At 54.3% G+C, this 539,660-nt stretch overlaps 163 protein-coding genes across 163 annotated transcripts in view; 90 read left to right on the forward strand and 73 right to left on the reverse strand.

Moving 5' to 3' along the window:
- Positions 1-2,181: 2,181 nt before the first annotated feature.
- On the forward strand, positions 2,182-3,358 carry MFIFM68171_09554 (Mid2 domain-containing protein; the record flags this gene model as incomplete). Its single annotated transcript, XM_071064973.1, has 2 exons — positions 2,182-2,456; positions 2,524-3,358. 2 exons carry the CDS (start codon positions 2,182-2,184, stop codon positions 3,356-3,358), a joined length of 1,110 nt encoding a protein of 369 aa, XP_070921074.1.
- A 977-nt stretch (positions 3,359-4,335) lies between these two features.
- Positions 4,336-5,851, reverse strand: MFIFM68171_09555 (4-coumarate-CoA ligase; the record flags this gene model as incomplete). The annotated part of the gene is made up of 3 exons (XM_071064974.1): positions 4,336-4,360; positions 4,425-5,691; positions 5,755-5,851. The coding sequence occupies 3 exons, from the start codon at positions 5,849-5,851 to the stop codon at positions 4,336-4,338; spliced, it is 1,389 nt and encodes a 462-aa protein (XP_070921075.1).
- Positions 5,852-9,934: 4,083 nt separating this feature from the next.
- On the forward strand, positions 9,935-10,796 carry MFIFM68171_09556 (SGNH hydrolase-type esterase domain-containing protein; the record flags this gene model as incomplete). The annotated part of the gene is made up of 2 exons (XM_071064975.1): positions 9,935-9,968; positions 10,036-10,796. 2 exons carry the CDS (start codon positions 9,935-9,937, stop codon positions 10,794-10,796), a joined length of 795 nt encoding a protein of 264 aa, XP_070921076.1.
- A 4,066-nt stretch (positions 10,797-14,862) lies between these two features.
- On the forward strand, positions 14,863-16,332 carry MFIFM68171_09557 (chitinase; the record flags this gene model as incomplete). Its single annotated transcript, XM_071064976.1, has 1 exon — positions 14,863-16,332. The coding sequence occupies one exon, from the start codon at positions 14,863-14,865 to the stop codon at positions 16,330-16,332; it is 1,470 nt and encodes a 489-aa protein (XP_070921077.1).
- Positions 16,333-18,276: 1,944 nt separating this feature from the next.
- Positions 18,277-18,628, forward strand: MFIFM68171_09558 (uncharacterized protein; the record flags this gene model as incomplete). The annotated part of the gene is made up of 3 exons (XM_071064977.1): positions 18,277-18,390; positions 18,443-18,526; positions 18,584-18,628. 3 exons carry the CDS (start codon positions 18,277-18,279, stop codon positions 18,626-18,628), a joined length of 243 nt encoding a protein of 80 aa, XP_070921078.1.
- Positions 18,629-18,969: 341 nt separating this feature from the next.
- On the reverse strand, positions 18,970-19,863 carry MFIFM68171_09559 (uncharacterized protein; the record flags this gene model as incomplete). Its single annotated transcript, XM_071064978.1, has 1 exon — positions 18,970-19,863. The coding sequence occupies one exon, from the start codon at positions 19,861-19,863 to the stop codon at positions 18,970-18,972; it is 894 nt and encodes a 297-aa protein (XP_070921079.1).
- Positions 19,864-20,837: 974 nt separating this feature from the next.
- On the forward strand, positions 20,838-26,435 carry MFIFM68171_09560 (uncharacterized protein; the record flags this gene model as incomplete). Its single annotated transcript, XM_071064979.1, has 9 exons — positions 20,838-21,669; positions 21,729-22,429; positions 22,517-23,525; positions 23,593-23,738; positions 23,798-23,970; positions 24,043-24,162; positions 24,231-25,444; positions 25,534-25,616; positions 25,680-26,435. The coding sequence occupies 9 exons, from the start codon at positions 20,838-20,840 to the stop codon at positions 26,433-26,435; spliced, it is 5,034 nt and encodes a 1,677-aa protein (XP_070921080.1).
- Positions 26,436-28,959: 2,524 nt separating this feature from the next.
- Positions 28,960-30,175, forward strand: MFIFM68171_09561 (Rhodopsin domain-containing protein; the record flags this gene model as incomplete). The annotated part of the gene is made up of 4 exons (XM_071064980.1): positions 28,960-29,115; positions 29,194-29,545; positions 29,602-29,781; positions 29,847-30,175. The coding sequence occupies 4 exons, from the start codon at positions 28,960-28,962 to the stop codon at positions 30,173-30,175; spliced, it is 1,017 nt and encodes a 338-aa protein (XP_070921081.1).
- A 255-nt stretch (positions 30,176-30,430) lies between these two features.
- MFIFM68171_09562 (uncharacterized protein) lies at positions 30,431-31,376 on the reverse strand (the record flags this gene model as incomplete). The annotated part of the gene is made up of 2 exons (XM_071064981.1): positions 30,431-30,494; positions 30,736-31,376. 2 exons carry the CDS (start codon positions 31,374-31,376, stop codon positions 30,431-30,433), a joined length of 705 nt encoding a protein of 234 aa, XP_070921082.1.
- A 2,435-nt stretch (positions 31,377-33,811) lies between these two features.
- On the forward strand, positions 33,812-34,802 carry MFIFM68171_09563 (Calcium-independent phospholipase A2-gamma; the record flags this gene model as incomplete). The annotated part of the gene is made up of 4 exons (XM_071064982.1): positions 33,812-33,866; positions 33,935-34,061; positions 34,124-34,381; positions 34,475-34,802. 4 exons carry the CDS (start codon positions 33,812-33,814, stop codon positions 34,800-34,802), a joined length of 768 nt encoding a protein of 255 aa, XP_070921083.1.
- Positions 34,803-34,915: 113 nt separating this feature from the next.
- MFIFM68171_09564 (uncharacterized protein) lies at positions 34,916-37,493 on the forward strand (the record flags this gene model as incomplete). The annotated part of the gene is made up of 6 exons (XM_071064983.1): positions 34,916-35,020; positions 35,126-35,318; positions 35,455-35,688; positions 35,851-36,466; positions 36,560-36,742; positions 36,971-37,493. The coding sequence occupies 6 exons, from the start codon at positions 34,916-34,918 to the stop codon at positions 37,491-37,493; spliced, it is 1,854 nt and encodes a 617-aa protein (XP_070921084.1).
- Positions 37,494-39,207: 1,714 nt separating this feature from the next.
- Positions 39,208-40,293, forward strand: MFIFM68171_09565 (Short-chain dehydrogenase; the record flags this gene model as incomplete). The annotated part of the gene is made up of 2 exons (XM_071064984.1): positions 39,208-39,442; positions 39,611-40,293. The coding sequence occupies 2 exons, from the start codon at positions 39,208-39,210 to the stop codon at positions 40,291-40,293; spliced, it is 918 nt and encodes a 305-aa protein (XP_070921085.1).
- Positions 40,294-41,747: 1,454 nt separating this feature from the next.
- On the forward strand, positions 41,748-44,038 carry MFIFM68171_09566 (Alpha-L-arabinofuranosidase A; the record flags this gene model as incomplete). Its single annotated transcript, XM_071064985.1, has 7 exons — positions 41,748-41,870; positions 41,931-42,364; positions 42,421-42,544; positions 42,607-43,216; positions 43,281-43,478; positions 43,537-43,592; positions 43,679-44,038. The coding sequence occupies 7 exons, from the start codon at positions 41,748-41,750 to the stop codon at positions 44,036-44,038; spliced, it is 1,905 nt and encodes a 634-aa protein (XP_070921086.1).
- Positions 44,039-45,273: 1,235 nt separating this feature from the next.
- Positions 45,274-46,940, reverse strand: MFIFM68171_09567 (Xylosidase; the record flags this gene model as incomplete). Its single annotated transcript, XM_071064986.1, has 3 exons — positions 45,274-45,433; positions 45,477-46,322; positions 46,387-46,940. 3 exons carry the CDS (start codon positions 46,938-46,940, stop codon positions 45,274-45,276), a joined length of 1,560 nt encoding a protein of 519 aa, XP_070921087.1.
- Positions 46,941-47,728: 788 nt separating this feature from the next.
- On the forward strand, positions 47,729-48,844 carry MFIFM68171_09568 (Carbohydrate binding module (Family 6); the record flags this gene model as incomplete). The annotated part of the gene is made up of 1 exon (XM_071064987.1): positions 47,729-48,844. One exon carries the CDS (start codon positions 47,729-47,731, stop codon positions 48,842-48,844), a length of 1,116 nt encoding a protein of 371 aa, XP_070921088.1.
- Positions 48,845-49,794: 950 nt separating this feature from the next.
- Positions 49,795-51,734, forward strand: MFIFM68171_09569 (uncharacterized protein; the record flags this gene model as incomplete). Its single annotated transcript, XM_071064988.1, has 6 exons — positions 49,795-49,797; positions 49,999-50,128; positions 50,214-50,620; positions 50,683-51,066; positions 51,192-51,332; positions 51,537-51,734. The coding sequence occupies 6 exons, from the start codon at positions 49,795-49,797 to the stop codon at positions 51,732-51,734; spliced, it is 1,263 nt and encodes a 420-aa protein (XP_070921089.1).
- Positions 51,735-52,101: 367 nt separating this feature from the next.
- On the forward strand, positions 52,102-55,567 carry MFIFM68171_09570 (uncharacterized protein; the record flags this gene model as incomplete). The annotated part of the gene is made up of 4 exons (XM_071064989.1): positions 52,102-53,135; positions 53,258-54,056; positions 54,166-54,608; positions 54,661-55,567. 4 exons carry the CDS (start codon positions 52,102-52,104, stop codon positions 55,565-55,567), a joined length of 3,183 nt encoding a protein of 1,060 aa, XP_070921090.1.
- A 2,170-nt stretch (positions 55,568-57,737) lies between these two features.
- On the reverse strand, positions 57,738-58,763 carry MFIFM68171_09571 (Ketoreductase (KR) domain-containing protein; the record flags this gene model as incomplete). The annotated part of the gene is made up of 1 exon (XM_071064990.1): positions 57,738-58,763. The coding sequence occupies one exon, from the start codon at positions 58,761-58,763 to the stop codon at positions 57,738-57,740; it is 1,026 nt and encodes a 341-aa protein (XP_070921091.1).
- A 372-nt stretch (positions 58,764-59,135) lies between these two features.
- Positions 59,136-61,557, forward strand: MFIFM68171_09572 (Pyrrolocin cluster transcription factor fsdR; the record flags this gene model as incomplete). Its single annotated transcript, XM_071064991.1, has 6 exons — positions 59,136-59,200; positions 59,274-59,568; positions 59,655-59,865; positions 59,920-59,951; positions 60,002-61,438; positions 61,501-61,557. The coding sequence occupies 6 exons, from the start codon at positions 59,136-59,138 to the stop codon at positions 61,555-61,557; spliced, it is 2,097 nt and encodes a 698-aa protein (XP_070921092.1).
- Positions 61,558-61,596: 39 nt separating this feature from the next.
- MFIFM68171_09573 (uncharacterized protein) lies at positions 61,597-62,067 on the reverse strand (the record flags this gene model as incomplete). Its single annotated transcript, XM_071064992.1, has 1 exon — positions 61,597-62,067. One exon carries the CDS (start codon positions 62,065-62,067, stop codon positions 61,597-61,599), a length of 471 nt encoding a protein of 156 aa, XP_070921093.1.
- Positions 62,068-64,908: 2,841 nt separating this feature from the next.
- BRF1 (transcription factor TFIIIB subunit brf1) lies at positions 64,909-67,524 on the reverse strand (the record flags this gene model as incomplete). Its single annotated transcript, XM_071064993.1, has 1 exon — positions 64,909-67,524. One exon carries the CDS (start codon positions 67,522-67,524, stop codon positions 64,909-64,911), a length of 2,616 nt encoding a protein of 871 aa, XP_070921094.1.
- Positions 67,525-68,416: 892 nt separating this feature from the next.
- MFIFM68171_09575 (uncharacterized protein) lies at positions 68,417-69,155 on the forward strand (the record flags this gene model as incomplete). Its single annotated transcript, XM_071064994.1, has 2 exons — positions 68,417-68,510; positions 68,587-69,155. 2 exons carry the CDS (start codon positions 68,417-68,419, stop codon positions 69,153-69,155), a joined length of 663 nt encoding a protein of 220 aa, XP_070921095.1.
- A 1,267-nt stretch (positions 69,156-70,422) lies between these two features.
- MFIFM68171_09576 (BTB domain-containing protein) lies at positions 70,423-71,412 on the reverse strand (the record flags this gene model as incomplete). Its single annotated transcript, XM_071064995.1, has 1 exon — positions 70,423-71,412. One exon carries the CDS (start codon positions 71,410-71,412, stop codon positions 70,423-70,425), a length of 990 nt encoding a protein of 329 aa, XP_070921096.1.
- Positions 71,413-73,375: 1,963 nt separating this feature from the next.
- Positions 73,376-74,087, forward strand: SEC11 (Signal peptidase complex catalytic subunit; the record flags this gene model as incomplete). Its single annotated transcript, XM_071064996.1, has 4 exons — positions 73,376-73,456; positions 73,536-73,750; positions 73,805-73,906; positions 73,967-74,087. The coding sequence occupies 4 exons, from the start codon at positions 73,376-73,378 to the stop codon at positions 74,085-74,087; spliced, it is 519 nt and encodes a 172-aa protein (XP_070921097.1).
- Positions 74,088-74,816: 729 nt separating this feature from the next.
- MFIFM68171_09578 (MARVEL domain-containing protein) lies at positions 74,817-76,113 on the forward strand (the record flags this gene model as incomplete). The annotated part of the gene is made up of 3 exons (XM_071064997.1): positions 74,817-75,248; positions 75,297-75,931; positions 75,984-76,113. The coding sequence occupies 3 exons, from the start codon at positions 74,817-74,819 to the stop codon at positions 76,111-76,113; spliced, it is 1,197 nt and encodes a 398-aa protein (XP_070921098.1).
- Positions 76,114-77,208: 1,095 nt separating this feature from the next.
- MFIFM68171_09579 (Antigenic cell wall galactomannoprotein) lies at positions 77,209-77,727 on the forward strand (the record flags this gene model as incomplete). Its single annotated transcript, XM_071064998.1, has 1 exon — positions 77,209-77,727. The coding sequence occupies one exon, from the start codon at positions 77,209-77,211 to the stop codon at positions 77,725-77,727; it is 519 nt and encodes a 172-aa protein (XP_070921099.1).
- Positions 77,728-78,607: 880 nt separating this feature from the next.
- On the reverse strand, positions 78,608-79,276 carry MFIFM68171_09580 (uncharacterized protein; the record flags this gene model as incomplete). Its single annotated transcript, XM_071064999.1, has 1 exon — positions 78,608-79,276. The coding sequence occupies one exon, from the start codon at positions 79,274-79,276 to the stop codon at positions 78,608-78,610; it is 669 nt and encodes a 222-aa protein (XP_070921100.1).
- Positions 79,277-81,512: 2,236 nt separating this feature from the next.
- Positions 81,513-83,050, reverse strand: MFIFM68171_09581 (uncharacterized protein; the record flags this gene model as incomplete). Its single annotated transcript, XM_071065000.1, has 2 exons — positions 81,513-82,691; positions 83,000-83,050. The coding sequence occupies 2 exons, from the start codon at positions 83,048-83,050 to the stop codon at positions 81,513-81,515; spliced, it is 1,230 nt and encodes a 409-aa protein (XP_070921101.1).
- A 3,122-nt stretch (positions 83,051-86,172) lies between these two features.
- MFIFM68171_09582 (uncharacterized protein) lies at positions 86,173-87,048 on the reverse strand (the record flags this gene model as incomplete). Its single annotated transcript, XM_071065001.1, has 3 exons — positions 86,173-86,498; positions 86,578-86,690; positions 86,972-87,048. 3 exons carry the CDS (start codon positions 87,046-87,048, stop codon positions 86,173-86,175), a joined length of 516 nt encoding a protein of 171 aa, XP_070921102.1.
- Positions 87,049-89,488: 2,440 nt separating this feature from the next.
- On the forward strand, positions 89,489-92,791 carry MFIFM68171_09583 (Rab-GAP TBC domain-containing protein; the record flags this gene model as incomplete). Its single annotated transcript, XM_071065002.1, has 1 exon — positions 89,489-92,791. One exon carries the CDS (start codon positions 89,489-89,491, stop codon positions 92,789-92,791), a length of 3,303 nt encoding a protein of 1,100 aa, XP_070921103.1.
- Positions 92,792-94,033: 1,242 nt separating this feature from the next.
- On the reverse strand, positions 94,034-94,675 carry MFIFM68171_09584 (Ubiquitin-conjugating enzyme; the record flags this gene model as incomplete). The annotated part of the gene is made up of 2 exons (XM_071065003.1): positions 94,034-94,549; positions 94,649-94,675. 2 exons carry the CDS (start codon positions 94,673-94,675, stop codon positions 94,034-94,036), a joined length of 543 nt encoding a protein of 180 aa, XP_070921104.1.
- A 749-nt stretch (positions 94,676-95,424) lies between these two features.
- On the reverse strand, positions 95,425-101,625 carry HIR3 (Histone transcription regulator 3; the record flags this gene model as incomplete). Its single annotated transcript, XM_071065004.1, has 3 exons — positions 95,425-101,427; positions 101,490-101,564; positions 101,623-101,625. 3 exons carry the CDS (start codon positions 101,623-101,625, stop codon positions 95,425-95,427), a joined length of 6,081 nt encoding a protein of 2,026 aa, XP_070921105.1.
- A 593-nt stretch (positions 101,626-102,218) lies between these two features.
- BUD7 (bud site selection protein) lies at positions 102,219-104,623 on the forward strand (the record flags this gene model as incomplete). Its single annotated transcript, XM_071065005.1, has 6 exons — positions 102,219-102,241; positions 102,303-102,429; positions 102,492-102,622; positions 102,674-102,954; positions 103,011-104,029; positions 104,084-104,623. The coding sequence occupies 6 exons, from the start codon at positions 102,219-102,221 to the stop codon at positions 104,621-104,623; spliced, it is 2,121 nt and encodes a 706-aa protein (XP_070921106.1).
- Positions 104,624-105,511: 888 nt separating this feature from the next.
- MFIFM68171_09587 (Aldo-keto oxidoreductase, NADPH-dependent (Fragment)) lies at positions 105,512-106,519 on the forward strand (the record flags this gene model as incomplete). Its single annotated transcript, XM_071065006.1, has 3 exons — positions 105,512-105,534; positions 105,593-106,076; positions 106,130-106,519. 3 exons carry the CDS (start codon positions 105,512-105,514, stop codon positions 106,517-106,519), a joined length of 897 nt encoding a protein of 298 aa, XP_070921107.1.
- Positions 106,520-106,706: 187 nt separating this feature from the next.
- MFIFM68171_09588 (HIT-like domain-containing protein) lies at positions 106,707-107,375 on the reverse strand (the record flags this gene model as incomplete). Its single annotated transcript, XM_071065007.1, has 1 exon — positions 106,707-107,375. One exon carries the CDS (start codon positions 107,373-107,375, stop codon positions 106,707-106,709), a length of 669 nt encoding a protein of 222 aa, XP_070921108.1.
- A 540-nt stretch (positions 107,376-107,915) lies between these two features.
- On the forward strand, positions 107,916-108,220 carry RPC10 (DNA-directed RNA polymerase core subunit rpc10; the record flags this gene model as incomplete). The annotated part of the gene is made up of 2 exons (XM_071065008.1): positions 107,916-108,133; positions 108,196-108,220. 2 exons carry the CDS (start codon positions 107,916-107,918, stop codon positions 108,218-108,220), a joined length of 243 nt encoding a protein of 80 aa, XP_070921109.1.
- Positions 108,221-108,536: 316 nt separating this feature from the next.
- Positions 108,537-109,780, reverse strand: MFIFM68171_09590 (GPN-loop GTPase; the record flags this gene model as incomplete). The annotated part of the gene is made up of 2 exons (XM_071065009.1): positions 108,537-109,642; positions 109,702-109,780. The coding sequence occupies 2 exons, from the start codon at positions 109,778-109,780 to the stop codon at positions 108,537-108,539; spliced, it is 1,185 nt and encodes a 394-aa protein (XP_070921110.1).
- Positions 109,781-110,875: 1,095 nt separating this feature from the next.
- MFIFM68171_09591 (NACHT and WD40 domain-containing protein) lies at positions 110,876-112,144 on the forward strand (the record flags this gene model as incomplete). The annotated part of the gene is made up of 1 exon (XM_071065010.1): positions 110,876-112,144. The coding sequence occupies one exon, from the start codon at positions 110,876-110,878 to the stop codon at positions 112,142-112,144; it is 1,269 nt and encodes a 422-aa protein (XP_070921111.1).
- A 2,025-nt stretch (positions 112,145-114,169) lies between these two features.
- Positions 114,170-116,368, forward strand: cwf19 (Pre-mRNA-splicing factor cwf19; the record flags this gene model as incomplete). The annotated part of the gene is made up of 1 exon (XM_071065011.1): positions 114,170-116,368. One exon carries the CDS (start codon positions 114,170-114,172, stop codon positions 116,366-116,368), a length of 2,199 nt encoding a protein of 732 aa, XP_070921112.1.
- A 170-nt stretch (positions 116,369-116,538) lies between these two features.
- On the reverse strand, positions 116,539-118,264 carry RRP3_2 (ribosomal RNA processing protein; the record flags this gene model as incomplete). The annotated part of the gene is made up of 5 exons (XM_071065012.1): positions 116,539-116,785; positions 116,843-117,421; positions 117,475-117,513; positions 117,589-117,995; positions 118,052-118,264. The coding sequence occupies 5 exons, from the start codon at positions 118,262-118,264 to the stop codon at positions 116,539-116,541; spliced, it is 1,485 nt and encodes a 494-aa protein (XP_070921113.1).
- A 232-nt stretch (positions 118,265-118,496) lies between these two features.
- On the forward strand, positions 118,497-119,974 carry SSF1 (rRNA-binding ribosome biosynthesis protein; the record flags this gene model as incomplete). The annotated part of the gene is made up of 2 exons (XM_071065013.1): positions 118,497-118,934; positions 118,991-119,974. The coding sequence occupies 2 exons, from the start codon at positions 118,497-118,499 to the stop codon at positions 119,972-119,974; spliced, it is 1,422 nt and encodes a 473-aa protein (XP_070921114.1).
- Positions 119,975-120,872: 898 nt separating this feature from the next.
- On the reverse strand, positions 120,873-121,265 carry MFIFM68171_09595 (N-acetylglucosaminyl-phosphatidylinositol biosynthetic protein; the record flags this gene model as incomplete). Its single annotated transcript, XM_071065014.1, has 2 exons — positions 120,873-121,086; positions 121,156-121,265. 2 exons carry the CDS (start codon positions 121,263-121,265, stop codon positions 120,873-120,875), a joined length of 324 nt encoding a protein of 107 aa, XP_070921115.1.
- Positions 121,266-123,293: 2,028 nt separating this feature from the next.
- MFIFM68171_09596 (Helix-turn-helix, Psq) lies at positions 123,294-124,519 on the forward strand (the record flags this gene model as incomplete). Its single annotated transcript, XM_071065015.1, has 3 exons — positions 123,294-123,623; positions 123,697-123,986; positions 124,072-124,519. The coding sequence occupies 3 exons, from the start codon at positions 123,294-123,296 to the stop codon at positions 124,517-124,519; spliced, it is 1,068 nt and encodes a 355-aa protein (XP_070921116.1).
- Positions 124,520-125,089: 570 nt separating this feature from the next.
- MFIFM68171_09597 (uncharacterized protein) lies at positions 125,090-126,127 on the reverse strand (the record flags this gene model as incomplete). Its single annotated transcript, XM_071065016.1, has 1 exon — positions 125,090-126,127. One exon carries the CDS (start codon positions 126,125-126,127, stop codon positions 125,090-125,092), a length of 1,038 nt encoding a protein of 345 aa, XP_070921117.1.
- Positions 126,128-131,148: 5,021 nt separating this feature from the next.
- Positions 131,149-132,638, forward strand: CHT2_2 (Chitinase 2; the record flags this gene model as incomplete). Its single annotated transcript, XM_071065017.1, has 5 exons — positions 131,149-131,260; positions 131,317-131,373; positions 131,432-131,564; positions 131,642-132,262; positions 132,326-132,638. 5 exons carry the CDS (start codon positions 131,149-131,151, stop codon positions 132,636-132,638), a joined length of 1,236 nt encoding a protein of 411 aa, XP_070921118.1.
- A 1,299-nt stretch (positions 132,639-133,937) lies between these two features.
- Positions 133,938-135,275, forward strand: MFIFM68171_09599 (uncharacterized protein; the record flags this gene model as incomplete). Its single annotated transcript, XM_071065018.1, has 5 exons — positions 133,938-134,280; positions 134,344-134,363; positions 134,423-134,767; positions 134,832-134,872; positions 134,930-135,275. 5 exons carry the CDS (start codon positions 133,938-133,940, stop codon positions 135,273-135,275), a joined length of 1,095 nt encoding a protein of 364 aa, XP_070921119.1.
- A 1,058-nt stretch (positions 135,276-136,333) lies between these two features.
- MFIFM68171_09600 (uncharacterized protein) lies at positions 136,334-137,601 on the forward strand (the record flags this gene model as incomplete). The annotated part of the gene is made up of 2 exons (XM_071065019.1): positions 136,334-137,350; positions 137,410-137,601. 2 exons carry the CDS (start codon positions 136,334-136,336, stop codon positions 137,599-137,601), a joined length of 1,209 nt encoding a protein of 402 aa, XP_070921120.1.
- Positions 137,602-138,564: 963 nt separating this feature from the next.
- Positions 138,565-139,935, forward strand: MFIFM68171_09601 (uncharacterized protein; the record flags this gene model as incomplete). Its single annotated transcript, XM_071065020.1, has 1 exon — positions 138,565-139,935. The coding sequence occupies one exon, from the start codon at positions 138,565-138,567 to the stop codon at positions 139,933-139,935; it is 1,371 nt and encodes a 456-aa protein (XP_070921121.1).
- Positions 139,936-146,741: 6,806 nt separating this feature from the next.
- Positions 146,742-149,380, reverse strand: MFIFM68171_09602 (uncharacterized protein; the record flags this gene model as incomplete). The annotated part of the gene is made up of 4 exons (XM_071065021.1): positions 146,742-146,756; positions 146,906-148,336; positions 148,405-149,179; positions 149,304-149,380. The coding sequence occupies 4 exons, from the start codon at positions 149,378-149,380 to the stop codon at positions 146,742-146,744; spliced, it is 2,298 nt and encodes a 765-aa protein (XP_070921122.1).
- Positions 149,381-151,576: 2,196 nt separating this feature from the next.
- Positions 151,577-152,773, reverse strand: MFIFM68171_09603 (uncharacterized protein; the record flags this gene model as incomplete). Its single annotated transcript, XM_071065022.1, has 2 exons — positions 151,577-152,590; positions 152,651-152,773. The coding sequence occupies 2 exons, from the start codon at positions 152,771-152,773 to the stop codon at positions 151,577-151,579; spliced, it is 1,137 nt and encodes a 378-aa protein (XP_070921123.1).
- A 1,216-nt stretch (positions 152,774-153,989) lies between these two features.
- On the forward strand, positions 153,990-156,093 carry MFIFM68171_09604 (uncharacterized protein; the record flags this gene model as incomplete). The annotated part of the gene is made up of 4 exons (XM_071065023.1): positions 153,990-154,154; positions 154,211-154,419; positions 154,477-154,875; positions 154,935-156,093. 4 exons carry the CDS (start codon positions 153,990-153,992, stop codon positions 156,091-156,093), a joined length of 1,932 nt encoding a protein of 643 aa, XP_070921124.1.
- Positions 156,094-157,709: 1,616 nt separating this feature from the next.
- MFIFM68171_09605 (uncharacterized protein) lies at positions 157,710-162,785 on the forward strand (the record flags this gene model as incomplete). Its single annotated transcript, XM_071065024.1, has 9 exons — positions 157,710-157,770; positions 157,834-159,244; positions 159,312-161,019; positions 161,068-161,099; positions 161,213-161,849; positions 161,935-162,105; positions 162,177-162,317; positions 162,406-162,516; positions 162,585-162,785. 9 exons carry the CDS (start codon positions 157,710-157,712, stop codon positions 162,783-162,785), a joined length of 4,473 nt encoding a protein of 1,490 aa, XP_070921125.1.
- Positions 162,786-163,889: 1,104 nt separating this feature from the next.
- On the reverse strand, positions 163,890-165,362 carry CTK2 (RNA polymerase II C-terminal domain kinase beta subunit; the record flags this gene model as incomplete). Its single annotated transcript, XM_071065025.1, has 3 exons — positions 163,890-164,786; positions 164,854-165,061; positions 165,133-165,362. 3 exons carry the CDS (start codon positions 165,360-165,362, stop codon positions 163,890-163,892), a joined length of 1,335 nt encoding a protein of 444 aa, XP_070921126.1.
- Positions 165,363-167,033: 1,671 nt separating this feature from the next.
- On the reverse strand, positions 167,034-167,993 carry MFIFM68171_09607 (uncharacterized protein; the record flags this gene model as incomplete). Its single annotated transcript, XM_071065026.1, has 1 exon — positions 167,034-167,993. One exon carries the CDS (start codon positions 167,991-167,993, stop codon positions 167,034-167,036), a length of 960 nt encoding a protein of 319 aa, XP_070921127.1.
- A 523-nt stretch (positions 167,994-168,516) lies between these two features.
- Positions 168,517-169,534, reverse strand: MFIFM68171_09608 (uncharacterized protein; the record flags this gene model as incomplete). The annotated part of the gene is made up of 3 exons (XM_071065027.1): positions 168,517-168,965; positions 169,020-169,107; positions 169,163-169,534. The coding sequence occupies 3 exons, from the start codon at positions 169,532-169,534 to the stop codon at positions 168,517-168,519; spliced, it is 909 nt and encodes a 302-aa protein (XP_070921128.1).
- Positions 169,535-173,150: 3,616 nt separating this feature from the next.
- On the forward strand, positions 173,151-174,335 carry MFIFM68171_09609 (uncharacterized protein; the record flags this gene model as incomplete). The annotated part of the gene is made up of 3 exons (XM_071065028.1): positions 173,151-173,442; positions 173,497-173,889; positions 174,022-174,335. The coding sequence occupies 3 exons, from the start codon at positions 173,151-173,153 to the stop codon at positions 174,333-174,335; spliced, it is 999 nt and encodes a 332-aa protein (XP_070921129.1).
- A 989-nt stretch (positions 174,336-175,324) lies between these two features.
- MFIFM68171_09610 (uncharacterized protein) lies at positions 175,325-176,077 on the forward strand (the record flags this gene model as incomplete). The annotated part of the gene is made up of 1 exon (XM_071065029.1): positions 175,325-176,077. The coding sequence occupies one exon, from the start codon at positions 175,325-175,327 to the stop codon at positions 176,075-176,077; it is 753 nt and encodes a 250-aa protein (XP_070921130.1).
- Positions 176,078-177,689: 1,612 nt separating this feature from the next.
- On the reverse strand, positions 177,690-178,391 carry MFIFM68171_09611 (uncharacterized protein; the record flags this gene model as incomplete). The annotated part of the gene is made up of 1 exon (XM_071065030.1): positions 177,690-178,391. The coding sequence occupies one exon, from the start codon at positions 178,389-178,391 to the stop codon at positions 177,690-177,692; it is 702 nt and encodes a 233-aa protein (XP_070921131.1).
- Positions 178,392-183,198: 4,807 nt separating this feature from the next.
- ESF1 (pre-rRNA-processing protein esf1) lies at positions 183,199-185,334 on the forward strand (the record flags this gene model as incomplete). The annotated part of the gene is made up of 1 exon (XM_071065031.1): positions 183,199-185,334. The coding sequence occupies one exon, from the start codon at positions 183,199-183,201 to the stop codon at positions 185,332-185,334; it is 2,136 nt and encodes a 711-aa protein (XP_070921132.1).
- An 89-nt stretch (positions 185,335-185,423) lies between these two features.
- MFIFM68171_09613 (uncharacterized protein) lies at positions 185,424-186,290 on the reverse strand (the record flags this gene model as incomplete). Its single annotated transcript, XM_071065032.1, has 1 exon — positions 185,424-186,290. One exon carries the CDS (start codon positions 186,288-186,290, stop codon positions 185,424-185,426), a length of 867 nt encoding a protein of 288 aa, XP_070921133.1.
- Positions 186,291-188,391: 2,101 nt separating this feature from the next.
- On the reverse strand, positions 188,392-189,150 carry MFIFM68171_09614 (uncharacterized protein; the record flags this gene model as incomplete). The annotated part of the gene is made up of 2 exons (XM_071065033.1): positions 188,392-188,829; positions 188,893-189,150. 2 exons carry the CDS (start codon positions 189,148-189,150, stop codon positions 188,392-188,394), a joined length of 696 nt encoding a protein of 231 aa, XP_070921134.1.
- Positions 189,151-190,007: 857 nt separating this feature from the next.
- MFIFM68171_09615 (uncharacterized protein) lies at positions 190,008-191,629 on the reverse strand (the record flags this gene model as incomplete). The annotated part of the gene is made up of 3 exons (XM_071065034.1): positions 190,008-190,727; positions 190,796-190,959; positions 191,224-191,629. The coding sequence occupies 3 exons, from the start codon at positions 191,627-191,629 to the stop codon at positions 190,008-190,010; spliced, it is 1,290 nt and encodes a 429-aa protein (XP_070921135.1).
- A 1,191-nt stretch (positions 191,630-192,820) lies between these two features.
- MFIFM68171_09616 (uncharacterized protein) lies at positions 192,821-194,644 on the forward strand (the record flags this gene model as incomplete). Its single annotated transcript, XM_071065035.1, has 4 exons — positions 192,821-193,002; positions 193,073-194,157; positions 194,441-194,505; positions 194,564-194,644. The coding sequence occupies 4 exons, from the start codon at positions 192,821-192,823 to the stop codon at positions 194,642-194,644; spliced, it is 1,413 nt and encodes a 470-aa protein (XP_070921136.1).
- A 252-nt stretch (positions 194,645-194,896) lies between these two features.
- On the forward strand, positions 194,897-196,477 carry MFIFM68171_09617 (uncharacterized protein; the record flags this gene model as incomplete). Its single annotated transcript, XM_071065036.1, has 1 exon — positions 194,897-196,477. One exon carries the CDS (start codon positions 194,897-194,899, stop codon positions 196,475-196,477), a length of 1,581 nt encoding a protein of 526 aa, XP_070921137.1.
- A 387-nt stretch (positions 196,478-196,864) lies between these two features.
- On the reverse strand, positions 196,865-197,389 carry MFIFM68171_09618 (uncharacterized protein; the record flags this gene model as incomplete). The annotated part of the gene is made up of 1 exon (XM_071065037.1): positions 196,865-197,389. The coding sequence occupies one exon, from the start codon at positions 197,387-197,389 to the stop codon at positions 196,865-196,867; it is 525 nt and encodes a 174-aa protein (XP_070921138.1).
- A 988-nt stretch (positions 197,390-198,377) lies between these two features.
- On the forward strand, positions 198,378-199,868 carry MFIFM68171_09619 (uncharacterized protein; the record flags this gene model as incomplete). The annotated part of the gene is made up of 1 exon (XM_071065038.1): positions 198,378-199,868. One exon carries the CDS (start codon positions 198,378-198,380, stop codon positions 199,866-199,868), a length of 1,491 nt encoding a protein of 496 aa, XP_070921139.1.
- A 781-nt stretch (positions 199,869-200,649) lies between these two features.
- Positions 200,650-202,751, forward strand: MFIFM68171_09620 (uncharacterized protein; the record flags this gene model as incomplete). The annotated part of the gene is made up of 2 exons (XM_071065039.1): positions 200,650-201,124; positions 201,187-202,751. 2 exons carry the CDS (start codon positions 200,650-200,652, stop codon positions 202,749-202,751), a joined length of 2,040 nt encoding a protein of 679 aa, XP_070921140.1.
- A 699-nt stretch (positions 202,752-203,450) lies between these two features.
- On the reverse strand, positions 203,451-205,235 carry MFIFM68171_09621 (uncharacterized protein; the record flags this gene model as incomplete). The annotated part of the gene is made up of 3 exons (XM_071065040.1): positions 203,451-204,631; positions 204,694-204,758; positions 204,814-205,235. The coding sequence occupies 3 exons, from the start codon at positions 205,233-205,235 to the stop codon at positions 203,451-203,453; spliced, it is 1,668 nt and encodes a 555-aa protein (XP_070921141.1).
- A 426-nt stretch (positions 205,236-205,661) lies between these two features.
- Positions 205,662-207,483, forward strand: cct1 (chaperonin-containing T-complex alpha subunit Cct1; the record flags this gene model as incomplete). Its single annotated transcript, XM_071065041.1, has 3 exons — positions 205,662-205,749; positions 205,814-205,899; positions 205,957-207,483. The coding sequence occupies 3 exons, from the start codon at positions 205,662-205,664 to the stop codon at positions 207,481-207,483; spliced, it is 1,701 nt and encodes a 566-aa protein (XP_070921142.1).
- Positions 207,484-208,477: 994 nt separating this feature from the next.
- Positions 208,478-209,743, forward strand: MFIFM68171_09623 (uncharacterized protein; the record flags this gene model as incomplete). Its single annotated transcript, XM_071065042.1, has 1 exon — positions 208,478-209,743. The coding sequence occupies one exon, from the start codon at positions 208,478-208,480 to the stop codon at positions 209,741-209,743; it is 1,266 nt and encodes a 421-aa protein (XP_070921143.1).
- A 1,280-nt stretch (positions 209,744-211,023) lies between these two features.
- MFIFM68171_09624 (uncharacterized protein) lies at positions 211,024-212,419 on the forward strand (the record flags this gene model as incomplete). The annotated part of the gene is made up of 3 exons (XM_071065043.1): positions 211,024-211,742; positions 211,852-211,883; positions 212,058-212,419. 3 exons carry the CDS (start codon positions 211,024-211,026, stop codon positions 212,417-212,419), a joined length of 1,113 nt encoding a protein of 370 aa, XP_070921144.1.
- On the reverse strand, positions 212,192-214,245 carry MFIFM68171_09625 (uncharacterized protein; the record flags this gene model as incomplete). The annotated part of the gene is made up of 3 exons (XM_071065044.1): positions 212,192-212,843; positions 212,949-213,344; positions 213,494-214,245. 3 exons carry the CDS (start codon positions 214,243-214,245, stop codon positions 212,192-212,194), a joined length of 1,800 nt encoding a protein of 599 aa, XP_070921145.1.
- A 1,709-nt stretch (positions 214,246-215,954) lies between these two features.
- On the forward strand, positions 215,955-217,647 carry AFG1 (ATPase; the record flags this gene model as incomplete). Its single annotated transcript, XM_071065045.1, has 3 exons — positions 215,955-216,105; positions 216,162-216,245; positions 216,329-217,647. 3 exons carry the CDS (start codon positions 215,955-215,957, stop codon positions 217,645-217,647), a joined length of 1,554 nt encoding a protein of 517 aa, XP_070921146.1.
- Positions 217,648-218,195: 548 nt separating this feature from the next.
- LAP1 (Leucine aminopeptidase 1) lies at positions 218,196-219,606 on the forward strand (the record flags this gene model as incomplete). Its single annotated transcript, XM_071065046.1, has 4 exons — positions 218,196-218,399; positions 218,462-218,662; positions 218,717-219,262; positions 219,328-219,606. 4 exons carry the CDS (start codon positions 218,196-218,198, stop codon positions 219,604-219,606), a joined length of 1,230 nt encoding a protein of 409 aa, XP_070921147.1.
- Positions 219,607-220,390: 784 nt separating this feature from the next.
- Positions 220,391-222,781, forward strand: MFIFM68171_09628 (uncharacterized protein; the record flags this gene model as incomplete). Its single annotated transcript, XM_071065047.1, has 4 exons — positions 220,391-220,681; positions 220,737-220,843; positions 220,898-222,197; positions 222,308-222,781. The coding sequence occupies 4 exons, from the start codon at positions 220,391-220,393 to the stop codon at positions 222,779-222,781; spliced, it is 2,172 nt and encodes a 723-aa protein (XP_070921148.1).
- Positions 222,782-224,495: 1,714 nt separating this feature from the next.
- On the reverse strand, positions 224,496-226,018 carry MFIFM68171_09629 (uncharacterized protein; the record flags this gene model as incomplete). Its single annotated transcript, XM_071065048.1, has 2 exons — positions 224,496-225,721; positions 225,781-226,018. The coding sequence occupies 2 exons, from the start codon at positions 226,016-226,018 to the stop codon at positions 224,496-224,498; spliced, it is 1,464 nt and encodes a 487-aa protein (XP_070921149.1).
- Positions 226,019-231,160: 5,142 nt separating this feature from the next.
- MFIFM68171_09630 (uncharacterized protein) lies at positions 231,161-232,530 on the reverse strand (the record flags this gene model as incomplete). Its single annotated transcript, XM_071065049.1, has 6 exons — positions 231,161-231,539; positions 231,614-231,730; positions 231,794-232,050; positions 232,109-232,179; positions 232,236-232,272; positions 232,330-232,530. 6 exons carry the CDS (start codon positions 232,528-232,530, stop codon positions 231,161-231,163), a joined length of 1,062 nt encoding a protein of 353 aa, XP_070921150.1.
- A 2,412-nt stretch (positions 232,531-234,942) lies between these two features.
- MFIFM68171_09631 (uncharacterized protein) lies at positions 234,943-235,716 on the reverse strand (the record flags this gene model as incomplete). The annotated part of the gene is made up of 2 exons (XM_071065050.1): positions 234,943-235,192; positions 235,373-235,716. The coding sequence occupies 2 exons, from the start codon at positions 235,714-235,716 to the stop codon at positions 234,943-234,945; spliced, it is 594 nt and encodes a 197-aa protein (XP_070921151.1).
- Positions 235,717-238,556: 2,840 nt separating this feature from the next.
- On the reverse strand, positions 238,557-240,515 carry ALG9 (mannosyltransferase; the record flags this gene model as incomplete). Its single annotated transcript, XM_071065051.1, has 3 exons — positions 238,557-239,606; positions 239,656-240,337; positions 240,409-240,515. The coding sequence occupies 3 exons, from the start codon at positions 240,513-240,515 to the stop codon at positions 238,557-238,559; spliced, it is 1,839 nt and encodes a 612-aa protein (XP_070921152.1).
- Positions 240,516-241,077: 562 nt separating this feature from the next.
- MFIFM68171_09633 (uncharacterized protein) lies at positions 241,078-243,177 on the forward strand (the record flags this gene model as incomplete). Its single annotated transcript, XM_071065052.1, has 1 exon — positions 241,078-243,177. One exon carries the CDS (start codon positions 241,078-241,080, stop codon positions 243,175-243,177), a length of 2,100 nt encoding a protein of 699 aa, XP_070921153.1.
- Positions 243,178-246,063: 2,886 nt separating this feature from the next.
- Positions 246,064-247,965, forward strand: MFIFM68171_09634 (uncharacterized protein; the record flags this gene model as incomplete). The annotated part of the gene is made up of 2 exons (XM_071065053.1): positions 246,064-247,341; positions 247,474-247,965. The coding sequence occupies 2 exons, from the start codon at positions 246,064-246,066 to the stop codon at positions 247,963-247,965; spliced, it is 1,770 nt and encodes a 589-aa protein (XP_070921154.1).
- A 645-nt stretch (positions 247,966-248,610) lies between these two features.
- On the reverse strand, positions 248,611-249,788 carry MFIFM68171_09635 (uncharacterized protein; the record flags this gene model as incomplete). The annotated part of the gene is made up of 2 exons (XM_071065054.1): positions 248,611-249,244; positions 249,304-249,788. 2 exons carry the CDS (start codon positions 249,786-249,788, stop codon positions 248,611-248,613), a joined length of 1,119 nt encoding a protein of 372 aa, XP_070921155.1.
- Positions 249,789-250,764: 976 nt separating this feature from the next.
- On the forward strand, positions 250,765-251,712 carry MFIFM68171_09636 (uncharacterized protein; the record flags this gene model as incomplete). The annotated part of the gene is made up of 3 exons (XM_071065055.1): positions 250,765-250,853; positions 250,916-251,471; positions 251,539-251,712. 3 exons carry the CDS (start codon positions 250,765-250,767, stop codon positions 251,710-251,712), a joined length of 819 nt encoding a protein of 272 aa, XP_070921156.1.
- An 823-nt stretch (positions 251,713-252,535) lies between these two features.
- On the reverse strand, positions 252,536-253,743 carry MFIFM68171_09637 (uncharacterized protein; the record flags this gene model as incomplete). The annotated part of the gene is made up of 3 exons (XM_071065056.1): positions 252,536-253,364; positions 253,542-253,594; positions 253,696-253,743. The coding sequence occupies 3 exons, from the start codon at positions 253,741-253,743 to the stop codon at positions 252,536-252,538; spliced, it is 930 nt and encodes a 309-aa protein (XP_070921157.1).
- Positions 253,744-256,001: 2,258 nt separating this feature from the next.
- On the reverse strand, positions 256,002-256,910 carry MFIFM68171_09638 (uncharacterized protein; the record flags this gene model as incomplete). The annotated part of the gene is made up of 3 exons (XM_071065057.1): positions 256,002-256,120; positions 256,193-256,738; positions 256,805-256,910. The coding sequence occupies 3 exons, from the start codon at positions 256,908-256,910 to the stop codon at positions 256,002-256,004; spliced, it is 771 nt and encodes a 256-aa protein (XP_070921158.1).
- Positions 256,911-258,327: 1,417 nt separating this feature from the next.
- MFIFM68171_09639 (uncharacterized protein) lies at positions 258,328-260,135 on the forward strand (the record flags this gene model as incomplete). The annotated part of the gene is made up of 2 exons (XM_071065058.1): positions 258,328-258,435; positions 258,501-260,135. 2 exons carry the CDS (start codon positions 258,328-258,330, stop codon positions 260,133-260,135), a joined length of 1,743 nt encoding a protein of 580 aa, XP_070921159.1.
- A 402-nt stretch (positions 260,136-260,537) lies between these two features.
- Positions 260,538-261,290, reverse strand: MFIFM68171_09640 (uncharacterized protein; the record flags this gene model as incomplete). Its single annotated transcript, XM_071065059.1, has 1 exon — positions 260,538-261,290. The coding sequence occupies one exon, from the start codon at positions 261,288-261,290 to the stop codon at positions 260,538-260,540; it is 753 nt and encodes a 250-aa protein (XP_070921160.1).
- Positions 261,291-262,814: 1,524 nt separating this feature from the next.
- On the reverse strand, positions 262,815-265,050 carry MFIFM68171_09641 (uncharacterized protein; the record flags this gene model as incomplete). Its single annotated transcript, XM_071065060.1, has 2 exons — positions 262,815-264,224; positions 264,274-265,050. The coding sequence occupies 2 exons, from the start codon at positions 265,048-265,050 to the stop codon at positions 262,815-262,817; spliced, it is 2,187 nt and encodes a 728-aa protein (XP_070921161.1).
- A 2,232-nt stretch (positions 265,051-267,282) lies between these two features.
- MFIFM68171_09642 (uncharacterized protein) lies at positions 267,283-267,828 on the forward strand (the record flags this gene model as incomplete). The annotated part of the gene is made up of 1 exon (XM_071065061.1): positions 267,283-267,828. The coding sequence occupies one exon, from the start codon at positions 267,283-267,285 to the stop codon at positions 267,826-267,828; it is 546 nt and encodes a 181-aa protein (XP_070921162.1).
- Positions 267,829-269,101: 1,273 nt separating this feature from the next.
- On the reverse strand, positions 269,102-270,146 carry MFIFM68171_09643 (uncharacterized protein; the record flags this gene model as incomplete). Its single annotated transcript, XM_071065062.1, has 3 exons — positions 269,102-269,187; positions 269,264-269,447; positions 269,532-270,146. 3 exons carry the CDS (start codon positions 270,144-270,146, stop codon positions 269,102-269,104), a joined length of 885 nt encoding a protein of 294 aa, XP_070921163.1.
- Positions 270,147-271,125: 979 nt separating this feature from the next.
- Positions 271,126-272,441, reverse strand: MFIFM68171_09644 (uncharacterized protein; the record flags this gene model as incomplete). The annotated part of the gene is made up of 4 exons (XM_071065063.1): positions 271,126-271,194; positions 271,257-271,356; positions 271,463-272,081; positions 272,399-272,441. 4 exons carry the CDS (start codon positions 272,439-272,441, stop codon positions 271,126-271,128), a joined length of 831 nt encoding a protein of 276 aa, XP_070921164.1.
- Positions 272,442-273,103: 662 nt separating this feature from the next.
- Positions 273,104-274,833, reverse strand: ADA2 (Transcriptional adapter ada2; the record flags this gene model as incomplete). The annotated part of the gene is made up of 2 exons (XM_071065064.1): positions 273,104-274,582; positions 274,741-274,833. 2 exons carry the CDS (start codon positions 274,831-274,833, stop codon positions 273,104-273,106), a joined length of 1,572 nt encoding a protein of 523 aa, XP_070921165.1.
- A 951-nt stretch (positions 274,834-275,784) lies between these two features.
- GAL7 (galactose-1-phosphate uridyl transferase) lies at positions 275,785-277,101 on the forward strand (the record flags this gene model as incomplete). Its single annotated transcript, XM_071065065.1, has 4 exons — positions 275,785-275,885; positions 275,943-275,994; positions 276,045-276,825; positions 276,878-277,101. 4 exons carry the CDS (start codon positions 275,785-275,787, stop codon positions 277,099-277,101), a joined length of 1,158 nt encoding a protein of 385 aa, XP_070921166.1.
- A 145-nt stretch (positions 277,102-277,246) lies between these two features.
- Positions 277,247-277,826, reverse strand: ERG28 (ergosterol biosynthesis protein; the record flags this gene model as incomplete). Its single annotated transcript, XM_071065066.1, has 2 exons — positions 277,247-277,702; positions 277,761-277,826. The coding sequence occupies 2 exons, from the start codon at positions 277,824-277,826 to the stop codon at positions 277,247-277,249; spliced, it is 522 nt and encodes a 173-aa protein (XP_070921167.1).
- A 389-nt stretch (positions 277,827-278,215) lies between these two features.
- Positions 278,216-279,312, forward strand: MFIFM68171_09648 (uncharacterized protein; the record flags this gene model as incomplete). Its single annotated transcript, XM_071065067.1, has 2 exons — positions 278,216-278,395; positions 278,458-279,312. 2 exons carry the CDS (start codon positions 278,216-278,218, stop codon positions 279,310-279,312), a joined length of 1,035 nt encoding a protein of 344 aa, XP_070921168.1.
- An 849-nt stretch (positions 279,313-280,161) lies between these two features.
- MFIFM68171_09649 (uncharacterized protein) lies at positions 280,162-284,472 on the forward strand (the record flags this gene model as incomplete). The annotated part of the gene is made up of 3 exons (XM_071065068.1): positions 280,162-280,453; positions 280,535-283,695; positions 283,759-284,472. 3 exons carry the CDS (start codon positions 280,162-280,164, stop codon positions 284,470-284,472), a joined length of 4,167 nt encoding a protein of 1,388 aa, XP_070921169.1.
- A 766-nt stretch (positions 284,473-285,238) lies between these two features.
- On the forward strand, positions 285,239-285,874 carry MFIFM68171_09650 (uncharacterized protein; the record flags this gene model as incomplete). The annotated part of the gene is made up of 1 exon (XM_071065069.1): positions 285,239-285,874. The coding sequence occupies one exon, from the start codon at positions 285,239-285,241 to the stop codon at positions 285,872-285,874; it is 636 nt and encodes a 211-aa protein (XP_070921170.1).
- A 1,570-nt stretch (positions 285,875-287,444) lies between these two features.
- On the forward strand, positions 287,445-288,083 carry MFIFM68171_09651 (uncharacterized protein; the record flags this gene model as incomplete). The annotated part of the gene is made up of 4 exons (XM_071065070.1): positions 287,445-287,553; positions 287,678-287,730; positions 287,810-287,894; positions 287,953-288,083. 4 exons carry the CDS (start codon positions 287,445-287,447, stop codon positions 288,081-288,083), a joined length of 378 nt encoding a protein of 125 aa, XP_070921171.1.
- Positions 288,084-291,003: 2,920 nt separating this feature from the next.
- On the reverse strand, positions 291,004-291,564 carry MFIFM68171_09652 (uncharacterized protein; the record flags this gene model as incomplete). Its single annotated transcript, XM_071065071.1, has 2 exons — positions 291,004-291,222; positions 291,331-291,564. The coding sequence occupies 2 exons, from the start codon at positions 291,562-291,564 to the stop codon at positions 291,004-291,006; spliced, it is 453 nt and encodes a 150-aa protein (XP_070921172.1).
- A 1,644-nt stretch (positions 291,565-293,208) lies between these two features.
- On the forward strand, positions 293,209-294,041 carry MFIFM68171_09653 (uncharacterized protein; the record flags this gene model as incomplete). Its single annotated transcript, XM_071065072.1, has 2 exons — positions 293,209-293,440; positions 293,536-294,041. 2 exons carry the CDS (start codon positions 293,209-293,211, stop codon positions 294,039-294,041), a joined length of 738 nt encoding a protein of 245 aa, XP_070921173.1.
- A 1,771-nt stretch (positions 294,042-295,812) lies between these two features.
- Positions 295,813-296,769, reverse strand: MFIFM68171_09654 (uncharacterized protein; the record flags this gene model as incomplete). The annotated part of the gene is made up of 2 exons (XM_071065073.1): positions 295,813-296,350; positions 296,465-296,769. 2 exons carry the CDS (start codon positions 296,767-296,769, stop codon positions 295,813-295,815), a joined length of 843 nt encoding a protein of 280 aa, XP_070921174.1.
- An 872-nt stretch (positions 296,770-297,641) lies between these two features.
- MFIFM68171_09655 (uncharacterized protein) lies at positions 297,642-298,117 on the forward strand (the record flags this gene model as incomplete). The annotated part of the gene is made up of 2 exons (XM_071065074.1): positions 297,642-297,884; positions 297,950-298,117. The coding sequence occupies 2 exons, from the start codon at positions 297,642-297,644 to the stop codon at positions 298,115-298,117; spliced, it is 411 nt and encodes a 136-aa protein (XP_070921175.1).
- A 2,004-nt stretch (positions 298,118-300,121) lies between these two features.
- Positions 300,122-301,939, forward strand: MFIFM68171_09656 (uncharacterized protein; the record flags this gene model as incomplete). Its single annotated transcript, XM_071065075.1, has 5 exons — positions 300,122-300,447; positions 300,512-300,553; positions 300,629-300,894; positions 300,954-301,735; positions 301,823-301,939. 5 exons carry the CDS (start codon positions 300,122-300,124, stop codon positions 301,937-301,939), a joined length of 1,533 nt encoding a protein of 510 aa, XP_070921176.1.
- A 900-nt stretch (positions 301,940-302,839) lies between these two features.
- On the forward strand, positions 302,840-303,340 carry MFIFM68171_09657 (uncharacterized protein; the record flags this gene model as incomplete). The annotated part of the gene is made up of 2 exons (XM_071065076.1): positions 302,840-302,937; positions 303,055-303,340. 2 exons carry the CDS (start codon positions 302,840-302,842, stop codon positions 303,338-303,340), a joined length of 384 nt encoding a protein of 127 aa, XP_070921177.1.
- A 342-nt stretch (positions 303,341-303,682) lies between these two features.
- On the reverse strand, positions 303,683-307,593 carry MFIFM68171_09658 (uncharacterized protein; the record flags this gene model as incomplete). The annotated part of the gene is made up of 7 exons (XM_071065077.1): positions 303,683-305,034; positions 305,093-305,517; positions 305,565-305,819; positions 305,874-305,979; positions 306,032-306,598; positions 306,652-307,026; positions 307,098-307,593. The coding sequence occupies 7 exons, from the start codon at positions 307,591-307,593 to the stop codon at positions 303,683-303,685; spliced, it is 3,576 nt and encodes a 1,191-aa protein (XP_070921178.1).
- Positions 307,594-308,169: 576 nt separating this feature from the next.
- On the forward strand, positions 308,170-311,957 carry MFIFM68171_09659 (uncharacterized protein; the record flags this gene model as incomplete). Its single annotated transcript, XM_071065078.1, has 13 exons — positions 308,170-308,779; positions 308,838-308,923; positions 308,980-309,560; positions 309,610-309,708; positions 309,767-309,836; positions 309,891-310,020; positions 310,091-310,121; positions 310,174-310,352; positions 310,416-311,259; positions 311,328-311,513; positions 311,567-311,717; positions 311,768-311,869; positions 311,931-311,957. 13 exons carry the CDS (start codon positions 308,170-308,172, stop codon positions 311,955-311,957), a joined length of 3,096 nt encoding a protein of 1,031 aa, XP_070921179.1.
- A 1,164-nt stretch (positions 311,958-313,121) lies between these two features.
- MFIFM68171_09660 (uncharacterized protein) lies at positions 313,122-314,729 on the forward strand (the record flags this gene model as incomplete). The annotated part of the gene is made up of 2 exons (XM_071065079.1): positions 313,122-313,280; positions 313,341-314,729. The coding sequence occupies 2 exons, from the start codon at positions 313,122-313,124 to the stop codon at positions 314,727-314,729; spliced, it is 1,548 nt and encodes a 515-aa protein (XP_070921180.1).
- Positions 314,730-315,360: 631 nt separating this feature from the next.
- Positions 315,361-318,253, reverse strand: MFIFM68171_09661 (uncharacterized protein; the record flags this gene model as incomplete). Its single annotated transcript, XM_071065080.1, has 5 exons — positions 315,361-315,454; positions 315,514-316,969; positions 317,040-317,212; positions 317,280-317,623; positions 317,693-318,253. The coding sequence occupies 5 exons, from the start codon at positions 318,251-318,253 to the stop codon at positions 315,361-315,363; spliced, it is 2,628 nt and encodes an 875-aa protein (XP_070921181.1).
- A 922-nt stretch (positions 318,254-319,175) lies between these two features.
- MFIFM68171_09662 (uncharacterized protein) lies at positions 319,176-321,375 on the reverse strand (the record flags this gene model as incomplete). Its single annotated transcript, XM_071065081.1, has 4 exons — positions 319,176-319,475; positions 319,563-319,757; positions 319,828-321,034; positions 321,092-321,375. The coding sequence occupies 4 exons, from the start codon at positions 321,373-321,375 to the stop codon at positions 319,176-319,178; spliced, it is 1,986 nt and encodes a 661-aa protein (XP_070921182.1).
- A 501-nt stretch (positions 321,376-321,876) lies between these two features.
- Positions 321,877-322,239, reverse strand: MFIFM68171_09663 (uncharacterized protein; the record flags this gene model as incomplete). The annotated part of the gene is made up of 3 exons (XM_071065082.1): positions 321,877-321,945; positions 322,013-322,069; positions 322,141-322,239. The coding sequence occupies 3 exons, from the start codon at positions 322,237-322,239 to the stop codon at positions 321,877-321,879; spliced, it is 225 nt and encodes a 74-aa protein (XP_070921183.1).
- Positions 322,240-323,132: 893 nt separating this feature from the next.
- Positions 323,133-325,185, reverse strand: MFIFM68171_09664 (uncharacterized protein; the record flags this gene model as incomplete). Its single annotated transcript, XM_071065083.1, has 2 exons — positions 323,133-324,945; positions 325,040-325,185. The coding sequence occupies 2 exons, from the start codon at positions 325,183-325,185 to the stop codon at positions 323,133-323,135; spliced, it is 1,959 nt and encodes a 652-aa protein (XP_070921184.1).
- A 970-nt stretch (positions 325,186-326,155) lies between these two features.
- MFIFM68171_09665 (uncharacterized protein) lies at positions 326,156-327,133 on the reverse strand (the record flags this gene model as incomplete). The annotated part of the gene is made up of 3 exons (XM_071065084.1): positions 326,156-326,743; positions 326,822-326,899; positions 326,966-327,133. 3 exons carry the CDS (start codon positions 327,131-327,133, stop codon positions 326,156-326,158), a joined length of 834 nt encoding a protein of 277 aa, XP_070921185.1.
- A 420-nt stretch (positions 327,134-327,553) lies between these two features.
- MFIFM68171_09666 (uncharacterized protein) lies at positions 327,554-329,272 on the reverse strand (the record flags this gene model as incomplete). Its single annotated transcript, XM_071065085.1, has 4 exons — positions 327,554-327,955; positions 328,100-328,608; positions 328,680-329,123; positions 329,179-329,272. The coding sequence occupies 4 exons, from the start codon at positions 329,270-329,272 to the stop codon at positions 327,554-327,556; spliced, it is 1,449 nt and encodes a 482-aa protein (XP_070921186.1).
- Positions 329,273-329,950: 678 nt separating this feature from the next.
- MFIFM68171_09667 (uncharacterized protein) lies at positions 329,951-331,867 on the reverse strand (the record flags this gene model as incomplete). Its single annotated transcript, XM_071065086.1, has 3 exons — positions 329,951-331,420; positions 331,493-331,719; positions 331,780-331,867. The coding sequence occupies 3 exons, from the start codon at positions 331,865-331,867 to the stop codon at positions 329,951-329,953; spliced, it is 1,785 nt and encodes a 594-aa protein (XP_070921187.1).
- Positions 331,868-332,804: 937 nt separating this feature from the next.
- On the forward strand, positions 332,805-333,926 carry MFIFM68171_09668 (uncharacterized protein; the record flags this gene model as incomplete). Its single annotated transcript, XM_071065087.1, has 4 exons — positions 332,805-333,471; positions 333,534-333,681; positions 333,733-333,767; positions 333,820-333,926. The coding sequence occupies 4 exons, from the start codon at positions 332,805-332,807 to the stop codon at positions 333,924-333,926; spliced, it is 957 nt and encodes a 318-aa protein (XP_070921188.1).
- Positions 333,927-334,750: 824 nt separating this feature from the next.
- Positions 334,751-335,857, forward strand: MFIFM68171_09669 (uncharacterized protein; the record flags this gene model as incomplete). Its single annotated transcript, XM_071065088.1, has 1 exon — positions 334,751-335,857. The coding sequence occupies one exon, from the start codon at positions 334,751-334,753 to the stop codon at positions 335,855-335,857; it is 1,107 nt and encodes a 368-aa protein (XP_070921189.1).
- Positions 335,858-339,694: 3,837 nt separating this feature from the next.
- MFIFM68171_09670 (uncharacterized protein) lies at positions 339,695-342,043 on the reverse strand (the record flags this gene model as incomplete). The annotated part of the gene is made up of 7 exons (XM_071065089.1): positions 339,695-340,075; positions 340,143-340,250; positions 340,322-340,467; positions 340,516-340,956; positions 341,018-341,207; positions 341,260-341,382; positions 341,444-342,043. 7 exons carry the CDS (start codon positions 342,041-342,043, stop codon positions 339,695-339,697), a joined length of 1,989 nt encoding a protein of 662 aa, XP_070921190.1.
- A 1,014-nt stretch (positions 342,044-343,057) lies between these two features.
- MFIFM68171_09671 (uncharacterized protein) lies at positions 343,058-343,387 on the reverse strand (the record flags this gene model as incomplete). Its single annotated transcript, XM_071065090.1, has 1 exon — positions 343,058-343,387. The coding sequence occupies one exon, from the start codon at positions 343,385-343,387 to the stop codon at positions 343,058-343,060; it is 330 nt and encodes a 109-aa protein (XP_070921191.1).
- A 3,710-nt stretch (positions 343,388-347,097) lies between these two features.
- MFIFM68171_09672 (uncharacterized protein) lies at positions 347,098-350,024 on the forward strand (the record flags this gene model as incomplete). The annotated part of the gene is made up of 2 exons (XM_071065091.1): positions 347,098-349,387; positions 349,453-350,024. The coding sequence occupies 2 exons, from the start codon at positions 347,098-347,100 to the stop codon at positions 350,022-350,024; spliced, it is 2,862 nt and encodes a 953-aa protein (XP_070921192.1).
- Positions 350,025-350,415: 391 nt separating this feature from the next.
- On the forward strand, positions 350,416-352,596 carry MFIFM68171_09673 (uncharacterized protein; the record flags this gene model as incomplete). Its single annotated transcript, XM_071065092.1, has 1 exon — positions 350,416-352,596. The coding sequence occupies one exon, from the start codon at positions 350,416-350,418 to the stop codon at positions 352,594-352,596; it is 2,181 nt and encodes a 726-aa protein (XP_070921193.1).
- A 725-nt stretch (positions 352,597-353,321) lies between these two features.
- On the reverse strand, positions 353,322-355,034 carry MFIFM68171_09674 (uncharacterized protein; the record flags this gene model as incomplete). Its single annotated transcript, XM_071065093.1, has 1 exon — positions 353,322-355,034. The coding sequence occupies one exon, from the start codon at positions 355,032-355,034 to the stop codon at positions 353,322-353,324; it is 1,713 nt and encodes a 570-aa protein (XP_070921194.1).
- Positions 355,035-356,173: 1,139 nt separating this feature from the next.
- On the reverse strand, positions 356,174-357,117 carry MFIFM68171_09675 (uncharacterized protein; the record flags this gene model as incomplete). The annotated part of the gene is made up of 3 exons (XM_071065094.1): positions 356,174-356,756; positions 356,812-356,995; positions 357,048-357,117. 3 exons carry the CDS (start codon positions 357,115-357,117, stop codon positions 356,174-356,176), a joined length of 837 nt encoding a protein of 278 aa, XP_070921195.1.
- A 2,835-nt stretch (positions 357,118-359,952) lies between these two features.
- Positions 359,953-360,153, forward strand: MFIFM68171_09676 (uncharacterized protein; the record flags this gene model as incomplete). Its single annotated transcript, XM_071065095.1, has 1 exon — positions 359,953-360,153. One exon carries the CDS (start codon positions 359,953-359,955, stop codon positions 360,151-360,153), a length of 201 nt encoding a protein of 66 aa, XP_070921196.1.
- Positions 360,154-369,675: 9,522 nt separating this feature from the next.
- MFIFM68171_09677 (uncharacterized protein) lies at positions 369,676-370,044 on the forward strand (the record flags this gene model as incomplete). Its single annotated transcript, XM_071065096.1, has 1 exon — positions 369,676-370,044. The coding sequence occupies one exon, from the start codon at positions 369,676-369,678 to the stop codon at positions 370,042-370,044; it is 369 nt and encodes a 122-aa protein (XP_070921197.1).
- A 532-nt stretch (positions 370,045-370,576) lies between these two features.
- On the reverse strand, positions 370,577-371,017 carry MFIFM68171_09678 (uncharacterized protein; the record flags this gene model as incomplete). Its single annotated transcript, XM_071065097.1, has 1 exon — positions 370,577-371,017. One exon carries the CDS (start codon positions 371,015-371,017, stop codon positions 370,577-370,579), a length of 441 nt encoding a protein of 146 aa, XP_070921198.1.
- A 955-nt stretch (positions 371,018-371,972) lies between these two features.
- MFIFM68171_09679 (uncharacterized protein) lies at positions 371,973-372,662 on the reverse strand (the record flags this gene model as incomplete). Its single annotated transcript, XM_071065098.1, has 1 exon — positions 371,973-372,662. One exon carries the CDS (start codon positions 372,660-372,662, stop codon positions 371,973-371,975), a length of 690 nt encoding a protein of 229 aa, XP_070921199.1.
- Positions 372,663-373,034: 372 nt separating this feature from the next.
- On the forward strand, positions 373,035-378,546 carry MFIFM68171_09680 (uncharacterized protein; the record flags this gene model as incomplete). The annotated part of the gene is made up of 4 exons (XM_071065099.1): positions 373,035-373,928; positions 373,998-374,577; positions 374,631-375,832; positions 375,886-378,546. 4 exons carry the CDS (start codon positions 373,035-373,037, stop codon positions 378,544-378,546), a joined length of 5,337 nt encoding a protein of 1,778 aa, XP_070921200.1.
- A 1,027-nt stretch (positions 378,547-379,573) lies between these two features.
- Positions 379,574-382,925, forward strand: MFIFM68171_09681 (uncharacterized protein; the record flags this gene model as incomplete). Its single annotated transcript, XM_071065100.1, has 7 exons — positions 379,574-379,728; positions 379,789-380,002; positions 380,064-380,315; positions 380,365-380,465; positions 380,515-380,846; positions 380,901-382,349; positions 382,576-382,925. The coding sequence occupies 7 exons, from the start codon at positions 379,574-379,576 to the stop codon at positions 382,923-382,925; spliced, it is 2,853 nt and encodes a 950-aa protein (XP_070921201.1).
- A 380-nt stretch (positions 382,926-383,305) lies between these two features.
- On the reverse strand, positions 383,306-385,128 carry MFIFM68171_09682 (uncharacterized protein; the record flags this gene model as incomplete). The annotated part of the gene is made up of 3 exons (XM_071065101.1): positions 383,306-383,570; positions 383,803-384,430; positions 384,507-385,128. 3 exons carry the CDS (start codon positions 385,126-385,128, stop codon positions 383,306-383,308), a joined length of 1,515 nt encoding a protein of 504 aa, XP_070921202.1.
- Positions 385,129-385,359: 231 nt separating this feature from the next.
- On the forward strand, positions 385,360-386,637 carry MFIFM68171_09683 (uncharacterized protein; the record flags this gene model as incomplete). Its single annotated transcript, XM_071065102.1, has 3 exons — positions 385,360-385,748; positions 385,858-386,083; positions 386,170-386,637. 3 exons carry the CDS (start codon positions 385,360-385,362, stop codon positions 386,635-386,637), a joined length of 1,083 nt encoding a protein of 360 aa, XP_070921203.1.
- A 2,796-nt stretch (positions 386,638-389,433) lies between these two features.
- On the reverse strand, positions 389,434-390,666 carry MFIFM68171_09684 (uncharacterized protein; the record flags this gene model as incomplete). The annotated part of the gene is made up of 6 exons (XM_071065103.1): positions 389,434-389,464; positions 389,544-389,969; positions 390,038-390,181; positions 390,227-390,283; positions 390,346-390,494; positions 390,544-390,666. 6 exons carry the CDS (start codon positions 390,664-390,666, stop codon positions 389,434-389,436), a joined length of 930 nt encoding a protein of 309 aa, XP_070921204.1.
- Positions 390,667-405,848: 15,182 nt separating this feature from the next.
- Positions 405,849-407,455, reverse strand: MFIFM68171_09685 (uncharacterized protein; the record flags this gene model as incomplete). The annotated part of the gene is made up of 2 exons (XM_071065104.1): positions 405,849-406,934; positions 406,997-407,455. The coding sequence occupies 2 exons, from the start codon at positions 407,453-407,455 to the stop codon at positions 405,849-405,851; spliced, it is 1,545 nt and encodes a 514-aa protein (XP_070921205.1).
- Positions 407,456-408,314: 859 nt separating this feature from the next.
- On the forward strand, positions 408,315-408,776 carry MFIFM68171_09686 (uncharacterized protein; the record flags this gene model as incomplete). Its single annotated transcript, XM_071065105.1, has 1 exon — positions 408,315-408,776. The coding sequence occupies one exon, from the start codon at positions 408,315-408,317 to the stop codon at positions 408,774-408,776; it is 462 nt and encodes a 153-aa protein (XP_070921206.1).
- A 1,769-nt stretch (positions 408,777-410,545) lies between these two features.
- MFIFM68171_09687 (uncharacterized protein) lies at positions 410,546-413,254 on the reverse strand (the record flags this gene model as incomplete). Its single annotated transcript, XM_071065106.1, has 4 exons — positions 410,546-410,552; positions 410,615-412,425; positions 412,473-412,786; positions 412,837-413,254. The coding sequence occupies 4 exons, from the start codon at positions 413,252-413,254 to the stop codon at positions 410,546-410,548; spliced, it is 2,550 nt and encodes an 849-aa protein (XP_070921207.1).
- A 5,418-nt stretch (positions 413,255-418,672) lies between these two features.
- Positions 418,673-420,973, forward strand: MFIFM68171_09688 (uncharacterized protein; the record flags this gene model as incomplete). Its single annotated transcript, XM_071065107.1, has 1 exon — positions 418,673-420,973. One exon carries the CDS (start codon positions 418,673-418,675, stop codon positions 420,971-420,973), a length of 2,301 nt encoding a protein of 766 aa, XP_070921208.1.
- Positions 420,974-426,602: 5,629 nt separating this feature from the next.
- On the reverse strand, positions 426,603-427,073 carry MFIFM68171_09689 (uncharacterized protein; the record flags this gene model as incomplete). Its single annotated transcript, XM_071065108.1, has 2 exons — positions 426,603-426,722; positions 426,921-427,073. The coding sequence occupies 2 exons, from the start codon at positions 427,071-427,073 to the stop codon at positions 426,603-426,605; spliced, it is 273 nt and encodes a 90-aa protein (XP_070921209.1).
- Positions 427,074-427,200: 127 nt separating this feature from the next.
- MFIFM68171_09690 (uncharacterized protein) lies at positions 427,201-428,944 on the reverse strand (the record flags this gene model as incomplete). The annotated part of the gene is made up of 2 exons (XM_071065109.1): positions 427,201-427,267; positions 427,329-428,944. The coding sequence occupies 2 exons, from the start codon at positions 428,942-428,944 to the stop codon at positions 427,201-427,203; spliced, it is 1,683 nt and encodes a 560-aa protein (XP_070921210.1).
- A 2,176-nt stretch (positions 428,945-431,120) lies between these two features.
- MFIFM68171_09691 (uncharacterized protein) lies at positions 431,121-433,163 on the forward strand (the record flags this gene model as incomplete). The annotated part of the gene is made up of 3 exons (XM_071065110.1): positions 431,121-431,936; positions 431,997-432,112; positions 432,170-433,163. 3 exons carry the CDS (start codon positions 431,121-431,123, stop codon positions 433,161-433,163), a joined length of 1,926 nt encoding a protein of 641 aa, XP_070921211.1.
- An 899-nt stretch (positions 433,164-434,062) lies between these two features.
- On the reverse strand, positions 434,063-435,277 carry MFIFM68171_09692 (uncharacterized protein; the record flags this gene model as incomplete). The annotated part of the gene is made up of 1 exon (XM_071065111.1): positions 434,063-435,277. The coding sequence occupies one exon, from the start codon at positions 435,275-435,277 to the stop codon at positions 434,063-434,065; it is 1,215 nt and encodes a 404-aa protein (XP_070921212.1).
- An 854-nt stretch (positions 435,278-436,131) lies between these two features.
- MFIFM68171_09693 (uncharacterized protein) lies at positions 436,132-436,488 on the reverse strand (the record flags this gene model as incomplete). The annotated part of the gene is made up of 2 exons (XM_071065112.1): positions 436,132-436,363; positions 436,412-436,488. 2 exons carry the CDS (start codon positions 436,486-436,488, stop codon positions 436,132-436,134), a joined length of 309 nt encoding a protein of 102 aa, XP_070921213.1.
- Positions 436,489-441,793: 5,305 nt separating this feature from the next.
- MFIFM68171_09694 (uncharacterized protein) lies at positions 441,794-442,851 on the forward strand (the record flags this gene model as incomplete). The annotated part of the gene is made up of 3 exons (XM_071065113.1): positions 441,794-441,965; positions 442,338-442,494; positions 442,551-442,851. The coding sequence occupies 3 exons, from the start codon at positions 441,794-441,796 to the stop codon at positions 442,849-442,851; spliced, it is 630 nt and encodes a 209-aa protein (XP_070921214.1).
- Positions 442,852-443,593: 742 nt separating this feature from the next.
- Positions 443,594-444,888, forward strand: MFIFM68171_09695 (uncharacterized protein; the record flags this gene model as incomplete). The annotated part of the gene is made up of 3 exons (XM_071065114.1): positions 443,594-443,972; positions 444,032-444,381; positions 444,445-444,888. 3 exons carry the CDS (start codon positions 443,594-443,596, stop codon positions 444,886-444,888), a joined length of 1,173 nt encoding a protein of 390 aa, XP_070921215.1.
- A 6,270-nt stretch (positions 444,889-451,158) lies between these two features.
- MFIFM68171_09696 (uncharacterized protein) lies at positions 451,159-454,412 on the forward strand (the record flags this gene model as incomplete). The annotated part of the gene is made up of 4 exons (XM_071065115.1): positions 451,159-451,254; positions 451,310-451,357; positions 451,551-452,108; positions 452,184-454,412. The coding sequence occupies 4 exons, from the start codon at positions 451,159-451,161 to the stop codon at positions 454,410-454,412; spliced, it is 2,931 nt and encodes a 976-aa protein (XP_070921216.1).
- Positions 454,413-455,111: 699 nt separating this feature from the next.
- Positions 455,112-458,743, forward strand: MFIFM68171_09697 (uncharacterized protein; the record flags this gene model as incomplete). Its single annotated transcript, XM_071065116.1, has 4 exons — positions 455,112-455,655; positions 455,705-456,230; positions 456,278-456,347; positions 456,407-458,743. 4 exons carry the CDS (start codon positions 455,112-455,114, stop codon positions 458,741-458,743), a joined length of 3,477 nt encoding a protein of 1,158 aa, XP_070921217.1.
- A 4,113-nt stretch (positions 458,744-462,856) lies between these two features.
- Positions 462,857-464,132, forward strand: MFIFM68171_09698 (uncharacterized protein; the record flags this gene model as incomplete). The annotated part of the gene is made up of 3 exons (XM_071065117.1): positions 462,857-462,886; positions 462,947-463,688; positions 463,747-464,132. 3 exons carry the CDS (start codon positions 462,857-462,859, stop codon positions 464,130-464,132), a joined length of 1,158 nt encoding a protein of 385 aa, XP_070921218.1.
- A 16,581-nt stretch (positions 464,133-480,713) lies between these two features.
- MFIFM68171_09699 (uncharacterized protein) lies at positions 480,714-481,758 on the reverse strand (the record flags this gene model as incomplete). The annotated part of the gene is made up of 2 exons (XM_071065118.1): positions 480,714-481,630; positions 481,680-481,758. The coding sequence occupies 2 exons, from the start codon at positions 481,756-481,758 to the stop codon at positions 480,714-480,716; spliced, it is 996 nt and encodes a 331-aa protein (XP_070921219.1).
- A 2,680-nt stretch (positions 481,759-484,438) lies between these two features.
- On the reverse strand, positions 484,439-485,384 carry MFIFM68171_09700 (uncharacterized protein; the record flags this gene model as incomplete). Its single annotated transcript, XM_071065119.1, has 3 exons — positions 484,439-484,671; positions 484,718-484,828; positions 484,874-485,384. The coding sequence occupies 3 exons, from the start codon at positions 485,382-485,384 to the stop codon at positions 484,439-484,441; spliced, it is 855 nt and encodes a 284-aa protein (XP_070921220.1).
- A 2,553-nt stretch (positions 485,385-487,937) lies between these two features.
- MFIFM68171_09701 (uncharacterized protein) lies at positions 487,938-490,181 on the forward strand (the record flags this gene model as incomplete). Its single annotated transcript, XM_071065120.1, has 3 exons — positions 487,938-488,079; positions 488,140-488,384; positions 488,496-490,181. 3 exons carry the CDS (start codon positions 487,938-487,940, stop codon positions 490,179-490,181), a joined length of 2,073 nt encoding a protein of 690 aa, XP_070921221.1.
- A 377-nt stretch (positions 490,182-490,558) lies between these two features.
- Positions 490,559-491,284, forward strand: MFIFM68171_09702 (uncharacterized protein; the record flags this gene model as incomplete). Its single annotated transcript, XM_071065121.1, has 2 exons — positions 490,559-490,602; positions 490,654-491,284. The coding sequence occupies 2 exons, from the start codon at positions 490,559-490,561 to the stop codon at positions 491,282-491,284; spliced, it is 675 nt and encodes a 224-aa protein (XP_070921222.1).
- Positions 491,285-493,394: 2,110 nt separating this feature from the next.
- Positions 493,395-497,187, reverse strand: MFIFM68171_09703 (uncharacterized protein; the record flags this gene model as incomplete). Its single annotated transcript, XM_071065122.1, has 2 exons — positions 493,395-497,038; positions 497,088-497,187. 2 exons carry the CDS (start codon positions 497,185-497,187, stop codon positions 493,395-493,397), a joined length of 3,744 nt encoding a protein of 1,247 aa, XP_070921223.1.
- Positions 497,188-497,468: 281 nt separating this feature from the next.
- On the forward strand, positions 497,469-498,460 carry MFIFM68171_09704 (uncharacterized protein; the record flags this gene model as incomplete). Its single annotated transcript, XM_071065123.1, has 2 exons — positions 497,469-498,027; positions 498,096-498,460. 2 exons carry the CDS (start codon positions 497,469-497,471, stop codon positions 498,458-498,460), a joined length of 924 nt encoding a protein of 307 aa, XP_070921224.1.
- A 51-nt stretch (positions 498,461-498,511) lies between these two features.
- On the reverse strand, positions 498,512-499,818 carry MFIFM68171_09705 (uncharacterized protein; the record flags this gene model as incomplete). The annotated part of the gene is made up of 2 exons (XM_071065124.1): positions 498,512-499,240; positions 499,351-499,818. The coding sequence occupies 2 exons, from the start codon at positions 499,816-499,818 to the stop codon at positions 498,512-498,514; spliced, it is 1,197 nt and encodes a 398-aa protein (XP_070921225.1).
- Positions 499,819-500,586: 768 nt separating this feature from the next.
- MFIFM68171_09706 (uncharacterized protein) lies at positions 500,587-501,449 on the reverse strand (the record flags this gene model as incomplete). The annotated part of the gene is made up of 2 exons (XM_071065125.1): positions 500,587-500,974; positions 501,022-501,449. 2 exons carry the CDS (start codon positions 501,447-501,449, stop codon positions 500,587-500,589), a joined length of 816 nt encoding a protein of 271 aa, XP_070921226.1.
- Positions 501,450-501,671: 222 nt separating this feature from the next.
- On the forward strand, positions 501,672-503,595 carry MFIFM68171_09707 (uncharacterized protein; the record flags this gene model as incomplete). Its single annotated transcript, XM_071065126.1, has 4 exons — positions 501,672-501,762; positions 501,814-502,466; positions 502,669-503,155; positions 503,252-503,595. The coding sequence occupies 4 exons, from the start codon at positions 501,672-501,674 to the stop codon at positions 503,593-503,595; spliced, it is 1,575 nt and encodes a 524-aa protein (XP_070921227.1).
- A 1,882-nt stretch (positions 503,596-505,477) lies between these two features.
- MFIFM68171_09708 (uncharacterized protein) lies at positions 505,478-507,269 on the forward strand (the record flags this gene model as incomplete). The annotated part of the gene is made up of 5 exons (XM_071065127.1): positions 505,478-505,960; positions 506,007-506,745; positions 506,798-506,856; positions 506,901-507,069; positions 507,124-507,269. The coding sequence occupies 5 exons, from the start codon at positions 505,478-505,480 to the stop codon at positions 507,267-507,269; spliced, it is 1,596 nt and encodes a 531-aa protein (XP_070921228.1).
- A 6,822-nt stretch (positions 507,270-514,091) lies between these two features.
- Positions 514,092-515,131, forward strand: MFIFM68171_09709 (uncharacterized protein; the record flags this gene model as incomplete). The annotated part of the gene is made up of 2 exons (XM_071065128.1): positions 514,092-514,325; positions 514,412-515,131. The coding sequence occupies 2 exons, from the start codon at positions 514,092-514,094 to the stop codon at positions 515,129-515,131; spliced, it is 954 nt and encodes a 317-aa protein (XP_070921229.1).
- Positions 515,132-517,785: 2,654 nt separating this feature from the next.
- On the forward strand, positions 517,786-518,321 carry MFIFM68171_09710 (uncharacterized protein; the record flags this gene model as incomplete). Its single annotated transcript, XM_071065129.1, has 3 exons — positions 517,786-518,032; positions 518,094-518,222; positions 518,275-518,321. 3 exons carry the CDS (start codon positions 517,786-517,788, stop codon positions 518,319-518,321), a joined length of 423 nt encoding a protein of 140 aa, XP_070921230.1.
- A 323-nt stretch (positions 518,322-518,644) lies between these two features.
- On the reverse strand, positions 518,645-519,112 carry MFIFM68171_09711 (uncharacterized protein; the record flags this gene model as incomplete). Its single annotated transcript, XM_071065130.1, has 1 exon — positions 518,645-519,112. The coding sequence occupies one exon, from the start codon at positions 519,110-519,112 to the stop codon at positions 518,645-518,647; it is 468 nt and encodes a 155-aa protein (XP_070921231.1).
- Positions 519,113-523,911: 4,799 nt separating this feature from the next.
- MFIFM68171_09712 (uncharacterized protein) lies at positions 523,912-524,953 on the forward strand (the record flags this gene model as incomplete). The annotated part of the gene is made up of 3 exons (XM_071065131.1): positions 523,912-523,980; positions 524,042-524,655; positions 524,704-524,953. The coding sequence occupies 3 exons, from the start codon at positions 523,912-523,914 to the stop codon at positions 524,951-524,953; spliced, it is 933 nt and encodes a 310-aa protein (XP_070921232.1).
- Positions 524,954-527,415: 2,462 nt separating this feature from the next.
- Positions 527,416-528,423, forward strand: MFIFM68171_09713 (uncharacterized protein; the record flags this gene model as incomplete). The annotated part of the gene is made up of 1 exon (XM_071065132.1): positions 527,416-528,423. The coding sequence occupies one exon, from the start codon at positions 527,416-527,418 to the stop codon at positions 528,421-528,423; it is 1,008 nt and encodes a 335-aa protein (XP_070921233.1).
- Positions 528,424-529,692: 1,269 nt separating this feature from the next.
- MFIFM68171_09714 (putative retrotransposon HobS hobase) lies at positions 529,693-531,405 on the forward strand (the record flags this gene model as incomplete). Its single annotated transcript, XM_071065133.1, has 2 exons — positions 529,693-530,412; positions 530,548-531,405. 2 exons carry the CDS (start codon positions 529,693-529,695, stop codon positions 531,403-531,405), a joined length of 1,578 nt encoding a protein of 525 aa, XP_070921234.1.
- Positions 531,406-531,656: 251 nt separating this feature from the next.
- Positions 531,657-532,166, forward strand: MFIFM68171_09715 (Reverse transcriptase Ty1/copia-type domain-containing protein; the record flags this gene model as incomplete). Its single annotated transcript, XM_071065134.1, has 1 exon — positions 531,657-532,166. The coding sequence occupies one exon, from the start codon at positions 531,657-531,659 to the stop codon at positions 532,164-532,166; it is 510 nt and encodes a 169-aa protein (XP_070921235.1).
- Positions 532,167-538,551: 6,385 nt separating this feature from the next.
- MFIFM68171_09716 (NACHT domain-containing protein) overlaps positions 538,552-539,660 on the forward strand; it is a gene marked incomplete at both ends in the record, with an annotated part of 2,947 nt that continues 1,838 nt past the window's right edge. Inside the window, 3 exons of the mRNA XM_071065135.1 lie at positions 538,552-538,639; positions 538,698-539,251; positions 539,302-539,660. The exon at positions 539,302-539,660 is cut by the window's right edge and continues 1,545 nt beyond it. Of these exons, the coding sequence (XP_070921236.1) occupies positions 538,552-538,639; positions 538,698-539,251; positions 539,302-539,660 (1,001 nt within the window). The remainder of the gene's footprint in view (positions 538,640-538,697; positions 539,252-539,301) is intronic.

Here is a 539,660-nt window from a genome sequence, read left to right on the forward strand (position 1 = left end):
AAGATCGCTTTCTTCGCCCTTGCCACCGCCAGTATTGGCCAGGGCAACACTCAGAGCTTCCAGTACCGCTTCTGTAAGTCTCCATCCCCTCAAGGATGTGAAGCTCGCACTGCAACAAGCTAACGATTAACAGACGCCCCCAGCAACTGCAACCACGACACGCTCCCAGCCAGGCCTTCCCCCGCAACAGCCAGGGACCGTATGTGCTCACACTCTCCGCCACCAAGTCGGAACAACACTAACGTACCTCGACCTCAGTCTCCGCATCAGTCGCGGCGACTGCCACAGCGCCCCTACTGGCGTGAACTGGCAGCGCGTTGAGGTTGACAACCCGCCCGGCGCTGTCATCACGTTTTGCAATATCAACTGCCAGGGCAGCGGCTCTACGCTGCAGAATGGCGGAGATTGCTTCACGCCTTTCCCTGGTTGCGCTATCGGAAGTTTGTGAGTTCTCGATGCAAAGGTGCCCTGAGAAAACGGCAATGGTGTGCTAACTGTTGGACAACAGGATCGATCGCTTAAATAGATATTGGACGGCGGGAATTTACCCCAGACTTGAGTGTAGCGCGTGCCGGGGGGAGACAAGGAAACTGGGCAGAGATTGATGCGGTGGCAAGAGAATAGCACCATCGATGTACCCCGTTTTGTTTAACTTCTCCCCCTCGTAATTTACACTGCAACGCCTTTCTCCACTTCAAGGAATAGGAACTCGCCAGAGGTGAAGCGCTCATGTTCCGACAGCATTCACAACCCAAGAGGAAGAAAATACAGTATTTATTATAACATGTTATCATCACAGGTAACTTTCAAAGTCTTAATGTTGTTGTTGAACTTATTGCAGAAGTCAGAATAGGAGTATTACTAGGTGGAAACGTCTCCGCTATATAAGGAAATCTATAGTGACAGAGAGTCGGTTAGGCCTGTAGGTGCCCTTTTCGGAAGGAATATCATGTAGGATGCCAGAGGCGGTGAAGACCCGGTAAGGGTACAGGATTACGTAGATGAGGGCGCCGATAGTGTTAGTACCTACCTTCGAAGAGTGGAGTCGAGGTGGAGTTATAGTGGTAATGCGCATTGGGGAGAGGTCATATTTTTCTTTCATGTTGAACGCTTTAAGTTTAACATTAGGAGTTTCTATGAATTGGTTTACAACCTAGTAATGTGAGACTAATCTGGGCATAGACCACTTCCTTTTCGTCGGTAGTCCTAAGCTGGGGTGAGCTGTGGCCAATTCGTCCTAAGCTTTCCCTGATTCTTCCCTGAGTTAGCGTGATCCCACATGTAGCTGCTGTACAGCCTCCTATTATTAGTCCCCGGCTAGAGTTGCCTTTTGATGGAACACATGGTGCGTAGCCCGTAGGAATGGTTCCCAGGCAAAGAGTCCAGTTCCAAGTTCACGCACATATAGAGGCAATTCGGTCAGCAATCTTGGCACGTGGCGGATGACCCTTGTCACTTTCCAGCTTGCGGAGGGCAAGACATCACCACACGCTCTTTTCGAACACACAAGCTTCCAATTCGGAATAAGAATGCAAAACTTTGCACAACAAGATCCGAAGTACGCCATTATTTTACACTCACATGGTCAATGGCAAGACCACGCTCCATGATGTGCAAAACGTTCGTCGGAAAAACGCCCCCGGCCATCCCAAGATCGCGAATTGTTGTGCATCGCCATCTATCTCCGTAACATTTCCCCAGCGCTGGAGAGATTTGAACGTCTGCTGACATCCCAGAATTGGACTTGTTAACCTAGAGAGACGCAGTTCAACTATTTGTCTTACGAAAGGGCTTGCATGGGGCTGGGACCCAACCGTGGACGAAGAAGAACCAAAGAACCATACACCACGAGTTTCGGCTGACTGCTTTCAAGGCTGCATGAAGGTTGCAGCCCGAAAAAAAAGGATTAGGGCTGACGCCTCCCAATGCAGTATATCCCGGCAAAAATATGCGAAGGAGATTGCGGGTTCAGGGGCGCAGGGTGCAAGGCGGTGTCGCGCCAATCAACTACCCATGATGTTGTGCCGGAGGGAGACGAAAAGGAACGTGCGGGCCACCCCTGTTGTAAGACGGCAACACCAGATCGCCGCCATATAATTACCTAGCAGTATGCAACGACCGCCCATCTACATTCCTCAAGTGCCGGATCATCTCATACCTACCTTCAAAGAACAGGCAGAGATGTCTCTCGGCGCCTTGACAACGACTTTTACTCCGGCGTCAACATGCGTCCAGTCGTTCAGCCACCTCTACATCAATCAAACCCGGACTCTCATAGGACCGGCCATTGCTGGACCTCTCAGCGCAGGCGGCTGCTTCCCAGACAATTATGATATCCATATCGCCGACCGCTACTACTCCCCGGGCGTATGTCCGGTGGGTTATACACCGGCCTGCAGCTCTAGTAACACTATCAGCAGCACTCTGACCGAAACCGTCGTCACCTGCTGTCCATCGTGGGTTAACACCAAGCATGAAACCTGCACTGCAAGAGCAATGCTAACTCGCCCCGGATACGGGTAGACTCATGGCCTGCGTAACCCCACAGTGGAGCTGGGAGTCAACACTGCCCTGCTCCCGTATTCTCGAGGGTTCGAACCAGATGACCGAGATGACATACCTTGACCCCAACAATGGCCGGCTGAGCATGATCGTGTCCTGGACGCCCCTGTGGTACTACGGCCTCGGCATTCAGATTCGCTTTCAATCCACCAATGCCGATGCCCAGCCGGGACCCACTGGACCAACCAACAATGGCAACTCGGGTGGAGGCAGCCCCCTAGAATCTGCCGGGTCGACGCAACCTGAGGGGCTCAGCTCCGGTGCTGTTGCCGGCATCGGCATCGGCGTGACTTTGCTCGTGCTACTGGTGATAGGCGGAACCATTGGAGTCTGCGTTTTTCGGCGCAGAGCCCGCAAGCGCCAACAAACACTCGCATCACCGCCGCCTCCCAGCACCGCTCCCTACGAAACGGACGGGCAGGGTCTTCCCGCCTCGGCCGTGTACAAGACCGAAATCGCAGGACACCAGCGCCCAGCCGAGCTGTATCCTCTGCACCACGAGGCCGCGTACGGGAGCCAGGTGCATCTTGCGCCGCAGGAGCTCGAGCAACCAACGAAGATTTACGAGGCCGAAAACGGTATGAACATGCCACATGGTGCACCTACGTCGTCGCCACTACCGGCTCGTCAGGCGTATGAGCTGAGCTCATACCCGCAAAACTTTTCACCACCAACGCCAGTTTATCACGGCGGCCTGGAACAACAGCGGCAGCGGCAGCAGCAGACCCATATGATGGGCCAGGGCTGGGCGGCACCCCAGTCTCCGGGAACATGGGACTCGAGTTGGGCGAGGTGATGATGGTTGTCACTGTAATGCTCATTTTCTCGCATCAGGTTCTGAGGAACAAGGATCTAATGGTGACAAATTCGAGGGCCCTAGTAATATCCCAGTAGAAAATCCAGGCCACGCTTTCCACAGAATCCAGATTTAGACGTGCGTGCGGCATTTGAGCGCCCGCTGTTCCCCGTTGGAAGTCACATCATGATCCCTTAGAGCCGCCATTGCTTGGCTGTCTTGGCAGTCGTACCACCCAACAGGGCAACCTGGGGACGCTGAGTCAAGGCCGGTTGGGTTGAGAATGCTTCCCCGTCTTGTGCAACCAGGTCTCCGCTCGCCTTTGTGGGATGTTGATAGAAGGAGACGGCAGATAGTCCCCGGGCCGGATACCGGTAGCGGTACATTCTCAAAATAAAGGTGTTCTACCAAAAGCTGTACAGAAAGTGCAATAAAGATTGTTGTCACAAACTACAACTGCATTAGAAAGCACAAAACGTTCATTACTCTAACAAGTAGTAATTGCTACCCTAACATCAACCACTATCGATGCTGATAATCTGGTACTGGGGTACTACGTACTATACAATAGAATAGACTAGGATGCCATGTACTGTCCCATATCATGTACCAGTATATGGGCTTTCCAATATAAGCTATAAACTTCGGGCTTCCGTACGAGTCAAATATTTGCTTGGTACTGTGGGACTTCCTCTATCAGCGTACTATCTAAGAGGCTATACCAACCACACCGGAATACCAAAACTAATAGACTATGATTGCCTCGCACAACACATGCGTCATATACTTTCCATCGAAAGAAAACTTTGGCCCGGGGGGGCTGCAAACAGACCTCTGAGGCTGTGTAGCGGCCGCGTATAGGACTACCCTAGCTCAGGGAAGAATCAGGGAAAGCTCCGGACAAATCAGTCACAGCTCACCCCAGCTGAGGACTACGAATGCAAAAGGAAATTTCGTGTGCCCAGATTCGTCGCAGATTACCAGGCTGTACTTGATGAGTTCCTGTACCACATCAGTCAGCACCCATCACCCACAACCTTCAAGAACCCGGCGCCACGCAACCCACCTTCTTCCAATCAACGATATAAAACAGCCCGTCCTTGAAAACCCCGATATCTCCGGTACACAGCCACCCATCCAAAACGTCTCCCTATTCGCCTGCTCATTCCCAAAATCTCCCTTCGTCACCTGCGGCCCCTTGACCCAAATCTCGCCCTGCTTACCAGGCTCCACATCCCTCCCGTCCTCATCGACGATCCTCGCCATCGACCTAGCCAACAGACTCGCCACGCTGCCCGTCAAATCGTCCGGCGCGCCGAGCGGCGACGCCGTCATCGACCCGGTGGTCTCGGTGAGGCCCCAGGTCTGGCAGAGCTGCGCTTTGCCCCGGCCCAGCTTGCTCCTCGCAGCGGCCTGCAGGTCCTTGCCCATAGGGGCGGCGCCGACGACGGCCAGCTCGACGTGGTCGAACTGGTCCGTCACGGCGGGGCTCTTGGCGATGAGCAGGTAGACGGGGGGCACCGAGAAGAAGTGAGTCACGCGGTGCCGCCGCGCGTGCGCCAGGAACCGCCCAAAGTCGAACCGCGCCATCCAGTACACCGTCCCGCCCGCGTACGCCGGGTTCACAAAGTACCCCTGCAACCCCGCGATGTGCGCCACCGGCAGGTGCGCCACCGTCCGGTACTCCATCGGCCGGCCCCGCCGCGCGTAGTACTCCTTGTTGGGGTCCACCACGAGCGTGCACTGGCTGACCATGTTGGTGTAGGAGACGCGGCACGCTTTGGAGACGCCCGTCGTCCCCGAGGAGAAGAGGATGCAGACTGTGCGGTTGGACAGGACGTCGGCCGAAGTGATGCGCTGCCAGGAGAGTTCGGAGGAGGAGAGCGCGACAGGGCGGTTATCTTCCTGCTCGGTGAGCTGGAAGGTGCGGGATGTTGAGCTCAGGTAGAGGACGTGCGAAAGCGGAAGGTTGGCGAGTCTTGCGGCGGCGATGGCGGTCGGTTTCGTGTCTTCGGTGCAAAAGAGGAGTTTCACAGAGACTTGGGAGAGTTGGCCGGCGAGCTCTTTAGGGGTCGACCCGGCGTTAGAAGCGGAGAAGATACCCCCCGCAGCGATGGTCGAGTAGAACAGGTTGGGCAGAAGCCAGTGCCCCGTGCAGATAGCTAAGACAACGTCCTGTCCGGGGCCATTCGTGCCAATGCCGTATTGGTAGCGGAAAGTGTGGGCAGTTCTCTTGATGAGCGGTCGCAGTTGTGCTTTATCAATGGCTTTAGTTGGATCTGCCGCGTTGGCGTGCAAGATCTTGTCCTCCTTTGCTCCGCAAATATCCGATTCTGTATAGCGTCGTGTTAGTGGTTGCTGCTCTTATCCCTCGGCGGAGAGTCTGGGCAACTAACCAAAGAGAAGGGTGAGCACGTCAAACTGAGGGAACTCACGGTTCTCGGCCGGCTTGTAGATGATGCCGGAGCTAGTTCTCTCGTATCTGCTGGCCATGGCGAACTTCGGGTTTTGTCATGTGGGGAGTGGGCAAAATAGGTACACTCGAAACTACTTAACTTCATCTCTGTCCGGCACAGTGTCCGTGATATACAAGATGGACGCCTCACAGGCATTGGACGGTAAACGCAGTGCGGGGTACCATGGGCGAACTCAACCTCTCCCGAACCGGGCAGGATCGCAGCGCATGGCTCTGTTGTTGACGAGGCCGGCAAATAGGAAGCCGTCCCGCCGTTCGGGGGCTATTGGAGGAAGTGCGAGTACAACGCGAGCCTCGGTAATGTTGGGCCTGACCGCGGAGCATGAGGAATTGACAGTTCGTGAGGAAAAATCCATGTGTTAGCGCTCAGTTTCTCTATCGCAATAGGTATTTTCGAAGCGGAACAAGTTACGGGAATAAAAGGTAGCACTCCTAGTATTTAGTTATCTAACTAGCAGGTGGAGGAGGAAGAGGGTCTCTGACTAATGCCATCACCTTTGCCATTCAGACCTCTGTGCTCTATGCTTACAATACTAGTGGAATAGATGATGCCTGGTTAGGCACTATCACGGGCCATAGTGGTACCTAGCTAGTTGACATCATGTTATCGTTCCCCACCCCGCGAAATACTTGCAGGGCTCTAGCTAGTTAGTGTGGTCTCATCAACAAAGATCCTGTTCCCCCAGTTGGGTATATATCGTGAAGTCCATTCATACGTTGAGGCCACCAACGAAGTGCACCAGCCATTAATCTGATGCTGAACCCCGAGGCATCTTCTGTTCGGAGTAAGGTACTGTAACCATCCTGCCCTCGACAAGCAAGGGAATCTTAGCAGCGCCAGCAGGAATGTTTGTCGAAAGAGGCGTGTTGCAGATTAGCAGAGCCAAGCGTATGTACATCAAACATCGATGGTTCTGTCAGGCGACGACAAGAGCTTGCTCATGTCAACAGGGCATTGCCTTCTCCAGGAGCACGAGTCTGGGCCGGTCGAGGCTGCACGGCTACCTCCGGTTCGAGCTTTACCGACATCAATTGTGGTGTCGTCCTAAGTTGCTGCACGCTGCGGCTTCACAGTTATCACTCAACCCCGAATCCGTCGTGCAAGACCAATGTATGAAGCAATTTAAATCTTCATCCAGTAACTTGTTGCGATATACTACTCGGCTCCTCTTCAGACCGAACCCGACCACGCTGTGTTGCTTCCGATCCGCCTTTCAACTTTGATCCTGTTTATTTCTCTCGTCCTACTTGTCAGTTCATGGAGCGCAAGTCGCACGCCGTGAGCGAGGGCGTTCTCCTACTCGATTTCGCCAGATGACATGCAGGATCATCCGCAGCTCACTTCAATACAGAACAATGAGGTGGCTCCAAGATATGTAGCACCTTGACATCAGATCTCTGGTTCACTAACCGCCGTTCATTCTCATTCATCAGATCACAATGAGGGCTTCCCACGGGAATAATCAATGGCGTCTATGGATATGATGACGACAACCGCGAGCGCATTGGTATAATTAATGAGCAAGGGTCCGTGAAGGAAATTCCCGGTCACGGTTTTGCTCCCCGTCAAACTGCCATGGATGTCAGGAACGAGCGCTCTCAAAATCGCGGCGCGAAAATGGTACCAGCGCATCATTGTCAAACTCATCCTGCCGTGTGTCTCCGGAGTCATCGAAGGATGGACTGTGCAGGCCTCAACACTGTCACGGATTTGACATTCTCCCGCTGGTCAAGCTGATATCTCTACCGAGCAGATTATGCCTTTCTCATGGCCACGTCCATCTCGAACGCTGCCACCATCTTCATTCGCTGCTTCCGCAAATTCGACATTTTGCCACCGAAGATCTCCACGCCCTCCCGTTCGCCTACAGATCCCTCTCCGAAGAGTACGGCGACTGGATATTAGAGCAAAGCGCCGCAGAAACCAGTACGGTGCGTCACCAAGAGCGCATTGAAGGTACTAGAGAGCTGGTCGAACAATCTCTTAATCTAGTGGGCTACGTCAGGAATCGAAGAGCAAGATCCACAACCCGGCGTGGCCATAGGTAACTATGGACTATTTGCGGCGAGCGACAAGATGCTCATAGGTAGCAGGCGTGAAACAGCCTTCAATATCAGTACTGACTCGGATCTGACATGTTTGTGCTCGACCTCTCTAAACGCGAACTCCAAAGCCAGATTCTCACCGTAATGGACGGCCCCCGATCCAGGTTGAGACCGACGCCCCCTACGTCCCGGGCCACACGGTAGCCGTCATCAACGGATACAACCTCACCGACGCTCGAGGAGCCCTAAGCCACCAAAGCCAAAGACTATTTCTACCGCCTGATGCGGTGGATGATGGGGGCTGCGGGCGAAGGGGTAGGAGAGCGGTTCTCATGTTGGGGGTTGTATGGTAGGGGCTTGTATGCGGCGAGGAATTTGGTGTTTCCAATGAAGATGATGTGGATTAATCTGAAGCCTTTGTGATATTCTTCTTCCCGGGCTGGGGAAGGATGGAAGTGCTCAGCGGATTGCCGCCAGAATCCTCAACGCGCAGTACAAAGCGGCCATTGTACTCGCCTCATTTGGCACTACACAAGGCGGGGTGGCAGATGTGCTGGCCGGGGCGTATGCACCTCAGAACATACTGTAATTACACACGGAAGTTCGGCATCGGACCCAGCCTCCACCAAAGCGTGGGTTATCCTTACATACATGAGCACTATTGTTTGCCCCGCAGGCCTGAAATGTTACCTCGCGGCGGGTGTTGGCCAAATACCTACTGCTGCCTTCTTGCAAAGTATGCTTCGGCTCCACAATCTAGGCCGTGATGGATGCCTTGGCCGGTGGGACTGGTCCGGATCGCCCTCCGGCGATCCAGCCCTTTACCCAGTAGACTAGTCATATGTACATCTTGGAACTTACCTGTCCGGTGTCAATGCCGAGACCGTACTTTAGAACATGGTTTTTCAAGGGTTGTTTGTCGACAGGTTCATCGATTGACACAAATGGTAGGCTTTGGACGATGAAAATCAGCCTCGATTCGAGCAAAAAGCTCCCTGCATTAGGCCAATCCGTCGGGCTGATCGCGGCTTGGCGGCACAGGAGCTTGGCATTCAGGCACCGAACGGAAGGGTCCACGGCGCAGCCCGCTCATTATGTCCCAAGTCGGCGGTTCTTTGGAACTTGTCAAGCACAAACGCAGTGATTCGCCTGGCGGCCAGAACTTTGCCGCATAAGCCTTGTGATGAAGCCCCCGCATCCCATGACGAGGTGCCGCCGGAAAACCGGAAGAATGGAAACCTATCGTCATGTAATCCTCCGCTTAAATCCGAGATGTTGAAGCCAAAGAATCAGCGACAAGATGCAGACCGGTGGCGGTCAAGACTTTGGATACAGAGTAGAATGGATACCAAAAAATAAAAAGATAGACTAACAAATCGCAAACCGCACTTCCAGAGAATCAGGCTCGAACTGCAAGGCATCCCAAGAGCGCGGCCCCAACCTGTTCAGACTTTCAGAGCACTCTCGCCTCGTGCTGACCCCATGTTCGATTGCCGAGGTAATTATGGATCAGACGGAAATTACAAGGATCAGGCAACAAAGAAGTCAGCCTGGGACTATCTCTGCGATCCGTTTCCGGATAGTCAGCTGTGTTGACAGGGAGCCCACGTCAGCAGTTTGACGTCGCCATCGGTCGCTTGCGCTAATATAATGTTGCCTTTCCCCCGGCCAGCACCGAGACCAGCGCTACCCGAAATAGCCGTATTACATCTGAAGCACGTCCATCTGATTTTTTATTTAGTTTCCCTGCTTATTTTATATTCACAGCACAGCAATATCGCGCGGCTAATGCAAGGTACCTTTGGACAATTAACTTACGACTAATACTAGTACCATCTCGTTGTCAAGAACAGGCTCTTATGGGTAGTCAATAGTGAACATGAAGGTGTTCTGTCCGCCGGCCGGAAGAAAAACAACAACACGGCCATCGAACAACCATTGTATATATTTACAATCCGGATCAGAGACCTCAAAAACTTGCCCTTGTCCGACCAGCAGACTCTTAACCCTACAATTCCACCGTCCGAAGCCCTAGACGTTACCGACCCACCGCGATGGTCTTCCTCCCCATAAATAACCTCCTGCTAGGTCGGTTCCCCACCCCCCACCGCAACCCTCTCGCGTAACAGACTTGAACCTTGCCAACCCCGCACAGCTCTCGCCTCCCCGCTGGCAAACCAAGGAATCGCCTCGAACCACTTCAACGTCGGCGCGCGCGCGATGGCACCACTCGGCGGCGGCGTCCCCCTGCGCATCATGCCGCTCGGGGCGTCCATCACGTACGGCCAGGGCTCGTCCGACGGCAACGGGTACCGGGGCCCGCTCCGCGCGCAGCTGACGGGCGACTTCGGCAACGCGGTCAACATGGTGGGCTCGCGGCAGTCCGGGAGCATGCGCGACAACGACGTCGAGGGCTGGCCGGGCTTCCGCATCGACGAGGTGCACGAGAAGGCGGCGGCGCCCGAGTCGGTCCCGCGCTGGAGGCCCAACGTGGTGCTCGTCAACGCGGGCACCAACGACGCGGCGCAGGACTGGAACGTGACGACGGCCGGCCGCCGCATGGAGGCTATGCTTGCCGACGTCTGGCGCATGAGCCCCCGCGCCGTCGTCGTGCTGAGCACCCTGCTGCTGAACAAGAACGGGGACACGGAGCGGCGGGTGCTGAATATCAACGGGCAGTTTCGGCAGCTGGTGGCGAGGTTGAGGGACAGGGAGCGGAGGAGGATCATATTGGCGGAAATGCACGGTGACGACGGTCCCGGGTCGGCGGATTTTGTGGATGATACACACCCGAATGATGTGGGTTATAAGAAGATGGCGAACGTGTGGCTGAAAGGGCTGGTGGCGGCTAGTGACGCCGGGATGTTGCAGGCCCCGGAGCGGGTGCCGGGCGTGCCGGATGACGGGGCGGCTTGACTAAGATACCTTACCAACGGTGACGGTGATTCGCCTGCAGGGCGGTAGATTTTGGGAGGAAACATTTTGGTTGTACCTATTGCATTCTAGGTGTTGGGCTACTCGCTTTTATGGCAAGCATCGGTTCTAGAGTACATACCTACTACTGTGTTTTTTGTCAGTTTACGCTACCATCTAGTTGTCGTTGTATTTTGCCAAGTAGCATATCGGCAACAGTGCAGGGTAAACGCAATTTAACCCGGTCTAGGCGACATAGAGTTGTGGACTTGTTGCGTTCTTCAATGAGTCACCTCTTCTTGTGATTATAAGGCCCTTATGGAGGAGAGAAAAAAAAAAAAAAAAGTCAACTCAGATTCAAACCAAACCAATATTCCCGAACCCGCGCATTGGATCGTCTTTCGGACCGTAGAAAGCATCACCAATATACACGTAAGCCCACTCATCTGCAAATGGAAACTAACGTATTAAATAAGCGAGCCGTGGGTATAAGCGAGCCGTGGCTTTCTTGGTACGTACATCCTCTTTACACCTAACATCATTTTTTCTCCTACAATCCAACATATCTCCTCCTTCAAAGGAAACCAGGGTAATCTTGGCCCTTGAAGCTCTTCGAAACGACAAGGAACTAAAGCTTGAATCCATAGCCAAGCTCTACAACGTCGTATCTTTAACCCTCTGTAACCGACGTACTAGCAAGCCTGTATAACGCAATATTCCAGCCAACTTACGTAGTCTAACGGATCTGGAAGAGTAGACAGTAGTTCAGTATGTGATTGAGCTATATACACACGTATTCTCTCCTAGATTGGGTGGTATAGAAGATATAGCCAACCAATTATAAAGCGATTACGACACGTCCCTTATCGGTAAACGCTAGGTATATTACTTTATTAAACGCTAGCTAGAGCTCCGAATATATTATTCGTATAGATACGACTACTAGAGAGCTAAATACGAGGATCTAAAGGTTATTAGCAAGTGGTTTGCACTTATATAGAACACTAAGGCTAAGTACGGTATTATCCACAACGATATCTATAACTTTAATGAGATAAGGTTTATAATAGGCAGTATCTTTGTAGTGAGTTGGGGAAAACAGTCCCCAGAGGGCAGGGTCCCTCTGATCAGAGGGACACAGTTGCTAGGATGGTGCCTCGGGGGCTGGAACTTGCCGTGGGCCCATTTTTCTTTCGCACTATAAGTAGGGCCATCCTGGCCATTGCTCCTTAGAGAGGACAATCAATTCAGTACTTTTCTTTACACTTGTTGCAAGGTCAATTGACGAGCTCTTGTCGGATGCACAGCACCTCTGAACGTTCGGAGTTTTAGGATGGAAATTCAGGATCGAAAATTGAGCATGTCTTGTTTTCTTCCTTGTCTAACGGAGGTGAACTTCCTTCTTATTCCCAATTTCCTGGACCACGGAGACCCGTCAACCCGGGTCTCCGAGAGATCGGATCACACTTATCCGAGTCGCACTAATCCGGATCACACTGATCCGGGTTCGTGTTTTGCAGATCCAGGATCCAGCTTCCTGACCCTTTTGACACATAACCCTTTTTGACAGCTCTCCTTGCGTGCAAAGCGATCTCCCTCTGATCAGAGGGAGCTCTATCTGTACATGTTGTTTTGACCCTGTTTAGGCTGCAGGGACCCGATTTGTGGTGGTGTCACCTGGCCTGTCTTGTCCATCTTGTCTGTCGGGCATTTGGCCGTCTTTGCCCTCCCCCTTGTTTTTGGTGGGTATGTGGGTGTAGAATGTGTGTTTCTGCACCATTTCAGTAGGTATAGTAGTTACGACCTCGGATAGCTGTAATAAGGCAAAGCTAGCCTAGTCTAGTAATTGTAAATAGGTAACGGTTATCTAAGGAGTTAATACTCTTGGCTAAGCTATCCCCCCCTTCATTAACTTAATTGCAAAGTACTACCTCGCCAACTGGTATACCGAGTATAACCTCCCAGCTGACTAGTATATTGCAACCACTGAGAATGGCTAGACTACTAATATAGTAGGCCTCGATTAGATCAAACACTTCGATTTCTATACAGCACTCCGGATAAAAGGTAAATACCAGTTGTTAATCCTCGACAGCCACGAAAGCTACTACTCAACCGAATTCGAGCTCTATTACTAGTAGAACAACATTATCACGCTCTATATACCTCCACATTCTTCACACCTCTTCCAGTCACTCGATATTAGCTGCTTTGGGCCGCTGAAGCAGGTATACGGTCGGTAGGTTGAGGACTTGATACGCGCGTATATCAACCACGTGTCAGGTGCAGGAGGGTGTCAGATGCAGGAGGGGTACTGCCGGGGTCAGGGGTCTATAAATTGCCGGCTTCGCCGGAAGTTTTGGAAGGTTCAGAGTTTAACACTGTCACTTACCACTTCCTTAGAAGCGATAGCTGCGCAGACGCTGCTCCTTCAATGCGAATCATCCTTTCACTCTCCTTTTCTCACCGAAACCCCAATTTTCGATCTGACACCACGTAAGCAAGCTCGAGTTCCTCTATACCTTCCGCGAGACCTTCTTTACCTCTATAACAGAGAAGAATATACAGGGTAGCTTTATAGGGGCTGGCCTAGTACTATATGATCTAGAGAGGGTACTTTCTAAGCTGGATATCAAGCTCTATATACCAATACCCCCAACCTCACGGCCTAGCACTACACAATCTTTGGTATTCTAGACGTCATATTGTCAAAAGGATCAGGTGCCAAAGGATCAGGATCACAGGATCTAGTGCGGGAGCCAAACCCATGTTCTCTATTGAGCTGAGGAAGACTGGCAGCTAACTACGCCACTGTACAGACGTCATCCTGTACGTGTACCTCGTCTATAAAAGGAGCAAACTCTCCAGCAGAGATAGAGAAACAAGGAACACACAATAGAGACAATCAAGAGGGGACATACAGGATCCTCAACTGTCATTTCCCAAGATTCAGAGGTGCTGTGTTTCCGACAGGAACCAACTATAATTACATCAGAAACGGCTGAATCAGATGCTTCTGTAGCCTCCTGGCAAGTGCGGGCATTATAGCCAGGCTTGCCGCACACACCACAGCACCAAACCTTCGTACGATTCTCTCCTGTACCACTACTACCCGGCTACGTTTCTCATACTCCCTCCTTACCTATAGCGCTCTGGCCTAGTACATCCTGTACATCCTGTACAGTGAGTGACCCTCTAAGCTGTATACGCGTTCTTTTGGCTCTCCGGTGCTTGCTTAGTGCCTCGTTGGCTTTACGGAGCGAAGTATTCTCTAACCGAAGGAGGGCCACCTGGTGTATTACGGCCATCGTACCTCTAGTAAGCTGGTCTATAGTAGCTAATATCGAAGTCGGTAAGCTATTGTGATAGTTGGTAATACGAGTCTTGATGAGCATTAACTACGAGGTCGCTTCTCGAGAGTTGTATGTGTCGGAAACATGGCACCTCTGAATCTTGAGAAATGACAGTTGAGGATTTTTTGTCTTGCCTTCATTTTTGATTGTCTCTCAGTGTGTTGCTTGCTCCTTTTATAGACGAGATACACGTACAGGACGACGTCTGTACAGTGGCGCAGTTAGCTGCCAGTCTTCCTCAGCTCAATAGAGTACATGGGTTTGGCTCCCGCACTAGATCCTATGATCCTGATCCTTTGGCACCTGATCCTTTTGACATGTATCACTACTAGTTTGGATCAGATCAGACAATATACAAGAATCAAGTTCTCTGTCTAGTTAGAGGGTCTAACCAATCCTTGTTCAATATTCGTTGCTATAACTGCTGTGGCTCAACACCATCCCTTGCCCTAGGTGGGTCCCCACGTGCTTCCTAACCTTGGCGGTCTTCTGGTACGGTCCTGGTATTCAACACTTGTCTCGGTCGCCAGACCGTTGACGGGGTGATGCTTCATGCTTGGCGATCTGCATCAATCCCACGCAAATGTCGGTCTCTCCCTAGTATCCCATAAGCAGTGCAGTCGCCTCCGGATAGCACCGTTTTGAAATCGTTTGATTCAAATCATAACACAATCAGTTTCCTAACAATGGAGGAAAGCAGAAGCTCCAACGCCGCCATGTCGGCGTCCCAACTCCCCAACATCGACGACCAGCTCGTCACGCCCGACAATCCACCGCGGACAGACCTTGATGGCATGGACCACGCGCGATGCGCCGCCCTTCACAATTACCTCACTGACTACTGCCTAGCGGCCGATAGTCGGCTCGACCCAGCTGCTGAGGGCAGCCACGCCACCTACTTCAGCACGCACGGCGACGCGGCCGAGGCCGTCCGCCCAAGGCTGCATCCCTCCCTGGCCGCCTTCCTCGCTGCGGCACGCACTCCCCATGCCCCGCTCTTCTACTTTGTTGGAGGCATGCCAAACCCGGACGGCTACTTCAGCCTCTTCGACAACGATACGGCCGACAATGAGGACGAGCCCAAGGACTCCATCGTGCGCCTGTACTTCTCCGACATGGACGCCTGCGACGGTAAGTCAGGCGGCGGCATGCTCTACCACCAGGGCCGCCACCTCGCCTCCTTCTTTGTGCACCCAGCCGACACGGAGTTTGCGTTTCCAGTGGATAAGCACCCGCAGAGCTGGCATCCCCTGGAGACCATCCTTTCCAACTGGATAGCCCTGATCCGCCTCGGCAAGGTCGTCGCCTCTCCCACCGACGAACCGGCCCTGTACGGCGGCGTCAAGGTCGGGAACTGGGAGTGGCGGTCGTATGGCGATGGCCAGATAGCGGGGTGCGTCGCGGCGTGGGATCGGCTCTGTGACGCCATAGAGGTGCGTCGTCGGCAGAGCAGGGGCGCCACGGTCGACGATGACAACCGTCCCAGCGAGCCCTTGCTTACGCCTGCAGCCATGGACGCAGCCAAAATCCCGGATCCCTCTTTCGCGCGCGCCTTCCTGGGCCTCGCGCACCGTCCCCGGCACATCCGCCGGATCGCACCGGGGCTTTCCCTCCCTCCCGCGGACGCGGCTGCTTTCGCCGCCGCCCAGCCCTTCACCCACCTGCCCCGGCGCGTCCCCCAGTGGGACGGCACAGAGCGGCAAGGGATTGTGCCGCCTGTGTACATCTTCTTCAGCGATGCCGGCGCTCCGCAGGTCGACATTTCAGGCTGGAGGTCCTCGTTCCGCTACTACTGGGGCGACGGGAATCGCAGAGTACCAGACGGCATCACATTCCCGTCTCACATTCCGCCAGGTGTCTACAGTGAGTGCGTCGTCCGGTCCGAGCCCGAGGCAACCGAGGAGGCGTTCCGGCTGCCGCTGCCCTTTAACCTGTACGGCGCGCGCTTCAGCAGCGGGGCCGAGATGCAGAATAGGGCGGCGGACGAGCTGTTCCAGCATGGATTCAAGCCTTTTGGGGGAAACCCAAACCGGCCCCAGCGCCTGGAGCGGCTGCTGGACCACTGGGCAAACCTGGTCGAGCGAGGGGTCTGGTCTGTCGGGCCGCACGGGGTGCAGGGCTCGATTGAGGTGTTTAAGGATGCTACGGTGAATTGGGCGGGTTATGCGATCCCGTCGAGCTGGTGATCGTGGTTGCGGATTGGAGACAACTTCTTTTCTTTTCTTTTTTTTTTTTTTTTTTTTCCCTCGAGGTAGCCAGATCTTTACCGCCGCCACTAGGAAGGTAGGGCCGCGCATTTGAGAATGAACACTACAAACATGGGGCCTGTGAGTCCGTAGCGGATTGGCCCCATACGATGGAGAGGCCTTGACCACAATCTTCGAACCAGTCCTTCCACCACGCCAACCGCGACCAAGCGGACCAGGCTCTTCCGGAAGGGCAATAGTAAGCTTGCGGTTCACACAATTCCTATAGACTTTGCGTCTAAGGAGGCCCATAAGATGCTTACCGCCGGCGCTTTCACAGGGCAGCCTTCCCGTTATTATTACATGGTAGTCATGTACCAAACCTCGAATTACGAATCCCCCGTGTAGAAACCAGTTTCCCATCCCAGTCCGCTATTTCCCGATGATGCAGCAATCCACCGCTACCAGTTCAAGACTTGTAAACCATACCAACTAGGTACCACCTTACCTTACGTACATCCACCCTCGCTACACGGCGCCAAGCATACAGGTCACCTAAGGACCTGGATCATTCACATTCCTTTAATTTACTACCTTAGGTTTCCGTGCCCACCAGCACGAATCATCATACTCGAACCCAGAAGAATAGCCCACTCAACCATGGTTGAGCAAAGCTTATTTTCTATTCTAGTAACTAATATTAATCTCAGCACCCCTCCCCGCCGCGAACTGCCGAACACTGCGTTGCTCGTGCTAACTGCATCTAACTGACACAAGCCAGGGGCCTGAATCTTTGTAGAGTACGCACTCCCCTGCTACGAGCACTGCTGCGGATCACAAGTTAGCGACCCTCCAACCCGAGCCCCTTTTATCCCGGTTGATGTTAGGGGCCATAGGGAAAATATATATATATATTCATGGGACGGACCCAATGGCAACCCCTCGCGAGGGCTTGGAGCAGGGATATATGGATAGACAGAAGCATTCCAAATTCCAAGTAAATCACCTTGCTACATACCTACATTTAGGGTGACGAATCTCTAGTGTAAGACTTCTACTGAAAGGGTTCACGAAGTTATGACTTAGGCAGTCCAGAAACTCGGTGCAGCCAATGTCAATCAATTGTCTTCACTAGAAACATAGCAAGTAGCGTGTATGATTGTTTCCTAAAGAACTCCTCACTGTGTCTGCTGTGTTGCCTGTGGCTCCCTTGTCACAGGCGGTCCCATAGACTACCCGATTTCTACAGACCCTATTGGCCATGCTAATGATTAGCTTACGGTATTCCCACCCTCTCGTACAGTTCTATGCTGCAGTCCGTTCCTGAGTTGATCTATGATATCGGCTACACTATACAAGCTACAATTGTATTCTGTTAGCCAATCAAATTGAATAGCCTGCCCGGCTAACGGGTTTCCGAAATCTCAAGGTTGTCGGCTCGGACCCCATGTCGGGCTCAGTTCTCGATCTTCGATCATTTGGTGTTTTTGGTGTTTCAGTCACCCGAACTGATATGCAACACACAACACAATGGGCAGATACCAAGACGGCACGACACGGATACCGCGCCTCAAGCTGTTACTATGCTATTTCCACCCCAAGCTTATAGTTGGAAAGAGTATTAATCGACGTCGCTGCAACCCTACCCCATCGTTGTCTGGTGTCAGGGGTCAACCAACCCTGTGAAGCTTGTCCAGAGAACTCTTCCACAGTACGAGACAAGATGATTCAAAACAATGTTGAATGCTGGAGGGTTCCAGATCGCCGTTCTAGAACACACTTGGCATCTTAGTAATCTCCTGGAAAGGCCGAGACGGTCAAGAAGCTTGGCGCCAACCACATCATCAACTACCGCGAAGACCCCTGCTGGGACGAGACAGCACGCAAGTTGTCTCCCGGCGTGAGGGGGTCGAGCAGGTCATCGAAGTGGGCGGCGAGAAGACCATGTCGCAGAGTCTGCGCGTCATCAAGATGGAAGGTATCACCTCTGTTATCGGCTTGTTGGGCGGCATGAAACCCAAGCAGGACATCATGGAGACCCTGATGCGGCTGTGCACGGTTTGTGGTGTGTTATGCTGGGTCGCGGGAGCAGTTGGAAGATATGGTCAAGGAGATCGAGAAGCATGATATCCATCCCATGATCGACAAGACGGTGGTTACGCTGGAAACGGCCAAGGAGGCGTATGAGTGTATGGTGAGTCTCTTTGGGTTGACAGAGACTTTCAAGTTGGTTTTACTATAAGAACGACAGTGGGCACAAAAGCACTTTGGCAAAGTTGTTATCAAGATTGGGTAGGTGGTACTAGGGATTGGTAACTACCAAGATATCAAAGCGAGAAAATTTGTGTAGCAACTGAGATGAATGGGTATTCCTCGTGAGAGAAAGTTTTATGGACCATCTGGAATCGATGACATTAATTTGGAGGTTTTGAACCATACTTCCTTGTAGCTGAAACCCTACCTAAGGACGTACTTGGGGGTAAAGAGAGTATTTAAATGCGATAATCAAGCGGGTATTGGCTGACGCTATTTCCAAGCAACGAACAAATCCATGCCATTTTCATTCCAATGCAAACTTTCCCAAATACGGTCGAGGTCTCCCTGACACTACCTATCGTTCAGCCTCAAGTTCACTCTCTATTTGCTCAGGTTGTACGTGGCGCGCTCCGAATGAATGGGCCGGACATAGAAGAACGGTGTTTCCTTGCCCACCTGCCACTCGACGACCTGCTCACCCTCCTCACCAGGCGTCAAGACCTGAAACCTGTGCTGAATCCTCGCACGCCTCATGATCCTCCCAAACCCGTATTCGGAGGGGCGCTCCCAGTTGGTGATTTTTTTCCCCGCTCCTCCCTGGTTCTGAGTCGACCCCGGCGGTGGAATAACAGGCGACCCGTCCTCATCCCAGATGGTCTCCACACGCTGAAGCGGGTAGAGATCCAGCACTTCTGCGCACTTCTCGCACGCAGGCTTCGAAATCCCCATAACCTCGATATGCAGACGCTCCTGCTTCGCATAGCGCATAATCTGCATCTCGGCGTGCAACTCTGCATTCTCCTGCGGAGTTCGCGGATGCGCCGCGGGCACAAGATTGATAATGTTGGCTTGCCGTGTCTGGGGAAAAGTCTGGGACACGCGCTGGATAGTGAGCTCGTGGCGGCGGTCGTAGAAGCCAAACTCGGCAGGGTTGGGGGCGGAGCTGGTGCCGCCGCCCTTGCCGCCCCTGCGGATGCCCTGCTCGGTGCGCTTCTTGATGTTGGCTGCAATGACAATGTCGCCATTACTAGCGATAGCCACCGCTGTGGTGTCGGTGGTCCTCTCCCTGGCGCATTTCTTGTGCCAGGAGTCCAACTGCTCCTTCATCTGTTCTGCGACTTCGGAGGCGGAGCCTTTGACCCGCTTCTTGGGATTTAAAATATTGTGCGCCACGCTATCTATGATGGCGCGGTGGTCCATCATCCAAAATTCCATGTGTAGTTGGAGTGCGAGCTCCCCGACCAGCTCTTTCTTGGCTTCGAGGTTGAGGTCCATGGTTGGTTCTGATGAGACTGAAGAGGACTGTGATGAGAACACAGCTGAGCCAAGCAATTGTTTCAGGGTGGCATGGAAAGGCTAATAGATGTGTTGATAAGCTAGGTACCTAAGGTACCTACAGTAGGTAGCCACAGTAGGTAGCCAACGCCTCCAAGTTTAACGATGCTGCCAGTGGGCCGTGTTTGCCGACGAGATACAGGCCGAAGGCCCTCGGAGCGTGGCCTTCGAAGAATGGCCACTGAGAGGACGGGAAACAACCAGGCAGCGATGTTCGACGCCCAAGATCGTGATGATCATTCTTTTGGCTCCCCGCCTGTTAGCCGAAAGGTCCCGTCTGGATGCCTAACGTTGGGCCCCTTCGCAGGCTCCGATTCTGTACACTAAAGAACCTGCTTTCTGACCTGTCGCGGCTTATCAAAACTCATGTAGTGTATACTTCAAAGCAAAAGCTAGCAGAGAACGCGGTTGTCGCCCCGGCCTTTGTCCAATTAGGCAGTCGATCTCTGAGGCATGGCGCGCCTGTCCCTAGCTGGGTTATGCCGATCCACCCCCGCATCGAGCGAAGCAGCAGCAGGGAGGGTGGCTGAATGGTTGTGTCTGTCGGTCTGCCCAATGATAAAGGAGTCTAGCATCATGCCCAACCTTGGTCCTCAGATATCGGTCTTTCTCATGCAGCGCGGCCCGCCAAGAGATCTCCCGCATCGTATCGGAATAGCGGCGTTGCCAGGGATGCATTCAACAACATACCCCTCAGAAGCCTGGGCAAGCATAACGGCACTAGGATCGCTTCGCGTTCCGATGGCGGTTGGCGTGAATCACGGAAAGAGAGTAGCATAAATATACTCGCACACTTCGACCACATGTACCAACTGGGAACAGGGAAAGCACACTTCACTTCTCTTGGAAGATCCCATCATCTGATCTCAAAGTAAACCCCCCTATTACACCCCAAGTCAGGATCTCGACCAACCATGTCGCCCCTATTAGCACGGGAGGCACCCCCACCACCGAAGTATCTCGATGATGACGGTCACGAGTCTCTCGATGATGACGATGACGAGTCTCTCGATGAAGACGATGACGAGTCTCTCGATGAAGACGATGACGAGTCTCTCAATGATCACGATCACGACGCTCTCAAGTTTTACGATGTCCGCGTGGGATACGCCCTGCCTGGAAAATATGGTGTCAAGCTGACCCGAGAGCCCGAGCCCTTCGACCGCTCCTCGCAAGCCCACCACTTCAGGAAGATCATGCAACACACAAGCGTCAAGCCTCGCAACACCATCCATGTCCATCACAAGATCCTTCCGGATGCGCCTATTCCTAAGACTGTGCGTCGTCCGGAAGTGGTCAACGATGGATCGCTATCCACCTTTCTCCACGAGCACCGCGCCGCCGTCATCGGCGGTGCCATTGTCCGCGACATCAGTCTGCTTGTGGGTGACCGACCGCCAAACAATGGCAAGGGCCAGGCCAAGATCCAATTCGCCGACTTGCCTGTGGTGCCGCTCCAAGTCCCTGAGTCGAGGAGCGTGAGGGCACAGCTGCTCAGCTCCTCTGACCCCTCTTCTCTTCTCGACGCGAAGCCTCTGTTCGTCTTTCCCGAGGAATATATTGCACCACCTGGGTTTGAGGATGTTGAAACGCTGCCACTTGAAGCAGTTGAAGATCTGTACAATTCGGTTACTGAGTCCCCTCATCAAGTGGAGAGGACTGTCCTCGATGTGTATACGGTGTCTGGGGACATTGTCGATTTCTGGGGCATCAAGGGACTTACGGCAAAACTGTACAAACACAAGGGTAAAGCGATCGTGTAGACTTGTTCACCTTCAGAACCACGCTAATTAATGCATGAACAGGTGTGCACAACAACGAAGCCATCAGCATGAAGACCGCCACCAAGAGACAAGAACGGCCAGAGTCGCATTCCGCGACAGAAAAAGTCATCCTCAACCTGCAAAGCCTCGCTCTAAATGGAACGCCCCTTGCATCCCTATTCCCATTCATTGACAACGAGGACATCAAAAACCTCCCCATCGCCAACTTGGAGCTGACCTATTCAGCCGACACATACAAGTCGCTCCACAAGCCCGGCCTCCGCCTCGAGGTTGATCTTGAACTCAAAAACGACCTCCAGTGGGTGGGAGATGCCATCAAATCCCTCTTTGGCTCGGACCACCCGCCGACAATCCACCTCAGCGCATGGCTTTCCGAAACACGGAACTGGTCCAAGCCTCCCACCGAGATCAACGAGCTGGTGCTGCAGGGGTACTTCAAGGACATGGAGTTTAAGCCGTGGAACATCCTCGATTTCAAGACGATGGGGGTTGAACTGACGGTGATCAAGAGCGGAAGGTCATGGAACTTTGGGTTCGGGTTCATTGGCGAGGTCATGATCACCAACATTCCAGAAGCACGCGCCCCTGTAAAGCTCGAATACAGGATTGCAAGAGATGCGGACGATGACTCGGGTGTTGAGGGACTGGACATGGGACGGACGTGGAGTTTGAATGCCATTGCTGAGGACTGGAACAATATTTTCGGGTTCGAAAATATCAACGTGCGTTCCTCCCAACCCCCCTACCCCACCACTTTACTTTTTCTTGAATTGACCTTGCGTGAGCTGACCAAACATTCTTATTTACAGATGAAGAAAGTAGTGCTCAGCGCCTCCTTTTCCGAGGGCAGTTTTGCCTCTTCCGTGCGACTCGACATCTCAGGGCTCATCAAACTCGGCGACGCCACATTTACGGTGCACGGCCAGTTCGCCAAGGGCTGGCAGCACACCATCACATGGACCTGGATCCAGTACTACAGCCAGTTAGAAGTTCCCCTGGCCGTAGAGGACCACTTCATCGAAGCCAGCATCGGCAACTTCACGTTCAACGACGTCAAAAGGCTCCATGCCCAGATCGCAGGCCACGACGTGTCAGAGTTGCATGACGACAATAAAACTCTCGGCGAGAGCATTACGTTCAAGAATTTGGCCATCAGGGCTTCGTGTACTAAGTACCTTGGCGCCGAGCAGGATCGTAAGGCGTTGGAGCTGCTCGGGGAGGTCACGGTTGGTGACATGAGCAGCTACTCGGCGAGCTTGACGTTTGCGACTGAAGGTATTACAATCATTGGCGGCGTGAGCGACGTCAGAATTCCTGGCACGGACATGATCATTGAGGAAGCTGGGATGAGGTTCTTCATGGCGCTTAAGAAGAGAGAGACGTCTAACGAAACACGCCAATCATCTAAAAGAAGCAATGGCTCCGAGGAGAAGAGCTTGGTCACCGGAGGAGGCCGCAGCGGACGGAAAACCAGCCTCTCAGTCCTCGGCGTTGTCAAGTATAAGCATGTCATCTTCAAGGCTGGGTTGCACTGGGCCACGAATCAAGACAAGAAGGACGGCGGCTGGCTCGTGTTTGGTTCGGCGGGGCACATCCGGCTGCGGGAGATCTTCCCGTCCATTGCAGAGGATAGCTTCCTCAACCTGCAACTCGAGAACGTTGCCATTATTATCTCCTCCGAGGAGCGAGGGGGGACTAAGCAACGGTCTCGACATGGTCAGGCGGACAACAATGGTGGTGTGGAAGGCGACGGCAACGACCATGCGAGTTGGGATGTCTCGTCTGAGATTGAGGCGTATGGCTATCCCATTACCAAAGGCAAGCAGGACATGATTCTTTCGTCCTTTTCTCCGCTCGGGGCTGTTGCTGACTTTGCCTGAACTAGGTTTCACAATTTGCGCCACCATCTCGTCTTTCCAGCAGCTGGAGCAACTGAACAATGGCAAGAAAATCGACGGCCTCATGCTGTCCCTGACAGTCAGTCCACAGGGTACGGTCGATGTGGGCATCAGACTACCAAAGACGTTTAGGGTAAGTGATGGCGATGATCACCAACGTAGGAAGCTAACACACTTTCCCCTTCCCCATAGGTCCAACTCTCCAAGTTTGCTTTCCTCGACGACTTTGGCGCCTCTATCGACGTCGGGTCGAGCGGACCGGAGCTGAAGCTCAAAGCGACACTCACCCTCATGATGGAGAACTCAGACCCCATTCGCGTCCACGGCGTAATTATTGGAACTTTGAAGGGAGCCGCCGGGGAGCTGTAAGTATCATCAATTTACACCGCTCCGAGTCCCCTTTGTTCGCTGACACGCGGACTAACAACCTGCATCAGGTCCATGGACTCAAACTCCCGCTGGATCAATCCATTTGGCCTCAACAAGGAGCTCGTCGTCTCCAACCTGGGCGTCGGCGCAGGTTTCGACTACGCCACCGTGTTTGTCACCGGACCAACGTAAGCTCACCCTTGCCGCACCCATCAGTTTGCTCTAATTAAACCTAACCCTTCCCCGCCTCACCAAGCCGCTTCTCCCTCAAAGGCCGAGTCGACATCGGCACCTTCTACGGTAGTTTCGACGTCGGCCTCGACGTCACCCAAGCCTCCGCCGTTCTACAAATCGAGATCTCCAAACTCGACATAGCCGAGATCGCCCAGGTCGCCAGCACTCTAATCCAAGACCCCACCCTCTCAGCCAAGCTCCTGGGGCCCGCGTCGTCCACCACGGCTCTTAGAACAGGCGACATTGTCTTCACCGACCTGAAACTCTACCTCTCTTCCGGCGCCAAGTTCATGGGCACTTACTACGAGCGCGGGATCCAAGTTCGCGGCAAGCTAACTTTCTTCGACAAGACGGGCGATTTCGATGGGTCTTTCACCGACGACGGGGTGGTGATCAAGGGCGGTTTGGACGCGTTTCAGATTGGCGGGCTTGAGGTCACGTCGCTGCGGGAGTATAACGGTCGGAGGCGGGCGACGATGGATGTGGAGGTGACCAAGACGAGGCAGAGGGTTTTTATCGACGGGATCGTGCGGTACCATGACGTGGTGCTGAAGGTGTTCGTGGATGTGGATGTGCAGAAGAGATACCTAAAGGCGGATATCGAGATTAAGCTTGCGGAGAGCTTGTCGTTTACGCTGAAGGCGGGTGTGGAGATTGGTGGCCAGGGGTTGGAAGGGGTGGTGTGGTGGTTTGAGGGGGAGCTGAAAGCTGGGATTGTCACGGCTATTGGTGAGGGTATTATTGAGGGGATTAATGCGCTCGAGGCGCACGCGAAGCGTGCTATTGATGATGCGGAGAAGAAGATTATTAGTAGGCTGTCGGTGTTGCATGATGACATGGACAAAATGAAGCAGGAGCTGGATGAGCTGAGACTCAAGTCGCGCTCGGAGGTGGCCAAGCGCAGAGATGAGATTGAAAAGCAAAATGAGTCATTGCGTCGGGCGCATGATGAGATTGATGAGCTCGATAGAAGGTATAGGGAAGTGAAGTCGAGGAAGGATAGCAAGGACGCAGAGATTGAGGCGCAGAAGAGGAAGCTCGATCGGGCGGAGGCTGAGCTGGAGGACAAGAAGCGCGAGATGAGGAAGGAATATGATCTCAAGATCCAGGAGCAAAAGGAGAATCAGGCGCATTGGAAGTCAGAGATGGAGCGGTTGAAGGAGAAGAAAGAGGCGTCGTGGGGAGATGATTTGAGAAAGGGCGAGAGTGCGGATCGTAGCTGGAAATGGTGGTGCGGTCAGGTCCCCCCCCCCCCCCCCCCCTCCTCCTCCTATTCCTTGGATAAGTGTTGAGACTTGATGACTGACCCGTATGGTTGAGTTTAGATGTGGAAAGAGAGAGGTGGGAGTGGAAAAACACGTGCGAGAGGAATCTGGACAATTGCCATTGGTGGGAGAAAGCGTACTGGGTGAGTTTGAGACTTCTTACCGCAAGCATGTTAGCTGTTGCGGTTCTAACACAAACTTTGTAGAGCATCAAGTTGAGCGAGGCTACCATCGGGCTGGAACAGGCGCACGCCAGCAAGGCTGTAGACGCTGAGCTGCGTCATGCTGCATACGCCATCATGAACACGGATGCGTTCAGAGCGGTCGAGCAGGAAATCAACAATGCGGGCTTCGAGATTGCAAGGTTCACGCGCGCAGTGGAGAAGCTGGTTAGCGAAGGGCCGACGGGCTACATCGAGGAGATGACCCGCGACGAGCGGGTAGAGCTAGAGCGTCAGATCAGGCTCCTCAAAGATCTTACGGCGGCCAGCGAGAAACTCGAGGCAGAGCTCCAGGCTGCCAAGAGTGCCCTGGACGCAGGGCGGGGCAGGCTAAGTCCACAGCAAGAAGAAGCACGGAAGCGCATCGCCGACCTTGAGGCCGAGATCAAGCTGAAGCCTTTCGAGGAAGACTACCGCAACAAGAAGCAGGACTACGACAGGATCAAGACGCAGGCCGATGCCCTCCTCGCAACCCTCGAAGACGTCAAGCTCGGTATTGATGTTGAGGCGGATATTGTCCGGCAGGTGACGAAGCTGGTGATACAGGGCATTCCTGAGATCAAGGAGATCAAAGTCAAGGCCAGCTCCGCCATGCTCGCCAGCAACGACCCGCTGACATTTGATATAACGGTGGGGTGGATGAACCAGGAACATGTGTGTCACGTAGACTGGGCGCCGGGCCAGGACGCACATCTCTTGTACCGCGAGGCGGCGAAGAAGATTGCTGCCTTGGCTGCTTAGGTAGCGATCAGGGGTGACTTTTAGTTGATGTACCTGGAGAGAAAGCATTGCCGGAATTGTCCGATGAATGCGAGGCTTGTGAGTCGTGGTGGACTCGGATGAGATCCGCTCGCCGAACTCACCAAGCCTGAGGCAGTGCTCTGGATCTGACAATCAAAACTTGAAGATAGCAGTTTTAGATGTTGAACTACAGTTAAATACTGGATAATTGGGTAATCTGATCACCTAATTACAAGTATGGGAGAACTGTGGAACTGGTTAGGTAGAATTGTAGGAGCCTACTCAGCCAAGGCCTATCTCCTGGGTTCCCTGACGGACACAGGCCCTCCCCTCTTTGTAGTTCTGATACAACATCGGCAGCAGCAGCGACCAAGGAAATAATCGCTCAACGCAAGACTTCAGTTGTTTTCGGGCTGGTTACATAAGGTTGGTAAGTAGGTAGGTACCTAGTTGTAGGCGTATAACTGAAGGGATAGGAGTAGTCATAAGACAGGGGACCCATATGAGGAAAACGGGGTAATTATAAATGAACGACTGAGGCTGGTTTTTACTGTATATAGCTATGCAATGGGAAGGGCTAGAATTGAATATTCCAGCGTTCAGAAAGCTGATCAACCCAAGCAATCGAACATCTGGAACAGGCGCTGTCTCAGGTACCTACAACAACCCCTTCTTTTCAACCTCGCCTCCTTTCTCCTTCAATCACTGGGCAGCCATCAAATTGTTCGTCGCCGGTCCCCGGTTTGAGAGACTGCTCCTAAGATCAACCTGCAGCGCACAAGAGTACGTACTGCCGTAGTCACCGACACGTTTATCCACATGCAGGCATTGGTAGCCCGAAAGAAATTGGAACCCAACTGCACTGATACCGAGCGCAAGGAGAGTCAAGAGAATGTGAACAGGATTGTTTTGGTCGAGTTATCATCCGCCCAGCCTTGGGTTCCATTCTGGCATAGCATAACAGGATGTCAAGGTTCATGTTGCTCACAGAGCCGAGGAAACCAAAAGTACCGCTGGTGTCAAACAAGCCACAGTGTCATAAACCGCGCGAAGCGCGAAGGAAAGAAAAGGCTTGAAGTAAGGGAGACTTTTCTTCCACGGACCCCAGGACCTATTTAGAACTTGGAGGCGCATGCAGGGAAGATCAAGTGTGTGAGATAACGTGGTCTACCAAACCAAGCACTTAGTACATACCTTAGAGGGAGTGGGCGGAATGGAAGAAGGAAAGAAAAAAGAAAAGCTCATCTCTTTGGATCCCTTCGCATTGCCAATGTAGCAGTCCCGGGTGGGACCATGGGATGGCTCAAGGTCGTCAGCGTCGAGCCCAATCCCCAGGACCAACCCCATTTCGACCACTCTGCCACTCTGGTCACACCCGGCTCAGTGTCAAATATCGCAAATGTCCAGTGCTTCCGCGCGATACAAGGCCGACCAATGAGACCATGCCGGGTACCGTTTTCAAGAAGACTGGTCGGGTCTTACCTCGTATACTTACCCAGCAGCCCTTTGTCTTTTCCATGGCTCCAGCCGCGTTTTGCGGCAAAAAGAAATGTCAGTATTGGGCCGTCAGGTGGCCAGTCCCTAGCATTTGGGCTGAACTTGGCGTGTCCCAAAAATTATTGAACGTTTGCGACATGTAAATGTGAGTTAATGGTGTGCGGGAATTATCAAGTCCACTCAAGTGAGATATGATTTCGGACTCTTATTGGCTGAAGTAAGATTTGTAACTAAGATACAGAAGAACAGAGGAGGAAGTTGAAAATAGACAGGCAGGAGAGGATGCAGTGTATTTTATGAAGATCCGGCGACTTTATCAGTGAAGGCGTGGGTACCCAGGCTTGTCGGTTCGAGGTACTGTACAAGATGGTGGTCGGAGCGCGGGATGTGACTGGCCGTGGCTGGTGGGTCGCGCAGGGAAAATGGAGCAATCAGAATTCGGCAGTCCCGTCGGTTAGCACAACGGCCATGTCCAGTTCGAGCGTAGCAAGCCACGACCCATCATCGGCGGGAAGGATGCCGACTGGCCTTGACGGGTATTCTAGGAGATGCTCGACATGGACAGCGCCCATCAAGAAATCAGCCGAGTGGATTCGGACTGTTCATCCGGTTCTCGAGGGAGGGGTGGGGTAAGATGAGGTGGTGGTCAAGGGGCAGCCCATCTAACGGCTCTTGAATGAGGTTGCTCCATTCGGCAACTGCTCCGCAACGCCAGCACCAATAGTGACGGCTGGAGTTACAGCGAGGGTGTGCTAGACTCGCACACTAACAGCTCGGCACGTTAGCGAACCCGCTTAGACCCTGCGCACAAACCTCTTTACCGCCGCGTCCCGCCGGTTCCCACTTCGCGTTCCCCAGATTTTGCACACTGCTTCTTGGGATCATTTAAATAGAAAGATGGCCCAACCCGGCTCGGCCATGTGCGCCCCGTTACATCCATCCATATATTTCTTTTTCTGCTATTACCGTGCCGCCCGTAGCCCTCCCGCCGGGTCCCTGTCCAGGCCAATGTGATTGAACCTCAATCATGAGCAGCGGACAGGGAGATGTGCAGTTCGTCCACACCAACATCGCCATCTGGGTCTTGACTTGCGTGTCGGGTGCCTTTCTCTTCGTCCGCCTGTGGTGCCGCCTGAGCTTCTCAAAACTGTGGTGGGACGACGCTGTGCTCACGACCTCATGGGTATGTCCCGCAAGCCCAATTCGAGTCCCGCCAGGGCGGGTACCGAGCTGTCTTGTGCTAATCAACCTGGCCGAGTAGCTGATCTTGCTGGTCGCCGCCGCGCTCCTCAGTCGGGCCATGGCGTATGGCTATGCGACTGAGGACGTACAGCGCGCATTTTTCCGTTGTCATAATGCGGCGACAGCCATGACCACCATAGCGACGAGCTGGACCAAAGTCGCCTTTGCCATCACCTTGATCCGGATCGTACGGAGCCGCGTCCTGAGCATATTTCTCGGCGCCGTGATCGTCTCGGCCAATCTGATTTTCGTGCCAGGCATGTTGTCCATCTGGATCCCGGCTTGCGAAGACCCAAGAGCTTTCCTCCGGCCTCAGCACACCATGTGTTTCCCGCTTCGGGTTCTCCAGTACCTGGGGGGGACCACGATTGGTACGATCATCTCCCGCGTCGGTTTCAGGAAGTGGCGTGGCTGAATCTATATACAGTGTACGGCGGCGTTATCGACGTCCTGTTGGCGTTGTTTCCCTGGTTCGTCATACGAAAGCTGTTGTTAGAGACGCGAGAAAAGATCGGCCTCACCGTCGCCATGAGCCTCGGTGCCTTAACCGGCACCGTTGTAATCCTTCGGACCGCTTTCCAATTCAAAACAAACGACAACGATTATCGTACGCCAACCCCCTCCCACACATCCTGGTGGTAATAACAGCACAGGGGCTAACCGCTAAAGTAGATTTCATGATGTTTATGGCCATCTTTAACTTCTTGGAGCCGGCAGTGACAATTATCGCCCAGACCATTCCCATGTTCCGGGTGCTTCTCAGCGCTAGTGTCAATCGGAGTACACAATACAACGTGCGTATCACCTCGCCGACTTCACGCTCTGAATTGGTCGCAGCCAGGTGTAACTCGGTTGAAAACCAGATCCCGGAGAACGAGTACCACGGCCAGCCGGGCCGGGACCATGAGTTGCTTCGCGTCCGTGTTGGCCCAGGCGGTCAGATTATCCGGGACGCAGGACACGACGATTTTGGGGACGACAAGATCCCTGACAGGGGATAATGAGCAATTATGATCATAACACCCGTTCCAAAATTGTGAGCCTAACTGCCAAATCTCTCGCAGTGCCAATGCCTTAATTGTGCCGGCTAGTAGTGGGAGCCATGCCCGCCCAATGCCTACCACCATCCCTCGCCGTCGTCTCTCCCATGCTGTACTTGCCAAAAAACGTCCGCTGTACGGGTATCAGATGCAGTGTCCCCTTATTCCAATAGCCACTTCTGCGATGGCCCCCTTCCCACTCTCGCCCCGAACCTCTCACTCTTCCATCGCTGCCAACTCGCCATCGAACGAGTCCTCACTCGTGACGCTAGATTGCCTCCTGCGCAAAGTCAGCACCATCCCGCAGAGTAGAAACCGCAGCCATCCACGACCGGGGTATTCAGCACGCGCGCCGTAGTCTCCTAAATAAAAGCCGGGTACCGTACTGTACCACACACATACCAGCACACCGATAATTCCAAACCGCCCCCCCCCCATACCCCCCCCCCCCCCCCCCCCCCACACAAAAAAAAAAAAAGAAAAAAAAAAAACCAAAGAGAACTTAAAGGTAAGTAACTTACGACAACCTGGCCCACCCCCTTTCCGCAGCCTCTTCGGCCTCCATCATGTCCCCGCCACTCCCCTCTCCGCCTCTCCCCATCCCCATTCCCAAGTCCAACACCTCCCCCCCGCCCGCCTGCCACACCCTCCGCGCCGCCTCGCGGACCTTGTCTGGGTCGCGGAGGTCCGACACGGCCGGGTCGTCGTCGCGCCAGCACAGGAAGATGCGCCCGAACTGGTCGTACACGGCGCGCAGCGACGGCCGCTCGCAGCAACCGCCACACGCGCCCGCGCGCCCTTCCACGTCACCGAGCCGCTGCTGCCGCTGCTGGTGTTGGTGCTGGTGCTGGTGCTGCTGTTGGTGTTGGTGTTGGTGTTGGTGTTGGTACTCATGCTGGTGCTGTTGTGTCAGGAGGAGCATCTCCAGGACCGACTGGGCTGCGCCGCAGGTGCCGCAGAGCCAGGAGACCGGGAGCGAGTAGTGCGGCAGGCAGGCGCAGGGCTCGGCTGGTCCTAATGTTGCTTGCGGCGAAGGTTGGGGGGAGCTAGGGGAGCTGATGGAGCAGTGGCGGTTGTGGGGGAGGAATGGGGAGGTCGGGGTGATGTGTGATGGGGGATAGGGGGTGGGGGCGATTGGTTTTTGGTCGGGGAGAAAATCCATCTTTGTTCGGTTTGGCTGTCGTGATTTTGTGTGTGGTTTGTTGACGAGGAGGTGAAAATGCTTTTTTTTTGAGACGGGTGTTGAGATTGGGAGGTTGAGATTTTCTTTCCGGGTCCCAGGGGGGTATGGAATATTCCATCCACGTTGCCAAGTCCAGCCAGCACCGTCAGCGGCGCAGCAGGCGGTAACCGATAAGCGTTACGATATGCAAACTCCAGGTCCGATTCGGCGATTTACCGAATCCAGTCGAGGCGGACCATCGAGTCGGAGTCGGGAGTCAGGTATAAAACCTGAAAGTACCTTACTCAGCTGTGACCCGCTACCTGGAAAAGCGGACCGGAGTACGGATGCACCGTAGGTTGAACTTGCCCTTATCTCAGGTCGAAACGATTAGTGAAATGAAGACGCAATCCAAGCATTCCCTCGCCCGCGGGTCTGAATGCGTATTGGAGCTCTTCAACCACAATTGTCTGTTCTCACCTGTATGCAATGTACTGTACCTGGAGTTGAACCGGGCAGGGGTTGGGCTTTTGGTCCGGGGCCGAATGCAGGGCAATTTCGGATGGCTCCAGCTGTCGACATGGACAGAGGAAATTCTAGGTTCCCGGCTCCGACCTGCTGTGGCGGACTTCCCCGCTCACGAACCGAAGTACACAGAACTGTACCCTTGCGCGGCACATCCATGTCTAAGGCAGCATGCAAGGGGGTAGAAGTTCGTACATTTCAAAGTCCGACGTATCACAGCTGCGACGCCCTGCTTGCCAGAATGCCAGACCTAAGAGCGATCCTCGACTGGGACCACCACGTCAAAAAAAAGCGCGGTGCCAACTCAAAGGGTATTGTAATGTGGCAACTTGTGCCATACAGGTCGCGCGTTGCGACGAGATTGGATGCCTGGAACTCGATGTGCACCATGCCCGGGGTTCCCCACCCTCGGGAATCAGGTACCAAAACCGAGAATGCTCATGTCCCCGCCGAGATGCGCAAAGTCGAGATGCTGGTGCAGCAGCGGAAGATGGGAGGGGCAGCGTCATGCCGGTCTTCGGTCGGTCTCGGTCCAAAGAATTGATGGCTCGTGCCTCGACAATAGCAGATAAACATGAATTGTACCGTCCGAAACCTGGATGGGCGAATGAACGACAGACATCCTTGCAGATGGTGTGCACACCTCAGCGGCCGGCGCTGTGACGGGGCGTGGCATGCAAACGCCGTGCATTGTTTAAGGTATGCATTGACTGGGCCCCCCAAATTCTAAATCATACAGAGGCTGCGGCCAAAAGCAAGTGAATTCCTCCTCTTAGTGCGGGGCGAATCAGGGCGTGATAATTCAAGAATGAGTCCAGCTGCACTGTAATGTTATCTGTATCCGCTAATTCCCGAGTCTTTAGCGGAATACAACCCCTAAAGCTCAGGGCGGCCATTCTACTTTACAGTAACGTGAGGTACCTAAGGCTTAGCACTTTGACATTTTATTAATGATTCACAGGATTAAGCAATAATTAAATGCTGTGTGGCCTGTACGTAGCCCATCTGGGGAATTCACTTGTTTCTAACCGCAGCTTCCATACATTAGTTCTAAACAGTTTCCTTTGCAGCATCTAATAAATTCGCTGTTGCTTCTTTCTTGCTGCCCGTATTCCGGGCTAGGGGGTATCAGCTATTAGGTACCTAGGTAGAATGTAAATCGTATAGTGACCCTAGCTTCTGCGCCGCGCCTAGGATATCATGAGATCCTAAGCACTGCTACTCTAACACAACAACAGAAACATCATACAATTTAATTACCGTTGCCCTCACTCCAGTATACAGCACCATCCTGTATCACTCATACAAACGCCAAAGCTCTTCGTCCGACGCCCCAACTTTCTCCCGTGAACCACAGAATAAGTCTTTTCACAGCGCGTCAACAAAACTTCGAGTACCTTACTTTGTTTCGTCATGGCTGAGCCACCCGAGCTAGGTAAGCAGCCCGATATCCATCAACTCTCTCGTCACTTTCTGATATTGCAGCATGAATCGAGCGTTTTAACAATCTGCCCGCCCTCGCTGCCGGCTATCGCATCATTATGGCTATGACGGTGGCTATGACGACAATGGGAGAGCCGCTTACCCAGCAAATTCGGGACTTGCCCAGCAAATTCAGGTATCCGAACGGGGATGCACTCGAGCGATACGCGCAACGACACGGCCGGTCAAACCGAATCGTACCTAGCCAAGCCGAACACATGATCGAACCGGCCGATCAGCGGCTGGCTGATTGCCATCCAGCGGCGCCGAGGATACCGGATTAGTGTGCAGTGTTTCTGACAACTTGGGGTCCCCTGGATAGGTGCCACCTTCAGCATTCAGCATTCTCCAGATCAGACCGACAAGCCCCCTTCTTAAACTCTGTGGCTGCTGACATGCGAGTGCTTGGAACCGAATAGGCAGCTAACATGGCTACCGATAATCGCGGCGACGATGGCACTCCTTTGAGACTTCTCTCGCTGGGTGAGTAACTAGCAACGTGCATTTGGGTTGCGCAGAGTGACCCTCCGACTGACCCTGTATGTATGTAGATGGTGGAGGAATCCGCGGGCTGTCCACCCTCATCATTCTTAAACGCCTCATGAAGCGTGTCAACCCAGACAACCCACCGAAGCCATGTGACTATTTCCACTTGATCGGAGGCACGAGTACAGGGAGGTATATTTCTCCCAAAGAACTTCCATCTGGTTTAGGAGCTACTGGAAACTCACATTTGGCAGCATCATCGCCCTCATGTTAGGACGTCTGCGCATGGATATGCAGGAGTGCATCGACAAATATGTTCAACTTTCACGCGCAGCACTCACGCCAACGCGACACAAGGCAAACATCCTGGGGAGATTCAAAGACAAATGGGAAGTCAACGGAGCCTACCGAGCCGACGTGCTGGCTAGGGAGATGAAGCAAGTTGTCAAGGACAAACTTGACGGCGGAGATCCTGACAAGAAGATTCTGGATCCCGACCCGACTTGTAGATTGTAAGTAGCAATCCCGAAGGACTCTGCCGTGATGGTGCCGTGATAGTTCGTTACGTGTCCGATAGCTAATCACCGCTTGTGTTGCTCGTGTAGGTTTGTGTGCGCTTTCACCAAGTCTCGAAATACGCCCCTCCTCATCCGATCTTATACAAACCCGGACAGCGTCGACTTTTTGTCAGCGGCCGACTGCACTATCTGGCAGGCCGCGCGAGCTCCGTCCGCAGCAGCAACCTTCTTTGATCCCATCAAGATCGGCCGTCAGATGTTCGTCGACGGCGCCACTGGCATGAACAACCCAGTTGAACCAGTGCTGAAAGAGGCCAAGTCCATCTGGCCCGATGCGATCTCATGGGGCCGGATACAGTGTCTTATCAGCATTGGAACGGGCGTCCCGGACCTGAAGAGGTTTTGCGAAATCTGAAGGAGGTACCTGAGACGCTGAAGGACATCGCCACCGAGACGGAGAGGACGGAAAGTCGGTTCTACGAGATGCACGAGCTCCTCGGGGTTGGAGGCCGATATTTCCGCTTCAACATGGACAGGGGAATTTCCGATATCCACCTTGACGATCATGAAGAAATGGACGCGATCGATGCCGCGGCCGAGGACTATCTAGGGAACCCGCGCGTGCGAGAAATGGTGCGAAGGTTTTTAGCTGCGAGAGCACCAACGATGTGTATGTCTTAATCCTGGCTGGATAGTACTTATTTGGTAGCATTGAGTTGGTCAGCTGCTGAAAATCAGAGCTTTGCAGCTCTTCTCTCGAAAACCGAAAGGGATGCCCACCTGATGTGGTTGAAGACTGTCGATCCACTGAGACAGCACGACGAAGCGCGAAAGTACAGGACGAATGAGTCAACCGGCCAGTGGTTTCTCAGCCACGCCTTTGAGCGGTGGAAGGAAAGACCAAGGTCTTTCATGTGGCTTGCCGGTAAACGTAAGGCTCATTCTTGCTGCTTCCATACTCGCGTCGATGCATGTACATGGGCAGAGACGCTGATAGGCCCTCTCTGCTGCCGGCTCGGGCAAGACGGTGATGAGCTCGTCGGTCATCGACAAATTGGAGCGAGAAGCGGCTGGAACCGTCGTTTACTTCTACTTCTCCTTCAAGCAGGAAGCGACCCAGACCGTCCGCGAGTTCAAGCATTCCCTGCTGATGCAACTGGTGCGCAGTCTTGTGCGCGGAGACGACAAGCTCCAGGATCGTTTCTACGTCCACAAAGCGTTCCAGAAGCTGTATGACAAGTACTCGCATTCCCAGTTCGCCATAGACGAGGACGTGCATGCGACATTCGAGGGCCTGCTGAGTGAGTCGAAGCAAACACACATTATCGTCGATGCCCTGGACGAATGCCCTCGACAAGATGACTAGGTCATGATCGTCAAGTTCCTGGAGAACCCCTGTCGGACGTCTCATGGTGGCGCCCACGTCCTGATAACCAGCCGTCGGGAGACCAATATCGAGACAGCCATCAATAATTTAGAATGCAGCAAGACCGTTGTCTTGATGGAGGTCGCAAAGGTCAACGCCGACATAAAGACCTTCCTCGTGGGATCCTTGAAAAGGGAGCCATACAGGAGTTGGAAACCAGTGCTGAAGACGCAAGTGGCCAAGACGCTGACCTCCAAGGCTGATGGCGTCTTCCGATGGGCAGCCCTGCAGCTCGACTCGCTCCGCGATAACGACCGCGCCAAGGACGTTGAGAACGCTCTCCAGACTCTACCCAAGAATCTGGAGGAGACATACAAGGTGATGCTCAAGCGGATCGAGAACTCGAACCGCGCCGACACGGCATTGTCTATCCTGCGGTGGCTGGCGTATGCCCAACGCTCAATACTTCTCAGCGAAGTCGCGGAAATCGCCGTCTTTGAGACAGGCCGCATCGCGGGGAGCGAGGACGAGGACGAGGACGAGGACGCATACACGGTCATGTACCATCCTAAGGATAGGTCCCCCAGCATTTGGAGTGTGCGGAAAATCCTTTCGGGTCTGATCACGGTGTCAGGCATCGACGACCGAGACGAGGTATCAAAGGACCAGGACGGAACCGTCTCGTTCTCCCGTTTCACGGTTAAAGAGTACCTGTAAGGAGATAGCGTCAACCCGAGGAGGCTCCTGCTGCAGGAACGCCAGGCTCGCTTGTTCATCATGCGGTCCTGTATTGCCTATATCCGCAGCGATGAGAACCTGCGGCGGTTATCAGACGAATCCGACCCCTTGCAAGCGCCGGTGGACGACGGAACATCATGCGAGGAACCCGACTCCGATCCAGACTCCGACTCCGAGTCCGAGTTCGACTTCTCCGGCTCAGAATCCCCCACCGAACAAGAGGTTGATTTTAGCCCGTTCCCCCTCCTGTTGTACGCTGCGAAATATTGGTTCTGGCACGCGGCCGCTGCTTGCGGCGATAGGAATCCAACATCCACCCGATCCTAACTCATGAAATAACCGACGCGCTTAGCGGGCTAAATGGAGATGATTTCCGCTTCACTGCCTCCGTGGCGCTTGCGCGGAACCGAGAAGCAGCAAAGGTCGAGACCGGTCTGGGAAAGATTCGGACCCTTGCGGAGGCTACACTCGAGTGTCAGTAGAGACCTACCCACGTCCCTAGGATGGAGTCCGGAAGGCGAGGAATACATGCTGGACTTTGAAGACCCCTTCGCCCTTCACCGCGTGGCTGGTCTTGGCAACGAGGTCATGGTCCAGCTGTTCCTTGATGCCAGGGCTATCGTCAACATCGGAAGCAACCAACACGACACACCTCTCCACCAAGCCGTCAAGAATAATCACAGGGGAGTTGTTAGACAGCTGGTGGAGGGAGGAGCGAAGATCAACGGAAAAGGCTCCAACTACCGTACCCCGCTCTCCTGGGCCGCAGGCGAAGGGCTGGCCGAGATTGCGACCTACCTTCTAGACCACGGAGTCGAAATAGATGCCAGTGATCACGACTTGAGGGAACTTTCAACGCGGGCGCCGGAGATCCTATTGGGATACAGACCATTCACCGTATTGTCCGGCTGGTACCTTCACCTTGCTGCAAAGCCCGGAAAGGGTTGGGCCCGCTTCACTGGGCGGTTTACGGCAGCAGGCAGGATACCGCCATGCTTCTGATCCAGCGGGGGGCCAACATCCTTAAAAAAAGACGCTGGGGAGGTTGCCCCTTGTCACTCGCAATCGTCAATGGACAGGTCGATGTCGTTCAGGCCATGGTAGACAAGGGCAAGGACGCTTGTGCGACAGGGTCTTTTGGGAGCGGCTGGACAGCGCTTCATCTGGCATCGGCATATCGGAACGCGCAAATGGTCAAGATGCTGCTCCCCGTGGTGGAAACGTATCAGTCAAGGATGACGATGGTAACACTTCCTTGGACCTTGCTGTCATCGGCGCAAAAGAGATCGGGCTTCCTAAAATGCACTTTGGCGCACGCCCCATGAGAGATATCTGGAACCCGAAAATGGGGCCCGCATCAGAGACCATATATCTCTTGACTGCGATGTAGAAATGGGTCCCATTGGCCAGATGACGAGCACGTCGTTGCATGTTGCATGCGCATACGGGCAGACGGAGGCAGCCGAGGCCTTCTTGCACCGCGGGATGGGCCCAAATATCAGAAACAGCTACGGATGGACACCACTGCTCGGGTCAAAATACTAACCGAGAGACAAAGAGATCACAGGGACCCTCCCCTCATCACACCATTAACAAAACCAACAATGCCGCCCAACCCAGCTCCCCTGAGGCCGAACACCATATCATTCCCATTACCGGTCCCAGTGGTTTAAACCCACTGTGGCTTCAGCGACCTTAGATGATCAGTGTAGGAAAGCGGAGACCCAATTCTTTAGCAAGGGTCTCCTAAAACGGCAGACGTTGTTAGAACCGGGCAAGCCTTCGCCACCAGGCCACAGTGCCTAAATTTCTGCCCGAACGCATATATCCAGCGAATCGACGTAGATCACTGGATAGGTATCATAGAATGGGAGTGCACCAGGGGGATTGCCTCGAGCTGTCATTGGATGCCTACCACCTCAGGTGCCTTGTCAATCTACGCTCTCTACCCAACCGTGAAATACCCCAAACAAATGCTTCCTCCTAGACCCCCTGACCTACGAGTAGTTTTGATGGTCCACCTTGGCAGCCGCTGACGGCATATCTGCGACAGCACGAGTCTCAGCTGGAAAAGAAGTAAGGTAGCTAGCTACGGACTGCGTAACCGCTCACACAAGAGGCGTGGAGAGCGCAGCTTATGAAGCCGGAGATGGTGTTGGTGGCCTCCCGCTTGTAAGTTCGCATGTAGCATATCAGCCGCGGAAACAGACCAAGACGGACGGTTAGTTCCCATGACGGGGTTCGGATGATACGATTGGCGCAGTATTTGGGAATTGCCATGGCCCGGTGTTACAGGGATATAGTGAGCTAAAAAAAACGGTCCTATGCCGTGATAGATTAGAGCTTGGGGGCGTAGGGTATGCAACTTTATTGGAACACGGTCTGAGTGCGTTTGGTTGCCGATCCATTGAGACTGACATGCACGCCAGATTGCCGCCTCGGCCTCCTGAATTTCGCCATTAGCATTGGTGGAAGTTTCTATGCCATGATTTCATGGATCGATGGCACGGCAATGAGAAACCCCGAGGGCCATAGTGAGATCTGCCGATAATTAGGTAGATGAATCGTCTTCTCGACTAGTTGATACTTGGTGCCGCACGGCGAGTTAGGAACATCTGGTATAAAGTAGGGCTGGGCGACGCCTAATCTCGTCTTTTGCCGACAGCAACATTGTCACCTCTGAAGCTCGAGCTCCTATCCACAGCATTCGTCCACGATGCGCAACATCATCGTCGCTTTTGCCCTGGCGGGCATCGTCACCGGTTACACCGATATCCGCCACAGACAGTTCATGATCAAAAACATCGACCCCATTGTGCTCCCGGGCCAGTACAAGTCTCACATGCATACCTTCTTCGGTTCCGATATGGTGACGAAGGACTTGCCTACAACTGCGGACCTTCAGAGAGGCTGCGCGTCTGGAGACAACCCAAACGATCTGTCTGTTTACTGTAAGTGCCTCGATCATGGGAAGCCACCCTTCTTCTTCCACTGTTATCGGCGCCGAGGCTTCTTCCCTCTCTACGCATCGCAACACTGCACTCTTTCGTCACCGATGTTCCAATATCGCTATTGCCTTGCCTATAATTTCCCGAAGCTAGGTATCTAACGTTCTCAAGGGATCCCAACGCTCTACTATGTCCGAGGTCCGAACGACTACGTTGAAGTGAAACCCGCCAGGTTCCAGACCTACTACCATACGGAATATGCTGAGATCCCGTACCCCAAGAACTTCTTTGCTGTTGCCGGTAACGCTACCGCTACAAGCCAGCGCGACATCGACGAGAACCTTACCGGTATTTCCTGGTGGTGCGATGGCGGCCCAGAGGACCGGCAGAACCGCGACAGGGCACTTCTGCCCCGGGTTACCTGCAACGGCAATATCCAGGTTATCCTCCGCTTCCCTGATTGCGTCGATCCAGCGGACATCAAAAACTACGCCTACAGCAAAGCACATGGGAACCGCTGTCCCGCCAATATGAAGACTGTCCCGGCATTGCGTTTCTCGATCCGCTACAACGTACGAAGCCTCATCCCCCAGGGCTGGAACGGCACGCCGCCCCTGAAGCTCGCGTGCGGGGAGATTGGCGAGGGCTACTGCTTCCACGGCGACTTCATCAACGGCTGGCTGGACGAGGCGCAGCAGAACCTGATGAGGGCTACCGACAAGAGGGTCTGGCAGCGAGTCGACGGCCCCCGAGGGAAAGGTGATGCGGGAGGTTTGTGCCAGCCAAAGGATGCTGACCCGAACGGCGGGACGAGCGACTACCTTGAGAGCGTTTCCATGATGGGTCATCATTGATGGCTTAGCAAGGAAGCCGAGTTGCTGGGAGAGTGTCGAAGTTGGGGAAATCAGTCCCCGGGCATCTGAAACCCTCTTGATCAAAAGGCGGGACCTACTGGATCAACGCCCTAGTGGCTGAATGCGGCTGGGGGAACACATTTGCATCTTGCACCTTAGGTAGGGTCATTCTGGCAGTCGTCCTTGGACAGGAAGTTCAATTTCACCCCTTTCACCACAGCTGTTGCTTGCCCTCTGAGTAGAGGGAGCTCTATATACACATGTTATTCTGGTCTTATCCGGGCTGCAGGACCCTACTGTTGTTGTTGCCTGGCCTGGCCTTTTCTGTCTGGTTGTTTACCGTCCTTTTGCCCTTCCCTTGTTTTGATGGGTATGAGGGTGTAGATGTGGGTGTTTCTGCACCATTTCAATATCCATTCCTACACTAGCCGTAGTGTATTTACCAGGGATTTGTCAATTACACCGGACTCAGTATACCTAGTTCTTGATATCTGCGCCTTCGTTTAAGGACTTTGGACTTGATATGTGTGATGATGGACGGCGCCTGCGAATCGCCTGGTCAATGGCAGGGTAATCGAGTTTCCAGCAGCGAAGGCATCACTGGGGGAAAGAGGGGGGGGCTTTCGTGTCAACAGAGTTGGGCCGCAAGTCGTTCCCCGGAACGTTCAGCCCGAGGCGGTGAGGTTGGTTCTACAAGCCTCGTAGTGCTCGCCAGGGGGCAAACCAACTGACTAGACGGAGGCATTATTTCTCCTCTCCTTTGGGACCAACACTGCCAGCATAAACGAGGTTATTATTACCCAGCGGAATTGAGTTGTCCGAAGAAGCCCGAGATTGAGTTGCAGACGCCACCTGTGCAATATATCCGCTCGTCGTTCACTACATACTATCGAGCTGCATACTGTATGTGCCGATTTGCCACCTACTGGGAGCATAGCAGGGCGCAGTCCAGAACCGATCGAGGTGTTTTAGGTCACGTGGTCCCGACCAAACCCATGATCGTTGATTGGCGCGGCTCTGGGCCTTGGTTGACCAATTCGAACAATTAAAAGAAACAAATCAATAAAACCGGATTCGTCAATCCTGAATCTTACCTAGACTGGCCGGCTTGGGTAATGTACTTACCTTAATCGTTCTCGGCTTGGGAACATGCGCGCCCTACATTTGCCGGTCTGACTAGGTGCCTCCGCCGCCAGAGAATTGAGACGGAGAATTTCAATCCGTGTACTTGTGACCGACCGCTCTCCAAGACTGGGTAAATTCGAAGCGGGCAGGTCTGCGATCAAATGGGCAAGCACCTGATACCTCGGGCTTGAACGGTCGATATTCCATTACTGCTGATGAGTACCTACGATACGACCAGTATCTAAGGTCACTCCTACCCATGCTGGATTGAGAATTGCATGTGGGTTCAAGGATTCCCTAGACCTCGATTGGAAACACACCGATCGACCATGTTCTACTCTTTCAGCGTCGCCGTGACCGGGTTTGTGGCTGCTGCAGCGGCATTGAGACTGGATATCTCGGCGACCCCAGGGGCGGCGAGCAGCCCGCACATGTACGGAATAATGTTTGAGGCTGGTTCCCCCTTTCAACAACAGATGTTGGCCGTTAAGCTCTCTAACTTGGCTCCCCAGGACATCAACTATTCCGGAGACGGCGGTATATACGCGGAGCTGATCCGCAACCGCGCTTTCCAGGGCACCACTTCCGTCAGCCCATTCATGGCTGTGGGAGGAGCCACACTGGCTCTGACGAGCAGTCAGCCGCTCTCATCCGCCCTGCCGAGATCAATGACGGTGGCCGGCGGTTCCGGCACGATAGGTTTCTCCAACCCGGGTTGGTGGGGCATCGATGTTAAAGTCCAGCCATACACAGGCTCATTCTACGTGCGAGGCGACTATACCGGGACGTTCACAGCGTCCTTTCAGTCCGCTTCGGCGGAGACGCTCGGGAGCGTGCAGATCCAATCTGTTTCTACCGCGGGGGGGTGGACACAGCATAACTTTACGCTCACCCCGACCAAAGCCGCGAGCGATACGAGAAATACGTTCAGGATTACATACAACGCGTCGGCAAGTCGAGACATGTACTCTAGCCAAAATCTTGTTATAATGTACTTACTAGTAGCCAGGGTGTCAAGGGAGAGCCCTTGCAGTTCAACCTCATCAGCGTCTTTCCGCCAACGCACAACAACCGACCGAACGGACTCCGCAAAGATCTCATGGAAGCTCTTGCGCAGATGAAGCCGGTATATTAGCCTAGCATGAAACTTGTCTGCTTTTGTCCTTCCGCTGACTCGACATGGCACAGTCGTTGCTCAGGTTTCCAGGCGGTAATAATTTGCAAGGACAAAACGCTCCGAACCACTGGAAATGGCAACAAACCATCGGTCCGTTGAAGGATCGGCCGGGCCGTCTAGGAGCATGGACGTACTACAACACGGATGGCCTTGGCCTCATTGAATACATGCAATGGTGTGAGGACCTCAACATGGAACCACTGCTGGCAGCGTTTGGGGGTATGTACCTCAGCGGGACACTCATCAGCCAGAACGCGTTGCAGCCTTACATTGATGACTTCATGAACGAGCTCGAGTTCCTGATGGGCGACACAAGTACCAAGTACGGTGCTCTCCGAGCCTCGCTCGGTTATCCCAAGCCGTGGAAAGTCAATATGGTCGAGATCGGGAACGAGGACCATCTCAACGGTGGTCCGGACTCATACCTCTCGTACCGCTTCCCCATGTTCTACAACGCAATCAAAGCCAAGTATCCGAACATGACCGTCATCGCCAGCTTTGAGAGCAACAACCTACCGGGAGATGCTGCGCAAGACTATCACACTTACACCAGACCTAACAACATGATCAGGGACTTCACGAAATTCGACCGCCACGACCGCAGGCATAAGGTTATTGTTGGTATGTTTTGAACCCCTCTGTGCCGCCTTGAGTTTATGGTGCAGCGTTAATTACTTGACGGAAGGCGAGTATGCGAACGTCAACACAGACGCGGCCGGAAACATGTGGAGGGACCGTCCATTATACCCGTGGTGGAGGTCATCCGTAGCCGAGGCGGTTCTCGCGATGGGAGCCGAGAGGAATGGAGACGCCGTCATCAGTCTGACTTATGCGCCGCTGTTCTGCAATCTCAACAGCGATCAATGGAGGCCAGACCTGATCGGTGAGTTTTAAGTCGTGGTGCGGAACAAGGCGGTTCACCGACTGACTCCTCTCAATAGCCTACAACGCTGATCCTGCACAGACAGTGCTTAGTACCAGCCATGCCGTGATCAAGGTAAGTATCCGAGAATCCAAGGCACCTCTAAGTGGCTGGGCCAGGCTGGGAGGCTAGCCGGCACTGACAAAGACACGATTCCTTAGTTGCTGTCGAGCGTCCGCATAACCAATCTCCTCGGCACTACTGGCGATCCCCCTCGGCCGGTGTATTACGCCGCAGGCCTAAACTCGAACACGGGCTCCCGCATCCTCAAAGCGGCCGTCTACGACAGCAGGGCCGCCGTGCCAATGACGGTTACATTTGCGGGCGTTCAGCAAGGCTCCACGGCTACTCTTACGGTGCTCACGGCGCCAAATGACAACAGCAGCAACGACATTGGAAAGAACGTTGTCAGGACGAATGTCCAAACGTTGACGGCCGGAAGCAACGGGGTTTTCACCTACACCTTGCCGGATATGAGTGTCTCTGTGCTCGAGGTCAAGGCTTCCGCACGAGGGACTTGAAAAAGCCTTAAGACCGGCAGAGATCGGGTGCCCCGAGGGGGATGACGGGTGCTGGTAACACTAGTCCTGCTACCCTTTTACTCTGAAACTGCTTTAGGTCCCATCGTAGGATGCATGGTTTAAGGCAACACGGAAATTGAATCCCGTTTCAAACTGGCCAAGGCGCTGAGTTCACATTCATCCCTTTTCCCCACCACTTGTAGTGTGCTGTTCCCGATCGAAAACGACAAGCCATTTCCGCCGCTTCATGGGTCTTTGCGGTTAGCTAAGGTAGTGTAAGGTATCTGAGGTAGCTTTGCAGAGCTTCGGAGCTTCGCATATAGAACTCTTACTGAAATGGACCATGCTTCGTCCTGTTCATCCCGCACAGAACGCAATCCGCTTCGGGTTTATCATCCCGAGCCCCTGAGCTGCGAGTCCGGGAACGATGCTCACAGGACCGCTATTGGCGCACTAATTGGGAGGATATATAGGATAATACGGCTCGCGCGAAGACCCGGATCTGTCACGTTTGTGGTAGCCTCGGCGAGGAATGCTTGCTCGATTATAGGCAGAGAGTGATAAGCAACATATATGACGGCATTTTATTTATCCTTCCTTTCGGGAGTGTGACGTCGGAAAAGAAAAAGCAAGGTACTAGACTGCATATGCACGGTTGCTGGGCCAGTCGCTTCTTGCCAGGACGGGCAGTTCTACTAATTACATGAAATTTGCAGCCTCGAGTGACTTCGATGGCGTCTTGTAAACGCCGTACATAGCCACAACTGGGATGCATCGCGCATCTCTAGCAGGCTGAGCGTCGCTATTGCATGCAAAAAGGCGGCCTTTCTCCGCATTATCCAGGTAATGACAGTTTCCCGTATTAGCCTGCTGTTGAATTAGTGCCAGCATGCTCTCGGTTCGCTGGCAGGCTACCTGTTGTGTACAAGACTCCCGTTTGCACCGCCTTGGCAACTATGACTGGTGGCTCGCGGCATCCCCAGTCTTCCCAATCAAGGAGGGATGAGATGACTGACATGGACAGAAGGGAAATGGCATGCAAATGCGCAAGAGGGACCACTGGGCTGATGGCAAAGTTCTGGTCATGATGGATTCGAGACGGACTCGATGGAGGCTTGACTCATGTTGGCCTAGAAGCTCCAGTTTGCAACAACCTTCCTAGGTACCTAGGTACCTTACTCACTCGCTCACTTCACGCATTGTCTCTTGACTCATTGTGCCTTCGTGCTAGTGGCCTAGTTTACAAGCGCCATGGTAAAATTCAGGACTTTGACCTCACCGCCGAGCTGCCTGGTGGCGTGGTTGAAGACTGCGTATCGGTACCCGCTGAAGTACCTGTACGAATTGGTCATGCCGAAGGCGGGCCCCAGCCCCGTAAACCTGACCCCGTCTGTGCTGTAGGAGAAAGGTCGTAGTTCTCTCCTGGGACAACTGGAACGCAGGTGTGATGTCGGCCTCGATGCGGAGCCAGACCTTTGTGATCCCACCTCCAAGCGTCGGACCCGTCGCAGCCACTGTTCCCCTCTCCACCGTCCTCCATGAGCCTTCCGACAACGTCAGCCGATTGACCATGACGATCCGGGACGCGGCCCCTTCGTTCCAGACGCCAATGTACGCCGCACGGTCCCGGAACAAGGCCGCACCGGCGCGGTCGCCATCGACCATCTTGCTGACATCGATACAGAACGTTCCAGAGGACTTGGGTCCAATAATCCGGCGCGTTAGCGTGTTGCGCGCCAGGAAAAGGTCTGCCGTGACGTCGGCCGTCCGTAGGATGAGCCCCCGGTCACTGTCACCAGCCAGTTGCCACTTGGTGTTGTCTGGGTTGTGGTTCCACTCCCATTCATGGCTCAGACTGGTTCCTTTGAATCCGTCGGTGCCGACGGGTGGCGCAACCGTCTTGTTTGTCTGCACCGGAATGGGATAAATCCTGCCCCAGCTGCCGCCCGCCGTGACAAGCTCCGGCCACCCGTCTGCAGTCCACGTCAGTGGAGCGACGACTGGGATGCGCCCGCCGGGATAGGCATCCATGAAGGCGACGTAGTACCACCGGTTGTCCGGAGCATTGACCATGGCGCCCTGGTGGGCGACGCCGGCGTTCGCGATGGGTCCGCTGATACGCGAGAGGATTCGGCGCCTCTCGTATGGTCCAAACGGACTTCTGGACCTGAGCACCCACTGCTCGTATGCTGATCTTGTCACCCAGATGTAGTAATATCCGTTGATCTTGTACATTCTAGAACCTTCGATGGTGCCGCCGCTGTGGACATAGACTTCCTGCGACCTGACTCGCGTAGGCCATCCGACGAAAGCTGGGCGACGTGGATCCTGGTAGCTCCGTAAGCCACGTATATGGGTCATCATCGTCGATGAGCAAGCCGCAGTCGTAGTAGCACCTATCGATGGGTGGATGGCTGGTCCACGTCCAGTTTGCCACTTCGCCGCCGTTGCGGGCGGCCCCGGTGCCGGCGGCGGTCCAGATGTACGTCTTCCCGCTGTTGATGCAGCCCATCCAGTAAAACATGTCGTTCGCCTGGCGGTACTGCAGAGTGCTGGCCCAGATGCCCTTCACGTATGCCGAACCAGAGCCATCGAGATTGTACTCGTTGCCAAAGTTGAGCACCGGCACGCTGTGCGTAACGGGCTCCCAGTTGGCGAGGTCGTAGGACTTCAGGACCGGCGCGCCGGGGGAGTAGGCGAATTTCGAGGACGAGTAGTAAAAGGCGTTACCGACGCGAATCACCTCCAGGTCAGGATAGTCCTGCCAAAGTACAGGGTTGGTGAGTGTATCGGCTCTTGGGGTGATGGTATGATCCCCAACAACGGGCAAGGAGACAGCGAGAGTGGTGGCAGCCAGCTGGCTGCCAAGGAGTAGGATGTGTCTAACACCCGCGGCATGCATCGTGAAGGCGTTCGGGTAGGTCCTCTGGCGGGCGTCGGCTGGCCCACACGTTTACAGCTTTGCTAGTGGGTGTTCCAGTCCAAGTTGATTTATACCCACCGACCGTTTCAGGCTCAAAGGCCCTCGTCCTAATGGATCGGTCCAGGTTCGGGTCCCCGTATTGAGGTGAAACCTCCAGCGAGAATGATCGTGTCACGTTGGAAAGCTCATTGATGAGGCTTCAATTACTCCGAATCTGCATGTGGTCGTAACATTAATTGAGACCGATGCTGGGCGTCTGGCGCGAGGTGTCGGTGCAATCGAGGCGTAAGGTACCAGACAGGAGGTAATTAGTACCACCTCAATTCCGCCGACTGGAGCGTTTCGACATCACCACATCTTGCCGTGATACCAAGTATCAAATTAGAGTAGTCGCCTTCTCGCTGTCAACCATTGATAGGTGGGATCATCTTCAATCCTTCGCAGTCGAGTCCTCCACCGGAGGTGTACAGCCCGAAGCCCCTATCAACGCGATATTCTTCGACAGCCCGACAGCCCGTCAACCCGTGCTCGCAAACAGAGGCTAATTGGCCTTCGACGTAAATATCTGGTAAGTCCCATGGTCAACATGTCTATTCCGCCAAAATCTCGTCCTCCAGGAGTCTCCTTGGCCGATGCGTGGTGTCATCATGAGGGCCCCGAACCATTGGCCGATGCTGTCGCGCATCATCCTAGTACCCCTGGCAATGCTGCTCCTCGCCTCGTTGCAGCAAGGTCTTGCCAGGGCCGACAATCCCATCATCTAGACCATGTACACTGCAGACCCGGCACCGCTGGTGTACAACGACACCGTCTATCTCTATGTTGGCCATGACGAGGACGGTTCCAGAAGCTATAACCTGAGAGAGTGGCGCGTCTTCACGTCGACGGACATGGTCAACTGGCAGGATCACGGCTCGCCCATGAACCTGGCCACCTTTGCCTGGGTCTCGGACCGGGCGTGGGCCGGCCACGTCGTACCACGCAACGGCAAGTTCTACTGGTACGTCCCTGTGCGCCGCCGCGGTGGCAGGATGGCCATAGGGGTGGGCGTGAGTGATAGTCCTACTGGCCCATTCAGGGACGCAATTGGACGCCCCCTAGTTGAGAACGGTGAGATCGACCCGCATGTCTTCGTTGACGCTGACGGCCAGGCCTACTTATACTGGGGCAATCCGAGGCTGTGGTACATCAAGTTGAACGAGGATATGATCTCTTACCAGGGCGGCATCACTGCGATCCCGCTCACGGCCGGCGGGTTCGGAACCCGGACTGACAATCCCGACCGCCCCACCACCTTTGAGGAGGGCCCGTGGGTCTACAAGCGCAACGACATCTACTACCTGGTCTACCCAGCCAACTGCTGCCCCGACGACCTTCGATACTCGACCGCCACCGGCCCCACCGGCCCCTGGACCTACCGCGGTCTCATCATGGCATCCCAGGGTACCAGCTCCACGAACCACCCGGGCATCATTGACTACAAGAACTCTACCTACATGTTCTACCACAACAGCTTTCTGCCCGGAGGCGGCAGCTACACCCGATCTGTGGCCGTCGAGCGCTTCGAGTACAGCGCCAACGGTAGCATCCCCATGCTAACCATGACAACAACCGGCGCACCGCAAGTCGGCACACTGGACCCCTATGTGCGCCAGGAGGCCGAGACGATGGCCTTCTCCTCGGACCTGAAGACTGAGGTCTGCAGCGAGGGCGGCATGAACGTCAACATGGTCCACAATGGCGACTATATCAAAGTCAAAGGGGTTTCCTTCGGCACAGGCGCCAACTCCTTCACTGCCCGCGTCGCCTCCGCTGCCAGCGGGGGCGGATCGAGCTGCGCCTGGGTTCCCTTTCCGGCACACTTGTCGGCACTTGCACCGTGACCGGCACCGGAGACTGGCAGGTGTGGACCAGCGTTGCCTGCCCAGTCACGGGTGCCACGGGGACACAGGATCTGTTCATGCGTTTCACCGGCGGCAGTGGCGAGTTGTTCAGGTTCAACTGGTGACGGTTCAGCATGTCGGCTCAGATCTAAAGACAGCGGAATGATTAAGGTAATATCCGTATCTCGTGCTTGCCTATGATTCGTATCCCACAATGATTAATTTGTGTCTGCGACCGAGTATATCAGCTTGCTGGCCCGAAATATACTGCGTTGCGCTTGTGCTGTTGGAGGTGATAGCGATGGAGCCTGAGGTTTGGTAAGCTTAGGGGCCTACGTTTAACCCTAACTTAACGTTATATAAAAGTTAGTAATAAGGTTTAAGACATTTCTTAAGGACCTACTTAGTGCGATACTAGTGCGGAGCTAATGTAGACAAGTGTAAACTAGGCTAGCCGCTTACTATAGTAAAACCTCCGTTGCTTGATTGCCACCACACAACGACATAATTACTTTCCCACATCCACCTTTCCTTCATGACCGAACCCCGGGGCAGCCCCCTTCGAGCCCACCACGCCTTAGCCAGTTCTTGATCTAATTCCGAGATATGCGCACGGAGACATCTACAATACTTTCAGCATGATGATCTCTCTTCCACTGTAGCCGACGTCTCGCTATACCGTACGAAACAGGCCTGGAGTTGGGGTGCGGGTTGATGATCACTTGCCTGGAAGCGGAGAGGAAGTTAAGATGTCTAAAGCGGGAAATGGAGCCTTACATAGGCTCGTATTAATTAGCGTAGTCTTATAATAAATCACCCCTCCCGTTCTGTGGATGGGCATGTTGGCCCATATCCTTCTTAACCAATCCTTTCCTGTGAAAGGCGAAAGAAGGCAGCGGACCGTAGCAGAGTGATAATGCAGTGCGGCCTACTGCAGATCTTAGAGTCAAATGGTCAGCGTGCTGCGTGCATCGCACCAGTACCCCGTCCCTCCCCGCCTCTAAGCTTCCAAGCTTTCTTCGGCAACCACTCTCTCTCTCCATCCTTCATCCACCACGGTGTACAGTCTGAATGTTCACCTTTGGATTAATTTCTATTCTGCATGTCTTTTGGGGGACCGATCCCTTTGGTTATCCGAGATGTCGCAGTTTTAGTGGTGGTGCGACTCGCTCCACCCCATCCGGGTCGACATTGTCGGTGATTTTGCTGGCAGAGGCCTGTTTGCCATCCATGGCGAGGCGTTGCTCACCTACTGTCTGGAGCATGCCCGTGTCGGTTTCAGCTGTGAGCCTTGAAAACTTCGACGCCGTCTCCTAAAGATTCGAGCCCATAAACTCCATTTACCTGCTGACTCTTCCATCCGTATCAGATGGCTTCCAGCTCTTGCATGCAGTTCATGCGGTTGAGACTTTCCTTGCCAAGCTCAGGGACCGTGGCTGCATCTTCAACGCCCTGTGGTTCGAGGAGGACGCGGATATCTGCATGCCCGCTGAAGCACGAATGGACAACTTGCGTGCCAGCAAATACCGTCTCGCTCGCGCTGTGCTCATCCAGCACTTTTCCTGCCCCGTCAGCCGCGGGCAGATGAGGGGGGCAGAATCCAGCTACCTGTTCCCGAGTCTGGAGAGCGGCCTCTTCCACAAATACCTTGACAGCAATCCCCTCCATTTCTTTCTAGGCTCCAATGCCCATCACGATGGACTAGAGGGTAGTAGTATCCACGAGTACAGCACGCCTCTGGAAATTCTGCATAAGATGACCTTGGCCGGATACTACGTGGCATTCGTCGAAGACACTGATGATAGAGCCAAGAGTAGGCACTAACAACCCACCTGCAGACGTATTTGCCCATGACAACACCCAGGAGCAATTCTACGCCTCTGCCAGTGCGGGAAGAACAGCATCCGTTCCCTCCAACGCCGCCGCCCATCATGGCACAGACAATGAAGAGACTTGCCGAAACAGGAATTGCCGAAGCCTTGACTGCCAGGGAGTTCATCTCAATCTGCGCTCTCTCTTCGGTGCTTTCTTCTCCCGGGACGAAAGACAACAACGAGAGCGGTATGCCACCACGACAGGTTGTCGCGGTTCTTCTTCACCTCGCTCTTCTCCGTCATTGTGGTCTTCCTCAGCGAAGCTTTGCCAAGCAGGAACCCAGTGCCGGCACGGCTGCCGATGCCGCTTTCCTCACGAAGTTCTTTGAGGCTGCTCGGGAGGGACTCGTGGGTTGGTTTGAGAGATGCTTCACGAACTTGAAATGGGACGCCTTTGACCTTTCGATGGATGTCTCTACCTCAACGCTTCCGCCAATCTCTTCGGCAACCTGTTGCCGGCACAACTCTGTCAGGAAGTCACTATGATGGTAAAGTTGCTCAGCGACTTGAGCGGTGTTAACATCACCAAACCACCGTTCGGCATCCCATGGAGTGCGGCCGATCGGACAGTCGGCGACATCGAACTGCCCAGCCAAGACCACCTACCGGAGACGGTACCATCTGTATTGCTCTTCAGCCACCCAGTAATGGATCAGTATTTAGCAGACGTCCGGCTCGACACAAACGGTGTCATTTCCGAGTCCCCGGTCTCGGGAAAGATATTCCAAGAACTGACACACTGGCACAATGCTCGTGCGCAAATTGACCCTAAGCACACTGCGAAACCTAGAGGATTCTTTGCTTAACGGAGGCACTAGGAGTTCATGTCTGACACGATCGCCTACTCGGCAAGTCTGACGGGCGCCTCGGGAAAGAACATTGAGCTGGAGACGATCGTCGTCTGCAATCCGATTGCCAAGGGGGGAAAACCTGTAAAGGAGCCTCACTCCACTACCCCTAAAGAGAAAAGGAAGGAATCTGAGATGACGAAGGATGCCCCTAAGAGCAACAAGTAGAAAGCACTTGAGCTGGGAGAGGCCCGAAGGCTGGAGAAATCCACGGTCTTGTCTCAGTCTGTTGCTGCCGCTTGGAGGGAACGATGCTTGGAATTCGAAAAGCAGCCCTCTATGGTCCAGCGCTATCTCAAAGCCGAGAGGTATCTCGCAACTTTGCTATCTCTATACGAACAAATTATCGGTGCGGAGGTGCTTCTGTACCTCAGTTGCGTGTTGTTGTAAATACGGAACACTCCGTAAACGCCGAAATCGGCAAGTGAGCATCCCTGTCGACCCTAGTCCATCCCCCTAGGCAGAATGAGCTGTTGTGAGAACTCTGAACTGATATGTCTGTTTGCTTTCTTTACCAGTTCCCTTTCTCCTCGCTATGTCCTGGTCGAAAGCCAGCGATGCCAGTAAGTTGGGCCTGACCAAGGATATCAGTTTACAACTGGCGGCCATGGAGAAGTCTCTGCAAATTCCATTGCGATGTCCCGCCCCTCTAACCTCGAGGGCCGATAATAGACCGCTAGCCTTCAAGCCTCTCGTAATAGAGGCGGTGAAGCTACTGCCCGCGAGCACCACGCCCCGCGGGTTCTTGCTTGAGCATTGCGGGCCCTATCTGGAACGTAGCTTCGACTCGGCGCCGGATCCGCGTGTTACGTCGTTCAACCCAGACGCCTGGCAACGCAAGGTTCTGGACGTCATCGACGCCAACAAGAGCGTGCTCACCGTCGCGCCAACCTCGGCCGGGAAGACGTTCATCTCGTTCTACGCGATGAAGAAAGTCCTTCAGGCCAATGACGACGACATCCTGGTCTACGTGGCACCAACCAAGGCGCTGGTCAATCAGATCGCAGCGGAGGTCCAGGCCCGCTTCTCAAAGAGGTACGGCACCCGCGAGGGCCGGCCCGTCTGGGCCATCCATACGAGGGACTACCGCATCAATAGCTATAAGAGGTGCCAGATCCTGGTGACGGTGCCCTCGATCCAGCAAATTCTGCTCCTGGCCCCCACCAACGCCCGCGGCACGCAGGACTTTTCGCGTCGCGTCCGCCGCATCATCTTCGATGAGGTGCACTGCATCGGCCAGTCGGACGAGGGCGTTATCTGGGAACAGCTCCTGCTGCTCACGCCGTGCCCTATCATTGCGCTCTCCGCCACCATCGCGAACCCGGGTGACTTCCGGTCCTGGCTCGAGCAGTCCCAGCGCGTCAAGAGCCTCGACCTCGATATGATCGTGCACTCGGCGCGGTACTCGGACCTGCGTAAGTTCATAGACGACCCGGCGCCGTCCGTCTCCGAGTTCACCGGTCTCGTACCGGTCGAGCGCCTCCCTTTCCCAGGCCTGGACTCGGATTTCCGGGGAAGTGGCGAGTCGCTATTTCTGTTTGTCCACCCCATTAGGAGTATTGTTGATAAGTATGTTGCTCTTACGTATCCTGTCGGATATCTTTCGAAGAGCTTTGTTTTTATAGCACCTGGTTATCCACCACCTCCTACCGCCTAGTGCTTACGCTAACTGCTGTGTGAAATTCGACTAGGAATCGAGATACGCTGAACGACGTAAACCTGGAGCCGAGAGATTGCCTAAGCCTCTGGAAGTGCATGAAGAGACTTGAAACCGCCGAATATACCATCTCCCGGTCCCTGGACCCCGAAGAAGCCTTGCCGCCGATGATCCAGAAATCTGATGTCGTTCGATGGGAGGCCGCGCTTAAGGACCAGCTCGCCAAGTGGATGGCAGATCCCGGATCCCCCTTCGATGCCCTGCGGGAGGAGCTGCGCGGCCCACGGTACTCGCGACTTGACGGCTCGTATTGTGACGCGGCTTACCCAGACGGAAGCGGGCCTTCTGTGGATGATGATGATGCAAAGAAGGACCCGATGGTATCCAGCCGTTCTGTTTTCGCCCTCGTGACGGACCTGCGAGCAAGCGGCGCTCTGCCGGCGATATTGTTCAACTACGACCGCACCCAGTGCGAGGCCATTGCTACCGGCCTCTTCACTATCCTTATATTGGCGGAGAGGACGTACCGGGAGAAAAACTCAGCCTGGATTATCAAGGTAGCCGAGTTTGAAAATTGGAAAAAGGCTCACAAAGCCGCCCGATCCAAAGCCGCAAAAAAGGCAGCCGGGACCGGCGCACCTGGGCGCCGTGGAGCGGAAGACGGGGATGGCCAGGGAAGAGCGCAACTGGAACGCGAAGCGGCCAGCCGCGAAACGAGCAAGTGGGAGAGCTTCGATCCCGATGCGCCGCTCGCGTGGTTCAGCCTTGCAGACACGACGAAGATATCGGGCGAGGAGCTCGAAGAGCGGCTGCGGAGGATACGCCCTGGCGCCGTCTGACCGCTTGTCCTCAACGCGCTGCGACGCGGCGTGGGCGTGCATTATTCGGGTATGAACCGCCAGTACCGGCAGGTGTAATTAAGTCCAATTCCCCCGGCGTCAGCACCTCCTATCCGCGGCGGGCGAGCCGCTGAACTCCTCCGGCCTCGTCAGCCATCTCTACGACACCGAATCCGCCGCCTTCGGCTTCCACGCCCTGCTGAAGGAGGGCTACTTCCACGAGGCGTGCGCCGGTTTCTCGCCGGCCATGGACGTGGCACGGCGGCGGGGCGCCGCTCTTGAGCTCGTCCTGACGCTCTGCTACCTCTTCTCCCGGGTCCCCTACGCCCGACAGGGTGGGGGACCAGCACGCCGCGGCGCCGTCACCCGCGCATCGTCCTCGACCGCCCACTCCTCGCTGTTGCCGGCCCTGCTGCGGCGCGCGCACGAGATCCTCGCGCGACACAACGCCGAGACGCTCGCCATCTTCCGCGACTACGTCCGCTCCTACGCGGCGCGGCACCTGCGCGACGCGCCCAACGACGCGCTGCCGCTGACGCGACACCGGCTCCTCCACACCCCGGACCCGCGGCTCGCTGCCCGGCGCCCTCTCCTCCAGCTCCTCCCCGCCGCCGCCACCGCACCTCCCGCCGGTGGCGATCCGATCGCCGTTCGCGGCGCTCTCGGGCTTCGGCGACGCCGACTTTGCCAGCGTGCGCGAGCTGTGCGAGACGGTGCGCGCGGGCGTGCCGCTCGAGGAGAGCACCGTACCGGCCGTGCCCGTCGGCAGCGATGACGACGTCGACGGCGGCGAGGACGTGAGGGGGTGCAACTCGTACCTGCTCGACTTTTTCAAGCACGGCGACGCGGCGGCGCTGACGCGCGTCAACGGCATCCGCGCCGGCGATGTCTGGTTCCGGCTGATGGACTTCTCGCTCGTGCTTGCGACCATCGTCACGAGCCTGGCCGGATTCCTGCGGCCTGGCGGTGGGTCGGAAGATGGAGGAGGTCATGACTTTGATGCCGTTTTGGATGGCGCATCCGACGGATATTCCGACGAGGACCACGAGTTGATGCAGGCGCGAACAAGGGGTTCGTATATGGCGTCGGGAGACGACGGGAAGGGGAAAACGACCACAAAGGAGACGGCGAAGAAAAAGAAGAAGGCGGTGCAACATTCCTGGGAGGACGAGGAGCTGTCATCGCCGGCCGGGTCTGACACGGATTCGGGGAGGAGCTGGGATGACCACCAGAAACCGCGCTCAGTGAGGACGGAGAACACCGAGAGCGCGCCGAGCTGGACGCGCAATGTGGACGGCCAGTCGTTCGTCAGGGTGTACGAGGCGCTTCGGATGGTGCAGACCGAGTTCGACGAGAAGTTAAAGAAGATGTGGGCTCGAGAGGGGCGGGATTATTTGCATGTTGCAGACAGCTTGGTCTTGGATGCGCTACATAGTCCTCTCGTATGGGCGATTCGACCAAGGGTTCCGGGGACCCGAAATGCCGGGACAGTGTCGGCGGTATGATGCTCTTCAGAAAATGCGAGGTTTGTGGCGGAGTGCCGGGAGTGGACCAGAGATCAAGCGCGACGTGTCAAAGTCCGGTGCCGGACCAGCCGGGGGATATCAGCTCTGTCGGTACAGGATTACAGGTACGACCTATGTTCGTGTGGGCTAAGGGTACATGACTGGCGTCAACAAGTCAAGAGGAGGTAAATGCGCAGGATGCCACGAGCAAGCATGCTTCACCTGCCCATTTTACAATGAGCTTTGTTACAGTTCTCCTTCTCTGCACATCGCCCAGGATGTTGCCCTTGAGATAGTCTCCTCGAGTAAGTGTACTGCCAGGCAGTTGTGTTACCGATGATGAAGACTGGTGGTCGAGGTTAAAGAGATACAGAGCCTGACATGCCCTACTTTGGCAGTCTAAGGGGGCTTGGGCTTTGTCTCACGCGGGTGTAGTGGTGGATTTCGCTCTTCAGAAACGACCCCAGCGCGCTGACGGGTCTTCAGAAAACGATCTTGGCTGGGATCTTGGCCCTGCAGGATAGCCTGTACATACGCGACTGGACTGTTTTCTCAACTGAAAATATTCCCACTGGGAATATTCCCACTGAGAATTTCTCAACCAGTTCAATTTGATATATAGAAAGCTCAAACTTAATACTGCTACATGATACTATGCCCCACCCCCCCTTTTGGACACCCCCACCTTTTGGACAGCCAAATGAAGCGATCCCCACCAAAAACCCAGCTTTTGAATCTTACGAATTGCAACCAATCTAGAAGTTATAGATATAACAAAGATATCAATCTATAGAGAATTTACGGCTCCATCTACTTCCTTGTTTTTTTCCCTCGGGCGCCCCAATCTGGTGGTAACCTGAGGGGATTCAGATTCCACCTTGACGTCGATAACCGAAGTCGTCTCCGCCTCTGAGACCACCTCCTCCCCTGAGTCAGAATCCACCACAACAGGCTCTGTTTCGCCTCCAACTTCGGAAATAGCTCCACCGGTCACCAGAATCTCGCTCAATGTCATGAAGAGTCTGTTGGGATTGGGAATGGCCTTTCTTTTCTTCCCTCTCTTCAGACGGGCCACTTCTTCCTCCAGACTAGCAATTCTAACAGCATTAGTTTGCCGCCAGCATCGGTTCCTGACTTTCAAAGCCTTTAGCTATCACGGCGTATCGTCTCCGCATCGTAGGAGTCTTGCTCTTGCCAATATCACGAATCTGACGGCTGGTCTTCGGCGTATCATCCGAGCCTAAATAAGGTGTAAGTTCTGGAGAAGCCTCTGTCTTATCTTCTTGAATCTCCGGATGCCTTAGAGTTTTGGCACGTGAGATTAGCCAATTCCTAATGATTCTCCAGCCAGATAGGATGTTCTTTTCAGTCATCCCAATCTCACGAGCCTTGACATAAGCCCTTATAAAGTTGACCTTATCCAGGGGTGCTAAGTAGGTTAGGGAGACTAGTTTTTCAAGCTCATTCCTATAGTGAGTTGGGGAAAAAGGTCCCCAGAGGATAGGGTCCCTCTCATCAGGGGCCAACACTTACTGGGAAAGCGTCCCGGGGGCTGGAACTTGCTGTGGGCCCATTTTTCGTTGCACTATAACTAAGGCCGTCCTGGCCATTGCACCGTAGACAGGACAATCAATGCAGCACTCATTTCCACACTTGTTACAAGACTCAATTGACGAGCTTCTTCTGCGTGCAAGGCGATCTCCCTCTGATCAGAGGGAGCTCTATCTGCATATGTGGTTTTGACTTTGTCCAGGCTGCAGCAACCCAATTTGTTGTGGTGTCGCCTGGCCTGTCCTGTCTATCTTGTCTGTCTGGCATTTGGCCACCTTTGCCCTCCCCCTTGATTTGATGGGTATGTGGGTGTAGATGTGTGTTTCTGCACCATTTCACTGGACGCAAAGGTATAAATGCAGTTCGAGGCGAAGCCCAACGTGGAGCGCCAATGTGCGGGGTACATCTTGCAAAATTCGACACTCGTCTCTTACAACTTCAAGGTCTAATTTGTAACTACAAGCCAGCAATGCCACCAATCTGAGGTAGGAGGTATTATATATCAACAGTCTTATCCTATCACACCTTCGACTGAGGAAACAAGTAAAGGACCAACGAGGAGAGATATGGAAGAGGTCCGAAAATTTAAAAGGAAAGGAAAATATCAGAGTTCCGATCATCATCCCGCTAGATTACTCAACACTCCCGGCGACAACGCCTCCAGCCGCCTGCTCAGCGCCTCCCACACATGCGCGCCCTTGGCCTCGTCCAGCGCGACGGGTTCATACGCCCGCACCTTGCCAGCCCGCATGTACAACCCGTGCGTCTCCGGTCCGGCCGACGCAGCCTGCACCACCAATCTAGAACCTTCCTCCGCAGGACGTGCTGCGATAGCTTCGAAGACACGTAACACGCGAAGGGGACCGCTAAGGCCACGGCCGAGGCCGGTTTTGCAGAAGCATGGGTCTAGGGAGTTGATAACCACTCTTCCTTCTGCTCCCTGCGTGTCTGATCCCGCTTGTTGTTCCTGGGCGCTGAGACGAATGAGGACGTAAATCTGCAGCAGCTTGGAGAGGTTGTACTGGTTCATCTGATTGACACGGTCTTCCTGTGCGAACCACATGAAGATATCCTCACCATTTTTATCGAGGGGCATGGGAGGGGAAGGGTACTTGGCAGCGTCGTACAACGCCGAGGTGACGGTGGTCATGTGCGTGTCCACCCCGTGTTTACGCGCCGTGCTTCTGAGGATTGGCAGGAGCTGTATGGCCAACAGGAACGTGCCAACGACGTTTACCGCGAGGGTGTGTTCGGTGCCGTAGACCAGCTTGAACTTGGAGCCCATGCCATGGATGCCGGCGTTGTTGATTACCACATCGAGACGCGGTAGATTCTTCGCTGCGCGCTGGGCAAAGGCAGCAATCGAAGAGGCAGATTCGAGGTCGAGAGGCCATGCCTCGATCGTGCCTGGTGTACAGCGTGGAAAGAGAGATTCGATCTCGGCCTTAGCGGCGTCGCCGCGGGATTGGCTGCGGCAGGCGAGGATGACTTTGCTGGCGCCGAGGCGGACAATGTGTTTGGCTGTTTCTTTCCCGAGACCCGAGTTGGCGCCTGTGATGACGACGGTTTTGGAGGCAAAAGAGGCCGTGGGTTTGGGGATTCTGAGCAGGAATTGAGTGTAAAAGAAGTCGCCGAGGGAGGGCATCGTCACTCTATCTTGACGGGGATATGCACGGTGTGTCACGGAGTAAGTAAATCTCCAACCGCAAGCCGGTGCTTAATAACTTGATAAGTGGTGGTCCTTCTGTGCACTTACGCAAAACACTATGTTCTCTCGTTACATTTATACCCAGGTGTTCTACGTTACACGAGTATCTATAGAAATAGATATGTCACCTACTCCATGGATTTAGAGCAATAGGTGTGTTATCGACCAGAGCCGGGGATCGCGGTCATCTCCGCGGATTTAACAATCACGTGCCGCGTATCTCCATGGCGCCAGACTTCCCGCCACCGCACTCATGAACTTCTTTCTCAGCGAGAATAGCTAGATAGCGAGTCATCCTGAGCCGACGCCATGCAGACCAAACCGCGTCGACGATTGCGCATCCCACTCTCGTGTGACCCCTGTCGCGCCAGAAAGTGTGTCAACAGTTCCCAAATTGAGATTTCGATGAGACTTGGGATGACCTACTAAGATAATTGACGGAGACAGGCTCAAATGCAACCGGGAGAAACCCTGCCAAAACTGCACAGCCCGCAACAGCCAAGCGAACTGCCAGTTTCAGGGGCCCAACCATCGACCCCCTTCGACTACCGGCGATGTCCTCATGCGCCAGCGCATCGACCGTCTCGAAGGGCTGGTTAAGCAGCTGGCTGAGAGGCAAGTTCGGTCATCTGCATTAGCGAGCAATGGCACAAGCCGTGAGGCCGGTCCCGGGAAGACCGTCATGGATGGGGTCCACTCGGTGTACCTCGCCGGGGAAGACCTGGATGCTGTCTTGGACGAGGTCCATCCTCCTTTCTCTCTCTCTTTATCCCTTTTCGCCCTCGTTTTCGTCGATAAGTGTTCCCATCTCAGCTAATGTGTTTCTAGATTCATGCCCTCCGAGCAACATGGGACGACCAAATCCAGGACTCGCTCTGGCCGGCCCTGTCCCACACGGTAGACGGATCCAGCCTCTTGTTCACCCAGGCGAAGCCGCCCGAGCGCGTCGACATCTTGTCCAGCTTGCCACCCAAGGCAGAGGTCGACCGGCTGATTGCGTTCTTCTTTGACCAGTCGTCGTTTCCCATTACTGTTCCTCGTATGTCTACCATGCCGGGATGCTACATAGGACAATTGACTTATACACCTCTAGCGATAATCCATTTGCCGACTTTTATGCGCGAGGTACTTCCCCTCTCAGCACGCACCGCCCGGCATTTGACTAACGAATAAAGTATGACGACCACTGGGAAGACCCATCGCGCACCAACCTCATCTGGCTAGGCCTCCTCTTCTCCATCCTAGGCATCACCATGCTCGCCTACCACCAGCACCCGGACCTCGAACCTTCTTCCTACTCCGGCCTCTCCGAGTCTCGCCTTCACCTTTATCGCACCCGTACGGCACAGTGCCTCCTGAGCGGCGACATCGCGAAATGTCTACCATACACCGTCGAAACGCTCCGCTTCAACGCCACGGCCGAACTCAACCGCAAAGACGATAACCGTCGCGGCCTGTGGATCATGACCGGTGTCATCGTGCGCGCAGCGATCAACATGGGGTACCACCGTGATCCTCCTCTGTCTCTCTTCTCCCCGCTGCGCGCGGAGCTCCGTCGGCGCGTGTGGCTGAGCGTCGTGGCCATGGATGACATGGCCTCGCTGCTGGCTGGGTTTCCCCGTATGGTGACGGGGTCGGTGCATGCCGACGCGGCGGAGCCGAGGAATGTCTTTGATTGGGAGCTGTCTGATGACTTGCATGCGGAGTTGCCGGCGTCGCGGCCGATGGCGGAGATGACGCCGACGACTTACCTTATCGCCAAGGGCCGGCTGTTCCGTGTTCTCGGGAGGGTTGCGGATGCGGTTTATTCCCCGCCCCCTCTGATGTCACCGTTCCCAGGGGGTTCGAGTTCGGGATACGATGCCGTGCTGGAGGTTGATCGTGCCCTACGCATCGCGTACGACGCGATACCGGAGCATTTGCGCCCTTCCCTTTCTCCGTTCTCGTCCTTGAACCCCCTCCTCGGCCCTTCTCGGACAGGAAACACGGGGGCAAGCGTACCGAACCTAGGCCTCCTATGCATGTACCATAAGGGCATGTGTCTCCTTCATAGACGCTTCCTTTCCCTCCGGTATCGAAGCGACACACGCTTCGCAACCTCGCGCAAAGCGTGTATCGCCTCTGCTCATGCCCTGGTGGAGATACAGCAGATGATTCCCCCAGCCTTATACGACATTTCCCAGACCAGGCAAATCCTCGCGCTCGCGGCTATGGTTTTGGTTTTGGAGCTGGAGGTGCGCCGGAAGTGTTCTACTCCGAACGCCACTGAGGAGTCTAGGGGAGGGGAGCATAAAGATACGGTGTTGATGGGTGCCCTGCAAACGTCGTGTGCGAAATGGGCCGAGGCGGCGGGTGTGTGCGATGAGGCTGGCAAGACGTATCGATTGTTGACTAGGATGGTTACCGGTTTGGTGGACGATACCAGGGCGATGGTTGTGGAGACCATGGAGACCGAGACGCGGATGATTTCCGGGACGGCGGAGACGGATACCCCCGAAACGCCATTTGACTCAATATTGCCGGGGCCTACACCGAGGTTTAACAATGCTGAGGCGCCTTTTTATGACAGCTTCAAGGACATGGATGTGTCGACAGACATGGATTTTGACTGGGTGAGTTCAACTTTTCTTCACTATTGTTTCGTGCAAGGGGGTTGTTGTTGACATGCAGACAGGCAACTTGGGACGCATTCATCGACGAGACGGGATACGACACCGGGCCCGTTTATTGACCTTCCTTTCTTCCATAGTGTGCAGCGTACAATGTTGGTTCAAGTTCCACCCCACCCCGCCTTCTCAACCATCTGCCCCAGATACCGCTCGTGATTCCTCTCCATCATTCTAGAAAACAATACCAGTTGCGGCCGCCCCGCCTCCAGCTCGGCCTCCAACTTCATCCCCTTCCCCCTCGCCTCTGTCTCTCCAGTCAAAACCCGCCACCGCTCACGAATAGTAATCCCCATAGGTGCATGCTTGGTGATGGACAACCCATCACACTCAAACACGAAATCCATCTGCACGGAAACCGTGCCTTCCCATAGCCCAAAAGGGAGGTATGACACCGCGTCAGTGATCTCGTAGGATGCCTTGCGAGATGTCAAGTCTTCTGAGATTTTCCTGTGGCCGATGATGATGTCGCTTAGACTAAAGATGTTGAAGGGGTTGTGGAGGAGCTGGACTGCGGTTTGCGAATCGACGCCCGGAGGGAGGGGTTTGGTGAAGGTGTATTTATGGAAGGGCATTTCTCTTCCTCTTATATAGTGATATCTGATGAAGCGTTGGTGACGACGTTGATGATGCCGGTGCTGATGACGTTGGTATGGTATGGTGAAGGGTGAGGAAACAGACTCATCCGGCCATGATAAAGCTATCCCTTACTGGAGTCGGGATACGCTAGCGCCCCGCTCGGCGACTTTTCCTCGGCGGCCCGGCGCCATGATCGGTGAGATTCAACACATCAAAAGTTTACGACGGTTTTTTTGCCTCACCGTCTTTGGTTTGACATTTAGTGCTGATAACTTCTTCAACTGTCGCCAGGGGCTCGCTCCCTGCAACAAGGCTCGGTATATTTACACTTTTCTCCAATTTTTTTTTTTTTTTTTTTTTTTTTTTGGGTCCGCTTTCGACCAGAAATGTCACCTTTCCTCTTCAATCAACATTTTACAATGAAGTCCGCACTCAGTCGTATTGATAGCACCAAAAACCAGCAATGTCTATGACCTCTGCCATTGCCCGGTTCTCCGTTATCCTGCACAGATAAATCAGATGGTTCAGCGTGGCCGTGTTGCTGGAATCGCCGGCGACGAGCGGTGCCCTAACGAAACGGGTTACATTGACCCTCGCCCGCGCCGTCGCCGCCAGAAGCTCAACACGGGGTCGAGCACGATTGACTTCGAATAGGCGCCCGCCTCGAGGGTCTCTTCCTAGTATCTGTTTACGTCCTGGGCCTTATCACATCTCCACCCCAAAAGAAGGGTGAACACAACAGCACATGGGGTCAGTCGACACGTTGCTTCTGATTGATTCGGGCTCAATTTTGGCCAGTTCTAAGTGCAATATTCCGGGCTTTGCTGTAGGTGCTACAGTGCTACCTGAACTTTGTTCGGAATTCCATCCCCGAGCGAGGACTCTGTGAAACGCAATCGACATTCGTTGCGATGAGACTGGTCAATACTCATACCCTCCAACTGGAGGAAATTTTTTGATGATGCAATCCCCGAGTATGCCATCCTGTCGCACACGTGGGAGAAGGAAGAGGTCATCTTCGACGATATGGCTAATCCCGAAGAGGCATGGGGACAGGCAGGCTTCATTGAATTGCAGGGTGTATACGCTCCTGTCACAAGTCAGGTTATAACTACATCTAGATTGATACCTGCTATATCGATAATCTCGTCGGTCTTAGGCTGGATCAGCTTGACTATGAATCGGTAGATGGGACATTTGTCTGCCGCGGTGTAGGTCGGTTTCGGTGCCGAATGAAGCTTGTAGTTCTTAGATAGCGAATAACGCAAGACCCAAACCTAGATCTATATGACCTTGGGAAGCACTTAGCTTCACCCGGGGGGGGTTGGGTTTGGGCGCAACCATGGCCTGCGTCCGTCTCCGTGATTGAGCTTACATTTCAGCTATAGAGACAACCTTCTTTGACAAAAGCTATAACCTCATTGAGCTCTAGGCCATTGAAATAGCTCATTGACGAACCTGATGTACCGACGGTAGAAGACGGTAGCCGTAGTTACAGGTCAAACTATTCTCACCTACCTGGATTTCTGGACCGTATAGCGAGCCTATTCTTCGGTATCTAAATCGTATATAGTCAAGAACGTTCTAAGATAGCTAAAGTTAGCTTCTTACCCTCTTGTTCTTACAGTATATCCTTGGGGGAAAAAAATCCTCTGCAGCTTGTTTTAGCAGCGGGAGAAGCGACTAGCAGCACGGAGTGAGATTTTCGGTAGTAATCTTCATAAAACCCCCTTTTTCGCTATAACGCCGAGCTTCATCCCGGTCAGTTCCTCCGTATCGACGTAATTCCACTTCTCAAAGTGCCGAACAAGTGCTATTCGTCGAGAAGTGCCCTGATAGCCAAAGAAGCCCTCGTACCGGTCATTCCCCTTTGCTCCCTGCCAGGATCCAAATCTATCAAGAATCCGCGACATTCTTTACCCCATCTCAGAACTCGCCGGTATCCTTTGTCTAACGGCCAGCCAATGTAAAAGGATGGTATACCTTTTTTTCATTGCCAGGAGGCTAGTTGCTTTGGGCCTAGGACCGCCAGCGCCCAACCTGGCATCACACCAAGGCGCACTCTCGCCGCGAAACGCACTCAGATGAAACCTAACGGTGGGAATATGCCAGAACTCTAAAGGTAGTAAAGAAGGGTAATTCAATGAAACCCTCTTAAAAACATGTTCTAGTGATGTATAGGTATATAGGGTGATAATGTAGTTAGGTATACGTATTAGAAAGGAAGGGGGAGGGAAGGGAGGTGAAAAGGATAGTTGGACACTAGATTATCCTCAATGAGATCTATAGATATAGATTTTATTGGATAGATTGGATAGAGCTTAAAAGCTCTTCTTCAGAGTGTATATAGAGGTAGTAAAGGGGTCATATATAAAGCCTTTCAATAAACGATCCCCTATCTCCATGGTTGTGAGAATCGGGGTATTATCTCACTTTGCTCTACTAATATTGCATGCACTTTGATGGGACTACTACTGCAGGACAGATCCTGAAAAGTTGATTCAGCTGATACATAGGCCTGTATAAGGTAGTAAGGTAGTAGGTAATGGTTGCAGTGTCGACCAAAGTCACCCCCCGTGGTCGTAGAACTGCGCGAGTAGTGCTAAGATTCACGCCACGCATCATCAGGAATCTCACAGAACGCCGCTTCAAACTCGTTCTGCTCGCTGCATCCCTAACCGGTGGTTGCCCACGTTACCCAATCTAAACAACAGCACCTTGCGATAAATATCGCGAATAAAAGAATAGCCGCTTTCTCTCCACCGTCCTTTCACTGCCACGAAGCGTGAGAATGGACGTCACACCAAAACGTGGCGTCTGGGTATCTAACGAGTCTTTCACTCTTCATCATAGTCGCCGTCATCGCCAAAGGGATTGAAGTCCTGTTCTCCATAAGTCTCCTCCTGATACCCATCCTGGCCATCGTCGCATTCTTCGTTATCATCATCGTCTTCTCCCCCATCCGCCTCGCCATCATTATCAGGAGCGATGGCAGTCTTTTCAACCGTGGCATGCTGTGCCAAAGAGGTGGCAGCCGCGGCGGTACCAGTTGTCCCAGCCGAACACTGGTTAGAATCGTCAGGGAAATCATCATCGTCATTATCGCTGCCCGCGTCGCTGGGAACAGCGCTGCGGCTGGCGACGGAACTCGCGCCGCCGTACGTGCTGCCGGGGCCTCTCTTGGATATGTCAAAAAGGTTGCCCATTCGGGAGTAGTCCAACTTGGTGCTGATCGCCCGGGTTCGCAACATGTTCTGTGTAGCCTCAGTGGCCGAGCCAGCGGGCGAGGCCTGGCCCTCTCCGATGCGTGGTCTCTTGGTTCGATTCCGCTTCGGCTTGGGCGGGTTTTTCTCTGCCATCTTGGCTTCAAAGATCTTTTGCTGCACCTTGCGCATGTAGTCCTTGTTGTGGTTGGCCCAGATCATCTCCTTGATCCGCACGTCCCGCTCCGACAGTTTGCAGAACATGACCTCTGGGTCGTCTTTGAACTCGTCCTCGTGGATGATGGGGTCGTCCGAGACCTTGGAGGTGGGTGTGAAGCGCGTATCTGATGGATCGGGCTGCAGCTGTGGCCCAGTAACACTGGTGACGGCGCTATTATTGCCGCCGGCCTCAGGCGCGATGCTTCCAGGTCTCTCGGCCCGGGCAGCAGATTCTCGTTCGCGGCTATCCTCGATGTCTTTCGTAACGGCTGCAGAAGCACCAATCATGGCAGGATCGTCCAGGTGGCCTTGCATCTCATTCTCGAGGTTGGTTTCGTCCAGCTCCCATTCTTCGTCGATGCGCAGCGTCGGCTTCCCTCCCGCCCTGCTACCCGCCGAACCGCCATTCGCTGCAACCTGGCTGGTATTTTCCGTCCCGGGAGGCCGTGCCCTCGGCTTGATCTTCATTTTCATGCCAGGGACCTGGATTCCTTGTGCTGCAGCCATGGCCATCTCGCTGCTGGGATCAAACTCTTCCCCTTCATCCTCCTCCTCGGACCCCTCTTCAGATTCGCCAAACTCGTCAGCCAAGGCTTCGAGTTGATCGTTAATTGGAGCCATGGCAACCTGAACGAGAGAGCGATCATGTACGCTGGGAGGCGGACGTGGGCTTTGCTGTGGAAGGGGAGGGACAACAAAGCCATCCTTATCAACGATGGCGGTCGGCGAGCCCTCTGTCTGGGGTGCGGGAGACGGAGAGGCTGTAGATGTTGCGGCAGTATCTGTTGCCGGGGTTGACGGGTCGGCAGCTGTCTGCGCCTCGTTCGAGACCGTCTTCTGCCGCTTCGCAACATCCTGCTGTTCCGCTGTGCCGCCAGATTGGCCGCTCTCAGAGGTAACTGCGGCTGCCTTCCTCTTTTTGCCTTTCTTCTTGTGTTTCTCCTGCCACTCCTTCGTCTGCTTGTAGACGAACGGCGGGTCGTGCGAAGTCTCCGGGAGCTTATCGGACTCGTGAAATTCCCGGATCGTCATCTGGGCCGACGGCACATTCGCAAACTCCTCCATGCGCTCCTGAAGGGTAGCCATGGTGACCTTGGCGATGTAGACGACCTCCCTAACTGTCCGCCGGTAGTTGTGTGCCCTGGCCGCCATAATCAATGCCGCTCCGCAGATGCCTGCAGGCCTGCGGCCGTGAGTTATGTTATCGTGGCGCATGCGCTGGGCGATGCGGATGGCGGATAAGGCCACCTTGTTAGTGTCGTGGAGGAACTCTAGCTTGCTGGCGAAACGGAAGATGAGGTCCTCGATGATGATAGGCTTGGTGCCGTCCTTCAAGTCGGGGAGCTGCGAAAGCAACTCCTTGTAACTGCGGCCCAAAAGGAAGACGTCCGTCTTGATGATGTCGGCCAGGTCGATCAGCATGACCTTGTTACTGTCCTCCTTCCGGCAGGCGGCGTACATGCAGATGGCGGCCACGGTGTTCTTGCGGCGGCCTTGGACAAAGTTGCTATTCGCGGCGACCTTGTAAAGCTGGAAGGCTTGGTCGACCATATATTGTGGTATGGAGAGCTGGTAAGAGAACTGTGACAGGAGTTGCTTGGCCTCTCTAAGACTCCGCTCGCGGGCCTCACTCGCACCCGCACCCGCAACTCGTCGAAAGGCGAAACCACGGCCAGTAGGTCGAATACCGCCCTGATCAGCGGCAAGATAACTGCCATGCACCACCGCAGCGCCGTTGGAGGTTTCGCCAAAGGTGACCTCGGCAACGATGTCATGACCGTCATCGGCCACGAGACCGCAATTCTGACAGGCTCCGTCACGGATGTCAGATTTGTCACACTGGGGATTTTTGCAAATTCGACCGGGGGGCGCTGGTGCTGCTGTAGGTGTTGTGGTAGATGAGGACGATGCCACCGAGTTCTCACGGATGCGCTGCTCGCGGTCCATGATGCGGCGGACGGGGTTCGGCCGCTTCGATTTGGGCTTCGCCCCGCCGCCCAGCCTCGGCGGTATTCTGACGGCAGATGACATGATGAGGGCCGGTGAATCGATGTGCTCTAGGTACCGAAGGGGATCATGTAGGTCGGGATGAAGTAAGTATTAGACGCATAAGGGGCGTTTAGGTAAAGCGATGAAGACGCGGTTCGTCCCCCACCAACATGGGTGCCGCCGAAGCCGCAAAGCTCGGGGCCCTCCCCAGGGCTCTTGGTGTTGCAATCGGCCGGCGAACCACCCCCTATGATGAAAAAGGGGTGTATGCGATTGGTGAAAATCGGCCAAGAGGTGAGCGATACTGGCGAGAGAGGAATTGTCGGGAGGCGCGTCGTTTGGCGGGGTGCGAAATTTGTCAAAGAAAGTCAAGATAGTCAAGCGGGGTGTGTGGACACATCCAAAAACTGGAAAGCTTTGACCCGCCGGATGAGTCAGCTTCTGCCGGCTGGAGGGCGCGGGTTCGAACTCGGCGTCGATTCAATTTTTGGGCACTGCAGCTGCGCCATATCAAAACCACAACTGAACAAAGCCGCCTTAAGTGACGGAGGCTTCTCCGCGCGGCCGATTATCACCCGGGACAATGGCAGTCAGCCCAATGGAAATGGACGCTCACCGAATTCGACACGGATCTACGGGCCGCTCGACGCCGTCAGCTGCCCCTCCGACAGACTCGCAGCACCCCGCCCTCCAACGGCCAGCCCCCGGTTATTCGACGGAGCTACCGAGTACGGCAGGCGCCCGACAAGCTCCAATGTAAGACAATTGCATTGCGTTGTAATTATCCACCACCCCGAGACGAAGCTCGTATTCAGAAGAGTAGCCAAGTATAAAAGCTGCAATGTCCTTCACCGTCTTCCGACGTGCCCCTCTCTGCCGTGTATCGTATGCACCGTAGCCCTCCCGCCAGCGCAAAAGAGATCATCACCAAACCATGACCGCCGCAGCCCCCACAAACACCTTCACCATCACCGCCGCCCCAGGCACCGACATCTGGCGCAAGCCGCCAGCAACAGACGTCTTCAACGGTACTCCATCCCCCGAGCACCCTCCATCCCAAAGCAGCCCCCGCTAGCGCTAACCCCCCGCCCTGCACCCTCGCAGCCCCAACCGCCTCCCCGCCAGGTTCTTCGACCCGCACGTCAGGCCCGCTCAACTCGTTCCTCTCAGCGCGCCTCTCGCTCCGCTTCACCTGGCGCGAGCAATACGACCAAGGCGGCATCCTGCTCAGCTTCCGCCGCACCAGCAAGAGCAGCAGCAGCAGCGGCGGCGGCGGCGGCGGCAGCGACGACGACGACACCCCGCCACCGAAATGGATCAAAGCTGGTATCGAATTCTACAACGGCGCCCCGCGCCTCTCCACGGTGGCGTGCGATGCCTGGGCCGACTGGAGCGTGGCGCCCCTGCAGCAGGAAGAGAAGGGAGTGGGTTGGACGACTGTGCTGGTGGAAAAGGCCGGGGACCATCACGGGACGAGTCTCTGGGTGTATCAGGTTATGGGGGCCACGGGGGAGAAGGTGCCGTTGCGGGAGGTTTGCTGGGTGTTTGGGGACCGGCCGGAGGAGTGGGAGGTTGAGGTGGAGGCGATGGCGGCGAGGCCGGGGAAGGGGGTGCCTGAAGGGGAGGGGCTGGTGGTGGAGTTTAGGGACATGGAGGTTAATTGGAGTGCCTAAGTACGAAGTGTAGGGGAATGTCACAGGTTCACGGGGGAACGCTATATGATGAGGGACAACAAGATGTGAGGTGGCCGAATTCTCTCATTACCCTAGTAGGAGCCCCTCAAGCGGGCGTAGAGCCAAGCGGGAATCGGGGGTGGGGATGTTCCAAACTGTCTTGCAGTAGAATCATGCCCCGAACCCCGACCCGATGAGTTAAAGAAGCTTCACTTTATATAACTAAAGCCCAAGGTTCATCAAGAAGTCGTAATCATCATCAGTCGTTACAAACGAGTGATCGCCCTTGCTCTGCGCGCGGCGGTAGAAACCAAACTTGCCAAGCAACCATGCAGGCCTTTGCTGTCCAACCATGACCATCCGGATGCGTTTTTTTGTCGACAAAAGAAAATAAAACGCGGCTGAGCGCGCTTGAGTGGTGTCGATGTACTGCAGCGAGAACGGCGGCATCTGCGCGTCCCTTCTCGCTGCCCGTCTTGTTTCAGTCTGAGAGTGGTGTTGTCGTTGTTGTCCGTGGTTCCGACTCCAAGCTTCCTTGTGTGTTTCCAAACGCCAGGGAAAAAGACAAAAAAAGCTGAGATGTCATCGCCAGTTCCCGTTCCCCCGAAAAATAAAGAAGTCCAGCTTAAGCAGACAGAGCAAGAAAATAACACAATCCATGGTTGATCTGGGAGATGGATGTTGCAGTGCGGCGAGAGTAAACGACGTTTTTTTTTTGTCGGTTGTTGGACGTCGAGCTTAGCGACAAGCCATAAACTTCCTGGTCAGTGAAACCCCCTTTCCCCCTGATGTCTCGTGTTGCCTTCTGCAAATCATCCGACCAGCGATGATGCCAACCAATCTGATAGTCCAGAAAAGCAAAAGAAAAACGCCAGGGTTCCGTTGAAAATCCCAAACCAGCCCGGTATCCAAAGGTATCAGCAGAGAATCAAGCAATAGAAAAATCGGATAGTAGAGGGGCAGCAAGCTGCGCGCGTTAGTTTCCCTCGCGCATACTCCCATCGTGTATCGGCATTAAGCCCCTCTCGCTCCGGCAATCTCGTATCAAAAACTGGTCGGCCAACCTCGAGAAGTGAAGATATTTCAGGTGGATGAAAGATCTCCCGAATGGTGTTCCAATCTGATACCAGGATGTGGGAGCTTGAATGAGAAAAGCCCAAACGCCCAAAAGTCCGAGTTTCCCTTGCCTGCTTTTGCCAGGTATTCCCAAATTTACGCCTGTAGAATTCCAGAAACCTGTCCGTTAGCCATTACAGCGCCAGCCTCTTCAGATGGTCTTTGGGGTCCGCGCATTGCTCGCCTCAATGACGTCGTCGAGGTGGTTGCACATGGCAACGAACAGGTCGAAGAACAGCTTGCCGCTTCCGTCGCCGTACACGTCGCTGCCGCACTTTTCCATCTCGGCCTGCATGGTGCCGCTGCGCTTGAAGGTCTTGCGGCACCGGATGATGAGCGCCAGGTAATGAGCGCGCAGGCGGCTGTCCGAGTCCGGCGTGTTGGCGTAGCAGTATTGCGCGCTGCGGAGGATGGTGCCGACGTCGATGCCGGACTGCAATCCTTGCTTCCGCAGCGCCAGCCTCTTGAGCTCCTCCAGCCCGTAGCGCTCCGCGGCGCAGTATATGACGGTGTCGCGGAGCAGGTGCTGGCCGATGCTCGAGAGGAACACGGTCGCCTCGACAGCCGAAGGGGTCTGGGGTGTATGCCCTGCGCGACCACCTCCGGTTTTGGGGGATTCGTGAATCGTCGGGGAGGTATGGGGCGTGGCCCGACGGGGGAGCGAGTCCTCGAGTTCCCAAGAGTTGCGGTGCTTGTTGTGCAGCAAGCGGGGGTAGTAGTCGCCCTTGTAGAGGTACTCGAGGATCGCGCTGAAGACCTCCGGCTCCTCGTCTGGGAGCGAGATCCTCCTATTCTGCGCATCGACGTGGTTGCTACTCAGGACCCTGTCGAAGAAAGGCGCCTGGCGCAACACGTCCTCGTGCGCTGCAAACAGCCGCGCTTCCCGGCCCACCACCAGGGTGATGATGGGCGAGGGGGCGAGGGACTTGTCGCTGAGCCTCGTCTGCGCAGACTGCGTGCGCGAGGCCTCCTCGCCGTTGAGCGACCGTTGCAATTTCGACACTTTCTGGGCATCCCGCCCGGTTCCCTTCCTCATCAGCCTTGAAGACTTGTCCACGCGGTGCTGCGAATCCATCGTCGTCGAGGCAGCCTCCCGCTGGGAGGCGCTGGCGTCGCGGCTTCGGAACGAGCGCTTGAACATGGCGGCGGTGTTTTTGGTCAAGCGTGATGAGGATTATTTTCGTATCGGGGGTTCGAGATGGGCGGGATGATAGAAAGGGCGGCAAAAGAAAAAACAGAGCGGCTCTGAATTACTGGTGCCACCACTTCTAGGAATTCAAGAGAGCGACGAATAGAATGAAGGACTGGAGGAAAAAGGAAAGAAAAGAGTGACGCACAAAGGAATGATTGACGGGGCCCGGGGCGGCGTTATCCCAAAGAGAGGATCCTCGAGATAACACCAGCGATCAGTTTGCGACCCGTTGGTTGTGTGACGAGAGGGGGGGGAGGGAGAAAAGAGAAAAAGAGGTTCTGGAGTGGGGTGCGACGGGGTTATTTATACCGGCATTCAGGATGGTGGGGGGGCAACGCACAAAGATGGTGTGTGGCAGGGAAACATGGCAGATCGGCTCGAAACAAGCAGGGCTGGGCGACGCAGCTGCACGAGTGGTGGGTTCTCTTGGCTTCGTCATGGTTGGACGCCTCTGCGTTGCCATGTCTTGAGCCCTGTCATTTGCGCGGCATCCCGCAAATCCAGGGCGGCAGTCATGTCGGTTTGTCGTCGTGGTCCATGTGCCTCGATCAATGTGGACTCGGCGGTCGACTACACACGGTCCGATAGCTGCTGAGGCGCAAGGGTCCCTTGTCGGATCTCCAGGTCCTCCCGCGGGGCGTGAGGAGCACGAGAATGTGAGGAGCGTGAGGAGCGTGAGAAGCAGTCCCGGCAATCTGAATGGCAATTGGCCAGGAGGAATATCGAACGGAGATTGGGTTGCTCAGTTGTTGGTGTAACGAATCGAGCTGCAAGACGTAGCCTGAAGAGGCCTCTTTCTGCAGCGTTTTTGCCTTCTTGCATTGGCGCGTGAACATCGGTTGTCCACTGACGGCGAAGTACAAGATCGGCTTCACGGCACAGCCTCGATACTGGCGCTGGCTTCTCTGCACAATCTGAGAGGTTGACGCAGATCTGTGATACAACCAATGACAACAGTCAATCTCCCCTGACTACACCACGGCACGTCCTGTTGAATATCAATGTACAGGTACACGAGGGCATATTGGGTCTGCGCCCTGAGGGAGGTGCCAAGTTCCCCGCAGTGAACCAGAAGGGTGGGAGAGTGGGGTCGAGACTTCGTTGCTCGCTTGGCATGGGGCGATCATCTCGATTTCACAGTAGCTCAGCGTCTGAACCTGGATCCCCGCATTGCCACGAGCTTGGCACAAGTATCTCCTTGTCCCAGTCTGTGAACAGCGCGAACAGACCCTGAAAATTAGTTGTCGCGGACGGCTTACGCATGTCAACGATGACGCAGGGTAAATGAGACGATGCGTGTTAACTGAAGTTACTTTCCGAAGTGTACATGAATTGTCTTCCGTTCCACCGATTGCCAAAAGTGGCCAAACGCGTCAGCAAACTCGCGGGTTTCATCTACCAAAGTGAATGTGCCCCAACAGGTGGTGTACTAGCCTGTGACTCGACCTCACTGATAAGGCGAACAGACAAATTGGGAAGATTATCAGTCAACAGCAACCACGCCTCAAAAATATGAGATGCGGATACTGGTTCTGGAACGGTACCTAGCAGTACTCAAAGGGGCAAATCCACCTTTCCTTGGCCGGAACTTTTACACGTTTGCTTGCGTACCTACGGTCCAGGCACTTGAGCTTCAGGTGCGTATGTGTACTACACACTACATTATTCCTTGGCGTCGGGTTTCAGGCCCAGCTCGGGTCTGGGAGCTCTCAGCGGGCCCAAGGCGTGCCCCACATCTACCCTTGCCTCCCAATCATCGCTCGCGAATGCGACACCGTGGTCACTGCGCCCCGAGCAAGATGCCAGCAGCAAGCAACCAGCACCTCCATCAGCAACCTCCGAGAGTCGCAACGCGCTTTGCATCGCAGCCAGACACGCCAGGACGGTAGCGATCGAGCGCATTTGTTGCAAGATGTTTTCCAGCCTACAGAACCCGCGGCAGGCTGCCGCTCAATTGATGAATTTCGGGCTGATTCTCTCGACGGCCTTTATGGTAGGTGTTGCCGCCGCTCTCAGCGCGGTTCCCGTTCCGGTTCTGCTATGCTTTCTACAGGCTAACTTTTGCACGGTAGATGTGGAAAGGTCTCTCGGTCATTACAGACTCGCCGTCCCCGATTGTCGTCGTCCTCTCGGGCAGCATGGAACCAGCCTTCCAGCGAGGCGATCTACTTCTCCTGTGGAACCGCAACCTCCTCTCCGAAACGAACGTGGGCGAGATCGTCGTATACAATGTGAAGGGCAAGGACATTCCAATTGTGCATCGGGTAGTCAGGAAATTCGGCACCGGGTTCGTTTCTCCCGTTCAGCGGACTGGCTTGGCTGGGACTGACTTGAGCTCCAGGCCAGACGCAAAGCTTCTTACTAAGGGCGACAACAATGCTGCGGATGACACAGAACTCTACGCGCGCGGACAGGATTATCTAAACAGGAAGGACATTGTTGGGTAGGGTTTGGTCCTAATCCTAACGGGGAGGTGATGTATAGTGCTAACATTGGGACACAGGAGCGTCATCGGCTATATGCCGTTCGTAGGATACGTAACCATCATGCTGTCGGAACATCCATGGCTGAAAACGGTCATGCTTGGCTTGATGGGCTTGGTCGTGGTCCTGCAGCGCGAGTAGTCGAGAGCCAAATAAGAAGAGTCCAAGCGGACGGCACTACTACGGGCATATCCCAGTGAACGACTCTGTGTTTATAGCCATAAATTTCATGAAGATACCCTGGGAGGGATAAAACTGCTCTGATGCGGCAGGCCATTTCTGCGCTGCGCAAGCACTTGTGCTCGTCTTTCTCACACTAGAACCAACCCGAGGTTACATCCAACCACGGGTGCCTAACCCCTCTCCACCAGTGAGTCAACATGTCCCAGTGACTCCCTCATGCTCTGAAGACTGTCACTGCGGGTTGGCCCATCCCGTTGGTTTTCCCCGTTCACATTGGTCTTCTGCGCATCTCTCTGCCTTCTCAGACCTCGAAGAAACGAGAACCAGGCCGGCAGCAACCCCGACCCACTTCTCTTAGCAAACGCCTTTCCCGCGTTGGATCTCGCATGCTCACGCCAAGACGCCCCTATACCATTACGGAGACATCCCGGGCCCCGTTCGCTCACGAGCATGGGGATGCCTGGGTCTGGATGCAATCTTAAAAACAGACCTATTGCCACCATCCCACGAACTGTCGTGTTTTTACACCCCATCCCGCTCGCTCCGTCAACCCGTCCATTTCTTTAGTCGCTCGTTCTTGTACCCTTTTCCCACGATTTTTGACGAGCTTCCTACCTGCTCAGATTGAGCTTGACTTGGCCGCTTCACTTTTACGAAACGGATAGTTTGCCGAACGTGGATGCGACAATGGCCCGCGGCGATGGGCCATCCGGCGGGGATCAGGAAAAGGCACAGGAGAACGACCAAGTGAGGGAGCAGTCAGGGCACCGCCAAACCGATAATGAAGCGCAGCAAGAGACAGAGCGTCAACCATCTCCGCCGCAGCCACCGAGGCCCCTCCCCCCTCCTCACCAGGCATCTCTGGGGTCACAGGCGCAGCTGCAACGGCAAGCCGTCCGTTTCGCCCCGTTACCAGCCGGATATCCGCCGCCGCTGTTGGTCGACCCCGAACCGCCATTCTTTCCGCAATGGCACAAAGCGAAGCTTGCACTCGGATGCCTATCCCTGGTGACTAGCGCAGTGATTATTGCCATTGGCATCGCCCTTGGCTATCACAATATCCAGTATGACTACAGCTTAGGGGCTGCGGAGACCCTGTTTGGCGTTTCCGGAACAGCGGTATGTTCTGTATATTCACTTACTGCGGCGCAATACTGACTTAACCAGGCTGGCCTTGCCATCCTCGTAACGACGATTGAGTTTTTGAAAACATGTCTGTCCAGCAAACGCCGGGGATTGCACCCTGGCATCCTTGTCGCCTTCCATCTCATCGTCTGGCTAGCGGCTCTCATCGCCGTCGTCGGTACCGCCCTCTCGAGTGACGTCTATTACAGTGTGGGCATGATGCAGAGCGTGATTTATGGGCAGGTTCTGCTTGGATTCGACTCCGTCCTGCTCCTTACTCACTTCATCCTATTCGTTGGAGCCTGTGTCGAGACGAACCGCTTCGAAAAAACGAGAATGAGGACAAAGAACATCCTGATCACAGTTCCGGCCAACTACCCAGACGGTCCGTATACTTTTTACGGATCACCCCAGTCGCTTGGGCTACAGCCAGGCGCGAAGGGCGGCCAATACCCACTACCGGTCATATGTCCAGTGCCGCCCCAGCAGGCCGTCTTGTATGGAGGATATTATGCACCCCCGCCCCCAGCGATGCGGCCGATGGGACCCCAGCAGCAGGCCAACCCAGCGCTGTTGCAAGGATACTATGCACCCACCGCCGTCCCGGTAGAGACTCCCGGCGCCAACGTCCCTGCGCAGAATCCTCAGCAAGAACCTGTTGCTGCTGCGGCATCCAGGTCCGGGCCCAGACGTTCCCAACGTCTGAGCCAAACCCAGCCGCAGAACCAGACCCAACCTCCAGCCCAACCCGAGGGATCCCAGCAAATACAGCAATAAAACAGTCAAAGACCAGAAAGTCCGCCGCGCGAGCAAAGACAAGAGTATGGGATCTGGATCTACATTTGTTTACTTGAGGTAGAGGAGAGGGCCTTGCAGGCTTTGCGTTGGCGATAGCAGCACCGAAAGCATATTTTCGAGTCCGTCTCGATAGCCATAATGTAATTATGAAGATACCCAACTTGGGCCTTGCAAATTCCCATCTGTCATTGAGTTGCAATCTGCCGGTGCGACATTTGCATCGGCATCCTTCCCGGAAAGTACAACAACTCGTTTTCGCGTTTTCGCGTTTTCACAAGCACCGGTCGAGGTAAAGGCAGCTATCGCCCCTGCGGGTGTTTTGTCCTGCCACTCATTAATTGAGAATCGTGCAGGTGGTAGTCCTGCAGAAGCCAGTTGTAAAGATCTTGACCGACACGAGACTCCCGTTGCCAAGTTACTTATTTCCACAATGACCCATCAGCCTCAAGGCCTTTCACAGCGCTGTGCCTTGCAGACAAGCCATATGAGCCACACAGCCATTCACATGCTGCTGATCGATATTTCTGGCTTGCGGAACGCCGAGGAACCGGCGGGTCGTGTTGCATTTCCCCGGATTTCGACAGGGGTGTCTAACAACACAAGCAAATAAAGCAACGGTCCCAGCAATCCCCCGCATTCTTTGGCCGGTGCCCCGGCTTGGAATTCCCCCCTTCTTCTCACCTCAGCATCATCTTGGTGATGGACGCAGTTCCGTCGTATGCATGCTTGGGCAACCATGTCCGGTCGTTCCCCCTGAGGAGTCCTTGCTCGTTCTGGCATTCGTCCGAGCCGATCACCGCCATCGCCACGGATTCCCTTAGGACCCAAAGTACACTGCACCAAGAACTCCTGCCATCGAAGCCCAAGCTTGGGAAGTTTTCGGTTGGCCTTAGATCCGGCCGATGTCACCGTTCCACACGGGTAGGGCGGGGTAGGGGGGATTTGGCCGGTTGCTGTGCGAGAGCATCCTAGCTACTGGTACTATCTACCTCGGCGGCAACCTGGACAGACTGGGCAACGAAAGCTTGTGAAAGGTGTGGGAAGAGATCTATATAAAGATGCATTGACGATCTATTTCCCATACCGGGAGACTGCCCACTAGCAATCGCATCCTCAAGCTCTTCCTTCACATACGAGTCGTCCTCAGCCAGTCAGAATGAAGCTCACCGCGGTTCTCACGCCTCTTGCGTTCGCCAGCGCCGCTCTCGCCGACGGCGCCGCCATTATCGGGGCCCTCGCAGAAGTCAACGACGCAACCGTCCAACTGGGCGAGAAGGTTGGCAGCTGGACGGGTGACATTCTGGGCACCCTCCCCATCGTCGCTGAGAGCACTTCGCTCCTCATCAAGGTCAAGAAGGGCACCAAGACGGCCGAGGAGAGCGAGGCTCTCGATTTTCTCCAGGCCATTGACGTCGCCACGGCCACATATGGGCTTGTAGGGTCAGTCAACGCGACCATGACCAACCTCATCAACGCCAAGCCCAAGTTTGACAAGCTCCTCATGTCGCCCATCATCTTTATCAACCTCGGCTTGCAGAGGAAGGCGACCACCGAGATGAGCGAGGCCATCATTTCCAAGGTGCCGGTCGAGCTCCAGGCTATTGCTCAGGACCTAGTTGCTCCCATCGACGCGTCGTTCGAGCTCGCCATTGATGCCTTCCACCCGCTCGACTAATGCATGTCATTATGGGAATAGGATGAATAGCACACATGGCACCAGGTTGCGAAAACAAAGCAAAGGGGACGTGAAAAGTCAATACAACTGGATGATGACGAGCAAGGGGATGGTCTTCTTCATTGTACATATTTGATACCCCTATCTCCAGTTAGGACTTATAATCCAATCGAATTATGCCGTGGCGGTCCTTGTCTGAAATCCTTCCAAGAGGTTTCGTGTATGTACAATTCTGTCTTAACTATCTATGTTTCCTCCAGCCGCATCAATACCAACCGGTTTGGGACAGATAGTCTATTGTTATACCCAGAGTATTCGCGCATCGTCCCCAGCAATGTTTAGCAACCCATGTAGGCATTGATGTGTTCCCTTGAAAGGCATATGGAAATTACATACGGAATAATTAGAGAAGATGGGTTAATTGCTGACCCTGAGCGTCGACGGCAAGTAACGTTTCTCCTCGAGCTGGCGGTAAGATTCATCAAACTGGATCAGTCAACACACCAAGAGTTCTCACATGACTATAGCTACAAAAACGGGAGACTTGCAATCCGACGGAATGGGCCCGGAGAGAATGAAAAGGAGAATTTGGAGAAACGCATGATTCGAGCCTACGGTGGCGAAGGCCATTACTTGTTACTAAGTATCCTAAACAATGGTCGAACGGTCGACAGCCCAATGTAAAGAAGCGACTGACGAAAAACAACCGAATGTACCCAACCCCGAGACGCCACACCCTCTTCGCCTCCCCCCCCCCCCAACTCCAACTTGGTTGTACCGTAACATCGCCCCTCCCCCATCCCCCCAACCCCAAATATCAATCTGATTAATTCCCGGTCCAGAACTCCAACACATGCAACACCACTACTTCGTAACCCCACTATTCAGCCTCCCGCTCTCGGCCCTCCCTCTCCCTAGTACCACCACTACCACCACCACTACCACCATTACCAGCGCGCCTATCCCAAAGCACCTGCAGCAGCCTCCTCTCCGCCACGAGTCGCCTGTGCTCGCGCTCCAACGACTCAATGTACAGCCGCGCGCGGTCGAGCACCTCGGCCTTGCGGACCCTGCGCTCGCCGCCGCCGCCGCCGCCGCCCCACTCCAGCGCACCCGCGGGCCCGTCCACGCCGCGGGACAGCGAAAGGCCAGCACTCCCGCTCCCGCTGCCGGCCGTAGACACCATGCTACTGCTGCTCCTAGTAACGCTCTGAGGGAGAACGTCGCCACCGCCGCTGCCGCCCCCGCTGCCGCTCACGTCCGCGGGCAGCACGTCCAGGAGCTGCTCGTACTGCCGGTTGAGGCGAAAGCGGTACTGCTGCTCGGCGAGGCTGTGCCGCTTGCGCGTGCGGCACTTGGGGCCCGGCGAGGTCGGGGGATGATGGGCGCTGCTGACGTCCTCGCGGGCCCGAGGGCAGGGCCGGCTCTTGTCTGTTCCGGTGCCCCCCGGGCCGCGCGATCGTCGCTGTCTTGCCCTCGGCCTGGTGATGTCCGCGCCGCGGGTCTCGTGGTCGCTCGGCCCGCTAGAGTCGCCGTCGTAGTGGTCCATGGTGCTAGGTCCGGATGGCGCTGACTTGAGCTCGCTCCGGGACGGGGGGAGGGGGGTTGCTACAGGTTGAGCTCAGGTGTAAGATGTGCGCTACAATGTCGAGCCCAGGCCGGACTGGCGCCGGCGAGTACTACTAGGAGAGCCTTGCCCTCGGGCCGGTCACCACCCCAACTGGTCCCCGCTTTGACAAAGGCGCGGTGTCAGGAGACAGCTGCTGCGCTCTGGGCTGTGCCGCGGTCTAAGATAGTAAAGGTGAGATGGATTAAGTCCGGAGTAAAAATGGCGGCGCCGGGAATGAATGTTCCCAAGAGAATATCACAATTTAGGGTGGGTAAGTCCTGGAAGCACGTCAGCTGAGCATCTCGACCTAGACCACGAACTGTAAATGATACGGAGGCCACAAATCCAGCCCCATGCTTCTGATTCGACGGGTCGGAGGAGCGATCAGGCCACCCCGACATAGTCGGCTATGCAGAGACCCGCATCTGGCTCGTTTGTCATCGTCGCCACACACTGATGTAGTACAGAAGTATGGTAGAATATTCGATCGTGATTGGAGATCCAGGTTTAGATCATGCTTGATAAGGTTGCTGGCTCGCTTGGGAATCTTTGATGTGCCTGGCAATAGTGATGCGGGACATACTTCGGCCCCGTCCTACGAGAGATAGGCACATCCGAACGAGTTGTTCGAACGGTACGCATAGGATGAAACCATGTCGCTCACGTGGGGTTAGGCTCGGTTTTACGAGTAGCAAAGCCTAGAGCTACTGTAGGGGGCATGCGAAAGAGGGTGACCAGACGGTAAGCTTCGTCTGGCCCTGGTGAGACCCCGCCGCGAGACAGCTCTTAGGCAGGCAGATTGCAAGATTATTGTAGCCCTCAGTGATGTGTATCCGGCTCCCATCGAATGTGACTGCGTATTTTGCATGTGCTAGATGAAGTCGTCCATCAGCTGATCCCGTGCCCGTATCACGCCACTGCACCGCTCCCGAGTTCCCGGGTCAGTTCCCGAACTGAGGCATCGAGGAGAGGCCAGATTCCGGTTCTTGTTATCAATGCTGAATTGAAAGCAAGTTTTATGTGACGTGTTGAAACCGAAGGTCGCCATGGGTGAGCGAACCGGGAGAGCTGTATTGGAAGCGCAAGGGAACGAGGCTCCCGAGTTGTGCACAGAAGAGCATTGCCCAGCCTACATCGGAGCCATTTTCAAATTAGTTAGGACTATGTTATTGACGCCAACTAACGTAGAGGCCCACTAACGTCGACGCACCTTGCGGAACGCGGAGATAAAACGGGACTAGTGGATTGCGTAAGGTAGCCTTCTGCTTTGTGAATGTTCCAAGATACGAAACGACTGAGGGTTCTACGATCTTCTGACGCGCCAAAATATGTCATTTTGACCCATGCTGGCTAATATTTTGCAGAGACGCATCATGTAAAGACCATTCGCTTAGAGTTGACCTCGGATCTACAAGGCTGCGGCGCCGACACGGTCCGCAACACAAAAGCTCGACGAACGGATCCACATCTTTCCCCGTATACAGACAACTTGTAATTACGATTAGATAAATACGGGAGAATATCATTTGACGGAGACGGAATGTCATTTAAGAGCCCCATTCATAAGGTACCTTAACTAAACCTGACTTTCATCCCTCAGCTCGCAGTTCTCTTTGCAGGATCCAACCACAGCAGTAGACCACGAATCCACGATCCCGCCAGCAATATACAGTCTGTGTTTCTATGAACTGGATTCCGGGATTCCGGTATTCATTGTAACGTAATCATCCGCTTACACCTCCTGAAGAGCCCGCTTCGTTAACTACTGGTGAGCTAAGTATTTACAAACTCATTACGCCGATTAACTAAGTACTTGAACAGTCATTGAACCCTTGGATCATAAGACCCGCAATGGTCTTCCGATAAGCCAACCTGTTGAATCGCGAAACAAATCCCAGCTGTTGAACAAGGCGACCGCCCCTTTTTCCCAACCCAGCCTTTTCCTGTCCAGTCGCATAACCAGCAACATCAATGCACACTTTACTCCGTCACCGCTTAAGGAAGAGAGGAAGGAAAGAAGGGGAAAAAAAAAAAAAGAGGAAAGGAAAATATAAATAAAGCCCATCCCCCTTCCGCAGAACCAGGTAAAAGGCAAGGTCCTTAGGCGCTCACGCCTCTCTCCCCTCCTCACAATCCACATTCTCCAGCCTCCACCGCGAACGCTGGCATCACCAATCTATCCCCTCCTCCCGCCACCGGGAGCGCCAGGAGGGACCGCGCCAATGCCCCTCCCGCGGCCGCCCGTCATGGCGGTCAGGACCTCGACGCTCCTGAGCAGCTCGCGGCGCTCGCGGCGGAGCTTGTCGCGCTCCATCTCGAGGGTGCGGATCTGCCGCGTCGCCAGGTCCAGCACCTCGGCCTTGCTCAGCCGCTTCTCCTCACCACCACCGCCGGCCCCACCACCACTGTTGCCGCCGCCCGACGACGCCGTGATGCTCATGTGCCGCGCGTCATACCCCCCGCTCCCCGCCGCCCGGCACTGGTCCACCGGCAGCACGGCCAGCAGCCGCTCGAACTGCGCGTTCAGCCGGTTGCGGTACTGCTTCTCGACCAGATTGTGGTTGCGCCGGGCCCGCCGCTCCTCCGGCGTTAAGTCGTCGTCGTCGTCCTCTGCCGGTGGCGGCGCTTGTTGTGCGGAGGAGGATGATGTTGATGATGACCCTCCCCCTGCTGCTGCTGCTGCTGATCCGTCTTGGTTAGTGTCTGGGAGGGAATGCGGTTTGCGTGGTCGGCGGCAGGCGGTGCGGAGTTGGAGGGGGTGTTTCCGCGGGGGTTTGCTGCTGCTGGTGTTGCTGCCGTGGTGGTGATGGTGGTGGTGCTGGTGGTGGCTGTTGGTCTTGCTCGTCTTGCTCGTCTTGCTGTTCGAGATTCGTACCGTCTTGGGAGGCGACGGGGACCGGGCTGATTCGACTGATTCCGTCCCGCCGGACCAGGTCCGTTCCATGTCCGTCCCCAGGGCAGAGTCGAGGTCCGAGGACATTGGGAATTGTTGGCTGCTCAGGGAACTGACGGTGTCCGGGTCGCCGCTAATGGGCGAGAAGATGTCGTGCTCGCCGCCGTCAGAGTCGGTTTCGGCTGCCCAGGGGTCTTGGGGTATGTGGGAGTTTGCCACGTCATAGCCCAGAGCTGTGGGCGCGACGCCCGAGACACCTCCTAGCCTCTGCCAGTTCACGAATTCGGTTCCTGGATAGAGATATGTCGAGGTATCAGGAGGAGAAAAGTAACCGTATGTTGTGTCGTCAACGTAAGATGAAGTCGGATAGGACGACTCCGGTTGGCCCCAGGGGACTCCGTCGATGCTCATGTTGGATTGGTCGTAGTATTCATTGGTGGATGACACCGGTGACAGTGCAATCTAAATGAGAGTTGAATCAGCACTGCTGAATCTGATAGGGTGAGGGAAAGGTTGGGATGCGTTAGGAGGTGGTGTGACTAGGACATGATTTGCGCAAATCCAATGCTCAAGGGTCTTAAGGAGCGGGGCAAAGATTTCCGCCCCGGAAGAGCTTGTTGATCACTGGGCAGATGCTCCAAGTTGGGTGATGTATTTGCTAGCCTTACGTTGATGGGAAACACGCCACATCCCACCCTCCTACACCCTGCTGAACCAACCATTGAATAGAAAAAAGATGGCTAATTTTTGATTGTGAGGTCATCGCTTACCTTATCGGCATCAGAATCCATGCCGCCATTGAATCGGGTGGTTGGTTCCATGGTTGTTTGCGTAGTATGGAAAGAGGAAACCCTACTTTTTGATGGTTAACACCCCATGGAGCAGACTCTCAAGTGTCGCTGCTGCCGGCGGCCGAAACGGCTTTGCTTGTAGCAGGCGACTAGTTAGCGGCAGAAAAAGGTGATGCCGGGGTCGAGAAGCGGGTGAGCCAAGAGCGTTAAACAGAGAGAGAGGTGATATCCAAAAGTCGCCGACTCTTATATATATATACGTACAGGTCCGTGTGCCCCCCGGAACCAACGGCAGTTACCAGCGGCCGAAGCGATCGCCGCCAGTTCCCACTGCCGTCCCGGGGTGCTGGCATCCATAGCATCGCCGGGGCAATGAGGGCATCCCCAAGGGGGAATGGAAGATAATTGATCGGGCCGCCCGCATGGGACAGCATGCCGAGACGGGCCTCATGATGCACAATGCACGAATAGCGGACATGAGTGTTAGGTCATCTCATGCTTGTCCAAGTCTTGGACTCGCATCGTGCCGCAATGCGATCCAGACCACTTCGGGCGAGACTCGGTCGGGGCTCGGCGCTAAGGGAAGAGCTAGATGGGGTATTTGATGGGGGATGGCGGGACACTTTGTTTCTCTTCACCCCTTTCCTCCGCAGGTGCCAGCAAATGCCTCGTCGTTGCCCTGCTTTGGCCCTAGGGAGAACCTGGATGGCCAGTTGGCCGACCCAACCAGAGAGCACAATAAGATGCCGTCGTTTCACCGAGACATGACCGACGTTTGGCCAGGTGAGTTTTCAGTATGTAAGGTCCCAAAGACAATTAATCTGGGATGTGTCATGCCAAGAGAGGGGCTGGCGAAGGGGGCATTCAAGCCTCCCGCCGGATCGATCCGTCTCTTGGATGCGACGCCAAAGTTGGACGGCGACTAGTGGCCTTGTGTGTAATGCACGCCGTTTACAAGGCGGCTTTTCCTCCGAATAGTCCCGCAGCAAGCAGAGGTGCAACCCCAAGCTGTCCCCCAGCCCCCAACCGCCAGCGGGAATTGCCGGCATCATCAGGCCATGGCCCTGCCAGCCATGGCGTTGACCAGTCACTAGTGAGAACAACAGCCGTTGGACCTCTCCCAAAGTTCCCAAAAAGCCCCTCAAGATTCTACACCGCCAGTGTTGGCCCTCTTCCTTCCTGTGCCTCACTCGCACATGATAGCTTGGGAGTGGGTGGTTTAGGGCTCGCAGCATCCCCCACAGTAGTGTAGATATCCTCTGCCGGCAACAAAGACGTTGGACGTCACTTTGTAGAACTCTTGGCCAGACCAGCACCAGCCGTATGGGGAAGCGAGCTAATTTTGGACAGGAGTGGGTAGAGTACCACTCTCGCGGACGCTTGTCTGGTCGTGTGCCCACCTCTGCGGTTTTTCTCGATCCCTACAGCGCAAGCATCTGCATCTAATTTCACGACCTGCATCCTGCATCTTGCATCGTGCCTTTCAAGCTTTCCCAGTCGACTTGGCAAACGAGCCAGGGTGGTGGGAGATCCCCTGGGATTCGAGGTCTCTTCGACACGGTGGAGTTCGGCTAGCCCCTGCATCGCCCACTCTCCGTGTCACAAGGCCTCGAGGTCTAGAGCATCTCCTCGGGGCCCGGATCCGACGGCACCTCCTCCACCGAACGACCGGGTCGGTAGTGCTACCGATGGAGCGCCTAATGCGGACGACACCCGATTCTGCCCGGAACCCCTGACGGTCGGTCGAAACCCGGGATCCTCAGGTCACCTTTCCCATGGCGGACTGTACACAAAACAGGCAAAAGGCTGTGCAGGCGCAAGCAAGGCGGGCAGCGCTCACCGCAAACCCAGCCATGCCACACGGATATGACGACAGCTGGGACCCGCCCCCTCCCAGCAAAGCCATGCTCGGACTCGGGAGGGGAATACCGCCTCGGATCGGTGTCGCGATGAGACGTCCGAGGCTACCTCCACGTCAACAAGCTACGCTAGGGACCCGTGGCAACAAGCGTCGAAGAGCCAGTAGCTCGCAACTTGGCCCTTACTAGCGACGGGCAACTGGGCCGGAGTCTCTTGTTTTGGTTGAGGAGTCCAAAAATTCGCTCACACGTCCCCGGCAAAGATCAGCCCAGCAGCGGCGGTCCTCGAACCATGTATCGGTCTGTGCAGGCGTGGAAAGTGTAAATATCGACGACACGGGTATCCATTCCCTCATATGCACGGTAATCATTTTGCTGGGGATGCAATGCGTGGCGCGGTGTGAGACGGTCCACCCGTGGGTTGTTTGCCGACATGTGTAAGTGAAGCAAAGGTCCGTATTGTATAATGGAAGACAAACACCAACCAACGACTTCGTCTGCAACCCAGAGCAGGGCCATGGGCGAATGCCTGCCAAGCCGCCTCCCAAGTTGCGCCCAGGCAACAAACTCGGAAATCCCCGAGCGAGCGGCTAGGGCATAAAAGCGTGGGGGGAAAAGGGGGAAAAGGACAAGACCAACGAAGAGAAAAAGAGAGCGAATAGCCGGTCCAAGACAGACAACCCCAAACCTAAGGTAGAAATGCAAGGCGGGCCATGCACTCGCTACGTGGGCACTCAGGCACCACAGCATCCATCTCGTGTGGAGTAAAACTGGACTGTGTTTTAATTGAAGGAGTCGGCGAACATCCCCATCTTTTTTTTTTTTCAACTCTCGTTTGCAAAGTCTAGGGGGTTTCCACCTTTCGACTGGAAATGCTGCGCTTCTGCCTCCATCGCGGATGCCCGTTGTCTCCCAAGGCATGTAAGGTAAAGTCGGGTACCTAGGTAAGGAATGGGGAATCATCCGGGAACGGCAATACAAATGGCCGATCACTCAAACGGGAGACACTAAAGAAGCAACACCAAGGGCCGAGGCCGTCTTCGAATACAAAGAATCTATTCCCTCCGACCCTTGAAGAAGAGCTCATCTTTCGGGTTTCTGGCTCAGATTATCGGCAAAAAAACAGTCGCACACAAGCATGCTCAGTGCATAATTGGACACGCAGAGGAAAGAACAACGATTTTATGTTGAAGGGGTTGGAACAGAAATGATGGCCCCGAGCATCCTCCAATGTGTGGATGTAGCGGGGTGAAAGAGGACAGTATCCGGCGGAAAAGAGGACGGCAGCGCGCATCAGTCCTCTTCGTCGCCGTCGCCGCCGGTAGCAACGGCGTTGGCGCTGGCCTTGCCGGCGACGGGCGGCGCGGCGACCTTGTTGACCCCTTTTGCGGGGACATCGTCGCCGGCCTCTTCGTCTTCCTCACCGGCCTCATCCTCTTCGTCTACATCTTCCTCTTCTTCCTCATCAAACTCTTCTTCCTCCTCACCCTCACCCTCACCCTCAGCTTCTTCTTCTTCGTCTTCTCCATTACCGTTGGCTTTGGCCGTGCCGTTCTTTTGGGGCACTTCCTTGTTGGAGGCGGGAGCCGTCTTTAGCTTCTTCTTGGGAGGAGCTTGTTCTGCAGACAAGTGTCAGCCATAGCTATACCAGACCCGTGGACTGCATCGATGCTGTGTGCAGGGGAAAGTTAGGCTCACCTGTGACGCCGTTCTCCTCTTCATCCTCGCCGCCTTCCTCGCCTTCAGCTTCCTCATCGAAATCCTCATCTTCTTCGTCGTCTACATCTTCCTCGTCCTCGTCCGATACATACCTACAGACACCGAGTTAGCAACATTATCGGTTCAAGGATGCAAACCAGTATCCATCTGGAGCAGTGCAGCGCCGCCGGCACTTGCCGCCGTGATGTTGCGCGGTGGGAAGAAGACGGGGCCCAGACGGCCGACGACGACGACCACCTGAGCGACCCGTTGTGCGCCATGATGCGCCCAGTGACGTGGCCCACACTCGCATATCCGGCCGTTGTCGCATCATCTAGCCGACCGGGGCCGGGGCACCGGACGGGGTTTGCGACGGTTAGGGAAAGCCACTTACTCCTCCTCCTCCTCTTCATCGCTGGGAAGGGAGACGAGCTCCTCCTCCTCGTCCTGCTTTCTCTTGCGGCCGGACATTGTGGGAATGCGGGTTGAGGCGGTATCAATTGGCAGTATCCGGCCTGTTGGACGGTGCAATAGGGCGGTTTTTTGATGGTAGATGGATGGGGGAGCGGCCGGGCAGCGAAGAGAGAGGAAAGGGGAGGAAGGCTGAGAGGGAGGGGGGTTTTGGGGGGTGTTGGACGGGCAAAGGCTGGGAGCTCCAGCAAAGGGGTACGTACCTCTCTAGGCGCAGGTTGGAAACAGCGAGGGCGAAAGGGGTGGAGGGGGTCCGGTGCACGGCAGAGTCGCTGAGGAGAAGCGGGGAGCTCCAGCAGCTCCCTGGGGTAACGGGCTGGGCTGTTTGCGCGCAACATCGGGGGGAGCTGGCACCTGCTTGCCGGGCGAGCGCGTGCAGGAGGCCGTGGCTCTGATAAGCTGGGCACGTCCCCCAGCGAAGAAGGGTGGAACTCGAGCCGCATATTGGCCCTTGCAGCTGCCCGGCTATAATTTGCGCTGCTCTCAGTGGCCCGCTACCGAGAGAGCTTGGATCCCCTTTGCAACAAGATCCTACTGCGGCACAGCTTTTCTGGGCGCAGAAAACCGGAGCGACAGGAGCTGGCAAGTCCCGCCCTAACTATTCTCGCGCACAACCTGGCCTTCAAGGTAGTCTCACATAGTATGGCCATGGCGCTAGGACGGCTGCACCGGAAAAAGAACGTCATTGATCGCTGAGGGATCACGTGTAGCCTACACACGGCTTCGGTTGAACTTTGTGCCGTGAGGGACAGTGCGCAGGCAGGACAGCCCACTGGACCCGACCCCCTTCTGGGCCCATCGTTCGTACAGCTTCGTACAGCATGCCCGTGTCTGACTCTTGAAGCAGCGCAGTGCCCCGGTGGACCTCCCTGAGGTTTACTTGGTCTTAATGCCCATGAGTGCAATGCTTTTGATTCCGAAGCAGCCCTCCAGCAGCCGATTGTGACATTGAAGACAAAACAGGCTGGCTTGAGTGACGGAGAGCTCTTGTCGCGTCAGAACGGGGAACCGAGGTAGCAACGTCGAGCCAGAGAGTGCAGTCATTTTGCCCAATTCCAGATGGTTAGAGTTGACCCAACAGAGTGCGGACACCGCACTGTTTGCCTGCGTCCATGCGACTGTGATTTACCAACCCCAGATCCTTTTCCGGCTTTGTTGGTGGTCAACGTGAGCAATGTTGCTGGCCCTCAACTTCACTTGTACTGGGAAGCTGGAAGCTGGAAATGTTTGGAAATTTCGAAGCTTCCACGCGGGCAAGGGGGTCGTTACCCAAAGCAGCCTGGTGCCGAGGCGCTAAGCGGCCGGAAGCTCCGCCAAAGACACAAGCGCAAATCGCTTTCCGGAGCTGCGGGCTCGCCGGTGTGGATGTCGGCAGCACGAGACGACAGCTCGCTCTCAGCACAGCTGGGTCCGGTGTTCGTGTTCACGTTGATCGCCTCGCTGCATGTCTGTTGCTGGGCGTTCAAGTGCCCCAAGGGGTTACAGCAGGCCTGCCAATAATGCCCATTGTTCTTTTTCTGCCCCTGGCAGTGGCAGGTTCCCGTGCCAATCCGGTGTCTGGACGGGCGACCAAGAGTCTGACCGTTAGGGGCTGTTGCTTCTCCTCTGCCCGTAGTGCTGTTCCGAGCCAATGGTGAAGCATACCATTTTCAGCTGCCGTCACACAGCAAGTGGGGTCCCCAGTGGCTGGGAAGACCGCCCAAGCAGAATCCGCCATCGGCCCTGGTGAGGTGAGGCCGGTGTTGGTGTTTGGGTTGGCATCTCGCACCGATCCATCACCCTCATCAATCACCCCGCAGACGTCACGTCTCTCCTGAGACCTGCCTTTGCGGTCGGCCCGAGCAAGTTTGTCGACGGTGGCCCAGTTACGCGACAGCGCGCCGGCACCTCGGCCTGCACAATCACATCCGACACGCACGGCACTTCGCATGCCGTGCGATTAACCGGGGGCCTGTGAGATCAGTAATTAATCTGGTTGGACAACCTGCAAGGGCGCAAGATCGCACCCGCTCTTGAATGCATCGTTGAACGGATGAAGAACGATGGTTACCTTGGATGCCCGGCCCATCGTCATTTAATACAAGTGGGCACGCGCTGGCTTTTCTGGTTCTTTGGACCGTTTGCATCCAAGTTTTTGGTGCCGTTTCGGCTCTGGAACTTGGAGTCCGCCCTTGGTATGCAGGAAGCCGGAATCAAGCCTTGAGCGTGGTGCGACCGGGATCCCAGGCCGCACCCCCCGGCACATATCCCAACGCCCGGGCAGCGCGGCTCCATCGCTCTGCTAGCGCCTGCATGCCCGCTCTGGGTCTTGCTCATTTGGGCGCTGATCGCGGCGCGCCAGGGAAAATAACAGTAAAATTAGGCAGTGCCCCATGATATTTTTCACCTTGTCTCCGCCTGTTCCGTCGGTCCGCCCTCTCCTGCAACGGCCGCAGCAAAGATGGGCAGCAACCCGACAGAAGATGCTGCGGGAGGAGGAGGAGGAGGAGGAAGCGGCGGCGGCGGCGGCGGCGGCGGCGGCGACGACGGTGATAGCAGTGCGGGCTATTACCCTGGGCAGCCGCAGTACCACCAGTACAGCCAGCAGCCCGGCATGATGGGGCACCGCGGACCGGTCCCGTATGCGTCCCGACTCCAGACGAGACAGCAATGGCCAAACGCCGGACCCTGGCCGAAACACGGCGACGCTGGTGCCGCTGATGCCGTTGACCAAGACCAGTCTCATGGCCGCGTCTTTCGCCTGGCAAACTTCCCGCTGATGCGTCCGAGACGTCCTTCGAGCTCGCCTCGACCCGTTCTCGAATTAAAATCCGACGGCCACGTGCCCCCCGATCTCCTCTCGGCTCGCAGCGATTCTTTCTTTCACAACTCACCGACCACCAGAACCATCCCGACCCCGAGTCCGACCGCCCTGCACTTCCAGTCACAGCACAGAACGAGGGCCGAATCAACACCAACCCCGCGACCGCCCCGATCCGCCTTTCCCGGCCTCTCCTCCAACCCCTTCATCCCTGAGACGCCCGAACCCGAAACATCGCATTCCGAGACTCGTAAATTCCCGCTTCTCAGCCGTCAATATGAACAGCTGAATCCTTTGTCCCCGGTCTCGAACCCCGAGTCCCCCGTGCAGAGCCGGCAACCGACGCCAACTGAAGGCAACATGATCGAGAACTTTTCGCGTCCGCGGAAGCCCAGTATCAGGTCGCAGCCGTCGGACGGTGCCTTGTCGCGACGTCTGGCGGCAGCCCGCCTGCATGCCGGGACGCCCGTCGACCAAGAAACCAGCAGCCCTCAATGGCAGACTAATTTTAATGCGGTTAACCCAGCTCAGGCGCCGAATCCCTGGCCAAGGACTCGACGCTTCTCGGGGTCCTCGTCACACTCGTCGAGCACCTTCTCCTCAATCCCTCCTCGCCCGTCCGACGACCATCTCAACGCGGCTCCCGCAACCAGCTCGCTAAGACACGTAAATCCGCCAGTCACCAGCGCCCCGGCCCCTCAAGCGAGGCCGCCGGTAGCCCACAACAACTACAACTACAACTACAACCATAACTACAACGCCCCTCAACCGTTGCCCCGGGAGGTCCTGCCGCCGTGGCTGACCAGTGGTGACGAGCTTCGATCGAGTTTCCGGTCCCAACTAACGGCGTCGACCGCCCAAGGGACTTTTTTTACGGCGGCAGGAACCGAGAGGAACAGCATCCTCACCAAGGCTAGTAGCGTCACGGAGCAGTCCATCATCAATGGCTACGCGAGGAGGAGTTGGCGAGCGAATTCGGTCGACGACGGCCCTAGTCTGGAGGACGTGATGGGAATGTACGAGAGAGGTTTTAACGACTCGGACATTGAGAGCGTCCGCCGTAGCATGAGATTTGCCGGAGACGACGACCCTCCCGACGTCTGTGCGGACGATGGAGAGCTCGACATGGAAGGCTCACGACCGCAGAGCTGCCGCTCCGAGGCGAGCGGGCTAAGGGCGAAGATGCTGGAGGCTATGAACGACAGCCTGCCGATCCCCGGAGCTGTACCAATCCCTGGGTCCGACCGCTCCACCGTGAGGCAGTCGGTCAGACGCTCGCTGCTGCCCAACTCGTTGCCTAAAGATATCGGTTTCAGGCTCGCGACTGAGCACATGGCGAAGAGAGACAGCGTGCAAACCGAGGGCACCGGGAAACACGATTCAGCAAAATTATTGGACGGTGATGACGGCCCGGATCTGCTACGAGACGAGAGCACCGAATCATCTTCACCTACGTCCACCGTGCCAGCGCCGTCCGCAACGACAGAGATGCCACCGTCCCGCTCCATTACGCCGGCACCTGCTCCCCCCCCTCCACAGGAACCTCCCGAAGATCCGGGCAGCCGTGACCGGTACGGTTTCCGGAAGGCAAACGCTTACATCACTCGACAACAGTACGATGCCTGGGATGGCCCCTACAGCGAGTATCTGGCTCGGAGGCGTAAGAAGTGGATCGCCTTCCTCAAGGATAACTCTCTCATGACGGACCGACCGAACCGGTTCCCTCCGCGTAGCACGAAGACGAAGCGGTTTATCCGGAAAGGGATTCCGCCGGATTGGAGGGGCGCCGCCTGGTTTTATTACGCCGGAGGCCCGGCCGTCCTCAGCAAGCATCGCGGGGTCTACGAGCATCTGATACGGCGGGCGGGTTTACATCCGGAAAGCCCGCCCGCAGCTCCAGGAGAGACAGGCGAGGTCAAACCTCTGATCGTGGAAGACATTGAGAAGGACCTTTACCGCACGTTTCCCGATAATGTGCGGTTTAAACCGCCCCCACGGCCACCCGCAGAGAACTCTACTGAGGACGCCGGCTCCACGGAGGCGGGCCCGTCACAGCCACCTCCCGAACCCGAAATCATTACTTCGCTCCGGCGCGTGCTGCACGCCTTTGCGCTTTATAACCCGCGTATCGGCTATTGCCAGTCACTTAATTTCCTTGCTGGCCTGCTACTTCTGTTTGTCGAGACCGAGGAGCAGGCGTTTTGGCTTCTGAACATCATTACGCGGGTCTACCTCCCGGGGACCCACGAGATGAGCCTGGAAGGGTCCAAGGTCGACCTGGGCGTGCTCATGGTTGCACTGAAGGACTCAATGCCCGCGGTATGGAAGCAGATCGGCGGCGACGAGCTCGAGGTGGGATCCAGCAAGAAGGGCAAAGGGCGACGGGGCAGGGACCATAAGCGAAACCTCAACAGCATCAACGACCCCAACCGGCTCCCGGCCATCACGCTCTGCATGACGGCCTGGTTCATGTCGTGCTTCATCGGCACGCTGCCGATCGAGACGGTGCTGCGCGTCTGGGACGTCTTCTTCTACGAGGGCTCGCGCACGCTCTTCCGCGTCGCCCTCACCCTCTTCAAGCTGGGCGAGGCCGAGATCAAGGCGGTGCAGGACCCGATGGAGATGTTTGGCGTGGTGCAGACGTTCCCGCGGCGCATGATTGACTGCAACACGCTCATGGAGACGTGCTACAAGCGGCGCAACGGCATCGGCCACCTCAGCCAGGAGTCGGTCGAGGAGAAGCGCCAGGAGCGGCGCGAGGGGATCCGCCGGTGGAAGGCGGAGCAGGAGGCGGCGGCCAGCGAGACGAGCAGCCCGCGCCCGGGCACCAGGCACCGGCTCGGCCTGGACCTGGCGGCCGACCTGGACGACGTGCGCCGCAAGGGCACCCTGTTCAGCTGGCGCAAGGACCGCGAGCAGACTCGGGCGGCTGAAGTGATGTAGTGCGCGCCAAGGCCCCTCTCGGTGCTTCCTCCTCCTCGTCCTCCTCCCCTTCCTCTCCCTCCGCGGGGTCCCGCGGTGGCTCCAGACAATGCATAACAGTCAGTCGTTCCTTTATTCGATTTCTTTTTCCTTTGTGCCTCAGGTTTTCGCGTCGGGTACGCTTTCTCTTCGTTGCCGCCATTTGGGGTCTTGAAAAGCAAGAGACTCGGTCTCGGTTCCCGCGGACCCCGCCGGCTAGATGCGCGGTTTCGTGTAGTTCTAATCCACCTCATTTTTCCATACTTTTCCACTTTTTTCTTCTTCTCTCTTCTCTCTTCTCTCTTCTCTCTTCTCTCTTCTCTCTTCTCTCTTCTCTCTTCTCTCTTCTCTCTTCTCTCTTCTCTTTCTCTTTCTCTTTTCTTTCTTATATTTTTCCTTGGCGGGATCTCTCTATCTGGCAAACAAAGACAGCATTTTATGTGGTGGCGGCTTATATGGGCATGGTATAGCATGGCATTGCAGGCGTAGCAACCGGGCACTGGTGTTGAGGAGAAAAAGATCAAAACGAGAATCACACAACCAACTCTGGGGTCACGGTGGCTACTTATTATATCAGGATAGACGGGGACGAAAATAGGGCTAAGCATCACTTACTACTTAGAGATGGGTTGCTTTCGCCAGCGAATGCTAAATGAGTAACCACACAAGATATTCTCGTTTCGGCATGAGAGAGTTGCTTTGGATTGTAGAGAGCGTGTTTGCCGTACAGTAGTCCCTGGGAATCCTATCTCATCTATTTCTGATCTTTTTGTTTCTCTTCTACTTTCCCGCCTCCATTCCGAGCAGAGGTAAGAAGAGTTGGGCTATCTATGTGCCTGGTAAAATGACTGCGACTGCAGTGCGCAGAGATGCTTTCTATGGTCTGAATGACGGTCTTGTTTGCATTCGGGTCTCAGATGACGCAACATCTGGTGCAAGTACTGTACCATGCTCCCACGGTATCAGTTGGCTGGAACGATGGCCGCGAAGCGTAGGGTATTGATCGCTAGCGAGGATTGTCAAGTCCGAGGACGGCTCGTTATTGGGGCATATTCCCTGTTACCCCTTCTCCCCCGAACATCAAGCATTGCCTGCTCCAGCCCCCCAAACTTTGCCCTCGCTATCATCCCTAAACTCCCGTAGGTAGTCCATCTTCTTCCAGAACCGTCATCAGAACGAGAAACAAACAAAGTGCAGCCCAATGCGCTCCTCCCCTCCTTTCCGCTATGACGCGTCACCGCCGCTCCCGCCGCTCCCGCCGCCACTGTTCCCGGCCGGGGTCTCGGCCGCGCTCTCAAACTTGACGGGGCCTTTGGCGTACCGCTGGACGTAGGTGCGGGCGTTCTTGTCGAACTCCTTGCGGTCGTTGCGGTACTCCTCGGCGATGCGCACCTCGAGGGGGTCGTCGGGCTGGGGCTCGGCCAGGAGGGAGCGGACGGCCTCGAGCACGCTGGCGAGGCGGGACGACGGCTTCCAGTTCTCGGGCTTGAGCAGGCCCAGGCAGATGTTGCCCAGGCTGTCGTTGGTGATGTTGGGGTGGTAGATGCGCGTCGAGAAGGTGATGTGCGGCGCCTTGAACGGGTACTCGGCCGGGAGCGCCACCACGACGCCGAACCGGCCCCCCGCGTACACGGTCCCCTCCGGCCCCTCGAGCGTCACGTGCCACTTGTGGATGTTGGACTCGTCCGGGACCGTGATGGTCATGCCCGCCGGTGGTGAGGCCATGCATTCAGCTAGCTCCTAGGAGGGGGGGAAAGGGGCAAGTGGATGATGATTAGGCTTGTCGATCTTTTTGTCTCGGAGGGGCAAGGTGGGGGGGAGCCTCGGGAGCTGTCGTACCTTGACGATGCGCTTTTGCGACGCCATCTTTACTCTTCTGGTGCGCCAAAACGTGGGATAGCGGTAAAACCAGCCGGGCCGGCACTTGGAGGGGTTGCGTTCGCTTCCTCGAATGCGAGTTGGATTAGGCGGTGCGGGGAGGACTGAAGATGTGTGAGGACTGGTCGTAGATATGCGTTTCGCCCTTCCAATGAAAGTGTTGAGAAGGAGTCAGAGGAACGGAACAAGCCTTGAAGCTGCCTGGAGATGGAGTCATTAGATGGTTCCTCAAGGCTGGCCAAGCAAGGCGGCCGTAAGGCGATCAAAGGTGGGGTGAAAGGTGACGTGCGGGGCACAAGCAATCGAGGAGGACAATGACAAGCTCTGCCCCACCACGCTAAAGGAACAGGGGCAGCTCCGTCGGTGTCATACCCGTCCGATACTGTACCAGTCCCAGGTTTTCGGCGGCTCGCAGCGCCCCTCTTCTATAGTGCAGTACTGCATGTACTGTATACAGGTATACAGTAGAGCTCGGCACTAACAAACACGCCGGCATCACATTGACACAAATGATAGGGGAACTGTATGATTGATCCCTTGCGAGCCTCCCATGTACTGTACAGTACAAACACCCAGCAAACTCATGCTGTGTGCGGACGCAGTCTGCCAGGCGCCAAACGCCATGTAACCACCGATCGCTCGTCGAACTGAGCAACGCCTGAAGCCTCATGCGTTTTACCAAGGCCAAACTGCGTCAAACCTTGGGCGATCGATACACAAACCAGAAAAAGCAGAGCCTACTTGTCTTCATCCTCTTCCATAGCATCCCCTTCCCCTTCCGCTTGGCGCTGTGGCCGCGACGAGCCGGCCTCGACGTCATCTCCATCTCCCTCCTCCTCCTGGTCTTCATCCTGCTCCTCCTCCGTGTCGCCAACCTCCTCGTTCTCATGCTCATGCTCATGATCGTGATGATCCCCGTCGCCTGCACCATCTTCCCCACCCTCGCCCTCTTCCCCTCCCTCATCATCACCCTCACTTTCACTCTCCTCTCCCTCTCCCTCCGAACTCTCCGCACTGCTCTCCCTCCCCGTCCCCGCGGCGGCCGCAGCGTCCACGCTCCGCCTGAGATTGGGAAACAACAGCGAAGGCGGCACGTCGTCCTCGTAATCCGCCGGCACATCGCTCAGGTCGCTCTCGTCGTCCGCAGAGTCGTGGACGCTGCCCGGCGGACTCGATATCTCGCTCCCCTCATCGTCGTGGTGCTCCGCCCCATCCGCCGCAGCCCTCTCCCCCGCGGCACCCTCGTCGTCCGCATCCTTCATGTCCACGTCCTCGTCATCCTCCCCATGGTGCGAGCCCCCTTCCTCCTCATCCGTCTCGTCTTCGCTGTGGGCCCGCGGCGTCGTCCGCCCATGTCCGTTCTTGGCACTCGACATCGACCCCATTCTTGTCCGGGTACTGCCGCTGGTGCTCGCTCCGTTGGCGCCGCCGCCGCCGGCGGATTTTGGTGGCGCCTCGGCCGCGCGCAGGACGGCCTGCACGGCCTGCTCAGCCTTGCGGAGGATGTTAGGGCGACGGATCCCGCCCACGCGAGTATTCCGCGGGGCGGCCTCGCCGGCGACAGAGTGGCGCTCCGACTTGTCCTTGTCCGGCTGTTCCGAGCCGGCGCGGAGGGAGCCGAGGACGGTGGGCTCTCGGTCGCGGGACAACAGGCCCATGAGGAGCTTGCTCTTGAGCTCGGTCGCGTGCGCATCCGCATCGTCCTCCTTGTCTTTGGGCTGGCTCGAGTCGATGTCCATGCTCGGAGTCGGGGCTACCGGCCCAGGCAGGTCCGGCTTGACGTGCAGGTAGATGGCCGAGTAACAATCTGTGATGAGGTCGTCGATGGGCCCAGCCTTCATCAGGTTAGCATTCAGCTTTTTGAGTTCGACGGCCTCTTTCATGGCGCTAAGAGAGGCGTTGTTCTCTGCTTCCGGGGTCGTCGCCCATTCGGTGACCTTCTCGCCTACCACATCAAAGTCCTCTGGGCTGAGACTCTTGAACGCGTCTTCCTCAACCAGGGCGACCTTGAACGTCTGCCGGAGCAGCCTCACGTACGTGACGACGCAGAACTGCCACAGCTCGTTGAAGTGGTAAAAGTCGGCGCCCTTTTTGCGGATCCGGCGGAGGACCGCTTCGAGGTTGGTGCGGTCGTTCATAACTTCCAGCAGCCGAACGACATAGCGGATGTACCGTTCCGTGTAGACGTGGTGGCGCCCTGGCCGCTCGGCGTCGCATTTCCAGACATTCATCACCATCGTCTTTGTGAACATACTTTCCCGCAGCACAGTAAAGGCTGCCTTGGCGGCGACGTAGCTTTGGCCCTCGTCGTCGTCGGCGTTCTCGTCGAACAAGATCCGCGCGTGCCGCATGATGATGCGATGCTGCCAGTTGGATTTGTCCTTATCCCGCAGAAACTGCAGACCCCGAATCACATAGGCTTCCCAGTCATCTGCATTTTCAATCGTGACCTCTTTGCCTCGGTCTGGCGCGTACGGCTGGCGCTGGAGAATGTCTGCGCCTTCCTGGGCGGGAAGGTCACCTCGCGTGACGAGTTTGTGTACGACTGATAGGATCTTGTAGTGCGGTTCTAGAATTGGGTCTTGGCCATGTCTAGGCTTAGGCAGCGCTGAAACAACCTCAATCGTCTTCTCCAGCGCGTCTAGGACCGTCCGGACGGTAGGCCGATGCAGCCGGTTCTTCTCGTCGAGTTCCTCCGCTGGCTTCTGGTACATCTTCCAGAGACACTTTGCCACCATGTAAGGGTTCTTCCAGTCCTTGGGCTTGCCCACCATTGCCTTCCGGAAAAGGTGGGCTGCAAACTTCCAGACCTGGTAATCCGACATTTGATTATGCAGGATCTTCTTGTAGGTTCCTAAACCCTCGTTTCCGATAAAGAACCTCTGGTGTTCCGTGTGTTGGAAGGGCTCCATCGCAAATGGCTCACGGCTTGATGAGTACATTCGCATCCCGAACTCGTGGTACATGTCGTAGAGTGCTTCCTCGTCGTCCTCTAGGGAGGTGAGGACTGCGGGGTCCGACGCCCATGCGTAGGAATGAGAAAGGGCCATGATGTAGCTGTGAATGGCCTGCCGCTGGAACCGGACCAACTCGGCCCGATCTTTGTTCATCTTGTCAGCGGTCCAAAGGACAGACTCGTCTAGCTCGTAGTCGAAGCACTCGGCCAAGCGAAACCATGCGTCCCAGCGGTCGGGAGTGTATTGGAGCTGGAGCCGCAAAAATGTGGCCCCGATGCGCAAGTCGTCGGTAGCGCCTGGCGTCTGTCGCCTGTTGAGATCTACGCCTTTGAACTTGGTGAGCGCGATCATCCCCAAGAGGAAGAACCAGCCCTGTTTAGCCGGAGCGCTCTCGGGTGTGTTGATGGATACAGCATCGAGGTCGACGCTTCCGGTAAGCGCCTGGTAGAGATGCAGCGGGTGGATCGGCGCCTTGAGATATTCGGAATAGTTGCGCAGGTTGTGAGCCATTTGTGGACTCGACTTGGCCGACCCAATCGCCTGCTGCATCCGCTCGATGGTCGTTTTGAGGTCTGATTTCAGAAGATCCTTCATCGACATTCTGTTTGCCAGCACCGTGATCTTCTCGACTAGCTGCAGCGCCTGGCGCCTCTCCAGGTTTTCGGGTTCGCAGCCATGGTCCTGTACGTCCCAGATTCCTACGCCGAGTTTGAGCCCGTGCAAGTCATAGAGCACCTGGCCCAGATAGTCCTCCCAGTTCTCGATATTCTTCTGCTTAAGAAGCTCAACACGCATCATCTTGAGGAAGATCTTGTTGGACGACTTGCAGCATCTCCGCAAGCCCAGGACCTGATGCACTGCGGCCAGGTAATCGGCCAGATCGTTTTCAGGCTTCGGGAAGATCTTCTTGTGCTGGTGAATGCCAACTTTGAGCATGGTGTACTGGAGCGACCACGTCCGCACCTGCATCTCTTGAAGCTTATTGAGGAAGGCTCTCAAGGTTGAACTGCTTGATGGTGCGGCGGTCATTCCGATTCGCGTCTCATCCTCATACATGGCTGCGACGTGCAAAAGGCAGCTGACCTTTGCGAGAGCAGACATGCTAGACCTCAAGTGATCCTCGTCAATGATGTCGAAGGCACTGTTGTCGTTCAATGCTAAGTGCAACGACTGTATGATGAGGTCGTCGAGGGCTTTCAGCATACTCATAAATAGTCCCCTCCTTGATTCGGGAGGCGTGCTGACGTAGTCTTCGCGCTCAAAGTCGGCTATGATGATTTCAATACTGCGGAGGAAGCATGAAAATTGCTTGGTGATATATTGGATCTTGCCGTATGCCTCCCCAAGCCTCGACCATAGTAGTAGTCGCAACTCTGTGCTGCTAGCTTTGAGGAATTTCCACAGGTCCATCAGTTCCTGACTGGCACACTCTGTGATGGGTTGCTTGTGGCACCCAGATTTGGTGCCGTTGCAGTCAACTCCGTTAGGTTCGGGGACGGCGGGGATGTTGATGTAGACGCCTTCCGGGCTGAGGACGGGCTCCAAGCTCTCAATCACAGATACCGGGTCGCCGGCATCTTCCTGGAACAGACCCAGAAAGAAGTCCATGGTTGTCAGTTTGGATATCTCACGCTCTGCCGCAGCGGTCGAGATCTCAGACATGACGGTATTGTTGGGCAGACTTATGTCGGCGCCAGTAGACCCAAGAAAGTCGCGCAAACTATGCCAGCAGTTCAGAACGTGGTCCCGCGGTGCACCTTTGCTCAATGCAATCGCGGTGACTGCCGCCCATAAGAGGCGGTACGATAGCTCGTCATCCGGCTTGGGATTTCGCAGTCTGGTGATTGCGATGGCCCAATCCATCCATCGGTCGAGCCGACACCTCGCCTCCAACATTGTACTCTGGTCGACAGCGGTGTTTGGGTTGGCGACGCGCTCGTAATTGTCGAGGTGAAGCTCGAAGAGCATCTGTGCGAGACCTGAAAGCTCCGTATATGCCGCCCCTTCCACATCCTTTTGGCAGACGTCGAGTTCGTAAGCTACCCTGTCGCAGATGATCTCGTCCAGCCGGCTCATGACTTGCATCACCACCGTTTTCAACGGGTCTGGCCATTTTGACTGGGTGTAGGTCTTTGCTAATGCCTTCAGATATTCATACGCAACGTCGTGTATGGTGTGCCACCCTGCGTTCACTTTCTCCACGAAGCTCCTGGCGCTCTGGGTATCATCAAATGCCGGCACTTCGTGGGACCGCTGCGAACCCGATTTGGCATGCTCGAGGAAAGCGGAGAGGCTGAGCTGGGGAAGCTCTCTCTTATTCAACAAAACGGTCGCTGTATCCTCGTCGAAATTTGTAATGGCATCCCGCAGGTCTACAGTAGCGGCATTCTGGATCTTGCCCGCCCGATCATCCGAGGCGCATGAGTCAAGAACTTCTGCAATTCTCTCTAGGGTTACTTTGTCTGTTACCCCCAGATTCTCCAGGAGGTTCTTGGTCGTTTGGAATAGGTTTTGGTCCGCGGCCTGCAAAGGTTGAAGCTGTGTCGCGAGAAACGTAGCGGGGTCCATAACCTCCTCTACGGCGGTGTCTCGGCGTCTGGTCCTCTTGCTTCTCTTGAAATCTGCGGTTTCGTCGTCTTGGGTGTCTGGGATGCCGGCTGCTGATTGCGACCGCTTCCTGGTCGGCATAGAAGCCCTTCGCTCTTTCGTAGACTGGTCGTTGGGTGGGGTCGCCTCAGTCGCTGCCGACTTGGGCTCTTGCACTGCCTCTTCTCCGTCTCTGGGCTCTTCCGTCACTGTTTCTTCTGCTGGCGCTGCCTCGGGGGGGTTCTCCGGAGGTGACGATGATTCCGGTACTTGCAACTGCATGTCGATTTCCATCTGGACGTCCACTTCGCTGCTTACATCAGGAAGCTGGATTGAAATGGCTTGCCCTGAACAACCGTTTTCCGCGATAATGCGTACTAGAATAGTGCCCAGCTCCGTCCATGACAGGTCCGGAATCGAGACGGAGAGACGGGGGGTATCGATTTCCGCTGCGTGTGGTCGTGGAATCGCTAATGACTTGGTTGGATCTGGTAGGAACGGCATCGGATCCATGAACTGTGTTAGGTATGGCGGCATGCCTTTTTCTAGGAAAGGTCTCATAATGGGATGACTCAACGCCATCTCATCGCCTAGAACCTGAAGCTGCTTTTTGAGTTGCTCGCCCGCAAAGCCCTCGGCTAAGGACGGCGGCTCAACTTCATCCACGGCTGGATCGTCGTCCAGCTCAACGGCAGCTTCTAAACTGTAGCGACTGATCCGAGCACTCGTGAGAAAGGCGGCAACCCGTGCAGTTTTCCTCCAAAGCTCAGCATCTGATGGGTCGCGGTCCAATGCTGTGCTGAAGTCGTGTAGGGCTCTCCGGGCTTCTTCCTGCACCGCTTCGTCTCCCAATATGGACTCCTCTGTCGCCGGAGCCGCGCGAATCCTGTGCCGGATGCGGTCGACAACAAACTGGCCATGGTTCTTGTATGACAAATAGAGAGCCTGCGGAAGACTGCTCCCAATCCCGTCGGCCTCTGCTCCAACAACGTCTAGGGCTGGAGCGAAAGCCGGCTCAATGGCGAGGGTGCCATCCTGCCCTTCCTCATTGCGCTCGTACTCGGTCTTGCTCTCGGGGTATTTGAAGATCTCGGAATCGAAGAGCGCATCGTAGGCATCGGAGGCCTGGTCGAAGAACTTGGGCCCTTGGGCGTGGAGTTTGAGCGCCGTCTGGAAGAGCTTCAGGGCGTCATCGACCTAGAAACCGAAGCATGAGAAACCGACCGTGCGGGTTAAAGCGGGCCGGAGACGCTGCACACCTGGAGATCCTTGGTGGTATCAATCTCCTCGTCGACGTTCTCTTCGGGCTCGACGTTGATGGCCGAGAAGGCGGCCTGCATATGGGGGCGCGCAGTTAGTGCAAGAGCTAGAGTCGAACGTTCAGCGGCTTACCATCTTGTCGCCGACGTCAGCGTATCATGTATGAGATTTCTGTTGTAGCGGAGATTGGAATAGACGAAACGTGAAAACAGAAAGCCGAAAAAGGTGTCGCAATTGCGGATGGCCAAAGTCGCCCAAATTCGCCAAATCCGCCCCAAATTCGCGAACGGCGCGGTAGACGCGGCAGCAGTTAGGCCCGCCCAGGGCAGGGAATGCTGCACTGCAGCGTGTTAATGAGATGGTGCGGCCCAAGCTCTTTACCCACAGCAGAAGCAAGCGGGTATGTGGGCGGCCGGTCCGTGCACGGCGCAACAAAGCTTCGCTGGGGCCAGCCTCGTCTCCCGTCGCTGGTTCAGCGCAGGAGCAGGCAAACCAAACACCCCAGAACATCAAGCCACAGACTCCTAGTCGGGGCAACACCCGCAGTTCTTCAACCAGTGGCTAGCGGAACCATACCAGTTGCGCCCGAAGCATTGTTCAATTGCATCAGGCGCTGCAGGCCGATGCATCGCCATTAGCAACCTTCCTATGCTTTTCTGATCCTTGTTGATCTACTCAGGTGACGGCCCAACCCCATCCACCACAGCAGTGGTGCGAAGACCTCCGTCATGGTCGCGCCGGCTGTGCCCGAGTCCGTGCTCCCCGTTTTTCTTCTTCCCGGGTGTCACGGAGACTGATGTCTGTATGCGCAGGTTGACCGAAGAGGTATTGCACGAGGCAATTGATGCGCGCACCGATTCCCTGATCTCGTTGCGCGAGCTTGGCCCTCCCGATCTCGTGCACCTCGTCAAGCAGCCGCTACGGCACCCCGGGAAGCAAGTCAGTGTTTATGTGTGCCCCCGGGCCCTCTGTTTGCTGAAGTGCTGACTTGGTATCTCTAGCTGGGAGTCTACCACCATGTGACCGGCGTGGATGCCTCGTCGTCGGCCAGCCTCGCCGCCTACATCAACACACTGGCGTACAAGGAATTCGGCCCCTCAGCAACCAGCAAGACCCTCGAGGGCACATACTGGTAACCTTACCTCTTCGAGCCCTGACCATGCAGTCGTTAACTGGCTGCTAGCTGCTACAATGCGTTCTCGCGGGTCGACATGCGCGTACACGCGCCTTTCCCGGGATCCGTCGAGAGCTACTGCGTTGACGAGCGCGGCGAGAAGAAGAAGGCGACCGAAGAACTTTGGCTCGAGACGTACCTCTGCAGCGTGCTGCGCGCCTACTCATACGCCGACGACGGCACCGGCGACACCATTCGGAAGATCATCGGCGTCAGGCGCTTCAACCCCGTAACCAACACCGAGACCGAGCACCGCTTTCTGAGCTCAGCTGAACAGCTCTTCTTCAGGGGTAAGGGGGTTGGGGTAACAAAGATAGCAGGTCATAGGTCGGCTAACCATGCGTAGGTTGGCAGCTTGGGTCCGACTCGGTCGTGCAAGTCCCGAATCTCGTCTCGAATCACCTTACCGCTGGCTTGCTAAAGTACTTCCACACAACCGGCCGTTATGCCTCCGGTATCAACCTCTTCGAGAAGCTTCGGACACAGAATGTTGAGGTGGCATCTCTGTTGGCGAAAGTCTTGTTCATGGGAAATGAAGAGGTTCAAGGGATACGTGTTCTCCACGAAGCTCTGAAAGAGTCGCCGATGGACTACGTCATGCTCGACACCCAGGCAGAATTCCTGCTCAAAAAGGCCCAAACCGCCACGACACCGGAGCAAAAGGAAGAGAGGCTGCGCATGGCCCTCGGCTGCGCGGACCGGAGCACCATCGCAGCACCCAGCGAGTTTGGAACTTGGGCAAGGTTAGCCGAGGTTTACGTGGCTATGGAGGACTGGGAAAACGCCCTCACCACTCTGAATTCATGCCCCATGTTTACGTATCAGGACAAAGACACACCCATCATGCCAGAGCCAAGAGACGTCAATCTCCCAACCCTCCCCGAGACGAGGCTAGACGAAATTGACAGCGAGCCTGAGGCGCGATACACGGAGCAGATAGACCAGAGTCTGCTTAATCTCCGCGCAGCCGCTTATCGGGGCACTTTCAAGCAAGCATACAGTATCCTTACAGAGATGACGGCAAAAATCGGTTGGGACCAGCTTCTCAAGATCAGGAGCAACGTCTTTGTCATGGAAGACGAGTACCGCGAGAAGCACGAGTCTGGTCCGCAGAACTATTCCACAAGGCGCAATGCTAGCACCGATGCCCTCCGTGGAACCCCGGATCCCGCTACCAATGGCGATGCTGCCGAGGGCGCAGAGGAGGAAGGGGTAGAAGAAGGTGAAGCGGCTAAGAAGGAAACTGGCGCGGAGACCGACACGGACTCTGTTGCGCATACTCTCGTCCCTAACGGCAGACCCGAGGACATTGAGAGGCCCTCTAGCGCAGTTGACCCAGAGCTAGTCAAGAACGGGGACGATAGCGTAAGCCAGTTCTCGTCTCCACTCCGTAGATGTGGTAGCTGACCTTTCTGACAGACTCCCAACGACGACCATTTCTCGCGCCTTAACAACAAGCGACTCTGCGAGCGCTGGCTCGATAGTCTCTTCATGGTGCTCTACGAGGACCTGCGCGTGTACACGATATGGCGCACGCAGATGGCGCAGTACCGCGCACAGAGCATGCAATACAAGAAGTCTGCCGAGGAGTGGGAGATCATCGGCACCCTGGCCGAGCGCCTGCAGCACCTCGACGAGGCGGTCGAGGCCTACCGCGCGTGCCTGTCGCAGCGCTTCAGCCCCAGGGCGCTGGCAGGCATTCTCAAGGTGTTTGAGAAGACCAAGAGCACGCGCGATACCGTGGCCGCCACCATTAGGCTGGTGACGTGGCAGTACCGGTGGTACAGCGAGTTCTCGCCCGAGCTGCTGCACACCATTCGCATGTTGATCGAGGACGAAGGGGCCGTCAAGATTCGCAGCATTATCCAGGCGACCAACCTGCCGCAGAATGTGCTGGATCTGACGCATCATTATGCCGCACTCTGCGCGACATTTAGGAGCAGCGGGACGGATGGTTAGAAAGGTCCTCAAAATTAAAAAAGGGAGGGGAATGGGAGGTGGTGTGATGCAATGCAATGTCGGGGCTCTAGTTTTGGGTGTTGGTAGTGTTACAGCGGGTTGAAAAAGGCATTGTGTATGGGTGACGACTGCTAGTGAAAATCGACGCTGTAATTAGATGTTTCTCCATCAATACCGGTTCTGATGGCACGGGGCGTCTCGATCGAATCTTATCAATACGGGATTCTCTTTCTCATACGATGGGGTGCGTAGATGGTTGATGTTGGTAGAGGATGTTTGCTGTTCGCGGCTTAGACATGCGTTCCATGTCACCCGAGGTGTACGTTTGCGGTCCAGGGGTATTGAGTTGTGTAAACAGACGAGAGACGGTGGCAGCTGGGGATTCCCCTTGGTCATAGAGCGTGGGACATGCCCCTCCTTCGATCCCCATTGATGGGATTTCTCCACAACAATGGCGCCGGTAGCTCCATCCCACGGCCCAAGATCGGACCGTGATGGCGCTTCTTCGGATACGAGCCCAAACACGAACATGGGTTTCAACGAACATATTGGTTCCTTGCAGCTTCTTGGCTCACTGAACACCCCCACTGCAACACAAAACCTGCAGCAACCCCGCTTGGTTGATGGAGTAAAGTCTGTTTGCGTTCCACGAATATGCGGGGCTGGGACGAGATAACGTCACTAGCTGTTGCAGTATCGAAGGTGTTGGAAGTGTTGGAAGTGAGCCCCGCGCGTTTCCTATCGCAAGAGTCAGAAGAAATGCGGCAAAATATTCCTCCGCTGATTGATCGTCAGGATGTGTAAATACTTCTTGCGGCTCTTCCCCCTCTTTCCCTTTCATACAGACAAACCCTTCCTTGTGAGAAGTATAGAAACACCATCGCAACCATGGCCGGCATCAAGAACACCACGTAAGTGGCCGAGTAACTCTCAATCCCCCACCACACTCGCGACTCACAAGCGCCGCAGAAAGACCTTCACGCTGAACACGGGCGACTCGATGCCCGCCGTTGGACTGGGCACATGGCAATCCAAGCCGGGCGAGGTCGAGAAGGCCGTTGAGGCCGCCCTCAGGGCGGGGTACCGGCACATTGACACGGCACTGGCCTACGGCAATGAGAAGGAGGTTGGTGAGGGTATACGGGCATCGGGCGTGCCGCGCGAGGAGATCTGGCTCACCACCAAACTGGACAACACCTGGCACAAGCAGGTGCAGGAGGGCATCGACAGCTCGCTTGCGAGCCTCGGCACGAGCTACGTCGACTTGTACTTGATGCACTGGCCGTCGAGCACCGACCCCAGCGACACGAAAAAGCATTACGACGACTGGGACTTTGTGGACACCTGGCGGGAGATGCAGAAATTGGTTGGGACTGGCAAGGTCAAGAACATTGGCGTCAGCAATTTTGGCATCAAGAACCTCGAGAAGTTGCTGAACGATCCGAGCTGCAAGGTATGTCGCGCGTTCTTCAGTAGTTGAGGCGAGATGCTGACTCTTCGCCATAGATTGTCCCGGCCGTGAACCAGGTCGAACTTCACCCGGGTAACCCGTCGCCCAAGCTCATCGCCTACTGCAAGGAGAAAGGCATCCATTGCTCGGGGTATTCCCCGCTCGGCAGCAGCGGCTCGCCGCTCTACAGCAACGAGACGATCGCGTCCATTGCAAAAGCCAAGAACCGCAGCGCGCAGCAGGTTCTCCTCATGTGGGGCTTGCAGAAGGGTTGGAGCGTGCTTCCGAAGAGCGTCACCGAGTCGCGGATCAAGGCGAACTTTGACTTGGATGGTTGGAGTTTGAGCGACGAAGACATAGCCAAAATCGATGCTATCCCGGATCGCTTCAAGGTCTGCGGCGACGCATGGCTGCCGGTCAAGGTCTTTTTCGGGGATGACGAGTGATTGGGGCCACGGGTATCAGTCTAGAAAATTAGGACACGCATTAACGCACCAAAGACAGCCCGGCCAAACTTACCGGAGATCTTAGATTACAGCCCATTGCCGCACCGTGACCGCACCCAGCGTAGCCGACGCTTCAGTCCCTCCCTGCCCCTTCTCTAATAATACCAATGCTCTCCTCCCGCACAACTCACAACTTTGCCCTCCCCTCCCCTTCGCCCCCGGACCTGCCCAACACCTCGGCCACCTTCCTCCTCACCCGCTCCGCCAGCTGCCCCGCCTCCTCCTCATCCAACTCGTCCCTCTGCCCGCGGCCAAACATGGTCGAAGTGAACCGCTCGCTCCGCTGGTCCCTCAGCTCCGGCCTGGGGATCACGTGGAAATGCATGTGCGGCACGACCTGCGCCGCGGCCGCCCCGTTGTTCTGCACCACGTTCCAGTCGCCCACCCCCGTCGCCTCCACCACCGCCGCCGAGAGCACCCGCAGGTAGCGGCCCAGCTCCGCCGCCTCGTCCGGCGTCGTGTCCGTGAGCTTGCCCCGGTGCCGGCGCGGGCAGAGGAGGATGTGGCCCAGCGAGAGGGGCATGATGTCTAAGAAGGCGACGAGCGTCGGGGTGGATAGCACGATGAAGGTCGCTGGCTGCGGGGAGGTCTGGGAGGGGCTGAGGAGGGGCGAGGACGACGGGGGCGGGTGGGCCGGGTCGTAGGCCGGGAAGATGGCCGAGATGTGGCAGAAGGGGCAGTCTTTGTCTTGTGGTGTGCGGTTATTGCTGTTGTTATTGTTGTCGTGAGGGAGACCTGGGTCGAAGGAAGAAGACGGGGTTGGGGGGAGGGAAGAGGTGTAAGTTTTGGGTGCCATTGTTGATATCCGTCCCCCGTCTTGCGCCGGCTCGGCTTAAAGGAGGGAGATGCGCCGGGAGCGGTATACGGCGCTGAGGAAGGGTGAGGATACGATGGAGCAACAGTTAACGCGAAATTGAGCCGTACGATGGCTCCCGCCTGAGACAAATAATGTATCCCAGAAAGAGTGAAAGTGCGAAAGAGAATGTGGACGTTTTGTTGACTAGCAAGTCGGCGAGCGGCTCGCTCTGAGCTGCCAACTGGGAATGTGTGGATCCCTTTGCCTGCCGGGGGACAGCTGTGCATAACGCATCGACCTCGGCCCAGACTCTCGGACACGGGCGCACGTGACCTGCTGGTTTCAGTTTGAATCATGGACCCACCCCGGCCGATTCTGCCGTTGCCCTCCGCCAATTTTCTGCCGCCTTCTGCCCCTCGGTCACTCAAACTCGCGTCATCTTACACTCGTCCACCCCATCCGCTTCATCAGCCGCTCATAGGCTTCCGCATCGCCGTGCTTATACCGCGCAACTTCAGGACCAACAGGTATCTACCCGCCATGTCTCGCGAGCAGTACCAGATCCCCACAAATTCTGGGTCCGGCTTCGGCGGAGGCAGCGGTGCGCCCGCGTCGCGCGACTACGCCGGCGAGAGCGGCGGCGGTGCCATGACCTACCTCTGCGGCGACTGCGCAGCGAGGGTACCGCTCGAAAAGGGCGCTCCGATTCGATGCAACAAGTGCGGTGCGCGTGTCCTGTACAAGGAGAGGACGAAGAGGTGAGAATGGGAACCGCGAGCGTGGAAGATAGAGGGTGAGCGCTGACTTGTTTGCGTGGCAGAATGGTCCAGTTTGAAGCGCGATAGTAGACCGGATTAGATTGGGGTGCGAGAAACTGTATTCTGAGAGACTCGGGCGCGACTTGAACCAACCAAACCCCACCGTCGAGGGTCAGGAGAGACTGAGACTCGGCGAAGGGCGGTACCCACATGGGTATTGGCGTTTTGGGGGAACACCGGCAGAAGAATGATGGGTAGACCTGGTCATGAATTTTCGCCTCTAGTCCTAGCCAACCTAATATTGGTATCACATCCAAACGCCAAAAATGCTGGTCATGTCCGAGCCCCATCAATGCAGTCCTACTCTTGTGGCCTGCCAATCCCATATTATGAACATGATTTCTTAACGCTGGGAATGGAGATACTTGGCGAAGCTCGCGTCGGCAGCGGTAGAGTCATCCTGCTGTAGCATGGCCGCCTCGTATCTCGCCTGAAGACCTTCCCGATCCCCTTCGTCATCGATCTCATCCTCGCTCTCTTCGTCCGGGCTGAGAGCGCCCATATCGTCGTCTTCCTGCTTAATATCGGCCACGGGGATCTTCGACGTCGTGCTACCCATTGACATATCCTTCATCATCTTGTCCAACTCCTTCTCCCGTTGTTTCTTCTTGTTCTCTTCCCTCTCCGCGCGCCTCCTATCTAGTTCAGGCTGGTAGTCTCGCTTGAACTCCTCGGCCTTCTCTTGTACCGCCTCGAAAAACTCGTCGATTCCAGTGCCGTGGAGCGAACTCACGCTGACCACGCTGAGATGTGCATAGAACTCCTCCAGCATGAGGCTCATGCTATTCAGCAAACTGCCCATGTAGCCACTGCCGCCGCCTTCGCCGCCTTCCTGGCCGCCAAAGGCGTTGTTATTTTCATCCTCGTTCAGAGCCGCCTGAAAGGCTTCGTAGTCGGTCATCCACTCCTTGGCAAACGATGCGTCCTTGGCGTCGGTTTTGTTGAACACTAGAATCATGGGAAGCTTCGTCTTGTACAGAATGCTGCAAGCGTAGAGCATGTTGCTCATAAATGTCGAGGTCGAACTAGTGCGCGGTGTGTCGATGATGTAAGCAATCACTGTTGGGAACGACGAGGCAAGCGAATCGAGCAGGATGCTTCCCGAAGCGGACCACACGAAGACTTCAATCTGCCCGGGCGTGTCGACTAGAATATGTTTGATCGGCTTGCGCGCTGGGTTCTCGGGGTCGGGCGCCGCGCGTTTCTCCAAGAGGCCGAGTACCTGGTCCACTTTGGTTGCAAATAGGTTGAGAGACGTCATGATGCCTCCATTTGGCCCAAGGTTGTACTCCTCCATGACCTTCTTGTAGTTGACCGAGTCGCGGATGTCGATGTTGCTCTGGAAGGGAGAGTAGGTAACGGCCGGGTCAAGGTTGATGACATAGGGAGGTTCTTTTTGGGCGTGTAAATGTGCATTGATCCGCTGCATGAAGGTCGTCTTTCCGGAGCCTAGAGAGTCGAAGTCAATCATCTGCCTCGGGCCGGAAAAGGGAGACGGGTTGACAAACCTGCCATGCCAACGCACACGACAGTCACAGGCTGGGCAACTTGCCCGCCAGAGCTGGCCGCTGCCGAGGTTGATTCCATACTGTTTGGCGCTCTCAAAGTCGGAGACTGGACATTGAAGTTGGTTGCCGACAGAAATCCATGGCGGGGTTCAGAATGAAAGCGGGAGGAAGTGTGGTGGGGCGAAAGCGATTCGAGCTTTGAGCCAGGTGGGGTTGGCTTGGCCCCGGAAGTGCCAGCTTTTCAGCTGTTTTCCTCTTCTGTTCCTTTAACTCTTGTTAAAAGAAAAAGAAAAAAAAAAGAGAGAGAGAGAGAAAAGAAAAGAAAGTCTATCTATTTTTCCTTTATTTTTCAATTTTATTCCCATAGTTCTCAATTACCTCGGCTAACCCATCTATTCTTCTGCCATTTTCATCTCTTACCGTCCATCACGGCGTTTGCTCATATCTCGGCCGGGTTGTTGGTTCGCGTGGCCAGACAGTGTGCTTACCCGCTCCTCACACATTGCAGCCTCCAGTGCCTTGGAGCCTATTAACGTTGGTTTATGGAGTCCAACGGCATAAATAGCTTTGACCCACTCCCTTCTGCCTTATCAAAGCCTGGATCGTGGATCTTAAAATGTCGAGCATGCATGAGGGAGCTCCGTCCCAGAACCGTTCCATTTCCGCTTGCCTCCGTCTGTTGGGTTCTCGCCAACGAAACAAAGGAGATGGCGGGGAGGACAGAAGTCCTGGCCAGAAACGAGAGGACCCGATACAATCATGGGTTACGGACTCCGGCCAGCCTAGACCATGTAGACCGCAGCACCGCGTGTGTACGTAGGGTCTCACGTCATCGTTCTATCCGGGACAAAGGCGCGCCGAGATGGGTGGTGGCCCCGGATGGCTGATTGTCCTTGGGCCCCGAACCGGTTGGTGCCCCATTTCATAGCCACAGCCAAATCAGCGACAGCACAGTGGACAACCCGGCAGAGCCAGATTTATCCCCCCAAAAAGGAATCTGGCCCCCGATAAAGACCTCCAGCCTCCCCTGTCCTTCTCATATTTCCCTTTCAACAAACAATCGTCAGCCTCAGTATTCCGTACTCGCGCGGCGCAATCCAACGACTTTGTCCGAGTTCAATCAACCCAACAGGAGCCAGGCCGATTGCCGCCCTACCACAAGGGTCCATCCGCCATGTTGAGAAAGAAGGATAGCTTCACCGTCATCACGCCCATCCCGGGCTTCATCCCCCGCCAGTTGGCAATTGACATCCTCCACTCGCACTCCGAGGTCATCACTCTGAACCCGCTCGTCCTTGAGCACAAACCCATCCCAGCCCCGCAACATGCCGAGACTGATGAGTACTACTCGACTTGGTATGAGATTACGGAGCGCATTCAGTTCCTTCCGGGCATTGGGAGGATGGGCTCTTCAACCATCAAGTTCAATGGGTGTTTCCACGACATGCCGTGGGGCCTCCAAACGCACATCTACGCGCCCATGAACGTCGACCTGCGGAACACGTATCGCATAGCCGGCAACCAGCCCGGCGTTGAGCCGCCCGAGATTCCCGAGATCGGCTTGAAGGCACTTGGCGTACCGTCAGACGGCCTGTACCTGAGAGAGGACATCGAAATCAAGTGCAATGTTACCGTGCACAGCTTTGTCAAGTCGCAGTTGAAGAAAGCAGGCTCCGAGATGGTGAGCCGTATCATCAAGAAGGCTGAGCTGTTGGATGCCGGGGTACTGCAGGCAATGATTGAGGATGGGAAGCTTAAGACGATCAACCCGGCCGATCGGAGCACCATGATCAGGTCACCACTGCCGTCTCCCACCAACCCCCGTTACTCCCCATCTATTGGCGGGAACTCACCGCCGATGGCAAGCTCCCCGCGCATCCCCTATCACATCCCCCGGGTGCAGTCTGTACGTAGCAGGCCGGGCAGCGGCTACAGCTATCAGCAGGGCCCTCAAGGATTCGGACAGGACGGATCCAACGGACTTCAGGAGCTCGCAGCTACCGGGCCGAGTCCTCCAAACCAATTCCCGGTGGAAATGCCTGGCGATTTCTACCATGCATCCGCCGATCTTCAGCCAAGCAGACAGTCGCCCCAGCTGGTCCAGCCCATTCCCGCGCGGGAATCCCTCGACCCCAATCAAGCGCAGCAGTCCAGCCCTAACCCGGCTGTCGGCGGGCAGTGGTCAGCACCAGGCTCGCGGCCCGTCTCATATGCCCCGAGCCTCGGGTCTCCGGGGCTGGACAATAAGGGGTTTGCGTCTCAGCTGGCCGCGCATCAGGAAACCGCAGAGGAACACCGGGACGATAAGAGGCCGGACGGGCGTATTCCTCACCCATCCCATTTCGCACCATATAACCCGGCTGATTACGCCAAGATCCCGCCGCAGCAACATCCGCGGTACGGGCATGGACAGTTAGGGCAGCGATATAATTACACGCAATAAATTGCCGGCGTCGGTTACTGCGAATGGGAGCATTTATCACGGAGATGGTTATGGTGTTGATTTATACCCAGGGATTCCGTTGAGGGGATTTATTATCGATGGAGTTGGGTGAATTTAGGCGTTCGGCGTCCTAAAAGCTTAGCAGTCATGATCGATGAAGACAAATTTTGCTCTACATTATACTCCATGGGCTGTGTTGACCGTAATTTCCAAGGCTTTTCAGGATGCTTTCTAACCCCAGCTTCCGATGACCCAGCAGACAACAAAGTTGGAGAAGTTGGACGCATGGGGACAAGGTACAAGATCCTAGCGGCACAGCCGAACACCAGCTGCCGTGGCGAGCGGCCACGATGACGAGAAGGATGCGGCCAGGATTGCACACTGGCTAAGTCTTGTTCGGAAGCTTACCGACGGTACGGGGTTGTGCTACCGGGAGTTCAACCGCCGTTGCTATCAGAGCAAACCCGATTGAAGCGCAATAGATAGTTGACGCCTTCTCTTGTTTGGGATGAGATACATCATCTTCTAATGCAGCGGCCAAGGGCAGAACATTTCACCCCAACCTCGCTTACGCTTCAACTGTAAGCGGCCAAGAGGGCCTATCCGCATCTTGGTCAACTGATGCACAGGGTCCTTAAGAGGCAGCCGAGACCAGAGACCGCCTACCGGGGGGTTTGATGCGCACGCCTGGGTCCTGAGGATGGCACCCAAGCATGCGCGCCGCAGCCGCAGCCGCATCTTAATCTATGTTGCTTCTCTCACCGAGGCGGAAAGCCTGATAACAAAGAGGATGTATGAGTCTTTGAGCAAGCAAGTCAAGACGCAATGGAAAAAAAAAATAAAACAAAGCCACGTGTCGTGCGTCTTCCTTTGAGGACCGCGATGGATCAATTCAGACGGCCATCAAAGTTACTTAAGTATTCTCCCAGTCTGTTTTGACTTACTTAGCTTTTGCGACAACTGACGTGTTATGTTTTCTTTCACCACTTCTCCGCAGTTAAAGAGGGGAAAATTGCCCCGAATAACCGCCGCCCGCATCGGGTAAGTCGTCCCCCTAGGACTTGTGGCGATGTTATCATATGGGGCTGAGCAAGCTAGGTAACAACCGTTCTACAGTAAACTGCGCCGGTTGTAAAGCCAGTCGTATCCACGGAGGTGTGGCGATCCCCGCATATTTGTTTACGCATTGTTTCCTCACTGGCTTTTGCGCCGGAACTCGGATCCGTGGGTGCGGGAGCTCCTAAATCCTATGGATGGAGATGACGTTGCGTCTAAGTGCTGTGCGCCATGTAATTGCCGTGGCTTTCCGGCGGTCCTCTGCCTGGCTTCGGTATGTCTCTATTAATGACTTGAAAGTGGACCGGTAAATAGTTAAGTCCAAAGACATGTATGCAAAGGGACGAAAATATGAACGAATTAGAGGTTGGTTTTGCTGCGTTTGGTTGGCATGGTCACCCTTTGTCCGGATAAGGCCCCCGAGAACGCGGCTGGACCTCGATTTTCCATTCTGGGTGCACTGGCCCAGGCCGCACAGTAGACAGGACTGTGTTGCGAAGCTGAGCGTGGAGCCCGAAGGTTTGCGCCGTGATCCCACCGAATTATCCTACATAGCCGGTACTGTAACAGTTACACAACACAACAATCACAAGGCACTCCATGCGGTATGGGGGGAAGGGGAAGCCAGCGGGTGAAAGCCCTGCCATTATGGATCGAGCAGAAGTCGTTAGATCGGATGCAAAGCAGAATGGTTCTTGAAGCTGTTTGGAACCCGGTTAGAAACACCTTCGACGGCCACTGCTGGCCAGATCTGCCAGGGTGAGAAACCTCGAAGACTTCGAAGAGCGATTGAGGGGCGGTGGAGCACTGAGCTCTCCACTAGCCTTGTGGGGCATACCATTTTAGTGGTTCCACAAGCAATCTGACGCAAAGACGTCACCAGCAATCTCAACCTGCCCAGGCTCTTGGCATCCGATTGACATTTCCCAGCGCACACCAGTCTTTACCTGTCCGAACACCACGGTTGACATGGACAGCCTTGAAGACTTTGAGAAAGCGCTGGCTGCCGAGACAGCGGAGAGGGAGCGCGCGGCTCAGAAGAAAGAAGAGCGGCGCGAACGGAAAAACAGACACCATCACCGCGATCGTCGCGAGCGATCATCCGAGCGCGATCATACTGGAAATAAACATAGACACCGAGACCGCGAGAGAGATGAGCGTAGGGATCGCGATGGCGCCAAGGAGCGGCGCGGCCATCACCGATCCAGAGACAACGATTCTGACGAAGACGGGCATCGACACAAACGGTCGCGCCGCTCGCGGGAAGACGACGAGGAAGAGTCGAGGCATCGGCACAGACACAGACACCGGTCAAGGGACCGCTCGAGGAACCGCGGAGATGATGGGACTGAGAAGCGAGGTGGGACGGATTTCAAGGATTTGAAACAGTCCGACCCTAAAGAGGACCTTCCCCTACCGGACGAGGAGAAGGTTCCGACCGACACCGCACCGCTCGTCAGAGATTCATGGATGACAGCGCCATCGGCTCTAGATATCGATTACATCCACCGGGGAGCCAAAAGAAAGAGCCCCTCTCCTGTGAGAGAAGAACCGAAGAGGGTGTTGCACAAACGGGAGTTGAATACGAAGCTAGCAGAGGTGGACAATGGAGCGGAGCAGTCGAAGCCACCCAGGACTCGGGAGGTGAATTACAAGTTCGGCGATGAAGGGTCGCAGTGGAGAATGACCAAGCTCAAGGCTGTCTATACTATTGCTGAGCAGACGAATCGTCCGATTGACGAGGTCGCCGTCGAGAGATTCGGCAGCCTGCAAGAATTCGACGATGCCAGAGAGGAAAAGATGGAAATGGACCGACGAAGGGTGTACGGTGAAGGGTATGTTGGCAAGGAGAAACCAACCGGCGAACTTTACTCCGAACGAATGGCCAAGATGCGGCCCGAGCCGGCGCGTTCTCCAACTCCTCAGCCCGAGCAGGGCGTCATCATCGAGGACATGATCCAACCCGCTCCGCCGATGGACCAATCCGCCCTCAACCGCATGCGCGCACAGCTCATGAAGGCCAAGCTCCGCAACGCTCCAGAAGCGGGCAAGCTCGAAGCAGAATACAACGCTGCTAAGGCAGCCTTCAGCACCGGCGCCGCCTCCTCCAACGCCATCGTCCTCGACGCCTCGCACAACCGCATGCTCGCCGGCCCCCGCGGCGAAGTCAAAGCCGTCACCAACAAGCGCGGGCTCGAGCGCGGCCAGGTCGAAGCCAACGAGGACATGTCGATCGAGGACATGGTCCGGGAAGAGCGTCGCACGCGCGGCCAAGCCGGCGGCGAGGGGCTCCGCCTGGCTGAGCGCATCGCCAAGGACGCCAAGTTCGACAACGACCTCGAGTACTTGGACGAGAACGCCGAGAAGCTCGCCCGGCGGGTGCACAAGAACGAGGCCTCGCTCAAGAACGTCGCCGTGGCCGAGTACAAGAAACTCAACCGCATCCTCGACACGTGCCCGCTCTGCTACCACGAGGACCGCAACCCGCCGCAGAACCTGCCCCTCGCGCCCGTGCTCGCCCTCGCCACCCGCACCTACCTCACGCTGCCCACCGCGCCCGAGCTGACGGGCGCCGAGGGCGGCGCCGTCATCGTGCCCCTGAGCCACCGCACCAACCTGCTCGAGTGCGACGACGACGAGTGGGAGGAGATGCGCAACTTCATGAAGTCGCTGACGCGCATGTACCACGACCAGGGACGGGAGGTGCTCTTCTACGAGAACGCGGCGGCGCCGCAGCGGCGGCTGCACGCCGCGCTCGTGGCCGTGCCCATCCCCTACGACCTGGGCGACACGGCGCCCGCCTTCTTCCGCGAGGCCATGCTCTCGGCCGACGAGGAGTGGGCGCAGCACAAGAAGGTCATCGACACGGGCCGCAAGGCCAGGGAGGGGCTGGGCAAGCTGGCGTTCCGCCGCAGCATTGCCCGCGAGATGCCCTACTTTCACGTCTGGTTCTCGCTGGACGGCGGCCTGGGCCACGTGGTCGAGGATTCGGAGCGGTGGCCCAAGGGCGACCTGTTCGCCAGGGAGATCATTGGCGGCATGCTAGACACCGAGCCCGACGTGATCAAGAGGCAGGGGAGGTGGACGAGGCATGATGAGCGCGTCGACGGGTTCAAGAAGAGGTGGAGGAAGTTTGACTGGACGAGGGTGCTCGCGGAGGGCGGGTGAGAGGATGAAAGGAGGTTGCACTACGAAATGTCAATGCACACCCTCGACGTTTGTCCTGGGTTAGAAGAAATCCTTGACCAAATACCGGCATGCTACATTCCTTACGGACAGTTTCCCTAATACGTGGTAAGAACGTGGCAAAACCCGTAATTCAGTAAATCTCGTACGAATTATCCTTCTTCGGCATCCATATTGTCCCTGTTTGAACCGGGTGCCCCTCTCTTCCGGCCCTTGCCGCCCTTCAGCACAGAGCCCTTCTTACCGCGGTCTTCCATCAACGCCTTCATCTCGTTCTTAGCATGTCTCTGCGCCTCCTCAACCCGCGGCTTAAACACCATAACCTCGTCCTTCTCCAGGGAGTATTCTGTAAGCTTCGTGCCCAGCGCCGCTTCGATGCGCAGCCAGATTTCAAGGTCACTTCCGAGGGTTAGACTCCCGATGCTAAGATGGAGGGAATTCCATGGAAAGACTTACTACTGAGTCACAATGCTAATAGCATGTCCGGACTTGCCCGCACGGGCCGTACGGCCGACACGGTGCACATATGTCTTGGAGTCCTGGGGCAGGTCGTAGTTGAGGACACAATCCACGTTGGGGATATCGAGACCACGGGCGGCGACGTCGGTGGCCACGAGGATCTCGCGGGAGCCAGCGCGGAACTTGTTGAGCGCGCCGAGACGGGCCGACTGGGAGAGCCCGCCGTGCAGGGGGATGGCGCCCATGCCGAGGGTGCGGAGCAGGATGGCGATTCTCTGCGTTTCCAGGACGGTCCGCGTGAAGATGATGATGGTTTGCCCGGCGAACTCGTTGCACAGGTAGATCAGGTAGGTGTCCTTGTGCATGTGCGGGATGAAGACGTAATTCTGGACCAGGGTCGACACGGTCTGGTATTTGGACGACGAGATGCTGACTTTCAGGGGGTCTCGGAGACTGGCTCGCTGGAGGCTTTCGACTTTGTTGGACATGGTGGCTGAGAAGAGGAAAGTCCTTCGCTCTCTTGGGAGGAACTTGAGAATCTTTTCGAGAATCGGGCCAAAATCCATGTCAAGGAGGCTGAAAGGGCGGTTAGCAGAGGTGTTGGAGATCATCAAAGAAGCGCAGCCTACCGATCCGCCTCGTCCATGACCAGATAGCGAAGGTTACGTCTACCGTGCCAAGAATTAGTACCACAGTCTTCTAGACTCTCGGAACGTGATGTATCCATCGCCATTCCGACTTACAAACTGAAACCCTTTGTTTTCTCCAAGTGGTCCAACAGTCTGCCAGGTGTCGCAACCACGACATGGGGCTTCTTGCCGAGTGCGATCGCTTGTTGTACCATGTCCAAGCCACCAAGAATGAGGGCACATCGGAGCGAGATTAGGGAGCCGAGAGCCTCAAATGCTTGCGCGATCTGGGCAGCAAGTTCTCTTGTCGGTGCTAGGACGAGCGCGAATAAAGCTTGCGGTTTGTCGAGCAGCGCCTGGAGAATGGGGAGTGCGAACGCTGCTGTTTTTCCGCTACCTGTTTCTGCGATACCGATTATGTCTCGATCTTGCAAGGCAAGGGGGATTGCCTGCTCTTGGATGGGGGTTGGCCTCTTATATCCGAGCCGGTCGCAGGCGTCGCATAGCGAATCCACGATTCCCTAACAGTCTGGTCAGTGTGCTGGTAACGGAGACGATGGACAAACCCACAACGTACTAGATCGGCAAACGACTTGGGCGCGGCATCCCCATTTTCCGGCTTCGAGGGATTGTCGACGGTAGTAGACTCGGCATCAGAACTTGGGGGTGGTGATGCCGCCTTGGCTTTCGGTGCGGGCTTGGTCTTTAACTTGGCCTTTGTGGCCTCAATCGAGGCATCTTTCAAAGAGCCTGGGTCGTGGGAAATTTTCCTGCGTTTAGTCGACATCATGGCTGTCTAACTCCTCGATCCGCTGCTGTCAAATGATTTTTTTGATCGTGAACTGGACGAAGAGCTAAGGTTTCCCCCCCAAAATTCCCGGCTTATCGTAAGTGGGCCCTGCATGATAAGAGCTGCCCCACCGAAATTTTCTGCCGGCCTCGTCGATTGTCAATTGGGCCCAGAGCTTCGTCCATGACCATTTCTCAGCTTAGCACCACCCGATCTTCATACCTCGATCACCATGGCGAGAAGGCGCACGAAAAAGAGAACCCATGTTGGTGCCAACAATCCCGCCACCGCGGAAGCGATCAATGGCCATGCAAACTCGCGGGACCCCAAGAGCATGGTAATCCGGATTGGCGCCGGCGAGGTGGGCACCAGTATCAGTCAGTTGGCCACTGATGTCCGGCGTGTGATGGAGCCGGGAACGGCCTCGCGCCTCAAGGAACGGAAAGCAAACAGGTTACGAGACTATGTCACGATGTGCGGCCCGCTTGGAGTTACCCACCTACTATTGTTTTCACGGTCCGAGTCGGGAAATACGAACCTCCGTTTGGCAATTGCGCCGCGCGGCCCTACGTTCCACTTCAGAGTAGAAAAATATTCTCTCACCAAGGACGTCAGGAGGGCGCAAAGGCACCCCAAGGGAGGCGGAAAGGAGTACATTACCCCTCCATTGGTACGTATTCCAACTCCCACCTCACTTCCCAGTTGCCAAGTTAACCGCCGCCGCAGCTCGTCATGAACAACTTCACCAACCCTTCATCCGACGCAAACTCCAAGGTTCCCCGGCATCTCGAGTCCCTCACCACAACCGCCTTCCAATCTCTCTTCCCCCCGATCAACCCCCAGACAACACCGCTCAAGTCGATCAGGAGAGTGCTCCTCCTAAACCGTGAGCAGTCACCCGAAGATGACGGGACATTCATAGTAAACTTCAGGCACTACGCTATCACAACCAAAGCAGTTGGCCTCTCCAAGCCACTGAGACGGCTCAACGCGGCCGAGAAGCTGTTGAAGTCCAAAAAGGGGAAGAAGGGGGGTCTTCCGAACCTGGGGAAGCTCCAGGACATATCCGAGTTCATGATTGGCGGCGAAAACGGGGAAGGGTATATGACCGACGGGACAAGCGGTAGCGAGGTCGAGACGGACGCCGAAGTTGAAATCCTTGAGACGACAGCGAAGAGAGTTCAGAGTGGCAAGAGCAGGGCTGCTGCGGAGCAAGATAGCGATGCCGAGGATGGCGGCGGGAATGACCATGTCGAGCGCCGCGCGGTGAAGCTGGTGGAGCTGGGGCCGCGCATGAAGCTACGCATGACTAAGGTAGAAGAGGGACTCTGCTCGGGTAAGGTCATGTGGCATGAGTACGTCCACAAGACGAAGGAAGAAATTAAGGATTTGGAGAAGAAGTGGGAGCAGCGTAGGAAAGAGAAGGAGGCCCGCAAGAAGCTGCAGAAGGAGAACGTGGAGAAGAAGCGCAAAGCAAAGGAAACCAACAAGAAGTCTGGCGGCACCGGAGGCGAAAAGGACGACGACGAGATGGACATTGATGAGTACGACAGCGACCTATATGATGACGACGCCTTCGATAGCGAAGGGCTCGAAGGCGATGCTGAGGAGCAGGTCAATGCTCGGATGGAAGATGATGGCAAGTGGGAGGATGAGGAAGAAGAGATTGCAGAGGGCAAAGCTTCCAAGAGGAAATCTCTCAAAACTTGATATAATATAAATCTTGGTGGTTTTAGCGCAAACTGCAAACTGACGCATTTGTTGAAGTCGTCTGTTTCGAACAGTGCCGCTATCATCCAGGTGGGGTTGTGGGATACGCCAAAGAATAGGATAGCCAAGGTTCGCAGTAGACCGGCATGGGATGAAAGTCCATGTCCTACAGCAGTATCTTCACAATTCCTACCAAGAATGAACCAGGGAGGTTTCGATAACTACGGGTGACGATCCGTGACTGAGGTTCATGGCGGGCACATTACCGTTTGCGCTAGGATAAAGACTTGGCAAGATCTCTGCAACCATAGAGCCTGTTCCCTTCGCCCTCATAATACCCCTGAATCAGTAGCAAACGCCGCAGATCTCGGCCGTATATTCCCCGTTCCATCGGGTGCCGACTCACTTCTTGATCTTGTATGGCGCGGATCAGCGTTAAAGAGGGGCGCGCCTATCGGGTACCTGTACATGGGTAACATGCGGGTGAGGCCGTCCCTCCGGCAGCTAGATAAATTACCGCCACCACCTTCCTTCTAAGATGCCAGAGTCTCCTCAATCGGCTTGATATTCTTGATATTCTTGGTTGTAGATACGATATACTTTCCAAACTACGGTAAGCAAGTATGAGGAGAGATCCTTTTGTAAGGCGCAACACTCGAAGGGGATCGCGGTGTTCGCCCCCTGGAAGTCGGTTCTAAACCGCCATGCAATCCTCGATGATCGCGCACAATGCCCCCATCCCTTGTAGTAACAGCCAGCCATGCTAACGATGCCAATGCAATTTTGTCCCGCCCCAAGTAAAACGCCTGTTCGCCTGAACAAGAACGCCGGATATCCATGTAAATGCAAAACAAAAGAACCCCTCCCATTCCCTCATACATCCCCCACTCCCAATCTCTCACTCATTCCCCTGCTGCGCCTCGTAAACCCTCATCGCCCTCTCCAGCTCCTCCAGACTGCTCCGGTCGCCGTACGCATCCGCCAGCGCGGCATCCTTGCGCCGCCGCTCGGCCTCGGCCTGCTGGGCCTGTGCGAGGCGCTCCTCGACCTGTGCTTCGCGGTAGGTGGCCACGGCGTAGCCTGCCGTGATGACGCCTACGAGAGGAGGCACCCTATATTTGGGAGGGGTTTGGTTTAGTAAACCCGGAAAGAAGGGGTTGCGCGAGGAGAGGACAAAATACCATTTAACACCCTTTCCGCCGCCGCGGGAGGCGTTGTGGAGGTAAGGGAGGTAGCTTGGGTGGACGCGGGCCGAGGTTGAGAGGAGGCGTGACGAGGTTGGGTGGCTCATTTCTGAAGATGGGGGAGGAGGTAGGCGCGGAGTAGAAAGCAAATGGGTATCTTTGGCCAAGTAGAGTTGTTATACTGGTTGCTTCTTCTTCTTCTTCTGTTGCTGCTGCTGCTGCTGCTGCTGCTGCTGCTGCTGCTGCTGCTGCTGTTGTTGTTGTTGTTGTTGTTGTTATTGTTGTACTATGGTGCAGTTTGGACTTCAAATTCTTCTAGCTTGGGTGCTCGGTTCGGGCTCGGATGGGGGGAAGACGACATGAAATAAACAGCAAGTGAATCGGAAGCGGGAGCGGGAGCGGGAGCGGGAGCCAGAGGGCTCAAGGCGCCGGCGGGGAAAAGGGTTGTCAAAAGTAATAAACGAGTGTCACAATGTCTTAGTGCCGTGCGTGAGACAATAACTGCCGCCAAAGGGCGCCAGTCAGCCCATAAAAGTTGGGGGTGTCGAGCCGTATAAAGCGTGCATCGCCTGCATCACAGGCGGCACTGTTCGGCATGTGGTGTGATGGGCGCCCCACAGATGGTGCGTGAAGTCGGGCCACAGGCGTGGGGTAACCGAGCTAAAACCGTGGGGCTTGCGGCCACCTCCGCTTCCCCGGATTTGGCTGGCTGCATCGTGAGGAGAAGGGGGTCGTTCTCGTGGGCGGCCATGTCAGAGGCCCGATGATTCGCTGTGCGGATCGGACACCAGTGACACGGCTAGCGGCCGTCGAAATAAGCATTACGGGACCAAACTTAGATGCATTTATATCCCAGCTTGGTCGCATGCCGGGGCTGCGGCGAGTTCCATTGCGCTCTGTGGATGATTTTCTTCTAAATACTTACATACAGCACCAGTTGGCTTTCAGGGATTTCAATGAATGGTTTCAACCGGACGATGTTATGGCGAGCGGGATACCGTAGGCCCATGAGCAGGTTCCCTGTCTCGTGCGTGGCCGCCTCCCGTGCTGCGACCAACGGCAGTCAAGGACCCTCGGGCGGGCGCGAGAGGGAATTCTACTATGGAACCGGCGAGACGGGGGGATAGAGCCAGTTGCTGATCCGCTTCAATACCTTATGGATAAGCCGGCCATCCGGCGCTCTCTAACGCCAACACTACGAATAGCAGCATCAATATGTGCACCTGGAAAGTCTAGCTGACATCAAAGCAGGTACCTACCTTGCCTAGGGTTCAGTCGCGGCAGAGCGGGTGTTCCCGAGTCAAACCAGGGCTGAAGCCAGATCGAGTCGCCCACACGAATCCCCGCGCCGCAAATTTGACATAAGGCTTCCCAGTACTGCTTGAGTAGCCACGGTGATTCCGCATTCCCAATTGACTACTAAGCCAACAAATATCGGTTACACGGGAAGGAAGCGGATTCGGGCCACGCAAAATGCACGGAAACCTAAGAGATGGTTGCAATATGGGGTCGCTTCGACACTAGAGATCATTGTTCCGTGTTGGCGCACAGGAACTGGAGTTCTCATTGGCCATCCTCGGCTGGGAAAATGACGGTTGCGGACCCAAGCGCGGGTGGCAGGCGGAAGTAACGGGACATTGGCCTCTTAGGTCCCAGGGAAGAGTTCTCGTCGCAGGGCGTAAAGCGGTCGGGTGTAACACAAGACCGGAAATGCCCACGTATCGCGCCGTGAGGATGGGGTGCTTGGGTGACGATCCAGAGACCAGGCCTCAGAATGGCATTGGTTGAGTGTTTTAGCCCACCGTTCTAGAACTAAGGTAAGCCGCACCCATCAGACTATCTACCAGTCATATGGATGGGCTCACGTTGCCCATGTGGCAGCCTGGTATATTACCGCTGCATATAGCCTCCGGCCATACACAGCACAGGGCGCATCACATCTAGTGTCGGAGGGTCTTGGTATTTCACAGCTTCCTGCGCCGAACACCCCGATATCTCGTCAATTGCGTCTCCTCGGTTATCTGGGATTCCACGCCGTCAGACATCACATCCGACTACTAGTAACAACTCCGGAGAAGTGCACGCACCTCGAGGGAGCAATACGTCTCACTATATCGAATTATCTACCTCTAGGAATGTCCCCCGACAATCCATCTCCAAAAACCCCGTCCTCAAAAGCTGGATCTCCGAAGCCGCCGCTGGAGAACGAGGCCATTGCAGTCGACTACCCTACTGAACTGATCGAACCGGGCGATGAGCCGCCCGAGGAGGATGAGTTCCTAGCTGCAGGTTGGGACGCCACGTCGTCGAAGGCATCAACATCTGTAACGTCCAGCATCTACGCCCACACGTATGAGAACGGGCGGCGCTATCACTCGTACAAGTACGGCAGATACCCGATCCCAAACGATGATCTCGAGCAAAATAGAGAGTACATGAAACACGCCATGATGTTGGAGATGACGGTACGGGCGCTTTGATTGCTGTAATTGTAGACTGCCCGTACAGGACTGACGTGGAACGGAATTCCAACACCAGGATGGGAAACTATATTATGCGCCCATCGGCGACGACCCGCAAAAGATTATCGATATTGGTACGGGCACGGGTATCTGGGCCATAGAGATGGGCGACTTGTTCCCCAGCGCACAGATCCTAGGCCTGGACCTCTCGCCAATCCAACCTCAATGGATGCCGCCAAACGTCAGGTTCATAGTCGACGACATTGAGGATGAATGGGCAAGCGGCTCCGGCTGGGACTTTGCCCACTTCAGGAGCATGGCGCTGGTGTTGCGGGATCTGCAAAAGGTGGTGGACCAGACGTTCCGGTGAGTCTGCGTTTTCTACCGGGGTAACCTCAAGCATGAGGTGGTCAGGCTCGACATGAGATTTGGGGTACCAACAGAGCGACAGGCACCTCAAACCCGGCGGCTGGATCGAGTTCCAAGACCCGCACGGCATGCCCTTCAGCGACGACGGCACCATGGGCGAAAACGACGTCCTGAAGCAATTCTACGAGCTGTGCGTCCAAGCCATGGCCAAGTTCGGCATGAACCTGAACCTGGGAACCAAGGTCGGCGAGTACCTCGAGCGCGCCGGTTTCATCAACGTCACGTGCATCAGGAAGAAGCTGCCTATCGGCACGTGGCCCAGGGACAAGACCATGCGCCTGATCGGGCTGTATGTGAGGGAGAATATGTACCAGTCCCTCCCATCGCTGGGCAAGGCTTTTGCGAATCTGGGCATGTCCGAAACGGAGAGGGAGGCCTTTGCGGCGAAGGTAAGGGAGTCTGCGGAAGACGCGCGGCTGCATCGGTATTACAATTATTACTTCTGGTATGCGCAGAAGCCCGAAGAGTAAAGTAGGTTTCTGCAGGGAAGTTGGGGGGTGCTTTAGTCGAATCACACGACAAATTCATGGACAAGTTTCGTCTCTGGCGGGCCGTACACAGCAAGTAATGAGGTTGAAACAAAGATGGGATACGGCAGAAATTTCCTCTTAGAGCAGCTCACTGATCTCGAGACCAGTAAGTAGGTAGCCAACTATTTACACGCACAAATGAAGTCAAGTCCGTCACGTCATAAAGCATGTTTCTCAGCTTTTCGCATCAAAAGGAAACGAAATGAGCTGCCTCTCCATCAGGCTTCCCCTGAGCTATGGACACATAGCCAGATTTTTAGTGGTCATTGTGAAAAAAAAAAAAAAAAAAAAAAAAAAAAATAGGTGCGGACTAGAATAGGAGGGAAAAAAAAGAGAAATGAGAAGGAAAATGGGCAAAGGCCCCGTTCTCGGAAATTTGTTAAAGAAAACAAACAAGTGTTTCTTGCTAGAGTTTTCTCGCAGTTTCCTCTCGTCAAAACCGGATGGGAAATATCGCGAAGCATACTGCGCTTCCCGCTTCTGGTGCGGTCAACGTCGTGTGAAGTTCATTTAGTCTAGCGTTGGCTGCGGGATATAGGTAAAAGTCCGGGTGATGATGGGAGGCTTGGGAGTAACGGACTTGGTAGGAGCAGGCTTGGTGGGTGCCGGCTTGGTGGGTGCCGGCTTGGTGGGTGCCGGCTTGGTGGGTGCCGGCTTGGTGGGTGCCGGCTTTGTTGGGGCGGGCTTGGTAGGGGCGGGCTTCGTGGGAGCTGGCTTGGTAGGGGCGGGCTTCGTGGGAGCTGGCTTGGTAGGGGCGGGCTTGGTCGGGGCAGGTTTAGTGGGAGCCGGCTTCGTCGGGGCGGGTTTGGTAGGCGCGGGCTTAGTAGGGGCTGGCTTGGTAGGAGCAGGTTTAGTAGATGCCGACTTCGTCGGGGCTGGCTTTGTGGGAGCTGGCTTGGTCGGGGCGGGTTTGGTGGGAACTGGTTTAGTAGGTACCGACTTTGTCGGGGCTGACTTGGTAGGGGCAGGCTTAGTAGATACCGACTTCGTCGGGGCGGGCTTTGTGGGAGCTGGTTTCGTCGGGGCGGGCTTAGTAGGGGCGGGCTTTGTTGAGACAGACTTGGTGGGAGCTGGCTTGGTAGGAGCCGGCTTAGTGGGAACGGGCTTGGTTGGCTCCGGCTTGGTTGGCTCCGGCTTAGTGGGAACGGGTTTGGTTGGCACCGGCTTGGTTGGCTCCGGCTTGGTTGGCTCCGGCTTAGTGGGAACGGGCTTGGTTGGCACCGGCTTCGTTGGCTCCGGCTTGGTTGGCTCCGGCTTAGTGGGAACGGGCTTGGTTGGCACCGGCTTCGTTGGCTCCGGCTTGGTTGGCTCCGGCTTTGTACTGGTAGGCTTGGGAACGTGGGTAGGGACAGGTGACCTCGTAGGACGGGGCCGTCGTGTAACTGTAGTCCGGGGAAGACTAGTGCTGGAGGGGACTAGGTCCGTCGGGTGCGGGACACGTGTACCGGTGGGAACTAGGACGACAGAATCATCCTGGGCAATTGGGAGAGCGATAGTCTGCTGGACAGCCGCGGTGGCAGCCAGGAGAGTGAAGAGGATGCGGGTCATCTTGGCGGCTTAGGGTCGGGATTGAAGTGACAAGGCGACGAGGCGAAGCTGAAGGGCCTGGTGTGCGATCGGTTGATCAGCCTCCTGAGGCAGGAGCTGTTAAATACCCATGGAGGCTCCCCGCCGTGTGTCTACAATGGATCATGACAAAGTCTCTATCGGTCCTGGAGCAAGTTCCGGGCCAAAGTAATCTGCTGTCTGCCACCGCTCGGATGATGCCACTTGCGGAGTGAGCGAGCCAAGCTTGCTGATATTGAAACTGCAACCCAACAAGACGGCTTCTCAATCACATCATCCCGTCCCTTGAGTTGATTCTCGTGAACTACTAGAACGCAGAATGGTGGTGTTGCTGATGGATGTTCCATACCGAGCAAATGGAAAAATTGTGCTAGCAACACTCAATATAGGCGGAACCGAATAAAAAGAGCACGGCACGGAAATTGACTCTCCAATATGGTGCTCGAGAGTCACAACGTCGTGCCCGGTAAATACTGTACCCGGTCCGGAGAGGCGTCGCTATTTTTCCGCCCAACGAGAAAGGCTGGATAGCGAACGTCCATGATGTCGTCAACTCAAATACCCGGGTTGCGGCGCTGGCTTCCTTGCCCGGGTTTGTTCATTCTTAGCCCCTATTGTTCCACAAACCCGGTCAACCGGTATGGGCCTTAGGACATCCCAGACAGCTCGGATTAGGTGCGTGTTTGTGAACGCCGAAAATATCCAACTATGATGTCTTTCAGTCGGAGCTAAATAGGCATCGACTGGAATTACACCGGTAGCTCATGGTTTGCGGGATCTTTGCATGCGTTTAGCCTCGCAAATGCCGACGAGATGTTGGGGTTGCCTCTAAGTTTGGACCAGGGGAATCTAGACCTGGCTTGACTTGCGGTGTCGTTGCAACCCCTACTAGATGAGGTCGACGTAAGCTTATCCGGGGTCGCAATATGTACTGTAGTCTGTGTATGAAGGGCAGGGATCAAGATTGGTGCGGTTCCTGAGCGGGACCCCAGCTTTTCCCCACCTGTTCCACATTCATAGATCACTACACTACCTTACATTATCCACGCAGCGGGGCTGACACGCAGTGCCCCGCTAAGGTTCCGCCACTTCTATTCGCTAGAGTTCCTTGCTCTTTGGCTTGATAGGGCACATCTCATCAGCCCATGGGAAGCTGATGCCATGAACGGGGCCGCGGCCACCCTACACTAGGAAGAAGCTCGCTTCGATGCGGGCATTGTTTCCAGAGAGGGGCGGGAGGATAATAGGCGAGCCCCCGGGAAGGCTAAATATGTCTCGGGTGCCCACATCCCGAAGACTGCGGGCGGCTGGCGGAATGGTGTGAATAGTTCGGACTCAGCTCCGAAGAGCATGGTTGGGCCGAGGCCCTTTGCTGCGGTAGGATGTGCCTGCTTGCTGCCCGAGAACGAGGCCGTGAGTAGACGCTTGCCACATACCACAGTATGTATTCAAGCAATGTCGTTGGCATTCGCTTGGTAGTTGTGATGTAAGCATGTCATTTGACGTCCATTCTCGATCCTAGGTTGTCTCGTCGCTCACCTAAAGCGGTTGAAAACAACGTACATGCCGTACGGGGTGCTTTTACCAAGGTGGCAAGACAGCAACGTCCCGCTTTATCTGAAGTCCTAGGCCTGTGATTGATCTCTAATCAAGTGGAGCTTCTTGGCAGTAACAAGGCAAACGTGTCATGTCCAGTCCACCGATCTTCCGCACCAAACCTGTCGGCTGCGCGAGAATGGTCCTAAGGAAGCGGGTCGACTTGTGAGGAAGAGATTGGCTAAGGTAATTACCTTATTTTTTTTTGATGTATTTGCATCAGAAAGGTCTTATGGCGTGATTCTGGCACGTTGGGTATCCCTGGCGCCTGGAGGCTCTACGTCTTTCTGAGACTCTGAAATGCAAATGCTTCAGCAATTGTTCCTAGCAGAGGGGCGCCTGTCCCGTAACACCAATTTCTGTATATGATTCCATGCTCCTAACTCGGTGCCGGATTTACAGCGTGAATCCCTCGCGGCTGGGGACAATGGCGTAGAGCTGTATCTTTCCTCTACGGGGTGTCACTGACTACATAGTTTTGGCGGCCCCATTCTCAATTCCGGGCTTCGTTGCTGTGATACACACATGCCGCCAATGGTTCTGATAGCAACCACCTTCAGGCCGGCGACAGTGTTGATGAAAAACGCTCAAATACATCTAGAAGATCAATGAAGAAGTGGGGATAATTAATAGTCAAGACATAAAACATGCGTAGCACAGGGCGGATATTCTTGGAGTAAGCCTCGGTGAACATGCGTTTTCCACCATCCCGGCGAGGACGCCGGTGAGAGACTGGGCGATGATCGGCGTAGCGGCATACTTGTAAGCCTTGCTCATGCCTCGAACCGTTTTCTTGGGCGTGTAATTCTCGACGCCGATGGCATCATCGAATTCGAATAACACTACGTTAACCTTCCTCACGGGTTCGAGGATGCAGTAGCAACCAGCTAGGGTTGTCTCAGAATCGGTGGCATGAACAAACGTCGCCACGGTGTAGCTGCCATCATGATGATGGTCCATATTCGAATGCTTATTTGCGGTGGCAGATCGGAGCGAGCAACGCTCTGCCTGGCCTTGACAATGTGGTGGGATCAGATCGGTACCCTTGAGGCGCAGTTCGCGGCGAGCCATGTAGGCGGCAACATGGCCGACGCCACAGCCACTATCCAGCAGCGGCGAGCCTTCTGGGAGGTCCAAGATGCGAAGTATTTTGCTCTAGGGCACGAGGGGCGCGCCGAACATGATACGGCTAATTTATGTTCATGTCATAATATGCAACGTGCTGGGTCCTGCTAAGCACAAGGCGGGGGTGGTAAATGCGCGATTCGGGAGACTGCCGTCGGTAGCCACTGCATGTTCTCAGAACTGTGCGCCGCCGGCCAACCTAAGAACTGTGTGTCTCGATTTCTCGTAGCCGTTGGCCACTGTAGGTTGTAGGTATGTGTAGGTGCTTGGGTGGAATGAGTGAACAATGTTAAGGAAACTGTCTCTAATTGTGGTCCTATCTCGAGGATTAACTTAGGAAGAAGGGGTCGCGATTCGTAGGAGTGGATACTGAGTATTTTAATTCCCTGTTGGAACACACGGTGCTGTACCGCTACTGTACCTCTACTGTACCTAATTATTGAGGTACGAGCTCTTCCTGCATACTGTGTGGCTTTTGGTTATCCGCATGATGAAAAGCCTCGTCGAGCCTTGAGGCGGCGATTGGTCCCTATCGGTTTCGTGCAGCCATGTTTCCTCGAGAGCTGCCACATGTGTGTAGGTGGCTGAAAGCGTGACCGGGTCATCAAGTTGGGCACTTACTGCCAATCACCTCTGACTAAGCATCACAAGCACTGTGATCCCACAGGCTTCTGGCAAGAGAGACATGTGCATCCTATGGGGTGGAGGAGTACCCAGGGCGAAGCCGGCGTGGTTCCGGAAAGGTACCTTACGGGGTGCAAATGCACACATTGGTATCTGCGCCAATATAATCACCTTACCCCCCGCATCTTGACTAGTATACATTATTTGGGCGAAGCCCAGCGATGCGCTGCTTTCCTAGCGCTATGACAAGGAAGGTAGTTTCTCTGTCTATCCGTAACGAGAGCTTACATCTCCGGCGCATGATGGATGCAGTGTAGCGAGTGCCTTGCTCTAGTACCGATCGCACTACCCCTGTCTCATTTCCAATCCATCCAGTGCCTTGATGCAAGGTAACGTTACGATTCCCATTGACGCTCGCGCTCTTATGAGCGGAGCGATGGACAACGAGATGGTGATAAGAAGCTCAACGGTCGGTGGCGGGGAACATGCGGAAAAGAGATGGACCCCGATGTGCAGGGTCACAGCTACCACCCTTGTGCCCCCACTATCGACCCCAGGTAGGCACCTTTTGTGATCTCGACACCACGTGCTCCTTGTCAGAAGGACCCCTGCGACAACCCATTCCTCCCATGTGGTCGCTTGATTGCAGCCTCTCAAAAAGTGCTATCCCCCAAGGGGAAGCTGCTTCTGCAAGGGGTCAGTCGGAGGTAACCACTACATCGTCATGGCCGTCCGAACTCCCGGGTTTAGAGCACCCCGTTCGCAGATCCCGATCCAAAAGAACTGGTCAAATTGGGCCGAGACTTGTTCACTGCCGTTTTCCGGGTTTCCGGGGCCGGGAGGCTCCGTCTGTGCCACAACCTAAGGTAGGTACTAGCTTATCAGGGACTGCACGTCTCGTCCAAAAGGATGGCTGAAGGCTACCACACAAGGTACTTTCCTTCTCATTGAACCTAGCGCTCCTCTACCAATCATAAGGTAGTGGAAGGACTGCCAGTACCTGGCACCAAAGAAGTAACGTTTTCTCTTGGTAACCGTGACGGCACCGAATTCTGCTGCCTTGGTGAACACGCCCCCGCGTTGCAGGTACCACGGTCTCGAGGAGAGAACCCGGGACATGTAGAGACAGTACTTTACATGAACATGAGATGTCCGAAACACAAAAAAACAGCACGCGGTGTACACAGGACCACATGTAGCGCAGACGACAAAGGGCGAGCTGACGAAGCATTGCCGTGTTTCACCTGAGAACCATGCGAAATTCTGGTTTCTTAATGTCTCGCATGTCCTGCCGTCTTAATAAACCGATGTGGAGTAGCACGGGATCGAGAGATGCAGCTGCATTCTTGATCGCCTTGGGTCACGTCGTAAGCCTCCGGGCTGTGGCTTCATCCCTAGGCCCTCCCCTGAGCCGTTTAAGATGGGCTCGCGGAGTGTGCAACGTCACAAGTGCTGTCATGCCCAGAGATGGTAAAGTTCATGAGATGGTGGTAGCATCTCAGGTGCTTGGGCTCCCAAATTCATCGTATATATAAAAGATTTGTGATAACCTGATTCACGCTTGCATTACCTTGAGGGAAAGTTTTCAAGGCCTCGCATTGGCTTCCCAACCACTCCTTCCTCCGATCTGTTTCTGCTCTCAATCGTTTTATCCACCGATGGCTCTTCTTATTCTTCGCGTTGCGGCCCTTTGGGCCATGATTGCTTCTCTTCCCGGGTCGCTTGCTGGTTTCGATGCGGGAGCATCCAATAACGTTGCCATTTACTGGGGTGTGTACGAACCACTGACAATTGTGAACCATATCACTGATGTCCACGATCCACAGGACAAAATTCCATCAACCGAGCTGATGGCCAGCAGCGTCTTGCCACATATTGCGCCAGTATGCACAATGTTGCGTAGTTCACATTTCTCTCAGCACCATGGCTGACATTCTCCAGACACTCCCGTCAACATCATCCCTCTCGCCTTCCTTCACGTCATCAAGAACCCGACCATGGTCAACTTTGCCAACGCGGGCGATAACTGCACGACTTTCCCGGGAACACAGCTTCTCCGCTGTCCGCAAATAGAGTTAGTATCACTTCGGCCCTCCTTCTCCCCCTTCGAACATACCATAGTACTAACCCTCATTCCTCCTCCCCGTACAGGGAAGACATCCTTGCCTGCCAATCCCTCAACAAATCCATCCTCCTCTCCATCGGTGGAGCGACCTACACCGAGGGCGGCTTCTCCTCGCCCAGCGAAGCCACGCAATGGGCCGACACGCTCTGGGCCATGTTCGGCCCGGCCTCGCCGTCCTCCGCCGCGCTCCGCCCGTTCGGCTCGGCCGCCGTCGACGGCTTCGACATGGACTTTGAGGCGACCTCGGCCAACATGGCGCCCTTCGCGGCCGCGCTGAGGCGACACATGGATGCCGCGCCGGACGGCAGGAAGTACCTGCTGTCCGCGGCGCCGCAATGCCCCTTCCCCGACCACGCTATGGGCGAGATGTTGGACGCGGTGGGCTTCGACTTTGTCAGCGTGCAGTTCTACAACAACTACTGCGGCGCCCCCAGCTACGTCCCCGGCGCCCCCGCGCAGAACAACTTCAACTTTGCGAGGTGGGATGAGTGGGCCAGGGCGGGGAGCCTGAAGAAGGGGGTCAAGGTCCTGTTGGGTCTACCCGGCAGTCCGACGGCGGCGGGGACTGGGTATGTTTCTGGCGAGCAGCTGAAGAAGGTTGTGGAGTATTCGAGGGGGTTCGCGAGCTTTGGTGGGGTGATGGTTTGGTAAGTGACATTTGGCGGTTGCTTCGGGGGTTTGGAATGCACGTCTGGCTAACACATGGACAGGGACATGTCGCAGGTCTATGGCAACCCTGGATTCTTGAACAGTATTGTGGAAGCTCTGGGTGGCAAACTGCCGCCTCCGATTACAACAACTACTACTACCACTTCGAGTACGACGACTCGGGTTCCCACCACTCTCACGACCTCGACAAGAACGCTGACGATGGCCACCACTACCACGAGTACCACACAACCGTCAGGGTCATTGGTCCCACACTGGGGACAATGTGGTGGGAACGGGTATGATGGACCTACGCAGTGTGAGCCGCCGTACCAGTGCGTGCCTCTAGGTGACTGGTGGTCACATTGCGCGTAAGGCGGGAGTTGTAAAGGTCGGGTTGAGACCACCTCAGTTTCTTAAGCGATGCACTTCCTGCGCCGGAGTCTCGGTTTCATTGGGCGGGAATATTGCGATATGATGAGTACCTTAGGTACAGACACCTTATCTACGAGGAAAGAACTGCATCAGAAGGATAGTATTGCTGAGAATTAACTCGGCGACCGTCGAATGGAGGGCCGGATGTCAAAAGAGCTGCTGGGTACTGTGAAAACCGCCGCATCTTCGCGCTTTCGTCCTGTGTGATAAGTTGAAACCATCACTGACATATTGAGGCGTCCAATTAATCTAAGATTCCATGCTTGTGGCTCCCTCTCTTAGCTTGGAAATCAGGGCTAGAACGCCCAATTAAGTCTCCTCTGGTTGAAGCTTAGCTAAGATAGGTTATCAAACTTTAACATTCTTCGCTTGATATCCCCAGACCACAGGGGTTTCGGCGAGCATGACGCTTTTCGGGCAAATACTTGCCACAATCAGACGGTGGGCAGCAAAAAAAGCGTATCCGAGGGTCCGTGTTGCTGTTCGTCCATCAATACCCACTGCAATACCTTATTGCACGTGGTGAACCGCAAGGCTAGCAAAGAAAGCCCCAAGCTGTTTCTCTTCAGAACAGCGCAAGAGGCAGCTCAGGCTGTTGACTCCCACCTCCCGCCTCCCGCGTTCTTCGTTTCCATCATTTTCCTGCGTTTAAACTTCCCTACGTCGGCGTTCCGATCTTCGTTATGCAACAGCCCAAGTCCGAGAGTTTCTTGTCCCTGGTACGGATGACGCCGTCTGGCCGTTTGTGTTTCTTTCCCAACTCGATCCTCGGGGGTTTCTCCGCCAAGTACGTACAATACATGACAGATCCGCGCTCTCCGCAGACCTCGCCTGTCGCAACCAATAATTGGGATGGCAAATTGCTGCAGCCGTGTGGGGAATGACTCGCGTCTGCCCTACGAAACAGTTCGCGCATTGACACCGCGGTTGTGGCCACGAAGCTTCACCCTCAGTCACAGACAACTAAAAGCCGGTTGTGGCCTGCGGCTGACCTCTCCTAGGATGCCGGTCCAATCGCAGCTGCCAGGTTACCCAGCAGGTTTAGACGAGAACAAGTCAATGACGAAACTATTAGCTCTGCCTGCGGTTGCTACAAGAGCGCCCAGGGCCCCTCTTATCGCCACGCGAAACGCTGTAACCCCGACCGGTTTAAAGAGAACAACACATAAAAAAAAAAAAAAAAAAAGAAGCGCGCTGGACGCGCCTGATAGACACGACCTCGGTGATCGGCAGGGAGCGATGGGGACGCTGGTTCCGCCCTGGTACAAGTTGCAGCCGACGTCCCAGACGGGCTTGCTGGTTGCTGCCTTCTTCTGGGGCAGCTCGATGACTGTAGCCGCCTTCGACTCCGGCAAAGCAGCACGCCAAACCCGACGGTCGTGGAAGCGGTCGCGCAAGGTGAATGCATACATCATCATGATCTGGACCGAGATAGCTATGTGCATCACCTCGTCGATAACAAGCTGGCTCTTCTTACAGGGCTACATCCCCCCCCAGGTGCGTTGCGAGCTTCTACCATCGCTTCCGATCATCCGTCTAACAAGACCCGCTTGTTGCAGTGTCTGGTATTTTACGGGCATGCGTACGTGTCATTGCTCACCATGGCATCCTCGCCTTTCTGCTAATACGGGGACGTAATGAGTAGTTGTCTTGTGGACCATCCAAGTAAATGATCCAAGAAACTTCCTTCTCGAACCCTGCGCCTCGACTGACAAAGCGACCAGATCCAGTGCTTGATGCAGATCCTGGCGAACCGACTCTCCCTTATCCTCTACAACCCGGTGAAGGCGCGACGGCTAAAAGTGGGCTTGGGTATCGCTATTGGTATCATTAATGTAAGCGTCTTCTGCATCTGGGTTCCTGCCCGGCTGCAGATTAGCGCGACATGGATTCGGATCAACAGCATCTGGGATCGCATGGAAAAGGCTATATTCGCCTGCATCGACACGTCGCTCAACCTATATTTCATGTGGTTGGTCAAGTCCAAGCTGGTTGAGGGCGGCTTGACCCAGTACAAGCTTGTCTATCAGGTCAATCTGGTCTTGGTTTGGTTTTCAATTTCGCTCGATGTGAGTCCAGGGTCTTTGTCGTTGGGCTTTCTGAAGACCCCTATTAACCGGAAAACTCCAACAGATTCTGCTCATCGGCCTCATGTCTCTACGAGATGACGCAGTGTAAGTGCCACACCGTCGTTACTGCAAGTTTGATGATGCTGACCTGCAGTTCTGGAGATACGTCCAAGTACACCCCCTTACGTACCTTGCCAAACTCCACATCGAGATGAACATGGCCGAACTGCTTGGGAAAGTCATCAAAAAGTCCCAGCGGAAAAGCTCAGTTCAGACGGCAGATGTTTACCATGGTCCCCAGCTGGGTGTTGATATGTTTGATTGGTTGGGAAGCGCGAAGAATTTGATCATGCCCCAAGGAGGGCAGATGCACGACTTGAACATGGATATCCTCAACGAGCCGACATTGAGTGAGGTTGAGAAATCCCATCACCCGGTCGGGCAAGGGAATGCGGATGCGCGTACATCAGAGGCCACCATGGTGCACGGAGTCCGGCCGGGTGGATAGCGGGGCGTCGGGCTGTAGGTTGAGTACATGTCCGGACCATTGTTTGGACGACAGATGATTGGAATCCCTGATGAGCAAGCACTAGCATTCGGTGATCTGCTTGCAAGGATGATAGCAATTGAAACTCAAAATTTTGAGCTAAATCGGAACGGTTAGGTCTGTTACAGTGGTACCATTTGATTGATCAGCGTCTAAGGAGGCAGGATGAATACTATAGTACTGTACCTTAAGAGGACGTGCCATGTTTGGTAGCTTAGTGATGAATACATAATGCAAAAGTATTTTCCCACTCAATACCCTGCGTTGACTATTATGTGTCACAGACCGAGTTTTACCAGTGATCTCCAACATCTCAGACGAGACTGCTAATGAACTCATGTAGATTCAGGGGTTAGGACAAGTTGTGGACGGACTGTGAGAGGGTTAGGGTGCGTGGCTAGTCATGATGGCCAGCTGCTTACACCTGCCTGGCTAGTGGAGACACGCTTTGCCAACGTCACCTCATCTTCCAGCCCATCACAGGCAACGCGTGTGTTATCCATCAAGAAGAGCTTGTTCTTCACTCGTCAAAATGGATAGCTCATCACATGACTCCGTACCCAAGGGACACACTAGGACAAGGTCTGGTGTAAAAGGCAAGTAAAACGGAAACACTAGAAAATGGAAGCCAACGGTGCGTCGTTTGTGGAAGTCACCACACTCGGCCCGCGACACAGCGCGGTGGCGCAGAATACGAAGTTACCCTATATTTCTTCGTTCTCAATCTCTTAGAGATTCGCTAACACTGCCCGTAGCCACGCGGCCACGCTCCGCTACAAGAGGCCCTCTCGATGTTGACGAGTGAGTGCCTCGCTCATTTTCCCGCTCCTAAATTTCCGGTCGACATCCCCAACTTACATTTCACAAGAGCACCTCTAGCGTCCCCCCTGCACCCCGCAAACCATCCACCGCAGAGGATGGGCTCCCTTACTAGTCAACCCAGGACCCGAACCCCCGGCCCGGCGTCCCCGATCCCCCGCTCCCCTGCCCGCTCCCCAGCCCCGCCAACCCCCACCAGCATGGCAGCCATGAACCTGAAGCGCGGGGCCGGCCCGCCGCGCCCAAGGGACTTCTCGTACCTCCTCCGTCCCGAAATCTACCATCCACTAACCCCGCTCAACGTCCCGCCCCCCTTCCGCAACTCTCCGAAACAACCCACCCCGGACACTCCGATCCCGGACCTCATCGCGCGCGGCCAGTTCCGTGCCGCCGCCATCGCCGCCACGCAGGCGCTGACGGGGACGGGTTCGTCCCCGGCCGCGGCCCCGCAGCCCGACCCGACCGACCACGCCCGCATCTTCGAGCTGCTGTACACCCGCCTGGCCTGCCTGACGCTCATCGACGCGACCGCGCTGGCCGCGCAGGAGGTCAAGGCGCTGGGCGACCTGAACAGCCCGTTCTACTACGACCACCAGCACCAGCACCAGGATGACGGGACCCCCACCACCCCTGCCTTCCCTCCCACTCCCACTCCCACCGCGACCGCGACCGCGACCGCGATGGCCGCGTCGCACCCCGTGCACCTCGTCCCGTGGGACCTGCGGGTGCTGAGCGTGCGGCTGCAGGCGCTGGGGTTCGGAGACCCGCGGCGGGCCGTCATGAGCTACTACGACCTGGCGCGCGAGGCGCGGGCGGGGCTCGCCGAGGCGAGGCGGGGCCATGACTTCTCGGCGGCGGAGGTGTGGCGGGAGAGGTTGGCGGACCTGGGGGTGCGGGTTGCCGGGGCGCTGGTGGAGATGGGCGATCTCCCGGGCGCGGCGGGCCATCTGGGGACGCTGAGGGATGCCGCGGGCATGCGCATGCGGAGGGCGCTGCTGTGGCTGCACTTGGGCGATGTGGAGGCTGCGAGGGCGTGTTTCCCCGCGGAGGGGCCGAACGGTGTTGAGGAGAAGGTGGTGAGGGCGCTTTGTGAGATGGCGGACGGGGAGTATGAGGCGGCGGTGGAGAGGTGGCGGGAGTTGAGAGAGGAGGTGGACGATGAGATGGTCGGGGTGAACTTGGCCGTGTGCTTGCTTTACGTGGGGAAGATGCAGGAGGTGAGTCGACGGTGATTTTGAGCCCGTGTAACGTGGTCGCGATTGCTGATGCCGAACAGGGCAAGGCGTTACTGGAAAGCCTGGTGGATGCTGGCCGGAATTCGCACACGTTGCTGTTTAATCTGACGACCATGTATGAGCTGTGCACCGAGAGGTCACGGCCTCAGAAGGTCAAGCTGTCAGAGAAGGTGGCGGCTATGGACGAGACCGCGGATGGGTGGGAAAAGACCAACGCCGACTTTAAGTTATAGTAGCTAGTGGGGTTGGTATCACTTGGATGAGGGACGAATCCGATCGTTTAGCAGCGTCTTGCGCACGGGAGTCTTCTTGCTGACCTTAAAGGAAATGCTTAGACTCTAGTGGCGTTATTCGCGCGGGATGCCACCTACTCGTCGCAAGAACGTTCCCTATCAGATTGCAATCTGAAGGTATAGGATGAAGAGAAACTTTGGGCTTGTTAAGACATTCGATGATTCACTGGCATGCGTTTCGCTGCTCCTGCATTGTGCATCATGCAGGCAAGCACCAAATCCCCATATCTTCTCCTTTCGTTTCCTTTTCCCTTGTTTCTTTACTCTCCCCAGAGGATCGTGTGTTTGGGAGTGTCACGTAAAAATGATCTGAGCGCTGGAGTCATCTAAGTGTAGTTGAGGCCCAGTACTTAAACAAGGTAGTGGATGTGACTCAGAGACGAGTTTTGGCAAAATTTGACCACCCAACTGCAGATAGAAATAAAATCCTTCCTTCCTCTGGTCTTGATCTATCAATCGCGCTTGACCGACATGCACCTCGATTCGCTGCCAGGTATTGTACCGCCACGACCATGGAGAACTTAGAGAACTTTATGGCACCCGGCGCAACGGCTCCCAGCCGACAATCTACCTTCTTCGATTGGCCAAGGCCCGTGAGAGACCTGATTTACGCCCATGTTGTCGGCGCCAATGAAATGAAGTGGTGGCCCAGCCCGGATAGACGACTTCCCTGCGCCTCGATTGGTCTCCTCTCCGCCTCGTGCCATGTCCGCGAGGAGGCCACCGCCGTCCTATACCAGAACATCAGTCTCGGCTGGAAACCGGTGCTTGCCATGGAGTTTTTGGAGTTCATAGGGGCCCCGAGTATGCGTAATATCCGGCAGATCGGAGTCATCAACTCATGCTGTGACTCCTGCGACCCGTGGAAAAACTGGGGACGAGTGTTTGACTACTTACAATCAAATGGTGCGCGCCCTGGTGTCATTCGAGTCGACGTTGGTCCATCGTAAAGCCAGGAACTGCGTGTTTGAGCGTCCCCATGATGGTATGGAGAGTCAGTTCCGACGGGGGCTTGATTTCGATGCCAACTCTGGGTTCTGGGCGCAACTGATACGTCTGGAGGTGGAAAAATTCGTGTTTTACCACCTCGAGGTTCCCGAATACTTCGTATATCACTTTACACGGCGTCTAGGATGCCCAGTTCCCAATTGCTCTCGGCCCAGCGCCGGAATCGAAGTTGACAATCCTGCTCGTATGTTCGACCGAGGCAGCCGGCCCCGAATCGGCGCCGCGAGAACATTGGAGACAGGCTTGAGCACTCACTCCCACGGTGCGAGGCAAGAACGCCCGCGACATATCTTTGATCTCCCTTTTGAGATCCGGCAGCAGATCTACGACGAAGCTTGCCGCGACTGGATATACAAGGAGAAATGGCCAATCTACCCGAAGACCTTCAACTCGGGCATCGGTCTCATGCACACTTGCAAACAGATCGCTGCGGAAGCACGGCCCTCACTGTACAGAGAAATCGACCTCTACAGTGCCGGAGCACTGGACGCCCTCAAGACGCTCGGGGATGACATTGCGCTTGTCCGAAAAATCAACATCCACTTCTCCTGCTTCTGCCCCAGCCAGCAGGGAGCAAGGGGAAGCATCTATGAAACGACCCTGAACCCACATTATCCGAGGCCTGAAATAGAAGACGAGTGGACAGCGAACTGGGCAGAGATCATGGATATAATCCAAGGGAACCCGGGGATCCAAGAACTTTATATTCGGTTCGACACCTGTTGCCGGTACGCCTTGGAGCAGTTAAACATCGTTCAACAGCGGAGTTACACACTGCCAGCCGCCACGCTGGGTTTGATTCGCCAGCGGTGCATCAACCTCGAGAGCCACTTCGTCAACCTCCTCGAGCGCTGTCGTCATGTTGAGGTTATCGGTCTTGGCGGCGACGTTCCGCCCAACCTCCCCTTTTGCCTGATGCGCCCGAAGCCGGAGTCCCTCGGTCTTTCGCTCGTCTTTATGAGTACACTGATGAGTGAATTCATCTACCATCGTGAAGCTTACAAGCTGTACAGCGATGGGGCCGGTTGTTGTGACGAGACGGATCTCCCACTCGGATACCCGCAGACAACGTTGCTCAACAGAAGCCTTCGATTCAAGTTGAGAAAGCAGGATACAAGACGGGCGCAGAAGGAAAAGCACATGGGCGGCGACGTGTCCAATCTGTGTCAGAATAGCATCCCTTTCTTCCTACCTGATCTCATGACCGAGAGGGATTGGCGGGCCATTCAGAAGTCAATGGACTACGACAATCTGTTGAGAATCTGATCCCCTCCCACTTCTTCCACAGCAATACAAATCATTTGTTACTGAGCATGGGGTGGAACCTCATGACGAGCCGATCGGGCTGTCTACAGTGTATTTATTTGCGTTTCTCATTCGCCATCTTGTGCGCTTCGTCTCACACTGATCTTGATATTGAAAGCCTGCTCGAAGAAAAGAAAGAAAGGAAACAAAGGAAAAGGAAAGAGAAAGAAGAAAAAGAAAGAATGAGCAAGAAGCTCGCGAATTCTATTTCTCGTAGCCCACTGCCGATAATCTCCAACAAGGCGATTGATGTGGCTGGCTTTATGATGGATATGTCTAGCATCAGTGATCAGACGCAAATGCTGCGCTTAATAGTGAGAGACTCTGTTTGCGCCACACAAGGGGAAGGAGGCACTAGGTAAGATACCTTACCTTGACTCGCTCGGCTAGATCGACTACCTGAACCTAGGGCTAAAACGTCCAGATCTACCAGTGCCAGAGGTCAGTAAATTACCCTGTATCTCCTGTCGTCACATTACTGGATAATCCTTTTAGGTAGACACCTTCTGTACTGTGCCTACCGCCACCTCGCCTCACCGTCCTCAAGCCGGGCCGGGTTTTCTTGTTGATCAGGGCACTCGTTTCACTCGCCGCACCACGATCCATCCACAACAGCATTCGTTAAGTACGTACACCAGATTATTAAGTTGGTTGCCATCAATCAGAATAAACCAGCCAATTTGTTAACAATAATAGAATTATAAGATCTAGAAATTTGTGAAATTGTAGGTATTTGACTACTGCAAATAAAATATTGTGGCTAATAACCTAGTCGAGTAGGTACAACTTAAAGCTATCGCTAAGTGACTACAATATTATTAGTGTACTCGCGATAGTAGTACGGAATATCTTGAACGTTGAGCGCTACTTCTTAAGGGCTAGAAAGGAGGGTTCTTTACCTTTCCTTATATCTCTAGTGCTCCTAATTGAGATGAGCATCTAACGACAACGTCGCTTTAGCGTTGAAGACTTGGGAGCAGTAATTGTAACACTAAAAGCGACTAATGTTATAGTTCTCAGCTACTTCAACAAGCTACCTTCTATAGGAGGAAATTTTCGAGGTACGAGGCCTTTTCCTGTATATCCACTCTTCCAACAGATACTGCTTTCTTTAGAGACTGCTTTTGGACTAAGATGTAAAATCTTTAGGAAGTAGAGCATCAAAATCCACGTCGCCAAAATCCTTTAGTTAGCTCGCGAGGCTTCGAGGGACAGGACGAAGTCCCAAAGAGAGCTGGTGGGCTGAGACCTATGTTTCTTCTGGCATTTTGCAGTACAATATAAGAGGGTTATAGCTGGGAAGAACGTTGCTAGAGGGAACTTGGCCAAGTCTGGTCCCCCTAACAGTCTTGTGCGGCACATGGGGCTAGGGCTGGAATCCTTACCCAGACTCTAACAGCCAAGACGCTATATAGGTGGATGTATCCAAATCGAGCCAAATATGGCTAGTTTCGATTTGACTTGCTCAAATCGTCAGACTGGCCAATTTGGCTTGTTTGTAAGGAACTGGAGTTGACTTGTTTAGCTAACATTTGACTTGTTGGGAGCGCTGATATAATCCGCCTTGATGTGACCCTTTTTACTACGCGACTGGGTCTATAGACTACTTTAACAACTCCTCGCCTATGAATAGTATCTCACGGTTATCTAAATGCTAAAATTTCCGTGAACGACATGTGTCAGACCGCCTTACGACCATTTCTGTAACACCCAGCAAGGAAGGTACTCACTCGCTCCATGCGAGCTTCTACAACTCGTTTGAGCTGCTGCTTCCTTCGATGACCATACACCCGCTCACGGCTGCACAGATACATAGCCATAGATGCATAAACACACACGCTTGGTTTCACATCATTCCTTTTATCAACTTACTGTCGTGAACAGCTGGCCTAGCATGCCCCTCCCCTATATATTACTGCTTGTCGTTAATATTTTTAGCCTTCCTTAGCTTCAGTAGCCCCTTCTGACCCTCCGTCGCTAACTACTCCCTGCCCTTTCTCTCGGCGCCGATGTCAACATTAGTCGCGCACAAACACGGCTTCACCATTTCCACACTCGAGTTGCTCAACTCAGAACTCGGTTTGGAATTCCACGCTAGGATCAAAAGCTCGGCTACGTCGCCCTAGGTGATAATAGTCGGGGCGCCCTCTCTGCCGTGGCAGCGCGAGAGCACCGCGACGTAGATCAAATACGCCCTGACAACGCCGAAGTAGAGAACCACGACAACGATGGCAAACTCTCTGGTTGTGCCCGCCTTGCCGAAGCGTTGCCATATCTTTCCCCGACAAAGTCGGAATTTGTCGGCAACGGGAGCCCGTCGAGAAGCCGCTGCGGCGTCCTGACATCCTCCTCCAGCCGCTGCACTCCTACCTTGTCCCAGCGGAGTCCGGTCCCGTTGGGCCATTCAAGGTGATGTGTTGGCCATAAATTTGGCTTCTTCCCAGGTTTTCAAGCATCACAACCGTGTCGTTGCGAGAAACCAGTGCATAACTGGTGCCCACGGACCCCACACGCCAGGCTTTTAGCCACGACAGCGTCAAAGGTTTTCTGCAGGAATTGTTGCGACCAGTATAGGCTCGAGTATTTGTTCGAATCGTAACCGGGTTTGAAAACGTCGATGGTTACGTTTCCATGCCGGTATTTTGGCATGGCCGCTTCGAACAGCGTGAGGATCAACTCGGCTCTTGTCGTCATCTCCATGTCGTTGGTCGGTCCGACGTACGCAATGGGGAACAGATACTCGACCTAATTAGTATTGAGCATTTTGATCGCGGTCCCCATGCTGATGGATCCGACGTCGGGACTGTCGGATGCATCCTAAAACTCCGTGAGGTTGCCTTGCACGTAGTCGCTTTTGCCCGGCGATATGGTGAGGACGGACGGCATCCGGTGAGCTATGATGGTGCAAGCAAAGATAGATAGATGCATTTGGGTTCCGTTGATGTAACGAACCGTACCTCCCACTAACAGGAGGTAGTTCTCGCTAGCATTGGCCCCGATGAATGCCTACGTGAGTTTTGGGTGCGAGGGACTACCCGCATCAACCTAGAGACAGTACGGTTAGTTGCCCGAGGTGTATAAGTCGATATACAATGTTATTCATTAAGGATCCCTCCCACAATTGTGGATTCATACAGGCCAGTTACGATGATTTCCCGTGGTCCATCAAGCATCCTTTCACAATTTGAATCCCCAAGACAAGCAAGAAATCGATTGTCCAGGGGAACTATGTTGTTATTGTTGATAGCATCCGCTCGATCATAGACCCGGCAACTGCTCCGCATAAAGGGCTGGTAGATGCGTGACTCGTTCGACGTGGTTAATCAAAACTGACGGTCACTCGCGATATCGTCGAACTCGTTACCTCTGATGTGATTGACCAGGCGGCCAACGGTCACCATCGTCGATATAGATATCGTGGTGGAACATCAAGCACCCATCAAACCTGAACTACCGAGCAACATGTGGCGCCTAACCGAACCCGTGGGATCGCTAAGTATCGGCTCGCTGAAGTATAGCTCCCAGCTTTCCATCCTCCAATCCAATTCTATAATTCAGAGAAGCCGGTGCTGGGACGCTAGTATGCAAACCAGCCTCCAAGATCGCTGCGGCCGTCGAGTTCTCCCTTCTCGGCGAGCAAAGACGCATTGACAACGTGTGACCACGTCGCTTCCGGGAGATTATCATGGTATACGCGGTTTTAGGTCGAGGTAAACGGGTTGCGGAGTGGAAATCAGCCCAGCTCAGGGATGATCAGGATAGCTGATGCTGGACCCACAAGCGTCGCGATGATGGTGTTGATACAGACGACAAGGGCCAAAGCCAGAATCTCCTGTTGACTGCCCATTAAAATTGCGAGCTGAAGGGGTAGGGGACATCTCCGATCCGGTAGACCTCGATCACCAAGGCAAGGAGAAGGCAGCCCTCAATAAGCCAGCGCAAGAATATTTTTAGGGTGATGGTAGCAACCGAGGCGATAACAAGCAGATCATGCAGTTTCGCGGCGAGCTAGAGGAGTCTCTTGATATAGTAGGATGCAAGGAAGGAAGCAATCCGCATATCGAGGTTGTCATCAAACCAAAACCATCGATTCAGGCTGATATGACCAGAAAGGCGGAAATGGATATGGGTAAAACATGGACTAGTGATGTCCGGAGTGTAGCGCTGATCCTCAAGGCAACGGCCCCACCGCCAACCTATTCGCGGCTGTCTCTCGTCCTAGTCTCGTCATTCACTGTATGTTGGGGGACGGGGGCGTAGCTTTGTCGTGATACTGCCTTGACTCGGGGCTCAGTGGAGATGGAAAAGAGGAGATGAAAAGCAGGAAAAGGGGCTTTTCATAAAATTCACTAGTGGAACATCTACCGGTGAAGGGGAGGAAAAGAGAAGACTGAAAGGGAGGGACTTCCCAGCAGTGGAGGGAGGGGAGGTGGAAAGGAGGAGACCAAAAAGGGGTTTCCACTTGTGGATCGTCCACTAGTGGAAGGTTCACTAGGGTGAGTAGAAAAGAGGAAGGGGGAAGCAGGAAAAGGGGCTTCCATTAGTCGGCTTCCCGGTCGTGTTACTGACTGAGTGTACGAATGAGCGGCTTGCTGGCGGATATCGCCGTGCGGACCGTGCTGCGGACGGCATACCCGGCCCGGAGGAAGGTGGCAGCCGTGCAGGCGGCAATGTAGCCATTGACACCCGTGACGAGAACAAGTCGCCGGCTTGACATTGTCACTTTCTTCTTGTAGACACGGGAAGATGTTTAGGAGTAACTGGTTCTATTTTTCTCAAAAATATTCTAGTAAGAGACTATGTTTTGGCGGGCTGCGAATCTGTAGCGAACCGGGCTCTAAGTGTGACCTGATTCGCCAACAGGCCCAGGACTATTTCTCAGCGCAGCATGGAACCAAAACATGGAACAAACAACCGACACAGGGAACGAATGTGCCGAGACGGAAACACACGCGTTAGGCAGGCCAGCCCATCCCAGTAGATAATGGGATTATGGGAATTCCATAAAGCTGGGCCTTCTCCCTTTCAACCCCCTCTCTCGTCTCCTCGAGTTTGCACCTCCTTGAGAATGCTCGCGTGTAGTGGTATTGCTCGGTTGCTGGCTTTAGTGGCAACCTCGTGGTCTAACGCTGCCATCTCATCGAAGTAGTTGTTCCTTCCCTGCCTATCAGTGGTCTCTAGCCGTAGCTAGCTAGTTTTGAAGTAGCAATGGCACCTCTCCATCATCATTACGCCAGTGGCGAAAACTACGTTGTATAAAGCAGTTGCACCTCCCAGACCCTTCAATAAAACAAAGATATCAGAAATATAATACCTAGACTGATACACGTATTGCCCAGTAGTCAGGAGAAATTTAGAGAAGGTTATTCCTAGCCGCCACATCCCAGAGCCGCACTGTACTATCGCCTGAAGCTGACGCAAGTGTCTGGCCATCTGGCGAGAAGGCTACTGCACCAACCCATCTGCGATGCCCCTCGAACGTCTGCCGGTAGGTACTAGTAGCTACATCCCAGAGCCGCACTGTACTATCGGCTGAAGCCGACGCAAGTGTCTGGCCATCTGGCGAGAAGGCTACTGCGTTAACCCGATCGCTATGCCCCTCGAACGTCTGCCGGTAGGTACTAGTAGCTACATCCCAGAGCCGCACTGTACAATCGACTGAAGCCGATGCAAGTGTCTGGCCATCTGGCGAGAAGGCTACTGCCATAACCCAACGGCGATGCCCCTCGAGCGTCTGCCGGCAGGTACCAGTAGCTACATCCCAAAGCCGCACCGTACCATCTTCTGAAGCCGACGCAAGTGTCTGGCCATCTGGCGAGAAGGCTACTGCCATAACCCAACTGCTATGCCCCTCGAGCGTCTGCCGGCAGGTACTAGTAGCTACATCCCAGAGCCGCACTGTACGATCTTCTGAAGCCGACGCAAGTGTCTGGCCATCTGGCGAGAAGGCTACTGCGTTAACCTGATCGCTATGCCCCTCGAACGTCTGCCGGTAGGTACTAGTAGCTACATCCCAGAGCCGTACTCTACGATCTTTTGAAGCCGATGCAAGTGTCTGGCCATCTGGCGAGAAGGCTACTGCCTTAACCCAACTGCGATGCCCCTCGAGCGTCTGCCGGCAGGTACCAGTAGCTACATCCCAGAGCCGTACTGTACGATCGTCTGAAGCCGACGCAAGTGTCTGGCCATCTGGCGAGAAGGCTACTGCACCAACCCATCTGCGATGCCCCTCGAACGTCTGCCCGTAGACTCTCCGGTGGAAGATGTCAACGCAATGCTTCATCAGTGGTATGTGATCGAATTCATCCCAGAGGTTGAAGAAGTCCTCTGGAGACACCAAGTTGCAGTTTCGCCCGCGTGACAAGGCAGTTACATAATCTTCTATGCAATCCGCAAGGTCGGGATCAGAACTCAAAGAAGCGACCAACACCCGAGCTGCAGCTTTGTGCTTGAGGATAGCAGCAGCTGCAAGGGGTAGATAGTAACGACCACCAGGGACGTTCAAGTGGGATGAGAGTCTAGGGTGGATTTGCAGAAGGCTATCCAAGCCATGTTCTGCAAGAATGTATAGAATGTCAACCGTGTCGCTGTAATGTCGTGCTTTGAATTTCTCGAAGGCATTGTAAAGTTTGACCCAATCTTGCTGGCGCCCGGAGAATTGGAGCAGAAACTCGTGCTGAGAAACTCCGTATTGTTGTGCCAGATTGGCGTGAAGGAGGATATTGTCTGTCGCGTACCGGAGAAACGGCCACATTTGCATGAGATCCTCAGCCGATCTTGTACTGGTTTGGGGTTCTCCGCCCTGATAAGCTTCAATCTCGCCCAAGCACCGTGATTTGAGTGCGTCGTGACCAAGTGCGCTGAACTCATCGTGATTGAATGATGGCCAGAGTCGCTGTTGCCCCTTCTCTGAAAACAAGAAATCACGTACAGACTCGTGTATGAACTGCACCGTCGGATCCTTATCCTTTTTTCGTGTCTTGGTCACTTCTGCCAGACCTTTGGAAGAACTTAGTGCAAAGCGGCTCATGTCATCGCGGTCAACCTCCTGTGCTGCCCAGGAATCATGGAGGTTGCTGTCCCCTGCACGGCGGACTGCAAAGAAATATTCCGTCAGGGTCACAGGACGGATGGCAAACAGGATCAACTGGATACTGAACCGTAGCTCGTCCATATCTTCATCATCTCGTGCCAGAATCATGTCGAATAGGTTGTCTAGTCCCATAGGTATTGTGTTGAGGGACTTCTGGAGCTGGTCGACTCGACCCCGGGCGGTTGTTTTGTTGAGTATAGGAATAACCAACGCTACCCAGAGGAAGATCCCTGCAGACTTTTTGAGAACTTCATTTCTAAAATCCTCGGCTCGCTTCGACTTAGGCAGTTTCAGCTTGCTGCTGATATACCGGGCGATATCCTCGCTGTGCTCATCTTGGTTCTCTAGTATTACTTCGAAGCCACATTTGAGTTCGATTGATGGATAATGCCGACTCGAGAAGCATATACGAAGGCGTATGCTATTTTCGGCCGCTCGCTCACCCAAGTCTTCGAAGAAGGATACCATGTCGGCAACGTCGTGATCGCGGCACTCGTCAAGAGCGTCAATGAAGACTGACAAGTCCCGATCACCCAAACAGTCGATAGCCTTTTCGATAGTCTCTTTGAGAACCTCAGACTGCCAGCCAGCTCTCTTGATGACACGCCGGGCGTTGGAATCAAACTCGTCAAGAACTCGCTGGAGGTCCGGGGCTTTTTGAAAAAGTTGCCAAAGCAGGGACCGATAGAGACCGAGGGTGGATTTTTCCAGCTGTTCACCAGGCGCATAGAAGAAAAACGAGGCGAAAAGACGATTGGGATCTTTGGAACTAGAAAGTCTGGTCTTTGACTCGAGGAACTTCATCAGGATCGACTTGCCAGAGCCGGGTTTCCCCTTGATCCATAAGAAGCCATGATGACGCTCAAGGTTCTGTAGATCCAGCCACTGGCGGTATTCCTCCTTCTCAAGGAACCATAAGCACGTCCTGTTGTGGGCAACCTTCAATGAGAGCAACCGAGCGTCAATTTCATCAAAGTGCAAAAGGTCTATGAGCAGCTGGCGTTGGGCAAGGACCTCGGCAGTGACTAGCGGGTCAATATCGAGGGGTTCTGCAAGCAACGGCCCGTTTTTCTGGGACACGTTATCTTGTGGGGGAGGCTCGGATGGAGCTTGGAGACGATCGTAGATGGAGCGTAGTGCAAATGCGACTTTCTGATATTCCGGGTCGTGGTCGCCGGAGAACCGGACCATGTCCTTATGATCCTTTCCGATATGACGCTTTGTTTCAAGCTCAGGGTCGCCAATGCAGGAGGATTCGTCCTCGACAACCTAGGAAAATGGGGTCAGCAGAAATTCAATTTTCTTGTGTTTTCTCGGAGCATGAGCACACGCCTCACCCGTCTGCCGAAGAGTCCACGTAAAGGGTACTCTTCCTGAAAGGAAAAGATAGTCCAACGACGGCGCTTTGATAAAGCCACAAAGCTGTCTTGAATGGACCTTAAATAATCCCCTCCCTGCAATAGGGTTTGTACGACGTCATGATTATGTTGCAATGCGACTCCCACTAAGGCCTTGAGCACCTCGTGCGCAATATTGAACGGGTTGGCTCCTCGATGTGGCGTGCCGAAGAATAACACGCCAATTGTCGACTGAGCAACGTTGTGTAGATGACTCTGGTGTTTATCATGGCCGTGCTCGCTGGCTTTGATCAGGGCAACCTTGGATACCAGTCCACCTAGACTATGGGCGACGAAGATGAGGGGTCGCAAAGGAGCATCCCGACGGTTGTCAGCCAAGGTACAGAGCAAGTCCCAGCCATGATCACCAACGGACTTCTTGCTCACAGGACTACTACTGAGCCTGCTGCGGATATTGGTATCGTAGCCGTATGTGAGAACTCGAGAGTGGGGAAGTGTGGTCCGAACGAGGTCGCGGGGCCAATAAACACCGTGTGCTTGTTCTGATTCCGGGAAGTTGTCGGTACCATGTTTATCCAATTCTGTGGGCCTTTGCAGATGTGAGGAGAAGAAGCGTGGAATTTTGGAGGGCGAAGGTTGGACGTTGCTGGAGCTAGGTGCCGGGCGCTTCCTAAACGGAAGGCTTCGTTCGGTAGGATGGTCGGACGTCCAAGTGCGTTCAGGATGGCCGGTGAAGCCGTGGACAAAAATGATGCTGCAGCGGGGATGATTAGCGATGCTAAATCCGTGGCAAGTCCAAAGGTTAGAGGCATGGATGGTGGTGGTGCGGGGAACAGGGCGGACGAGGTGGATGGGTGGGGAAGGTGGATGGGACAGACTCGATCGTGGGGTTCTCAGCTTCGAACAAGACAGTAATTCCATGTTCGTTCACTGTGGGAAATGGAGATTGAGCCATTTTGACGGCTTTGGATCCATCAATCCTCTTCTCGGCGACACTTAGGAAGGAGTTGGCGGTTGCAAGGTGTCTGGTGCAAGATACAAGGAGACGACGAGGCTCTGGCGCTGCCCGATTTGGGGCTGAGCTCGAACGAACCCGATCGGTTCCGGGTTGCCTGCCAACTGGCATTGACGGTTAATTCCACTTGGTCGATTGGCCATGGATGGTGGGATTTCCTGCCATTCACATCCTCCCTCTTTAATCGGGAGACCAATGTACCATCCTGCTGACTCCTAACCCGTGCAGCCGCAGATGCCACCAGATCCTAAATATCCTTAGGCGCAAGTGTAACCGTTGGTAGCTTCCGTTCACAAAGAGACAGGTCGTCTCCAGTCTCTACCTCAGTGGCATTATGCTTCTTAATTGAGTCTTCGGAGGAGTCGTTGATGCAAACAAACAGCAGAGCCCATCATAGTGGTATGACCTATGTTTGCCGTTTCTCGAATCGATCGAGCTGCACTTTCATTTGTGTTCCGAACGCTCGGGAATTAATCAAGCGAGCTTTACGTATCACGCTTTCGACCCGACCTCCTTGTGGTATTAACCCAAGGCAAGGCCGCGTCATCATACAGAGGGGCAGTTCCAATACTAGTGACTTCGCTTGAGTTGCTGTTATTTATACAGGGAGCCGAGCTGAGGTGTTTCTGCCTCCACAGCTACAGCAGCAGCCGTGAAGAAGGCCTCGGTAATAGTCCGAGCCAGTGGTCCCCACACTTCTTCGATCTCAGATATATGACCAGCTGATGCGTGTCAACATCTAACGGTGGGTCTCATGGACAGAAGCGGTCGGATTGTATGGGAAGCATTCCATCGTCTTCAATCTACCGCGGCTTTAGAAACTACGGCTCCTAAGCGCGCGACACTCTCGACTTTCTTGGTCACAAATTTCCTACATTTTTAGGTTGGGAAATACTCTTGCTTCTGCCCTATGGGAGGTGAAACGCACATTCTGGGCGACTGGCACGAAGCAAAAGGGCCTGGAGCCAAAGGTCTCGGGACTGCAGCTTTCAACCATTGAGTATGCGTGTGGCGAATTGAATAATGGATATAGAAAAAAAAGCTTTTCCAACGCAATACTCTGCGTTGACATGGCATTGTGAAACTCAACCAGTGGCATAGGATATATGGACTGAAGCCACAGGCACGGCCCAAGTGCTGCATGGAATTCGAGAGCTGGCGGTCACATTCTTGTCACATCGTCGTCTCCCGCATGTGTGGCCACATGGGCATTCTGGCGGTACTGCAGCAGCCAGTCAAGGGGATTTCCGGCTTGCCAGCTGCGCTGTCTCAACGGGTAAAATCACTTCGTGGATCTCCTCCAGGTGCTGATAACTTGAGAGAATCTCCCTTGCCGGTTAAGTCCTGTTGAGTTTCGGCTCTCACCTAGAATTAGATAGGCACTCTGATGTCTATGGACTGTCAATAAAATGTGTTAACGACAAAATGTGCAACTTTGTCAAAGACGCTGACACAGACAGGGTGCTCTGAAAGCGTTCTGAAAGGGGCAAGACCTCGTTTCCTAGATTAAGAGCCGTTTCTATGCGGAATTCTACCCAGCGAACCCGTGAACTCACTTCAGCCCAGTGCGACAGAATAAAGCTATGGCTAACCGAAGGCGGTCCATGGAACTGGAAGCGACCAAAGACGGATCAGCGTGAGCTCTCTCGGTTAATTATTGATTTGCTCTCCGGGAACAAGGTAGGACGCCCTCAAACCTTTACTCATCCACAGCGCGTGGAAGACCCCCGGGATTATGGCATGCAAAAGAGTCTTACGACAAGGCCATCAGATAAGTGATTGAAGCCCCGAGCCTGAGCTGGCTGCTATACCAGGTGGCAGCAGCTAGACCCGAAGCACCGTGCTGCTTGTCTTACTTAGATCCGTCACCATGTCAGGATGCCACGTCCGAACCGTTGGCTTATGTGCGTTAGGCAAGGTAGATGAGCGCCCTCCTGAACTCAAAAAAGCTAGATGTGTTTTAAAAAGTGCCCAACCGTCCATAAACACCATTGCCATAATGTCCTTAGAAACGAAGGGTGACCCCTAGATCAACATTTGCCCTTGCGGTAATACCACCCATCTGCGCCAATGGTCCCATAATAATTATCCATGCCGGTGTCGCGACTGCTGCAGCGTGCTCGTCATTATCCCCGCTTACTTGGGATCGCTAAACGGCTCATACGCCGTATTCAGATCCTTCGTCGGCTTATTCCCACCAAGAGCAATCAACGGAATCGACGGGTCCGAGGTCGTCTTCGGCTTTGCCACACCGTCCGTGTGGTATTCATCCGGCGCGGCCCAGTCCTCATCCAGTCTCCTCAGCTTGCCCACGCTGTCAGGCGACCCAGGCACCCGCGGCTCTGGATCGGGCATGCCCTCGCCGTCTCTGTGCGCGTTCAGCGCCTGCTGCTCCTCGATCTGGACGTACTTGTGCTTGTTGCGGCCCCACGCCCCGGAACCGACCCCGGCGCCATGATACGCACTGTCTCCGCCGCCCACTAAGCCCCCCTCGCCACCGACCTTGCGGGCCATGAAGGAGCGCTTATGGTGGCCGCGAGACAGCCAGCGATGGTTGAGGATGTGGAGGACGGTGGCCAGCAGCGTGAGGCCGCAGGCCACGAAGCCGATGATGATTGGGTTGTTGCCCAGGCTGCTACTCAGGCCGTCGCGTTCGAACTCACCGTTCCATGCGTCGACGAACCTGCGGAGTATCACCGTGGAAGCCACGGACGATGCGAAGAGGACGATTGTTGCGATGCCGCAGGTGACTGCGGCCAAGATGGGTGCGAACCATGCCTCGATCGGGGCGAAGAACGAGGTCAACGCCGAGAAGACGTGTGCTCCGGCGAGGAAGCGACTGGCTTTTTGATACGCCTCTAGGGCGTCTCTTAGTTCTTCGGACCTAATGCCTCCGAGCGGCGAGATACCGATGTTGAGATCGCGGTCCGGGAGAAACTCGAAGCCGTACCGCGGCTTGGAGCACTCGACGCGACCATCGGGGAAGTGGGAACATTGAGTAAGGAGGTGGACGCCGGACCAGTCAGGGAGCCCAAGAGAGGCGGCCGTGACGTTTGAACCGACAAAATCGGCCCCTGAGATCCTGGAGAGGGCGTCTAAGAAGTCGGAACCGGCGAGTCTTGCTGAAGATGAAAGGCCAGCGGTGTCTATCTGCGAAGGGTGTCAACATCAAAACGTTCAGGAGCTGAGCACTCGACGGATGTTACTCACCCTTAGCCAATAAAGCCATGTTAGCCTCCCATCAAATCCCGCGAAGATGACAAGCAGCATCAGCACAAAGGTAATGCCATTAAAGATCCCCGGGAGGATGGAAAAAGCAAGTCCCCGCGCCATCTTTGCGATGAGACGGCAGGACTGACAGAATAGAAAGCGCTGGCCAAAAAAAGGGAAAACGGCAGTAAGACACGACGATGGCGAGCCCCGAAGTTCGGGGTTCGTCGTCCTTTTGTTCAAAGGAAATTTTCCTAGCCCCTCGGACTAAATACAGAACCTACCAAGACGACGGTCCTTGGCGTGGGTTGCCAGGATATTTGAAGCAGGCAGCCAACAGACTAGCGCGCTAACTAACTACAGTACGCTAATGGACGCAGGGTCTCGGCACACTGAGACAGGCGCTGTGGAACGATGGGCCGAAGGATTGTCTGCGGGAGGGTTACCCTGGCCACACGCCCGGAAGCCCTACCGTCCGGCGACAAATATAACCGAGAGGCACGGCAGACGGTTTGCGTGCCATCCGCTAGGCGTCCGAATTATGGGCCCAGCCTAAGGACAGGGGTGGCTCTTTAGACGGCGCGTAGCGCTTATTTGCAGCACTGCCCAGCAGCCATGTGGGCAGCAAGAGCCACATGGCTGCATAAAGGTGGGTAAATACGTCCTGAAAAGCTTTTTTTTCTTTTTCTTTTTCTTTTTTTTTAAAAAAAAGAAAGAAAGAAAGAAAGAAAGAAAGAAAGAAAAGAAACGAACAGATTGGTGAAAAGAAGAAGGGGCGTGGCGGTGCTGGAATATTAGACCCTACAGTGGCGCACATTACCCTTTCCGCATCCGGTCTGGTAGCTGTCTTTGTTGTCGCTTCCGTTGAATGTCTGGCGTTTGGGCGCTTCGACCCGAATCCACGGCATAAGAACTTCCCCGGATGTTCTGTCACCGAGCGAGGCGCAATTTAGACTCTTGATAATTGATCGAATGGTCCCTCTCAGCCACCACGTTCCCGCCGGCTGGTTATGGCATCCGTTGTGGAGGCCGGGAGGTGGGCGCTGCTGAGGTGAGCGGAGATTGGACCGACTGAAAATAGCAGAAGTCCCTGCCAGTGACTGCAGCATCGCATTTGCAAGGTCCGAGGGCCCAGGTGCCCTGCTCGAGCGTCAGACTGGCGGCCGACAGCCCAGCAAATTGGGGATTTTTGGGACGAGGGAACAGCCGCCCACAATCTTTTCGCAATCCTTCAGCCCCTGATGTTAAAGATCGAGGGGACCCCACCTCAAATGTCCGCCCCCAGAACATCGCTATCCGTCGACACGCTGGCCCCTAGCACGCCTTACGTTCGATCAAGATGCAAGTCTCCGCAAGGTTGCTTCTCTCCGTCGGCCTTGTGGCGTCTATCGCTCAAGCAGTGCATCATCAAGTCACGGTCGGCAAGGGAGGCGAGCTGAAGTTTGTGCCCGCAACCATACATGCCAAAGAGGGTGACACAGTAACATACACCTTCTTTGCACGAGTGAGTTGCCGTTTACTTTCCACGGTTTTAGAATCACAAAGTTAACATGGCGTCAGAATCACTCTGTGGCCCAATCAAGCTTCTCAGAGCCTTGCCAACCCCTGGCGGGGGGCATCTTCTCCGGCTTCGTTCCGAATCAGTCCCCTGATGTTGCCTCGTGGACAACATTCACCGTTACTGTCCGCGACACGAACCCCATCTGGATCTACTGCAGTCAGCCAAATGGCAACCACTGCCAAAAAGGCATGCTTCATGCCATCAACCCGTAAGTCAATGTCCTTTCGGTAGCCCGCACTGAACCGCCACTGAGAGTTGAATCTAGTCCTGCCGAAGGAAATACGTTTGAGAAGTTTGCCGAACTCGCCACGAATGCCCCGACGAGCACATCACCAGCCAATGGGCTCCCGGCTGGCGGCCTACGGCAGACACACGTCGAAGTCGGCAAGGACGGAAAGCTGACTTTTGAACCCAGCAACATCATCGAGCCCAAGAACACCTTAGTGAAATTCAACTTCCATCCCAGGAATCACTCTGTGGTGAAGTCCACCTTTGATCGACCTTGCATGCCCTCTATGGGAGGCTTCAGCAGCGGCTTCATTCCCACTACGGTCTCCCCGTCCGGCGTAGAGTTTGAGATCATCATCCCGGACGACGAGCCTATCTGGTTCTACTGTGCTCAGGGCAGGCATTGCCAAACCGGCATGGTTGGCAGCATCAACGCGTAAGTTAGCCGGCGTTAACTGATCGCCCGGACTTTGAAGCCTATTTAACACCACCTAGACCCGCCACAGGCAACACCGTGGAGGCGTTCATCGCCAAAGCCAAACAAGTCGAGCAGCCGAGCGCCATCGAACCTATCGCTCCTGTTGGCGGCAGCCTCTTCGTCAACGGTCAAAGGATTCACAGTTTCAACGGCGCCGTCCTCCCGGACTCCCTCCAGCCCTCAGTCGCCCCCTCATCCACCGACGCGTCCTCCCCAACCCAGTCCACTCCCCCAGCCTCGTCTCAAACGCTCCCACCACCGGGTGCCGACGTCCCCGCCTACTACCACGACAAAGCGGGCGGTGGCAAGCCAACCCACTGGGGGTGGGCCAGCAACATGTCGGCGGACGCGACGGCGTACCTGCACCTGCACCAGCTCATCGAGGACGTGATCCTGCACCTGCTGTGGGAGGTGTACGCCAAGCTGGAGTCACCCGGCGGCGCGTGGGCGGGCGTGTACCCCAAGGCCATCGTCGACACCATCGGCGCGTGGGCGGGGCAGTCGGTGGTCCACCGCGCGACGACGGCCGAATGCCTGGCGCACTACCAGCGCCCGCTGCTCGCGCCCTGCAGCTACCGGGTGTCGGTCGACGACGACAAAGCCTTCCTTGCCGCCTACTCCAAGCTGAACCTGGCCCAGATCGGCGCGCTGATCGACATCTCGGCCAAGATCGCCCAGCACGACCCCTTCATCATCCCCGTGCTCATGACCCAGGTCGGCGCCAAGTCGAGGGCCGCGGCCGTGGTCAATATGATGCAGAACCACATGGCGGCCGCCGCGCCCCGGGAGGTGGCCATCCCCGCGCAGTTGGCGTGGAGCTTCGTGAGGCGCGGGTTTGTCGAGAGCTGTCCGGACGAGGTGGCGGGCATGCCGAACGAGCCGTGGCCCGCGCTGGAGGTGGTGGCGCGGCAGGAGGAGGGTGGGAGGATGGTGAGTGTGGATGTGAGGTATGAGGGGAGTGGGAGCGGGGAGCACTTTGTTGCGTGGCTGGGCCCGTATGGGCAGCTTGAGTTTACCCCGGTCAGATCGGAGGGGGATAGGAGGACCGCAGCGGTTCCTGCAGACTGGTACGGGGATGTTTGGATTGCGGTGGTGAATAGGAGTGGGATTAGATTGGAGGAGCTAAAGGATCACATGGTCGCCGGGCCAGAGATGGTTTGGGTTCGCCAGCCGTGAGGGCTTATTCAGACGCATTTGGTAATGTCTAGAGCGCGGCGTCGACGGGTTGCATTGTAAGGGGAGTCTTTTCAGCATTGCCTAGTAAGCTAGTTTTCGTCCACTGTTACATATATACCATAAGAGCGACGTACTGCTCTTCAAGACACCAGCCACTTGAAAATATTGCCTCGATTGTTACGAATGAACTCTAACTATTGGTTTAATTTCCCATATAGCAGCAGCAGCAGCTCCCTCACTTGCGCCATGCTCAATGTTAGGGCACAGAGCAAGGCCACCCTACGGAGGTTGTATGAGCTGCTATCTGGAGGTAGGAGGGACCGGACATGAGTGGTGAGCGGTGACGAGGAGTTGACATCGGGAGTAAGTGGGATGCTCCCATGACAGTATGACTCTGTCGGCGAAGATAAAAATCGATTGTTCAATTCCCGGTCCGATAAGATAGAAGGGCACTTGTTATTCTGCCTAAGGTTTATATTGATACTAATAGTGGAAGATAGAGGGTGTTGTTAGAATAGATGGGGGGTGTGAGGCCGGAGAGACAACATCGAGATACTGGTGAGTACTTAGAACTAGTGTTGAAGAAACTAGAATCAAGATCAAGGTCTCCACCTGATGGACTGGTAATAATGGAGATTTGTGAGGCGCTGGAGGGCCAGATTGGCATCTTGAAGATCATAGAAGGACCAGAATCCAAAGTACAAATATCGAGGCGATATAAAACGGCCAAGCCCCGATGTACGGCCTCAGGGCGGCTTAAACAGCTCTAGTCCAAGAATAAACTATCGCAACAGTCTTGACCACAACAAATGTTCCAGGGAAGAAATGTGTCGGGGTGTGCTGTGACAACGGGTGGCAAGTCGTGCTACGTAGAGTATATGTACAGTAGTCGTGTAGCTGATCACCACAGTAAATCGCGGTGCTGAACCAGCCGTCGAATCACCGAAAGATAGGGTATCGATAACCGCTGCGTGCCGGAAGAGGAAGCGCAAGAGATTCATCGCAGTATGGATTTGTAAGGCCGCCACGGAACGTCCCCCTACCTAGTTTACCAATGTGACGAGGCGATGGAATTTGAAGGACCGCCGCGGCATTGATAGGGGTTTCCTAGGTTGCAATTACTGTTAGCTCAACTCGCTCTTCAGCGAGCCGAGACGAGTATCTCCGCGGCATAATTCATTTTGCGCGAGGCTCAGGCGAGAGCCCTCCGTTTCCCCTCTTTAGTTACCCATTTGGGAGCGAGGCCTCGAATTGGCGGTTCTATTGCATTACGTACCCACCATATTCTCATCCCTGGCATGGCCTATCAGCGATACAGGTGCAAGACCGTGATCGCCAGCCTTGCACGAACGCACTACAACAGAGTCTATGCAGCTCTGTGTATCTGTGCATGTACCACACCTCTACGTTCCCTGTCGGCAGCAGGACCTGCTCTCTTTGGCTAAAACGCCGACTTACCGCTTCAACTCTGAGCGGGGTATCATGAAGTCTGAACATGGTCCGTCATCCGGCTGCCCATAATTTGGTCTAGACGTTCGCTCTGTCTTATTGTCCCGGCTCTTTCTCCGAAAGGTCATCCGCGAATGGGTTTCGTCGAACCCGTACAGTACGAGATCATGTCAAAAACAACGGAGAAACAAGCCGAGCCGTTCGGGTGGCTCAGCAGGGAGAACCGAGGTATGCCTAGGAGGAACTCATGAGCGTTTTTGGAGGGCTTCTCACGCGTCTTTAACTCTTCAGGGCCGACCTATATCAGCTTCTCGCCGTTTTCACACCGTACAGCCAGCTCATTCGAGTTTGGGGACAACGGATACGCAGGATGTTGCAATTACGGCGGCGAATTGATCCATCTTGCCGCGCGGTCACAAAAGCATGGAATCATCTGCGTCCGCGGCTATCGGTCGACCTCGCTCTACGGCACCTTGGCGCAAACACAAGGGGAGTTTGGCGGTCCATCCAGTTTCGGGCTCGAGGTGTCGGCGCATAAGCCTCTATACAGACCGTTCGAGGAGACTACAGCGTGCAGCAGTACCGAGTTTTCATCCAGTTTTCGTCCGGGCAAGTTAACTGAGCGCGGTTGCTTCAACTACCGCTGGCCACTGTATGAGTACGCTCTCTTCCACAACGATGCAGATAGCGATGACGGTGCGATGAACGGCGACGACCTAATTGCTGGCTCGACGCTGAGCGGTATTAGTAGTAACACGACACTGGGCGCCGAGGAGGATAGCTACACTAGGGACAAGCCGGACACGGTAGCCGGCACGTATACTCTTTTCTCATTCGTCAAGGACGGCGTTTTTCACCAGGTCTTACGTCTCGAACAAGACACGGACTTGAACTCCAATTCCGGAGACGCAAGGCAAATTGTCCTGACGGTGGGCGGTAACATGTGGTTTCGAACGTTTCACGAGGCCACAGACCTGCGCAAAGAAATTGTGAACCGGCAGAGGCAGGAAGGCCATCGGCAGAGGGACAAACGGCCTAAAGACCATTCGTCCAAGGATACATATCGCGTCGAGGTAGTACACGCTGTGAACGACAATGACCGGTTAAAAATGGAAATCGTCGTTTCCTTCGTTAACCCGAACGGATCCCTTGAGCCACTCAAGCTGAGGAGGTCGAACAACGAAATGGATAGCGACCCGGAGTCAGTCCCTGCTTACAACGCCTGCTGGCACATCCCACAGGGGGAGCAAAGTTCGGTGCTTACCTTCATCGCGACGTTTCGTCTGTCCGAATATTCAGAAGGCAGCAGGGAGATGAATGATGACAAGAGAACGGAAGATGACACGGGCATCGGGGCCGGCAAGCGCCCGAAGAGGAAGTACGAGATAGAAGAGATGGGCGACAAACTCAACAAGACTCAACTGCTCCATGATAAGACAATCACGTCTAACAGGATCCGCAACTATGTTGCAGCCGATATACATCATGTGAACGCGATTGGCGATTTGTGGCTGACCGTCTTCGTCGGCCGAGAGCTACAAGAGTTGGAATCTGGCTCCTTATTGACCGACGCCAATCTTGTGGGTCGATGCCTCGAGAGGATCCTGCAAGTCGAGATGTTCCCGGTTGGCAGAGATCAACGCCAACTGGCCCTTGTGAGCAATCTGTTTCTGTGGCCAAATGTCGACTTGAAAGCCTTGTTGTAAGTTCAGTTGCAATAACATTTACTAAGGTGTGTTCGCCTGCAGGGCGCTGACGTTCTACTGTAGCTGGAAGGTCCGCTTCCTTGTCAAGACCTGCAACTTCCTCTACGGCCTCCAGCAGCGTTGTGATGTCGTGGATTCTGCCCAGTCAGAGTACAGTTCTTCTCGACCAGCCTATTGTCTACTGGAGATTGGTGTCCAGCGCAAACGTATCCGCGATTGCATAAATCTGGTTGTTCAGTACCTAGTGGAAGCGCTGCTGAGTCCTGGATCCGACGTCGCCCTCAAGCCCGACACTTTTGTTCGCGGAGATTCCAACTACTACTATGTCATGCTCACAATCTGGTACGTGGCCCAGAATCTTGAGCAGACTGGCGAACCTATAGATCGGTGGAATCTAGTGCAGGCTAAAGTGGAAGAGCTGCATAAGTATTTGCCTCACGACAACTGGAATTTCCAGAGTGCCGACAGGAGTAAGGTAACGTTACTCAAGTGGTATCATTATGCGTCCATCTTGAGCCTTCATTGCCAAGGATTGCTCCCACTCCCGGAGACGTGGGAACGCGCTGAGCTTGAAGCGAAGGTGGCGAGGCTGGAGGTGGCGGCAAGAGTTACCTCGGCCACGCAGCTCTCTTCGAAGCGTCCGTACCAAGTTGAAGACGAGATCTTTGACCGAATGACGCTGATTGTTGACGAGCTCGGCTTCAATTACGCAAACTGCAACGTCAGGAAAATCGCCTCTTTTTCGGTGCGCCGCATCACCCAACGCACCGCAACGCGAGCCATCAATCCGGGATGGTATCCATCCCATGAAGATCACCCTACCTCGGCACCCTGGGAGGTGCACGCCTTGTGCCACCACAGCCGATTGATGGTGTTATCGTTAGATCCAGACTGGGAACAATGGAGCGAGGAAGTCGAGACGATCAAAGACCAACTGGGCCATTTTCTGAACACTGAAGGCACCCTCGTGGCCTGCTGGGAGAGGGCTTACTCCAAGGCCAGCAGAGGGTGGCTGCGGTCCGAAACTACAGCCGTCGTGGCGTCGACCGTGATCGACCTATTGGCCCACCAAATCGGACCCGGAAAGCCTACCGAGGGTCTTCAGGTAGGAAAACAGGAGATCTCCGACCCAATCTCCATAGCAGGCAACGTGTTCAGAGGCGAATTTCAGCAACCCGGGAAAACGCTAGGTGAAGCCAGCAGTCCGCCACCTATCGATTGGATGACCGTATTTGCGCCGCCAAAGAAATACCACCCAGACGCCTTTGTTCAATCCCTGTCTGATACGCGATACGTCTACCGCAAGAAGGTGCTGCAGAAGCGGATTGCAATCCCCAGCACCCTTGAGCGCTTCAAATCCGAGAACCCACTGAATTTCACAAGAGAGACCCTCCAAAAGGACCTCGAGGAGAGCCTACGATCCGTTGTCATGCAGTACCTCACTCACATGATACCGCCGCTGAGTCCTTGGCCGGCTGGGGACTATAACATGTCGCTTGAACTGGCTCGCATCCCGCGCCGGTATCTAGACCCGGTCAAATCAGCCACACAACAAATCATACGCTCCTGTGGAGACAACCCACTTCGAAGCGAGACGCATCAAAGAGGGCTACAGGGCTATGTCAACTTCATCTCGGTAGTCGACATCGTCGACTCGGTGGTTGATCGAGACGTCAAGGGATTTAGCGGGTTGATAAAGTTGGTATCGTACCAAGACAATTCTTTGTCGCCCTTGTCCTCATACCGCGTCTTGGATCGACTCTCTCGCAGTGTAAGTGTGACCAGACATATCCGCCGTTCACCACTGATATCCAGCTAGCTGGTCGACCAGGATGTCCAGCACAGGTTTCTGTGAGTAACAACTATCTTCCCAGTCATGCCCAAAAGCGCCGTCTGGTCTTGGGCATCCTATCACCTCCAGACCTTAGGCTATGACGAACCGCGGCTGATGTCTGGTGTTACAGGAAGTTAGCGCGGCTGCCCTCGGATTTGATGGAACACCTGATCTATGTCCTGCACCCGGAAGTTGTCACCGGACTCAACCACCATGTTCTGTGCCTGTCCCGCTTTCTGTGCCAAAAGCGTAGCACATGGGTTTCGACCATCACGCTCAAGGCATGGTCCGTGAAGCCGACTGAGATGTCCTTCAACGCTGGTATGATACCGCAGATCGAATCCCCAGGCGTGGTCGAGTTCTTGGTTCAAGGCGAGTTCGAGCGACACAAATCAAAAGTCCAACATGAGAACATGAATATGATACCTTTGACTAAAACCCTGGCCATCTTCCAGCGGCTATCGACTGTCACCATGTCGACGAACTTTTCTGGGGACTTTAGCAAATGCACCATCATTTCCAACCTCCTTGAGGACTCCCATGTTTCCGAAACTGCCAACCGGATCCGAGGGCTCTGGCAACAGTTCGTACACCGACCCCAGACTGCAAGGTGTCTCGCATTCCTTCTCATTCTGAGAGAGCTCAGCAAGGCTATCCGTCAAGAGTACGACCGCTCCATCGAGGAAATTAACAACAACATCGTCAGTGATAAGGATGAGGACGGAGCCTACGATTTTTTGGGGTGGCTCGGAAATCAATTTTTCAAGGTAAGACGTCTTTCGTTGGATCAAACGAACAACATGAGATCCCCTTGCGAAGTTAAACCGTTGTTGATGAAGACTCTTGTGCTAGGGTGCCAAACTCGAGGCAGACTTGCCGGATGCTCTCGGAGGCTCCAATATTACCAAGTACCTAGTCCAAAGTCTCCGGCGGCATACGCTGCAAACGATACAGCTCGCCTTGGATGAATGCGTAATGAGCATTATGCAGGCAAAACACGAGCTGTTGGTCCAGGTCCGGGAAGTAAGTTGCCAAGCTCACCGGCTAATTGAAATTCGTTTCAAGCCATGCAATGGCATCTCACACGCAATCAGGACCAGGCGAGCCTAAGCCCACTGCTAGATAGGATGTGCCAAGAGTATCTTGAGCGTGTTGAAGACGAATTCTCCCAGGTAGCGGCGCTGAGTGCGCATCTCGACTGGCTGGTCCAGTCTACGAACAGATCCATGGATGTGGTCAGTCAGCGCCAGTTTCTTGGTTACTAAGTAGAGGTATCCATACCGCTTTGAAGAGGAGAGCTGACGCATCCTATCATGCCTACAGTTCTCCATCGTGACCTCCATGGTCGACAGTCATTCATCATTGCAGCAGAACCGCACAATCCAGAAGCTGACATACGTCACTATCGGTTACTTGCCGGTAGGACTGATAACCGTGAGTCTCAAGCCGATGCTACTCGATATATATGTAGTGTTCCATCCAACTCACAGACAGATTCCCAGGCTATCCTCGCGATACCAAAGGAACAGGAGGTAGTTTCCCAGCCCTTTGGACTAAAATACTACCTTACCGCTCTCTTATCACTTTTCTTTATCACGTGTATTGTGGCGGTTAAGGTGGACAGCATTATACCTTTTCTTTCCGACTGGTTCCTGCGGCTGCCGCGCGCTTTACGACGTGGACAGAGTGTCAAGGAAATCTGAAGCGGGTTAAAGAGGTTGGTCAGGACACGATTTGGGGTTTGAGCTCCTTCCATCGCACCATAGTTAAAACATGCAAGTTAACATCAATCGTCCAACAAGGGCAATCACTTGACACCCACGCCCATAGGGTTCAGGGTCTGCTACCGCGGTGTGGACACTGAGATTGGCCGCGGCCTCTTCTAATCCGCTCCACGGTGGGTGGGAATAAACAAGTACTACTATCGTGGCCATTTTAGAGAACCCTCTGCCACAAGATGTGCCAAATAACAAAGAACACGAGACTATGCTTCCAAATCAGGATCTCCATTCCGGCGTATGCGTAACTTAGCTCTTTCCAGACCACTCAGGCAATGGGAAACCACGTCCTCCGCTCCCTATATATACCAATAACCCACCGCACGGCTTTCTTCCGTTACTGACTCCGTTTCCCCCGCTGGGTGTATGATGATATCCAAACCAGTCAAACCCATTTACTCACCTAATTATGAAGGCCTAGAAGTCTTACTAACACTCGATTGCCTGATGACTGGCTGGATGACACTGACAGGACGGCGGGCGGAAGAGCGGCCAGAATCACCTGAGAAATCGGCATTGACGGGGACCATGCCGGAGGCGATTCCCCGTCCGAATCTTCCAGTTGGAAATATAAAGATGCTTTAGGGGTAAATTGGGATGCTGAGGGACATCTCCGCGCACAAGCTCACGCGGGGAGAGACGCATGGGTTGAATGCAACGAGGCTATGCATTCGTGATGGGTTACCGGCGTTAGACAAGTACCTCCAAGTCTAAAAAGGGACTGGCCGAAAGGGATGAGGCCATTGTGGCACACCGCATTTTTCTGACAAACGCCTTGAATAAGCGAGAAGGGGCTTCGTCTGAGGTGTGTTGGGGGATGTTGTGTTGTTCTCGCATGTCGCCGGGAGCGGAGGCATTAGGTACGCCTTAAGATACAACGACTACTGCATTTTGGTGCACAATACATGATCCTCAGGCTACACATGCCGTATGTTGGAAGTACCACGATTGTAAATTTTGGGTATCTTTACCTGCCCCAAACTCCCGATAACACACAAGGAATCTTTGATAATCCCGCCTCGACCAAACTCAGTACCCGTGGCCTCTCCGACTCCGATGTCGGTCATTATTATGATGGCCGTGTCGGCTACTCCGATGGTAGGGCGGCCAGCCATAATCTGGATGGTTCTGGCCGTGGCCGCGGTGAGGGCGGTTGGTTCGACTCGATTGTCCGGACTCTGGTTCTTTAATCGGCTCTTCAACTTCAATCTCTAGCTCCTCGTATTCGTCGTTGAAATACCGCGCCACGATGTCCTTCTCTTTGCGGGCCTCGGCGGCATCAAAAACGAACCGCTGCGTTCCCTCACTAGCAGCCCGCTTGCGTTTCACCGAGCTGCTTCCTGGTAGCGAACTATTCGTTGCGGGAGATATCGCCGAGCCGGGCGTGACAGATCGGGTGTCCAGCACATCTGGGCCACATCGGTCACACCATCCATGGTATCGCTGGTGCTTGTCCTTGGTTAACGTATTGTTGATGTCAATTTTGACGTCCATCAACTTCTTGAGATCAAAGCGGACGCCGATCTTTGTGGATTTGGGAAATTGCGTGTACAAGTCCAGCAGGTCCAGCAATGTCTCGAGGATGCATGCTCTTTGCGTGTGCCATGTCGTCGCCGTTTTGAATTTGGCGGTCTTTTCGGGGCTGGTCTCCAAGAGCAAGGCAGTGAGCTCCAGAATCGCCAAAACCATGGTGAACGTGGTTTGTTTTACAGGCGCAAAGGTCTTGTATAAGTCGATGGACATGTCGTAAGCGACTTGCAGGAACCTTTTCCCTTCGCTGTCTTTTGTGCAACCGCCTCGCGAGAACATCTCCCGGACCATCTTGATGAGAAGTTTCTGAGGATACTGGACTCGAAAGTCGAAGCCAATGGTTTCGAGAATGTGGCGCTCCAGCCCAACCGTGAACCGAGACGGTGCCTCGAAGATCTTGAGCAGCGGTCAGCATGTGTCTGAAACGAGCCCGGGCTTCGCATGGTTTTGCTAAAGCACTTACCTTGTCGTCTGGCATTTTGTGGTCATGGGGTTGTCTGAGGTTGTGCGCTGCGCAGAGTATCTCTTTGGATTTCTTGACAGTGTCCTCGGCCTTGCACGCAACGAACAAAGCTGCTAGGGCGACGTCTTCGTAGTTATACTCGTTACTCGGGAATCGTATCCGGAACTTGTGGTAGTATATGGCTGCCGTATCGAACGTCTTGACAGGCCTAGCGAAGAGAACGACGTCAGTGAGTAGGGCTTGAGGCAACCTGCGCATCCCCCGCCGGGACAAACGTACAGGTGCAGACTTTGCCGGACAGTGTTGATGAGGTGGATGCCTTTCAACCGATAGCCGTCTTCACGCGCCTCATCGTATCCAATGCTCTTGAGCATCTGCCTGAGTGTCTGTTCCGATGTGTACTGAGTAGGGATCGCGGATAGGCCTGACGGAGGCCCAACCGGATTGCTGTCGTCGGGTACTGGCCCATTGCTCGTCGGGCCTGCCGGCTTGGCTGCTTGCGGAGCCATCCCTATGGCTGGTAGGAGAGTTGTGACAGGGTCTGGAGCTCGGCGACCATGCGCGGGGAGAGCGATGCTCTAAGAAGCGTTGGATGGCCAGTTGGATCCCAGTGGGCACCGGTCGCAAGTGCTGACGGAATTGCGCTGCGGGCAACCTCTTTTTTCCCCGTGCTGCTAATCTTCGGACTGTAGGCTCTGGATTATAGGGTGCAATGGACCGCGCCACAAAGAGTGCTCTGACAGACTGCGATGGAGTGACGGGATTGAAGTTCAGAAGGCCATGTCTTGGCGATGTTGCGAGCTCCCGGGTTGAATTTCGACCGGGGGTGCAGCGGCGATAAGATAAGGCGCGTCACCAAAACGCGCATTCGCCGGCCCACAATGCTTCAGTTACACAAGTAACGGCCCGTTCCGGCTGACTTCAACAGGCAAAGTTTCGCTTTTACGCGATAAATTTACAAATTGTGGTATTGTGGGATGAATTGCCCCTTTCCCTGATAGATCCCTTGATACTTTGAGGGTAGGACTTTAGCCTCGTCTTTCCGAGACTTGTACAATAATTATTAACAGTCGACCTGCGAGCCTGAAGCAAGAGTTGGATGGTTCCCGGTATTGCGCCCGAAATGCCAGAAGCAGATAAGAGTGAGGCACAATGAATGCCCTCACACAAGACCATGCACACCTGACATAGTGGTCGCTGTCGTCTTGGTTCCGTAATCTGACGGCTGGTTTGATTCGGCGTTTGCTAATCCAAGTAAACGCATTCGCCGCTCCAGGATTGCATCTTTCTCCCACTAAATCTGCGATCTAATTATGTCGCGCGGAGGGCCTACGATGTAACTCTCATCGGAAGACCCTGCAACGAGCGGATCCGAAGGTAGTAATATGTAGCAAACCGACTTCAAGAGAGTCCGGCACAAGAACACTCTTCGGCGGCGGCATCTCTATTTTATAGGTACTGCACAGAGATCGGAACTCAAAGTTGCCGAACAAGTCGGACTGTCACAGTGCCTGGCGTTGCCTTCATAGGTAGACATAATCGGCGCTGAAACAAATTATGAAGGCAGCATGTGGTTCAGCCGTCAAGGCGCATGGATTACAAGAGGTGCTCGATGCGGGTGGGGGTTCTAAGTTCATCGTCCTGACTCGGTATTGAAGGTATCTAGGCAGGTCCACGTTACAACCGCGGTTCCAGGGCCACGGCTTTCATAGTTGATAGCAAAAGATGATCGTATCTTTTATCTGATTTCCATTATCTACCTTGGTCTACATCTTCCGGCATCTTGGCGTCTAACAAGTCACTTAGAAAATGAGCTTTTCGGCGGCGAAGGCAATGTTCATTCGATGTTTAGCGCACTACTAATGATCGCATAAACCGCTACGCTGCAGCGCAAGCATAAGTCCGACTGAGGGCGCTCTCCCCCCATTCCCTTTTATCTCTATATAACCTGCCTAGTGACATTCGTGAGTCCCACCTTTTACCCCGTCGTTTCTCTTCTATCTCTGCTCAATCCCGTTTTAAGCAGCGTGAAACCCGCAACTCTCATCAAACGCCTTCCCTTGATACCCTCACCTTGGTCAAGTTTGTCAACCGGTGATTTTTCGCCGGATTTACCATCTCTATAATGCCTTCCCGAAGCAACGCCATCCCACAACCCATCCCAACCGAAATAGCTAAACTCAGCCCATAAGTTGGGCTCCCTCCTTCTTCAACAACCTCTTCCGATTATACAAATCCGTGTTCAGCACATTCGTGAACCCGCGCGCCTTGAGCTCCTCCTGTATCTTACTCACCAACCACCCGTCCCGCAACCACTGATCGACCTCGGCCGACATGAAGCCGGGCAGTTTGCGGGCGCGCGGGTCGCTCGTCTGGTCCGAGGGGCCGTGGTTATGCACCTTGTGCTCCTCGTTGGGGTAGTGCAGCACCCACACGTCGCTGTCCTTGGCCGTCTCAATCACCTCGAACTTGAACAGGCAGCCGCACTTCTTGCTGGCGCGGTCCGTCGTCGGCTTGCGGCGGCCCTCGGCCTTGGCCTTGAGCAGCACGGCCTCGTCGACGGGCGCCCGGTGGTGCCGCGCCTCGCCGCCGCGGAAGCACACCCATCGCACCTTGCGCTTGCCCGTGACCTTGGCGCCGGCGATGCGCATGCTGTACCCGCGCGGCAGCGTCCATTGGTCCAGCTCCTCCTGCATTGTCGCCCGCGACGAGATGGTGTACCCCTGCGGGGGCGGCTCCAGGGGGGTGACGGCTACTGCTGGCGTGGCGGCTGCAGCGGCGCCGAGGAGGTGGGCCGCTGCGGCTGCGGCGCCTGGGTTGTTGGTGGGGACCACTTGTCCTGGGGCGGGAGGAGCAGCGAGCTGGGGCTGGGCCTGGGCCTGGCGGTGGTGCTGCGGCGCATGGGTATGGGGATGGGTGGGCTGCGGCGGCGGGGCTGTCGGGATAGGCCCCGCCTGATGGACAGAGGTCAGGAGGGCAGCCGAGGAGCTGGAAGACGAGGAAGCACCGGCGGGAGCGACGTTGGGGTTGAAATTTGAGATCCTTAGGCTGGCCTCGATGCGCGAGAGGCGACGGTCGATTGAATTGAGCGCGCTGAGGAGGGTTGGGAGGTGGTTGTGTGGGAGTCCAAGATCCGCCATGGCACGTTTTGCTTAGGGGGTTGCAGCTTGGGACTTGGTGCGGTCGCTCAGCGCTCTGAGCGCGCGCACTGTGTTGGCGACTTGCTCTCAGCGATTTGTGCGCGCAAGTGCGAGGACAACCTGAAGGGCGGCTGGCCCGTCTAGATCTCGCTGATTTCGCCGCCGCAAGCACCTGGACGTTTCAAGACGTGCTGGGAGGTAGGCGGGAAGCCAGAAGCTCCTGGGGAATCTTCGCGGTTCTGGATTTCCCCAGCGCGCCTCACAGAGGGGCTGAGAGATGCGAATCCCGTCACGTGGTCTGCACGAATCAATTGACGTCCTGCAGGAAAACAATGTGGATGCGCCCGATGCGGGGTTCGCAGGCTTTGCGGCCCAAGTTCCATTGAAATGATCACTTGCCAGTAGTAGTTACATCAAGAAAAAAAGCTTTTCTAATAATAAAAAAAATTGAAAGAAAGAAAAAGAAAAAAAAGAAAGGAAGAAAGAAAGACAAATAAAATAAAATAAAAAAGAAAAAGAAAAATCAACAAGGCACCCGGCCGGTGGCAATTATAGAAACCCAGCTCGATTCCCACCCTTCGTCAGGCCCAAACTTCTTCTCGAGAAACTCTCTGACCAGTCTCATCACCTCTTCCCGTGGATGCGCTTTCTTTTGCTCCTCGGTCCACTGGCTCTTAAGAACGGAATCGATGGGCATAGAGAAGCGCTCGAGAAAGTAGTCAAGGTTATCCACATGGCTAATGAAAGCAAATACTTCGACCTTGACGTCCTCCAGGCCTTTGCTCACGAGCATCTTCCTGATCCAGTTGATATCCGACCATTCGCCCCATTCGGTCGTCTGCAGCCCAAAGTCGAAGGACGCTTCAAAAGGAAACGAAGCGAACGCCTTTTTCAGGTGGGTAACCCAGCTTGCTTCCTTGTGCCAAGTTGTGCAGCCAAATACGCCGCCCGGCGCCAGGACACGGATTGCCTCTAGAAGCATTCATTAGCGCCGCCTAGGAGCTTGTCATTGTTTCTGTCTCTTACCGTCCACGGCAGCCTCCGAGTCTGGCATAACGTGAAAGGCGATGTTCGTTGCCACGTGAGAGAAAGAGCCGCTGGCGAGCCCGGTTTTCTTGCCAGCAATCTGTCAGTCATTGACAGCGGGAAAAGCGGACAAGCTTCCTTACCTGGGCGTCGATCCTCCTCACCTCAGTGTTCAACCACCCCTCATTCTCCATCCGGCTCTTCGCTAATGTAACAAGTGGCTCGGAGAAATCCCCGCAGAGAATGCTGCTCTGTTTCAAGACGTCGGGCTTGATGAGCTTCTGCAGGGCTGGCGCAACCACACCGGCTCCGCAGGCATTCTCAAACAACCTGAACGGTTTGTCGGTGTCGTTTCCGAGGCCCATCTGACTTAAAAGCCTCATTACAAGAGGTGTGCTGACGCGGCGGCCATTATCGAGCACTGTTTCCTCAAACTCGCTAGCTGTCACCCCCTTGCCGGCATTGGCGTAGACCTTCTGCAGCTCGGCTGCCGCGGCGCTGCGGGAGAGTGCCATGGCCGCTACTGAATACAAGTTCAAATCTATGGTAAAGGGGTGAGTTGGGTAATCACGCCGCGGTTAATCTACCGACACGGCAACTGCTTTATACGCCGACTCGAACAGGAACGTCAGGTACATATATAATCCGGATTGGGACCCTAGGCTAACGAATGGGAAGCCTGTTAAATATCCGAGAAGGGTCCGTACCAACAAAGCAAAGGAATTCTTGCCTTCAATTGATGGCCCACTCTTTACTCTCCGAAATGTGTCCGATTGCGCGGCTTGCCAGTTCTCTGTGGAACTGATGCATTCTACAGAGTCTCACCCGATTCACTTCGTACGACGATGATAGAGCCTAGTGATGAGGTGGGATTACTAAAGGTGTATAATCCTAGGAAGAAGGTAATCGGAAGGATCGTGGCAATCTGGGCAGCAGAGAATTCTAGTCTAACACGCAAACGCAGCCGCAACAAAGCCCGGCGTAGGCCTCTTAATACACAAACCAGTACTGCGGACTCCAAGAGCTCCAGATTTCAAGAAAATGACCGTTGTATCAAACATCAACTAATTCGGAGCCTGGGGTGAGGGAGTCTTCATTCACTCTGAGAAGGTTACCATCTTAAAAACACCAGATCCAGCCCAGCAGAACCCTCCACGACATCTCGAAATCGCCTATACGAAAAGCCTAACGCCTGATTTTAGACCAAAGCCGCTTCGTTCCAGCAACCGCAGCAGCCGCAACCGGTACCGCAACCTGAGTAAACCCAGCGACCACCGATGCGCCAGCCCCTCCCGCAGCTGCGCTCTGTAACGTCGCGAAGACACTTCCAGCCGCGACGTTTCCAATGCCGCTTTGGATTGCCGCAGCCATCGTGCCTGGAACGGCGAAGTAAATATTAGCTCACGGTGTACTGTACAAGGATCTTCCGGCCTCGGCGATGGTGGTAGTAGGTGTAGACTCGGTCGAACACCTAGCAGACCAGATGCAAAGACCCAGAGATTGCAGGAGATACTTACCCTTCACAACACCAGCAGCGCCGAACCCTGCTAGGCCAAGCACAGGGGCAATAACCAGCTGCGGCACAAAAGTGATTACGGTAACCCCTGCGATCCATCCCGTCCGCGTTGGGTGGTCGGTCGCGTATTGTGCTGCCTGTGTTGGAGTTGATATCGTTATTAGAAGGAAATGCTACCTTGACCAATACAGAAAGATGTTAAGGTACAGTACCTTCCCAGCAGCCTGTTTAACATGTTCCGATGCTTTCGTAGCGACAGCGGCCATCAAAGGCTTCGCCTCGGTCATCTTCGATGTTACCGCAGAACTGCCGGCTGAGATCAGACGGGAAGCGTCGGTCGCCATTTTTTGTGAGACTTTTGCCATTTTGCCTCTGGCTTCCTGGGAGGAGACGAGTGTCTGCGGAGTTTGCACGATGCTTGGGTGAGCGCTTTGGAAGCTGAGACCCTAGAATATATCGTCGAGGTGGCGTGCTTTTGCTGGGCAGCCGCACTTTGCCAGCACCAGAGAATTCCAGGCGAAAAGAAGGGCGGGAGTCTAGTAGGACGTGATGTGGCCGGCGGGGTTTGGCGGAACAAATGGTGTGACAATGTAGGCCTCAGTGGGGCGGCCGCCGTCTTGCATGACCAGGCCTACCACTGCGTCTGATTGGGTAGCTCGAGGAGCTGTTGGTCCTGATATCACACAAGCAATGTATCACTGTTTGCGAATGCCTCGCGGTTGGACCGGGGCTTTAAAGGGTGGGGAAATACCGACCTATAGGCACCAATGGGTAACATAAATATTTCTGGGTGATCATTAACGTGATATCAATCGGATAGCCTGTCCCCTAATTGGCTAATTTACACGCTATCAGCGTATCAACTATCTTTTTTTTCTTGTTTTATAGATGTGTAGGTGTAGATAAGTCCTCCTGTGGTTCTTCACTATGTCGGCATTCGTCTTGCTATCCTGAGATATGAATATCAAAATATATTATTAGAATGGCGGAGAACCCATATCTACACCACATGCCTACAAAACAAGGGGGGCGAAAAAAGACATTTAGCAAGCGGGCGGACAAGGTCAAGCAACTACAACAGCAGGCTCCTGCATACCAGACAAAGTCAAACCAGTATAAACAAATAGAATCAACTTAGGTACCTGGATCGTGAAAACATATGATACGTAGATAGAAAGTCGTGGTATTCAAGTTGCAGACCTGCAAGAGAGCAAAAGGCACGGGACGCAAGGTTATAGAGGTGCTATTTAACTGAAATGATTGCGGATGAAGCGAGCGTCCTGGGTTCCAGTTGCCGGGAACGACGTAGCACGGCGTAGAACGTCCGTTCCCAGGGTCCGATCAGGGCGCTGTTGTTGTGACCTACTAGTCACGGTGTTATCGGGGGTCGACATGATTCTTAAGGGGACTGGGGTATGGGTCCAACGCGTTCTAAGCGCGGAGAGTTCAAGTGAGCAAAAGGATATGGTAAAGAAAAGGTCTGGTAAAGGGTTAAAACTCGGTTTTCCTTTTACATGAAGGAGGTTGTGGTGTTTCCCAGAGTTCTGATACTGTACCTCAACCTTGATACTCGTACCTTCGACGAGGGATTGGCCAATGATGTAGGCATCGTTGGGCCGCATTATGAGCTGCCTTACTCAGCACCAGAGTTAATTCGGCATCCCATCGTGGTTAGGTAACCGCATATAGGCCACGGAAATATTCTTCCTTGATTTGTCGAACGGCTATGCTCGCCAACGCACAGGCTGGACTGTGTGTTGCAAGGCGGAGTCACCACTTTGAATTTGCAGAGGAGAATGGTAGCCAGTTGGCAACTACCACACAACCCCACTCTGAAGTGACACAAATCCTGCGAGATAACCTGTGTGGTCTATACGTCACCTCGCCAGAAGTTGTTGTGCCCATGACCCCAGTTGCCACGTCGCCTGCCGATGACAGGTAGTGTTTACTTCGGTCATGCCTAACCACAGCATAATTATGGGCAATGAGCGGTTGGCCGTCGCCATAGGCATTCAATGAGGCATCAATCATATTTCGCCTCCGTAATGTGATGCTGGGATTGCGCCCAAGTTCGAAAATGGCGGCCCTTAACAGTTTAATGCCAGCAGCTGTGTGCTTGAGGCGCTTGGCCTTGCTTAAACCCCGTTCAACTATAACAGCTGCTCACAGGGGCTGACGACCCGTTCAAAAGAACTTGAGTCAGTTCATTCTCATTTCTATCTCCAGAACAAGTCAAAAATGAGACCTCCATACCTTACTATTCCATGGGCCTCACCGACGCAGCAACAGAAATACGCTCGATGTCTTACGGAACAGTGGACTAATGGGAGATTTAACCCCTTTTCTTGGACTCTTGAGCTCCAGTGCTAGTGACGCTGAAGAGACGTCGGTTTATAGCTCTAGTGTCTTGAATCCATTGTCCACATATGCCAGTACGACCAGCGCGGGGACACCAGACCTCGTTATTACATAACGGGGTTAAATGCGATGGCAAGTTTTGTTCATCGACGTTGCGATCCGATCTTGGAGGCATCAGGTACAAATGCACCGTCTGTTACCATACCGACTTTTGCACATCCTGCGAGCCAAAGCGCGATGCAACACATCCCCGTTTGATGTATCGAGCCACGGTGGACAGTTCTTCGCTCGCACGATACGGTTTTACTCTAGGTTCCAGTGGGGTCGACCGACTTGGATTTGAGGCCTGTGAACTTGTCATTCGATCGCCGCGGCTCATATCCGGGGGCTTCGCTGCTACATGGGTCGAAAAGGAATCAAATGAGGATGCTCCTGGGCTAGCTACAACCAAGAATGGCGGGCCAGAGTCATACGATGACTTGATCAGAAGAATGAGGAGAGAGTGTAATGATTATGAAAGCAATCTCGCCGATAACATTGCAGACTTGAGTACGAACTGTGTTTCGGCCCTGAAAATGCAGAGGCTGACCAAAAACCCTACAGGAGAAGGTCCGGGTGATCATTTTCACGTTCATCTCGATCCCACCGTAACCATTGCATTAGAAACGAGCGTCCACATATCCTTGGTGCGCGGAAGCGAGCTCAAATATGGAGTCCTGCAACGGAATCGACTCACCGGAGCTGTCGTCTTTGGTCCACCTGGCACTGGAAAGACTCTCGCCTCGCAAGTAGTCGCGCGAAAATGCCGGCTGAACATGCTTACCATCTCATCCAGCGACATCTTCCACAAGTGCTGGGGTGACGACGAAAAAGCCATCCGCGCTGCCTTTGGTCTGGCTAGGAAGCTTTACCCCTGCATCATGTTTATTGACGAGGCCGATGGTATCCTGGGAAAACACCGTGAGGACGACAAGAAATTTGTTCGCTCGATGCTGAGTGAGTTTCTATGCAAATGGGACGGGGCGATGAAAGGCAAAGACGGCAACCCCTTTGTCCTCCTTGCGATGAAGATGCCGTGAGATCTTGACCCTGCTGTTTTGCGTCGGGCGCCGGTACGCATCTTGATAGATGTGCCCTCGCTCGAAGGTAGAAAGGGTATTCTTAGAATTCTTCCCCGCGACGAGAAGTTTGGCGAGGGTTTGACGATTGATCTTATCGCTGGTTTAACACGGTCATTCTCGGGTTCAGATCTGAAGAATTTGTGTGTGTCGGCTGCTATGGGATGCATCCAAGAGCAAGTGCCGGATGAGAATGGTCAGTACCCGGAGAGGCGAGAGTTGTGTCGGAGGCATTTTGACTTTGCGTTTCGATATGTGAAGCCTTCTGTCTCTGACAAATTCATGTCGAGAAAACTTTTAGAGTTTCAGAGAAATAGTGTGTAAAGATATCCTAGGTAACGAGTGCAGGTTGGCAGGATGTCGTAATGTTCTCCTAATTTGAAGCCTTACCTTACAGGCGACAGTAGGCACACGTCATGTGCCCTTTCTTTCGTTCCTGCTTTTCAAATGGTATCAACGGTACCTGATCCTTGAATTTCCAGTTTACCTCGTCCACTGGCGGGAAATATGGTTTCGACCTAGCTCCACCTGTCGCATATTTGGACTCATTTTCCGTGATTCTCTCTCCCTCTCCCTCTCCCCCACATCACCATAACAAGGGGTGCCGACACATGCAACGTGTTTTCCAACCGACTCCAAGGGCAACATTACCGTGAGACTCCCAAGCGGGGACTGTGGGCTTGCGGAGGTGCAGACAACCCAGACGCAAAATCCGCTACTCTACCTTATACGCAAAGCTATCAATTCTAGTTGAGCTGCAAAGTCCTTTACATTGCTCACAGGCCAACACTGGTCAGAACCGACTCACCTCTGAAGCCGTTCCATGACGCTGGCCATGTAGACTCTGACTCTGCCAATTACCTTGCCCACGTGTTTCTTTACGAATAGTGAAAGGAGTGTACAGAAGGATTTTAGACATTGTCAAAGCGGGATATTGTGAGGGTAGGCAAATATTGGGCTCACTCCGCGGCTTGACCCCTTGGGGACATTCCTCACTTTATTGTGGGTGAGTCGCACTGTGCGCCTGGGTTATTATTCATGTTTTAACTTGTCAATACTAAAATGCTTTCATGTTTCTATGTCATGGTGAGGATGATGATCACATCTACACCCTGGTTCGGACTACACACGGCTTCCGGCGTTCCGACGGTGTGTAGTAAAGCCGGCTTACGGGCGTTGTGTTTTCGTCGAGCGACGGCTCGCTTTCTTATTGGTCTGTACTTCAGATAAGTTTGCTTCTGTTGCCAAGACCCCTTTTGGTTGTCACTGACAAAACATGAATCTCAACTCAATCCGAGAGGTCTTTCAACACCATGATCCGCAATCTTATACCTATGCCGTCTTTCAGACCGGCAATCGGCCTGGTCGTTCTCCCACTGACCATTCCCGTCGCCTATCTTCTGTATCTCGACCGCGCCGTCAAAAGACACTGCAAGACGGCAACCGGTATCCGTAACGGAAAGAAAGGCATCGTCAGCCTCCCAGCCAATGTCCGCAGACCAGTTACACTACCACAGGGGATCGAGGCCGAAGATTCGAAATGGGTCCTCGCGTGCGAACGGGTCATTTCTGAACCCTTACACACATCCAGTCTATCGTACAATCTAAAAACGGATCTGTCATCCGCCATGACCGACTATGTTCGAGCGACCATGACGGCCTTCAGCTGGACACCGCAAGCGTTCATTCTCAGGGCATCTGCCGGGGATGAAGAGGTGAAGAAGACCTTCGACACCCAGTACATCCAGATGCTCGAGTTCCGCAACGACGATCGGGTAAACGGCTTTTGGCGCGTTGTGTACCGAGATGATGGGCGGGTGGAAATGGCGTTGGATGCCCCGGCTGCTTACAAAGGCCCTGTTGTTAAGGGTGTGATTGTTACGGGAATTGAGGAGCAATGTGATGGGAATGTGGTGTTTATCAATGAGACGTGGATGTGGAGGAAGCAGGACGAAGTTCCGCTGTTGCTGGAGCGCCGAATTGCGCAGTGGCTGCACGTCGTGTTGTCGGGTTGGCTTGTCATGAAGGGGGTCAGGGCTGTAGCTGAGCGCAAGAAATGTGCATAAGAGAGGGGGTAAATATGGGGAAAGTAGAGAAGCCAGAGTAACCAAGAAGAACTTAGCTTTAGTCGCTCATGATTGCTTTCTTTCTTTCTTTCTTTCTTTCTTTCTTTCTTTCTTTCTTTCTTTCTTTCTTTCTTTACCTTGGCTCTTTTCTCTATTACTTTCAAGGTTTTGAGGACGCATGTAACATCGCCGCCATTTCGGCTGATGCCTGACACAGCGTGACCATAATACAAAAATACCAACAAAAGTCATTACCAGGTGGGCTGGATTGATAACGGTACCAAGACTCAGGCGAGAATCGGAAGGCCGGAAGGCTGAAACATGGGAGCCACTTTCCAACTGAAACCTATCCTCTAGCGGCCACCTATATCGCCAATACTTGCACTTATCACTGCAATAGCCCCGCCAAGTTGTATATGAGGCCGGTAAACTTGTCTAGTCCTTCAATGGTGTGGAACTCCCTAGCCGATAACGAAGTCTCTAAGGGTTTCGACCTGTAGGATGCGCCTATACAGTTGTTAGGGTATCTAGGTGTCCTGAACAGATTCTTATGGGGACCGGGCTCCAACCAACAATCCTCTTCGCATGGACACTAGGGCAGGGGTTTCGAGATGCGCTGCCATGGTAAGTAACATGCCTATTGGTGTGGTGATAATGGCCTCCGTTGCTCCTGAGCACTGGACTTGCCTTCTCATTGCAAACTTCTGCCTTTCAAGCGGCTCTTAGCAAGAGCGGCGTAGGCTCATCAAAGAAATTATCAGGCAGACCCAGATGCCATCAATGCTGAGGCCGACCATGTCATGTCATGGAGTTTGAGGCAATTACCCCGCTCTTCAATGAAACGGGTAACGTAACCTCTATCGGTTATGCTTGGTGTAAGGACGACAACAAGTACGATCCTGCCTAAAGCACCGAGGATCCAGAAGATGAGGAGCCCGGGGGTATTCGCGAAGAATCGTGCACCTACTCAGGCATCGTAAAGCGTCTTGGGGGATCCCGCTAATCTCCCCGCAGGGAAGAGGACGAACGGCGAATTTGAACCGAGCGACATTCACTGGGTCGACATCTAAAGGACTGGAGAAGGGCGTTCCGACAAGGCCCTGATAGCGTCGCTGAGAGGAATTCGTGGAGTAGTTCGTGTAGCAGCTTGGGCAACGCTCCTTAGCAATTTCTCTTCATCATCGGTGCAACACGCATCTGCCATTTCCGAAATGTTTCGTCCCAGCGCCCAAATATCATTTTGTTTCCGCGCGTCGATGCTCCAAGACAGTGGATCCTTTTTATCTAGCATCTCCTGGGACAGCCACTCACGAGTGACCCCTCCAATGCCGCTGATATAAATCAATACCGCATTAAAATCGGCGCTGATGACAACATTAGCAGGCTTTAAATCCCTGTGAGCGAGCCCGCGTTGATGCATTTCAGTAAGAGCCGAGGCGATTTGGAGCGGGCCATTTGCACCAGCGCCCATTCGTCTCGGGTGGTGATTTCAATGCTTTTTCCAGTGTACCGTTCGGATGGTACTCGAGCAGAACCCCACGTAATACGTTGGAGTCGCTCTCTTTGCCGGTTTGAGTGCTCCGGTATGGATTTTGCGAGACGGCGGCGGCGGCTAGCTGCACGATGCAAACTGTGTTGCCGCGAAATAGCTCCAAGTTCCGCAGCTCATATTCCAGCACCTCGGTGCCCGGCGAACATACTCAGGTCGCTCAACTTCCTTGTAGATATACCGCGTCTCGTCGCCGTAGAGTAGCATCTTGTAAACAGAGTGGCCGTTAAGCTCATCTTTCTCCCTAATTTCTGACAGCCGCCTGGTTGGTATGCTACTGTCGCTATGGAAAACGGGGAATCGCACTCTGAGGGGGTCTTCTACAGTGCGGACCCAGAGGTGGTTGATAACGGTGGCATATTCGCTATCCGGGTCCGGTTGTGCCTTGCATAGCAGCCTAACGCTCTGCGGATCGGAGTCAAGCGACAGGATAACCTCGGTAACCGTGTCATCAAGAAGTTGTATTCGGCGGAAATCAATATGTCGACATAGATCATGCAGATCTTTCCGTCGTTTTTGTCTTTTGCCAAAAATTGGGTGCTGGTCGTCCGCAATTGTGCCGTGAACGGAGACTTTGACGTGCCACGTCGAGCGAGAGGAACGCAGGATAAGCTTTATCCACCGCTTTCTGGGCCGGTCCCAATTCTGGTCATAGGTCCTAGGCAAGAACTCGATGACCAACGGTTCTGGTGAGCCCCAGGCCCAACGGGCGGCAGAAATCAGAAAGTGGCAGATATCGGCATACTTCAGGCTCATATACGCCATTAAAGGGGATTGGATATTTGGGTCTCGAGAGGGACACTGGGACCGCGGAGACTTGTTTAATCAAACAAGCCTCTGTGCTGTATTTCATGAATCCGTATGCCGGTTCCCGGTTCTTCTTCTCCTGCGTGCTCATCAGTTTTGAACAGGCCAGAGAAGAGCATAAGCCAATGGCGAACAATTAGACATACCTAGACAGAAGCTGCAGAAAGAAGTTTGAATACCCTTACGACGCACACTGCAGTAAAATTTGGCACCTTCGTTATTCCGCAAGGAGAAACAACCGAGGTGGTGGAATAATGCCAGGGATGCTTGGAACATGTCCCATAATACATCAGTCGGGGTGGGGCACAAGCCACTGGTCACGGGACCGAGCGCCACACGACGTTTGCTGGCCAACCCCCTCTCCAAGGCGACTGAACGGCACCCCGAAACCGAGCGCGAGAGTGTGCTAAGTTATACAATGACTCGAGGATGCGGCCATGAAGCCAAGACAAACCAAGGGTGATGCGAAGTAGACGATTGCTTCAGGAGTAATGCGTCTGCCAGGAGGCGGGAATGGAACCAACGGCCCCGACACGCCCCTGTTAACCACGTACATCAAGCCTCAGCTTTGTCAAGTATACGGACCGCCAGGGTTCCTGGTATGACTAACTGAATTTTTAGGAGACACGGCCGCTTAGCTCCTCAAATACCTTATATTGTCTCTTACAAAGCTAGGGAATGGAATAAGAACGTCCGTATACTGCATCAGTAGCGTTTTGGTAGCCGGCCGGGACGGGACCGAGTTCTTGCCCACTCCGATGATTGATGTAGGAATGAGCGATGTGTCAGCAGTTGAATTATTTGTTCCCTTTAAAGGGATGTGGGGAATGTGTATAACTCAGCTAACTACCTCTAGATAGGTAATTAGTTCAAGAGTCCCCGCAACATGCCCGAGCTATTTAGTGAGCAGATTCCGAAGAACAGCTGAGGTTATATACGAGAATGCCGCGATTACAATCGCGGCGGCCACGGCACGTGGAGCGAGAGCAATCTACTGAATTTGTGGACGACTTTTCTATCAGCCGTGGTGAACCTCCCGCGGTTAAACAAAAACACATTCGGCCCGTGTATATAACCCTTGAAATATATCATTTTTTTCAGGCTAGAGCAAATAAGAAATTGGAAACACCAGCCGTTGGATACCTGAGACTGGCGTCTCTAAGAATTCTTCCTATTACCACAGCTGCTCACTTTTTTAAATGGAAAGTTGAATGGATGTACCAATCCAGCAATGTCAAGTAGAGTTCGTCTACCGTATTCTGTGGGGCGGTCGACGTGTTTCCAACTTTCTCGACTTCCTCCCGGTATATCCGGTGCTACGACGAAGACTGATCGATTAACGAAGATCGCTGCTAGTGAAATACTGCTCAATACTGAGTTGGGGAAAACAGTCCCCAGAGGGCAGGGTCCCTCTGATCAGAGGGACACAGTTGCTAGGATGGTACCCCGGGGGCTGGAACTTGCCGTGGGCCCATTTTTCTTTCGCACCATAAGTAGGGCCGTCCTGGCCATTGCTCCTTAGACAGGACAATCAATTCAGTACTTTTCTTCACACTTGTTGCAAGCTCAATTGACGAGCCCTCCTTGCGTGCAAAGCGATCTCCCTCTGATGAGAGGGAGCTCTATCTGCACATGTTGTTTTGACCTTGTTTAGGCTGCAGGGACCCGATTTGTGGTGGTATCGCCTGGCCTGTCTTGTCTATCTTGTCTGTCGGGCATTTGGCCGTCTTTGCCCTCCCCCTTGTTTTTGGTGGGTATGTGGGTGTAGATGTGTGTTTCTGCACCATTTCAATACAACATGCATTAAGCTTCTGGACCGCATCATGCTCGATTTTCCTGTAGAGCGCTTTTAATGCCGAGTGACTGGTTACCTGCCTGACCTGTATTTCGGGTGAACTCCAACAGCTGTAGACGGACGAATGCGTCTTGGAATATAGAGGAACTTAATCTATCCCCAAGACATTAACTTGGAAGGCCCTGCGGAAGGGTAGCCGCCTGGAGGATGCACAGACCTGGTTGTGGGCGTCCATCGCTTCCAGCATCGAGTTTAGAGAGAGAGAATCCTCAATTAGTTAAAGATCAAGCATGAGAGAGGTGCTAAATCCAGATTAAGAGTATCAGGCACGCTCATCGGCCCCTCGGAACCGCCGTAAACATCACTCGAATCGGCGACCAACTGATATCATTGACTGTCTGGCTCAATTTGTATGAGGCATTTGACGAGAACCGCTGGAGTTATCTGGTTATAGATCGCCTTACATACTACCCATACTTCCCCTAAACTACATGAAATCGATCACGTCAACGTATATGGTTCTTAGGAGGACCGAAGGCGAAGTGTATTCGCGTGATGGGCTGGCCGAGCACCAACATCGGCAGAACATGCTGGCAGCCGGCTCACGGTGGTTAACGCTACCGAAGAGCTCAAAAGAGTCGAAATCCAGATAGAATAGCGAAAGTTGCAGTACCGTCTTCCATCCTAGTCTACTTGCGTGTATTGCCTGCCATAACGGAACGAAACCAACCCGGATTTGCAGCCGGATTCGAGCTCTTTCGGCTGTGGAAAAAGAGCGAGACTGTCACATCTTCGCCGGGTTACACAACGGCATCAATGACGCAGTTCATCCCAACTACAATCTATCCCGTTACCACCCTCTTTCCGTATCGTACTAGAGGGCAGAAAATTCCACAGCCACCCAGCTGGCAGACTCACAGCGAGCGACACCTTCCCGGAGCGGATCTATCCGTGCCCTTGCCCAACGCATGCTCTCATCTAACCCTTGAGCACCCTAACTTTCCCGCCCCCGGCCCCCACCCCCTCCACGGTTGCCGAGCACTCCCGCCGAGACGAAGAATACTGCCCCCTAGCTATGACGCAGCAGGAACCCCGGAGTGCCGCCCGTCGACCAGCCCCGGATTCCACGGCTGCAAGTTCAAAACACACGACCTTCCCACGCATGGGCTCGGTAGACTAGTACCGTGAGCCCGGCACGTCCGGGATGGAGCCGGGGTGGCGGCTTCCCACCACAAGCTAGTACAAGGTTGCTTACAAAGGCGCTCGCCGAACCGACCAACTGCAGCTCGATAATGCGGCAGACGACGCAGACCAAGGCGGGTCTCTTCATGAAGTGGGCGGCGATAGTGTGTGGGGCACACGGCGGGTGATTGGATGTTGCCGCACCGCGTTTCCGTGGAGAGACATCTGGGCTATTCGCGAGGAAGCGTATGCACAAGACGCAGGGCTAAGGGAGTGACAGCGCGGTGGATAGATGTATTTCGTGCTGTCCGAAACGGGGTAGAGAGGAACTGTGACATGGTTTCAAGCCAATGGGGCACCTGGGGGACAAACTACTCCGGGGCTGGGTCTGCAGCAAAAAATAGACATTGGGAGCGTGGTGTGAAGTCCCGGGCGGCGCTGTCGGCGGCATAGCGCCGGGATGGGAAAGGAGGGTTGATTGGTCTTCTGCATCTGGACTCCATTCCGTCCTAGACGCCGTCCGGGGTTGGTCCGGCGAAGTTGATCAAGTCTGATATAGGTTTAGCCTTTTGACAAGACCGGGCAGCTAGGTATCCGGGGGTATGGCACAAGGCTTAGAACCCGGCGAAAGAGTTGGCGCGATTGACTGATATGGTAGGCCCTAAGAGGTGGCGGTGAATGAAACATCTTGCGCACCAAACTAGAACACGTAAGGGAGAAAGACGTTCGCACCCAAGAAGCGGAGAAGGCTGTGGTGCCGTGGTATCCTTGCCATACAATGCAAAAGTACATTGCCTCCTCACGCCCGGTTGATGCAGCAGGGGTCGAAGCCTGCGTCCGTTTTGGGATGGAAAAGCTGGAAGCAGATTGGGCCCGGGCCGCTGGTATCGGCGGAATTGAGCGCGCACATGGCAACGTTTGGAGCCGGAGGCATGGAATGGGCAGCTGGACAAACTGATGTTACGTGGCAAGCTGACCCATTCTTCATGTGAGACTTGAGTGGCCACTTGGCCACCGCAGCTAAGGCACGGTATATAGTTATGCTCCGCCGGCTGCGTCCTGCCATTGCCATAGGCTTTCGACAAACACTTGCTCGCATGTCGACACCAGCGCGAAGCGTCACCCGCCAGCGACAAACGGCATCACAATAGCCATGAATCTGAACAGCTATACGCGCCTCAATCCGTACTCGGATGACGAGAGGCATGAAGGAAAATCCACAGAAAGGGACTTGACATTGGAGATTGCGTGCGGGGTTACCATCACAATGATGGTTTGCGCATGGGCGTGGATTCGCGGTTGATTTGCAATGGGTACAGTGCGTCTCGAGACTCCAGTGCTGCCACTCCGCTTCTAACCGTAGCCAGCGCTGAGCGAGATCTTTTAGGCGCAATACGGCTGTGAACAAAGAATGAATCTACAGTAAAAAGCGACGTGGGGTGAGGGGATGAGGTTGAAGGGATGAGGGATTGAGGGGATGAAGGGAGGGTCTGAGTGCGCATCGGACTTTAGAGCGCAGGTTTGTTTGGAAGCCCGGTGGCTTTTTCAGGATGGATACCCCAAGAACGGGCGGCCAGCGGCTGTGCTGCAAAAAGCCCACATGTTTAGTGGACACATTCGGGCGGGGTTTGCGGGGGAGGACGGGAGCGCTAGTGGCTTGACCGCCTTCGGCAGAAAGAATGCCCCACTAAAATTTTCTCGAGCATCGCTCAATCGCAGTCTAACTTTTCTGCCCGCTTCCGTGACCATGCCATGCCGCTCGCGATAAGGTACCTTACCTGAGTTAAAATGCCGAAAAGTAAGCCGACAACCCGCGACGGCGCTTCGGCCGGCCGCATAACGGATTCCCGTTTTGCCAGCTTCGAGACCGACCCGCGATACCAACTGCCGTCCAAGAAGAACGTCAAAACCAAGCTCGACAAGCGCTTCTCTCGCGTACTCAAGGATGCCGACTTTGTCGCGACCGCAAAGGTCGACCGCTACGGCCGGAAGCTGAAGACAGACACAAAGAAGAAGGCACTCCAAAGGCTCTACGAGGAAGAAGATGACGAAAGTGAGAAGGATGGGGATATCGGCGAGAATGTCGAGGTTGAGGACGACGACATTGTGCGTCGCGAGCTGGAGAAGGCAGACGCAAAGTACGACCCCGCCCGTGGTGGCGGTTTCTCCGAATCCGGATCCGATTCAGAGTCAGATTCGGATTCAACCTCCCAGTCGGACGAACCCGAGGCCGACGACGAAGTCGAGGAGTCCCGGCCCGGGATTCGTCTGCAAAGGGATAAACAGGAAGTGGAAGTTGGCGAGGTCACAAACCGGTTTGCCGTCGTCAACATGGACTGGGACCACATCAAGTCTATGGACCTGATGGCCTTGTTTTCGAGTTTTGTACCGGTTGGCGGGAGCATTCATAAGGTGTCAATCTACCCCAGTGAGTTCGGCAAGGAACGGATGCAGCGCGAGGAACTGGAAGGGCCTCCAAGGGAGATCTTCAAGAAGTCAAAGGATTCAGATAACTCGGACGATTCTGGATCCGACAGTGAGGACGACGAGGATGCCGACTCAGACTCGGACGAGGAGGTCAAGAAGGAGTTGTTGAAGGAGGCCAATGATCAGGACTTTGACAGTGATGCCCTTCGCACCTACCAGCTCGACCGGTTGCGATATTATTACGCCGTGGTGGTTTGCTCCGACAAGAACACGGCGCAAAAGATCTACGAAGCGACCGATGGTAGCGAATACCTTTCGTCATCCAACTTTCTCGACTTGAGGTTCATCCCTGACGACGTCACGTTCGATGATGAGCCCTCAGATGAATGCGATAGCGTCCCCGCTGGATACAAGCCCGTCGAATTTGTCACAGATGCTCTCCAACATTCCAAGGTTAAGCTGACCTGGGACATGCACCCAGAGGAAGTGTCGAGAAAAGAGTCTATCAAGAAGGCTTTCACAGGCAGCCGATCAGAGATAGCAGAGAACGACCTGCGGGCGTATTTGGCAAGTGATAGCGAAAGCGACGAGGAGGAGGGTGCGGATGAGCCTGCTGCGGTGCAGGACGAGCAGGAGGAGGCTCCATTGAGCAAGAAGGAGCTTGCAAGGCGCAAGATGCGCGCGGCACTTGGTCTTAGTGACGAGCCGGCTCCGAAGCCCTCTAAATCTGGCCCCGTCGGGGAGATGCAAATCACATTCGCGCCTGCCCTGTCCGGGAAGCCGGAAAAGAAGGACGAAGCCGAGGAAACTACTATTGAGAAGTACAAACGCAAGGAGAGGGAGCGGAAGGAGAAGCGGAGGGCCAAGGCCCTGGCCAAGAGGGAGGGCGTTGAGCCAGAGGCCGTTGAGGCGGGAGGTGAAGATGCTGCCGAAGATCTTGGCTTTGACGACCCATTCTTCACTTCGGAGCCGGTCCAGCCGTCCAAGTCTACCATACGGAAGGAGGAACGGTTGAAGAAGCGTGCCGCAAGGGAAAAGGAGGAGGCTGAAAATGCCGCTCAAAAGGCGCAACTTGAGCTGCTCATGGCTGACGAGAACGGCGGCGGTGCGCATCTCGACCACTTTGACATGAAAGAGATTATGCGTGCCGAAAAGCAAAAGGGCAAGAAAAAGAAGAAGGGGAAGAAGGGCAGTGAGGACCAGGGCGGGCTGCAGGAGGATTTCGCCATGGACGTCGAAGACTCTCGGTTCAAGGCCGTGTTCGAGAACCACGAGTTCGCCATCGACCCGTCGAATCCAAAATTCAAGGCGACGCAGGGCATGAAGAAGCTGTTAGAAGAAGGCAGAAAGAAGCGCAAGGCTGGCCCTGACGAGTCGCCCAACGGCAAAAAGGACGAGCGAAGCTCCAAAAAGGCCAAGGCGGGCGGGGATGCCGGAGAGCTCAGCAGTCTGGTAGATGCAGTCAAGAGAAAGGCGAAGGCTAGTAGCAAGAGGTAGCAGAGCTGATTATGGTATAAAGCCTGGCGGTCTGAATGTACCTATTACGCAACCACGCCACCTTCCCAAATCCCCCCGTGCGCCAAGTACTACCTCTCCAACCCCATCCCATTAGTAGTCTTAATAAACCGACAAAATCTCGGCCGGGCTTCGCTACATAACCCCCCAGAACCATTACCCCAACTCCCATCACCACCAGCAGTGCTCTCAACGCCCTCCCAACCCCCGGATGCCATCGTCCGCAGACCCCCCCCCAGAATTGCCGCCGCCCATCCCACCGCCATCAAGACCAAAACCAGAACCAGCGCCCGGCAGAGCGATCCCACCGCCTTGCGCGCGGCGTGCCATCTACGGCCGGACTTCCAGGCCGGCTCCGGCCGGAGGCCCAGCTTCTCTGTTGTTGCAGCGGCGTCGAGGTCGAGCGAGCGGGTGGCGATGCCGGCGTAGAGCGCGCGCAGACGGCCGCCAAACACTCGAACCTGGTGATGGCGCGGCCGGCGGCTGCGGCGGCTGCGGTGCCGGCTATGGTGGCGCTGGTGGAGGAGCGGGGAATGCGGCAGGTACGCTTGCATGTAGTCGTCGAAGTCGAGCGTCTCGAAGTAGCATGATTCCGAGCCGTCCCAGTCGTCGCCGCTGTCGGCTGGCAGGGTCGTGGTGGGTGACACGGGAGGCGTGAAGGTGTGGTAGCCGGATGATGGGCGCGGCCGTTGGGAGGAGTAGGTTGGCGGGAGGGGGAAGAGATCCGCGTTGATGGAGCTGGCCGTCTCTGAGTGGTGATCTTCTTCCTCCTCAGCGAAGATGGCTTGCTTTTCGTCGTGATAGCGGGGGAAGTAGATGTGGTGGTACGCGGGCGGGTCGAGCTCGCCATGGGGGTTTTCGCTGGTGTTGTGGTTGTCTGTGTGGCCCAGGTCGATGGTGTCCCAGTGGGAGTGGTTGAGGATGGGTGCACGGGACATGATCACGGATGGAATGAACGGGTGCTGGCGTCTTGTAGATTGGCTGCAGACGTCTGGCTAGGTCCTCCTGATTTGACGGGCCGCTGATGCTTCGCTTGAGGAGAGTCAAGAGGGGTCTCCTGGCGAACCCACGGCTACTGGCCGGTTGGGGAGGTTCACACGGGAAGATATAGCGGACCTGAGTGGTGTTCGGAGGCATCCAGCGTTGAGACGATTTGACCAGCGTAGATGGCGGAAGCAAGGCTCATCCTGCAAATCATTCACGCAATGTCACAGGTTGGGGAGGGCGGCGAGTAAAGTACCGCGATTTCCGGGCCGGCAGGCGTGGTGGCCGGGAGTAGCCCGGGTCGCAACCCAACATGGCGCAGCAGAAGTTGCATCTCTGGCTGACACCGTTCCAAGCCGCTGAGTTGTGACTAGATGAAACCTTACAATCTCTGTGGTAGTCTCACGAATTTATGCCAACTCCATAATTAAGAATGTCTGAGAGAGGGAGTCGGAAGTATCGGGAGCTGTGTAGCCAAAGCGAGACTCAAAGTCTTTTGGCCCCCAGCGAGAGGAAGAGTTCCATTGCAACACGAACTGCCCGAGCGTAACAAAGGCTACGGAGTATTGGTAACTAGTCATGCTATAACGAGCATCTGCATTGGAGGAACACTCGTGGTGATTGTGGCAAAGGCCGCCCCGCTTGGGGTATCTTGTCAGATCTGAGCCATGGGCGGCCAAACACCCAGCCGAAGGCCACCGTCTCACGTCCGCCATCCCATGTAACGCCTATTGGAAATCTGAAATCAGGTTGTTGTGATATAGCAACTGCAGTTTGCGACATGTAATGTCCGAGTTCATTGTTAGGTCGGTGGTGGTAGGGTACGATTGGGGATTGTTAGCTCTCTTGCTACTGTGCTGTACTCCAAGATGTAAGTACGCTTCCTTGTCCTGACTCACAGTACCCTGGCAGTATTGGGACCCTTGTGGGAAAGCTTAGGTGAATGTTCCTCTGTAGCTTGTGGAGAAGAATCTTGCCGCCCTTGCCGCCCTTGCCGACTTTGCCGATCAACCCCAAACTTTTCCTCTGTTCCTTCTCTTCCTCTGGAATTTTAACATTTTGCAACCATAGAATGCTCAAGGCAACGCTTCCTAGTGATTGTATTGTCGGGGCCAAACATCAGTCGCGATTGCTCGAGGCAGCACATAGATCCTGCATCGTCATAACAGCCAGAGCCCTCACAACACGTGAACGGTTAGTCAATCTTCGCTCCTAATCAGTTACGTCGTTTCATGATGAGACCTACAGCTACTTCCATGGCTATGAAGTCTATTACCCATGATTTCAATTTCTACTTACTCTGAAACTCGGCATCCACTTCCCTTTCGTGCCCGAAACAAGAATACCTTTCGCGAGTGACAGCTAACCGGATTGTCCCAGCGGCTCGCAGCGTAATAAATTAGTGGAGTGGGCACCAAGAACTTTACCGTTTCTTCGGACGAGAACGGGAACCCCAGAGCCCAGCAGGATGAGGCGAGGAAAAGGAGAGGGCCGTCCGCCATCGCTTGACCCTCCTGCCCAGCGCTAACAAGAGGGCGTGATGACGCCCAGCTGGGCGCTATCATGACAATGTCACCTGTCCGCTAGGTTATGTTGGTGCTTAGTTGAGTAACCCCGCCAACACGCGTTCGGGTGCTATTGCCAGCGCTGGGCACAATGGACAAGAGGTGGCAACATCTATGACAGAGGATTCCCGGTTCCCCCGCCCGGTAGGTACCTTATTCATGACCGCCCAGACGATTGATGCGCTGTAATGATCGGAGAGAAGAGAATTTCCCCAAACATTGAAACTGCGAGCCGAGCTATGGCCGTTGAAATTGAGTGCAATATATAACGATTACTGGTTCTTCGAGTAATAAGGTACCGAATGCAGTTTCTAGATGATCCTTCCGTGTTGGGGCTCAGAAAGGAGTAACGAAAGCCACACAGCCCGGTATTCCCCGACTGGTCTCACCCCTGCGGCGCCAGACAAAGGAAAACCACAAAGCATACCAACTCCCGTCCAATTCCGTCCGGTTTAGCCCGATTTCCGCAAAACGACCAACCCTCATCCACTCAAACAAAGACAGCTGCTGCGGCAGCAACCAGCAAACCCGCAACCGGCGCTGCCGCCAACCCCGCTCCATTCGTCGGTTCGGTCGTGCCAGTGGTCGTGGCAGCAGTACCAGTCTGTGTTCGGGTCGTGGTAGGAGACGTCGTCTCACCGGGGACATGACCGGTGACGGTAGTGACGCTGGTGCTGAACTCGATAGAGGTCTGCGTGCCCTGTCCGCCTCCCACTTGCACAATCTCACCGCCAAAGTGGCCGCCGGAAGGGGAAGTAGCATTGCCCGCCTCGCTGGCGAGCCGCCTGTAGGCATTGAGCGTCTGCGAGCCGCTGTCCCTCGGGTTGATCACGGCGACCATGCCGTTCTTGCAGTGCTGGCCGTTGTTCTGGGAGCAGTAGATAGGCACTGGGTTGTCATGGGTGATGGTCACCCGGAAGACTCGGTCCTGCAAGGGGAACACTGTCAGGCGGTGATGAACGTGTGCTCTCCATGGAGTGTGGCAACGTACGTTGACGGTATCTAGAGCCGTTGGGAAGAAGCCAGAAAAGAAACCGCCGTCCTCGAGGGGCTGGCAGGCGTTCTCAAAGTCGCCGGCAACAACGCTGTGGTTGCGGGGCCAGAAACGGAACTCGATCACGTCACCCATGTGTCCTCTGATCTCTGCGGGGTCGAAGCGGAGGCCTGCTCTCCCCACTGAAACTGGGATAATGGCGGCCGTGGCATGCGCAGCAATGCCGACGAGAAGAAGCTTGCTTGATGTGAGCATGGTGCGGTGGTGATTGAGATGAGATGCTGTAAGTGTTGGTGTAGTAATGGGCCTAATGTTTGACTCTCGGGCTCCGAGGCAAGTTAGAAGATCTGAAAGCCCTCGAGCTCGAAATTTCCACGGCTCTTATAGCATTCTCTTTGTTCTGTTCTGAGGAGCCGTCCTCTCTATCAGGAAATCATGTCCGAATCCGGCGAGGCGTTTAAGGGATCTAGCTAGGCCGCATCCACAAGCAACTACCAGGTACTATATCTATAAGAACTTATATTAGCTAACTTAACTGTTTAATTAGCAAAGCCATCAGTTCTGAAGGGCGAGGGCACCTGCGCTCCGCAAAAAAATCTGGAACTCGGACTTGGTGCAGTGTGTCCGGTGCGTGTCTGAAAGCGGAAACCGAGAACCCCAAGCTTGGGACTTTCCATTTGGTGGCTTACAGGCGCAATCGTTTATTTCACTGTTCCGGACATTCTGAATGAGAAACGACGCAGCCAATGACTTGAGATTACAGGTCAGGAAGCAGGGCTTTCTTATGATGCTACTATTCGATATTGAGCATGCATCCGGCCTGCGCCGGCTGCGAAGGATTTTATTGTCGGCCGCTCTGGGGCTTTGCTGCTATCAGACTGTACTTAACACCTAGCATTGTGACGCGCGAGCCATAGACCCATGAATGCTGAAGGACAAAGGTGTCACAGTGCCCGCCTACACATGCAGTCCAACTCCCAAATCTGGGCGGCACTCATTCGATTCGAATCCTGTCGCTCAGCCCGGCACTTGATGCGTTGCACTACTATTTTTGAGTACCCATATTCAGCAATGACGGCCTCGTTCCTCGGCCTCGCCGCCAAAAACCCCTTCTAGGCAAACATTCTCCTTCCAAACGATCCAAGTCCGGCGGTACTATACCCTCCAGCCATAATGCTGCCCGTGGCAAATCCGTCGCTGTGCGGTGACCCCAGCAATTCTTCAGCCACTTTGAGGCATTCCATGGCTGTAGGACGGTCTTCGGGTTTCATTTCCAACATCCACCTTAGCAAATGGAGGAGCCTGTCATCAGAGTTGTTCCGATACCGTAGCTCGGCGGCACGTGAGATCAGCTGCTGGTGCCTGTTTCTGGGTTCAACCCCTATAGATATGTTCTGTATTGGCCGAAGCATATCCGACGTGCCCAGCAATAGCTGCAGCGCCGTGACGCCAAGCGACCAAATATCAACCGCTTTTCCGTACGTGTCCAGGTATGCCTCTGGTGCCATATAGAACGGGGTCCCGCACTGCGTAAGCATGGACGACGCATCCGGCTTAGCCAACCCAAAATCGCCGAGAGCGACTGCCAGGGGTTCCCAACTCTTTAGAAAGATGTTCTGCAGCTTCAAGTCGCGGTGCGCGATGTTCCTGTCGTGGAGGTAGACAAGGCCTTCGGCGACCTGCTTTATGATCATGATAAGCTCCTGCCGACTGGGCCGAGTGTGCCTAGCGGCGTGAGCGAGACTTCCGCACTCGCAGCATTCCATCAAAATTCTCAAACTGCCGTGGTCCGCGTCGGGCTCTACACAGCCGGCATAGCGGACAATTCTCTCCTAAGCATGGTGGTCAGAAACACCCACGTAGATATCTGGGCAGCCAAAACAAAAGGTGAGCTCCTCACGTGATCCAGTGAACGTAGCACTTCCAGCTCTCTCATGAAAGCTGCCGTCTCTCGATTTCGGGCGCCGTCTCCAGGAATCCGTGAAATGTGTAGCTCTTTCTGGGCGTACACGGCTCCAGAGCTCACGTCCCAGACACGCTTCACTTGCCCAAAGCTTCCCCTCCCTAGTTACTTGTCGAAGAGTAGGATCGGACTCGAAGGTAGATGTGGTGTATTGTTCTGGAGTGCCAATTTTTGGGCTCGCGTCTGAACGCCGAATCCTGGTTCGACCCGCACAGCACGTGCTGTGCGTGCGAGGAACCTATCAACGTTTTCGGTGTAGAGCAGCGGATCGTTGGCGTACCGAGCCACCACCTGAATCCGAAATCTAAGACCCGAGCCCAGTACAACGCCAAAATCATTATAATCCTCAACGCGGTCGTGCCCACCTAGAATCCACCTGAAATTGCGCCGGTGTTTGGTCCATGCATCGCCGTACTTGACCGCGGTTCCGTGCCGCGAGCCCAGGTCCCGAAGGACGAGGCGGTAGCTGTTTGTGTCTTCAAAGTCATTCTCAAACGTCAACGCACAGTGATAGGTGTCAACGTCATGAAGCTGTGGGATGACAATGCCGGACCTTGCTGGCTTTGTACCAGTACCGAACACGTAGCCGGATCCTGTTTCTGGGCCGCGGCCGAACGTCAGTTCTATGTAGGAGGGCGATGTTCTACCTTCTCCTGGCCCAACTTTGAGATGGCTGTTCTGAGCATCGTCTATCGTTTTAGTCGCGGCTGGGCAGCTCATGTTCCACTCGCTGTATGCATAGATCCGTGCGATCACGTCGCCTCTAGGCATTGTTGTAGTCACGACAGAGTCGGGTAGACGCGACAAGTGGGTTAGAGAAGAGGTTAAGGTGGGTTGTCGCGGCGTTGGCAGAAAATTGACGTCTACAGCGAATCTGACGCTGGAGTTTATTGAGGTCTGGAGAGAATGGGTTGGGTGGGAAGTGGGCAAGATTTATGGCCGGTTAAGTAATTTGTGGTGGAAGCAACACACAATGTCATCTCACGCACCGAAGGTGAATTTGACCGGCCCCGGGGTGCGTAAAGCTGCCATAGGCCAACCATTGAATGCAGACGGTTATTGTTACGCCCCGCCTTAGGAAAACATCAGAAACCGCCAGTCTGCTCCCACAGAGTAAGGGAAGACCCAAGTTGGAGACGATAGCCGACAAGGCTGCAAAGACCAGGCGACCGCGATTGCATAGAACATGGCCTCATGCCCGAGCGGGATGCGATGCCAGAGACAAACAATCAACGGGCAGGCAAAGGCCGGACAATCACAACTGAGTAGGTGCCTGGTAGTTCCATGCATAAGGGATGACGCGAAACCATAGCCAAATAAAACATAAGACCTCAAGGCCAGCCAACTAAAAACTAGAACCATAAAGAGATGAATCAAATAATAATAATAATAATAATAAAATCGAATAAAACAAACGAGGGAAGAAGGAAGAGACGAAAACGGACAGAGAAACGAAAAAGAAAGAGATAATTACGTACTACCTCGGTAAAGCTACTAATACCTTGCGGAATGATACGTTAGTTCATATTATCTATCCCGAAGCCCTTATTGTTAGGTCGACTTCCCCAGCTTATTTCTTTTCTTGAAGAGCCCCTAATTTTCTCCTCCTTTCCTAATAGTGCGCATCATCTTTTTACCACCAGGTACCCGGGTGGTATCTACCAAGTAACCGGTTCTGGCTCCGGCCACGGAAGCATTCACGCCCGCCTTTGTTACAGTTGAATTTTTTTTTTTTTTTTTTTTTTTTTTTTTCCCTCGGAAGGCTTCTTTGTGGTTGTAGCATCCTACGTAATCAAAGAACCTTGCCGCAATCAATACCGCCTTCTTGAAATCTCCAGACGGGAGTTCCTTTGTGCTTAAAGATGCATTTAGCTAAGTACGCATCATGGACCATCGTTTGTGTAGGACACCTGGCATCCAGCAGCGTTCCTTGAAATGGAATCGGCCCGCCACGTTGACAGAATGGCTTCCACCAAGACAGGGAACGCGAAGCTATCAGCTCGCGATCTTGTTGCCTTAGACGATACGGAATTTGACCAATACTTGGCTAACAGTCGCTCCTCCAACGGTGGAGCCATTCCTGAGATCATCGGGCTCGAACGTTTGTTGCCGCATCAGAGAGACATTTTTTTTCAGAGACTGAAGTAAATGTTGCCCGCTTTCTTTCCCCATCCACCACTTGCCTAGCTGTTAATTACCACTAATACGGGACAGGGAACGCCCCGGGAACCCGGACGCTGTGGCCTTTTTAACTCAAGCTCTCACATGTATTGTCAACCTCGTGCGGGGCGACGAAAGGGTTTATTACAGTGAGCTTGTCAGTGATGGAGGACGCCCGTGGTACCCCATCAACCTCCTTGACGAGGTTTCTGAGAATCCCGCAAAGTACCGGGAGATGCTACGTTACTGGCACTCTCCCGATCAGGACAAACCCTCCGTCTTCCGAAAGCAGTCCAAAGAATGGCAGCGGTTCCGCCAGTTCCAGAAAGATAACAGAGGGATCAACGACGAGGAGGCCGAATTTGCTGCGCACGTCGAGTCCGAGAGGCGTCAGTGCGAGCGGCACAATGATCCTCGCGGGGTAGAGTTTTATAGTCAGTGGTGGAAACTAGGGGGCGAACTGGAAGACTGGAAATATAGGCGCGATCTTGCACGAGGAGCCAACAATAAGGAGTACGAGAACGGTGGATTCCCTCGGTACGTCGCAGCCGTGAAGAACCGACTAGCACGGGATGGCTACACTCGGGATTTCCGGCTCCAGGAAGACCCAATGCGTCAAGACACGTTGACGACATGGATCGAATACCTCAGCTATCACATCTGGCTGGACGATGAACTGGAGGTTAAGACCAAACACCTTCGGCAAGTCGCCGACACGGCTTGGAGAGAGCTCGAAGGTTCGAACCTTCTGCAGCCAAATGAGACGCAAGAATTTGTGCTGGACATATCAAACAGGCATCAGCGTGCGGACGAGACGGAAGCTGCTTTGGAAGCCGTAAAGTCGGCCAAATCCGAAGTCGAAGCGGTTCTGAAAATGACACAGGAAGACGGAAATGGTGCAGGAACCCCTTGCTTCACCACCGAGGAGCGCATACGGATGATCAAGGAGGCCAAATCCAAGCACGAGGCGGCAGAAGCGTTCTATAAACTCCTTTGGAGACGTTGTGATCGGATAGGCAACTTCACCTGGGCCATTAGCAATTGCCAAGAAGCACAGGAGAGAGCGGATCATCATAAGATGATGCTGCCGTGGATCCGGGAGCAGCTCGCACTGATCCAGGCGGAATCGAAGCAGGCCAGTGAGGCCCATCATGGACTTGGCGAGCAAGATACCCGGACAAAGAGGCCCAGTCATGGCCAAGGCGACATGGCGGCGCCAGCCCAGCGGCTGCATCGTAGCGCACGACTTGCTGCCCTTCGCGCTCGTGCTGCTGGCAAAAAGACTGCCACCTCTAGCGACACTGTTCCAACTCCCGTGCTCATCAAGAACCAGAAATCACGTCGTCAGCCTGCACGAGCGCCCAGGCAGCCATCATCCCCTGCACCATCACTGAAGGGACACACAACCTTTCTGACGGCTAGGAGTGTTCGGAATGGCAGTCGACCCGGCACGTCTAGGAAGACGGAAACAGCTGAACGGCAACAACGTCGGTGTTATTCAAAGCGATAAGTTAAGCATAATCCAAAGTACTAGTAGTCACACAGGTCAGCCAGAACCTTATCAACAAGCTCGCGGCGGCCGAGTACCCCTCGATCGCCACTTGGCTGCTTGCGGACATTTCTTAGCCGTAGAGAGATTCCCTTCATTGATTCATGCGAAACTGTGTCGCATCGCACAGGTTGGCTGCAGCTCGCATTCCGGGTATATTTGTTACGGGGAGCGCTCACGGCCCCGCTTCGTGGAAAAACTCGACTCGACGGCCTTATTATCCGTTCGGTTGCGCACAAGGCGCGCGCGCGAGGGGTTATAAAACGAAGCCCTAGCCAGTGCTAGTACTTGGCACTCCTAACTCTGAGCCCATATTCGCCATTCTCGTCATGGCCTCGACAATGAAGTCTTCAGCCGTGGCCACGGCGGTAGTGGCCATGCTCGCCGCGAGAGCCGGAGCCGCCGCCGCAGCCGATACGCCGTACTACTCGCTCGCGCGCACGCCCTCGTCGCCAATCTCTCGACCGCATGGCCCCCAGTTCGTCAGCTACTCCTTCGAGCCGGCCTTCTGGGTCGAGTTCTTTGGAGAACCAGACTCACCGAGGAACCTGACCTTCACCCTCCTGAACCATTTGCACGAGCGCGGGGCACGGCCGATCATACGCGCTGGCGGCATCACCATGGACAGCATGATCTTTGACAGCGACCAAAAGCAGTCAGTCGTGCGCACCGAGAACGGCAAGGGCGGGATATACCGGACGACGATTGGGCCAGCCTTTTACGAGCAATGGAGCAACTTCCCCGAGGGGACGGCCTTCGTCTCGACCCTCAACTTTGGCAACAACTCGATCGACATCGCTCGCGGGCTCGCCGTAGCGTCGTACGAGCGCCAGTCCGACAAGATTGTGTACTACGAGCTGGGCAACGAGCCGACCAACTACCCAGCCAGCCGCTGGCAACGCAGCACCGAAGCCTACATCGCGCAGTGGCAGAACTTCACCGGCCAGATCGACGAGGCCGTCGACGGCGACAGCCACGGGCGGTGGTGGGCCTCGAGCGCGACGACAGACGTCACGGGCCTCCGGGTCCGGCCCAGCGACCTCATCCCGGCCGGTGTCAACTCGACGGGGCAGGTCGGGCAGTACTCGATCCACTCGTACGCCTTCGCGACGTGCGACCCGGCGCGCGAGCGGCGCGCCACCATCCCCAACATCCTCAACCACACGGACCTGCTCCGCTACGCCGACGTCGAGATCTACCCCTCGGCCAAGGCCGCCATGGACTCGGGCGCCTCGTGGGCCATCGGCGAGTTCAACTCGATCGCCTGCAGCGGCAAGCCCGGCGTGTCCGACACGTTCGCCCAGGCCCTGTGGACCGTCGACGTCGAGCTGCTGTACGCCGTGCGTAACGCCACCAGCGTCCACCTCCACCAGGGCGCCACCCTCGTCTTCCAGAGCGACCAGCAGCTCAACACGCCCGGCGACGACGGCACCCCGGGCTTCAGCAGCTACTCGCTCCTGTACCCGGTCGACTCGTCCAAGCGCGGGCCCGCCCGGGTCTTGCCCGTCTTCGTGTCGCAGCTGCTGGTCGCCGAGGCGCTGAGCGGCGGCGCGAGGATCGCGGCCCTCGCCACGCCCGAGGGATTGAGGCAGAGCGAGTTCTCGGCGTACGCCATCTTTGGCGAAGCGGGAGCGTTGGAGAGGATGGTGATACTGAATATGAAGCCCTTTTATGCCGGTCAGGAAGCAGCGGCGGGAGTGGTGGAGCTTGATGTTGGGGAGCACGACGGTGCGATAGTCAAGCGCATGACGGCGCCTTCGGTGGACGAAAAGGACGCTGCCAAGGTGACCTGGGCGGGGCAGTCGTTTAGGGATGGTGAGGCAGTTGGAGAGGTTAAGCCGGAAACCCTTGCGAAAAATGAGAGGGTAAAGGTGAGGGATAGCGAAGCGGTTCTCGTTACGTTCAAGTGATCGGGGGTCTGGAAGGGTTCGTCGTTCATCAGATTGCTAGGCGGGAATATGGACGCAGCTTGTGATTCTTTTTAAGGAATTTATTTACAACGGCCGCGGATCCCGAAACCAAAGCCAGAAATACATAAGTAAGCCTCCAGAGCATCATGGCCAGGTTGCGCCAGACAACCAAAGCGAGGCACACCCGGTTCTGGGACATTAAATCGGTAATCAGAATACGTGGTTATCCGTGGTTGATGTGTGTACTACCGAACTATAAACTGTTTTGGGATCATCCTCCGCTGACATGACACCCAATATCATATCATGTGTGTACCCATCCCTCAGACTTGTGCCTTTGCCAACGACATGCACCATCGGAACCTTAGATATGGTAAACGAAAAATCCTACAGAAGAGAGAAGGCAAATACAACCGCAGCAGCACCCACACCAGACCATCCGACAGAATTGGCAACCCCAGCATTGGGTGCGGTAGTACTAGAGTCAGAATCATCACTCTGATCCTCCTCATCCGACGGGGCCAGCGTCGCCTGTCCGAAGTTCGTGCTAAATCTTTCGCACCACAGACCAACGGTCTCGAAGTCCGCAGTGGTCCTGCCCGCGTCTAGGGTGATCGTGTAGGTATCCGAGGTGGCAGCCTCGTCCACCTGCGTGTTGGAGATGCGGAAGCCGTCGGCCAAGTCGGAAGAGGTGCTGCCCCACCAATAGAGAGCTGGTGCGGAAGCATCCTCGAGTCTGTAGTCGTTGATGACGAGAGTGTTGGCATCGGTGACGACGACGGTGCCGCCGAGGCCGCCGTCAAGGCTTGACAGCTCGCCGGCCCAGCCCATCTTCGTGTCTGCCGGGGCTTGTGCGGTCGAGATCTGGAATACCGCCGAGACGAGGGCGAAGACGGTGAAGATGCTCTTCATTGTGGAGCTCGTCGATGTGTGGGCTTATATGTCGTTTTGCTCGGGGATGACGTGAAGACTGAAGAGTCGAGTTCTCTATAATAGAGGGAAATGTTTGAGAGTCTTTGTCGAAATGGTTCTGTTATCTGCTTTAGGACATCACAACGCTGACTTCAATGTGTTGGATCGATGATAACTCTCGAAGGTCGAGGGGGTATAAGTACTTTGAGCCGCGAGGAAGAAACAGAAGTAACATAGGCGGTAGTAGCCATAGTCGAAGTTAGACTAGGAGCCGTCATCCCTGCCCGGTTGAAGGGGCTGTACCAAATGCCGATCTGCCCAGCGCCGGCCTCCGTGAATCAAAGGAGAGCTTGAGTATGGTAGCGGCGGGGCGCAGCAAACCTTGGGCGGTCAGTGCAACATTGATTCCACATCGACGAGCCAGCGACTGGCCAATAAGCATCATGTTCATCCCCGATGATTCCACATCTCTTACCGCGGCGATGCAGTATTGAAAGGTAGAGCATTAGAATACATTGCGGCTTTGTCTAAATATCGTTGAGGCTCATCTGTTTCTCCGCGGCGAGTACAAACCGCATGTTGATTCCATTTGTCAATTTCTCTTGGATGCTCAGACCATGCGCCCATAGCGGGAGAGTGATGTAGGGCTATAGAAGCATCTGAGAGCCCGCCATGCATATAGCCTTTCGTAAACTGCGAAAGAGAGTATGGGAATAGGGCACCATCATCCCTCATCCTTGTCTCTCGGGTTCTGGTCACCCATCATGGCTATGCCACTTCACTACACGACCCGTCCAGTTGTGGGAGATCAACACACAGCGGCCAGAGCATACTTTCTCTGTGTCATTGGGATGCTGTTCTTTGAGAGTATGGTCCGACTTCCAGGATACCTGCTAGCTCTCCGGAGAAAAGGTGAGATACAATCGCTGCGCAAGCAGTCCTCCGAGTCTTCTCATCAACTGACGTTTGCAGAAAAGGGTACACCTCAATGCGTCAGCCTCGAAATCACTGGACACCCTACGTCTGGCTCCACAAACTTCTCACCTTACCATCTCCGATGCCATTCCTGACGCACTATACTATACCATCCATTCTCCGATGCCTCATCTTCACGGGGCTCAACGTGCTCTGGGGCTGGAATCGTATTCGATACACAACAGACTACCAGATCTATGGCTGGCTTACCATCGCTAACGCTGGCGTCGCCCTGCTCTTGCCCACCCGAACCAATCTGTTCTCTCTCGTGGCCCGCATCCCGTCTCCTGTCCTCTTGATGTACCATCGCTGGGCTGGCGTTGCGGCTGTCGTTCACGCAACTTTACACTTTGGCCTAACTGCTCAGCACTACGTCCGCACCAACCAATTCGACACAGTATTGGAGAATGCCCGCATCAGGGTCGGAATCATGGCCTGGACGGCACTCGCCCTCGTGTTCATAACCTCCCTCCGGATTCTTCGCCGCCGCGCGTTTGAGATGTTCTATTACACCCATTTTCTCTTCTTGGTCTTCCTCGCGGGCGCGTTCTACCACGCAACCTACACGACCGAGTTCGTCCTCCCCGGTCTGATCCTGTGGGCCATCGACCGCATGGTTCGCTTCTGTTACAATTTCCGCAGCGTAATCCTCGAATCCGCGACGCATTGCGCCGGAGACGTGACCAAACTCAGGTTCAGAGGGGTAAAGACAGCGTCCGCCGGTCAGATTGTCTGGGTCCAGGTCCCGAGTGTCTCCCTTGCCAACTGGCATCCGTTCACGATCGCGTCCGGGCCCGGAGAAGAAGTGGGGACGATCGCAATCCGGGCTCTCGGAGGATACACCAAGGACGTGCAACAGATTGGTGCTGACGGGGATTCGATGATGAACGGCGACGCGAGCGCTCAGCAGACAGCGCTAGATAAACAGGTCAAGATACGCTTGGACGGACCGTATGGTGTCGGGCGGATCCAGTGGACCCGGTACCCCGTCGTGGTGCTTGTCGCCGGTGGCATCGGCATCACGCCTGGGATCAGCATCGCGGCACACGTTATCAAGGAAGCCATGGGCGCCGGTATGGGCTCCGATAGGGGGGGATGGCACCTCCACCTGCTTTGGTCGATCAGCGACATCAGGCACGCTCGTTGGTTCGAGGAAGAGCTAAAGAATCTTTCGGAACTAGCTTCGAGACCAGAAGTCCCCGTCTCCCTCGATATCTCGATCCATGTTACCGGTCGATGGGCCACATATGCGCCGGCGATGACGAGTCAGGAAGAGCACGAGATGGGAGATATGTTCAAATACGAAGGGCCAGGTCAGGTTCATCAAGGAAGGCCAAATATCCTGCACTGGTTCCGGGATATCAGGGGGCTAAGAGCCGGGCTCGACGCGGCTGCGAATCTGTGTGGGCCGCGTTCGTTGGTATATGATGCGCGGAAAGCAGCTGCGCATGTGAGTGGCAGAGACGGGTTGTTTTATGTTGAAGAGGAGGAGTTTGAGTTTTAAGAGCCTTGTTGTATCTCTTCATAGTCAGCCAGTTGTGTCTATGAGGAGGAGAGAGTCATACTAGAGCAGAGCATTTGGTGCGATATAGAATCCAATCGACGCTGGAATAAATAGCACGATGCACGATTATCACTGCTGGTAAATGCTTGTCAGTTTCGACTTAACAGAGTTAAACACCGGTTGTAAGGTATGTCAACGTGGTACTTAGGACAGCATTCCAATCGGAGATGAATCAGGCAATCAGGTACTTATAACGTAACTTTAATACAGAATTGAGGATAAGTAGGATTGAGCAGACAAAGACTTTTAAGCAATCCCCTTGTTAGTCTTCTAAGTCACGACTCAGCGAACAACTTGAGCCTAGCTAGGGATTGAGTGATCCATTGACAGCACTGATAGATTGGATCGCTAAAATATAGTGGGAAAGATGTCTTATTAAGAGGATATGGCAGTTATGTTGGGAGTCCTGATTAGGAGTATACTAATAGAGAATTAAGGTACTTTTATTTTTTTTTTTTTTTTTTTTTTTGGTTGTTGTTTTGTGATAACGGCCAAGGTACCCGGCTCATCCAGCCAGGAGCGAGCAACGAGGTGGCTCAGTCGTTCATCACGTGAGCACGCGCGCGGCAGGCAAAAAGTGGCGGGACATGGGCGCGAAGCAACCCAGGTGCAGATGAGGGGCAAGGCAGACGCAGAGGCTGGGACGTTGCGCCGCCTATATGATCTAACACGACAATAGTAACTCTGACTTTGCTCAGAGCGATGCATTGAAGTAGCGGGCATGGCGGGCTTCGGGTCTGACAGCGACCATAGTAGCGATTACAGCTACGATCTGACCAAGTCCGACGAAGAGCAGCTGCTAGCCGTTGTCGACCGCCTTTCGCCAGTTGTGCCACAATCTCGCCCAGCCCCCTCGACCCCAGCACGTCCTTCCAAAACATCTGCCCCCTTCACCCCTGCACAAAGCTCGGTCCCTGTTAGCCCTGTGCCCGACGCCGCCCTTGCAATTGACGAAACCATCGCTGCCGTTTCTGACGACGATTTGAGCTTTAGCATATTAGAGCTCGACGGGTCAGACGCTAACTACCTTTATGTGGGCGGCAACTCGCGCCACGGCGCTGCCGAGAGGCAGAATAGACGGAGGCTTACGCCTTCTGTCCCGGCGGACCATGGCGGCCTTGGTTCATTCGTCTCCGAAACGAAACCTAGGTCTACGCCTACGCTGCTCCCAGGTCCGGACGTTAGCTACCCGGATTGTAAGTCGTTTCGGGCTTCTACTTGCCCCACGTTCTGACTGACCACTGACCGAAGCGGTTAGTGAGCCGCGCGCTCTCCGAGGCCGAGAAGGCTGCGGAGTTTCCTGCGAAGACTGAGAAACGCGCGAAAGACGCTGTCGAAGACGGCCGACCGCCAATCTTACGTTTCCGCACATTTCCCATGAAGCCTTTCTCCGTGTCGGATTTGACGGCCGGACTGTGGTGCGAGCTGCAGTATTACTACACTCTGACCCGGCTAGGCGGCAGAAAGACGCGGACGACGGCCATGAAGCGGGGTTCCGAGGTCCACGAGAAGCTCGAGCGCGAAGTGTACACGTCCGTTACAATAGAAGTCTCCAAGAAAGAAGATACATTCGGCCTGAAGATTTGGAACATCATCCAGGGTTTGCGCACATTGCGAGACACGGGCCTTACGCGCGAGCTTGAAGTATGGGGGATGGTAGACGGTAACGTTGTCAATGGCATCATCGACGGGCTGAGCTACACGAACCCCGACCAGGAACTGCAGGATGAGGTTCTCAGCAGCCGCGGCGGCAGTCAGAGCACCACAGGCTCTCAAAGGGAGCCTGACGGTCCTGGCAGCAGAGCCGCCGACTATGAGGTCTACATCACGGATGTTAAGACGCGTACAACCGCCACCCCGCCGCCACGGGCCCAAGTACGGGTATCTATCATCCAACTCTTCCTCTACCACCGCTTTCTCACCCAGATGGCGACCGACCAACTCGACTACATCCGCGTGTTCGAGCGCTATGGTCTCGACCCAGACGAGCCATTTTCCGACTTGTTCATGGCGCAGATCGGCGACCTGCACGAAGAAGTCTTCGCCGACGTCGATGCCGAGTCAGACTCCTCTGCCTCTTCAGGGTCGAGCGACCAGCCCGCCGGCGGCAGCGGAAAGGGCTTCGTCTCGGCCGCTTCGAGCCCCTCCCAACTCAGCGACTCCTGGTCCGAGTCTCCCTCCCAGTCCCCCAACTTCAAATACCGCACCCTCCGCGCCCTCCTCCCCCTCCTCAAATACGAAATCCGCCTCACTTTCCCCCGAGGCGCCGTAGACCTGGGCCAAATCGTCGCCGTCGAGTACCGCTACCGCGGCCGCGACCGCGATCGCGACCGCAGCGACGCCATCGACTCGAGCGAGTCCCCACCGCCCGAGCCCGAGGAAGGAGGTAGCACACGGCCGCGACGACGACGACGCATCTCCCCACAACAGCAGCAACAGCAACAGCAACAACAACAACAACAACAACAACAACAACAACAAGAAGAAGAAGAAGAAGAAGAGGAAGACGGCTCCGTCATCTGCACCAACACCTTCTTCGTCGAGCCCCACACGCTGGACCTGTACCTGGCAGAGACGCTGCGGTGGTGGAAGGGCGAGCGCGAGCCGCACGGCGTGTCGCTCGAGGAGGCGTTCAAGTGCAGGTCGTGCGAGTTTGTCGAGGACTGCGAGTGGCGCAGGAACCTGGACATGGAGGCGATCCGCAAGGCGAAGGTCAAGCAGCTGAAGGAAAAGGAGGTGGCTGGGGAGGGGAGCGGGAAGGGGAAGAAGACGGGGAGGAAGGGGAGTAGCACGGCTGCGGGTGCGGGTGGAGTCGCATGGTGATGACTATCGTGAGATGTTAGGTGAAGCATGCAACTGCTCAGGTTTGAAGGAGGAAATTCCGTTGGGTGAATCTTGCTTTTTTTTTTCCTTTCTATATCCTGGTCTGAAAGGGAAAGATGTCTATATGCAGGAACGGTCTGTCTGGGTATAGGGATACCCCGTTACATATGGTTCAAAGTTAACTCTGATGGGCGTCTGTGGAGGCTTATCCTTGTCAGAAGTCAAGATGAAAGGGCAATAGTTCTGGAGGCCAAGGACATGTCTCTCTTACGGTTTCTCTTTTGCTGCTGGATTCGATGCACGAGTTTTGTATTTATTGTGTACATGCGGCGCAGGTATGCACCGTTTATGGTCGAATCCTGAGCGGGCAGTGGGGCTCGACGCGATGACCCGCCTGAGATGACCAGGCGATATATCAAGATAGCAATTGTACCATGATGTATCGCGCAATGAGGGGGGAACCGCGTCTCGAACGCATTTCTCTATGCGCATGGAGGTACTAAGGGACCTTGTCCAAGCAAGCCACCGTCGCCGTGGCCGCCATCGCTTTCCACTTCGCCCAACCCGGGAAGGCAAGAGAAGTAATCCCGTCAACCCTTCACAGCTCTATCCTTGGCCTGCTAGCGCTACCTAATCTCCCTCGACTGCAAAATGACAGACATAAATCCGAGATCCACCCTCCTCAAAGTGTTTTGCGTTTTAGTAGCTCCGCCCAAACATGCACCACTGCTCCGCCAGCCGGGTGCACTCGGGATTAAGACACTTTGTCTCGCCCTTGACCAGGCCCTCGGGTTGCTCGAAGGGGATGCATAGGGACTTCATGCCCATCGATGGGGCCCTCTGGCCTTCGGGGGTGTCGGGCGCCTCGTCCGAGCGCCCGGTCGTCAGCTCCTTGACCTTGTCCTCGCACTCCGGAACGAGGCAGTGGGGAATGATGACAACATTCTTAGCGTCGAGCGCCGGGACAACCTCATTCCAGTCGGTGATCTTCAGGCGGTGCGCCCGGTACGCCGCCTCAGCCTTGTTGTACATGTCCTGCTGGATCGTCTCGAGTAGCTCAGGGACCTTAGTGGTAAGCTCCGAGATCGGTATCGTGCCCTTTTCGCCCGTATCGCGGCGAGCGTAACTGACGACTTCCTTAGCCGCGTCCTTGGGACCGAACTCGAGCCGGAGCGGGACGCCCTTGAGCTCCCAATCGTTGAACTTCCAGGCCGGGGTGTAGCCGTCGCGGAGATCCACATCGACGCGGATGCCCGCCTTCTTGAGGATACCGAAGAGCTCGTCAACCTGTTTGAGGTGTTTATCCTTCTCTTCTGCCGTCATCTTTGCCGTGAGGCCGACGGGAATGAGGATGGACTGGATCTTGGCGATGCGAGGCGGGAGGACGAGACCCTTGTCGTCACCGTGGATCATGACCATGACACCGATGACACGCGTGGAGAGACCCCACGAGTTCTGCCACACGTGGATGTGCTTGCCTTTCTCGTTGGGGTCCTCGACAGTGATGTCGAACATCTTGGAGAAGTTCTGCCCAAGGCAGTGGGATGTCGCGCCCTGGATACCTCGCCCGTTTGAAGGGATGTAGCCCTCCACCGTCGTAGTGTAGTAACCGCCCGCGAACTTTTCGGCCTCGGTCTTCCGGCCGCGCACGACCGGAACGGCGAGCAGTTGCTCGTAGATACCGGCGTACAACTCGAGGATCTGGAGCACCTCCTCCCCGGCAAGCTTCTCCGTCAAGTGGGCAGTGTGGCCTTCTTGCCAGAGGAATTCTCTGGCTCTCAGAAAGGGGGTGGTCTGCTTGGCTTCCCAGCGGACGACCGAGTTCCACTGATTCAACCTGAGCGGGAGGTCGCGGTGGCTGCGGATCCACTTGGAGTAGTCTGCGATGGTCAGCAACTAACAACAGCTGGAAGAGCATTGGGCCGGTTCGGAGGCAGCTCACAGGGATACATGACCGCTTCCGACGTTGGGCGCACCGCAACTGGAACCTCGAGATCCTTATCGCCCCTATCTGTTGTCAGCCATATCCCTGTGCGACCCCAAAGACGCCCGGTTGACTCACGCCTTGGTCACCCAAGCCAGTTCCGGGGCAAAACCCTCAACGTGGCTCTTCTCCTTTTCCAAAGACTTTTGCGATAGGAACATGGGGAAGCTGGTCTCCTCGACGCCCATTGCCTCGATCCGCTCCTGGAACCACTTCCGGATCGTGTTCCAGATGTGCATGGTTGCCGGGCGCATGATAAAGAAACCCGACACCTCGCTGTAGTATTCGATCATCTCGGCCTTGAGAACGACTTCCTGATACCACTGCGGGAAGTTGTCCGCCTTCGATGCTGTGATGCCAATGATTTCGTCGGTCTTCTTGCCGCCGACGACTGGGAGCGTCGCCTGCTTTGCGGCCTTCTCAGCCTTCGCAGCCGCCATCTTGGCCTGCTTCTCGGCCTTCTTCAGCGCGCTCTTGGATTGTTCTTTTGCGTCCTCCATTGTTACTGGGCTCGAAGCATTCGAATCAGGAGCGGATCGGGTCGAGGAGAAGTTTGAGGGTGGGTGAGTCGATCCGAGAGAGGCGGGACGAGGCACAGGCTGTATTCTAGTCCTCTGTATATTTTTGGTGCCCCGCACTTGCGACCGCTGTCCCGCGCTCGAAACGAGGGGCACTTGGGCTGGACCGCGACTTTCTGCCAGGGTGCAGTGGGGACACGACCAATCAGAGCTTGACGTTCCCTTTCAGTTGCCGGCGGGGGATTAATTCCCCCTCCGGTAAAAAAGTTCCTGAAGCTGCCTTGCGGGCGGTCGAAGCTCGAAATTGCTGGAGCCTGTCAACAGACCCGACATTCGATCGTAGTCCCACGCTCCCTCTCCCCCTCCCCCTGCTATCCTGCCGCCATCTAACGCCAAATACGTTTCACGATGGCCTCCATGTTTGAGCAGCCGAGAAACGGCACGCTGTTTCTCGGTGGACAAAAGATCTCTGGCGCAGATATCCGGGACCAAAATGGTTGGTTTACCCCAGGCATCTGTGACAGCCCCAAGCTCAAGAACCTTGCTGACCAGGCGCACAGTTCTGGCTACGCAGGCGATTGCAAATGTCGTGAAGAGCTCTTTCGGCCCCAGCGGTCTGGACAAGATGATGGTGGATGATATTGGAGTGAGTTCCGGCCCCGCCCTCTAAGCCCCGCCGAGCATCCCCTCCTAACGGCTACAGGATGTGACGGTGACAAACGACGGCGCGACCATCCTCAGTCTACTCGATGTTGAGCATCCCGCAGGCAAGATTCTGGTCGACCTCGCGCACCAGCAAGACAAGGAAGTCGGCGATGGCACGACATCGGTTGTTTTGATCGCGGCCGAGCTACTCAAGCGAGGAAACGAACTGATGAAGAACCGGATACACCCAACAACCATCATCACGGGCTACCGTCTAGCGCTCCGGGAGGCAGTCAAGTACATGAACGAACATGTCAGCATCAAGGTCGAGAACCTGGGGCGTGAGTCGTTGTTGAATATCGCCAAGACGTCCATGTCCAGCAAAATCATCGGCGCCGATTCAGATTTCTTTGCCAACATGGTTGTCGATGCCATCCAGGCTGTCAAGACAACAAACACCAAGAACGAGGTCAAGTACCCGGTGAAGGCGGTCAACATCCTCAAGGCCCACGGCAAGGGGGCCCTGGAGTCAATACTAGTCAAGGGCTACGCGCTTAATTGCACGGTGGCCTCGCAGGCAATGAAGACGCGGGTACAGGATGCCAAAATTGCCTGCCTGGACATGAACCTTCAGAAGGAAAGGATGAAGCTTGGTGTTCAGATTACCGTGGATGACCCGGATCAGCTCGAGCAGATCCGGGCACGCGAGTCTGGCATGATTATTGAGCGGGTAGAGATGATCCTCAAGGCCGGCGCCAACGTCGTCCTCACCACCAAGGGTATCGACGACTTGTGTCTGAAGCTGTTTGTCGAGAAAGGCGCTATGGCTGTACGTCGCTGCAAGAAGGAGGACTTGCGTCGGATCGCCAAGGCTACGGGCGCCACTCTGCTAAGCACCCTGTCTGACCTGAATGGCGACGAGAAGTTTGAGCCGTCCTATCTCGGCCACGCCGAGGAGGTCGTGCAGGAGCGCATTTCGGACGACGAGTGCATTCTCGTCAAGGGTACCAAGACGCACTCTTCGGCCTCCATCATCCTCCGGGGCCCCAACGACTTCCAGCTCGACGAGATGGAGCGGTCGGTGCACGACAGCTTGTGCGCCGTTAAGAGGACCCTTGAGAGCGGCAGCATTGTGCCGGGCGGCGGTGCGGTCGAGACTGCTCTGCACATCTATCTAGAGGAGTTTGCGGGCACGGTTGGCTCGCGGGAGCAGCTAGCCATCGGCGAGTTTGCGCAGTCATTACTCGTCATTCCCAAGACGTTGGCGGTCAACGCAGCCAAGGATGCCTCAGAGCTGGTAGCCCAACTGCGGTCAAGGCATGCACTCTCGCAGCGCATCCAGGAGGGTGAGGCAAACGAGGACGAGAAGACGGTAGCGCGCAAGAAGGCGTACAAGAACTACGGACTGGACTTGATGAAGGGCAAGGTGGTGGATGAGATCAAGGCGGGTGTGGTGGAGCCTAGCATCAGCAAGATCCGGCAGCTGAAGAGCGCCGTCGAGGCGTGCATTAGCATCATGCGCATTGATACCCTGATCAAGCTGGATCCGGAGCCGCAGCCGGAGGATGATGGACACGATCACTAGACGGAGCATGTGGCAGTACCCATAATGAAAACAAAGGAATCGAAGAAGCGGTACCACTCTCAAAGCAGGTACTTGAGGTCCGAGGCAGTCCACATCGGCCCATCAATCAGTAGCAACCATGTAATGAAGGAAGAAGATGCATTCTTGATCGCACACAACGACCCCTGTTCCGGGGCCCGTTCGGATCGCATACTGTCGGCTTAGGCGTCTCTTGCCGGCAATCTCCGCGATGACCGCAGCGGAATCAACCAAGGAGCAGCGTGCAGCAGTTGGCTTATTTTAGTGTCTTCGGCCGGCGCACTTCCGCCGGTCAGCCGCTGGCCCCAGAGCAAGGGCCGAGCAGAGAGCAGCCTTGTTTCGCCGACCGTCCCGCCGGGAGCCGATGTGCCTTTGTGACGTAAAACGCGGTGTGCGAGCGGCTCTCATCCTTGTCTCGCACCGGAGCGGATGGTGCATCTGACCTTGCTTCCCGGGACCGCCGGCCAATGGGGCGAGAGGGAATGATGCCTTCGAGTCTCTTCTCCGCACTGCTGCATTCTTCTACGAGGGGTCCGTTCCTGGGGCGCTGGTCGCGTGGCTAGCTGTCACCCTTGAGAGATGGCGAGTCCATCGCGTGTAATGTGAGGATGCGGCGTTTCATGACTAAGTACTACGTTGGAGCTAGTGATTAGCGCTGGACGCCGGGTTTGGCAGCCGGAGGCCATCGGCAAGCGGAGTTCACGTCCCCGGTCCTTTCCGTTATCTTTTTAAAGTTTTGGCCTGCGCCTTACGGTTTACACGGAACTCGAACCTGATGTTCAACGGGGACTTGTCTCTCCTTTGTCCGGTTGCGTCGTTGAGTCCCCATTTGAGATTCTGGCGTCTCATCTCACGCTACAATCCCTAATTGACTTACTTCCCTAGCAATACAGACTAAGATAGATATATCCGCGCTACCAAAACGAGAGACGAAACACACAAAGAGCCCAAGAGAAAAATAAAAACAACCTTCAGCATGGGCTCCAACATCACCGCCACCGCCTCTTCCCCTTACCCCTACCCCCTCCCGGATGCCTCGTCCCCAGAACTCATCCTCACCCATCCGACCCCGGCGGAACGCACACGCACATGGAAGCTGACCCATCCCATGTGGGGGCCCGCCCTCTCCGAGAAGGACTACCTCGCCCGGGAGGCCTACCTAACCACGGTCCCGCTCGCCCGGGACGGCGGCATCACCCACTGGATCCTGACGGTGGCGTCCTTGCCCCCGGACGAGCGGCCCGTGCTCTCGTCGTGCGAGAGCATCCGCAAGCGGGCGCTCGTCGGCCGGGACGGGACCGTCGAGGAGGGCGCCGCGCACGGCATCGGGAGCGTCTTCACCGACCCGCAGTTCCGGGGCAGGGGGTACGCGAGCCGCATGATGAGCGAGCTCGGCGAGAGGCTCAGGGGGTGGCAGGTCCACGGGGTGACGCGGGGTGGGGGTGATGGTGGGGACCAGAATGGGAACGGGAACCGGAGCGGGAACGGGAACGAGAACGGGAACGGGGTGGAGCACGGGGCCGGGCCGGGCCGGGGCCCGCACTCGCTCTTCTCGGTGCTCTACAGCGATATCGGCAAGAAGTTCTACGCGCGGCACGGCTGGGCGCCCTTTGCGAGCTCCCACGTCGCGTTCCAGCCCAGGCCGGGACGCCTGGAGGAAGCGCTCGCCAGCCCCATCGGCTATCATGAGCTGGCGGAGCTGTGCTGCGTTGATGAGAGGCTTTTGAGGGCCGACCTCGCGAGGCGGCCGGCTGGGAGGACACACGTGGCGCTGCTGCCCGAGCTGGACATGCTGCTGTGGCATCTGATGAGGGAGGACTTTATGACCAAGTGCATCTTCGGGCGGACACCGACTGTTCGGGGTGCTGTAGCCGGCGAGCCGGGGAAAAGGGTCTGGGCGGTCTGGATGAGGGGGTACTATGGTGGGTTGAAGAAGATGGAGGGGAACACACTGCATGTGTTGAGAGTCGTGGTGGAGGACGAGGAGCAGCCTGATGAGGCGCTGGTCGACGGGTTCCGCTCGATTATCCAGATCGCGCAGGCCGAGGCGGCGGAGTGGAAGACGCAGGACGTGCAAATGTGGAACCCAACACCCAAGCTCAGGGGCCTGATTGAGCGGTGTGGGGTCGAATACGAGTTTGTCGACCGCGACAAGGAGAGTATCGCGAGCTTGATGTGGTATGGGGAGGAGCCGACCGCAGAGCTGGACTGGGTTGCGAATGAGAAGTATGCATGGTGCTGAGCGGGCAGACATAGGGGTTAGAATAGCGGCCAGCTTGGACGCAGTGTCGATGGTATAAATTGGCGATATTTCGGTGCATGGGTCCGTGAGTTGGTTTATCTGATAGGGGAGGCTGGTATGTCTCAAGGGACTGCATCCATATACATGTGATGAACTACGGGCTGAGAGTCGAGAAAACTAGATCCAACTATCATTAAAGCTCCGTAACACTAGCGTTGGGGCATTATCTGTCGGCTTTCTGCGCTTTCGGTATATTCTCGTTAAATAGCAAGTGATTTATCAGGACGCCTTTATAATTAGACTTTTGGAAGACTCGGAAATCCTCCACTTCTGATATCGTAACTACCTCCTCCAGTCTATAGAATTCTAACCTAACTCTGAACAAGGACAATAAATGAGTAGAAAGACTCCGGAAAACCGTAAGCAGCATTATGTACCAAGTTGACGAGGGTACTAGATCTACCTCCCTCCCTCCCTCTCTCTCTCCCTTCCCCGCGCCACCCACGCTGGAACAGCGGTTTGTGGCGGCGTCCGGGGAATGGATATGCCACGGGCATATCAACCAACGAAACAACTAGCAAGATATGTGAGTAGTACCTGAACATGCATAACGACATACGGTGAGATCACCTCAAAGTATCTAACCTATCATACACCATCTGTAGCGGTTAGGACACAGAATTATCTTCGTACCTATTCAGGCGTTGACTGTTAACATGGGCTTAGCTGATCTATTTCTGTCTACTAGTATGTAGTAGCTTACCTCGGTTTCTCAGAAAGGGAACGACAATAGTGGTAATGAATTGTTTTAAGTCTTTTGATCGTTGATAGGAGGAGAAATTGAAAAAGAACAAGGAATACGAGGACTTAGACTTACCATTAATCACATCCTGGAACAAGCGAAAAATAAGGTAGGATTACTCCACAATGCGCCATAAATCCTACGGCAAGGATAAACTTCTCTATATTTAGAATGGCAACGCTTTTAATTGGTGCAGGGCTGTTCAGCTCAGCCTTGTCCTACCTCAGCACTTAATGCCTACTCCCTGGACGGCCACAAAGTAGAACCGTGCAGGCGAAGGATTGCCATGCCGCAGCTGGCTTGGGCCAGGCACCGCCACCACCAGAGGTGCCGATTGCTTTCTGGGGCGGCTAACTGATACGTCTTGAATATTTATCATGTATTGCCCATATCCTCTAGGTTTCCCCAACTGGCCGGTAGCACAACCAACTTCAGCTCCATTCGCCCTGCAACATCCTTGTCGCCGGTTTTCTCCCCAATGGCTTTTACTGACTTGAGCAATATCGCGAGGGACCTTGGCTCTCCCCCAGGAGGACGGTTAACACCCCCTCCGTCACAGAGTCACCACGGCGCAACCCGAATCCACACCCTCTCCAGCACAAACACCAACTCCAGCTCCGAAGTCAGCGTCCGCCAGCTCTCCTCCCTGAAAATCACCCTCCTCCTCCTCGCTCTCGTCATCCGCTCCCCGATAACCCCTCTCTCCTGGGCCTTCGACGGCTCCGTGGCCCTCCTCATAGCCGACTCGCTCCTCGTCGGCGCCGCCCTCCTCGCCACAGCCTACATCCACCTCTGCGTCGCCTCCCTGACCACGCCCATCGAGGTTGATCTCGTCCCGGGGGTCGCGGCCATCAAGTGGTTTTTGCGACGGAGCAGCAAGAAGACGATCGAGATCCGGGACGGGCGCATCCTCCCCTCGTCGACAAGGAATGGCGTGGTGGGTGGGATTGGTGAGGGGTGGGAGGACGACGGGGATGGCGGCGACGGCCGGTGGCTCGACCGGACGTTTACCTGGCGGCCGCGGCGCTACTACTGGCCGTGCGCCGGGTTCGAGACGGTCTTGATCACCTTTGCGCTGTTCAACGGCGACGCGGTGTTCCGGCGGTGCGTGGCGGTCGCCGTGGTGGCGGGGACGTGGTATGTTGGTCTGGAAGCGGCGGGGAGGGGCCGCGACGGTCTGGGTGATGGATCGGATCGGTGAGTAACTTTTCCCTTAAGATCCTACTGCGCTCGATATTGCCTCTAGGAGAGTACAGCACGCTGGAGGATGGCGGTTAGACTGGCTCGCTGGGCTGACTGAATGCAGGGTGTGGGTGCGCGCCAAGAACATCATGACCCGTATCTCTGCCACCGATTTATTCATCAGATTGCGCCAAAGGGCCATCGGTCTTTAACGGCCCGAGGTGGTGTGGGATAAGAGTGGATTAAGCGTGCAGCAGCGGATAACTAGCAGCATAATACCTCGGTTACCCCATGTATACCTAATTAGACGCTGATCTTACAGCTCGATAGGAGTCCTCCGAAAGGACAACCGAAAGCATTTGAACCTGGTCTGGCACAGGATATACACGACGCATCCCATGGAATCTCACTGCACGCTGCTAACCTCTAACCTTAATACAACGCTGCTGATATTCTGCTATCACTTACGCCTGCTCTTGGCCCCCTTCCTGGTTCAGGTCCTCGTCCTCGCCTTCTTCCGACAGCAAAGGCACGTCTTCGTCGGGTATCGGGCTCTCCGGACTTCCAAGTCCACCGAGAAGCTTATGATCGAGACAAAAGTGCTCACCCAACTCGTCAACCTCGATACGCAGGATACCCAGACCGGTTTGAAGGCCAAGAATGTGTCCGGTCCGCAGGTCGTGGTATATTAGGAGTTCTTGGGAGAAGTCTGCAATCTCGGCAAACGCCTTTGAGCGTTTCGCGTTCATCATAATTCGGTGAGCGGCCGCAAAAAGGGAGTCCAACCTGTCTCGTGCGACAGATAGTGGTTGACGCTTGCTGTAGAAGTTGTGCAGCCTAAAAAACTTTGTCCAGAATGTTTCGTTCTCGATGGTGGCCAAGTCCATGGATTGCAACATATCCCGAGTGTCTGTAGTAGGCTCGAGACCGAATGACGACAGGAGGCTGGGAGGAATTGCGGCGAGCTGCCGGGCACAATGATTCTTACAGAAACGCAGGAAACCCTCGGTAGTCGGGTAGGCCAAATTCTGCTTCGATACTGAGTCAAGGTACTGGTTGAGCATATTGACGTGTTCAGGGTGGACCGGCATTCGCTCGGCGTCCCTGATGAGGATGCTACCATAGGTGGCCGCTAATGCTAATGCAGGTACGGGGAAGCGGCGCGCAACGTGGACCTGACGGCGCCAGGTGTGCTCACTCCCCGTCCGCGCGAAGACCTACTTCAGCCAGCGGGCATCGTCGTTCTCTTCGTAATCCCTGATGTCCCACGATTCGGAATTCGCCGGGGCGATGTACCAAGGGAGACCGAGCCGATGGGCGGCTATGCAAGGCAACCAACTTCGGTGGAACGCTGGGCTGGCCATGTTCATCTGAATCTCGGTCATGGAAGGGAGGGGACCAAACGCAACGGAAAGAAAAGTATGCATACGATCTGTCATCTTCAGAACAGGCCAAGCGTAACGGGACCCGGCTTCAAGGGCAGGAAAGCCAATATTATCCTTGTGGTCACGGAACCATCCAACCGTACGGGAAAGGTCAATTGGATCAAAGGGCTCCACGAAGCAGTATTTCCCGCCTGGGTTGTGGGACACGGCGATGGCGACCAAGGGGCCGCGCCTGTGCGACAGTGTCAGCGATGCTCTTCCCTTTCAGGTGGGTCCTCAGGTAGTGCCTCGAGGGCCTGCGTCTCGGGGGGGCATATATCTATCGCCTTCGCTTCGGGGACAACCGAAAATGGGCTATAAATACTGCCGGATTTGACGTACCACGTCTTCAACTGCTGAGGCTTGCCGAGGGCCGCGATGGACTTATTGACGAATGAGGGAATCATTTTAACACCCTCAGGAGGGTAATATATTATGGCGATACTGTGAGCTACGTCGTTCGAGTAGCCAGTGGAATCTTTTTGCAGAATGACCTTGTAAGCGAGAGACAACTCGGAGGAGGTGGCACGTCTGTGTATGATTTCGAAATCTTTCAAGGCTACGGTGTCGATGTCGAGAGCGGCTGTCTCGGTGTCGTAGTCCACCCAGACGGCCTTGGCGCGTTCTTTGTTTGTTGGAAAGAGAAGAGCCCGGCAACGACGGCGGGTCTTTGGTTCGCTCGGGAGTTTCGGGGGCGCAAACGCACGCTGTGAACAGAGTTGCAGATGTGTGTCGTAAGAACCGAGCCACAGAACCATGTTGGAGCCGTTGGGAGCAGTCCCCCGGCAACCGCCAAAGGCGCAGGCCGGCGAGCACCACGTAGCCCGGCCGCAATTGTCGCAGGATACACACTGTGGAGATCCATGACTTTCTGCGGGAAGATTGTTCCCGCAGCCGACGCAGAGGCCGCTGGTGTCCTTGTTCTTAGCGAGACTGGAGTTATCGATGATGGCCAGATTGAGCGTGGTGGGCTGCGTCGAACGCTCGACGAGGGTGTTTGGCGATTGATGAAGATCTGTTGATGATGATGGCCATGACGATGGCGATGACGATAATGAGGATGATGGCGACGGGGGCCGTGATGGAGAGCTCATCGTTGTGTTGGTTTCGAGAGCTACCTGTACTTAGAACCATGTACGCCAGAGAGGGACGCCGCGCAGCGAAATCCCAAGCTGAAGTGTGTGGCTCTAGATGGCAAGTCCGATTGCGAAGGTAGACAGCCCTTCTCTCTCTTTCCTTGGTGAAGAGGCCCGCGGTGGAGTGCACCAGAGGGTAGGGACGTCCCGTGAGGCTGGAAAGACGTCCAGTGGTTGAATCGGGCTTGAATGGAGACACCGCAGAAAGCTAATTGCTGACGGTGTCTGACGGTTCCTGCTGGTTCCACTGCCATGGAATGGAGTGTTATTTTATTTTTCTTCTTAATTTTGTTCCCCCTTCGCAGAATGCGATCTGCGGACTGCAGACTCCGTCCTTGTCCTTGTGCTGGCCAGGACCATGCCAAGAGGTTCGCTACACTGCATCGACTCCCATCAAGCCAAGGTAATACGGATTGGAGTATAAGTTACAGTATACAGCACGCTAGGTACCGTCCCCGCTAATATCCCTACCACCAAGCAGCGACCGCCTGTCTTATCTAACTCCTCGGCTCTCCCATGTCAGAGCTGCCCTGCTGGCGAGTGAGTCGCGGTGTTCTGGATCCCGAGCTGTGGTCCCTGTGCTAGTGTAGGAACCGTGCAAACAGAACAACCCAGTCTAAGTTCTCCCCAGCGCCAGCTCTATATGCGCTTTACTTGCGTAGTACGAGATTGCAGTCGACCGGTGAAAATAGGAGGACCCTGTTCATCCGATGGTTATTCCCATCACCGGCTGAGTGTAGATGGGATGTGGTAGTGGGTAGCGCAGAAAATGACGCAGAAATAGAGGCCATGCGATGCACTGTGACTAGAGGAAAGCAGTGCCATCATCCCGCTCCCCGTCAGACTTGCTGATCTCGGGGTCAAACTCATTCAACCAACCCAAGTTCAACAAGATTTTCAGGGTTAGCAGGGATTGCATCATCCCGCCGGCGGTCCCCGCCATCCCGTCGCCACCCCGCGCCAGTCCAAGTGGCATGCAGGGCAGTGCCGCGGCACTGGGATGCCCTGTCCCGGCTGTGGAATGGAAATCCGGTAAAACCCGCTTTTTACCTTTCCGCGAAGACCTTTGCCATCGGGACCCAACCAACACTGCGGTTTACCAACTGACGTCGTCCTGTCGACCGTAATCGCTGCGCTTGCGTCTGTTTTGGAGAGGCAAATCTTGGTCTCGGTCATAATTCTTATGCGCTGCAACTCGATAACTGAGCCATTGCCGCGCCTGCTCCGCTCGCATGTGACCACCTGTACGGATTGGGTCGACTCGGCACTTCGCGATTCCGCAACAACCGCCTGTGGTCCCCCATAATACATACTATGTATCCTGTGCGCTAGGACGGGACAACACGTTCTCTACTCACCGCCCCGACGCTCGTACCGAGAAACGCTGCTGTCCGGTCTTCGGCAACAACTTTGTCGCCGCTTGCCAAATTTCCCAGGACTGGAACGAAAGCCCGCAATGCCACGGCCAACTTCCAGGCTGTGGCATCCAATGCTGTAGGTCAAGCGAGCCTCTTCCCCCCGGCTACTCTGTGCGTACCTGCACGCGGGGCTCATTACTGAAACTTTGCTCCAATAGCAGATCGAGAGCCCCCATGCGCCCACGTCAGTGTCTCCTCCCCGCGAGGACAGCCGTCCGACCAATATCTAGTTGTGTGCGCCGGCGCACCATGTGTACGGTATATAGACGCGCGCCAATCAGCCAACCAGGACCCTTCACCGCTCCGGAAACGGCGCCCCGTACAGCGTCCCCTGCATCCTTCACATCGGGCCAGAGGAGGAGAAGGGCGTCTACTGTGGCAGCGGCGACTGTTGAGAATGGTGCGTCTGGGGATGGAAAACAAGGGCTACGAAATGAGCTGACATGCGGTCCGCAGCCAATGCCGAGGACATTGGTCCCATTCAAGAATACGACCGGCGTGTCATGAGCGGCGCGCTCCGAAACGATGAGCACCAAAGAGGTGAGGCGCGACGGCGATAGTCCGCCGACCCCGTGAGAAGAAGGGGCAGACATGCTGAACTCACCTATTCCGTGTTCCCACAGGCATCATCCAAAGTCTCCAGCACCTGCATGAGGAGCTAAGGCATTATGCCGCGCCGCCTGTCCTCCACCCGACGCTCGAGTCTGTGAAGCCGACCAAGTCGCTCTTCTCGTGGTTCGGCAGTGCCACCAAGACTCCGATCCGCGAGATCCCCAGCAACCTCCCGCGCGGGCTCTACCTGTATGGCGATGTCGGCAGCGGGAAGACGATGCTCATGGACCTCTTCTACGACACGCTGCCGCAATCCGTACGGTCCAAGACGAGGATACACTTCCATAACTTCATGCAGGATGTGCACCGACGACTACACAAGAAGAAGCTGCAATACGGAAGCGACGTCGACTGCGTGCCGTTTGTGGCGGCCGAGATCGCCGAGCAGGGGAATGTTTTGTGCTTCGACGAGTTCCAATGCACCGATGTGGCTGACGCCATGATCTTGCGGCGGCTCCTCGAGTCGCTGATGTCGCACGGCGTAGTGTTGGTGACAACGTCGAACCGACACCCGGACGAGCTGTACAAGAACGGCATCCAGCGCGAGTCCTTTATTCCCGCCATCCAGCTGCTCAAGAACCGTCTGCACGTCATCAACCTTGACTCAACGACCGACTACCGCAAGATCCCCCGGCCCCCGTCGGGCGTCTACCACACCCCGCTCGATGCCCATGCCGCCTCGCATGCCGAAAAGTGGTTCCGCTTCCTGGGCGACCCGGACACGCCCGAGCCGCACCCAGAGGTCCAGAGGGTATGGGGCCGCGAGATCATCGTACCGCGCGTCAGCGGCCGCTGCGCCTGGTTTACGTTCGACGAGCTCATTGGCAAACCCACCAGCGCGGCGGACTACCTGGAGCTGATGCGGTCGTACGACGCGTTCATCGTGACCGAGGTTCCCGGCATGACGTACCGGCAGCGCGACCTGGCGCGGCGCTTCATCACTTTCATCGACGCTGTGTACGAGTCGCACGCTAAACTGGTGTTGACAACGGCGGTGCCGTTGCAGGAGCTGTTTGTTTCAAAGGCCGAGATCCGCGAGTCGCTCATGAAAGCCGGCAAGGGCGCCGGCGCCCCCGATGACAACGCCGTCGAGGACGCCATGAGCCACATGATGGACGATCTCGAACACAACGTTGAGCAGCTGTCCAAATCGAACCTGTTTACAGGAGACGAGGAGGCGTTTGCGTTTGCGCGCGCCCTGTCGCGCCTCAGCGAGATGGGCAGTAAGCAGTGGGTCGAGCGCGGAATGGGCCTCGAGAGCCAGGGCGGCAAACAAGAGAGAGACAACTGGGCGAAGACGAGGTCCAGGCAGATGGAGGATAGCATGTAGAAGGGGGAGCATGATACCCACACGGTCCGATTTACCTAAGCGTGCCATGCATCAACACCAGCGAGGCGCAACATGTTTTCTCGGTAGGCATTTGTCTAGCTTTAGAGTTATAGTTGACTGGATACGGAATGTTGAAAAACATCTGTCTACTTTGTCAGTCTGCGCAGGGCTGATCATAAGCTTGCGAAGTCCGGCGTCGTTGAAGCCGCCAATGGCCGCCATACTACATACGGCCAGAATGACTGTCGTACCGGTCCCGCTTGGAGCGGGGGGTTTCAGATCAGTTGACAGCGGTCAGGAGTGGGCCAATTACGTACCCCTGCCCGGTCGATCGACAACCCGTCTGATCCAGGTTATCTTGATCCGCGCCCCCCCCAGGCCGGACGGGAGTCTAGCCCCAGCTCCGAGGTCAGCCGCTGACACGGAGCTCGGTCCTTCCACCAACCACCCAAGGCTGTCGCCGAGCCGAACCGTTCCGGCAACACTGGTTCGTTCCTTTCATCAATAATCTCGTCGTTCACTATCGTAACCCTTAAGTATCGCCTATCATGAAGGTTTCCAACGCATCCCTCCTTGCGCTGCTGCTCCCAGCGGTCAGCGCCCGCTTCATCGAGGCCGGCGAGTCGGACCGCGTAATGCTGTATCCAGATGGCATTCCCACCGAGGTCAAGGACACGCAAAAGTACCACATCGAACTCGGGCCCGGCGAGACAAAATGGGTGACAGAAGACGAAAAGTGGGAGCTGCGGCGGGTGAGTCCGGTCGGCACCCATCCTCTGTTGTCGTCCAGATTACTGACCGCGTCCGTTACCAGAGTGGCAAGCGCTTCTTTGACATCACCAACAATTCCGATCTTGGCAAGCTCCGCGCCCGCTCTGCCTCCAAGAAGAAGAGCGTCTTCCCGGATAAGCCGACGCTGCAGAAGGAAGTGGAGCCCCTACTGGGGAAGCTGTCCAAGACCGAGATGGAAGAGCACCTCACGACCTTCACATCGTTCCACACCCGCTACTACAAGGTAGGTTGTGTGACAGCGAATCCCGGGAGCGCATACACTAACCGGCATGAATAGTCTGACTGGGGTCGCAAGTCAAGCGAGTGGCTGCTGAGCCAGGTTCGGGATACCATCAAGGAGGCCGGGGCCGAGGACTACGTTCGGGCCGAGCACTTCAAGCACCCATGGGGACAGCACAGTATTATTGCGACGATCCCGGGCAAGACCAACGCGACGGTGGTCATTGGGGCGCATCAGGACTCGATCAACCTGTGGCTTCCGAGCGTGCTCGCAGCCCCGGGCGCTGATGACGACGGCAGCGGCACCGTGACCATCCTTGAAGCATTCCGTGTTCTGCTGCAGTCCAAGGACATCGTCAAGGGGAAGCACGAGAACACGCTCGAGTTCCACTGGTACAGCGCCGAAGAGGGCGGTCTCCTCGGCAGCCAGGCCATCTTCTCGTCCTACGAGAAGCAGGGGCGCGACGTCAAGGCCATGCTGCAGCAGGACATGACGGGCTTCGTGACTAGAACTCTCGAGGCGGGCCATGTTGAGAGCGTGGGCGTTATTGTTGACTTTGTCGATCCCAACCTAACCGAGTTCATCAAGAAGGTGATTGTTGAGGTATGTCACTTCCTTCTGTGTCCTATCCGTGACCCCGGCTGACCCCGGCTGACCCATCTCGGCAGTACTGCGATATCCCTTTCGTCGAGACCAAGTGCGGATATGCATGCTCCGACCATGCCTCGGCTTCCAAGGCCGGGTATCCCTCGGCCTTCGTCATCGAGTCGGCGTTCGAGTACTCGGACAATCACATTCACAGCACCGACGATCTGATCAAATATCTGTCGTTCGACCACATGCTCCAGCACGCACGTATGACCCTAGCTTTTGGGTACGAGTTGGCTTTCACGGATTTCAAGGCGCTGGAGCAGAAGCAACATGACACTGTTATGGGAGACCTCTGAGCGCGTGTTACTAGGACGCAGAACAGGGATCAAGGGCGGATAGGTCTTGGAATATTTTTTTGGGGGGAGCATACGACACAACTTTGGGACAGACATTTCTTTTGTTAGCAAGCAGTTATTTTATCAGAATCGATACGCAGTCATTGTTCTTTAAAGCTGAGCCGAGTGCCAACCCGCAGTAACTCCTCCCAGGATGCAGCGTTAACTGACGGGACTCAACAGGACCCGCGAGACGCACTGCGTGCGGTATGGAAATGGTTCCATACCCGGGCTCCTGGCGATGATACGGCGGCAGGGTCCTGCTCGTTACAAGTACAGTACTGGTACCGAATCATGTTCTCGCCATGCCAGGGCTGCTGACGTCATACCCCTGGCAGGCCTGGACTTCCCAGGTCAGCAAATCAAGCGGATGAACACATCATGCTTGGCTTCCTAGCTCTCGCATTCTAGTATCAATGAATAGACAAAGCTTTTTCTCTTTCTTTCTTTCAGCGAACTGCCGTTTCCTGTCTTCCCCCCCCCCCCCCCTTTTTTTTTCTATCAGACAACCTCTGAGGACTTGGCAACGATTGGCCTAATTTGTGACCTGTTGGGTGAGCGCCTCCCCTCGTCTGAAGTCGGAGGCTCTCAAGAGAACAAGGGTCTGAGTTTCGTATACAACATTACCACAAACCTGCATTTGGTTTGTACTAGATGCCTTTTTGCGTCCTGTCCTCTCCGCCCTTCCCCCGCTCTGATTAGGGTTTGAAAGAGGAAGCTCCTAGGACACTTCACTGCTGCCGGCATGACGAGGCGCCGCCAGTCTGAAAACAAGATCAGCGATCGTCTCATTGGGCTGTGCACCTCAGACGAGAGCGTGTCGTCGCTTGTTTCGCGGGACCCGAGTCTAGCTCCTGGCGATGCATGGGAGAAGCTTTACAGCCAACGGGCTCTTAAGGCGACCAGGGCGGCTGGGAAGGGGGCGGGCAAGGACACTGAGAGGACAAGGCCTGAATCGATCCCGCAGGATGAGCTCGAGAAAGCAGCCCGGTGTGGGAAGTGGGGCCCTACAAACCCGAGTGAATTATTCCTCAGGGTAGGTGTGGATACATGGGATTGTAGCGAAGGTGGGCAGCTGCTGACAGCTTCAGATCTACCACGATGCGCTGTGTACGCTCGAAGGAGATCCTCTCCGAGCCATGGTGAGCCCATCACTAATGGGAAGTTATGGAACGGTACCCCTTACTATCATCTCGGTGTACGTTCACTGATTTCCATACCCAGTCACAACTACTGACTAACACCAAGCAAGAATGCCCGACATCGTCCGACACATGTCCAACGTCATCGCCCGAGCTGAGCGCGAGGTTTTCTTGGCGACCAACTACTGGCAGAACAGCACCGCCTCCAAGTACATCACCAACGCCATCAGGGAGCTGGATCGCCGGGCTGGGGCGAGAGATGCAAAGGTCGTACTGAAGATCCTGTATGACCGCGGCAGCCCCCGGCAGCTCTTTGAGCCACACTACCTTGTCTCCGAGAAGGAGTTTACTAGCAAACATGTCAACCTGCCGCACCCCAGCGAGATTCCAAATATCGATATGCAAGTCATGAACTTCCACACGCCGTTGATGGGCACCTTTCACGCAAAGTACATGGTTGTTGACCGGAAGATTGCGCTTTTACAGAGCAATAATATCCAAGACAACGACAACCTGGAGATGCTAGTCCATCTGGAGGGGCCCATTGTTGACTCGCTATACGATATGGCCCTGATCTCGTGGCATAAAAAGTTGGATCCGCCTTTGCCGAGCTATGATTGCCCAGCTACACAAGGGTGGTGCAGGGCTTCGCCTGATGGGACAGCCCACTTGGGCGGTGCCATAGCCGAGTACAGCTTGCCGGGAAAGAAAGAAGGCCAACGAGACAAGACGATCCATGAGCTGGGGGATGCTGATCCGTCGGTACTACCGCAAACCAGGGATACGGGCAGGGCAAATGCCTTTCCTGGCCCGCCAATACCACAGTCTGCCATACATGATCCTGTTACCAAGAAACAGAACGGTGCTGCGGATGGGGAAAGTAAAGACAACCTCCGCAACGGGGAGCACACCCTATCCGAGCTTCGAGTGCGGGATTCACCACCACAACACGCCCGCCTCCCCGAGCACACCGCGGACGACCCACACTACGACGACGACATCGCAGGGGAAGTCTCCCGCATCCAATCCTCCCTCTCCCCCAAGCCAGGGGAAACCCACATGGAAGCCGTGACCCACCGGCTCAACCACACTATCAACGAAGGCTTCCCCGGTGACAACAACGCGCCACAGTGTCCCCCGGGAGAGCCGATGACGCCTTACATCCCGCACCAAACCCACACCCCCTATCCCATGGCCCTCGTCAACCGCGCCCCGTACGGCCCGCCCACCCACAGATCGCTCCGGACTCCGCAAAACGCCGCGTGGCTCTCTGCCGTGCGCAACGCGCAAAAGAGTGTTCTTATACTGTCCCCCACCCTCAACGCCGGCCCGCTCATCCCAGCCATCCGCGAGGCGTGCGAGCGCGGCGTCGACGTGACGTGCTACATCTGCCTCAGCTACAACGACGCGGTACGTCTCCTCTCTCCCAACAACCCCCCCTCTCCCGCTCCCCTTAACCCATCACACCCCTGCTGCCAGGTTTCCTGAACGCAAAAACTCATCGGTACGCATCATGCTAGGGCGAGCTCCTGCCGCGGCAGGGCGGGCACAACGAGTCGGTGGCGGCGTCGCTCCACGGCTCGCTCTCGGCGGCGGGGCGCGCGCGCCTCCACTACAAGTGGTACGTCGGCAAGGACCAGACGGTGCCGCTCGCGCAGTCCCGGCGGCTGCGCTCGAGCCACGTCAAGCTCATGGTGGTGGACGGCCGGGTGGCGGTGCAGGGCAACGGGAACCAGGACACGCAGAGCTGGTTCCACAGCCAGGAGGTCAACCTGCTGGTGGAGAGCGAGGCGCTCTGCGCCGAGTGGGTCCGGGCCCTGGAGAGGAACCAGAACACGGGCCTGTTCGGCGCCGTCGACGCGGAGGACGGCGTGTGGCGCGACGCCGAGGGGAGGGAGGCGGAGGGCGCGGTCGGCGTGGATGCGGGCCTGTTTGGCTGGGCCAGGGGCGTCAAGGGCGCGATTCAGAGGCTGAGGGGCACGGGCGGGTTTTGAGTCTCGATCCCGGGATAGAGCTCTGTTGCGGCCGGGTTGGACGGTGTTATGGACTGGGTAGGCGTGTGCTGAATGCCGTGGCTTCGGACCTTAATTGATGTGCCAGTCTTTCTACTCCTTAATACATAGGAAAACCGTACGATATAGGCAATCAGAAGAACCCTAATTGCATCAAGGAGTAATAAGAAAAACAATAATAACAACCAGCTGGTTACAAAAGAAAGGAAAACTTTATATAACACACTAAAGGCTCTTAACCTTCAGCTTCGACTGCTTCCTCCTCTTCACCGTCTTCTTCAGCCTCTACCTTTAGCTATTTAACTAGGCCGTATCCCACCAAGCAGCTTAGATCTATCAGTTAGCCTAAAATATTCATTAATACTCACTGGTTCCAGGATCCTCGGTCTTATAATACAAGGCTGAGGTCCAGGTAGATACAGATTCCAGCTCTTAGCTAAGTTTTAGGCTCTGTAGCATTAGGTACTAAACAACAAGGTATTCTATTGTTTCTGGCAAGGCCCTACAGTAGAGGAAGCGTTAGGCAGGGCTTGGGAGGCACGTTGGAAAAGACAGGTCGGAGGTCGGCCTACTAGGCTAGCTGACGAAGGCCCTCCCGAACTACTATTTACCGACAAGGCACTTCGGAAGCACCAGGACCTTACCAAAACCCAGAGCTCGCTACTGGTACAAGCCCGAACAGGGACTATTGGCCTACGGGACTTCAACCGTATCCGCCACATGATGCCTATGGTATCCACCGGACGGGAAAATTCCCGCAATCAACAGCTGAAAACTGATCATGCGCCGGCGCCTACAGTGTCCACCAGAGCTGTTGAGTCTCGGTCTTGTTCTGTCCTAGCAGCTGCGTCTGTAACCAAGAATATCGTAGCTACGGTGTCCACCAGGACCGTTACTTCCCAAGTTACTTCTATCGTAGCAACTGCGCAGCCGCCAAGATTGCCACCGCCATAGCTACTCTAGCGTGTGTCTTTTGCGGGTACGAGGATGACGGGGATAGTTTGACCGAACATATCTTTGACCAACACCTGAAGAGACTACACGTTCCGTTCTGTTGCCCGCACAAGGGGTGCCCAGCAATCATTGGAAGTAAGGAGCATTTTTACGGACAATAGCAAACGACTAATTACATGTCTGAATCGAATGTCATTGCTTCTTGCTAGGTGACTGTTCTATCTACGCTAGGCCTAACGAGACGACACTTTGGAGGCGGTATTTTAGTCTCTTTCAGCAGTGGAATGCATTTCCCCACGGCTATGGTCTTACTTGCCGGGTTCGTACCCTTGAGATGAGGAGGACCTTTACATTATCACTGGAATCCTGATGCCCCCGCTGGCCAAGGAGGAAGAGTTTCAATCCCAGCTTTGCTGACCTGCCCGCCCTCACTACGAATGATTTTAGTGAGCTGCGTCCCCAGACAAGATTGGCTTAATATCTCACCTCTTGGACTAGCTACGCCCGGATACAGGTCTATTTCCTTAGGTTGACCAACTCCCATGTGCCAGACACCCCTAGATGACTGCACGCTCCAGGAGTTATCCTAAACGGGATCGACAACGAAACTCCAAGCAGCCATTGCCGCAGTTGACCAGCCACCGACATCACCCAAACGACCATTCAGTACCCTCAGGCCGGTACGAAGGCCTTAAAAATACAGAAAACCCTGGAAGGTTGCTGGAAGCACAAGACAGAAAATCTACATTAAGAGCAAAGCGACCCAGATGACCGCACCACCCCCAACAACCGATGTAACGGAGCCGCCAATCCTTCTGGATCCGCCGGACGTGTCTCCTCCGCCGCCGTTCCCACTTTGATCCGTCACTTCGGTAGCACCGGGTGGACTGGCGTCAGTAGTCTCTGCAGGCTCAAAATTCAGAACGCACGATTCGTCCAGCGCCAACACATCCCCAGCGGCATTGGTGGCCTCCATCTCAGGGCAAGAGAAGCTCTCCTCCTCAGGGGGTCCGGCGGCCACCGTCCTCGACGTGGTCGACGTCGTCGTGGCCGATACCGTTACCCACTGCGTGGTTGTTACTGTCGTGTAGGGCCTGCAAGACATCTGTCGCGCCTGCAGCGGGGCCGCCACCTCGGTAAGGAAAGGGACGGAGGCGGCCAACTCGGGGATTCGAGCTCCGCGGATGGCGACGGCCGCTGCGGGATTCGTCGTCGTGGTCGTGGTGGGTTCAGGTGGCTCATACTTCAGCGCGCAGTCATCGCCCAGCTCGAGCGTCGCGCCCTCGGCGTTGGTGACGGTCATGGGAATGCAGCTAAACTCGGGAACCTCCTCGGCCTCCGATGCCGGGTCGCTAGTCACGGTCACAGTACGGACAACCGTGGCCAGCGCGCTTGTGGTGGCTGTGACAGTTCGCGTCGTGGCGGGACATGGCAGACAGGTGCCCCCGCTGCCGCAGTAGGCGATGGAACGGCAGCACTCGCGTGCGCAGCAGGTCGTGTCCTTGTCGCAGGCGCCGTTCTCGCAGCACTTTTGAGTGGCCGGGTCGCGGCAGTACCCGCCGGCACAGCACTCCTGCGATGCCGAGCAGGCCCAGACGGTACCCGGACCCGTGCAGCACGTCTGTGTCTTCGGGTCGTAGCACTTGGTGTTGCCGCAGGGCTTGTGGCCCTTGGGACAGCACCCTCCGCCTTCCATGCAGTCGTAGCCTAGAGGGCAGGTCCTACCCGTGCTACAGCAGACGGACCTCCTTGGGTCATAGCAGCCGTTACCACACTTGGCCTCTCCGCTCCTGCAACAGCCGCCGCCGACGCAGGTGTCGCTGCTCCGGCAGACCACGCCGTCGGAGCAGCAGATCTGGGAGGACGGGTAGTAGCATCCGCGCTGGCTGCACTGCCTGCTGGTTCCCGGGCAGCAGCCGGCGGGTTGGCAGGTATCTCCGCTGGCGCAGCACCAACTCGAGCACGGATCTGCGGATTGGACGAATCAGCGATTCATGATTCGGAAAGGGAGGAGCAAGAGAACGTACAAGTTCCCGAACGACATCGAGCCTGCCTCGACATCAGTGCGCGGGCGAAATCGACTTCGCTATCCCCCGAAAATACGGCCGACATGTTTGCGATGATCTCCGGAAACGTGAATTCGCTGAATCCTGTGTCAGTGAGGTCGGCCATGGCCGGCCCATGTGCAAGCTGCAGGCTTTGGCCGCCCCATCCAAGGCTGTGTCCCGCCCAAAGGACGATGATGAGATCCCGGGTCCGCAACATGGCGAAGGGATTTGGTCGTGCAAAACGAAGAGACGCTTTCGTTCGTGGATGTTTTTGAAAGGGGGCGTCGGGTCTCAATGGCCACACTTAGCATCGGGACAGCTGAACGAGTCGACGTACATGTCCGTCATCCATGTGCTTTTGTGACCCTCGTAAAGTTGATCTGTCGCGCTATTTCAACTAGGGCGGCCCGACAAACAGCCCAACAACTGAGACAGAAAGCTGTTGGCGATGCCTCTGTTATCAATATTGAGGGGGTACTTCGTATAATGAGAATCGACAGTGCTACCCTTGTCTTCGACCCAAGAAGGGCTGATGGGAGCGAAACAGACCTCAATAATGTGCCACCCAAGAGTCCCCCATGCACCCTGAACGATGCAGGCACTCAAATTAGGTATAGTTTTCCCAAGTGTGGTAAATAAGACGGCAGGCAAATTCGTCCGGCCAAGGGGCCTTGCGCTACGCTAACAGGGGCAGTGACACAGACTTAGACTTGGCATGACCAGAAAAAAGAGATAGCTTCTCTAATGAATCATAACCGTTTTTGTATTGCTTAAAAGCACCCTTTCCTCTTGGGATCGTCGTAGCCCGGGACCTGGCAGTCCTGTGCAATCGAAGTATACGGCTCGCGAAACCGCTCCACCTTGCTCGCATGGACCCAGAACACCGTTACGTCCGGACAATGACCCTGGATTTCTGTCGCAGCCAAATTAGGCTTGGTGGCTTAGGATCTGCGAAGCTCTCAGGCGCTCGCCACAACACACGACTTTCAGCTCTGGCGCTTGGCGTTTTTCCAACATAACGAGACGGATGCCTTTTTGGCCTTGCGTCTGCGCACACACCGAACCAACCAATTAAATAACGTAGTGGAAAACAACGCCAGAAATGGCTATGAGCCCACATATACATATGTACGGACCAGGAGGCTAGTGTCACCACAGATGTGCACAAGGAAGCCACAAAGCTGTCCCACCCTCAGGGGATAAGTCTGAGCCTCTCTGGAAACGCTGGAAGGCCCAGAAAACGCAGGAAAACTAAGGATCCCGTGGATTTTTATGTGGTTGTGTGGGAAAAGCCCACAGCAAGCCACGAGAGAGACGGAAACGACAACCATACCAATCGAACACTAAACCAGATGCTAGGATTCCCAACCAAGTACTACGCCCCAAACCGACGTACAATAGACGATACAGATGCTGAAACACCGATTGCTATCCAACAGCGGAATCTCCAAAACTTTACGGTGTCCCTTGGGCTTAAACCAATTACGGAGGTAACAGCAAATATGGTGTCGGCGACATGGAAAGGGGCTGCTGCGCCCCATACGAATTCGGGGGCCGTACTCTGTTAGTTGCCAAACCCCAGGGCAATGTAGCCGACGTGAAGCATTATTGCAACCCAAAAGAGGGTGACTCCCCATAAGGCCCGGAGAAAGGATTTGATGACGAGCGGCAGTCGGCTTAGAGGACGCACAATCACAATAACCTGCAGAGTGTCAGAAGCATTCGAGGAGGAGAGATTTCCTATATACCTCGAAAATTGCGATAGACGAGAGGGACACGCCTTTCCAGACATAGAAAGAACGAGCAAACGAGGTTGTTGCTCTCAGGCGCGTTCGCGAGATGACCATGTCTAGCCAGGCCAGAAAACTTCCGGTACTACCGTGGGCTGTGTATAATCAGTTAGATTGCCCTTCAGTTCATCATCTGTTGAGCGATTTTGTCTTCCGTGTCAACAAGAACGAAGCCAGGAAGACCCATTCCAACTCGGCGACTTTGATCCGCATCATCAATAGCCTTTCTACGAGCCGAAGTGCGAATATCCTTAATATCTAGGACGATCCGTAGTCAACCGATGTTTCCTGAGAGGTTCGGCGAGCAAGATGCTGACTTGAGCGATGTTGATCCGGGTCGGGATAGGTGTGAGACAGCGTCTATATGGCCAACGATTGTAGCCACAAAATCTCCGTCTTAGCCTCGTGGAATCTACACTAGGCCATGGTCGACTTCATCACTAACATTAGCCTCATGACAGCCAAGCTTCTGGAAACGCCATCAACGCTCTGTGACTTGTACGAGCTCTTCTGAATTTTCGAAGAGCTCCTTCACGGCATGAAAACCACTAGTTTTCGTCCTGGCGAGATACGTTAGCCCTGATTGACGCGTGTAGGAAGCCAGCCGTCTGCATCCCGCCCTGCAGCTATTTAAATGTGGAGAGGGATATCCTCAGCATCTATTTGAGGGCTGACAAAATTGCCAGTTCGGTAGCGTCGAGACAACCTTCACTGTCGCCATGAGCAGCGATGGGATCCAGGTCCAGCTTCCGATGTGAAACAACGAGGCGGATGATTGGTCGATTGCAACGCAAGGCAAGACCATCGTCCGGTCGAAGTATGCGACGATTTGGCAGCAAGACACTGCCGCAGGCACCATTCCGTGGCCCTCCGAGGAGTAGATAAAGGGTTCTACAAATCTACGCTTCGTTTGGAACACGAGCGTGGTTCTCCTATCGGCCTCGTCACGGCTTGCGGGCGCTCAGAGGGTTGCCATTGGACGGATGGTCTCCACAAGCATATTTCATCGCCCTCCTTCCCTGAGCTGACCTGCACGTTCCTTTGTGGTTAACGGCGTGGTTACGCGCCTGATAGGGGCCGCATTGAGCAAGGCCGGTATCGGAATACCTAAATTTCACGGTGGTAAGAGCTAGGAAATGCCTTTGCTGGATACTCAGGCTGATTTGCCTGGTCGCAGTAGGTATGTAATATGTTCCACTAGCTTTCTTCCGGTGGCGTAATAGCTTCGTGTGCTAAAGTAGTAGAGGTAGGGTTAGGCGTAGGGTCTAACATTGCAGATTTAAGTACTCCCTCTCTGCGAGATATGTTATCTGATCCATGAAATTAGCCTGAGCTAGGGCTAGAGAGAGAGTGAGGCATGTATCCAATGACGACATATTTCATCCGGCTATATTACCTCAGTTTAACCCCATCGGCAGATGGCAGAAAGACGCTGCAGCTAGGGATTGAAGTGCCAGGGTCGCGTCCTATCTGGGTGGCGAAGGAAGACAGAACTGAGGAGGTTCGATCCATTCCACATCTCGCCCTCTAGGATCGCAATGGTTCTCCTTTCCGCTTGTGTGCTGGGCTCGTTCCTCGGTCTCGGGGCCGTGGCATCGCCAGTTTCATGGCAGCATCACTACGACCGCTCTGAGGTTCGACAACGGTCCGATAACACATGGTTCGAACAGTCGTTCTCAAACCCGCTGGCGATGCCACACCCAACTTATAGTCAGAGCTGCACCATCGACTCTTTCGCTAATATTACCCACTTCGTCCTCCGAGAATATCAGATCGAAACAGTAGTCAGCGCTGGCAACACGACGGAGCTCCGCGGGACTATCTCAGTGGAAAACCCGGGCTCGGGAGATACGTACCGGTTGTACCGCATCCCAATATCGGTCGGCGGCGGGGTTTGGAGCGTATGTAGGGCCGGTCAAGAAGCGCCTTTGCCGTCGCAGCTCGCCAGATGCCAATACGTGATAGCGCGTAGAAGTGGCCTCATTGGATTCAGGTTTCAGTGGTATTGTGACGGCACAGAGCCAAATCGCTCGTATGCACGATCCCGGTTCTCTGCCCCTGAAAAAGAATCCCCTTCAGGAGAATAGAGGGAGCTGACGTACCCCGGCTGCGTGTAGGGTTCTTTTCGACGCCACGGTGATAGGGGAACTGCCCACCGAAGTGTGTGTAACTCAAAACGGCACTGATGGGGTGACGGAATCGTGCGGTCTCCCCCCCGACATTGGGGAAATTTTGTTGCGGATTGAGAACATCTCATGGGAGGTAACTTCCGAATCAATGGGCTGAGGATTAATGTTACCTTGGATACATAGCGTGCAGGAAACCTCGCGGACAGGGCAGCATCAGAAGGCTTGATTTCCGCTGTCACTTGATCGTTAGGTTACTTGCCATCACCAGGGTTGCAATGGAACCAGACTCAGGAGGCTCCACCCGGTTCGACGGTCCCCGGCGTCATCCATGGCCAAGGACTCGCCCTACTAGCTCTCGAACTTCAGTATGATATCACTAGTTTTTTAAGAGACGGCGTTAGACCTCAGATGTTGCCTACCAAATGCCAGAAAGTTATCCGCCGGGAAAAAAGCACAGAAGATGTTCGTTTTCTTAGGTAATTGGGAGAGAGACACGTGCAAGGTTATCGTAGGTTTCTTACGACCGTTCCGTAAGAAGAGGAAAGGTACGCTACCCAATTACAACTTACCCTATCATGGGTGCTGAGCCAGTTCTTAAACGGAGCGCACCACGACCTAGGAAACTTAAACGCTGGTCAAGACGAAGTGGTAGACGAAGTGGTCGTCCACAGGGCTTCGAGGTCCGTGGAGCTGACACACAAGCAGGACGTGGCGGAGAGGTGGGCAACTGTGAACCGTCCAAACCCGGAACTGCTTTGTGACTCTGAAGTTCTTGGTTGTAAGATGCAATCTACTTCGAGTGAAGTGTCGTAATACAGTCTGAGGTAAGCAAATCACAACTTCGACTCGCCTTGATACATCTGACAACGCTAACCAGGATAACATAACACGACAACTATAACGTTTTCGAGGCTCCATTTAATAAGATGGAACAGCGGCTCGCGGAAAGCTCCTCAACCGTCGTTTCACAGCTCAACCTCCACTGGGTCATCAGTTCATGCACCCAATTTGCAGTACAGAAGCAACAATCGAGACTACGAGCATAGCCAAGAGCATCACCGCGACACATTGCCGAAGTGTGACAGTATTTCCAACCAGCTCTCCAGGCTCCTAATCGAAACCCAACTGCAGGTTCAAATAAACCATATATTCTGCCGAGGAGATTCGCGTTGATCTTACGGCGTTGAGTAACAATTTCGTCCGCATTCTTATAATCGGTGGCAACACTGCCATGGGGATTCCAAAGTTATGCCAGAGACAGGTATGTTAACACCTAACGAGATGACCGATATGGAGAATGCCGGGCGGAGACAGTTAGTCTTCTACCCCAGGTTGTTGCGGGGTGCGATGAGCACGCTTGACGCACCGTTAGGAACTTCTGGGGTTTCAATTGCCGGCCGACGAACTCGGTTACTAAGACTGCCGACATCCCGACCCTATTTAGATCTCTGGCTCTAGTGTCTTGATTCCCTGCAATGTAACTTCGTTACCTGCCCTCGCCCGCGACCTCGAGCTGGCCCACCTGCCCGCGAAGAGAACACGGGCTGGCTTCGAGCCGATCGTGAGCGGCCGGTCGCTGCTACTCTCAATGCCCGCCTCGTTCCACGCGCCATCTCCGTTTTGCGGCCGGCCTATGAGGTTAGGGAAGTACTTGGACACAAACGGCTTCAGAGTCATGAGGCAGGCGACGACGATGCCCGTGTGAACCTCAATCAGGGTCCAGTAAGTGAGGTTCGCGCCGTTGTAGGTCCAATCGGGGTCCGGCATTCTCGCAGATTGGATGAGCATGCCGATGCGGATAAAGGAGACAATGCAGACGCTAAGAATGAAGGCGAGGCGGGCAGGTAAGCGTGTGCACATAGCAGAAAAGGACAGAGGTGCAATCCAACTTACAAGAAGCCAAGGGCAAATGTACCTACGACAAGCACCTTCTGTCTTCGTGGCAACTTTAGCGGTGCTATCATCGGCATTGGTAGAATGAAGATTAGAAGGTCGGTGGCGATCGTCAATCTGAGGAAGGTTAATAAGTGAAACGGCAAAGCAGAGTGTGCTGTGGAAGGAACTGAGACTTGCCCTGCGAGTGACCACCAAGTGGTATCACTCTGGAGGAACGTTGCCTTCACATTGAGGTCCCAGAGTGCCTGGAGAGGGATAGCAGCTGTTGCGACGGCTACGATAGACCAAATACTTGAGATAAGGACAACGACGAGAACGGCAATACAGGCTCTCCGCGCCCAGTGCAACGTGAATATGGTCAGGTAGAGCGAACAGATCGAAATCTTGGTAAGGGACAACGTGAGGTTGTAAGTGAATAACGTGCACCACCATGCCTGAGCCGACAAAGTTAACTCCTTTGGTTCCACCTAAGGTAATTTTGCAGGCTCGTACCTGGAGCATGCTGTAAGACTCTGCAGCGAAATCGATGTCTTGAATGTGCTTGCCTATCCCATGCAGGCACTCTAGAGTTATTGCAAATAGTTAGGTCGTGGACGTAATTACTCCTGCAATAACTAACCATGGATTTTGCTAATGCATTGCCCTAAGGCGGCCGCCTTTTTTCACCGTTAGACGGGGGTTCAACAGCTCGTGGGGGCAAATGATGGACATACCACAGAAAGAATTATGACCCAGTCTGAGACCCTCACCACCCCAACAATCTTCACCCGGGTCCATATTCTCAAGAAAACGAATATGGCAGCAACGGCCCATGTGATGAAAGCCGCCGCAATCTGGTTGGGCCCCGTGCCGCCGATGCCTGTGTGGGCCGTGGGCGACTCGGCGGACGCGTGTGCTGATGCTGAAAAGTTCATAGTCTCTGCAATTCGACTCAACTCGATGGACAGCTTCCTTCAGCGGGGAGGGACCGGGTTTTTGCGGTGATTCATAGCGTGGTATCACGGCAAGCAAGCATCCTTATAAGCAACGTTGGAAATTGGAACCACAGCGCCGGGTTCTCGAGAGCCAACAGGCCAAGCCCTTGTGTCTGTGCTCACTTGCTTACCGGCGTTGGGAACCGTATCCCTGGCGCCAACACAACGCCTCATCCAAGGATACGCCGAAGAAACGCCTCCGCAACCCGGCTGTTTTGGTAGGGAAAGCTGAGCTCGTGTGGTATGTGCCCACTAATGGCGGGGGTAGTGCCCATCTTTTTCACAGGTCCGGGAATTTGCGGCCAAGCGTCGGCAGAAAGGAACGGTGACAGCCGCTAATAATCAATCCATCCATATGATGACAAGGAACCGGTCGGATATTCCCCAGGAAATGAAACTTTGATGGATGCGGGAAACTCCCATACCTCCCCTAGTGCCTCACATTGTCTTCTGTGATAGGGTGAACGGTCGGGCCTTGAGCGGAAAGGAAGATGGCGCACCACATGCTTGCAGACCGATAGGCAACCTTATTTCGTTTATGGAGGTAATGGTCATGGATTCGTTTCCAGTCAACAAGGCCCGTAATTTGGAGCAACCTAATTGTTGCGCGCGTGTCCGAGCCCGCGTTCTGGGACAAGAGACATTTGCTAAGAATCTCGGAATCTCGGACGATAACTAGGCTCCCCATTCAATTTTGGCCGCAGTGGCCGGCCCACTGAATAGCCCGTGTGACCGACCTTGAATGTTTTCTCTCTCTTTTTTTTTTTTTTTTTTTTTTTTTTTTCGCTCTGTCACACTAACGTTCATGTACCTTACCTAGGTATCCAGACTCCGCAACGCTTGCAGCTAGCTTTAAGTTAGCAGATACGCAGCAGCGGTGGGTCCCGGAGCACATAAGCTTTTACCTCACTGTGTAGGTTAATTCGGGACATACGTCTTCCCCACCTCGCGGGTACCCTTGGCGACCCAGAGCAGTGGGACGTCTTGTCTCACCCAATCCCCAACCACGTCGCATCCGGTGAGGTCTTGCAGGTTGAGATGTGGAATGGAAGATTCCGAAACTTCCTCCGGACAGCTCTCGAAACACAGTCAGACCTTTAGGAAACCGTGAAGTCGGTCGGGGAGCTTCAAAACCTGGCGCGCGCCATCCCGAGCGCAAATTCCGTCCAGTCAATGAAGATGAGAATCCCGATGCCAAGTATCTCAATGCTCGAGAACAAGCAATCTTCAAGCTGGGTCTCGGACCAATTCGAGACTGACCCCTTACCGGTTAACGAAGGGTTATCATCGCAAATTCGCTAACACTTCAGTATAGGCTCAGTTTTGTTCTCGGTAATCATTCCTAACTAGGCAAACCTATACGAAGCCATCCATAGCCCACATTCGGAGCCCGGTGAGAAGGGGAGGACGAGCAAGGTGGCTCCCGGTATTGACGTGCCGTCCACAACACTTCTCTCTGTTGGAGCGAAGTTCGGCGTTTCAGTGGTGTCAGGGGATCTCTGAGCTTGTTTAAACTGGTAGGCTGGATGGCGGGATATTGTATGCTTCTAGTACTCTGAGTTGATTCAAGAGCTGGTATTTGAATAGATGTCTGCTAATTGTAATAGACAGAGCAGCAATGGCATAGGAATGATTAAATAGCTAACGACTTTATAGATAAGCTGAATTAACATCGTTGCAAATATCAACCATCACAACCAACTCAATCACCTTTTCACACTCGTTGCCCGCCGCACCAGAGAGCCTTCCCCGCGTGCAAGACAGTCTCCCTCTGATCGGAGGGAGCATTATCTACACTTGTTGTTTCGACCTTGTTTGAGCTGCAGAAACCTGCCATTAAGATTCTCTTCGCCCTCCCTTGTTCTGCTGGGCATTTGGGTGTGGATGTGTGTTTCTGCGCCATTTCAGTGAGGATTATAGCATCTACTTGAAACGGAGCTTGAATATAGCCGAGACTTGTCAGTGATCTGAGTGTTCTACTCTGAGTAGTACTTTGTAATTTCCTAGATGGAATGGAAATTTATAGTTAATTAGTGCTTTGTCAACATAAGGTACTGCGTTGAAAAAAAAAAAAAAATTGTTTTCCGTATCTATTATTGAGTTAACTAGTTACATACACTTTAAAGATAGAACGATATAGGAATGACAGATGAAAAATCATAACTACCTCCAATCATAATTACCTTGGGGTAGCGACAACAATAACAAACCCCCCATATCAAACCCTCGCCCAGTACGCCAAAACTCCTTAACCCTGCCCCCCGTCGCCTATATTACAACACTCTCAGGCTCCCACACCGACAGCAGCAGCAAGCTGTGCACGCGAGCCCAACAATCTCCCTGCGGGAAGGCTCAGAAGAACATCAGCCCGACGATCCACACCCACCCGAGCACCAGCGGCACCAGGGCCACCAGCAGCAGGAGCACCCACCGCACCAGGGTCCACTCGGCCACGTCGTGGCCGACGCGGGCGCGCACCCACCGCCTCACGCGTGTCCTGAGCTTGCGCGCGTGCGGGCAGGTCCGCGTACCGTAGATGAGGCAGCCCAGCCCGGGCCGCGACTCGCACTCGATGTGCTCCCTGCGCCGCTGCATGAGGAGTCTGGGTGTAATTAAGCAAAGGTAGGTTAGCTTTCTGATTTATTTTATTTTATATCTTTAAAAATTATTTATTTTATTTTATTTTATTTTATTTGTTGTCGTTGATGCTGCTGCTGCTGCTGCTGCGGCTGGATTGGATTGTGATGGAATCGGATTGATTAGATTCCGGAAATTTCCTTACCTGACGCTCCCTCGACAGAACCGCAAGTCGCTCCCCAGGTCGCAGCGCGAGTCGCTCGGGCACTCGAGGTGCAGCAGGCGGCGCTCCATGAGCCATTCGACCTTGAGGGCGACGCCCGTGTCGACGAGGTGGTAAAAGTGGCGGTTGGTGTGCTTGAGGGAGAGCGCGTCGGGGTAGGTGAGGTGGTCAGCGATGAGGAGATGGATTTCGGGCGGGAGGGTGGCGAGGGTTGGCCGATGCCGGGTCGCCGGGACTAGGGCCGGTGCCGCATCGGACGGGGCTGGCTTAACGTTGGCCGTTTCGGCCGGGGTTCGGGGCCGCACGCGCCGGAGGAGCGATGCCATGCTGGCGGGACTTTCGGGCGGTCGGGTGGGCGGGGTTGGCGTCGATTGCCAGCGGCGCAATGTCGATTCAAAGCTGGCGATTGCGATCACCTGCTGCGGACAGACGGCAAAGACTTCTGACGGAACGTGAATGCGTACATGTCGGCAGAGGCCCATCTATTAAATGACCAAGGGCGTTTCGGTGAGGTGACTCGTAAGAGGTCAGAATCTCGAAAAGTGAAACACGGCGACACTTCCAGCTGGCCTTCTTGGCCCCCTGTGGCTGGCAGGGCAGCCCAGGCTCTCGGGCTCTAATGGCGGGTGCAGCGTGCTGGCAGCTGCAGCGCTGGCAGCGATCAACAGTTGCCGCACCCCTGTCGGCACCAAGCTTGGTGCCTGGCTAGGCCCCATCCGGCCTGTGACAAGTAAGGTTGCGTCATCTTCTGGGCTCGAATGCGCCCGATTTGCAGGCTGCAGAATTGGAGACTCCCAATACGAGGTGGAGACGTGCCCGCCTCATGTTTGCAAAAGTCATGAGATCACAGAGCCGCAAGCCCGAATGCCTGCTGGTCAGCCTTAGAGACCGCTCGCCTGCAAGGTCCCACGTCGACGCCCTGGTTGCTTTTTTTGGCACTTGCCCCATTGGCCGTCGGTGTGCGCGCGCTGATTCGTCAATTTGGTCATGTGCTCTTCTCTTGGCTCTCTGGACGACTATCGCGTGGTGTTTTCCATACGGCCTCGAGTTTACACTACAATTCCGCAGAGGCTATGGACGTGTCGACGCTTTCCACAGAAGGAATAGCTACGTACTGTATAATACCTTCTCTTTTATTCTTCTCGATATCGTGCGAGATAAACGTACTCGGACCAGCCGCTGCTAAGGTATTCAGCCCAACCAGTCAACTGGAAATGATCTGTCCCCGGTGCTACCGGACCGCAACCAGGTGTTGTTAGGTCGTTAGGCACTTGAGCTTCGGCCAACGGGAATCTGGTATAAAGGGGTCCGCCGGCGGAATGACTGTCCGTACATGGCCATGCCGACGATGACCCCGTGGGCCGGCGCATCGGCCTTGGTGACCATGGCTAGTACTAACTCCGTCAACGTGCGATCTAAGGTACTAGTTGCCGCCTGCGCATCCAGGGCTGGACGTGGTCTCGTTAATCATCATGGCGATGCTATCTTTACAGCAACCCGACACCCTCCGAATTACTCATGATGCCCATCCATTATTGTAGTCCCATTGCCCTGGTTACGATCTCGAGCAGTGCTTGAGCCCCGCTTGAACCGAGAGGATAAATCCGCCGTGTAGGTCATATCATGTAGACGCTAAGCTTCATTTCGGCGCGCTCATGCTCAGACACGGTTAGATGTCTTGCATGTAATCAAGTACACCGGCTATCTGATCGATAGAGAAGCCCCTGAGGTACAAATAGGATGCAGGGGCCGCGACACCAATGCTCAGATGACTTGGTAACAGAGCTCGGATTTCCTGGAGAAACACTAAGATAGTTTAACGCCGCCTGGATGCTTCTGGGTGAAATGTCCGGGATGTCATGTGCTACTGTCGGAGAGAATCAACAGAGGGTGTTAGCGTCGCCATATCGAAGGTGTACGAGACTTAGCAAGAACAAAAGAGATGCCTGGTACTCTCAATACATGACAGCAGGCGTTAACGGCCATGTGTTGAGATTGGCGAGATCAGACATATTGGCCGGCTTGGGCGTGCTTGGTATCTGGGGTCCACAAACAGCGTTGGCGATGGGAGCAGGCATGGGCGGCAATCCAGTCAATAAGCAGAAGCTCATGTCTGTCATGAGACGCCCACAGCCCGCCCAAGCTTAGGTATTGATGTTACGGTTGTCGATTTGATCGCTCGTCAGGTGATGCATCTCGGTCCTAATGGCTTAGTAGCTGTCGTACGACAAAACCGTATGTGTAGCATAATCCATGGAAGTTGGGGTGGGCGGAGAAATTTGGGAAAGCTCCCACAGCAGCAGAGATATTGGTCTGGCTCTAGGCTTGAGCATATATGCCTGAGCCCCTATTGTACTGTTCAAGTTGCGCCCGAGTAATGCTGCAACCCTAGGAGAAAGACCAACCCACCGGCGCCTGGCTCAACAAAAGTGTAGCTACATAAATGCATGTACAGTAAACTACTGGCTTTAACCTTACGGCTGCCATTGGAGTTGTGGCTCTAACGGTTGTAGCAAGGTGCCTTCCTCGCTGGTTCCAAGTAGCCGGGGTTGGTGACATATGTTGGGGGCCAGCTTTGGCACGTTGACCTGAAGTACCTACCCAAGGTATTAGACCAAAGAAATCTATGGTGGGGGTTTTGATTGACAAGTCCCTGAGAATTCTTCAACGGTTAGCATTGAAAGGACGTCGCTACCACCTTGTAGGAGTATTGGCATGTCAACACTGGGCAATCAAATACTAGCTCGTAGCAAAATAGAAATGAAAAAGGCGTCTGCAATGCTCAAGCAACGCAGCTCTATCGCCGACAAAGGCAACGGTTGGACGTGACATACTGGGCCGGGTCCAAATTCCCTTTCTTTGCTAGATTGCAGAGAGGGGTAGTAAGCTGGCAATCTCAACTTTGGAGCAGGAAGCCATACTAAGGGACTGTTATCAAGACCTTGCTATTGGCAGAATCATTCCAGAATAGAATAAGGCGATACCTAGTGCATAGGTCTTAGACTCTTAGACGCTTTAAGAAACGTTATCACATGAACGTAACAGAGGAAGGACAGGTCGTCCTTGTCACGATGTTACTACCACATGCAATGCACCATCTATATACTAACAACCAATTCATCAATGACCCGCCTACCTGTAACATTAACACCACCCGGCCTGGGCCTTATTTCCTCTTTTGCTTCAACAAACAATGCCTCCCCCACCTTCTCCTAAACCGCTCGGGTACAACGTGCCAGCTCGGTATCCACAGCGCTCTCGCCAAAAAGTGCGTCCTCTCCGCGTCTAGGAAGGGCACGCACTTGACCTCCTCCCACCTCTCCACGTCCTTGGCGTAATCTGGCTCGTTCGGCGGCAGCTGCCCTTCCCGGTCAGGGAATTGCGAATCCACCAAAAACACACAGCCCTTCAAATCGACATACTTGCCAGGGTCCTCCTCGTTCCGGTCGTTCAACCCAATCGTCGGCAGCCACGTCCCGCTCCAGAACCCGAAGCCCGTACGGGCCTCGGAAAACTCACCGGGAAGCAGGCCCCTAAACTCGGAGCGGACAAACTTGGCGCGCATATCGCGCGGGAGGAAGAATGACGAGGGGAAGCGGTACCAGTCCTTACCAAAGCAGACGGTATCGCCCGGACCAGCGACCTCGGGGTCCGAAAGGGGCGAGTATACGGATAAAGGAGCGTGGTAGCCTGCGTAGAGGCCCCAGATGCGAGCGAGACCGATGTCAATGGAAGAGGCGATGGCCAGGCCGACCATGGCCAGCTTGAGCTTGGCGGGGATGCGGCCGACGAGGGCCTTGGGGTCAGCGTTGCCGAAGAAGGTGAGGAGCGTGTGCAGAGCAAGGGCGGCGTTCAGGGCGAGGAAGGGGTAGGCGGGGTACATGAAGCGTTCCTCTTTGTGGGGTTGGAGGGAGAAGATAGCGAGCCACATGTAGAAGGGAGTGAGGAAAACGAGAGTGCGCAGGCCGGATTGGAAGGTCTCGCCTGCTGCGCGGCGGGAAAAGATCTTTTGGACGAGGAAGAGCGGGAGAGAAAGGAGGGCGAGGATGAACCAGGCGTTGAAGTTCAGCAGGAGGTTCTTGAAGTAGAAGGTCCATGGCTCGGTGCCGTAGAGGTCAGGGCCGCCTGTGACGGAGAAGATATTGTACTTGATGATGTTCCAAGATACGATCTCGACCTTCTTGTAAAAGAAGGTATTGATGGCCGTATCGAAAACCTTGCCAGTGTTAGTGTCACGCTCGACGAGAAATAGGGGTACAACGTACCACCAAGAGCAGCGCCGCTATAACACCGCGGCTGAGCCTGATAAAGGACTCAAAGAAGCGCTCCCTGTCGCTCAACATGGCGAAGAAAGCCTCTTCTAGCACGAAAGGGGCACACAGCGCCGCAGCAAATGGCCACCCGAGAACCCCTCCAACAGCAAACCAGAACATGCCCTGCGACGTCTTTATCCCGCCGCGCCAGTTCATGAAGGCTGCAGCGCCCACCATGGCCATGTACATGGCAAAGCTAGAGGGGAGATAGGCGGTGCTCGAGTGGAAATTGCCGGGGCTAAAGACGAGGGCTAGGATAAAGAAGAGGCCAACGCGGGGGTTGAGGGCTAGACAGACAGCGCGCCACATGAGCGTCTGGCAGAGGGCGCAGACGAAGGCGAGGATGTAGCGGAGGAAATAGAACTCGGCCACCTTGCTCGAGTGGGGGAGAAGGCGACGAATGTTGGCGCCGACGGCATGGATCGCAATGTATAGCCAGCTGCGGATGGCGTAGTCGGGCGAGTATTCCCACGTCTGCAGGCCGTAGCCATGGCTGAGGTAGTGTGTCGGCTCCCAGTAGTTGAAGGTCTCGTCGCAGTCTTGGATCGGAGAGAAGAGCGCGGCTACGGCGTTGGCGGCCAAGAAGATATAGAAGGCCGAGATAGGCTCGATGGCAAACGTGTTCTTGATTGCCCTAGGGGCATGTTCGGTCAGCTCGAGTCGTTGCACTCCAGCCAAATGCGTTCACCACGTGGTTGAGCTCACTTCTTCCTGGCATGCTTGGCCGACGGGTGGACAAATTCACCCTTTCCGGTTTCCTCTGCCCCCTTGGGGACGGCCTTCGGTGCCCATTGCGCAGATTTGGGAGCCATTGTTGCGCTGGTCCGTCTCCAAGGGTTGACACTTGGCACGGTTTGGAAAACTCGAGCCCGGAAGTTGTTGAGCTCTGCACGGTTCGGCTTTCAAGCAAGCTTCAGTGGTTGCAGACGGCGCTTGACTGGATTGGGTATAGCGTTCCCGCTGGTGATCTGTGCGCCGTTACATCCGGCCCACACCTTCCATCAACTTTTCGAGTCTGTATTTTTTTCGTGCGTTCTCTGGGTATCGACGACCTTTACATCGTCTTGGTGTTGAGGTTTTGCTGGCTTAGTTTGCAGCATAGTTGTACTGCCCTATTTTAACTTTGTTCAAACATCACAGGTCTTGTGCACCTTGGTCAAAGATTTCTTACTTCCACCGATATCGGGCGTTGTCTGGGTCTCTTGCGCTTCACAGTTTGGTCCTATTATTGGGCCTCGGTGTGAAACCGCGTCACGCGCCGCGGTCCTTCGGGCCACGGTTATATTACCAGATTTCATCTTGTTAAATCGAGACCCGCTGCAAGTTACAACAAGGTCTTGAGAGAATTTTCGGGTTCGCCATCCGTCCAGCAACATGGCGGGGACGCCTTTTCAGATCCCTGGCCTAGGCCAGGCGAAACCTAATGAGCAACTGCCTGTCGAAAATTTCGCACCCGACCTCCTAGCTGCTGCCGCAAGTATAATGGGGGAGAGCGGGGTCACGTTGGGCAGTACTAACGGGAACGCACAGTGGGAAAGGAAGCAGCAGGCGCAGCAGCAGCAGCAAAAAGAAGTGGCGGCAACTCCAGTATCAGAGACGGCGACCACCGCCAGCCGGGAAGGAGATGACATGGAAGTTGACAGCGGGGCTAGTATGCTCTCGGTCACTGTGACGGGTGATCCGGCGCCGGCCCAGGTGCAAAATTCTGGCTCGCACGCCGACGAATCAAGCAGTACCGATGTTCCGGCTACAGATGTCGAGATGAAGACAAGCCATGATGCCGCACCCAGTCCAAGTGTTACACATGCGCTAGAAGCCGCTCTTGACGGCATGCTCTCAGCTGCCACGGGAGCTGGCAGACAACCTCAGCAAGAGGACGCCGGTAACGCGGAGCAGGCGGAGAACCCCGAGTGGGAAGTGGACTCGTCTCCCTATGAGTCGTCGTCAGACTCGTCCAGTTCGGACAGTTCTTCGGACGAGGATTCGGAAGACGAAGGTGGCTATCCGCTACTAGGCATCGAGGAGACAGCCCGGTTACTGATGGCCGCTGATGGTGAGGGTGAAGGAGACGGAGATGGCGCAGGCAAAACTAAAGGCGCCGGTTCAGCGCTCCGGACCAAGAACGAAATTCCCGAAGAAGTGATTCCCAAGCCCGACGTCACCATAACGCCTGACATGAAGATCGAGCTGTTAGGGAATGTCCAGTTCATCGTCGAGAACACCGTCGTCATCAAATCGCAGGCGCCGGGCGAGGTCCAGGTGTTGGACATTGGATCTGTGCTCTGCAAGGAGGATCGGACAGTCATCGGCGCCCTGGCTGAGATTTTGGGCAACGTCCGGAGTCCCTTGTACACGGTGGGATTCGCCACCGAAGATGAGATCAACGAACTCGAGCTGGCGGTTGGCACTCCTGTGTTCTACTCCGTCCAGCACGCCAACTATGTCTTCACCCAGCCACTGCGGGAAACAAAAGGCACTGATGCCAGCAATCTTCACGATGAGGAAGTGGCTGCAGATGAGATGGAATTCTCTGACGATGAGAAAGAGGCAGAGTACAAAAGACAACAGAAGCTCAAGAGGCGTGGAGGCAAAAACGCTCGTGGGGGACGGGAGCCGAACGGCCAGCCCCGCCCTTCTGGCAGTACCGAGCCTGCCAACGCGGCATTGGGCGCCGGCCTCAATTACGATGAAGATGATGACGGGCCGTACAGGCCCTTGGCTAGGCCTCCCGGGTTTGGCCAGTCAGGGCCGTCTCCTCTCCCTACGCTCCCGCCGAAACCTGAAAGTGGATTCAGTGCACATCGTGGCGGTCATAGCCATGGACACCGTGGATCCCATCGCGGTGGTAGGGGCGATTTCCGCGGCCGCAACGGCCGTGGAGGCTACCGTGGAGGCGACCGGAGACAGGGCCAGCGAGGTGGCCGAGGTGGCAGTTACCAGCAGTTTGGCCGCGACGGTCCAACTTCACCACAGGCACCGATATCCAATCTCCCACCGCCTCCTCAGAATCCCCATCTCCCCCCTCCCCCATTTGGTGCACAGCCGCCAACACCTACTGGACAGTGGCCTGTCGCTCCTCCTTCCTATGCAACAACACCTCCTGTACCATACCCGCACTCACCGCCACCGAGGCCGCAGGTTACACTTCCGCACCAGCCCCCTTCAGGAAATTTCACCTTTAATTACCAGGGCTGGAACCAAAACCAAGGTCAACAGTACCAGTATCCTCAGACGGCTCCTCACCCGCAACCCTCTCTCACCCAACAACCAGCTCACACCACTGGCTATACACAGCCTTTCGTCCCTCCTGCTTGGCCGGTTGCTGGGGCCACCCCGCCGCCGCCGCCTCCTGCGGTGGGTGCGTACAACCCAGTCTTCTACGGTGGCTACCAGCAGGGTCAGCAAACACAACAGGGGCAGCAGTACTGGACACAACAGCAGCACGGCGCCTACGGACAGGGCCCGAGTCAATAGGACTGGTTTTAGCCTCGGAGATCGGATCGGTATCTTGCATACTATCGGCTGCCGTGCAATAGTCGGGACCATCCGAGGGGGGCCCACCAAAAGACCCCGAGGAGAGGCAAGTCGTTCTTTGATGGCTAGTGTCAGTAGATCAAAAAGGGGTGCCATCGGGCGATGCGATGTTTCTGCCAAGCAAGCAGACGGGTACGATGATTCGATGTCCTCCTGCATCGAGCGACCAACCCTCAGCAAAGTCGCATCTTAGCCGCTGAAGATGGACGATCACTACCTGTAAAAATGTACTGTACTACCCTTGTATGCGGATTCGCCAGGAAACACAAAATTCGGCGCTGGAGGAACACGGGGTAAAGGTGGGAAAACTGGTGTCGGGTTGATTGCGCTGGGACATTGTAGAGAGGATCACCATCATTTACATGCTCGCCGGTCCGATAATTAGAGCGACGGACAAATAGATATCATAAGCTGTTTGACGGTCGGTTGTAACGGCGAACACTACACGTAATTGCCTTGGAGAGCATCGACGTTCACTGCCGCTGGATGATCGTCAGAAGATGGGATGAGTGACCGGCGGGATGCAACGTTTTTGCGCCCTCTTGCGCCGTCTGTGCGATTGGCAGCCCTAGTGGGGAGTTTGTTCATCAGTTGTCGTCTTTTATCACATCGCCGACGGGATTTGGCCAGAAACGCAGGGTTCTAGCTGGGGACGACTGTGATAAGATTCTGATCACATTGCATCATCACCGCGCTACTCAAGCGGCAGTGGAGGTGGGGCCCACATTGGTGGGAATGAAGGCGCAAAAACGAAGCTCAAACGCGAGTCCATAAATTGACCATACCTCTTGATATTAGAACTGTGTCTAACTGCATTCACCTGAAAGCCGAGGAATTGGATAAAGACGAGATAAAATAAAATACAATAATGGCTCGCATAGTACTCCATAGCTGAAGCGGTTAGGTTGATTGAATGTAGTTAGGCACTGTCCTACTATCGAGTCATACGGTTGATGGATCGGAAACCGTGCAAAAAGCCACTGAGGTGATTGATGTCCCCGGATGCCGAGGCCCCGCCACGGTTTCAAAGTCAAGCTAGGGCTGCTTGTTGCCCGCTTCGTTCGTTTCCCCCGCAGACCAATTCGGTGGCCCCCTGAGGTTATCTTGTGTTGCTGACGATCATTACTCGAAAGGTCCCGCGGGCCACTGAACCCCGCCGAGGGAGTTGGGTTGGGCTGCGAAGTATGGGTTGGCCGTACCGTAACGTTAGAATAATGTGCGGTGCCCCTGATGGCTCCCTGAGATGGCTCGCGGCGCAGAGTGCAATATTTTCTCTCGCTACCTTGGAATGCCTGCAGATTATGTGTCCTTTATGAGGCACCAACCAATTGGCAGCAACCTAGAATAGCGGCTGCAAATTCAACTGGGCAATTCGGACTCAGCCACCAAACGGTTCCTCGCGCGCTCACACGCAGAGTTGAGCTCACTTTCCACACCGAGGCACAGGAACATCAAGGCTGGCGCCACTTCCACTGGAAAATGAGAATTTGCGCGTTGGCTGTGATGGAGTTGCAGTTCAGCCTCTCCCAGCCCGTTCCTCGGAAGAGGAGTTCGACAGACGCTGAGCTCTGTAGTAAGTTAACCCGCAAAGGAACTTCCAGAAACATTCCCACGCGACGGCCACATCAGGCAAAACCCGAATGCGGGGGCCACGAGAGGAGCCCGAAAGGAAAACGAAGCGGGAAACTGAGCCCTAGCTTTGCACTAGCGAACACCCCATGTCCGTCATCTTTTGTGAATATCCCTGTCGTGCTTGGCCAATGACATCCCTGGCGCCAATCTCGCTTCCCGGCTGATCCCCAACCTCGCCAATCAGCGGCTGCTGGTCCCTGAAATGGCGCTCGGAGCTGGCCCATGCGCGAAAAACAAAAAAAAGGCGGGATCGATTTTGGGACGAAAGACTGGGCAAACGCTCCGTTTCAAAACGAGACATGGCTGAGCTCATCGGTAGCGCAGAATGTTCTTCGCTCGCCAACGTGTTTGGAACATGTCGTCTCTCTTCGTGATGCGGAGATGGGAAACAATGAAATGTACGTCGGGGGAAGGCTGTCAGGCCGGACTGGCGGTGATGACCCAACAGGCGCATCAAATCCATAAACGGCAGCTTTGCCAGCGGCACAGCACCGCTTCTGCAGGTCCATTGCCTGTCTGCGTGCCCTGTGGTTTCCCACACGAGGACCCTGTCAGCGAAGGAATGGCACGGCGCACAGCCCACGCGCTGATCCCGGGCCCCCAACTTGCTGGTTTCGGGTCGGCTTGCTCTAGTTGTGTAGTAGTAATGTACCCAGACGGACCTCCTCCACCTTCTGCCCCCCCATCTTGTCCACGCTTTGGCTGGTTCTGCAGACCCAAGCACTAGCCGACTCCTCGGCCTCCTCCTTCGTACGCTTGCAACCTAACTCCTTCATCTCGCGCTGCCGCCCGAACTCTTTCTCTCCTAGACACACGCGGGAATCTTCCGGTGTCGTTGAGCGGCTGGTTTGGTGATAATGATTCGCTGAGGCCGAGATCTCATCGCTACCTTCGCGCAATACCAACTATATTTTTCCTTCTTTTTGACGAGGCCGATCGAGTCACTTTCTCTGCGCGAGCATCAGCAGCCGCCGTTCATTCCTTTGTTCTCTTTCTGTTCGAGCCTTGGCCAGACAACGGCTTGAAGTGTACAGCGCTATTTGCCATAACCCTCCCGAGACGGACTTCTTTCCTTGAATGAATGCAGACGATTGCTATTCTTGGGACTTACCAGCCTTTGTAGCCGGGACACCTGAGGTTCAAATTCTCTAGCATCATATCTGTGCGCTTCGACGCGCAACAACACCGGCAACAATGGCGGCGCGGGAATGGTGGAACAGGATGGCGCACGGGGTTGGAAAGAGGTTAGTTTCGGAACAGGCAAGGAAGGCGGCAACGGCATTGTCAAGCATTGAACCACCTCCGGGTGCCCTCGGGGAGCCCGCCGTCGTCAGAAGGACTGAGTCGACCTCACTTCCTACCGAAATCGTCGTCCCGTCGCAGGTTAATTCTTTAAACATTGACAGCACTCTTGCTGTCGACGCGACGGCACGACCCACGACAAGCTCAGCATTCTTCAGCCAGGCGACCAGTCAGTCCACGACGACAACGGCGTCGCAATCGGCAGCGACCGCGGAGGCGAACTCAGAGGGTAGTAATGGCGGGCTAAGCACAGCCGCGATGGCGGGTATCGTGATCGGTGCGCTGGCAGGCATATTGGTCATGTTTGTGATGGCCTGGTTACTCGTCAGCTCGCGGAAGAAGAAGCTTGAGAGACGGAGACAGCAAATCGAGGACGACGAGAAGATCAACGGGCCTTTTGGCGACAGTGCCGCCATCCGAACGCCCACCACGGCCCCGAGACTCAGCCTGCGGCCCGTCACTCAGTTCCTGCCCAACTTCAACTCGACTAGCCACGCTGAGCGGCGCGCTAGCCGCGGCATTGCCCTGACTCTCAACCCCGTCTCAGCGCCCTCGCCGACTACCTCTCTCTCTCCGCTCACTCGTCCCACAGGAGGCAGCGCCTGGGAGCGCCCGACACTCAACTCAACCGTCAACAGCCCCACCAATGGCGGCGACCGGCCAGAGACAAGCAACAGCCTCTACCCCAATAACCCATTCAACGACGCCCAGCATATCACAGACAACGAGCCCGTAAGTCCGATTAGCTCCCGAGGCTCCTTCGACAACCGCTTTGGCCCCACGGCCACAACCGACTCCATCAACGAACCTGTATCTCCTATCGACGGCGAGGACGGATTCGACACGGCCTCTACTACCACCGCTGCCGCCCTAACCCGCAAAACATCCATCCGGAAGGACCTTCCCAAGCCACTTGACCTTACCAAGCCTCTTTCCCCGTTGTTTGCAGTCCCTCCTAGCCCCGTAGGCACCGAATACAGCATGCACTCGATGGCCCCAGGCCAACTCCCCGGTCCGTCCGCGAGCGCAGCAGCGATCGCGGCCGCAGGTGGGCCGTCACAGTCGACTGTCCATAGGGTACAGCTCGACTTCAAGCCGACGCTAGCGGACGAGCTAGAGCTGCGGGCCGGGCAGCTCGTACGGCTGTTGCATGAGTATGACGACGGCTGGGTACGTTATCTTTCTTCCAACCAAAGGCCCCACAACCCCCCAACCCCCCGCGTCCCCACCAGGTTCTTCCCCGTCACTTTTAAAAAATCCCATCCACGCACCGCGCTAACGTCACGTCAACGAAAAACACAGGCCCTCTGCATCCGCCTCGACCGCTCCCAGCAGGGCGTCGTCCCACGGACCTGTCTCTCCACCCGGCCCGTCAAGCCCCGACCCGCGCAAGTAGGAGGGGGTAGTCTGCGTGGCGGGCCGCCGGTGAATCCGTCCTATCACCACCAACACCAACATCAACGGCAGCATCAGCAGCAGCACCAACATCAGCATCAGCATAGCGGCAGCAACGCCAGCTCACGCTATGGCCGGCCGCATTCGCCGGGCGGGTTCCCCGCGGTCCCCTACGGCGGCGGTGGCAGCACCGCGCGCCGCCCGGTCTCGCCCGGCGCGAGGAGCGGGCCCAGGTATCACCCCCAAGGGCGGCCGCACAGCCTCAACGGCGGCTCGAGGCGGGGGCGGAGGAGCCTCAGCGGCCAGGAGCAACGGCAGCATCCGGACTACGCCTACGGCTCCTCGCCGCCGCTGGGAGGGGATTCGTCGTGGAGTCCTGCCCCGGGACAGGCTTATTAAATAAAGGGGCTGGGTGGAAAGTGTGTTAATGTTATTTGGGTCTGGGACTGGTTGGCATTGGGCTGGATGTGTTTTTGTGCCGGTGGGTATATTAATTGTCTGGCGTTTAGGGGGAGGGAGAGAGAGCGATGCCTTGGCTCTTTTGGATGGAGCAAAATGGGCTTGTGGCTTTTGGGTCGGCTGGTGATTTGAGAGGGATGGGCCCCTCCATCAGGGGATGGGACGGGATGTACACATTTTTAAGGCTTCGTGTCACTCGCTTGCGACCGACTTGTATATCTTATATCCTATTCTGCTCCCTGCGCCTTACTCAGGGCGGCGTGGGAGACTTTTGTTTTGAGGGCATGACACGGAGCGGGACTGGTCGATTTATGTGGATTTCTTTTACTTCAATTCTGGCTGCGGATTTTCTTCCGAGCGACTGTTCAGACGGGAATGGAACGCAGGTGGCTGTTGTCGTCGGGTTTCGGGGCCTGCTGCATCTGGTGTTGGCCGGCGGTAGTTTTGGGCGGGAGCGGGAAGGGGGGGTTGTTTGCTTGTTTGAGACACTGACGCCCAAAATCTGGTTGATGGCCTACCGCGTGTACTTGTAGCTGCGGATGCAGTCGCTTAAAAAAACAAAAAGGCCCTTAGGGGTCGGGTGATCTACGGATTGGGCGGTGCGAGCACTACAGGCATCACGACCTCTTGCCCTTGGAATCGGATGGGAGTCCCCATCAAATGAACCCGCCAATTGTTCGGCCTCGGCCCCCTCTCCACCGTGAACGGCGCCGTCGCGATTTTGTCTCCTTCCAAGTAGTGGTTCTCCCAGGCCTGATGAGATGACATTCCACGCTTGGCAGGAAGTTCCGGCAGCGCCAGCACGAAGCGGCCTTTGTTAGCGACGCGGACGTCGAATAATCTCCCAAAGAAGCGCATCTCGCTGACGCGCCTGTGCCACGGCCGCAGGTCACGCGAGTCGAACCAGATGTGCAGATACTGCAGGTTTGGCAGTTCCACCAGCAGGTCGCACACGTGCCGCCACGGGTTGTTTTTCATGGACAAGCCCGGGTTGGCCGTGCCGGCGAAGACGGCGGGCGGTCCCTCGTCACCGGCACCATCCATTGCCGGGTAGTAGATCTCCGTCATGAGATTGGTTGTGCGGATGCAGAGCTCCAACGAGCGGAGCGGGTACCGCTCATCGTCCCCTCCGAAAGCCAACAGAAACTCCTTTACTTCCCGCATGTCGGTGAAGACAAAAGTGGTGTTGCTGTAGATCGACGGGAGGCATTCCAGATACCTGGTCCTGAGTTAAAAAAAAAACCTCTCAACAACCAGGCTCGGATCAGGACGACTTACATCCGCTTACACGTCCGCAAGACGTCCAAGAACATTCCACGTCCAGCATTACTATTCCCGAACCAGAGATCCCGCAGCTTCTTGGACGCGCCGTGGATGTCAAGCTCCCCGCGTTGGCGCTGTTCTTCACATTCCCAGTGCAAGCACCACTCGCTCTTCAAGCGGGCCGTCCATTTTGACTCCTCAGGCGAGCCCGGGTTGGCACGGCAGAACTCTTCAAAGCGGACATCTCTGGCGCGCGGATTGGTGATGCACCGCGTATGCGACCACCTCAGCCGGGGCGGCTCCGGGTCCACGCCGGGCTGGAAGGCTTGCGGAAGCTCGACCTCGTCGGCGTGTACGTGCTGCCGCGACGAGGAGAGTTTCCAGAACTCGAGGTAGATGAGGTTGCGGACTTCTGCAGGGAGGAGCGTGAAGAAGGGCGACGATAATTGCGGGTCCGCGGTGCGGCGGAAGAGGGCAATGTCGGGGATCTGGCGGGCCATGTCGATGACGATGTGTTGATGTCTTTTTAGGCTGGGAACGGGTGGGCGGGGCAATACACGATATGCTGGGAGATGCTGCGGAATGCCTTCCTGGAGCTCACCCCGCCGTCTTATGTCTGGAGCTCACCATTTTGGGCGGCCTTGCCCCGCGTCGTCCAGGCTCGTTGCCTAGGAGCCTGGGGACGTGCAATTGGCTCTGCGTCGCTGCACCAGCGCGCATTGAGGGGCCACAGAGCGCAAGGCAACTAGGTGCTCAGCCTGTCCCGGAAAACATTGGCTGATATGCGGCCTATTCAAGGTAGGTTTCGGAGTCCAAAGAAATCGGCGACCAATGAAGAGGGGCGGATGCGCAAGCCCCCCAAAGCAGCGGAATGCGAGTTCCTGTGGAGCAGCCCACAGAGAGCGGGGCCGGTGATAGCGACGACGATGGCTTCCGGACCGGGAACCAAAGCCCCGGCGCAATTAAGGCAAGGTACTTGTATGCTTCCCAGCGACGGTTCAATATCTCTTGTCTCGGATTCCGATGGCGACTCCGGCAAAACTGCCAGGGAAACAATGCATCGGACCGGCTTCTAGAATCTTCCCACTTTGACAAATCTAGCCAATTGAAGGGAGACCCCACCATCGCCAGGAGCTCAGCGGGGTGCAGCGACGCGGGCGCCCCCACAACGAGCTGCGATTAACCTCACGACGGCCTACAGAGGGGTTCCGCCGATTGCCGACAGCTCTATCTCATCCGGCGCAACTCCCTCTTACTAAACTACCTTTACACGGTCTGCTTGCTTTGGCACAGAAGCCTTGCAGGCTCAGTCTACGTCGGACCCATTGCAGGGCATTTTGCGCACTGCGCGACCTCAAAGCCGCATCCCACTTCATTGCAAGCATCTTCAGCCAGCATCGTAGCGTACAGAGAGCGATCTACATCTCCGATCCAGAATAACCTGCGGTCCCGGTCATGCCGTGACGAGCTCGCAACATGGCCAAATCGATACTGATCAAAGAGGAGGGCAACCGCCGCTTCCAAGCCGGCGACTATGTTCGGGCCGAGGCCCTCTACTCCCAAGCGTAAGCTGCACGCCGTAGAGCGCGAGCGCAGTCCGTTTGCTTGGCTAACCGCGCTGCCGCAGCCTGATTGTAGATCCCAACAACGCGACCCTCTACACGAACCGCGCTATGGCTCGACTGAAGTTGGCGCGGTGGGACGACGTCATCTCAGACTGCCAAGAGTGCCTCAGGTTATCCCCGGACAACTTGAAGGCCCATTACTCGCTCTCCCAGGCGCACCTCGCCCTACACGCCTACGACGACGCGCTGGAACACGCGTTAAAAGCCCACAAGCTCTGCGTGCAGGCCATGGACAAGAGCTTGGCCACCATCACGGCCCACGTGCTCAAGTGCAAGAAGGAAAGATGGGACGACATGGAAAAGCGGAGGATACGAGAGACGTCGGGGCTGCAGAACGAGGTGCTCGAGCTGCTCCAGCGCGAGCGGGACCAGGCTGTCCGCGACGCCGCTGACCAGGACGAAGGGAGCAGGAAAGAAATCGAGGACGAATGGGACCAGAAGATTGACAGGATGCGGGGCGTCTTCGAGAGGGCGAGGACGAACAAGGAGAAGCGCCGTAAGGTTCCGGACTGGGCCATCGACGACATTACTTTTGAGGTCATGGTTGACCCGGTCATCGTGAGTGGACCATGCCCCCAAGCTGCGCCTGCGACGGCTTAGGATAGCTAACCGCCGCGAACGACAGACCAAAACCGGCAAATCCTATGAGCGCGCCGCCATTGAGGAGCACCTGCGCCGGCAACCCCAAGATCCCATGACCAGAGAAACCTTGTACATATCCGAGCTGAGGCCGAACCTTGGCCTGAAACAGGCGTGCGAGGAGTTCCTGGAGGAGAACGGCTGGGCCGCAGATTGGTAGGTACAATCATTTCAGCAGCGTTAAAGAGCGATTCATTGGGGCGCAAGGCCCTGGTATATCGGTGCATAGCGTGGCGTTCAGGCACCCTCCGAGCGTTCAGGGCCTAGTGCTCTCGATTAAGTGTGTATATGACTTGTATGAACGATAGGAAATAATATGACGGCATAGTTGCCTCGTAGGCCGCAAGGAGACGTCACCGTTAACTTACATGGATATTGAGGACTGGGGCTAGATGCCAACCCCCCTCGGTCGCAGGGCTCGAGCCGCAACAGCCAAGAGTCACCGCCCCGAAAGATTTCTTAATCCAATGACATAGCACATCCCTAGTTACGCGCCTTGAGCCTAATGCCCCTGTGCTGTGATGCCGTGACCATCTCTCCTTCAGCAACAGTAGAAACGAGTAAGTAGTCGAAGAGCGCTGATAACAAACGAAGAGATCAACGAGAAGAGAATCCTAGTCGTACAACAGTTGAAAACCCCAGTTAGGGCACGCAGGTCACTTATTGACAAACTGGATTCTATAACTTTGATCTGTGGTGTTAAAAGCTTTCTTACTAGTTATACGTTCAACCTCTTCTCTCTTTAGCATGTCTGTCATCATCGACGGCCATTATTAGACCAATCCAAGAAACACCTTCCGCGTATTCTCCTCCGTGAAAACCGTATTAGCGACCTTGTTGTGGGCATGACTCTTGCTGAAATACATTCTCACCTGGCCCGTTCGTTCTACTGGTCTTTCAACGGCTCCCGAGCCCGAAAACGCTGGGGACGATGACAAGATGAGGAAGTCATATCCCCAGCCTATATCGACCAATACATACAGTTAACCAGTGTTGATTGTAGTAGCTTGGGCTATCAGGGTCATGGGAATATGGTCGATGCACACAAAGATGCAGGTCGCGCCGTTGATGGTAACTGCAAAGACGGAGCGCGCCCTACGCGAGTAATCCGCGGCAAGTTCAGGCGCGGGTTTCAGCACGCCCGGCTGGAAGAGTACGCCCCCGACGGAGAGGGTCTGCTCGATGTCGACCGGGGCGTCGAAGTCGGCAACGGAGACAGACCTCTGGATGGTAACATCGGCCAGGTCCAGAATGGGGCCATACCCGGCATGCCAATCACTCCACCGCAGGCGCGGATCCTCAAATATCTGGACGAGCCTCGCCTCTTCAGATTCGATATCCGTCGCCCTGAAAGCATTGAAAGGTGGTTGGTAGTTATTCGTCCACCCGTCCCCCCCGTCGGCCCCGTCGTCACATGCTATAAATAACTCGCCTTGCCAGCCAGCCCAGGACCAGCTAGGAAACTGACGCCGGCGCTTCGCATCGCCGCAATGTTCCCACAGAAGGGCTAGGTGGAGGATCTCGACGCGCAATCCCCAGAAGAAACCGTCGCCACAACTTCCGTCGCTCAGCTGGCTGAGAACGACCTGGAAGGAGTTGAGGGCGTCGGACCCGAACGACACGTGCTTGGCCGAGTAGGCCTCGAGGAGGGCGCTGTAGCGCTCGATGTGGTGCTTGTTGCGCTGCCGCTTCTCCTCGACGCTGATGGCGGCGAGCGGGTCGCGGAGCACCGCCGGTGCCCAGCACGTTCTGCGTCCCGGCCGTGGAAGATGCAGCTGTTGACCATCTTGGCGCGCTCCTCGGCCCAGGAAGCTGTGGTACAAGGACCCGGGACTCGTCGATGCTCTCGCAGCACTGCGCCGTGTTGCAGCTCGAAGTAGACTTGCTGGCCCGCTGTTCGGTCTGCCGTCCGTCCGAGGAGTGCCTGAGCTCGCATCCTCCGCCCCGAGCGCGACAATGGTCGCTCAAGCTCCTCGGTGGATCTTGGACATGATATCTATGTGTTTCATCTTATTGTCCTCGTCCGCTTGGTTGATACAAAGCTATCAAATTGGGGTCAGCATTTCAGTACCTACCCGAGTAAATTGACTTAGAATGTCTCGAGTAAGGAGGGCAAAGGGTCTAGGAGATGGTTACTACATACCATGTCAATCCAGAAATACCGTTTGCCGAGTCGTCGGACAATCTCCATGGAATGACTGCTGTGGACGGCAGCCCTTTAAGAGCCCTGCCGCCAAATGTTTGATAAGCCTCGACTCTGCCCCATACATAGCTCAGGCAGAGATAGTCGCAAGGGCCGACGTCTCGGTGAGGGACGATTCTCATCGTGAACACATCAATAACCCTGGTGATGGATAACTCTTGACAGGGCTTTGTGCGGCAGAGGTCGCCATGGTTGGTTTTGGCAGCTGCGAATCCAACGGTGAATCAGCGTGTAGTCGACCTCTCGGGTTTAATCTCCCTTGGTTGCATGGCCAGCCGTTCTGCTCAGGGCGAATTGTCGATGCAGCCGAAGGGGTTGAGCACCTCGTGACAGTACTGCAGCCCTCGCCGGCCACGGTCCTGGATCATTTGCCGGATGTAGATGTAGTTGACATATTTGCAGAGCTCGCCATATCTCTGCAGACTCACATCCGGCTCGATACGGTGTATGCTCAGAGACGGGACGAGATACAGGGCCTCGTCTGGCGGGATAGCGTAAGAGTTGATTAGGCTCCTGATAAAACCACACAGTGAGCCGTGATTTTGGAAGTTAAGATCCCGGTAGAGTCCCAGATCTAACCGCACAGCCGCGTCTTCAGGTCCGCCCCTCACAGTACTCTGAAAGCTCGAAATATTATTTATGTCAGCATAGGCTCAGGGTTGGTCGATGGTGAGCAGCTGTTCGCGGTCAGAGTTTCGCAGCGGGCACATAGACGTTCGACTGTAATATTAGTAACACTGGCAGTGTCGGTCCTTATTTGGGTTGCTAAATCAGGGGCCTGAGGCTGGGTTACCCCAATTTTTTTGGTCTACGGCGAAATCCAAAGAGAGCCTTGAACCTGCCGATCCAGGACTCAGACCGGGGGTCTTTTTGTAATCGGGTAACATAATCCCCCGTCGACCAGGGTGTTTGGGTGCTGAGGTGAGAAGGCTTGCTGAGAGTTGCCATGTTGTCACATCCTCCGCGGGTTCGAAGCAAATCTACCTACCTTATTTGTGCTCTTAAGCGTCCTGGGCAGGTCGCTGCCCGAAATCAGTAATTGCTTGCCCAGCGGTCAGCCTTGCTTGGCCTAGACATCTTCTTGCGGCTAAGCGTGGCAACTTGGTTCGCTCAGGACCTTGCTTAGTGGCGGCGCTTGCCCGCCGCGAGTTGACTGACACCACACGATCAGTTCTGAAGCGAGCTGAATCACTCAGCCACAACGGAATCCCCTTCTTAGCAAGCCCGACAGAACCCTGCAGTCTGTTCCATTATTGTCACGACTGCTTCGAATGGTATTAAGAATCACTTCTGCTTCAATGCTCCTTATTGACAAGAGTTCACAAAATTGCTATATCAGCTTTGATACGAGGCGGTATATATTAGCTCCGATATCGGATGCGAAGGACGTTTGGGTCGGCTCGTTACCCAAGGTGGGTGGGCGGGAATTCGGCCTGCGCTCTGGAATAACCTCTTGTACAGAGGTTTCGGGGGTTTCCTGTTGCCCTCCGACGTGATGACTTGCTGGAGGGAGAACACAGCTATTTTGCGGCAAATTCCAGCCTTCCACAACTCCGGCGATGCCCCTCTGCCCTAGCAACCATTGACTGAAGCCGTTCCTCCCCTATTGGCGGTGGATCCGACGGCTATGTTTGGAAATTGTGGCTCGGGGAAGATGGTCTGTATATGCTGGAGGTGGCAAGTTTGGTTACATACTCCTGTGCTTCATCCTTAACTTCTATCGTCCCTTATCCTGAATGGGTGCAACAATGATTCTGCTTCAAAAATGCAAGATTGCTGTCATACTCCGGATGAGAGGAACACACCTGAGATGAAGCTGGCTACTGCGCGGACTCTAGTCAACGCCCGCCCAATCACCAAAGGCGGTGCTCTATACAACCTGATATCCAGACTCAACTAGCGGCCGTGGAACAGCAAGTGACGCAAGCACCCGCACTTCCACGACTTGAAAAGCCCGGGGGAGCCCACAGAACTTCTTTATTTCTCAACCTCTGAGAGCGTCTATCATATGATGTTGCAGACATTAGTTGCACCGTCGCCAATAAGTTCAACCGTCGATCACCTGCACGAGCGTGACTGGACGTACCACCTCACGGGGGGCGATAGGAACCTCCCGACTATAATGAAACAAACCGAGTAAAATATACAGCGCTTACCACCGCGTTTATATACAAGCCGTTCTATCTACCATCTAACATTATTAGAATACGGAGATGATTTTTCAGGCTCGCCCTTGGCACAAAGCTTCAGCAGCCTCCCGTTTCAACTTCCACGGCCAGGACCCGCTCATTCATTTCCAGGAGGGTTGCGCCGGTCTTTTGTTTTTCAGGCTTGTAGCCCTCAAGATACGGGATGCGCTCCTCCTCTGTCCGCTTATCAGCATGGTTCGTTCAATCGCAGTGACGCCACTCTAACAAGCAAAGATTACACAACATACCAAAAAAGGCCTTGATCCACGCCTTTGGCGCAGCGTCTGCCTTGTCATCCCACAATGTGGTCAGATAGAGAGCGGTCGTCCCAGGACTGCCGACCATCTGGTTGGCTGACGCGTTGAAGGTCGGGTTGACTCTCATGGCGTCCTGCACGCGCGCAGCGCGGGCCTTCGCGGCCGCCTCGACGGTGACGTACTTGTCCATCTTGGAGTGGCCAGCCTCGTCGAGACGGAGCCTCTTGGACACGGTCGCCCAGATGGTGGGGTTGAAGTGGTTGTTGTCCCCGAAGTAGAAGTCGTTCCGCGACAGCGACCCGTCAAACTCGACGGCGTCGTGCTTCGCTAGATCAATGAGGTTGAAGGTCGAGCTGTTGCCCGTGGTTGAGAGGTTGAAGGCCAAGGCCTCGTGAAAAGGGCGGTCGAAGAGGGTGCGTTCGTAGTTGAACGCGCCGGCTACAGCGTCTCGGAGCACTTCGAGACTGATGTCCTCCCCTGAGCGAGGGAGCCAGCCATGGTTCGCCATGGCGTTGAGGCCGGGACAGGGGGATCGACCTGCGGTATCTTGTCAGCTAATTACCTCCCCGGTAACAACGGGCAAGATGGACGCGAACGACTGACTATTTGGCACTGGTGGATGCCATTCGTGGCCTTCTGGCTCCTGTTGACCGCAGGAGCCGCTGGCAAGTCTGAGGAGACATGCGCTGACGAGCAAGCGAAGTTTCATGGTTCTAGAGATGAATGGTCTGGTTGCGCGTTGTAGAATGGTGTGGATGGAAGTGCGTGGCCGTCTACTCCCAACAGGACACCCATGGGATGATGTGTTTATAACCGTTGATAATCACAGGAAGCAAAGCCCCGGAGTATATTCCGCTCCAGGGGACTAAACAACAGCGTGTGCTCAGCCTCATGGGAACCAACGCTACGAGCATCGTCTATTACGCAAATTATGCCTTACATCCACTTAGGTAGTATTTCCTGGCCTTGACTGTTGAGGGATCTTCTGTAGGATTGTCTAGTGTATTGGCATGGGAAACGAGACACTGCAAGGAGACCCTGGCTTCGGAGGCAGGTTGCCATTGTCAATTTGCTTTTCGGCGGGTATCCCAGTTGCCCCAAGTTACTCCGCCGCCCTTGCGAGCGACGGGACCATACCAATAGAGAGTTTGTCAGCAGCCGGAAGACCGGGACACCTTTTTGCGGGCCGCGATGATAATAATACCACGTCGGCGACGGGCCCGGTGTCTGCTGGCTCGCCGGCATACCTGTTGCCAGGGCACGCATAGATATCATCATATCGAATCAGTCACGCCGACCGCCATTATGGGTACTGACTAAGCCTCCTTCGGAGATTGACGGTTCCAAGTCCGCGGCCTTAACCATAGGAAGACAAGATATGTCGGGCCAAGGCGATATCCAGTGGTACAGTCTAGCACAGTACGTCCGGGTTGCCCGCGTGCCACCCTGGTCCGCTTCCGGGGCTGCGGGAGCGGCATTTAAGACGCCAAGGCCGCGTATACGGTATTTGTGCTGTAGCGAATACGCACTTGCATGGCCCAAATACGCGATACGCTCTCTCTTGGCGTTCGTCGTAAGAACAACAATACGGGGACATCTGCGGACACGGGCAAAATATTATGTCAAACATGCCGCTTAATTAGGCGAGGCATGGCAGCATGGAACCTTTAAAGAGCAGGATGGGCTCTCGATGGCGGAGGACGAAGAGGGCGACCTTGAGGCTTTTGACTACATAGTACCTTACATATGCCAAAGTTGGACTGTCTGAGGGTGGTCTGGTCTTGATTGCGCAGCTTGCATTGAGAGGCGCAGGTCTGATGGTGTAGAGCAGGGTGATAGCCGCCCAATGCGGACGGCTGTGCTGCAGTAGGGGTTGCGAAGCACGTAGCTGACTAAGGGCCCGGCTGCGAATAAAATAACCAAGGCCCCGGTGGGCCGGTACCGACTTGGAAGATCACGCACGAGATACTCATTACAAGTAGTAGCCGTGCGCGTTCAAGCTTCCCACGCTTCGGTGTGAGAGACTGTTGCCGACTTGTCTGCCTAAGCGCTGCCCCGGTTGTTTCTCCTTGTTTATTCTCTCGCTCCCATCGCTCGCTTGCACCACCAATTACCTGCACACCCACATGGACGAGTTGTCAGGCCACGAGAGGAGTACGGCCGAGCGCAAGACGCGCCGGCCACACAGAAAGTCCAGATACGGTTGCACCAAATGCAAGGAGCGCCGGATTAAGGTACGCACCCGCGTGTAAACGACGAGGAAACGCCCTGGCCGTGCGTCTCTAATGGCGGCACACAGTGCGACGAGCTCACGCCGCGGTGCTCAAGATGCTACAAGATGAACCTGGCCTGCCAGTACCCCAAACGGCCGCCTGCTTACTGTACAGAGCCCATGGACCTGCCGCTTCTGCGGCACGGCGTCCTCCGCGAGGATTGTGAAGTGGAGAGCCCTGAGAGCACCGGCCATTCGTCGGCGGCTGGCGGGAGCCCAGTGCCATCGCCATCAACTTCGTCCAGCGTCCCTCCCTCCGAGACGCTCGCGGGCTTGGCGAGAAACAGCCCAAGGGTCGATTCGCCCTTGCGGTCGCAGGCAGCGCAGACGCTGGGCCCCGCCGAGTTCGAGCTGCTGAGACACTACCTCGAGCACACAAGCAAGGATGGGACGGTTGACGACAATGACCAGTACACGCTGCATATCGGCATCCCGAATTTAGCCTGCGAGAGCAAGCCTCTCATGAGATCTGTCCTAGCTCTAGCCGCAGTGTGTAAGTGCTGTGATATCATCGGCCAGCCGTCAGTGTCCCGTCAAGACCGCGTGAGAGTCGCCGAGCTGTTGTCGCTCGCCCACCAGCACCACATGGAGTCGCTGCGCGAGATCCAGACCAGCCTCCACGAGCCCAAGCACTACGACCATGTCTTGGCCAATGCCGCCATGATGGGCATGTACGGTTCGGGCAGCCACCGCGCCCGCATCTGGCTGATGAAGACCGCGGGGCCGGACGACCAGACACTGTGCGATTGCACGCCCAGATACTCGCAGTGGATCAGCCTCTTCCGCGCTGCCTACTTGGCATATGCCGGCCTCCTGAGCAGCACGCCAAGGACGGACGCCATGGGGCAGCCTGGCCCCGCCCGCTCGCCCAGTGACCCACTGCAGTACGAGTACAAGGTGACGCCCCGGGTCGAGCAGCCCAGGGGCCCGCCAAACCACGTCCTGTCCCCCATCCTGGCCGCTACGGTGGGGCCAGCGCTGGCGGGGCTCGAGAAGAAGGCCGGCGAGGTCATGGCAATCGTCGAGGGCCATCACGGGCCCAACAGCAACCCGGGCCTGCAGGCGTGCCTCGCCGCCTTGGCCCTCTTCCGCGGCATCGTCGCCGACACCTTCCCCGCCGACGACTCGCGCCCGAGCACCCCGGGCCACGGCCCCCTCACCTTCGAGGTCGACATCGATCCGGTCGGCCGCCTCGCCCAGGTCTCGCCCTGGCTGCGCAAGTACACGGCCAGCATCACCTCCATGATCCCCTCGCCGCTCCCGCGGCGGTTCATCATGGCCTTCATCCACAAGGCGCCCGCCGGGTACCTGAGCCTGGTCGAAGAGATGATCGACCTCATCCAGACCGACGCGACAACGCCGAGCGGCGGCGGCGGCGACGAGATGACTTTGGATTCCCCGGCGTCCATGACGGCGACGCTCGAGCCGAGCATCGCCCACCAGCTCGCCATCGATATCTTCGCGCACTGGCTGGTCCTCGTCATCATGCTGGACAACGTGTGGTGGATTGGCGGCATCGGCGCCTGGGAGCTCGGCCGCATCGTCGCGTGCCGGAGAGACGGCCGGTGGCGCAACTGTCTGTGGAACCGGGAGGAGGATTGGTGGCCCGAGAGCATGTTTGAGGTCAGTCGGCAGCTTGACAAGTACAGGGCTGAGCGTTGAATTTGCGGGGAACCCCAAAAGTTAGTACTAGTAATACACGAGGATGATGGTATACATGCTGGCGTGCAGGGCAAATTTTCATCTTCCAATCTCTTTTCTCTCCGTCTTTCCTGCTTGGGGATTATTTCCTTGCTCGGATAACTACCTTACGTTGTGTTGCTCGGATTCTCCGTCTATATCTGGGAACTGATGTCAATCAACAACCATCGGCACACCGTGCCGTTGACCCCGGCCTCCTACTCTGCCCGTCTCATAATTAGTATCCATGTTTCTATTTCGCCTAGATAGCAGAACGCAGAGAAATCGTGGTAGCCACCGAGGCAGCTGACCCGCAGACGCTCGAGGTCGTCCCATCCACGCTTCCCTTCAGCGTGCACCTCCGAACTCCCTTGCCCCATTCCTTCATCGCCAGAGGGACGGGCCGGGGTACGGGTATGTGGTCAATCCGTCGTAAACGCTGATGTGGATACCGGGGTCCTCGGCATTGTAGAAATCCATCGGAGACGTGCCCCCGGAAACCTCGGTGTCTCCGCCGTCCGTCACGCGGAGATTGATGCACTGCGGATACGCCTGGGCCCCGTTCGTATCCCAGGCGCCGTGCAAGGCGATGATCTCGTGGCGCAGCACGTAGTCGCCCGACTTGATGTCGCTCGGGATGGTTACGACCCATTTGAAGCCGTTCTGGATGAAGTCGTCGACGACCCACGCCTTCAGCCAGTCGGTGCTGGGCGTGATGCCCGGCTTCAGCGCCTGCTGCGCGATCTTGACGAACTCCAGCTGCGTCTTGTCCACGTCGGCGCATCCGCTGCTGGGGCAGGGCGCGAGGTAGTCGATGATGGGCCCCACGTGGCTCTCGGGCCATGTAAGCCACTGCAGCGTGATGTTGGAGCCGGCCCGGACGTTGACGTATTCTTGGCCGGGACGAGCCACCTTGTGGCAGATGATGTCCGGGTCGCGAAAGCTCTGCGGCGGCACGAACCCGATGTCGGTGTTGTTGGCGTACCAGCCCGGCACGCGAGGCGCCGGGTCCCGGTAGCGGAAACCGGGGTCATACCCCTGGTACTGCACGCCGTCGGCGTCGATGTACTGAACAAAGCCGTGAGCCGCAACCTCGGTAGCGGCGAGGAGGACAACGGCAGCTAGGTTGGAGAGCATCTTTGGGTCGGCTGGCGGGTTAAGCGTTACCAGTCAGTAACCAGCTTTCGAACGGCTGGTGCCAGAGATAGTGGAATAAATACGGTTGCGAGTATCATGGTACTATCCGAATTGGGACTGCCGAGAACTGCTGGACTTTCGGCATAGGTAGCCGACACAGCGGAGCTTGTACCGGACCTGGCTTTTTGCGCCAATCGTAGTAGAACATGATCGTTATCGGCAGCTTTTTTTAAATTACTTGGGAGGCCAATGTGGGCTTCTGATACATGCCGTGATATGTTCTTCCGTCTTGGTTGTTGTTCTAGTGTAACCCCGCGCCTTGTTTCCCGGGAACAAGCCCTCCGCTTTTCTCGAGTCGGATCAATTGACCGCGTCTCCAGATAATGTGACCATTATGTAGGGACATTCTGCTCAATACATGAAAAGGAAACGAAAACGAAAAAGAATGGAAGAAGTGGATTTCATTACCTTTTGAAGGTATGCTAAGCGAAACATGAAAATAAGAGCAGCTGAGTCAGATAGCCCCTACAGTTAGATATGGTCATTTGTAATGCTAGTAACTCACAACCCTGTCTATTTTCCTCCAAGCTTCGTCCAGCCAACCGTACCTATCTACAAACACTCAGTCAGGTCCCATCGTTTCCTTGGCCTGTATGTTTTCTCCAACTTCAATCTCTCCGCCGATTCCTCTAATTAAATTCAGTCGAGGACTCAGCCTAGGGCCCGTTGAAATTCTGCCACGCCAACTTCCACCAAACGAACAAAAATGGGCCAAAACCAGCGTGTGACATCTCGCAGGGCGCATCGTTGTAGGCGGCAATAACCCATCCGCGAAACATGAACAGGTAGTGCGTCAAACAAAGTTGTGGCAACTCCGATCCCATGTCACAGGTTGGACACAAACAGTTACATCGCAACTTACATCCCTATAACTACAATACTAGAATTCAAGTTGTTCGTCTGACTTACCAAAGTACTGTACTCCGTAACCACCAAGACATGGTAATACCAGGACTTGAAGAGGCATCATTCTCCAAAGTCACGGCTCAGAGCCAAGTTTTTCTTGAGCGGCAGTGTAGTAAATTTAAGGGCTTTCGAACAAGAAGTGCGCCCTCCCATTGAACAGACGCCTCATAACCTCGCCAAACTGGAGAGCCAGTGCCATCCCACCGAGTATGACGATCTAGTATACAAAGAAATATGCAAGATATATGCCATCACCAGGGTCCGATCTTTACATAGTCTACCTTATCCCCGTTGACCTATGCAAGCAGAAGAGACAAGGAACTGGAGGCAACCCGATCCAAAAAGCCCAATGGCCCATGCAGAAACACGGCCCATATAAATCATGCCGTCAACGTACTCGTACAGAAAACCGACTCTAACAAAACCCAAATACCAACAGGAAGCCTCCATCTGCGGCACAACAACATCATCTCCGTCTTCTTTCATTACTGTTTCGTGTCATGTTTCGTTCTTGGGTATAATGCGCGCCCGCCCGCAGTTATAGCAAAAGGAAAGCCATCAGATAAAAGACCCGCCGTGTGGTGGCGGCGGTGGAGGCTTGTCGTCGTCGTCGTCGCTGCTGCGGCCCCGCTCCTTGAAACGTTGCCGGCGCTGCTGGTAGGCGGCGAGCTCGTCCTCTTCTATTTCCTTTTCAGTGAACCCCGTCCGCCGCGGGGGGCTATGCTTGTAGCCCTTGGTGATGCTGTGGCCGTACTGCGACTTCTTCTCATCAAAGTCTTCCGCATCGTGTTCATCGTCGCTATCGTAAAAGCGGGGCAAGGCGGGCATCGACCGCGCGTTGTTTGAATCGCCCTTGACGAGCCCAAGCCTCTCCTCCTCGCTTGCGTCCCTCACTTGCGGACTGGAGTAGCCGCGGGATGATACTCGTGGTCGGTCATCCGTGCTGTCGATGCCCTCGGCGTGTGATTGATGACGCTTGAAGATGTTCTGGAACGAAAATTGCCGCCGGGTCGAGTGCGGCGGCGGTGTCGGTGGAGCAAGCATACTCCTGGGCTCGCTGCCGTCCGACACTTTGCGGCTGTTGCCTCCAAACTGTACCCGCCGATTGGCACTAGCAATGCTATCACCGCGTCCTCGGCCAACGGCTCCCGCGTTGCGCGGGTTGTACTCCCGGTCGGGATCGTATCCTTCAACAGCTTTTGGTCCCGGAACCGCTACTGACGTCAGTTGAACGGGGTGCATCGGGCTCTGCATCTTGGATGGGCTAGGTGTCCTGCGGAAATCAGGGTGCCCCGGAAGCAGGACGCTGCGGGCTCTGCTGCGGATAGTGCCCACGAAGTTGGATAGCGCTGGGGAGACCGGCCTGTTAGCCTCAGCAAGCTCCTCCTCGGTCGGTATGTGAGACCATCCTAGTGGTGGGTGTGGCGTCGGGTTCGGGTTCGGGGGCGCAAGGAATGTACTGTGTGGCGTAGACGTCATGGATCTTGCCCCGTAGGTGCTTACTGTCCCTGTCCTTCGCCGTCTTATGCCATCCCACTCGTACAGGGGTACCGTGTTCTCGCCGACGGGCTCGAGGGTCTCTTGCATCTTTTCCTCCTGAAGCCGCTTGAACTCCTCGAGCTCCATTTTTTGCCTTGTAGAAGACAGTCTTCTGACGATGGCAGCTGTGCCTCTGATTGCATCTGCCTTGGGCTCCGTCTCGGGTTGTGGCTGCTCCGCAATGGTTTGGATCTGGTCCAAGTCTCCGGCAAAAACGGCCGTATCGGGAACATCCTTGGCGGACTTGGATAGTTGCAGCAATACGACACCGGAGCATATGGTGAGAAATCCGTTTACGATGGTGATGATCGAGGTGGGCGTCCCCTTAAAGCCGCGGAATAGGATGGCCGAAGTGATGATTGTGGTGCTAGTGAAGTATACGTAATATGTCGGAGTGACCAGCGCGGCGTTGAAGATGTTGAGCGCTTTCTGCATCTACAGTCAGCCAGAGCCCGAATAGAACCGTGCCTTCACTCACATTCAAGTAGATAATCTCTGTCAAGAGCGTCGTGAGAACGAAGACCAACAGGACATATAAGAACCACTGGTCAAACTGGGGAGTCCCTCCCGCCTGGGCAATGATGGCTGCACCTAGGCCTTGCGTGGCGACGACGCTGAGTCCGCCGACCCAGCTGCAGATGGAGATGTAGACCATCATGTTCTTGCTCCCGTATTTCGGCCCCAGCCAAAGCGCCACGATGATGGATCCAACAATGACGACACCGGTATAACTTAGAAAGGCTGGGTGGATGACAAACTGCTGCATCTCCTGGATGTTGGCAACCGAGGACGACTGTGGCGCATTCATGACAATGACAACGGAGCCGACAATACACAGGAAGCATGCAACTTTGCCGACCATGCTCAGCCGTTCCTTCAAAAATATGGCCGACAAGACAGTAGTAATGACGACCGAGAGCGCTCCCAAGGGCGTGACCAAGATGGCATCGGTGAAGGCGTAGGCGGCGAAATTGAGCCCTTCGCCCAAAATCATCAAGATCATGCCGGCCCACCAATAGAAGTTTTTGAGATAGCCGTAGCCCTCGCCAGCAACTTCGTTGTACTTCTCGTTCGCCCGGAGCAGACCGACCTTCTTCAGAACAAACGATGTCCCGATGAAGGCGCCGGAACCAACTGCCAGTCCAATACCGATTGCTTTGAAGGCTGGAGGCCTGTTTCCGGAGGCTGAGCCCGCGCCACCCAGGCGGGCGTACAGCTGGTGACCATGATCAAGGACCAGCGCAGCGTTGTCCATGGCAGCGCCAAGAAGTGGACGCGACGACTAAGTCGTCGTCGTCGCTGCGTCTAGATTCCGAATGCTGGTATTGCCCGGGGAGGAATTTTGAACGACACCAAACCGAGAGCTATATGCAGTAGAGAGGTCGCAAAAATTCCCTTATTCGTCCGAAGTTGGCGGGAGGTGGCATGAACTGCGTATGCGATTCCGGTGTACGAGGATAAGCGCCGGCAAGGTCTGAGCGGAGACGGAGAGAGAGAGAGAGAGAGAGAGAGTTGGAGGCAGATTTTCCAAGACGCAGAGCTGGGCTAGACAACCATTTTCTCCACAAGATAGCGAGGGGCCGAAGTTGGCGAGATGGAGAATCCAGGTGTTGGCCTAACCCCAAATGCTGGAAGAGAGGCACCGCTGGGTTGTTGACTTGATCCCCAATACGGGGGAGGCTTGGCAGGAAAATCGTCTGAGCGATGGTGGTGTACGGCTAATCGAGGAAGCGTGTGTCGATCTGTTCGAGGGAGCTCTGAGATGTCCGCACAGAGGTCAATAGGTGGCAACCAGGTTGAGACGACTGTTGTGCGAGAGGGTGTCAACTTGGGAGGGTTTGGAAACTCGGTCCCTGTCGCTGGTTGCTGCGCAATGACAGGCCTTGCAAGGGTCGGGCAGCTTCCCCACCAAAACAAAAGAGGGTTGGGTTGGGGAGCAGGGGAAGGGCTAGATCCTCTCCGCAGATAATCTGTGAAAAGTCCCCGAAAACAGAAGAAGAAAGCATGAATCGGACGCCAACGGCGGAGGAGTCGTCGAGAAGCATAAAAAGAAGTTTCTTTGCAGAAAAAGTTGGCTACGGACCTGCGACTGTGATGTGATGTGCAGCAGACGCCCCGCGAGCAAGACAATCTTGGTGGGGTCCCTGGCGCCACAAGCTTCTGACCCAGTAACGGGCATGGGCACCCCTGCCTACTGCGTAAGTGGTTGTGGAGGGGAACTGCTGGCGCTGCAGGGTTCAGTCCGGTCTGCTGGTTAACACGTTTCGGCGGCGATCCCAGTCTCAATCTGTTACTCTGCTACCCTTTCCTCTGTGCCTTGGCCACGCCTGGGGATTCTACCACAATCCGATGCAGAGCCGGTAAGAGCAGCCGACATCAGTCGATCTCCGGGGCGCTCATCGACCCCGCGATTGCCGATTCCCCATCTTTGCGCGTTTCACGCTGGACCCCTAGGACGTGGAGAACCAAGGGTTGAGCTTTGCGATAACACCCCGGCGTCGCAGACTCGAGCGTCGCGGTTGTGGCAAAGCTATCCACGAATTGCACGCCGAGTTCGAAATACGATAAGCGTCATCGTGCTGCTGCCAGAAGGTGGCATGAAGACATAACCGCATACCACCTCGAGGGCGCTGGTGATGTCAACTGGCACACGGGAACCGTGCCGATCGCTCTATTTGATAGGCTGGCGGGTCTTCTTCCTGAGACGGTTCGGGAGGGTGGCTTGGGACAGGGGAGAAACCCGGAATCTAGACCAGATCAGGGCTCCGTCGAAACTCGGACAAACTCTGGCTAAATGTTGACGTTTGCACAGTTCAATACCTCCCAGGACCAAAATCGACCGAAGTTTGCATGGCGACGAGCTGCGTTTCGGATAGTGTTGGCTGGAGAAGCTCCAGGTAATTGGAGAGATTGAGCGAGCTGCCCCGCCGAAGCCTAGGTACTCTGGAGGAGGGAGCGGCGCCTGCCACCAGAGCAACTAACGTAAAAGTACATTTCTTTCCGTAATTAGTCGGTGGGAGAAGGGGAAGGGGAAGGGGAAGGCCGCAACACCACGAACAAACGGAAGTAAAAATGGAGAACCGACCAGCATCGCCAAAGGCAGCAGCTTCCCGGAGCTAAAAGCTGGCGACATCACGTTATTATCTGAACAATCCGTTACCCTCTCCATTCATCTCCCCTCGCCGCCGTTTGACCCCAAGAAAGAGCCGTGACCATGACCGACTCGCAACGCCGCCTCGACCTCGTCAGCATGCCCGCTGAACTCCTGATACAAATTTGTTCGTTCCTCTGCATACACTGCACGGGCGACCGTACTCGGCGGCCAAAGCGACAGGCTGACTTGTCGCGTTTGTCGAGAACTTGCAGGCGCCTCCGCGACGTTGCCCAACCAATCGTCTTCCATTGCTTCTTTGATGGGCGGTCCGCCGAGCGTCGCCTTGTCCAGCTTTTGCGGGCCTTCAGCACGCGTTCCGATTTAGCCCCCAACATGAAATCCCTCGTCCTCACTGAGACGCAGCCGCATACCAATCTCAGTGGGATGGACCGACATTTTGTGCAACAGATCATTGCTCAGCTCGGTCACCCGTCTCATTCTGATTACTGGCCCTATCATTGGATTGAGCATCGTTTCCTTCTGGTAGAGCTCGTCCTCATATATGCATCCAGCCTCGAAGCCCTCACTTTCCCCCTCTACGCAGAATGGGAACTCGGCGTCGTCCGCCATCAGGCCATAAAACCATTCCTTCCCAAGCTCAAATGCCTTGCGGTCACATTGCCCTCTTACACCGGATACCGCTACACACTGTCTACGCATCAGATCGAAAGTTTACTCTTGGCCGCGCCGAACTTGGAAGAGCTTCGGACCCCGACGCTGACCGGTCCTTCCCCACAACTTTCTCTGCTAGCAAACCTCCGCCGCCTCGAGTTCTGGGGAAACTGCTGCGTTGCTCCGGAGATCCTCGACGACATTATAATATCATGTCCATATCTGGAGGTTGTGGCTCTGCACTGGGACGCACTCGACGATGCTTAGAACCACGTCGAAGAACGATGCGTAGTTGACGCTTGGGCGGCTTTGGAAACGCGGGCCGACACCCTCCGCGAAATAAGCCTGGACATCCGCGACGACCTGCCTCTGGGGGATGGAGTTCTATCCTCACTCAACGGATTTGCGCAGCTGCGAGTTCTCAAGGTGGATGGGCACTCACTCAATGCGCTGCGCCAAGTTTGGCTCCAAGTTGATCGTAACGCGGGAACCGACACCTTCTTGTCGCAGCTTCTACCTGCCTCGATCAGACATGTTACCTTCTGGAGGCTTGACGGGACCCTAACGGCTGCCATGCGCAGGCTAGCGGAAGTGGTCTCAGCCGGCCTTTATCCTCATCTCGAGAGCGTGACGCTCGCACCGTCGGAGCGTTCTGACCGTGAGCATGACGAGTGGCCCAACCGCTTGGCTTGGGAGGCCGAGGTGGATAATTTGACCCGGGATTTTGGGGAAAGCGGCGTGAGGTTTGAGCTCAGAATGCTCAGCGGTTACTGGCTAGGACGTTGTTGTAGAACATTTTTAATTTAATGGTAGACGTCGCATTCAGGGAGGTTTGGGGAGGGACAGCGCTAAATCAAACACCCGGGTCGGCAAGCCGCGCCCGGGCAATCAGCGGAGCACAATTACTAAGGTATTTTAAGTACCTAGTTTTACCAACAGGTCAATTCTCCATTGCAGGTTGCTAGGTCCCAATGTCGACTCCGGAGACCTTATCACAGCGGCTCCTGCGTCATCCCCTACGCAAGTGGTTTCAGGTGGGGCATCAAACAAACTACTAACAAAATTTGCAGCAAATAAAACCAACTATTGTTAGAGCGTTAACAACCATCTGCTGCAATCAGCTCCCTAATGCGACATGCACTGACCACTCTTGCACATGACAACATGTCCTAACCGAGTTTTGATCTTCGCTCTTCGTCCGATGTACTGTACTGTGCAACCCATTCATGTGCGGTTTCAACACCAAAGTCCTTTTGGACATGGCAGATCTTACGCCAAGGCGTTATGGGTGGAGATATGCTGCGCCCTTCCAGGAACTTAAGAGGTCACTGTCCTATTGATGCTATTTCTGGTCGCCGGTACCAAAGAGACGCAGGTTAAGGCCGAGTGCGGTATCGCTCGCTGCCCCGTCCAGCCCGCTATCTAGCTTAAGCGCGGCATGTAGATGGCCATTTCGTAGGGTGGGAAGCGGTCTTCACGCGGTCCGACGCCTATGGGCATCTGGTATATACATCTTGATATGCCGGATGTCACTAATAACTTATTTGACCCTCTCCAGCTCCTTCTCTGTCCACCCCCACCACTTCTTCGACAAATCCGGATCTTTGGCAACTGTCGTTTCATTACCTGGAATTCCCACGGGCTCGTAGTATTTACCACTCTCCACACTGGGAGCTGTAGCTGCCCACAGGTGGTTCCTCACCCCAATGGCTGGGGACACGCAAAAAAGCGGCGAAATACGGGCAGACAGCTTGAAAAAGGAGGCTCTCCTTTCGTAAACCATGAGCCATGCGCGTAATGATGCGGCCTGGATGGACAGTAACCACTTTGATCTGGGGATACCGCTCTGCCAATTCTCGTGCGTAGGCAATAATGGCCACCTTGCTCTGGCCGTAAGCGTTAATTGCATTTCTGCGGCTCATTGTCAGCATGCTGTATCACCAAGCGGCCTTATCGCTCAAAGCACTCACAATCTCCTCGCAAGGTCCCTTCAGCTTATCAAAGACAATGCCGCCTTTGGGCGCCGTAGCATGTCCCTCGCTCGACACCCCCACGATGCGGACATCGGCGCCCGGCTGCTCTGCTGTGTGAAGCAGCGTCGGCATCAGGAGCTTTGTCAGGAGCGCGTGGCCGAGGTAGTTGATGCCAAAAGCAATCTTGTAGCCCTCCGTGGTCGTGCCCGGACGGACACGCATGATCCCGGCATTGAGCACCGCAATGTCAAGTCGGCCTTCTACGGCACGGAACTTTGTAACAGCCGTCTTGATTGACTCGAACGATGAGAGGTCAACTTCCAGATATCTTATAGGCGCATCTTTATCGTCGATCGCACCTCGGATGGCGGCGACTACGGATTCGCCCCTGTCCTCGCGCGGCAGATCGGCGATATAAATGCGGGTTGGCTTGTGGCGTGCAAGTTCAATGGCCACCTGCTTGCCCAGGTCACCAGCACCGCCAGTGATAAGGATGACCTTGCTCACGAGAGACGGGATGTCGCGGGCTGGTTCGAAAGGGATCCCGCCCCTGTTACCCGACCCGAGGAGAGTAACCCGTGCCGACGCGGCTACGGCTTGAATGTCAAACATCTTGCCGAGGGCAAAGACGAAGATGAGTGTGACGAGAACCGTGGCGAGCATTTACGGGACTAGAGCCATGGAATCAGGAGGGTTGATGCAAATGTTTACTTCGCTGGCCAAATCCAGCGCTCCACGTCTGTTGGCAACCGTTGCTGAGTCGATGAAAATCGAGGTTCTTGCATCTTCTTAAGTCTCTCAAATGCTGTGGCTAATTGCACCTTTCTACAGGGTAAGTAATCCTGCCGTGGCAGGGTCCGCTGTTAGAATCTACCAGACAACGTATTGGCGCAACAAGTAATTAGTCAACAAGGAGGCGGTGAGGTAACTGTCTGGGTTGGGGGCTACGAGAGAAATCTGAGCAGGCTGTTGGTCTGGCTCGGCGTACAACCAACTGCAAAAACCGTGATCTGCAGGGGCTAGGGTAGGCCTGGTTTGCACCAAACTTTACCGAGTCGGTCTCACACAAAAGGACAGTCGACGGTATTAGAGGGGCGGTACTAGGATGCAAGTACCGCCTTCAAATGTTTTTGCGGCGGTAGGCCGGAATGCTTGGAGAGGTTGATAAGCGGCCTTGCCCTATCCGGGCGACACTTCTTGCTCCGAGTCATCCGAACTTCGCAAGAGCTTGACTTGTCTAGGATATACACCAATTTTTCTTACGAGAGACCTCTGAGCGTGACTACTCCTACTAAGGCGTCATGGCCGCATCATATACCGGGCTTTACGAGACAACAGACGAGTTGATCCCTGAAAACGACTCTATGTGTCACAGTTCGGCGCGAAAAGAGACGATTGTGATATAGGGGTACGTTCTTTGACGGGACGTAGGTCTTAGCACGACAGCCCTACCCCTTCGCTCTTGCATTTGCATTATCTGCATGAAGTATTCCACATTCGCAATGGCCTTATAGTTCTTCAATCTTCAGTTTGATAGCTTCGTACTTAGCCGGCTACTGACATCCGCTCCATGCCCAAGACCGTCGTTGCCTCACCAAGGCAGGCTCATACCGTTGTAGGTCAAGAATTGGCCCGATTTCTCGGGAGTTAGATTGTCAATCTGCGCCATCATTCCATCAGCCACACACCACGCCTTGACATTGACTTGCGGGAGAAACTCACCTGCTCAAGAACCCCTTTTGCGCTCTCCTCCTGGCTGAGCGGCGGCTCGGGAAAGCCAACAGCATCAGCGATCGCCTGGCCCATGGCCGTCTTGACCCATCTATCCCGACGGCCTGTCAGTCCTGGATGGGACCGCACAAGAGCCAAACCAAACCAAACAAAAAAATTAAAAAAAGGGGAAAAAGAAAAAGGACAGAGTCACTCACCCAGGATGCAAGATCCCGACCACCAACCCCTTACCAGCAAACTCCAAACTGACCCTCCGCGCCCACCAATTCGCCGCCGCCTTGCTCATGCCGTACCCCACGCCGGGGAGGCACTCCATCTCCAGCGAGCCGATGCTCCCAACCGAGCTGGTGATGAGCACGAACCGCTTCAGCGCCTTTCCCCTCGCCTCCATCTTCTTCTTCCCTTCCTCACCCCCAGCGCTATCCCCGCCATCCCCGCCCTGCCCTTCCTCTCCACGCAGAAGCAGCCCCTCGACGGCGCGGAACAGCCGGGCCGGGCCGAGCGCGTTGACCTCAAAGTCCCGCGCCATCTCCTCCGGCGCCGTCCCCAGCACGTCCTTGAACCCGGACGACCCGCCCGCGTTGGCGACGACCACGTCGAGGCGCGTGACGTCCGGGTGCTCGGCCGCCAGGCGCGCGCGGAGGGAGGCGTGGTTGATGGACGGGTCGGCCTCGTCCAGGAGGAAGGGGACGAGCTTGCTCGTGGGGTGGGGGGGGCCGGGGAGGGTGCCAGGGGTGATGGAGGGGGTGCGGGAGGTGGCGATGACGGTGGTGTTGGGGCGGGCGAGGAGGAGGGTTGTCAGGTGGAGGCCGATTCCTGTTGTTGGTGTGGCCGTTGCCGGGCGGTGGTTAATAAAGGGGGTTTTAATTCCTCTCTGGATGGAAGCGATTGACTTGGATGGGGAATGTTGTCGCGGTGCGAAAGGGCTGAGGGGATCGGACGCAAAGTACGATGGAAATGTGGGAGACGGAAAAGCTGGGTGAAAAAGGGGGAATGAAGGAGTACGGAGAAGGAGTGGAAAACGAGGAGAGGGTGGGAAACGGGAATGCGTTTGGAGCGAAATGCTGGGAAACGGAAGGCGCGCGACGAGAGATCGAAGATTGTGTGCGAAGAAAGAAAAGAACACTGCTTACCCCTATTTGCGCCCGTGACGAGGTAAACGGTGTTGTCCGACATTGTGACGTGGGAAGGGGACCCGCAACTGAAGATGGGAAGGTAATCGGACGAAAAGGGGTAAACAATCGAGCAGGGGCGGAACAAGATGCAGCTGACGCACAATTGCACGGGAGGACTGGACTTGCTTAGAGAAAGGGAGGAGTGTCCGTTGGCGAACGCAAAGGGAGGAGAAAAAGGGAGGGAACAGAGAAAAGTGTGGCCCCTTATATACTCGCCCGGAGAAAGGAGAGACCGGTTTGCACGCGCGTGACCAATGAGCGCGTCCATTCATGACGGTAAGATGGTGCTGGCGGAGTCTGTGAGCTTCCCAGGAGGGGAGGGGAGGGGAGGGGAGGGGAGGGGAGGGGAGGGTTGGGCGGCATCCTTCGGTGGCCCAGCCCTGTCATTATTGATTGACCCCTGATTCACACGACATACGAATGGGAGGACACTCCGCGCCGTCTTCCGCTGTCATGCTCTCATTTGCAAGATGCATAGCTGGCATACATGGCCATTCCCCGATGCCTAGGGTGCAAAATTCCCAAGAAGTCCTGTCACTCCCTGTTCCCCCATGTTGGTATCGCTTCCCCCGACCCCAAAACGCCAATCGTATCCCAAAAACCCAAGCATACACCCTTCCGCTGAACGAATCCCGGCGCGAAACGCCTCGCCGTAAACAGAAATCAAGCCTTGACCACCCAGCCGGCATTAACCATGAAGTCAAAAATCCTTCCACCCTTCTGCGAGTCCAAACGGCAAATTTCTTTGGCCTGCTTCTTCTTGAGACTGCCATTGCCCTTGACTGCCTCTTTGAGAATCTGTTCCTTGATCATCAGGTAAGGCTTTGGCTGCAGTCGGAGTGTTTCGCACAATTTCGCCTCTTCAGGGGTGAGAAGGTGAAGGTCAGGAGCGTTATCCTGGCTCAGGTGCAGAGGCTGCACGCCGGGAATCGCCGGTGGGATGTACTTTTGTTTCGCAGGCGCAGCGCCGTTCGCAACAACCACGCTCCCGCCGTTCAGGTGATTCCCGTTGGTCTCCGATTTGACGCCATTCGGGCCCTGGTCGTGTAACGCGCCATTCGTTGCTGCCGAGCGAATCGGCAACTCGGGAGCAACCAAGAGGGCAGCTCCGCTTGGAGGCTCAGGGGGTGGTTGCTGCTTGTTGCGCTGCGTGGTCGCTAACCTCTCGCGGTCCATGGAGCCGAGGGGGATTGACTTTTGGATGCGCAACGCTTTCTCCTGTTCGTACTTCTCGCCACTGCGGAGGTCCCCGATGCGGAGGCTGCGCCATTCCTGCAACTGCGCGATCGCTTGCCGGAGGTTGAGTTCGTCAATGAGGCCCTGGCAGAACTGTTCAAAGTCGTCTCGGTTCATCATTCGCGCAAAAGGCTTCGCCTTGTTTAGGAGCTCGCGTTCCTCCTTCGATCGTTTCTTCTCTGCCTTGCTGTTCTCCCGGTAATCCAGCAAGTTATGTTCGAATATCACCTTCTTCCTCTCAACCCGCTGAGTCAACCGACAATTGTAAATCTCCATCACGGTAAGCTTGAGCTCCATCTCGGGTTCGAGCTCGCCCGTGCGTGGGTTGATGCCGTCTCCTGGGTCGAACTGCATCAGCTGCACTGCCTCCTCCGCTTCATTGGCGTACTCTGTCTCAAATTCCAACCGGCCGGGCATGTAGCCCTGAATTTCGTGGCAGGCGGGCACACTGGCGGTGGGTTTTGTCTTTGGTTGTAAGGCGGGCGCATTCTTGGCAGCTTCCCTCCGCTCCTCGATTCTGCGCTTCTTACGGGCTTGGAACTCTTCTCTCGAAATCTCGTTTGCTAGTTCCATGTCGTGCGGGCTGCATCTCTTGGGAAGTGGGAAGTTGGGCGATTCGAGATAGACCTTGTAGTAATGGTCGCGGACCTCGTCCTTGTGCCGGTAACCACCAATGTGGTCTGCTATGTCTGCCCAGGATCCCAGGCCGTAGATCTCGGCCCCTTCTAGGAGCAGCAGTTCCTCATCGGCGCCCCATTCTCGGTCGAAGATTGGGAACGAGTTCTGCTCGATGACGCGGTAAGGGTGTGTTGCGGGCTGGTGCGCATTACTTGACGAGCCGTTGGCGAAGCATTGCACGCAGAGGTCGTATTCATTGCAGGCACTGTGGGCGCATCGTATCCGGACCTGTCGGAGAGCTCGTTAGCTTTGAGCTTGCGAGATCGGTGGGTTTGCTTCTCCACAACTCTCCTGAGCAGGCATCATGCGCCTCTTACAGCAGATCACGGCAAAGGCCGTCCCACGAGGAGCCATAAAACAAGGTGACGACAATGCTATAAACTTACTGTTGAAGTGATATCTGCCGAACAAACATCGCAGACGTATTTTACACCGCCTTCGCCGCCCCTCGCGGCAATCTTTTTGCGAATGACGCCCATGCTGGAGTTGCACGCGGGTGCGGGTGGAGAGGCAGCTATTCCGACAGGGGCCAATCAAGGCTGAAGCGGACTCAGGAGAGGCAAAAAAGCACGCCGAATATCCCCATGAAGGGCCTTATACGATTGCGCGCAGAGTCCTGAAGACGATGCGACGCGTATTTTGATGGATTTCGTCGGCGGACGTTGGGAATTTCGATGGAAACTTGATGATTTGATGGCGCGTCGATTGTTGCGGTTGAGGGTCAATCCCGGACGACTACGGCTAGATCCCACTCTTTCTCTGGGCGGCGGGAGGGGGACGGCGCTTCCGCAGTTCTGCCGAGTTTTCTGCAAGTAACTGGCCCATGCACTTTGGTCCAATGACCCTAACCCTAACCCGCAAACATCATGAACACGGGAAAAAGATGGTTAATTGAGGGACTCTGTCTAAGGATCTGAACTGAGTATTGTGCGTGAATAAGACATTGTTCGGCCAGAGGACAAAGAATTGCGCTACAATCTTTAGAACCCTCGGCTTCTCTTTGCAATGGATGCTAGAACGCTTCCTAGTGGAATCGGGTGGTGCTGTAGAGGGGTTCTTGCCGAAGGGATTCTTCCTCCGTACGTTACGGATTTCTGAGGTAGGCTGCGCTGGAATCGGTTTCACCAGGAGATTTATCAACGTGCGAATTGGATCCCCCCCGGGAGGTCCAAAAAACTACACGTGAGCGTGACGGAAGTATTTTGAAGTGGTAGGTAGTGTCGCCGGAGCAGGGCCGAAGCGTCTGTTACCTTTAACCCCACCATCAATTCAGGGTTGGTTGTCAACAAACTTATATGCGCAAACCGCCAACTCGACGCGGGGTTAATTAGATGGTACAAGTTGCGGCGACGTTTTAAACCTGGCTCTGCGACATTTTCTCTTGCCATTTCACGCTGCGGCTTTGAACGATTTTCTGCGCTTTGCTTGAGATGCCCGACCAGGCGCTTGACGACATTTCGCACCGCCGCTTCAACCCGCTGACCGGGTCTTGGCTGCTGGTGTCTCCCCATCGCACAAAGAGGCCGTGGCAGTAGGTTTGCGCTCTTTTCCCCCTCACCGGCCTGCGCTGGAACTAATGTGTGTCTAGAGGCCAACAAGAGGCCCCGTCCAAGATCGAGCTTCCGGAGTACGACCCTAAGGTATGTGTACTTCTCTCACCTCAAGAAGCTTAACCGTTAATGAGTCGCAGTGCTACCTCTGCCCCGGCAATAAGCGAGCCCAAGGCGACAGCAACCCGTCATACCAAAGCACATTTGCCTTCGTCAATGACTACAGCGCTGTCAAGGAAGAGCAGCAAGAGTACAACCCGGATACCGGCAGCGATGGCATTGCCGCGCTGCTGCTGCAAGCCCAGCCCGTCACGGGCCGGTGCTATGTGCTTACCTTCTCGGCTAAGCACCATGTCACCCTCGCCGACATGGCTGCCGAGGAGATCCTGCCCGTAATCCAGACCTGGACCCGCATCTACGCTAGCCATTTGTCGCCCTCGCACCCGCTGATGGCCCAGGCCGCCCTGGCGTTATCGCGCATCGCGCCGAACCCAGACGGCGAGGTGGATCCGCCCAAGCAGCAGCTGCGATACATGCAGATTTTCGAGAACAAGGGCGCCGCTATGGGCTGCTCAAACCCGCATCCGCATTGCCAGATCTGGACGACCAGCACAATGCCTGAAGAGCCAGGCAAGGAACTGACGCAGATGGCCAGGTACAAGGAGGCGCATAACCGGCATCTGCTGGGCGACTATGTAAAGCTTGAGATGGAGAAGGGTGAGCGCGTGGTGTGGCAGAATGATGGGTTCCTCGTCATCTGTCCCTGGTGGGCGGTCTGGCCGTTCGAGGTGCTCGTGATTGCCAAGCGCCACGTCCGCGCGCTTGTTGACCTCACAGATGACGAGCGGTTCCAGTTTGCAGAGGCTGTTCAAGAGGTCACGAGACGGTATGACAACTTGTTCGAGACCAGCTTTCCATACAGTGAGTAGGTCCTTTGTTGCGGTGACGAGTGCGGTACTGATAATGGCCGCAGGCTCTGGGATTCACCAAGCGCCTCTGGACTGCACCGAGGCGGAAGCCGAGACGAGCTGGTTCCATATGCACTTCTACCCACCTCTGCTCCGGTCCGCGACCGTTCGGAAGTTCCTAGTCGGATACGAGCTGATGGCCGAGCCGCAGCGAGATATAACCCCCGAACAGGCTTCTGCGCGGCTCAGAGACTGCGGTGGGAAACTGTATCGCAAGTCGCTGAACTGACGGGATCAGTGGGCATGTAGCGACTTTTCTTGTGGGATAGAGTATTAACATCAAGCAACCCCCTTTTCTCAGCGTCACCCTCTGTGTTTGCCCAATGCAGCATTTAGAACCACCACCCAATGACCTCTTCTCAGTAGCAACCATTTTACTGCACATAGTTGCTGTATTGCAGAAGCATCCAAATGGTGCCGCCATAGGCAGCAGCGAACGGGAATCCCTGGGGACCGCTGAACCTGACCGTCTTGAAAACAAGCATCTCGCTGGTGAAGTGCACGGCGGCAATCACGTGGGTCCAGATAGCGAGCTGGTACATGGCTGGGTTCTCGAGCTGATAGCAGGCGTAGACGCGGATGAGGCCCGCCATGAAGGTGTAGGTGCCAAAGAGACGGGCTGCAAGCGGAGACACCTGATCCTTAGCTTTCTCGGAATCCTTGCCCGTCGACGAGGCTGGCTTGACCACTTTGGTGCTGTCTTCTGGGTTGTAGCGGTCGCTGGCGGGTGGGAGCGAGTGGTTGGGAACGAAACGCCCGTTGTAGATGCGCCGTGTGTAATGCAGGGTTGCATAGTTTTGGAGGGCGTTCCCCATAGCCACGACACCGACCTAGTCCGAGAAATATGGGTGAGTTAGGATCAATTGGGTTTGCGCCGTCACAACGTACCACGAACAAATAGTAAGGCAGATAGCCCTTCTCAGCCGAAGGGAGAAACTCCTGGATCTTCTCCATTGTCACGGTTGTCGACGACACTGGGGCTCGGTGCTGCTGTAGGAAGTCGAACAAGTGAAGGTGATGAATTGCTCTGGGATGCGAACCGTGTTTTGTTTGTTGGTTGAGCCTCGTCCAACGCCAGATGGAGCCGTCAGCCTCGAATGCCAAGCTCATATACAGTAGCGTTGACAGGGGTTCTACCGCGGCAACCCAATGCATTGGCGCAAGGGGCCAAGGGCCGGAAGCTGAGGTGGTCCAAGCTCCTTCCTAGGCTGCCCCACAAAGACATCATCGCGACCCCAACATTTTTTTTTATTTTTTGAGCACCGCGCCAGGAGCAAGTCTTCCTAACGCTGTGCCCCTCAAACCCTTGGCCGATTCCAAAGAACTTCCACTGCTACTGCATCATGGCGTTCACCACCAACACCACGGTTCAAGACCTCATGGACCGAGCGCTCACGTATTGGAACTCTGTTCCTCAGGCCGCGCAATGGGCACTGGCCGGCGTTGGAGCCCTCTACGTTGCCGGAGGGGTTCTCTCCTTTCTCCAGCTCCTCCTGAACGCTTTTGTCCTTAGCGGCACTAATGTATGCCTATACCTAGTCTGCGGCAGCCATGTTGACACCGCTGACATTTTTTGGATCGTTAGCTCCGCAAGTATGGCAAGAAAGGCACATGGGCCGTCGTCACCGGCGCATCCGACGGGCTGGGGAAGGAGTTCGCCTCGCAACTGGCAGCCAAGGGCTTCAATCTCGTTCTCGTTTCTCGCACACAGTCGAAGTTGGATGCTCTGTCGCGGGATCTGCGGCTGAAGTGGTCTGGCCTGCAGACCAAGACGCTTGCCATGGACTACTCCCAGGACAACGATGCGGACTACCAACGCCTGGCCGAGATGATTTCGGGCTTGGATGTGGGCATTCTGATCAACAACGTCGGGCAGTCGCACAGCATCCCCGTGGCGTTCCTCGAGACGGCGCGTGACGAACTGCAGAACATCATCACGATCAATTGCCTCGGCACGCTCAAGACGACGCAGATTGTTGCGCCCATCCTGCAGAAGCGCAAGAACGGTCTCATTCTTACCATGGGCTCGTTCGCTGGTGTCATGCCCACTCCCTACCTGGCCACCTACAGCGGTAGCAAGGCGTTCCTGCAGCACTGGAGCTGCTCTCTGGCCTCGGAGCTCGGGCCGGATGGCGTTGACGTTCAGTTTGTTGTTGGCTATCTGATCACGTCTGCCATGAGCAAGGTCCGCCGCACGAGCCTGCTCATCCCCAACCCTAAGCAGTTTGTCCGCTCTACGCTGAGCAAAATTGGCCTTGACAGCACTGAGAAGTTCCCCAACACTTGCACGCCGTGGTGGAGCCATGCCGCCTTCAAGTGGGTGATTGAGAAGACGGTTGGCTCTAACAGCGCCTTTACAATCTGGTATAACAAAAGGATGCACATCGACATCCGAAAACGGGCGTTGCGGAAGGCGGCAAGAGAGGCCAAGAAGCAGTAAGCCACTGCTGTGTAGGATTAAGGCGTCGGCTCCTTCGAATCATGTACTTGGGAATCATGGCAGCGTTGGGATCCTCAACCAGTCGGAAGCCGGCTAGTGCTCGGAAGTTAGAGAGTTAGGATGGCATGGTTGCTTAGGCGGGTGCAAACTCTGCACACCGCGTTCTAATAACATTATACTGTAGACCCCATAGAGCTTAACTGGTGGCGCCTGCACGATGCTCACCAGTGTATTGCTACAATTGTTCTGGGTACTGTGAGATGCTTCCCGCGGTCTTCGAAGAACGATAGCACGTGATGTAGTTGGCCTGGGTTGAAAATAAATCGAGCGCAAACCAAGCAAGCGCAAACTCACCACAACAGACAGCTATCTCTGCTTCCTACTGCACGTCACGTTTGACAGTTGCACTAGCTGAGGTGCCGCGCTGAACTCACTGCATTGATGCCTGCATCCCGTCCTCAGCTGGGGGGCGGTGGCAGAATCTTGCCCGAAAAAGTTTAGCGCGAGCTTACCCCAGCGCGTTCGCGTGTCAGGCTTGCTCTCGCCAATGATCCTTGCTCTCCAAAAATTGTTTACGGCCAGCCTCTCTCTCGGCTCCTTGTTCAGCATCGGGCCTCCCGCATTTCCGGGCGTATATTATCCCAAACATATCGCAAACCCCGCTGCTAGCTTCACGAGGGCTGCCCAGAATCGCTTGTATAGTACAATTGCATTGGCGATCGAGCTACAGCTAGTTTGCGCCGGACAAATCAGGCGGGGAGGAGCTAAGCTGCGGGCGTGAGCGTGAAAGAGCTACACCTCTTGGTTGCGCCGCGAGCTTCCTTGAGTTGGGCATTCGATACCGCGGCCATGGAACCCACAACACCAAAGCGCCCGATTCCCGGTGCGTACTTCAACACGCCAGTTCCTAGGACGGCCAATCCGAACCGGCGGCGATCCAGTCTCTTCCAGGCCACCGGCAGCGGCGCAACGAGCGGAATGACAACCACAACTGCGCCTAGTGCTCCGGAACCAGTTGCCGGGGGATTGACGACGGCCCAGGGACGCGACGATACGCCTCCAGTTGCGAAGGCTGCCCGGGTCATCAACCAGACTCTGCAGACCGACGAGAGCTACCCTGATCTCGACTCGTATTGCAGGCGTAAGTTCTCACATCTTGCCCCCCCTCCCCCCGTCGAACCCGCGTCTACCGGATAAGTACTGATCGCCACCTCCTGCATAGCTGGCGCCTCTTCCGACTACGATATCCAGGCTGAGAATGCGTCATGGGCTCCGTTCTACAAGGTCTCGATGTACAACATCCCAGACAGCGTATTTACGCACCTGAACAACGCCGCAGTCGTGACAAGACTGGGCTTATTCGCAAACATCAACTATGCTTGGGCCGCCATCGATAGCTCCCTATTCCTCTGGGACTACACGCATCCCAACCCCGAGCTCATCGGCTACGAAGAGGCTGCACACACCATTACAGCAGTCGCTCTGGTACCACCTAAACCGGGCGTTTTCATCAAGGACATCACGCACATCCTGGTCGTGGCCACAACCACCGAGATCCACATGCTCGGCGTCTCGGCAGCTCCCACGCCTTCGGGATCGAGGTCGGTCACGCTCTATCAGACGAATATGGCGGTCCACCGAGGAGGCAGTGACGTCAGTCACATCGTGGGCACTGCTACCGGTCGCATCTTCCTTGGTGGCGAAACCGACACGGATATTTACGAGCTGTTTTACCAGCAAGAGGAGAAGTGGTTTTCGAGCAGATGCGGCAAGATCAACCACACGCACCCCGGATGGTCGTCCGTGGTTCCCAATCTGCCGCTGCCCGGCCTGTCGTTTGGGCAGCGGCAGCAGGAAGGGCTCATCGGACTTGTCGTTGACGATACCCGGAATCTTTTATATTCGCTCTCCAATCGGTCGACCATCCGGACCTACCACATGGAGACGCCCGAGAAGCTTACCAAGGTGATTGAAAAGGATAAGATGAGTTGCCTGCGCGACTTTGCCCACATGGTAGACAGCTCCCCGCTCTTCACCAGTCAGACAAACATCGTGTCCCTGAGTCCGATCCCCGCCACTGAGGCCTCAAAGCTTCATCTCATGGCGCTCACCGACACGGGCTGCCGGCTCTTTCTCAGCGCCACGAGCTCCGCGTCGTACACGATCGGGGGGGCCACAAGTCTGGCTCCGCAAAGCATGCAGCTTCAGTTTGTCAAGTTTCCACCCAGGCATCCCGACGATCCCGCAAGAGCCATGGCTGGCCAGCTAGCCGAGGGGCGGTTGGATGGGAGCTCGCGGGCTCTTGACCCGACAGGCTTCGGTATCCGGTTCGCGCCTGGGTATTTCTTCGATATCGTCCGGATGCAGGGCAACAATGATGCGCTCTTCGTCTCTACCCCCGATACGGGTAGGATTAAGGAAACTACACCCGCCTCAGCACTAAAGTACTTTGAGCAAGGGACATGGATCGACCTGGGGACAAGCAGGGCGCTCGAGATCGGCCTGACGACAGCCCCCTTCTCCGCCGCCCCGCAACCTCTGGGTTTTGGCAATGAGCTTGCTGTACAGTTCGACCACGCTCCAGGGGAATTTGCCGTGCTCACTAATACTGGCGTACATGTCGTCCGGAGGAGAAGGCTGGTTGACATCTTCGCCAGTGCCCTCGGCTCCTGCGCCAACCTTGGCGATGAATTCGAGAGACAGGTACGCAGGTTCCTCAACCAATACGGTCGCGTTGAGACCATCTCGGCAGCGCTGGCCGTCGCTTGCGGCCAAGGGAGTGACCTGCGAACTGGCACCAGCAGAGCTCCGGACCAGCGTGTCGAGGATTTGGCGCGCGCCGCCTTCGTCGACTACGGCGGCCAACCAAGGCTCGCCGAGTCGGACGGGAGGCAAGCAGTGACGGAATCCGTTAAGCTCTCCTCGCGACACGATGCCCTGGCTCTATACCTCACGCGCCTTGTCCGGATGCTGTGGAAATCCAAGGTTATCACTACAGAGATAGACAAGGCCAAGGGTGGCCTGGTTGTTTCCTCGACCATTCCGACCGCCAAGCTGGTCATGGTGCAAGAGAATGTCGAGCGGCTGCGGAATTTCCTCGAAGCCAACAAGAGCATAATCCAGGGCTTGGCCGGTCCCTCCGACCGGATCTCCAGCAGGCAAGAAGAAATCGCCCTCCAGAAGGAGCATCAAGCGTTGCACAGCTTGCGGAAACTGATGGAGAGCGTGTCGGAAGGCATTTCGTTCGTGCTAATGCTGTTTGACGAGCGGGTCTTGGATATCTACGCACGACTTGACGCTGCTTCCCAGCAGCAACTCAAGGACCTGACATATGAAGCACTGTTTTCCCAGGCGCATGGAAAGGAGCTCGCGAAGGTGCTAGTCAAAGCAATTGTTAACCGCAACATTGCAAGCGGCGCAAACGTCGAGACGGTTGCCGATGCGCTGAGGAGGAGATGCGGAAGCTTCTGTTCGCCCGATGACGTTGTCATATTCAAGGCGCAGGAGCAGCTGCAGCGCGCCAGCGAGCAAAGGCACAACACCAACGTCCTTCGTACGGTCCTAGCGGAGAGTTTGCGCTTATTTGAGCAGGTCGCAGGCAGCCTCTCCCCGGCTAACCTCCGGGGCGCCGTCGAGCAGTACGTTGAGCTCAAGTATTATGCTGGGGCCATCCAGTTGTGTCTGGCAGTGGCGCGCCAAAAGGACCGGGGGAACACGGCGTTGTCATGGGTCAACGATGGCAAGCCCGCCAACGATACCAGGAAGAAGGCGTTTGATGAGCGCAAGGCGTGCTACGCCCTCATCCACGAGGTCCTCGACAGGCTCGAGGTCGCGTTTGCCGGAGAGCCGGAGATGGTGGACGGTCGGCAGACGCTCGCGGCAACAAAACGGATAGAAGCGTACAGTGTCGTCAATGACTCCACGGACGAACTTTTCCACTTTGATCTCTACGAATGGTACATTCAGAAGAACTGGACCGACCGGATCCTGTCCATCGACTCCCCGCACGTCGTTACTTACTTGCAGCGGCTAGCAGAGACTGACTACCAGCACGCCGAGCTTCTCTGCCGCTTCTACACGCACCGCAGCCGCTTCTTCGAAGCCGCCCAAGTCCAGGCGACATTAGCAAAGTCAGACTTGGCCATTGGCATCAAGGATCGAATCACTCTCCTCAGTCGGGCTAAAGCCAACGCAAGTGTTAATACCACCGGCGTTAGTCGCCAGCAACAACAGCTGCTGAACCACGAAGTTACGGAGCTGCTTGAGATTGCCCATATCCAGGACGATTTGCTCGAGCGGTTGAGAGCGGATACTCGCATCCCGGCAGAGAAACAGCCCGACATTACCGAGGCTCTAGACGGTCCTATTAGGGGTGTGACCGATGTGAGTCAAATCCTCCCTCACCTTCTCCTTGCCCCTCCCGCTTTTACTAACTCGTGTCCGCAGCTCTACAACGACTACGCCGACCAAGCAGGTTACTTCGACATCTGCCTGCTCATCTTCCACGCCGCCGACTACCACAACCCGCGCGTGATTACCGACACCTGGCAGAACCTCATCAACCAGATCCACTACGACAGGGAACAGCTCCTCGAGGCGTGGCGGTCGGAGCAGACGGGCCAGCCCGCCCTCCCGTACGAGGCCGTCTCGCAGCAAATCAGCATCATCGCGCACCGCACCTCGCTCGACAGCCTCGTCTTCCCCGTCGACGCCCTCCTCCCCATGGTGTGCGCGTACGCCGTCAACAACGCGCAGGACGCCTCCATCGGCGCCGACCCGTCCTGGCCGGTGCAGCTGTTCCTGAACCTGGGCGTGCCGCACGCCCTGGTCGCGCAGGTGCTCGAGAACGTGTTCGACGCGCAGGAGGCGCCGTTCACGGGCCGCCGGAGGAAGACGGTGGTGCAGTGGATCGCCGCCGTCGTGGAGGCGTGGGTGAGGGACGTGGAGAGGCGCGGGACGGTGGGCAAAGGCGGCGACGCGGCCATGGGCGCGTGGGTTGGCGAGCTCCTGGCTCGGGCCGACGAGTGCCTCGTGCAGAGCACGTCTGGCGGTGCGGTGCCCGCGGATGTGGCTGAGCTGAGGCGGGTGGTCAAGACGCTGAAGAGAAGCGTGGACGCGCTCCTGGGGGATGTGGGCACGGGGAGCTTTACTTTTCGGTGAGTCGTTTCTGCTGCTGCCGCCCGGTTAGAGGAATGGGAGATGCTGCTGCGGTTTTGAGCTGGTGGGGTTTCGGGGGGTTGGGGTGCTTTGAGTCTGCTCGGGTCGGTCTGTGCACTTGATGTTGGCGCATATCTGACCCTGACAAGAGAGGGGTGGGGGGCAGGGCCAAAGAATGAAGCCGGATGAATTAGTACCTAGCATGCTCTCTAGAGGTCTTTGGTGGTAAGGTATAATATGTATGTACATAGTTAGTTATGGAGGTCTTGGGGTTTGCTGACCTGGATGGCGCTTGTTGTGACATGGGCGAAATAGAGCCGGGTTGGTTGTGAGCACTGTGTCGTTGGTACTGTTTAGGGATAACTCCATCACGTTTGATGTTGTGCGAATCTCTCAATTCCACGTGCCATATTCCTAGCCTAGTATGTCTATTCAAGACGACCACCCTACTTAGTACAACTGGGGAGAGCTCCATTACCAACAACATAAACTTCAACGTATCCGCCCTAAGGCCTTGTTGTTCCTTATTGTTCAGTCTACGTATTAGATTGTTGTACTAGATCGTCGACTTCCCCCACCCTGTTCGTTGCGCACCTCGTCTATTACCCGACTCTCAGCTAGTCTGTAATTACTCGTTTACAACAAAATTCCGAATATATTAAGAGTATTAGGAACGTCTAATCCTCCAACTTCTTGAAGCGGCATCAAGTTTCGCGCAACTCATTGAAACCAGATCATCACCAGGAACGGAAAGATGAATACAAACACCATGCAGTTTGACAGCCTCCCTGTCATCATTCTCGACAAGATTTGCGAAAAATTATGTCTCAACGATATCCGCACGCTGGCCACAAAGGCATCCCCTGCCGTGGCACGGCTTGTCTTTGATGGGCAGCGAGACAGCAACACTCCGGAATGGTCGGCCGCCTTTCTCCGCCGGCGTATCCGCACCCAACAGAGCCCGTTCGTGGTGAAGTGTGCTCTCCTTATGTGCAAGGCCATGAGGGAACCCATGTACGTCTGGATGCGTGGCGCGGCGATTATGCGGCTTCATGGAACAATCGCGAAACTCGAGGAGAAGGTAGACGCGTCGGCCACCTCCCCCACCAGCATCGATTCCCTAGACCTTCCTACTAATATCAGAGAACTTCACTACTTGGCTAAGACGCTTGACACACATGATCACATGGCCAACCAGGCTATGGCACTGCGGACGGACTTTTCCGACGTTGAGGAGTGGGAAATGGAAGAGAGCAAAGAGTACGGAGGCGCTGTAGACTGGTTTATTGTCAAGGCCTGGAAGATCATAGATGGGGAACACGGGAACGATAGGGCCGTTGACTATCTCCACACTGGAAACTGGATGGTAACATTTGCAGCAGAGATGTTGACGGGGACTGGGTAGACAGCTGGTTCCCTAGCCATGTTTCCGAGGTCAATAAGGACCTAGTAACCTGACAATGTAAGCATATGTGCGGTAAACAGAATAATGGATATAGAAAATGAACTTCTTTCTAACGCAATACCCTCTGTTGGCGTGACACAATAGCGCTAATGTAAGCATGTAAGTGAGACTCGCGAAAAGAATAAATATATATCATAAGAAAAGGCGGCTGACCAAACGTGTAGGAACGGAAACTGGCGGATGGGACACTTTAGTCTTGCGGCATTCGTGCAGCGCCGCCGGCCATCTTGAGCTTTTGGTTTCAAGGTCCTTTACAATTAAACTACTGTAATCTGTCTGGAATCGGAAACAAACCGTACTGCTGCCGTTAACGGACTTCCCACTTCATCTCTGATCCAGAGACCAATAGTAGCTTGTAACAGGGGGGGTACGGACGGGCGTCGTGGAGGATCGTTTTCCGTTGTTCACCCATGACAAAGCCGGACCATGAACGCTACCAGTGACTCTGTTACTACACATATACCCGAGCTGGCATTGTAAATCATGACTCAATAACGCAGCGGAAACAGTTTGGCGTCGAGGCCAGTTGGGGAACAACGGAACAGCGCTATTCCCCGCGTGTCTTGTGTCGTTCGGCCTGTGTTCTGGCCGAATGCACCGAAGTGTTATCGGTTCTAAATAAATGATGGTAGCGAGAACAGCGTGACTTTTAATCAGCCGAAATCCGGGCATTCCGATGAACTCCAGCCCACAGAAACCGGCTCCGACTCCGGCTACAGAGTCCAAGCCGCCAAATCGCCAAGCCCAGAGTCGGATCTGCAGTCGAACCATCCAATCTCCTACCTGCCGGAACCTGGATTAGAGTTAAAGTACGGATCGTCATCGCAATACTATCAACAGCAATGTGTGGTACTAACTGGCACTTCTCCACTTGGCCCAGATCGATAAGACGGCAATGACCGTGACGCGTCTAGCTCAGGAACGTTGCTGACGGCTGGCATTCTCGAGGTCCACACCGTTCAGGGGCGGATATATCATAGCAGCAGGGGCGATGCTCAATACTGGCAGAGGTGACGCACGGTTGATCGAGTTGACCGATTGTTGACACTGAGCAATGGACTCGAGTAATGAACGGGCAGCGGAGGCGATGTATATCAAGTAAGCGGGATGGATGTTCCTTCATGATAACCTGCCAATCTAGGCCCAGCCATCACATGTTGACGCGGGCGTTGGGACTCACCTGTCTTTGGCATTTTTTTAGACTAAACTACCTCCCTGGACGCCCTCGACATTGGCATAGGAACAGGTATGCTTTCGAACCTCCTCCATCCATGCCACCGAGGCCTATCAACTAATTCGCATTCCATCCAGGCATCTAGGAAATGTAAAAACTCCGCCCCACTTCCCTCAAGCCTCCAGCTTCACAAAATCAACAACCCTCCCAGCACCTTCGCCGATGCCTTCCACGACATCTGGGTCATCAGCACGGATCTCTCCCACTATCACTTTCGAGATAGACGATGTCACTCAGCCCTGGGTCGTCCCCGCTTTATCAACCTACCATATCCACATGCGCTACCTACTGAAGCCCATCGCCGACTGGGGCTGCGCTGTGCGGCAAAGCGTACAAGACCCTCCGGCCGCCCAAGCGGCTGGCTGGAGCATTACGAGGCCGCGCCGTACCTGGTTCGCGACGACGGCGCGGTTGGCAAGATGAGCGCCCTGTCTCAGTGCGGGCTGGTATTCATCGAGGGGAGCAAGAGCACGGGGAGGAAGTTTACGGTGGTGTCGGATGAGGTGTAGAGGGCTGGGATGGAGAAGGCGGGGTGTATGGATTGCCGGCGTGGAATTCCAAGGTGAGGGTCTGAGCACCTGAGCACGAGAGCGGGTTCAAGTTGGTACTGTTTAGGGGGAACTGGTGATGGGTTGGGGCAGTGCCCGGTTGGTGGCTGGTCGGGGGTTCCTAAGTTCAAGGTGGCTGGGCTGTTTGCTAAAATGGCACTTAAATCGGACATTGAGGGTATAGTCCGCTATGTCTCATTCATTGTATGATGATTCGGTTGCTCACAAGTGTGAAGGCTACGTCCCCTTCTTTACCAGCGTCGTCAGCGGCTACTCTCAGGAGCAGGTTCTTGTCTACATTGCTCACTTGCGCCGTGAGCTGCGCAATACCGACATCTACGGATATTTTAGGCTGCGTGTTGTATAGGGGTCCGAAGTCTGAGGAGATCAAGTATACGGTAGAGCCACTCCGAGGCGTAGGGGAGTCCAAGCAGGGAGATACTGCAGCAAATGGCTGCTCTGGAGTATTACACTGATGCCTCGAGATCTACGCAAAAATATAGCCGTCATGGACGCATCCAAAATGAATTCAGATTGTTCCCCCAATTCTAGCTATTCCTGTGCGTACCAGTGGCATACATAAGCAAGTAATTATTACTCTGCGCTCACTATCAACCTGCAGCATTCTGTATCCTATCCTGTAAGGTGAGATTGCTTACTGCAAGGGGCAGCTCAGGCAGAGGATGCTGATAGGCTAGGTAGGTCATGCCGGCTGGGGATACATATATATATTATATATATATATATATCGACGCACAGCTTCCCGGTTTCTCCTGCAGTATAAATAGAACTGGAAGGCCACTTTCCTTTTTCCGTCCCAGCGCTGGAACCAGCCTCAAACACTTCCTTGGAGGCTGTTTGTCTGGGAGCAGACCAAAGGTCCGAGGCTGGGTTCCCGATCCGGCTGTCTCTCTGGTAGCACAGGGCCCGGGAAATAGGAATGGTCGGGGAGCTGCCGGCATTGTTGCGTCCTTTACTGGGACCAGCCGAAGGTGGGCCAGTTAATTTGTGCCTGCCCCTCGTCTGCGGGTGAAATCTGGATAAATTAACCGGACTATCTAGCTGGGGCAGCGATTGGACGGCTGCGCGGGAGACGACAGGGGGCTGAGCATGGCTCCAGAGTCCGGGAAGCGGCCTGATTCGTGATAAATGCCACATTTTATGCGGTGGGCAGTTGATAGCCGAAAAATAAAGCCATCGCAGCGTCGTCGATTCCTGTATAACTAGACAAAAGTCCCGTCCGTCGATCCCTCCTTTTAGCGGGCTTTGGTCCGGTTTGCAACCCTGCAAAAACCGCCGTTCCATTGGCCGTCCCGGCTCAAATCCTGGACTTAGACACCTCTATATGGAAGGTCGTCGGCCAAGGAGCCGAAAGTGTGCTGGGATAAATCGGGAACGGAGCGTGACACCGCGGTAGCCACGTTCTGCCCACCTCACCGAATGCCATATCGGCATGCTCTAAAATCACAAACGCACCCACGGATCCCGGCGGGCTGAGTGAGACACATCAGACTTTTCTTTATTGTTCTCATATTGGATTGTTCTGGACTGCCACCTCTCTTTTCTGCGCCACGCCTTTCTCGTCACTGAGTGCTACCATCTCCAACTGGACAAGATCGTCACTCCGGTGCCGAGATACCCCTCGAGGCCTGGGCCCCCTCCCATTCCCGGGGTCCGGGTTAACCCCATCACAAACATTCCCCGCCCGACTCCATATTTCGCAGTTGCATTCCATCGCGGTCCCGGGAGTTGGGTTCGCAACGTCGCCAAAAGCCATCTCGACACCTTAAATCCTAGAATTCACGCCGCCCTCCATTTCCGGGTTTAGACTTGAGCCCACCCGAGTCTCCGAAGAGTGGTACCATTGCCCTCTTTTTGCGTCTTGTCGCATACCCCCCATCCATCCACGCTCGTTACGTAGTAGTACCACACGCCACCCGGAGGACAGCGCCGCGCCCACCCGTCCTTACGAGACACCGCCAACGGTTATATAGCGGCCAAACATTTCAGCAAAGTTCTAATCTCGCTGCTACACTCCGCAGCCGTTGCTACCTGGACGATCGAGCTATAAGACTCTAGCGCACCATCAGCCGTGGGGATCTCTTACCACTTCCTCCTCACGGATTGGACTCTGATTGAGATTCGCCTCCCGCCCAGCAAAGATCGACCGGGAATCTAATTTAGCAGCTTCCCACGTTGATCGACATCGTCGGCTGCTCATCCCTGACCAAGGCCACTGCTATTATTAGCCAACATGAAGGCACGTTACGACCAATGCCAACGAAGACTTTCACACGTCATCTAACCCCCTATCTCCTTAGACCATCCTCGCCCTCCTCGCTACCGGAGCGCTACTCCTCCCGCAAGCGGCTCTTGCCGCGCCGGTGGAAGCCAGCGCCGAAAGCAACGCAGCTTCCGCCAATTCTATGATGCCCGCGGCGGCAGGAGTCCTCGTGCCGAAGTGTAAGACGGCGGCGCATTACAATTTGTGCGTCCTGGCCGACAACACCCACGCGAGCTGTAACGACCAAGGCAAGCTGGAGATGGAGAACGATTTCATGCCCAGCTGCAAGGAGGTCTGCTGGTGCGGGTGATGAGGCGACCGGGTGAGCGTGCTAGGAAGAAGCGAATTATGAGAGACTCGGGATTGGAAAGGCAGGAAACAGGGCAGGACGGGGAGCCTCCCGATAAGCTCGCAATGATGAATCCGTTAGAGGGGAGAGATTCGATATTTCATTGTATGTATGATGGATACATGCCACTATTACCAACCGTAGCTCAGGGTTGGCCGGAGACTTCCGCCGGGAGCATAAGAGTTTCAATAACTCGTTTGATGTCATTTATTTTTATCTTATTGACTTGGCGAAATGTTACACGACTTGTACTATATTCTTGCAGGTCGGATCGACCCACACCACCCCGACCCGTACTACGGAGTACTTTCAGGTATACTAGCAGATACACGTGTTCCCGCAGGCATATGGATCTGAGCAGTCATCACGGTTTTTGCACGGCGCACCGAGGCAGTGGCCGGTCCGCGAACAGCCAACCACAGTGCACACCCTTCTCGGTACTATCACAGTGGCGCTCACCAGAGCAGTTATCATCCGAGTCGCACGTTGCACTTTCGCAATGACCCTCCCACTCGCAGACTTAATTCTTCCTCGTCTCTGGAGCAGGTAGCGCCGTCACAACGGCCGGGCCAGTTACACCCTCCATCATCGTCGTCCCCATCGCCACCATCATCGCCACCACTGGAGCCAGTTGCCGAGGCTTTCGATGGCGGACTAGAAGTCGCCGTAGCTGTAGGTACCCCAGTCGGCGCCGTCGGCGCCGCGTACGGCATCACTGCCATGGAAGGCAATGCAGAGCAGGTCATCATCGTCGTGGCCGTTGTTGCCGTTCATGCCCGTGCCAAAGCAAGCCGTTACCAGTAATATGGAAGCCTCGTCGGCTATGGGCCTGTCACCATCGTCACCAGGTTCGTCGCCCCAGACGCCGCAGATCTGGCATTCCACTGTAATCCTGCTGTCAAGAAGATAAGAAAGGAAGGAAGTGTAGTAACAGCAGTGGTAGTAGTAGTTGTTGTTGTAATAGTTATTATGGTAACCTACCAGTTTGTCGCCGCCGTACACCACGGCTACCAGCGACAACGGCTCGATGCCGTACTCCCATGGGCCAAACGTCGTCCACCCGGGCTTGAAACCCTCGTTGCCAAACACGACGTAGGGGTGCGCAATGGCGTTAAGTTTATTGATGACCTTGTTGTATCCCTCGGCTATCCACTGGAGTGACGTGATGAATTGCGTGTCCTCACTGTTGCCGCACCGCCCGTCGTCATCACCCATTCTGATTGTCGCCAAGGTCAATGTCCATGTCGGCAAAACGCGCTACCCCTTCCTTGACGTTGTTCGGAACGTCACGAGCAGACACGCTGGTGATGCCTAGGAAGGTCGATAAAAACAAAAGACGGCTCTATAACCCGGATAGGGCAAATAAGAGAATAGCATAACCTAGACGTGGATATCGTAGTGACTAGTGTAGAGTAGCCCCTTTTGCTTGCCGATCTCATTGGACCTATACCACCTCCTTACGCCCCTCCGTCATTCCCCTTGCAGGGACATGCCATTGCTACAATGCCATCATCTCCGTGATGGAACAGGTGACCGTTTTCCCGAGCATCCTCACAAGCAACCCAGTCAACCCTTCACGCTGGAGACGGCGGGTAAACAACATTAATTAGCGAAGGCGTCGTTCGCTACATCTTGCGGCGTAAGCTTTGAAGTGAAGTGGAAGGTGATAAAACACCCGGCGCCGCCCAAAGGGGTTTCGTATCGGGTAATCATATGCGAAAAACTCATGATCGGTATTCACCTAGCTGGTGACTAAAGTACTTATGACAAGCGTGCTTCTATATCTACCACACACCCGCGCTCTATGCGAGATGTTAGGCCGGGCGGCGATAGCCCTGCGGTAGAAGCGTCGCTCGGCTGCTAAACACCATAAAGAACGAGCCCTGCAAACTAAATGGGACCAGTTGGAACCCTGCGCGAATAGACTCGAACGGCTCAGTCTGTTCAATGAGAATAACGGGACGAAAGATATCGCTTGGCTTTGTTTGCGTTCGGGTCTAGGTTAAAAGTGGTTGCTGTTCGCATTCAATACGATACACACTGCAAATATGACATAGTTCACTTGATTACCTGCGCTGCGGCTATGGTTAAAGAGCCCATAACGAGATGACGGGGAACTTCTTGACTCCTTGAGCGAACCAATTGAAACAAGGGAAACTCGCTTCCGAATCGTACTCACTCCCTGGGCCGCCTCCGGCCTGGAGCGGCGGCGCAGTTCGAGTTCGGCGTTCCCCGGCCCGAATCCGCAATACGGCTCGGCATGCCCGCCGAAGTGGTGTTAGTCAGCGCTTTCCAAGCGTTTCATGTGCTTGTGTAGTACTATGTATGTTACGACGTAGTGATTTTCCGGTGCTATCTGCTCGGTCGATACATATGTCCGAGCCACCGCTTGCGCACCAGCAGTTCTCCGTCGGAGAATTGGAGCTTTTCCATCGGCTTCCCCATATGATCTGTCGGCCGCTACCGGAGACGGGGGATTGAGCACTTCCATTGGATCACATCTGTTGCCGACTCGGCATCCGGTTCTGCATCGCACCGGCTTTCTGTATATTCGCTTAATAATGGCTCTCTGGATACGGTGTGTCATGCATCTGGCGTTACTAAGCCCAAGGTCAACATGACGTACCACGCCATGTCAAGGCATGATGCTCGAGATCTGAAATCTGGATCCTTTAACAATAGAGTCACTAGTATAAATATCAGATGATGGTCCCTTCCAATGGTTTTGGCGTTCTCGGAATTGCATCAGCAAGCAAATAGTGCTTTTCGTGCCGTTCGGTCTTTGTTATACCAAGTTTTGAAAATCCCCAAATCGAACCTTTTTCAGTTTAGATACCTAAATCCAACCAAGCACACGCCATGAGCTCCCCCACCGCCGACGACCCGGTCACTACGCATGGTTGGACTGCCGTCCCCGTCGACGCCGAGGCCATCTTTCAAGGCAAACCCTACCTCCACAAGCCTACACCCATCCTGGTCAAAGACATCAAGTTCCCCTCCGACGATCCTATCGTTGCCAAGGTTCAACAATATGCGAAAGACCACCTCCCTGGCCCCACATACAACCACTCGATGCGAGTCTACTACTGGTGTACGTACTGCTTACTCTGCGGATCCCACACCCCACACATAAGTCCTTGTAATAATAGATCACCAACTCTAATGGAACCTCGCTCAACCATAAAGCGACCGTCCTCCTCCACCAACAATTCCCCACCCACGCCGCCTCCCTCTCCCCCGCCACCGTAGCCCTGACCGCCCTGCTGCACGACATCGGCACCGCCCCGGCGAACCTCCACTCCACCCTCCTCTCGTTCGAGTTCCAAGGCGGCATTATCGCGCTGGACCTGCTGCACAAGCAGCTCGGGGCGCCGCAGGCCCAGGCCGAGGCGGTGTGCGAGGCCGTTATCCGGCACCAGGACCTCGGGACGCAGGGGACCATCACGCTGCTGGGCCAGCTGATCCAGCTAGCGACCGTGTACGACAACCTCGGCGACCGGCCCTACCTCGTCGACGAGGCCACCCGGGCCGACGTGAACAGGGCGTTCCCGAGGCAGGGGTGGTGCGGGTGCTTTGCCAAGACGATCCGGGACGAGGTGAGGACCAAGCCGTGGGCGCACACGACGCATTTGGGCACCGAGGAGTTTGCGAATGGGGTGGAAGGGAATCTGTTGATGCGGGGTTATGATTGAGGGAGCTTCAAGTTGTTTGTGTCGTGTGGGTGAAGTCATCGTTCCTAGTATCCACGGGCTGAACAGCCTACCTACATGTCGAACCACTGCTGCCATATAAAACTCTGAAAACTAACACTTAGTAATACTACAACCCTAAACCGATAGAGATATTATATATATATTGTACACCGTTCTACCTCTAGACGGAATGCTGGTCCTTCTGCCGCTAAAACCATAGGAAACCGTACCCTATAAGCTGCGTAAAAAAACCTATATCAAAAAGTAATGGTAAACAACAACGGTAGACGCCGGTTGGTTGCAAACGAAAGACCGTATATAACGCCCTAAACACATTTAATCTTCGGCGTCGGCTTCGGCCACCCCTTCCTCCTCTCCGGCCTCGATCTCTAGTTGTGGCCGTTTAAGGTAGGCCATGTTCTAGTAAATGGCCCCAATCTGTCAACCAACGCAAAGCCTTCTTCAATAATGAGTTGGGGAAATTGTCCCCATCGACCGTGGCCCCCCTGATCAGAGGGAGTCAGTTCCTAGGATGACGCTCTGGAGGCGGGAACTCACGTGGACCCGATTTTTAATTTGCATCAGTTGGGGCGTGCAGGCCATGGATCCTTATCCCTACTGTGTGATTGCCTCAATTTGCCTGTCTTGTCCATCTTTTTATCCGACCGCAGGCCGTCTCTTCTCTACCCCTTGTTTTGATGGGTGGTATGTTGGTGTAGATGTGTGTCTCTGCACCATTTCATTAATTGTTGCATGCTTTTGCCGGCTGCAAGTCAATCGGCTCCCAAGCTGAATAGAGGGGTAAGTAAGACATTCTTTGGAGGAAGCAAAACTCTCACACCGCAGCGGGACGAAGTCAACGGTTGGTTTCCACATAGGAGTGAGCGACCTTATAGTGCAGCGGGTGTCACGGACGGATCTGGACTTCTTAAGACGCTTTGGAGCCAATTGTGGAGAACAAAAGATGGGATGTGCAGTGTGGGACATCGGCTATTGTTCAGTGGGTGTTCTGCTGGGTGGTGATGTTGCATTGAGAAGTAGGTACCTTTACCTTAGGTAGGTAGATGGGCAACGTGACATAAATATAAATACGTGCCAGCCAAGTTGCAGAGTCCACCGCATTGAATCTAAACTGGCGAAGCTTTGCGCTTGCATCCAACAAGCTCACATACAATACAGCCTGGTAACGCCTGTAGGTTACTCCAGGATATCAATCCTCGACGGGGGCTTTGCTGATAGAAGTCCAGGCGAGAGTGCTGAATACCTGTACATACTTACAGTAGGTACCTTACGTGCGCTGCCCGAGACTAGGTGGTGAGCACCTGCTCGGGAAACCTGAGAGACTAGGAGCAAGGTTGAATTGTCCAGTAATATAACTTGGCGGGTATAGCGCATCGACATTGGAAATAAGCCCCTAACGAGTAACTAAATTGGAAGAGCCGGGGTAGGTAGCGTGCAAATACACAATACTCGTACAATGTACCTTAATCATCGGGTGCCAAACGGTGACAGTGCTCGGAAGCGTGGGGAAGGCTTGCTCGCTGTATTGTAAAACGTTGGGTCTGCTTGATGGACAAATCGCTCTACCAGTAGGCACACAAACCGGGAAAGCAATTCAGAGACTATGTAGGTAGTCCCAACACAAAATTTCCTTATGGTCATGTATGGGGTTCTAATTTAAGCGATACTTGTTGGCCCCCAACCCCCCTTAGCTGAAGCACCCCCAAGCTGATAAGCCTGGGCACCCGTAAACGCCTCTCATTGCCCAGAATCACATATATCGCATGAGCATATCGATGATATACTGCCTGCCAGCCTTCTCGGCCGCCTGCATCGGGATGTGGCCCGACCAACTGGGAGCCAACACGTCCGCGCCGTGGCTCAGTAGACACTCGACAGCCTCGACGCTGCCACGATAGACAGCGTGGTGGAGCGGCGTTCCCGTCCATAGGGCCCTTTGGCGCGGATCCCTGTACCCAAAGGCTGGCCCTTTGGGGTCTGGTTCCATCTCGTTGATGTTGGCCCCTGCATCCAACAGAATACGCAGTATCGCAACACGGGTAGGATCAACCTCCCATTCGTCTTCATCAGCGTCGATAAGGTTGGCGCTAGCATCAGCTGCCATATGCAGCGCCTGCGTCCCACGCGTCTTAGCGCCGTATTTGACAAGCAACTCAACCACTTGGGGCGCCGACGTCGCGGCGGCTATGGCGAGCAAGTCGAGTCGACTGCTTGTGAGGGGTGGCTTGTTTGGGTCTGCGCCATGATCTAATAGCCACTGGATGCTTTGTGGGCTCGATAGAGCGTAGCTACAGGTTATGTCAGTTACAAGACAAGTCATAATATGTGCATACCACACTTTGGCTCGCCGGGTGACTTGCTATAGAGGCCTTGCTCGGTCGATGAGCTTGTTCACGTCCCACCCACGTTGGAGAAGAGCTGTGCAAAATTCGAGTCTATCCGCGTTGCTACAGATAGATCTGACGATAGGCCCGGTGATAATCAATTCGCCGACTCGATCTAGGAGAAAGGTAAATGTCGATAGTTGACGGCATTCGACAGATATTGAAGCAGCCTTGTGAATGACGTCGATGCTTCCAGGCTGCAACCTGTCGAGGATCCCGGCGTCACCATCATTGTCCGCTGTTGGCTTCCTCATCATTTCGAGACATTTCTGCAGCGCCTCTAAATCACCGTTGGAGCAGGCCTCTTCCATATTCGGGTTCATGTTGCGAGCTTGGGGTATCGCTGGTTTTGGTGTATGTCGGTTCCGCCGCATGGTTTTTGACCTGGGGCTGGTAGCGTCTATTTATGCACGCACCTGGGGGGAGTGCAGATTTTCTGCAGGCCAAGCCAGCCCACCGTCAACAGCCAGTAGCCTACCTGAATCAGCCCGTCAACGAACACGGTGGTGATGGTTGGCGCAGAACTTGGTGACGCATCCAGAAGAGCGACGCCGCAATGACCGCCCAGCAACTGCTCCTTAAATAGGACACTTGAATTATTGAGCAGTAAACCGTATGTATCATATCCCATTAACACGGGGCACGGCGCTGGAAAACCCCTCCCCCCCCCCCCCCCCTTTTTTTTTTTTTTTTTTTCAGCCTCGGCTCCCGGCTGGTTGCAACGACTGGTTGTCGGATTGGAGCGCATGGCCACCCGAATCCAAGCCCGAGCGTTTGGTGGTTCGCAATGGGCGACTGTTTGTCCAGCTCGGGGTGCTGCTAGAAGACCCCTACTGGCACGAGCAAAACGCTTCCTGGCAATGGACAGAGTACTGGCAAGGGACAGAGCCTTCCCGGCAAGAATCAGATCTCAGCCGGCAAAAGCAAGACGCTTCCGGGCAAGGGACAGAGCCTTCCTGGTAAGACTCAGATCTCTACCGGCAAGGATCGGACTTCTATTGGCATGTTACAGGGTCGTACACCCGATACGATGGGTACCTGGATTAAATGTCTCTGGGCCAGCGTGCCAGACCAGGTCCCTGTCAACAACAAGTTTGTCGCCAAGCGGCTTGATCCAGCAAAAGACTTACTTTTCTCGACATCAAACTGCTACGGATGTACGGTTGTTGCCCTTTGCTCAGGGGTCTTGTACATCATGGCGCACTTTCGCGAGGAAAACGGAGCCACAAACGTGTGGCGGGCCGGGGCCGAGGAAGGGTTCTTTGACCACGTCACCGGTCCTCTAGAGGACGCCTTGATTCAATACAAACCCGAATTGGGAACAAGTCCTATCGTCATTGTTTTCGGGCCCGGCACCGCCAGCTCGACTTTCGTGTACAAGGCGCGCGTGGATGAGATGAAGGAAGTAATCGAGACCGAGTACCTCGAGGCCAATTGGGTCCCGCACCTATATATGCTATCAAAATCCAAATACGATTTTGGGTCCGAAAGCCCCTATGAAAGATCGTTCTTCAGTGGAAAGGCGGCAAATCGAGCTGCGCTGACCCGCCCGGCACCTCGATTCTCAACGTGTTTGCTGAGACGACGCGGGTCATTCAGGCAGCTTTCGACCTGGATGGGAAGCTCCTCTCTATCGACAAGACGCCGTGCGATACCCTGCCCGCGTCCTGATAGGTACTAATAAAACGTCCGAAAGACTCACCAAAAACTTAGCGTTGGAGTCAATCCGTTATGAACTTTTTGAATATGGGGAACCAAGGTACCATGGGGTGGGGTGGGGGCGGCAGTTCCCCTGGAGGCCCCTTATCAGAGGGCGGGATTTGTCTGAATAATGGCCTGGTGCCTGAATATTACGTGTGCGCTGGGAAAGAGAAAGGAGGGCGGCGAGGGCTTTGGGGGCCCTTAAGACCCGTCATGGCCGCTCTCCTTAGACAGGATACTGAGTTGGGGAAAACTGTCCCCAGAGGACAGGGTCCCTCGGGGGCTGGAACTTGATAAGTGGAGCCATCCGTGCTATTGCTCCTTGGACAGGACAATCAATTCAGCACCCTTTTCCACACCTGTTGCAGGCTCAATTGACGAGCAATCTTTGCGCGCAAAGTGAGATAACCCCCTCGGACTAGAAGGAGCCCTATCTGCATATGTTGTTTTGACCCTGTCTAGGCTGTAGGAGCCCAATCTGTTCTGGGCATCGTCTGGCTTGTCTTGTCTAATTATCTTGTCTGTCTAATTAGCATTTGGCCACCTTCGCCCTCCGCCTTGTTTTTGATGGGTTTGTGTAGATGTGTGTTTCTGCACTATTTCAGCAGGAGACCTGTAATAAGCCCCCTATTCAATTCCTTCGAGGGCCGAAGGATCCTCAGTAGTAACAATATTAGATCTATAACAACCACAGCTTCTTCTCTCTTAGATGGAATTACATAATCAAGCACTTTGGAGTCTTTTCGTCACCTCTTTCTTTTACAGCCTCTGTGTGGCTCTGTAACCATCAACACTTTCGCATTCGAATGGACCAGCCGTGCGTAGTATTACTGGGAAATTGACAAAATGGTGGAGAAAGTGGCCGTTGCAGTGATGTGCCGGTTCAGTAGTAAGCACCACTAAAGAGTAGTGTTTTACGACTGAGTTGTAAAAATGGGGCGTGGTACAAGTAATTACCTACCTTTAGGTTACCTACCATGTCCTGAATCAAGATGATCGGGACGGGGCTCACGCCAAGGGATCCTTCGGCCTTGGTCGTTGAAGGGCCGTGAACGCTAACACTAAGAATGGGGCCCGAAACTATTCCACCACGTTTGGCAGGCCGTTGCATTCCATTTAGGTCGCAGTGTAAACAAGCATAACACGCAATGCGGTGGAAGTGGCGGGAAAGCTGCTGAGACGGAGGATGCTGAAAGCTAGGTAGTAAGGTCCCTTACCTGGTTAACCATGGCCCAGACAATATTTGCATCCTTGGTCAAATTGCCTTAGGTACTGTACTGTACTGTACTGTACTGTACAGTACCTACTCTCAGGCGCTCATCCCTACCCGAATCAAATCACCTAGGCAAACTCACGCCAGCTGAGGTACCTTAGGGTTCGGTTCGAATGGGCCTGTTGTGAGCGAGGTTGTAGGGGTAGGGGTAAGGGTACTATCCGATCGCTTCACGCTCCACTGGCTTAGAATGCAAGGGATTTCAACAGGGCGGGTGATGCTGGCTGAGCTCGAATACGAATGGTTGTTCATGAAGAACTTCTTGATTGGGCAATCAGAATGTACAAGTACATCTGATTGCCGTTTTGAGCGTTTGTCCGGACTCCGGAAAGCGCGCCGCAGCGATCAACAAGGGGGCCTACGTTGGCTCTCCAATGATAGGCCGGATCGGCAACTCCTGCCATTTACCACCTGTGTTTGCGTGGCTTTGGGACTGACAAGACCGGTGATTTGGTACGTATCATCTCCTCAATCGGCAGTACCGTAGGATCAGTGCTACCTACCTGTGCTCACATGCCTGTAGAACCGATGAATCATCGTGAGGCGTTCTGGATCCCGGTCGGATTCGTGTAGTCTTGGCAAGGAATGGCTCCTATATAGAAACAACTATTTGACATGTAACGTCCACTCTTCGACCGCCGTTGCGGATTCATTTTCTGCCTGTGTTCGTCCCGGGTCATACCAAGCTTCCACCCGCCACCATGGGAATACTAACCTTTCTTACTGGACTCGCCCTGGCCTCGACCGCCCTGGCCATACCGTTGCCAAACACCAGTTCTTCGGACGGCATCAAATGGGGACCATGCGACTTTGAGAATGCAGGATCAAACCCGATTGAATGCGGCACTCTCGCTGTCCCGCTCGACTACACCAATCCCGCCTCGAAAGAGACGCTCGCACTGTCGTTGATAAGGAGCCGCGCCCCCCTAAATGGGACGACGGGCAGGAAGAGCATATTATTCAACTTTGGTGGGCCCGGCCTTGAGGCTGTGCAGTCGATGAACGTGATGGCCGACACGCTGCATTTGTATGTCCGGCTCACTCGAGTTTTCGTTCGACCCTGTCATAAACGCTGATACTGCATGTTGTAGCATGACTGGCGGCCAGCACGACCTCGTTGCTTTTGATCCTCGGTATGATACTTTGCTCACCTCTTTATCGGGCACTACTTATCGCCGTTTGCGTGATGGCTGACATTATGTGGACAGCGGCGTCGGCACAACTCTCACCTTCTCATGCTTCGATAATGCGACAGAGAGGCGACTTGCCGCCGCCAGGTTCCCATACCTTCAGACAGACGCCTATGATACAGCGCTAGCAGAAACCTTCGCCAATGCGAATGCGCTTTCCAATATTTGCTACGAAAAGAACAAGGACAATGAAAAGGGCAGCTTGCTTGGCACAGCCTTTGTGGCGAGGGATCTGATACGCGTGGTCGATGCGCTTGGCGAAGACGGGATGTTGAGGTTCTGGGGTGAGCAGTAGTGGATTGTCTTTCCCACTTTCATATAGAGAGCTAACAGCATTGCCCAGGGTTGTCGTATGGCTCTCTACTGGGAGAGACCGTCGCGGCCATGTTCCCCTCCCGCATCGACCGCCTTGTCCTAGACGGCGTCGTCAATGGGCATAATTACTACCACCGTCAAGGCATCGACGTTGACCAGCTCCTCTCGGCCGACGCCGCCTTTCGCGCCATCTTGGCCGAGTGTATCGAAGCCGGCCCTGCCAAGTGCGCTCTCGCGTCCGTCAATTCCACGGCTGCCGAGCTTGAGGATACTCTCATGAGACTTGCGGAGACTTTCAAAGCCTCTCCGGTGGCAGCAGGGAACTCAGTGATCAACTACCGCCTCGTCAAGGAGCTGATTTTCGTGGTGATCAAATACCCATGGGATATCGCCAATGCGGCGGTACACATCAACAACCTGCTGACCGGGACGAACCTGACCGCCGCGGCCGAGTACTATAACGACCAAATGACGGCCGTAGCGACCGGCGACGATGATGCGGTGTGGGCGATCAAATGCTCCGACACATTTCCCCGCTCCGAAGGACTAGCCGGCATCATGCCCGACGTGGAGCGCATGCTAGAGACCAGCAAGTTGTTCGGCAGCTTGATTGCGTCGATAACGACGCAGTGCGCCACGTGGCCCTTTGAGGCTAAGGAGAGATATGATGGCCGCTTCGAAGGGATCAAGACGCCAACACCGGTTTTGTTCATTGGGAATACCTATGACCCTGTTACGCCTGTGGCTAGCGCAAAGAATATGAGCGCAGGTTTTGAAGGAAGCGTGGTCGTTGAGCAGAGAGGATTCGGGGTAAGTCTTTTGTTTTCCCTTCTCTTCCAAGCCTATTCCTAAGCTCAGAAACGAGCACGTATCAAGATTGTTAACGACATCACATAGCACGCCTCCATCGCCCAATTTTCAAATTGCACTACTCAGGTGTTGCGGGCGTATTTTGCGGATGGGACGCTGCCACCGGAGGATATTGTGTGTGAGGTGGATGCGTCGTTGTTTTGACGACCGTATCCCTTGATTGTCGCTAAGTGGCGGTGACGGGTTGTATTGATGGATGATGTGATAGGGCAGGTGGTTGTTAGAAAGCATTAGAGGGCGAGGAAATCATGTAACGGTATCCTTGTATCATTAGTGACATCTCCGATCTAGATTCTGCCGCCGCCATCTCGGGCGCTCGGAAAGAAATACACCGCTTTTCCTAAGAGATTATGGCGAAGCTACGAGCACCACCTCAATGCTGGTATCCCTATGACCACCCACCCCGCCTCTTAGGCACCTTAGGACGCCAATTACCGCAACCGTATTTGCTTACTTAGCCTTCCGCATCTATGGCTGCGGTTGTTCTCAGACTATGGCTCTGGGACGCCCATACTTCAACTCCCTTATCCGATGTTTTTAAGCATTGGACAAAAGGTATGACCCACCTACACCACCGAGCTTAGAAGCGTCGAGCAGGTAGTTAGCGCAGAGTCCGCTTCAAGGTCTGCGTCAAATACATTTCAGTTTGGGGATTAGTACCTTTAGTGATCTATGCTTACTCACCATCAATGTCAGCGTTGACCGTGTTCACGATCGAAAATGTCGCATCCCTCCAGGCAGCATTCCGAAATACCGCCGTCTCGTCAAAGTAACTACCGGAACAGTGTTAGCCGTTGTTTCAATGAAGTGCTAGTTGAGAGCCTTAGACGCCCCAAGGCTTCTTTTAACCAGTGCTAGTGCCCACGTCAGCAGAGCTTTAGTCAGCGCTTCGCAGACACCATGCGGGCTCTTGTCAGCAAAACTTTGGGCCTTGAAGGGCGTTCACCCAAGTAAATAAGTATAAAACAGGTCTCTTGTGAGCAGGAACTTGAAATCAACGGCAAGCAGAACGAAGTCCACACCTCACACTACTATAACCTCACGATGAAAGTCTGGCTTGTTCCGTCCGTTCTCGCGGCCCTGAGCGGGTTCGCGTCTAGTTCGCCGGTTGAGAATCTACATGCCGCTGAAGAACCAACGCTGTACGTATCTACAGTCACAAACGCAGATATATAATATATATTTACACTTCCGTTTGCTCTATCCCATCTCCCCTTTCTGTTCTAGCTGCTAACCACCAATATGTCTCTTTATCTCAGGATGAAGCGCGCCAGCGGCTCTTTGAGCGCGTGGACGGGGTCCGGCAACGGCTGCTCCGGCACGCCGGGTTTCACGTGGCAGAACCCGGGCCAGAACCAGTGCATCCAGTTTGTCAGCGGCAACGGACAGTCGAAGATCGTCCAGCGGCTGTCTTGGTCTGGGCAGGCGTGTCAGGTGTACGGATACGGCGCGACTGGGTGCAACAGCGATCAGCAGGCGACCGCTTTTGGCAGTGACTTGTGCTTCAACAATGTCTTGTTTTTGAGCTTCAAGGTTGTTTGTTAGAAGGGATGAAAACTGCGGCGTCCCTAAACCGTCTGACTTTAAAACTATATAAATTCGGATATTGCCGTGAGGAAACGTTCGGGAAACGCATCAGACCGTTGTGTCAAATGTGCCTATCCGGAGAATCTCAGAGTTCAAGGCCGTATTATAGTTCTGTTTTCCAGCAAACCCCCTGGGTATGATATGAGATCTCTCTTGCAATGACCTTGAACTCTGGCCGCTGAACCAAGATGTGCGGTATCATCCAGTGATAGCCCCGGTAATATTGGTCTCGGTGCTCGGCAGCCCCAGCTTGCGTGTACTCGAGCGGAAATTGAAGTATATTGTGAGAAACACCCAAGTTTAACTGCCAGTATAAGCATCCTGATGTGAAGTCACCAATCGGGCAAATTCGTTCAAAGCCTCCTCCGAGTCCGGCTTGAGACCCCTTCGGCTGAGTACTTCTTCCCTTTGCTTCTTGGTCTGCACCACCAGCTCGTCCCAAGTTACTCCCAAATGCTTGGAAATATTTTTCGCGCCCTTCTCGTCCGAGATCCTTGTTTTGCTTCTTTCGGCTGTCAATTGGGGATCTGCGCCACAAAGCAGAAGAAACTTTGCCAACTCGGCAGCCTCAGCGGAAGTTTTTCTTGCGGCGTGGTGAAGCGCGCTTAAATACTTGGAGCTCCGCCGGTGGTCGACTCCTATGCCAATTTTGAGAAGCCGCTTTGTCATTTCGATCGAGCAGTTCGTTTGAGCAACAGCCACTAGCGTATCGCCACAGTATGTTTGACCCATAGCTTCCAAAATACTCTTCTTCGTCCATAGATTGAGTACAGTTTGTGTTCTGTCGGGATGCCCAGCTGTTTTCTGGAGGATTCGATATGAGGCGAATTGAGATGCATGATAGCCTGGAGTGGTGTGGCGTAATTTTAGCTCATCGTCCACGTATCCCTCCCACAAGTCGTATGCTTCCTCCGAATCCGAATCCAGAATATTGCTGAAGATTTTAGAACAGATGGTCGAGGTCTTGTCGCTGGTAGCGCTACGTTTTAAGGCATAAGCTAATGTCTCGATATTGCTGTGGTCCGCGGCGATCTTTGAAATTTCAAGTAAACTTTCATTGATATGGATGTACCGATAAAATTGAAAATTTGCCGATAAGAGCATGTCAACTAGAGTAGGCGACCCAACAGAAGCGGCCAATCGCAGAAGCTCAGCCTCGGCATCTATGTGTCGCCAGGTATTCCAAAAGGGTAATAACGCTCTCACGGCTTCGACATTGTCCGTTTGGATAAGGTCAAAGAGAAGTGGCTGAATCTCGTCTGGGTCGAGACCCGGTTGGGTTGCGCGAGGGATATGATCCGTTTCTCTTTTCTGGTGATAACGATCCAAATGATCGTCTCGCATACTTCGCGAGAGAAATCCTCCGGTTGCAAACTCGCATGTTGGAACGCTGCATTTCCAGGGACGGTCGTGGTATTTTTCGTGCGACTGCCGTGCAGCCCTGGTTTCAAACCCGAGACGACGGTACCGACAGTCCACAAAGCTGCACTTGAAGGGTCGGGCACCGTAGATGCTGCGGAGACGGCAGTGGTCACAGAGGTCGCAACTGTTAACTGATCTGTCTCGACAATCTAGAAGAGAGTCGACAGCCTCGTGGATCTGAACTGATGTCTTCGATATCGTCAAAGGGTCCAGATCTATCCAGGATGATCCTGTCATTCCATTAGCTGCTGCATGTAGATAAAAGAAGATCAGGTGAAATATATGTACCAGCTTGTCTTTTATGCTGCGAAGCTGAATACTCGCGACGAAACTGGTAAACTTTGTCCAACATGGCGTGAAGCTCAGGCGACGCGCCTTTCAGCGGTTTGAACGCTGGTTGCGAACTCTCGAAGTCACCGATGTAGCAGGGATTGCCTCGATCCTCAAGCAGTATCCCAAGGGCGCGAGTCAGATCAGAGGCCGCCGTGGTATCAGGGGTAAGCTGGCTTGCGCGCTCTACGAGCTTAATCCAATTGATAATGGCATACTCGTGGAAGACGTATTTTCGCTTCAGGGCGTTATCGCTGATCTCTTCCAGAAGTAACTCTGGATCGTGATGCTGTTGGCAGAAGTACGTTATACAGCAGGTTGCCAGGCTTAGTATCGATGCGCGAATATCAATACACTCGACAATGCGAGGGCTTGAGATGTACCTATGTCTTGTTAGGTCATATCGGATGACAGGATATATATAACTGACTCCTTGACCGTGAAGTGGACGAATTGAATGTAATCGTCAACGACCTCTACTATTGGACCGCAAACTTTGTCAAGCCGAAGGTCCGCTAGTAGTGGAGACTTTCCTTCTCTGTCGCCTGACCTAATAGTCAGAGCATGCTGGATTTCTTGCGGCGTCAAGGGCGTCGGCGTGCAGGCAATCCATCCGAGAAGCTTACGGGTTTTCTCTTTCAAGGTTGATTGTAGTCCGTTTATGCGCTGGAAGATCCTTTCGTATCTAGGTATTGTAATAACGTCAGTTGGTATTTGATGACGACGAGTGGGTACTCACGCTGCGTTGAGGTCCTCCGGTAGCACCCTCAGTTCATTTTCAATCTCGGAAATACTATCCATGAACTCAACGGATCTTAGAACAACATTTGCATAGAGGAACATCCCTGGATTTCGTTAGCACCCTGTGCTTGACTCAAAAGTCTTTCGGCCACCCACCTTTTGACTTCCAGGCCAAGGAAGCAAGTAATCGCCGAATCTCAGCCGCAAACTCTTCCGAGGCGTGGCACTCTCGAACCCAATCTTCGGTCCATCGGCTCACAAAGACTTGAATACTTCCGGCATTTTCGGCATCCACCCGTAACGTTGATTTGGGTTGCTCCGCTAGACACATTTTTAGATCGGCTTCTGGTCTGCTACTGAAACAAACTCGTAATTCCTCCGAGGCCTCTAATAGAATCTTTAGACGCTTGACAAGCAAGCATCGTTCCAGTTCACCAATTTCGTCTAGGCCGTCGACCATGATATAGACTGGACCGGCGCAAGTTAAGAGAAGGTCGCAAAGAAGCTTTTGGGCGGCATCCAAGCTATTCTTCAGGGTTTCGCGACTTGATCCGCAAACGACGGATTGGAGCATCTCATCTTGGGAAGCGAGCTGAAATATCAGTGAATGAAGAACTGACAATGCCGTTGTCTTGTCGGCGAGGGTGTACGTGAGAAAAACAAAGAGTGCCTTTCCCCGGTCTCGGGCACTCTGTATCACCGTGCTGGCTAGGAACGTTTTTCCTATAGTTCACGCATAAGTTTTAGTTTGTTTTGGCCGATGAGGTCCTACATACCTGATCCAGGAATACCCTGTAGCCACAAACACCGTTTTGACCTCTCGGAGCCGTCAAGCCATTCGGTAAAGGCTGGGCTTTTCAGGAGCCATTTCCCTGTTCCCTGGCATACGCGGCTTTGCACCCAATACAGTTTATCGTCATAAAGTTCCGGACGCATATTGATCGTGATGCTTTGATACTCTTGGCGGCGGTGGGCACGCTCTGTGACGTCGAAATGTTCCAGAGCGCGGACACGAGCCTCGTATTGTTGTTGGATATGTTCTGATTGAACATCTCTGCGCATCAGAAGTGTGTGACGCTCGATGTTCTTCTTGACGACTTTAATCTTATCTCTGTATTGAGGCCACAGAACCTCAAAGACGTATCTCCAGCCTGTGAGAGCAGATGCCACCTCAGTCAGCTTTGCACGTAACAGACGCGGCCGGACTAGGAGCTTAACTGACGTGGGAGGCGGAAGAAGCGTAATGCGATGGAGTAAAATCCGATAATATCTTTGAAGAAGAACAGTAGGACGTCACCGATACGATCATTTTCGCGAAAGAGCAGGGCGGCCTGCTTGAACTCAGGCAGCGCAATACCGATTTCGGCAGCCGCATCGACGATTGCGTCAAAGGATGCCTTTAGGACATTGGCCCATTGGAGAAGCAGAACAATTGGACCCCATATGAGAGCCAAAATGTCTGGTTTTGCTTGGACAAAAATGCCAATTGCTTGAGCGTAATCGTCTAACCGAGTGAGGTAGGGCTCGATCTTGGACAAGTGACGGAGGTGACCATTCTCGGCTTGCTCAGCCTGGAGCTTGTCTGTCTCTGCGTAGACTTGGTCTATGGTCGTAGCTTGGCTGATCTTGTCGTAAATTTCGTCGTCATTCAGATCCTTCTTGAATTCCAAAACCGCCCTCTCAAAGGTGGATTGGATTGGATTGATTGATGTGGCCATCCTAGGTGCGACAAGTTCCAAGAATGGATGAACTTGGGTTGGGAGCTCCAAATGGAACAGAAGTGCGGTTCTGTCACCTCAAGAAGTGCACGAGGAAGGATGACCTGCCAGCGCAGCCCACCGCTAATGAAGGAGTCGGCCATGAAAAGGGCTATGCTTCGACATTATCTTGCTGCGGGGCCTACGGGCGTTTTTTCCCCGAGAAGCTCAGCCATCCAGCACCCATTCCGCCTGCGTTTCAACGTGGCTCCAATCAGACACGATCGATTCTTTCATCACGCAGTTTTTCTTCGCGAGACAGACGCCCACTCCGGGGCTGTGTTGCCACGCAAGATCTCAAATCTGCCTCATCTCGAAATGCATGTTGTAAGCTGTTGGCTTTGACCTTAGACACTCTCTCCATTCTCTCCCAGTCTTTTTTTCTTCCCGAAACCGATCCATTTGCACGAAATGGTTGACAGATCGGAGTCCCTATGGCCGCCGGCAAACCAAAAACGGCACCTAGAGGCCCACGAAGGCCGCAGCTCCGAAGTGAAAAGGCTTCGTGTGGGTTCTCACGGCCCAACGCCCCAGAGCATGGCCCTTTCGGCATGCACACCGCTGCACCCCAATCTCGGCGAGGGAAATTGCGACGCCAATTTGGCTCTTTGTATGAATGTGTGCGGCTCGCTCCCTTTTCAAAATCCCTTGCCGGTGTCCGAACCGGATCCCTGGCTCGAGTATGTTGAGAACATCCCCACCGATGATGCATTGCTCTTTGGCATAACTACCCTGGCTGCCGACCAAACTACGTGTATATGGGACGAGCCCTTCATGCGGGCAGCGGATCCCGCGACCATGACCCTAGTCCAGTCATGGACATTTGACCCCAGTTACGCGAATGCAGGACCCAGTGTGCAGGACCTTAGCAACGCCTTCATAAGTCCAGGGAGCTCCAGCGAACCGGCAGAAATGCTTGACTTTTCTCCGTTATATCCTTCGAGCCTAGCTGCAGCTAGCTTTGAGATGGATAGCCCAGCATATCATCAAGGCCTCGGCATTAGTGATGCTGCAATGCAGGGGACCGTCGCGCCAGTGCTGGCATTAGATGCCGCTGAACAGATATCTTGGGAGGGTAGCTCCGATCTCTCGACTCCCCTCCCGAGCTCTGAGACACCGGTTTCCAGTGGTGCCCGCCCGGTACCCGGTAACTTCCCAGGCCACAGTACAAGGCAGACCATTCCGCTAACCAGGCTTGCGCCTAGAACTCGAATCTATCTGCGACACTATTACCCCCCATTCAACTGCCAATGGCGTAATAGAGTATGAATGTGATGTATGCTTTGGAGTCGTAAGTTGCAGTCGCGAGAATGGTCCATATCATCCGTGACTAATTAACATACAAAGATCATCGCGACCTCAATATCTTCATTCTCGGGTCCCCAGGCTGCACCGATCAATGTATCGGTATATGGCAAGATGCTCAAATTCACCTTCCAAGATTCCGGCAAATATGCCGGCATCTTGAACTCGCCAGTTCTCTCCTGTCTTCTCGATGATTTCAAAGTACGATTCTCAGCACGTCTGTTGCCACCGGAACGAGGATCAGAGCCAGAGCCTCGCAAGCAGAAATTAAGATCTTCCAAATGCTGCCCGGTCAGAATCGTGATATACGGTATGAGAGGCGACGAAAAGGTCATTGGGAGCAAGCTATCCGACGCCAGCTTGTTTTTACAGCACCCAGCGGCGCATGAGTGCAATGATAACATCAAGTACTCTAATCCGCATTATCTTGTGCGCCCAGGCTCCGAGATGCCGAAGCTGGAAGAGCTATCCTTAACGACAAGTGATCCCAGTTCATCGCAGGTAGACCGGTTAGACGACATTAGCCTGTCGCGTCTTCTCCGCATTTTTGACTTTGCAGAACCAGGGACCGGTGTCTCGGTGACTGCAGTTCCTAGTCCACGGCTATCATCTACATTAATGAGGTATATGCTCACGTCAAATCCGTTTTCTCTTTCTAACCGGATCTGATAGCCATCAACTTACGGCTCTTGCTATGATGATCGAGAAGGAATGTGGCATCGTCGACAATCCACGTTTCCCGACGCTTTGGGGTCCTGCGCCGGATAACCAGTAACGAAGTCCTCACCCGTGACTCCACATGCGTAATCACTGAGATTCTATCATCTAGGTACCGCCACATCATCACCGGTAATTGTCGGGCTAGGCCAGTTCCGGCCTACGGCGGCGTCTTAGCAGATGTAAGTTTCCTATTTCGCCTTGCGTCCGCAATGTTAGTTAAAATTGGAATTCAGGAAATGGGCCTTGGCAAGACTCTGAGCATTCTTGCATTGATTTGCTCCTCACTTGACGAGCTTCATCGCCATAACACGAGCGAAGAAGAACCCGGACTTAAATGCACGCTGATCATTACACCGAAGTCCAGTAAGGCGTCTTCCCCAGCTGTCATTGGTCATCAACGCTGAAACCAGATATTCCGTCTACACAAATTTAGCAATCACCGCATGGCAAGATCAAATTTTCAGGTACCTACCCTGTAGCTCCCAAGGTCCTCGCGTAGCTCTAACTCGTTCTCAGACACGTTCTTCCAGGTAAAATGAAGGCTGGCCTATATCATGGTTCGAGCCGGCGGCAGATAGCATCACAGCTACGACATTTTGATGCAGTCATTACAACATACGAGACCCTTCGATTTGATTGGGAGGCGGATGGTCCACTGTTCACTCAAAAATGGCTCCGGGTGGTCTTGGATGAAGGTTCGTGATAGTGTATGACGACCTACTAGATTATGTACTTGCACTGACCCTGAGAAATAATAGCACACCATATTCGCAACCGCTCGTCTCTGGCATTCAAGGCCGCTATGGGAATCAAAGCTAAGTATCGCTGGTGTCTGTCCGGGACCCCAATCCACAATTCCCTCGACGACTACGGCGCATTGCTAGCCTTCATCGGAGTTCAACAATTCGATGACAAGGCAATGTTTGATTACTGGATCGCCTCCCCACTCAAGGAAAGTCCTCAAGTGGGGATAAGGAGACTCAGGGATTTGGTCAGAGCGACGTGTCTGCGGAGGAAAAAGGCGTCCCCAGCCGTGCACCTAGGCCTCCTGGAACCCGCCCAAAATATCGAATATGTTAACCTGCGCGGCGAGGACGAAGCGCTATACGAATTTTTCCGCAAAAAGACTGTCGAGATTGCAGTTAGAACCCACACCGAGAAACAGGCCAGAGTCAACAGGGCAGGCGAGGGAAACATTCTCTCTCACATGAACATCTTGCGGCTCATTTGCAACCACGGCAAAATTCTTTTGCCACCTAAAGCCTTGGAAGCTTGGCTTCAGGGCAGTAGCTCGGAATTCGGCTGGCAGTTGGGAGCCGCATTCTCGGCAGGTTGCAGTCTCTGTGGCATTGACATGGGAGAGACTGGTGATGAGAGCCCAGAGTCGCGTTCACCGGCAGCAGATCACTGCAACACCCTTTGCGAGACCTGCTACGCGACAAATAAATACTTAAAGGGGTATAAAGGCCACGGAACTAAGCACAATGAGGGATGGAGAGCGAGTATCGTCGAACCTGTTCTGCCCTCCGCCAAAGTAGAAGCCCTCCTTAAAAATCTGCGCAAGGAACAGGAGGCAAAGACAGAAGGGCTGGGGGCTAAAAGGTCAGTACTCCCTAGTGGATTCTACGCTAACGCTCATATTTTCATCGAATTGGCTAATACATCCTCAGCGTGATTTTCAGCTCCTGGACCAAGATGTTGGACATCATCGAACTGATATTGAAGCGACACGATTTCGCCGTTCAGAGAATTGACGGCCGGACAAGCCTTGACATGCGACGTAAGGCATTGCAGCAGTTTAACAGTCACGATGGGTTCACCGTCATGCTGGCAAGCATTGGCAGTTGTGGTGAAGGGTATGGCCCTTTTGTGACGCAGCCGTGGAAACCCTGACTAATCTCACTATTAGCGTTGATTTTACGGCTGCGAACAACGTGCACATCATGGAACCACATTGGAGCCCTATGGCAGAGGCTCAGGCGGTTGACAGAGTACACCGAAAAGGACAGGAAAGACGTGTCACGGTTACGAGATATATCGTTCTCAAATCCATCGAGACGGTAGGCTGTCGACGGAAACCATCAAGAGCAACATGCTAACTGGAGAATAGTATATCCAATGGATTCAGCAATCCAAACTTTCGCTAATCAGGCAATCTATGAACGTCGTTGATGAGGCTGAGGACGGAGACATCAGCGGCGAAAGATGGAAGGTATGACTGTTCAACTGAAGGAGTAGTTGACGTCCTGAGTCGCTTTGCTGACGAAAACCAGATGCTTCAAGAGTGTTTACAAGGCTAGATTGGGCATGGCTTCCTCCACTCAGAGTGAACATTCCCTCTTGCAAGAGTCTGTTCTGAGGTCGAATGAATCTACAATGCACCCCCTGAATGGCTGTTATATGAGACGAACCTGGGGATTCATCATTGTGCAGATCTTGCTCAGGCTCTGATGAGGCCTTACTCACCTTTGATCACTCTTACTCACCTTCATTGCCACTGACGGTAAGGCTGTACCGCAGCAAGTTCGGAATTCCCTCAACTCTACCTAGCTAAGTAGGCCCAGGATTGGTGTCATATAGAGATGGCCAAAATAACCCCCCTATTCGAAATTAGAGTACTACCTTGCCTCTTGTATTTCCCCTGTTCCTGTTCCTCCTGGCTATTGGGAACTTAAGCATGTCGTCCTTGCTTCTAAGTCCCGTATTTTTATCTCCTTTCTTTTAGCACTTAGAGTGTAGCAAGGGAGCAGTTCTATATGGTAGATTAATTAGAGCAGCTAGCAGCGCAGGGAGGTTCCAAGTACTCGACAGTGACCAGCATCCCGCGCGACCAATGCCGCAGAAAATGACGATACGGCCCAGCCAAATTCAGCGGCTCCAACACCAAATTTTCGACCTAAACTGTAATAATCGGTCAGGGGACAAGACCCAATTGCGGTACCATGGTGGAGACATTGCCATCAGCATACAGAAGTACCTTACGGTACATTAGGTGTTATTGATCGCCCAGGCTATTAAGTCTAATAACCACCGCCAGGGCCCATATCAAGGTAGGGACAATATCGCAGGGACTACCACCGCCCTTGGTTCTGGCTTAATTGTGACTTAGAGGATTCCAAAATAAGCACGACTTTTCGTCCCCCATTGAAGGCAACGAGCATGATATTGTTTTGAATTACGGGAAGAAATGCTCCTTATCAACTGGAAGGTTTGATGGGATTTCTCATGCATCAGGCCATATGCAGTATTAGCACGGTCGGCCTCACTGCATACCCGAGTATGTTCCCTGAAGACAATTTGGACGCTTCCGAGTGGCAGAGAGTGGTCCGGCTTGTTACACAAGTCATTACCCCGCCTATCACCTTGGTAAACCGGTACAAGCAACCGCTCGAGGCAGATGCCCAACTCAAAAGTTTTGCCTAGACCTGGCCCAAGAGTGATGGCACGACCCTAACCACACCGGAATGGCGCCTACAGAGATCGTCGATGATTATTACGCCGTCCTCGAGGTGGCGGAGGCCGCGACTGAGGCCGAAATCAGGTCTAACTACAGACGGCTGGCAAAGATACGCCATCCCGACAAGAACAGGAACAACCCCAACGCCACGGCTCAGTTTCAGCTGGTTAGCAGGTCAAGGATGCAGAAACAGAAGCCATTCCGCTGACGTCCCGACTACTCCCAGCTTCATGCCGCCTACTCCACTTTGGTTGAACCGGCCTCGAGACGTTTATACAACCTCTATCACTATCCATCCCTTCGATCAAAACGAGCGACCACGACAAGCGCAGGGAATCATCCAAAATCCACACCACGAGCCGCTGGAAAGTCGGGAGATTGGGCGGAGAACGCCGGCGACGCCCAGAAGTACGCACGAGAAATCCAAAGGCTGGACCAGAAGGTCCAGGAGCTGCGCCAGAAGAAGGCCGCGCTCGATAGAGACCTGTTCGAAGCGAACCGGGCGCTCCAACGCTGCAAAGCCGCGCTCGGCAAGCTACAAGAGGAGGCGCGCAAGGACGAGCAGGAAGATGCGGCCCGGAACACCTGGTTCGGCTACCTCTTCGGCACGTCGCTATCCGCCGAGGAAAGGGAAGCCCGGTCGCGGCGCGCCACCGAGCGCAACACGGGACGGATCGTGCGGGAGGCCGAGCGAGCGCGTCTCCAGATGAGCGCCGACAGACTCCAGAGCCGGATCGACGATCTCGAGGCGGAGATCACCAGCGCGCTAAGGGACCGGTCTTCGGCGGAGAAAGCGCAGGCAAGGGAGCAGGCCCGCCAGGAGCAAGCTCGGCAGCAGCAGGCGGCGAGGGAGGCAGAGGCGGAGCGGGTGCGTCGGGAGAGGGAGTCGGCGCGGAGGCAAGAGGAGGAACGGGCGAGGCGCGAGGCCGAGGCTAAGCGGGAGGCTGAGGCTAAGCGGAGGCGAGAGCAGGAGCTCCGCGAATCCGTCGAGCGCATGCGAAAAGAAGCGGCGGCTAGAAAGGCGAAAGAAGTCGAGGATAAGAGGAGGCAGGAGGAGGAGCGGCTGGAGAATCTTAGACGTCTGGTGGCGGAAAAGCTGGCGGAAACGAGGAGAGAAGCCGAGGCTAGGAGAAGAGAAGAGGAGGCACGGAAGCAGCTTTCTGAAATGCTGGAACGGAGGCGTGCGGCTTTGAAGGCTAGAGAAGCAGCGGCAAAACGGAGAAGAGAGGAGGAGCTCAAAGGTTATTCTGAGCAGTGGGAATCGGCAGCTGGGGACAAGGACAATGGAAAGAAAGAAGGACAAGCCTCAGCGAAGCCAGGAGCGAGTCGAGGCGGGCATGGGGACAATCGGGGGAGGGGCAGAGGGGCAAAGGGTGGCGGCGGCCGGGGAGGAGGGGCCACTGGTTCGTCGAAGGGGCAGTCCGCGCACTGTCTGCACAAGAGGTGGTGGGAGCATGAACTTGGGAGTCACGAATGCCAGAACTGTCTACGTTCAACACCGAAATTTGCTTTCCGCTGTCCCGGTTGCCGGATGCTCGCTTGTGCGGAGTGTCGGGACATGCTCAGAGGCAACAGCTGGGGGAAAGCGCCGGCGGCAACTGCGCCTAGCGTATGATGCCTTGGTCAAGCCAAGCTATGATGCGGAATTGCAAGAGAAGCACAGGCTGTTGGCTCTTTAGGTTTGACTATGACTAGTTGGGAAAGCTGGGGTATGTTTGAAAGTGGCAAGTGGCGAGTACAGAGACAGAATGCATTCTTCGCTATGTATAGCTCCATCAGTTTGATTAGGCTCCTGTCGGGCCGGCAATGAATGCGAGGGCCGATAATTAAGGTACTCTATACCCTAAGGTACATGAAGGTGTAACGTTTGGGCCGTGCTCCTAGATATCCAGATCCCCAGTTCCGAACACATCGTTGGTCAACACTTCCAGCGACAGCTCATCGGCTGTGTGAAGAAAGTAAAACCCTAGCCCGGGTTCCAAATTAGTACCTGCATCGCATGTCACCTGCCGATGCGAATGGATGTATGCATTGGTACTGATTCAACATCTGTAAAAATGCTTCCCCCACTAGAGCTACAGATGAGAGGGCATACTGATACGTATGCTATAGGAATAGAAAGAGTCAAACCTGAGGATGACAATAACAGCACAAATCCACCCCTGGTATCTAACGCCTTCCCAGTGACCCATTACTGACGATCAAGCACAGAGAAATATCTCCGTGACGCCGAAAGAATTCGCTACCTAACCACCCGGGATCCTGTCGTTCTCGCGGCTCAGCGGCCCAAGGATCATGCTCGCGACGTTGCTCCTTATATGTTTAACATCGACAATGTCCCTAGCGGCTCCTGTCAGTGGGACGCACGACTTTCAGTGGCATGGATACCAACAACTCACCAGCGCTCTGCCCCGCCAAAGTCATCCAGCCTCTGCAAATACCGCCGGCCGTTCTCATTATCCCCGAACCGAACAAAGTGCAGGCTGACCTCGCTGCGGTCCAGCTTCCGCTTCTTCATCTTCTCGATCAGCCTCCGGACCTGCGTCTCCACGCCGCACGCGTCGTCGGTGCTCGCGGACCGGCCCGTCGGGGTGCGCGCGTCGGCCCAGTTGCCGTCGGTGAAGATGTAGACGCTGACCTTGTGGCGCGCCAACGGGTTCACGTTGAAGCCGCAGACGCGCAGCGGCAGGCGCGGGATGATGACGCGGTCGATCAGCTCGGCCACGCGGCCCTCCATGAGGTGCGGCTCGCCGAGGTACTCGCACTTCTCGACGAGCTCGCGCAGCCGGCGCGTCCGCCGCGCCCGGTGCACCCGCCACGGCCGCGACGCGAACACCAGCTCCACCTTGTCCGGGTCCAGCCGCTTGGCGATGCACGCCAGCGCCCGGAACCCGTCCCGGATCGCCCCCTGGTGCTCGCTCATGCCGTGCGAGTCGTCGATGAAGAAGAGCTGGTCGCGCCCCCCGAGGTTGTGCTCGAGGTGCTCGACGAGGCGCGCCGTGTCCGGGTCCACCGGCTTGCCGGCGCGGCTGGCGGTGTGGAAGTCGATCATCTGGGGCACAAAAATGCTGGGGCCTATGGAGGAGATGGGTGAGGGGTTGGGAGTTGTGTTGGGTGAGGTGCCGGACGGCGGTGGGCGAGAGCTGGATGAGGCGTTGTCAACGGTGAGCCTGGAGTCGTCGCGCTGGAGCTGGGGCGGACCGGCCGCTTTGCCATCAGCGTGGTTGTCATGTGGCGGGACAGTGATCAGAAGAGGAGGTCTTCGAGTAGGCTCTGAATCCACAGAAACGAGACGGCTGGCATCGGTGACTGGCACAGGGTCGTTGGTTCTCGACGAAGCTAGCCCTTCCGACCATACAGGAGATGAAGCCGTCACAGACGAGGCAGTAAATAGCGGTTTGGAGGTAGGGGAGGTCATCGGTGGGGAGGGAGGGTGATGAGCGGGCGGAGACATCATGAACTGCTCAAATCTTTCTAGGATATCCTTCGCCCGCCACCGGTCTTTGGGGACCCGGATAAGCATGTGCTTTTCAATCAAGCCCAGCACAAATGGAGTGACCTTGTCGCAAGGATCGCAGTGTCGCTCAAATTTCCTATGTTCCTGCGCAACGATAGGGAGGGGTTCGATGCTGTCGTGAAAGCAGCCCTCGTAGCCGCTGCCCAGGAACCTGGTCAGATATGTCTCGTGGTAGGCCTTGCGTGACTCGAAGTAGTTTTGTTGCATCCGGACACCCCCAATAACCCAAGCTACCGTATGACTCAAGACAGCCCCGGTGGAGAAGATGTCTGCTGATGTATTGATCATGTTGATTCCTCTCTGACGTTGAGTCGTGTGGTGACTGCACTCAGGTGAGCCTAGAGATATTGATTATCGCGACATCAGCAAGACGATTCGAACAAAGATACCGTAGCGGGGCGGGCTCACTGAAGCGCTGGTTCCCATAGTGATCCAACCCCACGGACCCACTGCCGTACTCCTTAGCGGTTCTGACGCGGCTATGAAGACCAAAGTCGGCGATCTTTGGCGTGAAATCGTAATGGGAGCCCGATGCGCCCTTCATAAGAAGAATATTTTCTGGCCGAATGTCTTCGTGGATGCTGTCCCCTCGCTTGAGATTAGCATGGATTGTGCTTGTGTCAAGGCGTACGACAGATGCGTTCTTACCCCCTGATCACCTCGTCGTTCTCGTACGAGATGAGCTCGTGGATCCTGCCCAGTCCGTTGAACAGCTGAAATAGACTCTTCCAAAATGTTTCGACATCTTCGGCGGTGGGGGGCTTCGGTGTATTTTTGAAGAACTCGCCCAGATCTCCACCGTCGACGTATTCGAGTATCAGGCAGTACGACCCAAGCTGTTGGAAGGCACCGTAGAATTCGACCACGTTCGGTGAAGGGTTGATGTTGAGTCCCCGTAATGCGCGCAGCTCGTTGGCGTAATAGTCTTCGTATTTTTTGTTGTGGTAGGCCTTGACGACAAAGGTCCGTTTGGAGGGGCAACCGTGTTCATCCTAGCGACCGTCCCGTGTTAGTGAAAAATGAGAGGGAGAAGAATGCTGCTTGAGGATAGGTGAACCTACGCGCGGCACTAGATTGTTAAATTCATCGTGGATGGCGGTCTTGTGGATGCTCGCGGCGCTGCTATGAGCGATCTGGTGGAGCCCATCGATGGGTAGGATGCATTTATCGTCAAGATGGCAGTCCTGAAGCTGGCTACGAGTGAAGTGGAGCGGAAAGAACTGCCACTGATAGGCCGAGATGTCGTGGAAGATATCACGGTAGAATTTCTCGTTGGGCCACTCGCTGGGCTGGTGGCGCAGCGGAAACCTGTCGTCCGAGATGTTGCGGCGGATGAACAACGCTGGTAGGTTGCCGACGGCGTTTGGTCCGATGTAGGCGAGCGTGGAAAGGACTCGCAGATAGTTCTGTCTGATGATGCCAATGTCGACGTTGAGATGGCCGTGAACGGCGCGAACCACGCGAGAAACTCGGCGCGGCGTCCAGTACCCCTTGAGAGCGCTCAATGGTATGTACTCCTTGGGGTTTCCTGCGATGTCGTGGCCGATGTGCGCGTCTTCTGTGCGGGCGACGAAGTCAGTAAATTCGGAAAAAGGATCCGGGTCAATGCTCTGGTCGGCCATGGCGGAGCTGCGACAGAGTGCGGGGGCGGAGGGGGAGCTGTGATATGAATTCTCGAATGGCAGCTAAGAGCTGGACAGCGTCCTAGGAAACCCGCCTCGGCGACCCGAAAAATTCGCCATACACTTGGGTAACTGGGACTGGAGCGACAGAGGGAAATGAGAGCGAGGAAAATCAGCGAGACAGAGGAAACCTTAATCATGTGGTTTACGGGAGGGGGAACCTGCATTGACCTGAAATATGCTTCTCTTCAGCCAGAGCCTTGTCCCCGATTCTGAGAGCAGTTCGTGGAGGCGCAAGAACCCGCCTGCAGGACGGGTGGCAAAAAATGTGTGTGGGCGCTTACCGCCAAAACCCACCCCCAGCTACAGCAGACCTTAGGAACACGGCAAGGCTGTTGGCGAGATATATCATATATGGGACCGCTGGGACCTTAACCTAACTCAAGTGAGCTGATCATCAAGCCCAAATATCTGGCCAAGGGCCCTCTTGAGCAGAATTAAACCGGAGACGCGGTTCCTGGTTTCCGGGTGCATGTGACGCACTGGTGCTGTACATGTACATACAGTGGTAGCCGGGAGGTTGTTTTGTGTAGCCTGGGGAGTCTTGGCGAGGGGCACATTGGCTGCACAGCCTCAAAGTTGCATATCAAGCGTTGGCGCTTTTAGAAAATCACGCCATGCCCCCAGACGCTAGCACCCAGAGGTCAGGCACTTATTGTATGTACAGTACCTACCTTGCCTGAAGTTCCGTGCTCGTTCAATCCTAAATCACTCGTGCATACCCAAGGTAGGTATGCTTCTCACCTTTCCTAGGTTTGGATACCGGATCAGAAAACAAAATAAAGATAAGGTGAGGTACCTACGCCAAACAACGCTCTGATTACCGTATGATTACCTTGATTACCTTGATTACCTTATTACCTTATGTGGGCACGATCCCAAGGCTGGCGCCGCCCTTTCCCTGCTCACCCACCGGCACCTGCTGCGACTTAAACAAGACTCCCTTCTCATCCGCATATCCGTCGGGCAACCCGAGTTTCTGGCGGTGCCTGCGTGCCCAACGCCGGGCGACCCCATACATGACGGCCCAGCCGGCAATAATAATGGCCATCATCGGCAGGCAGATAGACAAGAAGAGCCGGATGCCCTCGCCGCGCACTACCCAGTCCGAGCCGAGCTTGCCGTCCTCGTCCCAGTGGAGCACGCCGCTGCTGAAGAAGGTCTGGGCACGGGAAGCCGCCGTCAGAAGAGTGTCATGAACCGTCGCGCCGCTCCACTGCGCCCCCCGGTGGCTCTGGTAAGATCTTACCGCGATGAAGGTGCCCGGGAGGAAGATGAGGGTGAAGATGGTGATGACGTGCATCGAGAGCGTCTCCTGCTTCGTCTTGATGGCGATTGTGTGCATCTTCTCGGTCCACTCCATCATCTGATCGGTCGAAGTCTGCGCCAGCATCTGGAACGCCTTGGATGTCTGGATACTAGTGTGCTGGTTTAAGGATTCAAACTGGAGAGGCACTGACGGTGAGCAACGCGGCTACAACCTGGTGATTCACCGCAGCTGCAAGGCCACTTACGATCTGTTTATCCTTTTCGACAGTGCGCGAAAGATTGAGAAGGCGACGGCGGTACACATCTAAATCTCGGCTGATGTTGCGCACGCGACGGTAGAAGTTTGCGAGGTCTCCTCCGTATTTCTCCTGCTTCAGGAGCGTTGTGAACGCATGCGATGAAGCCACCGTCTTGTACTGCTCTTCGACTTGCGCAATGACCTCTTTGCTCTGCTCGAGCGCCATGAGGGACCGATCAATCTCGTCGCCGTTTAGGCTGAGCCTCTGTAGCTCGCCAAACGAGAACCGATCCTCGATTTCCGCCAGCTTGCTGATCAGCGGGTCGGGCTCCTCTTTAATGTCTTCATTGCCGGGCGAAAAAGCTGGCCGGTTCTCCAGGCCGGATGCACGCCGTAGGAATCCCGACAATGTTCGCGCGCTAGTGCGGCGCGGTGACGCGGGGCTCCGCGGCTCCGGCGAGGCCGGCGAGGCCGGCGGAGGGCCGTCTTGCTGGCTAACCTGACCCAGAGTTGCCGGGCTGGATGCCGTGCTTTGCATCGTCCCTTGGCGGGAGCCTATAGTCCTCATAGTGCCCCGGCCGGGCAAGCCGCTGCCGTGCCTGGAGAGGCTCCCGGCAAGGTGCACGGGGTTGGTAACGTCGGCCACAGGAGCCACCTTGGCCGCTACAGACTTGGACCGTAGCGTCTCCTCCATGTCGTCAATGTACTCACTCCAGTTCTCGGCGCACCACTCCAGCATAATAAGGTGGACCTGCAAGCTTGCAACCAGGGACTGCTCGGGTGTCCTGGGCGTGTCTGGTTGTAAGTGCCTGCTTCTCTCAGTCGCTTCTTTCACACGCTTCGACAGCTCGCGGTTGCCTTTTAGGAATATAAACACGGACCGACCCGTCTCGAGGTCTAGCGAGTGGTATAACGATGCGTGACGCAGAGGCCACGGGTTCCTGTCTTGCGGGCTCTTTTCGACCGTGAGGAGGTTGAAGGCGTGCTGGATTTGGACACCCGACCTCCCTAGATTCAGGAGACGGAGAGTCTGGCTGCCGGCCTCAACATAATTCTCCGCTCTGAAGAAGGCATGGCTGAGTGGATGTTGCCGGGCCTTAAACATAAAAACAAAGTCTAAAAAAGATGGCATGACTTGGTGATGCGTCAGAAGCAGCGTGAGCTGCTCCCGAGAACAGCCTAGGCGGTCTCGGGAGGACTTCGAGTGCAGAAAGCTTAGTGACGGTCAGCAATGTCCGGCGGGAGCGGCAAGAGAAGGGGAGTCGGCTAACATGAATCTCCACCAGGGATCTTTGCCTGTCTTTCTGAGGATCTTGCGAAGTGTATCAACATCGTCAAGTCTCGGTGCCGGCTCAAACGATGTTGCGTTGTCGCAGAGATCGAGGACGTAAAGTAAGCGGTACGAGTCGTGGAATAGACCTCCTTGGTCCAGCCGTGTTTGGAGAGCCTTCTTTGTATGACTGAAAACCTCGGTTCTTAGGATGTTCAGGGGGTACTCATTTGACTGCTGGCAGCATGCTTCGAATTGCGCTAAGAGATCATTGGGTTGTGCCATTTTGTTGTGTCAGAAGAAAAAAAAAAACCCCAACCAAGGCAAATACTAGTTCAAGATCCCTTTGGGGAAAGAACAGAGACCTGGCACCGTTGCTCTCGTCTTCCAGGATGGATATACCAAACCGGTGCTGTCAAAGTTTAAGAGGTCTTAGTAGCTACGAGGCTCCTGATGAGGGAGAGTGAGGAGGTTGAGGGGCCCGACCCAATTTCGCCAGGGCAGACTGCCACAGATGGGGCTCTGTAGCCAATCAATCAGGTAGTCTCCTGTGGCTTTACGACACCTTTGCCCCGTTCCGGCATGTGGCACCTGGTATCACCAGAGCCCAGCTGACAATCGTATTGCGCTCCAATTGCAGGCGTCCAATTTGGTCCGCGCGAACTTCAGCACGCCAATAGGCTAAGATGGTACATGTCTATACTCATGTGGGCACAGCCCTGCGCCACCCGACAAACCTGCCCCTCAGCACCAGGCCTCCGACACCGCCCAAAAGTGATTAGATGCCTACAAGAATGCCTCGTCTTCAGAAGGGGGTTTCCATCTGACCTTGTCCTCAATTTCATCCCTTTGAGTCTACTTATAGAAGTTAACCACGTCACGGGCCTGCGCTAACATATAAATAAAGCAGAATGACACTGACTTTTGTCAGGGGTTGCGGCACGTCAAACGTGTAGAATTCTCTGCCATCTGCGGAGAGCTTTGTGGCCATTGTCAGCAACTAATTATCCATGCCACCGATCGATGGAAAAGGAAAGGAGCCTGTCTCACTTTAACCTTGAAATCCGCGTGTTCGGGAAACACCTTACGCAGATATTCCTCGAGAGCGTCCGCCCGGAGACGGTAGGTAGAAAACGAGTCTTGAACCATCTTCGCCTCCTTGCCCAACCCGTTGACCAGGGACGCAAAGCAATGTAGGAGAGGGCCGTCCCACATGCACCGAGTCCGCGTATTTAACCTGATTCTGCCCCGCTCCCTTGGTGCCAGACTCGCAGGGCAGCAACGCACAAACTTGGGGAGCCTCGTTGGCTCTCGTTGGTCGGCAAGCTTGGCCCCCGCCCCGGAGATATGTTCCCGGTCTGACAAGACACCAATGCCTTGCATAAATGTAACCCTTCCCCTTTCCGTTGTGATTCGTGACCGTGCAGTTGGGCCTAGCAATCGCCCTCCTGCCGCAGATACTGTCAGTACCTTATCTTGGCAGCTGCTGTCGACGATGGCAATTCAAAAGAGTCATTGCGACCAAACGCAGGGCGGCCTGTAGTACATGTCCTTTAAGACCGAGAGAGTCGGTGCTGCAAGCTAGTGGCAATTCTTGTCATGGAATTCAAGGCACTCTAATGACTGCCGCCGGTCTGGCCAGCGGTTGGATGGCGCTGTAAAAGAAATGCTTTTTTCTGTCCAATGCATTTGAGGAATTACCGTGATGCCTTGCTACGGCTGTGCCTTTTGATTACTACCCAAATGGCTTTGCAACAATGACGCTGAACTGCGCTAGCCCCCGTGTGCGGCTCTTGTCCCATATTTACAACTTGTACGTCCAACAGCGTGTCACGGTCATAATACAAAACCCTTGGGAGCAGCCCACCCCAAGGCAGAATCTCATACTGACCGATGACTGTAACTTATTTGCTGGTGGCAATTTGCGAATAGGAGAAGACGCAATGACAACTTGAACGAATCGCAGGAATCGCCCCATTACCTAATTAGCGCCTTTGCCCTACGTTGCTGAATGGCCCTAGATAAACTGCCACGAAGCCGGCTCACATATGCGAATCCACGTTGGCCACGTGCATCAACAGCTCCTCCAACCCAAAGGGCGAGAAGTCCATCGGGTCCGTGGCATACAAGTTCTGGCCGGTCATAGCGAACGGCTGCGTCAAGTCGTCCAGATCGGGCACAAGAGCAGGCCACCTAGGATCCGCCCATCCGTTCGGCACCACCACCCCAGGCGCAACCATCAGTTGCTCCGCCCCCGGCATGGCCATGCTCTCCTGCGACGCCACCTCCGGATCGGCGAGCATCTGCGCCCCGACACATCTCCCAGCCGAGTCGCGTACACCAGTACTAGAACTACCCTGAGCCGCAGCTTGCCCCTCCCTTCGTCGCCGGCGGTGCTCCTCACCATCCCCGACGTTGTTTCCATTCCCATTCCCGTTCCCATTCCCATTCGGCCGGGCCATGAGGTTCTGCAAGCGCGTCTCGATGCGGGCCAGCTTGCCGCGCAGATTCTCCATGCCGCCCCAGAACGCGATGTAGCGGTCGATGGTCAGCTTGAGCAGGTCGAGGTTCGAGCGGCGCAGGCGCTTGTTGAACGAGGGCGGGCCGAACACGTTGCAGGCGCACTGCGCCGCTGCCGCGAACCACAGCGTGTTGGCGAGGAAGGGGTTCACGTAGCGGTAGTGGTCCCGCGCGCTGTTGCGTACCACCGTCACGATCTCGTCCGACGCGTTCATGTAGTTGGACCACTCCGAGTTCGCCTGCTGCGCGGTCGGCGCCGAGTCGTCGCCGTCCGCTGCCACTGTCCCTGCCACCCCCGCCGCAGCCGAGGACGGCGATGACGGCGCGCCTTTGTGTTGCTGCTGCGCGAGCCAGGGCGCCCGCGCGCAGATCTTGTGGTGGTAGATCATGAAGCGGCAGAGCTGCGTCATCAGGTGGAGCGCGTACTTGTCGGCGTGCTCTTGGCGAGGACTGATACAGTCGTGCGGCGAGGATTTAGGTCCGAAGTCGAGGGTCTCGCCGTGATAGGCCAGGCTGGCGGGGAGCGAGGTGACGGTGCAGTACAGGGTGTTGGCCATGATTTCGAGTTCTTCGTGGTTCGCGTCGACGTGCTTGTCGTTGAGCAACTGCATTGCCGACCCGGCCGGGTAGACGATGCGCTGCGTGTTTCGCATCAACGAGTTCATGACTATGAACCATGCTTTTGCGCTTTGGTTACCCGACTGCACCAGGTGCTTCCACCGGAGACTGCAGTCCTCGGCCAGGAAGCAACTCTCCTGGTACACGTCGTTGAACCAGCAGCTGTCGGGGACCGGAAGCATGGTCAGGTTCTGGCTCCCGTCTATCGCTGTCGGCAGCCGTCGTATGGTGCTGGCAAATATGTCCATCTCCCAGATCGCCCACCATGCTCTCCGCCGCTCCTCGAGCAGAGCCCAGCGCTGCATGTCTACTGTAGAACTATTTCTAGTCGATGCTGGCTCATGGTTTGCGTCGACGATGTGCAAGTTCATGTCGTACGCGTACCTGATGCAGTCGCCGAGCTTCTTCCATGACTTTGACCGGACGCTTAGCGTCAGTTGGTAGAAGGTGACTAGGACGCATGCCTGCAACAGCCAGAACGGGGGCCGCATGTCTCCATAGCGGTCGACGGATTCGTCCAGCTGTGACGATGCAATACGCGCAAAGTAGGATGGGCTGGGGCAGTCGCTGGCTTGGCAGTGTCTCGCCGAGAAAGAGAATATGGCTGCTATGAGTGCCTCGGCGTCTGAATGGTGCTGCATCACGCCAAACTTTGGCTCGATGCTACCTGGCCGGAACAAGGAAAAGGACGTCATGTTGGTAAAATACGACGCCATCCTGCCCAACGGTATTAGTAACGGAAATGCACTTGGAGTATGGCCATGATGTTAAGATGGACGCCACACAGCTGAGCACGAGCACGAGCACTCACAACATATCATACGCAACTCTAGATATCTTGAGTGCCTCACAGACACTCTGGATAGTTATCCTGCTCGCTCCGTCTCGATGCCCAGGCGGGGTGTCCACGGTGGACGGAGTCTGTGGCCGCGTCTGCGCTTCATGTGAGGGATACATTATCCGCGAAAATATCGGGGCGCTTGTTGCATGGTCACGCGGTCTGCCACTGGATGGTGATGACATGTCCGGCCCCTCTTCGAGCGTGGTATTACCATCTTCTCGGGGAATTGGGCCACCGGCGGAGGATGTGGCGGAGTTCCGTCGGGCATGATCAAAAGAGGCAGCTTGCGTAGACGCGCTCAGTGAAACATTGCGACCAGACCTACTGGCGAGCGGAGGGTGATCGAGCTTCCTACGCTTAGTCCTCGAGCCATGCAGAGAGCCTAAGGTGCCTAGCTCTGTTGTCAGTGTCCCTGTGATTTGTTGGAAGAAGTCAGGACTGGTGTTATCGACTGACCAGTTTTTGGACCGGGCTTCTCCGAGTGGGTTGGGTACGTGCAGACGCCATTGAACTTGTGGCAGAGAGAGCAGATTGGGAGTTTGCGGTCACTGGGCAAATCTCAGCCACTACCAGGGTCACGATGCCAATCATTATCGCGGTACCATTTTATTTTCCGTCTAACGAGCCGACGAGTTAGCAACCATGCGGCACGTAGAGTTTTGACTGCTTACGTCTTGCAAGCATAGCAAGCCAATCTGGCGGCTGACGTGCCAGACGGAGTGTCGGGCGCCGCTGGTATCGCTGTCTCGCTTTGGGTTGCGTACGGCTCCGCCATGACTCCGGGATCCGTGCAAGAACGGTGCGGCGCATCTCTGGCTCCAACTGCAAAGCGGTGGGGTGGATAACGGAGGAATTAGTAGGGAAAAATTGGCCCGATGGCTACCTACTTAAACACCTTACCGCCACTTCAAATTCGACCGAGGGGTCTTGGCTTTGGAGAAATCGTGCCGATTAAGCGATCTGCAGTGACTTATTAAGTGCGGGGGCATATGGCAGGGTTCCTGATCAAGCGCTAAATTGGTTACTCCAACTAAACTGAGGTACCCCTGTTAAGGTTACAGATAGGTACCTAGTGTACATAGCAGTTCACTCAAACACCATCTTATTCTGTATCGCGCCAATCCCATCAATGGCAACCTCGACGACATCACCATCCTTCAAGAAGCCCTTGGGTTCCATGAACAGCCCAACTCCGCTCGGCGTTCCCGTCTGGATAATGGTCCCTTTGCGCAGCGTTGTGCCCCGGCTCAAATGCGCGATGATCCTGGCCACGGAAAAGATCATGTCCGACGTCTCGGTCTCCTGACGGACCTGGCCATTCACTCTGGTAACTAGGCGGAGCTTCTGCGGGTTGGGGATCAGGCTGGATGCCACCACACACGGGCCGATCGGAGCGAAGCCGTCAAACGACTTTGCGTAGCAGAACTGGCCGCCCGACGTGTCGGGGAGCTGGAAGTTTCGCGCCGAAACGTCGTTGCCGACCGTGTAGCCGAGAACATACTGCAGCGCGTCCGCCTCGGACACGTTCTTTGCGTCCTTGCCGATCACGACCGTCAGTTCGCCCTCGTAGTCGAGCATGCCTTGAGCGTCGGGGTGGATCGAGACGTCGTCGAGAGGACCGGCCAAGGCGTCGGCTGGCTTGGTGAAGACGACCGGGTATGGAGGAACGCGGAGCTATGCATTTGTCAGTTGCCCCTGTAGTTGTACTAGTTGCATAGCCAGATTCGGATCGAGGGATTGGAGACATCATACGTTTGCTTCTGTGGCATGTTTCTGGTAGTTGAGCCCAATGCAGACGACGAGGGGAACGCTAGGAAGAGGACACAGTAGCTATCGTCTCCGAGTCAGCTTCTTTTCGTTCGCTCCTCGCCGGGCGTACGTAAGGCCGATACCCACCCTCTGGATCTTGTCTGTCCTACCGGTACCCCGAAAACCCCTCTCAATGTCACCCTCAAGGACCTCAACCTCGGCACCCGTCAAATTGCCGGTTGGCTTGCTCTTCAGGTCGCCGAAGCCGGTTGTGCCCTGGGCATTAATAAAGCGCACGAGTCGTTGGAAAGACATGGCTGCTCGGCGTTTTGTTCCTGTCACTTTTGGTTGTGATGATTCGGCAGCTAGGGTTTGTGCCGGCCTTTCGCGCGTGTGGAGGGAGATGGCAGAGATGAAGCACCACTAAGCGGTATAGTACCTAAGTACGGTATGTAGGGAGTATGGCTTTGGACTGCTCATACTGTTTATACCTGTATTCCTCCCTGGTCCGGTCATCGGCATCCCCAGACCTTCAACCCCACTCTCGGGCCAATTACGACACTTTTGGGGTAATTCCACCGAACTCTCTGTCCTTCCCCTGAAACCTTAGATGCACGCATCGCACAACAATAATGTGGTTCTTGAACCCTACAATGCTGACGCTTTGAGGCTCGAGAGGTATTAAGTTGTAATCAATTATCGAATGGTAAACGCAATGACCAGCATAACAGCTACCTATTCCTTCGGCGTCTCGTACTTGGAAAAAACCTGCGCTTTGGCCCTATCACTCTCGCTCAGAATCGTGGCTACCCTCGCCTCAGACCTCGGCGTGATAGTGCACGGGAAGTCCTCTGCGCAGACCAAGAAACCGGCGCAGTATGCCTTTTCGTTGCTGACATCGGGCTCGATGACCTTGCCCGAAGCGTCCCTACCAGGTCCAATGTTGAATGCCCACACCAGCTTTGAGATGGCCAGGAACAGATTCCTCTCGGCCAGGTGAATGCCGGGACAGATTCGCCTGCCGCTGCCATAGCCGTAATGATCACGATTAACATACTCGCCGCTTGCCAGCTCAGGAGCCAGTGCCGTGATGCCCTTGTAGTGGTCCGGGTCGAACACGTCCGGGTTGGGGAAGCGCTTCTCGTCATGGTGCATTCAGAACGCATTGATGAAGATGTCGCTGCCTTTGGGCAGGAACATGCCATCTACCCAGTCGTCCTCGGCGAGAGAGTGTGGGAAGGCGAGAGGAGTAACGGGCCGCCATCTGTGTGCTTCCTTTACACAAGCAGCAATATACGGCAGCTTAGCGTAATCGTCCCAGGTCGGCGTCCGATCCTCGCCAACTACCTGGTCCATCTCCTGCTGAGCCTTCTTCAGCACCTCAGGCCACTTGGTCATGGCGTGGATAAAAGCGATGATGATCGAGCTGGTCGTGTCGGATCCGCCCTCCATCACGGTTCCGCACAGGAAGTACAGGCCGTGTCTGTCGAGGCCAACCTTTTCACCCTGGTCCAGGATTCGGTCGAGAAAGCAGTCACGGCTCCCCAAGTTCTTGCGCCGCTCAATTCCGTATTCAACCCACTCGCCGTAGAGCGCATTCATCTCGTCGCTGACCTCTTGAGCACGAGACCGCCACATGCCGAGGAACTTCTCGGGAACGTATTTCAAGAAGGGGAAGACGTCCACCGGGGGCGTGTTGCCGGCCTCCATGACCTTGGACCATTTCTCCATGAGAGAATACAACTTCACCATATGCTTGGTATGGATGGTTGGTGTGCGGGTGCCGTAGACTGCGCGGGGGCGGTCTATGTCAGCAAGAAAGCCCACAAATGGACACGATTGAGGACACAACGCCGCTTACTCAAGCTCATGATGATGCTATTACTAAACCTCTTTGGGTGCTTCATGTGGCCCTCGGGCTGCACGACAAAGTCACGGAGCATCTGGGCCGCCTCGGCGTTGACGACGTCGATGTGATGTTTCACCACCATCTGCTCCATAAAGTATTGGTGCACCAATTTGCGGCACGTCCTCCACTGGTCCGAGTACTGCATCAGGAGGAGATGGTCGCCGCCCGAGATGATGCCGTTACCGACATGGGAAGGTGGACGGCGGCTGTAGAGATTCGACTTCTTGTCGACCAGCTGTTTGATGAGGCGCGGGGACGATATGACAATGGATGTCCCCGGGCCAACCTTGAGCGAGAAGATCTCGCCATACTGTTTGGCCCACTCGGCGAACTTCAAGTGGGTGCGTTTAGTTGGGATCTGATGCAGATTGCCAATAACTGGAAGTGTTGGTGGTCCTGTGTAGCGGTCAGCAAACCTGAGAAGCGAGAATCTGCGCACAGAACCACTCGCCTGGTGGAAGTCTTGGGTCTCGTCTTCCAACAGAGAAGAAGAGATAGATGGCTGCGAGGCCAGCAAGCAAAACTAGCCCGCCGAGGAGGATCATGATGGTGCAGCGCCAGTTATCCAGGCCCTGTACGACTATTCAAGATGAAGTTGAGAAGGAAATGCTGATGGGAGACCAGGCTGGTGTTGTCAGACTCTGTGACCGCCTGGCTTTTATCAGCGTGTCGCAATTGCACTAACAACACGGTTCCATTGCTCCTAGTCTAGACGGCCAAATGCTGATCATGCCTGATCCTGGGTAGCGTGCCCTTGCCATCGGGCAGTTCCCCGCATCCCGGGGAAACCAACGACGCCAAGTTTGTGGGGGAAGTTTGCGGGGAGGATCGCGGGGAAATTGGGGAATTGTGGGACACAGGGTCTGGGCCCGCAGTGTGCAATGCAGGCAATGGCCTCCGGGAGTCAGTCCCATCATCCGCAAGGATGGGTATGGCGCCATTGGTACCGCCATTGCATGACCCCCGGAATCCGGGGTTGGGACAATGGAAGCGGACACCGGCATGCGTTCTCTACTGCGATATTCTGCTAGTAGCTACGATCTTAGCACAGCTCATCGGCCCTCGCTGCATGCAATTCCCCCAACTTGGGTTCCATCGTCCTCTAAATTTTGTTCTTCCTGTATTTAGCACTCGTTTAGGTACTGTACCACGCATTCCTCTAAGTTGAGGAGCCAAATTCCCAGCAAGTACACACAACTCATCTACTTAGCTATGCTGCTTACCTAATCTTTCCCAATACACAAAACCCTCCTCATTACGGCTGCTAGTTTCGCCTCGGCGTCCTTGATTATCGACTTTGACCGCCAAGCAACGAACCGGTCAGGCCGAACCAGGATACACCCGTCCTCTTCGACCCCCCGCCGCTTGGCCCAGTCGAAATACACGTCCTCATAATCCTCCTTCCACCCAATGGAATAGCTCTTGATTTGAACCCCAACCTCGTGCGCCACCTTGCCCGCAGCCTCCTTCCACGCCTGCCCGCCGGGGCCCGTAAGGAGACAGAAGCCCCCGTGCCCGGCCAGGTCGATGGTGGAGAACTGCTTGCCCGGCGCCCGCGTGTTCAACCACGCGTGCGGTAGTCTCATGCCCGGATACGTGGAAATAAGACGCTGACGGACTGCATCCTCGGGGAGCCGGGGGGCGTCGGGCTCGTCGGCTAGATAGACGGCATCTGAGCGATACTGCTGGTTCATTTCGATGCCTAGGCCGTGGAACTCGGTCCCCGTGTTCTCGATGCCCTCATGGAACTGCTGCCTCCGCCTCCGGCCAACATCGCCCGTGTCTTCGAACTCGGCGAGCAGTGCTCTTCTCTTCTCGAGGTCAGGCTCGATCATACCAATGGCCTTCATCCACGGGAGATGGTCACGGAGACCTTGGTTCGCCCGCGTTACGATATCGACCCCAACCGGCTGCCGCTCGGCGTTATAGGTGTCAAGGAGCGCCGGGCCTGCGCTTCCAGACATGACGTACGAGATCTTCCATGCCAGGTTGAAAGCATCTTGAATGCACGTGTTGGAGCCCAGACCGTTGAATGGCGGATGTCGGTGCACCGCGTCGCCGAGGCAGAATACGTTTCCATCCGAGTAATGCTCGGCCACCGTCTCGTTGATCCACCACTTACTAACGTCTAGAATCTCGACATGAACCGAATCGTCTCCGATTATCTCCTTAGCCCTAACAAGGTACTCTTCGTTTGAGGCTATCATGTCATCAGCCGTGACGTCGGCCCCGGGACGCGGTAGGAAGATGAACATCCATTCGTCCCAAGGCCGGACCATACGCACGATGCACGCCCAACCCCAAGCTGGATGTTCCCTTTCGGGTTGGAAAACCCAGTGCAGATTTCCAGTCCGGTTCGTCACGAGGTGTGATAGGTCGGCCTTCAGCAGCACGTTGAGAGCTAGTCCTTGACCCGGTTTCTTGATGAGAGGGATGCCGAGTTCTCGGATCACCTGGCTACGCGCGCCGTCGCAGCCAAAGAGGAACCTGGATTGGATCTTGTATGTCGTGTTGGACAGGTCGTCCCGGATGTGGCTGATGATTACGTCGGGCGAGGGGCGAGTGAAGGTGAGAAAGCTCGTATTGAACCGCAGAGTCCAGCCGTCGTGCACCGCCCTCCGCGTAAGGATCGGCTCGAGCTCGGTCTGCGGTAGGTCGACGTGGTCGCAAGGGCTTGCTGCGTCATAGTCGCCCTATTCCGAGTCAGAACAAGTACGGGACGTGCGCCGGGCTGCGGCGCTGTGCTAGGACTTGAGTTTGCTTGCCTTGCGGTTGGGATCGTTCCCCCAGGAATAAAGGCGCGCGTACTCGTCGCCGGCCATGGAATGGCACCATCTCGTATGCATCATGTTGTTCCCCGCTGTCGCAGCTTCAATACACAGCCTGTCCAAGCCAATGTCCCTCAGACACTCGAGCGCAGCCATATTGGTAATGTGCGCTCTGGGCGTCTCGGCGCACCCTGGCGCGGCCGAGATGATGATTCCTTTCCGCCCTTCGGTATTGTCAGTACCATTCCTGATCCTCCAGCACCTTCACAGCATTGGGACCATACCATGTGATGCAAGAAAACACGCCAACGAGGCGCCAGCGGGGCCGGCTCCAACGATCAATAGATCAGTCTTGATAACGTCGTCGCCCATTCTGATTTGTGCGCGTTCGTGTTCGGTATGTGTGTATGAGTGTGTATGGCGTAATAGTGAATGTCTAATCTACGGAGAGAAAAACTTAGGTACTTCCCAAAGTTGAATGAATTCTTGGAGACGTTGTATTTTTGAGAACCTTGTTTACCCACCCCCAGTCCGCGACCGGCCTCGTAGGGAGATGTGACGATCAAGTGTCAGCCATGACAAATGGGATTGACAACTACCGCGCTGAGGGTCCGAAGTGGATCCTGATCCGAAAGTGTGGAGAGCCATATGGTTAGGGCAATTGAAGGTGGCGATATTTGAGCATGGTGTATCCATCCCTATGTGGACTGGCCACGTTCTTGGCTAAGCACGACTGGCCTCCTCTACTTGCTTCTACAGGCTGTGACGCCCATATAGTTTTAATACTTCTTTATCTAGCCAAGTATTCCTCGAGATCAAATGCGGGTTTGAGGCTTGAATGCATTGTCCGGGTCAGAAGAAAAGAAAAGGAAAAAGAAGGCGTATCCGGGGGTGGTTTGGTGGCTGCGTAAGGTACCTTACCTTACTCAAGCGTACGAGAGATGCAACTTTTGAACCCTTACTCTTTGGTCAATCGCGGGCAGTGCGGAGAATCCTTGTTGTGAGGCGGCCAAGATCGACCGAATTGCGGGGAAATCCGGCCACTCGGCAGGATAGGAATTCGACCGCTTCGTTGGGATTGACAAATCGGTCGAACTTCGGACTGATGTCGGAGAGCAATAGGTGTTGTCAACATCAAGTTCCAACCCTGCAACTGCCATGACCTTCCTATGCGTCCTGTGATCTTCTCTTCTTCTGCACCTCCCAGGTCTTCATAAGCGCCTCAAGTTTGCCGCCACAAACAACAGGCCCACAGCTTACAACCATAGGTAATAGGAACAGAAGAGCACTACAAGATACCTTAGGAACCATGGCTGCTGAGCAATCTCCCAAGATCCAGCTCGTGCGTATCGCGCATGTGTACTACACACATGTCGATCTCGACCAAGCACGTCAATTCCTCCTTGACTTTGGCTTCACCATTGCCGAGGATAGGGGAGATACAGTTTTCTTCAAGGGCTATGGCACCGAGCCGTTTGTCTACTGTGCCACCAAGGGCGCCTCCAATGAGTTTGGTGGCGCCGGCTTCGTTGTCGAGTCCATGGCCGACCTAGAGCTGGCTTCCAGGACCTTACCCAAGGCGACTGCGATAGAGGAATCGGATGCACCCGGCGGCGGCAAGCGCGTAACATTCAGAGATCCCGTCGACGACTTCCCTTTCCACCTGGTCTACGGCCAGACACCGGTCGAGAAGTCGGCGCATCTGCCCGAGCTCAACTACAACTATCCCGAGACCAAGCACCGTGCCGTCAACAGGACACAGCGCTTCAAAAAGGGCCCGGCGCCAGTGCACAAGCTAGGCCACTTCGGCTGCTGTGTCACCGACTTTGCCAAGACGTTTGAGTTCTACACCACGCGCTTCAACCTCAAGCCGAGCGACCTGATTCACAATGCCGAGGGCAAGGACATCACCACCTTCCTCCATCTAGACAGGGGGATGGAGCAGGTGGACCATCATACATTCTTTTTCTTTGAAGGTACGGGACTGAAGCCCACCCGGCCGGGATCAAGAGACTCCCTCACACTCAACCACTTCTAGGACCCAAGTATCATGTCCACCACTCGAGCTTCGAGGTGCACGACTTCGATATCCAGTCACTGGGCCATCAATGGCTGCGCGACAAGGGCTACGATCTTGTCTGGGGAGTTGGCAGGCATGTCCTTGGTTCGCAGATCTTCGATTACTGGTAAGACAACTCCGTCTCTCCAGCTCGCCGTGCCCTTCTGACTCGGTACAGGTGGGATCGCTCGGGTTTCATCTTGGAACACTATGGTACGTGAGCTTCTTATCCGTGTGGAACGAGAACGAACTGACCCTTGGGTAGTGGATGGCGACCTGGTTGATGAGACGACACCGATTCACAGGTCAGAAGCCGGACCGGATAGTTTGCATGTTTGGGGACCTCCGCTACCACCGACATTCTTGCAGTGAGCATCGTGATGTGGTTGGTTGTTGGGTACCTAGATTTTGTTTATACTCAGCCCCGTACTTACTAGTTACGCGTACGGTGCTTCAGGTTACCTAAGGATTTGAAGAAGTAGGCTATGTACGGAAATGTTTCATGCTTGGTTTGTTTGTAGCCGAAACGAGCACCCCGGTAGACTCCAGATATCCCGTTTTAGAAGTGATGCCTAAGGTAGCGTACTGATAGTTGAGCATGATGTCCCTTCCCAATTGCCAAATCATCGTAAAACTTGCATCAATAATTGTTCCGAGTGATTGGCCCGTCTCCCTGAAGCAGCTTTCAGCACCCGAAACGTACCCTGCCGCTTTGCTTCGACTCTGGATGCGAGCGGCGCTCAACTTGCTCCAGATAGGTGCCATTACGATCGACTTGGGGTGCGGCTGCTGTTCCAAGTAGCTGGGGTTTACTAGCCACTCGTTGATAACGACCGCCCCAGACGAAGCCAGCCAGCCACGCCCAAATCCCGCCCTACCATTGCCCAATGGAACCTGCTAGCTGCACAAGCCTTGTTGCTTACTTTTCAGGCAATGATCGTCATTACAAGACATTTCATGTCTTGAGACTGCAGCGCTGTGTGGTACTAAAGGCTTAGCTTCCCTTACAACTCGCCATAATTCGACGCCACTGGCTGATGGATGTACAGACAATAATTAGCGAAGGAATTTGTTAAATGGCGAGACCCAGTCAGCATTCGGATTGGTGAAGGGTGCGGGGTGTGCCGCTCGCAAGTGGCTGTCGCTCTTCAACTCAACTCAATCCTCAACGCAGGTCTTCGTTGTCCATGTTAACCATGGGCCTTACGCCCCGAAAGGCGAAAAAAAGCCGTCCAAACGGCAAAGCCACCGGCCAAATCACCGTAACCACCCTCGCTACTCGCCCCAAAATTCCGCCCAGCGTCGGCAACAGCCCCAATCCTCCCGCCCTCAGCGCATACCTCGCCTCGATCGGCCTCGCCCACTACGAACCATCGGTCCGCTCTGCCATCGCCCAAGGCGCCCACGATATCCACGCTATCATGACCAGCCCTCTCCCCGTCGACGAAATCCACCGTCTGGCAAACCATATCCGTGACTTCTCCGCCCACGCGCAACAAGCCACCAGCATCATGTGGTATTTCTTCTCCCTTGCCTTGCAGCGCAACCAGCACTTCATCACGGGCGCTTACCTCTGCAACGACCCCTCGGGCCGCTTATCCGCCTACTTCCGTGGCATCGGCACGCCCCGCCCCAGCAGCCATCTGAAGCGCCACAGCGCTCCCGGATGCACCGGGGGGGTCGATCTGCATTCTTCTTCGGCGCGGAGGAATCGTCCGAACACGGGCCCGCCGCTCCCCCACGGGCACCGCCATGTTCTGTACATTGCTATTTCCGACGACCCGCGCCGGGGGAACTGTCTTTTCCTCAAGCCGGAGCGATACGGCGTGGCGGGAGTCCGCAACTTCGCGCACCACGCCGCGCAGTACGCCAAGTCCCTCCGGCGGAGGCACACATTCGGTGCGAATGAGGTGATGGGCATGCGCAAGGAGCGGATTCCCGACCGGTTGGTGGCGGCGTTTGCGGCGGCGGTAGCGCCCCTGCCGGATGGGGTTATGGCTATCGCAGAGGTGGGACGCCGCGGTGAGGGGGAGGGTATCGGGGGCATGTATGACTTTCTATCCTCGAAGCTAGCAGATCCTGATGCGCTTCCTGAAGCTGCTCGCGGGCCTATGCGCGCCCTGTTGGATCTCCTAGTGTCCGAGTATGATTTTGTTGCCTACCGTTTTGGCAACGAGGTGTTTCTCGACCTCCCGAGTGAGTTAGCGGGACCGCTGCCCGAAGCACCGGGCGTGAGTGGACCATCTCCGTTATTGCGGGGGCTAGGGGCAGTGCTAAGGGACAAGAGTTATAGCTCTACATGATGGGGTGCTGTTCCAATATGAGTGATCATTAAGGCTGCGGATTCTTTCAACCGCCAAGTGCAACAGCAACATGGTGTAACGTGACCTGGTTTTACTTGAATTGAATTGTCCAAGTCGAGTTTAATGACACCAAATGTGCTCCTTACGAGTTACATTACTTAAAACATGGCCCAGCACACCAAGTCTACTGCCGACGTTAATACCTCTCTACACAAAGAGAATAATAAAGGCGCGCATTAGGTAGAACCCCAGCCCAGGTGATAGTTCGGTTGGGATTGCTCGGGTCTCCGCCGGCTCAGATCCCCAGGTTCAGCCTCATCGGTGTCAGAGGGAAGCTCGTTCCCCCCCCAACAAAAGCAGTCAAGACACCTAACTTGCCTGTGGCACCTTCGAAGCCGTACAATGCAGCCCAGAGGAGTGCTATACGGTTGACCGCTTGCTCGATGAGTAGAAGGGCTGGTTTCATGTGAAATGGTGTGACAAAAGCTGCAGTTGGGAGCCTCGAAAGAACATCCACGGTCAAGGACTTCATCGAGGATATTAGGAGAGCGTATGTAGAATCCCGAGTACGTTTCAAGGGTCTCTCTTCGAGAGAGGATATTTGGGCTACGGAGAAGTGTCCAAGCCCTTGAGCTGATAAAGATGCGTAATGTTAGATAAGGAAATAGGTCGCTGATGCAAAATTAGTGGTTAAGCGCAGTTTGTTCAATCCGTTGTCTTGACACTCTATCCCTTGAGTTTAGGCTTCTTAAATAAAGTCGACGGAGTTGCGATCCAGACAGCGTATTATAGCCAAATCTTATGTTCACTACTGGATGGTTACATGCAAGTGCGAGTTCCGACGCGATCCATGTTGTTCACGATGTATCAGTTGTCCTATAAGTTGCTCCAGTGTTAGTAAAACGGCCCTTAGGCCTTTTTCGGTTATTTTGTCGCATATATTGTCAGGTACATTCCCGCAATACGTAAGCTAATATCTAATAACTATGTTAGTTTAAAGCTATAAATTTTCCTAGCGAGTCCGCTTGCAATAATCCTGTCCTATACATATCAATACTTAAATTATGCAACGCTGTTTCCTTTATCAGACGGCCAACGGTCAAGACTCTAAAATGGGTCGTTAGGTCCAGCTTTAAAAGTAGCGTAGCAATTAGCCAGGGGCAATCTACTTTGTCTACCTCGTTTAACTCACCTAAACCTAAAGATCCGTTGCTCGAAACCTCGGTAGACAAAGATTGCTCTAAGATAGCGTTCCAGATACTTTCGAATTTAGCCGTGCAATGTGAAGTCGTCTGGCGTCTTGCAGTTGGATCAGTCTCTAGTCAAAGGACTTGTACTCCTGCGCCATCTAAAGGGCAGCGTTGTTCAACATCAGGACTTATCATCGTTTCCGATTGGTGCTCTGAGTCGAAGCACTTGTACCAAAAGCTAGAGTCCGACCTGGGCGAGGTTCGGAGCAGTCAACCCTCCTCATACACCATGTTCACCGCATAAGCCGGGCTAATAGGAGTCCGTTACTGATTACCCGGAAACCACCCGCTTCGATCTATCCTGGCAGTATATATAGTACTAAGAACCGCCGGAGGGCTACGTCAAAACCCGTCATTTTCTGCTCACTGCGTTGGCGTCAGTTTGCGTTGGTCATTTTCCCCTCCGAATTCTCCAAGATATGTAAGCAACTTATTGCAATCCCACTAATAGCTAAGCGCTAAGAACGCGAACGCATAGTTTGTTATCACGATGCAATCCTCTTTGCTGCTTCTCACTGTCGTAGCCATGTCCGCACTGGCCCTCCCAACCGTCGATACCGACAACACAGTCGACTATCAAATCCGCAGTGATCTCTCCGCCAATTGCGCAACCGTGTGTCGCATTTGCACCGACGGCACCGATGTCTGGGACTGCTGTGCATGCGGTAACTGCTGCAAGCCGTAGATGGCAGGTCAGTGGAACCGGGCTGTGCTGAACAACGCTGTTGTAGGAAAGTTGGTAGGGCATGGTTTACGCGAGGAATATTGCACAAAGGGATTATAAGATGCAACCACGGGTGGTAGTATGCGATCAAGAAAAGCTTCTTTACGATTGACTCTTATTGTAGGTTGATAATGCCTTTGCCAGGAGGCGTTAAGTTGGTGTGCTCGTTACAAGATAGGGCGTATTGAGCGCGGTAAGCCGGGTAGGTGGTCTCTCCGTTGCTTACCTCTGGGCAGCTATCCTGGGCATGATCCAGGGTCGGTTGTAATATAAATCGCAAGGCGCTGAATCGGCACCTGTACAGACGAGTTGTACCGCTCATCCCATCCTGCTTTTACCCGCTGGTCTTGGACTTCAGGGGCCATCGAGCGCGGATTGAATTACAAGCAGCTGCCCCAAGACCAGCTTCAGCGCCTTATATTCTTTCATGCAATTCGGATCGCTCATTTTTGCCGTATTAGCCCGCTTGTCAATGGCCTGCCCGCCAATGGCGCACCAACCGCGCCAGAACCGGGTTAATACCCTCGCGACATTAAATGGTTACTCGCGGGCTCAGCGGATGCGTGTGCTATGCGGAAATAAGCATTAATTGACTCCCCAACGGTTTGATATCGAGCCTGGGAGCGGGAACATTCCGCCCATTCACTGGTGCTTTAATTAATTAGTACTACGTAGTCCGTGCCTCGAAACGATTTGTATATTATGATTGCACAACCCAGATGTAGTCTTTTTAGCACGCTTCTTCGCCGGTACCCACTCGAGCATAGAATCTGTAGAAAGTCTCGCCATGCGATTCTGTCGTCTCACTTCTGCCATCTTCGTTGGCCTGGTCATAGCTCTGCCTACCATCGACCAGCCTGCCACCGTATCAGAAAATGATTGTCCCGTGGTCAAGTGTAATGTCATCGCTCATGCGGAGAGGTGCACTATAGCATGCATGAAGTGCCGATTCCGAGATGGCCGGGTAGGTTTTCCCTTATCTCATCGAGTGCTCTCTCAAGTCTAACCGATGATGCCGCAGTGTGTTGCGCGGAACGGCACTTTCGATGGAATATGCCAGTGCCTCGTCTAATCAAGACGGTTATGATAGGGTGGCGGCTTATGCTAGAGTGGCTAGCCATGGAGAATACTAGCAGGCATCGTTGCATTCACTGGCCAAACCTGGCATATTTGGCCTGAGGGCTATGGCTTACTTGGGGTAATAAGCAACTGATCATTCGCCCGAGGAGTATATCAGATAACTCTTACAGCCTTCACCTTGTTCTCAAATAATTGCAATGTGTGGTAGACAGTAACTATACGGAGACAAAACGTTCTTTTATAACGTTATACCTTGTGTTTGTGAAATCTGTGAATTAACATCTATGTTTTACACAAAAGTTGCCCTCCGCAGTTTCCACGTCTGTGTGTGGCCCTGAGCTACCCTGCCTCAGGGTGAGCTATGGGTAACCTGGCCTGCACTGCCGCATGACCGGTTTTGGCACCATTTCAACAACAGGTACACTTACTCAGTCAGTTTAGGGTTAGTAGTTCGCAAACGCGTGTTCGGACCAGTGTGCCAGGTCCCTGAATAAACATTTTAGTACTAACGAGATGAATTATATTTGGTTTACATGCATCGTACATTTCGTTCAGCAATGGGATCGACTCTCGCTGTGGTTTTAGCGAACAGACCAATTACCGTTGGCTTAAGCAAAGCTGAGAAGCGCTTGCTGCTTGTCTTGACGGCTTGTTTGAAGAGCATCCGCGTCAAGGGTGCATCCAAACCATGCTGACATCGTTTGTGGATAAAACAAGGCGTACGAACAAATCAACCTACTTCCGATTTGGCTGTATATACACGAAAGATAAGGTAACTTTCCGTCAAGCAAGCTTGATCACATCCGACGTCTCCAGCACCGCAATGCTCAGCGCAGGAAGACTAAAACTGAACACGCCTCCTTCACCTGCAACGAGCTCTGACCGTGTCTCCTTCACGACGTTCACCCGAGTGAACGGGTCATTGTAGCCGTATGGGTCAGCTGGCCCGGTAAGAACGGTCAGGTTTGCAGTTGCCCCCTTGTCCGCGATCCCCTCGAACTTGAGCGACACGGGCACGGGCTCTGTCGCATTATTCACGCCAGCCTTTAAGATTCCCGTGCCTGTGGCACTTTGGCCGGCAACGTAGTAGAGGGGATCAAAGTTAGGCTTCCCGGGCGGCGCCGAGACTGGGAGCGTAGTCTTGATGATGTGGTGGGCGAACAGCTATGGAAACCCCAGCGTAAGCATCGCAAAATGGCCGGGCCGGGATTGACAGGGGCTCTCAACTTACCCGCCAGACATACCAGCTCGTTGAGAGCGTGGTAAGCGCCGGGTCTGCTGCATGTTGTATTATTGTCATGCTCCACTGCCACCGGTTCATGTTCCGAAGTCCGGGGGCCTACGTGATCGGGCAATTAGATACGGGGTCCACGGGGTAAGTGCCTGGTAGTAATTGCAGCAAAGACTCACGTAGGTTGCGCCGAGGACTTTATCCGCATTTCTCTCAGCGCTGATCAAGAAAATCCCTTCAGCAACACTGCCTCCCCACCAAGGGAACGGCATGAGGTCGCCTTCCCAGGCAATACCCCCATTAGGGTGTGTCGAAGAAGCTTCCCCTGTTCGCTTGTCAGCAGGCAGTCTAGGTAAGGCCAAGTTTGGCATACCAATAAAAGTCTTATTGTCCCTTGTAAGCCCGTCAAGACGATTAAAACGTGTGACAAATTCATCCGGCGTGAGGTATGGGTGCCAGTCACCAGCCACACCCTCTGGTATCACCATGTCGTCAAACACTGATGGCGAGGCAATGAGCTGGATATCTGGATATTTCTCGTCGAACGCCTTCTTGAAGGCTGGGAACCGGTACTGCTTGTAGGATTCGAAGCCGGCAGGACGGCCAGCGAGCCAGTCTTCGTTGCCAATCTCGACGTATTTGACCGTCCACGGCTTCGGGTAACCGAGAGAGGCACGGACAGCTCCCCATTTCGTTGTGTTGGCGTCGCCGGTCAGGAACTCGATCTCATCGAGGGCGAACTGAACTGCCCAGCCGATCTCGGATTCGGGGAGAAAGTTGCCATCAAGGGCGAGACCGGCCCAGACACCAACGACTGTAGAGTGTTAGTTGTGGTCTTCGTTTTGGGGGCAGAGTACGTAATCAGAAAGACACACTCGGCTCCAAATTCATAGCATCGCACCACTCCATGTACTCGACTATTCCTAACCCGTTTGTCATCTGGTATTCCCACACGCCAGCCATGCCTGGCCGGTCCTTGAGGGGGCCGATCGTCTCATTCCATTTGTAGAAGGAGTCAAGCGTGTTGCCCTCAAGCGCGTTTCCGCCGGGAAATCGAAGGAACGTCTATCCTCGTCAGCTTGCCCCTTGAAAACAGCGGGCGAGGCACTGTCCCTACCGGCTTCAGCTCGGCGATCGCCTCAGCAAGGTCCACACGCAGCCCGTTCTTCCGGCCTTTGTAGGTAGGCGGGAACAAGCTTATCAGATTCAGGTCCAGGGCACGTGTGCCATTTTTCAACCCCTAAGGTTTATCAGCTGTCGTCCTTACCATCATTGGTTGATCAGTCTCCCTCCCGTCTTACCGCAACATCCCACTCTATCACAAAAGTATTGTTGCTGTTCGGCGCATTCTTCTCCGGCACAAGTTCGAAAGTCTTTTCCGTCCACTCTTTTGTGCTTGGACCCTCAACCTTCGCGGTCCCAAACACCTCACCCGTAATGGCGCTCCTCAGGCTGACCTCGAAATCCCCGTCGTATCTGCCGCGCACCCAGAAGCTCCCGGTATACTTCTGCACCCGGACATCCATGCCCCAGAAGCCGGCATTCGCAATCCCGGATTTTCCCTCCTTCTTCCCTTTTGGCGCCGCAACCCTCACCGAGTACGGCAGTGCCTCGGAAAGTGGGGTACACAGCTTCTTCAGGGAGAGGACTGCATCGTTAACGGGCGTCCAGCCGTCGAGGTTGGCTGGGTACTTGGAACTGCCCTGGAAGGCGCGGTTGCGGATCAGCTCGGCGTAGATGCCACCGTCGCCCGAGTTGTTGATGTCCTCGTGCATGAGGCCGTACATGTGCGGCGTGGTCGCGTTGCCGCCTGCTGTCGAGCGGACCACCAGGTCGATGGCGAGAGAGCAGGGTGCCGCCGAGAGGGCGGCGGCAACAAGCGCGAAGAGAGGAAGCCTCATGGTTGCCAGAGAGAAAGGGTCCCGCACCGAGGCAGACGACACAGAGTTGGGGTAAAGGCTGGAGGGCCATGTTACAGTAGTATGGGTGGGGCAGTGTCATATATCATCTCTCCAGCTAGCGCTATCCCCAATCTGTATCTTCCGACCTGATGAGCCAGCTTCCCGGTTCCTGGTGCTGTTCAGTTCCCATCCCGGCGTTTCGGCTAATACCCTAGCAGCTGCTGTTCCATGGGCCGGGACGCCGTGATGTAGGAGAAGCCCACAATAACCCCCGGGTTGCCGGTCCGTGGGTGCCCTGGTAACTAAGCGCTCCAATGCCGTACACTGGGGTTGCATTCTTGCGCCGCCATGCAAGGGGCGATCGACCGTGTATGCTCGCTTCAATGAGGGGGCGGCATGTACGCCCAGGTTCCCCGGTCTTGGTACAGCTACAGGCTATCGGCAAGTGAGGTCGGTGATGGGCAACGTATCCGCCCAAGAAGATGACATTACCCCATCCATGTCGTATCTGCGGGGCTTGAACCGTAGCCGATCTGCAGCATTGCAACGCTGCAACACCCGCGATGCGCTCCAATGGGAGAGGTGGTACTAATTTGCCTATTGCGACCTCGAGCCTCGGGTTATTAACGACATCCATTCTGTTTTTGCGCTTTAACTGTTTACTGTTCCGTAAACAACTTCTATCCTTGTCGCCCGGGAGCCACGTGAGAAAAGGTTTTCTTGGGGATGCAATGCCAAGAAGACGGGGTATTAGGGATAAAATAGAACCCTATGAGAATTGGGCATGGATTCAATGATTGTGGCCTTCTAAGAACCAACCCAGCGACCGAGTCTCGTTGGATAACTGTGAACAAAGTGATGATGATAAATACTATTAATTCCCCCTTCTTCACCAAGTCCTGGGTTTCTATCACGCCACCGTCAAGAATTGTTTAGATACTACTAACTCGTCTCAGATACTCCGCGCCGCCCACGCGTCATCCGGAACAAGAACAGTAATCCCGCCGTCCCGTGCTAGTACTCGCACACGCACAGGCATGTCCGCCACGACAGGACGCAGCCACCCTGGATGACGCCCGTCATTGAGTCCCAGCCGGGGCACTTCGAGTTGGCCTCGCCAATGCACTGGTTGACACACCGTCTGTCCTCGTCCCAGTCCGTCTTGCAGCCGCCCGAGGCCTGCCACGTCTTTTGCGCCAAAATGGAGACGTCACCGTTCGAGTCCGAATCCGGGTTCTTGACCGTGCCCTGGAAGACGTCGGCGACGTCCTCTTGTTTCTGCGGAGAGGGTGCGGCCGCACTGAGGGCGATGAAGAGTGTGATGATGAGAGCTTTGGCTTGCATTTTGGATGAGTTGGGGTTTGGGTGGAGAAATTGCTTGGTTGTGATAGGTAAAAGTAGGTTTTGTCGTAGGCTCGAGGTTTGCCTTGTTGAGATGGTTTGGATTGTGAGGCAGAAGACGGGTTGGGAGTCGCCCTATTTATGCTTCTGAGATCTGTACAGACCTGGAAATTATCGAGCTCAACCAGAGGGAACTGTTAGTGGGAACATGCGGACTCTTCGGCCAATCATCCATCCATCCCTCATAGCAAAGGGATATTGCCCATAAACTAGCTCAACCCATTCCCTTACCGTTTGGCGATAGTGTCCTAGTTTCACGTCACACATGGCACTTCTCATGGTGGAGTCAAAAGTCAGTGCAGGGGTGCTGGCGGCCTGGAATGAGAAGCCACTGACATTCAGCTCCATTCTCAGCCAATTATTCAGTGATTCTCAAGCGTTTTTCACAAATGTGGTGGAGATCTTCGGCGAACCTATCCTATGGAACATCAAATCGCGTCTTTGGCAAATCGTCTTTCGAGCCTGCAGATAATTTCGGCTGCCTTGTATAAACTCCCACTAACTAAACCAATGAGACGCGTCCCCTGAGTCAAGAGTCAACGTGGCTTCCGAGGACCTGGGGCAGACCCGGGTGCTTTTTTCCAAGACCTAAGCAAGGTAGGTAAGGCAATGTAGGTACTTATACTGACCCCTTGAACTTGTCTGCGCGAATCAACACGAAATCTCTCACATTCGCCTAATCTTGTAGAGGAAAATAAAACAAACCAAAAATTTTAATTGAGTAGGCATTCGGCCCTTCTCTCGGCGAAGACAACCAGTATGTCGATCAGACGTGGGCGCCTCATCCAAATGGCCACGTCAATCACCGGGTGGTCATAATGGGGTGGATGCACTAACATGGTCGCATATCATCCTCCTCGATTTATTTGGGCACATCACACATCCCAAATTGCAACTCCCAGCATGGTGCTGAAGTTTGTTGTTGTGTCAAAACGATCCGGTGCAATAATTAAGGATAGGAGGGGCCACAACAACAAAGTTAGGTAAAACATGACAACCCGGCGTAATAAGTAGGGAACTTAATAGAATCACACTTTGGGCATTCATGTTATGGCAAGGCAGAGAATGCATTCTGTCAGACTACAAATCCTAGATCCCGAATCCTTTTGACCATAATGAGAAACGCCGAACTTTTCCACCGTCAGTCTACTAAATTACGTTGGCGTCGCTAATCACACCGCTGCGTCGTAGAACTGCCGCCATCGTAGAACAGCAATGGATCCGCCTGGCACTTGATAAGAAGCGGCATGGTAAAAGAAGGCTGGTCATCATTGACCTCGACTGTATCCCACGTGTACTCCTCTTTATCCTCGGACATGCGCTCGTACCCGATACGCCGTACGCCCTTAAGGTCCTCCGGTATGTTGACTGACGGGACAGCATCCTTACGGCATCTCAAGGGGGGTTCTGAGATAGTCTTGATGTTGCCTATTTCCAAAATACGATCTTCCAAGTCAACTTTCATTGGCACGCGTGGTCGGTATGGAGGCCGGGGATGTATGAGACACTGTTAGAACCGCAACAGTGGCAGCAGGTGCATTTCTCAGCAAGCTAGACCCAACCCCAACCCCCCCCCCCCCGGAGGCTAAATGTAGTCGACATAGCACCTATTACAGCACACAAGCTCCGGCTATCCCTGTGTGACGTGCGTTTTCGAGTCCCAGGTCATACCATCCAAAAGCCTTCAATGTCGCCGGCTCTTAGTTTTCTCGAATCCCGAGCTCGTCTGAATTTGGACGGCGTTTTTTTTTTTTTTTTTTTTTTTTTTTGGGTGGGGGGTGGCTGGCCTTTTTAAGAAGCTTGCGTTGACCGAGGGGAAATGGTATCAGTTGCTGGGCTGGCAGCCTGGCTCCTCGGGACCGTCGTTCCATACCTACTGTTGTTGCACCTAACTTAGTGGAAGTAAGGCCGCCAAAATGCTGCGCGGCCTGGCAGTTGTACTCGAAGGGGTTAACGCACCACTCAACTCCTCAAGTTTCCGCGGTATGCTATAGTCCTCCCGCAACATGAGCAGCGAAAATTTAGGGACCCAAGGTGGATCAGCTAGCGCCAAGCAGCTGTTCACCGAGGCGTTATCTGGCCCGGTTTACAGGAGCTTGAAGTGGAATGTGGCTGCTTACTCCACGGTAAGTTTGTTTCTTAGGCGTTGCCTGTACGATTAAAGCAATTTAAGGTGTCGTACTGCAGGGAGCGAAAGGGCGGCTCAGGAATAGAGCGTAAGTAGAACAAAAGAAAGAAAAGTATACCTTGTTCTGATCCCAATATATAGGAGACTTTGAGCGGTATTATACAAAAGAGATCCCCTGTAGCTAACTACGCTCTAACTCTTGGCAGCGCTAAACCCTTTCTGATCGCGACATAAGGGATAGCAACTGAGCTCTATAGGCAAGCTGCATCTTGTTCGCGTAATCTTTGGTAGGATGCAGTTGTGATATGCTTCGGAGATAGGACATTTTGTGGATAATGGTGACAGTAATAGACAAGATAATCACTTATATAACGAGAAGTAATTATGAACTTGGACTCGGGATGGTCATCGGTCTCCTGACAAGACGTACTCTGGTCTTATTGCTGACAAACAGGAAAGCATGGTTGAGCCGCCGCCAGCGACAGAATCACCGAGTAATGGAAGGAAACCAAAGGCGATTTTGCATGGATATTAATGCAAGTTGACGGCTCAGCTGATATGTTCTATTATCGACGTGAAAGTAAGGGGTGAAAATCCCGCGTCGACACAATGACATAACAGACGAATAGCCACACCTACTCGGTCAGAAATTTTTGTGGTGACCTTCTTTACATTTTGAAAAGATATTCCGGAAACATCCCAAGTGGCAACTGGTAGGGTTGCTATCGACCAGTCCATCGGATCGCCGATCGTTAACAGAGACGGTAAACCGCGTGGTAGAATATAGTAACACTGCAGTCGGTCTGCGCAGACACCACGTGTGCCCGTCTCATTTAATCAATACGAGAAAAAGTACCGCCAATTAAGTTCGCAGCTCTCGGTATTGGCAGACCGGTAGCTATCCCAGGCGGGCGTCTGTTTCAGAGCCGCTGCAACCTTACTCGGACCTCCTCCGGCTGCTTCGTTATCTTTCTGGGCTGGTCGAAACCCGGCCAATGGCAGTCCTGGTATAATTAGAAAACTGTCCCACAAATGTTTCTCGTACCCGCACACCAGGATAGGATGGGCATTGCTTGATAGGTGGGCCGGGCTAATTACCCCGGTATTGTCGGCTGGAGAGAGCGCCGATTGGGTAGACTATGAATGGGACTTTCAGCTCTGGGAGGGGTTCGCAATGCTGTCAGCGGACTGCTGGGCTGTGCCGGAGAGCTACCGACCAGTAACCTTGAGTTTCTAGCGAAACCCACTGAAAATGGTGGAGAGGTGATCGGCTTCTTACCGATGATCGTCAGCCCTGTGGAGGTCCACGCATTGTGACTGTGACCGTCAGAGGGCTGATGGAATGCTGGAACGTCAGGGTGTCTATGTTAACTTTAACGACACAATGCCTCGCTTGCTATGCGGGGATTACACTTGTACATACCTAATCATTCATGATATTTCTTCGCCTACTGTGTGATGAATGAAGCTACCACTTTGAGCTCCTGTTTATAGGAGAAAGTTTCCGTTGTTCGAGCAAGCCAACATGCCCAGGCCGTCCTACAAGCATCTGAAATGGTCGACAATCCCTGTGTCAGAAGTCTCTGTACCCGGACATGTCAATGGCGTGCAAGAACATGCGAAGGGCTCAACACAAGCCGGCAGCATGCCCCCTCAGAGAACGGTATCGCCTCGCCGGATATCATCTCTGGATTACAAGCCATCGCCGCTAAAATGGCCCTATCTAGTGGCGCTTACTACCGTCATGCTGGCGCTCATTGCTGTCGTGGAGACGGCTTGCCACTTTTTACCCGCCGAAGCCGACAGCGACCTGGTCCCGGGACCTGAATCGAAGTCGAGCAGCACGAGTCCGTCGATCAGCGCTGGCCAGTCCCGTGCCTCGATGCTGAGATTTCGTGTCGCGAAACGCTCTGCTCGGAACAATTCGACAACTACTAGTAGCGATCCAACTATCACTTCTCCATCCATCCCGGCCCAGATCACGACGGAATTGCTGCAAAGCAGCTCGACTTCAGAAGGGAATGACCCTGGCGAGGGAAGGCGCACATCCTTCGACACACCGCGCATCGGCGATCCGACTAAGTTCATTCAGCCTGGATTTCAGACCCGAACATTCACATTTCCCGATAAGGGCCAAACGACGGTTACAAGCCAAGACGACATCTTCTTTACTCTGCCGCCAGAGCATCACGGCAGCGAGGGCGCAGTAACACTTGAACCCACAACGGTGGAGGACGTGGTGGTTACCGTGACAAAGAAGACCACGCTCACAGGGGTTGTAACAACTGTGACCGGACAAACAACGCTAAGTGGAGTTGAGAGGACGGACGTGGTCCGGACAACGTTAAACGGTGTGGAAAGCACATACTCCAGGACAACCACGATTGATGGGGTGCCGAGCACTTTCGTCGGAACCACGACACTAAACGGGGTGGTCAGTACTGTTACAACAACCACAACGCTAAGCAACGTGGTAAGCTCCTTTTCCGAAGTGCGGACACTGGGCACTGTGGTCAGCGAGTACCCTTCAGCGACAACACTGCACGGGGTTGTCGTTGGTGTTGAGCCGTCGTATGTGACAGCCAGTCTGGCGACACTGACCGACTCGAACGGGATGCCTACGGCGACTATCACGAGCACACCGTCCGCCATATACACACCCACCATCACGACGCTGAGTGATGGGAGCGGGGCCCCGACGGCGACGATTACGACACATGTCCTCGCCACCCCAAGAACAAGGGTCCTAACCGACTCGGCTGGTGCAGTAACCGCCACAGTCACCGAGTATCCCGTTCTCCCGAGCCAGCCCTCGGGGCCGCAGACAGTCGTCAGGGTATATTACATCTCAAAGGGGGAGTACTTTGTCGGCTTCTTTCTGCCGACCCTGCTGGCCGTCATGCTCACGATTCCCATCCGCATGATTGACTTGGCTGCAAAGCAGCTCCAGCCGTGGCACGCTCTGACGCATAAGAATGGTGCGTCGGCCGAGGAATCGCTGTGTCTGAGAACAGGTGGCATATATGGCATTAGCTCGAGTGTCCGCTCGCTGGCAGGAGGGCAGGCTTTGGTGTTCCTGACCACGATGCTGACTCTATCTTCCATCTTTCTCGTGCCTTTGTCTGCAGAGGCAGTCTCGTTGAAGCTGCACGGCAGCTGCTCAAAGACCGACTTTCGGGGCTGCGCGATGACTTTGGGGGTGTTCTTGGCGCCAGCAAGGGCGACAATTGCGTTGCTGGGGTTCATGGTCATACTAATGCTGCTGATCATGTGTGTACTCAGCCGCTGGAGGTCCGGTGTAACAACAAATCCATGGACCATTGCAAGCATTGCCTCGCTTTCTACAAACCCGGGGGTAAGAGCAGTCTTCTCGAGGCTTCCGACGGGCCGGGGAGGAAGAATCACCCACCAACGGCTGGTCACTGCCTTGGATGGCAAGACGTTCAAGCTGGAATACTTCTTCAATCACAGTGCTGCTCTTGACTACGGCATTGTGCCCCACGACGAAGTAGATGCTGCTGAGGAGAAGTTGGATGCGGTATCGAGTGCAGGCTCCAAGTCGCCCCTGGAAACCGAAATCCCCGAGACCAGTCGCAAAGCGGAGCATCACCTGCCGTTCCTGATGCTATCGTACACCGGGCGGATCGCATTTCTGCTGTCGTTGACGGGCATCATGGTGCTGATCCTGTATTATAACAACACGGGGGGCGACACTGCGTTCGAGCGGTTTATGAGCACGCAGAACTTTGGCGTGCGTTCACTGTTCACACTGGTAGGCGTCAGCGTCACCTTTTTCTGGAGTTCTTTCTTCAGCAGTAAGTCTTTTTCCATCGCCTGACAGAAAACAAGATTGAGAGCGTACCTACTAACCTCCCGCCAGGCCTGGCTGTCCTTAGCCCGTACCAGCTCCTGTCGTACTCACCACAACCGCCCCAGCGCTCCATAACGCTGACGCCACCGCTAAATGCCTTCTCGGGGGTCTGGAGCGCCGTCAAGCGGCGACACTTGTTTCTCGCCATTGTTGCCTTCACGGCCATCCTATCCGAATTCATGCCGATCCTCCTCAGCAACGTGCCCTTCCGGGTGACGCAGACGTGGATTGCATCGCGCGTCTGTAATTGGCTCGCCGTCGGCATCCTAAGCATCATGTGGCTGGTGGTCGCCGGCAGCTTCTTCGTGAGCTGGCCGCACATGCCCGTCGACCCGAGCACCATCGCCGGAGCCATATACTACGTCTGCGACTCGTGGATGCTGTGGGGTATGGAAGGATTGAGTACATTGCGCAAGGAGGAGCGGGATCGCAAAGTGGCTGACTTGGGTCTAAAATATGAATTTGGCACCATGGCTGGTTTATCAGGGCGCGGCAGGGTTGGGGTCGAATCGGTCGATGGCCTGGACGACCATGAGGGACGGCTCTGGACCGTTGCGAGGGAGCAATGGAGAAATAGATAGGCAAGGGATTAGACGCAGGCTTAGAAATGAAGAGCGTCTCGTCGGACGGTAAGAAGCGTCCTACGACTTCTGAAGCGCACGTTGAATCTCCACCATAGACCACTCGAGGCCCGGGCCTTGTATTCTAGTAAATAGAGAGCAGAGTCGAGAGCGCCATTTCTTTCCACATCAAAGGCCCCGCAGCGAAGCCTAGCGGGCTCCACTGCCCCTCCCCCGCACAACAGCGGAACCCTCAACGCATGGGCCACTGCATGCCATCCGGCAGGCAACGGTCGGGTGGGCCATCGTCGCGAGGTCTCCAGGCCAGTTTACTGAACAACCTTATCATTCACCCGTCTTCGATAGCCGTTCCTCCGCGACAGAGACAAATATCCATGAATGCCAGCACGACATGGCAGACAGCGGCGATGAGGGCATCGGTGCGGGTCCCTCGGCTGCCAAACAACCCGAGTCTCAGAGAGTCCGACACTATCCGCTCGACATCCCACATGCTCCGTTCCACCGCTACGAGCACCGCCGGCTTTCGGCCCGCGACATTGCCGTCCACCGTCTCATGGCAGATTTTATGAACCCATCGCGCGTTCCCGGGGCCGTCTTAGATTCCCCAATAACACCAGAGCGCCATACGGTGTTTGCCGAGCTCTGCAAAGACCTCGTCGTCCTCGAGAGTATGCTCTTCACCACTACCCGTGACCCGACCTACATCCGACTGAAAGTCGACGGAAGCGAACGCCCCCAAGACACGATTGTCCAAGGACTGCCCTCGAACCGGGAATGCACCATGGGCGAGTGCTTGCTGGATATGGTCATGCGCCACTACTTTGAGGTTGATGGCGCCGCTATGAGGATCTGGATATCGCGCGCCGGGATAATTCGCACCCCCGAGGGCCCATTGCCGCCCAGTGTTAGCGAAAAGCCCACGGATCCTCGCTGGACTCGCCGCGAGAAACAGACCGACTTCCGGGGGGACCTCGAGGTCAAACGGGGCATGGAGGGCAAAGACCTGACCGATATTCACAAGGCTCATTGGCGGAGACTGCAGTCAGCCGCACGGCTGCAAGACAAGCTAGTTCTCTACGACGGGGGGTCCTGTCTGCCAGTTTTGCGCCAGCGTATGGACCGAGACGTCTCCGGGACGTACGGCGCGAGGCGGAGACCAAGCGGTCTCCATTGGACCCTCAACTCCAAGCCGTCCGCGATCGCTGCAGTTCCAGCCTGGCCCGGTACCACTATGCGCTTTAACCTGCAACCCTCGTGGCAGATTATCGTGTTTGACTCGCGGAATCCTTTCCGGCGCCAGTATGCGCCTTTTGACCTGCGCCTGGATACGGGATGGGGCCGGGGTCGCGACGACATCTGGGCTACTGGACGGGACGCACGCAGGTCGCAGGGCAAGCCTGGCCCCGACAGCGTTTCCGAACGCACACATGGGCGGCTACGTAGGAGATGCGCAAGCGAGCCCCCTCCTGGAAGCTTTTGGAGTGCCTTCCTCCCGTCATCCAACGATCGCCCACTCTTCTCAAGGCTGCAGGTAACGTTCCCGCGGATGACGGTGGCTCAGCTCGACAGGAGATCAAGAAGACGCAGCCTCAGCCGGACCCGTATAAAGGAGATGTTTGACTGGAACACGGACCTCGATGCAATGCCAGACGCGTCCAAAGCCCAGCCGTCGACCGTACCGCCTATACAACCTCAAGCCACACCCCAGCCGAAGCCCCCAACCCCCTGCGGCAACTGCACCAGCACCGAGCACCGCACATCCGAGTGCACCGCGCCGTGCGGGCACTGCGGCGCGCCCAACAGCAAGAGCCTCACCGAAGCCCTACAAGTCGACCTCTACGACGGGCCGCTGGCGCCGGGCGTGCACCAGAGGCCGCACATGGCGTCGCAGTGCCCCGTCGCGGCGCGGAACCGGTGCAAGTGCGTGGCGTTCCCGACCTTCCACACGGCCGCGCGGTGCGGCATCCCCTGCCGCCGGGACTGCGGCGCCTCCACCTCCGCCTCCACCTCCGCCACGGCCTCGGCTAGGCCCGGCAGCTTCCAGCACCGCAACGCCATGACGTGCCGCGCGCGCTGCTGCATGTGCGGCCTGCGCGGGAGCCACAGCGGGCGCGAGTGCCGCCTGCGCCGGTGCCGCTGCGGCGGCGCCCACCTGGGCCAGGACTGCACGTGGCACCCGACCTGCCGCGCGCCCGGGTGCGACCGCTTCCTGTGCGGGCTGCACTGCCGCGGGTGCGGCAGCACCGAGAGGCCGTTTGTGGGGTGGCGGTGCGGGCGGTGTGTGAGCGGGTCTGACGAGGCCCCTGAAGACTCTGGGCGGGGTAGGAGGAGGAGAAGGAGGAGGAAGGAAGAGAGCGCCGAGGGCGACGGCGACGAGGCGAGGGATGATATCGAGAAAGGGGATGCCGAGAAGGCGCCTCCTGACCCGGCGATGCCGTCCACGGCTACGGCGCTGACAACTACGGTCGTTCTTCCGGCCTCGGTACACCTACCGGCGGCGGTCAACGAGCGGCAGCCGCGGAGTATCATTGGCGATCCGCGGCAGAGGGACCCAGCGCGCACCAATAGATGAGGTTGTTGGGTCTGATGCAATTGGTTTAAGGGCGGCGTTGGCAAGGATTATTGGGATTCGGAAAGAGAGCAGCAGCGTTGACTTTGCAGATTAGGCATGCATGATTGATACCTACACTCATAGTAGACAGGAGCATAGCGAATATATTGTGGCAGGGAGATCTTCCCGCGGTGTCTTGCGTTTCCTTCATTCTGTGTCTTATCCTTTATCATCGTTCCGGTTGTAGCATGGTCCTTAGGTTCAGGGCGGGGCCGTGTAAAAGGAGCAACAGCCTTGCACGAAGATACCACAGGTCGAAAGCCGTCCCACACTCGGAAAAACACCCCGGGTGGCACTGTTTTGCATTCTGATACTCCTAAAGCTAATGGATAGCGAGTCGTTACAGAGAAAGAGACAACATCCTACATAAGTCTGCTATGATGATAATCCCAAAGCCATCAAACCCCTTCCGGTAACAGACACATGACCGTGACCGAGACATCCAACAAAAAGCCATAGATGCGACAATAGATAGAAGCCCACACAACGACCAAAGCCCAGCGTACATCACAACCGCCTTCCATCCACTCCCGAGATCCTCTTCCACCGCGGGGTATAACAACCAAAACAATGAACCAATCCCACAGAGCATCACCAAAACTCACCTCCTCCCCCCTTCCCCGCCGCCCCAAAACAAAAGCAAAGTCTTGCAAACCGAAGCAAGACCGAGTCAATCAATCAATCAATCAATCATCATCCTCCCAACCAGCCCCGCCAAACCCCCCGCCGACATCCCCCCCTTCCTCCTCCATCTCCACCTCAACTTTCGTCCCGAGCGCCTCCCTTCCCTGCCGGATCATGCTCAGCAGCTTGGCGTTGAACGCGTCCACCCTAGCGTCGGCGTCCCGCTCCGCCGCCAGCTTCCGCTGCGCAAGCTGCCGCGCCTCGGCGTCCAGACGGGGAGAAGCGGCACTGCCCGCCTCGGTGAGGAGGCTCTGCCTGCGGGCGGCCGTCGACGCGCCGCTCTGGTTGCGCCGGTGCGAGTTACCCCCCAGCTTGATCGGGGAGATGGGGCGGGCGCCGGCGCCGGTGGCGGCGAGGTTTGAGGTGCTGCTGCCGAGGCTGAGGCGGGCGCTGTGGCGGCTTGAGGGGCGCGAGGCGGCGGATTTGAAGCTTGATGTTGTTGTTGTTGTTGTTGTTGTTGTTGTCATGGAGGTGGCGGAGGATGTGGCGGAGGAGGTGGTGGTGCTGGGGACGGCGAAGGGGTTTTGGCTTGGTCCGGCGGGTGATTGGATCGGGACCGGGATACGGCTTGGTGTCGTGCGGGAGACAGGCGACGACCGCGGGGAGGCGAAACTCGCTGGTTCGCGGTGGGTCAAATTAGGCGAACCCGCGTGGGATATGCGTAGTGAGGGGCGGGATGCAGCTCGCGAAAAGGTCGGCGTGCCGCCGGTGAACCTGGACGATGGGGCGGTGATGCGCCGGTGGGTGCTTGCAGCCGTTTGGGCGTAATATCCGGATCTGGGACGGACTAGGCCGCTGGATCTGGCAGCTGCGGCCTTGACCTCAGCGCCGAATCTCCTTGGCTTTTGATTGCTGGGTTCGTCCACCATAACCCAATTTTTGAACTCGTCATTGTTTGCGCTGACCTGCCTCCGTTTGGCGGCGGGTCGCGGTGTCGATTCTGGTGTGCTAAAATCGTGGTACACGGGAGAGTATGGCGAGGGGGTTGGCTGCTGCGGGACGTATTCTGGGAGGTCCTGGTTCATCGGCAAGTCCTCGGCTGGTTGCGGTGGTGTTTCCTGTTCGGTATTCCACGGCCCGCCCGTCGTCTCAGTCACTGTCGAACCGCTCACTGTGTACCCCGTCCCTCCCCCAGCGTGGAAGCCGCGGAAGGCCCCGTTCTTGCAAAAGTCCCAAACCCTGCCCATCATATCCCCTATTGTTTGAAGGGTAAACAGGCTCCATCCCCTCGAAGGTGGCGCGCTCGGTTTTTCCCTCTCGGATGATTCCGCCACCGGGGATTCCACCTCGGAAACCGTCTTTGGTCCCAAGGCCCTTCTGTAGTCAACGTCCGAGTAGGCGCTATCCTCCAACACACCGTTTTCTGCGCCGGCCGCCGCGCATGCTGGCGTCGTACTGATCTGCCCCGCCAGTGTGTACCGGAACTCCCGACTCTTCTCCTCGTCCCGTGCATCACTAGCGCCATCCATGTTCATATTCCAGTCCAGCGGCGTCGATTCCCTCGTGTTAGCCCTTTTCCGCTTGGTCGTTACAGTAGTTGCGGCGGTCGACATGGAGATATCTGAATAAAGACTGCCGGTGGATTTGGCCAGGTTGTAACTCGAGGCTGAAGGTGACTCGGGTGGGCGAAAGATATTGGCGTGTAGTGCCTGGCCGGTTCTTGATGTATCGAAGGGAAATGCGCCAGGCGCATGGAACTGCGTTGCGAACGACATGGAGGGCAGCGCGGTGCGATGCGGGGGTGTTTATCGTTATCCTAATTGACCTTCGATGCCCGACGGGGTCGATCCAGCGCACAGCTAGCCAGCTCAAGGCTGTATGCACGTCAAGCCTGGATTGCGTGGCTATCGTGCGCAGAGGTCAGGGCGTGGTGAGTTGTCGATTGGCAGCTGCGAGGCCACTAGATGCCAGTCCCGTGCCGCGTCTTGGGCTCGAATACACTAGCGGCGCGTGACAGCGGGGTGAGGTGTCGGGGGTCGAGGTGGCAGCGGGAAAGCTCCGAAAAGAACCGGCCAACTAGCGTCGACTCTGCACAGGTGAGGGGCCCAACGATGACGGCTTCACTTGGAGCTGCCGCCAGCCGTGCTTTGGGCTGCTCGTAGCGTCAGGTACCGTCGATCCGTCGCCTCGTCTATATCGGTTCGGCTCGAGGGCAAAAGCGGGGGCGTGGAAAAGCGGATTTCCAAAGTGGCAGAAACAATAGCCTTGTGTGATGTGTTGGTCGCTGGCGTTGTTGATGAGAGGCTTTGTAGTAAGGTAGTTGTCCGAATGCGCCGACCCGTGATCACACCGCTTGTCCGCTACTGCACGTCTCCGGGGCTCTGGGTCTACGGGCGCGTCCGTGGCCGCCGTCAGGTGGCTGGTATCAAAAAGGATCCCGCCGGGTGTCAGGTTCTCAGTATGTACAACAGCCACGACTGCAGGTTTATTGTTTCCAAGGCGTTGCCGCCGCCAATGTGATTCCGTGGTTGCCGTGGCAGGAGGTTGGAAAATGGCACGGTGTGGTGCCAAGCCAGCCCTGGAAATTTATTCTTTCGGCACGCGGGTGCGGGGCACACCCGACCTCCACATTTCCCCAACAATTCCGAGCCTAGCAGGCCCGACAGGACGGAGCCACTGGGCGCAAATCCCATTAACTTTAACCATGCGCACTATGATCTGAGCCGATCCAGGTTCCCATGGGTACCGAGGATCCGTCTAGGATTTCGCGATGCTGTGCAATCCCTCTACAAACCGTTGCAGTGTGATCTCGAATGCCATACAGAGCCACAAATCCGTTTTAAAACCGTCTAAGTGAACCATTGTTTCGTGAGCCAGACCCGACCTAGAAACGCGCGTCGGAACATGGATGCATCTAAGGTCGCTCTTTGGTGTAGTACGCGTCCTGCATCGCTCTCTTCTCGGGAGCGACGCCGCCATCAACACCGGCTTCGCCCTTAACGTGCGACTGGCCCGCCCAGAATTCTTCCCGCTCCTTCATGAGCTCCTCTGCCCATTCCTTCACCTCGTCCAGCACGATCTTTGTTTTGACATAGGCGAACTCGCCCAAATCCAACCTTCCCTTGCCGCGCTTTTCGTACTCGACCATCTGTAAGAGCAACTCCATCTTGTCGATATCGTGGACGTAGAGGCTCTCGAGTGTCTCCGAGTCCTCGTACTCTTGCCAGATGGCGCGGATCTCGGCGCCGGCTTTGCCTCCATCAACCTTGCCAAGCAGGCTCTGTGTCATGTAGTCTATCGTTGACGCTTCGCGGCGGCTCTTCTCAGGTTTCGGGATGCCGTCGACAGGCGTAATGTCGCCGACGATAGCTTCCGCCATGTCGTGGATTAGGCACATCTTTGTGCACTTGGGCACGTCCAGCTTGGCAGCGAGCGCCGGCGGTGTGAGCATGCTGATCATGGCCATCCGGTACATGTGGTCCGAGATCGACTCGCCCCTGCACAACAGCGACGTCAGCTCGCGCTGTACGCCAAGACCCGGGAGCAACCTACCGATCGATGCCAAATCTCCGCCAGCCTTCGCGCTTCGTTGTCTTAAGGCGTTCTAGGATGTGAAAGTACGGTACTGGAGAGCTTGTTCCTTCCGCAGGTTTCCCGCCGGGAATTGTATCTAGAACCTTGTCCACGGTCCAGGGCCCAGTAATCGTCGGATTTGGGTTCGGCACGGTTGCGACGTCTAAATCGAGCTGTCAGTGCAGGCCGACGTGACACTACAGTCTCCAACGTACCATGCAAGACAATGGCAGGTTTGGTGGGCCCATTAGTATGGGCACCGTTTTCCAGCGCGCTCGGTGACATCGTCGTGGCAATGGCGTTGGAGCGGGGTACGAGCGTAGCGTAAGGCGGTAATACCGAGGCGTCGTGGGCACAGTAGATCTGAGAGACAGATGCTGGGCTAAAAAGAGAGATTAGGGGTCAGTTTCGCAGTTATAGGAGCAACAGGGAGAGGGACCTGGTTATAGGTGACGAAGACAATGACCAGGAAAGCAAACCAGCCCAGCGGAGTCACATGGAAGCGTGGGGTGGGTCTTTGCCATGTTCGGCCCCACATTGCCGGCCAGGCCTTCTAGAAAACAGAGGGCTGCTACCAACGATCGCTTTCCTGGGCACGCCAAAAGGCCTGACAGCGGCACGGGCGGCCCTGCTGTTTACCATCGAAGCCAGTGATGTCACAGTGCAGCTATCGCAGGCTGGTGTCCGTTACCGAACTGAGAATGGCATAATACCTCGCTAAGGGATAATAATCTCTGGTATTCCACCCAGGCTCGGAATATCCCTTCTCACAGACGTAGAGAACGCTAGACATTGAGGTTTCTGGCAAATGAAGCCCAACCATGACACCTTGCGTATTAGCATAAAGAAGCCCGCTCAGCGAGTAAACATTCCGCTCCTAGCGCCCTGTCAACCCATCCGGGGCAAGATCTGCCAGCCCCTGCCAATCCGAAGGTTACCGTAGTGTACATACAATACCACTACATGAATGCAACTACCGACGTGCGGCCGCCGCGCCGCTAGCCGGGCTTTCCTTTCAACAGCCGCATCCGCACGTCAGCCCACCTGGCGGTCTACCCGGATCTCTTTGCAGCCAAAGTGACATGCAGGGTAACAAGGCGGAGCTTCCTCTTCTACACCGTCCTCCAGCGGGGCCCTTAGACAACGCGGTGGAATATGCCAGTTCCCTCGTCAGCATACCTACCCGCCAAAAGCTATCGAGGTTGGGATCGGCCTTGCTCTGCGCGCGGCGTTCCCACTCAAGGTATTGGATGCATGGCGTTTCAAAGAGGCGACATGTGCCGACCACTTGATCATTTCCATTATCCGCTAGCGTCGTGTGCATGGCTTGCTCGCTAACCCCCGAAGATACGGGACGGGCCACCGAATGCACTCGGGACGCCTGAAGGAGTCCTCGACCGCTTCCCCGCCGGAGCGCCGTTCCCGAACCCACATTATCATCGGCTCATTGTAATATTGCCCAACGTCTTGGTCGAGGTGCACGCCTGGGTGTTTGAACCCCTTCTCTCTGGCCTGAGCGCCGGACTCATCTAGAGACCGAGATCGGTAGACTCGTCGTACCGGGAGCCCCTGGTAATCACCTCGTGAGTCAGCGAACACGATGCTGATAACATCGACCATCCCCGGCAATTCACCTTCTACACCGAAACACCGATCCATCATAATCAAAGTACCCGAGGAGTCCCAGTCTGCGCCACCGGGCCAGAATTCTGGATTTGAACCACGTCCCTGTCAGGGAGGATGAGCATGTTCCGTAGTGGATTGTCCCGGCGGACGAGGCCATGCTTTACGTGCAAGTCGTCGACGATCCGCATCAACTGTCTCACCAACTGAGCTGAAACGGGTGCGACTTGCTGGCTTCCCTAAGGTTGCTCCGGGAATCCACGGCGTCAAAAGCCCAACGATGCGTCTGCCGATGCGCTCATCTAGCACAAGCCCTTCGCTTGGCAGAGTGTAGGGATGTGGGCTGATGCTTAAATGAATATCAATATCTCCCTATGCCGTTTGGCATTTAATTCCTGCTCAATGCACTTCGAAAGCGGCTTTTTTGGTCTCGTCCATCCGAGAATTATACGAGACAGGGCCAACCGTGCCGTTGAGGCGTTCCATCACCGTCAGCTCCGAGCGGAGAATAGCTTCGATCAGTGGAAGTTGTTTGAACCGAGCTCTCCTCGGGATCGGTCAAAACAGCCATATTGTCTCTTTTGTCAGTGCTTGTCCCGACCACGTCTGGATCTACGTCATCACCACATTTTTAAGAATCTGGATGGACCGTCCGTACGCAATTTCGCGTGCCTCTTCTCCCAGAGGAAACCACGAGGACGTTAGGCATCGTCATCTGCTGCACGAAGAGACAACGGGGCCTGATGCAACCTGGACTTTCGAGCTAAGCGCGGGCCATGTGAAAGGAAAGGGAGAACATCCTCCAGATGACACCTTTGAATCAGATCAGCGGTTGTTTATGGGTTCTGCCGGTTTATGCCCCTTATCCTCGGTTGCTGGCTCTTCGTCGCCCGGCGCCGGACCCGTAACCTTATCAACCAACCTACTTCAGGTCGCACCGTTTTGTCCGCAGTGCATGGTATGGGAAATGTTTGGTAAGGGGCCGGGGTTTTTAGATGTTTCGCCCGGTAGATTGTAAGCGCTGACCGCTGACAAGACGCGTTAACTTGGGTTGTATTTAGCCCACGTGCCGGAGCGGCTCACCCGGGGGGAAGGGGAGGGAGGGGCATTTACAGCACAGTACAACATGTTTTAAGTTGCCAGTTGACGAGTGGACTGACATTCATGTAAAATCCCAGCCTTGCCAGTGGTTAGGGGGGCGGGGGGTTTTATGCTGTGCGACGTCTTTTCGCTTAAATGTGGGAAGCCAGTCGGGAAAAGGTAGCAGTGCTGACAGTGCCTTGCTGACTGCCTAGTATGGTGCCCAATATGTTGGGGCTCTGCGTCGCCGACTCGGGCACATACCAGGAAAAACTTTGGGAGCGCCCACCAGCGATATGCTTCTTATCTTCTGACAACGGTTCTTTTTTCAATTTTCCCCTAGCATCTTGCATTACGTCTTCAGTTTACCTTACTTATCGTATCCCTCAGGTTCGTGAACTTGCTTGCGGCGGGGTCATGCCGACCTCACCTTGGCTGGAAGATGCTTTCGAGTCAGCGAGGGAGGAGTTCGTCAGAGGGTTAAAGAACCCGTCCAAATACAACTTCTCCGAGTTCAACACCATCAAAGAGGTTTATGATGCGGCCGACGCGATCCAAAAGAGACAGGCCCAAACCAAGACGCTCAGGGGGGTTAAGGAATATCGAGCCGTTTATTAGCGGGCTCAAAGAGTACGCCAACACTATTGAGGTTTTCATGCAAGCAAAGTCCGAGATTCTGAGTTTGATAACTTATGGGTAGGTCTCCATGGTTTACAATTTTTTTTTTTTATTTTATTTTTTTTTTGTTGTTGTTGTTGCGCCAGGGGCTAGCCCTATCGTAGTCGGCCATAAACCTAACTTGCGTTGAACCTAGGGCCCGCTCAAATTCCTTTGCAGGTATCGAGCTCTTTGATCGAAGTATTTGAGAGGATCGTCAAGGCATTTGCCGATCGGTCATGCGCTCCCTCAGGTTCAGATGTATATCGGACTCTTCCCCGAGAACAGCGCGATGCAGCAAATCATGTACTTGCTCTACTTTGAGATCCTCCAATTCTATAAGATTCTGCTAGATTTCTTTGAAAACAAACGTAAGATGCCTCGAATTCTTAGTTCTAAGTTGGTTATCTACTCACATCCATAAACCATCTTAGGGCTAAATGTCTTTTTCGAGGCTCTCTGGCCAAGCGTCAGAGGAAAGCTTGACGTTGTTCAAAAGGACATTGAACAACACAAGTTGTTTGATGACCAGCCATGTGACTTTGGAGCATGTGCATCGCTCCGCCGAGGCGCGCAAGCGAGCAATCGACGAATACGACAAGGCTCAAATGTATAGAGAGTCTCAAACATACAGACAGATCCTCACAGATGTGTCTCCGCCGATGTATCACGATAAGCTAGCTTCACTTCTCCAGGAGAGCACTGTCGATTCGGGACATTGGTTGGAGCAAGAGCCCGCCTTCTCGAGGTGGCTTGATCCAAGCCACACTTCCTCACAGTGTATCTGGATCAAGGGCATCCCTGGATTAGGTGAGACTACCTCTGTCCTCCCTGTGTGGATCAGTGGTGTTGTTCTCGATGAGAGGCTGAAACCGTATAGGCAAGACGTTCTTTGCAGCCAATACCGTCCATCGACTTCGGGCGTTCCATAATCAAGTCCTATATGTCTTTTGACGCACAAGAACCAAGGTTTTGGAGAGGCAATCAAGGTGTTCCAGTCTCTAGTCTTTCAGGCGGTCCGAAACAATCCCGCGCTCATGCCAGTTATCAACAACAAGGACCGTTCGAACCCCGAGGAGGTTTCCGTCAACCGTAATTTTGTGAAAGGTCTTCTGTTGGACATTTTGAAATACTGCGGATCGGCACTCTTGATTGTTGACGGCTTGGATGAGTTGGAGATTGAGAAGCGGAATCCAATTCTACGCGAGTTGCTCCGACTTGTCGATGATTCCATGCCTCCAGTGGATTTTGTGCGCACAGCGCCCCCTGCGCGAGGAGGAACTTCTGCAAATCCTGGTGATCGAACCGAACAAAGAGGCTTTTACTAGGGGTAGGAAAGTGTTCTAAGACCTGTTGAGGCTATGTGGTCCAATCATCGAAATTGTGGACCACACATACCGGTTTGTCCACTTCTCGGCGAAGGAGTGTGTTTGACATCTGTTCTATTGCGCGCGAGTATTGCCCACGAGCATGCTGACGCCGTATGACAGGTACCTTCTCGGGCCCAAGGAAATAACTACCTCGACATGGATGCAGCCTTGGTGTGCTTGGGTTACATCTCTTGCACATCTTTAGACCTCCTGTTTAACCCTTGGACCGACGACAGGCAAAGCCTAAAAGTCAGCATTCTACGTGGTGATTTCGTCTTCTTCGAGTACGCCGGAAACGAATGACTCACTCATATCAAAGCTTGTCTTACTAATCACCCGGCCCCCGGACAAACTGGGACATCTCTCCGCTGCCGTGTCGCGTTTTCTCAGCGTCCGCGCATCGATCTCTACGGATGTTCCCCCTCCCGCAAGCGTCCTTCCCGCCATGTTCTCCGCCTTTAAGGACACCCCTAATACCCAAAAACTTCTGGCACATGCGGCAATGATGCATGACAGAGCGCAGCTGGGGCTGCTTGAGGATGATGGTGAGTTTTGCGTACTACTCTTCACAGCTAAGGGTATTGGCTAATATACACTGAAGCTGATGACGAGTATTCGGGGAAGGATATTCTTCCACTCCGTTCGGCATCGCGAACACTCCGGCAGAACCTTGAGCACCTCCACTGCACAGACTCAGCTCACCGACCTGAGTGTCACTGCTCGCTTCTCCTCCGCCTGTATGGCCCTTTCGCCTTCCATTGCGACAAACCCTTCTGTAAGCGATACCGAAACGGTTTCGACGCAAAGACAGCGCGGGATCAACACCTGACCGCCCATTTACGGCCATTCCTGTGATCCGAGGCCGCATGCCCATTCTCAACAGCCGGTCCCGGTACCAAGGCGGCTCTTACACGAACAAAAGCATTTCAATTACCAGGCTATGATAATTTCCAGTGCTTCCAAAATGGAAAGAGTCGACAATCCGGCTGCGGAAGACGAGACTCTCGCTATGATAGAAGACGCCATAATGAACCCACGACGGAATCTCCGTTCTTCGAAATTTAACTCCTCAACATCCACATGTAATTATGAGGAAGCACAGACGCTTGTTGATCCTAGCGGGATGCAAAGGGTCCTCTGGGATTTTGGCCGTTCTTCTAGCACTGATTCGAGGTATGCGTGAGGACGACAGGTATTTCTCCGCGAGACATATGGCTGCACTCGCCCTTGCCGGTGCAATTGAAGCAAAGAATCCTCCAATGATCAAGGTCTCACTCGCCCACGGCACCAACCCGTTCGAGGCCATCGATGCAACAAGAAAGGATTTCGAACGCTATTGTGGCCAGAAAGGATGATTACCGATTCCTCACCCTTGCGGTCAAGTATGGTGGGACATGCTCGTGCTATCAGCCTTTGGGACCCTGAGCTCCTGCGTTACTTGGTTGGGGAGTGTGGGGTGGCCATTCCTAGCAGGCTCGGGTTCGGCGATCCCCTTTCCTACGCGCCGGCGGTTAAGGGTGTAGCGGACGATGAGGTGACACTGCGTTTTAGCGCAACGCAAAGGTACATTTCATGGCCTTCATCTCTCAACGAAGCCTTGTTCCACGGAATTGATAATCGACTTCCCAAAGCGTTTTGAAGTTATATCTCGAGAACGGGGCCGATCCTAACTATCCGAGTGTACTGTACTCTGTGGTAGTGATGGGATCATGCCGGGGCGCCGGAATAGCAGTTCTCTTACTGAAACATGGAGCAGAGCTAAACTGTGAGGTAAATGATAAGAAGATCACCTCGTTAAGAGGCATGAAAAAACTGGAAGCCTACTTTGGGGCCGGCTGGGATGATATTGTCCAGCGTGCCCAAGCTGGCGCGGACATCATAAGTGTGCAGCGTTGCAGAGGTCGAAACCTATAGAGCGTTCCCTTAGGGCCAGCGGCGGTCATATCGGATGAAGGGGATTATTTCTCATTGCATATGTTGCAATATAGTAGAAACGGTGACTCAAAGTACATATATCTACAGATTCGTCCTGAAAACTATCTTACCTAAGGTAGGTATTCACATTTAATGTGGCAGACGGATAACACCAAGGTACCTGGCAGGGGAAGAGGGGCTTCTGTCGTTACCCGACATTGGGAATAGTGGAATGGTGGTACCTAGATAAGTGTCATCATGCTTATGTTAGGTGCTGAAACGATGGCGCAACAGGTCCGTTAATTGAAACAATGATTCAATTTCCGTGTCTTTCACGCTAACCAGAGTTATAAGGCTTGGTTAGGGTGACTGTGGCTGGTCCCCTAGGTATTCGGAGAAATTCTATCAAAATAAGTCAGAAACAGAACCTTTGCAGCAGAAACCTGGATTGAGAGGCTTGCCTATACCACACTCTGCATCGTGGCAGTGGTGATTGTGTCATCGCTCCCGAGAGAGGTGTTGATATGACTGTTCTTCCGTTCCTGAACACCACGGATATATTGAATGATAGTCAGTAAGTCGTGAAGCGGGTTTTGAAGAGAGCTGAGAAGTTGTCACCTCCTCGACCGGACTCGGCTCGGTCACTATGTAGCGAATCGAAGTTACCGCCTTTTCCTGGCCAAGGCGATGGACGCGATCTAAAGCCTGGTGCTCCAGCATCTGGTTCCCTCCCGGCTCCATTATGTGCACGCGGGATGCTGCCGTCAGATCAATACTGTACTTGGTTAGAACCAAAGGCGTAAGTAGTAACTGGAGGGACTCGAGCGTGTGGCCAAGTCATGATAAGCACCGGCCTCGTGTTGGCAATCCACTCACCCTACTCCTGCGCAACCAAGCGAGGCCAGGAGGACCATGCAGGACGGGTTTTCTCAAAGCCGGCGAGGGCCTGCCGGCGCTGGTCAAGGCTTCTGCTGCCGTCGAGCCTCTGGTAGGAGATAGCCCGCCGAGACAATGCTCTTCCGATGAGGTCTAGCATTGATGTCCACGTCGGAAAAACGATGCTGGTCATTTAAACAATGTTATCAGCCGTGTTCGTCCAAAGAGCTTCCAGTTTTGTACGTGCATCTTTTCTGGAGAGCCTCCAGCCATACTCGCCTCGCCCATCAGCTCTTCCAAGTTTCTAATCAGCGCATTCACTTTTGACGATGGCCTGTAAAGGAGAACGGCGCCCTCGGACGAGGCTCTTGCGGACCCTGGAGGCCTGATTTTGTTGGATCGGCGGTGCACCGCAGATAGGGCAAACAGGCTTTGCATTCTTCTGGCTGTTCAGCCCTACATCCCTGTTCTGTTCCTCTAGGCAGACTCTGCACATTTGGTGAAGGCAACGGAAAACTGCAAAAGACGACGGCTTGGCATCCTCAAGGCTCCCGTCGCAGGCTTCACAAGTCCAGATTCCAGGCAGAGTTGCAAGCGAAGTGCAGTCTGCCGCCCTGTTCAACCGCTCCCGCAAGGCTGAAGGAAAGAGTTCTTGGCCGTGATTGCAGACCTGGCGGAGCCGGAGGATAAGACTGAATGTGTTACTGGGGGATGTCTTTGCGCCCTTGGTACACCATAGAGCTAATGGACCCGGGTTTGAAGTGGCTATCCATCTTGGTCAGCAGGGAAGTTCACACGCGAACGGTGGGGAAACCCGGTACTTCTGATTTGGTCTTCTTAGTTCAGAAGTGCTATAAAGTGTGAGTTGGGAAGTCATATTCCGAAACACATTAATGCCCGGATTAAGCTATAACTAATTAGTACTCACTGGAGAGCAGGGAGACAATTAATGTCGGATTAGCGATTTCCCTCCCGCTTAAGGAACCGGCAACAAGCGCCAGAGTTGACAAAGTCTTGCCAAGACCCATTTCCTGCCCCGGGATTAGCCCAACGGTTCTGGAAAGGCAAATGAAGCTTACTGACATCTGCCAGGAGACCACCGAGGCTAAGCGTAGGATTTCGGTATATGGTTGCCTTGTTTACTGTGTTTCGATATATGGGGATTGAAGGATTAAAGTCGGGTTCCCCGACCCATAATGAAGGGAATTCAGTCTGATGTAGCATTCCAGATTCTTTCTCAACCATCATGGAGAGCGCCTTGACTTGGTGCCTAAGAAGCTGTTAATCCCTCAGCTTCTTCAAACTGGCTATATGAACATACTCCTTAAGCTCTGTCGCAAGTAGGTTGCTGCCCTGAGCTTCCCTGAATATTGTTGGCCCGGTGGCCGAGTCCAGTAGTTCTTCGATCTTCGCCTTCTGTGCGGCGCCCCACGCCGACGTCTGACGCTTCCCGGACGCCCAAGTCGCTATTGTCAAGGGTCGGTTTGAACTCCTTCCCGGGGCGGCAGAGCCACTGTAGATTGTAGTAAGCCTTGGAAAAGTCATACGATTCCGGTTGCTGAAGAAACCAATCGTGATCGAAGGGAAAATCTTCGAGTGTATCAGCGCTCTCCTGCCGACAGTAAATGAGTATCTCGGGCTTGTCGGAGCTCTTTAGAGTTACACACGTAGCTTCTGCCTTGCCCTTCTCGAGAAGAGCTTTGATCATGGAGGCAGTTTGCTTACCCACAAGTCCGCAGTATGACTTCGTGATTTGACGCCATCAACTCGATGTATAACTGGTATCAAAGCGCTAAAGCCTGCTATGTCTACCTCGAGGGTATCTCTGTCCCTGAGGATGCGGCTCAGGAAGATCTGCGATACCGTCTTCAAAGCTGCCGCTGGTTCACACGCGGATGGACATTACAGGAGCTCATAGCCCCCAAGGGGACAATTTTCTTCGACAGGGACTGGAACCGCATCAGCACGAAGGAGAACTCGTCGACGAACTTTCAGCCAGAACGCGGATCAGCACAGCCATTCTTTAACCTGAGAAATCGCTGTCCAGTGTATCGGTTGCCCAAAGAATGTCTTGGGCATCAGGCAGGGAAACGACTCGGATCGAAGATACCGCATAACTACAGCCTTCTTGGCATCTTCGGTGTTCACTTGCCTCTGATATATGGCGAGCGGCACAAGGCTTTTCGACGGCTACGAGAGGCCATTATCAGCTCAGTTCCTAGTCTCAGCATCTTGCGTGGAAGCGCGAACTACTTTTCACGCCTCAAGGGGATAACCGACCCCTCCGCGAATACTGCGGTGTTCTTGCGGCGAGCCCTCATGACTTCGCCGACTCAGGTGACTTCATCAAAGAAAAGGCCATTCGCGCGACACGACCTATTGCCACTCAATGGTTCTATCTTAACGCACATCCAGCTCCTTATCGAATCAGGTCAGGGTGGAGGTTACCGCTATCTTCTACCTCTTGATTGCTTTGACAACTCCAAGCCCGACCTCACGCTATGCTTGCGCCTTCGCAAATGTGGCTATAACCAGCTTGTGAGAGAGGACCCCTCCTTGATCCTCAAACTCACCCGCCAGCTGTCCAGCCCCAAGATTCCAGCCAACCGATATCTGTTGCCGGATATAACAATGCAAGAGTGGGCAAATCAAGGGAACCCAAGCTTCCTAGATGAAGCCCTTAAACCCGACCTCATAGGCCAGTACCGTTCTTACGCAATCCAACTTGCGCTTCCAGATGACATGTGGTTTCAGATGTTGGATATTTGGCCCGGGTACCGTTTCGACGGAGAGGACAGAATACTCTATCTCATAGGCGACAACACCGAGAATGACGCGTGTATGGCGCGACTCAAGGGGGAACATTGTCACGATTTGGAGAGTACACTGAAGCTAACTTCGAATGCGTGTTCCTCGCATTGGGGTGGTCCTCGACCGACAAGAACAAGCCTCCCCAATGCACCGTGGTGGACTATTCTCGGTTCGCTTCCGTCTTATCTGAATTCAGAGCCGATGCGTGCGGATGGGACTTCCATAAAACCTACTTCCTGGAACGCCGAGAACTTCGTCTGTGGTCATTCAAGGCAAGCATTCTCGTGTGCGCGTCTCGTTCAAGCTGCTGGAACCGGTGAGGGATTGGAAAATCTGTGGAGGTAAATTTGGAGAGCTGTTTTCTCTCACGGACTTGTGATGGCAAAGATGATGGCCAACTTGAAAAAGCAACCGCGCAGTGGGTCTTAGGTGGGGCGTAAGTGTCGACGTCACATGCGCCAGGGGAGGAACTGGCGGAGCACCTCAATGCGCCTTTCGGCTACCTTGCCTCTCTGTCTTCCAAAGGCGTAGGAGACACCTTGGCTGGCGCCCTGAATGTCTGGACTTGCCTACCTGAGGACGTATGCGGCAACATGCTGCGCCGCCCGCAGACGCACCCGTGGCCCGGACAAGGTAATTAACCATGCACGGAAAGCAAACTGCATGTCTGAGACATGTCTGTCAAGCCGCCTTTTCTGATATCACTCTGCCCAGCGCATCAGGCAACCCCCACGTCATTAACTTGTGCATCGGGCAATTGTTGCCTCGCAGAAACTTAGAAACTCTCTGGGCTGCAAAGAGGATGGGCCATGGGGGTGCTCAATAGGCCCGAATCGCGGCCGAAACGGCGACGCCGAGCCTGACGAAATGGCGAAAAAGGCGCAAGGTGGCATTACATTGCCCATAGCATTGCCACTTGTGGCAAAACCATTCAAAGCCTAAATTACTTTACTATAATAACGTCAGAAATAACGTCACGATGGCAATGGTTCCATCTCGCCTATGTGGATGGTGGAGGTGGTGATGAATTGATCGATAGTTAAATGTTTGAGGATGGACTGGATGTGAAGCTCTAAGCCGATTGGATTATGTAAGTGGTGTGATGATAGAATTGCTGGGTAGCTGCAGTGGTGGCACATTTGGGGGACATCTCCGTCTGCAGGTCAGACAATCTCGTATTCTGGCCATCAAGATCAAGAGTATGGCCGATGCGGTTGTCAAAAGGCAAAAAGGGAGCAGACAGGTTTATTTAAACTCTGTGCAATGCTACCGAGTGATGTGCTGTTCGGAAAGAGTGTTAAACTACTCTAGGATGCTTTGGATTGGTACTTGTCATAAGGTACTAGTACCTAGAGATGTTTCAAGTGCCGCATTCATCCAAAGCTGCCCGAGCAATTGGGATGATGCGGTATGCGACATCGACGACAAACCTGGGAGGGTACCTTATCTTACTTAAGATACCTGGGTAGTCGGTCTCTAAAATTTGTCGTCTCGTCCCAAACAATTAGGCTAAAATCAAAAGGTTCCCTGGATACAAAGTTTTGCTCCCAAAGAATGAAACCTACGTAGTTATAGAGTTCCCCCTACCATAGGCAATAGCCATTCACGGCCGTGATTCTGGAGAAATCTCATTCCACTTTCTCTAATTACTAAATAGGCACCTTCAAAAAAATCCCTATCCCTCTGGCTGGAGGAAGGCAGACCTTGTCACAAGACCAAAGTTCAAAATTGCCAGGTCCCAACTTCCCTCACATTGGCCGTTGACCTCCGCATAGACAGGAAGAAGCTCACGAGGAAAAGGCTTAAAGTGCAATTCCCCATGTTTATTAACCACTGTCTCGAGGTATCTCGGCTTCGGCGATGATTCGGAGCAACTTGACAATGGCTTGTGCTGTCATCCTTGCAAACATGCCACGCCCTATTTCTCAAAACTCCTGAAAGGGCAAAAAATTCCCGCAGTTTAGGTCACATACAAATTACTCGATCGCGGGATGCGCTGAAAAGCAACATCATTTAGACGTTGTCACAGACATGCACCGGCATGTCTCAGCTGTCTATTACTCGTGGGGGTTGTCCGGGCAGCTGAAGATGACGGCGAAACAGTTTGGACTAGCCCTGTTCAGGAAGCTGCTGCTGACAATTCCCCAGCTGAAGGGCCCAATAAGACGGCCTTGTCAGCTTGAATAGCCTACCCACAAGATATCTATTCATGAATTAGCTCCACACTGCAATGGCAATAACTACAGGGTATCAGCTTTACAGGGTATCAAATCGCCATCTCGGCGATCAATCGTTGGATCACCTTGCTGGTTACGATCGCAGAACCAGAGGGGAAACGAAGGAGAACGGGTGAGAAATGTGTATATAAAGGCATGAGTTTCATTCAAGCAATTCCTCTTCTCTTCCCTACCAGCACCAGCACCATCACCACTCCCACCTCTACCACTACGGAACCAACAACATTGCCTGAAAACCCACAGAAACAATAGCCCGTCCTTCTCACACCACCACTATGAAGTTCTCGGAATATCTTGCCCGCCTCGCAGTGCCGTTCTTGTTTGCGTCCAGCATCCAGGCTACTCCTCTTCCCAAAGCCACGTCTGCGTCCGGAGCGACTGTAGCTGTAGTCGATACCGCCACCGGTACTGTGGACCAGGTCGGCGAGACTGACAAGAACGAGATGGGGGGTATTCTTGAATTGATCCCCAAGACGAAGCGGGACGAGTCGTCGTCCAAACTGTCTGCCAGATCACCCCAAGAGCTCGAGCAGCATATTATCGCTTTGTCCGAGCTCGTCATCGAAGCTCCTAAGCCTGTGGTTGAGGAGGTGAAGTCGGGCCTCGAGGGCGTTCTTGATTTCATCTCGCAGGTTCAGGGCTAAAGTACGTACGCCACTATTGTCTGCTACCTTCCTCATCTCGCTGCTTCGTTACTAACGGATCGCAGAATTGATTGAGAGCTGGAGGCTTTCAGCATAGCTTCTGGTGGCGGCTATTGCCCTTTGTAGTGGGCAGGGGACTGGGATGGATAGATATGGATGTAGTTTTGGTTCGCGATAGCCAATGACATGGTATTTTGCTCCGAGATGATACTTCCGTCGGTTTCGAGTCTCTTGTAAAGTACTAGCAACGCGGAAGAAAAGATCCAGCTGGCAGCTAGAAAAATTGCGCACCATGATGCAAATGCCGATCTCACTGGTGATAGGTTTCTGATACCAATATTTAGCGTCAGATACAGCTTCGTCGCAAGCTTGCCATCCCCGTCTCTTAGAATCTGCAACTCGCTGTTATGGAGCAAGACTAGCCTCTTGCTAAAGCCAAGGCGTGACCTTTCCTAGGATCAGCGATGCCTGCAGATACAGGGGTATTAGTTCAACACTAGGCGAGTCAATTTGAGGCATCAATTCTCACTTTTCAATCTCCCTGCAGAGGAATTCCCCCATCGGCAGTATCTCGAAGGTAGGTACGGTCGACGTGTCCCATTCTCTGTGCTCCTCGTGTTCGTAATGGCAGACAAACTCCAAACTTTGGAGCGCCCGAAATGCGGGTGACGCCGCGGCCGCTCCACAGCTCGCAGACGCTGTCACTCGTTAAAGAACAAAGCTCGACCTCGGCGGCAGCTTCGGGCTCCTGGGCCGTGCCGATAAAGGACATGAGCATTCCACTGCCGGTGGCGCGGATAGCCGAGACAACGATAGTCAAACTGCCCCGGGGGAGAACAGTCAAAGTGAAAGCACCCCAGCCCGAGGTTGACTCGCTGAGGAATTGCTTAGTGGGCTGCTCGCCGAAGAGCGTGATGATGGGCGCAATATCGGTCGCTAAGTTGTTGTAGAAGTCGCTCCAAAAGTCGGCCATCGTGATTAACGCACCGGAGTAGAAGTTGATGCGTACTATGGAAAAGGGAGATTTAGTCTTTGACGGCAGGACGAGAGAAAGATACCCAACCCCGCCCAGGAGCGACAACCAGCCCTGGCGCGTTGGAGGCATATCATGTAACGGTAAGGCACCTGTAAACTTCTTTAAAGACCCAATCCAAATTCCGAGTTGAGATATCACTTGATTCAGTCTATTGGCTCCTTCAAGCTAGGCACAAATGACCGAACTCATAGTAGTGGAAGATAAATATCACGCGTGCGGTGAACTTAACGTACTAGTAATGGATGCTAAAAAAGAAAGGTTCGTTTTACAACGCAATACCCCATTTGTTACATTAGTTATAAAATCGCTTCACTTCAACGTACTCAGATTTGCTCCATTTACTAGCCACCTCTCTGACAGCTTACACGGCCGTATTCAAGCTCTGCTCGGAGCGGTGACCGATAAACCTTTTATAGGAGCCTAAAGGCAATGGATGTATAGAGAGGCTGAAATTAGGTACCTATTAATGATATTCGCGCCTTCTGATCAGCCCCACTTGCCTACGGTAATATACTGCACCCTTTAGCGAGGAGTGGTGCATATTGCACCAGCATGGGGAGCCAACGTTCTGCTGCTTTTGGGACAGCGCTCGCAACGTATCATCGAAAAGCCCTGGAGACCTCTGTTGATAACACTCGTCAATCGTGGAACGTATCCAAACTCGACGAAGGGGCAATTCCGAGTTACTCTATTTCCGGGGTTCTTGAACTTCCAGGTCAGCAGCGAGCGATTACCGGGGCACCTGTGTATTTCAGACCGTTACAGAGACCATCATCCCTACCGTGGAATGATTCCAGCGAATAACTCGGAGATAAGTACCGTATCCAGTACAGCCCTCAGAGAGCAAAGTTACCTTACACAACCTACGGCGCAACCCCTCCGATACTCAGTATCACCTGAGCCCCTTCCACCTGTCCAGCACAAACCCAACCCTCTCTTCACGACCTGTGACGCCAGCGGGCAATACCTCAAACCTCACCCCTTCGCCCTCCAAAAACCCGCAAAACGTCCCGTGAAACCCAACCCACTCGTCCAGATCCTCGGGCATCAACCTCACCCCGTCATCCGTCAGCCACCCGGCCGCCTCCGCCCCGGCCTCGCAGACGACCACCAGCGACCGCTGCATCCGGCCTTTCAGCTCCCTCCACTCGTCCGACCCGCACAGCACGCGGCGCGTGGTCACTTCCCCGACGTAGCGCAGCGCGTACGCGATGGGGTCGGCGCCGGACCGGTCCGAGATGAACCACCGCCCCTGGCTCACGGCGTCCCGCTCGGCCGCTGCCTGGGCGGCCAGGATGAGTTGCTGGAGGGCGAGGCTGCGTGTCGGCGAGCGGACGTCCCGGGTGGTGAAGTCGTGGGCTTTGATGACGGAGCGGGCGAGTTCGGAGATTATGACTGGCGGAGGAGTGCCGGTTTGGCCCGGCTGGTCGGGGTTGGAATTGGGGTGGGGATGGGGGTGGGTGGAAAAGTGCTCGCGGAGGTTGTTCACGAGGGTGGTTTTGCCGGTGCACTGGGCGCCGATGATGTAAATGTTCGGGGGGAGGGTTTGGGTTTCTCGGAGCTCGGGGTTGGGAGTTGCCATGTGTTGTTTCTTTCTCACAATGTGCCGTAATGAGTTGAGATGGTCGAAGAGGTGAAGTGTTGCAATAGCGGGCAGCAAAGGTACATAAGTAGCATCCTGGATGCAGCCAAGAGTGAGGCCCACGATGTGGCGGGAGGGGAAAAACCGGCTGTGCAATTAAGAACAACCAAAGCTGCAGTCTGGATGCAGTGTAGCCGTTTCGATCTACCTCACCTACCTTACCTAAAGTAGGTAGTTATGGTAGGCTTCACCCCCCGCAATGATCACCCTCCTATGCTCCGTCTGAATTCAAGCCGGCTACATCATCAGGGCGTGCAATTCTTCGATTAACAGAAACAGTCATCAGATTCGGACTCGGACCCGGAATGAGAAATGGCGACGAACCCTCCCAAACCCTCGCAAAAGAAATCCAACCTTGCGTCGTTCAAATACAGGCTGCAGGACCACATCAGCTTGGATGACCATGAATGGAAATTTCACGTTCCGAACCTCCCCTCTCCGCCTATCCTCGACCAAAGGAGACTTGTCAAGACGGTTAGTTTGGTGAACAGCACAGCGAAGCAAGAGATTGTACTCTCGCTGGAGCCCGCCGAGGACAATCGAGCCATCCGTGGCGATCCGCTCAACAAATTTCTCGTCGTTTCTCTCGCCGACTTCCGCCACCGTCCCCAGTCTAAAGATCCTACTACAAGGTACGGGCTACAGCCCTCGACACCAAGAGAATGTACCGACTATGCGATAAAACTGCTGAGAGCGGGCATCTCCCTGCAAGGTGTCCACTACAACTTCTACGGCCACAGCAACAGCCAGTTGAAGTCCCGCACCTGTTTTCTCTATGCGGCCACTAAAGAGGAGATCTCGCGCAAGGTCGAGTCGCTCGGTGACTTTGCCAAGATGAAGACGGTTGCAAAGAAGGCGAAACGAATTGGCCTTCTGTTCTCGACTGCCCGAGTAGCAAAGATCGTGCCGCCAGACCGCGTCGAGGATATTCCCGACGTAGAGTCAAGCGACTACGTCTTCACCGACGGTTGCGGTCTCATATCTCCACGGCTCGCTCAAGAGCTTGCGCGTAAGGTTGGCATCGTTTTCAGAGACCGGCGCTATACCCCTTCTGTCTTGCAAATCCGCTATCGTGGATACAAGGGAGTCGTCACCGTCGACCCGTCTATGGCGCGGGACGGTAGGGTCCTCTTAAAGATGAGGAAATCCATGAAGAAGTTCACCGGCGGGGACGACCACTCGTTCGCCGTCGTGGAATACTCCAAGGTACCAAGAACCCCTGTGGTTGCGTCCGCAACTTCTTTGAACGTCTCCTGCTAACACTCTACATGCAAGCCATACAGTTACGGCTTTCTGAACGACGAGGTCGTCGTTCTCCTTGAGGCCCTTGGCATCGACCGCGCCGTAATAAAGAAGAAGCAAGAAGCGCACTTCAAATTCCTTGCTGACGCCTCTCGAGACCCTCGAGTAGCATTCCGGTTTCTTTCTTACGTCAACATGCCGCATTTTGCTGAGAGGGTCTTGGTAGACTCTCTGGAATCAGTCCAACCCAAAGTCAACGCACTTGTCAAGAACGAGTATGCTAAGATGCTCAACAAAAGGGATGAACAAAAGTGCCGCATCCTTATCCCACATTCGAGACTCTTATTCGGTGTTTGCGACGCCTGGGGCGTTCTAAAAGAGGGCGAGTGTGCCGTCAAAGTTACCATGGATGGGGACGGACAGCCTGCCGCTCTTACGGGTAGCGATGTTTTGGTCACCAGAAACCCGTGCCTCCACCCGGGAGATATGCAAAAACTGAAGGTGGTCGAGAAACCAGAGCTGGCCCACCTGATCGACTGTATTGTCTTCTCCACCCAAGGAAGGAGACCGGCGGCAGATATGATGTCGGGAGGTGACCTTGACGGTGATACCTGTAAGTCCCTCCGCAGATACCGGCGGACGCATCTGATCATGTGCTTTGTGCAGTTTTTGTATGTTGGGATCGTGACCTCATCCCCTCGAAGTTGTCACGGCCTGCACAATACCCCGGCGCCAAGGAGCCGCTGAGATTCAATCCCATCACGGACGATGACCGCCTGGTGTATTTTGCCCGCTATACAAACGCCTCCTTGGGGCGTGTTAAGAATCTCTATCTTGACTGGGCTCGTGCCTGCGGCCCAATGTCGGAGCAATGCCAGGAACTAAACCGACTCTTCTCCCAATGTGTTGATGGCAACCGAATCAAGGTCCCACCCAAACTGGAGAAAGCACCCCTCGCACCTCCTGACGCGATGCCTTTTATACTGGACGACCTCCACGACGCCGCGAAGCAACTAATTCAGGATAATCAGCGTTTGGACCGTGGCAAAGCCCTGGATGGGTATGATTTCGACGCCGTCCAACTTCTCTTGGCCCGTGAGGACATTGCAATGTCTGAGTTCGAACTCATCTGTATGACTTTACGATGGTGCCGCCGAAACGGTGCCAGACTTGAAGATTTCCTCGAGTTGTTCGACCTCAATGTTCTCACGAGCGAGGAGAAGGCGTGGGTGCTGCAACAGATTCCTCCTTCGAAAGAAATCCCAGCGCTAGTCTTGAATGCGGTATGCACTTCGAATCTCCTAAGCCAGGAGGCTGCCTCCCGGTTCAAGCTCAGTTACCAAGGCATACACTGGAAGCGTATTTTTGACTCCTCATACGATCGGCTTGGTACATTCCTCGACTCTGCCAGCAAGGTCATGGGCATCATTCACCGCAAGCTTATCGTGCTGCGCGTTGATGACCGCCTCACGCTGGCCATATACGTTCCACGGATTATTGAAAAGGCACAAGACTGTTTGGTAGATAACACTGTGCGACTGTTTGCCTTTGCCGATACCAAGGGAACGGAGACGCAGAGCCGGATGTCTCTCCCAACGAAGATGACATACCGTCTCTATTGTGACGAGAGAGCATTCCAACTGTTTGAAGGACAACGAGCGAACACATGGATATACATTGCACGAGGTCCATCCGACGATAGCTCTTATCGTAACACGGAGAACGTTGGCGATCGTCGGCGGCAGCGCCAGGCCACAATCGAAAGCGGAGCCAACTATGACTTTCGTGTCAGCATCGCGGTTGACAAGTTTAGTAGGGGCCTCCAAAGACATGTTGGCCGTGTGAACAGGAACGGGCTTTCTGCCGCGGTGCGTTTGGTTCACCCATAAAGGGGTTTACAACTAATCTAACTCCTTCATAGGAGATTTATATTATAAGCAACAGAGATGTCAGGTCCATGCGTAACCTTGATCTCTGGCTGCAGCACGTTGACACCGAAACGACCCTACCCCTCTTTGGTCAGGAGGCCGAAGAATACACGATCCCGAGCGTAAAGGATGTCGACTGGGATGCGGAGCCCGACTTTCTTGTTGAGATCGTGCGCCGCCAGAATCTCGCGGCATTCAAAGCGCTGACTTCGCCCACGCAGTTCCAGGAAGTCTTCATCTGGCTGTTAGATAGAGACCAATCCCACCTGCTGCTGCGAAGCTTCGACTACCTGCTCTCCGCAATGGGCAACAGGACCCTAAGCCACATACAGCCTGAGGCGCTGCTGCAAACGATGCTAAACTTCCTCAAGGCTGCGCCGTTCCTGGCTATCAGCTTCGGCCGGATGACACCCTTAGAATCGACCGATGAGTACTCCGATACTCTACGGACTAAATTGGAAGTCCATGCGGCGGAAATCCTGCGTGCATACGTTCTCTCCGCAAACGACGCTCGAGAGCTGGTGATCTCCCCATTGCAGTCATACCTGTCCCGCGTTCGAAATCTAACGTTGAAAGATTTTGCCGACTTGGTCGAGTTGGTATCTTTGACGATTCACTGGCCAGAGGTGGCGATGGATGTGCTTCTCGAGTGTCTGGAACGCGAGAGCACCCGCCTACTCTCGGGCCGACCGGCGCTGGTCCGCCATTTCGTCCGAAACATGACTGCCATTGCGTTAGACCATATCGGTGAAGCATCTGAACAGTCCAAGGCAAGGAAAGATCTACTGAAATTGAAGTTACGACCTGAAGAACGCGATGGATGCCAAGTTGTCGAGATTGTATTCAGGATCGACTCAACTGGCGGCACCCCTGAGAACTCAGCCCATGTGCGATTAACCCCGGCGGCCCCCCCAGCCAACTCGCCGTTGGCTAGGATGTCCTCGATTGATGCCCTTGTCATACACTCTGAGCAAGGCCTCGCTCGGTTCCAATGCTTCCATCCGCTTCCTCCGTTCTACGACCGCTGCTCGTGGAAGCTCGAGTATTGCAGTCCTTTTACCACCACCAAGACCATGTTCGAGGCTGTGCGTGATTTTGCCGTTCACTTCGACGATTGTTGTGGAGTAGCAAACCATATATTGCTAGGCGGCGTTTCAAGATCCCTTCCCTCGGATGCCGAGAGTACCAGACATCTCCTGCCAGAATTCCCGGATAGGGAAAATCTGAATCCCAGCCAAAACGCGGCAGTTCGAGCCGCACTGAAGTCGGATCTAACATGTCTTTGGGGTCCGCCTGGGACGGGCAAGACAGAGACAATCGTTCAGATGATTCGCGCTCTGCAGGCCACCTTCAGTGAGGCGAGGATCCTAGTGACCGCGCCCACACACAACGCCGTCGATAACGTCATGCGCAGGTACATTGCCAGTCTCAGCCCAACCGCCATCGCCCAGAACAAGCATCTTGCGCCTTTGCGTGTCTCAACCGAAGTCAGGAAAGTCGCCGAAGACCTGAGAAAGTACACCTGCGATGCCATGGCGGGCCAGGAGATCTACACCAACCGCCTGGCACTGGAGCAGGCCAAAAAGCAGGTCCAAAACTGCCGCATCATCTTCACGACGTGCATCGGCGCCGGTCTGGGCCTCCTGCGCTCCCAGATCTTTGACACGGTCATCGTCGACGAGGCATCCCAACAAACCGAGCCGGCATCGCTGGTCCCGCTAGTCAAGGGCTGCGAGAAAGCCATCCTCGTAGGCGACCACGTCCAGCTCCGGCCGACCGTGCACCAGAACTCACTCGTAATGGAGTTTGACAAGTCGCTATTTGAACGGCTATTCGCAGAGGCAGCAGCCGAAGGGGCACGCGAAGCCCTCCACACCGACCCCGCGTCCCCGGTGGCAAGGCTGATGCTAGACACGCAATACCGGATGCACCCGGCCATCTGCGCCTTCAGCTCGGCCGAGTTCTACGACGGCAAGCTGCGCACCGGCATCCCGCGCGCCGCCCGGCCCCTCTTCCGCTCCGCATTCCCCTGGCCGCCGGGCCCCGAGCAGGACGGCCCCGCACAGCCCCGCGCTAGCGACCGCGCGAGAATGGTCTTCGTCGAGTGCCCGGCCCGCGAAGAGCTCGGCGGCAAGTCCAAGACCAACAAGGGCCAGGCCGACCTCTGCGTGCGCATCTGCCAGCTACTCTGCACGCTTGCGCCTGCGGCTGCGGCTGGCCCCTCCCAGGGAGGACATATCGGCGCGGCCGCCGAGCCCCAATCCATAGCCGTTTTGACGCCCTACGCCCGCCAGGCTGAGCTCCTCAAGCGCCTCCTCTCCGCCCTGGGGAGCAGGGTGGAGGTGTCCAGCATTGACGGGTTCCAGGGCCGCGAGGCGGACATTGTGGTGCTGGTCACGGTGCGGTGCAACGAGAGCAGGGAGATTGGGTTCTTGAAGGACATGAGGAGGATGAATGTTGCGCTGACGAGGGCGAGGGCCGGGGTGGTGGTGGTTGGGAATCGGGAGACGCTGACGGGGACTGGGCATGGGGCAAGTGCGAAGGGGCCCGAAGATGTGGATGGGGAGAGCAAGGGGATGTGGAGAAGATTGGTCGGGGGGTTAGTCAGGGTAGTGGTAGAAGTAGAGGATGTAAGCACCGGCATCAAAGCGTGATGAGTGTTGGCAGTAGCGAGCAGGGGACCTAATTACTGGCTTGCCCTTCTCTGGCAGTTATCATCACTGTGGCAACTGCAGTGATGGTCTGGGATGAAGAAGAATGAATGCAATAAGCACGGTTTAAAAAAGAATCAGAAACGCTGCTCGATCTCTGGGTTGAACCAGCGGCCTCCGAAAAAAAAATAGGAGGTGCCCCCGGCGACAATCTGGGAGCATCCCCGCTCAACCAGAGGTTATCGGAAACCGCACCTCCCGGAACCACTACACCACAGAGAGGTGCTCGATGCGCTGTAGTGGTTCCTGTTGGAAACTTGCAACCTGGAACTTACCTATATACGCTAAACATCCATAATTCTTTCCCACCCTTCCAATCTTTAACATGTGATTCTCTGGTATCCTGAGACGAAACTCAAGTGACTTCTTAGTCATCACAGGTGGCCGCTTTTACGGTCCCCCCGAGCCCCGGCTCAACTTCGGCTCAGTCCCTCATCAGCCCCCCTCAGCCCCGCATCAGCGCAGAGCTCACCCCTCAGGCTGAGCAGCCCTATACCCTCTCGTTGATCCCATTTCTGGGCCCTCATCTCTCAGTTCATTCCCGTCACCCTGCCCAACTCCTGAGAATCATGGCAACTCCAAGCGGGGAGGGAGCCGTGGGTCTCCTTTTGGACCAGGGGTCCCAATTTTGGACCCCTTGGACGCCAGCCCGAGGCCTGGTGTGGTGATGGAATCCTTCGGTCCTTCGATGCCTCGGAGAGGCGGACTCTTCTCCTTGCTCGTCCGACCTGATCCTGGTTCGTTGGAAAGCAACTTCCACACTCCTCACGACTTGGTCATATCCCTCTCCTCATTCGGGCCCTGGGCATCTGTCTGGTATTTAAACTCGAATCCCCCTCAAAAATGGCTGATTCCCACCCATTCGTTCTCAAACCTCTCCTGGTATCTATCCCTCGAATCTTTTACAAGAACATTCACACCCACCGCCCCCTTTGTTCTATTATTTCTGCCTTTGAATTAACCCTACAAAATGGGGAGAGTTAAGAGCGCAGCTATTGCCCTCCGGTTAGGCTGCCAGAGAAGCGTTGAAATTGAAAGCAACATTGTGAACGGTGAGCTTGTCCTGAAGAAGCTTCAACCAGCAGTGAGGCGGAATTACGAGAAGATGATGGAGCTCTGGGATGAGTATGTCAACCATGACTTTCCTTGCTTGAAGTATAACAGTTCGCTGACTTTGAGTTTCAGATATCAGAAGCAACACCCAGAGGCATCGCCCTATGAGCTGAAGTCCCTTAAAGACTTTATCAGGAAGGTCGCCTACAGTATTGACGGCGAAGAAGGTGTTGATGTCCCTGGATCGGAAACAGTGCGGAAGCAGTGGAACGCTTTCACAGCGGCTTGGCAGCGCGAATACCCCGAGGGACCGATACCGCGAGGGATAGCCGGTTCTATAACACAGGTATGTATTCGTCCTGATGTGCCTCACTAATTGCCTTGCAGTGCTAATCATTGCCTCCCAGTTTATCAATGGACCACTAGCAGAAGAGATGGGAATGCCCAAGACGAAAAGACCTCGAAGGTTTGCTACGAAGAATGTTATGCTGAACTTTGCAAGACAGCTATGGGCGGCAGACTGGGTCGAATTTAAACGTCCGGCAACGCTCGTCGATGACTGGGGCCTTTTGCTGGGAAACGCATACTCTTCCTCCAGGATTGGTGAGTACATCGAGTCCAGCTGTCGTTCAGGCACCGGCCGAGGACTCTACTTCAAGGTAAGTTACTACGATCAGTTAGGTAAAGATTAATATTAATTCGGATCAGGACCTCACATTCGTTGTCTTCATCAACGAGGCTGGGGCGCCGGAGTTTGCCGTTCAGCTCACCCGCGACGCCAAGAATATGACCTGCACGCCAGACAAGAGGTAAGAGCCAAGATTAAGGCGCTAGGACTTGTTCTAATATTGCTTGCAGACCGCAACACGCATTATATGAAGGGATAACACCTATGCCCCTCTGCTTCAATCCCATGCTCCCTTTCCTGGCCCGGCTTCTGGCCTATAGAGCATTTAGGGACTATAATACCATCGACGACCTCCTCAAGATCGTGCCACCGGAAGGAGAAATGATGGTAGTAGAATGGAAGGCAGAACTCCTCGAGACTCCATTTTTTAGGAGTCAGTCGAACGACGAAATCGAAACTGCAGGTGCCTTTAGCCATCGGCTGCGACTTCTGGGTCGTCGGGCTGGATATGCAGCCCCGCCAAGGAACCATGACATTCGAGCAGAGGGTCTTCACTTAATGAGTTCGTATGTGCTATCTTCGAGTGTCGTCCTTGCTGACTCAATCTCTCCAACAGATCAATTTGAATCCGAAGCGACAAGGATGGTGTATGCGGGGCACACCGACCTGAATACGCTACCAAGACACTATCTACCTCGCAACGGTGCAGACGGCCAGGCGGCATACCACAGCCAAGAAAGGCGTGCATTAGTTCTCGATCTCTTCCGTGGCCTGACAATACCCCGAAATCCAAGTCTCTGGCACTGTCTGCCCGCGAAAAAGCAGTTCGAATGCGAGAACTGCCCGGATATCATCCACATCAATGAGGCACTCTTCACACGACGGGGCAAAACTGATAGCAAATCATTGGAAGAGCGGAAAAAGCTATACGCGGAGAAGCGGAAACTGTTCGCCAGACAACTGAGAGATTGGCAAAAACGCCAACCGATCAAGCATAATGACCCGCCGGGATATCACAGGGCAATTTTCGACCGTGTCCGGTTCCTCATGCCTGAAAGAGACCGTCTAGCACGAAATATTTTCGAAGTTGACATGCTACGGAGCTCTGCAGGTCTCGCCGTGCTCAACGATATGTTGGCTCTTTATCAGAAGAGCTCCAATGTGGAGTGCCGCCCAGGGCTGGAGCGAGACAAATGTCAGTGTGGAAAAGGCGGCGACCGGCCCTACGAATGGCGACACGTGTATGAATGCTACAAGGCGGCAGCTGCCAAGATTCATGGCTTTTCGGAACTTTGTTTTCTGTGTAACGCGTGGTTCCACGGAGCCGAGGGCTGGGAACGGCATTGTCAGCACCACTTGGCCCATCCAGACGACCTCCCGATCTGGTGCGACCCTCTCACTTATGGCGGGGTTCTCGCTAGAGCCGGATATTGTCCTTTCTGCCTTGGGGATGAACGGTTGCCGGCCCAGGCACGGATGCATCAGTTCAAGATTCGGTGGACCTGGCTCGATCACATCCGAACCCACATCAGGGCTCTCCAAGATGGGCCTGTGCCTGTACGCTGTCCGCGTCTACATCCCCACTGCCCAGGGGAATTTGAGTCGGTGCTGGAGTTGCAATTCCATCTCCAAGACGCTTTTGGTGTCGAGCTCAATAAGGATGCCGCAGGAACAAAGAGACAGGCGCAGCAGCATGACGATCACTCGCTTTTAAAAAGGAAGAGAGCGCGGCGATGCCGCAGCGCCCTTGAAGAGGACGATGTCATGGCTTTCTTGCCGACTAGATACATTTTCTCCAACACCAGTGTGGACAGCATGAAGAGCGAGCGGCCGATATCGCCAGCATTACCCTACATTTCCCAGGTGTCCACGCCTTCCCGCACAACGGACTATGAGTATACGGCCGTATCCGGCTACAGCACTCCTCTATCTTCCGCCCCATCAGAAGACGTAATCGACCCAGCCATCTTACTAGTAGGAACAGGCCTGGATGACAAGTCCGTGGACCGCACGGCTCCAATCGAATCATATGAAGCCACGCCGGGCATGCTGCATGAGAGTCAAGGTACGTGATCCCCCTACAATCGACATACTGCCGATCCTGACCGACGCTGCAGGTACTCTCCAAGGCTCATTCTCTGATATATCAAGTGTCACAGAGGAAGGGGATGCAGCCACCGTAAATCCCAAGATTGACCTCACTCAACCAACAACCAATCAAAGTCTCATCTGTGGAGACCAACAGCAAGAAAGTTGTGACGCAAGGAAATATGACAGGTCCCTTCCTCTAGACGAGGAAAAGAACGAGTTTGAAGTTGAGAGTCTGGTAGCCAAGGGACGCATTGGCAGGCGAGTGTGGTACAAGGTCAAGTGGAAGGGCTATCCAGAGAGTGACAACAGCTGGGTGAAGAAGAAAGATATCGGCACGGGGGCTGTTGCCAACTACGAGGCAAGGCATCCTCAGGGCCAAGGCGAATTCAAGTTTGAAAAATTGGTGGCAAAGAGAGAGGAGGATGGCATCACGCTGTATGAGGCCAAGTGGCACGGCCAACCAGATTCTGAAAACGTCTGGGTGGATAAGTGGGACATTAGTGCCAAGGTCATTGCTACATTTGAGATTAACCACTCTAGAGAGAATTAGTGCTAGGCTTGGAATTTGACCTTATTATCTTGCAGGTTAGGATTCAGCCATCACCCGGGTTAAGTGGCTTATCACATGTCCGAACCTGCTGGCGGCTGTTGAGAGTCTTTTACCAACTGGATTTCACGTAGCATGGTTGCAGGTTGCTAAGAAAAAAGAGACTCACTACCTAGCAAATACATATAAGCAAGGCGAATTTACTAGTGCGGCCAAGGGAGTAGTTATGGGCGATGAGTAGTAATGTATACATGTCACGCTGAAATTCCGTCACATTTAACGAGATAATAAGCATGTACCTCGATCACGCTGATATTTCAGTAGGGGGTGAGACAACGCAGGCAAGTTTTCACCTTTTACCTGTCACCCCATTCTAGCTCCCTTTACTCCCGCGTTAGTATCCTAGCAATGAGCAACGTGCAAAGGATCCTCAGCTCCTCTGGCTGTGAGACGTCATAGGGTCCGTACGTGTGAATACGTAGAAAGCCCGACTCTTTCGGACCACGACTGCCGCGGGTGCCCGGGCGGCGCGGAGTGTGCAAGTACTCAAGGAAGCCCGGCCCGCACACACCGATGCGGAGGCGCACATGCATGAAGTTTTGCGCGACGAGAAGGACCGTATACCGGCGATTTGCGGCCGGTGTTTCGCTGTTACTTGGGGGTTAACGCCCGTCGGTTCGGCATCCCAGGAGAGACGAGTACGGGTTAACTCCGCCGGGGTTGCTTGTAAATTGGTGGGTGGCAGTCCTGAACAGAAAGCTTCCAACTCAACCACGACTGGCTGGACCTGGTAGCTAACGAGAAATTCTCCAAAAATGCGGCTAAGAGAAGAACAGAAGGCTATTATGCCACTAGACGACAATGAGCGGAATCAACTGACCTGGTGAATCCCCTGGTTCTCTGTGCAATATAGGCCACCATCTCAGCAGCATGCTGCATCTTGACAGAAGTATCATCCCGGCCGTGGCGCTTCACCTCGATAAGATCAGAGGAATCGCCATCTTCCAACCCCATCCCCATCTCGGCCCCTCCTCTTCTTTTGCGTTCCCCCCTACAGCCTCCTTCTCCGCCACGGGTCGCGCACCCATCCCTCCGGCGCAAGACGCCATCCACTTTCGCCGTGTACAGCCGCCTCTTGCCGTCGGGGCTTGATAAGCGGAAAAGGGCCTGGTCCGGCACCGCCTCAAGAGGCGGCAATTCATCTCTGGCGGCGGTGATCAGTAGGGAAGTTAGAAGGTCTATAAGGGAGACAAGGACCATCGCCTCGTCACCGGCGAGGGAGGCGAGTCTAGCCTCAGCTTCTAGGATGGCGGATGGGTCGTCTTCGGCGCTCGGGACGAAAGTCTTATCGCCGAAAGTTCTGTTTAGGATAGGGTTGTACTGCTCTTCCTCTCTCTTTTCCTCTTCGTCATCCTCATCCTTTTCATCCCCATCCTTTTCATCCTCTTCCCTGCGGCATTCCTCCTCGTCATCTCTAACCTCGATATCTAGCTGGTCCCCGGGAAGGCCTAAGCCAATCAACGCAAAAGCATCAATTTCAAGCCTAGACAACATTCCTTCCAATTCGGAACCGTCATCATGAACCCCCCGACGTCTCCGCTGCTGCCCTGTTTCGTGTGCGCATAGGCGACCGCTCGGCTTGGGCAGGCATCTGCCGGAGCAAGAGGTGCAGGTGGTGCCGTACCAGGAGAAAATGCCCCAGCTCGCGCGACGTCCCTGCAGCCCCACCTCGACCTAATAGCTTGCGTTCGCTTGGCAGACGGACGAAGCATTGGAAGGCCAAGTCTTGTTCCAGGATCTCGATGGCCGAGTCAAGTGATGCTTTGGTAATGATGCCTAGCCTGACTAGGGGATGGCTGTCCGGCGGGGACGACTCGCCTAACCCCGCCGTCTTACCCGGCCTCGGAGCCAGACCACCGTCGCCAGGTGGGGGCTCGAACAGCACGCGAAGCAGCAGGAAGTGCGCCGCATTGATTCGCGACGCGGAGTTGAGCAGGGCAGGATGCAGGTCCTCGACGCCCCAGGTGATGTTGATGCTGAGATTGAGGCTATCGGTGGGCTGCGTTGCCCTCTCCTTGCTTGTGCCCTTGGTCGCCCCTGTCACCAGCCTCCGACTGGTGACCTCCTCGAGCAACCTATTACAGCGCTGGACTTCCTCCTCCCAGTCGTGGACCGTAAAGGGGGTGTCTCGCAGCGTGAATGGCATGGCGGCCGGACGACCGGACGATGGTGGTCGGACTGTAGGACTGTAAAGTGGACGGTGGAGTTTGGCAGCAGAGATCCAAGGCTCCTGGTCCCGGCCCCGCTCGCAGCAAACATGAGGCAGCCTATCGACCGCCAACGTTATCTTATCGGGGACCCATGTCACACCTAGTCAACCTCCCCTCTGCACTGCAACCCGGATGCGTCGTGCTCACTACCACAAACCGCCGCAACAATGGCGCCCGGCCCGCTCCATAGCGGCAAGCGCTGCCGCACGGCGCCGCTCGAATTTGCGGCACCTTTCCTGCACCTACGCGTCGCGTTCCACGCCGTGCAGCAGCACTTCGCCGACGATGATTGGATGCGACCCGTAGCGCTACACCAGGTCAACGGCTCCATCGCCGAGATGCTTTCCGGCCGCGTGGCCAAAACACCAGGGTTTTACAGGTTCCCCGACTTTTCCATCACGGCCGCGGCGGCTGCTGCCGCTGATAAGGAAAGCGCCTTCACTCCCGCCGTCGACGCTTTCGCCGCCCGCTGGTCCCTCCGGCCGCGCCACAACCTTGGCAGTTTACAGCCTGTCTGGGGCTACGACATTGCGCACTACCTCGCCATGGTCTGCAAGTCCATCAAATTGCCGGGAGACATCATCCCCGTCGACATCAGCGACAGGCGAGTGCTTCCCTCTCATCGTAAAGATGCGTGCAATGCTGATGCTGCTTGCGTTGTCCAGCTTCCCAAATACCCCCAGTCACGCCATCCTCGAGCCCCAACCTCGGACGTGGCTCGTCGCATATTCGCTCCGTCATGGCCGCGATTACTTCGGGTGTATCGTCGTCGACAACGCCCCGATTCCCGAGGGCGACCTACTTTGCAGCGAGCTCACCTGCTTGATCGCTCTGCTGCGGCGCCCGTGCGACAACCCGGAGCGATACGATCCAGGTGCTGCTGCCACTGGTGTGAGTCTGAGTCTATATCCTCGCTCCTCTCCGTCTCTTCGAAGAAGTAAAGCCGTCCCACTAACGGCGGAGGCTACTGTCTGTAGGCCGTCGTCGTCACCATCGATAAGACCCTCCGCGCCCGCGTCGTGACCGCCGTTCTCGAGTACGGCGCACCGCCGTCTGCCGAAGGTGTCGCCGCAGTGTCTATGCGCGTCTCTGTCGGCAGGATTGCGGACTTCTCCGCCGCGAACAGCAAGGAGACATGGGGCAACGATACCGTCGTGAGGTGGAAGTCCGACCTAGCCGGCTTGTTGTGCCAGATGACCAGCCCCCCCGCATTCCCGGCCTTGCCTCGTGGACCCTCGCCGACTTCATCGCTTTCCGACGCCAGCCCTGGGCGACGCTTGGTAGGCGCGCGGCGGAGGGAGCGGTTGCGTTATGCCTCGGACTCTAACACCGTTGTGTCGGTTATCAGTAGTATGTTCTCTCGGGATGAAGGTTGTGATAGCGGTGAGGATGAAGAGGAAGCGGAGGTTGCTGCCGAAAGGAATGCCGTGGGGTGGTGCGATTGAGATACTGACAGCAGGCCGCCAAGAAAATATAATCAAGACATTGGGACAAGTCGGGGTCCTGAGAACTACTCCAGATCCAAGTCCCATTTTTGGACCTCGACTGCATTCCTAGCCAAAAGTTTGGGCTGGTCTGCCTGATGCCTGGTTGCTGGTGCCTGGATCCTTGGTCAACATAGCCATCCATGCCAACTGAACATTCTGGATGAAACAACCCTATGGGGCCCAGAATTGGGTATGCACGACCATTAATAATAAGCTTATTTGGCCCCCGAGTGTTTGCCTCAGCCTGACTTTCTCATCATTCAAGTGGCTATTTCCAGATTGATCACAAATAGAATCGCGATGTCGCAAGTCGAGGAAAACACTAACATTACTCGAAACGCATCAGAATTGGATGAAACCCACGATGGCAGCCAAAGTACACGGTATGCGATCATGTCCGTCAACGCAAACCGAGTAAAAAGTCGGTATTGTGTTGCAGCGGCCGCCTCTGCGTGGATTACGCTGGCTGGCTTTGTCACTTTGCCCAATACCTTTACTTCGCTTCAGGCCTCTAGCACTTTGCGTGAGAACCGAAGTGGTCAAATTGTCCAGGACACAGTGAGCAATATTCAACTGCTACCGCTGGCAGGGTTTCTCTGTTTCATTGGTTTATCGGGCATTTGCTTTCTGTGGGTGAAGTTTCAAGACAATTACATCTGGCTCCTCAGGAATTTATTTATGTAAGTATCTCAACCTTCACAGCATCCATCCACTAACAGGATATACTAGGCCGGGTTTATCAACATCCCTTATCGGGCTGCTATCTACGATCGTAAACATCCTTACCACACAGGAAGGCCACGTCTCTGTGACTGCCAAGGTCACTATTGGCATCATCTCAGGTATCTGTGGGGTTATGCTGTGCCTATGTATCTTATATAACTGGCTCCTAAATAGGGTAATCAGCCTTTATGACAGCCGGCAGAATAACAGTAGGGCATAAAGTTTTGATGCTTGCCTATTAACATAGAGAGGGCTTGCATTACCATGCCCCACCGCGTTTATGGCCACCCTAAATCTCAACGAATACTGAAGCCATTTCAAAACAGTTATATGGGTCGATAGAGAGATTGGTGTTGGAACCACTGCGCAGATGGATTTGACGTTAAGAATCACGATGTCAATGGAATTCAAATGATTGAGTTGAAGGCGTGTCCCAAGCCACCAAATTATCACCAGCTTCAACACCACGCAACTCAGTCAATTCTGCTCCTTTTTGTAAGTCAACAACAGTTCTGACAAGCTGGGACGATGGCGAAGTCAGCGTTTGAAACGTCAGAAACTTATGAGACACGAATCCAGCTTGCAATCGCTGCAATCCAGTCCAAGCAGGTTTCCAGTGTCCGGGAAGCTGGCCGCCTCTACGATGTCTGCCGTCAAACCCTCTCTCAACGACTGGCAGGCCGAAAGTGCCGGAAAACCGCTTTCCAGCATCAACAACGCCTTACGCCTGACGAAGAAGATTCTGTTGTTAGGGCTATCTATCAGTTAGATGCCTGGGGGTGGCCTATGACCATCGCTGCTATGCGGTCTCTGGCCACACAGGTTCTTCTTGCCAAAGGCGACGACACGCATCTCGGAATCAACTGGCATTCGTGGCACGCCATCCCGACCTCAAAGCCCGGCGCTCACGTACAATGGATCAAGTTCGAAAGGATGCATTGGACTTCAAGACATTGGAGCGATGGTTCGAGCTGTTTCGGACTATATTGTTGAAGTACTCGATTGCTGACGACGATATCTATAACATGGATGAGAAGGGTTGTATGAAGGGCATTGGGGATAACAGCAAGGTCATCGTGCCTCGTCAGGAGCTTGAAGTCTTCTCTGCCCAGCCCGGCAACCGCAACTGGGTCTCGATCATCGCGTGCGTCTCAGCTACCGGCTTCCTTCTACCACACTTCGACCCCGACAAAGTGCTTGCACGCCACAGACCGAAGACTTCGCCCTTCCAGCCAGCTGGAACTTCACAGACAGCTCAGGGCACTGCATCTGCAGGAGGATATACTGTGGCGAGGGTTAACAACTTAGTGGAGGAGCTTGTTTCTGTATGTGCCAGTCCATTGAAGAAGGAACTGATAGCCTTGAAGGAGCGGTTCCTTACGTTGCAGGCGGATAATATCACGTTAACAACTATCCACCACGAGCTTGTTGCAAAGAGGAGGGAAGGAAGGAAAAAGATAGCTCGACGGCACTTTGGCGAGGCGCGTGTACTAACTGTTGAAGGCCTTCAACAGTTAGTTAGGGAGCAGGAGGAAAGGGAGGATGAGGAAGCCCGTATCAAGGCGAGGAAGGCTGCGTTGCGAGGCGTCATCGGCTTCGCCAAGCTTGTGTTAAGGAGTTCAGGATGGAACCTGATGTTTTTGACTGACTGGGCGGATTGTGGGAAGGATTTTGGCTGTATCTACTGCATAGTAATGTCTAATTTACCTGGTGTGCTGTCCGTGATGGTGAGCTTGGTGGTGTGGCTGAATGAGCCGAAATTGGCTGGCACGTTGGCTAGGGTGGCACGGCCGTATGTGGATTACATACCTTATGGTGCATCACGGCGGGACGGCTTTGAGCCAATCCGGGATCACGATAAGGGGCCTTATCAACTTCCCATTAACAATTTCCAAAAGTTTCAGCGCAATATTGTCCTCCGGACAGGATAAGTTAACTAGGAAAGTGCCGGCTGACCAACCATCAGCAGTGGCAATTTTGAGTGCTAATAGTCCTGCAAGCCCAAGTGATGCGCAAGTAAACGAGCCAGACTCACCCTGGCTTTCTGGCTGTAAAAATATGCCTAGAGCCAGTTAGCAACGTTCTGCCCCACCCAGCCGCGTCCTGCGAGCGGCTGCCCACAGCAGTGCTAAGAGACCTACAATGTGCAGTATGCATGCAGACTGACGCTGTGCACCTCAGCTTTGATCTTTTCGATGAGTTCGTAAATTTCGGCTGGCGCCTTGTTGCGACCTCGAGATAAGGGCGCTAAGCTGAGCGGCTGGTAGGAAAGACTCAGCCCAAGGTTAAACCATCGGCCGATGTCCCTGCTGTGCGCGTCTGTAGGCCATCCATTGACTGCCATTTTGATGACTTCCTCCTTGATGTCAACGAAGCCAGCCTCTGCCAGCCGCTGCTTGGTAAGGTTGCTGTCCATACGCAACGGGCGACCGAAGCTATCCATAGCATCCAAGAGCTCGTTTGCCCACTGCACAATATAAGAATCCCGCTGTAAGGAACCGTCGTCGCTCCGAGGATTCCAATCTATCTCGACCTGCTCAATATAGCCATAGGATGGTCTGAGGTGCCTTAGAGCCTGTCAGGGATAAAATAAAATGCCCATTATCCTATAGTTAGTTATATAAAGAGAACTCACCTATTGGCCTCAGTGTAGAGTCTTGGCCAGTTAGCAATACTGCCATTCAGCATACGTATATAGATAAGGTCCCAGGTGCCTGGCTTAAGGTGTTGCCACGGCACTTCGATATCCTGCTGAATGAATCGTATGTTCGCGGGGATACTAGGATTTGGTTAGAACGATAGGAGGTGAAGGATGACGACTGACAATTCAGGCTGAACGTAGTTCAGGTCCAGGCCCATACAACTCCCACTAGGATATTTACTGTTCAACGGCCGTAAGTTTAGAGTCGAGGCCTTAGAGGGGAAACACGCTAGAGAACTCACTCTGCCAAATCAATTCCCCAGATGCCCGTACCGCAACCCAGGTCTAGGATCTGCGGCGCCTCTTGGTTATAGAGAGGAGCGCTATGAAGAACATCTTTGCGCGCGACTTGGAAAATCTTATGGAAGACGTCCAGTCTCTCCAGCTCGGTCTTTCCCGGGTCAGCTTCATCGGTACTAGCGGGCGTGGAGAAGTCTCACCTCGTCAACAGGAAACATGTACTTTCCTTTTCGATATGTGCCGTACCAACGACCGTTCTCGATATAAACATCTTGATAAGTGCGGTTTGATGGTACAGCTCCTAGCCCACTGTGCGCAGACATAACCAGCCCTGTGCCGATCGCTTCCACACAACCCAGCCGCTGAGATTGACAGTCCTGGTAAACTAAATGTAGAGGGGGTCTTCATGAATAAGAGGCCGAGGCTGTTCAAGCCGGTGCAGATGAGCCACGACTGTAAAAAGCGATGATGTTAGGTTGCCCTCGTTGGTTAAGAATATCGAGGGGTTGGATCCTTACGATTATCTTTAGCTAAAGTAAGGATAAGGAAGGAAAGGCGATTGTTTTCTCGTCGAGGCTGAGCAAGATACCGCCCTCCTGGAGTCTGTTGCATCTGTTGCATTCCTTCTCGACAACAGTCCTGTTGCCTTTGCTATATTGGACGGCTCTGTGGATAGGGATTGCACCAGTGAATTGACACAACGCTCTTGACGAATATGCCAAGGGTGCGCTGCCATTTGTCACCGTCCCGGAGTCTGCGTCCGGTTATCGGGTGTGCTCTCGCCGTCGGAAGAGAGGTGGTAATTCTGGTCCGTATGCTGGAACTCGGGGTCAGAAACGAGTGGATCTCCGTAGCTACGGTCGGGCCGTTGGAGTCGGTGGATGGGGGATGGATGGAATTTATTTCGCCCGGAGGCACTTTCTAAAGGGCCTTGGCACGCTAACTACATCTGGATCGAAGCCGTTTTGTCATCAACTCGTACAAAGGCCCTTACACTTTTCCCTTTCTCTCACCGCACCCTATGCCTCTTGCCTTGGTTGTTAGCAGATCGACTTGGAGGTTACAACCTCCAAGTGTTCAGCGTCCTATCCTCAGCAGCTAAAGCGGGAGCCGTTGTAGTTGAACTTGTCGGCGGCATAAAGTACGAATAGGAGCACGTGATGAGGAGATTGTCAGTCAAGCGAAAGACGCGCTTGGACCGCCTCACTCGCCCTCCATCTGCCCCGCGTGCCCCGCGTGCCCCGCGTCACCAGATTAGCCGAGGAGCATTTCGCAATATCCCGGTATATCTCAGGCTTGGCGCCGCGCCATCATCCTCTCTCCATGTCCGTTAAGAATGGCCCGGATATACTCCCCCGCGCCTGAGAGGTGAAGGATATGGGCGATCGCAGAGTGAAGTGCGAGAAGCCGTTCCGACGGGGGCTCGATCGACGGGTGTGTAAACAGTGTTCTTGTGATAGGGAACTGGTTTGAGTAGGATGGTGGAAACAGGGTTCTGGAAGTTCGAACCCAGGATTATTTACCCCAGCATTGGGGATCCGGCACCGAAGAACCTTACAATCCTCCAGCGAATGGGGCAAAGGTAACACGCCGGTTCGTGCCATTTGCGCTAGAGGTAACGATATACTGTTTCCCTTCGATGAGCTGCCTGAGGAGACACCAGAAAAAAAGACCGGATTCCTTCTCCAGCGAGGACTTATCGTTGTGTCCAGCCTGGCGGCGCCGAGGGAGGGCCTCAAAGCAATTCTGACCCACGCCGACGAAGCAACAACTGGGCACCGTTGACCGTCTACTTTCGTGTGGATTAGCCGTCGTGCGGTTCGACCCTGATAGCGCGTTCAAGGACGCAGTCCCGCCCCGAATCTGAAAAGAAAGCCCGGGAAGCCCGGTGTGGGGGAATCAGCTCAAGGGAGATGGATAGTATCTTGATTTTCCCCGTTCTCATAAGTTGGCTGACTTCGAATACGAGTATTGCGAGCGTGTCCTTACGAATGTCGTCGACCTGGGTTTAGGTGCGGGGCACGGTGTGTTCGCGAACTGGATTCGCACGGGGATTGTTGCAATCACAGTCGATGATGTTACCATCCCGGCGTCGGACATCAGCACGCTTCTCGACCCTGAGTCACAGGTCCCTCCGGCGACTTTCGACACTGTTTCGGTCTCCGCTGCCGGTCCTTTACCAGAGGTATGGAAGAAGAAAGGTCTCTTCGTCACTGACCAATACCTGAAGGTACCGACTTCCTTGTCATTCAAGTCCGAGACTTTCACTGTCTTCATGGTGAGCACCAAAAAGCAGTCGGACTCGAGTTACGCATGCCACTCAAGGAAGTGCCGATGTTGGCGACACCCGCCACCAGCATATCACCTGTTAAGTGACCATGTAAGTTATATAAAGAGATAAATATATCAACAAGCAGAATTGAATCATTTGCCCCGTTTCCCCTCCCCAATCAGTCATTCTGGTCCCAGCATTACACTCGTACCAGGGTTCTCCATAAGCGCCTCCACTAAGCTACAACTCACTCGAAGGTGCTTTTCGTTTACTTCATCGAAACCCCTGAATAGGTCCGTCTTCGCATCGTAATAAATTCGAACCACAAAGCCATATCCAGCCGGCCTGACGTCGAGATACCTGATCACCCCCGCGGAAGCCCGCGCAATCTCAGTATCATAACCTTCCTGCCAGGAGGAAACCACAACCCGTGTCGCGGTACACGAAATGTCGGCTGTCCTTTTCGTAGGTGAGTCGCGCCAGCCATGCCGCTGAGCCCAGCTGTATTCTGTAACTCCTCCGTGGTCTTTGAGTTCAATACCTGCCTTCTCGATACGAATCCACACATTTGTCCATTCGGCAGATTTGGAGGGCCATCTTTGCTTCTTTCCCCGAGTGAGTATTCTCCCGTTCGCCCTCCCCTTTGGCGAGACTTTCGAACGGTAACGTGGGAAATACCGGGGCTGTTCCGGAAGGAGACGATCCTCGGTACTTTCAGTATCTGTGGCTGAAAGGATGCCGGTGTGACAGGACTCAGCTGTGTCCGTGCTGGAGTCGTTGAAGTAGCGATCGAGTTCTTCATCGCTGACGGGCAGTTCCTCAGTTGTGTTGCAAAGGAACATGACGCTATTGTCGTCGAGTTCAAGGTCCATAGTGGTCGAGTTGTCCAAAACCTCGTCGTCCTGAACGAAGCCAATCACGTTCCCATCGAGCCAGTTTGCTGTTAGATCCATTTCGTCCAGTAAGTAAGACCACGAATCATTGTCAAATTCCCTTCCGCTCAAATCTGACGAAAGACTGGGGGTGAGAGACGGCGGTGTTGCTGGGAACTCGTGGTAGTTACGTTCTTCTGGCTCCGGGGACAAGAGAGTATCGAAGAGTCCATTGCCTAACATAAAGGCTGACCATTCGCTCGCTCCGTCCATGGTAACAATAGAGACAAGTGCCTTTGAGTGACGGAAGAAATCAGGTGAGGGCGATTGCGAAGAGCTTCCCGTGACGAATGAACTGGGTATTAGAAGTAGAAGAAAGGAGGAGGAGATAACGACAACTGGGAAGGGAGAATGGCGTTTTATAGATCATGGGCTCCTGCAGACTCGAGCGTGAAACCATTCCGCCCCCGGCGACCTCCGGAAAGGGGGTTTGTAGATCTCTGACCAATTCGCATGAAATTGGGGCGCAGTATATGCAAATCTGATCAGCCAATGACCCGGTGATGGAATGATTGAGGTCTAAATGGGGGCGGCTGGGTGGCTATGAGCAACATGCCGTTGGTAGCCGGAAGATACGGCGAGACAATCATAACATAGAGACGCCTTCGGCAAGCAGGGAGGGAGCCCATGGAACGTTGCGACGGCGAACCAACAATGCCGTGTGATCCAGAAATACGGCGGCATAATGAACTGTGTAGCAAACAGATTATCTTAGCGTCAAGGTGCTGCGGATACCACGTCAGGCAGATATGCTGGCTCAGCAGGGAACCCTCATCTGTGTGTTCTACAACGGCCAATTTGTATTGGCACAATACGGCTCCTGCGATGGCTCCCCGGAAGGTCGAGGGGTAACCATCGTGAAAATTCCTACATGCGTCAGCCAACATCCAACGACTCAGACGGACTCGAGCATACCTACGAAGTATCTGACTCGGAGGCGTTACGCGGCGAAAGGTAAAGTCGATGAACTACTTGGCTTGGAGGCACTCGACTGGTACGCCTTTTATTGAATTCAGGGACCCGCGACTTATAGCGAAGATCATGGATTACCTTTATCCTTCGTTCCACGGAAGCACTGGCGTCGGTATCTTTGAAACTCGAAAAGGGTCCCGATCAAGCTCGAACTGCCATCGGCTCAAAGATGTAAGGGAGAGTAGTGACTCTGTTCCAGCCCTCACCTCCCCTTTTCCATTCTCCGAGCTCTGGGAGATGAGTGAACAAGAGTTTATTGACCGACTAGACAAAGCTTGACGTGAAGAGAGCGTTGTTGTATAGACCACCCATCCTATGATGTAGCCACAAATTGCACTGACAAGGAGCAGCACAAACATCAGACAGAGCACAAACGCGCTATTCTACCGCCGCGTCCGAGCAAACGCAGGAAGGTATCACACTGAGGCAATACAAACTAAGGAACGGTGATGATCCGTTACAACCTACCACCAAAGGTGCCAGGCTGCAAGGCAGCACATCTAGAGGCTGTTGGACAGTAGGGGAAAGAGGGTTGCAAGCAAGTCTGACAGAGCCGTGGATACTGTCCCAACGGGTGCTCTGACTAAGACCTCAACAGCTGTGGCAGACAATAAAATGAATCATGACACTATGGAAAGTATTGCTTGCATGAGGAACTCGAATCCTTCTAATATCTTTCGTCCCGGGAGCTATTAGCGCCTTGCTAGAGGAGGGACTACTCAGGCCTGACGAGTGACGACCACACAGAGCCGCTGGGATGCTATCTTCCCCGCTTACCAGTGGCCACCAGACAAAAAATGAATGGCTCTCGTATCAATGCACCGCGGTCCAGTGTTTTCCCTTCCAGCTACTTTCAATGGCTAAGGATCCAGTCACGTAAAGAGCCTAGCTTACACTGCCACAGCGTCATTTTCCGATACTCCAAAACAAGATCCTACGCTTACAGCCGCAAGGAAAGGTTAACGTCATACTTATTAGGAAGCTGCAACAAAGATCGGCAGTTCCGCGGGGCCCGAGATAAAAAAGGGTTTGCATGCTAGCAGGTAACGTAGCTGAGCCCCTTATGACATGGCGGATTTCTGGTGCGCTTGGCTGAGGTGGCGGATCATCGGCAAGCTAGGATTACTCTGAAGAAAACGCCTTAAGACGGGTCTTAGGCTATTCCTCACGGGAGAAAGGCTCGGGAATCCGTGCGTGTAGGACCATGTTAGGCGTTTTTTGCTTAGTGTGGATCAGTTTAGAGACTCGTCCCGATGTGAGGCGAGACCCCAACACATACGGTTTAGCTAGGAAAGGGAGGGCAGAAAGGGGCGAAAGGTCTATAAAATCCCTTGCCCCCAACCACTCTCATGGTCGCTCAACTTAGACATTTCTTCGCCAGCAGCTACTCGAGGCTTTAACAGACTTCAATCAGAATACGTTGATCCTTCGTCGTGTCGCTATCACCCCACCTCAATTAACAGCCATGGACCCCCACCCCGCTGCCCCTAACTTCCTACTAGGAGTTTTTATGCTCCTATTAGTAGGGTTTCTGTGGTATAAATGGGTTCCCACTCGGGTTTCAAGTTCTCCGGTTCAAGGTTTAGCCCACCCCAATCCTCATGATTTTGCCTTCCAGAAGCTAACGAAACCAGGAATACTCCGGTGGTTTATAGACTCATGTTTCAAAGGCGTCGTCGTTGTTTTCGATGACGATAACAACCGTTCGATTGGAGTCGGATGCAGTGAATGTCCCGTACGACTCCATCATACAACATTCAACAATGGTGACCAGGTGATCAAAATAACATACCGGCAACGCGACGAAGGTATTTATGATCGGAGCGATACGGTGCACAATATACAGAGAACCTTAAGTGAGCTAGTAAAGATGGCATCTGAGGTGCAGGGAACTCTGAAGGAACTTGAGGGTATGGGGGGCATGCAAGAGACCCTAAATGATGAAAGGTATATATTGGGTAGCTTGGAGGGAATACTGGAACAATTGTTTACCGTACTAGAGCCGATATGGGTGAATGGAGTTGGAGGGGGAGAAGTTGGGGGACGCCTCAAAGGCTGGCCCGAGAAGGTGGTGCGGAATAGCTAAACTCGCGGCTAAGGTTGGATTTGAGTCCGATGAAATCAGCCATCTCACCGCTTCGGATACAGGTCGAGAGATCGCTCAGGAAGGTTTCCTTAAAGCACGTGATCCCGAATACTTCCAGTATGACGATTTGAAGGCTATGTGACTCACTGGCGTATTCAATCTTGCCACGGAGAAACCTCGTGTAGATTCGTCACCGGTGACGCTGGTCGGCCACTCCGCGCCATCAAGCTACGCGCCCAGAACGCTGATTCTAAAAATAACTAGCTTATAATTTGCTGAAAGTTTGCTGCCTGGTGAGATGGCGATTCCCTGTGAAAATCTTCCGGGCCTGGCAGAGAGCGGGGACCAGCGCGGCGCTCGAGTACGAGCTATCGTAGCGATCGCTTTCGGTGGCTTCGTCGTAGAGTCGGATTGCAAAACTACGCGTGGAATCCCTGGCGTCTCTAATGTTGTATCGAGAGGGTTCTTCATCGAAGGAGGGCGCAGACTCGGAAGTCCGTTTACGGTATTTGAGGAAGGCATACAGGAGAAGACTATAACTAGAGGAAGCCGAGTTTATGGAAATTGAAGAGGGAAATTTCAAGGTCGGTCACATCCATACATCAACCATGAACCATTTCACATACTACTGCTTCGTCGCGCCGCTCAGAGCCCGTCCTCCCGAGCAAGGCTTGGAACCAAGTGAAGACGATGTTGCACTACGCATTGCCAGTCAACAGAGTCTCCGCCCGAAATTAGGACCGCAATAGCTAATTTCATTTCTCCCCTAACATCTAAAACGCTAAGCTTTGAAGTTGCCGTTGACTAACGTTGACAATCTGGCCCTGATTTAGACGAAGCACGAGACTGAAAATCTTCGTGGGCAGCCGTCTGTGGGTCTTGGTCACGGAGTGGATTCGGTGGCCCGTCTCGAATTGGCCCTGCAACAATATCAAGGTCGGAGCACGTGGTATAGTATTCGTCTTTACCATCAGGCAGTCCTGGAACTCCAGCCATCGTCGGCCACTGCCATACCCAGTAGATTGTATATATTGAGTCAGTTAGCACGTCTTCCGGCACCATAATGTCAGTCTCACACCACTGCTCGTGGAAAGATCCGGGTGTGCCTGGTATAGGGTTAGGAAACTCCTTCTGGCGAATTGCTGAAATCTCGCCGTCGTTGATCTGGTAGCATCGACCGTCGTCAAAGTTTTGCACAGTCAAGAGTTTACCTCGTCCATCACCTCCTGAGCCATCTGCGGTCCACCTCAGGACACCTGTGAGAAGCTCTTGGGTGCCGGGCTGGCTGGTCCCAAATACGCGCACTGTCCCTGCTGCCGGCGGCTTTCCTGGCTGGTTACCTGGCAATGTAACGTGCCCATTTTCAAGATACTTGATAGCTACATAAGAGCCCGGTGATACTTCTAGACGTGGGTAGTCGGCTGCTTGGTCATGAGTCCTCTGAGACGGTGCGCACAAAAGGTCGTTATCATCAACTCTGGTCCTTCCCGAATCATGCGGTGGCAGAAGATACGTCATAAACTTATCGTCAAAGCCCGGGCTACTTCGGGATACGTAGCCTCGGGAATAGCCATTTCTTCCGGTAAAGACTCCATCAACGATTACCGTGAGCTGCTCCGCCCAAGAGTGGGCAAGGCTCCGGCCTAAGAAAGTCGCAACAATGAAGAATGAATACATGATTAACTCAAGACGTAGCGAACAAAATAAACCAAAAATCCTTCCGTCTTATGTGTTCTGATAGATTCGTTTTTATAGCTGTTCATAGAACCCATATCTGGGACGCATAATATTATAGCCGAGGCACCAAAACAGGAGCTTATGGCTCATTTCCCCGTCGCTGGGCCCACTTCTGGGCCCTAAGCATTTGTAAGATACTAAATTTCAACACGAATAACTATTGTACGCAAAATTTGTTGCGTCAATCAACTGAATGGACGTCCATAGAGACGAACATTAGGCATTGGGTATTCCACGTCAGAGATTCTCTAACTAATTACTAGAAAAGTTGGCCATCAAGTTGAATGGCACAGGACAGGATAGCACCGGTGCTGTCAGCTCCCTGAAGGTTCTTAGATTGTGGTCCTCCTACCTGCCCTATCATGCTACAAGGTACCACCGGCCCGGACGCAGACACCAGCCAGGGGCCGCCACGGGCGAGTACGCCAAACACAGACCCATGCTGAGGGAAAGAACGGTCCGGGCGATGATGATGAGAATAAAGCAGCGGTGATACGTTACGCTTAGCATTTGACCAACATCACGGTGCTAAGGGGCTTCGTCTATATACAAGATAGACAAGGTAAAGACATAGCATGGAGGCCCCGAGCTCGCCCCATAGGAGGCAAGTAGAAGGCTACGAAAGGTATGTTCGAGATCCATGTAGAATGAGAACGTTGACTTAAAGAAGCACTGATGTCGTACATGATGTCTTTCTCTACCTCCATCGTCGAGGTTTGTCGGACTTGAGTACCTAGAATGCGGATGACAGCACTTAGGAGACATCTGCCACTCAGGGGTGACATCCTCCTCCTTGTCCTGGCAAGCGATTCCCACCCGAATTTCATCCTAGCCGAACCTCTACGAGAGACGGGTCTTCAACCGCCCCCATGCAGACGTGCTCCACTAGTGTCTCGCATGGATGCAGAGATGCAGGCAGGGAGCAGCGAGAGTTAGTCCGGCTTTCAGGGGCCAGGGTGGGAAGTCCCCTCGGAAGGTTGAAAGGGGAGCAGGTGTGTGAGCCCCTGGCACAACTTCACAAGGTCTGACTGGTTGCATCGTGGCTGAGATCTGCTTCTCCCCGGTCTGCAAGAGTTCAGCACAGGCTGTGCCATACATGATGAAAGTTTCACTTAAATCAGCCGAGCCATTCCGAACGTCAAATCAGGGGTTCGGTCTACGGTTACATTGCAGGTTTCTATCACAAACATAATATTTATAAACGGCGTCACATCGTGACAAGGGCGTCAGGCTACTTCACATAACGTTACATGAAACCACAACAACATACTAATCCACATCCTAAGTGATCCTTTTCTCTTATCTCGTTGAAGGCCCAGTAATCCACGCTAGTAAGATGACACTCTTACTCGCACTCCTTATCACTACGAGCCAGAGTGATCCGACTGACCGACTTCTGTCAGGAACCAAGGTAGTAGGAATAGGTACGGCCTATCGAGGTCTCGACGAAGGATGAAGTCGGTTTCATAACCCTCTTGCCCCTGATCCATTGGCGAGGGGCGGTGCACGCCTCGTGAGGCCGGTTGGGGTTGCCGGGGCAGCGGGAGCAAATCAGTGAGGTCCGTTGGGATCGAGCGCGGTCGCTGAAGTCTCCTTCTTGAGCATGAAGGGTGCTAAGTTACGACTTTAGAACTCCGAGGTATTGCATTAGGTAGGCCTCGGCTTTTTCTTTCCATTCAGTGACACTTACCTTGGCAGCCTGTTGGGTGCCGTTTGGTCGTTCGTGTCGAGGGAAGACCCTGCAGATGCGTGAAGATAATGGCGCCATTCCCTTCAGCCGACGCTAGCAGCGGCAGAAGCTGAGCTCATAGTCCCGTTAATATGTGGGCTAAGCCCTTAATGACCCGGCTCGGTCAGCCGTCCGCCGGCCGATGTTCGTAGATCTCCTACCTTTAGGGAAATAGGAGGGGAGGCCTGCAAGCCTTGGCCGTCGTGAGCGCCTCACAGACGGGAAATGGCCCCAGTATGTAGCTCAGGGGTGTACAGAATCAAGACAGACTCGACTTGGCTACCTTAATAGGTTAAGTCGTGCGTTATCGGTCCGGAGGGGAAAGGTATGCTGGCCGCTAGCTATAAATATGTCGCCGTCCTTCTCGTTTTCTCTTTTTCTCGTTCTCCTCGAACACTCTCACTCTCAACATTTACCAACCCTCTACAAGTCTAGACGCCATGCAAGTCAGCTTTGCCGATTCTTCTGCTACTGTGGCAAGCGATGAAATGCCACTCTTGGGACATGTTATTTTTGACTACACCATTCCGCTCCCTCAATATGTCACCTTTTCACTCGCACAGGAGTTTGGTATCCCATGCATTCCCCAAGAAACCATCTGGCTCACTGCCGACAACATCCCCATGTTTTCATCGAACTTCCATTTTGATGAAATTGGGTCGGAGCCCGGTACTTCCCCGTGGTGGTTGACCGGGCAGGGGTGGGTGCTCATTCATTCCTCCGACTCACTTTGAAGCTCACCATCCGCAGTATGTTTCTTAGTCCGGTCGATGAAATCCCATTCAATTCAGTCGGCGAAACCGTTCAGACAGAGATCTCCTCTTCCGCTAGCTGGGCAGTCCAGCCACGCTCCACACCTCATACAAGGCCGTTTCAAATTTCATCTCAAGAATCGTCATCTTCATGGGAACCATTGACCGGCGGTTCAATCGAGGAGCCGCAGAATCCGTGAGCCCAATACCTCTTTGGTGTTCTTGACTCATCGTTCTGACATAACATGCCAAGTGACGTCGGCGGCTGTTCGGACCAAGGACAGAAGAAGCTCGGTCGTAATCGAAGCAACAAATGTTGGGATCACGGTTGTAATGGACGTGGATTTTCGAACCGTAGCAACCTACTACGACACCGTCGTGAGAAGTCCAAACAGCCCAGGATGCCTTGTCCGAGCTGTGATGCCAAGTACACGCGGCGGACAGCACTGATAAGCCATATGGGAAAGCATCATCGTTGACTGCGGATCCATAGGGGCTCAGGGACCTCGATTTCTATCTTATATGTCAAACCTAGTAGTGTCTTACATTACGCCTTAAATATACAGAACGGTCTTATCTTGTCTTGCCACGGTGTGATAATTCATCCGAGCAGGTACATATTCACCACCGAAGAGCTACGAGACAAAAGGCACAAAGGCCCCTAAAATCGCGCCGGCCAAAGCGCAGCAAAGGCACCCCACGCAGAGCCCGTATACGTCGCCATGCTGCATCTGAATCCAGGAAGGTAATTGCTCAAGGTTCGACCTCAAAACGTGGAGAATGACAGTTGGGATGAAGAAGGGGACGCTTAGCATTAACCCGAACACAAGGTGAGCCGCAGCATTTAGGACCCTAGAGCTAATGATCCTACCCCCGAGAAGCCAACCATAAATTGAAGCAGTGAAGAGCGAAACGCTGATAAGTGTAGACACCATTCCTACGATCAAGGTGTCCCGGAGATAGGGACCCGTTATCTTGGAAAGGGCAGCATCAAGGGTTGCGATGTCGTCGAAGTTTTCGCTGACATGTTTCACAATGTCTGGTGGGAGAATATCAGACAGGTTAAGCGGTAAATCGTGACAGGTGACGTTGCTGGCAAGCCCCATACAGAATTTGCCTGTTCCTACCGAACAATTCTTTGGGAATATCTCCTCAATCAAATGGGGAATATCTTCGAGAGGGTTTGCTATATCCCCAACTTCGTCAGGGATATTCTCTATGTCAGGGAGCGACGTAGGGACTGCATCAGCTACACTCTCGAAACGACTCCGGGCACTCGGGAAACTATCAACTGCTGTTCGAATAGAGTTGACAAAGTCCGGTCTTCGGGGCGTACGCTTTCTAAAGATCCCGTCACTGAGAACTGTAGAAAGATGGAACTGAACTGCGTTAGGGACCGGTATTGCATATGGGGAAACGGCACACTCACTTCGAGCGTTACTACGCCTGACTTGACATTCTGTTCGCTAGAGAGTGCCAGTATACCTAGTACCAACGAACAGGCAGAGGCAAGCGCTAAAAGGATCGGCATACAATGTTTGATCCGGATCATTCTATTCGTGTTGAAGTATTGGAGTTGTTTTATGGAATGATGGTCTGGCAGAGAGCTCTTATTAATATTCGAGACAACCAAGGCCATGTTTTGGGGCCCGGGCCCCAAATTGGACTGCCCTCGAAACCCCCCAAATTGGGTACCACTCTTGGTGCAAGGGTTGAAGGTTGGAAGACATTGATCACGTTACAGCAGTACAGTAGCCTGTTGTTCTCTATGGTAATCGAGAACAAACTGAGCTCGTCGCAGCTGCATCTAAGAACTTAAATCCAGCGGTGTTGCTGGTGCAGGTATATACCTAAATCTCCCATCCCCGGGCAGGCAAGTGCGCTAACATGCCTACGTAGGCGAAAGTCGCGACACTGTTCCCGACGATAGCGACGTGTCAGAGCCTTCGGTCACCAGTGGGCCTGGCCCAGACGATGAGTTTGCAAACGAGCAGCAACAGAGAGGTAGCCTAGGGTCTTCTCCAGAGACGTTGTCTGGCTCTCCCCAGCCGTCCAAAAAACCATGCGGAACGACGTCGAATCACGACGGTTCTATATGCCTTGACAACGAGCAATGGGATAGGCGGTTCCCATTTTCATTCGCAGCGATCCGGCGGAGACGCGCCGCTCAGTCACAATCCATGCTGGACCCTCATGGTCAGCCTCAAAGTCCACGCCCGCCCGCCTCTGGTCTTAGGTTTAAATCCCAACAGCAGTCCAATGGCCACTGCCTTTCTCAGCACTGTGATCGCTGCGGCGACAGCAGTCAGACGGGCAGCCCAAAGCACTATCGTCTGGTTCTAGATGACAGAGAAGAGCGTACACGTACACCTACACTGCCGGATGACGAGAGCACTAGCGAGCTCGAACCAGCGGATACCGAGCCACGCCTTCGGCCCTAGAGCCTATGTGATGCCGCCTCCAGTCGTTGGGTCGGTCCACAACTGAGGTCCGGCAGCTGCCGCCTCTCTCAACATCGTGATCACCATGACGACAGCGATCTGGCGAGTGACGGAGAACGTCATCCTCTCGTTCCGGACCACAGAGAGCAGGATGAGGATGGCCCCCCCGCCCCCCAAGACTGTCGAGCTACGTCCAAGTCGACCAGTGAGAAGACAACGCAGCAGCAAAGCAACCTGGCTCTAGCGACAGAAGCTTCGCTGGTGAAGCCTGCGGGGATCCTCCTCACCCCCAGCACTAGGGCGACGCATCGGAAGCACGTGTCATTCGGCCACGACATAAAGCAAGGCTCTGGAACAACGAGGGCAAGTACCACCGAATTGCCCGACGAGGAGCAGGTCGACCTTCAGCAGAACACCGGTCGTTGTCAACGGCGGCGTCGTTGCGATACTAACAGCAAGGAGGACCGCTTTCCTATTGTGGGAAGTGACGCCAAGCAAGGCAAAGATAGGGATATCATTCAGCCGCCACAAGGAAAGTGCCGCAAGGTGAACACAGCGCCCAAGAGGCAGGCACGTCTTCGCACCAACTCCCTATCGCTACAGGCTCAACAACCACCACCAACCCAAGGTCCGAAGCGCCGCCAAAGCCAGCGCAGAATTTCCAAGCCGCAATCTTCAGGGGCGTCCGCTTTGGAAGAGGAGACACTTGAGGCCGCTTTCGCAAGCTTTGAGGAATGGCCACTTAAAACGGTCCTCAAGCGCGTTTGGGTGGGCGGGATGGCGACGTTTCAGGTGGAGTTCACGTGGAATCCTTGTACGAATCATGGACGACATAAACGCGCACCAGAAAATCCGCAGCGCAAGTCACCAGCAGGGAGGATTCCTTCAACGGCGCACGCTCTCTCTTCAAGAGTTGCCTCCACAACTAAGAAGGTTCAAGGCAACACGTATTTTAACGTCGAGGAGATTTTGAAGTGGCGACAGGGAGAAGAGGGACTAGAGTACCTAGTTAAGTGGACAGGATATAGGAAGAAGCACAATTCTTGGGAACCCCCTGCGCATTTCAAGCAATGTTTTAAGATCTTGGAGCAGTTCCACCAGGACGAGGGATTGCCTCCGCCTCAAATGTAGATTTAGGCTGAATTTAGGGATAGTTAGGGTAGCTTGTCATTACTTGGGAACAAAGCAGAGATTTATATGCTTCATGTGATATGCACACAAGAGGCCATTTTGTGAGTGCAGAGAAGATGCCTTATGCAGGGAACGCAACTGAGAGGCCCGTAGCTGCAACCCACCATCACGCCCTCTATCATGCCCTCTGCCAATCATGCCCTCTGCCAATCATGCCCTCTGCCAATCATGCCCTCTGCCAATCATGCCCTCTGCCAATCATGCCCTCTGCCAATCATGCCCTCTGCCAATCATGCATGCTTAGTTGTACACAGTTCCTGGTTTATGTTTCAGTGGACAAGCCGGCATTCCAGTTTTAGCATCAGCACGGAAGCCAGGACGCAGCCTTCCAGTCGGCTTTCTGGCCGCAAAAGCGTAACCAAGCACTTAGCGCAGTACTTCAGAGTCACCTCGGGAGGCGTCTTACGGCAAATTCATCCAACCATCAAATACCGCCGCCAACCCAAGGCCTAAAGCGCCCACCAAAGTCAGCGCAGCATTTCCAAGCCGCGATCTTCAGGGGGTCTCCCTTGGGAGAGGACACAGCCGAGGCCGCTTTCGCAAGCTTTGAGGTCTTAGCTTGGAAAGGCGATGAGCGAGTTGGCATTTGGGCATCAAGACCAAAGTGGGATGCTTTGCGGTGCTAAATCAAGCGAGTGTGCGGGGAAGCAGATGCGCCCAAGAGGTACACGTGCGGGTGGCTTCATGCCACGGTTTATGTACTGTACAATCAAGAGATGGCCCCGATTGGGCAACCTTGGCAACATGCCCTGAGCCAATTGTCCCCTGAGAGCAGTGGGTGTGTAAGCGACGGCCGCAAGGCGGTAGATGCCTCAGGGCTGAGTGGAGGAAGTCAGTTAGGCAAGAACATTGGCTGCAACCGTGAACTTTTCCTCAGGGTTGAGCATTAAAACAAGTTGAGCATTCTGGCAGCCACTCACCTGCAGCGCACAGCTGAGCGACGAGCCAACCACAGCACGCGAACCGCTGACCTTCTTCCCCTGCACAGGAATGTCAACCACCACTGCCCCGAATCTGCAAGCGCCCCCACTAGGTAATCTGTACAATCGCCCACCACAGCCAATCGGGAAGAGCCGCTTAACATCTTGACAGAAAGGTTCGGATTGACTCGCCGACTGCCGAAAGAGGGGTAACAGGACTCGGGAGCTATGTCCACATCGGCCCGAAACATGAACCCTCGCATTGGTTGGGCCGAAGCACAGCCACCTTGGACCCCCCTCCGGCGCTCTCATTTACCCCCAACTGGAACTCTTATCACGGAATCCGCCAAGACCGGCTCCATCACGGTGTTGCTGGTTTTTCAGGGACATGCCTCAATTACTGATACCGATTTGCTGCATCTGACTCAATCCGAAAGTCTAGCCTCAGCTACTATAATTAGTTACCTTAATCCTCAAATCGCCCTTTTGAACAGGGAGCCCAGTTCTTTCTCATACTTTTCGTTGTCGGCGACCTTGCTCCTGACGACGGCGGCGGACTCCTGGCACCAATACTCAGAGAGAACTTCCTCCACCTTGCAAGAAAAGGGACAGTACCTAGGAGAAACGTGATCCTCTACGAGGTAGAAGATAGCATCCACGGATGTAAGACAATGCCAGAACCACACCGCCCCAGACTCCCAACCTTCGCGCATAATACGCGCCAGCGCTGGCTTATCGCCCCCGCTCATCGCACCCTCCTCCTTCTCTAGTATGTCCATGAACTCCCGACGGACCTGGTCAAACTGGGAGAGGTCGTCCCCAACGAGCTCGTCGATGCAGCGTCCCGTGAGCCAGTAAGGCACGGCAAGCATCTCCACAGGTAGGGAGCAGATCCACTCCAGATCAATTAGGCAGGTGATGTTCCAGTCGTCGTCGACCAAAATGTTGCTTGCGTGGAGGTCGGTGAGCTGGAGGTGGAAGGGCCCGGCACGGCGCTCCCGGGAGACGTAGAAATGCGAGACTGTCCTGAGTAGCGCCCTGGCGGCCATCTGGCCACGGCAGTCGGCGGCGTCGAAGACGGCATTCCGGTGGGCAAGGAAGCTCCCGTCGTGGAGCGCGAGCATATCTGCGATGAACGGCTCAGGACAGCTATACGTTTCGTCACTCGGTATCGTCCTCGGCGCGCCGCCGTTCTCCAGGATGGCGACGCAGCAGGGCAGCGGCCGGTTCGTCAGCGTCACCGTGCCGTCGGCGTTGAACCGAAATGAACCTATCCGAGGCTGCGGGACGCGGGCCAGGGAGAGGATCAAGCGGGCCAAGCCACGGAACAGCGTTCGCTGCTTGGTCTGGTCGGCCCGGCGCTCCCTCCATGTGTCAGAAAGCATACGCCCTGTATCCGGGCCAACGTACTCAAGCAGCATATATGCGGCAGAAAGATGCAGGCCGGTGGGGTGGGCGGCGTAGCGTGAGAGGGTCTGGTACCTGAGGAAGCAGCGGAGGTGGCGTCGGATTGCGCGCCAGAAGCGAACGTAAAACGGCATTTGTCGCTCATGTGTAAACTGTCAGAAGATGAGGTTAGCGCGGAAGATGAGGTCGGCGGCGCAAAGTCCAGGCGACCTACATGGCGATGGTCAGAGAAGCCGAAGCCGTACAGGTGCGGTATGCGGACATCGGGGCACCAGTCCTGCATCCACGCGTACGTCCCTACCTCGCAGCTCAGCTTCTCATCCACTGTGCCTGGGTACCTGGCTTCTGCGAGCTTGTGTGGCATGGGGCAGCGAAAGATGAGCCTCCTGGGAACGCTGTGGGCGCCTCCCGACCGCGTCTCGACCGGCACACAGACGTTGAAGCCGCCTCGGATCCATCGGTCGCGTGGTGCAACAGTGCAAGAATCCCTATCGCCAAGCCATAGATGGTGCCTGACAAGAGACTCGATCGTTCCCCTGCTGTCCCAGAGCACCCGGCAGAGCTCCTCCGCAGCTGCCAAATGCGTTGCCTGGTTGATGACGTCCGCGTTCTTCCTGAGGGCCGACGAATAAGTGATGGGCCCCCGGTGGTCTAGCCGAATGGTGGCTGGCATCGGTCAGGATCAGGCGCGCCTGACTACGATGATGGCAGGATGCTCGGGCGAGGGGTATGCGACGCGTATTGTTGGGCGCGCGACAAGGGAGGGATCGATGTTGACTTGAACGCGGGACCCTGCATGGGTGCCCCAGTTTTCGAGCGAGTACCGATTGACTGCGCAGTACGGAATACAGTTATTCCGCAGAGTATGTACAGTCAACGGAGAGCTTTGGACAAATAGGGCTGTCGCAGGCACCACGTGACTATTGAACGATGATTACTCAGCAGGCAAATGCGAAGGGCTTCGACGGCCATTGACCTCCGGTGTGTATTTTTTCTGTTCAACACATTACGAGCATATACGGAGTATAATGTTCTCACGGTGGAAGAAATTTTTGTGGATCCGTGTGTTGCTTGGTGCTAGTAGCAGGCTACAGGACGCAGGGCTAGACGTTATCTTATCAGTTGCACGTGGACAAGTGTTGGGCGGCCCAGCCAACTGGCCCGAGAACATGTAGCCGATTACCCCGCGCTGTCCCACGTGCCACGGCCCGGGTGTGGCGTTGTCCCCAGGCGCTCGGTTCGGTGCAAGATGAAAAGAGACGCTCTCCTCCACTGGTTCGGCGCTCTCAAGAGCCAAGGATCAACTAAGGCACCTCATCCAATCCGAGATCGAGATAGACGATCCCACGCAAAACGTCTCATCAATGCCGCCGACTTCTAGACCACCTACTCAAGGGTTTCGTATACGACCCTAATAGGTGTGTGTATTCGGAACTCGAATTCGAGGCAGCGACAGGCGGTCGCGACGTCCAAATTGCGGAGCATGGCTTTGCTGATTGCTCCCACTGAGGTTCCGAAACGACTGTCCGTCAATGAGATGGCCGAGCTTGAGACCACTCCGGAGCAAAGTCGTGGAACTGAAAGGCTACATCTTCACTCTGCGCAACCGGCTTGCTCCGGCAGAGAAAGAATGTGAGCAAATCCGACACAGCGCACGCGCCGCAGAGCACCACAGAGACGACGTCGCTATACAACAAGATCTAAGACGCGAGAACTCGATTTTAAAAGACCAGTTTACGAAGCTGTACCGCCAGCGACAGTCTATCGTGTTGGCAAGAGCGGACTCCCTGGGTCCGTCGGACGAGACTATCCGAGAGTTTGAGCTCATCAACATCGATGTGAAGGATGCGTGTTCTTCAGTCGATGCAGGCATCCCCAACCCGGTCGATATCGAGGTCGTGGGAGAGAGCGACAACGTGTTAGATATGTGGCCCGACGACTGGCGCGTTGCGGCTTCGGTCAGCTCGTTTCCTCGGCTGCAATTCAGAATTTAATGTGACACAGACGCTTGGGTTTGTTCTCCAACCTCGGTGCGCAATTGACCAGTCCATATACAAGGTCTGGCATGCGTTCAGTTGAGCCCAGCTTAGAAGCTAATGCAAGCCCTCTCTAATGGCCAAGTATAAAACTTTGCGTCCCACTAGTTGTTCTGTCGGCTGTCGTAAAGGCTGATTACCCTATTTAGGAGCCGGTAATACTGTATAAGATGCATAGGCACAGTATGATCCGACGGATAGTTCGGATGGTGCGGGCGGAGTATGCTATCTAACCATTTGATCGTCGGCTAGCTCAGTTCAGCTAGAGAGGCCTCGCTCGAAAATGGCTGACGGCACGAATGATTATTTCCTTTAAGTCTGGGTTGAGAACCACTCAGCCCTGATCGGTGGCCCCGGGAGGAGTATTATAAGATACTCCCTGGGACTAGACAAGGTGGTGCCGCTACTAGAAGAGTTGAGGAAGGATACATCCGAAGGAGGATCCAACTGCACCTAAAGGGCGGAGCCCGTTGTAGATTTTGCATACATTCGACGTCTGAACTCTCGCAGTTGTAAGCGCTTCCCTTGCTGGCTGCGAGCCGTCTTGATATACGGAATGTGCAAGACAGATGGCAGTAGGAGAGCTATGCTTATTTGCATTCCTCCTACGCTGCCTCCATAGCTCGAGTGGCTGATGCGAGATTCTTGTGATGCGTGTCCGCCTTGTTGTGGCGATACAACAGGGAAGCAGGCAATCCCATCTCTTGACAATCATGCTCATACACATTGATGATTCAAACTATTGGGGAACGACGCTATGCCACGAGGATCCGACGGCCTAGGATACTATGTCCTAGGATATACTGCATCCTAGGATAGAATGTACCGGGATATACGACGTCCTAGAATACCATGTCCTGGGATATACGGTGTCCTAGGATAGAATGTACTGGGATATCGGGATGTCCTAAGCTATTGAATGTACTAGGATATCGGATGTACTAGGGTATCGGATGTACTAGGATATCGGATGTACTAGGATATCGGATGTACTAGGATATCGGATGTACTAGGATATCGGATGTACTAGGATATCGAAATCCTGGGCTATTCATGTACTGGGATAGAATGTGCTAGCATCGAATGTACTGGGATAGCATGAGCTGGGACATTGAATACCGGTCCAAAAATGGGACTCTAGAGCGGCTCTCGGGACCACAAACGTGTCCCAGAGTCATGATAATATGTTTATATGCGTTTATGGCTGGAGAACCAACCGCAATCTACCCCGCTGTTAACAAAACGAAAGCGCATAAATTTCGGTCAGCAGACCCAATCTTAAACTAGTTACTATAATTTACAATGCGAACCGTGGAATTTTAGGATGTCCTAGACTATTGAATTTACTAGGATTGAATATCACAGGACATGGCATCATGTATTACCCTATTTTCGGGAATGTTGGCGCTTGGGTGCCGGGGGGCCTGTATCTAATTCTTCAACCTGTTCCCTTGGAAGCTGATGAATAGTTTCGACCTCCCAATCTGGTAGTAGATAAACAGTGTAAGATCCATTCGAACTGATCCTCTCAAAACAGTTCTGGGGAGTTAACATGCGAAGATGATGATCAAAAATGCCGATTTTCTTCCTTAAATACTTTGACGCCACTCGCTGAACCTCTGACGGTTCTTCCGGGTTCACCAAGAGTTCATGCGAAACAACCCAATTCAGATGCTTGAATGCTATGCGTACTTTCCCAGAGTTCGGGGCCCTGTCATCGGAGTGTTCTATGATCTGTATGCATGTTAGCGTGTCTTCCTAAAGTTTGAACCAAAGAACATGCCTCTGGACCTGACTGCTCCGGTAGTGCTACTGAGCCAGTTTGCTGTTGCTGCTGTTGTTCTTTGATTCTTTTGCGCTGTTCTATTTCTTTCGCGGCCAGCTCATCAACGGCTGATTGAAGCTCCCTCTCCGCCGTAGCTAACCTTTCGGTTCTGGTATGAAGATCATTCTCCTTGGCGCTAAGCTGGTCCACCCGGGCCTTCCTCTCACATTCCTCTGCGTTCAGCTTTTCCAGAGACGACTGCTTGGCAAGCTTCCTTGTTTCCAGTTCTTGGAGCTTCTCTGCCAGCCGCCTCAGTCTTCCTTGCCGTTCTTCTTCGGCTCTGGCGGACGTGTTCTGCGTGCCTATAACAAGGCGATTGGTTCTGATTTGCTCTTCCAAACCTTGTTGTAGGTTCTGTAGCTGTCCGACCCTGTGCTGCTGGCTGGCCTCTTCCGCTCTCAGCTGGTCTACTTGCCTCGTCAGGTCGACTTCTTCGTTCTTAAGACTTTGAACGTGACTTTCCAGATCGTGTACCTCCTTTTTAGTCTTTCGAAGGCGTTCTTCTGTCTCAGGTAATGATTGTTCAAGTTGTTCCAGTCTAGTTTGTTGCTCTGACTGTTTGCTTGTGAGTAACTGGACCTTGGCGTCGAGTTGCTGCACCTCTGCTCTCGCGGCATCTAGCCGCTCACGATAGCCTCTTTCCTGGGCTTCCAGCTCCGAAAGCCTATCCGGTTGCTCTTCTAGTTGCAGAGTTTCGCCGGTATTCCTCGGTCGGCTTGGTTTTCGTCGCCCCTGGGCTCGATGATTATTGAATTCGAAGTCTCCATCAGAGTCCTCTAGGTCGCCAAGATTAACACCTAGTTCCTTCCCAAAGAAAGAGAAATAGATGGATCGCTGAATGAAAAACGAACTTAAAGATGTGCCTTGTTGCTCAAGGGGCCTGTGGAGCTGATCTAGGAATATTGATGATCTGTCTCGCAGTTGATCAGCGTCGTTGGGCACGCCGCATCGATTTGGAGGCTTCTCATGTTCGTCGATGTCGATATCCATCGTGCCATCTTCATCCTGAACCGGTTCCGCCTCCTGAATCACGTTGACTATTTGCGTAACGCATTCATCGGGGTTTTCATATCTATACTGGTCAGGCTTTCTGACAGTTTTGAGGAAGCGATAGGCCATCTCTCTATCAGGATCGCGATGAGCTAAGTCGTGGATCTCCTCGGAGTGAAACCCAAACTTTTGTGCCAGCGATGCGAATTCGAATAGCACAGTCTCATCTGTTTCGCCAGCTATAGGTCCTGCCAGCTTTTTCTTGCCTTCATTTGGCACTGCTCGGTATTCCCGGAAGGCGACGAGCCATAGTTGTCTGTATAGTAGGTCAAGACGATTGGCGGCGTTGGCTCGAGCGTATTTGAAGTTGGTCCGCGATACTTGAATCGGGCATCTCCCAGACGGCAGGCTCAAGTCCGAAAACCCGCCTTCTAGAGCAGAGAAGATTGTTTCACCACGTTTCGGACGTATCAGCCGCTTCATACAGTCCGCAGGACCTTTCAAATACTTCAAGTTTTCGAAGAACGCGAAGAGCGATGGAACCAAGCAATCCGTAGTTGCCGAGCGCAGCCTGGCCCAAATATCATCCCGCTCACGGTCACTGAAGGCTTTCAGCAGCTCGCCGGCTTTGATGCGGCCAAAAAGCGCTTGTGCCTCTGCCTCGCATGCACCCGGTGCCGTCAAATGCAGCGCCTCCACATCGGCTCTTGTGACTCTACGCATCGCATCTTCGTCGTTGCCAAATACAAAATAATAGAAATCTCTTATTTCACCAAGGCAAAAGAGGAGCAACTAGCCGATTAGCCCTCTGTTGTGAGACTTTTGGAGATCGCACTTACGTCATGGCACTTTAAACAAACCATCTTGTTTATCGCGCTGAGCCTCATACCTCCATAAAGCGCCGGAATGTGACGGAAAGCATCAAAGGCAGGCGCAAACTGCGCATGGTTCAGTAGCTGTTCAAGCCGTTCCTTCCTGTTAGTTGACTCCGACGCGGTAGCTAACCGAGCCCACCATCGCATCTCAAAGTACGGGTTTTTGGTCCCGAAAACACCCTGGAACTCTCGTATCTTATAGTAGAACTCCCCGTCATCTGGTTTCCTCTCGTTCGTATATTCATCAATCAAAGCATATTTCAGTTCTTTGCTGATATCTGTACCAACGGTGAGCAACTGCCAGAATCACAACTTTAACCAAACTTACTTGCAGGATACAGGTCAACAATCCACCGCTTTTCTGTATAAGGTGGAGTATGACGGGCTGCCTCCACCCTATGTCGGCCCCGAAGACACTCTAAGCGAAATGCGCGTGGGAATTCCAGCTTAGCATGATCCCCCGGAACGGCAGACTGGAGACGTTCCAGGGATAGTCCGGATAAGTTCAAGCATTGGTGTAGGGGATTCTCGTCAATGATGGCAGGTATTCGATTGGGAAGCTCGTCTGGTCTGCATCCCCTTTCGAGGCGAAACACTCTCTTGAGACGCTCAACGTTTTCTAGGCTTAGTGTCTTAGAATGTGGGAACGATAGCACATTGAGGTTGATGCTAGCTGTTCCTATGCGTTTGATGGCCTTTTCAGTCTCGATGCGTTGAGACACGAATGTGAATCCTGTACGGGACATGTTGCTGTGTCTCGGCATTAGCCTCTAGGTGATGGTGCGGGTTCAACAGCGTCTTTTGGAGTTGGAAGCGGTCCCAAGGGCAAGTGTCGTATTTTGATCCTAGTAACTGACTCCCCTCCTAGTCTACCCAAGGCCGTGTTAGGGCTAAATTTTGGGCCAAGCATGGACACCAGCTGTTCCTTGCGGAATTCTTAACGGAGGGGACTGGTTTTGGGCTTCTTGAAACTGGACCCGCAAATAGGACCACCTGCTTAGTTCCTTTTAAAGCGCCTCGTCTGCCTCCTGGCTTGGTAAGAACGCTTACAATTGAACTCTCAAGTCCCAACACCGAAAGTTAATTGCTGCCACGACAAAAGTATAAGAGAACGAGTGACCTAGGAGCCATGGCATCAGAGAAGCACAAGCGTGACACAATTTTCCCGGGAAGTCGCGGATGGGTTGATCTCTTCGACAAGCGGTCATTATCTCCGAGGCAGGCCAAAGAAAGCCTAATAGGAGTACCCCACCATAAAACTTACCGCGCGGAAGAAGCACCTGTAATTTCTCCCACATCTACTATCGACACTCATCATGAACCAACAGTACCTAACATCAAGACACGCGAAGCGCGATCGGTGGCTCTGGAGCCACTTCGGGAGAGGTATCAGATGATTTACAAGCTCCAGTTCGGCGGCAGCATTTATTTTTCGGTGGCTCGGGATACTTCCCCTTCTCCACACGGTCGGTCATCCCTTGTTATCGTCCAAAAACTCCTGGGGCATGACGCTGAAGGCCAGGTACGATCCATCCAAAAAATCAATCACCCTCGCTTTCTTCCTTGCCGAGATGTGTTTTCCTTCGAGGGGTCTTTCGCTGTTGCGTTTGACTTCGTTTCACTGTCGCTCGCAGAGCTTGCAGCGAATCCTCTGTTAGACGAGCTACTGTTGGCGTCAATACTGGGCCAGGTAAGCTACTATCGCACCCCTGTATAAACGCTGGTTGACCTTGTGCAGGTTCTCGAGGGACTCTCGTATCTAGAAAAACAAGGGCTCGAGCATGGCCAACTGACATGTTCCAACATTCTTCTTGATCAATCCGGAATCGTGAAACTGTGTAGGTTAGCAAGGACGGCGCCGACCGGAACGATATCTAACATGAGGTCACAGGGGGTTATGAACATTGTCGACCTCGTTCAAAGAATAGCCGGGATATCAAGGCTCTAAGCTCTATAATGATGGAGTTAATGCAAGGGTATGCAAAAGAAGACGGCGCCATCGGGATAGACAACTTGAACCGCTGGCCATCTGACTCCTATGCGGTCGACTTTCTCTCTACGACGACATACGCAACCGAGATAAGTCAGCTTGTCAATGTTCGAATGTTCTTATCACTCTATTTAGCAGCATACTGACTCCCAATAGCATGACCTTGTGCAACTTCCCTGGCACCCGAGTCTGTTGGAAGGTGTCGTTTCTCTAGCCAATCTCTGGGCGAGTCGGGGGTATAAGTATCCTGCATAATCAAGGTGGTCTCTCTCTTCCCCGAGAAGTGTTTCTATTCGAGTATCAATGATGAGAAAACGCAAGGCTGGTGAGCTAGAGGCGTAGAAAATCATGGGTCGGGTAGTCAGTTTGCAGAAGCTATGTCATTAGGCAGTTACGCTGTATCCAATCTCCGTAGATTTGGGGTCCCTTCCGGTCCACCACAATGCACTCGCTGATATAACCGCTAGAATCCGCATCAGGTAGCATCAAATAAGCCTTTCCCAGCCCCAATAAAAGTTTTGACGAGAGTAGAGTCTTATATCCGAGCCAAAACAGCTAACCTAGCGCCCTCCTCGTTTACCTACTGGCCTACGGTCCAACAGTTAAAGGATAACCTTGTCCGTCTTTAATCTTGGCCAACCAAATCAAACGTCATTCGTTTACCAGACCAGGCTTGAGATCGCTACCTGCACCAAAAGTAGAGAAAGATCTGTCCACGGAGGTATGACTCCAGCTCCGTTCGTGGTAGTGTCAAACGATGTAGGGGATGGAAACGAAGGAGTCAGGGGTCGGGTAAAGTTGCCAATACCCAAAGTGGCATTTTCTGGACTGGTACTTTCCGCGTCAAGCCCATGCAGGGGAGAGGTTGTGCCTCCTGCCCGAAGTTTTGGAATTATGGTCGTCCAAGACCCAAAGAGAAATGAAATGAGTTGCAGAGTTCTCATGTTGATACAGTACTTTGGGAGCTCGGAAAAGTGCATCGACCAAGTGCCGGGTGGACCTCTTTAATGAGGCGTCTGGGCCTTCTTTCGGGGACGGGTCCCAAAAATGGGCTTTCCGAAACTAGAGGGAATAGAAATGGGTACGCTATATTAACATTGATTTCCGCGTCGTCCTATGCGGCCTATCTCAATTACGTTTTGGATCATGACCTCCAACACTCATTTTTACAAGAGATCTTACCGCAGTCTCCGCGTCGATGGATGGCTTTTCGATCGACTCTTTAATTCACCGAGTGGAGGAGTTTGAGAGGATGGGTCAACTGGATACTATTGAAAGGCTGGCCAAGGAGAACTCTCTTCTCGACACCCTCGTTGTGGCCTACCAAAAGCATTGGTTTCGTACAATGGATCTGCTGGAGCAGACTCAACGAACGCTGATGACCCTCCAGCGGGCATTTGAACATTGCACGAGTGAGGAGATAGCGGCCGAGAGAGACTGGCTGGCATTCTGGGGAATTCGAAGAGACAATACAGGGCTTCAAAGGCGATTTCCGGGAGGTTGGGTGTAGTTCTGCTTATGGTCAAATTTGGGCACGTTGCTTTGAATAGAAACTTCACCACAGTTAGCTTTTCAAGGTGTGGCAAGAAAACATAGTACCATCATCACGGAAAGCAAATGCACGCCCGCGCCTGCCATGGCCGAGCCATTTTGCAGGTTATGAAAATATCCACGGCAGGGGAATCTAACTGCCGCGATGTGATACTCCAGCCGGGCGCGAGTCCAGTGGCATCCACCACATTCCGTCACAAAGCGGCAGGAGATGGTGCCGGAAAAAATGTGGATGGGTGTGTCAATGTGCGGCTGGGAGTTGTGGGTGTATGCAGAGAACCCAAAGCGGGAATTGGTGTTTCCGCTTGGCTACTCGAATTTGCATCACTAGCCTCCGCAGCCGTTGCCAAGTCGGTAGCAGGGATATTAACGTGACACCGCACTGGCAGGGCTGCGAGACATCAAACACTGCCGGACACGAAGAGCTTTTTTTGAGAAAGAGTGCCGTTGATTGTAGAGTCGGCATTGGCCCCAGAATGGAATATTGTGCCTTCTCGCACATGACAAAGACCATCACATTCTTCAGGAAGCATGATCCAATGAGTTCAAGCCCCCTTCTTTTTGCCCTCTGCTCATCCGGGGTGGAAACAGTTCAGCCACTGGGATTTGTTCCGCCAGCAAGCCTGTTTCTAGACTTCCCTGATCGATGTTACAGTACCATAAAAGGAAGCAGGAAAAGCAGAAGGGATCTACAAGGTGAGAACCTTAATTATTGGGGTGCTAAGGCCGGGCGCAATACACCATTATATTACTATTCTCTCGGGATGGGGTATTTTTGCGCGCAGAAAACGAATACAGCATAGAATTATTGGCTACTGCTGGCTACTTAAGCGCCACCCTAGAAGAATGTGAAACACACCTGTGATCAAACTTAGACATTTGGGGCTGAAAAGGCGGCTATGTCAGATTTCCTGCAGCGGAGGCAATTGCCGATCTGTAGCTGTAGCTTTGGCTTCCAACTTTAGGACTAACTTAACGTTAACTTACGAAGCATGCAGACAATGACGTAATATCTCCATGTGCTCCCTATCGGACCGTGCCTTCCGGCCAATGTCACATCGTCGGTCAGCTCCACGTTTTCTCCTGACAACAGACGCTGTACCTGCATTGGCTTGCCTCGACTCCCAACTTCCAAACTTTGCCCCTCCGTTTCCACCATTTGTAGATCCCTTCCCAAAGCTTTTGCGGGACTCGAAGTCTCGAGGCATGGTAGCGCTGCATTCGACCTCCAATCCCATAGCAAAGCAAGATAATTCCCCCTTATAAGCGCCAACACGGGTCAGAAATAGGGACCTTTTGGGGCTGGGCCTCGATTGTGACCCTCCGGGGGGCCCAAAACCTAGGCCTCATCGACATGTTACATCATGGAAAATCCAAGCCTCACTCTATTATTATAATAGTACAAACGAGAAACTGCCGTATTTAAGCTTTCATTTTCAACGACGTGAAACTTGGGCATATTCCCTACTGCAAGCCACAAAAGATGTCCTACAGCTGGGATCAAAAAGGCGAAGAAGGGATCTTTATCGATCCCTCTCTTATGAATTTCCAGTCCTGCTCCAGTAATACGCAGTACCCTTTGGACAATCAGGGTTTTCAATCTCTCTTTGACTCCGCGAATGATCATCAAGCCAACGCAGACCCAACGGGGTGGGCATGGACCGGGGACCCAAACGCACGATCCGGCCAGATAGGGCAAGGTAGAACCACATTTCAGTTTGTCGCCAGAGAGCACGATGATAAGCACATCATCCCTGAGCTCGTACAAAGAACCCGCACTCTTGAGAGTCGCCTGGAGAGCCTGGAGATCCTGGGGAGCAGCATGGTTGAGCTCATGGAGAAATTCAACAACTTGGAGAAGAGGTAGTATATACTCCAGAGGGCGAGCTCTAGAATTATACTGAAAAAGTCAAACAGTATGGAGAAAGAGGCCACGAGGCTCTGCGACGAGATTGATGCGAACGTCGAAAGGCTACGAAAGTGGGCAGATGAAGTAAAAACACATGTAGAACACGCTACAGAACTGCGAGAAGCACATTAGGTCTTGTGCGTATGATGGTAACTAGTAGTTAGGGTCCATCTATCCGATTCCATCTGATATACATCTGTTTGGGCCCCCGTGACATGCGTCTAAAGGGCTCTCGGACCATTTGCCGGTGCAAAGGACAAGTGGCAACGGTCGCAGTTCTCATTGGCTAAGTTGTGGTTGCAGAGCGGAGTGGCATACTATAACGTTAGCACGAAAACAGAAGGCATCATTTGCTGCAAGTCGCTAAATACATAGTAAGTTACATGCTATACGATACCACAAGTGTCAGTCCTGAATCCTCAGGATATAGGAGAACCGCAGGCCCGTTCCCGTCGATCGCTCAGCGATACATCCTCCCATTGTAGTTACATGTACGTGTTCAAGTATTCGGCTCTTATAAATGGAGGTATTACCATGCGCGATTTTCATAGGCAAGCCCTCCCTTTCTGGTTCCTAATAAGTACCTGCTCCTCGGGTCCCTTCACCCACCTACGCGTGCCATGTGCTGCAACTTTGTGAGACCCGTCTCTTCCTCATCTCTTCCTCATCATTTCCTGTCTTATCCCGCCGCCTTGCTGGGCTTTACACAGCGCCATGTTGCCCTTGCGGACTTTCAGCATCCGAAAACTCCTTCCGCGGAAGAAGCACGACGGACTCGAAGACAACGAGCGGTCCTACTTCTATCATGGCGACCACAACGACATGGACACGCTCAGCAGACTCAAGAGCCGGTGGCCGCCAATGATGCCGATGAAGAGGCCCAAGCCGAGCATTGATATCAGGAGGAGCGAAGATTCCCAAGGCACCATTTGCATTCTGCCCTTGCCTAATACACCCCAGTCGTCGGCGACTTCTGTGTGTAGTTGGGACAATGGAATGGCTTATGCCACACCCCCACGTCGCCCGGACCGAAACCCCCTGGCAAGTCCCCTGGCTAGCCCCCAGGGAAGCTCTCAAATGAGTCCCCTAAGGAGGCCTCAGCGAAGTCCACTTCTGCCTCATCAACAATGTGAAGGTTTACAAGCATACCAAGGGAAAAGCCCCGTGTCGGCCAACTTGCATCAAGGCTACGTGCAGCTGACACCGCCGTCATCTCCGCCCCAGCATGCACTGGCCATAGAACGGCCGATAGGCTGGCCAGACGCAGTACCATCAGCGCCTGCGGCCAGCTGCCAGCCGTTGTCGTCTCCAGAATTCATTGCGGAAACCTGGCCGGCGGAGATACTCGTGAAGGGCGACAAGGGGGGTTCCTCACAAGACGTTCGGCAGCTCATCCAGATGGCAGATGACGTGAGCAAGCCGGGTCAATCCTACTTCACTGAGGGAAAGCTCCTAGAGTGGCAGTTGGACAAGTTTCCAAAACCCAAGTATCAATCGCCGCTCTCTCCTCCGGCACGCAGGAAATCACAACGGCGCAGCCAGGGCTCGGTGAAGTCTGTGAAGTCTCCGACAAAGATAGGGATGAATAGAGCAGCGCGTCCTGAGCTGGATGTGACACACGTGAAGAAGGGCACGGTGACGTCCCGTGCGTCTATGGTAAACCAGGGCCCAGATATTGGCCAAGGAGACTGCAAGACGCTCAAGGCGCAACCGCAGGAGCAGGGAAATGGGAACAAGCAAGAATGGTATGGACAGGGGGACGGACAAGGGCGGGAACTGGAGGAACAATCGCCGCCATTCCCGGTCCTGCAACCTGACTCACCCATCACCAAATTCTGTAATGATAAAGAAAGCGAAGAAAAAGAAGGCGGCGAAACCCTACCGGTCACAATAGTTGCGGACGGCGGGCTTCCTACTCAGGCAGGACCCGCCGGATCGCCCAACCCACAGCCGGTAAAGCTTCCTCTACGCCGTCGTCTTCGGGGCAGGCAACTCCCGTCGCTCCCACCCATTCCGGAGAGTGTAGTAACGGGGCCCGGACAGGCAGCCTTATCTCCGTCATCAATACTACAGCTGCCAGAGTCCGCTAACAATATCAACAGCGACGACTACGTTTTCTTGGATAGCACCCCCTTCACATTAACCATGCCGGCCTTCCGGCACGGTCAGATCCGCCTGGCGAAAGCCGATCTGCCGATCGGCAAGCTGGCCGCGGCCGTTGACAACACTCTGGACTGGACCGTGTTTCAGATGGCCATTCTGGGCGGTGTGGGCGACTTCTTCAGCGAACCAACCGACTACTCGCGTCCGTCAGAAGCTGACCTGGACGAGCTCGATGGCATAATCTCGTGGTTCGGAAGCTTTGGCTTCCAGAGCGCCGGCGCACTAGTCGGGGCCAGCTGGCCGCCGCGGGCCCCCGTCGGGCAGTGGACTCCGGTGTCGTCGCCCCCGTTCCCGAATTCCACTTGCACTTCCATCTACACTTCCAAGAGCAGCCCATGGACCACGCCGGACAGCCGAAGCTCGGGGAGGATTAACCTACCTGTACCAAGCGATGTCTATAATGGAAGAAGCAATCCTAAGCTGAATGATTCAATGGCCAGTCGGCGTTTCCCTGATGGGCTAGCAGGAGCCAGAAACGGGAACGAGAACAGGGACAGGGGCAGGGACAGCAACGGGAACGGCAGCAGCACCTTTAAGCATTACCAGAGCGCTAGCAGCACAACGTTTAGGCTCATTAGCGGCGTACAGAGAGAGCCATCCAAGTCCTCATCGTCTGGGAGCCGCAACCATACAGGGCTGGCCATCGACTCAAGCCGGCAGCCGAGCATCGACAGCATCCAAAGCCTACCGCAGAGCCCCATGATGGACCTGGTCATCACCCACGACGTCGATGACAACGAGTACCTTGTGCCTATGGGCTTCAACCTTAGCCACGACCTGGGCGACTTTCTTACCTGGCATACCGAGCATGTGTCGGGGGCCGAATTCTACGATCCGGATTGCAGGTGCTAGTGCTCGGGTTTAGGAGCAGGTTCTGTAACTTGATATCGCAGCGGCAAATGGCAAGGGGAAAAGCAGCCAGCCCCACAGGCAGAAAAAGGGGGGCTGGCAGTCGGGCTAGAAAGCGCTGCTGTTATAGTTGTGACTGTTCTGCCCTTTGACACCTACTAATCCTAGTGCTATCGTTATAGGCTAAAATCTTCTAGTGCGAGGCATGGCGGTAACTGGTGTGGATTGGTTGGCTGTAATGGAACGCTGCAGTGTGGTACGGCGAGCTAACAGACCTAATTCGGAGGGAGAACCATGGTGGACTGGAACCTAAAGTTGGAGTTTCACCGGAGCCGGATCAATCTGCCACCGGGGGCTTTCAGGGATGTCTCAAAATGTGGCTGATCTGGGCCTGAAAATTGAACTGGGGGGACAAATCCGTAAGTCAAATATCCCCTGCAGATTGCCTTGAATTGGGCAGTTTTTTGAAGCATTTGATTTGGGCGAGTGCTCCGTTTGACTTAATTGATTGCAATCAGTTTGACTTATGCAGGGCGTTGCCCAAAACGGAAACGGGCTCCGTTGAGGGAACCTCAGAGACTAGGTATAGGCCCCACAACAAAATTGTATATATAGTATTGAGACATATCTAGCCGTGCCCCTTTCAATTGCCTTTATGGTCTGGTTGTAACTAGTGGAATACGGAGAGCTTCGAAAAATACGATTCCTACGGTGATGTCAAGGGCTTGGCGGTTTTTTGCGAGGTTTTCCAAAAACCCGCCATACGTTTCAGACCTGTGACAACCACTTGCTATCTGTGGGAAGGGAAGACAGGCAACAGCAAGAGAGTGATGGTATTGCTGTGTGGTGTGTGTTGTGTGTTGGTGTGGAGGAAAAGGTAGTGGTGGGTCGGCTGCAAGAGATGGAGGGGCATAGCGTTCAGACCACCCCGCAACACTATCACTGTTGGAGTGTTGGTCAGAGCACCCGTTGGGACAGTATCCACGACCGTGTCGGGCTTGCTTGCAAACCTCTGTCCAACACCCTCTAGACGTGCTAGTCATCAGATCAAGCTAGTAGCTAGGTCGAAAGTAGGGCACGATTTCATGACAGGCCGTCATTGCACTAGGCTTGGGACTTCCACGTCTTTTCCAACGCATCACCACTACATATAGTTCCCACACTCGCGCTAGACCATGATGCTCTCCAGCCCTGGCCTTCTGCTACTACTTCGGCCATCATCTCCTGGACGTTCTGCCGCATCTGGTTCTCGCATTGGAAGAGGTTCCAGAATAGGCGACCGCCGTTTGCCTACCAGTCCAATACGCCCGAGTGCCACGTAGTGTATCGGCATGTTTGACGATGGAATTGAGTAACCGTTGGGTCTCGAGCGAGTTGGACTCAAACGCAGCCCGCAATTCGTCAAGGTAACACGGCCTGGTCAGTGTGCTTAACAAAGTAGGCACTCTTCATATCGACAGCCTCCCTCATCTACGTGTTGAAGGCAACAAAGCGGAAGCGTGGGTGCCTTGCAAACCTGCCATCCCCGGTACCGCATTGTATGCTGGATGTAGTCGGATGGATGGATGGAATTTATTTCACCCGGAGGCACTGAGCCTAAAGGGCCTTGGCACGCTAACTACATCCGGATCGAAGCCGCTCTGTCATCAACTCGTACAAGCCCCTTACTCTTGGATGTAGTCGTAGTATCTAATAGATCGCATTCTGCCCAGCAGGCACGTGAGCGCCTGATCCGTGCGTTCGGTCGCGAACGTATGACAAACCTGGTCCGATCCAGCTTTTATGCAGCGGCTCCGTCACCGGGTTCCATCGACGTGAGCCACACTAACCTACCAACAACATCATGGCGGCTCCGTCGCACCGTCACCAATCGTCTCTGGAGGACGTGATTGACTTTTCCGCCGCCGCACAACCCTTACGGAATGCGTCCGGACCGCGCTGGTGATATTGAGCAGTGAGCCAATTATGTGTCTCTATCCTAGCTATATCTCCTTCACCGTACCCGCATGTAACCCATCAACTTGCTAAATGGGTGGCCATTCGTCTGCGCCTCCGTAGCCGCGCGCATGGAAATCAAGATGAAACATACCCCCAGTGCCATTGCAACGACACTAGCTCATCACTCCGATCAGGTGTTCCCATCTGATATCCAGAGACTAGGACCCAGCTGTGGGATACTATAGCTTTGTGGTGTGCGGATGGTCACCACAAATGCTAACTAAAGAAAGAATTCTTGGTGCTGCAACATTTGGGACCAAATTCAGGACAGCTACGAAGGTACGCAAACTGGGACCCGACCCATCCCAACATCGCCACTACTTGAGCTCTTCAGGCCGTGATGCCCCCATTTGTCGAAGACGTCTGAAACAATGACTATTTTTGTCTGACTATTTTTGTCTTCAAGCAGGAGCATCATCGGAGATCTCGGGCCTCCTATGTTCAAAAAACCATTTCAGCTCTTTGTTCAGTGCGGTAACGTTATTCGTATTAATATGAACATCTGAATTAGCGGCGACGCTCTTTCTACTTGAAATAACGTTAGTTATTTGATGCTAAAAGTACACCGGAAACCCAATATACAAGCGCCGGGGAAGGGAGGGCTAATAGAGTAAACGGCTCGCCATAGGACCCAGAATTGGGTATGCACGACCATTAATAATAAGCTCATTTGGCCTCCGAGTGTTTGCCTCTGCCCGACTTTCTCATCATTCAAGTGGCTATTTCCAGATTGATCACAAATAGAGTCGCGATGTCGCAAGTCGAGGAAAACACTAACATTACTCGAAACGCATCAGAATTGGATGAAACCCACGATGGCAGCCAAAGTACACGGTATGCGATCATGTCCGTCAACGCAAACCGAGTAAAAAGTCGGTATTGTGTTGTTAGACACAGCGTGTATTCAGCCAGAAAGGAGTGGGATGTATTGTGTTCAGCATGTGCGTTGTTCTGGTGAAAATTCATGTCCCTGGACGGCAGTGGTTTTATCCACATGGCCAAGACTTGATGCCTTACGGCCTTATCCCAAATCACCCCTGTATCCAACATGTGTTGCAGCGGCCGCCTCTGCGTGGATTACGCTGGCTGGCTTTGTCACTTTGCCCAATACCTTTACTTCGCTTCAGGCCTCTAGCACTTTGCGTGAGAACCGAAGTGGTCAAATTGTCCAGGACACAGTGAGCAATATTCAACTGCTACCGCTGGCCGGGTCTGTGGGTGAAGTTTCAAGACAATTAACAAGCATTTTTGGTCTCGGGAGCGGCTCCAGTGGTTATCTTCTTCACGGGATCATTTAGCGCCACTGGGCTACACGCCAGCAGGTTCACCATGTCTTTCAACGCAGAGCTATCGGCTTTTTAGTGGGGGATGTATCTGTTGACAAAGAGGACGGGACCAGCATCGATCTCAATGGAAACTTGTTGCTGCAGCGTTTTGACACGTAAAGGGTACTAGCAGCAGGAATATGAAAGCAACAGATAAGATTTTTCGACGCCAAAGCGTTAACTAACTAAGCAATGCAGAAACTATTTCGCCAGTCGCGGTTGAGGCAGATCACAGCATTCTTCTAAGACTGTAGGTGTCGGTTAGCAAACCAAACTACTACGCAGATTTTAGGGTAACACACTCTCAATAATATTCTCCTCCCAGACACCGTAGTAGTAATCAACAAGGCCTTGAGATTCCACGCGATTGCAGAGCCTAACAAGCTCCATGCCCATTCTCACCAGTCCGTCCCGTGGGATGAGGCTGCGGGGGGGATGCAACTGCTCGCCTGCTATTATATCTTTCTGGGCCTGTAGAATAGCCAGCCAGGCATGGTTAAAATCCTCCCACATTTTGATCCTTTCGCTATAGTGGTTCTGGTCATCCGAGGTGAGTCCTATCGTATAAGGCCGTCAGGGTTTAGGTCCAGCTAATATTAACCGCCGCGAGAAATACCTAGGTCCTTGACATGCGACAAAAGCCATTCTGAGATCTCCAGAAGAGATCCATGGGCCGGCTCCAGCAAGCCATCGCGAATATTTTGAAAGACATCCCCCAACTTTGACTGGTAGGATGCAAATCCGGCATCTACCCCTTCTGCAGGGAGGAGGAACTCCCCATCCATACTGACATTGTTTATGGCTGAGTGGTACGAGTACGCTCGCTCGGAAGCTGCCGGCACATTGGTTGGTTCTGTTGGTGAATAACGTTCGGCGACATGAGTCATCATCCGCAGTCCCGCCGGCCGTGAGGAAGAAATCTGCTGGCTCATGGGCATTTGCTCTGTATCTGACTGCCAATTTCCAGTGGCCGCGTTTTGGTAGTCAATCGCACCCAGCGGCAAGCTGGTGGCACTAAAAGCCGCCGCCGTCGATTCCCGATAAGGTGCTCCGTACCGGGTTGACCCGAACCCCCGAGTGTCGACTGGAGGAGGCAGGGTGTGCCCACGGTTGAAAGATTGATGCTGCTGCTGTAACTGCCCATATGGTACCAGTTGGTACCCCGACCTGAGATCGGGGTGAGCAAAGCGCTCATTCTGCCTCTGCTGCTCTCTGGTATTGTCCATATCGCGAAACTGAAAGGACGGCCAAAAGGCATATTAGCGAGTCAACTTGAACAATTTTAAACTTCCCTACCTGCCGTACTCAATGGATCCTGGCAGCAATGGCCTGGTCAACTGTTGGTTGACTGATGGGTTGTGACTTTGAAAGGCGGTCGAGTGAATCCCGTGGATGGAACATGGAGAGAGAGAGAGGAGGGAGGAGGAGAGGTTAAATGAATTTTGGAGACGTGCTGCCTGGCGCAAAAAACCACGCTCGAGACGCCACGTGCGACCAGCTAGGGACCTCGTCTCCCAAAGTAGGCTGAATTTCAGAAAGCGCTTATTTCAACATCAAGCCTCCTTCTCGCGAACTCCTTCTAGATATTGAAACTGTACAATAACCCCGATGTCGACCACCCTAGTTCCAACCCAAATCCAACACAGCCCGTCAGTCAAGCGGCTCCAATCTCTGCTCTGCCGCCGCTCGCTGGTTCTCGCCCAGTTTCCCAAGCCGGTCCTCTAAATCTCCTAAGCCAGTCCTCCCATCCTCATTCACTGATTGCCTGAAGTAGTGTCCTGGCGGGCACACAACTCTTCAGAAACTCCTCCATTTGAATGTCAAGAGACGGCGCATCTTTGAGGATTTTGCCGTATATGGCGGGGGTAAGTTGCCCATCGATGGCAAAGAGAAAAAGCCTAAGACTAGATAACGTTATCTAGAATAGTCCGAATCTTGTCACTAAGTACTCTGATCAATCTGGATAGCCGTAGTTGCCTCTGAAATCTCTGGTAAGCCGGCCTAGCGGAAGTATTGCTGCCAGTTGTTAGCAGAACCCAGGAGCGTAGACAAGACCACTTACAAAGAATGGTTCCTTCAAGTCCATCCTCCCAGTTTCTTTCTATAGTGCTGAATTGCCCCCTCCCAGCCACCTAGAGCAAACGTTAAGCCCAATCAGAGCGAGGCAGATGATTATAGACAGAACAAGGCACAAGTTTTGTGAAGAAGCCTGAACTAAAGATCCTGCAATAACCAAGAGCTTGGTGGCGACCATCTGGAGGGCTGTGTCCAAAGACTCACCTTCCGCAGCGCATCTCGCTGTTTATTATCTAGTTTAAGTCCAAAAATGCTTCGTGGAAGGACATGTCGGCGTGGTTTGTGACCATGGCCCAGGCCAGTTCGTCTATGCTTGCCACGATCTCCGAACTAAAAGTGCTGATCTTAAAGTCCTAGATTGTTGGGAATGGTTGTAAGCAACGGAAGGAAGACCGCTGTTTGAACGAAGAGCTGGGTAACCGAGAGGGCAAGGCAGAAGATGAACGAAAGAATAGGCATCCAATGCTTCTGCTCAAATAGACGGAATGGGCGCCGCTGCGTGCAGGAGGCTCCGCCGAGCACCGGGGCAGTTTCGGTCTCCATTCACTAACCCTGTTCACGAAATACAGTAGTGTTGTGAGGTGCGAGGGCATCTGCGCCATGACCTCGGAGAGAGCCGTGATAATGGTGATGGAGAAGTGGAAGTCGTACTGTGAGATCAACATGCCGACTTGCACATCTTCGGAGGCAAGGGTGATGGTCATGTCGACCGCCCAGGGGAGTCTTGATCGTGACGTTCACGGCCATGTGCATGAGCTCGTCCACGCCGAGATCTCATGTCGTGTCGACGTCCAGTTGTCGCTTCCCATCCGGATTCGAGGCTGGCCAGGACTACTCAGAGTCATCGGCCGGGAGGACGTCCGATTGCATACCCTCCCATCTGCCATCAACATCCTTGCTGTCCGTGTGTGTCAGCTTACCAGAGCGATGGAGACATCAGGAGCAGTCAAAAAACATACGGAGCTGTCTTTTGAAGTTTAATTCCCTTGTCGCTGATAAAAGCCAAGAATCTTTTTTTCGTCCTGTCACGCTTGAACTCAACCATGATATCGCCGCGATGCTCGATACCAGAGGTTTGTATGGTTTCAATGATAATTCTGTTGTTCTTGGCCGCATATGTAACATTCCTTATCTCCGAGATGCGTAGGTGGAAGTCGTCCTGGAGGAGACCCCACTTAATATTATCCGGGGTCGCGTCCTCGAGCACCTCGTGCTCGAACATGTTTTCTCCATCAATCCAGTGCCAGTACTGCGTCACCGACGGGTTCGTCGCCCGGCGGAGATGCTTGACCTGGTAGAGACACCATTCGTCCGGCATGGCGTCGACTCCGGTGTATGAATCCTGCGATGTATAGCCATCATACTCCAGGTCCTCGGTAAACGCCGTGTTGGCGATGAGCAATTGCGTTACCTCAGCACCGCTTTGTAGCTGAACAAGTTCGGCTGCTATAGCATGAGCGTCGCCCTCCCCTGGCTTACGGCCCAGTCGACCAGTGGATACCAACGCTGAGGTTCGTTCCTTTTTTGGCTTCAACTTGGGGATTGTTTGAGAACTATTCCGCTTCCGTTTAGGTCGTTTTTCGGAGTTACCAGCATTGTCGAGTTGGTTCCCATGAGGGGGGCCAATGAGGTCCCGTGGACTTTGCGACATCGGAGTCCTGATGGCCGGCGTGTCCACGTTGGCGAGGATTTTATTTATAGCTGTGTCTGGGAAAGATGTTCTGGCCGGAATCTCGAAGTCCTCCTCCTGTTCTGTCTCAGGTTGGTGTTCGTCTTTACCAACAGCCCTCGTCTTATCCACCGCCTTGACTTTGACGGCCGTGAATCCGCAACCTGAAGCTTCGTCCAGAATAGGCCGGGAAGTCTTGCTTGACGCCTGCAAGTCGCGAGTAGTTTCCGAGTCGGTACCAGAACCATGAGTCGACTTCGGGCGCGCTACGAGGTTGCAATTCTGCATGTTCCAGCGTGGGAAGTATCCACCAAGCTTGCCCAATCCGTCCACCGCCTCGACACTGCTTGACAGGCCAGCAGTGGGTTGTGTACTGTCGCTCGCCCGCTTGGCGTAGTTCTTTTGCGACGGCGGAGCCTTAGGCTGGGGCTGGGGCTCTGGTAGTGGTGTGGGAAGTTGGGGAGCATGTTTCGACAGTGGAGAGCGGTTGCCACGGGTCGAGATGTTGCCAAGTTCCCCGATAGACCTCATCCTGCCGAGAGTTTTGGGCAATGCCAGCGGATGTGTCTCAACGACAGGCTGTGCATCAGGGTAGATCGATTCCCCTCTGTTATCGTGTTCGCCCACGGCCTCGGAGGCATATCGGCGGAGGTTAAGGTACTCATTATTGGCTGCGTCATTGTCGGTCCTTGCCTGGGCGAGTCGGGCACCCTCGGTCGTACCGTCGACCCACCCGGCACTCTGCTTGGCCTCCTGACCGTCTTTTTCTTTGATCCAGGTCCCGAAGACTTGGAGGAGCTTGCGATCCTCCTCTTCCCGCCGCTGGAACATTGACCTTTGTGCCTTGATTGCATCCCGCAGCTCCAGGTCAACGGCATACTGGCTCGGAGCGCCGCCTTCACCCATTGGGAGGCGCTTTCGTGTTCCAATGCTCCGCTCAAGCTTAGGTATTGGTGTAAGGAGTGTTGGTAATGTTGAAGATCAGAAAAATGAGGTCAAGTCGTCAGCAGAGGTAGCCGTTTCTGAACTTTTGTTGAAAGGTGTGAAGAAGGCCCTTTGAAGAAAACACCAAGGAGGACGGGTGCACGCGGTAAGCTGCAGAGGCGATTTCCAGCCGTAACCGGCGAGGGTAAGATGAAGGGATAAAGAAACGAAGGGGAAAAAATAGAGAAGGATAAATTTTTCGGAGATGTGGACAGTCCTGGCTTCGGCCAAGACACGGGCCGCAGTTATCTAGAGCGACAGCGGTGGGCCGCAAAACTGGGCTTCTGAGGCAGCACCCCTATTTTTGGTTCCGCATAATCACTGGGAGTGTTGTGAAATGTTGAGCAGTGCGTAGAATTAATTGTGCCATTACATTCGCGTCAAGTCTTATTTTGCAGTTGTTCGGCGATCGTGCTGCCCTGCATTGCCGGGGAGGCGCCAACATCGCCCGGAGTCCCGGCTGCTGCACATGCGTGCATGCACTAACGGTTGCAAAACCTCGGGCTATGCTACCGTTCCCCTATATTCCCTGTCTCGCCCACATCACCATTACCGTCCACTAGACTTCTACTTACCGGGTTAGTCGCACTTTGAAAGATCAACGGCATCCAAGTCACGTCTTAGGCAGGTTACTCAACATGTTGAAGCACTTTCCTATAGGGGTTCCGAGAAGCCTGTCCCCCACCCCCACGAGCTTCTCAAGACCACCAACGCCCACCCACGTAGCCCCTGCTCATCTTAAATGCATGCAAACGCGGCGGCTGCAGATGTAGAATCCTAGGCTACGCGGTGACCCGGCTCCCACCCGCTCAACCCTTTAGCCTTAGTCCTAATCCTGCTGCTATCCGTTTGCTTGGCTGATCTTTCGGGCTCACCTTGAGGCGCTCGATGGTATCCCAACTATGAGAATAGCTAGGAGCCAGAACCTTGGCCGGCTTTGGTACATCCATAGAAGACTTGCCGCCAGAGGTCAGCGCCTGGAAGAAGGTTATTATTGGCAACAGAGAATTCGTGCCAGAGTGGCTTTTAAAGAAGAGGGGGACACGGACCTCGTGGATATCTTCGCACGGCAGGTGGCTGACTCGCTTGAATGGTGACCGTTGCGATGGCACCTTCTGGGAGATCGTGGCGTTTTACGAACGTTGGAGGCTGACTCGCAGGAACGACTTTCTGCTGAGGAAGAACAAGATCTGCTAAAGCAGTGGCGAAGAAGAGGGCCAATTGGCAAACTACAACCTAGTCCATTTCATCAGGCGTAGCCCCCAACATATCTCCACCTATTTGGGCTCCATTTGGCCGATCGAGGCGAGGGTCATGACCCTCGCCTCGATCGGGTATAGCTTTTGATAGTCGCGTGGCTGCGCCAATGCAGCCCCTGCCAAGGAATCACATCTCACGCTCGATGTTCTCTGAACGGACGTCGATCTTATGTTATACCTGCTGGCCGGTGTGTTGTTCAAGGTGGACTAGGCTTGTGAAGCTGGTGCAATTGAATGTCAGTTTACATTTCATTTCATAGAGTCTGGGTTTTGCTAGGTGAGATGCTCTGAGCCTTGGAGGGGGAGGCAGAGTAATGTTCCCTATCCTTCGGCGATCCACACAACCCCCTTACCAGCCTGATATAAAGCAAACAAGAAAATCGTCTCGTCTGCAAGTAAGACACACCGTCCGGCCAATTATTTCGTAATCCAGGGTTTGTATGTCCAGGATCCCAGTATTTCGCCCAAACTACAACCCAAACTGCAGCCCAAACTGCACTTTCCTGTGAGCCACGATGATTGCGCCGCCTCGAACGCACGTTTACGCCACTTATGTGGCCGGCGCCGATGACCCGTTCTCGAACTTTGGCAGAGGCGATTATGATACGACTGGAGTGCCCAAGTCTCCGCCGCCAACGCCCCGGTAGGTTGGGCATATAACAATCCCAACCTCCGCTCCAGATTTTCATGCGGGCTACAAAACGAACCGCCATGTTCGCACCCCGTTCCCCTCAGCAGTTATCTTGTACCCAGCCCTTGCCTTTGAGTACTTGTCGCGTGCACTTAGCTGGCCAGTCATTTCGTCAGTCGCCCCGCTATTCGCGGGGACGCAATGCCATATGGACCACTTCAATGCCACCGTCAAGGACGGCAAATTAGTCAACACTCGGCGTGGACTACAGATCTCGAAGCAAAAGCACAATGGACTCTCTTTTGTCAACGCATACCCGCAAGATGCGCCCCCGCGTCCGAGTTCCCCAGCGCACGGGGGCCCGAAACCGTCCCAGTGTCAACCTGGAGCCACAGAAACCGATGGCGAGGCCGCTCGAGGTGCGTCCAACGTCCAAAGAGAGGAAGCCGGTCACCTAGAGTTCAGCTTTGTGCCGCACACAGTTCAGGGGCCGAAGCGCCGGCGGAGGGGGGGACAAAAAGAACAACCGTTGGCATCTCCTCGGGGCAACCTGTCGCCTCGGCTAGCGTCCAACTCGGCCGAAGATGGAACAACCCAACTCTCGCTTGTAGGGGAAGATGTTAACACCCACCAGCGAGAACCAAGTCTAGGCGGTTCGGCCACGTCCCCGTCAGCTAGTGTAAACGGGGAAGCCGATGCCACCCTCTCCGAGGCGAACCGGAAGCTGTTCGATCGCCACTTCGCCCACCTGCCACGCAATATGTACCCCTACGAGGACATATTATCCTTTAATCCGGTCAGGAAAGGGGATTTTTATGCTGTCATCACAGGGGACATAGCCGCTCTACACTGCGTGCTAATGTGCGGGGCCGTCACCGAGGCGATCATCAACCCTGAGACAGACCCAAACGGCGTCGCCTATCACATATCCAAAATGTGCGCCCTTCTCAATCGGAAACTAAGTCATAATTATGCTGCCGATGTGGTGACTCTGCACTGTATCGCAACACTGGCGTGGATGGGGGTAAGTGTTGTCTCCTATACCCCTGACCGTGTTCTTGACCGCTAAGTGGACACCAATCAGTGTTACGTCGACCGCCTCGACCATTGGCACATGCATATGAGAGGCCTGCAAAAAGCTCTAGATGTAAATGGTGGCTTGGCCGGGCTGCCGCCGTGGCTGCTCGCGGAGATATACAAGTGAGCTTCTTGGTCTAACTCTTAGCAAAATTGTCGGTGACTGACGATGCTCCGCAGGGCTGATCTCAAAGGCGCAACGGCGCTTGCATCAGGCCCCTATCTCTCATTCACTCGCCATTACTACAGCTCCATCCCCGCCGTTTTGCCACCCGATGTTCGCTCACAGGCTTTCAATTCGATATCTACACTCCTCAACCCGCTACACGTAGATCCCGAAGTCGTCGATGCACTCTCCTCCCTGTCACTCTTTGCCTCTGCCGTCCGCCTAGCGCGCCATTCCGCAGGCAGTATCACCTTCGACCCGCACACTTTCACCGACGAATGGCTTGCCATCACACACGCCCTGCTCACTCGTCCAGGACCGCTACGAGAGACATCACCGGGCCTCGAAAATGATCCTTACTCGAGCACACCCTGCAGCAGCGCAACGTCCGCCGACGAGGACCCGGGCTCCATCACCCAGAACTACATAGCAGCCCACCGCCTGCGGCCCTTGGTCTCGATCACGCCGTCACCTTCTGGCCCACCTGGGGTGGAACCAGCCCTGCGCATCGCAGCGCTTCTCTTCCTCAAGGAGCTGCTCCCCGATTGGCCACGCAACCTAGGCGGGTACGCCGTGCTCCTCGGTCTGCTGCGCCAGCACCTGCACGAAATCATGCGACTCCATCGCGGGAACGCGCCGCCGCCAACACTCAAGCCAACAATCCTACTCCTCGCCCTGGTCGGAGACCTCGCCTCCCGCCAAGGCAACGCCAACGAGCACCCCACCACCAAGGAAGAACAGTACCCGCGCGCCATCTGCCGCGCCCTACTGCGGGACGTTGCCGGGCTGGCGGAGGTAGCGGACGTTGACAGGCTCGAGGACGAGACGGACCTGGCTCTGGTTACGCTATTTCCTTTGGTTGTGGGAGGCTCGGATAGTGTCAGAGGCGGGGACGACGTGGGATGGGATTTGGATGATAATGGCAGGGACTCTTTGAGGAAGATAATTGTCGGTGACGAGGAGGGGACGGGGATTGGGATAGTAAAGGGTAGGTACCCGGGTAGGTAGGTAGGTGGATGGATTGCTGAGACTGTTTGGGTGGTTAATGAGTAGTGATATGATTGTTGTGAGTTCGGTGACTTGGATTCTGGCGCTCGGATAGGTACAATTGGAAAAACGAAGGGGACCGGTGGCATTCGGATACAGGTGGGTTTGGTTTAGTTTTAGATCGGGTTCCTGCGAATGCACAGGAGATCCCGAGAGCGCAACTCTCTAGAAATCTCCCTATGATGGGAAGTAACGTACAAACGTAAAATACAGCCAAGGAATCGCCTTGAACTCAATTCCAACACGGGGGGACGAGAGAAGCCACTTCAGTCCATTGTCGAGCGTGCCTAGCGATTTCTGAGCGACGATTCGGATGCTCGGCATGGTCAGTAACGGGATGTCGCAGTCGAGGGCGTGTTCCCTGCGGAGGACCACATGAATCGTTCAGTCAGAACTGCCCGAAACTCTATCCTGCTGGCCAAAAGTAGGATGCGCTCTCGACTTGAGAGTTGAGACCACTAACTCTCCCCCCTTCTTCGACTAACCCCCCAACAAGAACATAGCCTCCAAGCGCGCCTGCAACTCGACAACCAACTCTGGACGTCAAGCAACCGGCACACATCGCAGATAGAGTGAACTGAAAGCAAAGGAGAAATATATTGGTCGCAACGAAGTTGCACATCTCACAGCCTAACTGGGGTAGTTGTGCAGCAACCCTCCATACCTATCAATGACGGCCAATCTGCTCAGCGAGTATTCTCCAACTCTTCTCCGGCTTCGTATATGAGGAGAGGAATCCCCAGCCCTTTTTGCAAGCCTTCAGGCTGGCCTCATGCGGCACTTTCCCGTTGGTTGTACCGCTGCAGTCCTCCAGCAGATTCGTGTACTACATGCTTCCGCCTCTGCAGTCATCCGCGCCGTCATCCACGGTGAGCTGGTTGCCAGCCACGATGCTGTTGGAAATGGCACTTGTGATAGCCTTCGCTGCCATCCTTGATGTCGCTCCGGTGGCTGCATGAGCTGGTGAGGTTCTTCCGCATGCTGGGTGGACGGTAGATGCGCCCGCAAGATTCGTCCTCGGCGGCCTTGAGAGTTTCTAGATCTTCGCGCTGCACCCGCTCCAGTTCGCGGTCGGCGAGCGCCATGGTCTCGGTCATACGGCGAGAGATCTTCTCTACTTCCTCGGCGCAGTCACCATCTCTCAAGACCTGATGCGCCGCGTGCTCGCACGTGCTCTGCACGTCCTCCAGCCCCTTGTCGAGGTCGTCGTATATATTCTTCTCGAGTGGGTCGGGCCCGGGAGGGCCCATACCACCCCGGCCGTACGCGTCCCTGGTCCGCATGCCAGCCCGCGAGTACATCGAGCGCCCAAGAGCAGCTTGCGCCATGGGTAGGCCTGGTGATTGCATACCTCTCGCGCTCATGTATCGAAAGCTGGGTATTTTCTCTTCAGCTTCACCAGCTTCGAGCGGAGCGATGGAGCCGTCTGCGGGGCTGGGTGTGCTGGGCTCCGCTTTCTCCTCATCACTCTCCCCGGGCATCTCAAGCTCGGCCAGCCGCTTAATCTGCGCCATCTTGGCGACCATCTTCGCTTTTCGCATCATGTTACGGCTGGCGCTGACGAACTTTACAAGCTCCTCGAAGAAGACCTGTGCGTAGCTGTCATAGTAAACAACAATCATGCGCCGCGTCCGCTTGGGTGCGGCCCCCTCGGCACTGATGACCGAGTCGGAACGCTGTTGCTTGCATAGCACCGCGCGTGCCCGAGCCTGCCCAGCTGCGCGGGCTTGGCTTGTTTGTCGTGCAATGGCTGAGGGCGATTGAGGTTCTGATGGGCTACCCGGCGCGGGCTGTTCACCGGCGGCGGGAGCTGCGCTGGTAATCATCGGGGCTACCTCCGGTTGCGGAGTAGCTTCTCTCGGGTGTGCTTCCGGCTCATCGCGCGGTCTGAGAGACTCTTGGGATCCTTTATTCCTGAGTGACCTGGTTGCTGATGGGACGCCCGGGTCATATTGTGATTGCGGCTTTGTCAGCTGGGCCAAATCCTTTTGGCGTTGTGCGACTCGGCCATCGAGCTCCTCGAGGCGCTTGAGCCAGTCGGGTATGTTCGCCACGAGGTGTTTGAGTGCTTCCATTGTTGCCGCTTGGAGATGTCATTAGTGGATGTTCCATCTTGTCACGGATTTGACTTACCAAGTACGTAGGTTGAGAGTTCCACTCCTTGTAGATTGCCGCCGAGACTGAGTAAAAGAGAGCTAATGAGCGAAAGAAAGGGACACGGGTTAAAAGAGAGGATGCCGAAGAGACCAGCAAAAGCGAAAAGGAGAGAATTGAGAGGTCACATCGTTGCGCCTTGGGTTGGTAGACGAAGGAATGGGTGGGTGAGGACTTGAGAGAACGGCCTTTGCCAGGTCCGGGCGGCCGGAGCTGTAAGAAAGGGCAGAGGTTTGCGGACTTGATGGACAGCTAACTGGATGTTGGCCCCTGCTTAGGTCAGCCATCGTATCGTGGGCTCCTCTGCGATTGCCTTCGTTGACAATTCCATGAGACGAGTCGTCCATCGTTTGCCGGCATTGGCGGCATTTGACTTGGCAGGTGATGTCCAGAGTGGGTCGTGGCGTGGACAAGGGTATAACTATGCATGAGGCGCAAATTTACAGGGTTTTCCGCGCACACCTTATGCGAGGGAACTACGTGACTACATATGCCTTGCTGACGCAACAAGGTCAGGGTGGCAATCCTAGCCCAAGCAACAGGGACTTGACCGTGCAGCGCACTCCTTTCAGCGAGACCCGGTCCCCACCTGGGAACTGCCCGAACTCCTTGTTACCCCTGATGTACAATACTATCCAGTTCGGCACAGAGAACATGACCGGCCCACCCCCCAAAACTGTCAATTGATTGCTCGCCAGGGTCTTCCACCAACGATACGATGCGAAGACAGGGGCGTCGGCAGCTGTGCCAGAGCAAGGTTCTTTATCTGGGAAACTCAATACATGTCCTGCTCGCCGTACGTGCTGTCCATGTCGCTGCCCATGTCCTTCTCGCCTACTCGCTGTCCGTCATCCTTCTCGCCGTGGCTCTTCCCGAGTCCTCGCTCATTGGAAGGGCGTAGCGCAATGCTGATGCGTTCGAAAACGCGTTTGGAGATGGCCTCGAGGCGATCAAGAGTACGGTCGAGAAAGTTGAGAAGGGCGTCGACCAAGCTGTGAGCACCCTCACTAAACATAATTAGTTACTGGGGAAGGGGGGGAATACTAGGAACTAACCCAGACACAGGCGTCACACTCCCGTATGAACCTGGAGAGAAGGCTGACAGGAAAGTTTCTCGCTCGTCGGAAGTCATGATTTGTGGTTTGGCAAGATCTGTGTGAAGACTGTGGTGACAAAAGTGTTCGAATGAGGGCGAGGGTCAGATATTTCATTTCTGCACTTCCAGGTTTGCCCATCCCAAATGGGGGACAGGCCGAACGCCACGGCCACCCCCCAAAGAGGAGACAGGGAAACTCAAGGGCCGCTCCGCAACGGGGATGCTTGACTATGGTGTGGCAGACAGGGGATCCGATTGCTGGACTGTTGGATAGGCACAACCCGTCCGGATTTTGACGGCCACCTCCATCTCGATCCCAATTAGGTCTGGGGCCTCGGAAGGCCTGCTGTGTGGCATGACGGTCCCACGTTGCTCAATTGACAGCAAGAATGACCCTGTATTCTGCAATGCACCACTGCGACTTTTCCTAGCTAGCAGCAATGGCACCTAAAGAGTAGGGAACTAAGCTCCCCAAACGAGTTCTCGAAGCTTGAAGTACATGCTCTTCGCGACCAGCAACATCCTCTCAAATGGGGATTGAACAGGTATGATCTTCCACGTAGCACAGCGAAACACCGACAATTTAACACCTTTCTCCTCAAAGAAGTTATTCACCTGGATCCATTGCTCGGGGGTCGGATCAGCCTGGAATTTTGCTAGTTGTTGTTAGACCATTATACGACTAAATAGGGAAAACGATTACTCACCGGCGTCCAACAGTGGCTCCAAGTCAGCCATCAGTTTCTGTCCCTCGGCGGTATTCTCTCGACGTAGCTGGACTAGTTCTTCTTCAAACATGCCAACGGCTTCAATCGCGAAACCAAACTTGGTGATCATCTCATCTTGATAGAGATTTTGGATCTTCGACCATAGTGACATTCGTATATACGAGGCCGTTTCCGCCTGCAACTCTAGCTCGAGAACCGCTCTTTCAAGATCCATGTTGTGTTAGGAGTAAGCGCAGCTGGTAATTTAAATTGATAATTTTCTGCTTGGGGAGCTGTGCAAAGCAGGTTGAGGGGCGCGAAAAGAAGATGTGGGCAGCAGAGGAGAAATAAATAAGCAGCAGGTTCCCTAAGAGCCCGTCAGCACGAGCCGTGGGTAGGGCAGCTGTGATTAGCCTTTGCTCTTTTCCCCTTCACCCTCATCCTCATGTTTCGGCTGTTGTCCGTCTAGTTGGATGTAGGGTGCAGCCCGCAGCAGCTGATGACCAAGTGCGTTTTCCCTTGGCTTCCGGGATGTTCTTCCACCCTCATCGTGGTTGTAGTAGCATAATACACAGAGGTCTATTGCGTCGGGAGGCACTGGAGCGTTTGGTGGGTGCTTTGAATTCTAGCCAACCGCTACGCTGTTTGCCACAAAGCCGGCCTCGGTCTGATGGAGGAGGACCCATGACAGTGTCGACCAGGGCTGTGAACTATGCCAGCGGCATGCAGCACTTGGCCCGAGCCTGTTCGAGGTGACAGGCGAAGTCAAGCGGATCCGGAACCACGAACCGGCCACTGCACCAACCGCGGTTCCCAAAACACCACCTTTCGCTAAACTTGCCAATTTCCAGATGACTTTGTGATGAATTGAGATCTTGGGGGAAAGAAAAGCACAAGGTTTGACTGCGTCCGTTCCGAGCGTTGCTTTGCTTGTCGTCCAAGACTCGGCGTGCCTTGGTGGCACCGCCGGCCGTAATCCTTGCCGGGCTAGACAGCGATCCTGAACCCTGCTCACACCCCAGGTGTGTAACCACCACAAGATCCTTCCCACCACCAGGGTGGGAATCGCAGCTCAGTTCCCAGGTGGGGAACATCGCCCATTCCCACAACCGCCATGCAGGACTTACCCTGCAACTCCGCTTCACGGTCCATTTCCCACCACCATTGTGGGAACGTGTCCATTTTCCCACCGCAGCTGTGGGAACCGGTCTATTTTCCCACCGCCATTGTACGAACCGGTTCATTTTCCCACCGCTACTGTGTGGGAGCCGGTTCATTTCCACCACCATTGTGGGAACCCGTTCATTTCCCCACCGCCATTGTGGGAGCCTCCTCTTCCCATCAACAATTCCATTTTCCTCTTTTTCAACAAGATCGCCCAATGCCGTTCAGCATATTCGCTGGCACGGAGAAACTTCTCCATGTCACTGAATTCCCCCCCGATCACCCCCCAGACCGTCACCCGCTAGACAAAAATGTAACACTCCGAGCTGGCCTGCTTTTTCTCCGCCTGCACCATCCCGAACTCTGCCCCTCAGATAGCATAATCTATTGCGCGCAAAGACTTAGGGATGTGCTCTCCGCCCCGCTGGTCGAGAAGGATGCTTCCAAGAGTCAGATTTTAAGGGTTATTGCTTCGTGCAAGCGGGAGCTCCTTGATGCTGACACCCTCGAGATGGTGGCTTATGCCGAAGGGGGGAAATTAGCTATCATTGCGCTTCATGTTGTCTCGCCTGGGCATCGAGCCGACTTCTTGGATCGAATGAGAACAATCCCCGTTGACGAGACAAGACAATTGTTCGCGGTCCTAGCCACTATCCAGCCACACAAATCTTTCACCGAATACATCGACCTTAAGATCACCGACCATCAGGTGAATAGTTAGTGGTAACGGACCTTGGTCCAGGTAACTTGCTAATGTCGTTCCAGATACCCAACTCCGCTCACATGCTACCCTCTCGACCAGACGGAAGGCCCCTTCCAGTGATGAAGGTGGTGATCGGGTCAAAAGGAAGAAGAGAGGAAAGATGGGGCAGCGGGGTGGTGATCCTTCACTTCCGCATGAGGAGGCGACCGGGAGCCAGGGCTCTGGTGATAGTAAGTCATATGGTTCTTCAGACACCGAGATAGTAGGCTGATGAGCGTTTCACATCCCAGGTTCACGCGCCAATTCCGACTCGATCCTACCTGATCCCCCCGGCATCTCCAACCTTGCCGTCCCCGATAACATCGCGCCTCCACCTGCCCATCAGCAGAGTTCATCCGCCGACAACCACTCACATACCGTCAACGGAAGCCCACTAGGCAATTCACTGCCGTTGCCGCCGGATGTTTCTCAATATCCCAGCCTCGTGCAAGTCGCCGCAGCTAGGTTCAGGGCTATGCGAGATACGCTTGAGGTAAATCCAGGCGTGATGATGTGCCCAGAAGGCTGGCGCGGACTAGGGACTCTAGGTGAACGTGGAATATTTCGTGACCCCTTCTCTCAAAGCATCTTTTTACATCATTGGGGCCTAGTGCCTCTGCAGATGGTAGAAGGGTTCATGTCCATAGAGAAGAACCAAGACATTTGTATCGATATATACACTCACCCTCTGCGCACTGTGGCTCAACCCTTCCCACCACCTTGGATCTTCACGAACGACAGGATCGCTGAGGCAACGAAATCTATTACGGCTATAGAGTTCTGGGCGGAACAAACTGAGATTTGCAGGATAACTGTGTATATTGAAAGGAATCATTCCATTTTCCAGGAGATCTTCTTCTCAGGTAGCTCTAGCAACCCCTGAAGGACCCCGAAATATTGTTACACTTATACCATCCGGAAGTTCAATTTGCCCATCGCCATTTGCTTGCCACAACGGATGTGGGTCGTCGAACGCGTAAAACACCACCTGCGCACAGCCCTTGCAATATAATTTGGTCGCTGTGGTCGCTGTGGTCGCTGTGGTCGCTGATGAAAATTCGTAGAACATGGGGCGTTCGGCCGAACCGAAGAAGCTGTCGGGCATTTCTAAGCTCTTCCAAGCGTCCTTCTGCAACTTGGTTACCAAGGAGTAGTGTACACCTGCCGGTGGGCTCATACCAATTTCTTTGTCAACTCATCGCGATTTGCGTCCGCCATGGTATGCTACTTTGCGTCTCGCCGTCTCGATTTATATCGCAAGTAATTTGCATCGTCAATCCTGTGGCGGGGCATTGCGACCAACGGTACCCAATCTTCGGTGGTGGATGCGGGGTGAACATTGTCGAGGTCAGGTGACGCGGGTTTGCCCGGAAGGCACGAGAGTGCGGAACAGACGGGTCCATGGTAGATGGTTTGGTTGCGGTGGGATTGAGATGGATGAGAAGTGGGGGAAGAAGCCACAATATCGGTTGACGGGTTGTTGACTTCTTATCTCAGGTCAGGCAGCGACAAGCACTGCGGCAACAACGCTGCCAGCAATGTGATGAGCGGCATTTGGCACGCTGCACACGCCACTTTTCAGCAAAGCCCCCTGTCAGAGAACTTTGTTTGGGGCAAACTCATCTGTGGAGTATCTACCCCTTGTTTGGCGGCAAAACTAAATGCAGCCAGCAGTATGATCGCAATTGCGTCCGGGGAAGCAAGGAATCGCAAAAGTGTAGCCGCTTGGAAGAATACCATTGGTACGTTATAGATATCTTTCAATTGGAAAAGGGTGGCCATGGCAGGCACAGCTGAGAAATGTGGGCCGGGGGGTAGGGTGATTGCGGTCGGGTCCGCGGATTTACATCCACCCCCTTCCACCCCAAACTCGATGATGCCGTGAACCAAGGTGCCTCCTGCGAGTGCACTCCCTGGGGCGACCGCCTGGAGTGAGAGGTACATGCAGCTTCCGGCCACCCGCAGCACACGGTACCGCGCGATACGACTCCAATCCTGCCTGTCGACAACTTGGTGATATGTCACTGTCCTCCCTTCACATCCCCGGTGAAGCGCAGCCTTTTCCCGCCCTGCCTTGTCTCGCCCTGTCCTTGTTACGCGATCGATTCAGCGTTGTCTAGGAACCGGTAGGATGGTAGGCCGGCTCCATGTGGTCTTGGCCCTGGGTGACTGTGAAGGGATGTTGGACTTATCCACCAATGCTGGAGACGCTGGCCAGCACACCGACCTCAACGACGGATGGGACAGATTGGATCGACTTGCTTGCAGCGAACTGGCCTGGGGTGAGTCACCGGATGCTCTACGTTTCGTTTCATAGCGAGATGAACAGCGGACAACGATTGGTAATACACCACCCCAAAAGCTCACTGCGGCAGGTGCTACCAAATCCAAGTGCAAGTCCTGTGCTTTACAGTGCGTACCGCTGGAGGTGCTCAGCAGGGCGCTGTCCCCTTCGCGGGCTTGCCCTCCCCATTCAAGTCCTCTCATTAGGAACCCCAGCCCTCTCCCTCTCCCCTCTCCCCCACCTCTGCTGCAGAGCTGGGAAAGGTGGTGCCTGTGTGGCCTTCTGAAAGGGCACGAGGTTGCGCGTGGAGCGCGTCCTTTTTAGCGTGCACTCCTTGTCCAGTTCGGCGTCGCGTGTCCCAATAAAGAATGCTCCTCTCCTCCATTCCGAGTTCCTTAGCGACCTTGCCACTTTGTCCTTCACTAATTAACTTGCACCAGCAACATGTCGTCCAGGTCGCGCCGAGCAACCAGCGCCGCGCCGAGCATCCGGTCCCCCAGCTTGCACCCCCAAGCCCAAACCTTCGAGGCCAACACGCTCGACGCTACCGCCCCGATAGAACTTGGCTTGTCTTCTCAGGCGCCACAGGAGCAACTCTACTGGCTGGGACTTGTCTGTGAGTGTGGCGAGGCGTTCACATGGTGCTTGGAACAACATACCGAATCGCCAACTACCCCAAATGGCGAATACCCAGAACCGCCTGTGTACTTGTACGGCGCACTTCGACGAAGCATCCTATCTCCATGATCAAGCGGTCACACCCTAGCTGTCTGCCGACGCGACTTAGCCCCTGTCGGAACGTTTCAGCAGCTTCATTGAAGATGAAGAGTCGTGTCTCCCGGAACCCTCTATGTTGGAGCATTACCATGATCCAAACTTACACAAGGAATCCTCGTCGACGAGGGGGAATCAGAAGCAACTCCTTGGGGGAGGTCCGAGGCATAACGCAACCGCTCCCTCCGCCGCGCGCCTACCAAGCGTCGCGCAGGGCTGGCGTCGGAAAGCGATGAAGTCGGCGAGGGTCCACGAGGCAAGGCCGGGAATGCGGGGGGGCTGGTCATCTGGCACAACAAGCCGGTTAGGTCGGACTTCCACCTCACGACGGTATCGTTGCCCCATGTCTCCTTGCTGTTCGCGGCGGAGAAGTCCGCAATCCTGCCGACAGAGACGCGCATAGACACTGCGGCGACACCTTCGGCAGACGGCGGTGCGCCGTACTCGAGAACGGCGGTCACGACGCGGGCGCGGAGGGTCTTATCGATGGTGACGACGACGGCCTACAGACAGTGCCTCCGCCGTTAGTGGGACGGCTTTATTTCTTCGAAGAGACGGAGAGGAGCGAGGATATAGACTCAGACTCACACCAGTGGCGGCAGCACCTGGATCGTATCGCTCCGGTTGTCGCACGGGCGCCGCAGCAGAGCGATCAAGCAGGTGAGCTCAATGCAAAGCAGGCCGCCCTCGGGGATTGGGGCGTTGTCGCGACGATGCACCCGAAGTAATTGGTGTCCAGTTCCTTGTTTCCGATGGCGCTTTTCCTCCTAGGTAGAAGGAGAGACTCCCTCGTCTTGTCGCCGAGCATTGCAGCATATCATCTCTTAGAGCGGTCCACCTGACGCATCGTAATAGGAAGTGTCCCACTGTTTCGCTCGCATGGCCACATGCGCAGAGGTCAGATTCGGCGGCCCCAATCCTATTCAGGAAGCCGTTCAGCCTAGCCATTCCGGTTCGGAGTTGCGCCAAAATACAGGCCTCTCTTCGCTTCAGCTTGTCATAGAGCTCCTCGGGTGTGCTTTCCTGGCAGCGCCGCGTCCATAGCCGTTGAGAACTTGCCCACTCGTTCAGGGAGAACTCTTCTCTATCGTTGTTGGCCACTGCTAGCCTGATTGCGCGACTTGGCGTGGTGCACTTGGAAGTCGGGCCTGCGACCTTGCCTCGTCGCCCTTTGCGCTGCCGCTTTGGCTTCCGATCCCAACTCGAAGTCCGCTCCGGCTGGTAACCATTGCAGGTCGATGGTGTTCCCGCTTTGTTGGTGTAGTCTGGTCAACTCGTAGATACGCCGTATGATGCCGGCAACGAAGCGGAAGCGTAGGTGCCTTGCATTCTGCCCTGCAGGCACGTGAGCGCCTGGTCCGTGCGTTCGGTCGCGAACGTATGACAAACCTGGCCAGATCCAACTTTTATGCAGCGGCTCCGTCACCGGGTTCCATCGACGTGAGCCACACTAACCTACCAACAACATCCATGGCGGCTCCGTCGCACCGTCACCAATCGTCTCTGGAGGACGTAATTGACTTTTCCGCCGCCGCACAACCCTTGTTCGCAAACGAGCAGCAGCGTAACCGGGCCGTCAGCAGGTTCCGCCGTATTGTCAACTACTTCGAAGACGCTCAGCAGCCAGCTTCTAGATACGGCGACGGGTACAATCGCCCGGCCCTCGTTCGCCTCACATTCGAATATGCGCGCTCTCAGGAATCGCAGGACAGGTTTCTTGGGGCTTTTTTCCGATCTCTCGGCCTTGGGATGCTTGATGACAGTGTCGACCACGACAGCGAACTAGCCGGTTTTCGCGAGCTTCTGTTTGGTTTTGCCGACTTCCTGATGGCCAATTTCTTCCTCCCTCGTCTGTCATCTCCGGGCCTATTAACTTCTGGTCTTTTACCTAACGGTTAACTTTAACAGTACGAGCCGCCACGAACAAAACGCCTCAACCCTCCCCTGTGTACCACGCTGCGGTCCAGCAAGTCCAAACGCAGGAGGAACAACGGCGTATACAAGATTTTGTGGGAACACCAGAGCGTTTGTCGGTCCTACGGGAGACCTGTCTTACCCGCGACCGTCATCGTTGCGTTGTTACGCGTGCGTTCGATCTTACAGAGGCTGCACAAAAGTGGAGGGCTGAACAACGGTGGAAACACCTTTCCGCCAGAGACGATGATGGATATCCGCTCGATGCTAGCAACCAATATGCAAATCTTGAAGTGGCGCATATTCTCCCCTATGCTTTGACAAAGGGGGAGAATAACGAATTGGTTTGGCGCCTTTTTTCTATCTTTTCACAAAAAAAAAAAAAAAAAACAGCTAATTTATAGCAGGACGAGTCGAGAAAAGCTGCAATTGCCATCCTTAATATGTTTGACATTGGCGTCATCTATCTGATCGAAGGTACCGATATCAGCCGGCCACGCAACGCTATTACCCTTAGCCTCGAGATGCATCGGCTTTTCGGACACTTTGATATCTTCTTCGAGCGCGTAGCAGACGCCCCTTCGCATACCTATCGTATCGGCACTTTTCTCCCTCCTTTCTACTCAAACCAGTTCCCTATCACAAGGACACTGTTTACACACCCGTCGATCGATCCCCCGTCGGAACGGCTTCTCGCACTTCACTCTGCCATCGCACATATCCTTCACCTCTCAGGTGCGGGGGAGTATATCCAGGCCATTCTTAACGACATGGAGAAGGGAGTAGTACGGGAGGACGGGTCGACGCACCTGGGCGTTATGGTGGGTCTCTCCTTGCAAATAAGCGGATAGGGTACCAGTACGGCGATTCCCAATGATGCCAGCGAGCCAGCCTAGCGAGGAACACATACCATAGCTGATCTCGCTATACATCTGCTCCTCCGACACACGTTTGCCGAGGGTTGGACAGCTGTCATATTGAGTTGGGGAAAACAGTCCCCAGAGGGCAGGGCCCCTCTGATCAGAGTGACGCAGTTGCTAGGATAGTGCCCCGGGGGCTGGAACTTGCCGTGGACCCATTTTTCTCTCGCACCATAAGTAGGGCCGTCCTGGCCATTGCTCCTTAAACAGGCCAATCAATTCAACACACTTTTCCACACTTGTTGCAGGCTCAATTGACGAGCTTTCCTTGCGTGCAAGGTGATCTCCCTCTGACCAGAGGGAGCTCTATCTGCACATGTTGTTTTGACCTTGTTTAAGCTGCAGGGACCCAATTTGTGGTGGTGTCGCCTGGCCTGTCTTGGCTATCTTGTCTGTCTGGCATTTGGCTGTCTTTGCCCTCCCCCTTTGTTTTGGTGGGTATGTGGGTGTAGATGTGTGTTTCTGCACCATTTCAATATATGGCCGTGCAGCCAAGGGAGTAGTTATGGGTGATGAGTATTACATGGGGGACCTAGGACCCAATAAAATGAGCTTGTTCTGTGAGATATTACCAGCAGGACAGGAAACTACTTCTATCACAATCTATATTATAATAAAGCCCAATTCAGAGGTAGGCGAAATCATTGAGGAACATCAGTCAGGAAGAAGCAATACGGGACCTTTTTCTCAGTTAAATTAGTAAGAGTCTCTGCAATATGTAAGGTCTTTGCTAGTCTGAGTGGCGATTAGTCCTTGCTTTTTCTCATCCTCAGCAATAAGACCATTTCTTCTCGGGAATTAAATCCCCTCCCGACCCTTACTTAGCCATTTGAGGCTATATATCATCCAAATGATGTTAGAATCCTGTTTCCAAGCTGACCTTGACTTTGCTCATTGGCTTCGAGCTGATGAGATATGAGTTGATCGTAGCTTCATCACCTATCATTGTCCCCCGGCCGAGTCCGTAATAACCGGGAATTTTAGCTTCTGACAGTGAAATGGAGCGGAAAACACACATCCACTCCATCAACAAAACAACAAGATAACAAAACAAGGGGAGGGACAACGACTGAGAAACCCGACAACAAACCAGGACTCCCAGCAACGTAGCTTGGACCAAAGTAGTAACAAAGACAGACAGGACTCCCTCTGATCAGAGGGAGGCCGCAAAGACAGCTCCCAATGGAGCAAGCAAATCGAAAGAAAGAATTGGTTGAACTGTTGATCTTGATTGTCCTTGACTGTCGAGGTCGACAGTCAGGACAGTCTTAAATACAGAAAAAAAGTGGGTTCTCAGTCCGATCACCTGATCCAGCCTGGAGGGCCGGGAACCCGATACCCCGGACCTACACCGCCGGACCCGAAGTCCCAGAGTTGTCTTAGAGTGCTATCCGGCCAGTGCACTATCCCCCATTTCAACAGATACTGATTTCTGGTAGTTAAGGCAAAGTTCTATATCGGGCAGGAGATGGCTTTGGTGAGACCTTGGAGGATAGGGTAGAAACGTGTTGGTGGAAAGATGCTTAGCACGAAAGAAGCCTCTCCGGTTAGTGGGTAACTCGATGCTCAGGGACCGCCTCCAATTGCCGAGGGTGTAGGATCCGATTTTCCAATGTCGCGGCTGCCAAAGACGGCTCGGACGGCTTCGCAGGCTAGCTTGGAGCCGCAGCCAGGGATTCCTCCGGGAAGGTAGTCACCCCGCTCATCATAGCGTGACCCCTTGGCCCCGCGCACCACGATTAGGATTAGCCAGCGTCTATCACGGATCTCAGCATGCCAAGTTGCTCGGCATGATGAGGAGCACTCGTATGTACATGCACATACGCTCACTATCCTACCGTGCCGACAGCCCCACTACTTCGTATGGATGTGACTGGGTGCTCCCGCAGATCTGGCTATTGGATGTACGCCACTTGTTTGTCACACCAGCGAATCAGGGCACCGAGATAATCGCGAAGCTGTACCTGTTTACACGCCGACGAAAGCTGTATGGGATTTGGGTACGAACAATGTAACTTCTAGCATTGAGAACGGGGAGAGTCGGGGGTTAGCATGCTTAAGTATTAACAACCCTTAGATCCGGCTCGAGAGTTGCTAACCCCTGGCTAGTAATCGGTGTCCAGCTTCCACCATCGGCGCGTAGCTCTCCGTTAGGATGTGCTCAGTCGACTCCCTGCATCCACTCCCTGAAGCAGCCTGACAATTATGCCACCAACTCCTTTCCGCCCTCCGTCTTCCCCTTCATGCGGATACGCCGCGCGTCGATACAGCCACTTCTGCGTCGCCTTCCTCCAGGCTGTGTCACTCGGGAAAGTTAGCGACATGGCTTCCTAGATTATTCAAAGGAAACCATGAGGGTAACAACACTGAGATACTCCACCCATTAGGCTGTTTCTCGGCAATCCCTTCCCCTTACCGGAACGGTCAGCCTACAGCTACCCTCCCTATTGATTGTGGGCCGAACCGGCACTACTCGCATCTGTAGTGTAATGCCGGTCTACTCATTGGCTATATCATTAGCCTTGTGGCTGAGGTGAAGCAAATTTGTAGCTGCTTCCATTATTTCCGCATCTTGTAGCTGTGTCGATTGTGCCAATATCGTGGCATTTTCCGCGATTATTTGGCAGGGCACTGCTTCTCTGAAGTGGAACACATTGTTTCGTTGAGGGTGGCTGACGATATGGCGTGCTGTTTGTTCATTATAGATGAACACAGGGCCCCCGTCCACCATTACAACGAGGGCAACCTTGATGCCACGGATCCTCTCCAATTCACAACATTTTTTGAAAAGTCCCTTTGTCCGAACCCCAAACGATTTTGAAAGTTGTTGCGTATATCCCAACCACTTGATATTGAGTGGGTCACGGCCCATCGTATAGCGACTTTGGATCCAAGGAGTCAATCAACTTTAATAGCCGGGGAATCTTCCGTAATCATGAGAGACCGGTCTCGGTAAAGCAGCTTAATAACTAAAAATGGAGAAGTCGTTTTCGGCTTAGCACCCGCGCAGGGTGGTGCTTTGTAAGTTTAGGGGGCCCCTAAGAGGGTCGCCTGAAATTATGGGCCAGGAGCCCAAAACGGGGTCAAATCCACAGCGGTCAAGGGCCTAGAAATGGGACCACTCTAGAATGGGGTAACGCCTCTGAGACCATTTTCACTTGGATCCCTCAAACTCTTGCTTGTCGATCCTGTTGGGTACAGTAGAGGCCGAAATCAGTGTCCAGAATTTAATGTTGAAACATTCTCCGCACGGGCCGTTTTCCCCTCTAGTTGCGGCTAACACAGTGCGTCGCAGCCCCCGTTGTACAACTACATGCCAGTTCCAAAAAAAAAAAAAAAAAAGGCTGCCGCTAGATCTGAGCAAAATGCATTAGCCGCTTTTAGCGCTGACACAGCGGTGCGGCTCTGCATGTGGCGCGCCGCGTGGGAACCATGTCCATTGCAAAAAAAATGGACCAATCAAATATACTATGCATATGACGCAAAACAGCCCGATAATTGCATAACAATCACTCGACTCATCGAGTACAAGTCAAAGGCACACTCCGATTAAACCGTACAATCGTGAGCTTGAATTGATAGTTAGGTACGTATCATAAGACTATCAATCGCTGTGTCGTGTATTCAAGTGATTGTCGGTTACTATCAAAGCAAGAAGACAAATATACACAACTAGAGATTCCAGCAGTCTTTCCCCTTTTTTGCTAAATACAGCACTGATAGTGCTGCTGTTAAACCCCACCAGCTGGCTTTAGTTGTCACGGTCTGGTAGAAGCCATTTGGTGAGATCCCGGAAGAAGCGTTGCACTCGCGTACCCCTCGGCAAGCCCTTCTCGAGGAGAATGAGGAGAACAAGAGTGATTAATAAGAGCGGGAGAGTGATTCCAAAGTACAAGGCTACGTAAAAAATTCTGTTATCGGAATCGCTGAACATGGTAGAACTGAAAAGAGACTAAATATATATGTTAGCTGCTCATCTATTCCGCAGGCAGGGATCCCTTTACAGCTATGAGAGATGCTGGAAGAAACAGAGTTGCAATCTGGCCCAGTATTTTGATTTTGGCAGCGTCTTCATGTCCCTGCTTGCTAACCCGCAGCAGTTGGCTCGTATCCAGACATGTATGTCCGAGCTGCAGTTGGATTTGTGCGATGTCCGTTCGAATGGTAGTCGTGGTAGCTCGCAGATGGTCGTTCGCCCGGGTTTGCAGTATAGCAGAGAGCTCCTCAAGATTAGTCACAATCTCGGCTCAACACCGTACGTAGAGGCTTACCAATTGTGTAGTCTTCGAAGTCGTCCGTGCCAAAATCGTCATAGCTTCGTGGTGATGTTGGAGCTCAGCCTTTAGCATCTCCAGTGTACTCACAGTATCACAGTTGTGGCATCCTGACTTTCTCTTATCCAACCTCACGTGTAGGTTACTGTACTCCGATAACGCACGCCTTTGCCCTTTTATAACGGTGGATGCTAAAGTTATCGTCTCATTCAGTGACATTATTTCCTGGACGTCGGAGAATAAAAGTTCGTAATCATCTAAATAGGTTTCGTTAATATGGGATGAATACGCTTTCTCATCCTATTTTGACAGGTTAAATATAAGTCTAGATAGTGGAAAATCATTGTATTACTTACAAATATCATAGATTTTTGACGCAGATTCTCGGTGTACAGATCCCAGTTCCTAGTCGCCGCCGAAAAGATGAAAAGGTGAGGCAACAGTTGTGACGCTTTGCAGGATTCATGGATTGATCTATTTTGCTCCCCTAATGCTGCCGAGATGCAGTCTGTGATATAGGTCGAAGAGTTAAGGAGAACCCATGCGGATTGCTTATTAGCCAGGCACTTTTGATAGACACCGGTTTGTCGGAGCGACCATGGATTGCCCCGTCCTCGTTCGTTTAATTCGAAGTAGCGAATGTTGTAACAGAACTCTGCCGGTCGGCATATCAATATAAGTATGACAGTCATCAACACTTGATATTAAACGAACCGTATGCCGAAGATAGCACTCGATAGAATGCCAAGTCTCTTACTCGTTGCTTGTCATTCGTTTTCGTCCCAAAAGCATGGACCACTGGTAGGAAGGGGGTGAAGACTCGCAAACTAGCCAGCAAAGTACGAAATGCGAGCTCCGTAATGCACAATTGACTCCACGAAAAGGTCGGCCGAACAATGCTATTCGAAGTAAGCACTACTGATGCTGTACCACGCTTTCTTGACAGTCGAATCTCACAAGATCAAATGCTGCCATGAGTCCCCTCGTAGGTGCTGTATCTTTCATATCAGCGCCACGGCTCGCCGAATCACAACCCAGGCCAGCTCATACCCCAAGGATTCCATGTTCTTCAATCTCTTCACTGGTGAGAAAGCTTCGCTGACATTGCGTCTGTGGTAACGCTGTTGTATATATTAGAGCCTGCGTTCTAGAAATTAAATTAAACCTTACCTTTGTCTTGTCGTAGGACATCGGTACCGCCTCCAGATATCTGGAAGAGCTTTAATGATTCCTCGTTCAGCTTCCGGTCGCACGAACTGAGATCCTCTCCAATTGGCGCATAGCAGTCTATACCCACTGGGTACCTGTCTCCCTGGTAGGCTTGTTCGTCGAACATAAAAGTATGCATTGCGAATATTGGATAAAGGTACAGCTTTAACACAGCGACAACTTGCGAGATGGCGGTTGTAAATGAGGCTGAAAAGATTACATGTAGTAGTTGATTCTGCATAGACAACAGGTAGTGAGCAAAGCTTTCAAATGGCATATGAAAACATCTCTGTCAGGGTGCTGCAAAGAGCCGGAAGCGAGCTTGTGCTGCTTTGTAAAGCTTGGCTTCTGGCACTGTCATCGTAAAGTAAGGCGAGCGGCATCCATTCCATGCAGTATTGAGGCTGGGCATACGGCGTCGCCGAGGGCGCAAGCAGGAAACATGTTCGGGTGCGCTGACGTGGAGTGCGTTGATTGGCGCCGGTTATAGGGGCGGTTGCCCGAAGATGCCTCGCCGGAGTGAAAGAGGGATTGAGTGCCTGGCCGTGGAGCACGTTCGCTGGTGCCGATTGGCGAAGAGTTTGCCCGGCTTTGCACTGCCCCACTGCTGAAGCGTTGTCGCAGCCAAGCCATACACCCAGATGAGCCCCAAGGCGAAATGACTCCCCAGTCCCTTTAAGTTTTGTCTTCATCTCATCTCATCACCTTAGGCCCCAAGATGGAGCGACAAACGATCTCAAACCGCTACATCAAGCTGGAAGGCCTTCGCAATCTTCTCATGTCCAAATTCGGAGCTGGCAACTTCAAAATACAGGTAGGTCAGGAACCGCTACGTTCTTAACGACAGACTTTGACGCTATTTGACTAAGGAGAGAGACCAAAGCTACGAGATCAACGTTCCAGAAGCACTTACAGTGGTTAGTACTTGGAAAGCCTGACACCCAAGATAACGCGTATTCACCTACATCAGGATGAGATCAAGTCAATCCAAAGCGTATAAGCAGACTTACGGAACTACAAGCAGTGACCTCAGGTCGCACCTGATCGGTCCCGCCAATCTATCGCAACGCATTCCCCACTGAACTACCGTGTCTCCTGTCAGATCGTCAGACCTGTACAGTTGGAAATATGGACGAGCTGCGGGAGAAGCTAGAATGTATTCGTTTCGCAAATATCAACTGGGAAGAGCGCCACTTCATTCCTGATGACGAGTTGTTCAACGTTATTTCCGAATCCGCTATCAAGCTTGCTTTAAGGAGCTCTGCGGTCCCACTCCACGAGATCATAGACTTGACAGACGGTATTCTGCGGGGTGCCCGGAGATGTTTCGCAATCTTGGTCTTCATACGTCACGGCGAGGCCATTTCTGGCTTCTTCAGGCACGACTCGCTGCGATCTCATCCCGATGATCGTATACCTTATACCTCCGAGGCACTACAGCGGATATTTGAGAAAGATGCGACAAGCTCAATGGTTAGGAATTTCCTCGAGAAGCAATGGGAGTTCTTTATCCCTATTATGCACCAACATAGCATTGACCGGATACTCGACACGAAAACTATACTGCCTTTTCTACACGAGGAGCTTGTTGGTAAAGGGGCAATGGGTGTGGTTTCGAAAGTCAAGCTCCATCCCCAATGCCATCGACTGCCATCACAAAACCATGAGGTGAGTGTCCGTTCTGTAGCCACCAACCATATTGAGCTACAAATGTTTCTAACCCCGTATCGCACTTTTCTTCAGGTTATCAGGAAGCAAATCATAGTCAGAGACAAGCATATGCTTGATTTTCAAAAAGAGTTGAAAAATTTAGCTCTCCTTACGCATTTGAAGCACCCGAACATCGTCCAACTATACTGCGCCTACAAATACCGGCAACAGTACAACCTCATATTTGCCGTTGCCGATGGTGGTTCACTTGCAGATCTCCTCAACGGGGAGCGGAATCGGCCAGAGGAATTGCACCTTCCACTGGCTCTCGCTGGGCTGGCCGATGCAGTGGACGCCATGCATAACTTCATGTCAGAAGCGCTTGATGTCAGCCTATCTGGATGCCACCACGACCTTGCGCCTCGAAATGTCTTGATCCATGGAAAGACCTTCTTACTCGCTGATTTGGGACTCTCGAGTTTCCAACATACGGAGGATAGCTCTTCGACCACCTTTATAGGGGTTGATGGCCCCTATGCTGCCCCCGAGTTTCAAACCTTCCGCGACGGTCAGGTTCAAGCCCGCCGCGCGAGCGATATATGGTCCTTCGGATGTATCCTCGCAGAGGTGTTGACTTACATGGTGAAGGGTTCGGATGGAGTCAAGACATTTTGCGACAAGAGGGAGTTTGAGTGGGCTCCTGGCACCAAGTGGATTCGCTTCCATCAAGGACCAGAAACGCCGAGTCCTGAGGTCACAATATGGTTGAACGACTTACAGGCAGACGGGGAGCCATATCGCGTGCGGATGGTTGGCCTGATTCAGAAGATGCTCGCACTGGATCCGAAGAAACGACCCCGCTCCGCACAGGTGAAGAAGTCTCTTCGTGGTATATCTATCCTATCTATGGCAAAGCCTGTAGGCCGGGGCCTGGACAGTGCATGTAACGTTGATAAGTGCATCGACCTTCTACTCGGCAACAAGCGCTTCCAAAGCTGGCTCTTTGCCTTCAATCAGTTACTCGACGCAATGGACCAAACCGAACCGAGCGACCTCGATTTTGACTTCCCCAAGACTGTCCAGGCGCTGGAAGACATACGACGCATCTTAGATGGCAGTGGGGAGAGGGTCAATGATACCAAATACGTGAAGTACTCCCTTCTCCGATATCAGCACGCGAGGCTGGTGGAGGCGCTTCCGCCAACCCATCGCTCTGCCGCGAAGGAGCACTTGGTGAATGCGGTTCTGAGAGAGGATGCGGAGCAGTTGGACAAGTTATCGGTAGCAATCGCCGATGTAGACGAGAAAGACATCGGGACTTTGCTGGCTGTCAAGCATCTCACAGCCCTTGCTGAGGCCGGGCGTCTGATCGAGCAGACGGAGCTCGTTCTTGACCAAAGAGATATTACCCTGGTGGATCCCGTCGACATCCACCACCTCGCTTCTCTGGCACCAGCATCTGAGTATATTCTTGTAGAGTGGCTGGGATACAAGGAATCGTGGGCCGATAACGACATCGGGACGAAGCTTCGACGTCGGCTGACCTCTGTGGCCAACCTACTCTATAACGACAGCACCACGCAGATTCCCGGCAGCTTGCGCTGCAGGGGTATATTCCATGATGAGTCCCAACCGGCCTTGGGCTTTGTCTACAATATCCCGCCCGGAACGCAGCCGGTTACTCTGCACAGGCTTCTTGATGCGGAAGACCCTCCTCACACTCTGCTTGAATACCGCTTCCGACTGGCCTTTGACATATGCCGATGCATCTACACGTTTCACAGGGTCGGATGGCTGCACCGTAACCTTCACTCGATGAACGTACTTTTCTTTCCACCGAATGGGGCCAAGAAAGCCGAATGGGCCAAAGAACCACGAATCTTGGGCTTCGCTGGCAGTCGAGAGAACCAGCTCGATTCGCACACCCATGGACCAGACATTGACAGCGAGCTCCAGAGCTATCAGCATCCAGAGTACTTGACACACCATGCACACTACAGAGAGGAGTTTGACTACTACTCGGTCGGCATGATCCTTTTGGAGATTGGACTGTGGAGAACTTTGTCCAGGATCACAAGGGCGAAGCATTTCAAAGGCATATCAGACGAAGAGTTCAGGAGGGAAGTCCTGACGAGAAAGGTTCCGAAACTTGGTATTATGATGGGAACAAGTTATATGGAGGCAACCCGTATGTGCTTGGAGGGAGGCTTTGGGGGAACGTTGGTTGACGCAGATGGGAAAGATAATTGGTCTATGGCATTCAAGAGTTTGGTCATGGACAGGATTCCGATCATAGGATATGGTTATGGAACGCGTGCTTAATGAATTATGATCCACTTACGCAATTTGTGACGAGCCTTTTCTGTCCTAGGTAGGTTGAATTAGGTCTAGCGTGTTGTGCTGGCAATGAGTATTGGATGCGGGAGTGAGTAATGGATCTTCACGGAAGCGTCGGGTGCATTTAGGAGAACCAGGTGTTACTGGTTATTGAATATCCCTTAGACCTTCAGGCCTCAGGCCAGAAGCGCGCCTTCAAGCGCCTGCCGCTCCTCGCTGCGGGCGATCCACTGGGGATACATCGTGGACCACCCCGTTGACACCTGCAGCCGGCTGTCTTCACAGGTTCGGCGCATCGTTCTCCCATATTCGGGCCCCAACCCCCACGGTATCATCGCGCGTTGGGTGTCACGTGGATTGTCATGAGACACAGGCACACTTTTGGAGGATTGAGGACTTTGGACCAGTACTACTTCTAGGGCGACCTATCAGGATGCTGTCGAAGAAGTCGTCGGTGATCAAAACGCGCTCGGGAATTGTTGGGTCAGGCGCACCCACCTGGGCCAATGGTATTATTTGTTAAGCGCGGAGGCTTCCATAAGATTCCATGGGAACCCCGCCCAGACTGGAACAGGGCTTTCGTGAGGTGGCAAGGACCTTGACTTGACACCCAAGAAAGATTATTAGTGAACTGAGAATCTTCATACCATCGGTTGAACTCCCCGCCTATCGCTGATTACCATCATGTCAACCTCTGGCTGTTCTTCATCCATCCTCCCCTATTTGCAACTCTCTTCGAGCGCAGAGGTGCAGAGGACGGAGCCTGAGCCTGACAAGTTCAACTTCCTGTCCTTCCTCGCCACGGCTCAAGCCCTGCAAATCGAAATTCTACCTCTCGTCTGGGATATAACGCACGATGACGACAAAGGATTCGGCGGGACTTCGATCATCTACCAGGCTCTTGTCAAGTTGGACACGAGCTTTGCCTTCAAGACTTACCGCAAGCAACAAAAGACCGAAGAGCAGGTCTTCCGGACTCTCATCAATGAAATCATCGTGTTGAGCGAAACCTCGGTACGCGAGCATGCGAATATCGCCCAGCTACAAGGAATCTGCTGGGAAATCTCTCCTAGCGACAACAAGCCATGGCCCGTCCTAGTGTTCGAGAAATCTCATCACGGAGACCTGGATCATTTCGCAAGGCATGGAGGACGAGGCATGACGATCGTCGATAGACTCAGGCTTTGTCTGGACGTTGGGAGAGCAGTCATGGACATGCACACCAACCGTAGGCAGACAGCTCTTCCAGGATGGAACGATGACTAACATATCAACAGAAATCGTTCATGGAGATATTAAACCAAAAAATGTCCTCGTCTTTAAAGAAACATCCGGTGAATATCGCGCAAAAGTCATAGACTTCGGGTACTCGACCAAATACATCCGCCATGATCAGCGGCTTCAGCTACCAAGATCGAGGCCATGGCACGCGCCAGAGATCCCGGAATGCAACGACCGTCGCAGGTGGGAGTGGACTCCGTCACAAGCAAAGAAAACCGACCTGTTCTCCTTTGGCATGCTATGTCTCTGGCTCTTGTTTGAGCCTTCTTTATCGGGAACAAAGCCTCTAACCCAAGGTGTTGATGTGGTAGACGTCGGATCTCCTACGCTAGCAGAGGACAGACTATACACGGAGAAGGGAGAACTCCAGACATATCCGCAGCAGCTCTTAGCATCGGAAACAACATTAGATCACGACATGAAGATGGCTCTTAGGGAATTCTTTGACTTAAGCTTGAGTCAAAACCCTGATGACCGGGAACTGAGTCTCTCGACATTACTGAAAAGGCTAGATCCACAAAGGTGAGCGGACTCTTTTAGGGAAAATTACCAAGCTAAGAGAAAAGAAGGGCACCGCTTCAGGAAACTCTGGTAACGGCGACAGATATTAAACTTGATATACGAATGGCTGATTTCAAGGTGATAATCATTCTAAAATTTAAGAAATGTTCCATGCATGTTTCGTTAACGTTAATTAGATCGAGATTTCAATTCAAGACTTTTATCGCAGCGACTATCGGGTTCGGTCCTACATTGCTCACTGTATCCTAAGAGATCATTCGCGGTCTCCATCTCTTACTGTTCAAGCAGCCTTTTGTTACTACATAGGCTTCGGTGTTGCGAGAGATCATGCTAAAGCTGAGGGTATTCTAAGCCGAGGCAGTCAGAGCATCCAAGCCGTCAGAGACATGGTTTCTAACCTACGTCCGGAGAGTAGTAGCTTCCGGGCTTCCACCATTTCTGAGCTGGAAGCCATGGGACACATCCCTTGGTCAGATTTTCGCTATTCCTACCTTGAACAGAAAAAGCTGGATGAAGCAGAGGTGCAACTGATACGAGAAACGGGTGATTTAATTTTCGTATTTGGTGAAGATCATTTCCTTACGGACTTGTCCAGAATAATGCTTGCACCTATTTATATAATTCAGGGCCGGTGGGAGGAGGCTGAGAAGCTGGAAGTGCAGGTGATGGAGACGAGCAAGACCAAGCTTGGGGCCGATCACCCTTCTACACTGACGAGCATGGCCAACCTAGCGTCGACACTTTCGAACCAGGGCCGGTGGGAGGAGGCTGAGAAGCTGTTTGTGCAGGTGATGGAGACTCGCAAGACCAAGCTTGGGGCCGATCACCCTTCTACACTGACGAGCATGGCCAACCTAGCGTCGACATACAGGAACCAGGGCCGGTGGGAGGAGGCTGAGAAGCTGGAAGTGCAGGTGATGGAGACGAGCAAGACTAAGCTTGGGGCCGATCACCCTTCTACACTGATGAGCATGGCCAACCTAGCGTCGACACTTTGGAACCAGGGCCGGTGGGAGGAGGCTGAGAAGCTGTTTGTACAGGTGATGGAGACTCGCAAGACCAAGCTTGGGGCCGATCACCCTTCTACACTGACGAGTATGGCCAACCTAGCGTCGACATACAGGAACCAGGGCCGGTGGGAGGCGGCTGAGAAGCTGGACGTACAGGTGATGGAGACGAGCAAGACCAAGCTTGGGGCCGATCACCCTTCTACACTGATGAGCATGGCCAACCTAGCGTCGACACTTTGGAACCAGGGCCGGTGGGAGGAGGCTGAGAAGCTGGACGTGCAGGTGATGGAGACGAGCAAGACCAAGCTTGGGGCCGATCACCCGGATACACTGACGAGCATGGCCAACCTAGCGTCGACATACAGGAACCAGGGCCGGTGGGAGGAGGCTGAGAAGCTAGACGTACAGGTGATAGAGACTCGCAAGACTAAGCTTGGGGCCGATCACCCGGATACACTGACGAGTATGGCCAACCTAGCGTCGACACTTTGGAACCAGGGCCGGTGGGAGGAGGCTGAGAAGCTGGACGTACAGGTGATAGAGACTCGCAAGACCAAGCTTGGGGCCGATCACCCTTCTACACTGACGAGCATGGCCAACCTAGCGTCGACACTTTCGAACCAGGGCCGGTGGGAGGAGGCTGAGAAGCTGTTTATGCAGGTGATGGAGACTCGCAAGACCAAGCTTGGGGCCGATCACCCGGATACACTGACGAGTATGGCCAACCTAGCGTCGACACTTTGGAACCAGGGCCGGTGGGAGGAGGCTGAGAAGCTGGACGTGCAGGTGATGGAGACGAGCAAGACCAAGCTTGGGGCCGATCACCCGGATACACTGATAAGCATGGCCAACCTAGCGTCAACATACAGGAACCAGGGCCGGTGGGAGGAGGCTGAGAAGCTATTTATACAGGTGATAGAGACGAGCAAGACCAAGCTTGGGGCCGATCACCCTTCTACACTGACGAGCATAGCCAACCTAGCGTCGACATACAGGAACCAGGGCCGGTGGGAGGAGGCTGAGAAGCTGTTTGTGCAGGTGATAGAGACTCGCAAGACCAAGCTTGGGGCCGATCACCCTTCTACACTGACGAGCATGGCCAACCTAGCGTCGACATACAGGTACCAGGGCCGGTGGGAGGAGGCTGAGAAGCTGGACGTGCAGGTGATGGAGACGAGCAAGACCAAGCTTGGGGCCGATCACCCGGATACACTGACGAGCATGGCCAACCTAGCGTCGACATACAGGAACCAGGGCCGGTGGGAGGAGGCTGAGAAGCTGGAAGTGCAGGTGATGGAGACGAGCAAGACCAAGCTTGGGGCCGATCACCCAGATACGCTGGCGAGCATGCACAACCTCGCTCTCACTTGGAAAGATCAAGGTCGACGCGCAGATGCTTTAGCACTGATGGAGGACTGTGCCCAGGCTCGGCGGCGGGTCCTTGGTGAAGAGCATCCATACACGGTGTCGTCTTTAGCCGCCGTTTCCGAGTGGAGTAGCTAGAATGGGCTTTGTTGTTTCGTTTGTACGATCTAATCGGAGGGTGCTTTTTGACTTTACTCGAGGGGCGAGTGATTTCGGGTTGTTTTGCGTCATATGCATAGTACATTGATTGGTCCATTCTTTGCAGTGCGCCAAATGCAGCTAATGCATTTTTGCGCATATCCCAGCTGCGGCCCGGTTTTGGAGCTGACTTGTAACTGTACAAAGCGGGCTACGACGCACTGTGTCAGCCACAACCAGTGGGGAAAATGGCCCGTGCGGAGAATGTTTCAACATCGAAATTCTGGACACTGATTTCGGTCTCTACTGTACGCTTGCCATTGGAGATGACGAGTAGCAAGTCCTTCTCCTTCTCCCGCTGTTCCTCTATTTCCTTCTTCCTTTCCTCCTCTTCCAATTCCTCCCACATTGCAGCCCTAAGATCCTAGGCAATCTTTCCAGATGAGATCACGGCGGCCAAGTCGCTGGGCTTGCCGGTTAAGCCAACCGAACCCTCCTCGACGACAGCGCTCTGCCCGGAGATGGAGGAATCAGGGGCATCACTGGCTCTTTGGTTTACCTTCCTGATGCGCTCTTGGAACTCTTCCTACTCTCTAGTAGAGACGCTCTAGCGTGTTGGCTCAACTTCCTTGTCGGTCATGATGGACGATCAGGGGTGCGTATGCGTATGTGCGTGCGTATGTATGTGCTCCCGCGCGTGGTGGATACGTGAACGTTGGACAGTTTGGAAGGGTCGCTCAGATGCACGAAACTTTAAGCCTATACGGACCAGTCGAATTGCTAGGTTTATCAAAGATTTGGGGGATTGTAATAACCTTGCGGCGAATTAATACTATCTAGAAGCGAGCGTAAAGCACTCCTCCTCCCCCTGCCCCATATATATAAATCTCTCTAGTGCCGACCCTCCGTTCCATTTCCTGCACCGACACAGGAGTAAATGTTACTGTGTTGCACGATTTGCCATTGGATGCCTCGGCAAGCGCCCCAATCGCGCACGCGAGAAAAGTGAAGCGGCGCTGTTTCCATGCAATCTGACCCAAAAAGCAGCAAGTGCGACCGAAAGTGCAGAACTACCAACGCATCAGGGGCTTCTCCGGTCATAGCAACCAATAACTCCTGCTCGGCAAATCTCAATGGTCCCGCCTTGCTGCCTGCAGTGGCGCCCCCTGTTGCCTGAAGTTGGTAAAACCTCTTTAGGATGTTTTTGCCCATCATCATGCCTAATCACTCCCGCACCACCAGTTGGTCAGGGGCTCGGCCCCTCGCTGGAGCCAGCTTTTTGACAAATCGTGTTAGGTGTTTGCCCTGGGCGCAGATGGAACAGAGGTTTCCGTAAAGGAGAGGTGTTGGGGTATTGGCTCCTAGGTTCCCCATGTAATACTCATCGCCCATCACCACTCCTATGACAGCTGTGGAAGATCATGCATTAGCAAGAAACTGGCTATAGATGTCTCTGAGCAGATACCCATTCCATATCGATGCTACCGCTGGTAGATAGATATCCTAAACCCAGTGTATAACCGTTGACGGCAATTTTGTTATGATCTCCCAGACAATTCCAAGCAGTTACAACAGGATTGGAACGAAGTATTGGCCATTGAGGGCGATGGACTGACTCAGTACATCATGTAGCCGTCTATGTTCTGTCCGCGGCCTCTGCATGATTGGGGCGGCAATCCTTGTGCGTCTCTAGGAATGCTTGATCTCAGTAGGGACCTGGTCCAACCTATAAAATGATTGGGTAGAATTGCCTAAGGTTGTAGGCGCCTTTACTTCAGAGCGCTATACAGCTTTTAGCAAGATTGTATAGGTCTGAAGGTTAATATAGCTCCTCATCACCACTCAGCCCTCTTACAGATTAGGAGATTAGAAAGGATGAAAATGGAGGAAGAAGGAGGAAGAAGAAGAGAACCTTATATTAATAATAAAAGTTAATAGAGTTCTATACTCCCCTTCCTCTCCTCTTTCCTTCTTTCTCCTCCTTTCTCCTCCTTTCCCCTCCTTCCCCTCCTTTCCCCTCCTTATACCTCCTTATAGTAGTGCTTTATTATATTAAATATTAATAAATACTATAGTTATATTGGATAGTTATAAGCAGATGTTAGGGTTATTAGTGATAGACTATTAATAGCTGCTGTAAGCCCTTTGAATTTAATGTTCAACTATAAGATTAATTTATGCTAAATTAATGCCTGAAACTATTGCTAATTTAGTAAATGTCTTTAGAGATGTATATATTTATATGCAGCTATGTTCCTATTATGGGCAGCTGTGAATTACACTGGCTGCTGCTATCCATTTCCAGTAAGCATGTGGCTGTACTTGGGTGAAGCACATGTGTGCTGGCTTTTATCTGACACATCCAGCCAGTTCAGATGGAAATTACTTGCCGAAGGTAACCAGTGAACTTGATGAGGTCCATAAGACAAGTAGAATATTTAAGTCTGTGCTGATACTCTTCTATTCGCTTTCATACCTGTCTGTTGTTCTTGACAAGCCAGACCTAGCTCACTTCTATTCATCATCAATTCACTGCAACCCTTTGCTTCGGCTCTCAGCATATCAACATGGTCATTTTGAGGGACCTTTTGCTTCAGCCTGCTTTGCCAGGCGGTACTGCTACATTTCACACACTACCAGGAGCCGGCCAACCCAGTCTGTCCCACAAGAACTGGGTGCAGAACTATGCTGAGGTCCAAGGAGCAGCTCTTCGACTCTATGTAAACCCTAACCTAGGCACCATCAACACCTTGTTTGGGGACGAAGACGCTCTAGATGATCATCTCCTAAACAAACACGTGAACCCTTTGAATGGCACTACCGAATGGTTCCAGAGCGAGGGCGACAGTGTTAGGACATTCTACACGCATGTCTCACACCCCATCCAGCTCGCCTTCCAAACCGACCATGGCACACCATTCATAGTCCAACGGTCAGAATCAGGACCTCTTGGCCCAACAACAGTCCCGCAGACTGTTGACTTCAATTGGGGGTGTGGAGGGTGTTCCCTTATGATAGGGGAGCTCAAAAGGCATGGGATAATCGATGCTACAACGTGGACAGGCCAGCGTCAAGCGGATGGGAATCGTCGTTGGCTAGGAAAGGAGTTGAGAGCGTAAGTACGACAATTCTATAATACAGAGTAGCATCTTGCTAACAGATATGACGATAGATACTGCCATAAATACAAATGCTTCGCTGCATTGGTATTTGACGGCCAGCACCTCCTGATCCTTGTGTTTCAAGCTCAAACTGTTCAGCAAATCCGGGAGCAAAACTGCCCAGTCACTGGCCTTCTTTTCTCACGCGACTGTGCAATGTTGCGGTATGGCCTCTTCCGGATAGTGACCTATCAGATTCGGAAAATGCAAGCTGCCGCAGCCCCAGAAGTGACCTTAGATGGTTATGCTCGCAGATTCAGATGGTGGTCAGGGGATCCTTATTGGGTGAATGGGAATGACGAACACGGAGTACATCCTAATGGCTACATACGGATGTTTAATGTGCATGGTGCATGGTTCTGGGCTTATGCGGACGGAAATCCTATTATGGACCAGAATGGTGAGCCTGTTTGGGATACTGCCAGCCTCGGGTTGTGACATCTGAGCTTTCGACTAATTTAGTTTTGGTGCTTGGAAAAGTGGGTCCTACCCGTTTAGTTGCATTGAAATGGTGCAGAAACACTCATCTACACCACATACCCATCAAATTAGGGGGAGGTGCAAAGGCAGCAAGACGGACAGGACAGACAAGACAGGGCCAGGCAAACCACAACAATAGGTTCAGCAAACCTAGAAACTGTCAAACATGTGCGGATAGAGCTCCCTCTGATCAAATGGAGACTGTATCTGCACGCAAAGAAAGCTCTCAAAATGAGCGAGCAACAAGTTAAAGGTTGTGTATATTGGTTGATTGTCCTGTCGGCCGGGACGGCCCTACTTAAAGGTGCGAAAAGATGTGAAGTGGGTCCCCCCGGCCACCAGAACGTTACCCGAGCAAGCTCCTCCCTCCAACTCGATATAAACCTTGGGCCAATTAACTACATCTTAGTTTTCCTGTGTTTTTGACTTCATTCTGCTCTAACACTATACCCTAACCCTAACGCTCTCCAGGATGGAAAACGACGAAAACTACGAGATGAAGGTATACGCTCTAACTTCCAAAGGCTTGGTAGTTGCTATTATTGACCCTAGTTCTATATAGGACATACAGTTTGGCTTCCGGCGATTTCGAGCACCTGCAAAACGAATCTACGCGAATCGGCATGTCTTCCTCTTGGATGTCCCGCCGAATCCAATTGCTTGCTGGTTGTCGTTCTGGACGCCACAGCTCGTTCGCTCCTGGCTACAGCGATTGCTACCAGAGTGGTTCTTGCCGACAACTGTCATTCTAAAGGAGCGAAACCCCCAGAAGGCGGATGCCTACGAAAACGAAATAGCGACATACCAGCACCTTCGACTGCTCCAGTGCCACTGTATCCCACGTATGTTTGGCGAGGTCGCCAGCTACGACCACGAGCAGACCAGATACCGGATAAGCAAGCGGCCGATTCCAGCTATCCTTCTGGAAAAGGTTGAAGGAGTGCCGCTACACAGTCTTCCAGCCGAGGAGCTAGAGAATCGCTGCCTTCTCGAGGAACTCCAGGACATGTACAACCTGCTTACGGACAAAGGTGTTGTTCATGGGGATCCCAGGCTCCACAATTTTCTACGTGTTGGCGAGAGGATCGTCGCTATCGACCTTGAATTTTCCCGCCCTCTTAGTGATATAACGAATGAGGATGAGTTGGAGACCTTGAAGATCGAGATTGAGAAACGGGGAAGGCAGACACGGTCTCCCGGCCCCGGACCCGGCTTCAGTGCGCGACCCTCGAGTTTCCCCCTCCACTTCACCTCTGGGTGCCGTGCGAACCCCACCGGGGGCCTTCACAAGAAGAACAGCTGCGGTGAACTTTGAGGAGTGGTGGGGCACCCTCCCGAGCTCGGACCTTGTCGTTTTCACAGATGGTTCACAGATACAAAAAGAACCGGGAACCGTGAATTTACGGTCTTCCGGCACGACGACCCCTGTCGAGCTGAGAGGTGACGAGGGGCCTGTCTACGGGCAATGCCAGCGGATGTGTCTCAACGACAGGCTGTGCATCAGGGTAGATCGATTCCCCTCTGTTATCGTGTTCGCCCACGGCCTCGGAGGCATATCGGCGGAGGTTAAGGTACTCATTATTGGCTGCGTCATTGTCGGTCCTTGCCTGGGCGAGTCGGGTATCCTCGGTCGTACCGTCGACCCACCCGGCGCTCTGCTTGGCCTCCTGACCGTCTTTTTGTTTGATCCAGGTCCCGAAGACTTGGAGGAGCTTGCGATCCTCCTCGTCCCGCCGCTGGAACATTGACCTTTGTGCCTTGATTGCATCCCGCAGCTCCAGGTCAACGGCATACTGGCTCGGAGCGCCGCCTTCACCCATTGGGAGGCGCTTTCGTGTTCCAGTGCTCGGCTCAAGCTTAGGTATTGGTGTAAGGGGTGCTGGTAATGTTGAAGATCAGAAAAATGAGGTCAAGTCGTCAGGTAGCCGTTTCCGAACTTTTGTTGAAAGGTGTGAAGAAGGCCCTTTGAAGAAAACACCAAGGAGGACGGGTGCACGCGGTAAGCTGCAGAGGCGGTTTCCAGCCGTAACCGGCGAGGGTAAGATGAAGGGATAAAGAAACGAAGGGGAAAAAATAGAGAAGGATAAATTTTTCGGAGATGTGGACAGTCCTGGCTTCGGCCAAGACACGGGCCGCAGTTATCTAGAGCGACAGCGGTGGGCCGCAAAACTGGGCTTCTGAGGCAGCACCCCTATTTTTGGTTCCGCATAATCACTGGGAGTGTTGTGAAATGTTGAGCAGTGCGTAGAATTAATTGTGCCATTACATTCGCGTCAAGTCTTATTTTGCAGTTGTTCGGCGATCGTGCTGCCCTGCATTGCCGGGGAGGCGCCAACATCGCCCGGAGTCCCGGCTGCTGCACATGCGTGCATGCACTAACGGTTGCAAAACCTCGGGCTATGCTACCGTTCCCCTATATTCCCTGTCTCGCCCACATCACCATTACCGTCCACTAGACTTCTACTTACCGGGTTAGTCGCACTTTGAAAGATCAACGGCATCCAAGTCACGTCTTAGGCAGGTTACTCAACATGTTGAAGCACTTTCCTATAGGGGTTCCGAGAAGCCTGTCCCCCACCCCCACGAGCTTCTCAAGACCACCAACGCCCACCCACGTAGCCCCTGCTCATCTTAAATGCATGCAAACGCGGCGGCTGCAGATGTAGAATCCTAGGCTACGCGGTGACCCGGCTCCCACCCGCTCAACCCTTTAGCCTTAGTCCTAATCCTGCTGCTATCCGTTTGCTTGGCTGATCTTTCGGGCTCACCTTGAGGCGCTCGATGGTATCCCAACTATGAGAATAGCTAGGAGCCAGAACCTTGGCCGGCTTTGGTACATCCATAGAAGACTTGCCGCCAGAGGTCAGCGCCTGGAAGAAGGTTATTATTGGCAACAGAGAATTCGTGCCAGAGTGGCTTTTAAAGAAGAGGGGGACACGAACCTCGTGGATATCTTCGCACGGCAGGTGGCTGACTCGCTTAGGGGGTTTCTCGATGAAGCAAGCAGCTGGAACGGACTCGGCGTTCTCAGAGGGACAAAGTAATTAGAAGAGTAGGAAACGCATATAGGGGCAAGGGAAGCGCGATTGCCGGCCTTCTAAAATATTAATGGGTAAAGACTCGAGCGACTTCCCATCGGGACAGTGCCTGCCAGCAGAATTTGGCGCGTCCTGTCACACATGGTATCCTTGTCCCTAAATACACGCTCCAGCCTCCATGACCTGGAAACACGTCAGATGTCTCGGCGGGAGTGTCCCGAAGGCCTGCTTGCCATTTTAGGCGCTCCCATAAGCCTCGCCAGATATCATAGAACAACACAGCCCCTGTAGATGACACATCGCTTCGAGAGGAATGTGGGTTACCGGAAAAACCGAGCCTTGACGCAACTCCTGTCGACCGTGCCATGGGAGCGGCGTGGCCGCCCTTGTCCTCTAAGCTGTGGAAGGCCGTGTTATCACGTCCACTCCGCCGTGGATTCCTCCAGCTTGCCTGCCCCCGCCATGGAGGTGGGCAGGTCGGGCGTGCTCTTCACCGTACTCTTTGTGTCTCTAACGTAGCAAATATAGGCATGTATTTTCTGAAGCAGGTACTACTCTAAGAACTCGATGTAATGATCACTCGGTTCCGGCCAATCCCTACAAAGCGACTGATACACCTTATCTACACAACGGTCGCCGAGATGCTGCAGTTTTATGTCGTGCCGTTCCCAGAATTGCAGAAGTGTATACCCCCGAAAACGACACCTACCAATCCGACTACGTTCTTCTAACATGATCGATCCACCGTACCGAACAATACAAATGTCCTCTACTCGTCGCTCTTCGTTATAACTCGCTACACGGATATTTTGCGGCCCGCGTAAGACAGCACATGCCCACAGAACACTTGCCCCTGTGTTGAGGGGGAGAGGAAGCCCCACCACGCGGTATCGACAACTTGGATTTTGACGTCCAGACCTAGTATCCCACCAGACTATATATAAGATCATATCGACCAGACAAAACACACAGGGAGTTTCTCGGACCCTCAAGCACATCGGTGGAGTTCCAATCTGTAGAGAAAGAAAGCTTATATCAGATGGCGAAGATGACGGTCGCCAGCAAATGAGGTGATCGCCCAAGGCGCCGATCCTAGGTAGGTTAGGCTCGGTGTCGCTAGAGGTGTGCCAGGTTGGTGTTGGGGCTGCATTGTGGGCGATTGTGTTTCTTATCTCCCCGTCGACAACTTGAACGACAACAAGTCGGGATGTCATGACGGGTCTCACGCTTGGAGGTCGCCCTCTTTCGTAACAACGAATCATAAAGGAGAGGATCTTGTCTCCGAGGAGCCGAAAGCCACCGACTCTAGCGTGTGCGAGACATTCGGTTTTGGCAAGGTCGTTGACGAGTGCGGATATCCCCCCCATGAGACGGGGTGGCGGTGGTAGTGAATGGCCAAAATTCGGTGTTGCGGCTCTTTGAAAGGGACGACGATCGGTTGGAAGTCTAAGAGCGCCGGTGGAAACCTGCTTACGGTAAGTCTCGTTTTATAGTAGTTATAGATAATTCATTTTCTTACTATCTCCAAACCAATACACGAATAAAGAATTTTGAAGAAGTCGACACATGTGGAAAGCAGGCTGACTTTATCTTTGAATGGAAGAAAGTCGGCAATACAGACGAGCAATTCAGGAGGTATTTTTCTAAATTGCGTCATGGCTGAGACAAGGACTTGGAGGAGCATGAAGGGGGTGATAGGAGGCACCATCTGGAAAGGGTGGCCCCTTAAGTCCGTAGCGCAGCCAGAAGGAGCGGTCGGTGGGAAAATCAAGGCTTGCTAGGACGAGGACTACTCGGGGTAACACTCCGGACCGGACGGCAACTTGCTCTCCCCCCCAGCCGCCCAGCACCGTGCGGACAGCCTTGAGCAGTTTTATGGTGTCATAAAAAAGAGTCCTCGTGCAGGAAAGTGACGCGGCTGTCTTCGGGCACAACAACCGGGGGGCTTGGTGGTACGACCATAACGTGGACAGAGCCTGCAGCTGTCACGTTGAGTCCTCCCGTATTAAGAGCATGGGTCAGGGGCCTTCGTCAGCAAATCGGGGACCGGATTTAAGCGGGTTCTCATGCTCCCGAGCCCTTATCGCCTTCGGAGCCTCGTAGAATGGGTAGTCAATGTTGACGAGGTGGGTACTAGCAAGGGGGGGGGGGGGGGGGGGGGGGGATTGGTCTAGCTGTGTGAAGAAATCGATGACTGGGACTGTGCTGGCCTCCAGCGCGTTCCCTAGGGCGCTGCAGCAGCCGGCACAAGTTCTGGGTACCCACATCTTCGCCACTTCGCGGGTGTGCTCTTCTGACAACCGAAGGAGGCGCGTGGCCAGCATATCGTCGATCATGCCTGAATGCATCTTCATCCGCAGGACTGCAGCCCAAAATGGACCGCATCAGGGCGATATGCAGACGGCGAAACGACCCTGTAGCAGACAGCAAGTAGATCGACGTCCGCTCAGAGAACATCGAGCGTGAGATGTGATTCCCTGGCGGGGGCTGCATTGGCGCAGTCACGCGCGGTCCCCGACTGTCAAAAGCTATACCTGATCGAGGCGAGGGTTGTGGCCCTCACCTCGATCGGGCAAATGGAGCCCAAATATACCTGCCGGCCGGTGTGTTGTTCAAGGTGGACTAGGCCTGTGAAGCTGGTGCAATTGAATGTCGGTTTACATTTCATCCCATCGAGTCTGAGTACATTGTCCTTTCTCCCTCGAAGGAGGGGTTTTGCTGGGTGAGATGCTTTGAGCCTTGGAGGGGGAGGCAGAGTAATGTCCCGTATCCTTCGACGATCCACACAACCTCCTTACCAGCCTGATCTAAAGCGAATAAGAAAATCGTCTCGTATGCAAGTAAGACACACACTGTCTGGCCAATTATTTCGTAATCCAGGGTTTGTATGTCCAGGATCCCAGTATTTCGCCCAAACTGCAGCCCAAACTGCAGCCCGAACTGCACTTTCCTGTTGAGCCACGATGATTGCGCCGCCTCGAACACGCGTTTTACGCCACTTTATGTGGCCGGCGCCGATGACCCGTTCTCCAATTTTGGCAGAGGCGATTATGATACGACTGGAGTGCCCAAGTCTCCGCTCCGCTGCCAACGCCCCGGTAGGTTGCAACAGAGCCTGGCTACCAGCCCAATCGGCGCCCCTGCTGACACCTGGTCAACACCCTGGCTGTTCGAATTCAAACCCCGGCGGAGGTATACGCCTCCGGAAGCCCTTCGCGGACAGACCATGCGCGTAGTGGTGAGTTCAATGGCCTGAGGTAACAGTCATGCCGACTCGCGAGATGCACGAACGCAGGAGTAGCCACACGCCACTGACTAACAGTGTGTCTGCAGGCCCCTATTGAAGCTGCATGGTGTTCCGGGACAAGGAAATTCACACCATCGGCCGATTTTGTCAAGATGTTGGATCCTGGACCCCGGGTTCGCGGAGATCGCTCCACGATGGAGGTGCAGTGGGCTGGATGCAGGTGCTCGCGGTGGAATCGAGTTTAGAACGTCGCCAATCTATATGACCACTCTGCCGTCCCTGAAAGCACACACTGACCCAGAGCTCCCCCGCACCCTCCTAAGAATGGCCGTCAGCAGGATCGATGTCCAGCAGGGGCAACGGTATAAGATTAAATCAGGAAACAAGGGAGAGTATACCGTCTTGGCCCTTGGGTCTGGGGAGGTGTGGTATACAAGCTCTATGGTATGTGTCTGCTTCGCTTTTGCCGTTGCATGCTTCTAAATTCTTCAGGACCTCATAAATCGGGACGGAAAATGGGTCGGCAGATCTATGCCAAGGGGTATTGAGTTCCAGTTGGAGGACGACGTTTTGGAGTCGGATAAGAAAGGATTTGAGTTGACGAGTATGAGTCACAACAACAATGGGAATTGAGGAGCGTACAGTCTCTCGCGTCCGAACTCCGTTTTCTCCCATGTTCAGGTCAATGGCGGGAAGCAGGCTCAAACGATTCTTGCCAGAGGATGCAGCGCCTCCCGTGTCACACAGCTAGCGCGGATGAAAGATTGGTTCTAGATGAGCACAAAGCGAGCATACCCAACCGGAAGAGAGACAAGTCGCCCCAGGCTCGTTTTCTCCAGCTTGCCCAAACCATGGTTCTCTTCGAATGCAAGGAACTGCTCGGGCTGCACGCGCTGCCTGCCCCCTGGTTTGTTCCCTGCCAAGCCCCAGGTTTATTGATCCAGGTTTATTGGCTGTCCAGCCCCAAGAACGAGTCGCCGTCGTTGTCGTCCTACCCCAGTTGTGTGTGAGTACCTCGGTGCTTTTGAGCCTGTGTTCTGAGAACTTACGGCGGTGATAGGAGCGGACGGCTCGTAGCCTCCGGTCGGCAAGCCCTGCGACATAGCTGATGTTCAGCAGTGAGAAGTGAGAAGTGGACTGGACACTTGCATGGAAGGATTGTATCAAACTCCCAGCACTTAAAGAACATGTCCCCCAGCGTGAAGGGGGCCGTGCTAAACGTCACCAATTGCAACTCCGAGAATTCCCGCCCCGGCGAGGGTGGCGTCGACCCCATGGCCCACGCCGCGTGGCCAGATTCAGTAAAGTTTGACCAACCAACGGGTGGCAGTATTGGGTGCCCCGGCCCTTGTACGCCTAACTGAAAAGGAAGAGGATTCAGGGGCCCCACGATTTCTGACCTTGCATCACTCCACTATTCTCTTCGAACCACGGCCTATTCACCCCCACGATCTTGAGATCGGGACACCTTCGTGGCCTTTGCTTGCTGTACACCTGCGGCAACTGCATAATCTCCGACCCCCCCGCCCCAAAGAGCCCCAGGAAATTACCCATGTCCATCATCCACACTTGCTGCATGTGTATGTACATGCAGCGGTCGCGAAATCTCCGGATACGCTGCCACCCCTTCCCCAGATCACATCAAGGCCCGATCCCCTGTCTCGCCTACATCATCACAGTCGTTGTCCCATATGCAGACTGAACTTCTACCTGCCGAGTTGGTCCCCACCCTGACAGAGGAAGTGATCGCGCGGTGGTAATCGTCAAGTTTAAGGTTGCCGACCAGGCTACCTCTCGACACGGAAGGGTCAGGTATGGGCAGCAGACAAGGCCGCAGATAGAGCCACAGACAATGAATGCCCCAGAGCAACTCCCCCGGCAAGCAAACGAGAGAAGCTACCTATGAAGTATTAGCCGTTGTTGTGGAGCCAGTTCAGCAAGGCCTTACCGGAAGATACACCTCAAACGGCGGCTGCCGCCTCGCAATCAACCAGGACCCTACAATCGACGAAATAGAAGCCATCAAAGACACCATGATGATGACATACATCAACAACTTGATCCACCACGGTCGACGCACCATCCGTACTGTGGGTGCCATAAAAACAGCCTCGAGGCAACCTAATGAAAGAGCGAGCGTGATGGCTCCAGCCACCATGTAACTGCCCAGTTTAGTCTCCGTATCGACGAAGACGCCCACAATGGGCACTGCCAGGGCAGTGACACCACTGGCAAAGTACATTCCCAGCCTCCATCTCCGGATGCTCCAGAGCGTCCCTCCCCGGGGGGATTCCCAGAGGGACTGTTTCCAGATGCGGAGCCAGTGTATTTGCTAGAATAGTTAGAAACAGTTCAGACATGTAGCATGTAAAACTTACCATCGAGAGAGCTCTATAAACCCAGAAAACATTGGCAAAATTGACGAGAGCAACCCTCGTGGCCCGCTGGCCTTCATCTGTACGCCCTAGGCCGCACCCGAGAAGGCTAGATGCAACAATGAAGACAACAAGAGTATTCAGGATCCAGGCGAGGTCGAAAGTCTGGGGATATTCGATATAAACCGTCGGGTTTGGGTGATCTGATCTCGCTCTGCCAACAGACCACACACCAAGTTTCGCGAACACAGCAAAAATACCAGCGTTGGGGTCGACCAGGTGTCTCAACCAGAAAACTAATCCGATTGTAAGAAGCCCGAGCACTATGTGGCAAGAAGCGGTGGCCACATGGAGCTGGAATAGTTTTTCTGGGCCGAGAGCAAGAAATGTGGCGGTGGGAGCTGTATTGTTGTCCCGGATTCCAACAAATGAGCAACGACTGAGGGTTTGGGAAAAGACACACGAGGTAGCCATCGTGGTTTTTGGGAAGTGCAGCTTGGGCCAAAACCTTTGTTCGGGCCGCCAGGATATACTTAAGCTGGAGGCAAACCGGCTAACCCTTGATCGATCGCATTACTCAGGATCCCTGGCTGCCATCGGCGATGCTTGCTGGCTTCAGCCGGTGGAGTCACCCCATATCCCCACTCAGGGACATGGGACAAGGCCGGGGCATCAAATGGACGGGGGAATTCGTAGTTGAGGGTCAGGAAAAACCGACAGGGAACGCACGGAGGAGGTGGTACGGAGAGCACGGAGGGGGGTGGAAATCCCATTTCCCCGGGTCTGAATTCCCACGGCGGGAGACCAGACATGGGTTAAGGCTAGAAGGGATTTTCCCCAAATTTAGATTCGTCAGCCTGCATGGGTGCGTTTCGGACGAGAACGGAATGGTGGTGTGGGAGTGGGAGCAGAATATGGAGCGTGACGAGCGCGTGGCTCAGGGGTCAGTCAACAGGAACAAAGGACGTGCCACGGAGGAGAGTAGAGACGGACAGAGACTCCCGCAAGTCCACCACGAAATATATCCACCGGACAAGGGAAAGACTAAGACAGATGACGGCGTGGGTGGAGCGAGGCTGTAGGAGGAGATAGGCCATTGTTTGAAGTCAGCCAGCGCAGACAATGCGACCGGGGAGACTGCCTGACCAAGAGGCAACCATTGTAGAGCAAGTCCCACGTGCTGGAGTGCCGACCATGGTGAATCCGCACCGCTTTGTCCCGACCGACGCGAGATCTCTTCTCCTTCGAGGGTTCCCAACTCGGAGCGCGGCCAATGTCGCAAGATGGGGTAGTTCGTGCAGCGAGCTTAGAAGCGGGCAGAGTCAGGTCAACGATGAAGCAGGAAGGAAAAGGAAAGACGAGATGCAGAGAAGCACAGGCAGACTGCCACTTTTTAAGTAGTCACCACAACAAGCGGCCGCGGCCCAGCACACGAATTCCAATTCCGCTAATAGGAACAGCTCGACAAGGCGACCGAGAGGCAGGGCAAGGCAACCAGCCAACGTGGGTTGAAGACAAATGAGGAAAAGAGCCTCTCCCCAGGCCTCGTTCACACCGATCATGCAAGCTTGCGCCCAGGCAGGCTGATCAGGGCAAAACGTCTCCATAAGCGCGCGAACAATTTGAGTCGATGACCCCGGTTTGATGGAGGGCAGCGCGAGGCAACAAGGTATGGCTTAGCGAACTGCACCCAAGCACACAAACCGTACGGAGACAACAAGATCCATGATTAGATCGGAGACAGGCAGCAGTTTTGCAGCTCGTAATCAAGTGAGGCAGTGCGAAAGGAGAAAGTAGTGTACAGTTCCATGGAGTTGGACCCGCTAGCGCAAGCTCCCGGACCAACTCAGAGAGGAGAACGCCACTATTAAAAGCTATACCGGATCGGGGGGCCATAAAATATGGCCCCCCGATCGGGCAAGAAATGGCTCCCAGATCACAATCTGCACGATGCTCTTTCACCACCAGCAAGAGATGGAGTCTGTACGAACACGACACCAGCGCCGCTTCGCATTCAAAGGCACACAGCGAGAGTACATCATTTACTTGGAAAGTCAACTACAATCGTCGCTGTCGAAAATTGAGGACTTGGAGAGGAGGCTAGTCACCCCACGATCGGCACCACAGCAGACAGCTCTCGATCCCGGGTTGACTTCTAAGGCAAAGTTCGAGATAGTAAACCGCAGAATCTCAAACGTCAGATCGAGGCGCCAATCCGGGCTAAGGTCTCCAGAGAGCCGTGGGTGGACGAAACGTCCGATTTCCTGTCCCAAATACCCACCACCAAAAAGGAAACACCACGTCGGTAATTCGGCAAACATTCTGTCTGTGCATTGCCTCCCACTCTCCTACCCCAATTCTCAAGTCTTAGTTGCGACCTTGACGGGCATCGGCACATTCAAATTCCGAAGTCCCCCGAAACCCCTTGCTTGCATGTAAGCACACTTGGTGGTTGTAAAATCCACGACAAAGTCAAAGATTTCGTCGAGGCCAGATCCCCTTTGTCGTCAGCACTCTTACCATCCTCCGATGTACTGTCTAATAGACTTCCACCCGCCAAATCCTCGGCGCTTGTCCCGGCATGGACTGGGGTATCAAAGTGAACGGGGGAGATGCGTAGCTCGAGGATCAGTAAAACTGACAGGGGACGCATGGAGGAGATGCCACGGGGAGCAGTGGAGATGAACACACCATCGAAGCGGGATTACCCCGGTCTCACTGGGGCCGGCCACCACTGCGGGATATTGCTCTTGTGGGAGGCTTCAGGACAAAGAGGTACACGAGCTGTTCTCTCCTAGAACAATGGCCAGAGCAGGGTATTCCCCGTGGGCCACAACTCGGAGGACTGCAGGTTGTCGCAGGCACGGGGGAAACGCGGAGCGGGGCGAAAGACACGCCTCGCCTTTTTGGGTCCAGATCCACGGCCGGGAGACGGGCTGTAGAAGGGGAGCGCTCATTGTGGAAGTCAACCACCGCGAACAATGCAACTCGGGCGCGAGACTACCCGACCAAGAGACACCAGGCAACCATCGTGGCAGGGAGGGCAAGGCAACTAGAAGTGGCTTAGAACTGCACCCTAAACAGGACTGCAGCCCAAAATGGACCGCATCAGGGTGATATACAGACGGTGAAACGACCCAATAGCAGACAGCAAGTAGATAGACGTCCGCTCAGAGATACTTGCCGCGAGCAGAATGAGGAACGACATTATTGGATTGGGCTTGGCTAGTCCGTTACCGGGTGGATAATCGGGTGAATCGGACAGCAGAAAAGGAAGAAGTGCTGCGGAAAGTCTCAGTGAAAGGGGAGATGGGCCCGGTGGACCCCGGACATCGAGCGTGAGATGTGATTCCCTGGCAGGGGCTGCATTGGCGCAGCCACGCGCGTCCCCGACTGTCAAAAGCTATACCCGATCGAGGCGAGGGTCATAACCCTCGCCTCGATCGAGCAATTCTCCACCTCCTTCACCCTTCACGCTCCTTCACCACCACGCACGAGATGGCTTCTCAACCCCAACCCCGACCCCGATGCCTGCGCCGTTTCCCGTTCAAAGGCTCGCAGAAGCAATATGTCATCTACTTAGAAGAAAAGCTCCAGCTAGCAATCAGGAGCCTGGAGAAGTGGGCACCGCACAACGAACTGACAGCACTCGTTTCCGGACCGACCTCTGACCTAGAAAGTCAGATCGAGAGAGCCGGAGGGTCAGACACCAAATCGCCGTGGGAGGCCGTAACGTCCCATTTCTTGTCTCAAATACCCATCGATGAAGTGAGTTTGTCCCGGATAAGGAGCAGTACAGAGCTTTCCACGCCGGAACAAATCATCAACGCTTTTCACATCCTCACTCTCCGACAATGCCGCAATATTCCTCCATACTCCACAGCCAGATCAGCACGTCCTCTTGAGGTCGTGAGGGCATACAGTGGCCTTCTGGATAGCCTTAAGACGAATACCCAGTTTACAACCCAAGTGTACAATTATGGCCAGTTGCTGTTTTTCTGCCTCTGCTATGTGGCACGGGAAACTGGACTGCTTACCGTTGAGGAGGTAGACGAGTTTGCCCGGACACATCTGCCGGAACGTAATGCGGGCTCGGAATATATGATGCGGCTTCGTACTGCTGCGAGATGGGCAGCCCACGTAATCGAAAAGCTAGAAGAGGAACTAAAGCACCTAGCCCCTGCGTTGTTCCTGCTCTGTAGGTCTCCAAGAACGATTGGTGAGCTCATAGCTAACTGTGGATAGGTGGTCCTCCAATGGAAACATATCGCAAGTACTCGAAATGGAAGGTAACGGGAGAATACCTTATCAATAAGGTCAGGGAAAAAACCAAATTCCCAGAAAGCCTGCCTGGCGAGGTCGCCATCTCCTTTTCCCCGCCATTTATAATCGCATACCTTGGCTTTCCGTGAGTTCGATCACCTTTGTCTCTGAGTCACCGATGCTAACTTAGTTCAGTCTTAGCAAGGTGAACGAGGGTTTGGGCACGAATCTTACGCGGGCAGAATACGACGAACGAGCTGAGATCGTGCGGAAAACGGAGACGCTTGTTCAGGCGTCCCGCACTAGATCGACCGCGCCTTCCAACGTCGAGGCAAACCCCCCTCCGGCGACCGAACCTACCTCAATACACAGCTGTGAGAGCAGGGGACCATCCGCGGGGGCAACGCTCGATCAGGCAGTCCCTCAAAGCCGTCCGGCCACGGAACCTTGGCCCGGTGCGCGGTTTACAGCGGCGAATCGGACAACGTTAGAGCAGCCCCGGAACGCAGCTGATCAAGGCATGGGCAAAAAAAGACGCGGCGACCCACTTGACGGAGCCGGCACCAAGCGACCGGCAAACGGACACGACGTGGCCGCGAGCTCCTACGGCTCGGCGTCGCTAGATATATCCGATGTCGAGAACTTGCCAGATCGATTCGATAGTCAGGGCCGCCCGTTGGCCCAAAACGAGAACTCTGCGCTCGAGAAGCGACAGAGACGTGGAGACAACAGTGCCGGTCAGAACGCCCGCGCACTTCATCCGGACGCTTCTCTCCATTGGCTTCCTTCGCCACCCGCGTCACTGCCTCAAACCTGGCCAAACGACCGGGCGCACACGCTCGACTATGACTGCCACAACCCGCGGGCACCTATGGGTACCGGTTATTGGGCGGCAGGGGGGAATTTGCAGGAGACGAGCATGTTCCGGCCTATTAACGCTGGCCAGATTCATGACGTCCTGCCTTCCAACGGCATACAGTGCCGTTCGCAACTTGCAACCCAACACCGCCTGGGATCCGCTAATGCCCCCAATACAAACACATGTAGTTCTCAACAAACCACTCACCGCCCGTCGCCGGATGGCTCCAATAGCTTGCCGTACCGATCCAGTACTCAGGTGGCTGAACAACTAGGCACTGATCGCCCGGCCCGCAGAGACTACCTTAGACTTCAGTCGCACGATCAGATGCCGGCGGCTATTAATCCGGTAGCCATTCATCTCGACGGACGTAATGACGGTACCCCCCTACGGCTTCAACCTCAATCCGATAACGGCCATCAATTTCACCAGCTTTCACCATTCGACACAGGGAATGGCGAGCAACGCGTCTACAACGATGACACTCATCTCGAGGACGCAAGCGCTGCCACGAACGGAGGGGGCAACCAGCAACTCTCAACTCTTGATCGGGTTGTGCCAAGTGCGGATCGGTCGGGCAACTACTGCATTGGACTCCCGGCGGATCATGTTGGTTACCGGAGTGAGACTCAGCAGGAGAACATCGGCACTGCTACAGACGCCAGAGAAAATAACCAGCAGCAGGAACTCTCCGATCTTGACCATGCTGCGCCGAGTGCGGCTTCGTGGAAAATGAACGAGTTTTTCAGATTTTCATGTTCGCCGACTCCAGAATAGATCTCATAGCTAAGCGGTGCTTCTCTCTCTAGTGCTATTCCTTGAAGCTGTACGATGCATAACGCAAAACATACAAACGTCACGAGGCTCCGTACCCTCCCTTACGAGCAGCTGCTCCTTTGCCTCAAGAATGATAATGTCACCCACCCGACATTCGAACGGCGATGGGGCCAAGATAGGACCGCATGGGGCCAAGACAGGACCGCATATCGGAATCTTAATGACGCCGGTCGAAGGGGGTTCTTGTAGCGCTGTGATCCCCTCAATGACTCCTCCGCTGCTTCTCGTTCTAGGTCTTTGGACGAATATGAGTATCGCAACCATGTCGCTTGGGCACGTTACGCCACCGCCTTGGAGCCAGAGTACAGTTGGCCCATTGCATGCTTCCGGTTCAATGCGGAATCCCCTCTCCCTAGCCCATTTCCGTAAGGGGCTTGCCTTTTATTCAGTTAGCTTTAGGCCATCCTCTGGTTGAGCCTTAACAAACCATATTCTTGTGAAGTTCTCTGTTCAGTGCTCGAACCGGCTGGGGCAAGGCCGGAATCGGCAATATTAACAAGTTATCCCTATTTTCCGCGTATTCCATATCCTCGGGGCAGCAGACAACCTGCTCAGCCAATTCCCGGATGCTGCCCATAACCCGTTCAGCCATCATCCGGAAGGGTTCCTTTGCCGGTTCGTCTAACTGTCGTGTGCCGACCATGAGGCGGACGATATCCGCGGTACGGATGATAGGCATGTTGTTGATCCGCAACCTGAGTTCTGAGAATCCAAGAGAATATGGTGAGAATGTGCGCGGCTCAGGGTTATAGGGTTATATACAGGCGGGCATGCAGAATTCCATAGCTAGTCACGGCGGTGTGCGACAACGGCGGGTAGAATCACCGCAGAGCCGCCTTGTTTATGTCAGAAATGGCATTTGAGAATGCTGATGTTTGTGTGAGGCGTCTTCCTCTTTGCGGGGTTCCCTGCTTATCATATCAGATGCACGTGAATCCCTGCGCAAACCCTACGATCGCGAGACCTCCAAACCGCCAGTTGGCGTACAAGTTGAGTTAGCGTGCCAAGGCCCTTTTGGCTCAGTGCCTCCGGGCGAAATAAATTCCATCGATCCGAACCGCCCGCCAACGAGCAGATGATGTGATGGACCCTTTGGGGCGTTTTATGTGAGTCCTGGAATTTGGCTCTCGGAAACCCGGTTCGAGACCTCTCGCAGTTCTTTCCTGAAGTGGGCCCGGTATCAGAACCGACCACCGAGACAGCATGCATGCTAACCCGAGAACTGGGGAGGGGAAAACTGCAGCCCGAACTGCACTTTCCTGTGAGCCACGATGATTGTGTTAGACACAGCGTGTATTCAGCCAGAAAGGAGTGGGATGTATTGTGTTCAGCATGTGCGTTGTTCTGGTGAAAATTCATGTCCCTGGACGGCAGTGGTTTTATCCACATGGCCAAGACTTGATGCCTTACGGCCTTATCCCAAATCACCCCTGTATCCAACAGATTGCGCCGCCTCAAACGCACGTTTACGCCACTTATGTGGCCGGCGCCGATGACCCGTTCTCGAATTTTGGCAGAGGCGATTATGATACGACCAGGGCTCCCAATAATCCAATTTTTCTTGGCAATTTTACAATCCAATCAATCCAATCCAATTCAACGAATTGCCAATTATTGGCGCTGATTTCCCCCTTCTTTAGACCCCGGAAAACCCTCTGGGATTAACGATCCTGGCCATCTGGCCGGTATTTTAAGTTAGTCGTCAAAGTGACGGAAAATGTTTCCTCAACAGGCTTGCGGAAGCGGCGGGGGCTCATAACCTGTTGGGTGGGAGTGCAACAGCTAGCGAAACTGGTGATATTCGAGATGTCGTTGTCACTACGATTGTTGTTGTTGTTAGAAAGGAATGGGTGGTGGGCGAACCCAAGGACAGGAGGTGGCTAGGGTGGGTGTTTGATACAAAGGTGTGGGTCCTGTAAGGTCCCACAGGACAAGAACACAATTGACCAATCCAATATTGCAAGATCTGGCGTGCGTCCAGTTGTTGGAAGGTCCAACAGCCACGATTCCACGGTTATCACACTTGATGGGAGCTTACAATAGAGGTTTTTGGTTGTGCAGGCGTCGTCAATTGAAGGCCGGTCATGTTCGAGCTTCCCAGACCCTGCAAAACAGCTGCGTGCCAAGACCCCCTGAGCACCCTTGTCATCTGGCGCACTTGAAACCATCTGTTCCGAGGTCCCGAGTTAACCATACTTTCCAACACCAGTAACTCCAGTGAGCCCAGCTTGGGGGTTAATACAAGCCCTCTCTAATGGCCAAGCATCAAAACTTTACGCCCCCACTGTTGTTCTGTCGGCTGTCATAAAGGCTGATTACCCTATTTAGGAGCCAGTTGTATAAGATGCATAGGCACAGCATAACCCCACAGATGCCTGAGATGACGCCAATAGTGACCTTGGTAGTCACAGAGACATGACCTTCCTGTGTGGTAAGGATGTTTACGATCGTAGATAGCAGCCCGATAAGAGATGTTGATAAACCCGGCCTAGTATATCCTGTAAGTAGATAAATGCTGTGAAGGTTGAGATAACTACTTACATAAATAAGTTTTCTGAGGAGCCAGATATAATTGTCTTGAAACTTCACCCACAGAAAGCAAATGCCCGATAAACCAATGAAACAGAAAAACCCTGCCAGCGGTAGCAGTTGAATATTGCTAACTGTGTCCTGGACAATTCGACCACTTCGGTTCTCACGCAAAGTGCTAGAGGCCTGAAGCGAAGTAAAGGTATTGGGCAAAGTGACAAAGCCAGCCAGCGTAATCCACGCAGAGGCGGCCGCTGCAACACAATACCGACTTTTTACTCGGTTTGCGTTGACGGACATGATAGCATACCGTGTACTTTGGCTGCCGTCGTGGGTTTCATCCAATTCTGATGCGTTTCGAGTAACTAATGTTAGTGTTTTCCTCAACTTGCGACATCGCGACTCTGTTTGTGATCAATCTGGAAATAGCTACTTGAATGATGAGAAGGTCGGGCTGAGGCAAACACTGTGCATACCCAATTCTGGGCCCCATAGGGTTGTTTGATCCAGAATGTTCAGGTGGTATGGATGGCTATGTTGACCAAGGATTCAGGCACCAGCAACCAGGCATCAGGCAGACCAGCCCAAACTTTGGGCTAGGAATGCAGTCGAGGTCCAAAAATGGGACTTGGATCTGGAGTAGTTCTCAGGACCCCGACTTGTCCCAATGTCATGATTATTTTCTTGGCGGCCCGCTGCCAGTATCCCAATCGCACCACTCCACGGCATTCCTTTCGGCAGCAACCTCCGCTTCCTCTTCATCCTCACCGCTATCACAACCTCCATCCCGAGAGAACATACTACTGATAACCGACACAACGGTGTTAGAGTCCGAGGCATAACGCAACCGCTCCCTCCGCCGCGCGCCAACCAAGCGCCGTGCAGGGCTGGCGTCGGAAAGCGATGAAGTCGGCGAGGGTCCACGAGGCAAGGCCGGGAATGCGGGGGGGCTGGTCATCTGGCACAACAGGTCGGCTAGGTCGGACTTCCACCTCACGACAGTATTGTTGCGCCATGTTTCCTTGCTGTTCGCGGCGGAGAAGTCCGCAGTCCCGCCGACAGAGACGCGCATAGACACTGCGGCGACACCTTCGGCAGACGGCGGTGCGCTGTACTCGAGAACGGCGGTCACAACGCGGGCGCGGAGGGTCTTATCGATGGTGACGACACCCCTGCGACAGTTATTGATCAGGTTGATGGTTGATCTGCTGTTCCTTTCCAGTGGGGTGGATCAATGTGATGGATTTCTGAGCGTGAGCGGCAGCTTCCTCCTCTTCAGACGTGGTATCTGCGAAAACGGCTTCGTATTCGGTATCGACGTCGTCATCGGGCTTGAAATCGGGGCTGAACCGAACTGCATTGGCACGGACGATGGTGTCGGTTACCGGGTTCCAAATCCAGGAGATCTTGCCATGCAAATCAGCGCATCTTATCAAACGGCCTTTCTCAGCTCTGGGCGCGAACTTGTCGCTTTGGTCCCGTTTCTGTGGCTTGACGTAGTAGTACGCCTCGCAAAAGTAAGCGCGAAGGTGGCGAATGTACGGCTGACGAGCAGACTCTGGCATATTCAACGCTGTGGCGAGCCGTTCCTGTGGACTTCGTGATGCTGGATTCGCCTTCGTTGGCAGTATGTTGATAACTTGGACTACAGTTTCCATGACGAAGGGCCATAGGCGCTCTGGAATCTTATAACCGATGATGGTTGTTCTGGTCTTTTCCACCACTTCCTTGGCTGCGCGTTCGATCTTCCCGTTCATCCAGGGAGTATGTGACGGGGTACGGAAAACAACGATGCCTTTGGAACGGATATAGGCGTCGAAGATGCTGTCGGAGAAAGGTCGCGATGCTTGTCCGAATTCGGTACCGCCATCAATGCCAATTATCTTAACGCGTTCGTTGGTTTGGGTATAGATCATCTCGATCCAGTCTCTAAGAGCATTGAAGGCTTCTCCTTTAGTCCTGGCGAACTTGACCCAATGGTAGTTTGACCATACGTCGATGATCTGGATGCTGTATCTATAGCCGAGATGCCCAAGATTCTTGTGAGTTACCAGATCGACACGGACGAAGTCGAAAGGGCTGTTGCCTTGACCAGGGGCTTCCTTTCCTAGCCTGATCAGTCGCCTTCCCCATTATACAGCCCTCACAAAAGGAGTCGTCTTTGGCGGTAATGACGATGCCTGCGCGCTTGCAAGCTTCCTCAACTACGGTTTTGCTAGCATGCATCAGGCGGCGATGCATCTTGCGGTAGGGAAAACCGTTCTTCGACTGTCAAAACCGTTCAATAACACTCTGAGATGTCGGGTTAAATTACCATGGGGTGATTTACTTAACTGAAGGTCAATAGTCGGTAGAAAAAAGACAAATCGGGTGCGACCCCGGGAAATATTCCATTCTTCGGAGCCGGGAGACCCTCCCCGGACAACGATCATAAACGCGATCCCACTAAGGCTCATCTGAAGGAGTGGGTATCTATCGACACGGAGGATATAAAGCTGTTCCTTCAGGGGCCTTCCGTGCAGCATCTCGTTTCTCGTCCTCAGTTAAGTACATCGTCCCAACACTATGTCTATACAACCTTTGTACAATCTACCTTTCTCTGCTCTCCTAGCTAGACAGCATATGCTGAATCGCCTAACTACTGGGAAATACTACCTCTCCATAATTGGACACTGGGGCCACTCGAATTGGCCGGAACCGTTGGCCGCATCAGCGTGAAGATGATAATTTCCTCGGGATGGCCTGAACAACTGCAACAAGATTTGCTAGAGATACGAGACGAGCAACTGGAGGGAGAGGCCATACCACGCTTCAGCTTCTTCATTTCGCCTCAGCCTCTCCTACGCAACACTATGAGCTGGCCTAGGGCATCCGGGGATACAATCGTGCTGATCGGGCTGGATGGTGCCACAACGAGAGTCCATCGCTGCGCGGGCCCGCCCGTTCTGTTGTCAGTACAACCTCGGCGTTGATTCCCTCTATGTGGCCCTCCAGATGTCCGCCGGGGCAGTCCGATTTGATCCATCCCCACCCCACCCCCCTCCGAGAAGGTCATTACCGTCTGGACGTATAGCGTTGACCTTCTCGAAGCTGAACCCCTTCCCGATCCTCTTGGCGGTGTATGGCGCCGGTTAACTGACCTCAGTACAAATATTGTTAAACATACCAGACTCAGTAGGTAGTGTCTGCGTCGGGAACGTAGCAGAGCGCCGACTGTCAAGTCCCAAGTACCCAAGAACGTAAGCACCCAAGTAAGGTCATCCGCAAGTCACCATATATCCAACAAACTGTCTACCTGCTGCCGACGCAAATGCAACGCTCCAGGGCGCTCTACAGACATCGCTGAGCTATCTGCGGTCTGTCAACCGCTTCGACTCAGCACTCGCATTGCCGGAATCGCCGTCGTGCCGCCGCGCAATGCTGGGAGCGCACGCCAAAGACCGTGCCACATTGCAGGGTCACCGCCCGGCTCAACTTCGGCTGGCGTCTGCTGCTATGCTTGGGCTTCCAGGCAGCAACTCATCGCAAGCCCACGCCGTTTCCGGTGAAAGCCAACTAAGCTGTGGGGACGTTGCATCATCGCCACGATGAGGCATATTTTGTCCTGCCGCGATAACCTTTATTCACCCCGGGATGTGTAGCACTCGGCACATATTTGGCGCCAACCAACGCAAAATCTCCAAGCCGGTTTCTAGGCAAGTGCCATAGCCAAGTGGCCCAACTTCGTTGCGTTGGCAAAATCACATGTCTCTTCCGAACCCCACCCCCACCTCAGACACTCTATAACTCCCTCAAGATTGCAAAACCCGAATTAGCCAACATCCAACGGCCCATTTTTCCGAGTTTATCCTACCATATTCGCCTCAGAGTCCACCACTTCGCAGCGCAAACGATCGGGAACTCCTACTCGAACAGTGGAAGTGTACCAGATAAAGCGATCCCAGCGACGCGGGCCTATTTTGTTCATCGACAAATCCCTTCCGCGAGTTCAGATGCGAAGTATAACATATGAAGCGGAGGTTCCCGGCCTCAACAAGGCTTTGAAAGAGGATGACCTGGAGGAAAGCCGAAATATGTATGTATCAGGCTCTCTCGTATCAACCAGCTGTAATTAATTTACGCAGTTACAACGGACTTCCAGACGATTCACAGCAGCCGGAAATCCTCGAGGCACACATACACGACCTTGCCGCGCTCTTCGTTCGGAATCGCGCTCATGGAATTTTCGGCATACATTTAGCTCATGCCCACTTCGCTGTCCCTGAGAACACGATCTTGCTCGGAGCCAACCACGCGATGCCTCGCTGCCGCTGGGCAAAGGCTACTACGTTTCAGACTATAGACCTGGGCAACGTGCATGGGCATATATTCGTTCTCACGGACCACGGCTTCCACCCATACGAGTATCAAGAAGGTCCTGTACCGGATCTGTCCCAAGTTAGCCGCGCCTTTCTCCTGGAGCTCGCCGATTTTCTGAGCACGAACAAGTTAGAAATGCTTGTTGGGCTTCAGGTCATCGACCCGCATCCCTCGCAGATGTTGGAGCTCGTGCTCCCTCAGGGAACTGTCATGCTGGATGCTTCGAATGTGAAGGGATGTGATCCAACTCGGCAAACTGGCTGGAAGTTTGAAGTTGAGAGCGGCGAGCCACGCGTATGTCAAGCCAATGAAACGCACGGCCAGACTCGCACAGGGCATGAGATTTACAATAAAGGTGACCCTCATCCAAGGCTGGAAACCCTTCAGGATCTGGAGCATGAACTTGCAAGGGCTGGGGTTCTATCTGTAGCTTAGTACTAGCACTTTCGTGGAAGAGATGTATTGATTGAATGAGACATTGTTCAGATATTCAGATGAGAACACCGATGTTTGTCTAGATAACGTTATACAATTTATGAGGACCCAATCAGTATTTTATTTGTTTGCCTCGTTTGCTTAATAATTCGCCCCAGTCCTCCGTTAGCCAAGCTGTGAGGAATGAAGGCTTTCTTCCGAGTTCGTTTGCGGCCCAAGGATTAGTTAGGAAAATCTCGGTGACCTTTTCCCCAGAGGACAGAGCGTATTGCGCGTCTTCCAAACTCAGACCAAACACATCCCCATATTTTGCCGGTTCCGTGCTTGACACTTCCTTTGCCGACGCTTTTCCAGTTAGCTCTCTGCCATCTTGTAAAGCGAGGTAACGCACATTGACTTGGCCCCGCCTTATCGCGCATTGCACCCTGATTGTCCGCAGCGCCGCCACTCCCAACATCATCGTATTTCCGTTTGCGCATCTGTAGTCGAATGGTGGTATGTTCTAACCCAATTAGCCCCGCTTGTTTCAAATCACTTTGCTAAATACCTTGAATGAATTTATCGTATGCCCCATCGTCATCGGGATTCTCGAACTTGGCATCGACAGCTTTGTCGACATCGGGGCGATACAGAAGGTGGGAAAGCTCGCGACGACGGAAGAATTCCGGTCCACGTGCTTGAAGGATCTCAAACTCTGCATCATCCATCCTGACGATTTCTTCCGTCGAATAAGATAAGCCTAAGAACTTCAGGGCATCGCAGTCCCAGACCCGCAACTGCTTATGCCTAGCCCCTCCGCGACTCTCCTTTCTAAAGACGAAGCGAATCAAGTGCTTCACCTTCGTTGCTTGTTGCTTAGGAAGAGCCTTGTCAGCTGATTGCCTTCGCAGTAGGTTTGCCGTAGCTTGCAAGGATTTCTGGACGCCAGCTTGGGCTTTTAGTGACGAGAGCTTCTGGAAGATCTTGTCGAGAGCGTCATCTGAGCCTTCAACGTTCCAGAGTTCTTCCCCAATCTTGTCCAAGTCACGCTCAATCCTCTCCAATATGCTGACAGACATGCTGCAACGATGGGAGATTCAAGGTGGTCAAAGTGGGAGAGCGCTGAGCTCACTGCAAAGGTGTTTAAGATTCGGTTGCACTGACGTGGTTGCAGGAAATCGAGGTCACTAGCGGGGTAGGCAGGGACCGTGTCCAATAAGTGGACATACGAATGCCGCTAGAAAGTGGGTAAAGTTTTAAGGCACCGAGCAGGTGGCGTGAAATGAATGTCACCGCCCAGGTAGGCAAGAAAACGCTAAGCAAGGCCGAGAAACTAGTACGAAAACGGCAGGCAGCGATGCAGTTCCTTGCATGTCTCAATGAGATATCATCCAAGCAAGTGCTTGCATATGCTGTTCCGACTGAAAATAATGTGTGTCTTCGCATGGCGCTTAGACACGTCGCTTCCTGTTGCCTTGCCGGATACTAGTCGGATACGCGATGTTTGCTCGGGAAACTTACCCGGACGAGCAGGATGCGTCGTTTACTTACACACCTAGGACCGGAAGCTCGCAGATGAACGGGCATAGCAAGGTTTGAGGAGGAACCGCGGTGAATGGAAGGTTGCTCCCGCGTGCTTTCCTGCGGATTAATTGCCTATTGAGATGTGGCGTGTCTCGGATTTGGAGTTACGCGTTCTTCTCAACTTCCTGGGCTGGGGCGGTCTGCGTATAAGAATGGCGGAATTTCCGCCTGAGAGAGGGCACTGTCAGTTGGACTCCTGATCCTCGGGTGACCAGTCTGTTCCATTCAGCTATCCAGACTCTCTACCTATTACTCTCTGGCCCCCTCCTAGAGTAAGGGCAATGTCCTCAGGCTCCACGAAATGTAGACTGACATTCAATTGCCTTCACAGACCTAGCCCATCTCAACGCCTCTCCAATCGTCGACACCTCCGCAGCCCGAAATAACCTCGCAACCCACGACCTAGCCTACCTCCTATGGTGTGAATGCACTAAACAGGTCGGTATTACCGATTCGGAGTTTTGCGCATAGTTCTGCGACCGTTGTTAGAAAGACCCATCACAACCACCCACCCGTTGTTCTTCGAAGGACCTAGTCCCAAGGTGAGGGATGGCAAATTGCCTGAGACTTTCAGAGCGCCAACTAAAATATCGCCCGTTCGTCTAATCCATCTTCAACAGCTACTCGGCAGATATAACTGCCTTGAAGAACAGCGTTGCGACCCCCGATCCTCGGAACCCGTTTCATCGCTATCCAGGTAAGAGTATCCCGTCTCCCAGAGCGAGGTATGGTGATGTCCCAAGACTTCACAAGGATGTAGACTGACCTGTCATTGGCTTCACAGGCCTATCCATCTCACCACCTGCTCGCAATCACCCCAAGCCTCAACAAGGATGATCACTACAGTCTAACAACAATGGTTCTGTCTTTGATCGCTGAGATTTCCGCCGCCAAAAGTCACTTCGCCGCTTAATCAGCAAGGTTCATCGACGCCAACTTGCCTATCGATCCAGAAGTGCTAGCCGTCTAGACGCACACTCACTCGCCCAATCTATATACAGCGAAAAGTTTAGGTAAGAGGATCTGTTTCCGGGAGACAGAGCAATGTCCCCAGACTTCCCCATAATTGTCCAGGAACATCGCTTACGGACCAGGCTGCCGCGCTCGGGTTTACATAACGCAGCTTGCCACCAACCTTCCTACGAGGACGTGGGTGTAGGATTATTACTCCAAAACCGCACGGTTTTTCTGGCGACCATGGATAGCAACGGAAACATGGGTACAAACGGAAGCCCAGACAAGAAGTCGGATCCGCCAGCTCCTCCCCCGCCAGCTCCTCCAAATTTGCCGGTGAGTTCCTTCAACAGCTGAACGAGGCTGCACTGACAAGAAATTGAGCAGGTACACCCCCCAAACGGCTCAACCGGAAATCCGAAGAAAGAGGAAGAGATAAGTGATTTAGGTAAGGTTGTACCGAAAGCTGATGAAGAGACGAAGAAAGACTTGGGGTTCAAGTGACAAGTTTGTCAAAAAGCTACTCAGAGAGCAGCAATACAATTCTTTGTTTCCTCCGTACAAGTAATGATTCGACCATATTTCGTGACTCCATTCAAGTTCCTTCCAAACAAGAAAACCTTAAGAACGCGCAGTTTCCGAACGCCCCCGGTAGAAATTCAGGGGAAACGGGGGAACTCGAGACTTTTTCAGAAACTAGGTTAGGGAAGCCTCGAAGCTATGATACTGAAGAAGAAGAGGAGGAGCTTTAGGGTGGAGGGATTCATGCAGTTTACCAAACATTCAGGCCAATGGGAGCGCGTTTAGACGGATCCACTCAGGTGGTGGGATCCGCCCTGTGATCAATCGTGATGTACGAGCCGGAGATAGTTTAGACTTCCTTGTCAAGAGAGCAATAAATCCCAATACTGAGTTACTAGGTATTAACCTCCCTGATGACTTTGTGAAGGGCCTCCAGTAAGAAGAGCAGAGTATGGAGCCGGGCGGCCCCGCAACTATGGCTGACTAATCCCGAATTTCTGCCGGTGATTGGGCGCGAGCAAGCCCAAATGGACCGCGCACCGCGACTTCCCCTCAAGCGCATCCCGCCCGTCATGACAGACCAGTTCTCGAAGATCATTGAGGAAAACCCTATTGGGAAAGGCCTTGGTGCCTTTCGCGCCTCGTTCGGCGCCATCTGTGAAGGCGCAAGCATATCCCGCACTCCAGACGCGCTCGAGCGACTTGGCCAAGAGGGTAAGAAAGACAATGAGCTTCGTCCCAACATGACCCTCTGACCCTCTGACCATGGTGCAGACCTCCAGAATCTCGCCATTGACCTTCTTCTGGCATTGCAAAGCCTTCCGGCCTCTCGTCTGCTCCGTTCCAGCGGCCGTGGCAAGAACCTCCTCGGCGATCTATCGAGACTCAATTCTGCCCTCAACTCGGAAGACTACTTCGACCTCGACCGCATCAAACCTCTCCTCAAGTCGGCTATTGCCAAGTCCGAGTGGCAGATCTCAGGACAGCATCCGAGGCTGTCTTCGAGAAATGCAAGGAAGGTAGCGAACCACTTTTTAGTGATGGGTGGAGCGGATGGCCAGAAGACGCGAATCAGGACCATGTCTTGAGCTGGTTTTCGGAGTTGAGCGAGAAGCTAGCGACGTTTGCAGAAGGCTGCAGGTCTATCCCGACACATCGACGACGGCCACTTGCACAGCCCAACAAGCCGATCCAAGGCTCCACCGCCGACCGCAAGCTTGATGTTGGCTTCGTGGACGACCCCAAGGCTGGAAAAGACTCGAGATGCCACTGGTCGCACATCCTCGTACCAGGCGAGTCTGAAGAGTAATCCTGCGGCCGATACAGCGGCCAAGGCCTGGCTCGACATCGGCACGTACGCGAGGGAAGTCCTCGCCGCTCAAGACACTCGCCGATTTGTCTTGGGCTTCACCATATGCGGGTCTCTTATGAGAGTGTGGGAGTTTGATCGACTCGGGGGTCTCGCATCTGAGCGGTTCGACATCAACGAGGATGGGTCCCGGTTTGTGTTTACGGTCCTCGGGTTTCTCTGGATGAGTGAGGAGGAACTTGGCTTCGACCCAACATTTACAGCGGCCAACGGCCAGCGGTTCATCGAGATCGAGCGGAACGGCTCAAAGGAACGCCTCATCATCGACGAAGTGATGCAACGAGCACGTTGCGTCGCTGGTCGGGCCACAACATGCTGGAGAGCTCATCGCGAAGGCCTGCCACAGATGCCGCTCGTCATCAAAGACTCATGGCAATACCTAGAGCGCGATGAGGAAGGCGAACTATTATGCGAGGTGACCCGCAAAGGCGTCATCAACATGGCTAGACACTATCACCACGAAACAGTTCAGATACATGGAGCGGATGACGACGTCCGAAATAATGTCCGCGGAGGACTAGACATCACCCGTGCTACGAACTATCGGCCGGAACGGTCGGCCCTCCAACCGGCCATGGCAGCGTCGGAGGTTTCGCGGAGAGGTCGCAGAAGCAGCGCCGTTGCTGGCGAGAAACGATCGTCTAGCCAAACCGGCGCCTCTCTACCACACAGCAAGCGGCCTTGTTCAGCATCTCCAGTAAAAGCCGGCGGCGATCTATCCAATCGGGTGCATCGGCGTGTGATTCTTCGCGACTATGGAAATCCAATCTACAAGGCCAGCTCCCGAACGTCTCTACTTACTGCGCTCAGCGGCTGTATCGAAGGACATGAGTCCCTGCGCAAGGCTGGCGTCCTCCACAGAGACATCTCCATCAACAACCTCTTGATCAACGAGGATACGAATAATCCTTCCAGGCCTTCGTTTCTAATTGACCTGGATCTCGCCATCAAAGAGGATCGAGAAGGTGCGTCGGGGGCTAAAGGGAAGACCGGTACGAGAGCGTTCATGGCCATCGGGGTGCTTCTCGGCGAGCAGCACTCGTTCATGCATGATCTCGAGTCATTCTTCTGGGTACTGTTTTGGATATGCGTTCATTGTGAAGGGCCAGTCGAGACCAGAGTCGTCAAAGAATTCGACAAGTGGAACTATATGGACACAGAGGAGTTGGCGGACAAGAAGAAAGGAAAAGTATCTCATGAGGGGGACTTCATCAGGGCCGCCAAGAAGAATTTCAGCCTTTATTATCAACCATTAATACCTTGGGTTAACCGGCTACGGAGAGCTGTGTTTCCAAATGGTGGGAGGTGGGAGAGGGAGGACGAAGGGCTGTATGTTCGGATGCGGCAGATCCTTCAGGAAGCCCAAAAGGATCCGAAAGGTGGCCAAGTTGTAAACACTCTACTTACCCGAAGCCAAAGCCCAGCTGCAACACGGGCGAGTCCATAGACCCTAGGTACCTTGTATCGAAATGAAGCCTCCCACCGTGCCTCGTTCTTTGGCTTCTACCGGCAGAGGTGTTGCAGACGCGTATCCAGCCTGGAATCTTGAAGATGTGGCCTGCGCTTACAGTAGCTTGACAAAATGTGTGGTACGGAATACGCAAGATACAAATTGGAGGGGTGCGAAAAGTGGGGCCTGCGACCAGCAGCCACAAATGGCGCGTCATCGTCTGACATTTTTGAATGTTTACCTCATTTGAACCCGTAATCACCGCGTTGGCGTCAGTCTGTCAACTCCCGCTGTATACTTCTTCCAGTGCCCCGGTGAGGCCGTCGTCTCCTACATTCGTTATCCGGCCCCACACGAGGAGGTAGGCTTTTCCGATGGGGCAAACCTTTCACCTTGTGGCCCCTCGAGCCAGGAAAACGTTGGCTTGAAGAGGCAAGCTTGGAGAGATGCTCTTTGATGGATCAGCCAGGGAGCTCGTACGCCTCCTCGCCGTCCCTGTTCGGCCGCAGAATTCCCCCGAGACAGCCTCCTCTACACCGGCACAGACCGGAAAAGGCCGCTTTACTACTACTACCCAAATGGCCTCCCACGGCGCGGCCAAGGACATGGATGGGATGAAGGAGCGCCCGAAGCGTAAAGCGGACAGCGAAGTGATTACCAGCTCCTCACAACGCCACAAGCAAGCAAAAACCAAAGACGGCGATAACAGGGCCGACACCGACCACTCCATCATCAACCACTCCGGCGCAGACCACTTCGGCACCGACCACTCCGTCACCGACCACTCCGGCACCGACCACTCCGTCATCGACCGCCCCGTCACCTTTTCTACGCTTCCTCCCGAAGTGCATCGACTCATCTTTACTTGTATCGAATGCATCGAAGACGTGTTTCGCCTCGGTCTCGCGAATCGGTACTTCTGGTCGATCGGTCGAGAACGCATGCACGACTATTACACTTCGTTCCTCGGACGATGGGCCAACGAGAATATTGTCTGCGTGGGAGAAGATGTCAAGCCGGGCGACTATCCTCCCGGCCTGTTTTCGGCCCGAGAGCTAGACGTATTGCGTCAAAAGACGAGCGACATACCGTACGACTGAGACTATGACTGGGACAATGTGGCATTTGCGAATGAGCCGTTCACGCTTCATCACTTCACTTTTCCCAGTATTTCCACCACAGAACAAGATGTTCGTCTGTACGGCAAGTCGCGGGCGTTCTAGAAACCCTAGCTGTGACGAAGCAGAGAATTCACACCTCACTAGTACATGAAAGACGCACTATGTCACCGCTTGGGAGATGTCAGTGACGCAAGCTTACTTCTGGCACATAAAGCTCGGGCAAAGCTTTCATTCGAGCTCGCCCGTCCCAGCCATACCGTGAGTCTGGACCAAGAAAACGGTTCGGGCACGGAACCGGTCTTTGGCCAAGTCGCAAAGCGACCCGGACCATGGATGGATCCCCCCGATGCTCATCAGGTTCTAAATTACTCCTGGCTGCTGACCGCCCTCCTCAACTTCGTGATCTTTCAAAGGTTCTCCGTCGGACGCGTGCGCTCACCACCGGAGCCCGCCCTCCGAGACTAGCTACCACCGGAAGATGGCCAGCAACCATCGAAAGACAGCATGACATTTCGCTTACGCGGGGTACCTCCTCTATAGGACTGACCGAAGCGCATAGAATGCATAACGGCCATCGCCATCGAACTCATGTACATAAAACTAATAGTTGAAATGGCCTAAATGAAATCTAAGTAGACCCCGAAAGCGCTGCCTTCGCAAGGCGCCTCAATTTCAACTGGTTACCCTTTCGACGGTTCTTCACTATATCCTTTTGTTCCGAGCCGCCCGTTTTCTCCTCGTTGGTCCTCTGCCGTTTGGCAGTGTTGGGGGAGTCACGTGGACTTGAAGTCCCATCTCTCGCTACCTGCCTAATAGTATAATCCGTACCGTTGGACAGCGCGCTCTCGTGAGCCTGTATCTTCTGGTACTCTTCTCCCTGGGCCTCTAGCTTGGACCGGAGTAAGTGTGCGTACTCCTCTGCATCTTGTTGTGCACGGCAGTGGTCTGGAATAAGTTTCTGTTCGTAATGATCGAGTTTCGATTGAATCTGCTCGAGCTGAAGGGCTAGCGTTTTGTTTGCTCCGAGGGCCTCATTCAGCTTGTGATGCTCTTGCCAGTATGCAATCTCGAATGCGCTCGCATTACAGCGGTGCATACCTAGTGTCTTATAGGCGTCCTGCACTAGGCAGAGGATATCGTACACCCTCGTCTGCGTATCCAAGAGTGAGTTCGCTGCAGAACTCGATTCAATGGTGGACGGTGATGCTTCCTCGACCGAATCTGCGCTGGCAGCCTATGCAAGTCAGATAACGTCTTTCCCATTGAACAAAATGTCCTCACCCGTCTAGAGTGTGGTTGAGAACCCATTTTAGAAGGGATAGAAATCTGTAAGTGAAGTTGGATATCTCTTGCGTCGCGGAGCCACAGGTGCAAAGTCCTTGGGTGGTAGCTAGGGATGCAGTTGTGGCTTTATTAGCTTTAAAATTAGACGACTAGCTTTGCGGTCTGAGGAATAAACGAGTCCCAATACGGGAACCGGTGCGCGGTACCGAACGGGGACCTCTGGCGGTAACGGGAATCGACAGGGTTATAAAACACCAAAGCGGAGTGACAACAATGCGATTGACGATTCCGTGATTTAGACCCCGTTTTTTGGCGCCCTTCCTGATAGTCGCTCTCAAAGAATGACAACCCGATCTGGGTTGGCACCTTAAGTGGAGTCCAGCGATCCCAATACCGGGCCCGCTGGGTGGCTAGAACAGGGACATCTGGCCTCCGAACGGGGATTGCTTGCCAAGATTGGATACCCAATCCAAGAAGGACTTGGTACAGTACAGTAGGGACCGAAATCAGTGTCCAGAATTTTCTTGTTCAAACTTTCTCCGCACGGGCCAGTTTCACCCTCGGCTGCGTCTGACACTGTACGCTGGTACAAGCTCCCCACAGTTACAAAGAGCCCAAAGCGGCTTCTGACTGAAAACGCACTAGCCGCTTTTGGCGTCGCCATGCTTCCGCGGGTCAGCACCATTCACTGGAACCGAGGTAAGGCTGGCGGATACTAGCCAATCAACGCTACAAAGGACGACGACCGGATAATTGCAGATTATGCACTCACCGTGGTGGTGCAGGATTCTTATAAACAAAATAACTAGCTACTCCACTTGGCAACGGCGGCCAAAGACGACAGCGTATCGGGATGCTCTTCACCAAGCACTCGCCGCCGAGCCTTGGCGCAGTCCTCCATCAGTGCCAAAGCATCTACGCGTCGACCTTGATCTTCCCAAGTATAAGCAAGATTGTGCATACTCATTAGCGTGTCTGGGTGATCGACCCCGAGCTTGGTCTTGCGAGTCTCCATCACCTGCACCTCCAGCTTCTCGGCCTCCCCCCACCGGCCCTGGTTCCTGTATGTCGCCGCCAGATTGGCCATGCTCGTCAGCGTGGAAGGGTGATCGGCCCCGAGCTTGGTCTTGCGAGTCTCCATCACCTGCACCTCCAGCTTCTCGGCCTCCCCCCACCGGCCCTGGTTCCAGTATGTCGCCGCCAGATTCGCCATGCTCGTCAGCGTGGAAGGGTGATCGGCCCCGAGCTTGGTCTTGCGAGTCTCCATCACCTGCACCTCCAGCTTCTCGGCCTCCCCCCACCGGCCCTGGTTCCTGTATGTCGCCGCCAGATTGGCCATGCTCGTCAGCGTGGAAGGGTGATCGGCCCCGAGCTTGGTCTTGCTCGTCTCCATCACCTGCACAAACAGCTTCTTGGCCTCCCCCCACCGGCCCTGGTTCCTGTATGTCGCCGCTAGATTCGCCATGCTCGTCAGCGTGGAAGGGTGATCGGCCCCGAGCTTGGTCTTGCTCGTCTCCATCACCTGCACCTCCAGCTTCTCGGCCTCCCCCCACCGGCCCTGGTTCCTGTATGTCGCCGCCAGGTTCGCCATGCTCGACAGCGTGTCTGGGTGATCGGCCCCGAGCTTGGTCTTGCTCGTCTCCATCACCTGCACCTCCAGCTTCTCGGCCTCCCCCCACCGGCCCTGGTTCCTGTATGTCGCCGCCAGATTGGCCATGCTCGTCAGCGTGGAAGGGTGATCGGCCCCGAGCTTGGTCTTGCGAGTCTCCATCACCTGCACAAACAGCTTCTCGGCCTCCCCCCACCGGCCCTGGTTCCAGTATGTCGCCGCCAGATTCGCCATGCTCGTCAGCGTATCTGGGTGATCGGCCCCGAGCTTGGTCTTGCGAGTCTCCATCACCTGCACCTCCAGCTTCTCGGCCTCCCCCCACCGGCCCTGGTTCCTGTATGTCGCCGCCAGATTGGCCATGCTCGTCAGCGTGGAAGGGTGATCGGCCCCGAGCTTGGTCTTGCGAGTCTCCATCACCTGCACCTCCAGCTTCTCGGCCTCCCCCCACCGGCCCTGGTTCCAGTATGTCGACGCCAGACTCGCCATGCTCGTCAGCGTATCTGGGTGATCGGCCCCGAGCTTGGTCTTGCTCGTCTCCATCACCTGCACAAACAGCTTCTCGGCCTCCCCCCACCGGCCCTGGTTCCTGTATGTCGCCGCCAGATTGGCCATGCTCGTTAGCGTATCTGGGTGATCGGCCCCGAGCTTGGTCTTGCTTGTCTCCATCACCTGCACGTCCAGCTTCTCGGCCTCCCCCCACCGGCCCTGGTTCCTGTATGTCGCCGCCAGATTGGCCATGCTCGTCAGCGTATCTAGGTGATCGGCCCCGAGCTTGGTCTTGCGAGTCTCCATCACCTGCACCTCCAGCTTCTCGGCCTCCCCCCACCGGCCCTGGTTCCTGTATGTCGCCGCCAGGTTCGCCATGCTCGACAGCGTGTCTGGGTGATCGGCCCCGAGCTTGGTCTTGCGAGTCTCCATCACCTGCACAAACAGCTTCTCGGCCTCCCCCCACCGGCCCTGGTTCCTATATGTCGACGCCAGACTCGCCATGCTCGTTAGCGTGGAAGGGTGATCGGCCCCGAGCTTGGTCTTGCGAGTCTCCATCACCTGCACCTCCAGCTTCTCGGCCTCCCCCCACCGGCCCTGGTTCCTGTATGTCGCCGCCAGATTGGCCATGCTCGTCAGCGTGGAAGGGTGATCGGCCCCGAGCTTGGTCTTGCGAGTCTCCATCACCTGCACCTCCAGCTTCTCGGCCTCCCCCCACCGGCCCTGGCTCCAAAGAACATTGGCAAACATTGCTATGCTTGCTAAAGTCGCCACATCCTCCTTTCCTAACCTCTTTTCACGAACCTTTCTCGCCTTGCCTAGCATCTGCTGTGCAACCTCGTATATCCCTTGCGACCATGCATACCATCCCCCGTTGTGTAGAAGAGTTGCCCATGATTCGAGCGTATTCTCACTAGGTTGGTAACTAAGGGCCACTTGAACGTGTGGGAAGAGACTTTGACACGTTGCCCAGTTTTCGTACTCTCCCGTCGGAAGTGAGCATGCCATCTGTTGGATGAACTGTTGCTTGAACGTCTCCTGCTTCCCAGATGCTTCCAGCCACATTCTCGTTGACAATTGTACGAGCCCGTGCATCTCAAACCCGTCCCCTGCCTCGTCCACGCCAATGAGACAGTAATCCCTTAGCATCGCCACGTCATCTTCAAAACTGTTGTCTGTATTGCAGCCTGCATGACCATTTGTGTCTTTATCCATAGCACCGCTATCATTCCGCTTCCCACCTCCAACCTCATCTGCAACAAGATGACGATGACGAAATATACGGCGGATTCGAAAGCGACGTAGCGATGCTAAGAGACCCCTACTATCATGGAGTTTCCCATCTCCGGCTTCGTTAAAACCCCTTCCTTGCATCGCGTCCTTGCTGATTCCAGAAGTCTTCAGAACCCACTCAGGGATACCTTGTCGGTCGAAAAAGCTCATAAGAGATAGGAGATCTGCCGCAGACGGTCGTTTAGACCGGATATAATCAAAGGACATCTGCCATGTCGTAAGAACCGCGTTCGACGCGCCTCCGTCCCTCCGTAGACCTTCGGCATCGTACTGTAAAAGACTGCTCTTTTTGCCCTCACTCTCCCGGAACTCGGCCAGATACTTCTCGGGTGAGCTCCGCGGCGCCCTAGCCTGTATGTAGGCGGTAGCCTGGCTGATGGCTAGCGGAACGAGGTCGAGCGCCTCCACGAGACCGACCGCCACATCGGTATCCGGGAGCGATCCCAGCTTCTTCTCCAAGAGCGTAAGGGCGTCTGCCCGCGCCATCGGCCCGACTTCAATCATATTTTGGCGGCGCCCAGTCAGCTGGAAAGCCAAGTCCTTATTGCGTGTTGTGACGAGAATCGATCCGTTTCGGCTCTGTGGTAGGTATGTCGCAAACGGCCGCCTGTCGTGTGCATCGCTACTCGACGGGCCGGGGGAGCCATTCGCGTTGTAGAACACGTCGCGGTCGTCGGCGCTGTCAAGGATTATGATCCATCTGCCGTTTCGCTCGTTGGACAGCCAGCTGTACACAAGCTGTGGGATGTCGACTTTCGGTTGGTTGCGGCCAGGCAGCTTGACGGCGTTGGCGATCGTTCTGAATCCCTCCTCAACGCGCGCCTGGGTGCCCGCGTGAACCCAGAACACCCATTTCTCAGCCTGTTGCTCGGCGATTCGGTGAGCGTATTCGATGGCCAGCTGCGACTTGCCAACACCGCCGAGGCCCACGAGGGCCACTCGGCCAGCCGGCTCAGAACATCGCTTGTCGATTTGTTCGAGTATGTCCCCGCGGTCGACGAAATCGGGGTCGCGTGAGAAGGGGATGGTCGCAAACGGTGTTGGTGGTGTTTCTGGTCGTTCTGAGATCGTCAGCGGGGTATCTGGCAGTCCGAGCGGCACCAATCCTACCCGGCGGGAGGTGGAACTCGGCATTGATCGTCCCATAGTTCTGCCCCACCTGCTGTCCCCGGTTTCCGGGTCCGAAAGACGTGGAGTGCATATGCGACATCGCTTCGATCGAGTCTGCCGTCGACATGATCCAGTCGAGTGAGGGTGGTCGGTGATGTTTTGCTATGAGGGTGAAGTGCATGCAGCTGAACATGTGCTGCCCAACGACTGCAGCCTGTCACCATCTGCCCATCGCGGGGCTGGATCGCTCGCCTTCTTCAGCCTCTGTTCTGGTCGAGCCACAACGAGTGTGGCGCAGCTGATGACTCAGAACCAACGGGCCGCCTAAAGTTGACAACTTCGTGCCGACAAGCCAGAACATCGCAGCATCGCAGCATATCGATGGCTCCGCGGCTTGCTCCCTCCCACAGTGAACAGATCCATGCTATGATACTTCGTGAGTTGCCCAATGACGTGATAGCCAACACCGTCGAGTGCAGTGAGCGCGCAGTTCGCAGAATCCGGTCGAGACTTCAGCGATTTGGAACAACGACAAGCCCGCCGAACCGTGTCGGCCGCGAGTCGAAGATAACCCCTCTTATGCGCGACGCAATGTTTGAACAGCTAGCAAGACGACCCGATATGTTTCGATACGAGATGATCGATTTCCTGCACGATAGCTTCGGCCTCGAAGTGTCTCCGACCGCCATTTCCCGAACACTGAGGACGGAAAGATGGACTAGAAAGACCAATGGCCGCGTAGCGAAACAACGGAACCCAGACCTACGGGAACTGTATCTCTATAAACTTTCCGACTGCCAATCGTATCAGCTTGTCTTTATTGACGAGTCTGGCTGTGATAAACGGAGCGGGCACCGACGCCAGGGTTGGGCGCCGAGCGGAGCAACGCCCGTGCAGGTTGACGAGTTCAACCGCGAACAACGGTTCAGATTCTTGCTGCGTATACACAGAGGGGCGTCAGACTAGCGCGTATCTACCCTGGATCCACTGATGCCGTTATATTTGAAGATTTCATTGAACAGCTGCTGCTCCATTGTGGTAAATGGCCCGAGCCGAATTCAGTCCTTGTTATGGACAATGCCTCCATCCACCGCTCAGAGAGACTTGAGCAAATGTGCGTCGAGGCTGGAGTAAGACTACTTAAACTAGCGCCCTACTCGCCAGACATGAACCCGATTGAGGAGTTCTTCGCAGACATCAAGGCATACATCAAACAGCAGCGGCACAACTACGCCGACCTCTTTGAGAAGAACTTTGAGACGTTCTTGAGGATGTCGGTTGATATTGTGGGGTCTCGGGCTGCGAGTGCTGAAGGTCACTTTCGTCATTCTGGCATTTCTATCGAGTACCCTTCTGAGTACTCTTCCGAATAGTAGCAATAGATTTATCACACAAATAGACTACCGATGCCTAACTCTATGCCTCTACACTTCGTCCAGCCAAGCCTTGACCTTGCTAACAAACTGAATGGCAATCCCTCTCTTAACACCCTTCTCAGCAAGAGACCGGGCTTCAACATCTTGAGCGGAGTAAAGCCGTTCAAGATCGAGACCCTCTTCCAATGCAATCTCGCAAGCCTCGCGGTAGCCATTCTTCCAGGCCTGGTCAGTCACCGCCGCGCAGAGCCATTCACAGTAACGGTACATAGATTGATCAATCGGACGAGGAATGTTAAGCTTATGCGCATGCCAACTGTACGTCTCTTCTCGAGTTTCCGGAGTCGACCCGGTGGACCAGCCGACCGAGTCCTGATTACAACGTGCAGGCATGATATTCGTGATGTGGATCGGAGTCAAGCTCTCAGAGAAGGATCCTGGGCGCTTCCGCTTTCTACGCTCCGAGTCTTGCTGCTCCTTGGTATAGATCAACTCGCGGATCCACGGCGGCACGTCCCCGTGGGTCCTGAGTATGTTACCCTCTTCGGCGTAGTCGATAAGCTTTGTCAAAACACTGGTATCAAGTTTGTAGTGCTTCCTGTTATCTGGATCCCGCCAGCAGTAAGTTCCTTGACAGGAGGGCCCGGTGCACCGCATAAGACTATAGACTTCTTTCCACACAGTGGTCAGGCCTGCAGCTTCTTGTTCGTCGAGGAGCTCGGCCCTCTCTGCAAGTTGCGTAGCCGTCACCCTCCTCGTCTCGTAGTCTGCTGCGTCCTAACGGCAACCTGTTGTGTGGTCTCTTTATAGATGAACGAGATGTTGATCCTCAGCTGCCTTCCGTCACGGAGAAGATGGCTCCAGGCCACCAGCTGGTTCTCTACAACTTCCCAATCGATGTCCAGTTCGTCGAAGCGCTTGGTCAGATCGCGCTGGGAGCGGTCCGTAACGGATACGACAACGTTCGTCTCGTCTGGTTCGTAGCACTTATTTCGCGGCGTCTTCTTCGCCAAAAGCTGCTGTAGCTTCGGCTTCAGAGCCTGGTCCCAAAATGCGCCCGGCGCTAGCACGAGGTTCTGTTCTGTGTCGTTGGTAAGCTTTGACAGTCTTCCTTTCTTCAATAGCATTTTCCATTCAATCGAGTAGTGGATGCATGTGGGTGGGGATTCGTCATATGGCAGGTTGGGGTTCCAGTCGGCCAGCTGGAGTAGTGGCAGTCCCGGCCTGCCTCCTTGTGGGTGGTTCTGCTGAGCTGGACTTGTGCTGCGGCTGTCAGTCGTCTGGCGACCAGGGGTCCGGTAATCGAGATCATCCTCGTTATACCACTGGCTTATATCAAAATCCGGGTAGGCCATGGCGGCGGCTGCTTGCAACTGCTTGCAACGAGGAGGCGAATCTGGCGCCGATGATGAGCCCACAACCAACGTGTCAGCATCCCGAAACAACGGACGCCGCGCTATTTTAGCCGAAGAACAGCCGCGTTGGGCCCTCTTTCTGGACCCCGCGTTCGAACATCGACCGCATCGAGAAATTCGGTCAAGACACGAATTTGCGACAGACCGACGGAGGCTAGCTTGCAGCAGCATTCGTGCACGAGCGCATCGAAGCGGTTTCGACTTGTCGAATCTCCTCGGAGTTCTTGATCGCCACCCCTTTGTTTGAAGATGGCGCTGCGAAGTTGGCGCTGCCTTGGCGCGTCGATTACAGGTTTTCCTGGCGTTTCCAGGTCCCTTCCACAAATCCTGTTCTCCAGTCCTAATTCTTACTGGGTTACTAGGTGCTACCTTCTCGAACTCCCTCACGCGCGCAGTGGTTTCTCTCGATATCTTACGGACCCATGAGATGGCGATTTGAAGATGGGGAGGATGCTGGTCTGCTTGGCTTCATGGGACATCCCATGCAGCAGCTACTCTGTGTGCCTCCACAGTGTACGAGACGATCACGGGTTTTGTCTGGATAACACGGTTTCAAACCTGGTCTGGGGTAGGTTGACGATGTTGCGAATCCAGAGAGTCCGAGTCGATTGTCAGGTTCACATCACAAGAATACCTATCTGGATTTAAGAGTCGGTAAACAGCAGAACGAGCAAGAAGGCACATATACGGAACTAGAGGTTTCATAGGCTACCCCCTTCCGCCAAACATAGCACTGATAGTGCCGCTGTTAACTCCTACCTGCTGGCCTTGGTTATGACTTCCAAAAGTGACTGTGGTTCCCTGGCCTGCTCGGGCATTTGCAGCCGCTGTTTGGATCACTGAAAGCAGTCCCTCAAACACCATGCGCGATTCACCCAGAGCTTTCTTTTCCATCGCAATCTGCTTGGTCGCAGCAGTCTGATCGGCATCCGTTTCGCCCTCGTCTGGCTCCGCTAGGGTAAGCGCTTCCAGCTTAGCACCAACCTCGGCCGACTGATCGTTTGTCGCTGCGAGTGCATCATTAACCGCCGTCTCCTTCGTCGATATCATCGTCTTGATCTCTTCGGCCGCCTGCGTCTGCTGCAGGGAGCTGTGTCTAAAACTCATTAGAACCCATCCGTCTGGGGCTGAACTACAACCTACAAGGTCGCAATGCTCGCTACAGAAGTCAGCGTAATGTTGCAGTTTTGAAGCTGTTCCGACATGGATTTGATGTGACCCTGTCTGAAGAGGCCCAGGGTTGCGCGGTCTCGCCAGGTGAGCGTTCCATCTGTGCTGTGCCGGGTCCAGCGATCGAGAGAGGTCCTGAACCTTTCGCAGGAAGTTTTGCAGGAAGTTATAGCAGCCTTCGACTGGGCAGTAATGGCATCGCCCAGCGATTCCCACTGCGAGTTTGTCACGGCCTGTACCGAGGCGAGAGCAAGGCCCACTGATTGGAGATCGTTGGTGAGCGCCTTTACGGCATCAGGGGCGTCGGCAATGTTCTGTAAGTCCTCTACCAAGAGTCGCACGCAGTGCAGTGTTGGTGCAACGATGCCCACGACGCCGGCTGTGATGCTGAAGGGATCCATCGCGAAAGTTGGAGGTTCTGAGGATTTACATGTCACCAAAGATGCAATGCCTCGGAACAAAACACTGAGGTTGGGCAGCAATCACGTGCAGCTGGACCCCGCTTTATGGTGGCTGTGGAAGAACGTTTTGGTTGCGTGCAACATCTCACTGTGATCAGTATTGACTGCTCTACAGTACTCGCTCCGATCGGTACGCGATACGGTACGCGATATTGTACAGTAATGGAATCCATCTCTTTCGGACCCGAGAACCAGGGACAGCAGGTGGGATACAACTATGGGACGATCAACGCAACGTTCCACTCCTTGCCGGGTACAGTTAGCGCCGTCTGTGCTGCCTGAGCCGCACTGACTGTGCGACCAGAAACGCCGCCGAAACCCTTCGCGACCATCCCTTTTCCCCGCGACCTCGATTTCGTAAACCGCGGAGACATTCTCGACCAAATTGACAAGCAATGTTCCAGGCCGGCTGGCCGGGTGGCCCTTGTAGGCCTCGGCGGCGTGGGCAAATCACAACTCGCCATCGAATACGCTCATCGGATCGCTGAGCAACAGCCTGACAAATGGGTTTTCTGGATCCACGCTGGCACACAGGCGCGCGTCGACGAGGGGTTCAGGACGATTGCCGACGCCGTCAAGCTGCCCGGCCGCAACCAACCGAAAGCCGATATCCCACAGCTTGTGTATTACTGGCTGTCCAACGAGCGAAACGGCAGATGGATTATGATCCTTGACAGCGCCGATGACGGCGACGTATTCTATAATGCGAACAGTAGCCATGGCCTGACCCCGGGTGATGCGCGCGACAAGCGGCCGTTTGCGACATACCTACCACAAAGCCGAAACGGATCGATTATCGTCACAACACGTAATAGGGACTTAGCTTTCAGACTGACCGGCCACCGTCAGAACATGATCGACGTTGGACCAATGGCGCAGGCGGATGCACTTACACTCCTGGAGAAAAAGCTGGGATCGCTAGGATCACCAGCGAGTTTAGATGTGGCGGCCGATCTCGTGAAGGCACTCGACCTTGTTCCGCTAGCCATCACCCAGGCTGCCGCCTACATACAGGCACGGGCGCCGCGGACCTCACCGGAAGAAATACCTGGCCGAGTTCCAGGAAAATGAGCGTAAGAGGGCCCGGCTGCTCGGGTACGACGGCGGCGACCTGCGACGGGATGGAGGTGCGTCGAATGCGGTTCTTACGACATGGCAGATATCCTTCGACCATATCCGGACCAAGCGGCGTACTGCGGCGGACCTCCTGTCGCTTATGAGCTTCTTCGACCGACAAGGAATCCCTGGGTGGATTCTAAAACCTTCCGGAGTCGCTAAGGACACGATGCGAGAAAAGGGTCCAGACGAGGCTGGAGGCGGGGAGTCGGACGATAGTGGCAGTACTACAGATGACGACACAAATAACGACGCAGACGATGTTATAGACGGCGGGTTCGAAGACGATGTGGCGATACTTAGGGACTACTGTCTCATCCTCGTAGACGAGACAGGGGATGAGTTTGAGATGCACGGGCTTGTGCAGTTGTCGACGAGGAGGTGGCTGGAAGCGCTTGGGCAGCAGGAGGCGTTCAAGCAGCAGTGTATCAAGCGAATGGCAGCGTCATTCCCAACGGGAAAGTACGAGAACTGGGCGACATGTCGGAGCCTCTTCGCACACGTTCAAGTAGCCCTTGGTTACCGACCTAGTGAGGATACCCTTGAAACTTGGGCAACTCTTTTGCATAACGGGGGATGGTATGCATGGTCGCAAGGGATATACGAGGTTGCATAGCAGATGCTAGGCAAGGCGAGAAAGGTTCGTGAGAAGAGGTTAGGAAAGGAGGATGTGGCGACTTTAGCAAGCATAGCAATGTTTGCCAATATTCTTTGGAGCCAGGGCTGGTGGGAGGAGGCGGAGAAGCTGTTTGTGCAGGTGATGGAGACTCGCAAGACCAAGCTCGGGGCCGATCACCCAGACACGCTAATGAGTATGCACGATCTTGCTTATACTTGGGAAGATCAAGGTCGACGTGCAGATGCTTTGGCACTGATGGAGGACTGCGCCAAGGCTCGGCGGCGAGTGCTTGGTGAAGAGCATCCATATACGCTGTTGTCTTTGACCGCCGTTGCCGAGTGGAGTAACTAGTTATTTTGTTTATAAGAATCCTTAACTACCATGATGAGTGCATAATTTGCAGTTATCCGGTCGTCACGTTGATTGGCTGGTGTCTGCCAGCCTCGCCTCGGTTCCAGCCGCAGTGGTGCTGACCCGCGCAAAGCATGGCGATGCCAAAAGCGGCTAGTGTATTTTCGGTCAGCTGAAGCCGCTTTGGGCTCTTTTGTAACTGTGGGGAGCTTGTACTAGCGTACAGTGTCAGACGCAGCCGAGGGTGAAACTGGCCCGTGCGGAGAAAGTTTGAACATGAAAATTATGGACACTGATTTCGGTCCCTACTGTACTTGCTTCATCGAGAAATAGTCCTGTAGAATTAAGAATTCGAACCGTGTCTAGACTGGCCTGGGCAATAGACTTTGGGAATTCGCCTCCTGGATTGATAATTAGCTTGCTCTTGAGCGCTCATTTGGGTAATTATGTAAAGATGTTAAGGTCTAAGAGTGATTGACCCCTAAATTGAGGAGGCAGGAAAGAGCTGAAATTGTTTCTTGAACATACGAGGCCCGAGATCTTCGATGATACTCCTGCCTGAAGACAAAAATAGTCATTGTTTCAGCCATCTTCGGCGGATACTGTAGAGGTATTACGACCTGAAGAGCCCAAGTAGTGGCGATGTTGGGATGGGTCGGGTCCCAGTTTGCGTACCTTCGTAGCTTTCCTGAATTTGGTCCCAAATGTTGCAACATCAAGAATTCTTTCTTTAGCCTCTGTGGTGACCATCCGCACACCACAAAGATACAGTGTCCCACAGCTGGGTTCTAGCATCTGGATATCAGATTGGAACACCTGATCGGAGTGATGAGCTAGTGCCGTCGCAATGGCACTGGGGGTATGTTTCATCTTGATTTCCATGCCGCGCGGCTACGGAGGCGCAGACGAATGGTCACCCACTTAGCACGTTGATTGGTTACATGCGGGTAGGATAGAGACACATAATTGGCTCACTGCTCAACATCGCCAGCGCGGTCCGGACGCGTTCCGTTTAGCCGCGATGCCGACTACAGCCGCGCGTATGTGCGATCTACCAGTGAATCAGTTGCCTCGGAAGGCAAAGGATAGTGATCTCTGTATGATTCAAGAAATAGATAGAAATTTGTACACTACTGCGTAATCGTCAGTAGTTCCTTGCCACTTTCAGATTTTCCGGCGCAGAGATAAACTAAACTCCGGCAGCTCTGGAAATCCCTTGCATCTACACTTCCCACCCGAACCGATGCTCGATCGCACTGTGCTGCTCCCCTTCGTAGCCTTTGCTTGATGTTTGCCCACTTTCTGGGTAACACTCATTGTCTGAAGAAGACCCAACTTCTTCTCTACCTCACCCGGCCGGTAGTTCTTTGCCTTTGATAGAGCTTTCTGCGAGGGGATTTAGACCTAAGAAGCGCATCATATAGGGCTTCACTCACCTTCTCATCAATGACTCCGTGACAACAGTATCCTTCCGTCTCGTAGGAAACAAATTCTTCCTTTTCTGGGTAGTCTATGTAGAGGGCTAGCTCGACCCCGTGTAGTTTCCCATACTTATAGCATTTGCTGAGGAGGCCCTTGAGGTTTCGGTTGAGCTTCTTGTTATGCTTTCTGGTGGTCAACTTCTGGGGTGCCATGTTGATACTGCCGCAAGAACAATGATATTGGGGGAAGTGTTGGACACCAGCATCTTGCAAACTGAAATGCCGGATGGAGGGCCTTAAATAAGGGTCCCCGAGCTAGGACCGTAGCGCGTGCTGCGGCTGTGCCCTATCCCGCTTTTCGGCCCCCAGATTTTACACTCTCATATATATAGAGATCATAAGCCAAGTGCAGCTCCTGTAGCTACTTGAGACTCTTTGGGCCACCCTCCACGCTGCCTACCATGGACATCGCCAGTTGGTACGCCGTGGCTCTCGGAAGTCTCATCCTCGCATCAGTTCTACCCTGCGTGCTTCTCTCCGCTATTTCTATTGCCCAACGCTATGGCAAGTTACTCTTTCTCAAGTACCTGTATTACCCTCAGATTCCCAACTCCCTCCGGCGCTCCAGCAAAACGAGCTTGTTCGACCTTCTTGTGCTCCTTGTCTTCATAGCAGCCAATGTAGTCGCCTTGTCTATTGGCGTAGGCGGCATCGCTAGTTTCGTTAGACGGTCCGGGCTGATTTCTGTCGTCAACCTTATCCCGTTGTTTCTAGGTGGATATTCGGATATTACAAGTCAGTGTGGTATTGGTCTCAGAGCCTATGCCCGAATTCATCGATGGATCGGCAGAGTCGCCATCATAGAGGGCCTCCTCCATGCAATAGCATCGGTATCATCGCAAGGGCTGAACATCAATCTGAAAACGGATATTGCGGGCCTTTCTGTAGGTATATCCATTGAATGTCGAGAGGTAGGCTAACCGTAATAAGGCAATGATCATCTTTCTTCTCATCTTGCCGTCTGGTATTCTAAGGCCGCGCATGTACGAGATATTCCTGAACGTTCACTTCGTGCTCAGCCTGGCAGTACTCATTTTTCTTTATCTTCACACTCCAACTGATCTCCTGATACCCCCCGCAGTGTACTTCTTTGTAGCGATATGTCTCCTGATAGCTGCAGGGTGCGTACGATCTGGGCAAGTGATCTATCGTAATATTAGGTATAGGAAACCTCTCAGCCGAGCCTCAGTGAGGACCATCACGTTCAAGAGGTCTACCGGGGGGGATATTCCACTTTCAGACGCCGTTCACCTGCACGTCCGACTATCAAGAGGTTGGAAGCACCGGGCTGGTCAGTATGTCTACCTCTGCATGCCTGGGGTCAGCCGCACTTCTTTTGCGCAGCTCCATCCCTTCTACGTGGCGTGGTGGTATCGCGATGGCGACGACGACTACGCTGTCTTCATCATACAGAGGCGAAGAGGTTTTACGGACCGTGTCTTCGCTTGGCGTAGGAACGACTATGATAAAGCCACAGATCTTGCCACCGTGCTAGAGGGGCCATACGGAAAAGAGCTGAGTCTTGACTCATATGGCACTGTTCTGCTCTTTGCGACTGGCATCGGCATTGCAGGTCAACTGCCGTATGTTGCACAGCTTCTCAGCGGGCATCACAATTACGAGGTGAAAACGAGAAGAATCGCGCTGTTTTGGCAGGTAGACTCGGAAAGTAGGTGCATCCCGGGTCCATGTGAGTGATGTCGTGCTGACCACTATTCCAGTCCAGACGGCGTGGGTTGCAGATCGGATGCAGCAGCTCCTTAAACAAGACACCGACAAGGTCAGTACGGTTCGCTCCACCGGGAGTAGGCTAACAACCTGCAGATTCTCGACATCCATATCTACGTACTGGGCAACTTCCTATCGAGAGTAACTGATCAAGGTGACTATGTCCAGCTGGGTGAGCGCATCGACATGACGTACGGGCCCCTGCATATTCGAGAAGTTATCAATGATGAAATGAAGCAACGCAAGGGGCGCACTGCCATTTCGGGTAAGATCAAGTCCAAGATTGTATGGGTCTTGGCTGAGGCTGATAGTGTAACAGTCTGCACGGACGATGAGACCAGCGATGCGATTCGGCAAGTCATTCGGAGCATGACAGACAACACGGTCTCCTTGAAGGAACTGGAATTCTCTCCTAGCAAGAGTAGTCTCCGGTCAAAATCGAAGAGCATCTTTTCGACTGCCTAAACGTACTGGTGCTACTAGGAGTGTTTTGCTATAGATGGCGTCAGGCTGTGATGGTGTGCTTAACATCAACTTCACTTAGGCCAAAGCAACCTAGTACGGTAGATGTAAGGTGAATTTAAGCACAAAGGTGCCCCTTCTTGTTACTAAGAGAATGGAGAGTCATTATCGTTCTATATCCACGAAAACCCCCAAAGTTTGATAGTCTATACTGTAGTATTTGTTCCAATGCGAGGACGATGAAGCAAACGAACTATTACCTCACAGGCGCCGCGGTGACTTGCCACTCCAGGTGGAGACTCGACGAAATATGGACCAATTCTGGGCCCAGATATGTGTGCTCTATCCAGGCCTTTGTGGGGCGAGATGCCCATATAAGTCACCATTCTCCGAGGTTCCCATGACGGGAGCCGGTCTCCGTTTTGGGACACGACAGCCTTGTTCTAGGATCTTGGGACGGGAGGCCCCAGAACTGGGGCCGGGCCGAAATCTGGACCTATAATCTCTCTATAGACCCTTCCGGAGGTTAACACACCATTATAAATATGACACCATCTGCATACGAGGTTGGCCCCGATCGATCGATCGACGGATGCAGGCCATGAGCATCTAGTAGCATTAAAGATGCATCAAAAACGGAAGCGGGATGATGATGCTGCCGACTGGCGTTCAAGGAAACGCCATGCTGCTTCAATCGTTGCCTCCCTCGTACGAACCGATAGTCAGAGTCTAGATGAAGAAGATACCTCGGACGCGAGAAGCCAATTACCAGAGATCTCTACGTCGACAGCTTGTCCTTCGTTAAGTAGGAAGCGGGCAGCAGATGAGGCCATCGGTGCCGAGCAACCACGAACCAAGCGGCAGGCGTTGGACTCTACCACACCGTCCATTGACCAGAAGAGCAGGATGGAACTGTACGAGATTCTGCATGGGTGCAAATCATGGAATAATTACTATCCGATTCTGAACGAGGCTCACAAGAGCGGTGAGTTTGCACTCGCCGTAGCTTTACATGATTCCCCCCAAGCTCTACGGCTGAAGGCTCTAGAGTTACTCGATATCTACATGCGCCATCGAATTCTCGGACTCATGTCAGATATCCAGATCGACAAGAAGCGATTTGATCCACTGTCACTATTCCCTTCGCTGGTCACACGTCAGGTTCTTGAGAGCTTACACCTAGGGGAGCCAGGAGAGCCGGTGCAGTGCTTTCTGTGTCTGAGTGGGTTCTGTGACGCCGACGCTGAGGAAGTGGTCTGGAAGGATTGCCGGAAGCATCTCATGCATGTGGCATGCTTTACCTCCCGAGTCGAAAATGGTAAGATGCCGCTTGTTGGTCCTTGCGAGTGTATTAGAGCATTCTCTTAACGGGCTTGCATCTTAAACTTAGGCGAAGACACTTTGCCTGGCTTATTTGGGATTAGGTCGTATATCGATATTTTATCGACCGACTGAATACAAAATCCGCTGACTGTTTACTGTCATGCCCACAATTTAGCCTTCCTGATGCCTCTTCCCCCGTATTCTCTCAACGTAGTTGGGCCATTCACCCGTCTAGTAGCTTGAAGAATAATTGATTGGAAACAGTATAAAGCAGAAGTTGCATTTCGGATTGCGGAACTGACCGCAAGATGTACACCTGTTTGTTCAAAGCATCCGCAGCAGGGAAATGACATCCTCTTCTATTATTGGGGAGAACGGTTCACTTCGGCTCTCCTTCGGGGCTCTTTCCCCTTGTGGCTTGCCTTTTCCATCACACTGCTGATGTTCGCATCCATTCTTGCCACAGAACCAAGCTTCTTGGTTATTTCGATACCAACACTGCTGGAATTGTTAGGCACGATTCTCAGCAATGAATAGGGGCAACTTCCCTCGTGACAAACCCAAATGTGTAGCTGCGTCGGATGGCATGGCTCTTTCAAAGACAGCTGGGCTGCGTTTTGCAGGGACGCATCATCTGACAAAAAAGAAAGTGCATCAGCGATGGCGCTGAGAACTGCGGGACGGTCTCGCTCATACACCGTCTTTACACTTGCTCGTTGGCGGGCGGTTCGGATCGATGGAATTTATTTCGCCCGGAGACACTGAGCCAAAAGGGCCTTGGCACGCTAACTCAACTTGTACGCCAACTGGCGGTTTGGAGGTCTCGCGATCGTAGGGTTTGCGCAGGGATTCACGTGCATCCGATATGATAAGCAGGGAACCCCGCAAAGAGGAAGACGCCTCACACAAACATCAGCATTCTCAAATGCCATTTCTGACATAAACAAGGCGGCTCTGCGGTGATTCTACCCGCCGTTGTCGCACACCGCCGTGACTAGCTATGGAATTCTGCATGCCCGCCTGTATATAACCCTATAACCCTGAGCCGCGCACATTCTCACCATATTCTCTTGGATTCTCAGAACTCAGGTTGCGGATCAACAACATGCCTATCATCCGTACCGCGGATATCGTCCGCCTCATGGTCGGCACACGACAGTTAGACGAACCGGCAAAGGAACCCTTCCGGATGATGGCTGAACGGGTTATGGGCAGCATCCGGGAATTGGCTGAGCAGGTTGTCTGCTGCCCCGAGGATATGGAATACGCGGAAAATAGGGATAACTTGTTAATATTGCCGATTCCGGCCTTGCCCCAGCCGGTTCGAGCACTGAACAGAGAACTTCACAAGAATATGGTTTGTTAAGGCTCAACCAGAGGATGGCCTAAAGCTAACTGAATAAAAGGCAAGCCCCTTACGGAAATGGGCTAGGGAGAGGGGATTCCGCATTGAACCGGAAGCATGCAATGGGCCAACTGTACTCTGGCTCCAAGGCGGTGGCGTAACGTGCCCAAGCGACATGGTTGCGATACTCATATTCGTCCAAAGACCTAGAACGAGAAGCAGCGGAGGAGTCATTGAGGGGATCACAGCGCTACAAGAACCCCCTTCGACCGGCGTCATTAAGATTCCGATATGCGGTCCTGTCTTGGCCCCATGCGGTCCTATCTTGGCCCCATCGCCGTTCGAATGTCGGGTGGGTGACATTATCATTCTTGAGGCAAAGGAGCAGCTGCTCGTAAGGGAGGGTACGGAGCCTCGTGACGTTTGTATGTTTTGCGTTATGCATCGTACAGCTTCAAGGAATAGCACTAGAGAGAGAAGCACCGCTTAGCTATGAGATCTATTCTGGAGTCGGCGAACATGAAAATCTGAAAAACTCGTTCATTTTCCACGAAGCCGCACTCGGCGCAGCATGGTCAAGATCGGAGAGTTCCTGCTGCTGGTTATTTTCTCTGGCGTCTGTAGCAGTGCCGATGTTCTCCTGCTGAGTCTCACTCCGGTAACCAACATGATCCGCCGGGAGTCCAATGCAGTAGTTGCCCGACCGATCCGCACTTGGCACAACCCGATCAAGAGTTGAGAGTTGCTGGTTGCCCCCTCCGTTCGTGGCAGCGCTTGCGTCCTCGAGATGAGTGTCATCGTTGTAGACGCGTTGCTCGCCATTCCCTGTGTCGAATGGTGAAAGCTGGTGAAATTGATGGCCGTTATCGGATTGAGGTTGAAGCCGTAGGGGGGTACCGTCATTACGTCCGTCGAGATGAATGGCTACCGGATTAATAGCCGCCGGCATCTGATCGTGCGACTGAAGTCTAAGGTAGTCTCTGCGGGCCGGGCGATCAGTGCCTAGTTGTTCAGCCACCTGAGTACTGGATCGGTACGGCAAGCTATTGGAGCCATCCGGCGACGGGCGGTGAGTGGTTTGTTGAGAACTACATGTGTTTGTATTGGGGGCATTAGCGGATCCCAGGCGGTGTTGGGTTGCAAGTTGCGAACGGCACTGTATGCCGTTGGAAGGCAGGACGTCATGAATCTGGCCAGCGTTAATAGGCCGGAACATGCTCGTCTCCTGCAAATTCCCCCCTGCCGCCCAATAACCGGTACCCATAGGTGCCCGCGGGTTGTGGCAGTCATAGTCGAGCGTGTGCGCCCGGTCGTTTGGCCAGGTTTGAGGCAGTGACGCGGGTGGCGAAGGAAGCCAATGGAGAGAAGCGTCCGGATGAAGTGCGCGGGCGTTCTGACCGGCACTGTTGTCTCCACGTCTCTGTCGCTTCTCGAGCGCAGAGTTCTCGTTTTGGGCCAACGGGCGGCCCTGACTATCGAATCGATCTGGCAAGTTCTCGACATCGGATATATCTAGCGACGCCGAGCCGTAGGAGCTCGCGGCCACGTCGTGTCCGTTTGCCGGTCGCTTGGTGCCGGCTCCGTCAAGTGGGTCGCCGCGTCTTTTTTTGCCCATGCCTTGATCAGCTGCGTTCCGGGGCTGCTCTAACGTTGTCCGATTCGCCGCTGTAAACCGCGCACCGGGCCAAGGTTCCGTGGCCGGACGGCTTTGAGGGACTGCCTGATCGAGCGTTGCCCCCGCGGATGGTCCCCTGCTCTCACAGCTGTGTATTGAGGTAGGTTCGGTCGCCGGAGGGGGGTTTGCCTCGACGTTGGAAGGCGCGGTCGATCTAGTGCGGGACGCCTGAACAAGCGTCTCCGTTTTCCGCACGATCTCAGCTCGTTCGTCGTATTCTGCCCGCGTAAGATTCGTGCCCAAACCCTCGTTCACCTTGCTAAGACTGAACTAAGTTAGCATCGGTGACTCAGAGACAAAGGTGATCGAACTCACGGAAAGCCAAGGTATGCGATTATAAATGGCGGGGAAAAGGAGATGGCGACCTCGCCAGGCAGGCTTTCTGGGAATTTGGTTTTTTCCCTGACCTTATTGATAAGGTATTCTCCCGTTACCTTCCATTTCGAGTACTTGCGATATGTTTCCATTGGAGGACCACCTATCCACAGTTAGCTATGAGCTCACCAATCGTTCTTGGAGACCTACAGAGCAGGAACAACGCAGGGGCTAGGTGCTTTAGTTCCTCTTCTAGCTTTTCGATTACGTGGGCTGCCCATCTCGCAGCAGTACGAAGCCGCATCATATATTCCGAGCCCGCATTACGTTCCGGCAGATGTGTCCGGGCAAACTCGTCTACCTCCTCAACGGTAAGCAGTCCAGTTTCCCGTGCCACATAGCAGAGGCAGAAAAACAGCAACTGGCCATAATTGTACACTTGGGTTGTAAACTGGGTATTCGTCTTAAGGCTATCCAGAAGGCCACTGTATGCCCTCACGACCTCAAGAGGACGTGCTGATCTGGCTGTGGAGTATGGAGGAATATTGCGGCATTGTCGGAGAGTGAGGATGTGAAAAGCGTTGATGATTTGTTCCGGCGTGGAAAGCTCTGTACTGCTCCTTATCCGGGACAAACTCACTTCATCGATGGGTATTTGAGACAAGAAATGGGACGTTACGGCCTCCCACGGCGATTTGGTGTCTGACCCTCCGGCTCTCTCGATCTGACTTTCTAGGTCAGAGGTCGGTCCGGAAACGAGTGCTGTCAGTTCGTTGTGCGGTGCCCACTTCTCCAGGCTCCTGATTGCTAGCTGGAGCTTTTCTTCTAAGTAGATGACATATTGCTTCTGCGAGCCTTTGAACGGGAAACGGCGCAGGCATCGGGGTCGGGGTTGGGGTTGAGAAGCCATCTCGTGCGTGGTGGTGAAGGAGCGTGAAGGGTGAAGGAGGTGGAGAATTGCTCGATCGAGGCGAGGGTTATGACCCTCGCCTCGATCGGGTATAGCTTTTGACAGTCGGGGACGCGCGTGGCTGCGCCAATGCAGCCCCTGCCAGGGAATCACATCTCACGCTCGATGTCCGGGGTCCACCGGGCCCATCTCCCCTTTCACTGAGACTTTCCGCAGCACTTCTTCCTTTTCTGCTGTCCGATTCACCCGATTATCCACCCGGCAACGGACTAGCCAAGCCCAATCCAATAATGTCGTTCCTCATTCTGCTCGCGGCGGGTTTCTGAGACTGCTTCTCCAGGCCAGACGTCGATCCACCTGCTCTCTGCCACGCGGTCGTTTCGCTGACTGCACAGTGGTTCTTGTGTGTTGGCTTGCAGTCCTGCTCCACAGGAGTTGCAGAATTTGGGTCTCATCCTTGTCAAAAACCGCGGCAATTGCGACAATAACCGCGACAAAAGACAATAGGAACCCACACAATGGGAAGCCAGGTTCGGAGATGCGAACCCTGTTACTGTGCACAGAAGGGTTGCGGCGGAAACTCACCCTGTAAAAGAAAGAGGAATAACTTGCGTCCTACGGCAGCGGAAGAAACGGAACGACCGAGGCAAAAACAGGACGAGCCCAACTAAGGAGAGTTACTACACATCGACCACCCAACCGAGCCACCATGTTGTCGGTGATTCAGATTTCCCGCCTCGTTTACCGAATCTCTGCGATCCAGCGGCGCCGGATCGACCGTACATTGCGTCTGTCTCACACACACACCGGCTTTCGTGGTCGCTAGGTAAGTCGACATCGACCCTCAGCCCATCTTGAGATGAGTTGGACAGCGGCACGACCGGGTGACATCCACACCCCTTGTTGGTCGAGTCCACGAGTGCTCGAGCGCCGCTAATTCCTTCCACACGTTGGAGTCGGCCGAGACGATTTCTTCTTGTTGATGCCTGTGTATGCATGCCGTCCCACTTGCTCGTCCGGTAGACTGTCCCTTTTTGTTCTTCCTTTTTTGCCTTTTTCTGTGGCCCCCTTGACCAGCACGCAGAAGTATCCCCCGCCCCGGCCACTCCCGCAAGTACTTGAAGCTGCTGGTCCTTCGTAAATTGGTCCCCGAACTCTCTTCCCTATCTTCGTCTGCAACTGTGTGTTCCTGTTTTGCACTATCCTTGCGAACCGGCTCGCCAACTGGTGATTTCTTTCGAATCCCTTCAATCGAAAATGGAAGAGATGGTACCAGACGGGGCCCCTAGCGCGCCAATGGAGTTCAGGACGAGCGGTATATCAAAGAAGCCACAATATGGCCAGACCTTTACCGACAAGGTCATCGCCGCAACTGGCCCCAATGCTCATCGCCGTGTGGCGGAAGTGATGCACAACCTGGTGCGGCATCTTCACGACTTCACGCGTGAGGTGAACCTGACTGTTGGCGAGTGGATGGCCGCTGTTGAACTCGTGAGTGGTACTCCCCTTGCTTCTTGACTTGGAGCTATCAACATCGTGGTAAACGGTAGGCTGACTGTGCTTTCGCTTGAACACAGATCAACGAGTGCGGAAGGATGTCAGATGACCGACGCAACGAGACCCAACTCTTGTGTGACATTGTGGGACTCGAAAGTCTCGTTGATGAAATCACGTCCAACATGTTGGCGACTTCTACCTCGGAGACTCCCTCTGCCATCCTGGGCCCGTTTTACCGGCACGATGCGCCGTTACAGCCGAACGGCAGTTCCATTGTCCGGAATCTCGACCCCTCGGTCTCTTGGTACGAGCAAGCCGTCGCAGATTCGGCATATGTGACCGGCCGGGTCCTCTCCAGCTCGGGAACCCCCATTGAAGGAGCAATTGTGGATGTTTGGCACACGGCACCTAACGGGTTGTATGAGCAGCAAGATATGGCGCAGCCGGACATGAATTTTCGGGGCCGCTTTGCGACCGATGGCGATGGCCGTTACGCTTTCTATGCGCTTCGGCCGGTCCCATACCCCATTCCAGACGATGGGCCGGCGGGGCACTTCTTGGGCTTGCTAGACCGGCATCCGTATAGGCCGGGACATATCCACTTCATTGTATCTAGCCCCGGATTCCGAACGTTGACGACGCAGTTGTATGACGACCGGGATGAGTACATTGCCAAGGATGCCGTATTCGCTGTCAAGGACGAACTAGTGGTTAAATTTGTACCGAGGGAGGGCGACGCGAACGCGCGATGGACACTCGAGTACGACTTTGTCCTCGGTCGGGAGCGCGCTTCGGTGTAGTCCAAAGAAAACGGCACGGCATGTTCAGGCGTTTGGAAAACCACTTTGTGGTGCGTCGATTCAATCCGGCTTGGCGAACATGAGTTTTGCTGTCCTGAGAGTTCCGAGCATGTGTGTCGTTGTCCGCTCTGCCACATGTGCCCCGTCGGCGATCTTCCCCGCCCTTGGGCATGCAGCTTGTCTTGTACACCTTCCAGTCCGCCCTTGATGTTCTTTCCCGCAGTATGCCGCAACTTTACGTCGCCCGTACCTTATAATCCCTTCCGTCTTTCCACATATTCTGCAGAATATATACCGATGCGATAACGTTACTCGGTTTGTTCCAACAGGAGGTGGGCGTGGATGGGTTGGCGAAGCCATGCGAGCCGTTTGTGCGGCCGCCTCAGGTGACGCTTATGAGCCGCGTTGAAAACGGAGGATTTCGCCGCAGATTGTAGTTACTTTCCCTACCTCTGTGATGAATGCAACAACGCCGCCCTGTTCGGTGCGTTCCATTGTTACTGTCGACGAGTGCCGGCTATCCACCGCCGCCCCCACCCCCATCTAGTCAATGCTTCCTTAGGCGAGGAGCGCAAGCGAGCTACTTCATTCTCTTTGGGGCCGTGGTGTTCCTCTTCTGGAAAAGCTGTCCGGTTGTGCGGTTAGGCTCGTCGCTCACGAGCTTCCTCCGCCGGGCAACGACAGCATGCAACGCATGAAAGAGTATTTTTCAGGAGGCAGCTGCGCGAGCAAATTGCACGATCAAGCAGGAGGCGGCAATTGACGCCAGCTGTCGTTCGGGCTAACTGTGGCTCCCGTCTCGGCAATGGTCGACCTCCCATAACTCGCAAGGATTGCTCACCTTCCATCGTTCAAATCCGCCCCTCTTACTCACATCTTCTCCCGTCATCCCTTTCTTTTCCTGTGTCTCAATTAGGATGTATGACCGGCAGGGTTCTGATCGGCGAACCGCTGGCTCCTCAGGTCAACACTTCCCATGCACCGCTGGGCCCAATATTGTACTGCGGTTCAGACCGACACGTCACAGGAAGCGCCAAACGCATCCGAGAGTAAGCTAGCTAAGGGACAACAAGAATGTTTAGTCTAGCGTACCGCTATCATAGCGGCTGCAGTAATAACCAGAATAGACCATAGTAGAAAATCTGGCACGCCCAATGGACCAAGGCGTTGTCAGGCGTGATCATGTTAAACGGGCGTGCTGCGGCTGGCAACTGTCATCTGATTGTCATGTGGTGGTTCTTGCAATTGTGACGTTGGACGGTACAAAATCCAGAACGGACTCGACCGTGCGGCTTTTATGTTTTGTTCCGAACGCAGCAAAACCAGGCTTTGCTCCCCTCATCCAAACTCCAGAATTGCCCCCCAGAATAAGCTCAATAGGCCAAAGGCAGTTCCAACGTCGGTTGCAGACGCTCCCAGCCTCAGCATTCTTCCCCTTCTCCCCATCATCTCGTCTTCGTCCACCATCCTATTTCCAGCGGCAGGCGAGAGCAAGGACGTCAGATCGTGGTGCAGCGAGAATGCCTAGTGATGCGGTCTCTAACAGAATGACATTCTGCTGACATCCATTCTTTTGTGCTAACGCTGTCCCACAGGAACCACCCGCGCTCTCGGATGCGCTTAAGAATGGCGGCATCATCCTGCTTCTGACACCCGCAATTTTACCCCAAGCGAGCCCCTTGAATCAGGACTCTGAGAACCCAACCTTCGATCCGTTCGAACCTCTTGGGAAAGCCCTACACAAGCATTACACACGGGTACACCACGTCCCATATCTGCCCCGTAATGGGATTACCGGTACCCATGTTGTTCATATCACACTGGCCGCTGCAGTGGTCTTTGTCATTGCTGGCCCGCCCCGCTACGGACAACCCTCGCAATTTGCTCTGGCTGAGAAGACGCGAGCCCTCTGCGAGCACCGACCTCAAATCATCTTGACCTGCTACGACCTCGGCAACTTAGGCTCAGTCGAAAGGTCCTTTCCAGTAGTGATAAACCTACCGAGCCTTGCCCCTTCAGACCTGGAAGCCGCTGCTGATAGCGTTTATGGAGAACTCCAAAACCCGGATTATCTTGTTCTATCGCGAAGAGCCTGGTCTGTCGAAATATGGGACGGAAGTCGTGACGTATCAGGAGTCTATAACCTGTGGCGTCAGTGTTTCCCCGATAAATTTCATCTCGACCGCGACCAATTTGGAGCGTTACTTTGTCGCGACGGATATGCGATGCACTACGTCGTTCGGAATCCTGGGACTTTACAAGTTCTTGGTTTCTGTGCCACCTACACCACCTATGCGGACCGTGATGGCGAGCATTTGCTTGGTTCTTTGGCTGTCCTCCTTGTACATCCATTATACCGGCAGCAAGGTATTGGCCGGAGCCTCCATGACCGTGCCTTGTGTCAACTTACAAAGATACGCGGCGTGTGCTGTTTACAACTTGGGAGTACTTTTCCTCGGCTTCTCTATGGGCTGCCCGTCGGCTCGCCGTCGGAAAACTGGTTTCGGCAGCGCGGCTGGCAAATTAGGCATTCCACGGCTCCAGACTTGGGCCAGGAAGTCTGCGATTGGATTCTCGAATTCAAGGATTGGCCGGCGACAAATTCGATCTCATCCCGCTTCACTTTCCGGCGTTGCGAATCTACTGAGTTCGACATGGCCCTAGACTTCGTCGATAGGCAGTCGAGGAGGACGAAGGACAAAATGGGCTGGTACGACCAATACGCTAAGCTAGCCAACACGATGAATATTAAGGATATTATCCTCGGTCTCAAAGGGGAAACAATTATCGCGGCAGCCTTGACGTACCATAGGAATACTGGAAGTCCGGTCTCCAACGATCTTCCATGGGCCGGGACCATTGCGGAAGACGTGGGCGGCGTCACATGTATTTGTATCGGCGGTACGAAACGCCGCCGGAATCACTCTTGTGAAATACGACTGTGCTAACACTCATTAAATAGACGTTGTTTCGCGCGATACCATCATGGTCAGGCTTCTTGAGAGTTGCATCCGTGTTCTCAAGGACCAGGGGATGAACAGGCTGTTCCTCGACGCTGTTAAACCGGGAGATGAAGGCTTTCAATCCTTGAGTGGGTACTTGCTTAATTAACGTAGCTTTACAACTCCCTAACTAAACATCAGGTTTCCGAGAGTGGGCAAGATATACAAAAGTCTGGCAGGATTGTTAGGATGCCGGAACGCCAAGGTGCCCTCCAGTTTGGCAGTTTCACTGGTTCGAACCGTTGATGGACGGCATCGAGGCGGAGCGTGCAGTGATCTCCGGTACACAGGTGTGGTTTCAATTTGCGGATGGATTGCATTTCAGCTGATGGATGAGTCGGACAAGGGACAAAGTTTCTTCAGTGGGATACAGCCGATTCCCATTGTAGATCACCCAGGACCAATCTTCTGACAGCTCCCATCCTCCCATGAAGAGCCAGTCACTTCCTTGTCGTTACCCCCCCTTTTTCTACCTTGCCATCCCTGCGCCTGGCCCATGCCCGCCCCAGTGTCAAACTCCACCTTGCCGTCTTTCTTGAAGATGCTCAACAATCATGGTTACTGGCTCCGCCACGAGGTCCTGCAGCACCAGCTTTAGAGCATCTTCGTCGCGCATTCTCGCCCGGGCGATTACATTGCCTCGCGTCCTCAGATAATGCCGGCTACTAAACGCCTTAGCGCGCGCCGGGAACTTGGAGAACAGTGTCCTCAGTACAATCCTCTGCTCCTCCAGGAATCCGCCCAAGGCTTGAGCCGAGGTGGGCATCGATCGTCTGCCAGCCGGGCTGGTTATAGGGTCCTTTGATGTGATCTTCTTGGCGCACCGCAAATGCATCTTCTCGCCCCAGGCATGGCAGACAACTGCCGTGGCTGCGGCTACGTCCCCCTTGCGCAGACGGAAGCAGATGTCACGCATCTGGTCCAGTGGTCCACGGACCTCTCCTTGTTGCGTCTTGCCATCCCAATATATCGGCAACATCCTGACGTTTGAACGTGAATAAGAGGGGCTTAAGACGGCCATTGATCGCCCGAGGACGGCGTCTCATGGATCTGTGCTGCCTCAGCACCATCAGGATGAGTGACTTGATATCACTGTCTCCACGGGAATGCCCAAGGGGACTGTCGGTCCGATTGTCATGCGGGTTATACCTCATTATGCACGCGAGAGCCATATTCTAGGAAGCCATGTCGCTAACTATCCCGAGTGACACAGCCTGGAGGAATGCGACGCAGAAGTGGCTGTATCGACACGCGGCGTGTCTGCATGAAAGGGAAGACGGAAGGCGGAATGGAGTTGGTGGCCTAATTGGCAGGCTGCTTCGGGGAGTGGATGCAGGGAGTCGACCGAGCACATCCTAACGGAGGGCTACGCGCCGATGGAGGAAGCTGGTCACCGATGAGCGGTGCATCCAAGTACTAGATGGACTCTCGAGCCGGATCTAAGGGCTGTTAATACTTAAGCAAGCTAACCCCCGACTCTCTCCGTTCTCAATGCTAGAAGTTACATTGTTCGTACTCAAATCCCATACAGTTTTCGTCGCTTCGTAACCAGGTACAGCTTCGCGATTATGCCAACAACTCTTCCACGGAAAGCTCCTCCAGCGCCATCTGGAACCTCGGACGCGCCTCCGGAGGTTGAACAGACCACTATGGTTTGAGCGTACGACCTAGCTATCAACGAATTATTCACTGAAACTTATTGGCAGTTACAAACTGAATGCTCTGAACCAGATCCTGTATCGATCTTAGAGGATCAGGAGAACCGTGAGCCAGTACTTAAGGAACTTCGCGGTACTCGATGCACCATAACTGCACGCTGGGGTTGCGAGAAGTTCGAATACACCAAAGACATCGACGACGAAGCGGAAAATCTCGACAACGAAGCGGAGAGTAGGCGCCTCGAGGTTTCCTTCACTCCGAATCCTCCGGCTGAGCGGGTGACCTTCGTACTCGACATTTGCCGCTTCCAAGATTTGCCGCGACAGACCACACAACCTTACCGGAAAGGTCGCCCTCTGCTTTATAAGGATTATAATACGGCATTCTACGGACATCTAACGGACGGTTCACCAGCCTTTAGGGGCGGGCATGCGGGCCTTCCAGAAGACCACCCATCGCCCACTATCTCGACCGTCCCCAATTCTCCAGCCGTAGGGAATCAACCGTCAGCAGTACACGATAGTGCGGTTAGCGGACTGTGCCAAACGTCGGCGGATGGTGGTAGACCAGATATTCAAGGTGAACAGGGTACCCGGCTTGGCAGTCTCAAACGGCAATGGTCTCCAGTGGATGTCTCCGGAGAAAGTGTGAAACGACGGAGGTTATCAAACTTGGAAAATCCTGCACATAAGGCTAGACCGCAGAATGACGGCGACCAGCCAGGTGGCGATCTTGCGGTACCAGAGTAGTTAGTAGGCCACTGGAGCCTACAGAATCGGAGTAGCAGGGAGAGCGAGCGTGGCAGATAAATATTATTGATCCCTCATTCTCATTCTTCGCGCGTCAGTACCGTCACTCATATGCACAGAACAGTATTACCCCATCGTATCGTCATTCTCTCGATACGACAAGACATATTGAGATTTCACGCGTAGTTTTACAATCCGGCTCGCCCAGGACCAATCCCCTAACAGCTCCCATCCTTCTATGAAGAGCTGAGAAAGCCAGTCCATTCCTTGTCGTTATCCCCCTCTTTTTCTACTTTGTCGTCCCTGTGCCCAGTTGTTTCATCACGCTTCATTAGTCTCATCTCCTAAATCCACCTCTCCTAAAGTCTGCCTTACTTATAACCACCAAAGGATCGCGATGCCGGAGGAACTGCGTAGGATGTTTAGTTATACCATCTGCAATACCGTCTGTGAGACCAAAATGCTCAGTTGGCATGGCGCTGGCCAAGGATCCAAGCACCAGAAACCAGTCCCAAAAATCTAACCGATAAAGGGATATAGGTCATCGCATGCTTACCGCAGATAGGTCATGCGACCGCCGTGTGTGCATAAAGGATGTGCGACGGGGGGTCTCCCGGTGCAGGGAATCCGGGGTAGGCGTGGCGGTTGGTGGCGCCTCCTGATAATGCAAGATATTGCGAATCACCACCGTATTGCGACTTTTAAATCATTTACCCATTCTCTCGCGAATTCCTTCCGTTCCCCCTTTGATCGGTATGCCGTACAGAATCCCTCTTTTGTCCTTTCGCTCTCATATCCTGCCCCAGGTGCTCAATAGGTGCCATTGCTGCGACACAATGAACCAGCCTACCCCCCAACAAAGACCTCTCCCTGCCCCTGTTCTGTCCCTGCCAAATGGTCATCGAAACGGCGAGATGCATCCCGAAGTTTACGCTCCCCTCGCCGGTGGAGACACTGGAGCCGTCCCCTCCCATCTCGCGCCGTTCAAACAAGAAGGATGGAGAGACGTAGCCCGGGAATTCCCCAACGAGACTTTCATGCTTGAACTTCCTAGTGGTGAGTGTGTCGTCGTCCCAGTAGATAAGGAACAAGCGTCGAAGCAAGCGGACGAGAAGAGACACCAAAATGCTGGGGCCTCAGCCAGGTTTCGGCAGAGAAAGAAGGAGAAGGAGAGGGCGCAGTTGCAAAAGGAGAGGGAGACGGAAGCGCGTATTCACTGCTACGAAACCGAGCTTCAGACCTTGCGGGTGCAACTACGACAAGTGGAAGCAGAGCGCGATAGATACAAGGAAGAGCTTGATTACCTACGAGGGATTGCATCTCAGGCCCCAGAAGTTCTTTCCAGTACACGCTCTCGAGACCCAGAGTCCACCATCAACCCTCCGACCCAACCACAGCCGGTCAACGACACTTCTCGAGTAGGCAAGAAGCGTAAGTGCGCTCCTTCATTCTCTGGCGGCCGTGCGAGAATGCTGTCAGGTTGTGCGGCCGGGTTCGTACCCCACGGGCTTTCCCCGCCGGGCGACAACGGCATACAAGAGTCCCCTTCCGGAGGCAGCTACGCGACTGAGCCAACCGCGACCACGGCACATGGTACGATCCAGCGGAGGGCGGTAACTGAGCCTCTGTCAGTATCGCAAGTGCCGCCACCGGTCCACTTGATATACACTGGCCCCTCTACGGGGAAGGAGTGGTGTTTGGGGCCGAAGCGGGGGCGGGATGGCCTGTGGGAAACTGCAACGCGGTCGCTTGGCGTTGATCGATCAACCGACCAAAGAAATACCGACACTAATGCTCGGGATGGACATGGGCAATTTCGCGCAACTGCGGCCTCACACCCAATGTCGCAGCCGACGACAACGGCGGCGACGTCAATCCCATTTCCGCCCTACAATTATCGATACGAGTCGGGAAGAGGGCTAAAGGAGGGGCGCGATCTTTACTGGGGGGAACGAGCTTTTCAGGAAGGAATTTCGGTTCGGGTTCCCGGCATCAGCAAATGGGAGAACCGAGGCCCGCCGACTCCAGCCCCCTCGAGTAGCGTGGACTCTTTCGCGGCGGATGCTTACCACCCGACGTTGCCACTCCTGCCATTACATTCACAGGAGCTATCTGCCACTCGCACTCACAACCCGGGTACCGGTATCGACCGCCCAGCGAGCCAATCCCTGCCGGTCAGCCGTACTTTATGGGCAGACCAGAAGCGCGAGCGCACTGATTTATCCCCTGGCGTGCCTTACCAAGGGGGATCCCGGTCTCTGCTGCTTCCCCCGCTATCGAGAATTACTGGGTGGTCCGAAAGAGCGACTCCGACCCCCCAAAGGCGTTCTTCTCTTTCAGGCGTCTCCTTTACGGGCTCGCTGCTCTCGGCAGCCACAGAGCTTAACCTCCAGGGTAGACCCCGGAAGGGGGCCGCATTGAATTCTTGGGACCCCTCGAAGTACCAGGACTTGGGGGAAGTGGTCAAGGGGCCGCGAATGCCCGGTCAGGCATCCGGGACAAACCCCGGCACTTCCACGTCAACCACCGGGTTACCGCCATTATTGCCGCCGGCATCAGCGAACCGCCCCGACCGAAGATCCACTCCAAACTCCATGGAAGACCCCCCAAGCTTGGTTCTGTGGCAAGAATGGATGCGAACATCAGCAGTGTCAAGAATGCACCCCGGTTGATGGACAAGGCAAGCCACAAGGGAAAAGGGCCCTGAAGGAGAGCTGAAGTGAACTGTCGCTCCAATAATAGAAGAGGATGCCATTGCCCTGCTACGGGTGCTTTGAACAAACAGTTATACATCTGGGGGCCAGTTCCGCAATAAGGTCCGAAATGCAACTTCTGCTCTAGTTACAACTTCTGCTTTACATTCCACGTGATGAGATAGCATAATTAACAAATTAATGAGGCATGTCAGCCTTAATTCAGTGCGCCCAACCAGACACTTGCTATCATCTGGGCCGCTCACTTGGGGCCGCCGGTTGTCAGAAAGATCGGCTGCATCCCCGCCGCTATCTCGGCTTGATCCCACTGTAGTTATCATCCGGTTTAGGTTGAAACATACGAGTCACGGGACGTTAACGGTTGGGCAAATACGGTCAAGTCATCAGCAGAGGCAGCCCCATCCGAATATGTTGTTGAAAAGTGGTGGACGGACTCGAAAGCGGGGTGGTGTGAAGGGGGGCACTCGGAAGAGAACAGCAAGGAGTTCGGATGCAGGCGGTGGGTGCAGACGGCGGTTGCTCATTCTGCTGTGTACAAATCATCGTGTCAAATTCTTTGCCGACGCGCCAGGGCGGGAGTGAAGGGAGGGATGGCAACCCTCCGACTTCAACTCGTCTGCTCTGAACAAAACACCCTCAATATACTTAACGCCACTATGTCTATACACGATTCTCCTATGGCCCGTTTTCTGTTAGCTATTATAGTTCAAATGGATCCCAAGGACGTAAGTTTATTTCTCGAAGAGTGTAGAGCACTAGGAAGGTATCTAAACCCTCGGAAACTAGGTAAAATGGGAAGACGTAGCCCGGAGCCCAATCCTAGATGAGAAAATAACCAGCGGCCATGCTGCCCGTATGCGTTACTCGCGGTTCCGTAAAGCTATACTACGCATCCCGACCAAACCACGCAGGAAGAGGAAGAACATATCGGCCACGCCAGGTGTGCCAGCCAAACAAGCACCCTCAACTGAGAGGAAGCCAGCGTCCTACGCTGCGAATGAAAGTCAGGCAGAGCCACAGGACCACGGCACTTCTAGCCGGAAGCGGACTGCCGAAACTGCAGAGCCTAGATTCCCTTCTCTCGATTTCTCAAGCACGCAGAAAGAACGCCTCGGCAACCAGGAGGGAGAGTCGACTTCGTTCTACTTGTTGAATAGGATGGCCGTCTTAATCTTGCCGCCGTGGGGCAGCCTGGCGCCTGTCGGCTTAGAGGGCACTCTGGTCGACACCGGCATCTTTAACGAGGGACAGGACATGCCCGAACCGCCAAAGTGCTATACATATGACCGCGTCGACGGTCGAATAATACGTGTCAAGGGGTGGGCAAGCGGCTACGAAGACGGTGGCCCGTTTGTGAGACAGCGGGAAATTCCTGTCCTGTGTGTCGACAACGCTGACTTGTAAGTCGACTGTCAGTCGGGTCTCTGAATGAAGGCTAACCAGAACAGTCACCTTTGGTCGCTTGGTTGGGCCTGGGCTTCGGACCTGTCCCCACTCAACTTCCACGATCCGGGCTCAGAAATCCCGTTGTTCGATGCAGCTCGTGACTACTACCTCTACCGTGTACGCGGGTACGGTCTTGAACGACGCCAAGGCGAGAATCCCACACAGACCCCAACCATGAGCGGTTTGCTTCAGCAACAACAGCCAGCCGACACCGAGGATGCCTTCCGCCCTCTGCCCAGCCGAGAGCTGTAACACCGAGCACGACCAGCCAACAGAAAGATCCCGCAATTTCCCTGCACCACCAGGCCTGGGATTCTGAAGACGGTGTGGAAGATGGCGAGGATGAGTTACATGCCGTACCAACACAGCGCCCTCTCCGTAGACAAGTTCCAAAACGCCGCTCGCCCCCCTCTGAGTCCTCATCCCGGTCGGCGCGATGCTCACTGAGCCCTCGGCGCCTCAGTACTTACCGCCATATTCACCCCAGCTTCCGGACCATAACCAGCCAAACATTTTCACGAACCCTTACCCACCGCAGTCGTGCATGCCCGACTACGGCTACCCACCAACCACGCCCCAAGCCTTCCATTGCACTATGGGTAATATCACTTCAGAACATAGGAATGTATCCGGTCCCTCCTCCGGTCTCTCCTCCGGTCATCCCAAGTCCTCAGGATGTAAGTGGGCAGGTCAGAGTTGTGCACAGTCGACCCAAGCCGCAGTGCTGGAGCACGGATGCAACACGGCCGCCAGTTCTCGACCTTCAGCAACTTTCTCCGACACCAAAGTGAAAAATCAGGTTAGGTCTCGGCCGTGCTAATGGTGAGCGTTGCATTACGCGTTACAACGCAACCACCGTGCGGGTAGAGACATCATGGAGTTTTAGTTAGGTTTCCAGATTTGACGTTAGCTGCTTGGTTCGGAGATATCTGGGGGAAACACCGACAAGGGACAAGGGTGGCAAATTTGTTTAGTAATTTACGTCTCTGGCTTTACCGCTACGCCAGGTCTTTCTCATGTACGGAATCCCGGTATTGCAGAATATTAATGACTACAGATGGCACCGCTCCCCTTTCCAAAAAGACAAGCCTTGACTGATTTCTCGTACTCCAAGCCATCCCAATCCTCAATTTTCTCGAGTCGCACAAAGTCATTAGCTCCGTCCGTATCTCCCTGCTCCTCCGTTCTTACCAACCTAAGCACAGGATTGTTGGTGCAGAGGATTTGTTGCTTTGTAGGAAACTTCGGAAGTGAGGAGTCAAATGTTACCCTATGTGTACCATTGGTTATGGGTATGTAAGGGATGTTGAACACGGCACTCCATAAGCAGGCCGGGCAATCTTTCTTAGAGCGATCGTGATCAGTTGAGCATAGCCTGCAGGGGCGGCCGCTTGGATGGAAACACGGCTGGCGGTACTCAGTCGGAGACTCGTCGCAGTGGTGTAATGGACACTGGCGTCGAAATTCGGCACTTGGCGTAGGACGGAAGTGCGGGTCGAGAGTCACCCAGAGCTCACGGAGACGGGGTAACACCTTAAGCAGATAGCCAAGACCGGATCGCATCGGAACAATGATTCTTTCCAGTCGCTGAAAGATCGGGCACCCGGGGCAGGCCGGTAGTCCGGATACTGAGAAGATGTCGCGGGCGTATGTGATAGCAAACTTTCTGCTACCTTTGACCATTTTGTAAAGTCGATGACTTTCTCGACATACGTAGAGTAGCGGATCCAGACCTGAGACGTCGTGGTCTAATGGTTTATCGATGACCTTAGATGTATATAACACTCTCTCCCAGATCATCAGGCGAAGCTCGGTAGGTAATCTTGAGAACTGCGAGAACGTTGTCTGGTAATTCGTTTCTGAAAGGGTTCCGCTTCGCGAAAGCTCTGTGGCAAATGATTTAGTATCCTGCTATCAGCGAACAGAGCCATTCTGGGAGACTCATACCAGTGCCTGTGCCTATAGCGTCCAGTAGCACCTCTTGAAATGGCTGGGAGGACTTCGCCTGCGGTTTGCAAGGTGAATAATTCATGACGAAGAGGTTCCAGTAATTATGCGAAAATCGGTATTCTGTACTAGTGCCCCGGTTGGCTGGTATGCGGGTGGTAGTCGGTGACGTTTGAGTGGGTGATGTGCAACGCAGAGGAGGTTGGGGCAGTGGCAAATATGTGAGTGAAGCCCAGCGGAAGACCGCCGGGGAAGTTTGCCGTGCCAGAGAGCAGGTAATTAATGAAGGTAGGGACGTCAATGCAGATTGGATCCTGCCCTTTCGTACGCTAATGGGCCCGGTGGGGCTTGGCAGTGCGACGGCGAGTGGCCGAAATGCGGTAGATGTGTTGGATACAGGGGTGATTTGGGATAAGGCCGTAAGGCATCAAGTCTTGGCCATGTGGATAAAAACCAGTGCCGTCCAGGGACATGAATTTTCACCAGAACAACGCACATGCTGAACACAATACATCCCACTCCTTTCTGGCTGAATACACGCTGTGTCTAACAATTAAGAGTCTCATACGCTATTACAGCTATCTGCGCATCAATTTGCACACGCGACCTTCAGCCAATCACAATGTCAACACCTGCGACCGTCATCTACAAGTCCTCGAAGGACTGGGAACCGTGGAAGACCGAGTTCCGCAAACGAGCGGAAGCATCAGTTCACGCACCGGAGCACAAGGATCACCTCTTCCACATCGACCGGCTCAAGCAACACCATGACGACCGGAATCCATCAACAAGATGAAGTCGACCCCAACGGACGACCGAACTCGCTCGCTGAGATGACCGCCGACGGACGAATCGCGTACAAGCAGGATTGGGACGAGTTCGTGTACGCCGATCGGGAATACAAGGAACACATGAAGGCTCTGAGAGAATTAACCAACTGGGTCTTGACGTCAATCTCGCCATCCATCCAGGAAACTACCCTATTGCCAGGGAAGAATCTGAAGGAATGGTATGAAGTCTTGGCACGGTCCGGAAAGGTCTACGAGCAGCGCCTTATGACGGATGTCCAGAGAGAATACCGTCAACATCTCACTCTGCTGCCCAAACAAGCCAAGAAGTTCGACGAATGGGTGCAGAAATGGCAAGAGACCATGGCCAGAGGCCAACACTACCAAGTACCGGAGACTATGTCAGCGCAGACCTGGAGCAACGACCTCATTCAGGCAGTAGCAACAGTGATGGAGACGTGGTCCACCAACTTTCGCATGAATAAGAGGACTGCAATACAAGATGGGTCACTCACCTATCAAGAGGTTGGATCAGATTTGCTGGACGAGTGGACTACCATCCACGGCCGCAGAGGAAAGGCGTTCAAAGGTGGTTTTCTGGCATGGCACGGAGAAGAAGCGGAACCCACAGAAGACGAGATCCATGTCGATGCAACTCCTATCGAGAGACCGGCTCAAGAGCCCTCCCAACAACCACGAAGCAGAGGCCGCGGAGGCAACAGGAGCCGTGGAGGCAGAGGCCGTGGAAGAGGAGGAAACAAACACCAGAGGACAGACTCACGGGAGGTGGGCTCCAAGTGTAGGGCATGCTTGCAATTTCACGACCTTGCAGACTGTTTCTACGTGTTCAAGCAGAAGAAGCCCAAAGGATTCAACCTTAATCCTCTCATTGTTGAGCTGGTAGCCGCTCGGCTGAAGGCCGACCCGGACCTCGAGAAGGAAGTCAAACAACACCTCAAGAAGATGGGCAAGGAGTTAGACGATTGACTCCCTGCGGGTGTGAAGAAAACAAAGGCGTCCTTTCTTGTCCAGGGGGCAGCCCTAAATGCTTCTTCATACCCATTGAGATACTCAGCAATTCTGGACTCCGGCACTACGATTCACATCTTTAACACCATCACTCGGTTCCTAAACTTCCGGCACCCACCTCCAGGAGATTGTGTGTTCGCGGGCGACGTGGTCGTCGCTATCCAAGGCTATGGGGAGGTCGACATAACGGTACGCGGACCTGATGGATCATGCATCATTCACCTATATGATGTGGCATTCTGCAAAAACTTTGCATGCAACCTGGTGTCACTCCGCCAACTCCGAAGGAAGGGGTACTACTGGGACAACAAGACTCCCAACAATTGCCTGCGCAGAAAGGACGACTCGATCGTATGCCACCTGACGGACCGATACGACCAATTTGTGATGGAAGATGTCCCACTCGGTATGACGAAGGCAGCTTTTGGAGTACGCCGCAACTACTTCAACTCGTGGACCGAGAGAGCACCGAGCACGGCAACAGAACGAGTGTGGCACCTCAGACTGGGTCACCCGGGCCCAGAGGTATTGAACCATCTCTCCGGCCACTCTAACGGGGTGCGAATCAAAGGGCCTTCGACGGTTGAATGCAATGCCTGTGGAAAGGCAAAAGCAAGGAGGAAAATTCGACGCCAAGCGAGAGAGAGGCCATCAAAGTCAGGACAACGGTTTGCGGTTGACTTCCTGGACCTTGAGCCAGATGGCGACGGATTCTGGAGCGTGATGCTCTTCACTGACCGTTACTCTGGGTACATGTTCGACATCTACCTGAAAAGGAGGACTGGTGAAACCTTGGTTGAAGCGCTTAAGTACTTTCTGGGGGTATTGGCCAACCAGTACCAAATTGCGCCTGAAGTATTTGAGTGTGACAACGAGATCACCAAAGCAGAGACAGTAGAACGCTTCCTCCGAGAGGAACAACATATTCGTCTCGAGCCCTCGGCACCTCATACCCCAGCCCAAAACGGCGGAGCCGAGCGCTCAGGGGGTGTGATCAAGGAGAAAGCACGCACGATGAGAGCAGCAGCTAAGTTACCCTCCTTTCTTTGGGTTGAGATATACAAGGCCGCGGTGTATCTGTACAACAGAACCCCAAGGTATCACCTATTTTGGCAAACTCCATATGAGACTTTTTACACCTACCTTGCATATAGGGACGGTATCGTGGTCAAGGACCGCAAGCCCCGACAAGGCCATCTTCGTGCCTACGGCTGCAAGGCGTTTGCAATGTCTGCTGATGCACAAGAGAAGAGGAAACGACGCCAGAAGCTCAACCCCAAGGCATGGATCGGATACCTGGTTGGGTACAACTCAACAAATATCTACAGGGTGTGGAATCCACTGACCAACGAGGTCATCGCTGTCCGGGATGTAGCATTCAATGAGGCCGAGTTCTTCTCTGGTGACATCACGGACTTGAAGGATGACTTGCTGCGCGTGACAGAAGAGGAGCTGAGAGCCATGCTCGAGACGGTACGGCTTCAAGAGCCACCCAACCCAGAACCTGGTGCTACAACCCAAGAGGAAGACGAGGAACTCAGTGGAATAATTCAGGAGCACCTAGGAGAGGGGGAGAGACATCAAGGAGGCTTCGGCGAGGAACTCGCGCAGGATGGTGTCGATGGCAATGTATGTACGGGAGGGACTGATCATCCCTACTCGACTGCACGATTCGAACCACTTCTGACCCCAGAGTCTTCTCCTCCCCCTGTGGCAGCCCTGCTGGCCACTGCCTTCAGAGGGCTCACGGAACGCAAGGAAAGTGCTGAGATTGCTCGCTGCCGGCAGGAGGAGGACGCTCGTCTCCTGTTAGTTCCGCCCGGAGATAATCGGGCCATTCGTCGTCGATACGGAGTGTGGGAGGCCGCGTTCAACGCGGGTAGACTCGCGACACCCGTTGGTACGTACAATGGAGAGCGTGTGACCAAGAGGCAACTTCACAAGATTGTGGGTAAACCTACGGTGCGCACTGGAGGTTCGCAGTTCAAGGAGTCGGACCCAGGCGACTCATGCACACACGTGCCTCGTCAACCTGGAAAGATACATCGGCGAGACCTGCCGCCGCCGCCACGAAACCATTAGGAGTTGGACAAGCATCCTATGGCCGTGGGCTTCCGTGAGGCAGAGAAGGCACACCTTCAAAGCCATCGAGAAAGGCAATCTTGGACTGAGGTCGACAAGGAGAAATCCGCAGGCCACCAGCTGCTGGGGTGCATGTGGGTATATGTGTACAAGTTTGACAAGCACGGATGGTTCATCAAGTGCAAGGCCCGCCTCGTCGTACGGGGTGATCAACAGGCCAAGACAGTACTCGAAGACACATACGCATCCACCCTCGCCGGCCGCTCCTTTAGGACGCTCATTGCTATTGCCGCCAGATTCGATCTCGAGCTCATTCAGTACGACGTCGTCAATGCCTTTGTGCACGCCAAGCTCCCATACGATGTGTTTATGCGGATGCCCCCAGGGTACAGGACACGTGGGAAAGTTCTGCATCTCCACAAGGCCCTGTACGGACTACGGGAATCACCATTGCTATGGCAGAGGCACTTCACACAAACCCTAACCAGGATGGGTTTCACACCAGTGCCACACGAGCCATGTTGCTTTGGGAAGCAGGGAGTGTTGATCTTCTTCTACGTCGACGACATTGTTGTGGCCTACCGGAAGACTGCACAGGAGACTGTAAATGCGACAGTCAGAGAACTCGAGAGAACCTACACTCTCCAAGGAGGACATGACCTTCAATGGTTTCTTGGAGTTGAGGTCATTCGTGACCGACAGAGACGATTGATCTGGCTCTCCCAATCCGACTCCCTCAACAAGTTAACCAGACTAGTCGGACAATCAGATACCAAGTGTCCGGAAACCCCGATGAAGCAGAAGGAATTGCTGCCGTTCGATGGTCGCGCCTCGCCGTCATCAATCAACAAGTACTAGCGGAAAACAGGTTCTGTCCTGTATGCTGCAGTTATCAGTCGACCCGACATCGCCTTTGCCGCCTCGAGACTCTCACGATTCAACATGAACCCTGGCGAGGAACACTATGATGCAGTCGACCACCTCATTCGGTACCTGCTCGGGACAAAGAACTTGCACTCCAACTCGGGGGTGGGAACTCCCTAGACACTTGGAGCGACGCGTCATTTGCCGACAACAGTCTCGACCGCAAGAGTTCTCAGGGTTACGCCATGAAGCTTTTTGGAGGATTGATTGGCTGGAGGGCCAATAAGCAAGCCACAGTGACTACTTCTACTACAGAAGCGGAGTTGTTGTCTCTTGCACAAGCTACGAAGGAAGCTCTCTTCGCCTCTCGCCTGATCAAGGAGCTGGGAGTCACATTAGATTCAAAACAGTTGAACATGTGGTGTGACAACAAACAGACGATTCGACTCATCAACACAGAAGTGGCCACCTTGCAGACAAGGTTGAGGCATGTCGATATACACAACCATTGGCTAAGACAAGCCGTTGAGAGAAAGCAGATCAGAGTGGACTACACACCAACAGGGGACATGCTGGCAGACGGCCTCACCAAGGCATTGACTGCAGAGATGTTCAAGAAGTTCAGAGAACAGGTCGGGGTGGTGGATTTGACGGACAGGATTGAGACTCGGAAGCTGAGGGAGATGAAGGAAGAAGATTTGGATGCCTTGGAGGATCTGCTCTCAGGTGGAGAGTCGGATTGGATGCCATCATGATGGAATCACCTTGTATCTCTTGAACTAAACAGTCAACTGCGAGGGCAGTCGCCTGAGGGGGTGTGTTGGATACAGGGGTGATTTGGGATAAGGCCGTAAGGCATCAAGTCTTGGCCATGTGGATAAAAACCACTGCCGTCCAGGGACATGAATTTTCACCAGAACAACGCACATGCTGAACACAATACATCCCACTCCTTTCTGGCTGAATACACGCTGTGTCTAACAAGATGCACTGCTAAAGGATTGCCTTGCGGCTACGTTGGCACCTCTGGGCAGGCGAGGGCAATTGCAGGAAATTGAGTGATGGCTATGGGTCCGGGTCAGTCTGTAGAAGCTGTGTTGCCGGTTGGTCACAATGGGTAACCGTCGATGCGAAATTGGCAACGTATGTTATCATTTCTTGGTTAATTGGTTGGCAGGCAAAGGCGCAAAGCGCAGACGCATCAAGCTCTCTGCTCATTACCGCCGAGGATTCCGATATCTGGAGACCTCAAGACAAAGCCGCCGTCCTGGCCGGTAGCGACCGTTCTTTTCCAGGCCGGGCCAAGACCTTCGTCCTGCACCCATTACCAGCATTCTTAGGGATCGCCTCATACCCTGGCTTCTCGTACGATGCTTGACGCACAGTTCATTACGCCGGATTCGAGATGGTACGCAGTCTGAGCCCGGTGTCGTTCAAACCCACTCTCGAGCAGGTCCACTCCTGACCTTCTGTCTAGCTCTCACTTGCGGTCGGTGATCCCTGCCGACTCAACTATGATTGCTTAGTTAACGCTTTGGCGTCCAAAAATCGTATCTGTTGTTTTCATATTCCTGCTGCTAAGACATGACATATTGCCAAGACTCTTACTAATTTAACTGAGAAAAAGGTCCCGTATTGCTTCTTCCTGACTGATGATCCACAATGATTTCGTCTACCTCTGAATTGGGCTTTATTACAATATAGATTGTGATAGAAGTAGTTTCCTGTCCTGCTGGTAATATCTCACAGAACAAGCTCATTTTATTGGGTCCTAGGTACCCCATGTAATACTCATCGCCCATCACCACTCCCTTGACTGCACGGCCGTATATGACTGCTGCCCAACCCTCGGCAAACGTGTGCTGAGGGCGCAGATGTATGGCGAGATATGAAAATGGCTTGTTTGGGTCATAGGTAATTGCAAAGACGTAGGTGGCCGAGTTGCCGACGCTCCAGCTGTCTTGCGGCTTGGTAATACACCGCCCTCCGGCCGGGACAATGCAGAAGGGGTTTTCGGGAACTTCTTGGATTGCCATTGGCGTGAATATAGACGAATAACGGCGGCGGCGAATGCAGCGGCGTGGTTGGCAGGCCGTCTTTATAGTTTTGTACTCGTACGGATTCAGGCCACTAAGCCCGGTTTTAGGCCCCTGGGGGCCAAACGTTACGGAGGGACTAGAAACGGGACACAGAGCAGAACCAGGCCACAGAAGATCACGGTATAGCCCCAATATGTCAGTCGGGACTCTTTTTTGGACATCCCAGATCCGGGCTTCAGGATCGCATCCGGGATCTCGGATCCACTCAATGCCACAATTCCCCATCCCAAGCCACTCCCTTATTTTTCACCTTGCACTAAAGGGATGCTTCGCTCACCCAATCCACACAGCTTTTACACGCCTCTTCATCCCATCCCACAGCGATGGCTTCGTTACTTTCTTTGCCCTGTGAAATTCTTCTAATGATCTTCGAGTACCTTAGCTACGTCAACTATTACTACGTTATGCGCTGGAATCATGACACTCTATCTTGTCGCCTAGTCTGTAAAAGATTAGCAAAACTTGGGTGGGAGGTAGCATCCAAGCATATTTCTTTCATCACAGATGAGAGGGGACTTAAGAGCCTGCTCGAATTATCACGGTCTCCGTTGCGCGAGGGGGTTAGGGAGTTATCCTGCTACTTCGAAGTGTTCCACGCGGAACCAGCTTCATCTCTGTATACTTTCAAGACGAGGCTTGGCAGATTCGGTGAGTGCCGTCTCCTCAAAGAGGTTAATACGATGTTCGAACAACACTACCTTGGACGCCGTTTCCAAGAGCTCCTGGAACGAGACGGGCGATATCTAGCAACCTTGGCCGACGCCTTACCTCGGTTTCGAAATCTCCGCGCAATTCATATATCGAACTCTTGGGCACGTCCCTGGGAAGATGATGATGGCGCGGATTTGCCGAACGATGCCTCAATGTCCCCGTTCGGGTATCGATTGTTTGATGCCATCACGGATGCGCTCGCTACGCCGGAGTGCGGAATCGAGGTTCTTACACTAAGCAGCTTCCACCCCGAATCAGGTGAGTCGGAAGATCATGGACCGGTCGATACTATACAGAGCCTTCCTTCCAGTGTATTTGAAAAATACAAGCAGGCTTTCGGGAAGTTGAACCGCCTGAAGATAGCGTCGCCGCGGACCTTGAACGCTGGAGTGAGGCTGAACCTCCCTGGACTGTTAGCTTTGATACGGTCTGCAACTATGCTCGAGGAACTAGAGTTATCATTCGGGTTGGATAGCGACTTTCTTCTACCTCCCCAGTTCCTCCTCTCCATCGAATTACCCAACCTACGGACTCTAGTATTAGAAAACGCAACCTTCAAAAAACCCGACAGTTTGCTTATGTTCCTCCGGAAGCACTCCGCTGCCTTAAGGAATGTTCGGTTTTCCGGGCTCTGTCTCGAGCGTGGCTCCTGGGATACGGTCTTCATCACGATGAGGGATACTATGGCCTTAGATTCAGTCAGAATTTGTGGGGTCCTTATACGGCTCAACGAACTGTGGGTTGCGCAGTGCAATGCGGAGTTCAACCAAGCCGTTCGTGACTTTGTTCAGCGAAAGACGAGCATTAATCCATTTGATTTGCTAAAAGCTGCCTTAATTCCAGCCGCTCAGTAAACAGCCAGACCGCGAAGGAATCCAGAGCAATAAGGGAGCAAGCTGCCCCTCGCACTCGAAGATGCCTTAACGCCCGAGTGCCAAGAGAGGCAGGAGAAAGTGATGCTAGAGGAAAGCCGTAGATATCCTGCCCAAAATGATAGATACCTAGTAACTAGTTAAATCCTCGGAAAGGAAATAAGCTTACGCAGCTACGATATAGGGCGAACGGGAAATGTTAACTAGTTAATTATTATATGAGTTATAGTTTCACCGGAACATGACCGATACAGCATCTGTCCTGTGATGTCGGCTTGAGTTGTAGGGCTAGGGCAACACCCCAGGCTTTAGATCTGCTAGTACAGGAAGTACCTGGTCTAACCCTCGATGGAACTTCAAAACACTGCTTTTCAGCAGTTCTATGTCAGACTCATAGCTTTGAACTAGTTCTTGAAGTTGCTGGTGGCTCTGCCGCAGTTGGCGGGCTCCTTCCTCTACTTCTCTCCTACGTTCTGATTCTGTGTTTGCTTTGTCCTTCCACTCGCACAGTTGTTTGCAGAGCTTTGCGTTTTCTTCTCTAAGCTCGGTAATTCTAGAGCTAAAGCTCATGTCGGTGAGCTTCAACTGCAGCCTCGATCAGAAATCGTCATCTCAGGTCTAAGGTTTTAGACATACTGGTGTGTATACATCAGAACTGCAGTTTGAGGGAGCTTTCGAAACAGCCTCGAAAGTAACTCCAACCTCTTCGCATAAAAGTCTATAAGTGCCGATGGAATGGTCGCTTAGTTTTTTGGCGAAAACACTGCGGAGGGATTCTTCCTTTCCTGGGAGCAACTTCCAAGTGTACGGATCTGTCGGCCGAGGGCTGAGACGAACTTCGGACGGCTCTATACTTACGCCTAGTCTATTGCCTAGATTAAGTTTAGCGTAACCTCCACTAAACAATAGAAAACTCTTACAAATATGCTCCGCAAGCACCTCGCGACACTCCTGCCTGAGGCGTCTACGTTCGACGTTACTCTGTCTCGGCGAAGCCATCTTGCCATTGCCCAGTGCAGGCGATGAGGGTAAAATTGTCCTTATTTTATTGCTGTGAGGGTCTTATTTGTGAGATAGCCGCAAGAGGGGCCCAGATTTTCAACATTTCGTATATGCGGTGCAATTGACCACGTCGGTAGGCTACTTGGAGCTGTGTGGCGAAGCCGGCCTGGACCTAGATCTGGCCCCCATGGCTGGACTTGGTGCGGACCAAAAGTGGGAACAAAATGTCCCGATTGTATTTCGATTACAGGAGACGCAAACTGCAAGCGGTTTGCCCAAAAGAGCCTTGGGGAACGAAGCTAGAGGTTGCGGCAATTCTCAAGATGCGGGATAGTTGGTAGCCAAAGGTTCGTTGATAAATTCCCAGTGAAGGACACTAAGTTACTTTTTTGGTGGCTGACATCAGTGCGGGTTTCAGAAATGCCAAGGCCCCTGATACAGTCACTAGCGAAATCGGCTTCCGCTTTTCACTCTCATATCTTTCAGGCGCACGGACCATTTATGCATCTAACCATCCACACCGTGTGCCCTCGCACGTACTTTTGTACTAAACAGGTATATATATACGGTAATGCAACAACGGAGTATTACAATGACCTGGGCTGTCAGCTAGAAGTAGCTGCAGCAAGAAATGGCTGTCAATACAATGACCGCCGTCAAATTATAAGGCGGATCTGGTTTCACTGCGGATTCCATTAACGGCTAAAACATAAGAGAGGGCACGGTTGATTTCTTTGACCAAGTGCCTTGGATAGCGATAGTTCCGGTTGCTACTGCTGCTCGACTGCCGGCCCGCTCATCCGGCCGTCTGCTGTTCGGCCGCATTCTGGACGATGCAGGTACGGTCTCCGTGTCACTGTTCGTCAGGTAGTGGACTTATGAGGTGGGGTTTCCTCAGCGGAATGCGGCGACGGAAGCCGAAGCTACTGGAGGACAGCGGCTAAACCAAACTCACCAGAACGGCCGCCCCGCCGCAACTTCGTCGACAAAGAAAGACCCTTACATATATCCGCATCAAACTGCTTCACCTCCTGGCGGGTCTTTGTTGTCGAGTACGTTTGTCCATGGGCTACATACTGTAACTGTTAAGTGGGATCGCGAGAAGATTTAAACCGCCCATGACGCGGCCGAACCATGGCCCAAAGCCCTCCATCCAAGTTCCCAAGTGTCACGCATTGTCCTCAATCCTACTCTACGACACCACTCTGCTGCAATCCACGATGTATGCGTCATATTCGAATGTGAGGACGCGAGCGGTCGGGAGCTCTGACGCGAAAAGGAAGTTGGGCTATGGCTCGGTCGCGTAATCGGCGGTCCAGGTCTTCTCGCGATGGCTAGTAAGGCCGTGATGAAGAAAATGCTAGCCTAGGATCATTAGCTATGTCAATCGCATTTGGAGGAGGGGTCGCACTTTACAAAACGGAGCCGCCGGGCTATGATGCGGCTTGATGCCTGAAAGGACACGCAGTCGGGGCCTCGCTGAACTGACCTGAATATCTTAGCATGAGGATCCCCACTTGGGCAAGCGCTCCCGCTCCCGCCTCCATCTCTTCCATCTTGCGAACGATCGCATTCTCAGCATCGATGAGCTCGGGAGTGCTGCCTGCCCGGTGAGCAGCGCTGATCAAGGACGCTCGAGCGGTGCGATCCCTTGGCCTTTGGGATATATCCTGTGTGACTTAGAGGTTTCGCCGTGCTTCTAAGGCTTCCGCGCTTGGTATCGAGGAGCGAATAAGTCGTAGTGATGGTTCGTCGACGATGCGTGGATTGCGAGCAAGGGCCGGAGTCAGCTGCGGACGCGTCGCCAGGCGCTCTGGAACTGGATGCAATTAGCGCGCGCGACGATAAGGGATCGCGCCCAGATCAGATTGATCAATCGGGAACGAGAAAAGCTTACTGTATCTGAAACTTTATCTTCTCTTAGGGATAAAGTTGCAATATTTTCCGTTAGTTGCTACTATATTGGTTGTGTCGAATGATGCGAAGTTTCTGGGACTGGTGAATTCTGGATGACGCGACGCGGGGGCGCGGGCGCGGGGTGTCTCCCAACCCCGTCAGCCAGAGAAATGGGCGGATCGCAAGTCATCGAGACTTCGTGCAACTTTACCCGGCGACTACGTGCACGATGGCCTCGGCTCGTCGCGTCGCCCGCCATCTTCGCGCAGAGAGTTAGCCCAGAACGTCTTGTCTCTAATCTTCACGATAAATCCGCTGTTAGGGTTGGATTCACGTAATCTCGCAACGGAAGCGATTATACCATGTTGCCATTCGTCAATAACCCCTGCCACAGCGGTTCTCGTGGGCAATCGACAGCCAAACAACCCAGACCACAATTTTCAGCCACCGCTGCCCGATAACCCCGCAGAATGCTGCTGTCAATCTCGTTTTCGCTACCATCGCAAAAGCATCTCTCCTTCCTGGCAAACATCGTTATTCAAGCTACCTCTACTGAAAACATGCCAAACCCGTGCAGGAAGTGGTTAAAAGAGCTCTTCAGGAGTCGTCGTGCAGCATCGCCGGCTTCGCCTAGCGCGCAGTCCGTGGGTATGTTAAGACTTAGCGCCGTATCGCAAGCTTTCTCGTAGCTCACATTTTCCGGCAGACATCCAGTCCGAGCAGAAACCCGCGCAACACCCGTCTGCCGCCGACCCTCAGGCAGCCCGACCCAGCACAGATGCGGCGACAACAGTTTGTCACCAGCGAACTGCAGCATCACAATTTCTGTCTCCCGAACTCCCCGTCGAGCCCCAAAACAAGTCAACAGCGACCGAATCTACAGAACAACCAATCCCTGCCATTTCCACGTCCGAGAGGCTGTGGAACGCCGCATATAACGACCTTGAGTTGGACGATGCAGAGCTTGTCGGGTCGTACGTGAGAATCCTGGAGAAGGTTCTCGGCGGTGAGACCAATGAGCCCTCCACAGCCGACCCCAGAGCCAAGCTGAAGGATCCAACCGCGCGACAAAAGCACATGAGGGAGTTGGTGCAAAAGGGCCAGGAGAGAATATCTAAGACATCTAAGGTAACTATCGGAGTGGGCGACGTCGCCGACTTCGTCCTGTCTGCCAAGGCAATGGTAGACCTGGTACTCCAAAGTGTGCCGCAAGCGGCACCAGCTGCCCTTCCATGGGCCGGTGTTTGCCTTGGGCTGCAAGTAAGCAATCGTCCTTCTATCGTGTCTTAGCTTTTCTGACAAATGCCCAGATGCTGCGGAATCCTGCACAAGCAACAAGAACCAACCTTGCTGGTATCGCTCACGTCATCTCCAGAATGGATTGGTATTGCGCCTTGACCAAACATCTCCTGGACGAGAACAACAGTGACGAGTTCCGGGAGGTCCTTAGCCAGCTGGAGAAGGGGATTGTCGACCTCTATAAGGCTCTTCTTCTATATCAGATGAAGAGTGTTTGTTCGTACTATCGCAACCAAGGCCTTGTTTTTCTTCGCGGTATGCTTAGTTTGGATGACTGGGACGGTGATCTAGGGCTTGTCACAACTGCAGAAGCTACTGTTCAGAATGACGCCGCCCAATACTCCCAAGAGCTAACGAAAGTTTCCATGGG

Source organism: Madurella fahalii, assembly GCF_045866475.1.
Source record: "Madurella fahalii IFM 68171 DNA, scaffold_5, whole genome shotgun sequence".
NCBI classification, from domain to species: domain Eukaryota; kingdom Fungi; phylum Ascomycota; class Sordariomycetes; order Sordariales; genus Madurella; species Madurella fahalii.